Genomic DNA, 483,721 nt, shown 5'->3' with positions numbered 1-483,721 from the left:
TGGTTCATAAATAATATCATGGTAGAATTTTTAAAAAGTTAGATTTGGAAGTCTCACGAGACACAATGTTAGCTATAATGACAGATTTTAGTAAAAATCAATGACCGCACATAAAATTACACCTGATTAATGTTATTATTTCTATGATGCGCGATCAGTCTGAAGTTGCTGCATATCAGTAAACTAAATAGGTAGGATAGGAACAGTATATTTTTTTTTCACATTTTTTGATTGCATTAAGTTAATTACACTTTATCGATGAGTCGAGAAAATTGTATATTACACTGCGCGATTTCGATATTTCTATAGTCGTCAAATGAAAGAGTATTCTATTTTTTGGCTTTAAGTATAGGTATTATCGTCGTGGGCATAAAATCTAATTAATTACAATTAATACACAATTAAAATGAGACAACATTTTGATAAGATAGCAAGCAGCCGCGGTTTTATGTACAATGAAATGCAGTTTAGGAACCTTGGTAATTAGGTAGTAGGTTTATCTACCAGGCGGTCGGCACGACTTCTGCGATACTTACTTTTGTGAGTCTATCTTTTTGGCAAATTTCCTCACAATAGGTCCAGTGTAGTGGTCATCGAATGTTCAACAAAGGACCTGCGTATTTCTTTCGTACAATATTTAAATACTAAAATCAAACTCATTTTTACATAAATGAGGTTGTTAATAAAAACATGAGTAATTTATTTTTCAAAATCATTTATTTACATTGTTGGAACTGATTTTACACGTGTTTACACGTCCACATTTATTTTGATGTATGGTGATTTGCAGTTATTGGAGACACAAATGATTCAACCTGGTTGTGACATTATACATAATAACGCGTAACATTTTCCCTCAACTTCGTCAATTAAAAAATATGTATTTTTTTAATAATTTTTAACCTCAGAAGCAATGTTTATGCCCAATTTCGTGGTGTAAAGGACAATAAATGTAAAGAGACCACGCCACGAAAGAAGTCCCGCGGCACTTGTGGAACTATCAATAACAGATCGGCCACGTTGCTGTTGTAACGCCGCTTCTGAAGCATACCTTTCGTGGTCGTGACAGGGTCATAGATGGCTATCGAAATAGTGCCTTGTGACAATTCAAATCACAACTTGATTGATATGGAACAACATTAACTAACAAAATATCAGTTCATTATACAATGCAATGAGGCTTTGAGCATTTTAAGAAAGTTGAGTACGCAGGCGTTTTACAATATGCTCAGTACATACGTTACCGCTAGCACAAAAAAATATATTGTGAATCAAAAATCTAATCGACTTTCCGTACAAGTCCCATCAGCTGATCAGACCTATGTAAGGATGAGTTTAAAAATTGCTGCGTGCTGGAAAAATAGTTCCGTCATCCAAAACTGCTGTGGAAATTTTTAATGTTATTTCAAAAATTACCCTATATAGCAGTTGCAGTGAGAAGTGTCGTTATATACATAATTATTAAACAAACTGTTCCGTCAGCTCGAATCTGTGAACTTACACTAATTAAATACCACCATCATATTTAAAGTTTTTATTACCAATTTGAAAGCATATACTATTTTTAAAAGATCCTGTATGTTTTACACAAGGCGGGATTAAAATTCGTGCGAATAACACATTCCCACCATGGCCTTTCGGATTAGGTTGTTTTGGAAGCTAAATTTCTAGTGTACGTTACTCCAGCTAGAAAGTATCTCCTACAGTATGAGTGGAACGTATAATTAGTGCCTCATCAGCTATGTATGTGCCCGGCATAAGAAATTGGTGCCTGTTGTAGTTTTTACTATTTCTGCTGGAGTAACATTGTTCTGGCAGGAAAATTTTAAATTAATCAAGTGTGTCACTAGTGAGAAATATTGTTCGTGGTCAGGAAGTATGTGCAGTTCTTTCTAGCGTATTCCTGTATTTTATTCCGATATAAACCAACTCTCACTGATATGTTATTTTGCTAGCTAGAGCTAATACCGTATTTTGCAAATAATAGTTCACGTTTCACGTAGTTTTAACATGAGTGATAAAAAAAAAGGTAAAAATGTTAAGATTACCAGTTTAATGTTCTGCCATCCTGCTGATGTATATGCTCCAGCAATAATTAATAATAGTATAAGCAAATATTACAGCTAAAACAAATTTTCAATAAATAAATGAGCAAAATATATACGCGCTAAAGTAACATTTACAGTACTATTCTACATTTTTAAAATCTTTACTAACTACATGTTGGTATATTTATCAAATAATAATTTTAATTCAAACCTCATGGAAAGTTTGATACGAGAGCAAGCGATATCAATTTCATGTGATGAAAGGAAATTAAATGTCAAGAATAATCAAGCCTCCTTTTAATTATTAACAAAAATACACATATAATGTTAAATTGAAAACGCATATGTCCTGGGGTGCTATTTTTGAAATGCTCGAGTTCGAAACTTTGACAAATCATGCATTTCAAAATAGTACTCCTGTTCTTGAAGAACACAAAAAAAATGTAACAAAACGCGTTATTCAGCTATCACATTGAATTCGCTTAATTAATAACTAACTATTTAACAAACGAAACATTTTTAATATTTTTTTATTTGACATCATCGTAGAACAGTATAAATTCCAATAGTGTTCTGGTTATTATTTGTAATATTACAAAAACCTCGTGTTTTAAAAAGTTTTATCTTCAGTAGGTATAACACAATTACCAATTATAATATTAAAATATATAAGTAGACGTTACATAAACTTTTCTAATATACTATTTAATTCTTCAAACAATAACTTACATCACTTTACAGTCGCTGGTTTCGAATATAAAAGCATAATAAAATAAGGGAGCCAATCGCATTAAGTTACCCTGCACGGACCTAAGCAGCAATGTATTTGGATACATTGATTTTTTTACAGAAAGCAATGCACATAATATAGCTAAACTAATCTCTATTATTATTATAAAGAGGTAAGCGTTTGTGAGTTTGTATGTTTAAGGCAGATAATCTCCAAAACTATTTGTTCCCGTGGGAATTTTGAGATAAAATAAAGCCTATCTAAATAAACAAATAAAGCAATCTTGGATAATGTACCTTTCTAATGGTGAAAAATTTTTTGAAATAGGTTCGGCAGTTTCGGAGATTACCCGCCTCAAACATACAAACTCACAAACGTTTACCTTTTCATAATAGTAGTATAGATAAGGTATCGCGGCGAAAAGGTTATGCTAAATGACCAATTTTATTTCTATAATCAATTGATACTATTACGTACGTATTTTTATGAAAGTAACGGTTGAATATAAACGCGAAAGTGAGTTTGATTTTTCTCAACTAAGCTTAAAGTTAGGAATACGAAGAACATAGATTAACATTATAACGATTTTATCTAGGAAAAAGCATTTTGAAATTCCGAATTCGACAGATTAATATGTCATAAGAAATTTTCAAAACTGTAAATATTGTTTGGCCAAAAGAATTTTCTGATACTGCCAACATGTAACATTCAGTCAATAATATTTTTTAAAAATACACCAAATGATATCGAAATACAAGAAAATATTTTACTTCTGGGGGCTTACCACCATCTCTTACCGCGATCCACTTTACGACCTAAACTGAACTGCATCGCAAATTCGTGCCATTGACCTAATTTTTATTATGAATGCGATTTATTGCAGGTGCCTAAATTGAACTGAGTTGCTTTGGAATCGTTCTGTAAAAGTCGATGGTAGTAAAAATTTAAACTGAAATATGTTTTTTTGTGAAGTTAATTTTTATTTTTGTATTTCAACATAAGTTTATTTGGCGGATTTTCAATAAAATTGACTCAACTTAGTACTTATTCTGTAATAACAATGATTTCACTAGACTATCATGTTCTGTTCAAACGCCATAGACAGTATTAATGGCCCGTGGCATTAAAAGCTAAATTCTCCACACACTAGGTATATCGCAGGTTAAATTTTTGCATGAATCCAAGATCTAAAATAATAAATTATAATGACATTTTATGAACGTTCTCAAAATTATGTAGCACCTTTCTGTATTATCCTTTTCGCAAAGTATTGTATGGTTCAGGCAAATTTTTTTGTATATCCAGCCTATAGTTTCTCAATTTTTCTACATTGACTTATTTAGTTACCTCAATATAAGCTTTTATGTCGAAATCTCAATTGTTTTCCTTCAAACAAAAGAAAACCTTTTTATATGACTCCCAAGAAGTGTACAAATGAATGGGCTTTCATAGTTTTTATTTACCAATAGTAATTCTGATAACATTGATCCCTGTTTTATCTTATATTGTTCGTCACAAACACTCATTCTGAATGCCTTGAATGCATTTTGAACGGCCAACCAACGATAATCTGAATATTTCTAAGAAACCCGTTAATTTCATAGCCTATGTTGCTAACGACGAAATTGGATTCTTTTGTATTAACGTGGTGTTTTCTGAATTGAATATATATATATATATTTTTATGCGCCCATTATGGCCAGTTTAACCTATCTGCTTTTAAAAACTTATTTGTTTTCATTTAGTCGTCACAATTGTAGTAGACTTTTGACTTTTAGAGCAAACAACAAATAGTTTTGGTTGTGGACGCTTTAAGATGTAATGGCGTTTGACAAAAAAATTAATGGCAAGTTCTTAAAGTTCCACAAACCTATGTTCTAGAAAAGAGTTCACTTATTTTCATTAAAATCTGCACTACCTTTGATTTCAATGACTCAAAAAAGATTTGATTTTTTTTATCTCAAAATTTACATGAAACAATACCTTTTTATATAACATTTGATTTTTTATTCAGCATATAGATAATTATGACATCATTTTTATTTATTTTAAATAATATATTACACACAATTATGTGATATTTGGATTTATAGAGGGACTTGAAATACACAGCGGCACAAATAAATCTATCCGAGTGATCACTTCTAATTTCTTCACCGGACGAGTGTATACATAACAATTGAACTGTGCAAGTTCAATTGTTATGTATACATAGTTACTGTTATTTTCTAGACCTTTAACACTAATCATATCCGGATGGTCTTAATTATTCAAACAATTGAATTTGCTCATTTACCGTTATTAAATAGACATTCGACCCAAAATTGAACACTATTCACACTCTCAGATGGTCTTAATTGTCATTCTAACAGACGTAGAAGGTTCTAGAAGACGAAACAATTGAACACTTCATATCCGGATGTTCTAATTATTGTTTCTAACAGACATAGAATGTGATAGAAGGCGATGCGGACGTTTCGCAACAACCGAACACTATTCAAATCCGGGTTAGTGTTAATTATGTTTCCAATAGAGGTGTCAGGGCCTAGAAGGCGGTGCAGACGTTGCCGTCAGCCTGGAAGTCGCCGTCGCCGTCGCCGTCAGCGGCGGGCGAGGCGCGGCCGCGCCAGGCCGAGTACAGCGTCGGCAGGAAGTCGTGGAACAACGTGCTGCGGACTTTGGAACTGTTCTCGCGGACTTGCTGGAATTATAAAATGTTATAATTTTATTCATTGCCACACTGAATTCCATTAGTGTTTATGAAATTGTACATACCATACGCTACACAGTAATACATTTGATTATCCTATTTTAAAAATAAGTAAAGTGCCGGTACAATGTTAATTTTTTAAATGTTTACTTTAAAAAAAAGATTATTTATTAAGAAAATGTGCGACACTAATGAAACGGTAACGCCCATCGCATTCAAATAGTCGAGAAATTCACCCTTTAACGACATAATATGTTAGGCTTAAATAGTAAAATTGTTGGTTGAAAAACCAAGAATGAAATGCGCGCAACACGATTTAAAAGAATAGAATCACTACACAGTATAAAACACGAAGTCTGTCCCTATGTATGCTTAGATACTTAAAACTACGCAACGGATTTTGATGCGATTTAAAAATAAATAGTGTGATTTCTGACGAAGGTTTAGGTATTAATAATTTATTATGGTATTACCCGAGCGAGGCCGGGACGACCCGCTAGTATATTATATAACAATCAAACATATATGAAATTATATCTAGACATTGGTTATGGACAAGATGCATGCATGAAGATAGTAGTATCGATATCGATCAATTCAAACAGTATTGGTGTAATGGTTAAAACGCGAGCCTGTAAATCGAAACGTCCCAGGTTCGAATCTGTTCCGCTTTCACGGCTATACCACTGGACCCAATTTAATGAAATTTGGTATGCATATATAGCTAAAGACGAAAAAGGAAGTAAATGGAGGAGGCCTATATTTTTAGAGGGGTTTCTATAAATCTTAGTTTATGATTTTTTTTAGAACAAGATATAAATATTTATGGAAAATAAAGAGGCTTTATTATATTAGGTCCTTACATATGAAATTGGCGTTTGGTATAAGAGGAACAAAAAGTCGAATATTTTTTAATATAATATATTTATTTAATCAAAGTAAGAACCATTATTATCTATGCACTTTTGCCTTCTCATAGGTAGTTCATTGATCCCTTTACTAAAAAAACCATTCGGACGGGAATCAATAAAATCTTTGAAGGCAGTTTGGAATGCCCTACCGTAGTTAAATATTTCCCTTGGAAGAAGTTATCCAAATTTCGAAAAAAGTAGTAATCTGTTGGAGCAGAGAATCCACTTTTCATCACAGGTTTCATTTAAAAACCCTTCATTATTGTGCCGGTTAGATAATGTAACGCAGCAGTCGACACGCGTTTGCCGGTTTGCTTCACTCAATTCGTGAGGTACCCACCTTTCAAGATTCTTAATCTTCCCAATTTGCTTCAAGTGGATTAAAATAGTTTTATCACTAACAACGAAGCCTGAAGATAACTCGGACGTGGTTTGCGATGGATCCGCTTCTACATTAGCATTCAATTCTTCATTATCAACTAGGGTCTCCGGCCGTCCACGGGGCTTCTTCTGCAGGTCGAAATTTCCAGAACGAAAACGATGGAACCAAAAACGCACTGTGTTTTCTTTTGCGACACGACCGCCATACACATCATTAACCCTTCCAGCCGTTTCCGCAGCACTGGTGCCACGGTGGAACTCGTACTCGTAAATAACGCGATATTTCAAGTTTTCAATTATGTAAACTGAGTGACGCAAACAGAAAAATCAGAAGAAAAAAAAAACAAATTAATGACGGTTAACGAAACACAAATAAATGTGTAAATTGCTGTATAAATTTGAATTCGGAATTCCTAACCAAAGAGGAGAAATTCGTGATTAAAGTGGCCAGTACAACAAAACGCCATTTTCATATGTAAGGACCTAGTTGAAGACCCTCGTACAAATACAGGCATTTTTTTTTTCTAAAATCAAAAACCCCAAATCTACTGGAAGAGATTTCATTTGAAATAAGTAGCAACCTTGTATTCATTTTTATAATGAAATTTATATTGGAAGTTTTTTGTGTACATAAATTGTTAAATAAATAACCCCCAAACGACTATATTGGGGGTTGACATTTTAAAAATCATCTCCATTCGGGTTTAGCAGAGAGATTGACGCGGTGCCGCCATACCTTCTCCAACCCGTCGTGTTGCGGGTCGGCGGCGCGGCGCGGCCACCACAGCTTCACGTCGCGGTCCAGCCCGCTGCTGGCCAGCACGGGGCAGCGCGGGTGACCCTCTACGCAGTTCACCTGCAACACGCCAGTTGACAACGTCACTCTTCATACTCGTATTCCTCATGGCTGAGGGTCGTGCTCATTACGTGGAATTAAACACACACAACAACTTTCTTGGCATTAGTAATGGAGTGGTTTGCCATTGCCTTCTCCATTTCACACACAAGTTAATAATCGACCAGTGTACAGGTTTCCTCACGGTGTTTTCCTTCACCGGAAGCAAATGGTGGTCGATGAAAACATACATGAGTCAGATTTGTATACAAACTCATGTGGCACGAGTAATAGGATTCGAACCTGGGACCTTTTGATCCACAGGCGGGCGTCTTAACCATTACGCCACCACCGCTTCCACGTCACACTATTGTCAAAAATATATAGGGCGTAGGGGCGCAGCTCCCGTGGGAATAAAGACAAAGTTAATTTATTTGCAAGAACATGAGTTTACATTTTTTTACAATGTGGTGTTAAACTTAATTCTACATGTTTCACCGTCCACGGGTATGCAAATTTATATTCGGAATTTCGGGATGAAAGTACCCTATATGTTATTCTAGGTTATGTTCTACCCGTCTACCAAATTTCATAACAATCCGTCCAGTAGATTTTGCGATTTTGCGTATTATGCTACTCTCTCTCTCTCTGCTACTCACGCAATATCTACTGTGTTTAGGCGTTTGTTTGTGCGTTAGTGTTTTTGCGGAAGTTCACAACCTCACAAACTTTCTCATTTCTGTAGGATCTAGATAAAATAGATATATTTAGGTTCATTATGATAATTCATAGACTGTAACCATCGAGCTGGATCATTAGGCGATCATTTAAAGACAATTTTCAAAAATATTAAATTATAAATACAAACTCAACCATCGTAAAAAAACTAAAATTTTGTAACAACTTTTATTAAGAACTCATCCAAAGGTTGGCTGGAAGAAATTGCATTACGGATAAGTCCGCCTTTGCACTCATTATGTATGAATATCTTGTTGTAACTTATAACTCCTTTGTGTATGATGCAATAAAGATCTATCTATCTATTTATCCTCATAAACGTAATATTTAATGTAGCTATAGCGTGTTTGGTAAGTTACCTACTATTTAAGTGCAACTCACTGCATTTTTTTGTGTAGATGCAAAATAGAGCGGAGAGTGACATGGCATAAACAACTAACTTTCAAATTCAAATCATTTATTCAGAAATTAGACCTTCACAGGCACTTTTTCTCGTCAATTTTTTATATTTATAGTTATTTCTCACAAGTTACAAACTACTGGCATTTCGGAACGACCACTGTTGAGAAGAAATGGCGAAAGAAACTCAATTGAACAGTGGTGGTCCCCATCATCAAGGTATATCAAAATAGGTTATTATTGTGATCCGAGTGCTGATTATATATATATATATATATATATATATATATATATATATATATATATATATATATATATATATATATATATATATATATATATATATATATATACAATTAACTTACATGAAAATATATGAGAAACGAGATGACCAGTTCCCTCTGGCAGCACCCGTTCACGAGTTGACGCATGGGACAGCCATCGCGTAGCTCAACCATAATAGAGGGAACCTCACGACCCGGCCCACGGCCGTATCCGTATCAATAATACAATATACATACCACTCCGTTTTCATCTCCTTTCAACCATTGGACTATAGCTTCACTCTTCTTATCCCATATGTAGATATACGAGCAATCTGATCCGGACACCACATATTCGCTGTTGGGTCCGAAGAAGGCAACTCCTTTGAAGGTAGCACTGTTTCTGTGGCCGCTGTAGCGATGCGTGTAACCGTCCTTGATACCACTCGTGTCTTCTCTGGAAAGAAATACTAAATTATATTTTTGATACATGCTTTTATTGTTGTTTTGCCTCTGAACCGGGAGGTCCCGGGTTCGATCCCCGGTCGGGTCATGATGGAAAATGATCTTTTTCTGATTGATAAACATCCAAGGTCCGGAGTCTTGGATGTTTATCTATATATGTATTTGTTATAAAATATAGTATCGTTGAGTTAGTATCCCATGACACAAAAATTAAAACTTACTTTGCGGCTAGCTCAATTTGTGTAATTTGTCCTAATAGATTAATATTTATTTATTTATGTCATAATTCAATATGGCACACTTTTACTTATATGTCAATTGAATAAAACTCAGTGAACATCCGAATCGACATGAATTTTGTTAGCCCAGTTCCATAGCCGAATTTTGTTAGCCCAGTTCCATAGCCGTATTCCCTTGATCGAATTTTACAATCTGCGCGGAAGAAGCAGCTGGCACAATGATTTTTTTCGTATACAGATTTAGCTTGAAATTAAAGCAATAAACTAATATGTTGTAAAACCAATACTCACTTGTCGTAAACATCCTTCTTGGTATCGAATAGGTATATATCCTCGTCGTTGTACGAGCCGAGTATCTCTGATCCGTCGTGGTTGTAAACAGCACACGTCATATGCATCATTGCGTAGCGCGCGGCCTTCTTCTGACCGTTCTGGAAGATATACAGCAGATTGTTGAGTACGTGCAACTTTGACGTAGGTACTTTAATAAATTATGTATGCATTACGGCCAACATATGCATACTAACATCATAAATGCGAAAGTCTGTCTGTTCCGCTTTCACGGCTATACTGCTGGACCGATTTTGAAGAAAGTTGGTATACACATAGTTAAGGCTCCCATTCAAACATAGGTAGACGTACCCTTTGATGTAGGAAAGTGCCGGGGCAGTGCACGAACATGCATTTGCACGTAGCTACGCATCCACACAATCCATAAAAAATCTTTTACAAAGAAGATTCTTTGAAATACAGTTGTCGCTGTGAAGAGAAGCTGCAATTGGTTGTCACCTGGTGCAGGAAAGTGGCGGGGCAGTACATGAGCAGCGGTTTGGTGGACTTCCGGCGGTCGTAGACGCGCACAAACTTGTCCCGGCCGGCCACCGCCAGCTCCCGCGGCTGCAGCGGGTGCCCGCTCACGCTGTACAGCGGGATCGTGTGCTTCTGGTCGCGCACTTGAAACAGCCTGACGGACATCATCGCTTTAATGTTTTAAACTAAGTTGTGACCTACGTGACAAATCTGTATGTATAAAACTCTTGCGTTACTGACTGACTGACTGACTGACTGACAGACAAAACTACTGGGCGTAGGAAGCTGGAATTTGGCATGGTTCTGGGAAGTGTAGGTGAGCAACAAGAGAGGATTTCTGGAAATTATACCCCGAAGGGGGTGAAAAGGGTGAGAAACTTTCATATGAAAGCTCTACACCGTTGAAGTTAGTGACTTGAAAATTTGGATTTTAGTTGTTTACAACAAATGAATAACGTATTTCAGATTTTTCAAAAGAATGACCGAGATTTTTCTATGAAATTCACGCGGGCGAAGCCGCAGGCAAAAGCTAATAATAACTAAGATTATAAATGCGAAATAAAGTTTGGCACCAGTTTACGCTCTACCATCTTGAAACTACTCTACCATCTTTTGTATACATGTAATTTGAAGTACGAAGAAAATAACTATTTCCGTGGTAAATTAATAAATTTATGCGGGCGAAGCCGCGGGTAAAAGCTAGTATCCTGGTAAACTTCTAACATCACAAACTTTTACATGAATAAGCTGAAAATGTATAATTATTGGTACCATCACTTGGATGACATCCTATTCATGTTTATCATCAACTAGTTGCCCGTCCCGGCGTCGCTCGGGTAAAAACATAATGAAGCGGACAACTAGCTGTTTACGTCATACCCCCCTACCCCCACCCCTAGTCGTTACTCATATCAATACTGGTGTATGATGTCATGTGTAAAAATTTCATATAATAAAGTTAGGGCCCCGCGAGGGTCAGTTGCAGAGTTCAGTGCAGTTCAGTTCGCTTTGTAAATCAGTACTCATAAGAAGGAAAATCAAGAAGAAAAATTGTTTTAAATCAAGACAGTCCACAATACATAATAAATCAAACACTTAAACCGGGAGGTTTAAGTATCACGAATGACACTGTCTATTAGTGAAACCTAATTTTATTTCCCAATTTAAATAACCTTTGATTTGTCTTCTACGTCGTATGTGTGTCCTCAAGCCACGCAACACCTGATGTTAAGTGGTCACCACAGCCTATGGACGCCAGAAACACTGGGGTGACACACGCAATTAAAATAGAAGGTTCCCTATAAATCGTATCAGGACACATGCGCGAAAAAAATTGGGTGAAAGACACATGCGCGAAAGACATATGCGCGCAAAGACACATACGCTCAAAGACTTGCGCGCAGACTCATGCGCGAAAGGCATATGCGCGCAAGACATTTGCGCGCAAGACTCATGCGCGCAGACTTGTGCGCGAAAGGCAAAAAAGTGGTCAAAGGATGACTTTCTGAAAAAATGTTACGTACAAACGTTGCTCTCCTTGGACGTATCTATCCACTGAGATAATAAAAAGGGGAGTTTTATGGCAAGATAAATTTGAAAAAAAATTGCCTTATCTTCTTATGTTCTCAGCTATTTACTTAACAGATTCGGTTTACAATACAATACAACGCAACATTGTTTACGCGCAAGTTTCTTTTGCGCATGTGTCTGCGCGCAAAAGTACTAAACTCTAGTTAAATGAGTGTGAAAAGAAATAACGAATAGGTAAAACTCAAAATTTCGATGAGTAGACAGCTCAGCGGTAAACACCATTGAATTCACGTTGTTACTGTTGATGGTTCGAATCCTGAACTTCGATTATTTGAATTAAGTTTGATTATCTATATAGGGTGATTTCTGAGAAAGATTTATAGCGAAGCCGGGACGGGCATAAAATAGGGAATCGCACAAGTGACCTGGTGGGATGGTCTTCCCTGACGTCGCACTGCATGACGAGCCCGTCCTCGGCCGCGGACAGCACGACGTGCGGCTCGCACGCGCTCACGTGCAGCTTGTGCGCCGCGCGCGCGTGCGACGTCAGGCGGCGGCGCGACGCGGCTGGGCCGCCGCTCGGCGGGCATTGCACGAGGCGGACCTTCACAATTATTTTACAAATTCGTGTAAAATAATAATATCGACCAATTAAGGATTAGATCCAACATTGTAAATTAAATTCAAATTAATAGCATTCAAATTCAAATCAACAAAATGACGACCTCCGTGGCCTAATGGTCATCATACCTGTCTGCTACACTGGAGGTCCCAGATTCGATTCTATAGAATATAATTTTCTGTCTAAATAATTGTGGTACTTATGTACGTATAATAAATGTGTGAGGTACATTGAACAAACAAAGCATCGTTACTAGTTTTTTGGATCTAGCTACAAGTGATGTGTATCATCCTGACTTGAATAAAGAAATTTAAAAGAGAAATTTCCATGGAGAACAGCTAAATCAGTTTATTACCTGGCCATCCCTAGCACAAGTGACGATGTTGATCTGGCTCTCCGCGTTAAGATATAGGAACTTGCTTTGGAACACGTTGGACTTGTGTCCCGTCTTGATCGACTGCAAGGCGATATTCCGCGCCCAGTCCCATACTATTACTTGTGTGTCGTCCGACCCTGATGCTAGGAGGTGGCCTGGAAAATTGTGCGTCTTTAAATTCTATCTTATTTTCGCGAGATACCATTTCCATTCAGGACCAGGCAACATACAGAATAAAACCTGAGAAATTTTGAAAATTCGGCTATGATTTTACAGCTTGCCTGACTAACCCTCCTTGGTTAACACTGTTTAGCTGCCAATGGGAAAATTTCTACGGCGAATTCACACTTCATGTAAACTAGCGACTTATATCGGTCCTGACAGAAGGAGCAAACCCAACAGTTGGCCATTTGTAATTTATTTATATAGAATAGCTTGTATTGCAAGTGTTCATAGGATGCGGTGACCACTTCCCATCAGGTACACCGCCTGTTTTCCTATTTAGATCTATAGAAAAATATTTATTAATTAATTACATACCTTCCGGGTGAAAATTTATTGAATTAACACATCCTCTATGTTCATTAAGATGGTGAAGTTTGTCCAGCCTGTATATAGAGTGCAGTGAGCCGTAGAACCTTTTCTCAAACATCACATCGTATTTTCCCGTTTTGCCACACGGAAATGACAGGCCCATCTCGCGGTTTATTATTTCTGTACAAAATAGAATCAGCATCAATCATACTTTTTATACATCATTTGCGCGAAAGACATTTGCGTGCAAGACACCTTTAAATCATCAATATGTATTAATTATCAAGAGTACCAAACTCTCGTTGCACTAAACCAAATCTATTAGCTGAGAATATAAGTGTCTTTGCGTGCAAGTGTCTTTTCGCGCAAAAGGATTCCCGCAAGCGTCTTTCGCGCATGTGTCTTTCGCGAAAAAGTACTGAATTCGTGATAGAATTGTAAAAAAATATGTATGATCTAGAGAAAAATTATATATTTAGAATCATTATAATAATCATAGACTATAACAATGCAGCAAATTTAAAATTGGTTGTCCATTTTCAAAAAGTATGAAAAATTTCCCCACTCTCTTTCCATGTCTATAGTTTAACAAAAACAATACCTCTACATATCTGGTATGTGTGTTTGGGTCTTTCCTTCAAAACAATATTGGATTCATTATTCTCATCATTGTTTCCATCTTCGAACCGGGACCACACGAGGTTGTCACTGTCAGTGTCATCCGATTGCCTGACAATGTCATCTGTGCCGTCAGTGTTATAACTATCATTGCTTTCTGAGCTGGATGGGGAGCTCCTGTAAAAAAAAAAGCTTTTATTACTAGGAAAAACAATAAAAATAAAAAAAGAGGGGAAATTAATATATAATGTATTTTTTTTAAAGTTCAAAGTAAAAAAAAAACTCATCATGAATTAATTTATATGAAAAACATTGACTAAATAATGGGTAATGAATAACCGCAGAAACTGTTCCAAACTGAAAAATCTACATTGGAATCAAACAAGAAAACAAATTTCACACATGTATATATTATTTTACTTTACTTTAAAATTAATAGATATGAATCTATTTTTAACAATGTCAACCAATGATGAAGTCACATCAGATAAAATATTAATTTCATATTTATTTTAACTTATCTATTGCTCCTAACAATCTTTTGGGCACTACCCACTCAGTAAATCATAACAAAATAGACAATTTATCTATTAAATAGGAATATCATTCACAAATATTTGTTATATAGTTTCCTTGTGAAATGATTGACAGTTGTTATACAATTTTTACCACAACAATTCTCCATAATGTGATTCTATTTGAAAATATTAACTTAAAACAAAATAATGAATTTTTCAAATATAAAAACCAATATGGCTAGGAACTAAATACAATAGAAAAAAAATAATTTAAAAAATTTCACCTCTGATAGGTATGTCAAAATTAGGAATGGTACTCACCCACCACTTGGGGACAATTCAGATACTGAACCACTAAGATATCTGTGGAAGTCTTCATTATCTCCTTCAGAATTACTAGTATCCTGTCTCACATTCAGGACAGTTTCCTCCACAGACAGATCATCAGAATCCCTTGACGAGTCATTACTATCTGAATCTCTCCCTGGAGTTTTTCGTTTCCTATAATTCCTCCCTCTTTTCGGGCGTCTAATATTAAGAAGTATTGCACGGACGTTACTGCTTGATGGCGCAACATTAACTACTTCGTTCGAAGGCCCTTCCACAGCCCCATTAACTCTGTCGTCACTACTCGTGCTTTCAGACTTATCAGCAGATACCCCACTGTCTACGTTCTCATCTTTCTCCGGTTTACTTGAACCTGTAAAAAAAACAATATATTTTTGACATCAATCGTCACGTTTGTTTTACGTCACCAGATTCAAGGGCAGCTAGAGACGTTGATTACCTGAATCCTTAAGGCTCTCCTGCGAGCTCCCATCGTTCAATTTTAGCTTCTTGCCACCCATTTTAGGACTAATTGGAGATTTGTTAACTTCGTCATCGCTCGAAGGGTTATCTTCCATTGTTACTTACGCTACGGTCCTATTCTACAGCTGCTTGCTTGAGGAGGAGAACTATAAAAACAATTTTTGATTCGTTACATTTTACAGTAATTTTCAATCAACAAAACAATTTTAAATAATAATATGAAAGTAAAACTGACCCTGTTACAAGTTACAATGGAGAATTTTCTTATTTTTTTTTCCTTTGAAAATTTTGACAGATGATATGTTGTTGCCCTAGTGTTGTGCTAAATTTGTCAACTTGTTTTTTAACGTTACGTTAGTGTTTAACTCACTTTCAAGTACACGTTATACCTATGTCGGGCTACAGATGAAAGACATAGCAATTTACAATACCTCGCATCAACAATTATTTGGGAGTCAGTACTACCATTACTTACATTAGAAAAACAAGCCAGTTTCATACTCATTCTATAACGTACTTTGTATGCAAGTAAACCCTTTTGTACAGAGTAAATGCGTATTTTGCCATAGCAGTCTGATTTGGGCTATTTTAGGTTGAAGATATACAACCAATCAAATCTAATGTTTACTATATCTGTATTCTGTGGTTTGATTGAACACATTTTAAATTACATTTATACAGCATTTTTGTATTTTAAAATTTCTCGTTTTTAACGTTATAATAGCTATAAAATAAATTATAACAAGCACACTGGAAAATGTCCCAAAAAAAAATATTGTCGTTGTCAAAGTCGACTTAACACAACAAAGACTTGGCTGTATGGTCTAGAACCCTTTGCCTCCTCAATGAAACGAGGGAATAAACAAAAAAATCAACTTAACACTCCAAATGTCAAAACAAAACCCACAATGAGTAGTGCTGCCGCACTATCGATAGTTGCAATGGAAAAAGGTCATACTATCGATAAGCCTATCAATTGTAAAGATTTAATCAATACCTGTTTTGGTGCAATACTATTGAAAAAACCAATACTATCGATAGTACTGATTGTGTTGCACTAAAACCGGCTATCGACACTATATTGTGAAAAAGCAATACTATCATCAATAGGTAGCTATTGAGCTATCGATAGTATTTTTCTCAATTTATCAATATCTACGTCTATCGATAAATGACTCTAGACTTCCCGAGTGGCAACACTGGTTGTGATGGATGTGAGTGGAGTGATTGTGAGGTTATGTTATGATTGGAATGGTGTGGTTAGGTGCCGAAGTGCTTCGTATCTTTGTTTATAAGTTCAAAGAATATTATTTATCATGGATACTCAAGACATCCTTTCCTTTATGGACTTATTAGATTTAGATGAAGACCTAATAGACACCCGGCTGAAATCTATAATGGTAAGAGACACATATACAAATAAACACTTGAAAAATGTGATCCAGTTGTTACAATATAAACATTTGATAAACCAACAAGAGGGTACCGAATGTGAGAATGAAGACGAGTGCACTTTTCTCGTAAAACTCATAAATCAATTGAACCACGATAACGAGGTAAATATTTATAAAATAACAACTCTAGTATTGGGCCTCAATGGCACCTCAATATTGAATAAATCTGAACATTTGCTGCAACAAATACTATCAGATATTAATATGCCATCAGAGAATACGCCTTACGAAAACTCCTTACTGTTAACCTTAAAATTATGTGACACAATACTAGATGCTGTGATCAAAAACAGTGAAAAGCTGACTTTGCCATTTTTAGATATGCCTGTATCAAGTATTTTACTCAGTAAAAATAATAGATTGAAGCTTCACTTTTTGACAAACACGGTGCCAAATTTATTTCATGGAGTGCAAGGTTATAATATCCTTGATATTATTTGGAACTTTATCAAACAAAATTCTAATGAGAACATTGAGATAGCATTAAAAATATTTAGTTTCCTCTCGCAGTATTACATACCAGTTGCGGATAAACACGGAAAAGTTTTATACCAATCTGAAGTGGTCTACCAAGTGGAGTTTTGGAAGATAATTTTGTCTGGTATTTGTAGTAATGATTTAACCAAGAAAAAGCTATCAGTATATTTGAGCAAAAGAGCTATAGACTGTTTAACAACTGGCAACAGAGATGTCAGTCTCCACACAGAGGGAATCAAAATATTTTCTTGGAATTGCAAACATGGGACAATATTAAAAAATGAATGGGATAACTTTTTTATACTAATAGATAGTTTGGAGGAGAAACAGAGTAACATTGTTTTGCCGTCTCTACATTTATTTGAAAAGATTGGTAATCTTGAAAAATGCTGGTTAAATTGCCCGTTTAACCTTGGATTAAGCCACGATAACACACAAGTAAGGCTTAAGACTGTAATGTACAAACTTGACACAACATTAAAGTCACTGAATGAAGCAGTTGCATTGCTGGAAGCCATTAATGATAATAATATATTTGATGATGTCACAGGATTTGAAGAGTTGAAAATTAAGATGAGAAAATTCTTCTCAAACCAACAAGCATTAGAATATGTTTTAAAATCTTTGACTTTGGTAAAGTGGTCACCTGTGCCATTATTCCATGTGAGTGAAGTGTTGGGAGATCTAGATCTGAAAGGTGTTCAATTTGATACTCAACTTATAAATGATATATTAAAGATCCCATGCAATAATGTACTTTTAAGAAAAGCTTATCATATAAATTTATTTTATTTTATAGAGAACTGTTGTAATACTGTTAATTGGAAAGACTTGTTAAGTATATTGCCACAATTCCTAGTCAAAATACCTAAACAAAAACTTTACTCAATTATAAACGGAAGTCTGGACGATGAAAACGAACAATTGAGATTTTTAAAGTCATTGACTGAGTTTAACAATAATTACGATAATTTCGAAATGTTATTTTTACATCTAGAAAAGCAGTCAAAGCATATGGCGAATTTCATTGATATAATAAAAGAAAAAGTTGGAAAAGTACAAGATACAGTAAATAGACAATATTCAGATAAGAAAGAATGCTTTTCAGATGCCTTATTCATCGCATTGTTGTATTCAAAAACAAAAACATTAGAGTCTGCTAACATGGTAATGTTTCATAAGACTTTGGGTCAAGATATGAAAGTAATTTTGCAATATCTCTTGTCTTTGATATCTAGTGATGTTACATTTGACTTAGAGGAAATATTTTTAATATCAAAAGCAATAGAAACAATCGATTGTAATGATTTGATGGAGCTTCTACTTCAGTTCTACAAGATATCTTTGTTATTATTTACTGACGAAAGATCAAATTTGGATAAAATACTCCTTGGACTGTGTAATATCAGTAGTTTAAGGAAAAATATGATTCTTGTAACACATTACAAGCACGAAATGATTAGTCTGCAACGCTTGTTCAAAATCAGTTTTGTAAATAAACAAAACAGTAGACTTGTAAATGCATTGTATGAGAAACTTTGCGAAAGTACATTTGATATTTTGAATGACGATCCGAAACATGTCAACGGTGAAGATGTTTTAGAATTTGTTGAGAGAGTAATAGAATGTGGTGGCTATGGATGTTCGTATTGGATTCTGAAAATTGTGAATGAAATGTTACCTGTACTTTGTAATGATAATAAATTTGATTTACCACAGTTTGTACACAGAATGTGGAAGGAAATAGAAGAATTGAAGTCTAATCAACAGTATGGGCCATGTATGGAAGAATTTGTAAATTTAATAATGCAGCCATGTCTGATAGATCAGCCGCTGCACAACAATACTATAACATTATACTGTAGCAAAATTATTGAAAATGCTGCAGTTAGAAACACACAATTATATTATTTAGTTAGAAAACTTATGAATTTAGAAATAAATACGGATCGAGGTCATTTAGTGTACATTTTATGTGAGATTCTAATGTATTCACCAGTGCCCAGAAAAGATCAAAGGTAATGGTATTGCAGTAGGTATAGTCAGCTGCATGTTATGTTACCTTGCATAGACTTTATGTTTCGGTAATAGGGGCGAATTTGCTATGAATTTGTATGTGTTAATATGTTGTTGACTGTACAGACTGAATGTCAAATAAATCACCAAAGTAGAATTCATTGTTGCAACTATTTCTCCACTATTGTAAGTATAACATTTGTTTTCCTTTTTCAGGATTACCGACAATTTGACGATTAACATTCTACAGGATCCCAAATATGAAGCAGCAAGCAAATGGTAAGTTTTAATACAACAGATTCTTAAAAACTTTTAATTACCCAATTTTCATTTTTTTATTATGAAATTCTTCTTCATAGTATTCCTCATGGCAGAGGGTCGTGGGTGTGCTGGTTTTCTCACGATGTTTTCCTTCACCGGAAGCAAGTGGTGGTCGATGAAAACTAATATACATGAGTTAGATTGGTATACAAACTCATGTGGTTATGTGGCTCGAGCAGGATTCGAACCTGGGGCCTTTCGATCCACAGGTGTCTTAACCATTACACCCCCACCTCTTCATTAATTATGAAATTAAGTGCCATTTATGAACATTTTTGTTCTACTCTATTTTTTTTTAAATTATATATATTAATGTTTATTTATTTTCAGTACTTCAACACATTTCAACTTCCAAATCCAGTACTCTGCCATATCTACATTATCACGGATAAAACATGCAGAAATACACAAGACAATCACATCACACATAACTAATAAAATCGACTTCATTTTTAAAAACAAGCAGAGATACCATGGTAACTCTCAGCCTCATAGAACACTGTTGATTGGTCTACAGCATTTGCTGTACACAGTTTCGTTACAGTGTGATTTAGACTGGGAATCTCTAAATGACTGGGCTGTGAAGTTATTAGCAAAGTTGCCACATCAACCCAGCGTGAGGATATGTTTGGAGTGGTTTGTTGCATTATTTTGTTATAGAAAGGTATGTTTGTTACATTATTATTTGTTGTAAACAGTTACACGTTGGGCGCCACTTGAATTAATTAAAGTTCAGATGATAGGACGTATCCCACACGTTGACCTACAAAATTTAAATGAAGTACCTAGTAAAGAGACGAGCAAGCAGATATGACCAAACTTTCCCATTTACGCTACTATCAACCTGGCTCACAGTTCAAATTCAAAATTCTTTATTCAATATAGAATGATATATACATCACTTATTTACGTCAAAAAAAAAAACTTAAACTAAGTCTACTGCCGACTTCCAAAGCGCAGGTGTAGAAGAAGCGACGCAACAAACTTCACCGCGGCCTTTTCTCCAAGGACGTCAATTTAACAAATGTAGGTCTTATAAGTACATGTCGAAAGTTATGTTTATACAAAAGCGAAAATTGCATCGAAATTCGTTGCGTAGATTAGTTGTAACTAGTGGGAAATGACAGGCGAAGAACTACTTTTCAGTGAAAGATAATAAAATGAATAATTTTTATTATATTGTAATGAAACAGATGTAACATATATTTTAAACGTTTTTACAGGGAGTAGAAATCAACCAAAAATTCGTTGAGCATTTGGATGCAAAGAAAGTTCCCATAACGTCCCGATTTATTATTATTTATTACATCATGAAGCGAAAATGTAAAACCAACTTCACAGAACGAGAGTACGAATTTGTTTTAAATCACCTTCTGTGTAATACTATGGGACCAATGTACAACGTAAGACTTTACGCGCAATGTATATGTAAACAATTATATTTGTTCAAAGATAGCTCTGAGCTTAATTATATGATGAATATAGTGAAACTAAATTGTGCTAAAGACAAAAATTGTACAAAATTGGAACAGGATTTCTTTATATCAAATTTTGATATAGAATTGGAATTAAAACCAAGTTTTATTTACCATTTTATACCAAATTACACGGAAATAAACAATGACAAAGTTTATATGGAATTGATTAGACATGATTTGAAAATCAAAAGCTCAACTAATGGTAAGAACTATTCAATTTTTTTTTTACTCTAACTTTCGATGGTAGCTTTGCCGGCGACGCCAAACCATACTGTACTCTCAGTCAAAAATCATAAAGTTCAATATAGATTGACTCCCTCCCAGCCAGATAACGTACATTAAAAATGTGAACTAAAGTGTTATCTGCAGACTTTCTTAATTTAACAAAAGGAAAGCAATCCGCTAATTTGTTGTCAATGTAAAATAAGTCTAAAGAGGACGCTTTAAAACTCACTTTTGAATGAACGTCATCTTGCCGGGTTGGAGTGGTGCGTAGTACAGACCTATGCGATAATCAGGTCGAATGTATTGACTAAAAATCATATTTTGTACTGCAGGTGGGCATTTTACTGATGAGGAGATATTCAAATTTGATTATACAAAGAACAAAGGGAAAGTGGTCGAAGCAGTTGATGGAACCGGCTCGATCCAGAAGAAGTATGTACCTTGGAAACGCATGAGCGATGTTGACGTCTGTGCTATTGATAAAACGGTAAAGTAACGTATTTTTCTGTGAATTTATTTCAAAAATTAGAATTTTACGAACGTTTTAACACTTTCGAAGTGTGTTTTTCAAACGGTTAATAGAAGAGTATGGTTTTAGGAATTCCCATGTCATGTTTAAGATGATATATAACTGCAAACTATCTATTTATTTATTCAACAAAACAGTACATTAAATATTTAAATAATCTGCCAAACTGTATATAAAATTGATACCTATATGTATGTATAACAGAAATACAGTTATATATCTAAGGGAACCTAAATCGTTAACCACTTAGATAAGTAGGAATGTATATAAAACTGTTTACTATATTTATCCTTTGCTAAGTATATATAACTCAAAAGATCTAGTCTACTAAACCGAAAACGGTGGCCACCAAACTCTTCAAAGTAGACTGTGACTACATTCTGTAATGGAAAACTGTAATACTTTGCAATAAATTCCTTTATTTAGTGTGATGATGTTGGTGGCGCTAGTGTGCAGCTATTTATCGCCCTAAATATATAAACCAAATTTTTAGTTTAATTACTTACATTTTGCTTCGAGGCGTGACTGCCTAGAATGTAAATAATACGATAAAAAAAGTAAAATATTATAAGAATTATCCTACATATATTGACTCATACAAATGTTATACAGCAATAACGTTATTTTAAACAAGCGTTTGTGAGTTTCTATATGTTTAAGGCGGGTAATCTCCGAAACTACCGAACCTATTTTAAAAATTCTTTCACCATTAGAAAGGTATATTATCCAAGATTGCCATAGGCTATATTTTATCTCAAAATTCCCACGGGAGCGAAGCCCCGGGCAACATCTAGTATATGATAAATTTGTGATAAAAAAATTAAATCTCAATTAATTAGAAAGAAACATCGAGTTGGTTGATAGTAGTGGCGTCGCTGGTAGACAAGCTTCCCAACCTGGGCGGGCTCGCGCGCACCGCGGAGGTGTTCGGGCTCCGCTCGTATGTCGTCGACAGTCTCCGCCATTTGCAGGACCCGCAGTTCCAGGCTCTCAGGTAGCTAAATCGTATCGTATCATATCAATTCCAGGGGGGGCTACCATGAAACATAAAACACGTTGCATATGTCATTGCGTCCACGCGTTCCCTCTCTCTTTTACACGATGCGGACGCGATTTATATGGGGAAAATTATATATATACCACACAACAGATGTTGATGTAGGTTTCACTTCTGTTTAGACAATTTATTTCCGAAGCGAAGTGCAAAGCCGGGCAGGATCGCTAGTTAAGAATTAAAACCATAAAAACCGCATGCAAATTGGTTCACCCATTGAAGAGCTACGGTGCCACTTACACAGACCGACAGGTAGATAGACACTTAGCGGTCAAACTTACAACACCTCTTTTTGCGTCGGGGGTTAAAAAAGACAGCATGTGGACGCCAAACAATGTATTATAGCTAAAAAACTGTAGTACAATATTAATAACTTTGAATTAAATTTGTATTTATATATTATTTCAGCGTGTCGGCCGAGCGCTGGGTGAACGTTTCCGAGGTGCGCCCTGGAGCGCCGCTCAAGCAGTACATCCAGGAGAAAAAGCTGGAAGGATACTCCATTGTGGCCGCTGAGCAGACTTCCACCAGCTGTCTTTTGAACCAATTCAGATTTCCCAAGAAAACTGTGCTATTATTAGGGTAAAACATGGACCAAATAAATAAAAAAACATACTGTGTGTCAACTTGTACAAGCTATAAAGTCACACATACGTAATGTCGGAAAAGGGCGGAGGTATGTAGAAACCGCTTGCCCTTTCGTCTGCCTCAACCCCCCGTATCGTCACACATATTTTGGTAGAAAAATAGCACTACAAGTGTTACATGTACGTGTAGTTGTGGTGAAACTAAAATTAGTAATTGTGAAATAAGATTTCAAGAGGCTTCATAATTTTTTTTGCTATTGCCCGCGGGATTTTTTTTTCACGACTCATGTTCTCTTAACTACATTTACTAAAAAAAAAAAACTTTATTTTAGACACGAGAAAGAGGGTGTTCCCTGCGATTTGCTGCCTCTAATGGACCACTGTGTGGAGATCCCTCAACAAGGTGTCGTTAGATCGCTCAATGTGCACGTCACCGCCGCCATATTTGTTTGGGAGTACTCCAGGCAACACATGCTTCAATAAGTTTAACTTTTAATGTGTCATTGTTTGGTTGCAGCAGGGCATTGCACTGCACTAGTTTGGTTATTATGTTACAGTACAGATGTCGATTTAAATTGTTCAAAAATTTCTATGATAAACTTGTGAGTAAACAATCTGATGTATGCCTTTAAATTTCCGTCTCGTACCATCATCATCTTCTCAGCCACAAGAAGTCCACTAACAGTGTTGAGCAGTCCATTATCACAGGTGGCTAAATCCATTGAAATCTTGGCAACCATTTTGGAAGCTAGATAAGTTTATATTAGAGATCCCCATGAGGCTGACATAGTCACATAAAGTGCACTGAAGCCTTGTCAAAAATTTAGAAAAAAAAAAGAAGTCTACTGTTGTACTTAGGCCTTCCATCTCATATGTAATGTCCAAAATTTGCGCATTTGTATTATAATTAACTCAACATGAACTTGTCTTATAATGAACATTGTAGGAATACTAAACTATATGATATAGAAATATATAATGTTAAAACTATATTTTGTATAGCACATTAAGGATTTCTGGTATACAATACCTGTAAGAATACGACGGAAATTAATATTAAGTTTCTGTATTAAATATAATATAACATTTATAAGTTTAAATGCCTTTTAGTGAATCCAGAAAATACATTCATTTATTTTTAAAACTGGCTGGAGTAGTCTTCATCCACTTTGAACTATTCTTTGTGTTCTGTCCTGATAGCAACAATATAGCCTTGACTTTAGTTCTACAGCTAATGTCAGATCCTTCCCAAATAAAAGTATTCAATTTTAACTGTTAACCTGCTGTGAGCAGAACAACTTGATAATCTTAGGCAATAGTGTAACTTTCACTGGTTTTACCTCAAACTCTTCTCTGTCTATTTCGATCATTACTTCATTTTCATTTTCAAGTGGTAGCAGCTCCACAGTTCTGACCGGAATAACAAAAGTGTTATTTCTTACTTTCTTTATACGACTCCAGCCTTCAGCAACAAATTCTGTATATGTATAACCATTCTTTCCTAGCATGACATTTAACGCTGGCACTTCTCCCTTATTTTCTGTTTCGATCCGGAAATCGCAGGTTTTGTAACAAAGCTCCTGTGTCGCAGAGCAATCTGGATTTTCAGACAACTGCTTATCAACTGCGGCTATCGTGTTAGGCATAAATAGGGACCATACTTTTCTAGCCTCTTTCTTTTTCTGTACAATGCAATTACTGCATCCCGCACACGGTGGAGTGTATTTTATCGTCCCGTTGCACTCCCAAGTTAAAGAGTTCTTATACCCATTGAAAATGTATGTAGCATAGTCACGAAGTGGTCCGTAAAACCAGTATTTATCTTTTTTTGCTTGAGCATCTCTGAATGCCCCATACTCTATAGAAGAGACAGCATATATGGGACGACTAGGTGTTTCTCCTTCTAAAGCTATTGGTTCTACTTTCATGGCATCCTTCCAATCTGTGTTGCCCTTTATAATTGCCATGCAAGCTTCAATCAGCTGCTTGACTTTATCTGTACCCTTGCCGCCTGGGAAGAGGGAGTTCCCAAATGTATTGGTAGCCCCAAGTGGAATAATACCAAGAGGAAACTGATTTGCATTATCATTCCTTCTTAGTAGACCTGCAAAATGATATAAACTTAGTAGGTACAATAAAACTGAATTGAATGGCTAATCTCTGGAACTATAAATCCAATTTGAAATATTCTTTCTTTGATAGCTACATTCATAAGATGGCTATAAATATTGAATTGCAAAATTAAGTGAAATGAAAATACATCTACCAAGTAAAATATATCTACCAAGCTGGCAAACAGGCACTGCTAGAGTGCACGGGAAGAGTCACCACAGCCTATCAACGCTTGCAACACAAGGGCTGCAATGTGTTGCTACTTTGTAGTCTAAGACCTTTTGGCATATTACCCTGTAATCACATTGTCTGTCTCACCCTTCAAACAGGAACCCAACAATGCAAGCACTTCTGTTTTGTGGCAGAAATAGGCATGACTTGACAATTAATTTATAGTTACGAATTATTTCTATAGAAAAGAATAAAGTAACAAACCTGTGACAGTTTCAGAAAGAGTTCCGTCACCACCGGCCACAATTATTGCTTCAGTCCCGTGCAAAGTCTCCGCTATATCCTTAGCATTGCCCTCTGAAGCCGTTTGGATTACATTGATCTGTAACCCGGCTAAATGCAGAAGCGGCTCGCAATACTTTTCAAAATCCCGTTTCGCCGTCCTTTTGTTCGCGACAGGGTTCAAAATTACAGTCACCATAGTCGGATTTCTTTCCATAGGGATCAACGCGTCTCCATACTGTGCTGCTTCTTTGCATGCTGCTCGCATTAAAACATTAATCCTATAGGAATAAAATATAGGTACTCATTTAATCGACACGAGATAAAATATAACATAACCTAAAACGAGAAAAGGCACTTACTCGTATTTTTCTTTTAGCGTAGCTCCTCCATAATATAAAGCTATAACACCAACAACAGACTTTTTCCAATTATTTCGTATTATTTTAGCAAATTTTGCTACTCGTTCCATGTTTTATTTATAGAAATAAATTATTTTATCGGATGTAAATAAAATTATATTACAAAAAACAATCAGCTGTTTCATGTCATGCTGATGTCACTGTCAGTTAATTTGTTTGACAGTGACATCAGCAACGCATATAGGCTGCGAGGAAAAAGCAAACATAGGTACTGCAATATGCCGACGCATATAATATTCCATTCAAGTTCATCGCAAATCCGTCCTTTATACCGCAGCGTAAAGATCCACCATATATTTCACTAATGCTGTCTGGTTAGGAAACGAGGTAAGTATCATATATTATTGACGGGGTACACAGAACCAGCTTCGTTCGCACCTCTAAGCGAAATAAAACCATAAAGCTAAACATATGACCATCAAAAACATTGCTCACGACTTTAACTGTCTACCTCGTACGATAAGTAGTAAACGATAAAACGTGTACGTAGGTACCTACTTCAGCAACTTAGGATTTTGCTTGAACCCGGAACATGACCAGGATTGTAGGTAGACCTCAGTCTCGCGACCCATGGTTTTAAGATAATATCCACCACCCTAACGAGCCCTCCTAGATCTATCTAGAAAAATATTTTTTTTTCCACGAAATTTTTTATGTAGATAACCATTTCAGCATATTACGCAAAATGCTCGCAATCTTTAATCGTTAATCTGACTTCGATCTGACAATTTTTTGCCCATTTCTGAGCGTTGTTAAGCAATGTTTTTCAATGCATCAAATCGTTGTGCAACACGATTACGATAACAGGCTAGCCAATAGATAGATTTAGGGATACTTGGGAACACCACACCTCAGTCACATGTACAGTCTGCAAAAATCTACATAAGTTTGTATTAGTATATTGTTTTAAAGAACTAACAAATACTAGTTTGGACTTTGTGTTCTCAGAAACTCGGGAAACTGCTCGCACTATTTGATTTGACCAATGAGAGAAAACTAAGTTTTAAATCGATTTCCCTTTTCTAAATGTATGATTTATCTAAATTGCAATGGGTTAACTTTTTATATAGGTTGTACCTAAGTACTTAACTACGAAAGTCTTCACTTTGTTGTCGAGTTTGAACTCCTGTTACATCTCCGTTACCGTCGGGTACCAGTATGTTCGGAGGGATTCGAGCTTCGTTCCTTGCTTATATCTTCAGAACCACATGAGACGTGTTTTTCAGAACCCTACAATGCGCTAGGTCTGATACGCTCATGGCTAGTTTTTTATCATTCCAACTATAGGTACATAACGTGGCCACGCACGCGATTGAAAGATAAACCACCTATTTTACAGCACGCGTGTTATAAATATGCTAACAACAACTTTGTAATAAAATTTAGACTGACAGTCGTAATACAATGAGTTTCAAAAACAAAGTTGTGATCGTGACGGGTGCCAGTTCAGGCATAGGAGCTGCTACAGCGGAGCTCTTCAGTCACAGAGGAGCTAATGTAGTGTTAGTGGGCAGAAACCAAGTGAAATTGAGAAACGTCGCTGAGAAGTGCGCCAGAGCGGGAATTGCACCTCTAGTAGTGGCCGCAGACGTCGGCAAAGACAACGATGCCGAACGGATTGTCAAAGATACCATTGACAAGTACGGCAAACTGGATATCCTTATCAACAATGCGGGTATAGTTGTATCCGGAAGCATACTCAATGGGAATTTAGTGCAAGCTTACGATGAAACCATGCAGGTGAATATGCGAGCTGTTGTAAAACTGACCAGCCTTACTGCACCTTATTTAATAGAATCTAAAGGCTGCATAGTAAATATATCAAGTATAGAAGGAAAGAAATCAAATATGACAAATTTCTTATCTTACATGGTGAGCAAAGCTGCTTTGGACCATTTTACAAGAGGAGCAGCCTTGGAATTGGCACCTAAAGGGGTCAGAGTTAATTCAGTTAGTCCAGGACCTGTGAGAACTGATATTTTAGAGAATTCTGGTATGACAGTAAAATGGGACGACATCGGAAAGATGGTAACGTTATTAAACAGAATATCTGAACCAGAGGAAACTGCTGAATTAATTCTTTATTTAGCCAGCGAGAAGGCTGTAGGTATCACCGGATCGGACTTCGTAACCGATAACGGCACTCTCATTGGAAGTAAGTCGTTTACGGAAATAAAATAGAATTGTTTGAAACGAAATAAAGCTGACAAGTGTGATTCGGACTAGCAAAAAAAAATCAATACGCTTGTGTACTACCCACATATTAAAATATGAAGTTTTGAAGCATTTTTTATTTTTGTTACCCTGTTTCACCGTATTAGGTACTCGTACATCTAGCGTCCCAGCCCGGCTTCTTATAACCATAATAATTTATACTTACTTACCTTAATCAGGAATCACACTATTTTCAATTTTTGTACGGAACCCTAAAAAAGGATCTAAGTAGTAGGAGGAGGGTGTCTAGTGCGCGAAATAAAAATGTCTTTTCGTTGATGGCGGTAATACTTTTGTGCCAAAAGGTATAATTATTTCCTTTCTATGTAATAAGTCTACAGTTCTCTTTTATCTATTTAGAGTTCAGAAACGATAATTCCACTAATATTATAATGTCTATTCACATTAGATTTTAAGTACACGTATCTGTGACGGCTTTTGTAGTTGTACACTACAGAAGAGTACCTACCACGAAATATACAAATACTTAGCACGTCACTAACGTCTCATGCGACAGCATACGTAAGTACATGATATGGGAAAAAGAGACAGACATATTTTCCCATATCGTATACGCATCGTGTAAAAAAGAGAGAACGTGAGGACGTGCTACGCGTTTTATGTTTCATGGTACCCCCAAATCCTTTTAAGTTGTGAACATATAAAACTTGTAAGTCAACGCGTTCAGAATATACGAAAATGTATGTTAAAATTTTTACTATTTCACAGGAAATTCAAAACATACACACCGTTGACCGTTGAATCATGAAATTTGTCAATAATTAATTAATAATGCGGAATGTCGCAAATGTTACTAGGAAAATCAATACCTATAGTATATCATATACTTACTTCCCGTGCACCTAGAATAATGATATTTGACAAAGGGTATAGGTATAAAGGTGATAATAATATTATGTGTAACAACAGAGTGTAACAAGCTTTTAATATCGTAGTGAGAAAATCCTTTTACATTCAACATGCCCGATGCGGTTTAACTCAATTCTAACAAAGTTACTCTTTCGCTATTGTTACAATATCCAATAATAACACAATTTCAACGCAATGTGGAGCTGTCAAAGTGGTTTCAAGAGTAACGACGTTCCAAAACTCAATCCCAATGAAATTTAGTTCACTCAATATCCGCACCAATGTGGCGCTAGTGTTAAATTCAAGAGTGCCAAATGACGTTTCTCGCATTGAAATTGGGATTGTGATTCTAGAGTAAGCCTGCAGGTGCATATAGCATCGACTTGAGACAGTAACGTAAGGTCACTACCCACTACCCTTTGTGTGCTAAGTGTAGACTTCAAATGTGTACGGAACCCATGGTGCGCGAGTCCAATTCGCACGTTTCAATCTACCGCGTCAGCTAGTACTGCAAAAATCGAGTATCCATTGTAGAGCGCCTGGAAATCAATCAACAAATAATTATCTTTAAGTAGTTCATTAATAAGTTGGTTGGAAGCGGTGGTGGTATAATGGTTGTGGATTGTGGTGTCCTGTGGATCGAAAGGTCCCAGGTTCGAATCCTACTCATGCCACATGAGTTTGTATACCAATCTGACTCATGTATAGTTGTTTTCATCGACCACCACTTGCTTCCGGTGAAGAAAAACATCGTGAGGAAACCTGCGTGTGCAGGTTTCCTATTTATTCCTGGTTGATTATTAACTTGTGTGTGAAATGGAGAAGGCAATGGCAAACCACTCCATTACTAATGCCAAGAAAGTTATTGTGTGTGTAGAATTCCACGTAATGACCACGACTCTCAGCCATGAGGAATACGACTATGAGGAAAAAAGTATGGGAATCGCATAAGTATTATTAACTTCAAGATGAGAATGTTGATTTGACATGTCAAATCAACATTTGGGGCCTTAGACTATTAAATACCTATGCCCCAAATGTTGATTTTGTCTTGTAATGTAATAACTTTCAAATCCATAACTTCCATACTAATCCTACCAACATTATAAATGCGAAACTTTGTGAGGATCACGGACGCACGGACCGCGTGCTCCTTGGTGAGGATGTATGTGTGTATGTTTGTTACTGTTTCACGCAAAATCTACGTAACCGATTATTATGAAATTTGGTACACGGGTAGAATATCTATAACCTGGAAAAATACATAGTACTTTCCCGAAAATCCCATGGGAGCAAAGCCTCAGGAAGCAACGCAGCTAGTATCCTATAATTTAAAATTATCGGGAACATTCAGCAGGTGTCCCCATTAGAGGACTGTTTCTGAGGAGACTTTGTTGTTTTATAAATAGATCATAAATATTCAAGTCAAACCTGTGCAAACGTTTGCATAGACATGTTTGCCATTCCACCCGCGCTGATGACCAACGGTTTCTGAGCAGTTCTGATCACGATCAGGAGATCTTTCTGCAAATCGACCGGCCACGATGTCCATTCTGTATCGTATGCCGCGTGTGCTATATTCTCACTCTGCGAAATTTCCCGAAATGAGTTGTAAATATTATTACTCACACTGAGCCCCTAAATCTAAACGCCACAATAGATGTAGTTATGGGATTTATTTGCTATGGACATGAGCCCTACGAATTGCCCTGATCCTTCTGGGGGCTACCATGAAACATAAATCATTGTGTTCTCTCTTTTTTACACGATACGGGAAAAAGAGATGCATGTGAACGTTTGTAACATACTAAGTACGTGTTTGTATGTTTCGTGGTAGGCCTTCTGTTAATACCTAAGATTAATTTATCGAGAAAATTATGGTAAAAGATCGAAATGAATAATGATCACAGTCCATAGAATAAGGAGACACCGCACCAGAAAATTAAAAAGAAATAGTGCGTAAGTAACTATTATTTCCTGTGTGGCACACTTCCGGCGGAAATGAACAAGACAGAACTCTAAAACTAAGTTTCCCCACCCTACACATTTCATAAGTTTTGTTTTTGGAATTTTGATTATGGTTTTATCGGATTTTGGCCCTAAATATTTATGGTTTCAGTAAAAATATGTACCTACATAAAGTTACCGAATGAAGAAGGCAAAATGAAGATTTTACTCACTTGGATAATCAGCTCGTTACCGAGATAGCTGTAAATGTACGCATTCAGAAGAGCCACGCAAAGAAAGGCAAGAAAACTGATTAGTAACTTTTTCTGGCTGAGACCAACCTAAAAGTTTAAAAATGCTTTATTAAATCTGATAAAAAAATACCGGACTAGGCAGGTACATATACCGAACTAGTTCCGGTCTTTGACCCCGGCCGGTGTGTGATCCGTTCAAAAAATAACAAAAATAATATAAATATTTTGACAAATTTTGGTTTTGATGACTATTCGATATTCTTTTAAAATTGACTTTTCAACCAACTTTAAATCTCGTAAGTAGTTATAATGATCCAGGTTTATTGTTACAGTCTATGAATTATCATAATGATCTCAAAATACTTATATGCATTTTACATATATTTTTTAAAATTATCTGACCTTGTCAATTACCCTAAAGTAAATATTGTAACAACATTTTAAAGTTATTCGTAGGATTAATTACCACTGTCATCATAACCGCATTCAAACACAATTCTAAGGTGATTGCCAAATTCTGCACGAAGAAATACTCGTTGAAAATAACTTTCATAGTCTGACTGTATCTGTAATAATAAAAATCAATATAAATAACATTTTAATAAGTGTAAAAAAAAAAACTATAAATTTGGTTCCTCTTTCCTACTGCGAACTGCCGAGGTCTGGAATTCTCTCCCCGCGTCGATATTCCCCGAATCATACAATTTAGGGATCTTCAAGGTAAGAGTGAATAGGCATTAATTGAGCTTGTTTATAACATTTTAGACTTCATCTCTGCTTCCCATCAGGCTAGATTATATAGAGGTCAAACGCACTCGAAATTTCTAATTGAAAAAAAAAAGTATTGCTAATTGCACCTACTTCATCAGACGCACGTGTTTTTTAATGATATCTTTGAATCGATTCCTCATTTGCACCTCATTCTCTAAGGAAAATTTTAAAGACCGAATTCTCCGCTGCAATTCTTTTAATTGTTCGCACAAATACATAATTATACTGCAAATCAATCCTTGCATAGCGATTCCTCTCAAAACACTGGGAGTGAACATAGTCGCTAAAATTTGAAACGCAGTGAGATATTGTTTCAAATTTTTCATCGTGTCAAATGGCAGCCATGCTTCCACTATCATTTCTCTATTCATTATTGCTTGCGAACAAAAAGCAGTAACTACGGACAACGAAAATATTGTGACCACTATGACGTGAATAGACATTAATTTGACGCATTTTTTTGTTATATTGTCCCCAGAGTGAATGATTTCAGTTATCAGCATGGATAGCTGCTTGCGCTTCATCATGAAGATAATATATTTCGTGATAAAGTTGACAGCCACTAGATTCTTGTCCACGTTGGCCAAGAAAAGGGTTAGTTCGTTACGTTGCTGATAAGTTCCAATAGAAGTTATGACGATATAAATCATTGGCAGAATGTGCAAGGTTGTCTCATAAATGTCGTAGAAAAATAACCATCTTTTCGGCCAAGAATCGTTTCGCCACAAACCGACTAGAGTAAGGAATTGCAAATTAAACATGAAATAATATTTCCCTGGAGCACAAATATCGTTAGATTCGTGTGCTGGCATATTGCCGACTGTTCATGACCAAGGTATCTACTTAAATTAGATACACGAGTTAACAATTGATAACTAATTGGTAACTAAGTAGGTACTTTGCGAACTTGACAATCATTGTACAACTTTTGAAAGTTAAACTCAATGTCACGGAAAATTGCATATCTTTGAGCAGTTAAGAACAATTTTCTCATGTAAAACTCAATCAATGACCATATTATTCGATCATTAGGAAAAAAATAAATTGAATATGTCTACTTAAGTGGGTTTTTTAATTATTTTCTATGGAATATATAATTTGGGATGAAATTTCATAAAATCAAATGTTTTTGCATTTTCTTTTCAATGTTTTAATTTGTTTGTGCCTCAGCAGTAGATATTTACGTAAATTTTGTCTGAAATAAAAATTTATATATATGAGAGAAAATAAATCGAAATTCTAAGTGTAAGTGTACTATTAGTATAAATGTACCTTCCCAATATCCAAAAACAGTCCTAATGAGGCATGCCTTTTCTAACTCTGCATCCCAACAGGGATATTCTTTGGCTAAATTATAATCATTCTCTTGGTTGGTCAATCGACCACGCGCGACTTGGTAGGGTGGTCAAACCGACCGGATCGTACCGAGTAACTAAGACCCACTAAGATTTTTATATGGCACTAAAAATATTAATACACTTGACACTAGCGGGATGTCTCTAGTGAAAATTAATCGCAAATAATAATCTGTCGCGAATGAAATTAAGATTACTTTTCTTCGATTGAAAGTAATCTGAATTGATTTGAATCTTATTATTAAACAGATCACAAATGTAACCGATTACGCTCAACTCTGCCGTAAACCTAGTGAATCAAGATAACAAAGACTTGAAGATTGCGCCACTGAGCTAACGGATATGTGAGAAACACATCCGTCCTTATCTACCCTCTTATCCCTCAAATAAAACTTTAAACCTGTTCGTAAATGATCATATTCCATGTTTAAACTTAGATGTAAGAAAGAACGTAATTGAAGTCGAACAAAAATCCGGCCGGAAACTTTGTATGGAATTCCATTTCGTTATTAATTTCGGTATAAAGTGTATGCCAAATCTGTTCAATTTCGGCGAACACACATGACACTGTTGGAGCTGCCGCGGTTCCAAAAGGAAAAGAAGATCTTCCCTTTGGGGCATAACATCTGACCCCCAATCTTGTACAAAGAACTTTTTTGTAATAAATTGTAATAAAGATAAAAAAATTATTAACAAATGTGATGCAAATATTTATTAATAAGTGGCAATGGAACAAGCTTATCACAACATGCGCATATACAAATACAACAGATTATTCTAAAATAACTAGGTACTAAAATATTCAATAAACACGACTGCCATGGTAATAAATAACCACAGATATAAAAACATTACTTTAAATCTGTGTAAATAACGTATTTTAGGCCGGTCCTCCCACAGTCTGTCAAGAAAGTGCAGAAATGTGAGGGCGCTATCTCCTGTTGGCTAGCAACACTGAGTGTTTCTCAAGCAATTTGGTGTTGCAATGGCAAAAAAATAAAAATTTAGGTGATTCGTCTAAAATCAGCATTCTTTACTTTCCTGACATACTGTATATTATGTACGATTAGAGACAATAGTAGGAATAGCGGCTTTATATAGCCAGGAAGACCCAAGGAATGTTTAGTCAGTCTATACTTCAATATAGTTTGGATGTATTGTAAGTATCATAAATTTACACACATAAATTTAAACTTATACCATATTTTCAGTAAACTTCCGCTGTTCGGCAGTCGTGAATTAAACAAAATGACAGGTACTTCGAACTTTGTGAACACATGGGATAATAGATGTGGAGACTAAAAATTATTTTTGTCTATCCCACAGGAGCCTTCCATAAATTATGTCACATTTGTGAACAATAACCTATTGTTATATATTTGGCTATCGGGTACAAATTATACCTACATTTTTTTGATGTACGAATTTAATGAACAACAATTTGAATATTAAAAATAATAAAATCTATTTTCAATAATTTAGTGATGTTGAAAAATATTTCACATTACACTAGGACGGTCTCACAGGAGGGTAAAAACATCGTTAAATTTGTGTGTGACATAATTAATGGATACCAACGGCCTCCGATAATCGAAGTCCTCCGAGTCAGAAATGGGTTTGCTCCCAAAATTTTCCCAGTTTCTTCCCAATAAATCCCCCGACTTTTTGGGAAGAAACTACCCATCTCTGCTCAGAGGCCGTCGATGCGGCAACAAATAAAAACAATGCAATTTTCAATAAAGGGTTACCGTAAACCTACTGAATAAACCATAAACAAAGAACTTAGAGGGCGCCACTGAGCTACAGTTGTCCCTTATAATGTTCCCATCCCATAAATAAATAAACCTTTGTATTTATAATTAAATATAAAACTGTTATCAGCTGCGCCCCGGTACTTCGCTCCCGTGTGAATTCCGTTGTAAAAAGTACTCTTATGTGCATTTCCAGATTATATTCTACCCATGTACCAAATTTAATCGTCATCCATCTTGTAGAATTTTCGTGATTAAGTAACAAATATCATACACACACATTTAAACTTTCAGATTTACAATATTTGTGGGATTGGATTTAACAAAAATTTAATTACTATAATTATTATAAATGTATAATATCAGTAATAAGCGTTATTTTAAAACAAAGATGCACCATATTCAAGGCACAAATGCGTTAGTGTTATCTACACATGCTATTTACATTTTACAATGAAAATAGTGGTGAAACTCAAAGAAAAAATTGGTGAAAAATTAAACTATAATATTATTTTTGCCCAGGATCACTGTTGCACAGGCAACAAAAAAAGTGACATTGTATTCCTTATTCAAATATTTTTCACGAGATGACAGATGTAAACGAAAATAATTCCCGCCGATTGTTTAAACACACATGGAATGATTTTTATTTTATTGCTAAAAAGTTTGATAAAAATTTTGATTTCCACCACACCTACTCTCATTATTATCGACCAAATAAGCGGTCAATTTTTGTTTAAGGCTTAAAATAATATTAATTAAAAATAGTTAGTAGTTAAATTAATTTAAAATAAAAAAAAAATGTTTTTGACCAAGTTTAAACGTTGACCTTGTATTTAAAGCTTGGTAAAAACCCTTCAACGATATTTTTGCCAATTAATAATAATAAAATATTGTTCTAGAGATAAATATCAGAAATTAATACATTTATAAATTTACATTCGATTAATTAATCAATATTTAAAATATGTGGTAGGTAGTGAGAGCCTACTTCAACAAGTAAAGAAAAAAATCCTTAGTTGCGACGCCTCGAAGTTTGCGTAAATAAATAAAAATACTTTAAATCTTAAAGATTCGTCTTTTATGACCGGCTGCGTGCCTGACGTCAATATTATTTGGCGAATGCTGATATTTTATATGATCTAAATGTTTTACAACCATCTGCTTACTAAAATCCTTGATATAATTACATGACTGATAACGATAAATCTCATCGGCTTCCATCTTGTAAGTATGTCGTGAAAATCTCAAGTTCTTAAGTGTTCATTTAAAACCTGATTTTGTTCAGGCTCTTTTTAAAAAAAAATAATATTATGTTTCAGTAAAAATAACTCTGTGTTTGAGATGTTCATTGAACTAAAATCTAGGAAAATTTGATTCACATTGTTCGAGCGGTTTCTGACTGATATATTCGTAATATTTAAAAAAAGGCTTAACCTAACGATTTATATAGGTATATTTATAATGCGTAAATAATTTATGATAAACAGGAATGTAGATGTCGTAAAAAATAATATCTTAAAGTGCTTACTCATATTACTGCCGTCATACGGAGAAAGGACGCATCTGACGTTTTTATCGAAAATGAGTTTCATACTGATTCGGAATCAGGAGAATAAGACACATCTGCTAGTATTTTTAAAGTTTGCTAAAACAAACGCAACCTATAAAATCTAACTGCAAAATAGGACGTATCTGCAATATTTCACTAATAATACTAATTTGGATGGACCTTTCTGTTCTATAATAAATTGAAAAGACATATTTAAATAGAAATGTCTTTTTTTAACACAGTTTTTGTAATGTGTCATATAATGAAAAGGCATTTCTATATTGTAATAAAAAGAAAAGTCGGATAGGCGAAGATGTGTCTCTTTATGTTAGCATTGTTCACTTATGTATACCAGGCGTAAAACTACCTAGACGCAAGTGGCAGTAGCGTCCTTTTTTCGTAGTATCGTTTGATGTGCGGGGACTGCGGGGTAAAGGAGAAGTTCGTGGCACGTTGTAAGCACAATCAGTTGCGCCTAGGCAGCCGAGACGAAAGCCGACGTCTATGCGACGCTCGTCTCCGTGTTTTTTACGGAAATATGGTAAGTATATGCACGATATTTTCATGTGTAATATTCAATTTATAAAATTTATGACATTGCAAACGTTACTGCCTATCCAACATTAACCTAAAAATGTAATAATTGCTATAAAACAAATCGCCTCGGCACGCCACGGGTTTAGATGGGTGGTATGTCTGAATGTGGTGGTGGTGATGGTGATATGTATGAATATTTACGCATAAGTAATCCCACTATAGGTTATATTTATTCATAAATACGAAAGTTTGGATTTGAGTGTGTCAGGATACTCAATTACGGATTTTGATGAAATTTGGTACATGTAGAAAATTTTACTTTATATTTATTTTATTATTATACATAAGTATACGCATCCTGGCTTTGGCCTGGTTCCCAGTTAAAAATTTAGGTTTTGGTTATAATTGTTACAGTCTAATCAAGCGAGATCTTCGAGGTGCTCAAAAATAATTTCGTTAGTACAACCAACTAGTTCCAGTGAAACTAATTACTTGAATAACGAAATTTTGAATAACGATGCTATGGATAACCAAATGTTGAATAATGATACTTTTGAGATTTTGAATAACCAGATTTTGAATAACGAGATTTTGAATGACGAGATTTTAAAATAAAAATTGATTTAATTGGATTTTGATTCAGACGATTCAATTTTTGATAAAGATTTTATACCTTCAAGTTTAGAACTGCAAAAAAGTTCCGAAGATTCAGACTGCTCAATGGACATCATTCCTAACTCTCAGCCGATTAATATTATCATTCCGGAGTCACCCGAAGAGTCTCATCAAAATTGTTCGGAAAATCTAACGAAGAAAGGGCAAGTTAGGAAACGTAAAAAGTATGATAAGACACCAGCACAGAGGAAACAAATGGAAAAAATTGCAAATATAGAAAATAAGTATCAGTTAAAACCTGGATGTAATATGATTACTAAGTCAAAATTAATAGGGATTAAGCAGCCATAAAAACATTTATTTAATTAGAAAGAAGAAGTAATAGAATAAGTTTTTTATGTAGTTGATTTGATTTCAATTGGAGTGATCTCAAACAATTCTTTTGGAATGTTCACTAAATCCCAAGCATAATTTCATAGAATTTCAAGAATTGGGCCCTCAGGAACATATGTATACTAATACTCTGAATTTATTGAGCTACCAAAGCTGTGATTGTCGTTTTAGTACTGCAAATTTTTAAAATTTGCAAACTTTCAGTATAAGTATAATTTCTTCTTAGACTTTTATGATGTTTAATTATTATGTCAATATAAAATAAATTATTTCGTAACGTGTTTTTTTTCATTTTGTTTTAAACTCCAATTCATAGATGAAAAACGAAAAATTTTATTATATAATATAATACATTTTTTTAATAATAGTAATAATAACTTGAACAGCAGCTAATGGCTAAAAATGTGTTTGTTAAATAGTAAATTACAACCAATTTTTACATTCTTACTAAGTAGTAAAGACGGCTCTTAAAGTTTCTGAGTTGAAAAGACACATATAGCCATATACGTCTTTTCAATACAGTATTCAAGATTTTTCTATATTTTTTTTACTAAGAAGAAAAATAAAATTTTAATTATTAACGATATTAAATAAAAAATAAATATAATAAATACGTATACACATAGATCTCACTTATTTACACATTTTACAACCGTAAAAGTATATAATATCTTAACCTCTTTCGCGCAGCAAACTTTTTAAATTGAAAATTACAAACTATTTTTTTTCTCCGTTTTCAAGTTAGTGCAGAAACGTCATTTCTCCGTATGACGGCAGATTACTGCCTGTCTGTCTGTGATTTTTTTTTCAAAAATACCATCTTCTATTTCTCTTAAAATTATGAAATAATAAAGTATGGCATGTGCGCAAAGACAATCTTATACAATGTACAGTCGGGGGCATATAAAATACTAGATATTGCCTAGGGTTTCGCTCCCGAATTTTGAGATAAAATATAGCCTATAGCAATCTTGGATAACGTACCTTTGTAATGGTGAAATAAATTTTAAAATCAGTTTTATATTAATTTGCGATTTCCCTATTGGGTCCCGCGTCTGAGGAAATAATCCCGCCTTTTTACCCATTATGTCAAAAATTCCCGCTTTGCCAAAAAAAAAAAATCTGGAAACGCTGGTGCTAAAAAATTGTATCACGTCTCTTTAGGTAGGTACTTAAAAAAATATTATGTAATTGTACACTTTAAAATAAAGTTGATTTGCAATATCCAAAGATATTGATTTTAAAGTGTACATTTCATATTATACCTATTTTTAAGTACCTAAACGAATGTGGTATAAGTTAGACTGTGAGTTAGTTTTATATGTCCGCATAGTAACATCAACATGACACTTGAATGACTAATAAACAGCTCAAATCCATATCCTATCATATCTCCGTATAGTAAGTAGGCCTGTTAATCAGCAGCAGATCAAACACATTTGGAAACACATAAGTCGTATTGAACCCTATCATTCCGTACGTGAAATATTTATAGCTGAGTTCAACGATAATTTTATTTTTGTTGTCCAGACTGTTTTCAGAATTGCGCAACTCGTTTTTGTCTTTGCCTAATAGCGCACAGACGAATGCGTATGAAATCGACTTGCCGAAAGCCCTTGTGGCTAGAACGCCGCAAAAGCCGAGTATGGTGCGCAGTATTGTGCAGCCGATCATCTCGACGGAGGGCCATATGATCTCGTAGGGCGGGCTGGCCTCGCTGGGGGCCATGTTGCCGGTCTGGTAGTTGGTCCACGACCCCGCCAGGATGCCTGCGCACACACTGACTATCATTGTCGTGTCGCCTCTGAAAAGGAAAGCAATGGGTTTTTCAAATACCTAGTATGTCATAGAAAAGCAATAAACAATTGGCGGTAATAAATGTTGTACCTAAGAATGTCCTAGATTTACGTAAAAACTTTATCAGATATATTTATCGCGGTAAATATTAGATACTTTAATTATTACTGCACTATAATAATAATTATAATATAATAGGCTACAGCTACAGGAAATAAAGAAATTAGTTATTTGTGTTATTGTTCTATTATATGACGACCTCGGTGGCGCAGTGGTAAAGTGCCTGCCTCTGAACCGAGAGGTCCTGGGTTCGAATCCCGGTCTGGTCATGATGGAAAATGATCTTTTTCTGATTGGCCCGGATCTTGGATGTTTATCTATATATGTATTTGTTATAGAATATAGTATCGTTGAGTTAGAGTCCCATAACACAAGTCTCGAACTTACTTTGGGGCTAGCTCAATCTGTGTAATTTGTTCTAATATATTTATTTTTTTATTTATATTATAGATAAAAAAAACTTTATCATATATATTTTCTCTCATCTCTGCATGTTCCCGGTTACGTTTGGGGTTGATTGTTATAATCATCATAGACCAGCTGCGCCCCGGAGCTTCGCTCCCGTGGGAATTCCGGGATAAAAAGTACTCTGTGTTATTCCAGGTTATATTCTACCTGTGTACCAAATTTCATAACAATTTGTCCAGCAGATTTTGCGTGAAAGAGCAACAAACGGGTGTAATTGTTGAGATTGTTACGCTTTCACGAGAAATCTACTGGACCGATTGTTATGAAATTTGGAATATAACCTGGAATAACACATAGGGTACTTTTTGTCCGGAAATTCCCGCGGGAGCGGAGCCCCAGAGCGTAGCAAGTTACTAATGAACTACTTATATAAACAACGGCGAATGTAGTGCTAAAAGCACAGCTAACCATTTGGGAAAATCCAATGTTTATTAAGATCTTTAAATAGCTATCAAACTAGTAATATTGCCTATTGATTCATAAATGCTCGAATGATTACAATTTATAGACGATAACAAAAACCGGTGCGCGTAGTTATCGCACAAGTGTGTTGATATTTAGCATGGTTATCCTTGATCCCTACAATTAGAAATGCTTCATGTAAATGAGGATAACATATGTTTCTTGTTGTCAATCAACCTATTGGTATAAAATCCATATGTATTACGATAGGTGTAGACCGCGGTGTCACCCGCGTAATCTAAATCTTACGTTTTTATGCACAGTCCATTTCCTTTATAAGCCGCGATTGACTGTCAAGACTTTCTTTCCAAACATTAGTACTTTCGGGGTAAAAAGTATCATATATGCAACCAGTAGCCAAATTCTTTTCCTTTTTTGTTTTTTGTGAAAGTATGACAAACATATACTCATATACAATGTATTAATTCAACTAACCAAGGATACAGATTAAAAACAAAATGTAATTTCAAAAGTGTGAGATGGCAGGAATTCTTGGAAAATACTTTGAGAAATAAACTACTGCTCTCTCTCATCTGAGCAATTTCTCAGTTTCTTCCTGAGCCGTTGGGCATCGGAGTCCAGGGTCCACAAAAAAAAAACTACAACCTATGAAAATGAGAAAGAAAATAATTTTAGATAAAATGTTACCTTGTAGGTGTCCATTTATCAGCATTTGGATGGAATACTATGACAAGTATAGAAACGGCTAGGACTAGTATCGGCGAGTAATTAGAAGCGAGTAGAACTCCATCCAGCCAGTCGACAGTTGGAATGAGAACCACCAGGAGCGCTGTAGACAATAGCAGGCCAGCGGCTATGTCCTGGAAGCAATGAATAAATAATTAGGGTGTTGTCCAACAAATCAAATTCAAATATCGAAAACAATAATGTTAGTATGTTGGTAAAAAAAAATATTAAATAGTTTTTATAAGTACTGGCAACTATGTGTTGCATGATTAGATGTATTATAAAAAAAATTTAGTCTGTTTTAAAAAGCTAACGTATTTGAACAAACATGACTTTTGCGACAATATCTCGATATCTATATATATATATATATAAGCGACTTGAATAAACTATTTAATATTTTTTACACATGTTTTCCTTCACTTGAAGCAAGCGGTGATCAATGAATACTACATAATTCAGACTGGTATGCAGATTCATGTGGCACAAGTGGGATTCGAACATGAGACCTTTTGATCACTGGTGGACGGTCTTAATAATTGGACTTGGTTACTTATAGTCACTTCACACTGAGTTAAAAAACAATCCAAATATAATTTGATAACAACATGTTTTGTTTTTTTCTCTCTCTTTAGTCTCTTTGAAATGTCAAATCATGTTCTAGACAAATATGTCAAACTATCAATTTTTAAAGCAAATAGGCGTACATATATCTATGATACAATTTACGATCAGCTCCTAAGCTTGAGATTTTTTGTACACTATTAAATAAATAAAATATACAACAAAAATAGTAAACAAGTGTAAAAAAATCATAGATTTATTTATTTTTTCATTGTATTATTATGATTTTTTAATAGTACAAAGCATAAACTACATTCAGTCAATATATATAATATACATATTTTATCTGAAATCAGCGGTTGTATTTGAGTCAAAGAGTCATGAAATTCAAAAATCCTTCCATTGTGCAAACTAAGCTTCGATAATATTATGAAGACAACTTTTTGATGCTCTTTGCTGCACCTCACAATTATAGAATAGAACCATCGACCGCCAAAGTACCTATTTTCAAAAGGATATATAAAACATTTATATTTTTGGACAGACATTAGTAATAATTAAGTTTTGTCGCTATCACAGTTTAATTTGGTATTGGCAGAAAGAGACATAGTATACTTTAGCTTAAAACTATGCTATATCCTTTTTTATGAATAAAACAGGTAAATTAACTTACTGTCAATTATAAGAATGTACATTTACACATTCTTATTATTCCAACAAATTACAATAATAAGAAATTGGATATTTTCCTTTATTTGGATTTATTTCTGTACATTTGTATTTGTGAAGCATATTGCTGATTATTTGTATTATTATTTTTTGTAATAAAATAAATCCTAACTATAAATGCGAAAGTAAGTTTGTTTGTTTATTTGTCTACTCAACTAATCTTCTTGAAATTTTGCATGCATGTATGGAGAAGGACATAGGGCACTTTTCGTCCGGAAAAATAATTGTCCCCTGGGAAATTAATGCGGGGAAACCTCGGGCAAAATCTAATAAATAACAAAAGGAAAAGCTTACCAAAACACTATGCATGCCCAGGTAAATCCTACTGATGCAGATCAGAGTACACCACGCTGTGGCAATGAAAAGGCCCCAATGCACTGGATACTGGTACCTGTCCATCGTATAAAGCAGTACGGAGAATGGTATTGACACCCCGACCATGGCGTGAGTGGATGGCATTCCATATTCAATTGCCCATTTCGTCTGTAATTTCTTCACAGGGTATCCGGGGCGAGGCCAGCGTATTATGTCTTTGAAACCTTGACCTGGAAAAATATTTCCCATTAATAATAACTGCTCTTAACTGTTAAATTTTAATTAATTTATATTAAGTCTAATAATCAAATAATAAAATTATATTAAGTCTAATTAAGGTAGCATCTTATACTAAATCTATCATCACACTAGATTTATTTGATTTGCGGTTGAGGGTGTTTATTATTTAATCAAACAAATCTTCCTGGTGTAATCCAATAAAAATTAGTACAGCTAGTATAAACTTAGCCTAGAATAGTATATAGGGTACTTTTTGGTCAGAGTGTCGGAAAGGGAGTACTTTTTATGTAAAAATTCTAGTGAAGCCACAATATGTTATCTATAAAACTTTAAAATAAGCTTGAAAGTATGTCATCATCAAGTCAGTAACAAGTTTATGAATTCCTTTTATTAAATTAAATTAAAAAAAGGATAATACTGCCATTAATCACACAGCTTAGAGGTATATGAGGGAGACCTTTGCCCAGCAATAGGACACACAAGTTTATATAAAATAACAGAGGTGAAAACAATCTTACCAATGTACATTACAACAGTCCACACCAAGACCACCCTTCTGCCAACAGCACCGTCGATATTCCAAAACCAAAACGGGATGAATGTAGCGTAAAAAATCTCATCTCCCAGAGCAGTTCCCACGACGAAAAGATAGTACCAAAACTTATTATTGATAGTACACTCAATTTCCTCTCTTTCGACTGAAGAATCCGTCTCGTAAGAGGACTGTGAACTGGTAGACGTATTACTCGGTATTCTTTTATGCTGCTTCAAATCATTTTCTTCAACTAAACGCTCCAAACGATCAGAGTTTATCACAGACGTATCATTATTTTGCACATGTCTATTGTAAATAACACCGAAAAAATTTTGCACCTTGACCACTAATAAAGGGTCCTGTAAATAAGTTATAATACTATCCCTCATGATTTCAAGGTGTATGTTCACTACACTATAATTTACGGTACGCTACATACACATCAAAATGAATAAAATACCTTGTGGTAGGTATTGTTACGCTTGATGGCTTCGCGATAGCTTCGCGGCTCTGCCTGCTCCTGTCATCCATCCACACAAAATATACTACAATAGATACGCAATCATTGAATACAATAGGTACACTCCTTTGTAATAGACAGTGACAGAGACAGCTGTATCACATGATGACACATGTGCATGACATCATCATGCATGATGACATTGATGGAACCATCCATGCATGACCCATGGAATAGGGCATATTACGCAAAGCTCAGCGCAGATGGCGTTACTGGTACAACTAAGGTACACAAACATTGCCAGTGGAGGCAAAAAACGCCAATTTTCAATATTGTAGTAGATTTATGACCAAAAATTCCTTCTACGAAATCATGGTGCGAGTTGAAAGGAAAGGAAGGATTTGGTGGATTATTGAATAGGCTTTCAGAACACAAAGTGTTAAATACAAGACGAATTTGATAAATGATTCAAGTCCATTGTAAAACATCAAACCTTTATCATAATTATTGACAACAATTCATATCACATTACACTATTTATGGGATTGGGATATGTATATTATTTTCGACCACCACTTCTTCAACATAATCAATTAACCACTTCCACTTAAAAACTATTAGAATCAAAAATATAAACACAAAAAACCGTCTATAGGGTTAATTTCATATATATTGATAATTAGCTTCACTTTTAGCAGCTCTTTGTAGCCTTTGCGTACACTTTTAAGACCATGAGAAAACTGAAGGGCGGTTAACTGGTCCTGAAAATAATAACATCATTCCATATTTTCATAAATCGTCTGGTGTGAAGTGTTCCGAGCATATTTTGACCATTTTCTGGCTCGAAAATTTTGCAGCGTGTGGCGGTTTCCCATAGTTTTGAGGTTTTTTATCTTTTGGAAAACGATGTTTCCCAATATTTCGGCACCCGAATATGCAACGCTGTTGTAAATATGAATGTAATGTTGAAACTATGAATAAAGTACTCTAAAATAAACGTTTTCATCAACTTAGCAAAAGATGACAATGCTTTTGTTTACCAACCATACAGTGCTGCACTCTGGCGGGATAAATGCGCAGTAATACTCCCTATTCCTGTGGACCTCGGAACTACAATAAAAATATTACAGCTACCTACCTACCTCGGAACAATAGGTCTAGGGGGTCTAGGCAGGGACTGACGTGATCATAGACAAGTATGGCAGTTTTGTTTAACACCATAGACAAGACGCGGAAATTTGTCGTTGTCATATAGGTAGGTATTTAGTAAAAAAAAATACCTAGGTACTTCTAGGTAGGTACCTACCTATATATTTTCAGGGTTTATAAAATATTGCTTATTTTACTGAAATTCAGCATGAGTTCCAATAAGAATATAACCCAAAAACTACCAGATGGGTGGGTGCTCTGTTCTTCAAAGTCGAATCCAGGGCGGAAATACTATTTCAATAGGAAAACCGGAAAATCTTCTTGGTCAGAACCGCAGGTATATATTTCGCAATTTATCGTATTGTTATAATTATTGTATATTGGTGAACATTTATTCATAATAATTGGTGTGCTTTTAATTTTATGTAAAGTGCATTGTTTTAAATGCTCAGTTAATGATCAATACTTTGTACAATTCTCAAGGCTGATGATAAAAGTGGACAAAGCAAAGAAAAGAGTAAAAGGGAGAAAGCGAAGAAAAATGAGAAGCTAAAAAAGATAGAAGCCCAAAGAAAGGCTACCAAAAGAAAGAGTGACAGTCAAGAAGGTAGTTCTGCTAAGAAGAAAAATAAAACAGGTACCTATGATTGCTTTATTTGCTTTTCATTTATCTCCTAGCTATTTCCTGTGCCTAGGTGAATTCTCCATGACAACGGTTCTTTTTTTTTGGGATGAATTTGAAATGGGAAACCATTGTGCCTCTCTAGACTATGCATATGTGAAACAAGGCTGGTTGAGCAGATAAAGTGTGACAAGGTAACAAACAAATTAACTTACTTTAGCTTTTGTGTGTTTACTTAATAAAAAGATATTCACAAAAAAAATAATATTCATTTTGATCAATATGTTTAAATGTTGTCTACAAAAAAATGTACAATTATTGGTCTAATTATAAGATATATGGCATTCTATTATTACAGACCATCCATCACCAGAAAAACGGGTCAGACCCAGTCCAAGCAAGCACAATGTTGTACCAAAAGCCAGCAAAACAAGCCCAAAAAAAGGTAGCCCACCACAAAAAACACCTTCAAAGAACATTGCCAACAGCAGACTTACACAACTACGTGCTAGACTGAGTGCTGAAATAGAGAAGAATGTAAGTGTCACTGAAAATTCACCTACTAAACACAAAGTCAGCCCAAAAATCAATGAAACACCTCCAAAAATAAGTAAACTTGAAACAAAAAGCCCTCAGTTAAATGACACTAAATGTTCCACGACAAATCAGTCTCCTAGTAGTGACAGTATACAGTCCATCCCTTCACCGTCACAATTTTTTGCGGCAAACAAAATAATATCATCCATGAAAGCACAGTTGCCAGAGAAATATTGTGACAAAACAAAACAGAAAGACACGTTTGCAGACATAGAAGAAGGTATTTGCAACCAAACAGCTGAATATCCGTTTATGAAGCATCCAGCCACTCCACCTCAGTTTTCTGAGGCGAGTAAGCTAGTTTCAGCAATCAAATCAAAACTGTCATATAAAGGAGTGAGTAAAGAAGGGAATTTGGAGACATTTCGGAGTGCACAGGATAGAATGAATGCAATGAGATCTAGGTTCAGTAATGAGACTGCTACATCAGAGGATGATGCTGTGGTTAATGTTGCCACATGTAATGATGATGTGGAAGCTATGGATGTGGACTGTAAAGAGGTAAGTTGTTATTTTTTTATATAATTCTATATCCTATTGATTTTATGCAAGACAATTGTGTTTTTATTAAGTTACTAGCTGAATGCCCCAGCTTCACTTGGGTTAAAACATAATAAATTATATACCTAAACCTTCCTCGGGATTCTCACTATATATAGTGAAAACCACAAGAAAATCCGTGCAGTCGTTTTTGAGTTTATTGTGAACAGACAGACGCGGCAGAGGATTTTGTTTTATAATATGTAAGGATAAGGATAAATAGCATAGGTGAATTATCTGTACACTTAATACCTACTGACAATGAACAAAATGTTTGAACACTTTCAATAATCAATAAATAATTATAAAATTTTGCATACACATGTAGTGTTGTCTATTAAAATTTATTATTGTCCAGGAATAATTCTATTCCAGATTGACTTGCATAATCAACTGCATGTAATGTGTTACAGATCTCGCAAAATGTACCTGTGGTACCTGTACAACACACAAATGAGAAAGTAAATTTTTGCCGAGACAATAAGGATGACTTAGTTTTAGTGGTTGATACAAATGTGTTTATTCACGAGCTGGATAGCATCAAAAATGTTCTCAATTCACATATAGAAGGTTTGTGATTACTCTTGTGTGTTACTTTTTTTGGATTGAGGAGTTGAGTTGAGTTGGAGTTGAGAAGAATCATCATCATCATTTGCGTTACCTTGTCCCATCATCTGTTGTCGGCGCAAAATGTGTGTTCCCTCCACAATTCTCTATCTTTTGCCATATTTGGATCCACCCCCCAGCAACCTCACATCCTCCCTGACACAATCCATCCATCTCTTCCTAGACCTTCCTCGTCCTCTATATCCATGTACCTTCCTACTTAAAGCTTTCCTCAGTAAATGATAAGAAGAATATGGAGTTGAGAAGCTACCTACTTCCAGTTGTCTTACACAGTTGAAATTTATCACGTCGCTTCAGTTTCCATGATAATGCATTATTACGATAAACTTAACCAAATGGTGCACCCAGGATCGGCTCCCAACGAGGGAACTCCTTAACGGTTTACAGCACGGACATGGGTCTTTTATCAGGCGTTAAATGCCACAAGATCTCTCTGACGACAATAAAATAAATAATAAATATATTAGGACAAATCACACAGCAATCTGTGCGAACTTACTTTGGGGCTAGCTCAATAGCTAGCCCCAAAGTAAGTTTGAGACATGTGTTATGGGATACTAACTCAACGACACTATATTTTATAACAAATACATATATAGATAAACATCCAAGACCCGGCCAATCAGAAAAGATCATTTTCTATCATGATCCGACCGGGGATCGAACCCGGGACCTCTCGGTTCAGAGGCAAGCACTTTACCACTGCGCCACCGAGGTCGTCTAAAAATCTTGTGGCAAAAATTACATTTTTGTAAAAAACATGTATAGATTAAGATAAATTGTAAATATTTGCAAAATTATGAGTTTACATTTTTTTACAATGTGGTGTTAAAAGAAAAGCTTAATCCTACATGTTTCACCGTCCACGGGTATGCAAAGTTAAATGGAGAGCATGCTATCATCCCACAAAACAAAATCGAATAAATAAAAGTAACTAAATTAACAAAATTTTTATCTGAATATATCATTAAAAAAATCGTTCAAATTATAATAACATTTATCAATCAGCAACGACCTGAGGTGCTTTTTAAATAAATTTATATTCTGATCTTTAATTTGTTGTGGAATTTTGTTATAAATTTTAGGTGCCATACATACAATACTTTCACTGAGTAATGCCGTTTTAGAAGGGTTTACACCCATAACATAGTATATAAGTAGCTAATCAAAACACGTAGATATGTATTCCCAATAACTTTCAGGTTACAAAGAACAACCAACGCTCTTAGTACCGTGGAGAGTGATCAGTGAACTGGACAGGCTGAAGGACAATAATAATGGTAACGGAGTGCTCTGTAAAAGAGCTAAATCCGCTATGGACTACTTGTACAAGTCACTGCCCGAAAATAGCAGGATAAAGGGTGAGATGACTTATTTATTTCGGTTGGAAATTTTCGAAAACCTTTGGTTTGGATACAACAATGTATTTGCACTTGTGATTGCTTCCCATGACAATATGCGTATTAGGGTGAATTTCACGAGCGTTTGAAAAAGTCAGCTTTTTTTGTTTGGTTAATTATACATATATATAGGTATATATATTTTCCTTTCATCAGCACTTGATCACAATCATAATATGTTTCAGTATACCTTTTGACCATGTACTTTATTGTGTACTTACATTGTTATATTACTGATAAAAAATTATACATAAATTTATATTAAAAAAATGGTAAGCCTTTCTGGCATAAAAGGGACCAACACTGTTTGAATGAGTCGTTCCGAAATGTTAGTAGTAGTAGGCCTAATTACTAAATAAATGATTTGATTTTGAAACTTAAAAAAAAAATACACATTTATAAAATTAACATTGTACCAGTACTTTATTTATTTATGAAATAGGATAACTAATTGATTACTGTACAATTTAATAAAGACTAATGATAAATCGCGGCGCTCAAAACGCTGGTGAAATTCATTCATTATATAATTTTTTTCTGTATTTCCTAACACCCTGTAGAACAAGTTTTTGTTCAGTAATCGTATTTCCTCGTCCATATTATAATAGTCCGTTGGTACAGGCCAGTCCCTGAGGGACTCCAATTCGCACATCTACCCGTGCGAGGTTCCAGACGATGAGATACTCAACTGCTGTCTGCAGCAAGCTGAGAGAGGAAAGTCGGTGGTGAGGACAGCCTTTTTTTTTCACAGCTTTTATTTAGCATTAGATTTCCTATTATTGTCTATATCTCGGGTTCGAAGCGATACATCGCGACGAAACCTATACCAGATTTCAAGTTAGACCATCCGCTATCCAACGGTAAAATCCGCATAAAATTCAACACAGACAGACAGTTACATATAGATCGAGTGAACCCCGGGCGATTTTCAGATACTAGTGTCAAACGACAAGAACCTGTGCAACAAGGCGGTGATAAACTCGGTGAAGTGCATGAGCACGTGCGAGCTGCGGCCGGCGCGCGCGCACGCGCGCTGCTGCCGCGACGCGCTGCGCCGCCTGCTCGCCGCCATGCTCGAGGTTCGCGCTTTCATCTTCCTCATTTTTTTCATGATGTTAAAACCGTCCAAATGATCGGAAGGTCGCTTAGAATCCTACTCGTGCCGCATGAGTTTTATATACCAATGCGTTTTCTGAATCGTGTATAGTAGTTTTAATTGTAGACCACTCGATTCCGGTGAGAGATAACATCGTGACGAAAACCTGCATACTAGTTAACAGTTCATTTCAAGAGATATTTAGTCATAGAATCATTAATAAACAATATTGGACCTAAGTGAGATCCTTGAGGAACCCCAATATTAACGATGTACATTTTTCTGATTCTGTAATCTTTCAATATATTCTTGTCAATTTATTTCCAACCACAATTTACTTTTTTGATATTATTGGAACACTAGAACCTACAATTTCTTTCGTTGTTGCAAAATATAGCCCATATTGGTTGTTAAAATGTATCAAACGCCTATCAGAGAACTTTTTTTTGTAGAATGAAATGCGGGCGAAGTACAACAATCTGTGGCAACACATTTTATTCAAGGCTCCGCCTTGGACGTTGGATGATGTGTTGCAATGTTTGCTCAAACATTGGATAGCCGTATTCAACGAAGTATTTCCCAGGGTAGTCGAGCATTTGATCACGGATCTAAGAAACAGTTTACTGGCTATAGAGAGTAAAGGTAACTTTATTTATTCTGCTATTTTGCTAAACTGCGTTTTGTAATTTCACAGGCTTTCTTAGAATCATTAATATTACAAATCGTATGTGAATGTTTATCACGCAATTGCAAGTAGATCAAGTAGTAATCAAGTATATGAATACAATCTGGAGTAGCACTTAAGATACTTTTTATCGCGAAATTCTTACGGAAGCGAAGCTTTCAGGATCAAATAACTTTGAACATATTTAATAATAAATCATTGAAAATATTCGTTACTTTTTTTACATTTGCTTTTTACAGATCCAAAATCCGTTTCACAAGCGGAAGTGGCAAATTTCCAAGAGCTATGCTTGGAGATCGCGAAGAAATGCCAGATTATACCAGAATACATGGAATTGGCTAAACTGACAGTAGAGCGCATAGAGAAAAAGGAGGCGGCTGAGGAGGACACGGCCGCTGTTGATGCCTTTGAGGCGCTTTGGAGGATATTCTCAAGATATTGGTGAGTTTATATGGTTATTTAATAACTAATTGGCTACATGACTGGGTGTGAAATGAAATGAATATAGGTATTTATTTATTTATATTTGGGAAACAAATAATTATATAGAAACATAAATAATAGAAAAACAATAAAATGTAACTTAACTATTACAAAAACCGATCAAGTTTCCATTAATTACTGTTACAGATTTATCGAACAGACTCTAAAATACGATGTTAGTTATTGATACAAAAAACAATACAAAAATTAAACTATTCCTCAATAGCGTGGGCATTAAATTACTTGATTTTTTTAAAATGTACTAATTGATAATGTAAATATGTCCAAGTCGTTACAATAATTATTGTAATTTTGGCACGCGCCATATAAAAAAAAAAACACAAAAAAAACGAATTATACTCAAAATACTTATATTATACTCAAAATACTATTTTTTGAGTCTGAACAAAAAAATAATTGTCTTATCCTAGCATTCAAACAAACAATGGGATCTAAAACTTCATGACTTAAAAGATAAGATGAATCTAAACAAATAACCAAATACATTAATTAGTTTTGTTAATTACGAGATTAACATTTTTTTCGGTTTCACTAAAGTATATTAGAAATGCTTGTTGACTCCAAAATCTGTGACGTCACAATACATCACTATCATAGCTCCACATTTTCTTTATATTAGAAAAAAGTGATTGTGATTTGACTTGTTGGAAAGTAGGCATTTAAATATATCTAAAACTAGCTTTTGCCCGCGGGAGCAGTTATTTTTCCGGGATGAAAGGCCATCTATGTCCTACTCAAAATATTCAATATTCTAATAATCAATATTCAAATACTCAAAATTTCAAGAATTGGTTGAGTAGATAGAGCGTGAAGAGTTAACAAACTTCCTTTCGCATAATGTAAGCATTCAAATATAATAACTATGTTTGTTATATTAAGCTTTGCGGCGAATTGAGAACCTAATTTTTTTTAAGTCTGTTAATAATTCTTCCATACAAAAGAAAAATATTGATTATTAGATAGCTTTGGAAGGCGGCAGAAATCTCAGTTTTCATTAAAAATTGACGTAAAATTAAAATCATTTATTCCGAAATTAGACCTTTACAGGCACTTTTTCACGTTTATATTAAATAGTAATTATTAGTTTACTTAAAATTTTAATTTATTTAAGTACTGTTAGATTAATAAAATATTTGACGAAGCATGTGGCGGATATTTCAAATTATATTACAATTATAATTAGTAAAATAATAAATATTTAGAAGTAGAAATGAATAGTAATTTCTCACAAAAGTCGAATAAAGAATTTTAAATTTTAATTTAGAATGTGCCAGTGGCTTCTCCACCCATGCACGTCGTAAAAGTCTATAAAGGGAAAATGACAATATACGAGGAAACATGTCACTTCCCCTAAACGTATATTTTTCTTTATTTTCCTCAGCGATGCTCTGTCAAAAGCATTAGGAATTCCACACAATATTCAAGTGGAATCAGATGTGCCCAGTAATGAAACACTGGAAGCGTTACTCGAGAGATTCAGCGAGTTCACGCATCATATACGGATTCTCACTGAATCAATACAGGGGTAGGTACATAGACATACTTTTATAATAGTTGGTTAAAACTGAAAAAAATATCAGTCATCAGCTTCTGTACTAACGTGCCGAAGTGAGTTAGCTATTTGCCTTACTGCAGTACACTAATTCGTTTAGTAATAAGTTATTTTGTAGTAGCTTTAGCCCGCGGCTCCGCCCGCGTGATTTCCTACGGGAGCAGCTATTTTTCCGGTATGAAAGGTACCCTCTGACCTTCGTACTTTAAATTAAGTACATGTATGCAAAATTTCAAGAAGGTTGGTTTAGTAGATAGAGCGTGAAGAGGTAACAAACAAACTTACTTTCGCATTTATAATTTTAGATAGGATAACTGTTTATTTTGTTGTTTTTTTTTATTATACGTTTTTTTCCCGAGATTAAGGGACAATGTGGATATTAATTTTCGCTTTTGCCCCGTACAGTCGACCGCATGTGCTACCCGAATTTATTGCAAACTCACCTCTATTACCGCCGCATAGAGTGCCATTTAGGGTAATTTGACATGCGGTTGACTGTACTCCATTGTGCATTTTATCATTTATACGCACCTGGGTTACAGTTAATTCAAAAATTTTAAATATATTCTCAGAAAGTACTAATAAAATAATATTTCTATTCATAACATTCTATACATTATTACTTTTTGGACATACTGGCAAAATTAAGGGAAGAAACATTAAAAAACATAGATTTTATTGACAATAAGAACTTCAAAACCCTCTCCTGTAAAATTGCATTTTTTCATTTACAACATTATTCGTAGGATGCATCGATATAATTCGCCTATGCTAGCTCGACGTATACGATACTATAATTATAAAAACGACGATATTTTAATTATAAAAACTTTTTAACATACTTGATTATGTGAACAAGTATTTTTTTTATCTCCATAGTCGTACTTCCTCATGGCTGAGGGTCGTGGTCATTACGTGGAATTAAACACACACAACAACTTTCTTGGCATTAGTAATGGAGTGGTTTGCCATTGCCTTCTCCATTTCACACACAAGTTAATCATCAACCAGTGTGCACGTTTCCTCACGATGTTTTCCTTCACCGGTAGCAAGTGAGTCAGATTGGTATTCTTGTAGCTCAGACAAAATTTTTTTTTATTATTTATTTTTTTCTTAAGAGAATAAGAAAAAGAGTATTTATACTCACAACAGAGGTTACAATTTACAACACCCTCACTTAATCGAAGTTGTATACAAAAAATAAATAATAATAATTAACTTCCAAGTCCTAACCAGACTGTGCACCGTTTGTGTGCAATAGGCCCTAAGGGCTTTGTAAGGACATCTGCAGCCAATTCACTACTTTTGATGTAGTTTAAATTTACAATATTATTAGACACCTTTTCTCTAATAAAATGAAATTTAGTGTCTATATGTTTCGTCCTGTTGTGGTGTACGGGGTTCTTAACTAAATTCATGGCACTCTGACTGTCAGAACTGAGGACAACTGAAGAATATTTACCTGTTATTTCATAAATAAAACGGCGTAAATAACATGCTTCCTTTGTAGCTGACGTTAGTGCCATGTATTCTGCTTCGGTCGATGAAAGGGCAACTGTAGGTTGCTTCTTCGACTCCCAGGATACAGGACTTCCACTTAACTGAAAAATGTACCCAGTATAAGATTTTCTGTCGATTGGACAGTTCGCCCAGTCAGCATCACAGAATCCTTTTAATGGCTTTCCAGTTTTTCTATAGATCAAAGAATGATTTATAGTACCCTTCAGGTACTGTAGGACCCTCTTTGCAGCAATCCAGTGTTCTTTAGTATAACATGTATTGAACTGACTTAAATAACTTGTAGCATACGCTATGTCAGGTCGTGAGTTGACCATCAAAAACATAAGGCAACCTATTAGATTTTGATATGGATAAGACTCACCAATATTATCATCAGTTCTCTGTTTCATATCCTTCTTTACTAATGGAGTATCTACTGCTTTACACTGGCTCATATTAAATTTTTCAAGAAGGGATGATATGTAATGGCTTTGATTAATTTTTATACCCTCGGACTCATATTTAACTTCTAATCCTAAGTAATATTTTAAAAATCCGAGATCTTTTAGTGAAAAATATCTTGATAGATCTTTCTTGACAATGTCAAATGTCAATTCTGAATCATAAAAAACTATAATATCATCAACAAATATACCAAGAATGACAACTTCTTGTCCAAAAAGTTTTTTGAACACGCATGGTTCTGAAGGAGTTCCTATAAAACCAATTTTTACAAGTGTGTCGTTTAACTTTTTGTTCCATGCTCGTGGTGCCTGTTTAAGGCCGTAAAGAGATTTTCTCAACAAACAAACCTTGTTTTCTTTACCTTCTTCTAAGAAACCAAGAGGTTGTTCCATAAAAACCTCCTCTTCGAGATCTCCGTTTAGGAATGCTGTATCCACGTCTAAATGCTTCATCCTCAATCCCATTTCCGCAGCTAATGCAAATAAGGTGCGGAGAGAAGAATGACGAATTACTGGCGCAAACGTTTCGTCATAGTTTACACCTTTTACTTGATGAAAACCTTTAACGACCAGTCTAGCTTTGTACTTTGTGATATTTCCATGAGCATCCTTCTTGATCTTATAAACCCATTTACATGGTATTACCCTTTGATTAGGCCTATCGACTAAATCCCACGTGTGAAGTTTAATTAAAGATTCATACTCATCAGCCATTGCATGATGCCATTTATTGGCGTCATCCGATTGAGTAGCTTCATAATATGTCACAGGTTCATTAGTATCAACCGATGATACATTGTAGGATAAGAAATCAGGTGGTTTCCTATTTCGTGACGGGTACCGCTGCTCAGAGATTAACTCTTCTTGCTCCAATGTTGCTGACTCTTCATTAGCACTAGAAAGTCTCTGCTGCTCTTTCAAAGTTTCTGACTCTTCAGCGCTTTCTAGATTTATTCCTGAAGATGGGCCAGCCGTAGGTTCAGTACTTTCGACACAATCAAAGAATTGGCAGTCTTCACGCTCAGCTTCCTTTTCCTCAAAAAGTAATATGGATTCGGTAGGTTCCAGCACAGAGTCAGCTTGCCTCTGCTTCAACCCTGTAAAACAATCTTCGAAAAAATTTGCATCTCTGGACGTAATCACTTTTCGTGGGTTAGCTGGATCCCTAAAGATATAAGTATTGGGATTTTCAGAATAACCAACAAATATAGCTTCCTTTGCCTTTACGTCTAGTTTCTTCCTTTGACACGGTGGAATGTGGACAAGTGCTCTACATCCAAATACTCTTAGATGAGTTAAATCACTTTTATGACCACACCATTTGTCATAGGGAATTTGTCCACCTAAGGCTCGATGAGGGGACCTATTTTTCAAGTAAACGGCCACTTGGAAAGCATCTTCCCAGTATACTTTAGGTAGTGAGCTCTCAGCTAACAACGTCCTCGCCTTTTCAGTTATTGAGCGATGTGTTCGTTCAGCTACGCCAAGTTCTTGAGGGCTATATGGAGCCGATGTTTGAATTTGTATACCTTTCGAAGCAAGGTAATCAACAAACTCCTTATTCACGAACTCCTTACCACCGTCCGTCCTAACAGCTTTAATTTTCTTATCTAATTGATTTTCAGCAAAGGTTTGAAATAACATAAACTTATTTTTAACCTCAGTCTTGGAAGAAGTGAAAAACACAAATACCTTTCTAGTATAATCATCTACTATTGTTAACATATACCTATTTCCTTGAAAAGAGGTGGTAGACACAGGACCTAAAAGGTCCATATGTACCAAGTCTAGAGGAGAAGTAGCTCTATTCTTAGCTACTTTCTTGAAAGGTTTTCTAGCCTGTTTTCCTTCCACGCAAGCGATGCAACTATTTTTATCTACTAATGTAAACTTTACGCCTACCTCGTGATTCTTCAGTTGGTTCATGCCTATGCGACACAAGTGTCCTAACCTCTTGTGCCAGAGTTTAAAACTACTCGTATTCTGACAGTCAGAGTGTACATCTTGTGTTAAATTATTGTCTGCCAAATTTTTGGGAACATTTACCATGCCATCTAAAACGTATAGTCCACCACAGGGCGACGCATGAATAACAGAATCACCTGTAAAACGAAAAGTTTTAGATTTATAAAAAGTACATCCATTATTATCAAAAACACAAGTAAAACCTTTATCAATAGCCTTTTTCACAGAAAGTAAATTTGCTTTTAAGTCTGGTACAAAAGCAACATCACTGATCCGATTGACCATGTTTCCAGGTGTTTTTATGGAAATATCTCCAATGCCACAGCATTTGATCTGTTCTCCATTTGCGACAGTAACACTACCATTATCCAAGATCTTTAAATTTGTAAACCAGTTACGTCTAGAGGTCATATGTCTAGAACATCCTGAATCTACATACCATTTGTCCGTAATTGAGTAATTAGAAGTAGAGTTGAGGGCTGTAAATGTGGTGTCACTAATATTCACCGCATTGCTTTTTATATTCTTATTTCTCATCGGACAGTCTGGCCGTTTATGTCCAGGTACTTTGCAGTCGTAACATATAACTTCCTTTTTGTTAGACTTAGGCTTCACCTTCTTGGCATGAAATACGGAGTCTACAGAGGTAGCTGCATCCTTTGACATTTCATTCAGCAGTTTTGTCTTCACTAAGTCAGTTGTAACTTCGACATTACTATTTTCGAGAGCCATAATGAGGGGTTCGTATTTTGGCGTGAGACCCCCTAAAAGAATAGCTGCTATCGACGTGTCCTCTATGACTTTATCAATATCCGCCAGATCCTGAGCAGTTGACATTACTGCATTAATGTACAGTTCCAAATTACTAAAGTCTGATAGATTTAATCTGTACAGTTTCCGTTCTAGAGCTAATCTTCGTCCCATTCCCTTATCTTCATAAGCTTTCTGCAAGGAATTCCACGCTTCGGCAGCAGTTTTCGCACATCTGACGTGAGTGACAGCTGCACCGTCTACTGTTAAGCAAATCTTTGCTAAAGCTTTCGAATCATTTCTTGCTTTCGCTGAGGCAGGGGTCTGGTCACCCGTCGGATATCCATCTATTGTCACCCACAAATCCTCATGCATTAAATAGTTTCTCATTTTGAACTTCCAGATGGGATACCCATCTTTGTTTTTCAAACAAAGGGATGGCAGAAACGAAGTAGACTTCGCTGTGCTCATAGCATCTCCACTTTCACGTGACATTCTTCTTCTATTTATAAAGTCACGTAATTGAAAAGAAATATTTATAAATTTCCTTTACGTTCGTGCTGATAACGTCTTGTAGCTCAGACAAATTTTTTTTTTATTATTTATTTTTTTCTTAAGAGAATAAGAAAAAGAGTATTTATACTCACAACAGAGGTTACAATTTACAACAGGTATACAAACTCATGTGGCACGAGAAGGATTCGAACGTGGGACGATTCGATCCACAGGTCCACTCTAATCATTACACCACTACCGCTTAATTTTTTTTTTTATAAGTACGCGATTATACAAATGGGTGTGTGTGTGTGTAATATTTGTGTTTCGTGTTGCAGAGTGTTATCAGATTCATCAGGGCCGCTTGACCACCGAGTGTCCAGACTGTGTGTCGCGATATCTGACAGTCTCCTGCTGTTGGGTGTCAGCTCTAAGCCTTCCGTCGACTGTATACAGACATTTTGCGATACTAGCAGGTATTCTTCTATGTCTATATTTAATAGATTATTATAAAGAGGTAAGAAATAAATAAATAAATATTAGGACAAATCACACAGATTGAGCTAGCCCCAAAGTAAGTTCGAGACTTGTGTTATGCGGTACTAACTCAACGATACTATATTTTATAACAAATACATATATAGATAAACATCCAAGACCCGGGTCAATCAGAAAAAGATCATTTTCCATCATGACCCGACCGGGGATCGAACCCGGGACCTCACGGTTCAGGGGCACTCACTTTACCACTGCGCCACCGAGGTCGTCAAATTATTTCACCATTAGAAAGGTACATTATCCAAGATTGCTACGGGCTATATTTTATCTTAAAATTCTTACGGGAGCGAAGCCCCGGGCGACATTTAGTATTTAATAGATTTAGTGCGAAAGTCTGACCGTCTGTCACGGTTGATCGGGGTTTTGGTGAAATCCTTATAACTTTACATATTATAAAACAAAGTCCTCTACCGCTTACCGTCATGTCTGTTCGCGATAAACTCAAAAACTACTGCACGGATTTTCATGCGGTTTTCACCAATAGATAGCGAGGATTCCTGAGGATGGTTTAGGTCTATAATTTATTATATTTTACCCGAGCGAAGCCGGGACGGGCCGCTAATGTTATATAAAAATAAGTTCTCCTGTCGTGTCTGTCTGTATGTATGAACCCAATAAACTCAACAACTGAGTGATCGCAATAAACTCAACCGGATGAGTTTTTTGTGAATCCACAAATAATGAAAGTTTTCAAAGTGTATATACTTTATTAAGAAGCGGTGGTGGTGTAATGGTTAAGACTCCCACCTGAGGATCGAAAGGTCCCAGGTTCGAATCCTACTCGCGCCACATGAGTTTGTATACCAATCTGACTAATGTGTAGTAGTTTTCATCGACCACCACTTGCTTCCGGTGAAGGAAAATATCGTGAGGGAACCTGCACACCGGTTGATTCTTATTGTGTGTGAAATGGAGAAGGCAATGGCAAACCACTTCATTAATAATGCCAAGAAAGTTGTTGTGTGTGTTTCATTCCACGTAATAACCACGACCCTCAGCCATGAGGACTACGACTATGAAGAATATACTTTATTAAGGTTTTCCAGTGAAGCTGGGACAGGCCACTAGTTGTAAATAAACGTTACGTTTTTTCTATTATCTAAATAAATGTAATTCACAGCAATATGCTGGAAGAAGCCCACACGAAGTTCGCTCAACTGGTCGACCTACTCGATTCGTGCCAACGCAGCATTCAAGGTAACTAATCACTATGTCTTTATCTTGTACAGTCGCCGACACAAGTGTTACCCAACTAAAATCTTTTTACAATCGTCGAGAAATGTGTCTTATCGAAACCAAAGTAACAAGGTAACATTGACGGGCGATTTTCGTCTTTTTGGCTCGTATACAAATTATATGAGAAGCACAATGTGCTGTTTGAAGTAAATTGAACATATTAATAAAGTCGGTGCACAATGACTGCGTAAAACGTATGCGCATTTTTTGGCACTGTGCGTTTATGCCAGCCACGATTTCATACGAAAAACGCGCACGCGTTACGCTGTCGATCTGTAACCGCCTTATATTGCCTAAATTATTAGGCAATACTGCCTGCTGTGTTCTTCAGTATTGCCTAATAATATATACTAGTGTAACACTTTTATTGCTGCTATTAGAAATGCGTGAAATAAATTAAATCTGGCACAGTCAACAGTACATCAAATTACCCTGCATGAACTTCTATGGCGCGGCAACAGCGGCGAGTTTGCAATGAATTTGGGTAGGTGGTGCTGTTGACTGTACAAGTACAATCGTCTTCACAAATGCTTGTGATTAAGGCGTAGATTGTCACTTTCGCAAAATACCATGACATTCGACATTTGTAATTTCAGTAAATATATATCTGTTTCTCTGTTAGTTCGACGTCCATAATAATCAATGTGTGTTTAGTATATGTAAGTAATATAGATGAGGATATTTTACAAGTGAAGAACAATAAGATGTTTTACAAGAAAGTGACATTCCTCGCCACTGTCATTTGAGATGGGTACAACTATGTACAGGTGACTGCATGTCAAGGTACTTTGTATGGAACTCTATGCTTCGGTAATAGGACCGAATTTGCTTTAAATTTGGGCAAGTTGATTCGTTGTTGACTGTAACTCATTAAATAAATGTAAAGTATTTTCATGGTAAAACTTTCGTTGTTTTACCTTTGTGAGTTTGGTTCTATTTTGTTTCTTTAGTGGCGCGGTTGTCATTCGTTAGTACAGTCACCAACAAAAACATGTCCAATTTAATCTTTTTTAATGTCTAATTCGACACGTCTTTTCGTAATCTTAAGTCCACAAAGTTAAATTGCCTCAACGCAGCTTTACTGCTCCATCGTTTTGTTTATGTATTGGTTTGACATTGATATACAGTAAAAATACTGCTTTGATCCGTTGCGGCGACTTAACAGAACGCATTGCGACGGAACAGTGACGCCACGCTCTATGTCTTAATTAAATTTGGTTTAGTTCAGATGTAATTTTATATTTATTGCAAATAAAATTATCTTTATCTTTTTTTTATATGCCTTTATTATTTATTTAGAGTGCAATAAAATTATATTAACACTTGTGACGGCGACTGTCCCTTTAACTAGTCCAATAATATGTCTGTACAAATATTGTACCAATTTAGAAAATTATAAAAAAAAAATGTATATCTCTCGATTTTGTAACGAAGTTCCTTTCATATTTGGTTTAAACATTGTGCTGTTAAAAGGTCACATTGGTTTGTTTAAGTCAGTTTTTATAGTAATTTTCTTCTTTTCTATTCTTTATGGCCAGTTCACAACTTTTCATTTCTTGGATATATGAAATTTGTTACTGATTTTTCCAAATGCGATATGAATTATTGACCAGGGTATAGATTTTAATTTTTTTTTTCGTTGCGGTAAATAAAAGCTCTCATACAAACTACGCAATATTCTTGCAATCGCGTCGGCATTTGTCCGAATTCGTTAATAGCGTATAGCCTATATGAAACATTCTAAAAAACTTTGTGATTCAGATTTATATACAACCTATAATATACATAAGGATCTTGTATATTTTTTGCATGTCATGTTTTTTTGTTTAAGTGTAGTACAATTTAAAATATGGATAACTCTCACTGTCGATTGTACTCGTCTTCAAAACGATCTCCTAATTCAATTGAAACTATCGCCTACTCCGCGAATGACGTAAAAATGACTTAGGTAATTATACTTTTGTATTTCACTGTACATTATTGTTTTTAATATTGTTGTAGTGTGAAAGGAGCTTCAATGTCTTTCAAGACTGACTAATTATTATGTTTTGACGCTGTTGCGTCTTTAAACAACTTGTAAACTAATGTTTTGTTCTATCCCAACTGAATGTATAAATATCTGACTGTTTTATTGTGGACCGAGGCCAGATGAGTCATATATATTTGTGTAAAAGAATGTATGAATCATTTCTGTCTGAAACATGTATTAAGTACTAGGTAATACTATGTTTTGCGGTTGGAATATAGCATGAAAATACATTATTTGTTCACGAATTGAGGGTAAACAAAACAAAAAAAAAAGGGAATACAGAAAATTAACAATATATCTTAAACTAAATAATAATATAAGTTTCAAAATTCAAAAAAGAATCTATTGAATTTGAACGAATATCTTCGCAAATAGAGCGGTCTTTGTTCAACAGCTACCTTAAATATCACGTTTATGGTGTAGATTTCTTAATAAAAGTTACAAAATTGTAGTCGGGTTGATTTTATATTTGTAATTTTGTTTCGACTTTCCAAATAACTTTAAAACTTCGTATTACCAAATACAAATAGTATAAATTATTACAATAATCTTAAATATATTTATTTAATCTAGAGTATACATACATGTTTTTTTACAATTTTCTGACCTTGTCACGTACCATAACTTCATCGGATAAGATCAACGACTGAGACCTCGGTTCCTTTTCTTCATTGATCTCTATTCACTATTCTTTTCAGTTATATTTATCACCTGCATTATAGTTTCGAATATGAATTATTCAATATACCATATTTGAATAAAATATACGCTGTGTCATTGTGTGGCACAATATTTTATTGTGAGGCGAGCGTGTAGGATTTTTTGTTTTAAATTTCATTGAAATTAATTTTAATGCACAAAAACTAACTAACTCCAACTCACCTAAAATTAAATTCTTTGTTTAGTGTAGCATAATTTGTCAATTTGTTATTTATTTCGCTCGTGTCATAGACTATATGTCTAGTGACATTTGAAGCATATAAATATTTAATCTGTAAGGCCTCGGTCTGCGCATTATCATATAAGCGTTTATCTATTTGTATATAGAGAGTTACGGGTATATGTGTTTGTAAATAATTGTATACACGCTAGATATGTATCTAAAATGAGCTCGAAATGGGGGACGTCGTTGTAAAGATTGTATGTAAAATGATTGTATTTTGAAAGTGGCGGAAAATCTTTTTGTACAAAGATTTTCTTGAGTTCTGATGGATTTTCGAAAGAGTTAGTAGAGTAGTTTAAAAATTATCATATTTGTAAACAGTTGCAAAGGTAATATACATATATATGTATACATGTATATGTGATATTGGTTATGTATGTGTTACAGTTCTTTATAACGATTGTCCTTTGCCAAGTACTTTTATGAACGTTACGTTCGTAGCAAAATATTTTGATTCGAATTCTAAATTCAACAAATGCTACATACGACATAATACGGAACAGGCATTATTTTCATATAAACTTACACCCGCCATTATGATCATGATCATCCCTGTTCAAACATGATCTAATCATCATGTTTGAACAGGGATCTTTAACTATATGCCTAACAAATTTTATCCAATCGGTCCAATTGTTTGGTCGTGAAAGCGGAACAGACAGACAGACTTTCGCATTTATAATATTATTATTAGATTACCTAGATCCAAATAGTTTTGCTACGAATCTAAATATTTTCAAATCAATGTAACATTTCCGTTATATAATATGAAATATATAATGTTATAAGTAAAAGTAAAACTTTTCGGGCGTTTTCGCTGCCCATTTAAACATATTTTCTTCTTCTATTTGTTTAAGTTTAATTTTAAACAAAAAAAAAAGCGTTTCACGAAACATGTATTTTTTAACGTCCGAATACTCAAGACCATTTAAGCAAAAATGTTCCATTCCGTCGTTGTCATCATAGAAATCGGAATATATTCCGTCTTTGTCTCTCTACATCTACACGAGAGAGAAAAACGTTTTTGCTTTTTTATTATTATTTTAGTATAATGTGTTATTTTCCAGGGTTTCAACAATCTTTAACAAAAAATGACATGTTAGGCCGCCTTTATTCTAGTGAGTTATTACGTAAGTTATTTGTATGAAAAATTACACTGAGCTACTCGGAAAGAGTGTTGTTTACATTACCGAAAATTAAAGTAAAACTTAGGTAACAATTAGTGTAAAGGCGGCCTAAGAGTAAAATACAATTTTTTTGACATTTAAGTATTAGCCTCCAAATTCATTCAAACAAATTGATCTCTTGGATGATTGAACTGTCGAACACAATTTCGCTAATATATTTTCGTCTTATTACAATTAGTCTTTGTATTACGATTTGTTCTTTTAGGATAAACAGGATTAAAATATATGAAATAAAAAATAATAAAAATTTCTATATGTTCATAGGGTATCCATCCGGTGTAATGATTCTTGACTGCTGACCTTGTAGCAATGTGGTGTTTACATATTTCCTATCTGTCAATACATATATAGTCCTAAAATATTTCCTTATGTGTTAACTGTCAATAAATGTTAATTATTTTTATTTAAATAGTTTTATTACACAATTAAATGGTTGCAAGAATTCATAAATAATATGATTTTAAATAAATACTCACAAAATTTAAATTTGCAAATACTCCTTAGATCTCGTTCGGGGACACGTGGGCCGTCAGGGCGACATTAGGAAAAAAACCAGCCAATTGAATACCAATTTTGATTTCGCAAGCTATATTCGATCCCATGTCATGATTCACCGTTGACGGATATGTTAGGAAGGAGATTATGATTATGACATGGAATTCGGAAGTACTGCAATACTTACTAATTTCATGGATTATGATATCGTTGTGTTTGTCTGCGTGACAGATAACGACAATCAGTGTCTCAACATGAGTCGCTTTGCGCACCGCACTGCCTGACACCTGACATACGTCTCCCCGAACGAGGTCTTAAGTTTACATGCTTGTCATTGCTCTTAACCGCTTACCTTCTTAAGCAACGATCAACTTATCATGTCATATTCCATCTTAATCATATCTGCTGCCTTTTCAGCTATCATTATGACGGGACTGTTGGTATTGCCGCTGGTGATTGTAGGCATTACACTTGCATCTACAACTCTCAAGCCCTTTATTCCCCGAACTGTCAGCGTCTCGTCTACTACTCCATCCGGCCCCATGGCACACGTTCCTACAGGATGATACATCGTTCCAGCCGTTTTCACAACATAGCAACGCCAGTAATCATGACTACCGAAACGATAATCTTTACATTGTTCTATTCCTATATCAGGAACCTCAGCTCCAATACTTTTGAAGTAACTTGTGTTTATTACTGTCAAATAATCTTCAACACATTTCGAGAATACTTCAATGTCATCTTCAACTGAAAAGTATTTTGTATAAATTAATGGAGCATCCTTAGGATTATTGCTTCGTAATTTAATTTCTCCGCGTGACTTAGGATGTAGGAATGTAACTAGGGCGTATATTACTTGACCTTGCTTGTTTACATTTGCTTTGTTTATACAAACGTCGTCTTCTAAGTCAAGAAGTTGGTTGCAAAACAATGTGCTCACTAAATTTCCCATTGGAAGGTGTACTACAGTAGTTTGGTAATCAGGGTACTTCTGTGTTTTATCCAACGCTACAAAACCAAAAACTGCATCTAAAAGAAACTTGTCCAAATTTCCAAACATTTTAACATTATCAAGCACTGACAATATATCTCTTTTCCCTGGCAGTGCTATAGGAGTGATTACATGATCTTGGAGATTTTGCCCAACAGGTAAATCTTTTACTAATTCAATTTGCATTTCTTTTAAATGTTGTTTTGGTCCTATTCCTGACAGCATCAGCAATTGAGGACTATTTATAGCTCCCGCTGATAATATTACTTCTTTATTAGCTTTGACGATTAAAACTTTACCATCTGGTAAACTAACTTTTACTCCAACAGCTCGACCACTTTTAAAAATAACTCTTCTAGCCAAGGTATTTTTCAGAACGAACAAGTTTGGGCGGTGTTTAATAGTTTTTAAAAAAGCTACAGCAGTACTCTGTCGTGTTTTATCAGCAATCGTGTATTGAGCTAAAGAATAACCGATCTGTTCCCTGCCATTAGCATCGAGAAGTATGTTACGGCCATTTTCTTTGAAAATTTTTATCAATTCATTCGTGTGTTCGTTTTCTTCTTGTCTTGTGATTCCTAAATAACCATTGTCATTATGCATTGTAGGCGAAGCATCTAGAATAGCTTGATCTTCGAAGCGTTCACTTTTTTTGAAGTAATCAGTTACATTGTCCCAATTCCATCCCGAATTCCCCATTTGTGCCCAGCTGTCATAATCCTGCCTATTTCCTCTCACGTGAAACATGAAGTTAGAAGAACTGGAACCCCCTAACATCTTCCCTCTGGACATGTGAACGGTTTTGCTTTTTCGGGCTTGACTCGCGAACCCATCGTTTTCGGTATAATAGTTCCAGTCTGGATATACATAACGGGTTAATACAGACAAACCCGGACTCTGAAACAAATTAATTGATCGTAACGATAATGTGAAATATAGGTAGGTACATATAGACGCTTCGTAATCTTTAGCGGAGCTGTTTTCAGGCCTTCAACATAATACATCTAACCGACACAATTGATATTAGGACTAGGACCGACTATAGGCTAAGTCTCGATCGATTTAATAATAATCTTTTTTCATCATTGCAAAAGAATGAACGAGCAGCAGTGTTTTATTATAACATTTATGGCAGCGAGTAAATCAGTGGCACTCGAGTGGTCAAGCCTGTGATTGATCGGAGATACCCACTCGTGTCTAGTCTAATTTACTTTGACGTCTTCAGCGAAAAGCATACGTCTAATAAAACAGACGTATGGTTTTAGCGCCGAAGACGCTAACAAAGAAGCAAGATACTTTACCTCAGCTATTGGTGGCGGGTCATCGCCAGCTTCTATAAGGAGTACTGTCCAGTTGGTCTCGGTGAGGCGGTTGGCAAGAACACAGCCTGCACTGCCGGCACCCACCACGATGAAGTCGTAGGATGTGGCGCCATCTACACCAAAAGGTAAAAATAGTTAATTAGTTGATTTGTCCGGTTTCTTCCCCAGCCATTGCGCGTAGGAGCTCAGGGTCCGCTTTCTTACTTTTTCGTCTCCATTTCGTACGGTCGTCGGCATCCCTAGTTGTCAGACCATTGGCACGTGATATCATCCTTGACGACATCAAGTCAGCACTTCTTGGGTTTGTCCCTTATTTCAGGACCAGGCAGGAGCGGCATAGCCAGACATTGGTTCCATATGTAAATACCTAATTTGCGAAATTAATATAATACTACAGATACAGTATCACGGAGCGGAGACCCGAAGCTCAGCTAGAAACCGATAGGTCACTTGGGCCATGGGTCTTCGCTTCCGTCAGAATTTCGAGATAAAAATACCGTATTTGCTAATTCAGATTATATGTATACCTACCTACTACATACACGTCTTAGGCCCTTGGACGCCGTGTGTCTCGAAGTCCCGGGACTTTTAATTACAATTTCTTAAATCTTAAACAAAATTGTCGAATGATTATGCCGGCTATGTAATTAGTTACTAATTTCGTATTAAAATCAGGATAAAAAGTATGAAACTAATAACTGCCGCGTAGGAGTTCTACTAACGAGGTGTTTCACTTTTAGTAATTCTATCTAACACGCAAGGGCGTCGAATCTGTCTACCGTAACGGTAAGGTACTTCAGCCCAATCGTTTGTTATGTGTTCCCACTTTTCTTGACATATATAATGCGCGCGGCTTCGCCCGCGTGATTTCCCACGGGAGCAGTTATGTTTCCGGAATGAAAAGTACCTACCCTATGTCCTTTTCCGTACTTCAAACTATGTGTACTTATACAAAATTCCAAGAAGATTGGTTGAGTAGATAGAGCGTGAAAAGGTAGCAAACAAAATTACTTTCGCATTTTAGTAAGGAATTAGGATAGGACAAAATATTATATGAGATTATTGAGTATGAAACGGTTCTCCGACAATTGCTTCGTCTACGAACGTTTCGTCTACAGAAAGTTTCGACATCGCGCGTTTGAACGACCTAACCCTTCATCTACGAAGGTTTCGCCGACAGAAAGTCTCCTCTATTCTGTCGGCGAATCGTTCGTAGATGAAGCAATTGTCGGAGAACCGTTTCAGACTCGAGATTATTTGATATACTAGCAGTAGCAGTACAGATAAAAGAAATTAAGTATCAGGGTTAGCTTGCGACAACTCGATAAGTTTATCAATAGAAGACAAAATATATAACTACGAAGATAAATATTATCGTTATCCCTAAAATGGGAACGCCTTTCGATAAAAAATAATAATAATGTTTGATACCAAAAGTAAAATGAGGTTTATTTTATCTATACAGGGTTACTGGTATCTAACTCATAACCTACCAAAGGCGCTAATATCTTTTGTTCTACGACTTTTGTCTAAACGTAATAAATACAAAAAGATCATTTTTTCTTAGTGTTAATGTCGTTTCTATAAAACGTTAACTCTATGGAGAAGGACATAGGGTGCGTTTCGTCGTTTTTTATCTGAAGAAGTAACTCGTAATACATTCTAAAACCTACCTTGAACTTTAAACTTCTTTTTTGTGTTGATGGCAAATCTACTACTAACACTAAATAAATAACTAACGCTACTAACAATAAATAATCATATAAGTTAACGCTACTAACAACAATTGCCGCCAACTTCTGGGTACGGTTCCGTGGGGTCTAGATTTGAGGAGAATTTTTATGTAGTTTTAACTTGTGTATTTTATTTTTTCACTAGCGGCCGGTCCCAGCTTCGCTCGGATAAAAACATAATAAATTATACACCTAAACTTACCTCAGAAATCACACTATCTATTGGTGAAAACCGCATGAAAATCCGTGCAATAGTTTTTGAGTTTATCGCGAACAGACAGACGCGGTATTATATTAGACTTTGTTTTATAATATATTCTTTCATTAAACTCTACAGCACTGAGCTTAATTAGATTTATAATCATTGATAAAGAAATCAACTACCTAAATATATAAAAGTAAATATGTTTGGTGCGCTAATTTCGAGTAAACAAAATATTTGCCAAAAAATTAAAAGAAATACCTAGATACCTACTTTCTACCGTAGCTTGTCGAGGATAATCATTAGTTGAAATCAATGTAGACAAGATAACCAACACACATTGTAAATAATATATCGAAGGGACGACAATTTTCACTTCGCTGTAGGAGAGGAACACACCAAGCATGGTTGAAGCTCGGATATACAACTGAATATAGCGCGCTCCTTCAATATAGTAGGTACAGATAAAGCCACATGCCAGTAAACAAATGAATTTCAAAATAGAATGTTGTTAATTCGTCCCAAGGTTGATTCGTCACTTAGTTTTAAATTATTTCGTCACATCCATAGTTTTATTTATTTACACATAATTTTTGTGTGGACAAAAAGCAGTAACCTCTCGAAATTGGCAGGAACAAAATGGATACAGGTGCATATTTAATTAACCAAATATAATTATGTAGATAAATGTCATTTTAATTGATACTTATTTAAGTTTTATTAATTACGAAATTAACTAGTTGGAAAGTGGCCAATTAAGCGATTAATTATATAGTTATAGGTCCTGTAGTCACAATCCTACCAATTATTATAAATCCGAAAGTTTGTCAGGATTACTTATGTATGTACCTATGTTTATTAATCATACACGCAAAATTTACTGGATGGATTGTTTGCTAGACGGGTATGAATAACAGATAAGGTATTTTTTATTCCGAAATTCCTACGGGAGCGAAGCCCCGAGGCGCATCTAGTAATTATTCGTTCGCGGTTGCGTCCGCGATTACTCTACATCTTGTTTTTATTATATTTTTTTTAAACTTTTAAAAAGTGACACATTATATAATGTATTAGAGTAATAGGGAGTAATCGTTAGTCTCGTTCTGAGGTTAGGGTACATAATTAAACTTATCCCTTATATACCCCAGACACAGTTAGTACTTTTAACGCCTGTAACTGATATTTTACATAACGTCAAATTTGGATTAGTTTGTAAGTAAAACGGAATGTAGGTATTTTGATTTTGTTTGACGCTGACACGTTTGACATTTACATTGACACTTTTAATGTTGCCCTAACAAAAGCTATGATTTACCTATATTTAGGAAAATATTGAATGATGTTACGAAAATGAAATTTTCGTTATCATTTCGCGCTATTAATAAACGATAACTTATTAAAAATGTTGCTATCAACTTATTAAGAATGAAATTTTAATCTCATTCAAATTTCATTCGTTTTTTTTTTTTCATTTTTATTCAATTCTTGAACTATAGGTACTAGTAAATCACGTTTAGATTTGGTAAAAAATAATATTAGATATACCGATTGGCCTACTTATATTCATCTGCTACCTGCTAGTAATATACTACCATTGTTTGTTTCCGATACCTTTTAAGTGGGCAGTTTTAATATTTTTAACGTGTCTATTGGAAAGTAAAGAATATGATGGCAATATTTTAAAATCTCGACATCGGATAATTGTTTGATTGCAAATTTTGTTGACAAAATTCTCTCGAAATATGGTGTAAACTTAAAAATTTTTGATTATCGCGAGTGTACTTTATCTTTTACATTAATTGACTGACCCATTGCTGTGATCCAGCACCATGTCTGAGAGTTCTGTAGAGGATTTACCTGATCAGTGTAAAGTACGTTTTACTATGATTCTTTGTTGTTTATAAGTTTCATTTCTGGTTACGTATATTTTGAGTTTACTACATATAGCATAAATACTACAAATTGCAATTTCCTGTTGAGTTGTATGTATTTTGTATAGAATATGTTTAAAAGGCCCCATTTTGTGGTATTACTTGTTTATTTTTTGCGTACCCCACATTTATTTTTTATCACTAAGTGTGTATATCCGTTGTTACAATGTTTGTTTTAGTACCTAAGTCTAGTTGTTTTAGTCCAGATAATGAACAGGCCTACTTGTGCTATCTATAAACATTATAATAATTAATCTATCTTGAATAATTAATCTATATATAATAACACTATTTGTGTGTCTATTTTAAGTATCCAACAATATTACAATGAAATGTTACTATCCCTCAGTGTGTACTGTGTACTATGATTAAGTTTCTATATATTGTGGAGAGCAAAAAAAAATTATTATTATATACAGCATTGGTTTTTCAGGACCTATTCACACAAGATGGGGTGCTGCTCAAAGCGTGCATCGGACGGCCGGTCACTGACCTCAACTCTATTGGCATGCTGTGCATCGTCGTCAACCCCGACGGCTCCAAAGGCATTGAGTGGAGGCCCAATGACTTGATCACTATCGAGTCCGACACGCAAGACCAAGAGTGGGCTGTTGTTAATACCATTGGTAAACAGATTTTTATCTTGATTTTTTTTATTATTTTTTAACCTGGTTGTATTGTTGCTGACAAGTTAATCACATGTAGCTGGCTACATGACAATTGTTTATTTATAATGTCTTGATTCTCCGCACTCGATGGGTTAAAGCTATACCGCACATCAGGTAAGAGGATGCTAAAGAAAAATTTTGTATTACATTGTGTAGTATGAAACTGGTGCGAAGTCAATGTTGCCATTGCAGTTTTAAGAACTGTTTGATGAGATGAATTCATATGACATAATATTGCTATTATTCTAGTGAGCACCTACTTTAGAATGTATTTGTTTGTAAACACATTTAATTTACAGAGAATCGTGAACTTAGTTGTTATCAGTCAGAATTTATCAAATGATAATCAGTTAATTTAATATATATATATATATATTAGTATGAGTGTGAATTATTTCTTTTTTTATTTTGTGATCGATAAGCAATGCACCTTATTTACTTATTTTATGTGAATACACCTAATTGGTACTTTGGATATTCAAAAGTAAATAAATAATTCAGTTTTTATAAAAAAATTGAGTCTGTTTAAATTAATCTATGTTTGCCAGGTCGTCGCCAACGCACACTTAGCGGTAACATGACGTCGGATTACGCGACAGCCCGAGCCCGAATCATAAGGATTCCACTTCAGGTTGTTTCACTTTGTTTAGACTTTACTATTTATATAAAGCGGGAAATGGACTAGTTATGTAACACTTTATTAAAGTCTTAGCGTTCTAATATTTTGTTTTTCCTTCTACTTCCCGAGTCAGAATGGCTGGCTATTTATGTAACACTTTATTAAAGTGTTAGCGTTCTAATATTTTGTGTTTCCTTCTTCTTCTCGATTCAGAATGGCTGGCTATTATATAATTGTCGATCAGTGTTGGCTACTTATTAACAGGTGTAATGTTGATCTTTGATTAGGTTCTCCATTAGTGCAGGAACGTCTAGTGTGAGTGTAACGAAAACAATCTGTGTCATTCTAGTGAGACAAAATGATGTGACGAAAGAGTTATTTTGCATCCTATTTTTGATTCAATTAATTCATTGCATTCGGCATTCGGAAGCCCTGAATCGAAATTTTGAACGTGCGCCTGTGATTTTATAACCGATCGCCTCTCTTACGTGAACCCTTCTCCAATGCTGTTGTTGCTTATTGGCTGCCTACGTAGGACCTCGCTCGATTCCTGTGAGTGGCACCACCTCTTAAGACAATCAACTTAAATACTAGATGTTGCCCAGGGAATGAGGCTCCCGTGGGAATTTTGAGATAAACTATAGTCAATTGGATAATGCACCTTTCTAATGGTGAAATAATTTTTGAAATCGGTTCGGTAGTTTCGGAGAATGCCCGCCTCAAACATACAAACTCACAAACTTACAAGCTTACCTCTTTATAATAATAGTATATATAAATTTTACTTATTTCATTATAAATCATCCCGCAGGAGCTAAAAACATTCCGTGTGACGCGCAACAACCAACAAATGCAGTTCTCAACGAAGCCGGGAGTGTGGCAGACCACCTTCTACTTCCAGCACGGCAACGCGGAGATATTCGTGGCTTACCTGAAGAATCATGTCAAGACAGCCAAGACCAGACATGATAGACACACTTATGTCGTCGTCGAGCCCAACCCTGAATCGCAGGTTTGATTTTCAACCTTATTGCTGTGGCTATAAGGTGAAATTAGTTGTAGCTGGAGATATTCATGGCTTATCTGTAGAATCAGCCATGACCAGACATGATATAGATACTTATGTCGTCGTCGAGACCAAACCTCGATGTTTATGTGGTATTTTCAACCTTATTATTATGGCAGTAAGGTGCACTTTACTAGTGTGGTGTCAAAAATACGACGAAACGTTTCGAGAAAAGGTAGGTAGTGCTCTTGCGCTTCGCTTGGCTCGTCTTGGCGGGAGCACTACCGTGCCCAGATACAAAAGACGACGTTTTGATAAAATTTCGATTGCAGGTGCTCAACAGATCGTTCGCGGAGCTGGACATCTTCACGGAGAACACCACGGACGTGGTGTGGAGCCTCGTGTCCAATTTCAAGGAGAGGCCCTACAAGACTACGCTGGAGGCCTTCTCCAAACTTACGGATATAGGTGAGCTGTTCAAATTGAATACCTTTCTCTTTCTTTCTTATCGAGTGTGGTATTGCTAAAAAATGTCGGATTCTGTTCTAGTCGCGTAAGGTATTTGACATTACTTTTACGACTACCTAGCGACATCTAGTAATGGCTTGAATAAAATATGACACCAGTGTTATTAAATGTTTGTTTGTTTCTTTTTAAATGTGTTAATGTGATATATATATATATATATATATATATATATATATATATATATATATATATATATATATATATATATATTCTTAATAATAGGACTGTAATGGGACACACATGTACCGTTGTATTTAGATAACAAATAAAATAAATAATCTCCGATGTTATTTCATAACATGTTCAAATTGTATTCACCACCACTAGGAGGACAAATTTCATCTTGACGGTTAACGCTTAACCAGAGTCAGTTTTTCACGTAACTTTAAAGAAGTTACGTGAAGCGCGCGGATATTATAAATTAAACTTACCACAACGGTGTTCCCTAACAGTTTCGCCATTGGCGCCTTCAAGAAAAGACTATCGCTTTCTCAAAAAGTCGGCAACGCACCGATGACCCGTATCGGGTTGCCGGTATCCACGGGCTGCGGTGTTTGCTTACCATCAGGCAACCCGCACGCTCTTTTGACCACTTCGCTATAAAAAAACGGATTGCACTCCGGGAGTGCCGGCAGAAGCAAAAACTTGAATATTAACGTTATGGATTTTTGACGTCTTACGAATTTTCGATCAGGTCACGTGTCCTGACGCGAGTTTTACCCATCACAAAAAGTGCACAACGCCGCTAAAGAAGTTTTCGCTTCAAAAATTACCCACCGTCATCTAGGGGCGATTTGAACACAATTTGACTCCAATGTTAGTTATAACACCCTCGATAAGAAGAATTAATAGTAAAATTCCTTCGCGAAATAAACTTAATATAATATACATATACAACATATAACACATAAACATATTTACCTTACTTTACTAGCTGATCCCACTCCAGAACTTCGGACGGGTAAATATATACATATAATAACATATATACCGTCTGTCTGTAAAGAGTAGGAGACGTATTTTTAACCAACTAAATTTTTTTGGCATTGCAATACCAAATATAATGGTCGAGATTGTTTGATAAACACGCAGTGTTGCCAGCCAAATGGAGACAGCGCCCTCTTTTATATTGTATTCTTTATAGACAGACTGTATATGACTGCACACTAGCGCCATTATATGTCTCAATATATTTTATTTATCAGCGAATGCAAAACAATATATTTTATTTCTTTAACATATATATAATTTAGAGGCCCGTCCCGGCACCGCTCGGGAAAACAATAATAAAATTAGTAAGTAAAATTGTTTGATTGCAACAAAAACAAGATACAATAAACAATTATCAAAGATTATTTTTAGTATTTGCTAATAAATAAAATTGATGATATGTGATGTAACAGCTAAAGGAAATTGTAGTGCTTACTGAAATCTGAATAATATAAAGCAATTGAAATGGTAGTTAAATGAATATAAACATTTTAAACTCAGTAAAATGAATATAAACATTTTAAATACAGTAAAATTAATATAAAAATTTTAAATACAGTAAAATTAATATAAAAATTTTAAATACAGTAAAATTAATATTAAACATTTTAAATACAATAAAATGTTTGTTCATTTTACTGAATTGTTTAAATTATACGCCATTTAATCATTCATGTCATGGAAGTCCATAAACCGATTTTATTCATAATGTCCGCGCACTGTCAACGATGACACGCTACTTCGGGCCAAATAAATAATTTGTTGTTTGATTTTAGAATTTATTACTACTTTACATTGTCACCTTTGTGTAAAATTGACACTGCGTGGCCATTTTCTAAAAGGTCCTTTTTTGTCCGTGACGTATTATTTATCGAATTACTGCAGCAGTCTTGTAGGCCTCCAGCTTATAGAACATAGCTTTCATCGTACAATTACGCCATTCATTGTAACATCAATATTACTTGCTTTCTACTAATAAAACATGTCGATTTGTTTCTAGAATATATTAATTATAAATTTTAAAACAATACATTGATCGATTGGTTAATTTTATTTATGTACACAGTATAGCTAGTAATGATATAATCTTAGTATTTGTTGTCGTAAATATTTAGTGAAAACAACATGTGTCTATCGGCGTGATTTGGTAAAAGCTATCCATTTTCCGTATTGGTCCTTTAGAGAATTAGCCATTTTGAGAATTAATCTTTTTGAGACTATTGTCCCACTTTGCGACTTACGTATTATGCTCAACGGATAAATTTATAAGCTAGCTAGCCCCAAAGTAAGCTCGAGACTTTTGTTATGGGATACCAACTCAACGATACTATATTTTATAACAAATAAATAGATAAACATCCAAGATCCGGGCCAATCAGAAAAAGATCTTTTTCCTTCATGACTCGACTGGGGATCGAACCCGGGACCTTTCGCTTCAGGGGCAAGAACTTTATCACTGCGCCACCGAGGTCGTATTTATTGTAATATTCGTATACGTTTGTAGTATTGTAATAGTGTAATTAATGGTAATTTTCATCACGGTAGACACTAGCGTCCAGTCTAAGGGTATGACGTCAGCGATGGTGTACTTAAAGGGCCGAGCCTCGATGTAGTTGATAAACTTCTCTAGAGCTGTGTAATGGTCTTTGTCTGTAAGAGAAAGTCTACTATGAAACATAAAAACACGTAACGTGTAGCTAAAATACACATGCTGTCTCTTTTTCCCTATATTATTATTTGCAAATGGTTTTTTCCCATACAACACAAACTAGGACTAAAATTCGAGAGGCAAGCCATCAATCCGTTTTTGGACAACATTGTTTACTACGTGGAACTTTTTCCCTGATATATGGAGTGTAGGGTTTCTCCGGAGTTTTTTTTTTTCCCACCTATGTTATACGTTCATCTTACCTCTATTTTCCAAAAGCCTATCCATTAAAATGAGCTTCAGTTTGTTTACTTGAGATGATAGCTTGCTGGCGGTGTAAATTGGGCTAAAAATTATAAGAAGACCCAGGGTTGCGTTTATCAAAAAGATCACTGCAATCGTGTCTACCTGATTACTCTGCAATAAAACGTTACGGTTTAATTTATTATTAAAAAAATAAATGTTCCATATACAAAATGTTCAAATTATTAGTTCAGTTATACGTACACGAATAACAAACTTTATTAAGACATCAATAATTCCTAACGTTGTAGTGGTCACGCCGTATATAAAGGACACGAAAAACTAAAAATAATGAATGGAAATATTATCTTATCTATTCATAAAATTAATGTAACTTAAGTAATTTTAACGCAATAAGCTAGTTGTACGAGTGACAATACATTAATATAATGAAACACGGTGATTAAACGTGGCTTGTGTAATTTATATTTGGCTTGCTTTTGGTTTGGCTCTAATAAGACAGATATAAAATGTTTGTCTTTTACATGACATGACAAAAACAAAAATTCGACCGGATGGCAACTACCCTATTTTATTTCCTATTCAAGTATTACCATGCACCCTAAGTATCCTCTCCCGATCTCCGTGACATCGGCTAATTTCTGATAAGCGTCTTGGCTTAAACTGTAGTCGTTCGCACAATTCGAGACTAAATTTGTTAGAGTCAGCATTCGACAATATACAGAATAAAAATATATCGTGTACACTACTATCACTGTGCTCGATACATATATTGGAGAATCATATAAAACTTCTACACAATATGGCACTCTACATAGTTTTGTTAAGTGACAATAAAGTAAACCCGTAGCTTTGTTATGAATAAATTTAAAACAATAAATCATTATTAATTTCAATTCAATGTTATATGTGGGTATAGAGAAACCGTATGTTTCGTCTATGAAAAATAAGTTCTTTTGAAATGTGAAAAAATTGTTTTCTTCCTTTGTTATCTGCGTTAAAAGGTTCCCCATAATGTACACTGTAGTCACGATTATGAACCAAAAAGTGATTGAAATAAAATGATAATTATTTTCAATACCAGAATAAATGTACAATGTAAATAGAACAGTAAATATTTTTGTTATATGTATTATTTTCACTGCATATTTAATGAAATGATGCCTGTATGTGATATATCCGAAGTCCAAACCAAGTAATAGCGAAACCAAAATGAATATTGAATTATATGTCTTATGCACTATTTTATGATGGTTCATAATTGTATTTATAGACATTTTAGTGTGTTTTTCACTCGGCGAATTATATTCAACTGCAGTGTCACTTGGAATATTAAATGTTAAATTAATTGGCTTTTTCCAGAATATACTTAATTAAAGTACTGATGAGGCATGTATTAACCTAACCTGACCTATAATAAAAGTAATTTTGCATTTATTTTATGAAGCCAATGTATCGTGGCTCTTAAAAGCTTTCTAGTTTTAATTGTATACAAAATATATTTTTCAAAATAATTTATTATGTTATACAGAATACTTTCAAAGCAGAACATAATATTATTCAAGCATTGATTTTTATTTTTTACCCTATAATTGTTAACATAATTAGTATATAAACTAACTCGCGAGATTGTAAATTGACCAATTTTGAACTGTATAAACCATTTACAATAAAATTGTAAATGGTCTCACATTTTTTGTTAGTTTACAATTTATGAACGTTAAATTGTTAAATTACTCGAGACAAAACTCTTGATTGCCGATTGGCCACAGCACACTAGCGCCATCGCATTTTTGACAACTTTTTATACTTTAATAACTTTTTTTTTATTAGCGAAAACTAAAAAGTTATCTTAACAAACTATATATCTACCTAAATGGATTTGCTATACGTACCACACATGCTTTTCAACTTATTTCTATATCTACCTTAGGTAGGTATAAATATAGACTAATTGAAGAATTTCATTTGAAAATATTGTAGTTTTCCATACAATGTAGTCACAATTTACTATGCGGATTAAGGTCGCCACCATTTTAGGTAAATTAGTAAATTTTGACAACTGTCTCCAATAGCAAACTATATTGCTGACTGTACAATATCGCCAGTATAGTTTGTATGGGAGCTTATATTTACTGCAAGGAAATCCAGCATTGTACGTCGAAACTGTTCGCCGGTAGTGTATAGCCAAAATAACACTCCTGTACGAGCTAGCATCGTACAGTGTCAGCATTTTCACATAATTTAATATTTCTATTTAATTCTATATTCAGTTCGCAATCGGTCATCAAGATCGCCGTGCGTTACTCATTTTCATAAGTCATCAAATTACCAGTTTACCAATTATTGAGTGTAACTTTCCTCGAATATTATTTTATTATTTCAACAAGTTTATCATTTAGTTTCGGAGTTGTTTCGGTAGCCCGAACAACTACTATTGGATCATCGTGTAATAAATTCCTGTTGACAGTATATTACGGCAACGAGGCGACGAATGGGAAAAGGGACGTGACAGAGGATGTGGCCGACCTCCTCACGAAGAGTATGAGTGCTCTCGAGGAGGCCACCACCACGACCAAGAGCGATGAGTACGAGGTCATCAGCGTCAAACCCACCTTGCCTCCGCGACCCTCCATACCGAGGTAAACAGCAACCGGACGAAATTTCGATTTCAGTAAAACCATTGCCTGCGCGTTCTAGGCTTGTTCGCTTCTAACGAGAGTCGACTATAGCACCATCTATCCGTATTGTTGTGGATCATCTATGTGGCTGTCGTCGTTCCGTGTTGCGCATGTGCCGTGGTAGATGTCGCCACAGTATCTATGGTTATCCATAGATACTATCTCTCTCACTCTATTATGTGATTATTCACATAATAGACACATCAGTAAAAGAATCACATCAATAATCAATGTATTTCTCAAGATATAACATAAAATCAATCAATACACATTTTTGGGCGATATTTGGACTTGCCGAAACGCGCCATGTAATCATAACTCCTTACGACATACTCGTGAAGTTTGATCTCTAATGAATTATGCCAGAAGTATGCATTCCGGCTTAAAAGTTCCAAGATTTGTTTTTTTTTTTTAATGTATTTTCTTCTATTTTATTCTACTAGTAGGATAATAATTTTCATACCTTGTCCAATCCTCTGTTGTGGTGAATATACAGGGTTTTCATCTTTCAGAGGGTTTTGAAGATAACGCGAAAGTTAAAATTTTTTGTTAAATTTTTATCAAAATTTGTTTCTATTACAGAGGCACACCACTGTCTACGGAGAAGTGGGAGGGGCTTCAGGACCCGGAGGGGAGGGTCATGGAGGTAGACGGGGTCAAACAGCTCATATTTAGAGGGGTGAGTCTCTCACTAGTTTGATATAGAAGAGTTTTATTCATCCCAGTAACACTATCATTTATGATTGTTTTTCCAATATATTTTCTTTAGAAGTCATTAACTATTCAACTGGGTAAACCATTTATGAAGGTATTTAATCAAACACGATAATTAAATGTCACTTTAATTGATCAGTTTTATTGGTTATGATATTTATTATTATTTCGGTCTCATTAAAGTATATTAAAAACGCTTTTTGAGTCCATAATCCGTGACGTCACATTACATTACTGTCATACAAGCACCATACCAAATTTTGTTTTTGACATAATTTGAGTATCTGATTTGACTAATTTGAGAATAGCCAGTTATTGTATTCCATTTACAGACCACATTGTGACAATCTTTTGCCTTCAAAATGTTAAATAAAAAATAAAAATCATTTATTTCAGGTTTCTAGAGATTATTATTTATATTTATTTATCAATTAAATTAATTACATTCAGACATAATTAATTTATCAAGTAATCAAATAATAAAATATCTCTTCATAGTCGTATGATCGTCGAGGTCTCATGGCCGAGGGTCGTGCTCATTAAGTGGAATTAAACACACAACAACTTTCTTGGCATTAGTAATGGAGTGGATTGCCATTGCCTTCTCCATTTCACACACAAGTTAACAATCGACCGGTGTGCAGATTTCCTCACGATATTTTCCTTCACCGGAAGCAAACCGGAAGGTGGTCGATGAAAACTACTATACATGAGTCAGATTGGTATACAAACTCATGTGGCACGAGTAGGATTCGAACCTGGGACCTTTCGATCCACAGACGGGCGTCTTAACCATTACACCACCACCGCTTCCGCCGCGTAACAAATTATACAGTTATTAAAACTGTCCCAACTGTTACAGGGTATTGCTCACTCAATACGACACGAAGTATGGAAATACCTGCTTGATTATTATCCATGGAAAAGCACGCACAAAGAAATTAAATATTTGCGCAAGAAAAAAACCGAAGAATACTTTTGCATGAAACTCCAATGGCGGTCCATGACAGAAGGACAAGAGGCGAGATTCACAGAATATAGAGAGAGAAAGAGTTTGGTAGAAAAGGACGTCAACAGGACCGACAGAACACACCCGTATTTTGCAGGCGACAATAACCCAAATTTAGCGGTTTTGCAAGATATATTAATGACATATGTGATGTATAATTTCGATTTGGGTTACGTACAAGGCATGAGTGATGTTTTGGCGCCATTATTGTTGCTTTTGGACAACGAGGTGGACAGTTTTTGGTGCTTCGTCGGGTTTATGGATAAGATTGTAAGTAGTTTTTTTTTAAATTTTATTTTTGTATTACTGTGCGAATATCGTGATAAAAAGTATAACCTATCTCGCTCAGGAATAATGTGGCTTTCTATTAGTGAATTTATGTATATATTTTATTTATGCTGTGTTTGTTTTAACTTTGTGTAAAATATTTGTCAAATTGGTCGCCTGTATGTATGCAGTACTAGTAGATAAACGTTTTATCTATCTATACTGTATTCATTTTCCCGTGAGACAAAATGTAAACAAATCACAGATACTTTATGAAGTCCTTTAAAATTCACGTAACTAAATTTAAATTCTAGTAGGCCTAAAAATAATGTTCGCGACTAGAATAAATCTGACACCATTGTTAGCTTATCGCGATCTTATGACTGGCATAGGTAATAGACATGCCATACTAAAGACAAATCCTTTCATTATCTTAAAAAGAAAACCCATGTCGCGTCGGTCTGTATGAACGCGACAAACTCAAAAATAATCGACAGATTTTTGAACGGTTCACTCCAATAGATAACGTGATTCCTGAGGAAGATGTAGGTGTTTAGTTTGTTAGGTAATAATAATATAATAATGATCACCCAGGTATCGAACTTCGACATGGACCAAGCGGGCATGAAGCAGCAGCTCCAGCAGCTGCAGCAGCTGCTGACGTTCGCGAGCCCCGCGCTGGCGCAGCAGCTGGAGGCGAAGGACTCCGGCAACATGTACTTCTGCTTCCGCTGGCTGCTCGTCTGGTTCAAGCGGGAGTTCTCCCACAGGGACATCATGAGGTAGGGTCTCAGTTGCATTGCAGCGTAAAAAATTAACTTTAATATTTCCAAGGTCTCCCTTACTCGCCTAATACGAACGAACGTGCCATGGAACAGTAGCGGTATCATTTGCAGCAACTGTTTTTTTCTTTCACCGCTGACGTTCTTACGAAAGCTTGTGTCAATAATTACATTTTTGTAAAAAAATATTATTTGTCAGTACAATATTTTATGCAAAGAAAAAAAGAAGATATTTTATTAAAAAGTTTAGAAACAAGCGCCCTAGTTATTGTTTTTTGCTCCCAGACTGTGGGAAGTGCTGTGGACGGGGTTGCCATGCGCGAACTTCCATCTCCTAATATGTGTTGCCATCCTCGACGCTGAGATGGACGTTATTATGAGCAGGGATTATGGATTCACTGAAATCTTGAAGGTAAATTTATAATTTTTGCCACATTGTAAAATAAATTATATAAATAATGTGCCTTTGTGCTGTGGTCTCCTGATGATGGAAAAGTCTTAAATATTTTTTATATTTCCCGTGGGATTTCGGACTATAATGCCGGCTACGCACACGCGAATGCATGTTCATGATCATTGCGTAGTTTGTATGAGTGCTTTTATTTACCGTAATGAAAAACCAGCGATGTATGCCGAATCTGCCAAGTTACAGGCGAACTGGTCCGCGTAAGTGTGGAGCCGGAATAATGCCGGTAAATATGAATATCGTTTCTGAAATCCATCTTTTTGACAGGCGCAGGCCTAGAGTAGGACACACAGATTTTCGTTTCTGTCCTGTCTGTCCTATTCCATTTCTATTCTAATTTAGATTTCGACACATCCATACTTTGACGAGCTCGGTGGCGCAGTGGCAAAGTTCTTGCCACTGAACCGAGAGGTCCCGGGTTCGATCCCCGGTCGGGTCATGATGGAAAATGATCTTTTTCTGATTGACTCGGGTCTTGGATGTTTATCTATATATGTATTTGTTTTTTTTTTTCAAAAATCAACTCCCAAATGACTATAATAGGGGGTGAAAGTTTGTATGAAAACCGTGTCTGTTTCGCTCTCGCAGTGAAATTCACGCGATCGAAGCCGCCTTTAAAAGCTAGTGTACGAAAAGAAAAATATTTGAAAGGATCCACTCGATTGCAGCACGTAAACGATCTGTCAATGTGTCTGGACGTGGACCGGATACTGAGCTCGGCCGAGGGCATCTATCACCAGATAGTGTCGGCCCCGCACCTCACGGACCAGATCCGCGTGATCCTGGGTCTGCCCGCGCTGGGCGCCGCCGCCCTCGGGGACGATACCACGGACAAGTCCAACGGAACCAGACCCGACATGGAGGAAGTTATGTATCAAATAGGATTAGATATGAATTTCTGAGCACGGTGATTATTTTGCTATCGATAGTATGTGTAGTTTTAGATCGTTGTTAGCGCTATTTGTGTTTTGTATTTGCATTTTATACCATCGGGAAATCGTTGGAAATTTTCTTTTACATAATTTAACAAGTGTATTAACACGATTTTGACCGCTATTTTATAAAGCATATTGTCTAATATGGAGTGCGTATTTTTTTTAATTTTCAAGCGATTTCTTGGTAGTGTAAATTGAGCCTTGACCATCAGTTTTATGACAAAATGTGCACACCGCACTCTGTTTTATTCAATACAAGTTGCCATTTCTATTGCGTGCTGTTTTGATCCTTATTTCAATAGAATAAGGTTGATATTTGACAAAGAGTTGCTCGCGGGTTTCCAGCCTAATATTTAAAATGACAAAGGTTAACTTATTTAAAGTGTTTGCCCACCACATATCAATTGCATGGCTTTAAGAACCCTATAGTTTATATGTTACTGTGCTATTATTAAAAAAGTGCTAACCTTTGAATCTAATCAGAAAATACTACAAAATAAAAAATATATTTTGATTCGATTGATTTTTATCTGTTAAAATTATGACAATAGCTATATGCTATTATATTAGATATGCTATTTATATTAGATATGCTATTTTTGTTTTACATAAGGAAATCACAACGGGTTTTTTAACATATTGAAAAATATGTATATATTTTTATACATATTTGTTATAGTGTAGAATTAACGCAGTGTTGTTTCATTTATTATTAGCGTTAAACATAGATCATTATAGTTAGTGCAGCTGTATAATGATAAAAAGCCGACAAATTAACAAGTAGTTGTATAGTATATTGCATTAATGATTGTTATTTACATTCATTATTTTATGTACATTACTAAAATATATAACTTCTGCGTGTAAGATTTTATTACATATGCCAATACATATAAAACTAAAATTGCATGATTTTTGTCAGCTTATATGTAAAAAGTTCAAGGAAAGAAATATGACATAGGATTTATATACATTTTATTGATAAATATATGTTATACACGATTTAGCATATAACTTATTTTATCAATGAAAATAAAGGTCGCTCACGTGCGTTTTTATCTTCGTAAATGTCAACTATAATTTCACTTTTTCAAAATAGCAAAATTAAAGTAGACTTTTTTTTTTCAATAATTACGCGTGAGTGACCTGTATTTTCTTTAACAATACCTATATTCCACATTAGTTATAATAAAAATATCTAATTTTCTGCCAAACTAGTGAGACACAATATATAAACAATAATCTACCCCCTTCTTAATGCCGATAGGTATGCTTTTATACATAAGTATGAATGTATGTATGTGAATGTATTCATGGACATTTCTGTTACATTCCTTACAACACTTTGGATTTTTTTCATAATGTCTCATTTGTTTTTCAGGATTTACTCGAATATGACGGCATAAAAATAACGATCGTACACAAAACAGTTTGGGCGTTGCTAGCATAGTATAGCGCATTGAATTTCGGGAAGATATAGACTGCTGTTGATAGATTTTATATTTTTGTACATACACTGTGTTTCAATTAGTTGTCTGTGGACGTCAGCGGCTAATGTCAAATGATTGAAAAATTCATTCGATTAAATTCTTGTGTATAATGTTAATTCCTAACTTTTGCTTTTTTATTACAATTTATTTACCTTAATTGTTCTATCGAAAAGTAAAGTAATTTTGCTATAACTGTAACTATTTAAAGCAAAAATATCCCAAAATGTAAAAATGCACGTGCTTTTGTAGAAAAGTTTATTGGGTTCGACCCACCACTGGGAAAACTGAAGACTCACAGAATATAAATATATCATCTGCTGACCTTGTGTAGCGTGACAAGGAGCTTATAATACATTGGAGTTTTCAACAAGAACATAAAGAAATCACGCTCAAACTACTGTGTGATAAAGATGGCAATATTTTCGTTACAAAATCATATGTTTCAGATATTGGATATCTTAGACATAGGCATGAACCAACGATGCACGCACGTTTTCAAACTATTTTCATTAATTTTTTATTCATATAAATGTGACAAAAATATTATTGATTTGTATAAGTTTTTCTCAGTCAGTGTTTAATTTCATTTTGCGATTGAACACAATACGGCTGCCCGTCGTCGGTTCATGTCTGTTGTGTGATGTTTACTTTCCTCAAATAAATAGATATATGATCTGGACCACTCTCAGACTAATATACACTCTAAGGCCAGCTGAGGGAGTCGCTGCTGTCGAATAAATTTGAGAGGTGGCATTCCGAAATGAATTGCCTTAGATCGCCGGGTCAAATATTCTTGTCATAAATATATACAAATAATATGTATTTGTATACAGAAATAATATACATTTGTATACAGAATGACAAGAATTAATATTATGCATACATATAAATATGACAGTATAGGTACTTACAATAAAAACAAGTATGTACTTGTAGTAGACCCGTGTAGTTTCGTGCAAACTCCAATGTGTTACAAACTTCTCAGTACTTATTGAAAAAGTCATTGTAAGGCTCAGTTTACACTGTGCAATTTATACGAAATTAGATTTTTCTTTTCACTCGTGTTATCTTATTCTTTGTCCACAAAATGGATTAGTTTAATTTAGTTTAATTTCCACAACATTTCCACTATCAGTTGAACGACAAAGCCTTTTATTTATTTAAATTTTTTATATACTTGAAACTTGACTCTTTAAACTTAAAAAAATGTCAACCAATACATTGCAAGAATATATAATTAAGATTTTATTTAAAAAATGTGTTGAAAAACAATATGGTTGCATATTCTTTATAAATGCGATAGCTATGGCAGACCATGGATTTAATAAGTACTTGTTGTACGGAGTATCTACTAATTCCATGTGGCAGACACGCAGAATAAAATATAAGCACAGATATAATAATTGAAGATGTTACACTTGACTTGGCGCTTATATTATTTTAGAAGAAAAAAACGTGCAACTACTTTATTGTAAGTACTTTATTTTATGACATGTCAATTAAATACAATATTTTGCAAATTCAATATTAAAATCCATGCGCTCTGTGTCTTGCCTATTTGTAAATTGAAAATAAAGTGTTGTGCCACTGTCTTTTGAAAATTGTGACATTCCATGCGAAAATATACCTTAGGGAAAAAATTACGCTTACCATAGATTAACAAAAAGAAATAAATATTAATGCTTACGACGTATTATGCGCATCCTATGCCTTTCCAAATAAACTAAACAAAAAAAAAAGTGTTATGCGCATCTATATGATGTGAACATGGAATAAGTAGGTACTCCGGTTGTACGGAGTACTTACTAAATCCATGGATTTGAACAGTTCCAGCCATAAAGTAACTTTTCTTATGTGGAATGTCACAATTTGTTGTGTTTTAGTGATAAATTATTGTGCCTATACAATACATACACTTTGTATATTTAAATAATTAAAACTATTTTAGTATTATATATTTTTTTTATTCACACAACTACTTCAATTGAATGAAAGATAAAATAAAATGAGATCAAGCTAGATACACGCATCACAAAATATTCTTAATCTGAATACTGTTTAGATACACAAACAAGAAAATGTAGACGTTTTTATATCATTATACAATAAATAATAATAAGGATTTAATAGGCATTTAACATTGTTTAAACTACAAGTTATTATATTTAAATGAATCTGAGGTATTAACATCATTGATTGACATGTGTGAGTGAGATTTCAAATGGACATTTAGGCCGTATCGGGTTTGATATGATTTATCACACAAATGGCAATGGAAATTCTTTACTCCTGTGTGTGTTAACGAATGTCTGTCTAACTCTGATTTGGAGAAAAATCTCTTTTCACAGCTTCCACAATGATATTTCTTCTCCTTCAAATGATTCTTCCTTATGTGTGAACTCCGAGAACTCGAAGATATGAAGGTGGCATTGCATATTTCACATTTATGATTTCTAGTTCTTTTGTGGTTCCAAAGTATGTGTGAATTAAGCCCACCGGGAACTTTGAATTTTTTTGGACAAAATTTGCAGCTGTATGCACGGTCATTACTGTGGGTCTTCATATGAATCTTTATATAGCCAGAGGGGTAAGACTTTCCACATTGATCACATTGTTGCAAATTTTTATGGCATTTCCTATCTTTCGTTTCAATATGAGGAGTACACAAGTGAGCGTTCAATTCATTAATACTATAAAAGCCTTCCCAACAATTCTCACAGACGTAAGGTTGTAAATGCAATTTCCTGTGTACTACTAAACAACGGAAATCCTCAAACTTTTCGTGACAATATTCACAATGTCTTCCAACTGTTGATCGGACTGTATGTGTGGATGAGCAGTGGTCTTTTAAACTTTTTACCGAATGGAACTCCGCCTTACATTCCACACAAAACAAGAATTTCAAATCATTGTCTGGTTTTGCTTTTGGGATTGTTTTTTTCTTTATGCACTTGGTTCTTTGGCGTTCTTGTTTATTTTCCTCAAGTTCATATTCGTACTCGAAATCGTCATTTGAATCAGTAGTCACACAGTTAGCTAGATTTGCTAAAGTTTTAGAAGATGATTCAATAAGTATTTTGAAAGAATAGGTAATGGTCAGCTGATGGACACAATTGATGCACAGGTTCTGAGGGAACAAATCTTCATCTGGTGGTATCTGAAACAAAAAAAAAATAAATAAAAAATAATCGAAGTATGTACAAAACTTATTATTATTAGCCCCAGCACCCTGCTCTCGTCGTAATGTTGGGATAAGGCTTTAGTGATTAGATATGTGAAAAACCTTTTACCTTGTATTGATAGAAAGTTTCCAGAATGTCAGCCAAGCTCACTTCATCACCGGCGATAGAAATTATGGCATTAACATGACGCATTTCTTTATTTGCAGCCATACATGTTCTGCATCGATCTTTGTAATCCATTATTTATTTTATAGCTTTATTGTTATGTATTTTATTTTATAAGGTAAAGTGATTTATGAAGTACTGAAACTACCTATTGGATACTGGACTTCTATCTACTATTTAAGTAGGTGGTACCTATACGTATGTAGCACTTACTGGACTGACTGAATGTCACTGTCACTCCTTTCATTTTTTAAAGCAATGGAATATGGAGTTTACTCGTATTACTGCACAATTATCCCGCCAGCACTGTATGCCGCCTTTTGCTATGTCCATTAAAAAGTTTATTTTAGAAGTAAAAGTTTATTATGTAAGCATTAGTTTGTGAAAATATACAACAAGCATATTCGGGTGCTGAATTATGCGGAAAAATCGTTTTCCATAAGATAAAAAACTTCGAAAGCTAGGAGATACGCCTCACGCTGTAAAATTTTCGAGCCAGTAAACGGTCGAAAAAAAGTTCGTAACACTTCTCATGTGAAGACTTATTAAAATATGGACTTCATACAGATAAGATCTTCAGTCAAAATCAAGTTTATATCAGTTTATGACCACAGTTGACCAAATAATGCAGAACATGACCTAAAATAGTTTTATTATTTTCAGGATAATCCACTAAATCCTTTATTTTTCCTTTAAACGCTATCGTGGTGATAGCGTAGAAGGTATTTTTGGTCGTAAATCTGCAACAATATTGAAAATTGGCGCTTTTTGCCTCCATTGGCAATGTTTGTGTACCTTAGTTGTACCAATGGCGCCATCTGATCCATACCCTGCAACTTGGAACCCCTATTTCACTCTCATAGGGATATGGATGCAGTTTCTAATTATTATATTTTACTTTTACCAACCTAATTAAATTTTATGTATCATTTCAAAAATTACGAAGTGCCATTCCAACTTGTTTATCCCGTTTATAAAACCCCCTATTTCCCACACTTAGGTTAGTGGTGGATTTCCTGAAAACTTTTGTTGATTGTTGATTTGTTGAGATTGACACGGAATATAATATGTTATAATGATATATGAAACACGGTTCAGTGTGTAACCTAAAATATAAAAGTAAGTATATAAATATATTATACATACATACATACGGATGAAGTAAATAAAAATTATAAGTAGATATTATTATTTTGTATAAATTTTGCCAATATAATTATAAATGGGGAGAAAATTAATATTAATAGAAATTGCATATTTACAGTTCTTGGGACATAAGGGAGAAGCAAGTCGTATAGAAATAGATGTGCTTATTGTTGTGGCGACATCTACCACGCCACATGCACAACGGCGCAGATGTAAAAAGCCGACCAAACGCAACTAATAACAAGCCACACAAGTGATCCAGGACACTACGGACAGATGGCATAACGGTCGAACGGTCGACTCACTATGGACAGCTAACAAGCCTAGACCGCGCAGACAGTGCGTTTTCGATTGGAAGCATAAATACAACCTCCGACATGACACCGTCGGAGCCGTGCGGTTCCCCAGGCGCAACACCTAGCCTGGCGGGAAGATCTTCCCTTTGTGGCGGTCGAGCATAATCACCTAGCTCCCGCTACAGTGGTCACCCGACGTGATTGAAAGCAGCCTTCGTCATCATCACACCCGACGTGATTGAAGCAGCCATCGCCAACGTCGTACTCTCCAATCTTCACCATCACTCCTCGCACCCTCATTGGTCTCAAGTCAGCAGCAAACAGTCACTCGCAGCAGCAAGCCATCACTCATCTTCAAGGGCATCTACAGGACCATCGCAGCCGACGCAACGCGCTTCCTGGTTCTGGCACCCGCAACTCTCTTCGACTTCATCGACGCCGACGCACCCTGCAGCCCACGTCTGGACGCGCGCACTCACCGGCGTGGCAGCCATGTAGGGACCGGTGCCAACAAGTCATATTCCGCTCACGACAGTCTCGACTCACCGCAGACTACGAGCTCAACCTACGCATCCCGACTCACTGGGACATCGAGTAACATGGCACACACGAGAAGCACAGACTGCACGTCAAGACTTCATCAGACCTTCGGTCTTGGGGAGGAGTAATGTGGCGACATCTACCACGCCACATGCACAACGGCGCAGATGTAAAAAGCCGACCAAACGCAACTAATAACAAGCCACACAAGTGATCCAGGACACTACGGACAGATGGCATAACGGTCGAACGGTCGACTCACTATGGACAGCTAACAAGCCTAGACCGCGCAGACAGTGCGTTTTCGATTGGAAGCATAAATACAACCTCCGACATGACACCGTCGGAGCCGTGCGGTTCCCCAGGCGCAACACCTAGCCTGGCGGGAAGATCTTCCCTTTGTGGCGGTCGAGCATAATCACCTAGCTCCCGCTACATTGTCATCTCTTTTTGTATGAAGTCATTGCAGTCATTGTCACGGTTGTCACCAATGGTAAAATAACCAATGGAATCAGCAGAATGACGGAAGGAAAGGATCATTCAACAAGCAACAAGGAAAATTGAATTGATGGTAGGACAGACGGAAGGAACAATAAAACTCAAAATAAAATTGAACCTATTTAATGACAGATAAAAATTATGTTTAGTCAACCCCTCGAAGCAGGTCCGTCAAAAATAAATAAGGTACCCCACAAAAAACGTAACAAGCGCAAGAAAAAGAACAACCTGAACAAACATATTTTTAAAAGAGACAAGAGGAAACAGGTCAAAACTGGGTGTCCAATGTCCAACTGGGCGGAGAACTTCGCAGTGCCTGCCACCTGGCAACTGAAGCATCAGGTTGCTTATTGGAAAGCGCGCGCCAAATCTCTGGAGTATGAAAATAAAGTGCTACATGACATAATACGTAAAAGACATGGAGGAGATAGTGTTGCCGGGGAATCAGAGCATAGTGATTCTGAGAGTGTCAATGAGAGGGACATTGTTGAAGAAGCAGAGGTCAGTGGAGAAGATGGAGAAGATTTTGAGGTTAGCGAAGAGTTTATTCAGTTTCTTCGAGCAAATGCTAAATATAAAGAAGATGCACGATTAGAACGAGAAAGATTGAAAGCAATGCAGGAAAATTCTGATGCAGCGGTGGAAGAAGTTGTCGCAGAGACTGCGGAGGATAGACAAAGGACTTGGGAAGAGTTATATGGGGAAGGTTGGCCGAGAATCTCCACATTAGAAATGTCATTGCATTCTCATTTTATAAATGAAAGTGATATGAATAAGCCTGTGTACTGGCCTAATATTCCTCTGAATTTGAATAGTTAATTGTTTATGGTTGTAGGCTTATTTTTTGGAAATGAAATTAAACATTTTCATGATGTAAATGTGATGCGATTATAACAAGTGTAACAATGCAATGCTAAACAAGCATTGCATTGTGTATCAATAAACTTTTTGTGAAATGGCGCTAGTATGTGAGGACTGATCACCCAGCTGGTGCTCTCATTGGTGTCCCCAAGAGTAAATAATAAATGTAATACTTGTGCAGGTGCCAGGGATAACATAAATAATGTAACATAACACCACCATATGGTTCTAAATAAATCCATACTAATATTATAAAGAAAGATTGTATTTTTGTTTTTTTGTCTGTAATGATTAAACTCAAAAACTACTGGGCCAATTTTGATAAATATTGGCACAGAGATAGGTGAAAGCTTCAGAAGTGACATAGGCTACTTTTTATTATGGTTGTACCCGAACGAAGCCGGGTCGAGATGGTAGTAAATAATAATTCTAAATAAATAAATAATAATTGGAATTGAACCATACATACCATGTCAGCATGTGAATTATCAGGTAGTGTAATTTAATTTCCCTCCTTTGTGCTTGGGTAATGCTAACTTATAATATTATTAAAGCTAACTTATTACACTACTATTATTAGTAGTGTAACTGAACTAGTATTATTATGGCTGGTTAACTATATTATTCAATTTATTTATTTTCCCCAATTCCCCATGGTGTAACTACTCAGTTCTCTATGCCCGATTGGACTGTGATCATATTGTTGTTCAATTGTCTATATTATCTCCAGGCTCGAAGGGTTAATGAGATAAAATTAAAAAAAGTAAGATCACATAGGCTTGTATTGCATGTAATCAAATTTTGTTTAAAACCAGCGTATTGGACAGTGATGTAAAGTGTTTTTTATTTTTATTTTTGACAAAGTTCAGGGCTTTGTGTGACTGTGTCAGCGTCATGGGGGATCTCTAATATAATCTTTCATAATGGTTGTCCATGTAAAGTGTATGTATGTGATAAATCATATTTTGTATGATTTGTTATTTTGTTTCAAATAATTATGCATACATGAATATTGCGTGATTTTGGTAGTCTAATCGTTGTTGTATTTTTAATGAACTCAACTCTCATTTACTAGATTTTATTTTTGTGATGTAAAGTGAAAGTCTAACTTTGATGAATACCTATTTGCATTGGTCCCACACAGCAAGATGACATTGAAAAGTGAGACTTAATGTGTCCTATGTAGGCATAGTTTACATTGACAATTAATCAGCAGACTACTATCAACTGTTGTCTTGTCAATGTAAAGTATATCTACAGAGAACTCTTTAAAGTTCACTTTCCAATGAACATAATTGTACCAAGCTGCAGTTTCCGAAAACATTACGATTTCATAACTTAATTTCAATTAATTCGGGCTATCCAATCTGTTAACATGTAAAGCCACGGATATGCCAGTGTAAGAAGAGCTTAAAAATAAGATTTAAGATTTAGGTTTAAGATTCAGTTGCTGTATGTACCCATGGGACATATGTATATTTGGATTGAGGAGCCACTTTAAACACATTTACAACAATATATAATACCTTTTGAATATAAACAGTTTTGGGTTGAGATTACTAGAAGCTATATGTATAACTGGTATAAAATCCTATGTAATTTTCAAAATTATTCATCAAATAGTTTTGAAATACTCAGATCAAATGTTTAGTTTGAGGGGTCACCTTTACATAGGCTTAACTTTTTGTGTTTATAACTTTTTGTTTTCGTACAAATTAGATTTTGCGTTACAAAATGACTCTGATCATGTACTTAATGGGCGGTAAATTTTAAATCCATATAGGTAAGTACATGCAATCATGTCTCACTCACATATTCAAATTGATTTTCTTAAGAGTTGAGTTTGATTAACAATTCAATGTGACCGGTATAACGCATGGAATTAGTAGGTACTGGTTGTACGGAATACTTACTACCTCCATGCATTGAAGACATCATATGGCGTTCAATGTATTCATGTTTCGATTTATATTTTGTTTTTTAGTTGGTTGTATTAAAATCAATATCTTTGTGTCATAAATTGATTAATGTTGTAAATTATAAAATTAATAATAAAAAAAAACAAGGTATTGTACATTTATTTCAATAAAGTATCAAAACAATAGATGTTATATTAATTATTGTTCCCTTACGGTAAGATCGGCTGCACCTGCACCTAGGTAGACTTAAGTCCAGGTGCAGCCGTCATTGTGACGCAAAGACAACCACACTGCAATGTGATTGTTTCGCTGCGTCTCACTTCGAATCGATTCGATGGTGAGAAGTGAAATGCAAAGCCGCTCTAGCCCTTGGAAAACATGGGACTTAGCGGTTTTCGAATGGAATATTTTGAACACTGACAATCAGGTTCAAATAGAAACTTAGTTACCTATATTTGTTACAGTTTCATACGCGTTAGAAGCAAATAAGTGTTCTTCCACTACAATAACACCTTGGGTGTTATATAAATAACTAGCTGCTCCCTGGGGCTTCGCTCCCGTGGGAATTTCGGGACAAAAAATACCCTATGTCCTTTTCCGCACTTCAAATACGTAAATTGGTTGGTCATGAAGATTGGTTGAGCAGGTAAGGCGTGAAGAGGTAACAAACAAACTTACTTTCGCATTTTATAACACTGGCTGCGGAATTTCGGGATAAAAAGTGCCCTATGTGTTATTCCAGGTTATTTTTCTACCCGTGTACGTGCCTTGTAACAAACAAATAAACTTACTTTTGCATTTATAATATTAATTGGGATTAGTTAGTATTAAGATTCTGTAACATTTAAAATTTTACTTTTATGAATGTAGGTATTATGGCGTTTTTAGGGGACTAAAACGGCGATGATATGAGATGTGTAGAGTTCTCCACAAGGATGTGGATAGCTCTACACATCATCGCCGAACTCCACAGGTATGTTGATGCAATTGTGCATAGACTACGTAGTAAAATTTTATTTATCGCAATGAAAAAGCAGCTATGTAGGTATGAAGAATCCGTCAAAGTTCGGCAAACTAATTCGCGATGTCGCGATTCCTAGAGCGTTTCGACCGCTGCGCCCGCGCTGTCATTACAATCCGTCAATTTCCTTGAGGAAGGAATCGTTTCCAAAATGAATCACTCGTAAAATTACATTAAGTACCTACTTGAGTACAGATTTATTATTTTAGGGTCGGGTAGTAAAATGATTATTGCCTAGTGTTAAAATTTGGAAAACTGTAATGACAGAGCAGCTGGTTTTCCAGGTTGAGTGGAGAAGGTAAATGGGAAATCCACTCCATTAGCATTGCCATGAAAGTCGGCGTATGTGTTAAATTCACTTCTACGACACCAACATATACCTAAATAGGAAGGAGACACTATGGTAGTATCGTAAGGAAGAAGAAAAGTTTAGGAAAATCCAAGCAAATTATGTTCTTATGAACGAGTGAGCTTGTGAACGAGCAGTAAATTCGAAAAAAGAGATCTAACATAATGGTACTGGATATCTAGGCGCGTAAAGGCATCTGACATGACGACTGTGCCTTGCGGCAAGGCTACAGGCATAAATACGAGTATATACCCATAATACATACTCAACTCAACAATCAGAAAGCTTACAGATTTCCTCACCAACTTTCCCTACTTCCAAGTACCGACAATACACACAGCCTTATCATTCTTATCCAAGATCAAGACGCATTTCAAAAACGTCACCTCCCAGTATCCCCGGCTAAGAATTGGCGTTTGGCGTTCGAACGGTATGCTAGTATACAACCTGTTTTCCGAAGCTCCCCCCACCCTCTCTTCTACTCCTTGATACGTAGTGCCTACGCTGACGCCGCAGCGGACGGACGTGCGCGCGCTTTTAATTTCTCTGCCGACACTAACATACTCAAATTTTCAGTGAAAAGTGATTTGATTACTTTAATCAGTGTCAATGTGGAAGGATTGCAGTGTTGTGTATTGAAAGTTTTGTCGGATATCGTGTACTGTGGCTGTTTGAAGACGCGTCGTGTTTTTTTCTGTATATAAAACGAGAATTGATTATGTTTGTGAACGAAATTGTGTTGTGTTGAAAGGATTTCGGAGGTTTGTAGTCTGTCTTTAAGTTGTATAACGTTCTGAGTTTAAATAGCAGATAAAGAACCGGGAATTGAGAGACAGTCGTATAAAAGCGCGACCGTGTAAGCGCATAGCTAATACTTATCTGTGAGGTTATTTCTGTATCTTGGGTTTAATAACACTTTTTTAAAATTAATTTCGATTAACTGTAAAAGTAGTTTCATAAGAAACATCTTAATATATAACTCGTTTAATATCTCTAATAAGTGTAGTACGTACCTAGTTATGTAAAAATATTTATTCCGAAAAATGTATGTAGGTGTTGTAAAAGTACTGAACACGAACGATTTAACCAAAATAATACGTAACGCAACGTGGTCTGAAGAAAAGGCGAATCCAGGTTGTGATAGTTATTTAGATCCATAATTGGACATACATATAATAATTAGAAATTATAAATTACAATTGTAATAAAGGCCAACTAAACGATTTTTATGTACACCAATGGTAAGCTACGTAGGAATTCGAACCACTAGTACAGGTATTCTGCAAATAAATGTATATATACAAGCTGGGAGGATCAGACTATCAGTTTTCACATTAAAATACATCAATTCAAATGAATTTTTACTTGTGAAAACTGATTAAATATTTAAATCAATTTAAAAAACATAAACACGTATATACAATTAGCGGCCCGACCCGGCTTTGCTCGGGTAAAACGATAATAAATCACACCTAAACCTTCCTCAGGAATTACACTATCCATTGTTGAAAACCGTATAAAAATCCGTCTGGTAGTTTTTGAGTTTATCGCGTTCTTACAAACAGACGGCTTCTTTATGTAATTTGTAAGTATTTGTTCTTGTTGATTTATTTTCAAAATTACTGAAATTTTAATATAAACCTATCCTTATATGTTATTCAAAAAAGTGCCACCTATTTACTTAAAATAATATTAAAAGAACCTCCGCAAAACGACATTAAAGAAGAATTTATTGTCCGTATATTTTCGCGCGCAAATTCAAGTATATTAATTAAAATTGCAATGTTTTATAATCTACTTTAATCATAGACAATGAGAACGGTGATAAATTTTGACATATCCACCATTTTCGAATACTACAAAGTGAATTTATTAAATATCTTTGCAACTTTCAAATTATTCGTTTTAAAAATTACAAATAGAACGGTTAATAAATATCAAATTTCTCGACTTTATATCTTGGTAAATACAGTTTGAATAAATAGGTATCTATATATTTTTTTCTTAAATTATATATTATCTTCTTCATAGTCGTATTCCTCATGGCTGAGGGTTGTGGTCATTACGTGGAATGAAACACACACAACAACTTTCTTTGCATTATTAATGGAGTGGTTTGCCATTGCCTTCTCTATTTCACACACAAGTTAACAATCAACAAGTGTGCAGGTTTCCTCACGATGTTGTCCTTCACCGGTAACAAGTGTCTATGAAAACTACATGAGTCTGATTGAAAATCCGTCAAAAAATATATGTTATGCAGTTCCAGAAATCAACAATTTATATTTATATCCTTTAGTATATTGTAAAAAGAAAGTACATTATTGAGAAATCGGCAATTATTCTACTCTACTTTAGGACAGTTGTTATTATTGCTCTATGTAGAGCCGACGAGACGTAGAGTCGTAGCAGTGTACCGTTGATGTCTTTTATATGAGCGGCACTTGGTATGTCAACTAGTTCGATTTTGTATAGGATGACAGAGTAACCAATCTAATCTCACTAATGTTAAAAAGGCGAAAATTATTGAATATGTTATGCTTTTTCACGCTTAAACCGCTGGGCCAATTTTTATGAAATTTGGTATTGATGTAGCTGATACCTTAGATTAACACGTAGTCTTAAAATTACGCGATTACCGTAGGTTGTGATTAAAGAGCCTGATAGGGCATGGCGCTTTTTCTTTTTTTTTTTAATAATTACGCGTTGTGAAGCTAGTCAATTATATTTTTATCGCACATCAGTATTATATTTATAGAAAACACCCAGATTTAGTTCTAGCTAATGTACCTATTATATATTTATTTGCAATCAATGTATATATTGAAAAGTTTTGCGAAGTCTTTATACAGCCAAAACGATATTTTAGAATTTCTCTTGAACTTTTTAAATAAATTAGAAACTATGCAATAAAATTGAATGCAGTTTTCACTCTTATAAATATTGCTCAGTGAGCTTAACTGTCTCAAGTTTCATCTCAAAAAACCGCTTAGAAAATGAGATATTAATAAAATCGCGTACGCGTATGAAGTAGCGGACATATAATAATCATTAAAATCAATATAATTCAATGGTAATGTGAACAATGTGCCCACGTTCACTCTACCTTTGCCCAACAGTGGGAATTCACGGTTGAAAAAGCTGCACACAAGAAGCGAGCTTCGCAAGAAGCTTAACGATTAGCTTTCAGTTCAAAAACCGGTTATTTTTATATTTACTACAAATCTAACGATTAAAACTAAAGGTGACTTCCTTCATCGAAAGCTATAAATGTGCTTAATAACTTAAATTGAGCTTTCGCGTCTGTTCTCGCCGTTTCCCGTTGGCGAGCATTGGGAAAAGGTCTTTACAGTCGAAATATTATTGTTACAAACGAAACAAACGTTTTATATTGTACTAGCTATTGCCCACAACTTCGTATGTGAGTAAAAATCCGTTTCCCGTGGGAATTTCAGGAAATCCCTTCTTAGTGCTCCCCTACACTGTCCTAGGAACACATCAAATTTCAGCTTTCTACGCCCAGTAGTTTCGGCAGTGCGTTGTCTGTCAGTCATTCAGTCAGTCAGTAACGGAAAAGTTTTATATATATAGAAAAACATCTTTATTGAACTATAATCACTTTCTGCTAAAACTCTTTGTGTGGCATCATTAGGTAAATTATTTTTTTTATAAAAATGTGGGGTGGAGAAAGCGCTTTAAAAATTTTTTTCCCGCCAAACTAGCCAGTAGGTAGCCGCCATGTTTATCTTAATTCGAGGTTGATTAACGCTTGCCTCGGAAATTAGCAGAAACACCGTTAATCCAGAAGCGACCGGTCCAAAGCGGATTTAGAAATTCTCGCGATAAAGACGATAGATAACTTTTGATGTACTGTATTAATTTTTGTTATTTATATCGCTTTTGTAAATTAAACTCCGGATGGTTGCGGATATTAATTTTAATGGAATATTAATCCGCGCAAATTAAAAATTTCTTGCGTTGAAAATGTTTTGTGACAAATGTTTAAAAAAAAATAATGTGTGATATTATAATGATATAAAAATACTTATTGTAATTGTCAAAAAAAATATCGATTCTCTCTCTCTGTTGAGCGTGGTCCTAGCTGCAGTGCACAGGAGCTCAGAGTCCGCGTTTCTAATTTTGATAGAATATCGATTATCTTTTGTTAATCAAGATGTTACAACAAGCACCATAAAATACTAATGACACCCGTATATAGTTAGGTAAAATACTTTCAGTGTAATCCTCGGCACATAAGTTGAACCAAAATGGCGGCCGTCAGCGCAGTTTGATTAGAGATTATAGTAAGTATTAGAAAGGATTTTTAGTGGTTATTATTTATGAAAAAATAAATGAGTATTTTGGATTTCGCAGTTAACCACGAAATATAATAAATAAATAACAGTTTTATCTCTAATTAAACCTGCGCTGACGGTCGCCATTTTGGTTCAACTTCTATGCAGAGGATTGTAATAGTTGTGGTCTTTTATCATTTCTTTATGTTATCCATGTCCGTACTATAATGTTAAAAGTCTGTCTGTCTCGCTTTCCCGGCTAAACCGCTTGGGCAGAGTTTGTTGGAATCTAGAAGCGATATAATAGTAATCGAACGCCACCGCGGACGAAACTGGAGGGCAACGTCTAGTTTATATAAATTATTTTTGTCAATACAAGCTAATTGTTACCATGTTAGACTATCATTTGTATTATAATTAATTCAAAATTGGACGAAATACAAATAAGAAAACTGTTTTAAATGTTAAGAAGTAGGTATTACGTTTCAACAAAAAGACCTTATTAAACGATTGAGATGGCACAGATAACATTTATTCCGACTGCAAATTTATTTGTTGAGCAGGAAAATATATTAATTAAATGTACGACGCAAAACCTAATATATTTTGAGAAAATATATTACCTGATCCTTCAGAGTGCATTTCTGTGTCATAATATTTTTTGTTAGTGTTTTGTTCAGAGTTTTAGTCGTTAATGGCAATTGTGAATTTTTACATATTAATAAACTAGCTTTTGCCCGCGGCTTCGTCCTCGTTAATTTACGGGGATGGAAGGTATGTTTGTCTATGTCCTTCTCCATATTTCAAACTATATGTGTGCAAAATTTAATGATATAATTTTATGATTATATGATACGAGTAGAGTGCGAAGAGGTAACAATCAAACAAAATTACTTTCGCATTTATAATATTAGTTAGGATTATGGCTTTACTCGAGCGAATCAGGGACGGGCCGCAAGTTGAAATATTCGTTAGTATATTTAAAAAATATAATATTAGTTTTCGCCCGCGGCGTCGCCCGCGCGATTTCCCCACGGAAACAGTTATTTTTCCTGATCGAAAGGTACCCTATGTCCTTCTCCATAGTTCCAACTACATGTATGCAAAATTTCAAGAAGATTGTTTGAGTAGATAGAGCGTGAACATGTAATAAAGAAATAAACAGATTTACTTTCGCATTTATAATATTACTTAGAATTAGATAGAACTATCCGGTGGTCTCGGGGGTGTTAGTTTCATATAAACGGAATAGTTTTTGAAATAACACTAACTCCACACCCCAGTTTTTCTTATCTATGCGGATGAGCTCGTCTTTTTTTTATTTCTACCTGCGAAGAGCACAAAGGGAGCACTTGTCTATCTGTTTGTTTAGTTTGTGTGAAGCAGTGGGTCCCGAAGGCTTTTAAGCCACATGCATACGTTGCGACCAAACGATCTATAACATGAAATGGATTGATCTTTTTTCTTTCTTTTCGGGTGTATTATTTATTGCTAACACTGGTATCAGACGAGAGCAAAAGCTAGTAGTATAATTAATTAACTATCTATCTAACATAAAACGAAGTCGCTTTGTATTCCTGTCCGTCAGAGGCAAAATCAATCAATGGATTTCTGTTTCAAGTCATGTTATATCAAAAAGAATAATAATTAATGTTTTTTTCAATATGTAGTCGTGTGTAAATTGAGTGACAATTTTATTTAAAACTATGCATTTTTGGACACTTTACATAAAGTATATAAATAGATACATATAATGATCTAGACACACATACAGAAGAAGTGTAGAGTATTATTAATTTAAATATTCTCAATATGCGAACACAATCTTAGTGATTTATCTCCCGACGACCGATCACTTAGGTTGCGGCCGCACGAAATCGACATAACCTAACAATAAAGCTTTAAAACCATATTTAAGAACCCCTTCGAAGGCTCTTTGTCATGTATATCGTGTGGAGATCATCTCGTCGACGGCGATTCTGGATAGGCTTCAGTTCATAAGAAACATATGAAGTGTAAATATAAAATTCATGCGAAAATAAGTTAATGGTCACCGGTTTTATAATAATATTTAATTAGACATTTAAAATATGTAAAATTGCTTATGGTCCAGGTAAAATATGATAATAATAGGTAAACATAAAAACTGATAAAAAAGTGTCTGTGAGTGCGAAGAAGTTTCTGATTGGCAACCGAAAATTTGCTTTTTGATCGGTCGAGTTGCATTGAGATTTATTTCAAAATGTTTGATTCGAATAGTTTCGCGGAGAAGAAGATTAATATTGCGCCGTGAAGCCCTGAGAATCTCCCCCAAACACATGTCTCGTGTGAACAAAAACGTGAACATATCTTGAATTTCTGAATTCCGTTGGGGTCCGCCATAATTCACTTGCAAGCAAAAAGTCGAGACGCCGCGACAACGCTTGGATCGTGAAGTAGTTCATCTTAACCCCGGACGCAAAAACGAGGGATGTAAATGAGTAGCTACGACGTAGCTAATTATGAAATAAATTCAAGGCGGATTTTAATCGGAAGTCTTAACATGGAGATGGTTCTTAGCTGTGATTGATAAATATCTTGATAAACATAATATTTTAAACTGCGTCATTTTTTGCATTTGCTAAATTTTGTAATTTAATTTGCATTTTCATACATTATTGCAAACTTCACTATCGGATCGTGGCGAAACGATTTGGTTCTGGTTTTCTCTGCGTTAAAATAAAGCTCACGTTAAAACGAATATACGTTGATTCGCCATGAATATGCATGATAGTGTTCTAGATCTTGTATTAAATACGACTGACTGTTCATTTCACTCAAGCCAAGAGAATCCTAATCTAATTGCACGACTTGTATCTGTAAAACGTGGTCGATAAAGCAATTTGTAAGCTGGTTTTATTTTTTGACATCTTTTTTATGCACCGCGAAATCACTCAGTCTTTCTTTTTGCGCGATCCGAGGGCGCGCATAGTTCGCATCGGGCGCAAAATTTGGAATTTTTGATGTTGCCGCGCGACGCACGCGCACATTCAGTCGCTAATTCGGTTAGAAAACCAGTTTTTCACCACTCACATTGGAATTGGTATCAAAATTTCACAATTATATAATTCTTTTGTTTTTAATTTTGAGCGCCTACCTAATTATAATTACCTATTTGATATAATGCCTATAATAATACACATGGTTTGTAAATTAATGTTACATGACCACCATAAAGAGTGATGTTTCTCAGTAATATAAATTTTAACGTTGAAATAGAGTGATGATACGCCCAGATTCTACCGAGGGTGTATGTTGAGACCTGAGACGTTAGTCGAGGGTCGTAAATACACGGGTTGTGAATTGTACTTTAATTTGAGCGATACACAGTGCGACTGATACCTGCCTACGACGGTAGTAATTTCTAACAAAAAAAATTTATAATAAGTCCGTAAATAATTACAACAACGTCCATCAAATATTTGTTGATAAGTTCGTATTTTCAAAATATCATATTTTTTGCCAGTCTGTATTATAAATAGTTCTTTTAAAAAAGAATACTCATTGCTGATATTAAACACTAGATGTTTCCCGGGGCTTTGCTCCCGTGGGAATTTTTGGATAAAATATACCTAACCCACCTCGAATTTTTGAAATTGGTTCGGTAGTTTCGGAGATTACCCGCCTCAAACATACAAACTCACAAACGCTTATCTCTTTATAATAATAGTACAGATTGATATTACTTGTGATTCTTTTTAGATGATCATTATGGTCTATTGATTGATCACGTACTGAATATAGAGTATTACATTTAAAATTTATTCAGGTTAAGGATGCAAGTTGATAGATTTTTTTAATTAATGGTCCTGACAAAAAAATTGGCGTTTTAAAACTTCAGAACCAGTTTTGATGGTCGTAATATGGTATTTACTGAGTTAATCTAGATTTAAAGTGAGGTGTGTAATAAAACCGTGTGTTTATTATCAAGTCGCCGACCGGCACGGAAAATATAGTATGAATAAATTGCAAAACATATTATGTTGTCGGCTACTTACATTTTGCACTTGAATAAGTGTTATGTAATTTTATTATGAGTATGTACGTTATGAATGGTCTGCGCGTGCATGTAAAATTTGTTTTACTTTACAATTTTAATATATCTATGTATATAAAAATAATTGAAAACTGACCAACAGACTGATTGATTGGGAATCAACCCCAATCAATCAGTCTGTCGGTCAGCACGGGCCGAAAAAACCACGACGTTGACAAACAGAAAAGCAAAATTTAAAATATGGAAATGCGGATGAAAAACTAAAAAATCTTATTACGTACCTACTAAAACGAATTAATAAATACATTTATGTACAACAAGCTGCGCTCCGGGCTTCGCTCCCGTGGGTATCTTGGGATAAAAAGTACCCTATGTGTTATTCCAGGTTATTTTCTACCAGTCTACCAAATTTCACGACAATCGGTCCAATAGATAATGTGTGAAGAGGTAACAAACAAACTTACTTTCGCATTTGTGATATTAGTTGGGATTACCTAGTTGTTTCGTACCTAGATTGAAAGAAGTAACAAAATAAGAACTCAAAAAGCATTGTCTGTTACTATACGTACGAAATTTGTTTGTTTAATATATAAAAAAGACTAAACAGTGCATACTTAATTTACTAGCCAACTTACAGTTAGATCATCAAAATTTTCTTTTCTTCCAGGTGCGAGTGACAATGTGCGTGCGGTGAAAACGATCTGGCGCCATGCTGCGCGTGATAACTTGCGTGCTGTTCGCGGCGGCGCTCGGCGAGCATGTCCGGGAGTTCAGCGTGCGCGAGAACCTTCCAGCCGGCTCCTTCGTCGGGCATCTCGGCGATGAACTACCCGACGCGGCCCCACCCTACACCATCGTCCCCGTCCCAGGCAGCGCCGTCAATGACGATCTTAAAATAGACCCACACACGGGAGAAATACGAACTCGAATACCACTAGACCGAGAAAACAAAGATCATTACGCATTAGTTGCTATTCCTGCTAGTGGAGACAACATCAGAGTCGTTGTCAGGGTCACTGATGAAAATGACAATGCTCCTACATTCCCTACTCCTATAATGAACGTTGAATTCTCCGAAAACACTCCCAGAGATGTAAAACGAAAACTCAATCCTGCTAAAGATCAGGATTTAGGTATATTCAATACGCAAAAATATAATATTGTATCTGGAAACACAGATAATGCTTTCAGATTATCGTCTCATAGAGAAAGAGATGGTGTATTGTATTTGGATCTACAAATCAATGGGTTCCTTGATAGGGAAACGACTGATCATTATGAGTTAGTTATTGAAGCGTTAGATGGTGGTACTCCGCCACTGAGAGGTACCATGACGGTAAATATTACTATTTTAGATGTTAATGATAACCCACCGGTATTTGCTGAGAGTGTGTATTCTGCAACTATACCAGAAAATGCAACTGTTGGGACGACAGTTCTGAAAGTATTCGCAACAGATGCGGATGCTGGAGAAAATGGACTGATAGAATATTCCATAAATAGAAGACAAAGTGACAAAGAAAAAATGTTCAAAATAGACCCTGATTCTGGTGAAATCACTGTAAATAAAGCCTTAGATTTTGAGACGAAGGAACTGCATGAATTAGTTGTCGTTGCCAGAGACAAAGGTGCGCAGCCTTTAGAAACGACAGCATTCGTCTCAATCAGAGTAACTGATGTCAATGATAACCAACCCACCATAGACGTGATCTTCCTAAGCGATGATGCGACTCCGAAGATATCGGAATCTGCTCAATTAGATGAGTTCGTGGCCAGGATATCAGTTCACGATCCAGATTCTAAAACAGAATACGCCAATGTTAACGTAACATTAAGCGGGGGTGACGGCCATTTTGATTTGCGGACACACGATAACATCATCTACTTAGTAGTTGTCGCGTTGCCTTTAGATCGCGAAGCTAGATCTTCGTATACTTTGAATGTGGTCGCAACTGATAAAGGTTCTCCTCCATTGCACGCGTCCCGGATCATCAGTCTTCTGGTGACTGACGTAAATGATAACGCACCGGTTTTCGCTGAATCCGAATACAAAGCGAGTGTTCCCGAGGCAGCTCCGCCTGGAACACCTGTAGTCCAAGTCTCAGCTAGTGATGCAGATGAAGCTGAGAACTCTGAGATTCGTTATAGTTTGTTGCCAACTCCGCAGTCGGATTGGTTTGCGATTGACGAGCGTTCTGGCTTGGTGACGACGCGGGCCAGGGTTGATTGCGAGACGAATCCTATGCCGCGTTTGACAGTGGTTGCTAGGGACCGTGGCAACCCTCCTCTGTCGTCCACCGCGACGCTGGTAGTGACAGTGCTTGATGTGAATGACAACGAACCCATCTTCGACCAGTCTTTCTACAATGTCACCGTGTCCGAGAGCGAGGCAGTCGGCAGCTGCATTTTAAAGGTAAGTTGCATTTTACTTACGCTGTGTTTTTTGGATATAATTGTATATATTTTACAAGGAGTAAACACCTGCAAATTATATGTAACTATGTCTTTTTAAGGAAACACTAAATCTTGTTAATGAGATTTATCGGCACAAACTTTACCAAAATCGTCTTGGAATATATCTTCATTTTTCTTCTGAATTCTCACGATTTAACATTAATTATCTCATTCATCATTTAAACCTATTAATAAATCAGCACATCCGAAATTAAATACCAATACGCAGTCAAAACTACTGGTTAAAACTAGTTTTGCAGTCGAGGCGACACGGAGGGCCGTAAAAGCCGTATGCTAAATTAATGTTAAAAAAAACCTCATAATAGTAAATGAACGTTTCATACTAAAGTGGAATATAACTTCTCTTATTTGTAGATGATCGTAATGATTGTAGATGATCACAACGAAAATGTTTCGGTCGCATCTAGTTCTCAAATGAGTAAAGAAACAGAAGCACAGTAATAATTAAATATGTCTTCAGATTTTTTAAAGACACCTTAAGACATCTGACACAATTTGACGAATACCTTTTAACGATATCAGCCGTATTATGCACTTTACGAATAGCAATCTGATTTGCATATTCTCTCATGATGGTTGTTATTTTTCAATGAAAATTGGTAGATATTTGAACCCTCGATTTTAAGTCTCTTGTAATCACTTACTCTTTATACCACTATTACATTTATATCCCTCCGGATATCCTTACCTCAAAGTAGCCTGAAAGAGATAGCACTAGCGATAAGGCCGCCTATTGTAAATTTTTGTATTTGTTAAAATTTGTATCTTGTTTCGGTGCTATGACGTATTTTTACTTACTTACTACTGGTTACAAAACCAGTTGCAAATTGTGAGTAACTTTCTCCGAAACCGCTGATTTGTTATGTGACTGATTCGATGGATATCGGCTCGATAGCATTCCTAAATACATATTATTAAGTTACTGACATACGTTTTATAAATGGTGCTTGTTACATAGGATGGGAATGGTTTCATGCGGCTATTTTAATTTTCTGGATTACCAAAATATTTTAAGGAGTAAAGAGGGAAAAAATATTTATCGATTTTAAAGACAGACTATCCAGAATAGCTAGGAATTTAATATAACAGCGATATTACAAGAAATTTAGAGTTTCAATATTTATACATTAGTTTGTTAATTATTTATACACTAAACTTGATGTTGATTTAAAAACAGCGCGCCGCTGACGTTTAGACAAAATGGCGTACTTTGTTTTTTTCTAAGCACCTTAAAGTTAACGTCAAAGTTATCGGTGTAACCCACACATATGATAATTGTTTGAAGTGGATTTCCTCTGTGTAAAGACAATACTTAGGAAGTCAATTATTTTAATCTCACTGGTAATTCCAATTCAGAATTTAGAATATAAATATACAAGTCTTCGTTATTTAGTGATGACATTTGTAATTTGTTGCGTATACATAGTCCGGGTCAATCTTATCATTTTCATCGCGTATTCTCAGTCACTCATTTTGACGATCCTGATTTACATTTTGGCATGAACCCAAGCTTACCTTGGTTAGAATTAAACACTTTCCTTGTAAAAGCTAAATGTTATAGAAAATTGCTATAAAAACAAAATTATCCCTTCCATCGTTGAGATAATAAAAAAAAATTGAACAATAATAGGATCGTAATCGGATCGGGGCTCGCAACAGGCTACACCGATGCGTTTTACTGTCAAATTTATGTGATTACTAGCTGCGCCTGTACCGGCTTCGCTCCCGTGATAATCCCGTGTAATTTCGGGATAAAAATTACCCTATGTATTATTACAGGTTATATTTTACCCGTGTATCAAATTTCATAACAATCGCTACAGTAGATCTTGCGTGAAAGAGTAACAAACATACATACACACATCCTCACATACTTTCGCATTTATAATATTAGTAGGTAGTACTTTTTCCTTTTTTTGAGAATGTTTTCTATTGTAGAATGTCTTTTGTTTTGTATTACTCTTATACTCTCGAGTAAAATTAAACTAAGGTGATACTTTACTGAGTTACAGTTATAGTATTTTTACTTCCGCCCTAAAATAAGACCACTCCATGCCCTCCCGTTGTACGAGGCAACTATAAGACACGAATCTTTGACAGCTGATAAACAATAAGAGGGTTGACGTCAAGAATTGATCAGTTGTAAAATACGGCCGAATACGGCCTTAAAAGTTCATTTTTTACTCTGATTTTGAACTTATACTAAATCACACTTGCGAATGCAACTGGGGACACGCGAGGAGAACAGAGAGAGAGTTAAGTTCAGATAAATTAAGCATTAAAACATGTTTCTTTTACGACAAGGAAATGCATTAGCTTTGCAAACCTGCGCATGCGTCCTCACTGGTCTATGTAACTTATATCATAAATGTAATGTCACTTTAAACTTAAAGGACTTAGTGCTGTTAGATTTTATGATCTATATAATAGCTAGGGATAGACTTAGATACAGCTGGTTTCAGTTGATAACCCCTAGGTGTAACCTGCTATCTTTAGCTGTTTAGTAGAATAAAACAAATACTAGGTAGGTATGTCTACTTATAAGTACGTCTACTTAATCTATATTAATTCCACAATGTATTGCACAAGAATTCATATTTCATAGTGTCAAATTTAAACAGTATACGAGGGACTAATAACAACAAATAATGTCATTATTATCGCATATAAAAGAACATCTAAAATACCTGTTTTCAAAGGCATTGACATTGAAAAATGTGTTTTCTCAATTCGCGCCACGCGCCTACGCATCCAAGCGGTAACCATGGCGACGACGGTGACGCGGAATCCAAAATGGCCGACGAGTTATCACGTTATTAAAGATCCCTAAGCACCGCTACTGAAAGATAGCTGTTATTATAAAATCGGATGCGTTCTGTGCATGCGTTTTCTTGTTTTATGAATATTAATGCTTTTATGGAATACCAGGATGGTCGTTTTACGATAAATTTCTGAATGATAAACGTATGAAGGTTGCTCTTTAAAGTCTTAATAAAGTTTGGCCAGTGAGTTTATTTTTGTGTATATTACATAAACTGTCATTTTCAGCTTATGACTTTATTCTTCACGAGACCTGTTGCTGTTCAGCGTAATATATGGATGTTGGATGTTTGCTCGAGTAATAATTAACGTAACTAGTGGTTCGCCACGATCTTAGACCTCGCGAACACAATACATTTGAATGAGTTTTTACAAAACTGTGAATATTTCAAAAACGACTTAACCGATTTTGATGCCCCATACGAACGGTTCGAAAGTTATCGCGTTACAAACAAACATACATTGCATACATACATACAAAAAATGTATTTTTGCCCCAAGTCGAATTGTAGATAATAAATTTTACACTTAAACCTTCCTCAGGATTCACACCCGCTATTGGTGAAAACTATACAAAAACCCGCCCGGAAGTTTTTGACTTTATCGCGAACAGACAGTCAGGCGCGGCAATTTTCGAACTGACTTTGGGACATACTCAATAGGCTAGTTGCCAAATTTTTGTTTTATTGACTATTCGAAGGCCCTTACATCATTAGAAACACAAGTGAAAAAAATACTGTGATAATGAAAATACTTTCAAAGATATGACAAAAATAAAATCACACATTTTTGGACTCGTCCAAATGCTCCATACTTAATGACACGAACAAGTGACGTCACAACGTGTGAGAATGTTCGCGAAGTAAGATATGTTTGTTCGACAGCTACATTAAATATTACGTTTATTACGGTGATGATTTCTTAATAAAAGTACAATAACAAGTAAACTATAAAACTATGCAAGTGAACTGTCATGTAAAATGTCACGATTTGAGGTACCGCAATACAGTTTTCAAAAGTTCGTTTTTGACTTTGGGCTACTGAAAAACTTTACTTAATCACTTGCGCAAACGTTCAATATATATTCGAATTTCGGTAAATATAATGCTTGGTGTAAAACGGAGGCCTAGAATCGTGAGGGAGCACTGAATAAATACAGGTGTCGAAATCATTAGGCTTAATGCACACTGAGTTATGTAGATATCGTTATTTCTTATATATTATTAGATATTATTAGAAAGAAAAAAATATATCTTTATATATTATTAGAAAGAAAAAAAAAAACATTGTAAGAAACAATAATGGTAAGCCGATCTGGCATGATAGGGACCAATACTGTTCAAATGAGTTTCTTTCGGCATTTCTTCTCAGCAGTGGTCGTTCCGAAATGCCAGTAGTATATAGCTTGTGAGAAATAACTATAAATATAAAGATTGACGAGAAAAAGTGCCTGTGAAGGTCTAATTTCTGAATAAATGATTTGAATTTTGAATTTTGAATTTGAATTTGAATTCTTATCGAGCATGTTATTGTGAACACTGTTGACAGATTTTAATGAATCATCCATATTTGACATGACTTTCGCTTAACTATTAAATTAAATAGTAAACCAGTGTGCAGGTTTCCTCACGATGTTTTCTTTACCAGGAACTGGAGGTGGTCTATGAAAACGACTGAACATAAGTCAGTGCTTTTGTTAATAGACTTAAAAAGATAAGTTTTCAACGATATCTAATCTGCTAGATTACATATCATTGAAAACTTATGAAATGAATGATTAGGTAGTGATTTTGATACCATAATTTTGTCCCATTAATATTATAAATACGGGTAAAAACTTATCTAAGTTTTTACCCCTTCACGCTTTATCTACTCAATCAAGATCGAAATTCTACATACATATACGTGTGGACGGACTCTTATACTAGGATTGTTCTTTCAAAGCATGTGAATTTAATGGGTTAAGTTTTGCGACTAAACTGTAGATTTATCGTCCTAATGGGCTACTTTGTAAACAATAACTGGTATTTATGGTAATTTAGGTAATAGAATTAAGAACTCAGTCGTTGAATAAATGGTTACACATTGTAGCGTTCTGTTCCTTAGGATAGGAACCCTTCATATCCATGAATATCGTACAAAGCGACTGAGGCACACAGGCTCGGTAGCTGATATTAAACAATGCCATTTCCAAGGAGGATTATTATTACATTAGGCAGGCCGGTTGTAAGATAAAGCTGAATCATTCAAATTGCCAAACATGCCAAACCTTTAACGTGCCAAATTAATGAAAATGTAACAGAAAAACTATGTATTTTGGTAGGCCAGGCCACAATCTATGAAAGAGGGCACTACGCTTACAGCTTATAGTTAAAGCTAAATGGTAAACCAATCAATACAGTGATTCCACTAGCTTCGACATGCAAAAAAACGGTTATTAAAGAAAGGGCCGCGGCCCGGGGCAGGTTGCACCACAACTTACTGTTTAATTTTCAATTTAGATCGCAATTTCCGATGCGTTCCCAAACTGGGCTCGATAGATTTATGCGCGCATTGCAGAATATATTAAAAGAAATTAAACTTTAACTTACGGCCGTGGAGATAACTGTAATGAAATTGGGCGGTTTTTAACAAATTCGTTCGTAAGATAAGAATGGCTAATTGACGATCGTGTGCTTGTTTTGGCTTGATTAACAAGGGAGTGCAAATATAGAGGGCACAGGGCTCGTCTCACATGTATAAAAGTGAATTTTTATGGAAATCAGTTGGGAAAACAATTATTTTACTGGTGTAATCAACTAAATATTTCATCTTAATAATACTTATATCTCTGTATGACCAAAAGTAGATTAATTGATTAATATTCAATTGCAAGTTTAAATTGAATATCTGTGTTTTTATTTTTACACAAACACTCTTTTATGATTGTATTATTGTAATGTTACAACATTAGATTTTTATTGTCATAAGTAAGTACTTGTTTGATCAAGTTTCAACTAAGTTAGTACGTTTATTTGGGTACATATATTGTAATACAATATCAACAAATATACTTGAAACATTTATCAACTACATATGACAACTGACAGTCCAGTGGAAACATTGATTTTAGTACTTTATAAAAAAAAAAACAAATGGCACGCAAATGTCGTTACTTACATAACGCTGAAAACCATTAAATAATACATGAGTTAGCGTGCATTCCACTTCAAAGATCGTGAAAGAGAAAGCCAAGAAATCGTCATAACCATCTCAACTTATCATAAAAACTTATTAGCATACATTATGCACTTTTTCTCGTGCGTGCTTTTTCTATTGGTAATACAGCTCTTACTAATGCCATTTCAATACATGCCATACATGCATGTTGTTTGCCCGTTCGCGGAAAAAAAAGTAGCCTGTCAAATGTTCGCGCCATTATTTTTTATTTTTTTAATTTGCAGTTCGTTTCGTTGACGCGACGACGGCCAGTTTTCTGCAATTTACTGATGGATTGCCGGTGCGAGCACATAAATTCGTTTTGTTAGATCATTAGAATAGCGTGACTAAAGACTATAAGGTATCTTGTCCTCGGGTGTTTAAGCGGTGTTCAGTTTTCTACGGATTTATTGAGAAGCAATTAAATAATTTCCTTTAATAGCTCTGATATTTGATACCTGTTTAAATCCTGCCATGTTAAGATATTATGTCACATGTTTTGCTGCAGTTAAACGTGTATTTAATGTGTGTTTTAATACATATTTTATATAGCTTAAGTGTTAAATAGCCAATATTTCAACAGCATAGGTATAAATTATAAAAATATATCATATTTATGTAGCGTGAGATGAGAACATACAGATTTTTTATTTATTTGTAACATATAGTCGACTATTGTTATATAAATTTGGTAATTATTTTACTAATAAACATAGAATGAATATTATTTGTAATTATCTATTAATATTTTGTATAGTTTATTCAGAAAACCAATATGATTTTGTAAAATTAAACAGATTGAATGCGAGTATCAAATGAGGACTATTTATTGATGAAAAAAGTAACGTGTGAAAGAAACGTATAATCTCTAATCGAGACTAAACTATAATGATAAAATAACTGGAATTGTTATAACAAAAAAGTATAATTGAACATTTATGGCAAATGCATACCTACGACCAAATAGGTATAAAAGCATTCAACTGTCACTGACTTAATAATAATCTAAGACCTAAGTGATTCTAACTGAACTCTTGTTAAGTATAATGTAAAAATATAGCAAAGAAAATGTTACGTAAAAATCACAATTTTCTTTCCAGCATAACAGCGTTTACAATAATGTGATGATATATATATATTTATTTATTTATTATACTATTGAGCTAGCCACAAAGTAAGTTCGAGACTTGTGTTATGGGATACTAACTCAACGATACTATATTTTATAACAAATACATATATAGATAAACATCCAACCTTTTTCTGATTGGCTGGGCCAATCAGAAAAAGGTCATTTTCCATCATGACCCGACCTGGGATCTCGAACCTGGGACCTCTCGGTTCAGAGGCAAGCACTTTACCACTGCGCCACCGAGGTGGTCAAAATTTAAACAATTACAATAATATTAAAATATGAATGTGTGTGTGAGAACTGCATCATCTACAATCCGATTCTCGATACGATCCGATGCTCGGGTTGCATTTGGAGCTATAAAACCATGAAATAAGTTAATTCAAATTGTTGTATATATGTAGGTTAGAGCGTACCCGAGCGTTAGAGAATGACAAAGGGAGCAAATTCATCCCGGAAAAAGGAAGATTCCGCGGGAAATCCACGCAGGCGAAGCATCGGTTTGAATATATTTTTTACGGCACTATTGAAAAGCCGATGTGGCGTGTGGTCCCGCCCTAGAATAGGCCAACTCCATATCCTCCCGTGGATGTTGTACGAGGTGACTAAGGGACACAAAGCCTTCGCAACTGATAGGCAACAATATCATTCCCAAGGAGGGTTAACGTCAGGCAGGTGGCCGGTTGTAAAATCATAGCCAAATCTTAATAATTTGAAAGGTTTATTTTTACGATGACCCTGGTCTTCGCGGCGTCATAGCCCGGAATGCAACCGGGAACACGTATGAAGATGAATGAGTGTATTGAAAAGCCTTTTTTGAGGTTGCCATTTTAAGCATTGAATCTCTTTTTATAGTAGGTTTATTTATCAAGTAAGATAGGATCGCTATCCTAGGTACTTTTTACTACTCGTCGAATGACTAATTAAAAATCTTTCGCTATTAATATGCGATTTAATGACCCTTTTTATACCCATCCTTTATTAAGTCTGGTTCTTGTATTTAAATGATATTTTATGTTAATGGTATCGTGAGATTGTAAAAGTTGGTTAGATATTTTTAATAGCTTGGATGGTTTCAAGGAGTATTTCCCTTCAAGGTTTATATCTATACAATTTCTCTTTAGATCATTATGAATTTTTAGTTAAATATAATTGACTCGGGCGTACCAGAGGTAGACTTTGGTACAAAAGGTCACTCTCGTCTATTTCAGCAGCCAAACGGCAGTGCTTGCATTGTTATGTTTTGAAGGGTGATAGAGGCAGTGGTCATCGGGTACTATGACAGAAGATCCTGGGCCATAAATTAGGCAAGGCGCCGTGACATAAACAATGAACAAGACATTATGAGAAAGATATATTTTGCATTTAGACAACATTTTGCTTCACGTTGCGACTGAGCCATTTAGAATAACTAGATACTATTGCAGACTAGCTATAGAGCTGTTTACATATTAGCTCTGAGAGGAAAACCCCGAAAATTGGAAAATATCTTCGTTGATGAGCTAAGCTATGTGCTTCATATTGTCACTTTTATATTGATCTAGCTGCGCCACGGGGCTTCGCTCCTGTGGGAATTTCGGGATAAAAAGTACCCCATGTGTTATGCCAGCTTATATTCTACCTGTGCACCATTTCATAACAATCCGTTCAGTAGATTTCGCGTGAGAGTAACAAATATACAAACACATCTTCACAGTTTATAATATTAGTGGGATGTGTTAATGTAGTATCGAAAGAGAGTTTCGTCTCTTAACGTTTATTCTAATATTTTAAAATCTTTATTTGGTGTATGACTTTAGTGTATATACAGTCAATAGCACATCAAGCTATTGTAAGTAAATTCGCCGTTATTACCACGACATAAAGATCAAGATAGGATAACTTGACATTGTCATTTTGACGACCTCGGTGGTGCAGTTGTAAAGTGCTTGCCTCTGAACCGAGAGGTCCCGGATTCGAGCCACGGTCGGGTCATGATGGAAAATGATCATTGTCAGATTGGCCCCGGTCTTGGATGTTTATTTGTTATAAAATATAGTATCGTTGAGTTAGTATTCCATAACACAAGTCTCGAACTTACTTTGGGGCTAGCTCAATCTGTGTGATTTGTCCTAATATATTTATTTATTTATTTACATGCGGTCGACTCTACACAAACAAATAGAATGACTAGAAGAGCCCTTGATAGAGCAGTCACAAAGCCAAAGTGAAGTAGCGCCAATTTATTTGGTAGCATTTTGCGTTAAAGTTGACTGGTGCAAACCTCATATTTATATAATGTGAGGTTTGCACCAGTCAACTTTGACGTTAACTTTAACGCAAAGTGCGCCATTTTGTCAAATCATGGTTAAATCATGGAATTAGTAGGTACCTACTAATTCCATGGGTTAAATTCAACGTCAAAGCTGACTGGTGCAACTCACTCTTAATGTTAAAACCGTGCGCTTTTACATTATCAAAGTCGATAGTCACAACTCTTCAGTTATTACCAATAAATAATTTCAATATGTACCTATATTTATTTTATTACATGTGTGGCAAATACTTAAATGTCTGTACTTCATTACAGGAGTGACAACGAAAATAAAAAACAATTAACACTGATGATAGAATTGTTAGTTTTTAATCACATGGAAAGTTACTGACTAAAACGTAATATTAAATTTTTTTTTGGGGGTCGAATACTCGTACAAAATAACAGAATTTGAGAGATCGAGTGAACAGTATATTAAAAAAAATGTCCATATTTTAACAGTGAATGCGCAATTTGTATAATTATATTACTGGTCGCAACAAAAAGTTGGCAAAATGCGTATGCTACTACGCAGACGAAATAGTATTGAAAAAATCATTTCATTTGAATTTCAAAGTGCGCCAGTGATCGTGGCATGGCCAACTAGTTTTTATTTATTTATCTACTTTTGTTTATTGGCCTGCACTTACATGTGTTTTAATGATGGGAGTAATGATTCTTAAGGGCATTTTTATATTTTAAATGTTTGCGACAGCTATTATTAGTTTCATCTTGAATAATGTTTTATATAGTAATGTTTATGGCTTCGATTTAAGCTGAATTTCATTACGGACCAAGTGACATTTCAAAAATTTCATTCAGGTACGTGCTCAAATGAAATTAATTTAATGTGAAAATATTTTTATTGATTGAAAATAAGTCTAGTGAAATTCATTAATATCGCCAACATCAAAGCTTTATTTTGATTGTAAAATTAAGTTATTAGAAATACTTAATTATATTTTGATACGTCGAATCTGACGTTACGAAACAGTTTTCACACCGCTAGTTTTATAATGAAAATTAGACTTATATATAAAGTCTAATTTTCCAGGCCACAAAGACCTTCTTCTAACGTTATAATATTAATAAATACTTAAACGTTAATAATAAAAATAAATTCCGTCTTAATGACAGCGAAACTAGAACATAATTTTTGACTGCCAACGGAGATACTGTAGCAACCTTGGTCCAAGTTTGAAAATTCTGTTCAAAAATTAAAATTTCTCTTCAATCCAGACTGTTTAGTATAATGTGGTATAATCGTATGGTTTGGTGGTCCGTAAGTCCGCTACGCTGGTCTGACAGACGGCCTGACAGGGCAAAAAGACCTCGGTTGCATTCCCACAGCTGTACTTGTTTTTGCTTAGATAGGGCTGCGATCATAAGGATAGGCATTTGGGCTGGAATATAGACATTAATTTTTATTGTGCTTATAGCAAATTGTTCGGATGTGTCGATTTGCGCAATCATTTTTAACTTATGATGTTACCGCTGTTGGTGTAAAAAGTTATTGATTGCCCGTTTCCAAATGTTATATAGATTTGTCTCCTTATGGAACTGGGAATTATTTCTTTTTTTTATCGAGATTATTAAGAAAGATATTTATTAAGCTTATATGCTTACTTATTCTAGTGGAACAAAAAAATGACGTTGAATATCTGTGCTTAAATATTTAAAAAAAAATTGGCGAACTCGTCACGCTAACAAAGATTTAGTCAGTCGTCGATATTTTTGTAAAAAATTTGGAAAATTTGTAAAAATTTTGAACGACTCACAAAATATTTCGGCTTTTTTAATGTAATCAAATTAAATAAAGGAAAGAAACATGGCCGAAAACGCATGAAGTACATACCTACATATTTATTCAAAGGTATATGTTTTTATTCAAAGGCAGTATTGGCGCCAACCATCATTACTCGATACACTTTTGTACGTAGTGCGCGGGCGCAGTGCTTCTTGCTTACATTCCCCACGCGTCTATTATTAGTAGTACATTTTTCTCAGCTGAAGAGGCAATCCGCTTGATACCCATCAACGTTGTGTGGCGGCCATTTTGAAAAAGTCGTTCTACTTGTCTATGACTTACTTGTACGTAATGTTGAACTGTGAACTACAGTTTAAAATGTTCGTTCGTTTGAAATATTTTATTTCGAACTCGACTTCGACACGTCCAATACTAAAATACTAACTGTCATTTGTTTATGCTTTATTATACTCTACTAATAATCTTTTTGAAATGCGTAGAAGGACATAGGGAACCTTCCATACCAGAAAAAAATCAATTTCATACCAGTGAATCCGCCGGCAAAAGTTAGATTAATATAACGAAACTTAAATAAACATCTTAATTGGGTTGGACTTCCAGATAGTTTTTCCACCACTTATGAGTAGTATAGCTAGGTTTACCAATACATCTTTGTTAAGTTATACTTAGTAAGTTTAGTGTATTACATATAAAACAAAGTTTTCTACGGCGTTTTAAACTGACGGACGTTTTAAATCCGTGAAGACCGAGTGTAATCATTTGTCAAGATGATTTTGTATTGAAATATAATAAATTGATAAAAAGCTGACTGTTGCGCTAATGTGCGTGTATGTAGCCCTTTTAACAAACAAGTGCGGCAACTTTTTATTATAAATTCGCCTATAGAATAGAATTAACTTCATATGAGGCGTGCAATAATTCATGTAATAACATTTTATATGTGATGAACATAATGACCATTATTGTGTCATGCAGGTGATGATTGGCAAGCCACCGGGAAAGTATCTTATGGGGCTAATCAGTTAATGATGTCAACTCTTATTAGCTGCGTCCTCTGACTTCGCTTCCGTGGGAAAATCGGGATAAAGAGTATCCTGTGTGTCACTAAGGAATAATGTGTAGCTACACACTAGTGAAAGATTTTTGGACATCGGTTGAGTAATTCCGGAGATTATTTATCTCTTGCAAACAAACACTTTTTTACAATATTCGTGTAGATTTAGTATAGGTGTTTAGATACATTTGAGTCAATACAATGCTTTTGTCCACGGCTTCGCCCGTTTATATTTTGGTAGACCTGAAAAATATTATTTTCCATGTATATAAAAACCATGTGCAGAATTTTTTTGTGTCTACGTTCAGTGTTTACGTCCAATTTTATGAAAAAAAAAAAAAGATCAAAACGTATTCGTATAGAAAGGATATAAAGGATATAAGTACGTAATACTAATAACTTCCCGCGACTTCGCTCATGTAAGTGTTTTGTGAAATTACTATTTTTATGCGATTGAGCGAGCGTATTTCTATATTATTGGGATGGATTAGTAATATAATTAGAAACTACGGTAGACAAACTTTATTTACGGTTTTTTTTTTTTAATTGTTCATATCAAAAATGACACATGAAGATATATGAAATATGCAATTACAACACGATTTTAGTGCAACTTAAAATTAGCTTGGCTAAAACTGAACAGATTTACGAATATTGCCTTTCTGAAATTTGATAGGAGACAGTTTAGGCAACAAAGTGCTACGAATGCTTTATTTCAAAATGCCAGAACGTGCTCTATTGGCACGATTTATTTGATTAATCTATGCTTGTATTGTGTGCACAATTTTGGAAAGGATTTCGGCTTTACCTCCTTCGAAATGCGAGTTTGCAAGTGGATTTCGGGCTGGTTGTAGAATTACAGCTGAATCTTTAAAATTGTATGGTATATTCCATAAGCTAAATGTATAAACGAATCTTGCATAAGTTATTCCATAGTAAAGGGTTCCAGGAATAGAGGAAGACCTAAGAAGAAATGGATGGAGTGTGTCAAGGACAGTATGAACAGAAAAGGAGTATCAATGGATATGGCAATTGACAGAACGAAATGGAAGGAACTTACATACTGTGCCGACCCCACATGAGTGGGATAAGGTCAAGAAGAAGAAGAAGAAGATTCCATAAGCTGGCTTCGTGGCGTCACAGTCCCGTGTGCAACTGCGAAGATGTAGGAGATATAAGTCGGAAACTTCCGTCAAGAACGACAGTTAAAAAAGACAAAGCTGTTAGGTCATTACCAGTTTTCCAACACACATTATTTATTGACTGATCGTGTCATTAACCTCATCAGACATCTTTCATCATACACAAAGTATTATGACCATATATCTTATATATCTTCGGCCGTATCTTCACATCTGCATCTACAATAGCATAGACAAAAAGTCTATAATAATCTACTCGCGTATGATATCGCTGGTAGGGCAGACTCGAGATGAATAACTTAAGGAAACCAGCTTTTGCGAGTTTTTGCGTCTTCTTGAAGAGACTAAATTGTATAGACATAATTTTATATTGTGGCTGTGTTAAATTCTGCTTCATACTAATATTATAAATGCGAAAGTTTGTATGTTTTTTACTCTTTCACGCAAAATCTACTGCCCCGATTACCATGAAATTTGATACACTGGTAGAATATAACTTGGAATAACATATACGGTCATTTTCTTACGAATTTCCCACGGGAGCGAAGTCTTAGCGAGCTAGTGTAACCATGATTCTTGACAGTTTTCCATATAAATTCCAATGTCTTTCTTTTAATCCGCTCATAACAACGCCACTTGATTATTCTCGAGTTGTTATTAGTCATTTATTTTGTCATACAATCCTATGCGAAAGTTTGTGAAGATGTACATATGTGTGAATGTATGTATGTTTGTTACTCTTTCACGCAAAATTTACTGGAGGGATAGTTATTACATTTTAAACACTTACAATATAACCTGGAATAATACATAAGGTACTTTTTATTCCGAAATTCTCATAGGAGCGAAGCCTTGGGGCGCAGCTAGTAATTAATATTTTGTAACCTATTGGTCTAGTCCTTTTATTCTATTAGTTATCTCTCTCATGTAAGCGTTCTCCAGTTTCTTAAGTTAAGTCGGAGCCCAAGGTACGCTTTCATACTTTATCTTTATCTTTAAATGCCAGTAGTTTGTAGCTTGTGAGAAATAACTATTTAATATAAAAATTGACGTGAAAAAGTGCTTGTAAAGGTCGAATTTCTGAATAAATTATTTGAATTTGAATTTTGAATATCGTCTCCACTTTGCACGGTCGCCGGCATCACTTGATTTTTTCCTGTCTGCCATCCCTTGTCAGACTATTGGCACGCATAACATCCTTGACGACATCAAGCCAGCACTTCCTGGGCCCCACTAGATAATTTAAAAACTAAATGAAATATATGTATGATAATTTAAAAACTAAATGAAATATTGTGTATAACATTGTGCATCGAGACTACAATGTGTGATTCGCCACAAAAACTGGCTGCGGCATCGATATGAAATCGATTAAATTAAAATATCGAGAATCGCAATCAATTGTTGTTAATTTCACAGTTGAGTCGTTTAGATTGGATATGGCGGATCGCCTGCACTTGCTGTAGACATGGAAACTTTCTTAATAAGTATAATATATTTTTACTATAATATAGTTTAAAGAAACTCATTGTCAGTGTCTACATCCTTTTTTACAATAAATATATATAAAATTTCATAAAATTGTTTGGGCAATATAATACCCATGGTATAAAAATATATATTAAAATGTGTACAGTATCTGTGAAAAAATATTTCCGTTTTAGAAAGAGACGAGGTGATTTCGGTTTGTAGAGCATTGTCCTTGTCTATACGGCGACTGACAAACGTCACCTGTGTAGTGTGTGACAGAGACGATATTCTATAAACTGAATGTCTCTTTCTAAAAGTCGATCATTAACATTCAAAGGGTCATATTTATTGTCAGGTACTGTATGTTTGTACATCAGAAGTAATATAAATCATTTCGATTAATTTTCATTCGTCTATAATTCGATATTTTTTCCATGTTATGAAGCAGGTGTTTACCTGTTAATATTATAAGTAGTATAATATTAATGTCAAGTCTGTATGTAGTGGTAATAAGTGCGGATTTGAAATTAATTTGAGTAGTTTGATTTGATGTCAACTGTACAACTCGATTTTTATGAAACTGTTTACCTTTTCCATATCAATAAAATGTAAATGACGGCGTACGGGAGACATTAATACAATTTGCGCATTCGATACGCCATTTTTTTCATTTATGGACCAAGTATGTATTAACTGGTTATGTTCTTAAGTAAAATTAAAACTTGAACAGCGGATATTACTGGTATAAGTTTGTGGTAATGGATACAAATAAGATAACGAATTTAGGGAAGGTTATTTATCAGATTAGATGTCAATGCGACCATGGATGGACTGATTTACATGATATAAAATTATTCCGTTACTGAGTGCCAGACTGATTGACTAACAGACAACGCACAGCCGAAACCACTGGGCGTAGAAAGCTGAAATTTGGTGTGTAGGTTCCCTGGGGAGTGTAGGTGAGCACTAAGAAGGGATTTGCTGAAATTCCCACGGGAAACGGATTTTTACTTACATACGAAGTTGTGGGCAAAAGCTAGTTCAATATAATTGTTAATCAAAGTTTAGTCGTATTGCTGGATTGACGTGGCACTAGTGACGTCAAAAATTTGAGCACTGAAACGATTCTGAAAAAATTCTCGGAGATACCAGAGAACATTCAGAAGACATTGGAGAAATTTCCAATGAGTCTTTTTACATGGAACGCAGCGGTCGAAACGCTTGCACGACAGAGGTCTCCCACCTCCACATCGCTATCAATTCTCTTTTATCATCAATGAAAATCTTAAGAGAAAATTCTCAATGAAGTTCTCAAAGAAACCTCCGGATAATATCAACGGGAGAAATTCCCGAGAACAGAAAAATTCTCGGCGGTTCATAGTGATGCTCTAACGGAATATGATTTCTCGTGTCACACAATTAGTTTCAATTTCGCGTAAATCCTGTTCGATATTGAATCTTCTGTTCTATACCTTCTTATTCTAGGACGACGGTTGTGTAAAACCAGTATTGACGTGTACTGTATTTTAATATCAAAATTCCAGAACGAAGTACGGGTGTAATAATTAATTTATAATATTTAATTAAATTTTAATACCTCTAACCATTTAATGGTTTGTGAGTTTCATAAAACGAATTGCATTAAGTAGCACAGACGTAGCGACCTTTTAATTCTCATTTACTAAGAGTTTCAAGATATTTAATTGAGTTTATTTATTTCTCAATATAATACATGGGATGATAGGCTAAAGACTTTCGTTACTTATATACCACGAATGTTGAACCTTAAAACTTAATGTAAATTGGCTGGCTGCGATAATATTATATATATGAAAAGTCATCCTATATATGATATAATAAAAACAATTAAATTTTAATTCAATTAGGATATTAAGGTGTGCCAGTTGGAAGTCACTTGCATGCCAGCCCAGTAGCATGCAAGTGACGTGCTGTGCCGCACGTGCAGTGCACGTGTCACGTGTTATTATTTACACATGTAAGTTAGCACCTTGCACAGTTTTACTTGTATGTACCAATCTCCGCCATTATATTTAAAATTTTCGCTGATCGTGATTAAAAATAATCGTGTAATTGATCGTAGTGCGAAATTTAGAAACTCAAAAAGTTTGAGAAGTTAATTCCCTAGTCCAATCGGTTGAACTATTTAATTCCTCTTGTTTAAGATATTATTTTTCTTTTTTGTCGATCTATAATAATATCACTTCTGCATTGTGCATAGTATGAAATGCAAGCGAGGCAAATGCAATGGTATCTGCAGTGCAAGCTGACAGGCGTGAGCGATCCAGTTATATACGATTTCGCTTGATCGGCGTAAAAATTTTAAAAGCAGATTAACTTTTTTTTTTGTTTTTTTTTTCTTGATAGCCAGTAGCTCGATTAGCCAGTGTTATTTAGAGCAATGACGAATTTTTAAGCAGGGACGCTTTATAACTCAAGCGTTCGTTAGGTGCCATTCGAATTGGTGCACATAACGTTAATGTGGATTAAATTAAAATGAGACGAATCTTTCAAAAATAATTTATTATCGTTATAGAAACTGCAATCGACCTGACGCTTTCAATGTGGTCTTACGACTACCTCCTTTTTGGATAGTTAAATAATTTTATAATTTTAATAAAACTTTATTACGTTTTAATTTTAACCTTGTAAATATCTTGGAGATAATTCCTTGGTGAAATTACAGAGGCTTCCAATAACCGAGCTTCGTTTATGAGCATAAAGTCGAAAGCGCAAAAAGATATTGTAGATCATGTTGTTATGAGAGCAGAATGTCCAAAGCATTTTTAAAATCGCAGAAGACCGCACCAGAAAGGCCAGAATATAATACCCGCATATATTCAAATTTAAATGGATTTGTTATATGTTTCACACATGCTTTTTAACTTAATTTCGAAGATATCAATGAGATGAAAATATTCTGGAATCAACCGGGGATTGAACCCACGTCCCTGTCTATCCGAAACAGTGCTCTCAAATATAAGACATAAAGACATGAAATAATACAATACTCGATTCGACGAACTGGCATGGTCTCGATAGTATTCACATTTTATTGTGGGAATCAGATCCGTGAAATCTATCAAATCTAGAATGGACTTGACGTTTGTGTATGTTGTTTGTATCTACCTCTTTTGACGATTTGATGGTATGCCATTTCGCGCTTTTGGCTTTATGCTCCTAAACGGATTTTATTCTTTATATTCGTATCCGAGGTTGAATCAACTGTGAAATTAACTCTTAGGTTTAATGTCTGCAGGATTAACTATATATTACCTAATTACCAAAATTAATTGCGTACTGAAGAAATTTCTTGTTTAATTTCAAGAATAATTAAATACATTTTTTTATGTTGAATTTATTAATACTAGGTATTTCAATCAGCTTTTTTAGATCTTTCAATTTATTGCTATGGTTGTAAATGTTATCATGATAAATGGCCTATCAATATAATTTGCACAGGATGAAAGAAAGGATTTATGCGCTGAGTTTTTATCTAAAATTATTCGTAGTTGGCATTTAAAGTACCTGTCGAATTGCGAATATTCGACATTTTAACAAATGCCAAAATATCTGCAATTTCACCCAGAGTTTACTAAATTTGAATTATTTACAATACAAATATATATGCCGTTCAAAGGTCGATATTGCTACAGCATATTAAAATCCACGAATATTATCAATGTAAAATGTTAAGGATTTTCGTTAATAGAAACTAATTCAATGAATTTTGTTTCAACTTTCAAATTATAAGAGTTGAATTTGATATTTTAGGTGAAAATATATTTTTACCTTGGACTTCATCCGTTCTATAGAACAAACAAATGTATTAAGCTATATTACGAAACTGTTAAAACTTAAATTTTAATGACATTTAATTTCAGGCAAACATTAAAAACAGTGCTAATATAAAATGCAACAGAAGTTTTTCGACGAAACTCATTTCGACCGACGTCTTCTTTTAATAAAGCCGGTTTGCTACGGGTGTGAGAGGGACGGGTGAGGGTGAAGGGGGAAGGGAAATTATAGGGCTGTCGGCGTTGTTTCGCCCGTAATGATGGATGGGAACGCTTGCTGGTGCGCGCTTAATGAGATTGTGGTAACCCTGACGTGCGTTCTATTTTCAATTTTTAATGCAACTATTTTTAAGATTATATTAGTGGCCAGGTATTAAAGTGAATTTAATATATATTAGGTCCTTACATATGAAATTGGCGTTTGGTATAGGGGGAACAAAAAGTCGAATATTTTTTAATATAATATATTTATTTAATCAAAGTAAGAACCATTATTATCTATGCACTTTTGCCTTCTCATAGGTAGTTCATTGATCCCTTTACTAAAAAACCATTCAGACGGGAATCAATAAAATCTTTGAAGGCGGTTTAGACTGCCCTATCGGAGTTGAATATTTCCCTGTTGAAGCAAGGTCCGGGGAGTACGGTGGATGTCTTAGACATTCCAATTGAAGCTCCTCTAATATGGTAGCAGTCTGTTGTCTGTGTTTTCTTTTACAACACGACCGCCATACACATCATTAACCCTTCGAGCCGCTTCCGCAGCACTGGTGCCACGGTGGAACTCGTACTCGTAAAAAAACACGATATTTTAAGTTTTCCATTTTGTAAACTGAGTGACGCAAACAGAAAAATCAGAAGAAAAAAAAAACAAATGAATGACGGTTAACGAAACACAAATACATGTGTAAATAGCTGTATAAATTTGAATTTGGAATTCCTAACCAAAGAGGAGAAATTTGTGATTAAAGTGGCCAGTACAACAAAACGCCAATTTCATATGTAAGGACCTAATATTAAAAAAAAATAATTTAACATATTTTGGTTCGATAGATGGTTGAAATGAGTAAAGCGTAAATTTTTAAGCTGTGTATTTACATTTTCGTGTTTTTTTTTTTAATTTTTATTCTAGATATAGTATAATAATTTTCTATGAAGAAGAGAAATTTAGCGAAATCGAATGGATATTGTGAGCTATGTATGTACGTTAAACTTATCCAGAGTCAGGGGTTAAAAAGAAGATTTATATGAACGAATTACTTCTCCGATTATTACCTTGATCTACTCATAATATTTCTAAAAACCGATAAAGTCCAAAATCTATTCTCAGTATCAATATTTTGAGTGAAATATTTTTCAGTTCAGAATGACGACGCAATTTTCTTTTATTACTTTCCTAGGATACCTATAAAGTCCCCATTTTATAGAGTTATTAAACTATAGAGCGCGCATATATTTTTTTGTTTATTAAAATCATTTATGCAGCGTATAATATTTTTCATTGTATTGAAATTTAGCTTCAACTATCATTTATGTTTGTTAAATTAATATCATTATTTTATTTTTCAACACAAGTATACAAATTGTTTATCGTAGTGAAATAAATGACATATTTACATAATATAATATCTGTTTATTTAAGCCTTTTTTTTCAGCTTCCCTTGCTCATTTTACGCTGCAACCGATTTAAAACATTTTGTGAATATTATCACATATATTTCATTTGCAATTACTTCCATTAATGTAGTAGTTACGTCTTCAAAGAAAAAGTTAGTTGTTTGTTAGTTAGTTAGTTGCGTGCGCTCTACATACACTAATACTAACTCTATTGCCATGTAGATGGATCGTAAATAGAGAGGAAATAAGCAAATAATATTGATTTGGATGACTGCGCAGATTTATCGCGCAGTTTAACGTCATGTTTCGACAATTTCTATTGAGGTTTATGATTTTTATACGTTATATAATGCCCGTAATCCGTATTGGGTTCACACGGATGTAATAATAATATTTTACATTGACAGTTTATGTACTTCTTGGAAGGGGGGTGCGAATAGGGAATATTCTTGAAACTGAAAATCTAATATTATAATCTGTAATCTAGTTCTAGTAATGAAATTGTTTTTTTTAATTTATTTATTTAGCTCACAGCTGGGCAAAGGACTGTGTTAAATTAAGCTTTTTAGTGCAAAATTAATTTGCAAACAAAATGTTAATATTATCTGTGTTTTCAAAAATAGAATTTCACTTATTTGTTATCTATATAGTATGGCCGATACATGGAATTAGTAGGTACTCCGTACACGAAGTACTTATTAAATCCATGGGCCGATATTACAGATGTTAAAGTTCTAATTGAATTTTGTGTCAAAAATATTTTCTCTATGAAAATAAATTGATAATAATGTAAAAATATTGACAGGTGCTCCTTGTGGAGCCATGGAGTACGTACCTTAAAATGGCGGTGTCATATTTTTGGTGCACAAAGTGGCATACGTCATTATTCTGATACCATTGATAACAATTTGTCTTGCAAAACTTTTATTCTGGCTCTAGTAATGGCTTCTTTGTTCAATCGAATTTACTCTAAATCAATAAATCTTTTAACGACTAAATCCATATCAAAATTCACATTTTGTGTTTATCGAGTCGAGCGCACTCGTAGCTCTCGATTCTCGATACTCGATATCGAATTAGTATTTCGCTCACCGTTATCGTTAGATACTTGTGCTTTCGCGCTTGTCCATGGAACACAATTTAGTTGTTTTTCTAATATTATTTCAATAGTTATTGTGTGTAAATAAAATGAAGAATCGCTAGACGCTAAACAATAACAGAAACACGACTGCCGTTTTTCTACTTAGTTTTGTTTTCTGCTAGATTTTTTAGTTTTGTAGACTGTTAATTTTCTGATAGACAAATACAGGTTTGTTCTATTTTTTTTTATTTTTTTAAAATAATTAGTCAGTAATTTTTACTACTATCAGATGTTTAATTTCAAAAAGGACACGTGAACTGATTGGAAAATTCGTGAGACGTCAAAAATGTACTTATTCAACTTTTCACTTCTGCCGGCACTTTCGTGCACCGTTACATTTTTTTTTTAAATTTACGTATTTATCTAATTATTAGAAGACTTCTACACTACACCGAGTGTGGTGAGAGATAAGATATCAAACATTCCAACTGGTTTTAACAAACCGGTTCGGAGTTTCTAATGAATGACGTCACTTTAATTTTACGATTCCAAATTAAATATTTCAGGTCAATCGAACCAATGCATATTCAAATTAACTAAAGGGAAACATTACTTATGTACTTATTCTTCGAAAGGAATTCAAAGCACAACGCTTATAATTAAATTTCTTTTTTTTTTTTTGGTCTTACATTACTTTAAACGCCTCAGTTGCATCGTAGTGATGTCACTTGATAGGCCACTGGCAGCCGCTATCGATACAGTTGGTCGCAATCGATACAAATGTTACTAAGTTATACTATTAATATTCTACACTATCAATTTTTCACTTGAAAAGGTTACGATAATTCGTTTTGGTTTTGGGTATTGGCATTTTTTTTTTGGGATTGGTTTTCTTACTGGATAAAAGTTGTTTTTTGGTATTATCTTTTACTAATGGATTTTCAAAAGAATATAAGTAAACATCGGTTCAGATGAGTAATAATAGCATAGCATATTCTCCAAGCTGATTTAAGAGCGAGAGAAAAACTTTGAATGTTTTAGCCTCACTTATAAAAGTCTAAAACTATTTGATAATTTTATTTTATTAAACATAAAGTCTATGGCTAGATGAATAAGTAAATACAACGTTATTTACCTATTCATCTTTCCATATTCATCGACAACACATTTATCGATAGTGGGGCAACACTGTCATCGTAATCGATCGAATAAAAAGAATCCGCTAATTTCCTACCCGACTAAAATCGATTGCATGGCGAGTACTCGATTTTTTTCCGATTCGTTTTGTTTCATTATCTGTTGTGTGATTGTCGGTTGGGCCGAATCGATGTTAAATTTATGATTTAATTGCTGGTTCCCCAGTTCTGGGGTCGATAAACTTTTGACATTGTATATTCTGTGGACTATTAGGCCGCATAATATAGCCAAACGTATCTAATTAATTTATGCACTGATCATTTTTTTGTCGTGAGAAAGCGGTCATTAACTCTTTTGATTAGAAGTTTTATTAATTTAGAGAACAATGTTTCATTGCTTTGTAAGTCTTTTTTTGTGGTTCTACTAAGTTGTACTTACCGAGACTTTGTACTTAGGTACAATTTATTTCAATGGATTTGTTAATACATGTCACACATGCTTTTTTGACTTGAAAAAATACTGAGTCAAGAGCACTGTCCCGGACAGACGGGGGCGCAGGTTCAATTCCCACTCACAACTCGATTCCAGAATTTTATCATCTCATTATTATTTTCAATGACTGTTAATGATTTAGGTATTTACGTGATTATTGATTAGACTTAGGGTGAGTTGCACCAGTAAACTTTGACATTGACTTCAGGCGCCGCTGAAGCTTAGACAAAATGGCGTAATTTGCATTTTTCTACGCAGGTTAAAGTTAACGCTCGGTGCACTCTTGCCTATTATTGTTTATAATAATCGTTCATATAGTTTCATCGAAATGGTGTCAACATCAAAACACTACATTATAACTCATTGTGTAAAGACCGTTCATGAAATGATTAATCAAGTTTAAACGAAACAAAACATTCGCCAAATTAAAATGACACAAGTGTTGCAAGACGACAAACGACTTATTTCGGCTTGCAATCTCAAAGGTATTTATTTAAGCTAGCAACATTATACCTAATTCTTATTGACAGGCCAGAGCGCGTCGTCAGTATTAAATCTTATTTGGGTCACTCCGGAGGTTATTGATCTTATAATCCTTTTATTTTTAAATCGTCGGCTGTTACATTTGCATATTATCAAAGAAATAATCTAGAAGGGTAGAGGCTTAGTGAAATATTTAGCGATGAAATGTTCAAGTGTGGTATTCGATAGATTCTTATCGATTGTTCGAGTATTGTGCCCTACTGTGAATCGGCCAGTTAGGTGGTTATTAAAAATGTAGTTATCGATTTTATTGTAGGCACATCATATTTATGGGTATATCACTCCATTGCCCCCGTTCCATTTGCAGATGTATCTCGTTATTCATAAAAAAGATTAAGCATATTTTAAGCTAACATAATATGTTGTTACTTTTCTTATATCTATTGTTGTCACTAGCCCACTTTATATTATTTGCCATTGACAAAAAAGAGACAAAACAAAGTATGTTTTGTCTCTCCTTTATAAGCTTAAAGTAGGTTTTGACGATCTCGGTGGCGCAGTGCCATAGTGCTTGCCTCTGAACCGAGAGGTCTGGGGTTCGATCCTCGGTCGGTCATGATGGAAAATGGTCTTTTTCTGATTGGCCCGGGTCTTGGATGTTTATCTATATATGTATTTGTTATAAAATATAGTTTCGTTGAGTTAGTATCCCATAACACAAGTCTCGAACTTACTTTGGGGCTAGCTCAATCTGTGTGGTTTGTCCTTGTATATTTATTTATTTAATTTTTATATTGAACGAAAGGGGAAATCTATATCGGTATTATACCTGTATTGATCGTGATCTATATCACATTAATGTTCGTTATAATTTATGTAAGTACTTTTTCTTCATACCATACAAACGTATGGTATGGTGTATGGTATGTTATTTTATATTATAAACGCGTAAGTAAATTTGTTACCTCTTCATGCTGTATCTACTCAAAAAATCTTCTTGAAATTCTGCATACATATAGTTTGAAGTGTGGATAAGGACGTCGGGAAAATCCGGGAAAAATAACTGTTCAAGTGGGAAATTTACGCAGGCGGAGCTGCGGGCAAAAAAAAAAAAATTAGGCATATGAAGAACAGCACACATGTAACACGTTGATCACAAATATAGCCTTCAAGCATGCACCCATATCAATATTTATTTTACCATACAAAAAAATCTTTACATTAGTTATAGGGTTACCAAAGTAGAATGCGATTATTATGATCTATTAAGGCCATATCCCCAACTTTTACTGGCATTTTACAACCAAACGGTACCAGCCACTGTCAAGAGAAAACGTATTAATATGCAAAACAAGTTATATTGCGGCCCGAAATTGTATTACAAATCTTTATTACAAAGTGTTAAAGTTGAAAGTCATGTTACATTTGTCTTGACGCGTGTAATCGTGCAACTTTCGATTGATTAATCGTTATCTTCCGACTGAAAGTAGTAGGTATTAGACAAATTACAAATAGCTTGTATAAGCGTCGACACTATTTGCTATACATGATAGTAGTCGATGTATTAAAAAGCTAGTTTTGTACAGTTAACATAACATTAAATATAGCTATTTATAGTTTGTACGTAATTATGTTTAGATTTTCTCTTATTGACGTCATTTTTGTGGCATCACCCTTTTTTGCCATTTTCTGGTTGGCCTCAAGTTTGAATAGAATAGAATTTATTTTGGAGAATGCCTTAAGAATGGTTATAAGTCCACCTACTGTCTGTCTGCCTCAGCCCCGCTTATCGGCATACAACTTTTGTTAAAAACAAGGTAATAAGGCGTCTTCTCTTTGTTTTAGCTTAGTGGTATGTACTAATTTTCACTCACATCTCAACATTCAGCATACATTGGCTGCAATGATTTTCATTGCTGTGAATAAGTTCTCAAACAACGCAACGTGACAATCGCGTCGTCATAACCCTGAATGCGGCGATAGTGTGAACCCGGCATAAAATTAGTAGAATAAGAAGCTAGATAAGATCATAATCTATGAATTTTACAGTTTATTTACACCTTTCCTACCTGCGAAATGAAACGGGTCGATTAACCCACTTGGCACCTCTCCTAAACACTATCTTGTTGTCGATCTGACGTATACTAATATCGACATTGAAATAAATAAATAAAAGGAAACATTATTACCATTTCGAGCTAAATTATGTCCATATAGTTTAGGGTTTTAGGGGTCCTTGTAAACTAGGAATTTTGGGATATTTTTTGTTTAGTAATATCAACTAAGAATACTGAAGACTGCGTAGTGGACAAGAAAAAGTAGCTTCGACGCTTAACGGCTCAGGAATCAACCGGAATAACGCAACGCAAAATAGTGTATTCTAATTATTAGTTATTTATTTAGGTCATTATATGTATAGATTTATTAAGATAATATTACTACAACGCTGGTATTAACTTAGGTATTAACTACATTAGAAACATGGTTTACTTAACAGAATTGTTTTAATATTTATATTCTTATCTATTACAGGTAAACATCTCTTTGTGTTAGACGATGGTGTGTCAACCAAATGTAAGTTTTTCATAAATAATTAAAATCAGTATTTAACGATAAGTAATCGGGAATCTTCTTCTATTCGAGTGTGTTATTTCTAACACTGGTGTAAGATTTTATTCAAGTCGCCTCAAGGCATCTGACATGACTTTTTCGACTACCTATACCGACCATTTAGTGGCAAGTAGTCGCATACTCACTAGTGAACATAAAATGTCCACAAGTGTGTTTAAAATTATTAAGTGTGTGTGTAAAATTATGAATACATTAAAATAATAAATGCGATAAGTCTGTCTGTCTATCTATCCCGCTTTCACGGCTGAACCGCTAGACCCATTTTGAAAAAGTTTGGTATGGATGTAGTTAAAGACCCCCGTTCAAATATAGGCTACTTTTGTTCCGAAAATCAAACTCTAAATTGTTGTAATGGATGAAAAGTTCCGTGTGTCTATTCCGCTTTCGCAGAGAAATTCAGGCGGGCAAAGTCGCTAGCAAAAGTTAGTTTTAATAATTTACAACCACATCACATTGCTTCCTTAAAGTGTAAATACGCAGTGGCATCGAAGAAAGTAAAAGTTGAATTTGATATTTGAATATTACACGGTTTTTGATAATCACCACGGAACCCCATAATATAACACTTTCCCTGCATTTCTTATCTTCTGTTTTATAGAGATGTTTCTTTATTTCATTAGTATGCATAAAATTATTAATTATTTCCTCTACATGTATGTCAATGGCAGGAACAGCGAATATAACATTTTAGATAAATAAATCGTAAAAATTAATTAATCGAAACTTTGTACCGGCCTAATGCGAAATTAGACATTAAAATTAAGGCAAACGAGCTTGTCGCATCGTTTCCGTACAATTAATTATTTTTAGGCGTCAATTTATACTTTTAATTTGCCAATAAAATTCAAACTGCCCTTTGAAATCGTAAAAAAGTGAAATTTTGCTGGCTATTTATAACTATTTATCAGGTAATTAGTGTGAGAGAACCTTCATTAGTCAAAATATTTGGTCATTTAAATGTTAATTTTGGTAGTGATACGACAGTACAAAGATACGTTTTTTATATATGTATATTTAACGTAATGTAAAACTTGATGTAAACTTGATTCACATGGGCCATATTTATCCTAAGAAGAACTAAACGCATTTTCAGTAATCTGTATACATCTAGGTACTTTAATTTGAATGTGGTGAATTTAAATTAAAAAAAAAAATCTACATACTGTAATATGTATTCTTAAATACTCTCTCTGTATGTATTGAAGTGATGTATCGAAACCTACTCGTGCTAATGAGTTTGTAAGGTACGTTATAAATACACGAATACGTAAATACGCATAAATACGTTGTGTACTACGTAAATACCAAAATAATTTACATACAAATCCGTCTCAATTTATTTTCACATATATATTCTTGGTTTGTCATCTTCAAAACATATTTTGTCCTTTAAATCTAGTACTTAAGACACATCATAAGACTGAAACATATTTAAAGTTCGACGACCACATGCCCGTAGGAAATTCAATATTTGCATAGTCTTCAATTTTATCGAAATCGTCGCATAATTATTAGTATTGCAACACAATTTTTCAATCCCGAAATTCTCACGAAAGCGGTGCCACTTGGCGTTGCTAGTCGACTATAAATTAAATATCTTGTCTGCTCATACGCATTTCATACAAAGATTAGATAAAACGCTTCAAGTACAACTTCGGCCGTAGTTACATTAGTTCCCCACATTTTGGTTGCTACGACTTCAGACCACATTCCATCTCACACGAACCCAAACATTTTTTTTAGAAAGCTTATTATACTGTCTCTGTCACACTATATTGGACTCTACCCCTCTGGTTTGAAGATCGCTTTTTTGTAGCTGGGGCTATAGAGGTCTGTAATTAAGGGCCGTGTCGACTGGCCGACATGATATTGTTTTTTATAGTCGAATAGTGAATCTGGGAACGGAATAAAGACAGCACAAAGTTGTGTCTTAGTTATTTTTTTTATTACTTACTTATAAAATAGCCCCAAAGTAAGTTCGAGACTTGTGTTATGGGATACTAACTCAACGATACTATATTTTATAACATATAGAATTATAGATATATAGATAAACATCTAAGACCCGGGCCAATCAGAAAAAGATCATTTTCTATTATGATCCGACCGGGGATCGAACCCGGGACCTCTCGGTTCAGAGGCAAGCACTTTACCACTGCGCCACCGAGGTCGTCGTTTTGAGTCTTCGAAATATTACAAGATCAAATGAACTTCTAAATGAGCATTATTTTGTTGATAAGTCATTAAAATGTAAAAGTTGTATTTTTTTTTACTCATATTAGCTTCTTCACCCGCGTTTATTTCGTGCGTACGTTTATAAATTATTTCTCAATATCTCAGGTTCTAAGCAACGTAACGATGTAAAACTTATACCAGATTTTAACTTAGACTATCCGCTATACTACTGTGAAAACTGCATCAAATACCATCTAGTAGTTTCTTAAAAAAAATGACAAAAATTCTTTAAAACCCCCCTAATTCTTTTATGAGGACCCCCCTAATTATTTTTCTTTAATATCTTCTATGTACAGACATAGCCACTTATAGTTTTATTATACGTACAGATTGTTCTCAATCAATAATATTTGTATGTCTCCCTTATCTAGGGCATTCAAGGCTTTGATCTCCTATAGTCTTGTTATACCTCTGTAAATATTTTATTCTCTGATTTAGTAGATTAAGGCGTTGCTTCAATACATTGTGGACGTCATTGAAGGTATTATGGCGACCAGCGATGGTTTGTCAGGAAGAAACGATTTTTGAAAGGGTTATCGGGTGAGAAAATTTTTGTACGACCTCCGTGACGTTATCCTTCAGATAACGTTTAACTACACATTTTAGACATATATATATTATACTAGCTTTTGCCCACGGCTTCATCCGTGAGAATTTCCATGTGTTTTTGCGGAATGTGAATGAAGGTACCCTATGTCCTTCTCCGTACTTCAGAAGATCCTGGGCTCTGAATCGGGAAAACGCTCAAATTATATGAATCTAAATATTATAAAGGCACACAAAACAAACAACCTTACTTTCGTTTGTTTGTTTGTTACCTCTTCATGCTTTATCTCATCAACTAATCTCTTTGAAATTTATCTTATATGTAGTTTGAGAGTACCGAGAATAGGCTACCTTTCATACCGGAAAAATAACTGCTCCCATGGGAAATTCACGCGGGCAAAGCCGCGGACTGAAGCTAGTTTGTATAGTTATGTTTAATAAGTAACAACTTTGTACTCATTTTTGTCATGTTATTGTCTTAAAAAAATTGCTCTCCAATTCTCAAGTTTTATTGTGTCGTAACGCATACCTTAGGCCGATCAGCGTTGATATCTCAAGTAGCAAGATATATTAAAGTTTAACACATGTGTTAATATTGTTAATATCCGGACAGACATGTTTAAATCTGACCCGCAATTTAAATTCATTTTATACGAACATTATTTTATAGCATATAATTATTTAGACTAATTGCACGCCGTAATGTAAATGTACTCGTATAGACGTAATTCTAAATTGTATCGATCAGTTATTGATGATTGCGGTCATATTGATGTTTTTGAAGGCCACAGGCGAATCGGAGCGGATAAATTGCAGCAAGCAATATGAGTAGATCGCAGCTCCGCCTGTGTTAGCCTATAATTGACCTTAATTTGAAAAAAAAAAGGAATATTTAGTTAAATCTAAATCTGTTACAATTTTTTTTTACAAAATAGGTAATAGCTGCAGTTTAGACGTGAAAGTGTGACAGACAGAGTTTGGCATTTGTAATTTTCAAAGCAAGCGAGGTCTACAAATTGACTTGGGGCAAAATATAATTTTTTTATATGTTTGTAACGCGATAGCTTTCGAACCGTTGGTCTGGTTTCGATGAAATTTAAAAGGAATCTGTCAATAGAATTTTTAAGTTCGTGGGGCATAAAAATCGGTTCAGTCGTGTTTGAAATAGTCACAATTTTGTAAAAACTCATTAAAAATGTATTATGTTCGCGAGGTTTAAGTTCGCGGCTAACAACTAGTGTTATTTTCTAAACTTAATAACACCTAAAAAAATTGTCATAATATTATCACAGATATTAATATTCAAACCTCCCAAACTGCGTAAATCATTCACTCTATTCGACAGAGTCGATTGTAATTTATCGATACTCGGTGCCAGATTGGAAGTCAATCAGACCAGTTCGTAGCCAGTGAAATAATCAAGGCTTTTTAATATGTCCGCCCACCAAATACAGTCTGTGACAATCCCAATCATAATGGTAGAAACAGATAAACTAGACAACTAATAAATCCAAATATATGCTAAATTTTGCATTTGTGTCGCGATGTTTGTTATGTAATCTCACAATTTTGTTAGATGTATTCGAAGAAATTTGGTATACGGGTTAAATATGAAGTGAAATATGACAAACAAACACATCAGAGTACTTTTATATGGTATATATATGGTGTGTGTGTGTTTACTTAGGTACCATTATAAGTATCAATGCAAGTTTGTTCTCAATTCCGCCATTCCCTAGGAGGGTTGATGTCAGACAGGTGGCCGATTGTATAATCACAGCAAAAAATTTAAGATTTGTTTTTACGATATCCCCGGGTCCGCGGCGTCACAACCCCTTATGTAACCAGGATACGGTGAAGGTGAAGGTGAAAGAGAGACAGAACTTTCTCTCTCTGTCATTTTCACCATGAAGCCGATGAAATTAATCTGACATTTTACGCGTGACCAATCGAATCTTATTGCTTTAAAAGATTGCTAAAAATAGTTTCAAGATACTCAACGTTGAACGGAGCGCGCATTTGTTTTTATTATTCCCTTATTTTCACTCTCATTTAAGTGGTTTTCAAGATATCTTCCGCTGCCATTGAGCGTCGGAGCCCAGGGTCCAATTTCATACTTTTCTCCTCCATTTTTCTTGGCTTTGGCATCAGTTGTCTACGCACTTCATGGGTTTGTCCTATCTGTCAGGACCAGGCTGCATAGCCAAGAACATGTTTCACACGTTGTTTAAACAAAACGTGGCCGTACCAGTGAACGCGGCACTGATTTTTATTGTTACAGCAATCCGCACACTAATGGTTATTAAAAACGTGATGTTTTTAACCTGAATAATATTAGAGCGGTTATGATCTTTGAGATATGTATGGGTTAATGGCACATGTTTAAGATGAAAGTAAAGTGTTGTATATTTAGTTTTTAATGCTCGTGAGAGTGATAGACTATAGACATAATCATTACATGGTATAAAACCAAGTCGTTTTCAGCTGTCTGGCTGTCCCTAAGTATGCTTAGATTTATATATACAGTGATTCAAGACGAAGGTTTTTATGTATATAATTATTCCACCAGTGCGAAGCTCAACAGGTCTATGCAATTTCTATATAGCTTATGTTATTCCGATTTCTGGGTTTATATCGAATAGTTAATAGCCAGCGCCTTAGCGAAAGGTCTTCTAACACCGCAGGTATAATAACTTTCTACAATATAACAATTGAAATCAATTCATCCGTATGTCCCATAACCATAAGCAGCACGAAATCTCAAATTATAATTCCAACGACACTAACAATTTTGAACTTTAATACCAAACAATAAAGGTCATAAATTAATATTCCCTTAGCGTAACAATTCTAGAGGATTTAAATTGGCGATAAGTACCATAATCCGAACAATTTCAATATACCGCGATTGTGTCACCATATTTGCAAACAAACGAATTATCCGATTCGATCGATACTTTAATATCGATACTTTATCGATTGTCGATGAACTTTTGTCATTGCGTGCGACTTTGTGCGAATCAAAGGAAGTTTGGAGATGGTTCTAATTAAATATAAATTAGATAATATTTTTAAGCATATCTATGTAAGTATTTCATATTATGTTCTAGATTTTTTTCTATCGCATTGATTTTAGAGCTGACTTGATAAATAGTTTACTATACCATAGGGATGTGCGGCGTTACGAAATTCCCATACCAGGAAAGTGTCCTTTCCCGTTCCCGGAAACTTTCTCGCAAAACCGGGAATGTTTCTCATGTAGAATAGGTATAAACTAATGCTCACAATACACACAAATCTTTGGCGAATATTCATAAAACATTAGTTATTACGGTCCTCTGATACTGAATCATAAAACAATGCCTTTACGAACATTAATCTCAGATCTCAAATATTTGTGTGACAAATATGTGCTTTACTTTATGTTGTTGTACGTTGTGTTAAGTTTGTTAAGTTTAATTTATTTGCTTATTGTTCGAGTTTACATAGGGAACAAATATCTGCCTATCCCGCTCCCGCCCTGGCCCTGGCAGAAGAGGCAAACCCGAGAAATGCTAGCTTGATATCGTCAAGGATGATATAGAATATAAATAAGTTTATTCAAATTCTAATTCTAATATGCGTGTGAATGATCTAACAACTAACAATGTATTATCGTGCGAAGTGCTATAGCTGAGGAAGAAACCAGAAAGCATTCAGATGAGAGAAGACTACTCAAGTATTACTATTTATTTATTATAAAGCATAGAGATATACGGAACTATACCCTATTCATCTTGGACTGAGACAAAAGGTAAACAAACCTTGAACAAAAAATCATTATTTCTCGTTATTCCTTTGTTAATTTTGTTCTTACTTTCTGTTAATGTTAATTTTTTTGTTGTTGTTATTTTTAAATTATTAAAATTTTTTTTGTGTTAAGTTTGTTAAGTTTAATTTATTTGCTTATTGTTCGAGTTTACATAGGGAACAAATATCTGCCTATCCCGCTCCCGCCCTGGCCCTGGCAGAAGAGGCAAACCCGAGAAATGCTAGCTTGATATCGTCAAGGATGATATAGAATATAAATAAGTTTATTCAAATTCTAATTCTAATATGCGTGTGAATGATCTAACAACTAACAATGTATTATCGTGCGAAGTGCTATAGCTGAGGAAGAAACCAGAAAGCATTCAGATGAGAGAAGACTACTCAAGTATTACTATTTATTTATTATAAAGCATAGAGATATACGGAACTATACCCTATTCATCTTGGACTGAGACAAAAGGTAAACAAACCTTGAACAAAAAATCATTATTTCTCGTTATTCCTTTGTTAATTTTGTTCTTACTTTCTGTTAATGTTAATTTTTTTGTTGTTGTTATTTTTAAATTATTAAAATTTTGTTTGTGTTAAGTTTGTTAAGTTTAATTTATTTGCTTATTGTTCGAGTTTACATAGGGAACAAATATCTGCCTATCCCGCTCCCGCCCTGGCCCTGGCAGAAGAGGCAAACCCGAGAAATGCTAGCTTGATATCGTCAAGGATGATATAGAATATAAATAAGTTTATTCAAATTCTAATTCTAATATGCGTGTGAATGATCTAACAACTAACAATGTATTATCGTGCGAAGTGCTATAGCTGAGGAAGAAACCAGAAAGCATTCAGATGAGAGAAGACTACTCAAGTATTACTATTTATTTATTATAAAGCATAGAGATATACGGAACTATACCCTATTCATCTTGGACTGAGACAAAAGGTAAACAAACCTTGAACAAAAAATCATTATTTCTCGTTATTCCTTTGTTAATTTTGTTCTTACTTTCTGTTAATGTTAATTTTTTTGTTGTTGTTATTTTTAAATTATTAAAATTAACAAAGAAATAACCAGAAATAATGATTTTTTGTTCAAGGTTTGTTTACCTTTTGTCTCAGTCCAAGATGAATAGGGTATAGTGTCAAGTACCTTACGTAGAATGAAGATAGATATAGACAGATAGATAAACTCTTTATTGCACCATTCACAAAGGAGTTACATAAGTTACAACAAGATATTCAAATCATGGAATTAGTAGGTACTACGTACAATGAGCATCTACTAGTTCTATGATTCAAACATAATGAGTGCAAAGGCGGCTTTATCGCTAATGCAATTTCTTCCAGCCAACCTTTGGATGGAAAGAGACACAAGTAAACTAAGAGGGTGCAGTCAACTTAACAGTATTAAATAAATAGACAAATAATATTAAAATAAAACTAAATAATAAACTAATAAATATCTAAACACCTTCAGGAAACACTTGACTTCTCTCTCAATACAAAAATGTTTCTAGAGTTTAGATTATTTTTTAAATGACAAATGATTAAAGTAGATTTTGACTGATTTAATTGATGTTGACAATGTACTAATATTCGTACGTCTATAAGACAGCATAGTGATACTTACCTACCCAATGATTTCAACTGTATTCTTTAATGTATCCTATGTTTCACAAATAAATATTCTTATTCTTATTATTTTTATTAAAAAGATACGGGAGAAATAGATAAACATTCAGAACTATAACAAACGTCTAAGTTTTCCCATTTTATTGAAGATATAATGTATTTGCCATATAGTATATAGTATTTACTTGCAATGTAGAACATAGTACATATTTACACTATTGTAAATTAGGCTTAACCTGTAAAAATAGGTTAATATAATTATTGACCTAGGAATCAAACCCACGGCCATCTTGAACAATTGCGCGCATGTACTAGACTAACGGTGAATCATGTAGCACTGATCAGATAGACGACCTTGTTCAGCCCACGGCAAATTAGTGATTTATCTTGAACCTTTACATAATTCACGTTCCTTGGGAACCACTACAAACGCAGACCTTAATGTTTATTATGAGTTATGCTGGTTCAAATTCAAAGAAAGAAAGAAAATATATATTTGTTAAAAACATGAGTACAAATATTGCAAATTTATGTAAATAAATAAAGAGGAGCGTGTTATCTACTACAAATAAAAAAATATATATATTAGCTCGAAATTATATCTGAGTCTATCATTAAAGAAATCATTTAAAGTATAATAACATTTATTAGTTAATAAAGACAATATTCATTTGTAATTTTGAAAATTAGGAGCTTAAACTTAAATCTATTTAGATTCAAGTTTAAACTTTTATATTCATTTGGAATTTTGTTGTAAATTTTCGGTGCCATACATACTAATACTATTACCGAGTAAAGCAGTTTTTGATGGGTGCATGCATAATCGATAAATATCAAAATTCAATATTCTTTATTCAACTAATGTTTAACAATTATCAGGCTGTGATGCCTACGCCCAACGAAGATCAAGTAAAGAAGAACCTTAAAATATGGAAGATTAGGCTATGATTTTACAACCAGCTTGTCGCTTGTCAACTTTCTTTGGCGATGTTATTGTTGCCAATCAGCCACCTAGGCTATGTGTTCTTTAGTCGCCAGTCGTGGTCACATTCTAGGGTGGTACCACACACCACCCATATCATCTACTTAGGATGGAAAGGATGTCCAAAAAAACTACCATTAGTACATTGAATAACACATGAATTTAACCAGATTCATTGCAAATTTGATGCTAATACCGCGGCATAGGGATTCATGCAGTGTTATTTGACATGCGGTTGGCTGTACAGTCTGCCACAGAGAAATCTGACCCCCCTAAGAGATGGTGTTCAAATCGCGGGCGGGTCAGATTTCTCTGTGGCAGACTGTACACGAGTCAGATATGATTTAGCAGTTTACATAAATGAAAGTATTTTTTTTTATTATTAAATATGTTAATCGGTGCTATTGAAGTCTGTATTCTTAGAGGAATACATAGTCCCACATGAACCATCCCTAGTCACTCGTGAAAAGGCCCCTAAATTTACAAGTCAATTACAAAACCATACAAAATCTAAGTCCCTACTAATGTCAATTACCGCATACAATCGATAGTAAATACGCCACAGTGTAATAAATCCGGTTAATCAACGCGACGACGTCTCGTTGGTAGACTGAATGGCTCACGATACTGTGGCAAATGCTACAACGTACGATGGTGGACACAGGTCGTGTTTGAGAAGACCATTGACAAAAAATGTATTGAATATGCTGATTGGTAAGGGTTTTATGTACAGTTGGGTGCAGATAAAACTGACCCCCGTTAGCGGCAAGTTAGTAAGATGGTCAGGTTTATATGCGCCCGATTGTACAGTCAACAGCGCATTAATGTATTGAAATTAGCCTTTATTACCGCTGCAGATACACGTAGGAGGTGTTTCTTTCTAAAAGAAATTGACGGATTACGATCCGTCAATTTCTCGACAACGCGGCCGCAGCGGTCGAAACGCGAAAGCGGCTGAAGCGGTAAAATTATGATAGCGGACCCTGGACTCCGACGGTCAATAGCTGGGGAAGAAACAGGGAAAACGCTCAGTTGAGAGAGGAGAGAAAGGGATTATAAAAGTGAACGTTTGGATGTTTGTTAATTAGTTTTCGATGAAATTTGAACAAAGGTTAATATAACCTGAATAGCACGTAGACTACTTTTTTGTTATAAAATGTTAAGTCACTATCACATAACACAAGTCTCGAACTTACTTTGGGGCTAGCTCAATCTGTGTGATTTGTCCTAATATATTTATATAAATTTATTCCGAAATTTCCACTGGAGCTATATGATTTCTTTGTATGTGTGTGTTCGTAGCATCAAATAAATATATATCTATCTATTATAGTAGGTATAGATTGTTCCCCTATAAAACTATAATCCATTGTGAAGATATCCTTGGAAAATTACTTCAGCGACATTTAAACCTTAAGCTCTAACGACAAATGCATTTTCAATAATATTGTTAATACATTCTAAAAGCATTCTAATACAATACACATCGAGGGCGATGCACGCACAATAATGATTACGTGTCGAGCGACGCCGCGGGCACAAACCAGTGTACGTAAGGCTGCGTCTACATAAACACAATTACATGACTTTTCACGGATTATGGACGGATTTTTTTCTGTATAAATTATTGATCTGAATAGTTCTTGAGTTGCAGATTAAAGAAATATGAGTAACTAGCATTTGCTCGCGGCTTCGCCCGCGTGAATTTCCCGAGGAAACATTTATTTTTTGGGGATGATAGGTACCCTAGATATCCTCCTTGGTACTTCAAACTACAAATATGCGAAATTTCAGGATGGTTTGTTAAGTAGATAAAGCGGGAAGGGGTAACAAAAAACTTGCTTTCGCATTTATAATATTAGTTAGGATTGAATAGATAGGTTAGGAAGAAAATAATATCAATTGCGTCGGTTTCTTTTTCGGCTGTGACACAAAAAGCGTCGTTAAAAAAGTTCGTGTAAAAAATCTAAGTAGTTGCATCAATTTAATATATCGGTCTCACAATTTGATTTAGCAACATTGGCTCGTTCAGTTTTCTATTGATATATTTAATTCTTTGTCTTAGTAATTTCTTTGTGTTATCCAAATTAAATGGGTCCTTAGAAAAGATATCTGTGACCGACTACAAGCGTTCGAGATGTGGTTGCTGCGCAGAACGTTCCAGATTCCGTGGACCAGTTTTACATCCAATATCAAAGTATTGCAACGAGCTAAGTGTCAACGCGAACTGATGACCACTATTCGGAAGAGGAAAGTTGGTTTCTTTGACCACATACAAAGGGGACTCCAGTTTGAGTTTCTAAGACTGATTCTTGAAAGTAAAATCCCTGGCAAAAGACCTCCTGGCCGCCCTCGACGAAAGTGGTTTGATGACATAAAAGATTGGACCGAACTTAGATACATCCAACTGAAAATAGCGGCCCAAAGCCGCGAGGGTTTCCGTATGCTGACCTCCAAACTTCAAATCCAAGATGGCACCCCATGATGATGATGATCTAAATGAAAACTCGCACTACACACACAGTTCAATGTACACGAAGCCTATCCCCGCCTCCTGACGCTGCCCGCGATGACAGCCGCGAGATACCGTGAAATCGTAAATACTTTGTTTGTCTTTTTGTCTGTCTGTCGGCTGTTTTGTTTGCTCGCCTTTTCTATTGTTTTGCGAATGTCCGATTTTGTTCTATAGTGGATGACAAACTTCCGGTTTTTAGCATTGGTTCAGCTTTGTCCATCTCTGAGGAGTATTGCGACTCCGTTTTCCCGGTTACTTTCGCCGCCATGGAGCGTCAGAGCCCTGGGTCCTCTTTAATATTTACAACTAAACCCGTTGAATTTTTGACATTTGATGACTAAATATTTCATGTCTACTTTAGTTAGTTTCTTTGGCAGGTTTTCATAAATTTTGCTTTAGGATTCCAACATTTAAATAGTGAATTCCTACTCGGATCCCTGAGTTAGTTGACATAATTTATTTTTAAATATTACACAATCTACATCTGAACCCGTATTCATATTGTTTAGGGATTTACTCGTGTTTAATATCTCAGACGACGACCTCGGTGGCGCAGTGGTAAAGTTCTTGCCATTGAACTGAGAGGTCCCGGGTTCTATCCCCGGTCGGGTATAGAAAATGATCTTTTTCTGATTGGCCCGGGTCTTGGATGTTTATCTATATATGTATTTGTTATAAAATATAGTATCGTTGAGTTAGTATCCCATAACACAAGTCTCGAACTTACTTTGGGGCTAGCTCAATCTGTGTGATTTGTCCTAATATATATTCATAACTTTGCATTTATGCTTCGTACGTATTGATGTCCTTTCATTTTATTTGAAATTCCTTTTATATTCTTGATCATAGAAAATGTATAGTTTTAGATGTGTCTTCTGTGTCTGTAATGTATATTACAGCGATAGGTTCGCCAGCACCTACATTTTTGGCTAAACTAACCATTGACGGTCAACAAAGAATTCCGTTTTTATTGGTTACTCTTTGCACACATAATATATAACGTCACTATTATTTTCACTTTTATCCCTATAATATTTAACATCACTATTATTGTCACTTTCATCACTATAATATATAACATCACTATTATTGTCACTTTCATCACTATAATATATAATAACATCACTATTATTATCACTTTCATCACTATAATATATAACATCACTATTATTGTCATTTTCATCACTATAAAATATAACATCACTATTATTGTCACTTTCATCACTATAATATATAACATCACTATTATTGTCACTTTCATCACTATAATATATAACATCACTATTATTGTCACTTTCATCACTATAATATATAACATCACTATTATTGTCACTTTCATCACTATAATATATAACATCACTATTATTGTCACTTTCATCACTATAATATATAACATCACTATTATTTTCTTTTTGTCCTAAAGCTTGACCGGTTAAGAATGCCTTTAGCATTTTAGATAAATAAATACATAACGACTACGCCAAAAATAAACTTTAAATATTTGAAGATTTGGCTTTTTATACTCAAGGAACGTTGAGTATCTTCTACGGTGTCAACTGTAGTCGTCACTCTTTATAGTGGAATGTATTTACTATCGTCATAAACAATGTAGACAATTTTAATTGTTGTAAAAATTAACACGGCACTAAATATACTACTATTGCTGGAGCATGAACCTTACTATTCTCATTTACGGAAACCATAGTAAATTCATAGGAGATGTGGTAAATCTGGTCTAGTATTTCTAATGAAAAAGCCGATCTGTTTGACAAGCGAACGCGGAAAAGTGTTAAGAAAAACGTAAATACTTATTTTGCTGAAAAACGCGGTTTCATAAATAGCTGACTGATTAATAGGTATAGTCTATGCTACAGTCATTTTGTTGATAGCCCTTATATAAGAGTAGATGTTGCCCGGGGCTTCGCTCCCGTGGGAATCTTGAGATAAAATATAGCCTATAGCAATCTTGGATATTGCACCTTACATAGTGAAAGAATTTTAGAAATCGATTCTGTAGTTTCGGAGATTACCCGCCTCAAACATACAAAATCACCAACGCTTACCTCTTTATAATAATAGTATAGACTAGCTGATGCCCGTGACTTCGTTCGCGTGGCCGAACAATTTTTGGTAAGGAGTCAAAATTATTAGAGAGGGATTAAAAAAAATATATACTATATTGGGCGTCATTACTTCGTGTGCCAACATAAAAATACCTGAAGAGTTATTCACCCTGGAGAAAGCCACATAAATTCGCAAAACGACGAAATATATGCACATGCCGGTTTCCTCTTGACATATTCATTTACCAGATGTAACGGCACCATGCAATCGTATTCCCGAGTCATTTTTTAGATAGTTTAAAACAAGTTTATTTGTTAGACAAATTAATAAACCACAACTTTGAATGGCTGAACCGATTTTGATCAAAAATATCTTAGATATGTATGATAACAGATTGAACCACTGAGATTGAACCACCGCATAAAAATTAGCTATCAAATAAAAAAAAAAAAAACGCTTTCAAATCACCCGTTAATGAGCCACGGTGCCATGTACACAGACAGACGCACTTATATAAGTGTTATGTTATATATATAACACCCCTATTTTTGGGCCGGGGGTTAACAACTGTATCCCTGTCTACTACTCGCTGTCTCTCGTGCACTATGACCGCAGTGCAATAGCCACGATCCAATCACATCTACGCTGCACCAAGTGTGGTGTAGCCGTAATTTATTTTAATTAACGACTCTGCATGTGGGCGCCTGATTGAAGAGAGAAAAAAGGAATTAAGAAGAAGTTTAACGAGCTAGATATTATGCGGTTTGGATCTAATCTTCAGCCGCTAAGAGTGGTAGATTTGAAATTTGCTTGAAATGTAGTTTGCGCTATAATGAAATTATTACCATTTCAAAGGTACGTTATCCAAGATTGCTATAGGCTATATTTTATGTTAAAATTCCCACGGGAGCGAAGCCCCGGGCAACATCTAGTGACATTGTATATAATAAATTTGTTATCGTTTTCAAAGTTTTTTTTAAATACATTTTTTATTTGAGAAATTTAGAGAAGATTTAATTGTAAAATATAGTAATTTATTATATTAAATTCGATAAAAATTAAAATAAAAAAGAAAAAAGATATAATTTAATTAATAGGTATTATTTGAGGAATAGAAGAATATTATTTAAGTAATAAATATGTAATGTCACTACATTATAAATTTATTACTTAAGTAATATTCTTTTACGGATTTATGGATATATAGATGTTTAGCTATATATGTATATGTTAAGAATATAGTATCGTTAGGTTAATATCCCATAAAACAAGTTTCGAACATACTTTGGGGCTAACTTTTGTGTGATTTGTCCCTATATATTTATTTATATAGACATTGAAATTGACGACATTTTGTCTAATCTTATAGATATTTAATATATAACAGACGCCTATAGTTTCGATCTCGTCATAGATAAATATGGTAATGCGTACGTTGCAACACCAAACCAAACTTCTCTTAACCATAGTTTAGAGTTTGAAAGCTCAGATAACAAAAGCTATCTCGATCTAGAGCTTTTCAAAGCTATTGACATCATAATTCCATTATGCAGCGTTAAAACTATGACAATATGTGATTTGCTATTTTAAACGTTATCTTAATGTATCAGGTGTTATTTTCGATTGTACAGGATTAGTGCTAATTTGGTAGTACAAATATTAACCAGCTGTTTGGGCGGTTAGGGTGACAATTATTTGAGTATAGGCCGGAACAAACATATTTGTACAAATGCTATGTATATGTTGAAATTTACAAGTATAAAATGTGGAGTTGTATGGATTGGAAATAACATAAGATTAACGCGATAAATCCACATTGCAATTTTTGCAAATATGCTAAAGGACAAGTGTCAACCGACAATCTTACTCTGTTTGTGACGAATGACGACCTCGGTGACGCAGTGGTAAGGTTCTAGCCACTGAACCGAGAGGTCCCAGGTTCGATCCCCGGTCGGGTCATGATGGAAAATGATCTTTTTCTGATTGGCCCGGGTCTTGGATGTTTATCTATATATGTATTTGTTATAAAACATAGTATCGTTGAGTTAGTATCCCATAACACAAGTCTCGAACTTACTTTGGGGTTAGCTCAATCTGTGTGATTTGTCCTAATATATTTATTTATTTATTTTAGCTCAATTCTGTATAATGACTATGTTAATTTACAAACACTGAAATTATTAAAGTAGTACTTAAGTATCCTACTAATATTATAAATGCGTTGGTTTTAATGTATGTGTGTTTGTTTGTTACTCTTTCATGCAAAATGCGGGTTGAATATAATCTGGACTAACACAAAAGGTACTTTTATCCCGAAATTCCCACAGGAGCAAAACCCCGGGGCACAGCTGTTATGTCATAAATTCTTATCTGATTCATACACTGCAAAATATAGTTCATATACTGCAAAAGAATCAGAAAGATGTATAAAGAGATTTACATTTTTACGCGGCAGTACAAGTTGACACCTGCCAAGTAGCAAGAAAGTATTGCAAAATAATTTTGATATTTTATTATTTCGGTATTTCTTTGTGAGATATTTTCTTTTTTTATTATTATTCATAACGCATAGGTATACATTCATACGCATAGATTCAATGTAAAAATGGAAGACTTTATAATATTTTTTGTTATGACATTCTTATTTTTGATTGTTTTCCGCGCAATTTTATATTATTTCTGATTTGGTGTCGTTGGTTCTCCTTAAATTTTGACAAAAGCATCGATTATTTAAATTTTAGTTTTGAGAATTTCGGGATACCTTACAACTTATCCTACTAATGAATTCGGACTTGTGTGAGAATATATTAAAATGAAATCATTACCTAATTATTCAGAAATTTGACTATCACAGGCACTATTTCATGTAATATTTTAAATTATATAGTAATTCTTAAACTGGACGTATATTAATGTTTGGTACACGGATAAAAGATCTACTTTTATCATATTTAGCTCCCATGCGAATACATGAACATCCATATTCATCATCTATGAATGAGTCTATTATATTATACATGATGAATCTACTATACATGAGTCAGACACAAACTCATGTGGTACGAGTAGGATTCGAACCTGGGACCTGTCGATCAACAGGCTGGTCTTAACCATTACACCACCACCGTTTCTCCACTGGACATAGGTCTTCCTTTCTGCGCGCCACTTCCATATTTTTTAACAGCAATAAATATTGTTTCAAAAATTATCGAAGTGATTGTTACTATAGGGCCCGGTAGCCGTGGGCGTGTTGGCCCAGCAGTGGCATTAAGATAAGCCCAGTAAACATGCTCCTTTTCATGCCAGGTAAAGCTGAGAATAAGGGCGAGTCCACACGGTCTAAACTGTACAGTGTAACCATGCCTTTAAAACACACTACCCCAAAATAACTAATTTATTTATTATATTATATTTTATTCGGAGAATATACAGTCTTAAATAACAAGAACAAGAAACTAAATAGAAACATTGACTAATTATATATTCTCGCATGTTAAATGCTAAGAAGCTTGTCTGATACAACTATCAAAAAACAATTTAAAAGAAAAATACAACAAAGGTATTAGAAAAATTAACAAAAAAAAGGTCGTAACTAAACATAAACTTCAAGAGCCTAAACTTAAAATCTAAGTCCGAACTTCTTAGGCGCTATTTCATGCCATATTCTGCATCTTCATCTATCTCTGCATCAAATTTCATCAAAATCTTAAGGCTTAGTTTTTGAGTTTATTCATAATAAATAAAAATACAAATCTTTTCTCTTTATAATATTATTATGGATCAAATTAAATTAATTATAAAAACTGCAAACGCTGTTTAGGAGGCTAAATATTTTCATGCAAGAGCCGAGCCGACACTGTCTTTATACAATTTGAAACGGCCGCTGCTGAGAAGAAATGTCGAAAGAAACTCATTTAAATGTGTTGGTCCCAACATACTAACCATTATTATTATTATAGTAATATACACATGGCGATAAAGTACACTGAAATCCGTTATATCATGATTAAATGTTAATAAAAAATTACATATCAAATATGATGATGAACAAAATACAGAATTGAGCTTAAACATTTTAAGGTAATTTTTTATGTTGACTTCGGGCTTTGTGGCGTCATAGCCCTGAAAGCAACAGACATGCGGGGATGAGAGAGATAAATTTCTAGCCTAACAAGGCGGGCTCCGTCGTTGCACCCTATTTTAATGATTGCATCAGATAGTGCGAACAGGTAGGTTTTAATAACAGCGTTGAAACTAACGTGTTTTTGTGTCCTATCCGGCACTCGATAACTGATAGTTATTCTTTATGGGTTTGCGGAAGATGGGATACCGGCCATCTCATTGATTCGTAGCAATCTCTTTCGTAGTGATCAGTAATTAACCAGTATATTAACAATTTCTAAAAAGTCAAAAACTAATTTCTGATAGTTGGAATAGTAACGAACTGAGTCAGTCGCTTAGTGACCACGGATCGTTGTAACATGGCCCGAAACGTCCGTACGTACGTATAAAAGGTATGTTTTAAGTTATTAACAACTAGCTCTTGCCCGCGGCTTCGCCCGCGTGAATTTATATACCAAATTTCATCACAATTGGTCCAGCGGCTTATCCGTGAAAGCGGAACGGACAGACAGACTTTCGTATTTATAATATAAGTATGGATGAAACTTGATAGTCTTAAATTGTTAAATCCGATAGATTGACATAAGACAGGTGCAGATCGCAAAACCATAGCTATAATTTATTGGTTGACTTTATGCTTCATAGCCGTGAATGCAACCTGGAAAACGCTGGGGTGATTCAGACACTATACGTTATAAATATATCAGTAAATATGGAGAAAAGCCGTAAACTGTTTAAAACGAACGAGTTCAATTATGGCGATGCTTCCCACAGACTTGCTTTGAGCCGTCCCACTTCAATTTATGTAGCTATTGATAGGAATACGATGGGATGCTGTGGGCTTTCATCTTAAGCACAGACAACCCCCTACCCTTACCCTTGCCAGCAGACAAGGTATATTGTACTATTATTGTACAAGAATATTACAATAACAGTGCAATAACAGTACAATAACATTACAATAATAGTACAATATATCTTGTCTAATGAACAATATATATACCGTACACTTGTGGAACGAAATATTATTGAGCTACTAATTACTTTCATAGTATAAAAAAATTGACTTTAAAAAAATCACGATTAAAGGAACGAGATAGAAGCTTTGTAGCTTCAAGAAATATCTTTCTTCGAAACCTTGACACTTACAAATTAAACTTATCCATGTTAACGTACGTATAGCTATTTAATTCAAAGGAATTTAGAGTCGAATCAAGCTTTTGGGAAATATGAACAGTGCAGAAGGATAACTCTAGAATTTCTCACGTGACTTCAGATGTTTCTTTTGAGGCGAACTGGATCTTAAAATTAACGTCTAATTAATTAAGGTAATAAATTGCTATATGTAAAACCACTAGGTGTGTCCTGGGGCTTTGCTCCTATGGGAATTTCCTGATAAACAGTAGCCTATTTGTTATTTCAGCTTATATTTTACCCGTGTACCAAATTTCATAACAATCCGTCCAGTAAATTTTGCATCAAGGATTAACAAAAATTTCGCATTTATAATAATTATTAGGACTATCTAGATTTTGATAAGTAGCTGTTGTTTCAGTTATTTTTAAATAGCAGTTAGTGATATGCCGCCGAGAAATTCTCTGTTCTCGAAAATGTTTTGTGTGAATCTCTCGAAAATGTTTAGTATGTGTTTGATTCTTTTGAAGAAATTTTCATCGGTTATATTCCGATGAAATTTATTACGAGAGTTTCCGAGAATATTATAACCAAGCCATTTCGAAACATTGTTGAAATTTCGTGAAAGGCTCATCGGTGGTAAATAGTGACACTTCTGTACTTCGATATTTCAACACTAACTAAGAATGAATCACATGCTAGCTAAGTGTAAAATAATAGCTCAGTTTTGGGCAAGCCTTAGAAAAGAAATGTGATCATTAATCATGACTCCTTATATCCGATACAATGGATGGCAAATTATACATAATATCGGAGGTTAAAGTGTGGACTCGGGCGTTTACACCGTGCGACTCAGATCAAATGTTAAGTCACATAACCACAGATTACAAATATGTAAATACTAAATTCCGCTTTCACAGCTAAGATAGATTTTGATGAAATTTAGTATGCATGTAATTCAAGAACCCCGTTCAAACATAGGCTATTTTTTTTCGAGAATCGACCCCCAAATGACTATTATAGGGGGTGAAAGTTTGTGTGAAATCATGTCTGTTCTGTTCAAATAATCTCACGTGGTAAAAGCTAATATATTATTTAAAAAATGTTTATTCATATTTATATTTGTCTGGGGGCACGGCACTTTATTAATTCTAAATAGCCTGCTACTGTATACATGCCCTGTCATCCTATCGTACGTTGACGATAAGAGATATGTCCCTGTATGGGATAAGTCCGTCGATTTATCTTTATAGTAATAATTTTTATCGAAATATATTCGGTAATACAGTGATTGCAAAGAAACAAATATATGCATTTAATGTCTCACGCCTAGATGCTCTATTTCCAAGAGAAAATATGAGACAAAGTAAAACTTGCATGGCATGAATAAACGAACATGCTATAATTACATTTTATGACTATGAATTTGTGTTCGTTACTATCATGTTATTTATAATCTGTGTTTACTACTCTTGTACACATAAAAATCATATAATTATAACATTTATTCAGAAATTAAACTTTCACAGGCACTTTTTCATGTGAAATTGTATCTTGTAATTTATTAAAAAAGTACAAATTACTGACATTTCGGTACGACCAATGCTGAGAAGAAATGCTGGAAGAAACTCATTTGAACACGTTGGTCCCTTACGTGCCTGAAGGGTTTACTATTATTGTTTCTTTCATTTAAAAAAAATAGTATATAACAAAGTATATGAAGTATATGGCTAAAAAGTATACAAACACATCTAAATATATCTCTGCGGGTATAGATTTGGATTAGTTACTAAGCAACGAGGAGGTTAAGAGGTTTCTTAACTTACTCCTCCTAGAGTTCCATTTTATTAACCCCCGACGCTAAGTGTGTCTGTTTGTGTACGTGGCACCGTAGCTCACCAAAGGGTGAACCGATTTGAATACGGTATTTTTGGTTTGATAGCAAATTTTTATGTTCAGCCGTTCAAAAGTTGTAGTGTAATGAATATTGAAAGTCGGGGTTTATTTTAATTTGTCTAACAAATAATCTATTGTCTGACGCGTGACTAGTCACGCGGGAAACAAAATGGATGTCTTGTCATTTGGACCATATATTAGTAAATTCGGTTGCCCACATCTTAATAATTTATTTATTATGGTTTATTTTGTTCACAGGTATGTCAGATTCCAGGTTTCCAATCGTTTCATTGGAATTTGGTTTGTAAATTTAAACTATTAAATTTATCAAATCTGAAAATTGTGATCGCGTTTGACAAGCCTCTTAAGCTGAAAGATTAATAAACATTGTATACCCGCGACTTCGTCAACGAAGAATAGTGAGCATAATAACAGCATAATAATTATTATTTAGGATTGATGTGTTTATTGTAATCATGATTAAACTATCGATAGTATTGCATTGCAATATTACTTATGTGTAAAACTATCGATAATCTACCCGTCAAACGGTTCGATACTATTTTTCTATCAAAATAATTATCTATAGTATAAATAGCCTTTTTCGATTCCAACTATCGATAGTTCGGCCAAGCTGGAGATAACTAACGACCCTTCGATTCTCGAAGCTTGTATATCATTGAAATCTTGAAGGTACAATTAACTCCTTAGTGACACTCATCACTCAACTTTCCATGCTCGTTGACAGCCCAACAATTAGTTTTAAGATCTAAACGGCCGTGTGTATCGCGGGACTGGGTCAACAAGTATCATTTAGCTGCATGCGATATTCCGAAGTTATAAGGCTATTTGTAGACTGTGAGACGATTCAACAAATCTGTCAAATAATTAATTGATTAACATTATCTAAATGCCGGCGCGTTAGGTCAACCATTTGTATATAATTTTTTTTGTGATTTGGTGCAACGAAGTATAAAAAGAAGTTTTATAATTCAAAGATGATTTATAATGAGTAATGTAAATCACACACAAGTTAAAGCTAAAATATCTTACGTTACTTTTGGTTATTTGTAGAAAGAAGCCAAATAATTCGAGATGTAAAAAGTTGCTTAAGTTTTATTGTTTTGTTATGTTATGTTATGTTATGTTTTGTTTTGTTAGGCTGTTGAATATACCATAATACGGATAAATTTTAAATTTAAGACGTAATATTGACTATTAACAACTATATAATTTACTTTCAGTATTACTTAACCGACCAATTGTCAAATTAAATCATGAACAGAGAGAAATTCGTGTAAGACATTTTATATTCTTAATCTCTCATAAAAATATTAAAACTGTTTTTGTCACTATCGTACATTACTATATTTGATATTGACAGAACGAAACAAAACATAAATAAAATAATAAATAAATAAATATTAGGACAAATCACACAGATCGAGCTAGCCCCAAAGTAAGTTCGAGACTTGTGTTATGTGATACTAACTCAACGATACTATACACAGATAAACATCCAAGACCCGGTCCAATCAGAAAAAGATCATTTTCCATCATGACCCGACCGGGGATCGAACCCGGGACCTCTCGGTTCAGAGGCAAGCACTTTACCACTGCACCACCGAGGTTGTCGAATAATCATAAACCTAAAGTATGATCTAATAGCTTAAAGTATTTTTTACATATAAATATGACGGTTTAAATTTAATAGGTCAACAAACGCGACTATAACCTAAACTATAACCGTTGGATTTCCAAGCAGTCCCACAAACAAATCTTATTCGTAGATGCAGCCATAGCTCTGTAACCTAATGAATAAACTGCCTTATTTAACAGCGCAATTTCCCTACTTATTATAAAGTCTAGTATCAGGTCGTCAATTGGGTTTTTACTGCAAAAGGAAGCAAACTTGAAAGAAAGTCGCCTCGATTGATTGTAATTGAATATTGGGTATTAAAGCCCATATCGGGCTTTGGTTTATTAGGTTATAAGTAGCACCATGTGCGGTATACTGAGGGGAATATTTATTTAATAAAAAAATGTGACGTGTTAGGTTCTCATCATTTGATACTGTATATAACTTGGTGCGGTGCTTCGCTCCTGTGGGAAAAGCTGTCCTATCTCTAATGATATGAGATTTTAAAATTAACAGAAAAATATATTCACCTTCTCGATATCAAATAGTCATATTATATATAACTATAGAGTAGTACGATATTCCATTAGAATAGAAGTTTCATATAAAACAAAGTTACTTTCCTCTGTATTTCACTATGTATGTTTAGATATTTAAAACCATGCAAAGAACAAAGCGAAGTGAAGCGGTGGTGGTGTAATGGTTAAGACCTGTGGATCGAAAGGTCTCAGGTTCGAATCCTACTCGTGACACATGAGTTTATATACCAATCTGACTCATGTGTAGTAGACCAACACTTGCGGTGTGAAGTGATTATTATTGAACTTGTGTGTGAAATGGAGAAGATAATGGGCAAACCACTCCATTAATAATGTCAAGAAAGTTGTTGTTCCACGTAATGACCACGACCTTCGGCCATGAGGAATACGACTATGAAGAAGAAAGGACAAAACCGAGGTTTAGTTATGTAGTTTATTAAGATTTTCCCGAGCGAAGTCAGCGGGCTTCAAAATGCACAGAAGTAAGCGTGAAAACTAGTCTTGCCTCAGACCACACACAGCTTAATGAATTCCGATGAATCACACGAATCACCCATTTCCCGGTGGAAACTCGAAGACAACAATGCGACCGGCAAAACTTCAAACAGAATTTCCTCTGCGGAATCCTAAAGTGAAACTTAATAACTGTTCCGTAGGCTATGAAGAGTGGAGGTGACAACGAAGACAATTTGTTTTTACACACTGATAGAAAGGAGTTTGGAGTATCATGCTTGTTTGCTTGCTCAGTTGTTTAAATGAAATTAAAAAATATAACATGTGCAAAGTGCTTAAATGAAAATAAGAACCCATTTAAACAAGTCATTACATTACTAAGGTGTCGTATATATTATTTATGTTTTTATATATTAGTGAAATAAGTTAAATTATAATATTAGTAAAATTGAAATATTAGTAAAAATTAAATGAGTAAAATCGTATATATTAGTAAAATTTAAATTATTTAAATCATAATGTTACTAATTTTTGAATTAGTGAAATTATAATATTAGTAAAATTTAAATGAGTAAAATCTTAATATTAGTAAAAATTAAATCAGTAAAATCATGATATTATTAAAAATTAAATTAGTAAAATGATAATATTAATAAAATTTTATATGCCTCCTCTACACTTCCAATATTTGCAAATCCAGTTACATAGCACATAATAGTAGAAATTACTGTAGCACGAGGCCACATACAGAAAGCTGTCTAGACTTGGCACAGTAAGGCTGCCCTCATCGCCATAATTGAAAGAAAAACTAGAGGAGAAAATAAAAAGTAGAACTAACTAAAATCTAGATTTTAAAGAAATAGGTATTTACAAAATTGTATATTATCGCTACTGAGGGTTAAGTCTACTGTCTGACTGGGACCGCGGTCCTAGTCTCCGAACCGATTTGTTTATGTATGTTCTCTTTGAATCTTCTAACTCAATTTTGAAGCAGATATCTTCAACAGATTAAGTTGCAATTTTGTACACACATTTGGACAATAGTTTAGATGACAATGCATTATTTTGACAAGCATTATGATATACCCAGGAACGACTACCGACGAGAGAATTCCTAAACGGTTTACTGCACGTATTTGATTGTTTTGTCAAGCATTGAATTCAATAAGATCTAACAAAAATAGAAGTTTATGTCAAAAACGGAATTAAAAAAAATACTTTTAAATATTTACTCTCCCGGCTACTGGGATAAGACGTACATGAATAGAGTCCACTCGCTACTGTGCTTTCGTATTTCGATGAAATTTATTATACATCAGCTGCCCACCCGGCTTCGCTCGGGTAAAATTATAACAAATTATATATGTAAACCTTCAGGAATCACACTATTTATTGGCAAAAGTCACATAGAAATTCGTACAGAAGTTTTTGAGTTTATTACGAACAGACAGACAGGCGCGGCGGAGGACTTTGTTTTATAATATATAAGGGCAGCGTATATTTTTAAATATAAAACTTCGCAATCGACAAGCAGGATTCGAACCCGGGATATCACAGGCTATTCTGCTTACCTGTGAAGAATACACATTCCAGAGCGTAGGACGGTCGTAAGAACATAAAAAAAGCCGCACATTCACAAAACGCCTCTATGGAGCTTGACTAATGTATCGAAAAGCTTTTCTATTAACCGCCATTTTTTCCAAGTAATGTCCGTTTCGATGATTTTGAGTTAATTATTTACAAAAACGTGTGTTAGAGTCTTGGAGTATCTTCATTCTTACTTCTCTGATGCCGCAGTGAATGTTATAAATCAAACACTGTTCTATTTATTTATACATGGAAAACAGTGTAAATATAAATTACAAAGATACTATTTATTTCTATAGAAATTTCTTCCAGTTCTAGATTTTTGTTATCTGTCTTGGAAAAAACATATTTAGGAAACAGAACATCTTTGAGTGTCGTTCGTTATCCTACTAATATTACAAATGCCAAAGTTTATGAGAATGTTTGTGTGCATGTTTGTTACTCTTTCACGCAAAATCTACTGGACGGATTTTTATGTAATTTGGAACAATGATAGAATATAATATATCCCGAAATTCCCACGGGGTGAAGCCCCGGGGCACGGTTAGTATGTCATATATACGTTACCTATATGATTGACGAGATGTGACGAAAATCTGTCAACACTCGCCTTATCTCTTTCTCATATGAACGTTTCTTCAGATCTTCGGCATCTTAGGTGTCAGACGAGACTACCAGACTGCACGTATCATCCTTGAGGATATCAAGCCAGAACTATTTGGGTTTACACCCAAGAAGCGGCATACACATGCGATTATTCCCTACGTAAACGTAATTTGTCGGTTTACGTGGCTGTCTATACCAGCCGTATCAAATCTTATCCTATCTCTGTCACACATAGATCTATCAAAGATACCAAATGGGGATAATACAAAAAAAAATCCTTTCTCATGCGTTACTTACTAGACTATGTACATGTACGTACATATAGAAATCTTAACCAAGACACAGCAATTTCAAATAATTTCCTCTGAACCACTACAAAAATAACAAATGTTCATATAATCATCTTAAAGTTAGGGTCATTACGCCCGAAGCCCTCCCGAAATTACTAGACGGCCATCCGTCAGACCACTGCCTTTACCTTGACGATCTTATAATAATACCATCTATATTATAACTAGTGTAGAAAAAACACAAAAAACTATACTATTTCGACCCTACGCCTCTTCGTACTTTTATTATAACCTCACTTTTAATCTGCAGTCGAATTGCCATTCTATTTCTGCAGCATTAAGGTTTGAAATTGATTGTTGAGTTGTCTAGTAGGTTGTGTTAGTAATCTGTGGGCTCCATCAATTATGTTGGCCGAAGTTAATTACTTTTATAGAGCAGGCTTTTTTAATACTAGTCAGGGTTCCGTCCATAGGCGATTGTTTCTTGGAATTTTGTTATGCGCGTTACCAATTTTTGAAGGGTTTTGACTTTTTTTTATTGGGATTTAACGGGTTTAGGAAGTGAAGAATATCTTTTGGATAAAGGTGCTTCATTAGAAGTATTACTAATAAGTAAGTTTTGTTCCAGAACAGTATGTTAAGGGATTTTAGTTAATTCCATTATGAATTACTTTTAATAAAATCTGGTTGGCATTTCAAGTATAAGTGGCATATAAATTTCTCGAGACGAAGTGGAAACCTCCACATTTTGTTGAAGTCGGTTACTATACAAATAACTGCTCGTTTGGTTGCACAATAAAATATATAACTTACATTAAAACTACATTTTGTTTTCCGCAAACCGAATATCAAATAGTAAAAAATAAAAAATGTTTTATGAATATTTTTATTATGTCGATACTTTTATGTAAATATAATATTATATTATATCTGCTAACTTAAGAAGTAACACATTCATATTTGATTAGTTCTATCACGGTATTATTCTACCATCTGTTCATGCTTAGTAGCATGCTTAGTAGCTTCTAAATTAATACAGCCAGTATTATTTAAGTATATTGTCGAAAGTATTTATAGCATATAAAATATATTTTTTTTAATTGTAAATTGGCAAAGACATTCTATCTCTATTAGTTATCATAATTCAATCGTTTTCATATTTCTCATAGTTTAGTGTGTTATTACTAACCATAGATAAAATTACTATTACTAACACTGGTGTCAGAAGTCACCTAAAGGCGTCTGACATGACTTTTACGAGCACCTACCAACATTTTGTGGCATAGGTACATACATAGTTAATATAAACTGTCAACCAGTGTGATGATTTCTACACGATGATTTCCTTCACCGTAAACAAGTGTCATACATGAGACAGATTGGTATACAATCTCATGTGTCACTAGTACGATTCGAACCTGGGACGTTTCGATCACAGGCGGACGGTCTTAATCCACTGGTTCTCATTACAATATAACATTCAATTAAACTTATCATACTGTTTATATACAGAATAGAGAATCAATTACATTCCCGATGTCCTCCAAAGGAAATATCTCGTTTAAGCTACTTGTAATGCTTAATAAGACGACTTAACACGACCACTTTTTGTTGTTTATAGATACTTCCATCTACATGTACCTTTTTTTTACATTTTAAAGCGGTTTAATGAACTCTACCTCATTAAGAGATTTTAATAATGGAAATAAATAGGTTTATTACTTAATATTAAATTGGCGATTTAAGTTTGGACTATAAATTTAATGTGAAACAAATACAACTCTTATTTCAGATTTCAATGTACTTTTATATAATATAGTAAATAAATATTTTTCAATTTACAAATTTTTGAAAGAATAGTCATGTCGTGGACCGATACGATTGGAAAATTAAGGGGGGAGACCTTTGCCCAGCAGTGGGACGCGTCATCTGAAGATTTAAAAAAATATTTGTGGACAAATCATACATTAGGGTTAACCCGCCTGTAAAGAACCGACAGGTTACAGGTTACAGCTTGGAATCCTACTCGTGCCGCATGAGTTTTATGGCAATCTGACTCATGTGTCTCATTTTCATAGACCACTTGCTTCCGGTTAAGGAAAACATCGTGAGGAAACCTGCGCTCTGGTCGATTATCAACTTGTGTATGCAATGGAGAAGACAATATCAAACCATCCCTTTAATATTGCCAAGAAAGTTGTGTGTTTCATTCCATATATTGGCCCTGCCAAGAGGAATACGACTATGATAAAAATAAAGTAATATGCTATGTTCATTTTCCCAGCCCCTGAAATCCATTCCCGGTCATTTGTTGATTATTTACTCATAAAATTAATAAGTATTTACTCATAATGTATCGTGGCCACATCGCATCGGCTTTTTATTACTTTACAATGTATAATACTGGTGATTTGCCCAGAAGACTATTAACACCAATAAAAAGTATACATAGTAAGCTATATATAAGCTTTATGGCGGTTTTTGCAAGCTCTAAGTTTGTTTTGCTTTACAGGCAGCTTTTACAACGCTTGTTAATGACCACGGACTGATTGTGAAGAAAAATAATTTGCACAGAATAGGTAAATATTTGGCTCCGTCTTAGAATAGGACACTCCGTACTTATGTGGATGTCGTACGAGCCAATTAGATAAACAGTCTTGATAGGTAACAAAAGCATTCCCATAGGGAGTTGTCGGGTTGTTGTGCGTTTATTATATGTATAGTTTGTCGTTATTCATAATGCGTGGACATTGTGACTATCCTAATCCTAACTAATATTGTAAATGCGAAAATAAGTTTGTTTGTTACTTCTTCACGCTCTATCTACTCAATCAATCTTCTTGAAGTATGGAGAAGGATATAGGGTACCTTTCATCCCGGAAAATTAACACTGGCGAAGCCGCGGTCAAAAGCTAGTAATACATAAATTGACAATTATCTTCACGAGTTAAACCCTTATTTATTTTTATTGTATCTTTTTGATATCAAAAAATAAATTATCTTACTAACCCGGAGAGAGTCAAGCGACGAATGACCTCCCATAATCGTTGGAATAAAGCATCGTACTATTAAAAAAGCGAAATATGGTATTCGATATAATAAAAATCGCGGTACGAAGCCTCGAACACACATAGGGAATCCATAAAATATGACCGTTTTCCAGAGGCCGCCGCAAAGTAATGACACACAATGTTTACCAAAATCTCACGGAGACATGATCTCCGCAATATTCCTACAAAGAATAGCCTATTAATATCTTCTCACACTATCGCCATGGGAAGCCACCGTTGCTGTATACATGCAGAGAATATTACGCTCCATATTTTTTGTTACTTTCTATGTTCCTATTATCTTTTTTGCGACGAAATCGCAACATTTTAAGCTTGAAATTAAAATGTCGTGCTAAAAATAAAGATATATTTGTTTGCAAAACATTGAAATCATACATAAAGGATGCATAGTGTTGCTTTTAATTATAAAAGCGCGGCAATGTTAATGTGTCTCGAAGGTTGACTGCTTTTAATGCTAATTCTTCCTATTGTACCAAAGTAAATAAAGTTTGAATAAATAAATGTTCAACCGTATATTTGGATTGAAAATACAGTATTGTAGGTTTTTGAAGAAATAAATATAGGAGCTTAGTTTTGCATATTTATGTATGACCTTTGTATGATTTGAATTTTCATGGGTTCTACCCCAGTCAGATTTTTCAGAATAATCTGGGTATTGGATGTATCTATGACTAATATTACAAAAAGAAAAGATTTGTAATTTTTGTTCTTTCATTTGTAATAAGTTCAAAAAGTACTGTGCCGATTTTGATGAAATTTGGCTCTGAGACGCGAGCTAAGCCGGGGCGGGCTGCTGGCAATCAATATTTGTCTTGTATGTATGATTGATTTTTGGGGTTAACTCAATCTGTGTGATTTTCCTATATATTTGTACACTTGACCGCATGTCAAGTTACACTTGATAGATCTCTATGCCCCGGTGATAGGGGCGAATTCGCGATGAATTTAAGTAAATCTATGTGCTAAGACTGTACATACTACGGTGGATGCGTTAAGTAATAGTCTCACATAAATTCAACTTGAAATTCTAAATAGCGAGTGAAATTTAATTTACTGGTGAAAGTACTAGTGGAAAGCCTAACTTATAGGCTGCTTTGCTAAAAGTGGTTAAGCAGGAACACTTATTGAAATAAGCTATAACTTACAAGTTAAATGTTCGTTTTAAATTTATTTACAAACAAGGAAATTGATTTAGCCTTGAACTAACTTAGATTCGAAATAGTATTCCTGGAAATTTAAAAAGATTTCACCCTTTCGCTTATTAGTAATTATAGTGCCAAAACATGTATTCGCAAACTGCTGCCGGCGACTTGGTCTGCGGCAAAAATAAGCCTATATTACCCTCCATACTTACAACTATTTCCATAAAAAAAAATCACATTTAATAATGACTTAATTTTTACGTGAAAGAAAAACAAACTACCACATTTGCACATGTATGATGTTAGTTCTTTGCGTGTCAAATTTTAAATATATCTGAAATATTAATACCAAAGTATTGTAAGGCAAATAGACATGGCACATGCTGTTTTGTTCTGACATTAAGACATTATCAAAATAAAATAATAAAAAAAACAAATTATTTATTCCGAAATTGTGTCTTCACAGACACAACAATTCACGTCTTATTCTATTTAGCTATTCATATCATCACTACATGAAGTATAAAACAAAATCGCTTTCCTCTGTCAGTCCCTATGTATGTATGCATCAATAAAACTACTCAACGGAATTTGTTGCGGTTTTTTTTAATAGATAGATTGATTCCAGAGGAATGTTTATATAATATACGTGCCGTGCATAATATATAATTGCACCCGTGCGAAGCCGTGCGGGTCGCTAGTTTCATCATAAATTTATGTACAAAATTACATGCCTCTCATACTTCTATCGTCTTATTCTAAATTCTGTTTTGTAATAGATGGACACAGCCAGCCTACCTGTAACGTAATGCACGGTAATAACACCAATTATTTTGGGGTGCAGGACCCGCGGCCAGGTAAGGCAGTTGACTGACGACAGTGGTTCTCAACTCTAGTCCTTTTCAAATGTGATCACATCACATCACATCATACATCAGTACGTCATGCCTCATGTGTGGTAGTTTTCATAGACCACCGCTTCTAGTAAAGGAAAACATCGTGAGGAAACCTGCAGTCTGGTTGACAGTTTACTTCATTTGTTTGTATGCGACTACTTGCTACTAGATGGCGGCAGTAGTAGAAGTCACGTCAGATGCCTTTAGGCGACTTGAAAGAAATCTTACATCAGTTTTAGCAATAACACACTCGATAAGAAAGACTGATGTTATATATCTTTTATAGATTTGTTTTTCTTTTAAACTTAACAAATTTATTTAAAAAAATATAAATTATAAAGCCAATCAAGCACGTTGTGCCCAAAAGCCCCTAAAGCCTAGCAGTTTTACCAATTTCCATTGTAATGTGAAGCCTCTGGCCACCCTACATTTTGTTTCTAATAGGTGCTAGTAAAATATATGTATATGTGCTAGTAAGATATATAACACGATTAACTAAATAAAATAGGCGATAGTGACGCGTGGGTCAGCTTAACTACGATATATCCGGGAACCACACGACACGGCCCACGACGCCACGTGAAAATGTTATTGCCGGTAAATTCTTAATCTTCTGTTTGAAAACCGCAAACAATGTTAAAAATTGAAACTACAGATGAAATAAGAGTTCTTAGTCAATAATGAATTTGATTGTCTCAAAACAGTAGCCTGAAACCAGATACAGAAGTACAGTTAATAAAACTTACAATACGAATGCGCGCGCAGCTAATATCACCACTATAATAGATATTTTATACGCTTCGATGTAGGTAGCGAAAGGTCGAGCAAGTAATTATATACATTACGTATATACTTTATGAACGTATGTATATACGTTCTCTTTAATGACGCTACAAAGTTCTTTAATATGTGTGGCTCGAGAACTGACACAGTTTTGTATATTAGGTTACATACGATTCACAAATATGCGACTAAGAGTGTATTTTTTATTAACTGGCTTTTACTGCTCGGTCTACAGCTATAGAATCATGTTTTCTGATGGTCCTAACTGCTTGAGCATCCATACCGATGTTAAAACGTGGCAGTGTGTTTGTTTGTTGTTCTTTAACGTCAAAACGGAGCATAGGGTTAAGATGGAGGTATTTGGAGTGTGCCTATGCATGTTTCCTAACGATGTTTTCCTCCACCTGCAAGTGGTTTATGAGAACATACGTGTTTTTGGTTATAATTAAAATAATTAAAATACAAATTAATTACAAGAAAGAAAAGAAGAAAAAAAAATATTTATTTGGTAACAAAAAATCTTCAAATTACAATTTGAAACACACAAAACAACAAAAAAAATATCTAAAATGAATATTTTTATGGACAAATGTAAAATTTAATTAAGTGTATACTTTATTTAGTGCCAAACGGGTGTACGTCATTTATATCTATAATACTCTAAATGTTTATCGCGTTTGTGATTTAATCAGATTGCTTAAAACAAGTCCTTAGAAATCTTAATCTTTTCTTAATTACACAGAGATACATATCAAGTAACCTATTATTCATTTGGAATTATCCTCTTATAAATTGCTACGAATCCGTTGTTACGAGGTCTAAAATCTGGTTAAATTTTTATATATTAAATTTAATTGTTGCCCGCGGCTCCACCTAAAAAGTAGCATATATCACTCGCCAACTCCACATCGAAAATAACCTATAGTGATAGGTTATTTTCGATGTGAACGTCGTCTTGAAAGAAGAATGAACATTTTTTTTACTTTAGTCGATAAACTGATGTCCGCGACTTCGCTTGTGGCAATAATTAGTAGTGGCAGTAGCCTATGTCATTTTCTACCCTTCCAACTATCTCCATATAAAAATCACATTAATTAATTGTTCCAAGAGCAAGCAAACAAACATACTTTTACATTTATATAATATCACAAATATAGACAGTAATGCATAGTAATTAGTAGGTGTATGTATGTAAGTGTGTATTATATTAGCAAATATGGAAAGTACGTTTAGCCAAGGCCCTCCAATTGAAATTTTGTCAGCCTGTCTGTCACGCTTTCACGGCTAAACCACAGGGCTGATTTTGATGAAATTTTTATATACCCGAGGTGAAACATAGGCATCTCCGGGTGGACCTGCAGACAATAACAAATATTTTACATATATTGATGTAACTAATTAAAAATCGAATCTTAAATATGAATACAATTCATAGATGAATAAATAATTAGATTTAGGTAAAGATAATCGGCAAATTTATTAGAATGGCTGAAACCAAGACTGTGAGTTATGTTCGAATTAAATTTTATGGGCGTGCGAAGTTTCAACAAGTTAGAATGTGTTCGACTTTATTTGATCTTGTTTGTATACGAGTATATATAAGTACATAATATTATGTAACAATCGGAAAAATATATGATCTATTAAAACTCTGGTGTACAAGGACATTATATGAGCTTATATTATTTCGGTGCTCAAGTATAATTGAAACAGGTTATATATAACATATCGATATGTTATGTACGATAGATTTCATAGACCACCTTACTATTTTAACATAATCTCTATTCATGGTATTAGTTTCTTATGACGCAACATTAGCTTTGCTATTTATTAATGTTAGAAAATGTAAACTATTTTATTTTTCCATTTAAGTACTTTTACATACTTTCCTGATATTCCTATCAAATAGCTGTAATTGACACAACTTTTGCAAAAAATGGTTGCCTGTAAAGTCGGTTTTACGGGCGAAGATTTTACGTGACAACGTCTTTTTACGCGCGCGGCAGACCGATCATAGTTGAGTGGGAGAGAGACGTAAGGCATTCGGCGGGCCTCTCTCTCGTTCGGTGACTCATCGTAACGTTACCGGGCGTTACACTTTTTCATAAGTGACTCCCAGCCGCAACCTAATTTAAGACGTTGTCACGTCAAAAACAATGAATGTAAATTGTAAATAAAATGAAATTATAATCTCTTGTATTTCTCTTGCAGGTAAATTCTTAATCTTCAGTTTGAGAACCGCTGACCAGCAGGTACGTCGGCTGGCGCCAGATAAATGTTTTTTTTTTACCACAATATCCCTATTCTTTGACAGTCGTATTGTCGGGATGTGGCAACCTCGTACTGCTCTGTAATAGATAGGTTGCTTATAAGTGTAATTTTTTTTAAAATAAATATGTAATAGGTTTGACAAAAATGTCATTTTTGACACAAGCTTTTATTGTCGTCAAAGAGATATTGTTACATTCCACGCGAGGTATTAAAATCTCGTCTATCCCACTAGTCACAGCCAGTAGATTTTTCGTTATGCACGAACATACAGCCAGAAAGACAGACAGACAAAAATTATTTAAAAAAAATGTTTCGGCTTCCCCCCATCCCCACCCCCCACATCATTATTTTTCTACAGACATAGATATCCACTTAAAGATTTATTGTATGTATAGATGAATACAGGGAAACATTTAGTCATATATACATTTAGTCATATATACTAGCTGCGCCCCGGGACTTCGTTCCATTTGAATTTCGGGACAAAATGTACCCTCCGTATACTTCAAACTACGTGTATGCAAAATTTCAAGAAGATTGGTTGAGCAGATAAAGCGTGAAGTGGTAACAAACAAACAAACTTTCTTTCGAATTTATAGTATTAGATTAACTTTTTGAATACAGAAAAAGAATCAAATGTGGTACTTAACGGAGAAATTCACTTACATCTGAACACATCCCTGGTCAAGTGAATGAGATGCGATCTAGCTTGGAGCTTAGAAAGCTCGCTTTCACCGCAAACTTATGATACAATTGATAAGCTTTTGGTCTTTACGAGATTCCTGTATAGAGCTTGCGCGTCTACATAAGAGTATTACAACTGTAATTACAACTGTCATTTATATTGAAATCCACTATCATTCTGTCTCATTCCTGCGTGTTCCCGGCTGTATTCGGGACTGTGAGGTCGCGATGCCATTGGTCAGCGTAAAAATAGATCTTACTAGCTGCATCCGGCGGTGTTACTCGCGTTTATTTAAACTTTGTTACGTTGGTTAATTTTATGCACAGTAGCGACATAAAAATTGGCCCAGCCGTTTGAGCGTGAAGGAGTATTAAACATGCAAACTTTCTCCTTTACAATATAAATAAATAAATATATTAGGACAAATCATACAGATTGAGCTAGCCCCAAATTTAGTTCGAGACTTTTGTTATGGGATACTAGCTTAACGATACTTTTATAACATATACATATATAGATAAACATCCAAGACCCGGTGCAATCAGAAAAAGATCATTTTCCATCATGACCCAACCGGGGATCGAACCCGGCACCTCTCGGTTCAGAGGCAATCACTTCACTGCGCCACCGAGGTCGTCAGATTTATTATTGGGATGTATAGTGGAAGTGTAATAACTTTTGTAGATTTCAGCTTTGTCCTCTTGGGATTCGAACCTACATTACTACTATTGTGGCCCTATTAAAGAGTTCGATACTCAATCAAATGAAATGTCCTCTCTGTGGGGGTTAATTGTATATCAAAATTAACCATCCTTACATTACCTATAATCCTTACATATTATAAAACAAACACCTCTACCGCGTCTGTCTGTTCACGATAAACCCAAAAACTACTGCACGGATTTTCATGAGGTTTTCACCAATAGATAGAGTGATTCCTGAGAAATGTTTAGGAGTATAATTTATTATGTTTTTGCCCGAGCGAAGACGAGACGGGACGATGGTATTTTATATTATTATATGGTTAGTTGCAGCTAAGGCCATTCTCGTATTAAGCTAATGTCCTCAACCCTGGCAGCCTACATTCTAACAAAATATCACCGTTGCATCCGATATCATCTTGGAGATTTTTCCAAGCTGTATCAAGGAGTAGAAATTCCAATGGTGTTCCTCTTTTCGACATTTAGTGCTGAGGAGTAGTGCTGAAAAACTATATCGTAGAATGTAACGGCTTAAATATTTGATTGGTGGTTAAAAAGATTTAAAAAAATAGCTCCTCACTGTAGATATGTCGTGATGCTCTCAATTCAGATTAGGTATTCCGAAATTAGACTTACATAGGCAGGTTTTTATGTCAAATTTTACATTATAATCCTTTCTTTCATAGATTACCTAGTTTATCCTTACTCAGATATACTACTGAACTAATTACAAATATACTTTATTTTTATACCACAGTTACGTAAACCAACTTTTGACTTGATTCTTACTACAGCTATAGGGTATAGTCAATTTGCCATAACCGTTGATTCGTCAAGAAAATATTTGGAGTAGTTATGGCATTATTCACTTTCAAAATCACATTCTGTGATGTCCGACCGATTTCGTGTCGTCAACTTCTTAATATTTTTATTCGCTGTGTGGCTCGCATGCGGCGTAGCCAATCTTATGTATGACAGTTACAAATACGTGCCAAACTGACATATATGCTCAAATTAGACGTCTTAAATTGATGTTGTGTAGAAACTCCATCTGATTCGTACTCCATGTGCATAGTACATGGCTTTAATGATGTTATGTAGTATCCTAACTGTAAAACAGATGTTTATCGGCTAAGCTCGGCTCCTGAGACTTGGAATTTATTGTGATACTCTTGGATGCTGCGAATAATTACTAGGCTTTAGATATTGATATTCACCGTACAAGGATGAATTAATATGACGACCTCGGTGGCGCAGTGGTAAAGTTCTTGCCACTGAACCGAGAGGTCCCGGGTTCGATCGCCGGTCGGGTCATGATGGAAAATGATATTTTTCTGATTGGCCCGGGTCTTGGATGTTTATTTATATAAGTATTTATTATATAATATAGTATCGTTTAGTTAGTATCCCATAACACAAGTCTCGAATTTACTTTGGGGCTAGCTCAATCTGTGTGATTTGTCTTAATATATTTATTTATTATTTATATTTGAATTGTTTACCTAAAAAAGAAAATTAATAATCAATTACTAATACATAAAAAAAACAAGATTATTTTTTTTACAAGAATAGATAGATGGGCAGTATATTCCAATATATTTGGGGCTAGCGCGAGTTTTTTTTACGACTTCCGTGGCTTAATGATCTATCATACGGATAGAATAATCATACCGGACTATTACACTTGACTGGTCCCGGGTTCGATCCCCGGTCAGGTCAATATGAATAATGAACTTTTTCAGATTGACCTGGGTCTTGGATGTTTTTCTATTATGTTACAAAATTATAGTATCGTTGAGTTAGTAACATATAATATAACAAGTTTCGAACCTTGGGGCCAACACAATCTGTGATGTGATTTGTCCATACATATTTATTTATTTTTTGCGAGTACATAATCGTATCGTTTATATGGAATTGTGATAGTTCCTTTTACGCACGATAGAGGCGTTGTTCATTTTCAATATAAATTTTGATGTCGAAACGATTACTTTTTCGCAACAACTCATGCTAACCCGTTCATCATTGAGAGACTATAAAATTAGAAAAAAAGACTTCTCTCTAAGTAATAAACTAAGTATATTCAAGTTATAATGAAAGTCGCAGGTTGTACATGGATGAGAGAGGCACAGGACAGAGGAGGGTGGCGTACGCGAAGAGAGGCCTGTGCACAGCTGTGGGCGCAAAGAGGCTGAAGTGATGATATTGATGATTCAAGTTAAACGAGCATTTAAACGTATAAAATGATGCACAGTCAACAGCACAGAAGATACAAAAAACAGCACATCCAGTCACCCAAATTCCTTGCAAATTCATCGCTATTATCGCGACATAAAGATCCGTTTACGATAACACGACATGAGTTCTACTGTACAAAGCAATACTTCCTATATTGAGAACATATACATACTCGTATATCCAAGTGCGTAAGTATTGAGTGCTTCTTACAGTTACCATGCGTGCGTGGTGAACATTCATTTTTAACCGACTTCAAATAAGGGCGACTGCTATATCAATTAGGATTTGAGATCTGAGAAGTTATGGCGAGAAATGAGTTCGTATTAAAATTATTAACTAATATTTATTAGAACACAAGCTGCGCCCCGGCGCTCCCGGCGGAATTTCGGTTAAATAGTACCCTATGTATTATTCCAGGTTATGTACAAAATTTCATAACAATCAGCACATTATCTACAGTCTACAGCTACAGTAGATCTTGCGTGAAAGAGTAACAAACATACATACACACACACATCCTCACAAACTTTCGCATTTATAATATTAGTACGATTAAGTTAGCAGTGATTAGCGCGTTCGACCTGCGATAGTGGTTAAGGTTAAGTCATTCTTAAATGGTCGTATTTCTAGTCTTTAAAACCCGCCAATCCGTGGCTCATACTCCTTATACATCCATCCATAAGGAAGGCCAGTACCCCAGCAGTGGGACGTTTGAATGGCTGATGAGAAAAAGTATTAAAATTTTTTGTCACTTGAATCGTCAATATTTCAACATGGGAGCATTTTCCACGTAGTCGAAGCAGCGGCCTAAAACTATTCGTTTACTTAAAAAATTGTGGTAAATGAACTGTAATTTTTACACTTCAAGTTTTCATTCTAAACTTTTGTTATATTAGTTTTAGTCCGCGGAATCATTGTACACTTGTGGACAAAATAATGGCACATTCGCTCTCAAAATATTCTTTAAAATATATGTTAAGATCGTATGTGATATTACTGTATGTACTCTAATTTAAAATTAGATGAGTTACACAGTTTTCACTTCTATAGGTACATAATATAATAATATAATAATTTTGAATAGCTCTATATAGCATATTTTTTACTTGATATAATCACACCAAAGAAAATAAATCAACTATATATTTCAATTCATCCATGTTTTTGTTTAAGGTTTTGAAACACGCTTACAAAAAAGAACACAAATTTATTTTTAATTAATGAATTAATAAAATGATAAATCGCTTTCTTGTCTTACTATTCCTTTCGAAAGTACAGATAGATTTAAAATCTAGTTGAAAATACGATGCAAAAACAAAACGCATTAAGAACATCATAAAATGTAATAATATGCAAAAGGCACGCAATCAACTTTATTATAATTCTCTCCGAGGTGGTCCAAATTGCAATTTCTAAAAACAAAATGGTTACGTTTTCTCTCATACAACAATAACATACTTAAATGATTGTAACTTTAATATTCATTGTTATGAGAAAATATATCTAAGGCGTCTTGTCAGAAGCCATCCTACTTTCATTATTGTTTTGATTGTTAATTTTAAATTTGTTTTAAAGTATATATTACATTCAAAAACCTTTGGCATTTAACGATTAATCTTACAAAATACACATCAAGGCTTCGGGGCCTTACAGACGGGAATGCAACCGGGAACATGCAAGGATGAAATATATAAATCTAACCTATTGATTGGCTGCGAACGACTTTTACAAACTGGACAAAAAGTTCGTATAGGAGTTCGTATAGGATTAAAAGTTCGTAATCGCAAGTTTTCATAAAATCTAACTTGTCATTTGATGTGTCCATTATAACCAACTTCCTATTTCTGGACGTCCAATGTGGTTTCTATTTTTTGTTAACCCTAATGATATATCGAGGACGACCTCGGTGGCGCAGTGGCAAAGTTCTTGCCACTGAACCTTGAGGTCCCGGGTTCGATCCCCGGTCGGGTCATGATAGAAAATGATCTTTTTCTGATTGACCTGGGTTTTGGATGTTTATCTATATATGTATTTGTTATAAAATATAGTATCGTTGAGTTAGTATCCCATAACACAAGTCTCGAACGTACTTTGGGGCTAACTCAATCTGTGTGATTCGTCCTAATATATTTATTTATTTATATTTATTTATATCTAGGATATATAATTTTGATCTGAGGTTATACCGGTAAGTATTCTTATGTTAAAGCGAATGTTCAACACCTAGACTTACCATTACACGATATAGGTGTACTGATGTTTGATTAAATTTGATTAGAATTATAATTGATTAGATTCAAGTTAGAAAACAAATAAATAAATTGAGTCTATTTTCTTGCACGCAAGTGTAGTAACGCAATATTTGATAACAGATACGCGGTCGGTTAATATTGGAGTTGTTTTAAGAAATCACGCTCCATTGACTCGAAAGCTACTAAGGTTTCTATGACCGGGCTTTTGGAGCTTTTTTGGGTCCAACCGCCCAGAATTTCTTAGCTTTTTTTGTTCTATCTTTTTAGTTGGAATAAGGGTTTGAAGTTTTATTTTTATTCCTATTTATTTTTATACGTGCCACGGCTAATATTACATTCTTACATATATATGTAAGTTTGGTCCGTTTAATTGTTGGTCATTTTGTGACTATTATAATTGACCACACGTGTGTCTAATGGTTGAAAAATGTTTTTATATTTAGGGAACATAACATCAACATTTAAGTGAATGAAAACATTTTTACAAAATTCGTTTAAAAACATCTGTGTCATGTACTAACAAAATCTAAAAAAAAAAAAGAGTATCATTTGACCATAGTTCGAATGATTAGTGTGACCACACGGGCCACAACACAAACAATTCTTTTTTTAGATTTTTGTCCAACACAAACAAAATTTAGCTGAAACAATGATTACCCCAATTAATTGGATTGTCAATTTATTGAAACAGAATATTACGTAAAGACGAATGGACAATAAACCAAGAAGTAACGGATTTAATAAGTTTTAGAAAGTACGAGATTTCCATTTATTAGATAAGCTCTATCGACAAATACTAGCATCTAAGAGAGGCTCACTTAGCATAACATAAGACACACTTAACTAGAAGTGCCTTCCGTTATTTATTTATGTAACCCTGCTACTATATGATTGCAGTAGTCTATTTTATCTCTCTCTCACGTGTTCTCAGTTTTGACACCTCTAAGCTCGGGCTTATGCTTGATTTTACAACCGGCCATCTCTGATATAAACCCTCTTTACGAATACTGTTGTCGTCTATATAAAACTACCGGCTTCGCTCGGGTAAAACCATAATTCTGGAATCAAACTATGTATTAAAAAAAGCTGCAACAGTTCAATTACAAGGTATACTTACTATAATTCCATACGTGGGTTTGATTTTTACAAACTTCTATTTGGTGAAACCTGACCCAATGTTTGTTCGTCTGTCTCTTTGTATTCAAATCTTGTTTTTAAATGGATCTACTAACCGACTGAGTTGACGCATGCGTGCATATAAATATATCAAGTATCAAATGATATCGTATGATATTTAATTAATGTGGAACCTAAAACTTAATATATAGGAACTAATATTTTATTTGTTACAAAACGAAGAGAGAAAACGACATACTTGTAACAATTCCATGACATTGTATAGAATAAAATACCTATAAAAGACAAATGTAAACATATATACATTTACGAACCATTAATTTCGCACCGCGAAGCCCGGTCAGCGTAAAATATAACTTATAATTTGAAGATTCAGCTGTGATTACAACCGGCCGCTTGTCTCACATCAACCCTTTTCGGGAACGTTATTATTACCTATCAGTTGTGTAAGCTATGTCTGTATGTCTTCTGCTGTACGTACCTTACGTACAGCAGAAGATGCTCTTTAAAAGTAACATACATGTATTTTTTATTTGCGCGATAGTGCGGTCACAGCACAACACACAGTCGTGAGCTAAAATGTAATAAAACCTTTAGTGTAAATATCAAGTGAACTGCCGAGTTATTTGCGCCTACGCAGCTCACTTCACTATTGTGTCGCTAGAAAGGTCCTTTGCTTTCTATATTTGAAATTGGAACGTTGTGGTTGCCAGTGCTGTAGCAAGAAATATCTCTATGGTTTTTAAACCACGAGTACTTCTTCGTATGTTATATCAACAACGTGTCTCAATAGTTTGAGTTGAAAGCATCCTCTTATCGAGAGGGTTACAAATTCACGACCCGCCAACGAGTTTTTTGTCTTCTAAATTTATTCCAACGTGCGTTGTACTGTACAGGTCTGGCTTCACCGTGTCTTATAAGCCCATTTTGCAGATCATAATATTTAAATATTCATAAATATTTATAATATTAATATTCATAAATAGCCCCCCGCGCTCCCCCGCCGCGAGCAACGGTTCCTAATATACGTCTGTGTTTACTTTATTCGCAAAAATAGTTTAAGTGACGTTTCCTAGTTTTAATACGTATCAACAAGTGACTAGTACTACATACAATAAAACTGTGCAAAAAAAAACATCGAAATGGTCCAAAAATAATGGATAATAGCAAAAACATTCAAAATCAATCAGTTACCAGTGAACATTTAGTTTAAAGCAGTGTTTGTGACTCAAATCAGCTGTGATTCATCAGCTGACCGAACCAGTTGTGTCGTCGTCGACGCTCCGCCTACTCACCGCAAACCTACTCTGACGTCACTAATTCTCTCGCATACGTACTGCGTTTTTGGCGTGAGTCATTATGTACGGCTGGCGTCGTGGTCAAGTGCACGACTTTGAATAGAAGAGTCCCATGTTCGAGCCTCGCTGGTTTACGTCCTATTTGTGATAAATTTTGTTAAAGTTATTTTACTTACCAAGGAACCCACTATATCATTATAAAATGGATAACGACAATATCACTATTCGCAGAGGTAGAACTCAATCGAATGATTCTATGAACACTTCATTTATATCAATAAAATCAAATCAGGGTTGTTTAAGTTTACCAGATTTGTCAACTATACAAAATATAGAAGTGGATGAATTAAAGTCGGAATTAACTGCCGTAAAATTACAACTAGGCAATGCGAATTTAGAAATACAAAAATTAAAAGAAGAATCCGAAAACATGCATAAACAAATTGAACAACACCAAATAACGATTTCTAAATTGTCTAAGTTATACGCCGATTTGACTGGTTGTTACATAGACGAACCGGAAAACAATACGAAACCTCAGCTATCCTCCAATATAGTTAGTCCGTCTCTTCAGAAAAAGGAAGACAATGTTTTGCATGCATCTCCCATAGGCGAAAAAAGCGCGATCACAGAGATGATTGATCCGAAGCCGAATATAAAAAAGTCCCGACATTTGCGTATTGATGAGCCTACAAATAAAAAATACAACGATGAACAACGTAAACAACGTATTCTTATTGTAGGAGGAGGACAGTGTAGAGGATTGGCGTCTGCACTAATATCATCAAGAAAAAACAGCAAATTTTCTCACTATGACATCAGTTCCATTATAAAACCCAATGCAAGTACAGAAGAAATACTGAAATCATGTTACACAAACAATCTTGGCCAACAGGACTACGTGATCATATGCGTCGGCGAAAATGACCACAATCCAACAAATTATTTAATAGAACTGTCTTCGACATTAAAATATTTGCAAAAACGAAATATTAATGCTATTGTAATAAATATTAACTACAACAGACATTTAAATGAATGTACCTTAAATAATTTAATTAAAACTGTATGTCAATATTTTCCCACTAGTAAATACATAGAATTAGATCATTATTGTAGTAGATATTATAACCATAAAAAATATTTGTATGATTTGAGTTACAAAATTAATATTGTAATTGACTCGTATGAATACAACTCAAAATATTTAACATTTAGAAACTCTAGAAACTATCACGAAACCAGTTGTACTACCAACCGAGTGGATAAAGATATATCTCGGCAAAAGCCACGTAAAGGAACGATACCATTCTATTTTCAAAAAGTAAACAGCAATTCTACCAAGAGCGATGCATATACGAAGAATGACATAGGGAATGTTGTATCAAATGATCAACAAAGTAGAACATTTTTTCGTTCCCAGTCAAATTAATAAAATAACCCTTTTACACCAAAATATAGCAGGTTTGGTTAATAAAACGGAAATATTAGAAGTTTATGAAGAGGAGTTTTCTAATAATCAATTACGCTTAGATATCCTTTGTTTTTCGGAAACCTTTATCAAATCTGGAGAGGAATATAATGTTAATTTCAAAAATTTCAATCTTGCATCTTTTTACTCACGAGATGATATAAAGAGAGGGGGCGTATGTATACTTTTAAGGAAAAATTTAAATTTTAAAGAAATTCCTCTATGTAAGCAATCTTCGATAGACAGTGTATTCGAATGTTGTGGTGCGGACATAACATCGCTCGGTGTTGTAATCATCTGTGTTTATAGAACCCCAGACTCAAACCTTTCAGAATTTTTCACAAAACTTGAATCATTATTACATCAAATACAGTCACATTGTAATAAAAAAATTATTATAGCTGGAGATTTTAACGTGAATATGTTAGAAACTAATAGTGATTCTCAAAGGTTGAGCGGTATATTTCTTAATCATAATTTAGTACAACACATAAAAGAACCAACAAGACAAAAAAGGTGTATTGATCTCATTGCTAGCAATTTCAAAGATGGTGTAGGAAAAACTCACAACCTCTACCTTTCAGACCACAATACAGGCCAAACTCTTACGTTTAAGATACGGACAGAAGACGAAAGAAAATACTATTATAAAATTCAACGTAACTTCTCTAAAGAAAATGTCCAAAAATTTCAAGAATGTCTTTCAGCCCTAACATGGTCCGAAGTTATGAGCGAAACCTGTTTAAATAAAGCATTTGATGAATTTCATGATAACTTCTGTATGTTTTTTAATCTATGCTTTCCATTACAAAAAATTAAAGTTAATACTAACGCCGGGTCACCAAAATGGATAACAAAAGGTATCAGAAAAGCATGCAGACATAAACGTCAACTCCGATTTAACTGCTACAGGCATCACACGGAAGAAAATAAATTAATATACATGAATTACAATAAAATTCTACGGAAATGCATGAATACTTCCAAACGGTGCCTGAATTTAAAAACTATTAAAAGTGCCAAAAATAAATGCAAGGCAACCTGGAATATTATAAAAAATAAAACTGACAAAATGTATATCAATAATGACATCGAATCAATAAATACGAACGGAATAAATATCACTGACCCACGACATATCGCGGAAACATTCAATGACTATTATATAAATATAACTAACACTGACCAGAAAGCAAAACCACAAAGACCATCTTGCAACACCAACCAGCAAATTAACGATAGTTTGTATCTTACACCTTGTACCGAAGACGAGGTTATCAAAATAATTCAATCATTAAATAATACCAAAGCAGTGGGTTATGATGATATTCCTACTTTTATATTAAAATTATGTGCTGGTTTAATTGCAAAAGTCTTGACATATCTTATTAATTTATCATTTGTAAATGGCAAATTTCCTAATAAATTGAAAATCTCTATAGTAAAACCGCTTTTTAAGAAGGGAGATAAAATAGAGCTCAATAATTATAGACCTATTACTTTGATTCCTGTGTTATCCAAAATATTTGAAAAAGCTATGTTAAGGCGCATAAATTCATTTATCAATAAACACAACATCATTATTGAAGAACAAAATGGGTTCCAACAGAACAAATCTACCACTCTGGCAGCCTTTTCTCTTATTGGTACTATCACACAAAATATTGATAATAAAAAACCGGTTGTGACAGTGTTTTTTGATATGTCAAAGGCTTTCGACTTTGTCGATCATGTAAATTTGGTCGGAAAATTAGAAAGATATGGCATTAGGGGTTTAGTTAATGACTGGATAAAAAGCTATTTGACAAATAGAACCCAATGCGTGGAAATATCTCGTATAAATAAAAAAAATGAAATGCAATCACACCGTTCCATTTTCAAAGAAAACAAATACGGGGTTCCACAAGGAAGTATATTGGGACCACTGCTATTTTTACTTTATATAAATGACATTATTTCAATAACTAAAAATAAATGTGTTTTGTTTGCTGACGACATTTCTATAATTATTGCTGATACTGACGACGATGTTAAATTCGAAACTGCCATAAATGTAACTGTTGAAGCGGTAACTAAATGGTTGAAATCTAATAATCTGCACGTAAATATTGGAAAAACGACATTTATACAATTTTTAAATTATCAGACTGTTAAACCTACTCTAAATATAAATTGCCAGAACCAACATTTGACAGAGGCTACTAGTACACTTTTCCTTGGGCTCACATTAGATAGCCATTGTAATTGGAAGGCTCATATAGATAGTGTGTGTAAAAAACTAAATAAATTTGTATTTGCTCTAAGGAAATTAAGGTCTATTTCTAATGAAAACATTGCTCGTACAGCGTACCACGGTTACGTAGCGTCAGTATTAAGATATGGACTTCTATTGTGGGGAAATTCAACAGACATAAAAAGGGCATTTATTACACAAAAAAAATGTTTAAGAGCATTGTATGGGAAGGGTCCTCTTGAGTCTTGTCGACCATTATTTAAGAATCACAGCATCCTGACTCTTACCTGTATGTACATCCTCGAGGTAGGAACTTTCGTTAGATCGCATTCGAACTATTTTACTAGAATCGGTGATATAGCCAACCGCAGATTTCCACATAGAGATCCCACTCGATTGGTAATACCAATTTGTAGAACTTCGCTTTTTGGTAATAATTGTTATGTCATGTCGGTAAAGGTGTATAACAAATTACCAAAGGATATTAGAGAGTTGCCAGAAAAACATTTTAAAACTCAATTGAGAAAATGGTTACTTGACCAATGTTTCTATGACATGGAAGAATTCTGGACCATGAGATGTCCATAATTTATAGTTTTATTTTAAGGAAATTATTGGCTTATTATTGGTTTAAATGTAAATTAGTATAATATTGTAATTGTAATTAAGGTACAAGTAGAAACATGATAAATTAAGATGACATTAATCGTGAAAATTTACATGCCGAGGAACGGCGAGACATGCTGGTCTATATCTTTTATTTGTAACACCTTTTTATACCGTGTTTCATGTAAATAAATAATTTCTATTTCTATTTCTATTTCTATTTATTAATGACCGTCCTTATAATTAAAAAAAAATTGTTCTTTTTCGTCGAATCGACCAATCAATTTGTGACAAAAACAATCTAATAGAAATGAATTAAGTAATTTGAAAATAGAGATTTAATTTAAAAAAAGAAACGATCACGTCTAACTATCGAGTATTTTGTTTAATAGTAAGTTTGTTTGTTACCTCTTCACGCTCTATTTACTCAACCAATCTTCTTGAAATTTTAAAGTGTGGAGAAGGACATAGGGACATATTTCATCCCGGAAAAATAACAGTTCCCGTGGGAAATTTACGCGGGCGAACCCGCCAAAGCTAGTCTTTCATACTTTTTGATCATTTTCATTCTTTCGTCATAATTTTCAGCTTCCAACAACCTACTGGTGATTATTATTGTCCCCTTAATAATCCTAAAGGTTAAGGGTTATACTATCACAATTTTGACCTACTTTTACAATAAATTGTGGCCATAACTCTCTCAATTTCTAACTATCTCCCCATTAGCACACTAACACCGCATCGGGTTACGGAGAGGCGACGAAACGTAACAACACACACCGCAGTATTCGGTTACGAGAACACGAGAAGTTTGGTACAGTGGGCCGCAGAACGAGTGTCACTTTAGACTCTAGTTGGCTGTACAAAATAATCTAAAACGCGTAAAACATAACGGAATTCTCACCGCTCCCGCGCACCTAAAATGAAAAAAAACTGACTGATTTAAAAACTGAAAATTGCTAGATTACTAGGGATTCTTTGCAAAAAAAAACTGAACTATAAAAAAATTCATTTAAAAAATAACTTTAAGACAAGTACAAGAATTAACAATAAAAAATGAAATGGTTCAAATTTAACATGGCATAAGTAGTTTTACTTATCAATTTGGCATAATGTTTTAGGCACATTTTTTTACGCATACCTACCATAAGCATAACAATTTTTAAGCATAATATTCCAAAGCATATTGGCGGCTTAGGGCCACCCTGCCGCACCCTAACCTACTGCTACACTATAGCAAATTAAAAGTATAGTAAAATACATTAGCCTAAACTATTTATGCTTATTGAAAATGTTATGTCAAAAAATATATATGCCGAACTCGTTATGACAAATTAAATTTGGATAAAAAATGTATGCGAAAAAAGGGATCTCAAATTGTTTTTTTCATCGGAACAACAAGCAAAAATTTCGAATTGTATTCTAGAAACAAAAAAAAAACGAATATGTTGTATTGAATTTAAATTTTAAAATTAGAAAAATCTTAAAATATTATATATGAAGAGTGGGGAGGGTCAAGCAAGACACTGGCCACTTAGACGGAGACATGATGAATCGAGATCATTCTTAACCCTGTTTGCCGCGTGAAATACCTGACTTATTCGAGTGCCGATCATTATTCACGCTGCTACTGATTACGCGAATCAGTCGACAACAAGCTTTATGTAGGCTGTCGAAATTTGTTAAATTAAAAAATATCTATAAATCGTCTTTATTTATCTACTACAATATATTCTTAGAGCTATAGAAATAATACTCTACATATATATATATATATATATATATATATATATATATATATATATATATATATATATATATATATATATATATATATACACTACTTATACTAACGTATGTATATATATTATGTATGTATATATATATATAATATATATATATACATACATACACTATTATATAAATATGCGTTTGTTTGTTAGTTTGTATGTTTGAGGCGGGTAATCTCCGAAACTAGCGAACCGATTTAAAAAAATTCTTTCACCATTAGAAAGGTAGGTACATTATCCAAGTTCACTATAGGCTATATTAATTTATCTCAAAATTTCCACAGGAGCAACTATAGTATCTCTTTCTCTTTTCTGCCTAGGTTGCGTGTCCCATAATCGCTTCGTACGACATCCCCGGCAGGATATGGAGTGGTCCTGTTTTAGGGCGGAACCACACGCCACACATTTTGCATATGTAGTTTAAAGTACGGGGAAGGACATAGGTTACTTACTTTTAGCTACCTTTCATCTATGAAAAATGTTCCCGTGGAAATTCGAGGCGGGCGAAGCCGCCGGCTTAAGCTAATAAAATTAGAAATTGTCATTAGCGTTCATCAATATCATGTTAGATAACAAAATAAATTGACTATGTCAAGGCCATTCAAAAGCGATCAAAATTGTACCATGTTTCCGGCTTCGAACGATTTCCACCAGAGGGCGCGCTACATAACCTGCCTTCCACCTTTTTTTTCACTCTATATCCACATCTTATTACAAAGAAATAGAGTTTAAAGTTCAATAACAATATTTCTTGGGCCATCAACCATGCGCAGTCTTATTTAAATAAGGTAGCGGTGTGTGACAGAGACGGAGGATGTTTAGATGGGCGCGCGAAAAAGATGGGAGATGACCGCGTTGCCGCGGTTTGTTTTGAGGGAGGGGAAGATATCGATATTTTTTACGTCGAAGAAATGATTTTGATTTTCAAAAACTGTTAAACAACAGTTTGTTCTATTTTCTTATTAGCTTCGTGCCGGTAATTTGTTCCCATGGGAATTTCGAAATTAAACTCAAAGTTATACTCTATTCGTGTACCAAAGTTAATCGAAAGCAGTCGAGCAGATTTATAAAGTGGTTGTAAAATGTTAATTTAATATACGCAAAATTAACTTTTTAAGTTCAGTTATTATATGGAAATCCATTGACGAGACCTGATACATGTGTAAATGTTTAGTATGGGACCTGTATCAAAAAGTGAAAACCCACTCATTTATCAGTAGTGCCCGCCCAATAGACGGGATTAGTCCTAGTATTATTTGCTAGTTTCTACCAAAAAGCATGACTTTTACGTATCGTTAGTTAATGATTCAGAAAACCGGAGCGTTTCGACCGCTGTGCAGTCGCGCTGTCATTACATTTTTTTTTAACAAAGACAAATATTAGTTTTACTATCTGACTTTAAATAAATAATCTGTACTGTAAATTTTATGAATGATTGATTTTGGAAATGATTCCTTTATCAAGTAATGACAACGCAGCCACAGCGGTCGAAACGCTTTGAGAACCACCCTAAACGAAACATCACTGAAACTTTGAGCGTAAGCCCTGCTTTTATGTTCTTCCACAAAATTTCTTCTAAAAATAACTATAAAAAGAATTACATATAATATTTTTATCGACTTTGCGCAGGCGCATCCCTACTTGCCAGATGGCGTCGACAGGCGAGCCGCCCGATTTCGGCTCGGAATTCCTTGCATCGCCTCCGCCTCAACACACACACGCACATACATATAAGTTGTCTTCAGTAATGTCTATGTATTGTGTTTAAAAAAAATAGGTTTCATTAGTACTGCATAAGAAAAGTCAATTAAACAAAGAAATGAATATAATTTATATGATATAAATAAAATTATCTCGTTATGTTTATAAAATTTTGCACGTAGCTTATGACCTGTAATGTCAAATCTCCTTGGGAACGCATACCAGTTGTTTATCTTTTCGTCGCCTTGATCCTTCTTTATGGCGGACTTACAAGTTACATTTGTAATGAATGTTTGAATGTTTGACATGACTTTTACGACTACTTACCGCCATCTAGAGGCAAGAAGTCGCATACACACTAGTGAACTGAACTGTCCACTAAAGCACACGTTTTTCTTCACCCGAAACAAGCAGTGATTGAAAACTACTATATATGAGTAAGATTGGTATACATTATACTCCATTAATATTGCCAAGAAATTCATTGGGTTATATTCCACTAGATGACGCTCCTCTCAGCCGTGAGGAGTACGACTGTAAAGAGATTTTCAATCTCTAATCCCCACCCGTTACGGCATTCGTGAATGAGTAAAACAAGCAAACGCGTGCGCATCGCTGGACTGGCCATTAACAAGTGCTGGAAAGAAGATAACTCCAGCCGTTCTAATTAAGGAAGTTAGACATGTTAGAACGTATATTTTTGATGCGTGTTTAATAATAGGATTCACTCCAATCCAATACCAACAACGAATACTGTTTAATATTCTTCTAAACTTATCTAGAATTCTAAATCGTTCTTTTTAAACAGCAGTTTGAAAAGAACTGATATAAAATAAATACAATTTTAAACTAAAGTGAAAATCTAAATCAATCAGATAAATGTGAAAAAGATTATTACAAATCTAGACTTGACCGGGGATCGAACCCGGGACCTCCTGTGTAGCTCTTGGCACGATGACCGCATGGCTGCAGAGCGCTCGTCCAAATTTATAAGTTCCAAAAACGGTCGTATCATACACACTACCTTCACGGTAGCTGTTTGCTCGACTATTAGCGCTCGAGGTACTAAACGGATGGTATATCCCAAATAAAACAGTTTTAAGTCGATTTGGATAGCATTGTTCCAAACTTTCTGTTGGCTGTTTCACTTTAACACAATTATTTGGGAAACGAATTTGACAATTACAAAAAGATGTTGCTTGGGAATTAATGTTTTCAGTTGAAAGTTTATGTTCACATTGTCATGCTCTGAGGTTAGAAAAGCTTAGAATATTGCATGTATTTTATCAACGGACATAAACGAGGAAGATTTTGATGTATAATTTACGCGGGTGAAGCCTCGGGCAAAAGTGAACACGCCACATTGATGGCATGTTTTAATAAACACAATGTATGTAAAACATTACGAGTTAGCGTTGATGTCGTAAAGTAGCTTTTACGTAAGACATCAACGCTCTCCATCGCTCTAGTTGTGTAGAGAGCTTATACTTTTGTCTCTATCTAAGCATACATTTAAAGCCATCCACTAATAGTGGTAGCCAGCTTTTACATAAACTTTCGCATTTATAATAATTTAGATTTATAACTATTTCGTTCGCGTTTCCTAATATTTCAAATCATTGTATATTGAGAAAGAATGATTTTTTTCAAACTCCAAACATGTCGCTGAAGAGCGTCACGAGACGACAGCGACCCTTGTGATGGACGTGGCCGATAAAAATGGAGATACAAAGTACTGGGAACTTCATAATTGTGGTTTAATTGTATAAGTGAAGCGGATATTGGTACTCTCAAATTAATGGTATGAGAAATAGAGGAAAATCCAGGAAGAGATAGAATGCATTAAAAAAAATTATTAGAAGGGAGTGTTGAGTGAAATGGCAAAATAGTGACTGTGAGTTAAATGGAAGGAGTTGACATACTGCACCGATCCCACATAAGTAGGCAAAAGTTCAGGATGAAGAGAATATCAGTACTCTCAAAAGATTATCTGGTATTCGTTTTTGATAAATATAATTTGGTTATGCATTAATAGTAAAAAGTAAATATATTGTCGACAAAAGTCAATTATTAATTTAAACCGTTTGTTCGTAACCATTTCTAACACGAAATAGTAAGTTGTTATTATTATATATTTATCCTTTCATATCCTTCATCGCAGTCTGTGCTTAATATTTAATTTATACATGAAATTTGGTACACAGTTATCTTATTTTAATTGAAATTTATTGTAAATTTCATATGAGATAACATCTTTAAATCTAACCTTTAAATGAAAACTAACCAATTTAAAACTAACTAAATTAAATAAAAAAAACAAATGAAAAGATATCTGATTTGTTTTATATTTCTGTACCTTCTGTTCTTGCCATTGGAGTCATTAGTTTAAAAAGAAATAAATATTATGTACTGTATAATTTGATTAAATAAAGTAAATATCCGGCGTGTTTATATTAACACATTTTTGAACATTTGAACATTTATCCATCATCATCGGAAAATCGCTTCAGTTTTTATCCTAACACGTCCAAAAACTATTGTAATCATAAAAAATATTTATGTCCACGACGTCCTCAGCGGCTCGCAACTTTTAAAGTTTTACTTACGTGTTTATGTCGATCGTACGTGGCGCGGCTCTCAGATTCCGTGAAACACGGTGTTTTTGTCACGAAACTGTACGGTCAGCATCACGGGAACCCCTCCTTAACTCTTTGAGTAGTTGTTCCAAATGTCAAAACAATTTATACGAAGCGACGTCATTATTTTAATATCAAAAACCAATTCTTAATTTATTTTAATAAATCGTTTTTAAACCATCTAATCGTAGACCTACCTCGCTTTCTGTACCCGTCAGTCGGATTCCAGGTTGTAAGAATGTGGGCGTCTCTCAGAAATGGAAAGAGAGACTTTTGCCCAGCATGTTATAGCTAAAAAAATGACTGAAAATTGGACTGCGTAAGAACCCAGTCCAATATCTATTATATTAATTATTTTTCTTGATCGCTATCTATGAACAGTAAATTATAAAACATATCTTATCAAAAGTATCATAGCCAATTTCAATCTGATATCTATTCATTCATTACAATATTTTGTGATAAAACCCCTTTTGTCTATTCCAGGTAAGCCGTTAACATCATTCGATCAACAAAGTAAAGGACTTGAAAGGTAAATTTATTTTCCCGTCAAAAAAAGGTTTTGACCCTAGTGTAGTAATATTTTGATGCATTATACATTCTTCACACGTATTACTCATAAAAGATTTTGAAGTTTTAATGGCAAAGGCTTTAATATAAATAGGGATGAGTTGTCGTTTGAGGAATTTATGTATTTATGTTAAACTCGCTGTTGTGGCTCTCCCATGGGATATGGGAAAATAAGGATACACAGCCTATATTATGCTATTCCTTTAGGCGTATGGTTTACGCCCTAAAATAGCACTGTTCCATATCGTACCGTGTATGTCGATTAGGTGACTAAGGGTAGAAAACCTTCATTAGCTACGCGGCTACAACAACATTCCAAAAGAGGGTTGACATCAGGCATAAGCGGCCGTTCGTAAAACCACCGTCGAATCTTCAAAATTTTTTTAGGTTTATTTTTTCAACAGACTTTGGGCTTTGGGGCGTCACAGCCGTGAGAGCCTACAAGTATATTATCATAGAGCTTATGTTATAAAAAGTTTTCAGCAGTTTTGAATTTTCTAATAAATATGACAGCCGCTTTGGCATATACAATGTTAGTAGAATACATTCTGTATAGAAGTTCTAAACAGAGATTAAACTGTTGTAAACGTCCAATGAGATTAGATAGCAGACGGACAGACAGACAGTTAGTTCTTAGTAGACATTGTCATTTAGGCAAATGCAACTAAATTGTCTATGTTTGTTGTCTACTTTGTTGTCTTTTTGCGTTGGTTAAGTGCACTTAAATTGTAAAGTAATTTATATTTATCAATGTAATTATTATAAAATAGTCTTAATAATTTGATTATTATAATCAAACAATTTAAGTAAATATGTATAAATGAATTATAAATCCATACTAATATTTAAATGCGAAAGTCTGTCTGTCTGTTCCGCTTTCACGGCTATACCGCTAGACCGATTTTGATGAAATTTGGTATGCATATAGTTAAAGACGTCCATTCACTGATACGCTATTTTTTTCAAAAGTCAACCCTCAAATGACTATAATGGGGGGTCAAATTTTGTATGAAATAATGCCTGTTCCGCTTTCAATTGATATTCACGCGGGCGAAGCCGCGGGCAAAAGCTAGTCACAAATAACTTAACAATATATGTGTTATTTGAGCGTATTTGATGCCGCAAAGCCTGGGTTCCACTTGAAAAATTAAATTTAAAATTTAAGAATGTTTCGGCTGTTAGATTTATCACCGCTCTGTGTCCTCTTTGGGAGTGCTGTTGACTTTAAGCTGTATAATAGGCTGTAGTTCAGGAGCAAAAATATTATGGTGTAATTCAAGGACGGGAACCACACACTAGAGTCGAAATCGCGTCACCAAATTTCTTGACAAAACTAATTATCAATCCTATACATCGATTAATACAGTAATATTAACGTATGTAACAGGGTTTTTATAAAATGGTTCTTTGTAAAGCTAATAAAGAGCTGTGTGTACAAGTGTTTTTTTTATTTAACAATAGAAACAAAAGATAAAAAAGGTATACAAAAGCAAATATCCGAATACCGAATGCGACACAAACCATAAGAAACGTACGAAATTTACATACAACAAATGGGTGTATGGTTCCGCCATAGAATAGGACCACTCCATATCCAGGAGGATAGGGAGGTAGATACACACAGCCTTGCCAGGTAATAGCCAAAAATAGCATTCCCAAGGAGGGTTTATATCAGACAGGCGGCCGGTTGCAATGCTCCATTTTGATGTGAAAGGAGGACAAACACATTTGTAATATTATTTCATCAAAGTGTGTTTGTTTAGTATGTAGTAGTTTAGTAGACTATATGTGGCCGTCCAAATCAAAAGGGACCTTATGGCTCCCGGAACTAACACCATTATTGCCGTTGTTTTGTATTCGAACAATGGCAATAAAGACCTAAGAGCAGCCGCCATAAGGTCCCTTTTGATTTGGACGGCTATATTTACCCTTTATTTATTTTTTAATGTCGGAAGAAACGAAAATATTCCATTATAAAAAAAAAAAAAATTGGACACATTTCGCGCAAACCAGATACGTATCTTACTTTATGTATTTTTAATGTGTTTCGCTTGCAAATCAACATCGGAATTATCAAAGCGCATATTAAAAGGCAATATTTAGATCATTCCCCGTCAATAAAGGTTATTATCAGCCGCTGGGGGCACTAAATGTTTAAAGTACAGTCAACAGCACATCAAGTTACCCTGCATGAACCTCTATGGCGCGGTAGCGCCACGTGTTTGCAATGAATTTGGGTAGGTTGATGTACTGTTGACTGTACGTCGATGTTCGCCTCGAGGATTGTCTCTGATTATATATATTAATAAATTCAATCGCTATCGTAGGAATACGACTATGAAGAAACCTTCCTCAGTAATAATACTATCTATTGAAAGAACCCGCATCAAAATCCGTTGCGTATTTTAAAGATCTATACATACATAGGCACAGACAGAGTTAAGCGACATTGTTACTATGTAATGAAAGAATAAATTTGTTTTGTACTCTGTGCTAATCAAGTGATTAAAACCGTCCGTCTGTGATCGAAAATTCCAATCCTACTCCTACTACATAAACATTTTGTATACCAATCTTAATTATATATATCCAACAGCACATCAAGTTACGCTGTATGAACCTCATGGCGCGGTAATAGCGGCGAGTTTGCAATGAATTTAGGTAGGTTGATGTGCTGTTGACTGTACATAGTTGTTTTCATAGACCACCATCTGCTTTCGGTGAAGGAAAACATCGCGATGAAACCTGCTTTAGTTCCCTAGTGTGTATGGGATTGCCAATAGACGCGTTAGGTAGTCGCAAATTCTTGTCAAATGACGTAACTTGAATAAAATCTGACATTAACAATTAACACACTTGAATGAAACAAGAATCAGGCCTTGGGCTTCGCAATTTTATGGCTGGGAAGGAGCAGTCGAAATATAGTCGATACTCACAAATGCCTTATTGTCACTTTGTCACGTATTCTAACCTGTGGACCAACCTAAATTGGTCGTGTAACAAAACCCGAACAAAACGAAAATATTTAAACGCATCTAGAATATACAATGTCTGTTTGTTTGTAAGCGCTTGTTAATGAGGAGTCTTAGCACGTATTAGATATATGAATTATTTAATAGTATGATGTGCTGTGACAGAAGAATTCTTTGGCATACGACAATAATTGAAGTTATCAGTATTATTAACTATTATGGTGTCCAAATCATTGTAAAAAATAAAAAAAGTGAACGAAACAAAACAAACATAAATACAAAATCATCAAATTTTTGAAATAAACTTTATTAAAAATATCCGCAACACGTTTCACTACATAGTAAAATGCAATATTCATCATGTTACATATATACCTTCTTCTGGAATCAAATTCAAATTCAAAATTCTTTATTCAATTTAGGATGATATACATCACTTATTGACGTCAAAAATTACTTAAACTAAGTCTACTGCCGGCTTCCAAAGCGCAGGTGAAGAAGAAGCGGCGCAACAAACTTCACCGCAGCCTTTTCTCCAAGGACGTCAATTAACAAATATAGGTCTTATACATATATTAAAAATTAGGAGGACGAATTTACATCATTATTATTATGTATCTCCTTTTATAAATTCACGGCCCTAAGTCCGGTCCTTTGAGAGGCTTGCGTGGGGATATGGATCCAACACGTAGAGGCCCTTTGGAGAATTTTGATGTTGTGTAGGTCTCCCGCCATTATTATTATTCACTTCTATTATCACTTCGCATCAATATTCGTTGTGTAGTTATGAAGTTCTAAACATACATAAGGATATGTCAGTGAGAAGCGACTTTGTTTTATGATATGTAAGTATATTGATTACTAACACATTTGTATAGTTTATCACCAAAAAAATAAAAACAGATAACACTAATCCTTTCAAAAAACACTGATCGATCATAAAGACGAACTAATCGATATAAAAAATAACACGATAATCGAATCTCTACTCGTTTAGTGTTACACAATAGATGTCACAAATACATTGCAAAAAGTTTACGAGAAAAAATCTTCCTATTATGATTAATCACGTGACGATATTGTGTAGGCGGTTCACAGTCTTGTATGGAATCAATGAATATGTAAAATTGTTTTTTATAATTTTATTTGTTATTTAGCGCTATAATATTTATATAAAGTTTTCGCTCAGGAATAATAGAATATTACATAGTGATTTCAATAATGTTGTATTTAAAAAATACTATCCGTTGATACCTATTTAACTAGTTATTGATCATTAGAATTCTAATCCTAACTAATATTATAAATGCGAAAGTAAATTTGTTTGTTACCTCTTCACGCTCTATCTACTCAACCAATCTTCTTGAAGTTTTGCACACATGTAGTTTGAAGTATGGAGAAGGACATAGGGTACCTTTAATCCCGAAAAAAATTCCGCGGTCGAAGCCGCGGACAAGAAGCTAGTCTTCAATAAAAGCGTCTACGAATTCTTGTGATGCCTTTGGTATTGCAGTTGTTTCTAAGCAGTGGCACTTTCCGGGGGGCTACCATGAAACATAAAACACGTAACACGTCACTGCGTCCACACTTTCTGTATTTTTTTACACGATACGTACACGTTATGGCAAATAGACAGCATGTAGAAGTAAGTAACGTGCGACGAGTTTGTATATATATACAAATATAGGCTTTCAAGATGACCCTTTTTCTGATTTCCACTCTATAATCTTAAAAAATAAAAACGTATGGTTTCTTTTTTGTTGGGTTAAATATTACATTCAATAACGGAATACGTAATTACACATATTGCAACTAATTTACAATACTTATCAATTCTCAGACGTGAGGTTGTATCATTCATTCTGAAGCTTAACATAAGAATAAATGCATAATCCAGGGCTTTTATTAATGCCATGTCGTATATCAACGCTATCAGAAATCTCTATAAATGGAATCAGGAGGTTCGCAATGCTATGAAATATTATTTTCTATTTGTACTCATTTTGTACTTTGTAAATGACTAACCTACTTACACGAAGTGACGTGAGTTCCATAAATGAATGAAAAGGGTTAAAAGAAATCGTTTTTAAATTTCAAATATTCTTTGATCCGAGTTTTTCAAACAGGACACCGGCACGTTTTAACATTGCATAAATTGATACCAAATTTGAAATATTCAGATTTAAAATATATCTATATTAGTAATGTATCATATTTACGAAACAAAATGTCCGTTTTCGCCCTGATTGTGTACTTAATTAGCATAATCTAGAAAAAAGTATCCGATTTGTCATGTCCGTTCCTGTTGCGCAAAGCGAAAGCGGTATTATTTATATTTTACTAACAAATATTACTCAAACAATATAATACAAAGGGACGTGTCCGTATCGATAAATTTATGTATTGATGTTGCGTTAACCGTTACAGTTAACACACGTTAAGCCCACCTCAGGTATTTGTAGCTAATCGTTGTACCAACTTGACACGTGTGGACGCCTCTTTCATTCATTGCTAGCTTGTTGTGGAACTTGATTTGTCCTGGTTACGACCAGGCGACAACTATTACTGTAATGTACTGTATGTACGGAGATATTCAACGATTTTTTTGGTCTTAAAAAACATTCTGAATCAAGTTATTTTAAGTAATCAGGTGGATTCGCCACGTGTTAGCTCTCTCTATCATTCTCACTTGTTTTCCGGTTGCATTAGTGGATGTGGTGTTTAAGGTCCTATGTTCAAGAGCCTCTGCTGTTCACGAGACCTGAATTCGAATTTCGAATAGTAGAACAAGGAAATCAAGTATCGAAATACTTTATTTCCTTGCAGATTAAAAATGTCTGTTCAATTTTATTGTTTTGATTGAACATTCCAGGCGTGGTTCTTTAGGGTGGTTCAATTAAAATTCTTACATAAATGTTTTTATTAATAACCTGAATTTGTTTACGACTACCTGTCATTTTATTCCGAATGTAACGTTGTTTGTAATGAATATTAAGCACTGCGCTAGTAAATACCTAAATTTAATCAACTTGATATTTGATACGTACAATAGTGGCCCTTTCATTGTAGTGAAACTTGCAGAATACACTGTCAAAATTTGTACTTATTGAAAATTAACGTGTTCCATTTTTACATTAAAAAATTACAGACATTTAAAGTTTACGTAACACTTTTTATTACAACTTTTTGAAAAGCAACGCTCCTGTGAGACCTCTGGTATTGCACTTTTTCCTGGGCAAGGGTGATCGCTTACCATCAGGTGTCCCGCTTGCTCGATTGCGGTGCTATCCCGTAAAAAATACGAGAATGGTTTTTGTTACTGATGGAAGAAAAATACAGCGTATGTTCAATCGCAAAATTTGAATATCCAATTATCAGTACTAGCGCAATATTCGCTTCAAGTAATATGGACATAAAACCTAGTTTTTTGCCCTTCTAAAGGTTATTAAAACAATTATATTCGGTGAGCAGAGAATCTACAGTATCAACTCAATAAAAAGTCGCTCTTGATCATAAAGTCGAAATTATTATCGTGGAATGCCATACATATAAAACCCATTTGCCAATGTAATTATATGAGTTTAAAAGTCGTGTCGGGAGGTATTTTTCTTTGAAACACACTATATTGACTTGAGATGATAGGAAGACGGAGATTTATCTAGCATGTTTTAGGTAGGTGATGCGTAATCACTGGTAGCTTTGCTAAATGACATCATAAGTGGTTCTTGATACCACTTAAGAGAAAAAAAAAACTTTTAATTAAGGAACATTTTAGCCAATTTGGCTTTACATTATATATTATGCCGCAAACTTTGTCACACTAGCTTTTTCCCGCGGCTTCGCCCACGTGAATTTCTCACGCAAATATTTACCATATGGCATATTTCAAACTATATGTATGCAAAATTTCAAAAACATTGGTTAAGCACATAAAGTGTGAAGAGGTAACAAATAAATAAACTTACTTTCGCATCTATAATATCAGTAAGGATATTTAGCTTCTGAATAAATAAATAAAAAACTTGTCAATTCAAAACGCATCTCCTTCTTTCCGTCATCCGGACCACAGTGCTAATCTGTCTTTTTTTGCTTAGTAACTTGACACTGCAGTTCTTAAAAGGGAAGCTTAGTAATGCTTCTACATCAGTCTCATCGTATTTACGTCGGGAACTGAAGACCGTGAACGTTTTTATCGATATCGACGCATACGGGCGCAACACTGGTTCTATTCGATTAATAAGTTTCTGCAGAAACATTGTTAACGTCGCAAGATTATGGTCACATGCTTTGCGATTCTGTAAAAATCGAAAGTTACATCACTCACACTCGGGAATCATTTTCACTTCTGCGAACACACCTGCGGGAACTTCAGAAATAATCCTAATTTTTAGGATACCAAAGTAAACTCCGTACCAAAAGGTTGAAATCCTACTGAGGCTCCGCTGTCCGTCCGTATGTCTGTCCGTCTGTCACCAGGCTGTGTGTATATCATAAACCGTGATGGACAGTTGAAAATTTTCACAGATGATTTACTTCTATTGCCACTGTAACAGCGAATACTAAAAAAACAGAATAAAAATAATATTTAACGAACAAATGAATGAACGAACAAACGAACAAACTTATTTTCGGATTTATGATATTATTGGACAGGGATAGTTAGGGTTAGGATAAGTTAGAAAATTTTCTTTTGGCTAAGATGATAATTTCAATAAAAATATGCAATTAGCAACCTGTTGTTTCTTTCGAGTTTAACCATTTTACCACAAGCGTGGTGAGATACATTATGGCTTACTATGGAATTATACTTATACTTATATCTACATATATACTTATAAATAAATATAAATTGTGTTGTGGAAGAGCGATGTCTCCTGGCACAGGCGTAATGCTTAAAAGGAGGCATCAATCAAAAAAGAGTTATTATGTAAACTAGTTTTTGAAAATAAATTATTATTTTTATTATTATTATTATTATATACATGTGGTCACATAGTGAATAAGAAAAAAAAACTCATTAAGATTCATAGAACTCAAAGCAGCTACGCTTCAAACAAATTTCATATTATTGAAAAGTAAACTAAAAATATACAATTTCAAAACTGAACTGCTCATTGTGCGTTTCAATTACTTAACCTCAAACATTTCACAGTTTAAGACTATTCCTCGGGTTCATTTGAAATCAAAGCAACATTGTACCGCGTCAGTGTGCAACGTAGAATTATGTTAGCACAGACACCGCACCGCAAAATACTGTAGAACCTAACATTGTCACTCTTTTGCACATTTACCAAATTTCAAATTTGGAACAACCATGTGTGATTGCCGGCAATGCCAGATAGCTGCCATTACCTACCTGTTAATACTTTCGTTGACGCTCGATGAGACACAAAAGAAGTTTAATTGTTACGACTCCTATATAGCAGTTGTGCCTCTGCGAAAGTGACCCTTAAACCTTAAATCCTAAAATATCCATATTGAAGTGAAATACTAGTTCCAATAGGCTTAATTGACATTTTAAAATGTCTCGAAGTCCTCATAATGACTCTTTTGGAACAAAACCACGCACACCATGATCAGAGGATGTTCTGCTAAAATGACTAATTGCTAAATTATATATTGTATATAATCTTGTGTTTGTATATACGGTATGTATGGGTTATTGACCTGAAATAAATATCTTATTATTGTTATTATGTTGGTACGCATTTTCAGCCACGGGTCCATTGAAACCCGGTCCTTTGAGGCATTCATGGGAGAGAAGCAAACTTTGAAGAGACCGTTTTATACCTTTTTGTTCTAAAATGAGATGGCTGCATTTATTATTATTGTGGATGCAATATCAAAATCGAATAGGTTCACGCAAGTGTTTCGTAGCTAGAGTCAAGTCGCACGGCGCGCGGTATCTAGCCGAAATAAATCTATGGTATGGAACAATTTCTGAGCCCATTTGTGGGGTGTAAGAAATTGTGTTGTGTTATTGACGATGTAGCTGCGGTCCGCTTGTGGTTCGGTTGTGGTGCAAGTGAAGAGGAAACGGCGAATTTACTTGGCAATATTATATAATCGCTGCTAGCGAATCCGTGGTGGTCCAATGTTTAAAACGCCCGCTTGTGATCGAAAGATCCCAGATATATATAATACTGGCGGCGCGCCCCGGCTTCGCTCGGGTGAAACCATAATGAAAAATGTAGCCTATGTCATTCCTGAACGTTTCGTCTGTTTCCAAGTTGCCAAGTTTCATCAAAATCGATCCAGTAGTTTTTGAGTTGATTAATTACAAACTAAAATACAAATTATGTCTTTATAATATTATTAGTATGGACTACTCGCATCACATAAATGTGTGTACCGATTTTTTAGACTACAACTTGTTTGACTGTTGTTATGTTTGACACTTACATACATACTTTTCTTCCTAATTATGTAGACTAGTGACAAAATTAAGAACCAGGTTTTCTCGCTGTGTTTTAAATCACTGAAAGCAAGTGTTGAAGTAGAAGAGTAGGTGTTTAGCGAGGTTGGACCGCCATAAAAAAATCATTCAGACTGCCTAGTTAATATTTGTGATACAATATTGCTATCTCTGATTATTTCCTCCCGCTCAATCCCGTTCAAAATATCCGCTTTCTTGCATGAGCTGAAGCAATTTGTGTCGAATTCCGAATCAGAAAACTTTGGTCGGATATTAACAACTACTTCCTAGAGATCGGTTTTACGCCTAACTTTGGACATTTTGACAAATGTCAAATTACTTTTTAAGGGTGAGTTGCACCATTCAGCTTTGAAGTCGACTTTAACCTGCGTGCAGCTGATGTGTATACAAAATGGTGTACCTTGATTATTTCTGCGCAGGTTAAAGTTAACGTCAGAGTTGACTGGTAAAACCCACTCTTAGACGTTCACTCATGTAAACACCTATGTCCCGAAGCGAATACCTTTCCATTTCGTACACAAAATTTAGAAGTGAACCCTGTAGTTGGGTTTTCGTCTGAATTTTTGGGGCCTTTAAAACCTTGGATGTGTTGCTTGCAACTAGTAAAATATAATACGAATCTACACAATACCTTTATTTTCCAAACAAACGTAAACATCAATGTTGCGTTGCCATTATAATTAACTCTGACGGCTGAACCGCATTTTAACTTTTAAATGTTTCTGTAATAGCCTTTTGTTCGGCCGATTCTAGCCCGCGTATGAAATGGAATTAGTTTTTAACCTTTATACATTCAACAAGTTTATTTGTTAGACAAATTAAAAACACCCCGACTTTCAATATTCACTTCGCTACAACTTTTGAATGGCTTAACCGATTTTCATTGAAACATGATCAAGAACACTCGGGATAAAATTATCTATGACACAAAAAAAAATTATGCCACAGACAGATACACAGACAGACAAGTTAAACTTATAACACCCCTCTTTTTGCCGCAGAGGTTAAAAATAAAATGAAATGTTCAATTTTTTTTAACTATATGCTCTCTCTTTGATCTCTGCATGTTCCCGGTTAAGTTCGGAGTTGTAAAGCTGTAAAAATAACCTTAAATTTTTTTTCTGCCCGATGTAAAACTTTTCGGGAATTCTATTAGTTGCCTGTGAACTGTCTAAGCTACGTGTCCCTTAGTCGCCTCGTACGACATCCCCCACTTCCACCAAAATTTATCTCCTTACATTCAATAATCAAACACAATATTACTGTGGGCGAGTGTCCTGGAGTCCTGAAACACAGGATTCTCCTAGCTCAGGCTCCAGTCCACCCCCTCCCTTATTAAATACAACTGATGTAATTTGAATTATGGTGGAAATATTTTCTTTTTCTTTTCTTTTCTTTCTCACGAGAGGATATAGAGTGGTTCTATTCTCTGTTTCCACGTGTTTCTGATTATTATAAATAACAATATGTGTAGGTATTGAAAGTTATTAATCCTATTAGAAAATATACATTTTCACAGCGCGAGTTCAGCAAATAGTTTTAGTTAATTTTAATACAAGCGTATAAATGGAATGTTCATTGTATAGATTGTAAATTTTGTTGCACGTTGTTATGGTCGGCTAAGTTTACTGTTCAAACGATTTAGCATTACACAGGTACCTATCTGAAATCATGAGGTAACGGGCTTGGGAAGGGAAATACATGAACTATAAGACCCAGCATACACTTTAGGGAAAAGGGTTTTACAAAATGTCACTAATGCAGACAGTTTTGTATTCTGAGGCCAGGAAGAACACATAAGCATGATAATAATTAAATGTAGTTTCTAATAATGTATTTTATGTAATTTTCTTATGCAATAAATTTACTTAAATGTAACAGAAAGACAAATTAATTAACCTATTGACTAAATATAATAATAAAGTCACTCTCATTTCTTTTCAACTTCGCGTGTTTTCGGTTTTATTCACAGCTGTGACGCCCCGAAGCCTGTAACGCGTAAAAAACATGCCCGGATTTTATGTCCGGCCGCTTACTTGACATTAACTCTTTGGTTTGGTTTATTGTCACAAGTCAAATATTTGTTACATTTATAGCAAAGGCAACCATTAATATCATACCGCCATATTTTTCGCGGTCTCCCTCTGCCCGTGAAAGAGATAGCTGGATGATATTAAAGGTATATATTATGTACACAACATTTCGATACAATATATATTGTTTGAAAATAATTAAATAGCTAATCAATTATTTCTTACGGTGATGGCAACACTGCCATCAATATAGGATTATAAAAATGTGGATGCTTTTGCCCAAAAGTGCTACACGTCGACAGGTTAAAAAAAATTGCAAAGGAATTATTCCAGAAACATCAATTTGCACCGCTTTATAATACCGTTTGTTTGAGTTAACCCTAATAGAGGTGTAGACTGAGATTTAAGACTAAAACGCTCCGTCTGCGTATCTTTTACCACTGATCTTCGCAACTGATTTACTGCTTTACAATACATACACAATCTAAAACATACCTTATATCAAGCACTATAAGTGTGAACTGCTCAAGTAACGTATGAAGCAGGGATGTTAAATAAATTTGTTTACAATAATTTGACTGAAATTTAGTGTGTTCGTTAAAACTAGCGAATAAAGTGTGATTAGATTCCGACTCGCATTTACTATTTACTACGGCTCTTGACGGTTGCAAATTTGCAATGTGCCTACCGTTAGTATAGAATAACGATTGTTGTAAACATAGCACGTAATCAAAAAGATGAATAGGAATCAAGGTCTGAATATGGACCAATTATGTCCATTTCGAACATTAGAAATGGGAACAAAATTATATAAGTCTTTTATATACATGAAAAGAATCAAACAAAATCAAAGCATTTTTTAACTACTATGACTTAATTACATTTATTTATTGTACTTAGGATGATAATAATATACCCAAATCAAAAAATTAGTTAAAACTAAGCCTACTGCCGACTTACAAAGAAGAAGCGGCGCAACATACTTCATAGCAGCCCATTCTCCAAGAACGTCAATTAACAAATGTGGCTTTTTAAAGTGTCTTTATCGAAGATTTTGGAAGTTTTTATTGATATTAGTTTAGTTGTTTGTAAGGCACGCTTGCTTGCTAACATGATTTATTTATTAAATAAGTATAAATAAAGTTAGTACAAAGGCAAACAGTTTTGCATATTGTAGTAATAATATTTAAGAAATAAAAATAATCAGACAACTAAAATAAATACTACTAGTAGAAGTAATAGAGACGTATTAATCTACTGCTATTATAACATATCCTGATGTTTTAGATTGGCAACCCTAAAAGCACTCGTATCAAACGCTTTCCGCCTTCAATAAATGTTATTTTCTCTTTTATCAGTGCTTCTACGACCAGATTTACATCAGAATTGGTATGAAATAAATAACAATCCATCTTGGTTTTATAATATTTATGACTTTGTGGACAAACGCCGCACCGGTTAGTACTGTTACTTAGTCTATGGTTAGTTTTAGGTCACGTATAAAATTCATTAATTTAATGATCGACCCAGAGAATTTAATGGAAGCCTGTATTTAATTATACCTGTGTAGTTGACTGTGAATAGTTGGTTTTACACACTTACTCATATTAGTGTCATATTTTTATATAGCTTTTTAATAGTTTTATTTTGGTGGTAAATTTCAATATTCGATATTATACGAGTCGTGTCCAAGCTTGAGCCCCTGCGAGCAAAGCCGGGTGGACCTAACACCAATTAGCTGCGTCTGCGCAGAGTTACAACGTCATAAATAGAAGGACCGTTAGTAAGTGTGGCCACTAGATTCGCGGCAACAAGCCACTACGGCCAGACCCTCCCGACAATATTTAAGTGGACCCTGGGCTCCGATGCCTTAAGGCTGAGGAAGAAACCGAGAAATGCTCAGGTAAGAGAGAGAGAGAGATATAGAATAAGTAATAAGAACTACTGTAGATGTGCAATAGAGTAACACTCTTTGATCACTAAGATATAAATGTTGTGACGTCATGCCTTCGTCAACGGCAGCCCTCCACCTTACAGCATCATCCCGAGGACCATATATAAGGCAGCGCGCGTCGCCAGAAGTCTCTCGGGTCCTTCGCTCGTCATCGCAAGTTAAGTGGCTGGCTTTTTCATATCGGCTACCTGACTGAATCTCATGCCTACTTCGATCTAACAACCCCTATCGACATTATAGTATTTAGATCCTAATTTACCAAAAAAATGTAAAGTAAAAATATATAAAAACCGGGTTGCAAGTGAAAACTTGAATATTAACGTTGTGCATTTTTGACGTCTTAGGAATTTTAGATCGGGTCACATGTCCTGACGCGAGTTAACATTTTTTACCCATCACAAAAAGTGCACAACGCCACTAAAGAAGTTTTCACTTCAATAAATATTGCACTATTTCTCGAAACCTTGATTTAACTTCTCTCCTAACACTTACCTTTAGTAGAAAATCTTTTAATTGGCATAATGTATAGGCGTTTAGAGGCCCCAACTAATGTGACCCTCTGAAAATCTCTCAGGTAAATCGACACATTCTATTTTGTAGGATGCAGAATTCAATGATTTCCTATCGCAATTTATTACCATTCTGACGACCTCGGTGGCGCAGTGGTAAAGTGCTTGCTTCTGAACCGAGAGGTCCCAGGTTCAATCCCCAGTCGGGTCATGATGGAAAATGTTATTTTTCTGATTGACCCCGGGTCTTGGATGTTTATCTATATATGTATTTGTTATAAAATATAGTATCGTTGAGCTAGTATCCCATAACACAACTCTCGAATTTACTTTGGGGCTAGCTCAATCTGCGTGATTTGTCCATATTTATTTTTATATTTTTTTATTCTACCTATAAAGGTGTTTGGAAAAGTGATTTCTTTGCGTGTACTAATAATAATTACGATTTGTGGGAAAGCTTTATGCAGTGAGAAGTTTAAAACATAAAAATTCTTGAAATTGATTGTTGATTTTAATTGATTAGATATATAATGAGCCTTGGACTGTGCTGATCGTAACTAATATTATATTATATGCAAAAGTAAGTTTGTTGGTTTGTTACCTTCACGCCCTTTATACTCAAGCAATCTTCTTGAAATTTTGCATAAATATAGTTTGAATTATGGAGAAGAACATGGTGTAACTTTCATTTGGAAAAAAATCTGTTTATGTGGGAAATTACCGCGGGCGAAGCCGCGGGCAAAAGCTAGTATTTTATATAATTATCTTAGTAATTATATTAGATTTAATATTTTGATTATATATAGATGTAAAGTAGTTTTTATTATTATTGGTTTTATATGACCTAAATTGACATAAAGGGTGCGTCATTATTCCAAATTTCCATTGGAGTTTAACCCCGCGATTCAAATAGAAACCAACAAACCAAAAAGTAAATTAAAAACATTTACGACCTACAAGCATTGTCCTCAATACATTGCCGATTTTATGTGCACAATTATTTGCACTGGTGATGTACGACGACCGATGGTGTCGTAAATCCATCAGAATGCTAATTAAACTTCATGTTCACCCGAAAACCAATTGAGGTCACAGGAACAATATGCAGTGTATCGTTTTTCAGATGTAATATCCCGTTTTTAATTGCACGACATAACTTTTCGACATGCAATAAAATCAAAATGCGTTATTATAAATGTGTGGTGTGTGGTTCCGCCCTAGAATAGGATCACTCCATATCCTTCCGTGGATGCCGTACAAGGCGACTAAGGGACACACAGCCTAGGCTACTGATAGGAAACAATAGCATTCTCAAGGAGGGTTGTAGACATGCAGGTCAGTCTTCTACCTACTAGTCTACTACCTATACATGTGAAATAGCAATTTCGTAATGATAATTTGGATCATTTAATTTTTCATCGTAAGTTAATATTTCGAATATTGAACAAGAACCAAAAATGTTATATATATGTATACTGATGGTTTGTCCGCAATTTGACATAACGAAGTGTATATAATCCCAACTAATCCCAATCACAACTAATATTATAAATGCGAAAGAAAGCTTGTTTGTTACCCTCTTCACGCATTATCTATTCAACCATACTTCTTGAAATTTCGCTTATATATAATAAAGAGTATGGAAAAGGACATATGGTACTTTTCATCCCGGTAAAACTATTGTTCCCGCGGGATTTGCGAAAAACCTGTATTCTATTACAGGTGGCGCCAATTATAAAAACACTAGATGGCGCTGTATGTATTTTCAATGCGGTATGGATTGATTTGGTTCTTCCAAATATCCCAATCCCATTTTCATACGAAGAAAAATCTGTTTCCGAGGGCATTTAAGTGGGCGAAGCCGCGGGTAAACAGCTAGTAGTCTATAAACTGTATGTGACCATTAGTAAATTTGCTAAAGAAGAATTATAATGTAAATACTAGTCTTAATTCCCCGCATGTCGCAAGTTATAAAAGGACCTCCCATTAATAGCGAAGTGCATTTTATGTTAACACTAATTGCAAATACCAAATGAACGTGAATATGTTAATGCATAAAACTCTATAGGATCAGACGTGCCCTTGCAATGGCTACGTTGAACGTGTTGTAAAACTGTTTTGATATGGTATACAATACTCTGTATCTAAATTAAAAATTAAAGCAGTCCCGACTCCGAAGTTGCTCGCATCATCAATTAAAAAAAAAACATTGACGGAATGGTTGAATGACACAACATTTTATAGTATTATATGAACGGTAAACATTGAATTTTTATAGATGTTTTGTTATTATATTGTATAAATGTGATATACATGTGTACTATTATTATTAATATTTAAATTGCACGCCTGCATGCAGTACGGTTACATTTGACTTAAGATCTATGTAATTCTTGCAAATAAATGATTATATTCATCTCATCTGCTAAAAAAGAGATGATATCCAAACGACTGAACCATAGATAAAAGAAAAATACATTTTATCTATGGCTGATATTTTGCAAAAGACACTCTCGATTAAATTTCTTTTTTGGCATAATAGGTCTTAAGGCTTAATTGATTTTTGGCATACGGGTAAATGGGACATAATTAACTTTTTGGTTGTGTTAGGTTAGTTATGGTTCAAATTGTTATGCGTGAACCATTATGCGTAAGACGTTTTGCTTAAAAATCCTTATGCCATAGTAAAAGTATGGCATGTTAAATTGTGACATAAAATTGTATGCATAGAAGTAGGGAACCGTATTTAAATCCTGTAACACTTGAAAAGATTTAATTATCTTCGCAGTTTAGTTTACATTATAAAATCGTGTCTTAGACGAATGAAAAGTCGATTTTCTTGTTACATTAATTGTAAAGACATGGTAACATGGTAAGTTCTACCTGATTGTCCGTAAGAAAGATGGTTCACTTATGAGGCACGTTTGAAACCTTGGACCGTTGTGAATAGTACCATTGAAAATGCGTTCGTAGAAATAGTTTTGACAGGTTCTGCAGCTAAATCTCTCGGGACATAGATTAAGTACAAGTCACGGTTAGAATGTTACAAGTCTTTAAAAATTTCCCCGTTTGAGTACTTGGTTTAGAAGTACGATCGTAAATCTGAAACGATGAGAGCTGTTGGCTATTGAATATTTGTTACTCATTCAGACAATATTAGATCGATTTCAATGAGATTTAAAGACCTAGAACAGCACATTATAGTCTCAGCCAAATAAACATGGAGAGGAAGAACACATGAGTGTTCTTCCTCTCCATGGTTATTTGGCTATAGTTTTACGACCAGTCGCCTGATTGAAGTCAATCCTCTTTGGGAATAGTATTTTTGCCCATTATCTTTTAGTTAAACCATTGCCCTGCTGGCACGCATATCATGCTTAAAGACATGGAGCCATGACTTCTTGGGTTTATCATAAACAGACGGGAAAAACCATTTATTCCTTCCGGGACCATTGGGGTAGTGTTTATATTCAGTATTTCCCACGGGAGCTGAGTCCTAGGAAGCTAATATTTCTACAGAATATGTAACAGTCGGTCTGTAGTCAATGACAATTTGTTCACGTGTGTACCGTCCCTTAGAAACCACGGAAGCGACTTAGTCATACAATTTCGCGCATTATGCATGCTCTCCCCTTCACGCATGCTGTCTCTTTCCCCTATAAATCTGTCGGGAGCACATTTTGAATTATACGCTGATGTCAGTTAACAAGGTGTGGAGACTGGAGACATTGCATTCGTAGGTATGGTCAAAGCGTCCATGCTCTTATCTCTATTCGACTTTCAACTTTATTCCGTTGTTTCAAGGTCATAATCAGGTTGTATGTGATAGCTAGGATTAAATGTATGGTCAACGTAGAAGTCGTTGACTCTATTCGATATTAAACTTTTAGCTGTTGGGTTAAAGATAGGATTAGTTGTTCTGACCCAGAGCAGATTAATGTGGTTACTGTAAAAATGAAAGACATATAATTTTAACATCGCACAAAAAAATTAAATTATCATCAAGTTTACAATAAAGATGCATAGAAAAATATATATAATTGTCTTATGGAGATAAACGCAAAAAAGGTCTTGCCACATTCGTTGTGGGTATATGACGGTGGGTAGTTGAAAATAACGTGACAGTTGAAGTGCCTGCGAGTGGAAGTTAAAAAGTTTACTTAACATTTAACAGAACACTACGACTTTACGCTAATCAAAATTCGAACCGAGCATAACTGTTACAGAAATGTTCTTGTACATCGTTTTGAATCTAATCTTTGAATTGTTTAGCCCTTCTGGCATGATAGGGAAAGATTGCACAGCCATGTTCACAAATAGGTACAAAAATGACTTTCCACGTTGTAAGCAATTTGTATTCTCTATGACAAATCAGTCAGTTCGCCCACTTATCCATATAAGGCATAATATACGACGCATAAAATCATAACTTATGGAATCTATTGCCTTGAAAGTGCTTCTAATCGTGTTACTTTTTGCTGAATTCGAAAGTGGGTGATGACTTTATAATAACTAACAGAGGCAGTGACGGATGATCCGGTGACATTGTGGAACAGTGTATACTGATGTAGTATCTATACTTCATACTAATTTTGTCTGTCTGTCCCGCTTTTACGGCTAAACCCCTGGGCTGATTTTTTATGATATTTGCAATATATATTATCAATTACTGACTGACTGTAAGCTACCATGACTGGATCTGCGGGCTACAGTTAATTTAATATACTTGATAGATAAGAGAGATTCTGCATGAATATGAATTAAATCAAATAAATAAATAAATTAGGACAAATCACACAGATTGAGCTAGCCCCAAAGTTAATTCGAGACTTGTGTTATGGGATATTAACTCAACGATATTATATTTTATAACATATACATATATAGATAAACATCCAAGACCTGGGCCAATCAGAAAAAGATCATTTTCCATCATGACCCGACCGGGGATCGAACCCGGGACCTCTCGGTTCAGTGGCATGAACTTTACCACTGCGCCACAGAGGTCGTCAAAAATCTTAGTTTTTTAACAGATTATAAAAATACTCTTTAAAAATTAATAAAATGTGTAATCTAGATAAAGTGAAAGATAATATCGTGTGGAAACCTGCACACTGGTTGACAGTATAAGTTCACTAGTGTGTATGCGATTACTTGGCACTAGACGCGATAGAGAGTTGTAACAGTCGAGTCAGAAACCTTCAGCCAACTTGAATCAAATCCTCCAACAGTTTTAGCATTTAACACACTCGAGAAGAAGATGGGAAATAAAACAAACAGGTAGCTAGCAGTTAATGGACAGAAAAGTAACGATCGAAAATATTTTTTAAAAGGGTCTGTTTAAGAATTTCAATAAAAAAAAAACATGTCAAATTAGTATAACAATACGTAGCGAGGATCATCTAATGGCTAAAAAACGTGTACACTCAAAGGCAGCTAAAGTGAAAGCCTATGTTTACATATAAGGCTTTTGTGTGTTAAAAAAGGTCGGCACTGTGACCCCAGCGTCGCGTCTTGGCAACAGGATATGTTTAAGGGAAACAATGGATTTTAATTAATCGTAGCTTTCGCCCGCGTCTTCGCCCGCGTTTTTCGTGCGTCCGCTCATAACTTATTAATGTAAATATCTCGGGTTAAGCAATAATGCGTCTCACTGCAATTATTTATTAAAATCAGTTAAATCCAATGACAAGATCCTTGGAATATAAATTATTACTATCAAGTTGCAGTAACACATTAAAAAAAAAACTTCGGATGTGAATCTAATTGATTATAGCCATTAGTATCTTTCGTTTTAGGTTTCGAAGGTTACATAGAACTTAGTACCAAATAGCTACAAGCAAGTAATATTTTTGCGATACTCATCATCATCAGCCTACCCTTATCCCACTTCATGTGGGGTCGGTACAGCATGTCAGTCTCCTCCACTTCCCCCTGTCTGATGTTAACCGATCTGTTACTTCCTTTTTAACCATATCCTGCCTGACGCACTCAATGCGTCTGCTCTTCTTCGGCCTTTATGGAAAACAATGTTTTTGCGACACTGTACTGTCTTATATAATATGCAACGAAAGATTGTTCCAGCCATTACAATAGTATCTTACAAATTCCAAAGAATTTCCATATTATTTCGTTATCAGATTTCATACAACAACTGAATATATTTATTCTCGGCATAGAGCAATTTAGTCGTGGGTCTACATTAGAACAAATACATCGATAAATACCAGCTAGACGTGTACCAAAGTCTTGTATCCTTTGAACATCCCCTCGCTGATAGAACGTGGTCGTGACACACTGGCAGACTGCTCAGCGAACTATTGTTTTTTATTAAATAACTACATGTTGCCCAGGGCTTCGCAATCTTGGATAATGTACTTTTCTAATGGTGAAATAATTTTGGAAACTGGTTCGGATAGTTTGGGAGATTACCCGCCACAAACATACAAATTCACAAAGTCCCAAACTCACACAAGTCACAAACGTATGGATAGTATAGGTTGTCGTTTTATTAATTCAATATACTTAAAAGATGTCTTTGGAGAAAATTTTTCAAAGCGCAGAATGGAAAAGCGGTGCAACAAACTTCACCGCTTTTCTATTCTGCGCTTTGAAAAATATAGTATATATAAAGGGTAAATTTTCAATTGTATTTCTTCATTGTCGTGTTGAATCCTGTCTTTTATTCTGAGAGTACCAAATTTTAGTGGTTGATTGCGAATAAAACATACCGCAAAATGGACCAATGATAAGTCCTTTTCATGAGATATAAAAATTTAATATGATTTTCATCACCATTTAAGTCTTTGTTATGGGCGTGTCAATTGCAGGCTCCACATGCACATATAATGGACAAATATAGAATACCAGCTGTAGCACTCGGCTCGGCTAAGTGTTTTCCATAAAGATCTCAGTGGGGCTGATTTTGAAAAAATAATAGCCTATATTTGACCTGGTCTTCTTTAATCATATCTGTAGTACCTTTCACTAATATCGGTATAGACGTGAAAGCATAACAGACCTCCCCAATCATAATTGGTATGTTATCCATTCTCGTTGACCGTGTGTCCCTCCTCGAAGCACCCTCAAGATAATCTACAGATCCAGAAACACTGAGATCGCACTGGATATACTTACAATAGTTGTCGTTTAAACGACTAAACCTTGTTATTCGGACGCCTACAGTCACATTTCAAACGCTTGGCGTGTTGGCCACAGGTTTCAAAAGTGTTAAGTTTTATATCCATGCTAAATTTGCATTTTGAAAAATTTTTGCTATTTATTTCTACGATTTCAGTTATTAGTTGAAGCGATGGTGGTGTATTGGTTAAGACCGCCTGTGGATCGAAAGGTCTCAGCTTGGTATCCTACTCGTGCCATATGAGTTTGTATACCAATCTGACTCATATGGGTATAGTAGTTTTCATAGATAATCACTTGATCCGGTGAAGGAAAACATCGTGAGGAAACCTGCACACTGGTGAACAGTTGACTAGGACTACCAGCCACTAGATGGCGGTATGTAGTCGTAAAAGTAATGTCAGATGCCTTTAGGCGACTTGAATGAAATCTAACATCAGTGTTAGCAATAATACACTCGATATGATGATTATGAATCTTCACTTTTCTTCTGATAAAATGCTTTATAGTATAGACAATCCAATTCTTCGGATATGCTCTCTAATCGCAGATGTATAATCAAGTTATGCTTTTTTTGTCTGTGGTATTAACGGTCGGGTTTGACATTTTGTATTTATCTATGGAAGGCTTATTATAGATGGTGATAGAATAGACAATTTTGCGTATCGAATATCTTGCGTATACGAGTGCCATTTTGTTGTAATGACTACAGGTCTGTCTTCTTACTGAACGTGTTATAACTAACATTTGTGTTAGATTTGTTTCAAATCAAAGAAAAATAAGTTTATACTAAAGTATATTATATTATGTGTCTTTACATATTTATTATATATCGTGTGTCGTTACATATTTTTAGTTTAACACATTATATACATGGTGTTACCTAGCGGCGCACGTCCAGGATGTAATGTTCGCTCAGACAGCGCACTATTTCACGCGTTATCTCGGACCTTGCGCAGACGCAGTATAACTCAACAGTGATCCGCAATTAAAATTGAAATATTTGTTGGATTGGCTGTTGAAACTTGGTGGTGTTTCACGGGTATAGGCCAATGGTCTGACAATCTATACTGACCCCGATAATAGAAAAGATGTGACCGACACACGAAATCAACTACTATTTACACAAAGCATGACGCAATAGAAGAAAGCTAAGAATGCAACCAGTAATATAATTAAAAAGAAATACGTCTGATTTTATTTCCAAAAATTTGAAACAATTCCGAAAATATGTATCTTCCGATAATATAAAAATCGTACCTAATAAAACTAAATTTGTGTGATTGCAAAAAAAGACAGTTATTGCTGCAAATCGGGTCGACATTTCTAAGATCTGCCTACTTAAAACAAAATTATAGTAGTTAAGTCAAAAGACAAATGGACTGATCGAATCGTTTGCATACATTATATAGATTTAAAACAAAAAGCCTTTATGATGCTATTGACCACGGCTACCGATTGAAAAATAACACAAAAGCGACGATTTTTTACCGATACTAATCAATTAACTAGTTTGAATGCCATCATAGAGTCAGCATTCGTTGCAGAGCGCGTGAAACCAAGATGTTTAGACATGTAAAATATACAATCAACATAACATCAAATGAACTTATCCAAATATTTATTTATTTTAATTGATTGTGCAAAACTTATCGTACTGTTACAAGTTCATATTCTATGCATTAGAATAGGCATGTCTAATACAAAGCAAACTTTTGAGATTTAGACCGTCCTAACCTGTATCTATTTAACTTCTCATTCAGCATTACAAGTTCATATACACATGTCCCACTGCTGGCCAAAGCCTCCCCACTTTCTTTCCATGTATCCACAGTCTCTGATATTTTTAATCTATATCTTATATATCTTATATCTTATTATATCCAAGGTTATCCGACCATCTCGTCCTATGCTTGCCTCATTGTCTGTGCCCGTCAATGGGTATCCAGGTGGTAAGGATGTCAATTTCGAATTTCGAAAGAAGCTCATATTCAAATTCAAAATTCTTTATTCAATTTACGATGATATACATCGATTATTGATGTCAAAAATTACTTAAACTAAGTCCACTGCCGACTTCCAAAGCGCGTGTCAGCCCAAGCGAAATGAAATTCATAGGATATATTATGCGCATAATTATGAATACATGGAGTATTTGTACATAGGCCGAGTTCTAACATTGGCTTGAGATTTCTTTAGACTGTCGTTCTATATAATAGTTACTCTAAATTGTTATCTTCCGCCTTGATCATCTGATGATATAAGCTTTTAAACGAGATGGTTGCAGAAAAATATGTTTTATTGTATGAGACGGTTAGATAATTATATTTTAGTATGTATACCAATCTGCTTCATGTTAGTATTTTTCATAGACTGCCTACTTTGCATGCGTTGAAGACACACAAACATATGACATGTTTCTGTGTTTAGTGCTTAGTGTGGGCCGTTGAGTGTTGTCCATTTATTTATTTATTACTATTTTGGATTTTTCTTCAATACACAATCCCTAAATCGATATTTGTTTGTTGGTGATTACTTTATTTTATTTGTAAAATAAAATTTCTTGTTGTGTGTGTATTTTTAACATGCATTCTTTGGAATACATGTTAAAAATACACACACAACAGGAATAGAGGAATTTATCATGCGTTTATGTATTTTTGGAAACACTGCTGCCTCAAAATTTCCGATTTCATTATCTCTTTCTGAACCGTTACGTATAATTTAAAGTACCTAAATCATTACAAAACACGAATTCTTATACCATCAGTGTGTTGACCGATAGCAGAGGCCATTACAAAGAAGGGCTACTCACGGTGACTGCATATAATCTGTTTTATATGAATAATATTTAAATGTTCCTGATAAAATGTCTCGTGATGTTACTTGAAAGTTTTTATGGACATAAAAAGCCTATTATGTAATAACTACTCAAAGCATTTTCATGGCTACTAGATACGAATACGACAGTAAAAGGAATTTAGTTAAGACTGTTTTGCAGTTTCATTAAAGTGAACATTTTAAGATAACTGTTAATCGGCAATAAAAGTACCCATTTTACTCTGGGAAGAAATTATCGTTTAGTTAGGCTTTGTCTATAGATATAGAATCACGTCTTTATCTCTCACGGGGTAAACGGAAGCGGGTTTTCAACTCGCAGTCAACCAATCACGTTATGGCTTTATGACGAGACGACAACAATACTGCAATGTGATTGGTGAATTGCAAGTCAAGTCGCAAAACACTCAATCAACACTCAACAAACGGAGCATTCAAATACGGAGTGTTAGTGAAACTTTACGGCATAAATATACATTTAAGTTAGTTACGTAGATAAGTGAGTTTTGTGACTCATTTGAGCACTGTTCAAATTAGTTTTACGGCATTTCTTCTCAGCAGTGATCGTTCCGAAGTGCCAGTAGTTTGTAGCTTGTGAGAAATAACTATTTAATATAAAATTGACGTGAAAAAGTGCCTGTGAAGGTCTAATTTCCGAATAAATTATTTGAATTTGACAAAATAAATTGAATGTGTCGATGACCAAACTAAAACATTTTTTTTGTTATGGCTGAACTATGACGAAACTACACAAATTATTTGTTTCAATTATATATTGGTTGTTAGGTATATTCATTAATGTCACACATGCTTTTTAAAAAAAATATATTTTTTGTCTGTATGTATTTTTGTTCAAGAAAATACTACTGGATGGAATTCGATGCGATTCACAGTTATATAGCGGATGGTTCAACTTAAAACCTGGTATAGGTTTCATCGCAATACGTTGTTTAGTCAACTCGTCAAAAATACATTGTGAGCGCGGGCGAAGCCGCGGGCTAAAGTCAGTTTGCTTTACACGTGCGATGCCTCGTCGGGTTACTAGTATTCAGAAGAAATAAAGGGCACCTCTCTTCCGCAATCATAATTACACGATATCTTATCAGGGATGTATCAGGAATTATCGAAGGTAATTAAAAATATACGATCCGTTTATTACCTAGGTTGAGTGGTCGTCTTGAAAATTATGTCGAGTTGAGAGTCATACTCATTTAGTATAAATATAGATTTATTTTATTTACATACGTCGGGTGTAAACGTTAATTGATATTAAAAACCTATATATTTAAAATGAATTTAGCGTTTATCAGCCAAATGTGTTAAAAATATTTATATAATTTATTGTGTATTAAACGGGGAAAAAATAATTTGTGGCCATTATATAAAATTAAAATAATTTTATTTGAAAATAAAAAACTTTTATTTCAGGTAATATTTCAATGACGTTTCGACTTTGAACACAGAAATGGAGAATGTGGAGAACATCCTTTATGTTCGCTGTAAGTACCCTATATATTTTAAATTCCTCTGAATATGTCCCAAGATATGAAAACGGATCCCCCGTAGCGAAGATGATATAGCAAATACAACTATTTTACATTTCACAAGTAGCTTTTAAAATCAGTAGGGTTTTATAGCTAAGTTGGTCTAGTTTTAACTATTGCATTTACAAACCAATGGTTGATGTTGAACCGTCTTGCAACTAATTGGAATGCAGCCTTATGTGCGAGACAGAGATAGCAGGAAGTGGAAAGAGAGCGGGAATGGAAAAGTGTTGAAATACCTACATGGGACTTGGATTAGGCCGAAACTAGGAGTACGGTTAGCATATTAAGATAATTTAATCGAAAAGTTATTATTATTACAATAAAAACACAGGTTTCGGTACATTCACATTTTTATCTTTAAAAACATACGTAACACGATAGCTGTATGTATGAAACCTGTAAATTGAAGTTATTCATAATAATTTTAATGTTAACCCGTCGATCGCGCAGAATCGAGACACAATAGACTAACGATTGACTGGCGCATTTGCACCGGTTCGTAAGATGACGTTAAAACGTCATCGATTGAATTCGAATACAATAGTTTCACAAAATATTTCAAGTTTTACACAAATTATTCATATATACGATTAAACATAACTTAATTTCACCATATCTGGCGCTGGGGCATGACATTAATTTGTTGGCATGACATTAATGAGTTATAGTGTGTTATTGCTTAATACCAAGTAAAACCAGTGTTGTTTGACTAAGTCACTTAAAGACTGATCTGACATTAAATTTCCCGACTACCTACCGCCATCTAGTGGCAAATAGCTGCATACACACTAGTAAACCAAATACTCAACAAGTGTGCAGGTTTCCTCTCGATATTTTCCTTCACCGCAAGCAATTGGTGGCTTAGGAAAACATCTTCGTTTTCATGGACCATCACTTGGTCTTTCACTTGACTCAAAATGGTATGGACCTCTTAACACCTGGGTGGTCCACGGGCAAGAGGATTTTTAACTCATATGAGTTTCCTAACTCGAGTTAAAAATTAATTTTTAAGAATTTTTATGCTATCCGTACTCCTCCCCGTTAATGTCCAAAGTTAAACTGTCACAAAAGTTTCTATTTAACACAGAACTATCACCACAGATCAGATAACATTTTGTCTGATAACATAATATAATGATTGATGTCATACCCACGCCTTTCATACCTATTTGATCGTTTAGAAGATTTCTTTCGAAAATATACTTAATGTTGTGTATTTTAAGGTTTAGATTGAAATAGTAAAATTGTAGAAATTCAGTTTGAGGCGTTTTTTTTTTAATTCGGCTGATGAATTTTTCTTATCTCACGGGAATATAGGTACAGTCCGCACATCAATAAGTTACGTTAGTTAGTCTTATATTAGCAACGACTATATCGAATACTTAATTGTATTGAAGTGAGACATTTGCCAGCCGATTCCGATTATGACTATCTCTCTCCCTCATATGAGTGTTTCTTCGGTTTCTTCTTCAGCCATATAACATCAGAGACCAGCACGGACATCGGCATCCTTATGGCAAAGCAAACCCTTGAAATAGACACATAAAAATTTTATTACTGTTTCACACAATTAATAAAAAAATAAAATTAAAAAAAAAAAAGTAAAAATACTTAAAACTAACAATTATGAACTCTAATATGACCATAGATAAAATAATATATTTCTTCTATTTATGAATATAATAATTATGAAATTATAAACTATTACCCTTTTATTAATTGTATCAATTTTTGTTCGTGTTGAAACGACTTTTTCTTCTTCTTCGCAGGATAACCTTTGTCTTGATAACCTTTTCATATGGCTCTTGTAACCATTCGCAGTTCGCGAGATCATTTAAAACAAAAGCTTTTTTGCCATACAACAAAATAGAGAGCCCGATTAATTTTTATCCTCAATTAATCACAATATCGAACGCGTTAAACTAAAAATATTATTTAATACTCTCATACTGATCAAAATGTATTTACAACGATAGAAAACTAGCTCCTAAATACAATATGATTACAGTTTTTACATACAAGGAATATTATAATCATCAATCAAGGTATCGGCTTCAAAATTGAATTGCAAGATTCCACCCGTGACATTACATTGAAAGTTAAATGAAAGCTTGTAAAAAATGTAGATATACGTTATTTGAATTTAATAATTCGCACAGAAAATCGCCGGCGCAACTTTAAAATCGGCATCTCAGCTCCAACGCCACACTCGTTCAAACATCAAAAGGGCCGTACACAAAAAGGTTTATTTCTCTCGCTTCCCTCGAATTCACACTCGGCATTATAGAACAATAGGGAATAAAAATACGCCCGACGAAGTGCGAACGAAACCCGATATACCTCTCACTAGTAGGATAACGCAAAACCAACTCCGTTTTTATAACCACACGATTTACTTTCTCAAAACATGTTGCTATGATTCTGCTGGGTAAACACAATCAACATTGAATTGTATTACTTGAGCATTAAAGCTCATTTCAGTATGTAGAATGAGGTGTTAAGATACGGAGCGCGCGTGATAAGGTACAAGCCTGGATGTAGTTTTCTATTAGAATAATTTTATAGTTATTACATGTTATTAAGTTGGTATCGATTTGTCTGGAAGCATTTTGTATCGGAATAGGTTTTTCAATAAAGCTTTATATATACATTGAAGCTAATAAATCGTTTCTGTGTATATTCATACTATTTATCATCGCGAGAATCAACGAGTGCGATTCGTATTTATTGCAAGCATATATACAAAATTCTCGCGCAATTAACAAAAATTTTGTATACAGCCGTGAAATTCTATTGCTAATAAACCATACTTTTTTCAAATATTTTGTATAGTTACATAAGATATAACATATTTTCGTCTGTAAACTTTGATATTAAACCTGATAAATCGGAAAATATCTCCAAATATCCAAAGATTACGATAATGATTTGATGCTGTTTTTTTTTAATTTAAAATAGATCTATACTATTATTATAAAGAGATCAACGTTTGTGAGTTTGTATGTTTGAGGCGGGTAATCTCCGAAACTACCGAATCGATTTGAAAAATTCTTTCACCATTAGAAAGGTACATTATCCAATATGGCTATAGGCAATTTAACAAAATTCCCATGGGAGCGAAAGCCCCGGGCAAATCTAGTTTTTTTTATAAAAAGGGGAGATCCCAACTGCTGACTCCTCCAATTTTTATATGTAAAATTTAAATTAGATAAGAAACGTTAAACCAATATTTAATCGTAACATAAACCCCATATATAAGTATGCTGTTTCACCTGTCAAAAACGAATTATCTCGTTGGCTATACTGCAATATATTTACTTTATAAAGCTTACTGCACTTAAAATATACTTATAACTTGATGTACAATGTAGCCTACATTTATTTTAGATACTACTAGCCGCCCGTCCCGACTTCGCTCGGATAAAACATAATAAATTATAACCTAAATCACACCACACCACATTATCTATTGGTGTGAACCGCATGAAAATCTGTGCAGTTTTAGAGTTTATCGCGAACAGATAGACAGACGCGGCAGAGAACTTTGTTTTATAATATGTAAGGATTTTCAATTAAAAAGCAATATTTTCGAAACCATGCATACCTTGATTAAGTTACTGTAATTATGTTAATTTAGTTTTTATGCAAATGTGCCATGTTCCTTATATCGACACTGAGTTGAACAATCTATTGAATAATCCTAGCCGAGTTGAAATAAAAATGTACCTACCTACACATATATAAAACGTGTGACGAACAGACATACAGAGAAACAGAGAAGGCGATGACCCCTACCGCCGGTATAATATAGTATAAAAAATATTGCATTTGCATGATCTTAATTACTATTTTCGTGGAATGAAACAATTCGGCTGCGGTCAGTTCTCGGATTCGGCCATTTTGTGAATCATCGATTTTGATGCTAATCAATTTTGGATTTAGTTTTTTGCAATCGGTTTATATTTGTTTTATTCGGACGATATCAATAGAAAAATCTCTTAATCTCAGCTGGACCAGTCAACTTTTTAATAAAATGGCGTAAATCCACCCACATGTTTAAAAAATATAGAAATTTGAATATAATACGCTTTATTGTGAACTTTGTGAAATTTCAGTACTAGGTGTGCGCGCGCATCACAAATGGCTATTGGCGGGAAAAGGGTACTTTTCTCCCCAATTTTGTACTAGGATGTATGTGTATATACTACTAATGTAAAAAAATATAATCGAAATTAAGAATTTGCTTGAATTAGTAACACACAACACACTCCCATACATCCAAGCGTCCACATTTATGAATATTAGTAGAATCATTTCCCGCGTTGAAACGGATGAGTCATCCCTCAATCATATACCTATCAAGTCTAATGTAAATAGAATAAAAAGCCTCACACAATCCGGAATGTAATTGATGATGAAACAATTTCCTTGAGAGATCATTAAAGTGGCAATTTCCTATGAGCCTCTCTAATTTGTAAGTTAATTTGCATCAATACGACCACCATTAGATACATTACGACTAAAGATCAATGTTCACAGTCATCCGTCTGTTCCCGTTTAATGATGCATTGAATATGGCTGCCAGTGACTTGTTTGATTAATAACAATTTTTTGTCAAAATATCCGACGCCCCGACAATTGTAAAGTATTGGTTAAAGTTGTTTTAATGATGATGTCGAAACTTTTGGTATTATATTGATGATTGGAAATTATCTAGATCAAAGATAAACAAATAACGTTTTTATAGAAAAGCGAACGCTGAGCACTGAAGTTTTACGACTAAGGATATGAGAAAAATTGTACGACGATCTTCTTTTCACTTGTTAAGTGTGTAAAATCTATTTTAACTATCCTAATCCTAGTAATATTTAGAGTGTATTTGAGTAAATACGTGTGTTTCTCAATTAAAACGTAAATTAAAACTCGTACACGCGTAAAATATTACAGAATAGCACTGTATATTTTATGACTGAATTCCAACTAAAACGGAGCCTTGAGGGCAGCGCTATGATAATAATTATTATATATTATAGCAAATATTTATAGAAAAAATAGTTATTATTATGTAGATATGAAAAATGACTAAAACAGCTAGTGAATTTCTAAAACATAATTTGAACATTCTTGTCGACAAACCGGTTAGTTTTTTTTTTGTTCCACCAATCTGGATTGAGCGACTACGGCTAGTTTCATTCAGCCACATGTTTTATATATTTATGACTTTCTGCATTTTTTATTGTTTTAATTAGCAAAATTAAAGATATAAAACATCAAGGTTCTAAAATGTAGCCTTGGGGAACTCCGATTCATAATTAATGTAAGTAATAAATTTAACAGTATTTGACGTAGTTATTTTTTACTAAATTAGTTATTAAGTACAAATTTAAAAAAATTGGATTTTTAAAAATGGTTGTGAAATAGGAAATTATGACAAAATATTCACTATTAATAATATCAAAAGCCTAAAATGATTCTGTAGCGCATAGACATAACAGATGAAAGAGTATCATTTCAAAATGGCGTCAATTAAATCGTGCGAGCACAATTAACGTGAAAGGAATGTCCCGATGTGATGATATCGGCTGACCTGAGGGCTGGGGGTATCGGGTAGCCGGCTCGACTCCCGGCTACCGTTCGACTGTTAGTATTCGTGATTTATCGTGGAAACCGTTGTTGCTTGTTTAGGTTAATTGAAGACTTTTGGGTGAATGTCAGTTCCTACAATCTGTGCTAATTCCGCCTTCCGTGTTCTGAGAGGGCATTTAAATGTCTTAACTGATAAAGCCTGCACCTAATACCCTAATGCACCAAGACGATCATTATTTGCAAATGTGTTTGTGTCGTGTTCTATTTTACTGTACTTTCGGTTACGAAATATTTCAGTTTAATTGCAATGGTTTTAGTTTATTTATTGTATTCAAAGTTTATTGCATTAAAATTATTTTTGTTGATACTATAGCTGCAACTTCGGCTAACTATAGCTAAGTGTTGTCTGCCAGTTTATCTGGATCGCTTGGAGAAAGTGGTAAACGGAGACCAGATATTAGGTAAGTAAGTAGGTAGTTTAATTTATATAAAAAAAAACGTTTTTTTATCAACTAGACATACATCAATCAGTATATTTCTGTAGCTACAATCAAAACCAGTAATGTAAAAAGTAATAAGTATGTCATGTATTATTGTCCCCTCAATTTTACTTACACAGTAATCACAATTACATGCATAAATATTACAATAAAGTACTTACAACCCTAAGTAACGAAAGAAATAATCGGCAGAAGCATTAAATGTACCGACCAGCAGTTTAAATTGATAAATTTATACAAACAAATACTTTTGCCAACTAAAATAAATAGGCTTCGAGACATTCGAAAGCCAGCGCAAAGGGCATAAATACATTCACATTCGATTCTAAAAAGGTCTTAAATTTTCAATCGTAGCAAAAGAACTTCGACTCAATACTGGTATCTGTAAAGTTTAAATTTGGGTGTCACGGTGTAGGATGATAGGTCACAAATTTTGCAGCGAAAGCGAGAGACAATGTAGTATCGTTTTTGGAGACATGCAGAGGTGACACAGGTCCCAAGATTTCGGGTTGAATTTGCTAAATTCTGGCTTCGATTCCCGCGACACTACAATGGGCCGGGGACGTTACCAAGCTGACACTGAGTGATGTGGTTTTGCCTCTCTTTCCGAACGTTTTTCATCGGCTTCTTTGAAGTATGTAAATAAAATCGGTTTTTTTTTTGAGTTTCGTTTGCTTAGCTTGACTCGGTGAATTTTATAGTGCATCCTTTGTTTATCTTCTCCGCGATGTAATAGAACTGTGTTTGCTTTATGTATATCGAATTCCACTATTTTGAATGTATAGTACTGTATAATTATGATGTGGTGGGCTGGTGGTTAAGACAGCAGCCTGTGATAGGAATTGATAGGCCCTAGATTGAACTATAACTATTACTCATGCCATGTGGGATTGTATACCAATCCGACTCATGTCAAGTTTTTATACATCACTATAGATTCAGATTCTGAAAGCATGTGGTATATTTTTTACGATATCTACCGCCATCTAGTGACAAGTCGCGTACTCATTAGTCAGACATTAATTTATAGGGCAAATTAAAGCCACATAATTTTAGTAATAGTTTAATTACAGTAACATTTCCCAAAGCCGGGTCGTGTCGCTAGTGATGACAATGACTAACAAGCAACCGATACTCTGATTCGGGAATAATGTTCGTATCTGCGAGTCGTGATTAAGAGACGTCCGAATAAAAAAAGGGATTTAAATATACTGGTACAGTCAAATAGATAAATGAGATGCCAAATATTCTTTAAAGTATATTAGGGGAAAATGTCTGGCTATGTCGATGCTGTTTCTGAAAGGAAGTACCCAAAATAACCAGTTTGATGTTTGAACATTTCGATCACCGTAATTCCTCAAATTTCAACTAAGAGAAGAATGTTTTTACTACCTTAATTTATAAATAATAATCTGCGTTGAGGGTAGTTGTAATATGTGTTTTATCAATATTTGATTTTAGACAGGTTGTTTGTTTTGAAGAACGCTAATGACAGTGGTCAAAATGGTTGAAAATTCACCGAGTCAAGGAAGACAAGGTGACAAAATAAGGATGCCCAAAACGAAGTGGAGAAGATGAAGAATTTCGCCGCTTTCAACACTTTTGAGGTGTTGTCAAAAAAGGTTCCCTATTTTTATGCATGCAATTCAATAGTATGAGTGACGAGTTACATCAGTTACGTGCGACAAGATGATTTTATGTCATAATTTAACATAGCATACTTTTACTTATCATAATAATAGTTACGCACAATATTAATTTGGCATAATGTTTTAGGCACAATTTTTTTAGGCATACCTACCATAAGCATAACAATTTTGAAGCATAATATTCTAAAGCATATTGGCGGCTTATGGGTGGCCCAAGGGCCAAGCCGCCGCACCCTAACCTACTGCTACACTATAGCTTTATGCAAATCAAAATTATGGTAAAATACATTAGCCTAAACTATAATTATGCTTATTGAAAAGGTATGCAAATAATATTAAATGTAAATAATATTAATTTATTAGGTACTGTTTCTATTTTTTATTATTTTTTTTTGTCTATATGGGTCATGTATTTTACAAGTACAAGTGCCTGCAATAAATGATTTATATTTATTATATTATTATTATTATATTTAGGAGCACCCAATTTTTACTGTGAAGCGTGACAGACAGACAGCGTAACATATATCATGGACTCTACGATGTATATACAATACAATCGACCTAAATTTAAATTATCCCCCCTATACGGGGCGGTAATACCGTCGATTTAGTAATGAATTCGGTTAAGTTAATGTGGCGTTGACTGTACACACATTCACTCGTTTTATATCAGATGTTCCAGGGCAATATTTGACTTAAATTATGTTATTGAGTTGAAACCAGGTTAATACAAACTGAAGTCCATGAATATACTGGCTGATTACTAAGTACTGATTAAAAAAATATAAATATTCATTTAAGGCAGTAGTGCGGCATTGCAGTTCACGTTTCACCATAATCTTTTCGCAGTGAGACACAGAAAACCAATCACATTGCACTATGGCCGCCGTCGCGTCATATTGCCGGTACGTGATTGGTTGGCTGCGTCTCACTGCGAAAAGATTTTGGTGAAACGTGAGTTGTACTGACAGCAGTACCACTGTACTATTAAATGCTATATTAAATTTGTAGCATCGCATTATATCGTTCGTACGTAAGCAATATGACATATAAATGACCCATCACGCAAAAACTACTAGATGGAATTTGATGCGGTTTTCACAGAGGTATAGCAGAAAGTCCAACTTTAAATCTGGTGTAAGTAAGTTTCATCGCGATAAGTTGCTTAGAACTCGAGATATTGAAAAAATAATTTATGAGCGGACGCAGATAAGGCAAAAGCTCATATAATTAAAATAATGTGTTAGTTTAATAAATAATTAGAGTTATTTGTGTTATTTTAATAAATAATTACTAAAATAACACAAATAACTCATTAAACAGCAGGCTTACCATCAACTTTTACAGAACGATTCCAAAGCAACTCGTTTCAATTTAGGTACTTAAAATGAATCGCATTCATACTAAAAATTAAGTCGATGGTACCAATTTGCGATGCAGTTCAGTTTAGGTCGTAAAGCGGATCGCGTTTAGAGATGATGGTAAGCCCCCTGCGCTAGTATGCACTGTAATAGTCAGATGAACTGTGAATAAAATCATAAAATAACCTCATCGGGCCCATTAAGGCACAATAACAGGAATGCAGACAAAAAGACAGACAAAAAACATACCACTTACATAACACGTAAGTTGAACAATACCGTAAGGTGTGTCTCCACTTGAACCAACCACAAAGTTGTCTACTACTTACTATAATAACTAATGATTCTTCAGTAAATGGTGCAATAGTGTTCATCTATCTTGACGACCTCCGTGGTGTAGTGGTCAACACTCCTGCTATCTGGAGGTCCTGGCTTCGATTTCCAGCGCGGGTACATTTGTATTTGTAATCACAGATGTTTGTCTGCTGTTCTGGGTGTATATAACACATACAACGGCAACGGGCCCAGTTGCCGTTGTATGTGTTTGTATCCATCTGACCCGCAATACATGTTTAGTGCTCAGTGTGGGCCGTTGAGCGTTGTCCATTTATTATTATTATTTAATTATTATCTATTTTAAATGCAGGATAACTAATGGCAATGCAGAAATCAACATTAATTTTGTTAATTTTAACATTTAAGTAATGAAAACAGTCCGTAGTTCCATCGTGTGGGTTTTGATGGTACTAATGACAACGAACCTCCGGACTGGTACTTATTAATACTTGGTAATAGTACCGATACCGGTACTAGCGATTTCGTATCTCTTAGACCGATTTTCAATATCACTTCACCTGTTTTCTGTTCTGTCTGTCTGTATCTGTCTTCAAAGCATTTTCATTTTTAAACGTAATACTTGCTAGTATCTCACGTTTTTTCATTATTTTTTTTCACATTTTCATTTAATATAAAACATAATATATGGAACCATTCGATGAATGTGAAAATACTATTTTTATCTAGAAAAAAATATTAGGAATTCTATGTCATAGACAAATATAATATTAAACCGTAGCTATACCACGTCTAGTAAGTAACTAAATACAATAGGTGTTTCGAATGTTTCCAATGCATACCCACCTTTAAGTTGGACAATAAGTGAGGTAGCATTTATTTCGAATGCCTCGCGACTCGAATTATCTTCGAACGTATCAAAAAAGGTCGGCTTAAAAAAGTAACTCGAGCGGCCGGACAAGAAATTATGATACCACCAAATACGCGAGTGCACTCTTATAAACTTGTAAGGTTCTACCAATTATCGAACTGAACCGGGCATTTTGTTAAACGAATGGTATTTACAATTTACTGTAACATTATCATCGTCGCGTATTTTGTTATAACGAATCAACCTTTATTTTCTTGTAGTGTGCAGTATTGTTTATTTTTTACTAATAGCTTTATTAAAGAAATGTTACTTTTGACACAAGTTTTTATTATCATCGGAGAGATCTGATTTCATTCAACAGATCACGTGACAAAACATCGTGTCCGTGCAACAAAACGTTGAGAAGTTTCCCCGGCGGGAGCCGATCCCGGATGCAACGTCAGGTCTTGCATATAATAATAATGCATAGGTATACAAAAACTAAATGTATATACGAAATTACAGCTCAATAATATTAAGCTTGAAGAGCTTTAGGCAGTGGCGATAAATTTTAATTTACCGGATAGTAACCTGAAAATTTTTGTTTGTATTTTCGGAAATTTAAAATGAGATTCGAATCGATTTGTGCGTTTAAAACGTACAATTTTTTTGTATTATTTCAATATTTCTAAAGTATCTTCTAGCTTCACACTCGGCAGGAGCTCGCAAAAACTTAAACATATTGAGCATGAGCAGTGTGACATTTGTTCACAATCGTCTAGCGAATCTGTGCATACATTACCTTTAATAAACCCGTGCATTCATTAGTCGGCCGCCATCTTGATAGTGGCGACTGATCGACGGTTTTTTTTTCTAATTAGTCTAATGAGGTGTCTTCGCGTTTTACATTTGTTTTTGTTAGAGATGAAAAAAAACGGTGTTTGGTTTCCGCCCTTAAATAGAACCACTTTCTGAATGTCTTAGCAAGCGATTAAGGGATAATAAGTCATCGCTGCCTCATAAGTAACTGCATTTCTAAAGGTTTCACATCAGGCCGGTCGTAAAACCACAGCAAAAATTGGAATCAAAAATTTATGTTTTACGCGGTTCTTGGTCTTCGGAGCGTTACAGCCAAGCCAAATAACCATATTATTCTGAAGTTTATTAGAAACTTGATCTTTCCCAATGTACTTACTGTCAATAAATCCTTTCTCAAAATCGAAACAAGGTTAAAAACCAATTAAAATGTGTCGGAAACAATTGCATATCAAATCAATTAATTGATTGGCATACGAGGTTGAATTAAGGAATGTATGATGCAATTGTAACATGTATAACACTAGCTTTGTCCGCGGCCTCGCCCGCGCGAAAGCGGAATAGACACGATTTTCATACACACTTTCACCCCCATTATAATAATTTAGGGGTTGATTTAAATATGTTTGACCTCGTTCAAACAACATGTTTAAGTACATGTATATGAAATTTCATCACAATAGATAGAGCGGCTTTGCCGCGTAATTTATTTTTAAAGTCTGATTATGTGTGATTGAGAGGAAGTGTTACAAAGATTGTTTGTAGGTAATCTTCAGAACTACTTCAATTTATAAGAACTGTGTATATATAATGAATCACGCAAAACTATTAAGTGTGCTATGGGTTGCACCAGTCATCTTTAACGTTAACAATAAACTGCGCGCCGCCATCGTTTGCCATACTTTACGCTTTTCGTGCGTAGATTAAATTTAGCGTCAAAATTGACTGATGCAACCGAAACTAAAGACAGGTTTAATATTTAAAAATTACGAAAATAATTGATCATTACTATTAAGTAGCTTTACACGTACGTTCGATTTCCTAGGAAGTCTTTGGATGCAAGAAACTGATTGCAGTCAGCTTAAAACTTTTCCCGAGCCGTGTCTAATCTAAACCTAGCCTCAGACACAACACGATCAATGGCAATTAGCAGTAAATATTTTATTTTCGTAGATCGGTGCGAATGAAGAGGTCGGTGGGCGATAGCCGCAAGATTTAGTCGACAATCGACCAGCGTAAGAACTTTTGAAAGTGGTCGATACATTTTTAGGTTAGGTTTTAAATTTACATTTCACTTACAATGAGATCAGTATATACTAAACTACATACACAAATTAAATATTAAATTTAATATTATTGACGACCTCGGTGGCGCAGTGCTTGCCTCTGAACCGAGAGGTCCCGGTCGAGTCATGATGGAATATAATCTTTTTCTGATTGGCCCGGGTCTTGGATGTTTATCTATATATGTATATGTTATAAAATATAGTATCGCCCATTACCCATAACACAAGTCTCGAACTTACTTTGGGGCTAGCTCAATCTGTGTGATTTGTCCTAATATATTTATTTATTTATTATGCATAATTTGAGTCTGATTGGACAGAATCTAGCCAGATAGGAAGAGAAGTCTGCTACCCGTTAGATTTAAATTAGAGTTTTCGCTCTTGCCTTGAAGATTCCTGAGTAGGATTCGGGAAATATCGACATGTGGTTCTTTCTAGAAAAGACCACAGACACGGATATGTGGAAGAAGTTAGGGAATGCTTTGCTTTTGCCCAGCTGAGCAGTGGGACAAAAACAGCAGATATCGAAAGAAATGTAATTAAGACCACAAAAAATTGTTCGTTTCCTGTAAAAAATACGTAATTATAATATACAGTACTAACTCGACTTAGCTCAGGCAAAACCTAATAAAGTATACACCTAAACCTTCCTCAGGAATCACACTATCTATTGGTGTAAACCGCATGAAAATCCGTGCAGTACTTTTTGAGTTTATCGTGAACAGACAGACAGACGCGGCAGAGAATATGTTTTATAATATGTAAGGACAAGGATAAAGTTGTTGAGTTGTTATATTGTATTTATTTCATGACTTCGCGAAAAAATTGTTCTTTTTAAAATGCTAGAACAAAAATAAAGAAAATGTTCAGGCGTAATATGTGGTTTAGTATATAGGTAGGTATATATATACTTTTGCTTGTTAGAGGGGTCAATGTTTGATATAAAGTTTAAATTATATTTTGCACGTATGAACATAAACGGAATATAATTTATGTACTGGCTTGATCATTGCCGTTTTATGACGGTGAACTCTTGTGACATTTTTATTCAGTAACGGGTTCCCGATGTTGGAGGTACTATAGGTATTCCTCTCAGAGCATCGATTTGAATTGCAATAAATTTTAATAGCACACTTATTATTACATACGTCTTATTAAAAAAAACTGTTTTGAGATGTGGTTCTGTGGTAATTGCCCAAAAATGGGTGAAAAAAAACGGTCTTAATAACAGGCACTTTTAGTTTTTCATACAAAAAGCTCCTAAGCGACATTAGTCTATAAACTTATAAATATAGCTAAATATTGAATCCAAACATTTTTAAATAAATATAATGATGCCTTTTACCCTTTAAACTACTTTAACGAGGCACAAAGGGAAAATATGTCCACTGACTTTGTTGACCGTGTGAGCACGCCCTAAGGGTGTGGTTCCACTAGTGAAGATATGCCGTGCTATGCTACTGTTTACTATAAAGATTAGACATATCCTTAGTACATTCTGGTAGGTATCGGAAACATTTTTGTTACACTTAATTATGTATATTTATGGTGTTCTCTGTGACATTACAATATAATGCAAATTTCATGATATACTTGATGATGTTACATACGGCATAGTTACGTGCCCCTCTTCCGCCCCTCTCCGCACGTAACTGTACATCACGTCCAGGCTTGCTGATGTTCCACCGCACTAACTAATAATTTAGACCGATAGATTTTAAATATTGTATAGGTACATTGTTGTTGCATTATGTAACTTCACCGAAGTATGTCATGTAATTTGCATTATATTGTAATGTCATAGAGAACACCACAAATATACATAATTAAGTGTAACAAAAATGTTTCCGATACCCACCAGAATGTACTAAGGATATGTCTAATTTTTATAGTATACAGTAGCTTAGCACATATTTAACAGTCACCTATCTACTACTGATTTAGGGAAAGAGCGAGTGAGGTATATATAGTATATACTATGTGAGCTATATATAGTCAATCTTCGGTGGACATCCGGCTTTAACCTGCGCAAGATTCCATAGAATTTCCAATTACATCCATATTGGGTTGCTAGCTATTGTACAGAGTAGCCATTCCCTTAGTTACTGGTTAGGGTGGCCAAATACTGACGATTTTTATTGCGATAATCGTTTGACTATTATTATATTGGTCGGACTATGGGAACGGTGGCTGTTTAGTTGGATTTTATTGGCTCCTATTTTATTTGCTATGGCTGTTTCTTGTATTTTCAGGGTTTAGATTAGCTATATATATTTTACCGTAGACTCAGAAGAATGGACGCCATTTGCACAAACAAATTGTTTGTTAAAATCAGACATATATGTATAAAAAGCAAAGCTTTAATAAACTGCACATATCACTTTTTATACCTCGATATTTTAAGTCATGTAAAAGGTTTTTGATTGTTAGAACGCAATTTTCTAGATTTACCCGGTTTGAAAAATTATTTTTGTGTTTGATTAGTGGCTAAAGATTGTATTTTTAATACAAACAGACAAACAAGCATGCTGTACACCACATGGTAAATGGTCATCATAATATAATGAACGCATGCAACGCAAAAATATCACGTTGCGTACTATATTATTTTAATTTATATATTTCAAAGAAGACACTGAATGACTGACTGATATATCAATGTACAGCCTAAACCCCTGGGTCCTTCAAATTTGGCACGAAGGTTACTTATCTTAAATTCATCCTCTAAGGAGGTGAAAATGGGGTTCAAAGTTTGTATGGGAAAACCAGATTAGTTGAAGAGTCTAAATACTTCACTGGAGGGAAAATCACGCAGGAGAAGCGGCGGGCAAAAGCTAGTTATTATATTATGTAGCATATAAATCCAAGTTTTATAGGAAACATTGGCACTGGAAAAATATACGCACATTTGCAGTGACCCTAATAGATAGGAATATAAATTCTTACTCAATATGTCTTTTGAATGGGCATTATGGTGTAATCGTATATTATTATTGCTAATTTGAATTTATCTGTCTATTATTGAAGCTCAGTTTTTGTTTTGTATAATTTTCCTTTTCATCCTCTACTTGTCCTCTTAGTTTTGCTTTTTAAAAGCATAAAAAACAGTTATATTAATTTAATTCAATATGAAATAAACTATTTGAGGTCTTTTTCAATGCTTGCAGATAAAGTATCAGATAGCCTGTAACATATCGAACAGATAGCGTTAAATATTGTATTTCACAAGTGTTGAATAGGAATAATACTTCAGACAGGCTTACCTGGCAGTTAGTTTATCTGTCAGATTATAATATGACATTTTATCAAAAGGTAGGGAAACGTGGCAACAAATATTTACATGCGCTGGGAATCGAAGCCATGACATCCAGATATCGGACGGATATGGTGACCACCACGCCACGAAGATCGTCAGCTGATAATATATATGATTTTATAGAAAACTAGCTTTTGCCCACAACTTCGTATGTGAGTAAAAATCCGTTTCCCGTGGGAATTTCAGACCTTCTTAGTGCTCGACTACACTGTCCTGGGAACCTACATACCTAGCACCTCAAGTCTTTATTAACTGATAAATGTAGAATTTAGTGCTAGTATACATTATAATTCTCTTTTTTTGTTATTTGTAGTGGATAGCATGCTCCTCTTTATTTATTTATATTTGCATATATTCGGTAAAACATGTTGATTTAATTCATTTCGACATCAATTTGTATATTTGTACTCATGTTTTTAGCAAATAAATGTTTTCTTTATTTCTTTCATTATCAAATTTCAGCTTTCTATGCAGTAGTTTCGGTTGCGTGCGTTCTCTGTCAGTCACTCAGTAACGCAAGAGTTTTATATATATTTATTTATAATAAAAAAAAAAATAACTATTCCATCATAGCTAGACAGGGTTCCGTTGAGCCGGCAATTTTATTAAGACAAATAATTGAAAAATTCTAAATTAAATAACGTGAGTCTTGTATTGTGCAATAACATATTTTAATGATATTTTTACGAGCACTCGTCTCATGGTTTATATATCATCGCCTTAATGAATCCTGGTTGTAAATGTATTGTTTGTTTTACGACAATTGTTATTTGCCTGCGGCCGGCTTCGCAACTTTGAAATGTTAGGATGCTTGATATCAGTTTCACTCGTGGTTCAACTCCACTCCATGGACTTGTCTATATATAACTTTTAGACTATTTAATGAAATTTATAGTAACACTAGCGGCCCGTCCCGGCTTCGCTCGGGTAAAAACATAATTAATTACGCAACTATACCTTTATTAGGAATCACCACTATCTAATGGTGAAAACTGCACAAAAATCCGTAGAGTTTATCGCGAACAGACAGACAAACGCGGCCGAGGACTTTGTTTAATAATATGTAAGGATATACAACATAAACCAAATGTCGCAGCAGAAATGTCATCTTCTACTATATTAATTAACAATTATTTTTTATCAAACTTCAAAAATCGAACATGTTTACAATTCGTCGCCATATTTTCTTTAAACAAATATACTTATTAATTTCGGAATTAACGAGTGACAAATGTCAATAAAATAAAAAACAATTAATTTCTTAAGTTCTTTTTCTAAATTACCAAAAAACATTTTGGATTTCTGAAACATTTAATATTCTGACAAGTGAAATAAAGGAAACACTGACAACTTCGACTAGTTCTTATTTATGAAGATGTAAGATCATATTAAAGACCACTCAACGTTAGATTCATCTGTGGACCTGGTTTATATAAATTTATCCTACCTAACAGTCATTTCGACATCAAACCTGAATGCCGGAACCTGTGGCGAATTAACTGTGGCAAAACTGACACAAAACCTATAAACACGTATCTGGGAAACAAAACAGTACGCAAGAGTCACTTTTTATTTCTGCCCCATAAACATTTCAGTTTCATTTCGCTTTTAAAACGGTCCATGTTTCAATAACAATAGTATAATAATTTGCAGTCCACTTATCATTTTTTATCGTAAAATTTACCGTCAATTAACCCTAATAAAACATTTTATAGCGCGAATAAAAATGGCTGACAGGCTGATGACAATATATTGTGTTTGCGCTTTTAAATATGGGTTAGCTACTCTTAATCCGACTATTATAAATCCAGTTTGGATATTTGTGAGTGTGTGGGTATTTGTCTACATAAATATTTGTCTGCGGTTTTGGGTGTGTTGCGTCCGTTTTAGTGCTTTTTGTGGGCCTTTCAGTGTTTAATAAATTGTATAGATACAGCGTGGTAAGTTTCTTTGAGCCTCTGCCCACCCAATCACGCTAACAACGATTGTGCGCGATTTGAATTGAGCTGCGAACGCTCCAGCATGTTACACAATTTCATTTGAAAGTCTATCATCCAAACATATTGTTTTTACCACGGCAACATTTGTTTTGAGGTCAATAATATTTTCTTTATACCGAAACGGTAAAAATTGCGGAATGATCGAAGTTCGATTGCGATCCAGCTGAAGTTAAGCCCGTTTGAGGTGGATTATTCAGTCGCTCTATATCGAAGTCGAATAAAACTTAAATATTACGGAACCCTTGAATAGTAAAACTATTCCTAGACGCCACATCCCGAGGGGATATTAGACGTCGACATCGTCAAGATCCACGGCACCCGCACATTACCGACACTAAAAACTTTATTTCTCTCTTTGTGTACTATTAAAACGACATAATATGACCTGTCTTCGGACATATGACTAACACTTAGGGTTGCCAGCTTTCGAACTAAATATAACATTTTTTAATTCAGTATTCATAAAAATATAATAGGAGTAACATATGTATTGTTCTTGTGAAATGATATTATGTACCTACTCTGTGCCTGTCTCTCTCACTCTCTCTCTCTCACTGTGTGTTTTACCGATTAATTAACATCGTTGTCATCGCGACGGAAAATCTGCTGTCTTATTTTATCGTTTCAACTCCGCACGGTCGTCGGCATCCCTAGTTGTCAGACCAATGGTACGCATATCATTCTACGCGATATCAACTAGCAGTTCTCATGTTTTCCCTCCTGTCAGGGCGGCTACTATAATATATTTTAAAAATAATAGCCGGTAGGCCTCTAGAATAGTAGAATCACGGTGCAGTATACTATTATTATATTGCAAAGTTGGCAACCCTAGGTTTCATGACAAGGGCTATGTGCTATGGATAGTAAATCAGTTACGTGAAATTTAGGTCCTTAATGTCACGGGAGTATACCCTTTAAACTCCCTAAACTACCTACTCCCAAAAATACCAAGAGTTTTTAAATCCTGCTAATATTACAAATGCGAAAATTTGTGCGGATGTATACGTGTATGTATGTTTGTTACTATTTAACGTAAAATCTATTGGATAGATTGTTATGAAATTTGGTACACGGGTAGAATATAACCTGGAATAACACATAGGGTACTTTGTATTCCGAAATTTCTACAAGAGCCCCGGGCGAAGTTAGTATTTACTACTTTTCGGTGGAAGTGACTAGATCTGAATAGAGTTGTTGCAAATAAAATGTATAATACACTACCACCAAAATAAATCAACAATATATTTATCAAACATACTGATAATTTTTACCTCTTTACAAGCCATGAAAGAAAGGCAGAGGCTACGTTTAGCTAGATTTCGGACATTGCAATTGAATTAAATTCTGATAGAGCGATCGAATATGAGAAGAATATGAACCAAGATAAAGCGCCTATTTACCATTTAACTTTAGTATTTTAATAATCTTCATCTATAGATATTTATAAGTTATTCATTATACTTTTTCAGATAGAAGTTCCTTTAAAATCAAGTTATTTTCCTCCCAAACTTCGAACTTGGAGCGATAAAACGTTTCGTCATTGTCTTTATGACTCAAATGATGCACACAAATAACGCTCAAATCACACGTTTTGAACAGTTTCAAACTCTAAGCCCGTTATGTAAGGTTGAAATTGATTTGTTTGTGAACAATTCAACACCATTGGCTCTTGTTAAAACGCCTTTTTTGGTTGTTAGGGTTGTCAGTGGTGTTGAGGAAAAATATCGACGAAAATTATTTACACATAATTAGTACTTATTTCCCTATTTTTAAGTTTTATATTTACACTTTCATGTGTATATATAAAAATAAGCGGCCCGTCCCGGCTTCGCTCGGGTGAAAACATAATAAATTATTATTAAATACCTTTCTCCGGAATCACATATCAATTGATGAAAACTGCATGAGAATCCGTGCAGTAGTTTTTGAGTTTATCGCGAACAGACAGACAGATAAGGATAAGGATAAATAAAAACACACGCAAAGTTACGCGCATTCTTAGGAAATTTGTAATGAAAATGGCTTACTATTTTTATTCCTGTTGTACCAAATATCACCTAGCCGTTTTGACGTACCAATATACTTTTCATCCTACTGCATTAAAATATTAGTAGATCTGCGATAAAATCAAAGAGAAATGCCTTAATATTCGTCCAATGATAACCCTATAACTTTTTTCTACAGCTATGAGAGTGGTTGTGATCTCGCTCTGTAATTTTGACGTCAAGGAGGGGAGAGAGGGGGGTAATTATGGTTCGCCAGTGTCATTGCTCACCGCTACTAACGAAAAATTCAAAATATTCGAGATTTGATAGACTCTTCAAAGCACTTCAAATGGATTTTATATTTGCGTAATTACGTGTGTTGGTTTTTCTCGATTCGAGTCAGTTGTACCAGTTAACTTTGACTTTAACTTGAACCACCGCCGATTTAACTTTAACCAGCCACAGGGCTACTTTATTATTTAGAATAGTCTAGAACTGAATCATATGCTACACGGCGGGAACCTCACACCGTGTTAAATAAGTCTTAAATTTTATAACGTAAAGTTTAGTAACATAAAGTTCGTCATAACATATTTTTCAAGTTTTTTTTTTAAATATTATTTAAAGCCGCTAGCAATACAGTTGAAAGTTGAGTGATGAATACGTGTGTAGTTCAGATAAATATGATGGATGAGACACCTAAGCAACAACATATATTCTTGTTTTATTATTCAGTGTGTTTGGAATTAGCGGAAAGTGATTGAGACGATTTTAATGTCTGTTAAGTTTGATATTCTTTATTCACAAATAAAGTTTGTAATTTAAAAAAATGTTCAAAAATGTTTTATCGCAATTTTAGTATCGTCTTCAAAAACTCTGTTTCTATATTGTTCTCCGCATCGTATCCCGCCAAAATCTCGTCTCGTATATAATGATAATAAAGAACATTCTTCTCCGTGTCGACTTGACTAATTAGACTATTATATACTAAAATAATGGGACTCTAACCTATACTAATTGCAAAAAAATGTTATGATAGAAGGCAAAGTGAAGCATTAAGTATTATTATTTTGAATAGCCATATTTTGGATGCCAATATTAAAAATCGTGCAAGAAAATATACGATGAGCGATTATAGCATTGGTATAGAATTCACACGAGTTATTGACACTCAAAACATGAAGAATCGTGAGCCACGATGCGTAACCTCTATGCTTCCATCATTATATCTGGGAGACTATTCTGGAGTTTACTTTCACTTCGCCGTGTTAGATGACATTCGATTTAAGATGTTAATTTAAAATTTTAAAAACTTAGGATGATATACAATAATTATTGACGACAAGATTTTACTTTTAACTAAGTCTACTGGCCACTTCCAATTAGTAAAAAAGAAACAGCGCAACAAACTTCACCCCAGTAAACAGATCGAAAATTTGTTCTGTAAATCACTTTGTCAAGAGTATTGAATTTAAATCCAAAATAGCATAAACAAAACATTAGATTTATATTATCTTGTGACGGTATCTATGAAGTTATTCAAATTACTAATCGCCCTTGGTGTACGGTTATCTTTGGGCAGCGGTGATCGCTAACCGTTTGCCATGTTATGTCATAAAAGACAGATATTTTAGAATGAACGTATCATATAGCACCATCATCATCCATACAAAGTATTTTCTTTTTTCTATTTCGTCGCACATTAATTTTTATAGTACCTATAGTGGGCAAAGGAGCAGGCGGGTTGCCTGATGGTAAGCAAACACTGTAGCCCATGGACAGCGGCAACCCGATACGTGTTATCGGTGCGTTGCCGACTTTATATATATAGCTAGAAAACAACGGATTTGTTCGAAATTATTACAATCGAAATTTTAATCAATGCGAAGTGAAAAACGTCGGAGCACTCCAGAATAAGCCGGCAAAACTCAAATGATATAGGAATAACTCGGCTAGGTATGTTAATAGGCCCCGAAACTGTTGGCTTATAATTTGGTTTCGTATCATTACGAAACCTGGGATTTGGTCGGGTAATGATGAAAAAAATGTAATGACGGATGGAAAATAAGAGGCTACTTTGTCTAGTGGACGGAGTTTTTACGTTATGGTTTCGTGTTTTGGCTTGATAAAAATTGATATGTACCGTCACGTGAATATTGTGACTTAGGGTTCAGCACAGATTTCGAGATATAAATCTGTGGGGTTCAGTTATCGGCAGAAATCTACCTACAGTTGTGTGTATGGGGAAATAAAAAATGACAAATCTCATTAAAATATGCTCAAGGTTGCAGTGTAATTAAGTTACATACAACGAAACTTTGGCATAAAAATAAAATGACGACTGACGAGTAAAAATAAAATAAAATGTCAATTCGTTCTTAGTAACCATAGTTTTTAACCAAATATTAACATAGGTATAATTTTTTCCGACCATTTTATAATACTAGCTGCACTCCAGGGCTTCGCTCCCGTGGAAATTTTGGGATACCCTATGTGTTATTCCAGATTATATTCTACCCGTATAACAAATTTCATAACAATCCGTCCAGTACTTTCGCATTTATAATATTGGTTAGGATATAATAAAAAAAAATACGCGATCTAATTCACTCGAGTTTTTATAGGAACAATTTTTTTTGGTTAAAAAACCATCAGGTTTCGTTACCAGGTAACCTAATGTGGGTATAATAACAGACTAATTTTAAACTAATGATACACCTGAGTTTTATTTAAACCGCAGCACAAAATTGAAGGACAAAAGTTTTTGTTTTTATGCATGATGACATGTTGCCACAATGGTTAGGAATGATTAGATTGGTTCACATGTAGGGTCGATTGGTTGATGTTTGTGATATCACATCCTAATAATGATTGTAATACCTTCGCTTCGGGGCTTCGCGTCTGCGAGAATTTCGGGATAAAGAGTACCTGTGCTATTTCAAGTTATATTGTAACCGTGTTCCAAATGTCATAGATAATTTAGTACAATTTAAAAAGGTCGCAAGTGTAATTATCTTTTTGATTATTTTGTCTTATTACTGAACAGAAAAGAAATTAATTTACTAGTGGCTCGTCCCGGCTGCGCTCGGGTAAAAACATAATAAAGTATACACCTAACACCTTCCTCAGAAATCACACTATCTATTGGTGAAGGCCTCATGAAAATCCGTGCAGTAGTTTTTGAGTTTATCGCGATCAGACAGACAGACGCACCAGAGGACTATATAATATGTAAGGATTTTTCAATCAAGTAAGTGGCGAATACTACCTACATACACGTCTGTCGTACGTGTGTCTAATCTAAAAATGATACACGTCATCTTAATCCTATCCTGACTATAAATGCGAAAGTAAGTTAATAATATTTGTTTGTTTGTTACTTCTTCACGCTCTTTGGTTGAGTAGATCACCGAGGTCGTCAAATTGGTTGAGTAGACACTCAACCAATTTGACGACCTCGGTGGCGCAGTGGTAAAGTGCTTGCCTCTGAACCGAGAGGTCCCTCGGTTCGATCCCCGGTCGGGTCATGATGGAAAATGATCTTTTTCTGATTGACCCGGGTCTTGGATGTTTATCTATATATGTATTTGTTATAAAAATATAGTATCGTTGAGTTAGTATCCCATAACACAAGTCTCGAACTTACTTTGGGGCTAGCTCAATCTGTGTGATTTGTCCTAATATATTTATTTATTTATAATCTTCTTGAAATTTTGTATACATTTAATTTGAAGTATGGAGGACATAGGGTACCTTTCATCCCGGAAAATTTACGCGGGCGAGGCCGAGGGCAAAATCTAGTAAATATTCCAATTTTAAACATATGGCTTTGATTTTAATGCCAATTATAAGGTTCTCAGAAAATATATTATATCATGTGTACTCTATATTTTTCTTGCTTCGTACACATACGTAGCTTTTAAAACAGTCAATTGTATAATTATCGGTTAATGAGAATTTATTATATTTCTTGTTTATTCCAGGTAATTGGAGGTTCGATAACATTGAATGTGGGCCGTATTAGCGACTGCGAGCTTTAAAAGCTCGTAAAACGATCTTTATTACGGCTAATCGGTATGTATATCGGCAAAAGTTTATGGTTGAATAACTTTAGGATGAGCGGAGTTCATAAACATCAGAAATCGAGCTTTTTAATGTGAAGCTAGTTTGTTCAATGCAGACCAGTAGTGAGACTTAAAAGGAATTGTGTGTAAACGCATAGAATAAACTTTTTATTATCAACGAGCTTTGACCGCGGCTTCACCCGCGTTTAATCCGTTTTCTTAGTGCTTATATTTCGGGTTCTAAGCATCGTGTCGCGCGAATATCATATGTTAGACCATCCACTAGAAAACCGTATGAAAACCATATCAAATTCCACCCAGTAGTTTTTGCGTCATGCGCGAACAAACTGATAAACTGATCCTAAATCGCGGTAAAGTTCCCAGAAAGGCTGGCGACATTTTCTCTTTCATATTCAATAATTCAATTTTAAATTTAACATAAAAATGTAGTTTCACGTTACGTTAAATTGAAATTATGTAATCATATTTAAACATTTTATGCTCAGATTGTGCTTTACAAACAGAAATTACATATTTCGTTCCGGCAATTATGTACAAATATTTTTAGAATGATGTTCATGGGAACACAAAGAAATACCCGCCATTAGAATTAACGGAATACAGATTGATTGATTCTTTTACGACCAAAATGCCTTTTGCTTTTTCTATGTTAAGGCGAAGTGTGTTAAGTTATCGCGGTTTTTTTTTAGGAAAAAAAAATATTTTTTTTATTTTCTATTTTTTTAATTACATCTTACACAAAGGATAATCTCGTAATCTATATCAAAAAATATTTTAATAAAATTTCACCAGTGTCCGCCTACTTATGTCAGTCGTCTCAAATTTCACTATTTGACTCTAGTATTCGTTTGAAATCACATTTTATTAATTATATTATATTATATACACGAATAAAATATATAACATATACAATACAACATGCTGAGCATATAATTTAGTTACTGTATTTTTATATAAATTGATTGGTTTTGTTATGAATTTATTTAAAAACTAAAAAAATACAAAAAATATTTATTAGATAGGTATTTGTAGGTATCTTATTATACAGACAATTGAATCAACTATCTGATTATTCAGAAACGGGAACGGTCAAAAAGAAAGTTAGTCTTGGGTGCTGAGAGCAATTTCGATCTTATCAAAGGACGGACCAGAGAAGGGTTTACACGGGTTTAGACTGTTTGGGGAGAAACTGGGAAAATACTGGCAGTGAACCCGTACATGGCACGGGTACTACGCCACAGCGGTATGATAACGCTTCGCCTTAACAACATCGGTCAGTTCAAAACATGAAGCAGTATTACCAATTCGTTACCCGCCAGTATAACTACGATGTATCCGTGAGGCAGGCACTTCCCATCGTCTAATTGATACGAAATATTCGGTGTTAATGAACTTGCGATAAGGCTGGTTTTGTAGCGTGACGTCATACTTATGGAGTTGACCGCGGTCTTGCACGCGACATTAAGTAATGTATTTTTTATTTAAACTTTCTCTCAACACTGGATTTTCAAATTCAAAGAAATTATAATCATGAAAATTTAAGAAAGCACAAATATACATTACATAATAGTTTTTGTTTAAGGCGACATTTAACCCTCGTTCGCATGAGCATAATTTCATCGTGCATTATATATAGGTACGCGATGGAACACAATATGCCCGTGTATCCGTTCACTCGGCAACACTTTTTTATCGCAAATATTATTTTATCGCATTTTGAACTCTGTTCGTCGGACTGTAGGTTGAATTTTGAAAGCCCAGTGCCAATAACGCGGGGAGATTTTTGTACGCTCGTGCGATAGATTGGCGAGTGCCTTTAACCAAATGTGTGATGTAGTTTGGTGTAGCTTCGTTTACATTTACACCGATTATAAAAACGAAGAGCAAGTAGTACTTAATCTCTCATTTTTTTGCCTGTACATTAGAAGAGTACTTGATTAAAATAAAATAAAAATATATATTCTTGATTCTTGACTAAAGTTTGTTTTAATCATCAAGACTATATATTTTTTTACACTTTACGGTTTTAACCCTGAGGAATATCTCACTACTGCGAGACCAGAGGATACTTAAGGTACGAAAAATAACAACACACTTCTAAATTTTAATACACACATGCGTCAATAAGCTTTCAGTGTGTTTATGATTGAAATAAAATGTTTTGAAAGTTTTTTTATATGAATATTTTCCTCGACCAACATAACCTAATTTTTATCCACCCGACGAGTAAAATATTCATTAATTCCCCCGACTTCTACTGTCAGTAGTGAGTGACAGAGTAATAAACCAACTCCCTTGTTAGCTATGCTATGGACCCTAAGCGACTGATTGTACTAAGATTAATTATTGCCTCATACACTCAATAGCGTCGACATATACAATTTTAAACGAGCATTTTAAGATTGCAATTTTGATTTATGAGAACCTCTTTTTTGCCATAGATGTTTTCGAGTGAAGTTAAAATCAGTGGCATTATTATATCAATCTTAATTTTGTATATTTCGAAACAACAAATATGGTATCTTTATTGCATACGGTCGGTGATAAAAACACAGACGAATCTTCAAATTTTTAAGGCTTTTTTTCGCGACTTCACAACCCCGAACGCAGCCGGGACATTGCAGTGATGATTGTCGATTGATTCTTTATTGCACAAATTAATTACATAGTATACATAAGTAAAATTCACAATATATAAAAATCACATCTCGATTTAGACACATTGTGCAAAAGGCTGCCACATCGCTGTAAGCAATTTCTTAAAGACAAACTTTTGGTACATTGCTAGACAAGGAAATATAGTTGCAGGTCGGATTATACTGACAATTGTAAAAATAGGCCTAATATAGTAATATACTTAACATAAATATTATAAATATACATAAATATTAATACAATAAACACACATTACAATATACTTATATTGCACATAATTATGTAAGCAACAAGCAAAAGATAAAGAGAGACAGCAGGAGAGAATGGAAATAAAGAAACAATTAATCAAATACATAAACGATATGTCTTGACCTGAAATTTAAAACTATTATAAACATTTTCGTGTAAAACGTTGCACACGATTACGTTGCACACGATACGGAAATTCGAAATTTTCACATGTTAATAAAATCTAAAATATAATGATTACGATAAGGAATGTTGTTACGATAAGGAAAATTGACGACCTCGGTGGCGCAGTGGTAAGGTTCTTGCCACTGAACCGAGAGGTCCCGGGTTCGATCCCCGGTCGGGTCATGATGGAAAATGATCTTTTTCTGATTGGCCCGGGTCTTGGATGTTTATTTATATATGTATTTGTTATAAAATATAGTATCGTTGAGTCAGCATCCCATAACACAAGTCTCGAACTTACTTTGGGGCTAGCTCAATCTGTGTGATTTGTCCTAATATATTTATTATTTTTATTTATTTATTTAATGTTGGCGCGTTTAATAAATGTGCTTTAATTGAAATTATATCGTGAAAATGTTGGCAATCTAGCGTTAATTAGACCGATGCTAGGTGCCAAAATTCCAGGAAACAATTCAAGAAAAGGTAGCTTCGCTTGGCTCGTCTTAGCGGAGGCACTACGGCGTCCTCTTATATTATTTTAACACTGTTCGCTCAAAGCACGACTGTTTAAGAAATATAAATAAAGCAGATTTGCCCACTTAATATATACACTCATGGCACCGTAGCATTCAAATTATATTATATTATATACAGATAATTTGGATGGATGGCACCGCTTTGAAGACAACATTTATTATAATGTCAATCACGTATTAACTATAAGTGGCGTGTACATACGTACAGTGATATAGTATGTACAAATTCCATTATTCTGATGTCATTTAAGAAAAATGTAAAGTCTAATTTTCTTCGATATTACAAAGACAAATTACTTATAAATTGTTCAGTTTAATTTGTAAGTACTGCACGTACCCATCTATACAACATAGTATGTGTTATAAGTGTAACATAACGCTAATATTGCATGCCTGTAAGGGTAAACTGTTAAACTATAGTATTGTATGCGCCACACCTTGTACTACACAGATACTGCAATAAAGATATTTGAGTTTGAAAAATAAAGAAATCGATTCCAAAAAATATCTCACCATTAAAGTGTTTCAATATGAAAGATACATTATCTAAGACTGCCCTAGACTACATTTATCTCAAAATTCCCACGGGAGCCCGAGCACGGAGCAACATCTAGTATTAAATATACGTATACATCGTGAAGTGGGTCATATATATAACTGATAAGATTTTGAGATAATTCAAACATATTAAAAATCGTTAAATTTATAAAACTATGTCATAAGATTTATACGCGCAATCAATTTTTAATGTTTTTTGATAGCTTTTATATTCGTCTACAAATTTTATCTACCTAATCGATAGCTATAAAAAAAAACTATAAAAATACTTTTCATACGTTTATTTATATGATACAAGTAAATGAAAAGATGTCAAAATATCGTTGCTATTGTTATATTATCATTAAAATCTGATGAAAATCTAACAGATTTCATTAAGTTTATATATATATATATATAAGTATATATATATATATATATATATATATATATATACATCAAACTGAGAGTACATACATCATAGATAAAGAAAATTAAGACGACGGGCTAGCGTACCCACATGAGATAGAAGATTCCATACAACTTTCCGACCTATCAAAATAGATTGGGGTCTTCTAAAATTGGCCACACATTGAGGGACAAAAGACTCCGTTTCTTCCCGTGTAATTCTAATAGGCATTTCTCTTTCGTGTATAAGCGAAATGAAAGATATGACTAAGTTTATATTTATCTCTGTCTACCACATACTTACATGATATAAAAAAGTGTGAATTATTGTCTACGGACAAAGCATGTCGCCGGCTGCCCGGGCGGTGAGCATGTATAATATGGATGTTTATAACCACGTTGGTCCAAGTATACCAATGTTTGTAACCAATATGTGAAGTTGTATGGATTCAACTAACATGTCAAACTATGTACCATGTTAAATTGACGAAACATTTAACTGATTAGACTTAATGGGAAAGTGAAGATTTTTATATTTTTGTTTTATCTTCTTGAAAGATGTCCAATTTATAGTAATGTACACCATAGAGAGAAGAGCAAGCATTGGCACCAATATTGGGTTGCATTCTCAATAAAAACGTAGGTATACCATAATACGACTGGGAAGAGCCAACATTGGCCCAAGATCGCATTATACACGAGGGCCCAACACTGGCTCTATATCGCCAATACGCGCGTGCCATCGCAATTTCTGCTCATAATTGCAACGCATTGTTTGCACCGCAGCTTGTCTTGTGATTTGTAGTAACGTTTTTAGGTTTTTTTCATAGTTCTTCATTTTTATATTTACTGTTTTATATCACATACTATAGAATTAGGATTAAACTCAAAATGAACTAGCCTAAGAAGGATGTGTGCCAATAAATAAATATATACCATATGGACAAAATCACACAATAATATAATTGAGTTAGCCCCAATGGAAGAGTTCGAAACTTGTGTCATGGGATACTAACTCAACGATATTATATTATATAACATAATATAGATAAACATACACGACCCAGGTCAATCTGAAAAAGATCATTTTCCATGTTGACCTGACCGGGGATCGAACCCGGGCCTCCAGTGTTGCAGTCCATTAGGCCACAATGTTCTGACTGACAGCTTAAGATGACGAAGTCCGTTCTAAATAAGAAATAAAAAGTAGGAACGTGGACACTGGGCGTCGATGCTTAATAGCCGTGGAAGGAACCGGGGTAACGCTTCGTGTATATGTGAGAGAAAGGGAGAGAGCATCTTTTAGTCCCGACGATACCCGCAGCAGCAGCAGATAAATTTTACATCAACACTTGGATTCTAATGCATTACTTACATTTGAACCAAAATATAAAAGGCGTAATTAACGGAATAACTTATTTATTATAAATTACATTATAAATTATATTATTACACTGTCAGCCACGAAAAAATACACGTCTTAACCCTGGGTGGGTTCTGGGTTCATAATTTTTAAAACGCGCCCAGTTTAAGTGTACAAATTAAAGTTACTGCCAAAAATAATTTATCAGGGCGATATTCGATTATTCATATCCATGACAAATGGATGGCAAGGATATATATTTCACGGATTTGTGATTTGCCATACACTGTAAAGTATTGCTGGATATTGTTCGCAATATTTTGTTTCTTTTTCGCCCCAAGTGTAAAATGTCGGCGGTTTCGAAGGTTTAATATGAGTCATTAGGTATGGCGATCTTTGGATTTACGACAAGTAAATACTCTTTGACTTGTAATGCAATGGCGGACCGTTATTTGTGGCACATATTTTTGGTGATCTTTCAGTTCGAATTTTGAATTATATTTTTTGCTTGATATTTCTTGTTTTGTTTTAAATATGGAAGTATTTTTATGATTCCTTACAGATAATAACAGAAACGACATGGAAAATCTTTATATAGGTACGACAAGAAAGATATTAGACTTATAAAATGTCACTATACTTTTTGAAGTGAAGATAATAATTTAAATATAATTTTATTTTCTTAATAAGTACGCTTGTGAGCTATATAGAAGTACCCATAGGGTATTCAAGGAATTTCATGGGGCCTGAGCCAATATGCGAAGAGGCATTTCAAACAAATTTATCTAAATTAGTGATTCTCACTTTATAATACAACTAGAACATTCTTGTTCACGTGTACATGCACGAGCACGGAAAATAGTTGAATGACCACTGTCCAGGATGTTTTAATTGGTACATTTTAGATTGATAATTTATTTTGCCCGAGAGTGTAATTAAGGCGCTAAGTTGAAGATAACGAATTTGTCTTGAGATAACACACGCAAAAAAGTGTGGAATTGATGTAAGTACTTTTTGTCGTTATGTTGGGCATACGTTGCTATTTTAAATGATAGAATTGTACTGAAAAGACGTCTATTAATCGTTAAGTTTTTTACTAGATTGAGGCCAAGTCACCACTCATTTTGAAACTAAAAATGTATTCATTAGATATAGTGTTATCCGATTTAATATAGTAAACCCACAGTTGACAATTCAGTTCACTAGTAATGAGGAAATAAATTAGGGTTACCTTTTGCACAGCAATTGTGAACAGCTTAAAATTTGACGTGTTAAAAAATGTCATTCACAGACTGATAATCGCTGACAGTTATACTAATCCACTTTTCCCGAACGATATCGGCTCATGACGGACAGTAGTATCAATTTCGTGAGATGAGCGCGCTAATTACGTTTCTATGGTGCGCCTGGGCAGCATTCCTGTCGTACACTGAACCTGTTTGCAGAGTTTATAAAGGATAGACTAGACACGGCATAATATTTTTTCCAAATATGGCGGTTTGAATTTTATGGCGATCATCAAAACATCTAAAACATGTAAGATTATTATTTGGTACTATAAAATAAACAATAAAATTACTTTTGAATGAATGGACTAGAAGTATATTGTATCTTTACTTCAATTGCATAATTTATTAAGTAGTGTCGATGTCTGAAAGTGGATACTTTCAGACAACAATCGACACTATTTAAAACTTATTAACTTATAACAATCTCTTTAATATTTTTGGTTTAAATAATTTTGGTTGCCCTTTTCGCATGATTATTGATTTTTAAACTTTTACCTGTCACTATTAATTCAACTTTCACACAAATTGTCATAACAATATTTATTTAATAATCAATACAATTTCACAGCTTCGCTATTTTGTGATTAGGATATTCGTCACACGTATTAAATCAATTTGACGACATAATATGGTTTGAAAAGTTAATCATGGATGAGAAATTAATTGATGACATTAATTTTTAGTCAACAAAGCTTTAACAGAATCGATTAATTGTAGACGTTGGACAGTTTTTTGCAAGAGTGATGTCATTGATACATTCGATTGTATTAATTAATCTTAGCTATTTTTAGTATGAAAATATTTTACATGTTATAATTATGTGTCAAGTCGTTTACATCCCGGGCACGGCAAGCGGTAAGTATGGCATTACATAAACAGAATATTTTTGTAGTTGTTTACAATCCACTAAGTACACATTGGGTTTATTGGGTTTTTAAATATATATAGATCATGGAAACATAGAATTACTAATATTTTAAAAAATTATGACACGGAAATTTTCAATTAAAATTTCGACTATCAACCGTTGCGAGTTATGCATACATAAAAAAAAATTAAAGGTTTATGATTTCCTACCATTTCTATATCATTCAAAGATCTATGCAACATGGCAGAATGATGAACAGTATCACAGTGTGCGGCGCAAATGTGCTATTTGCTGACATACTATTGCATTTTATATTCTGTTTTGCTTTCAAGACAATTGGTGACCTTTACAATGGGGCCTTTTGATGTCCGAGAGAAAGAACTCTTGAGTGATCGGATTTTTTCTTTAGGGTTGAACGGGTCACTGTTTTTGCAAGTATTTGTTATTTATTATGGTTATACCATTTTATAATAGAAGAGGGAAAATGTTAGGACATTTGATGCGACACGATGGCTTCTTCAGATATGTTATAGAAGGAAAGGTGGAAGGAAGAAGGGGCCCAGGAAGACCAAGTGAGAGTTACACCGGACAAGTTAAAGAAAAAGTGTGTGTCGTGGCGTATCAAGATGTGAAAGAGTTGGCTTTGAAGAGAGAACAATGGAAGGAACTCCACGGACGAGAGCCTCAAAAAGCATTTTTTTACCGAGATAATTCGGCCGCGTCAATCTGTAATGTCTTTTTGTCTGTCTGTCACTTTGACTGACGGCCCGCAAAAAATTACACGCTCATCGTAGTTGCCGTGTTTCTAATAGATAGAATATTGTATTCTAGATGTAATTTATATATAAGTATGCTAGCAGCCCGGCCCGGCTTCGCTCGGGTAAAACCTAATTTCCATATGACGACTGATTATTCGTTATTTATTTTCACCCTCATTTAACTACTCTAAAGGTCAATTTTAAACGGGTTTCATTAGTTTTGTTGCATAGCATTTATGCCCAGTTTCAAGTAGATCAGTAAAGATTTCCGTTATTTTTCATACAAACTTTACCCCCAATGTTTACCCCTTTTGGGGTCGAATTTTAAAAACTCCTTTCTTATCTGAGCACTACGTAATAACCTAAAGCTACTGCCCAAATTTCGCGTTTATAGCTTCTATGGTTTAGGCAGGGCGTTGATTAGTAAGAATAGCTTGTTCTTTTATATACCTATATAGATAGATATAAGATATATATCTGACGACCTCGGTGGCGTAAAGTCCTTGCCTCTGAGAAAATGATCTTTTTCTGATTGGCCCGGGTCTTGGATGTTTATCTAGATATGTATTTATTATAAAATATATACTATAATTTAGTTAGTATCCAATAACACAAGTCTCGAACATACTTTGGGGCTATTTTTGCAAGGATCCACACGAAGCCGACACGTGACGTGATAAAGTGTATTGTTTGCTCACCTTTTTTAAAGCTTAGATAAATGAATATCACCCAAATTTGTATGACTTTTAATAGGCTGAATCTCAGGGCGTTTCGACCGCTGCGGCCGCACTGTCATTACGATCCGTCAATTATCTCGAGGAGGGAATCATTTCATCAATCAATCATTCATAAAATTGACATTAACACAGTACAGATTATTTATTTTAAAGTAAAACTAATTCTTGTTTTTGTTAAAATTTGAAAAATTGTAATGACAGCGCGCGCGTTCGCAGCCGTCGAAACGGTCTGAGATCCACCAATAGTGGTGTACCTAGGTTTTAACTTTGTAGGTATGGATTTGAATGCTGATTCGGTTTATGCAAATTTAACGCAGACATTCAACCGTACTATACCCCATGTGCTTTGTGGAATGATGTTGATTGTATGGTAAGTCGGTTCGAGGCTCGCGTAATGATTACATTTGCCTATTCCGCACGAACGGTTTGGCACGTTTTATTTTATATTTGTTTTTGCCTGCGATTTATGTAAATACTAGCTGGGGCTTCGCTCCCGTGGGAATTTTGGGATAAAAAGTACCCTATGTGTTATTACGGGCTGTATTCTACACATGTACCTAAATTTCATAATAATCCGTCCAGTAGATTTTGCGTGAATGAGTAACAAACATGCACACATTCATCCTTACAAACTTTGGCATTGTGAGAAGAGTCAGTGATGATTCAATTTCTGGATATATGTATTTGGCTTTGACTGCGACACATTTTTATTGATTTCAAGAAAAAATCTAAATTGTTTTTATTATAATAAAAGATGAATACAACAGAAAGTTGGAAAGCGATTTATTTCCACTACATTGTAGGTAACTGCGAGAGCTAACAAGAATAGTAATTTTCATAAATAACTTTGCCACCAGTCAGACACTTAGACACTAACTTGTGGTACTGTTATCGACGACCTACTTACTTGCTTGTGCTGGATTAGCTGCAATATAAGTATACGCTGTAGGTAGACTTAAAACTCATGCCAGATGCCTTTAGGCGACTTGAATAAGCTCTGACATCAGTTTTAGTAATAACACTATAGAAAAGATAGAAGAAGAATCAACTGAAGTACTTTAAAAAAATAATTTTAAGAAACTTTTCGATTTTCGATAGTGAAGATCCCAATTAGAACTTGCAGGGATACGTGTATGGCGATATATTAGATTGTACTGAAAATTTTCTCCTTCCTCTTAGAGCGATGAAGAAAATTAACTTGGGATAATATTAATAGGAGGACTAACGTCATTAATAAATTATGAGTGTACTTATTACTAAAATATTATACATTATTTTATAATATTATAATGTTTGGCCTTGTAAATGTATATTTTTATGTAGTTCCTTGCGAAACTTCTTACGTAAATTAAAAAATACAGCAGGAATACCTACTATTTTAAATCATATTTTTAGTATATTCTATTATTTTTTTTTTGTTAAGTGGCCAGTGTCAAACATTATTTTGTTTGTAAAAAAAAGAACATTGTATTTTTAAATTCTTTGACAATTGTTTTATTTTTATTTTTCAGTTGACGTTCCAAATATAAAATAAAGTGAAAGGTAAAATATACATGCCAATGTTATAAAAAAAATCATATCTCTGCGTAAATGAAGTCACGCGAGCGCTTCGCAGCTGTTTCATACACGTTATCATATACTTAACAGGATGCTAATGCGGTGTTTACATTGTGCAACTGAAATTGAACTTGAGTTATAAAACACGAAAAACAAATCGTAATAGGAGAGGTACTGTTATTCTACTATACAATATGTTTGTCATTCACTATGGCTACATAGATTTAATTAAGTTTTGGAAAATTGGTTAAACACAAAAATAACATATTTTTAATTCACTATGGGATCTTAGTTTCATTTTCATAACTAGTTCAAAAATAACTATTTTATTTTTATTGTAATAACTTAAGCTATTTTGACCACTTCGTGGCCTTATTTTATCGTCTTCGTCCACTTTGGTAAATAAACTTATGTAACCAGTTACAAGAGAAGACTTTTCTGTCGTTGTTTGGTAACTAGTTGTGAAAGAAGATATTTTTTCCCACAATGATCACGTTTGGTTGCAAGCATGCGTACGCGCCTTAACTCTGATGCGTTTCAATATCGCCCCATCAGAAGCATCTTATAGGAATGGACGTAATTAAACGCGCAACTTGATTAAAGATTGCCATAACGCCAGTGTTCGCCAAATTATTGGTTTCATTAAAAAAAAAAAAAAATCTGTTGACCCAAGTGTGAAGAGATAGACAATTAATTTGCCGCGTAATATTCCTGTCAACCTGTCAACGTCAACGTTGACACCTTATATTTTTAGTAGGTCTAATACACCACATACTAAAGTTTCCGAAAAATTTACAGTTTCAATATGGACACGTAAACTATCAATAGTGGATAGTATCGATAGCTCTGAATACGGTAAATTTTTGCCTCATAGAAACTATCGAGAACCTTATTAATAGTATCTATCTATATCATGGACTGCGACTTGAATAATATAATTATAATATGTACTAAAAGTCTTTCTCATCCTATAGCGTCTATCCAGTTTCATTTGGGACTGTGACGCCGCGAAATCCGGCGTCAGCGTAAAAATAAATTATAAAATTCGGCTGTGATTTACCAATTGCTTGCATGCCTGAGTTCAACTCTATTTAACAATGCTATAGTTGCCTTTATCCCCTAGTCGCCTCTTATGACATTCACGGGAGAATATGTAATGTATCCTATTCCAGAATGGAACCAAACGTAAATATGTTTCTAAAGTCTTGTGTTCCAAAACCGCTATCGCTCATGACTTGAGCCGACCTCTCGTCGATCGAACGATCGCTCCCTTTGAGTAGTGATAAAGTGCCAATTCCTATTATCTGATTCTACTAATTCGCTGAATTAATTACACTATTCCTAAAGCGATGATTATGTCGTCTCATCATAATAAGTATGATGTATGATAGCTTGCTTAGCGCTAAGTTCTTCGACGAGTAAGTACGTCTTGGTAATGTAAAATATATTTTTCGCCTTTAAACAAAGAGATAACTCAGATTGAATATCCCTCTCAGAGTTTCTGGCACGATAGGGACCAACACTGTTCAAATTAGTTTCTTTCGGCATTTCTTCTCAGCAGTGGTCGTTCCGAAATAAAGTTTGAAGCTTGTGAGAAATAACTATTTAATATAAGAATTAACGTTAGAAAGTGTCTGTGAAGGTCTAATTTCTGAATTAATGATTTGATTTGATTTGTTCATACTACATTAACAGCTAGAATGTTGACTGCTACCAATTCGAGACGCACACATTTTCCTAAGACCGAAAGCTGTGTTGTATTGGTGCTCTAATCGAGGGATTAAGTAATTAAGTTTGCGTGTTACCTCTTGACGCTATATTTACTCAACCAATCTTCTTGAAATTTTGCAGACATGTAGATTGAAATATGGTGATGTATATCGGCTACCGTTCATCCAGGTAAAATAACTGTTCCTGTGGGAAATTTTCGCGAATGAAGCCACCGACAAAATTTAGATTCTGAATAAATGCTTTTCCGAATGAACAGTTCCGCATAATCCCCAACGGACGTTGCGTTGTCATCCATCAACATCAGCATAACCTTGCAGAGGTCGAGAACTTTCCACAAAAACGAACACAAAAAACTCATCCACAATATCAAGCCAGGTGTTAAGGCGGTGACGTGATTCAATTAATTAAATTTGCGTTATTATTTTACTAGCCTCTGCCCGCGGCTTCGCCCGCGTTAATTTCCCACGGTAAAAGTTATTTTTCCCGGCTGAACGTACCCTATGTCCTTTACCATACATCAAACTACATGTATGCAAAATTTTAAGAAGATTGGTTGAGTAGATAGAGCGTGGAGATGTAACAAACAAACAAAATTACTTTCGCATTTATAATATTAGTTAGGATCTGTGTTCGTCCAGTGGGAAACTTTTGTTGCGACCCTAGACGTGATGTGTTAGAGGAAATAAAATATTCTATGTCAGTCCTATTTCCATGTAACCTTGTGTCAGTACATCACGTCCAAAGACACGTGCGACTTAATTATCAATAGTATATAAGCTAGTGTTAAATAAAATAAAGATGTAATTTATCCACCGGTCTCACTGGTATCATTTACCAAGTCAACTGAGACTGTGGACCCAACACGTTCAAGTACTTTATTTAACTTAAAAATCTCTTCCCACGGATACAATATATTATAATAACGGGCATAGATAAATCAAAATGATCCTATTCGAAGTCGAATGACTTCGAATAGGATCATTTCGAAATGATCATGATCGAATAGGATCATTTCGCTTTATCAGAAATTCGAATATTTAATATTTTCGAATAGGATCAATTTTAGTCGCCTAGTATAACATGCACGGAAGCATATAGTGATCCTATTCGAAGTCATTCGACTTGGAAATTATAAAATTTTAGTGCAACTGTATTATTATATAGGGCTAATGAATAAAAAATCGGGAGGTGTTGAAAAAGACGTGTATTCATCCAGAAAGATGGAGGTACAGAGAGAGAGAGGGATACAAGCTATAGACAAAAATCATAGACAAATTAAAATATTGTGTTATGCTGCTATTTCCAACACTAACGTAGCTACACATATTCTTGACACTCGATAGGCAACTATAGCTTTTCCAAGGAGGGTTATAGTCAGGCAAGCGGTTGTCAAATCACTGAATCGGCCATTTGTAAGACAGCGAGACGCGTGCGCGTGTGAACTTTGTATGTATGTAATTGTAACGTAACGCACGTGCGTACTTACGCGTTACAATTCCATACCATCGTGCTGAATACGTGCGCATTTGGTATGCACCAGCCTTAATTAATTGAATGCCTGTGCAAGTGGACTTGTGTGGACTTCTTCAAATGTAAAGAAGAAAATTGAACGTACAAATAGATTCTATTAAAACGCGTTTTTTTCGACTTCTTATTAGAATAACAAGTCAACTCGTATGTTACGTCGCAATGACTTGTGGCTAATTTGTTTGGCTATTACAAAGTGTTGGCGATTGGTCACATTGACACATGGTTACTATAAACTTAACATTTTCAAGCTATTGTGTTTTTAATACCGACCGCCTTCTTGACCACGAAAGTGGTGTTGGATTTTAGGGCGGGAACCAAAACATCTATGCATTATTATATGATATTGTAAAAATCTCTAATATCCTACTAATGTGATAGATTGTGAGAATGTATGTGTGTATGTTTGTTTGTTACTCTTTCACGCAAAATCTACTAGACAGTTTGTTATGAAATTTGAAAGCCTGGAATAGCACGCAGAGTATTTTTTATTCCAAAATTCCCACGGGAGCGAAGTCATAATAGTTATCAATAACGTCCAAATCTCAACCCAATGTGAAACATACTTTACTTCGTGAGAGGAACTAAGTTACCCAGTGATTAGAATTTAGTTTTGCGCATGAGTCATCAGATTTTTTGCTACATTAATTTGCAAAAGATTGACTGTAGCATTCATATAAATTAATATGTATATAGTATACGTCTTGAATCGAAAATTACTTTCCTAAATGATACATATCAAAAGCTGAATGACCAAATATAAATTGATCTCGTTGAATAAGTTTTAAAAAGAAATACATTATTATAGCAATATATTCATAACTGAGGGATGTGTGACCATCTGTACCTGTTGTTTTTTTGACAGGACCTTTGAAATGGTACCTAAAAATGTTTTGTTTGATGCCCCTTTAAAGTATCCACACAATGATCGAATCTTCCCTGAAATAATTAACCTATTTTTGGTTGATATTATGGATTTGCCAAAAATTCCAATAATCGTGCCTCTTTATGACGTCATCGGCAGGAAATGAACTTTGCAACATAAAGTTTTAGCTCTAATTAGTCTATTATTAATATTATTATCTATAATATTGTGTTTCTCTAAGAAATTTTTGTAAATGCCTAATTTTTCTTACTAAATACTTTAAAAGGATACATATTATTGTGTACCGTTGTATTTAGCTAAATAAATAAATAAATAAATTATTATCTATTTATTTATTATTTGCAACATAACGCTTTAGCTTTAATTAATCAACCTAAGTATATAAATTCAGGCCGAAAATTAGCAAGATAAGTTCATTTGTATGTATTCTATATTCCATGATATTGCATATTTTTATCAATTTTCATATTTGTGCTATATTTTTTTAAAAGAAATTATCCAATCCATTGCGCACCTAAAAATGTTATTTAGTCAAGGAAATAAAAAACTATAATTCACCGGGCTTCGTTTCAATTAGAGTGGGACAGATATATGAGTGAAAGAGATATAATTAGCCATTATGAAGGCTTTAGCGTGGAAGTTTTATATTCCTAACTACCAATCATTGAGTATACACAATTAAAGCTTCAACAAATAAATGACTAGGACATGAAAACCAGTAATTATTAATTGAATGATGATGAACAAGTTGAAGGCCCCCGTGGCGTAGTGGTCAACGCGCCTGTCCGCTATCTGGAGGTCCTGTGGTCGATTCCCGGCGCGGGAAAATTTTTGGCGGGAAAATGGCTCTAAATAACATTACTCGTCTTGGGAATAGTTTTACAAGATATATAAACTATCGATATCTCCCTCATTCACCAAATTTATATATTATTACATATTAAAAAACACAGTCCTCTGCCGCGTCTGTCTGTCTGCCTGTTCGCGATAAACACAAAAACTACTGTATGGATTTTCATGCAGTTTTCACCAATAGATTTGTAATTCCTGAGGAAGGTATAAGTGTATAATTTATTGTGTTTTTATCCGCGCGAAGCCGGGACGGGCCGCTTGTGTTCGTACAAAGCTTTGTATTTGCACACTGTCTATTCTGTTAATGTTAACGCCAAACGTAATGAAGGCTTTTTTGTTTCCTACCTCGGCACGTCGCCGGTAAGGGAGTAATTTTCTTAATTCATGTTATCATGGCGTGTAGAAGCAAGGTTTATTATTGAACAAGGTTAAGTTAGAGACATTTCTGAAGCTATAATATGAAGCAGAATAGAATATACCGAAGGAAAGGGTTGCTTGTGTCCATGAACGCATGCTTATGCTTTTTTGCTTAAATTCATATCATTTATTTAGAAATTAGACCTTCACAGGGACTTTTTCTTTCATATCATTTATTTAGAAATTAGACCTTCACAGGGACTTTTTCTCGTAAATTTTTATATTTATAGTTATTTCTCACAAGATACAAACTACTGTACTTAGGGACTATATACTTCAAAAAATATATAGCCACTACCTTTTAGCTCACGGCTTCGCCCGCATAATTTTTTCGGGGATGAAGGTACCATGTCCATGGTCCTTATCCATACTTCAAACTACATGTGCAAAATTTCAAGAAGAATGTGTTGAGTAGATATAGAGCGTGAAGTGGTAACAGACAAACAAACTTACATTCGCATTTATAATATTAGTAAGGATATAATAAGGATTTAGTAAGGATATGGTATGCGTTTAGTCCTTGGCAGACCTCAGTGAATTTTGGCAGGAAACCGAGGCGGGGGGGAATTTCTAAGCATTCTTCCCTAACCCTTCCCTTTATTACTAACTTTTATTTACTGTACCCTGCCCTGTATGTCCGTACATGTGCAATTAAATTTCTGTGACAATACATTATAAGCAAGAACTGCAGACCTACCATCAACTTTTACGAGACGATTCCAACGCAACTCAGTTCAATTTAGGAACCTAAAATGAATCGCATTCAAAAAATTTACTCGATGGTACGAATTTGCGATGCCGATCAGTTTAGGTCGCAAAATGATGGTAAAATACTCCGTCCTTGTCCTGATGGGAATTCCGCAATGGTTTGCTGTACGAACATGTTTTTTTGTCACGCATTGATCGCGCTAATGACAATGAAACCTTGTGTCAAAAAGTGAATTAAAAAACCTTATTTAAAAAATATAAAAACAATTTATTTTATAGATATCGCTTGCAGTGCGTGGCACGGATCGAGGTCCGGTGTTCCGTGCAGTTATTGCTAGTGCAAGACGGCTGCTGACCGTGCAGCTGACAGATCTAATTATTGATATAAATCCCTAATTTTATATTTCATACGTTCATGATCCACCAACTATTGAATATGTTATTTAATGTAAAGAAACTTAAAACTTTTTCAGATCACATTCAACACTTTTATTTCCCAAATTAATGACTTCCTTACAAAAACCCCTTGGTCATTAAAACACAATCATTTTTTTTATTATAGCGGAAAGAGACGAAGCTAATTATTGAAAATAATTGTACCGTTCGCATATCAGGCTGCATCTACTAATTTACCACGCTTTTCAAATGTCTGCGCCGTTTTGTATGCAATTTTCTGACGTCCAACATAAAGGGAACTGCAAGTTCATTAATAACTAGTAGGAAACATAAGGCTTAGTGCACCACGAATCAAATAATAAGAGTAGACAATTTATTGCATATTTCTCTAACAAAAGTTGAGCGATACGCGGGGCTGAGGCAGACGACCGGGGAAGCGGTTTCCCGAACGGGTAACGAAATAACTCCCGCTTATTTTGTACACATTTGATTGTAATATTACCTATACAAGTTTATACACCGGGTCCTCTTCTATATTTGTTCTGTAACACTTTCACGAATGGAGTGCCATTTTACTAACATCGCGAGGAAACTTTACACTCTATTTGATAACTTATCAGTTAGTGTGTGATTTGTAAAAACCTATGTGAACATTAAATTAAATAATTTATCAAGGATTTATTTGATGAGTAGATATAACATTATGATAACGACTAAAGTATAGATATCTATACTATTATTATAAAAGGGTAAGCGTTTGTATGTTTGAGGCGGGTAATCTCTGAAACTACCGAACCGATTTCAAAAATTCTTTCACCATTAGAAAGGTACATTATCCAAGACTATATTTTATCTCAAAATTCCCACGGGAGCTAAGCCCCGGGCAACATCCAGTTAATATTATAAAGAGGAATCTCTAATCTAAACGCCAACTTATATAGTTAGATCAGTATTTTAGTCGCGCTCATGTGTCCAATATTATTTTTTGTTGATCTATGGCACAATGTGTCCTAGCTTTATAGTTAAATTTTTATCACATTCTGAACTCTATATGCAGCTTGAAGAATGTGCTACGACATGCTATATGTCACAGCATTATGAGCTTTATTGCGTGGGGATAACGGCTGTATGGTGCATATGGAAACAAACAGTGCCTTGTCGTGTAGCAGCGCAGAAATTAATTAGGTACGCTCGCTACGTTTTTGCGTTGGTACAAGTGTGCAGAAAAGTGTTTGAACGGATCATTTTGTTCAACAAAAATTGCTTCATTCCAATATTATAAATACAAAAGTCTTCGCTTTCACCATTAAACCGCTGAGACAATTTTGATGAAATGTTGAATAGCGATAGTCCAACATAGGCTAATGACATGCATTGACACATATCGTATGTGTTGGCTTTTGGTATTATAATCCCATGTTATTTTGATCTATACTTCAATTTCTTATCAAAATTTTATTAAACTATATATTTTTTTATAATTAGGTATTCAAATTCAGTTTGAAACTATTTTGTCGACGATTGTACAAGGTGCGTTACATTTGAGCTGCAAATAAATTATATGTGCTGCTTTCATACCTGATGTAGATGTGGCATATACGTACCAAAATTTATTTAAAATGTATGGTTATAAATGCTGATGACTCGGTGAGAGTGATGATCTTTAACATCTAAATCAACGGGGCCAGGGTTTGTTACTGTATATTAAAAAATCGACATGATGTACAATGATTATAACTTTTTTCTTGTAAATTTTAAAATAATATTTTCGACCAGTATGTAGCGTCATGAATTACTCTGCCGTTGGTTTCGTTTATGTCATCTAAAGTGCAGAACAAACTATATACCTACATCAATCATTACCTTCTGCGAACTGCTAAATTTGGATTTTTTTTCCCCGCGTCTATATTTCCCTCCTTACAGGAGGGATCTTCAAGGCAAGCAAGAGCGAACAGGCATTTTTTGAACTTGCGTGTAACACTGGACGCCATCTATTTGAAATAAAAAAATAATAATGAAATATTTCCAATTGAATTTTTTTATGGATTTAAAATAAAAATAATAGATTAATAAATAAAAAAAAAATCAATATATAAAATACTAGTTAATATAAGGTAATTTTTCAAGGGATTTTTTTTATACATGGGTTCCAAAAATACGACTAATTGTTTACTTTCGAAAGGTCATATACCTATATCTACTTTTTACATAAGTACCAGGTTTTTTACATAATCTAATGTGTATTTTATTCATCTTTTTCAGGTACGTATTAAGTAAACACAGCAGTCATCAGTTTATCTAATCAAGAAGAGTTACGAGGTAAGTAAAATCTTTTTTACTACGACTTTTACTTACTGAGCAAGCCTGCACCTGATGGGAAGCAGTGTGGAACCTCAGACTGAAACACTGATTCGCCGAAAGCACGTGTCGCCGAAAAACTTTTTCTTATATATCTCAAGATAGGTACTTAAGATTTATAAACATGTTCTTACTTAACCTAATTGTGTCAAGCAGAATTGAATTTGTCGATTATTACAATTCAAATGTATTTAGATTTTAAGAAATCAAAAAAAAAAGAAGCGTGCTTGCTATGAAGAATGTCAATGTGGGCACCCCGTCTTGGATGTTAATGTATATATGTTTTTGTTATATATATATCCTATAACACAAGTCTAGAACTTACTTTGGGGCTAACTTCAAATTCAAATTCAAAATTCTTTATTCAATTTAGGATGATATACATCACTTATTGACGTCAAAAAAATTACTTAAACTAAGTCTACTGCCGGCTTCCAAAGCGCAAGTGAAGAAGAAGCGGCGCAACAAACTTCACCGCAGCCTAACTGATAGACAGTGTGATTTGTCCCTATATATTTATGATTTATATCACTGCTTCTCAAATACCCTTGCTTCAATCACCTCTATTCAGTCGTGATACAGGCGAGTTTTCAACATCAAGTAGGTTGGTGTCCTATAAAGTGCTTGTTTAGAAATTACACCGTTGAAGTATAGGCTTTCCACGCCATGGGGTCAATCGAACCTCGACTTAACCATTATTAAAATGACATCGACCATCGCCAATCCCTCGATAGCGATAACATCTATGTACCGTTTAAGATTTTGTACCTAATAATTTAGGTCTTTATTTAACTTTATTTTGTTAGACTTTAAAAAAATCACTTGATTGACAAACTTAATATTACACGGTTTAACATATTATAATATTTACATAAAAGTTACACTTTGTAATGATATGGTGACAAAGGAATGTCTCAGCTTCTGTTACCAACAATAATTTGTCGGAGATAACGCTGATTTTCAGACACCCCTGTCCCTGAGAATTTGTGCGGGAGTTAATGTGTAATGACGGGCAAAAAAAATGTTATAAAAGCTTTGACTTATATGCCATATAAAAATAGAAATTTTACAATTACCTAATAATTTAAAAATCCAACAAAGCGTTCATTCCCTACTAACAACTGCATTTGTTGATTTAGGTTACTAAGTTTTTAAAAGAAATTGTCCTCCTGCCCGATCCTAAATTTTATTGTTAAAATTTCGTTGCGCCCCGCCGTTCGTCCTTAAAATATTAATTTTGCCTCGTCATTTTTACCTTTCATTCTCAATTGTTTATATATTTTTATCTGTTGTTTTTTCCGTGTAACACCATGTATTTTCCTTCACAGAACTAATGTTTCGCAACTGGAAAATATAATTAATTACGTTTTTAATCAAAAATTCTATCAAAACGAATTTGAAAAGCGACAAAATAATTGAATATACCTGTACCCTTTATTTTCATTTCACAAAGACTTTAAAAATAGAAAATTAAAACAATAGCAGAACTTAACAGAATAACAAATGACTACAGGTAGGTAGTGCTAACATCATCACAATTTGTAAAGCAGTTTCTTGGCGCGCAAGCCACAGGGTGCTATTTTTTTCCACTCGTAGACGCGATAAAGCAAAAAAACAAAGCGCAAGAACAAACAGATCGTATACGATAAGGACAATTCATTTATTTTGATACCGAATACTCGCGTGGTGTCTTATTTCTCGGGCAAATATTATTTGGATGGTCATTAATTTTGTTCTTACGTGTATGTGATTCGTTTTGCTCTGATGCGCGGACTAGTGTTTCGCTCATTTGGAAATAGTTGTAATTTCAATTAAAAAACATACTTAGGGTGAGTTGCACCAGTCGAGGTTGACGTTAAGTTTAACCTGCGCGCCGCCGACGTTTAGACAAAGTGGCGGCGTACTCTGCGTTTTTCTGCGCAGGTTAAAAAGTTAACGACAAAGTTGACTGGTGCAACCCACTCTTTAATCTTTTAGGTAACTGGAATCGTGAGAAAAGCAAAGATAAAATAATGGTACTTTTTGTGCCGTATTTTCCACGGTGGCATACATTCATAATTTTTTTGTACACCTATTTAAATAATATAGCGTCGATCATATAACTTTAAATCATCTATGACTTGAGCACTATATTTATTATATAGATGACTAGATTCACTCAAGTAATATATATATATATATATATATATATATATATATATATATATATATATATATATATATATATATATATATATATATATATATATATATATATATATATATTAGGACAAATCACACAGTTTGAGCTAGCCCCAAAGTAAGTTCGAGACTTGTGTTATGGGATTACTAACTCAACGATACTATATTTTATGACAAATATATATATATATATATATATATATATATATATAGATACACATCCAAGACCCGGGCCAATCAGAAAAAGAAAGACCCGACCGGGGATCGAACCCGGGATCTCTCGGTTCAGTGGCAAGAACCTTACCACTGCGCCACCGAAGTCGCCATTATTATATCTATAAACGAAGCCAATATTCGCTTTCTGCATGTTCGCAACATGTACTTAACTCATACATTACAAGTGAGACCAAGGCTTTTTACCAGATCCCAAGCTATGAAGGAAAAGGTTATGTTGGAACCATCAACACATTTGATGTATAGGATTTTTTGTAAACCTTGTTGAAGCGATCTTCTGAACGGTAGTACATATTCTATGTGTTGGTGCTATGTGCAAACTTGAAGCCATCAGTCGTCAGAGACACAGTGTAGCTAAATGCAAATCTCTTATCACGCCCCCTAGGTCGCTTTATGACGTACACGCGTGACTGCAGACGTCGTGAGTCAACTGACTTTATGTTATTGCCTGGACTGTGGGTGCGTGCGACATGCGTGAGCTTTGTTAGCATTTTTAGGATACATTTAGATGGAAGATTGTTGTGATTGGCGTTTAGAGGCTTCTTTACAAATAGTTCGTTTATTCTTGTCTACTTCCATTAACCCATTGAAGAGCATTGGGGTAAAAATTGTAGGATGAAACTTCCTGAAGAATTTTTATAATCTTTGCCCTAAAGCGTGATGTTGCCTTTTTATCGTTATCACCATTAGATAGGATAGATAGTAGTTGACGATTTCTTTCTCTCTCTTTCATATATAAGCGTTTTCCTGTTTTTGACGTGACAACGTCTTAAATTAGGTTGCGGCTGGGAGTCACTTATGAAAAAGTGTAACGCCCGGTAACGTTACGATGAGTCACCGAACGAGAGAGAGGCCCACCGAATGCCTTGCGTCTCTCTCCCACTCAACTATGATCGGTCTGCCGCGCGCGTAAAAAGACGTTGTCACGTAAAATCTTCGCCCGTAAAACCGACTTTACAGGCAACCATTTTTTTTTTCAGAAAAATATAAATAATAATTATATAAACAATAGTGATGAAATGAATTTTTAATAAAAAGCTTCAAACTTAATTTCGTCCTTCGCAATCGCAAACAAAAATGGCTGCAACAAAATAGCTCGATTCGCGCCAATAAAATATAATTTATAACCGACGAAAGCGCCATCTTCTCGAATAGATTAGCATTAAAGTGGGATACCACTGCCCACAGCCATGACTAATGCTTCAGTAGGATAATCTCGGGAACTCGGACAGTTTAATAGTAACATTTCCTAGAATGCCTCCACATTTTAGATTTAAAGTAACGGTTGCAATGTCAGCAGGTTTTATAGGATTTGTCGCTTGATATTTGTTCCACGTTGTTTTGATGTTCGTTCAAGACTCAAAAACGAGATCTTCAAGATTTTCCAAAACGATAATATCCTTGTCCTCACAATCCTCACATATTATAAAACAAAGTCGCCTGCTTCGTCCGTCTGCTCGCAATAAACTCAAAAACTGCTACACGGATTTTCATACGGTTTTCATCAATACATAGTGTGATTTCTGAGGTAGGTTTAGGTATACAATTCATTGTCTTTTTACCCGTGTGAAGTCGAGGCAGTTAGTGATTTATAATTATTAGGATATGTTATTCCATTGATTTTATAACCTTAAGGAATAAATATGTGATTCTGTGGATTTCTTATTCATTCGATGTCGTCTCACACAATTACTTTTTTTTTATTTCTGATTTATATGCCTATATGTTCTCGACGCAAATTATTACATTCTCTAGTATTGGATGAGTGAAAACTTCGATTCCGTAGGCATCTCTCTTATGTAAACTTGTAATTTTATTTCGATATATATTTCGACATATGATATAGTTTATATATTTTTTTATTTTAATATAGTTTTATGTTAGAGAAGTTACAGCGCGCTATTGTCACGTCTAAACATAAGTCTTTGAAAAATAACACACACTTCTTTAAACAGTCCTGTAAAAAATTGTCGAGGCCCTTGAGAGCCTACAATATCCATTCATTAATATCAATTGGCAGTACGCCATTCGGCAAAGGTTCAAAGAATTAAGGTGTACATCCGTAAACAGAAACTCACGTATTTATTAATAACATATTTACAAGAATCATGTTGTTTTGTAATAACACTAGTGTCAGGTTTTTCGAAGTCGCCCAAAGGCAGCTCATATGACTTTTTTGACTACCGCCATCTAGTGGCAGTCGCGATATATACACTAATAAACTGAAATACTTATCCGTTCTTTGCATTTTCTTCACCACTTCGTATTCGGCATCTCTAGTTGTCAGACTGTTGGCACACATCATACATGTCGCACGTTGACAACATCGAGCCACAATTTTTTGGGTTTGTCCCTTCTGCCAGGCCCTAGCGGGAACGGCACAGCCGGCTTCACACTCGTCGAACAGTTTGCCAAATTTTGGCGGATTCGTTATATATTGCTGGTTTTTCATTGCGGTAAATAAAAGCACTCATACTCACTACGCGATGTTCACGCGTCGGCATGATGTCAGAGTTTAGCTGGCATCATACGTAACTTGTCATTTTACGCGCCGTACAAGCGCAAATTGCACTCGGAGCTTAAACTCAAAAAGTGATTGACGTTGTCGAGATTAACAAAATAAAGACAGCACTTTCCGGCTTCTGCCAGGTCCAGATTTCAAGAGAAATATACTCAACTAAATATGAATGGAGCGATGGAACTGTTCACCATAGCGGTATCTTTTAACAACGCTGAAAAACTCGCAAGATGCCATACGAGCATAGTGTGTGTGCAATAAACAAATAACAATTTTCAACCGCTCACAACAGGACAATCTTAACTGTTTAATGATATACGATTCTCTAGCACGGATTTAACAAGCGCATGTGATTTATTGATAAATATGAAAATAACTGTTAATGTTAAATGTGTGAATGTATTTGTTGATGATGTGTTAAATATTTACTGTTAATGTAATTTATGAATAATGTTTCGGATCGATATTTTTGGCACGTTTAAAATTGATTAATCTAAAAGTTACATAACCTGCTTTCAGTTGATGAATTCTAAACAAATTATTTATGCATCTTGAAACTTAAAAAACGGAAAACATCATTAAATATTCAGACTTAGTCATGATTTCAATTGCAATTTTATCTTGTGCTGTATATTGCGACGATTTTATCAAATAGCATAGCGTACCGCCCCAGCTTCATATATGGATTGTCATACGAGGCGACTAAGGGATATATAACCTTAGTCGCTGATAGGCAATAATAGCATCCCTAAGGAGAGTTCCAAGTACACGGTACTAAATTCACAGCCAAATCTTTAAAAAATAATGGTTCTATTATATACATAAATACTCTTAGACCAAGCAAAGATGTGATAGACAGAAAATTACTTAAAGTAGTATAAGTAGCATTGGAAGTAGCTACCTTGACTCACTTAACCTTGCTCCAAAGCAAGGTTACGGCTGTCGACACTGTCGATAGAATTGATTAGCAATATTAAAAATACTAACGATAGACAAACAATAGTTTTTAACAATAGTATTGCACCAAAACCTGCTATCGATAGTATTGCTTTTTCTCAAACTATCGATAGTAGACTATCGAGCAGCAACACTAGTGATAAGCCCCTTATATTCAACATGCAAAGTCGGGGATCACAAGTATTAGATAAGTAACTAATTAGTACAGTGTGACCGCTGTTACGTCCAATGATGTTAGATTTGCCGATCTGTCGGCAGATCAAGGGATTCCGGTTGCATTGCGATTCCCGTTTACGTAAAATAACTAAAACACAGATACAAGCCAAATTTTCAAAAATCTCACTATAAATGAAATATAACAACTTAAACAAAATAAGTGAATATCCTACTAATATTACAAATGCGAAAGTTTTTGAGTATGTGTGTGTGTATATATGTTTGTTACTCTTTCACGCAAAATTTACTGGACCTATTGTTATTAAATTTGGTACACGGGTAAAATATAACCTGTAATAACAGACTGGTTACTTTTTATCCCGAAATTTCCACGGGAGCGGAGCCCCTGGGCGCAGTTAGTAAGACATAATTTTTTCGACTTTCCATGTTTCCATAAAAAGTCTGCTCAGGTGTCCCGATTCACACGCTATCTAAGTACTTTTAATTAATTTTCTTCTAGTGTTGTTTATAGTTTTTGTAATATCGCAGTCGGTATGGTCATCATCCCTCAGATGATGGTGTCGCGGAGCTAATAAAACACGGCGTACGCAACAAGCATTTATTCCGAACTGGCTATATAATGACATCTCACAACCAAGATATTTAGACTACCCAACACCATTTATAATATACTTACATGTCAGTTTTAAGCAAGTTCTCTATCAATGTATTCAATTGACCTTTTGCCGATTGTTAAAGAAATTGAAATTTTCGACTTTTCACACAAAATCTTATGTATGATATAAAAAAGTCTTAATTATTTTGTATTTCTTCCTCTTCCTCAATTTCCTCATCCAATCAATCAACGAATGCGCAATGCGTAGCGCATGTTGCACACGCATTTGGTCTGCACCTGCCTTAAATGGCACTTTTTCTAAGGTTCGGTAGCATCATTTGACTAAGAGTAACGCAATGTACGCCATTTTATCTAAACGACTTGCAGGTTAAAGTTAACGTTAAAGTTGACTGGTGCAACCAACCCTCTGGGAGTCGACTCCGATGTTCAAATTGTCCTAGATGATGATCAATCTCAAGCTGCCAAAGCACTGCTTGTGTCTTTGTATCATCAAAATCAATTTATTCAGGAAATTAGGCCATCTCAGGCACTTTTTCACGTCATATTCTAAATTAAATGATATTTACCAAAGCTACGAATTACTAGCATTTCGGAATGACCACTGCTGAGAAGAAATGCCGAAAGAAACTCATTTAAACAGTTTTGGTCCCTATCATGCCAGAAGGTATTAATTTTTTAAATATAAATACATTTCTGTGATTATTCAATTGTGGCTGTTTCTGTACTTTATTTATCGGTATACCTGATTAACAGTTAGCTCAGGTAAGAGATACAATAATTATGTTGATTACAAGTTTATTGATGCAATATTTTGGTCTGGAGTCTTGAGACCTATTGCAATTTATATAGATATACATTATAATAGACTAGCTTTAGCCGGCGGCTTCGGCTTCGTAAATTTCCCACGAAAACATTTATTTTTCCGGGATAAAAGGTACCTTATGTCCGTCTCCATACTTTAAACTACGTGTGTGCAAAATTTCAATAAGATTGGTTGAGTATATAGAGCGTGAAGAAGTAACAAACTTATTTCCGCATGTATAATATTGGATGCGATATAGTTAGGATTAGCATAAATCTTGAAAAAAAATATTTGCCTGTAGAAAATTTGAGATCTGCTGTTTTTAAAATTCAGAGTAGAAAGACTGACTACTCTGCATTTTAAAAGAGAACAATAGTAATAATTTAAATTTACGAACATATAACACGCGTAATAATGCGTTTTAAAAAATTATAAATGTCAACATTGTTTGAAAATTCCTTATTTGAAACAGAAACCATTATAGTGCAACCTTAACGACTCGATACTTGCTCGTGAGCTCCAGAAGCGAATCGACCGGTATAATAACTGATTAAAACAAGTCAGGGAACACATATGATGTATGAAGTAATGTCGTTATGGCGATAATATGCAAAGATGCTGTGTTTCATCCTTTTATGGCAATTGATACAAGCTTAGAGACTTAAACAAGGGAAGATTTAAATTTTTACATAAGTAGTTGTGCTTCGGGGCTGAGATATCTCTCTCTCTGTCTCATTGTCACGTGTTCTTAAATGCATTTTGGGTATGACGCCTCAGCTTGACCCTGGCAGAAGGGGCAAACCCAAGTAGTGCTGATTTGATGTTGTTAAAGTTGATATTGCGTGCCCATGGTCTGACAGACAACTAGTGATGCCGACGACCGTGCGAAGTGAAGACGAAAAAGTAGGAAAGCGGACCCTGGGCTCCGACGCTTAACGGCAGCGGAAGAAGCCGGGAAAACTCTCCAGTGAGAGAGAGAGGGAGAAGTAGAGAACTATGAGCAGGATAGCGATAGGCTGATGATGTAATGATGTTGTCAAATTTACATTAATTTTTTGTATACTCGTTTTACAATACATAAGTATGTACAGGTCTTTTTCAATTATTAAAACCAATTAGGCAGTGAATACAAACTAATAAAAAGAACTTATAAAATATGAATTCCATATTTGAATTCCATTAAATCCTACATCATAATGAGACATCGCAAGCCCGATTTCCGATTCATCCCGATGTTATCGATACTACACATTCCTCAATCGGATCGCTCAATCGCATTGTTCCCTGATACTGGCGACGTGTTCCTTGTCATTGCAAAATATATCGTATCATCGTGACACAGGGTATGTTTTTGAAATTGTGACGAGGGTTAATAATTTGACGTTTATTATTATGCGAATAATATTGTATGCAAACGTGTTAACATAATGGCTAATGTTGGGAGCTTAACTTTAATTTGCAATTTACCTTTCAACTATGCAAGCAATTGGATTGATATTTGGGTGAAAAAATCTTGAAGCATATGAAATGTAGCCTAGTGGTGAAGCCGGTGAGCTCAGGTTCGAAACCAACTCACACCATATAAGTCGTGGGCGATATGATTAAAATTTGACATCGTATCCAATGTTTGGTAAAAAGACCTAAGTACTCCTTAAAAATACGTGTATTTTGAAAAAATCTTATTTTAGTTATCACTTGTAATCTGAGAGTACCCGGTTTCTTCCACCGCCGTTGAGCGTCGGAGCCCATGGTCAGCCTTCCTACTTTTTCACTTCTCTAGACATTCTTAGTAGTCAGTCCATTGCCGCACACGTCTTTATATACATGCATACCAAATGCCATCAAAATCGGTCTAGCGGTTTAGCCGTTAACGCGGAACAGACAGACACATAGACAGACAGACTTTCGCATTTATAATATGGGATATGGATATTTTCTATGGAGTGGACGTTTCTATTAAATGCATGTATGTAATCTGAGTCATTTAGAAAAAAAACCCATAGTTACAAGTATCTATTACCGACGCACTTAATGTATTCCAGTTAGAGGTCCCACAGTTTTCGGAATTCCAACGCGTGCTGAATTGTAATCGTGGGTTTATTTTTTATTATTTATATTATCTATAGCAATAGCCCGCGGCGGCGCCCGCGCATAGAAATAGTTAATATTTTTCTTAAAACTTACACCCTGATTCACCTCCTTAGGGACGGAATTATTAATGGTAGTGGTATTACTGTCTATATTATTATGTGCTGCATAGTTCGGGTGAAATTTCTTCTTGATCAATTCTTGATAAATTAGTCCATTTCTACTGTCCTATATATTTTCCGTCTCTATGATTGTGGTAACAATGAATTTGTAGATTGAATGGATATTGACTGTACCTAAATTTGTATATAAATGACTAGCTGCGCCGCGGGGCTCCGCTCGCGTGGGAATTTCTCGATAAAAGTACCCGTTCTCACGGTTGGAAGATAACCTGGAATAACACATATGTTATTCCAGGTTATAACCGTGTACCAAATTTTATAACAATCGGTCCAGAAGTTTTTCATACATTACACAAACAGACATACATACACATGTGTGTGAGAGTAAAATTCTTTCGCATTTAGGTATAGATAATATTAGTTATAAGCAGAACATGGTATATAAGAACATGTTTCTATATTGACACTACACGAGTATCGACACTGAGCCACAAGACAACAAAGTAATTATCACATTACACTTGCACCTCAAACCCCGTGTTTAATTAAAAGGGTGGGGATAATTACGGAACGCCCCCTCAGCCAATCAGGAGCGAGGGTTCGCCCAATTAGGTTGGAGAATCATGCACCTGTTTTTGTTGATCGCATGGCGTCTTATGTCATGCATATGGACAGTTTGCACGGCGTTATGTGTCCCTTGTTGGCACTGTCAAAATGTGGTTCCCGCCTTAGAATAGCAGGATGTCGTACGATTTATAGATGTGTAGCCTTGACAGCTTAGCTTTCATGACATTTCGAAGATGGGTTGACGTCAGGCAGGACATCACCATTGTAAAATTGCAGCCGAATTTTAAAAATTTACGTTGACCTCGAAGTGTCTATATTTTAGCTTCCGAATGAAACTGTAAACACGTGAAAACGAGAGAGAGAAAGAATGAAACACATGATTTTATTTGACTAATTACTGCGCTGTTTGTTCATATATTTATATGACAGTTTATGTACACAAAGTAATAATATAGAAACGCATAGTAAATTGGAAAGTCATTACAAAGGTGCTGCTTATTTCAAATGAAATATCTTCGGCATAACCACGAGAGAAGAGTGAAAAGAAAATAATTGAAGCTGAATTAATTAATTAAACTAATTATTTGCTTTTGATGCTGGTTTTCGTGCGAAGGAAATAACACAAAATCTGCCAGCTAAAGTGAAAGTCAATTATGAAAAAGGCTAAAAACTGGAAATTCTTTTCATAGGAGACCAGTCACATTGTAAATCAATTCCACCATTAAGCCCATTAACATTGCTGTTCAGCTAAATGAGGCCCTGGAGTTCGCCACTTTAAGCTCTGTCTACCCCGTAAGCGACAGGCTGTATATATTTGTATACATTTGTCAAACTAGTCAATATATTTCATTACAGTAGTCTAGAAATTCCGTAATACATACATAAATTATATTTAACTTAACTTTCATCCCACGCTTCTAGTTCAGCGGTTAGACCCTACTGCAGTACAAATATAATCAAGTATATTAATTAACTCCTATTTCAATGCACTTAAGTATAAAATATACTGATTCGTTATTATGGAAACTTGGTTTAAGAATGACATGGACTAATGATATAAATTAGCAATGACAAGAGTGATTTTTCTTAGCTTCTTGAAAGAGTAGTCGACATGAGAAAACAAAGAAATACTGGTTACTAAAAAAAAGTAAAGCGAGCGTCTAGCGAACAGAGGGATTAGTGCGGGTTAGTATATCACAATCGAATCGATTCGAAGTGAGACACAGCGAACTAATGACATTGCGGTGTGGTTGTCGTTGCATCACAATGGCGCAATGTGATTGGTTCGCTGTGTCTCATTTTGAATTGATGGTGAGAAGTGAAATTACATTACCTTTACATATGTTTTTGTCACAAATATCTACTTGCCAAGATGGTACAAAAGGCGGAATTGATGCTAAAAGCATTCTCCACAACACAACACAATCTTCGGGTGAGGGATTTGAACTCTGGCTTTGAACCAGGGAATTAACGATCAAAGTTGGATGTCACCACGACCGCCTAAAAACAACGGATAATTAAATATACAAAATGTAAACGAATTGCTCTCATAACATTACGACTACAACGACATCTGAAGGAGCGAGCACAGAAATTGATAATAACGCCGACGAAATGAATTCAGCGTACGAAAACTATAAACAAATTATTATCAAGTTACCCACTAGACTCATTACAAAAATCGCAAAGGGAATTAAATAAAATTATTTCAATGAATTCAGCCATAATTTTGCTTGGGATTACATTTTAACCGCGTATAACTGTGTAAAAAAAATATCATGAACAAAAGAATTCAAAACGCATCAGCGAAGTGTAATGGAGAGCACGTAGCAACGTCGGATCAGAGTGTGCGTCCCGCTTTAATTTGCGGGATTCCTGTAGGAGGGAAAGAGATAGATTTAATAATGGCTTAACCGCAAACCTCGCAATCATTAGAGCTGTTTCAAAGATACAGTGTTTCTTGAAGAATTTCGTAGGACGTATGGACACAGAGTCGAGTTTTATATCTGCTTCCTTCAGTGGTTTGACGGAAACCAAGGAGTGGGTATAGTAATCATCACGACCGGCAATCGTAAGAAACAAATGAATTTTCGTTCCTTTTTTGCCGCTCGAATTGGTTTTTATGTGTTTTCCGAAAGGTTCCAGGTGATTGTTGTCGGAAATTATGCGCGTTCTGATAATAACGTTGTATAATTCTGATGTGCCTTTTATAAACTTTGATCGGTCACCGGTAAGTCTCAAATTCTCTCACAATTCTGTTTCTGTTTCAATTGAGAGAAATTACTTTTAGCATTAAGATAGCGTATTGTTTAAAAGTTTAATTTTACTTGAAACAATGAGGTTTGATAAATATTTAAGTCAAAATTTATTTATATCAACATGTCGCAACACGGACACGTTATAAAGTCCCTTATGAAATAGACAATTAATAAATAATAATAGTGATATTTAAAAACTTATTCCAGTAAATTGAATAGTACATGAGATTTTAAAAGCTTGTAACACCCTATTCCATTTACGAAACCAAACTAGTGATATAACATTTAGGTAATACCATACTTTAGAAGCAATATTATCTGTATACAGTTTAACAAATTGTATAGTTTATACTCCTAATCAAAACTATGATAATCTTCACCGCAAAACCTGAAATAAATAAAAAATAGAGGTGATAAATAAGAATTACATTTTAAAAAAACATAGGAGTCGGCTTCACTAATATTATCAGTAGCGAAAGCCATTGTAACCTGTCGCTTTGCGTTCTTTTAAATTATTGCAAGCATCACTCAAATCTTCACGAAACTATGCCGTAAGCAAAACTCCAATGATAACAGATGTACGCAAAAGTCACAGCTTACAACCTTATAGTGATGAAAATAAGAATGTACGCGAAGTTTTTACAAGTTTGTGAAGCAGTATTTCACGTTTATAGCTGAATGTCATAGCTATCTTATGGGCAGAAGTTAAACATGAGGCTTTTAAGTAAAATTGTAGAAAAATGTATACACAGGATATTCTATGGATTTAAAGTATTGTCTGAAGAATCAATGACGATATTTCGATTCTTCCGACAAAATTTTAAATTTTGGCTCAGTATCACATTTTTGTAGTCCCCATTTTAGTTTCGTTTTATTAATCTTTGAAAAACGGAATCCCAACAACAAAAATAAATATCTCATTGAAAAATTTGCTAAAAATAAGCTGGTAATATTATAACTCAAAGTCCAAAGCTGCCATTTCTTTAAAAAAAGACAAAAGAAAGTGGTTTGATGACATAAAGGATTGGACCGGACTTAGATACAACCGACTGAAAATAGCGGCCCAAAGCCGCGAGCGTTTCCGTATGCTGACCTCCAAACTTCAAATCCAAGATGGCACCCCATGATGATGGTGATTTCTTAAAAGATGTTAATAAACTATACAGTATTATTACTATATAAACGAAGCGGTGGTGGTGTAAAGGTTAAGACGCCCGCCTGTGGATCGAAAAGTCCCAGGTTCGAATCCTACTAGTGTCATATGAGTTTGTGTACCAATCTGTCTCATGTAGTTTTCATAGACCACCACTTGCTTCCGGTAAAGGACAACATCGTGAGTAAACCTGCACACTGGTTGATTCTTATTAACTTGTGTGTGAAATGGAGAAGGCAATGGCAAACCACTCCATTAATAATGCCAAGAAAGTTGTTGTGTGTTTCATTCCACGTAATGACCACGACCCTCAGCCATGAGGAATATGAACTGAAAATATAATCGTTACAGTATTTAATTTCCGCTGCCCACTGTGGTATTTTTGTCTTACTTTGTGGAAGAAATTGCAGTAATTTGGGAGACAGGAACGACTCGGTTAGCACATAATCGATTTATGGAATGAACACGTTAATTTCACTCAAATTGCGACACGTTCTCGGAAGTTTCGATTTTACATAATATTCTATAATTGATGTTTAATGAACTATTCGATTTTACAATAACTTTTTTATTTTGAATAAAATAATTAATATTTTGAACATTACCATTATTTATTTTATATCGTTTAATTTTATCCTTTATTGTAAAAGTGGTTATCGAAGCACCGTTGTGTTTCTATTTATGTAGACGCAAGATATCTTGGCTTAAAAACTTCAGAAAGTGGACGGGTTTCTAAATTTGAATTTGTACATTAGGTAATGAATAGGCATATAAAGAAGAAGAATTTAATGTAGGTAATTTAATTACAGAATTTACAATAGAAAGAGGCGAATGTATGTTACGGCTTATGTAATGGTGTATGTAAACGGTGTAGGTAAAGGCTTTTGTCTAGCAGTGGGACACAAAATCCAAATCCTACAAGTAGGTTATAATAAATCAATCAAAACATTAATCGCAAACCACATAGTAGTCTACACAAAAACTGAAGACTATCAGCATACCTGAATTACCTCGGACTGTCAGCAATTTTAGTATCATTTCGAAAATTACGTTTACGTTATGACAAAAAATGAAACCGCAGTGCTCGGCGGATGTGAAAAAAACTTTAATGATTTTATATACTTGTTATAAAATCGTTAATAATATTTTGGTGGTTTTGTTTGATACCAAATTGTGTGATCTAACCGTTGCCGCTCCTATAAAATTTGTGTACACTCTTCCCACAAACTTCACTGCCGCGTTACGAACCACTGGTCATTTTGATATGAAAGAAAATTTTCTTGGCTTTTTCAATTCTAATCTTTTTTATTTTTCAAGAACGTTTTCCGGGTTACTTTATCACAAACGACACTTACTTTATCCAATTAATTTTGAAATAGACTTTAAATTTTGAAGATTCAGTACTTATTTATGACCAGCCGCTCTACGCCTAACTATAATTTCGCTTGGCATACAAGCGAAATTTCAAGCAGATTGATAGACGGTTAACAAATGAATAAACAAACGTATATTCTCTCTTCATAGTCGTGTTCCTCATGGCTGAGAGTCGTAGTTACTATTTGGAATGAAACACACAACGACTTTCTTGGCACTAATAATGGAGAGGATTGCCATTTCCTTCTTAATTACAGTGCAGGTTTCCTCACGATGGTTTTCTTTCGGAAGCAAGTGGTGGTCGATGAAAACTACTATACATGAGTCGGATTGGTGTACAAACTCATGTGATATGAGTATTCGAAACTGGGATCTTTTGTGTCTTAAAAAAAGGTGGCTTAAAGGTGTCTTAACCGCTTCAGACGTGCTCCCTTATGTATTTATAATATTAGTCAGGACTAGTGACGATTGGAATTCTAACCACTGGTGTACAGTCCACAGCTCTTCAAATTATCCTGCATGAACTTCTATGGCGCGGTAATAACGGCGAGTTTGCTATGTAATTTGTGAAGCTTGATGTGCTGTTGACTGTACTACGCTCAGAGCAATTCCAAAATGGCAAGCTGCTAAAATGAAATATTTCGAAACAAATATGATACAACTTCATAGAAATAAAATAGTTAGTCGTGATGGTTATACCGTGAGACTTGAATTACGTCGTGAATCTTACTGAACAAAATTTCATATTTTCCCCTTACAATGGGACGGTCAAACTGGCTCTATTTTATTGTGAATGTATGTTTGTCTGTACGGATGCGAGAGTGAGTTGATGTGGTTGTTTAAAACTGTTTTTAATAGATTCGCACAACTATTTATATCGTCGATTGTTTATAATACTTACGTTTTATTAATTTTTTATTTCGTTTCTTGCTGAAATATCGATGTGACCTTGAAAGTCAAGTCGATATTTTCAATGTATAAGCACTGATACTGTCGATGAAACTCATCAACAAAGTGATCATTACAGTGCGAGATCATGTAAATTTATTTATTTACAACAATAAAAACAATATACTCGATGTATCTGATGATCTATGTAGATAGCTATATAGCTGATATACAATATAATCTTTCATCTTCTTCACTTCGAGTGTGTTATTGTTAGGTGGTGTCAGGTTTTGTTCAAGTCGCCTAAAGGCATCTGAATTGACGTCATCTTATAATCATTTTTTATAGTCAATTGAACAACGCATTCAAATAACATTATTTTTATGCATCTAATACAATATTTATATGCGTTTTATTTTTTTTATAAGTCAATTATTAGAAGCCATATCAAATTTTCTCTCATCGATGTACAATGTTTATAGTCTAAAACGAATAGTGAACGGTTATGCAGTTTCACTAGAACATATCACCATATAGAGGGCGAGATAGGAAATGTTACGGAGCATAAACATGGCGCTTGAAGATTTGGAAAATAAATTACGTAATCTTCTTACCGAATACGTTATTGACGATGCGAATGACGCAGTGTCTTATAGAAAATATGCAAACATTTATAAAATTCACATGGTCGCTATTTTGTTCCCTTTAGTGTCAGAAGTACCATATCATATCAGTTTCATGACGTAATAAAAAAGGCTTTATAAATTACAGTAATACAGAAATAGAAAACTGGAGCCGAGATGTAAAGGTATGACGTCAAATGAGTAAACTTCTACTGGACTTCAAGTTATAGACATAAAAAAAAACATAATAGTGTTTGTAACATTTCTGGAAACTCAATTTTTATTTAAATAAACTAGCGTCCATAATATATACCATAATGTATACTATTATTATATAGAAGTAAGCGTTTGTGAGTTTGTATGTTTGAGGCGGGTAATCTTCGAACCTACTGAAGCGATTTCAAAAATTCTTTCACCATTAGAAAGGTACATTATTCAACATTGCTATAGGCTATATTTTATCTCAAAATTCTTAGGGGAGCGAAGTCCCGGGCAACAACTAGTCAATTAGATACCTAAACTTTTTTTACGAACCACAAATCTATTGCTGGAAAGCGCATGCATTGCATCTGTCGTATGAACGCAACAATCTTTGTATAAACTTTTGTATAAAAATCCTTCCAATAGTTTTTGAGATTCTCGCGTCCATACAGACAGACGCGACATGGGGACATCTTTTTATAATAGTGTTTATTTAATCCTTAGATTAAAACTCATACGGCGCACCTTTGATTTCACATGGAATGGCTCCATCCATAGATACAATGTTCACTAAATGTCTAATTTTTTTACGTTACACTTTACACAGAAAATTTTTGTATTTTATTATGTGTTAGCTAAAAGTTATCTATATCCAGTTGTTTCCTGCTGTACTGTAGGCTAAGAAATATTGATGTATGTTAAACAGAATCGAACCTGCGACCCGATACCGGTCTCCCATAACTCTGGAACGTGACGATGTATGTTCTAAGAAGGGAATATTTTCAACATTTACATTTTTGAAATAATATTACTGCAAAATTTGACTATACCCGCTATAACTTAACGACGAAAGCAGCAAGGCGCGTCAACACCTAGTTCAGAATGTACATTCCATGGTAGGTATAATCCATTGATAGAAGATATATATGGTATAATCGTTTTCAAAGTTATCTTTTTCAGTTTAAGGTTTAGGAAAATGTCTTGTGGCCAAAATGTGTCTATCACGCTTTCACAGCTAACCTGCTGTACCAATTTTGATAAAAAATTGCAATTAAAGTTAATAGCCGAGGTCAAATATAGGCCACCGCGTGCGACAGCTAATTCTTTGCAAGCAAGTTAATACCTCGACACGTTTTATCTACTCAAGCATTTTTCTTGATATTTACTCATATGTAGTTTGAAGAACGGAGAAGAACATGTCACAGGTCTTTCATGCCGGAACAATAAATGCTCCTGTGGGAAATATACGCAAGCGAAGCCGCAGGCAAATTCTAGTCACTCATAGACACTCACCTTTCATGCCGAAATAATAAATGCTCCCGTGAGAAATACAAGCACTCGCAATAGCAAAGACTCGTGTGGCGTTCTGTCATGCATTCTGTGCTAAAATGCCACATTAAAACGTGATAAAATTACAACAAGAAATTGTTTTCTCCACGACAAAACAATTATCTATATTTCTAAGTAGATCTTTCGAGAGAGTTAATTACATCGAGCAATTTAGCATTTTCTAGACGAGATGTTGACGGAACCACCCAGGTATGGTTAGTGCAGCATAAAACAATTAAAACACGGAAGTAATTAGTTTTTGGTTTGTTGTGTGATTAGATTAACTTTTTTTTAACCTCCTTACTTTACTGGATTTGCGACCAAAAAAGGATCTTGGCCTTCGAAACTTGTATACTAAATTTTTTTAAATTTCCTATTCTGAGCTACTATTTGTCAGTTTCATCCAAGTATCCTCAGCTCAGTACTTCAACACTCCAGCTGTACTCGTTTTATGTGTTTAATATTTCTTTATCAAAAAAGATTGAAGACAGCCTTCTGGTAATTCATCTATCTAATACGTAGTTAGCTAAACAGCCGAGACGAATCGGGTTGCATGCGTGCACCTGATGCATTGCAATGCCTAGATCACGTGATCACGTCCCAGGCAACCTGTTATATCGCCCATAATATCAGATTGTTAGTTAGGTAACTTCATAGACACACTACAAACTAGATACCACGGGGCGTCTATTGCTAATTTAAAGCCAAAACTGCCCTTATTGACACGCAATAAGAAAAACTATAGAGACACGATAACGACTTATCGTTAAAAAAATTCACATCCAACATCCTTATAGTTACAGTTTCGCGTAAGATGAAACACGTTTGTTTGTAATATGTTTAGGTTTTTCCCCGTCAAATTTGACGTAAATTTTATTCTTATTTTTCATATATTTTAGATTAATAAATATATTCGACGACCACGGTGGCGCAGTGGTAAAGTTCTTGCCACTGAACCGAGACGTCCTGGGTTCGATCCCCGGTCCGGTCATGATGGACCCGGGTCTTAGATGTTTATCTATATATGTATTTGTTATAAAATATAGTATCGTAGAGTTGTACCCATAACAAGTCTCGAACTTACTTTGGGGCTAGCTCAATCTGTGTGATTTGTCCTAATATATTTATTTATTTATAAGTACCTAATATTTTTTAAACTATACTTAGATGAATATTTTGGAACAAATACTGCAGGTTAATATCAAAACCTTGTACCTAACTGTGTTTTCAATGACAAAGAGTTTCAAAAAAGTAAGTATATATTATATGTCTAGATAGATTATTGTCTGTGAGTACCTAACTGTTTTACTTGATTATGTTGCTAAAAGAGCACTGTTTGTTACGTTATGCCATCATGAGAGACGTGAGTTCAGATTGCATAGGCCTATTCACGGCCAATCTTTATGTAATATATTGTTCACGTTACCAAAAATTTAATTATGATAAAAAATTACACTCTATCTCTTTCGCACGCAATGAAAAGTTAAATGCACGAATAGGCATGTGACAGTTCGTTGCTTTAATGTCGCCGAGGAGTACGTAACGCTTATAATATAAACAATAGGTACAGTCGACCGTATGTAAAGTTACACTGCATGCTTTATTCCATGGTAATAGGGGCGAAATTGCAATTTATTTTGGGTAGGTTATTGCTGTGCTGCTGACTGTACGCTACGACTACTAACAAAAATATAATAAGTGCCAAGTTGTCAGCGATTGTTATTTTTTACCAGCATGTAAATGGTCTAGTCTTATCTATGAATGGTTGTTTAAATCATGCAATGTTAACAATAAACTAAATGTTATGCACTTGTCACATATTTATATTTATATTTGCAATATGAAGTTCGTTTACGCCTTGACGTATTTGCCTTAAAACTAGTTAATACTAACGACGTTCGTTCATAACCTAACCATCCGCATTAAACTTAAATAAATACAATTTGTTCCCGCCATTTCGCGTGCGTACGAAAACGCAATAACAAAATGGTCGCCGCCCGTTTCGGTTACAGGAAACGCGTATCTGTCACCGCGGCTGCATCGCAAGTGGCTATTGTATGATAATCGGCGGGGACTTTAAACAGGCGGCCACGAAAACCGCGAGGCAGAAATAGTCGCTGATTTACACTGTTTGGTCATTTAATTAACCTTTCTCTGTCTCTCATCTGAGCTTATTCCTGGTTCCTTCCTCAGTCATTAAGCGTCGGAGTTCAGGGTCTGCTTTCCAACTTTTTCGTCTCCATTTCGTACGGTCGTTGGCCTTAGTTGTCGGTTGTTGTTGTGATATGCATTAGACCCTATTTTAAGGGTTACGCGTCTGCGCGTTGCAATTCTTTGGACTATGTTGAACACATTTTTGACGTGACAACGTCTTAAATTAGGTTGCGGCTGGGAGTCACTTATGAAAAAGTGTAACGCCCGGTAACGTTACGATGAGTCACCGAACGAGAGAGAGGCCCGCCGAATGCCTTGCGTCTCTCTCCCACTCAACTATGATCGGTCTGCCGCGCGCGTAAAAAGACGTTGTCACGTAAAATCTTCGCCCGTAAAACCGACTTTACAGGCAACCATTTTTTTTTATAGTTATCGATTGGCATTAGTATATATGTTATGGTATTTATGCATGGCATTAAGGTATCAACTTCGTTTTTTCCTGTTGAATTGGTATTCCTTAAGACAAGACCAAATTTGGGTTAAAAACCCAGTTATCATCTATTTCAGTCCGTACATGCAGCGGGTGATAGGTTTTAACCTTTTCTTGACGTCAATAAGTGATGTATATCATCCTAAATTGAATAGAGAATTTTGAATTTGAATTTGAACTCAAAATAGTATTTAATCCGTGGTCATTACCCGTCACTACACATGAGATAAACGCTTGAAGTTTTATGCCGTATATGCGTGTGGTGTATGAACGTGTTAACCACAATTTTGTTTTATTTCCTAAATAATAAAGATAAACTTATTTAAATTTTTACTAATAATTATTTTAATTTTTTATGTAATTATAACTTTTTTAGCGCTCGCTACCGCTTTCAAATCCGCTGTGTCCAAGGCCTCATCCTAAATCCATCGGGCGGTCACATTATTCCCTTATTCGATACGAAATATGGATATTATAGTTATTAGGCTGGTTCGTGACGCGTACAACACTAGGTAACGATGTGTATTGCTACATCCTAGGATTGTTCCGATTTAGCATTCTTGCGCGTAATCCAACACGTTTGTTAACGCAGACATAGAATACTATAGACATCGTTATATGTTCTATATCGCTACGATAGATCATAAGGAGATTCGCTAACTACTTACGTGATATGACATGTATGCTTTAACTTTAAACTTTTTTTTTTCATTGTCACTGCAGAATATCACACGGGTTGAGTCTTCTCACTATTTTCCGTGTTGTCGAGGAGCTGAATCGTGCTGAATCGTGCTAAATTGTGCTGAATCGTCTCAACATTCACATGGATTTGTTATCTTCTTGCCATTATTCATAACAAAGATAAAGCATTCAAATTATCTTTCTGTCAGTACCTAATTTTGTAGAGTGCGATAGTGACAAAACATACTTAAGTGTTCTTTAACGTTTTTACGATTAACAAGATTATTTTTTGTACAGTATTTTCAGCTTTAGGTGAAAGTCAACTGTATTTTAGACAAATACATTGCATTATGTATTAAAAAAGATCATTTAAAATGGCGTAGACATCCGCTGCCCCGCCTTTTGCATGCGTGGTTGGTAATTTGATTTGCAGATCAACTGCGTCAACTTACCGTATGGTGCAAGTTACGAGAGTGCAAATTACAAGATATTCGTATTTGAATACTTAAAATCCTTTCTTATAGTCGTATTCCTCATGGCTGAGGGTCGTGGTCATTGTATGAAACGAAACAACGAATTTCTTGGCAATATTAATGGAGAGGTTTGACGTTGCCATTTCACACACTATAATATCAACAATTATTTCCATCATTATTTGAGTTGAATTCCTATGTTAACGTTCAAAGTTATTATACTTTGTAAAATGTAAATTAAGACTATAACAGATGTCAAATAATATGAAAATACATCTGTCTTTGTCACTCTCACATCTAATGTATCGGTCCATCCTGCTGTCACAGGACTCAAGTTATATTTCACAACGTATAGTTTATGCAACATCGTGCCAGCATTTTAAATGATGAGTTTAGTCCAATCTCTCATAACATATATCACAAGACAACACAAATCCAGAATAATTCAAAGGCGGTATTTATCTTACGCCCGTCCAAAGATTAATTAGTTAATTTACAATTATGATTCGAAAATGCTGACGTCCGCTTTTTGAATTTCAATTTCAGTTTATTGTATGACGGTCTAATTAATTGGTGTGGATTTATGATCAAGTCATCATCATACTTACTTTTGGCACGTAGTTACTATATAGTGATTTTAATTAAGACCTACATGAACAATTGACGTCTTTGGAGACAAGGCTGCGGTGAAGTTTGTTGCGCCGCTTCTCCTTCACCTATGCTTTGGAAGTCGGCAGTTAGTTTTCAGTAAATAACGAAGTCAAATAAAGAATTTTGATTTTGAGTTAGTAACAATTTTTCATTCGAGGCTTTGGTGTTCGCCGTTTATTAACCAATTTGTTTCTGTTTCAGGTAAAGTCTTCAAGATTTATTTTATTAAAATACAACGATTTATGAATAATAGGTAACGCCCTATTTTTGTAGTTTTTCTAAACTACTGGCACAGTAAACAGTAAAATTAGTTTATATTTTTAGTAAAGCTAGATAACTTGACTAAAAATTGAATAATAGTCGGTTCTGTGTTAATAGAATCTAGCATTTTCTTTTAATTATTAGCGACAATTGAAAAAGTAATCTATACAAATTACGCTACGATTTTGGTAGCCACCGTTTTCTAATGGATAAAAATGGTGGTACAGTGTGTGTACTCTTAAAATGCAATATAAATTCTTACTTTAAAAAAATACTTAAAGAGTAAAGAAAAATACATAAAAATATTATTCATATAACAATGAATTTTCATCGAAATTTCTTCTACGAGTTCGGTCATAGGTTGTTGCATTACCGATTACAGTTGATGTATGTTCCTACGTGCCTATAAAAATGTATGTTCAGTTTTTCTCCATAAAATGATCTGTCTGGTACCTCCGGGAAGATAGACATACATATTCAACAAGCGTGTGATTGCATAATTCTCTAGCTTATTGTCGCATTGCACTAAGGATGCGCGGGCGCATAGTGAGGCGAAACGGCTTGATTTATGAACTTACTGTCTCACATTTTGGTTTTATTTTGGGACACATATTAACTTCATTAACACGTATTACAGTACGTAGCGGATGTAGGTACTGATAGGTAGGTTCAAATAATAAAAAATAAATTTTGCTACAAATTATTAAATACAATACAAGATATATTTTTATCCAGAATCTTTCTGCTTTCTAATAAAACGAAATCTTGTGTAATATCATTGGCGTAATGAGATTTTGCCATTCGTTATCGACCGTCGAAAGTTTTCGAAGTGAGACGGAGCGAACTAATCGCGTCGTTGTCGTCGCGTCACAATGCCGCACTGTGATTGGTTAGCTGTGTCTCACTGTGAATCTACTCGATGGTATAATGTGAATAGCAAAGTCTCACTACGCACACAGTATATTTTAAAAATAAAAAGACTAATGTGCCGCAAGTAGATTTTTGTATAACGCAATAACTCAGTCTTTGATCGCTTCACGCTTATAACGTGTACCACAAAGCAACCAACAATGTGATATGTTGCTTAGATACTAAAATTATGACAAAAGGTAACGTGGTATGTATCTTTATATAATGGTCTCCAACAAATCATTTTCAAAAAGGCCACGAAACGGGTATTTTTGATTCTGGTTAAAACAAAACTAGGTTATTCAATTACGTTTTCTATTACTCGGTTTAACTATTCGACCAGCTCCGAGCGGGAGGTTAACCTGGTTGATTACAACACGCGCATAACAATACGCTGTGTTTTCGCTCTTTTTTACACATTGTGTAAGATCGTTTCGCGTGATAGTAGGGGAGAAAAGAGCTACATCATTATGGGTATATTGATAATTCGATCGAAATCGAAACAAAAATATTTATCGTTCTCGAAAAATAAGAGTTCACCCCTAGTTGAATCGCAATGAAAACGATTGTTACAAAATGAATATAGATGCGCTTGATCTGATTTAAAAATGAACCAGGTATCCGTTATCCGAACCTAGCTTTCAAATATAACGTCATAAGTATCTATTCAATCATATGGAAACTATTCGTAATGATTTCGGTTTAACTCACCCTTAAAATCGGAATACAATGCAAGTTCGCGTTCGTAGAATCCACATCTTTGACGTTATGAAAGAGATCTCAACTTTGTAGACATTTCCAGGCTACTAAAGGGGCGTGTTGGCTATAAACTTTGAGGTCTTTCACAAAAGTTCATACGGTCATGGTAAAGCCGACTTTCCATTAGAATTGGGAAGCGTTGAGAATATCAGCGAAGTATGGTTCTGATGAATTTGTGTATCAGCGATTGGCCAACATCAAATTCCCTTTGGATATTAACCTTTCACTACACCAGCGCCTCTAGCGGCAAATTTGCTGGCCCATACTAAATTATATTTTCACATGTTTTTAGCTGTGTTCTTAAAAATAAGTTTTCATGTCTAAAATTGCGCTCAAAATTCTCCCGGTGTAATGTCCCTTATGTTTCCACCATATAATAGAAGTATAGTCGAACGAGTGATTAAAGGATAAGAAATCATGACAGCTTGTAGGCAACAACAGCATTCCCAAAGAGGGACGTGACGTTGGACGACGTTGGAGTCGTAAAATCACAGTTGAATGCAAAAACCTCGGAATTTGAGAGAGTTTTAGAAAAGTGGTGGATAGCCGCCTAAACCTAACGGGTTTATTGAAAAAGTCGTGATTTCACCAACTTAAAGTGCAAACTTTTATCGTAAATAATACTCGTACTTAACTGACGTTATTGAATAGTTTGCTAGTATGGAACACGGTTCTTACAAAATCGTCATCTTAGATTAATAAAGACTCCCATTGTATTAGTATTCTAAATTCTGTGATCGTCACTAATATGTATTCTCATCTGATTTCTACGGTTTCTACGCTTCCTCAGCCGTGGAGTGTCGGATCCCAGGGCTTTCGTCGTCTTACTTTTTCTCTTCCACTTTGCACGGTCTTCGACGGCCACAGTTGTCAGACCAGATGCGTGATTAGCACGCATATTATCATCCTTGACATCTAGAGAGCATTTTTTTGCCACTTCTACGAGAACCAGCTGGAAGAGGCATAACCGCATCTCTTCTTCTTCTTCTTCTTCTGTATCTCTTATCCCATTTCACTTGGGGTTATACGTGTTAGAGATCTCTGTTTCTAAAGTTGCTAAAGTATGTTTTGACACTCTCGGTTTTTACAATATTTGGCATTGACAGAACTAGACAAAACATAGTTAAGCTTAAAGTATGCTTTCTATCTTCGTCTCTGTATACTGTTCTTTATTGATTTACAATTTTACACTCCCTACGTAATCGATTGGTTTGGGCAAAACGACTGATAAACAACTGATAACATAAAAATATGACGATAAAAAGTTATCAAACTAATATGCACTTCAGATGAACCGTCCGATTTAACAGGGACTATAATTCTGGGTGTCATATAAAACTAGTTTTATATTTTAACACCCGATAGAATTATGTAAAGCTTGTCAATTCGGATTCAATTAAAAGCCAAATTTGGTTTTGATGTTGTAAAATCAAACGTAAGTTAACATTATTTTTACATTCGTTCGGCCAATGGGAATCGTCAATAGCAAAGTATAGATTTTACAGAATATATAACCTTGCCCATCAGGCTAACATTTTTTTGTACTTTTTTTCGGTTTTATTAAAACATACTTATAATAAATAAATAAAAGAATAGTTAATAGTTACATAACTGGTACTGTTGTTGATTTTTCATTAGGTAACTTGTCCATTATTAAAGCTAGCCCTATGCTCTCATGTCTAACTTAACGTCTATTATAAATATGAAAGTAACGTTATATATTTGTTTATTGCCTTTATTGATATCTTTACGATTATCTACACGACAATCTTCTTAAAATTTTGATTACATGTAGCTAAAGTTGTCGAGAATTATATACGTGAGGTATCCGGAATAAAGAACTGTTTCCGTGGGATATTAACGCTGCCGGTACCGCTGGTAAAATCTGGTAATATTAATAAGAAATTTATTAACAAGTCTATAAAATAGACAAGGCGATATCAAACCACACTTGTATGTACCAAATCTTCTAAATCTTCACTAGAACTATATAGTTTATTACGGCCAGCAGCGTATTATTTGTGCCCTTCATAAGATCTCCCAATGAGCACGGATCTAGGCAACAAGGACACTCAAGCAACATAAATAAATTGTTTGAGTAGTTATTTCCGCACACACTTTATTTTGATCTTGAAATCTCGATATGATCCTGAGCATTGGGAATTAACTACCAAAACTTAGTCATTTACTTAATATAGTAAATATAAAAAATCTTTATAATGTATTGGTTATACCCATCGTATCAGAGGTAGGTAGTTAGGTAGTAGGCAGGTAGCGGTAGGTAGTCGTCATGTCAGATACCTGTAGACGACTCGAATAAACGAATACAATCTGAACCAAGTGTTAGAAATAACATATTAAATTACTAGCTAACTGATAATAATAAAATATTTAATTACTAGCTTTTGCCAGCGGTCTCGTCCGCGTAAATTACTCTTCGAAAGCGGAAGACATCATTTGCATACTATGTTTTACCCCCCATCATAGTCATTGGTATTGGAAAAAATAAAATGTAGCCTATATTTGAACTGGGGTCTCTATTTATATTCATATTAAATTTCATCACAGTCGGTCTAGCGGTTTAGCCGTGAAAGCGTAATACGACAGACTTTCGCATTTAGAATATTAGTTTGGATATAGGACAAGACATTACTCGAAGAATCTATTCTAAAGTAGCTTTCAAATCCTTGCTAAATTTCCCAACTAACTCCATCCGTTGCGCAACGAATCGGCAACAGGTAAAAGCCAGTTAAAATTAACAGCTTTTGATATCAACCTGTAACAGTTATGATTATTGGTCTGTAGGAAACGCAACTCGTTTATAAACGACTGTTTATATCCTGTCCCATCATTTCTCAGAAGAAGCCTTGAAAACTTTTTTCTTTCTAATCTTTCGATATCGTAATCCATTTATTCACAAGGGTTGGCAGTATTTCAATTAATGTGTCCATTTTATTTTTTCATAAAAAAATTCAAAGTATCGAATGAACAATACGCGACAACGCCTACAAAAACAGACGTAAAATGAAATATTTCCTAATGAAAATTGATATAATACGTATATTTAATGTATAGTCTCCTGAAATATTCAAGCTAGGTACTCGTACGTATCTCTTTCTATACAATACTAAAATTATATCATTAGCATTATCATAGATTGTTATATACTAAACAACATCAGGTATTAAACGCGCACATACCTTTTTATCCATAAGGTTGGTCAAGAACATAGGTAAAATTAATTTATTTTATCTATGGTCATAATATTATTTTGCAAGAAAATTCGGGCCACGTTATAAATAAGTGGTTTCAAAATGGCCGTCTTAGAATCAATCGCACAACTTGAAATCAAAAGATTTCATTGACTGTACTTCTATAATGCGGCCAATAAATTTATGTATGCATTTAAGTGCACAAGGTTCTACTTTTCTGGAGACATCGCACGGGATTCGGAAATCTCCCAGTAGTTCTACTGGTAAAACTACTCAATAAGATTAATGGGAAACTCGGAAAGCCGTAATTATTATCTAAATATTACGGCCAAAAACAACCTTTTATATTATTTATACAAATTGAATAACAGTATCTAACGTCCTAGCCCGGATTCGCACGGTCTGATACACTGTTTTGTAAGTGTAAGTAGTTCGTTTAGGAATTATCTAAACGACAGTGAACTTCATCAAAATACTTTGCGTGATTTGAAACAAAGCCTAGAAACAGATAGACGCGGCTTTATTTTATACTATTTAAAGTAATTTAATTTAACAAGTCTAACATTTCTAATAATAGGAATACACCTGGACTATTATTACGCACCATATTATATTATACCTCGAATACACATTATTTCACAACTCACAACAGTATAATTCAGCTTTCGCCGTGATTCGTGTAAATGAGGTCCTATTTAACGTGACTATACGCTTCCTACATCTCGACCTCGGCTTTCGCTAAAATGCTGCAAGAATAATATCTTTACCCTACAAGGACACTTTTGCTACGGTAATAGCAGCGAATTTGCTATGAATGGTGGTACGTAAACGTGTTGTTGACTGTACTTTACTTTCCCATTCGCATATGGTCTTGTGTTTCATTACGCAAGTCCTGTGTTAACCATAGTGTTATATTAAGGTCACCTTTGAACGTTAAGATGAAATAATCCCACTAATATTATTATATTTTTTTGGATTTAAACAAAGGGTATGTGTTTTTTTCCCGAAAGCATTTTTTTAGGATTTGGTCAAAAGTTCTGAAAGTCAATGGCGCTACATAACAACGAAAGTATTTTTTTTATAATTGTGCAGGTGGAACTAGTGATCTCTACACAATTTAATTTCCATGAAGTGTCGTAAGAATAACATAAACTATACAAGACACATTTTTTGAGCTACGAGCAAGGAAACAAGCATACGGCCCACCTTAAGGAAAGTGGTCATTGCGGGAACTTTTTTATCCTAATTTAATTTAGCATAACGAGTTAGGCATATGTTTTTTTTACATAATAATATTTTGACATACCTTGTTTTTGGCATACCTTTTCAATAAGCATAATTGTATTTTACCATAATTTTGATTTGCATAAAGATATAGTATAGCAGTAGGTTGGGGTGCAGCGGGGTCGCCCTTGGGCCTCCCATAAGACGCCAATATGCTTTACAATATTATGCTTAAAAATTTTATATTTATGGTAGATATGCGTAAAAAATTGTGCCTAAAACAATATGCCAAATTAATATTGTGCGTAACTATTATTATGATAAGTAAATGTATGCCATGTTAAAATATGACTTAAAATTGTATGCATGAAAATTGGGAACCGGTCATTGCAGCCTAGTGACGCCTGCAACACTAGTGGTTACACGTGCGTTGCCAGTGCGGAATGAATCAAATACACTTGCTATTTGAGAATATAAAAAAACCTGCGACCCGGTGCGGCTTTGCACTATACCTATAAACCTTCGGGAGTAATAATAAAAATCCTTTGGGTGAAATTTTGGAAACAGATGGCGCCCTTCATTTATACTATGTAGTGATAAAGAAATTGATTAGATTAAAATTAACGTGAGAAATAGATACTTCTTCTTCTTCTTCATCGTCGTATTCCTCATGACTGAGGGTCGTGGTCATTACATAGAATGAAACACACGTAACAACTTTCTTGGCATTATTAATGGAGTGGTTTGCCATTGCCTTCTCCATTTCACACACAAGTTAATAATTAACCAGTGTGCAGGTTTCCTCACGATGTTTTTCCTTCACCGGAAGCCAGTGGTGGTCGATGTAAACATATATAGGTACATGAGTCAGATTGATATGCAAACTCATGTGGCACGAGTAGGATTCGAACCTGGGACCTTCCGATCCACAGGCGGGGATCTTAACCATTACACCACCACCGCTTCTACAAATAGATACAATGGATTGAAATATGGGTCTCTCATCAACGGGAATGTCGACTTAGATTAGATCTTTTAATAACCCATTCTCAAGACAAGTGCAACTCGAGCCGTGATCTGACTGAACCGAGGTAATGAGATCAAATCAGAATTCGCTCTATTTATCCAGTTTGCAACAGAAATTAGCGCTAAATGACTGATATAATGATACATTGAATCAGCGGTGTAGGTGCTCGAATAACTTGCCCCAAATAACGAGTTATCTCAATAACAAATCTGTGTTAGTTAAGGTTTATTAACCAGACCTTTTAAATAGTTATCTTTATTTTATTTATTTAAATAAATGTATTAAATATACATAGTCAAGTTCTTTATTCTGTAATCTGTGATTATTCACAGATTACAGAATAAAGAACTTAATTCTATACGACACGTGCAATTCTGTAACCCTACGTCGATTGAACACAACACTGCAATATGGTAATTTAAGAGAAAAAAAAACAAAATACAATTATTAAAATTAATTAATTTTGTTTTGACACAATGTTTTTGAATTTTGTTAAATTGTCTGCAAACAAATCTACATTTTACAGTCTTAATAATGGCATTATATAACTTAGGCATCCTGTATATACGAGTATAGGCTCATTGTGTGCTATTTGTAACAGATGAAATAAAAAATAATTGTGGTACCCGAACGACTATGTATAGGAATAGACTTGTTTGAAAAGGTTTTTGTATCTTACTGTTTCATAATTTATGATGCTCATAATTTCAGGTTCTTATCTGCTCCTTTACCTTTGAAGAATCCGTGAAAATCTGTGTATGAAAGTATAATCCATACTAATATTATGAATGCGAAATGCTAGGTTGATGTGCTATCTTGCCTATTTTACCTACGTTGGAAAGAAACTTTCTCCCATTATGGTGTAATTCATGTACTTTATACACATTATGCAATTAAATAAAAAGATGTAAGGTTATCGTGTGGTGGTCTGTACCGTTATCAAGCCTAGACTACTCCATGAACAGAGGCTAGGTGCGAGTTTACAATTCACTTTCCATTATCGAATCTTTTCGCACAGCCAACCATATTTAGGCATTATAACGATCCGTAGTCATATCATAAATGTGTTTATTTCACTTCGTTTCACTGAGAAAAGATTCGATAGTGAAAAGTAAATTGAAAAGCCGCACTTCGACCACAGCTCAGTCCCCTGTGACCGAGATAATCTCATGTGACAAATATGTACCGCTTTTTACCTGTCTAGAATCTCGGAAGGTAAACTATTTTAACGAGTAAACACTTCTATGCAGGGTTGTGAAAAAAGTCTATCAAATACAGCAATGTTTTATTTAAATTCCTCCTGATATTTATATAAGTTTTCAAAAGAAAACGGGCTCTCGTGATAAAATTGACTTAGTATACATGTGTACAGTCTAATTTAATATTATGTGGAACGATATGGTAGTAGAAATAAAGGGCTTTTTTATTTTATTATTATTTAGTCATATAAGTTATCTAAACAGCAAAGTAACTAGGAAGTAAAAGCCCAAAATTAACGACTGAAGAGTCCATTTCAATCCATCAAAAAAGGTTCAATCCATGATTCATCTGTTGCCTTGCCAAAACTATCCCTCTTTTTGCTCCATAGAAAACAGCAATGAGTCTAATGATAAGGTTACTGCTGTGGCTACTTCCTGGTCTAAATTAATATAATTTTTTACTATTTCTATTCGAAAAGAAGCAGAAGTTTGTCTAATAAGCTGCATAAAATGTAATACTAGAGAAGCAGTGTAATTACAGGGTACTATAGCCTAAGATCCTCCGTCACAAAACAGGCAACGCGCGTGTGACACCCCGCGTCGATAGGCTGTAGTGATCACTTACCGTCTGGTGGGGTGGGCCGAATGCCTGTTTACCTATTTGGTAGTATAAAAAACTATTAACTCTAGAGAAGGTTAACGCACCAACCCTAGGAAGAAGTGAGAAAAACTACTCTCCCGGCGATAGGGCACGTCTCGCATGTGACTGAGGAAAAGTCGACGAATAAAAATGCCTGTTACTCGAGTGCTTTATAATACGGCTGCCTGATTTGTCAAGCTGGCTTTTAGTCTACCTCAGACTGATTTTCACAACATTTTCTTAAGTCGTGTCAGTGTCAAAATAGAACTTTACAGGCGCTTTTTATAGTCAAGCTAGCTCTTGACCGCGTCTTCGTCCGCGCGAATTTATCTGCGGTAGCGGAACAGCCGATTTTCATACAAACTTTCACCTCCCATTATAGTCTTTTAGGGGTTGATATTTGTAAAAAAGTAGCCTATATTAGGATGGGGTCCTTAACTACCATGGTCAAACGGTTTATCCGTGAAAGTAGAACAGATAGACAGACCGACAGACTTGAGCATTTATAATATTAGTATGGATATGGATTTTTAAAATAATTTCTCAAAAAAAAATTAAAAACGGGTATAAATGCTATTTAAAACTATAGCTAATTATGTCCAAGCAGAATAATATTCATGTCGCTATAATAATGGTCATTTGTAAAATGTAAAATATCATTGATATGTTAGTAATTTAGATCTATTAATTAAATTTATCTAATTAAAAGCAGTTCTCTTCAGGAAGTGATAGTTATGCAATTATCTATTGTAACGATAGCAATCTGTTTCACACGGCTTTAATTGTTACGTCTCACAATCTCACATCTAAGTATAGAAAAGATAGGAGCAGTAATATGAATTTTATAATCCACCCGTTTTTGCTAAAGTCTTTGCCTGCGAAAACCTTTCGAGATTCTGATAAATATCCCATATTCTTATATCAAGCAATCATGACACTCGTTATCAAATAATTGCAACTCACATTGTCAGTATTTTTCCAATTTCGTCTCCGAAAGTCCGATGCATACCCAATTCCTCAACTGGACTATTCATAACCTGGACGGATATAAACACATATATGCAATTCTATTGATTGTCTTATGATTAGTTATAGTTCATAGGGACGACAAATTCTATGTTCTGCTAGTGTGAATTTTAAATATAGTACAGTAGTTTTAAGAATATAATATTTAATTTCTATATAGTACAGTAGTTTTAAGAATTTTCGATTAATCCACTTTTTTCGACATTTCCATTTTCTGGTTTTGAGCTTCCGAGCGAGCAAAGGGAGCGCGGGCAACTTGAGGCAAAAATACATTGTTTGTATGTATGTTTGTTATGCGATAACTTTCAAACCGTTGGTCTGATTTTGATGATATTTAAAAGGTATACCGGATCTGTCAATAATATTTTTAAATACGTGGGGTATCAAAATCGGTTAAGTCGTTTTTGAAATATTCACATTTTTGTAAAAACTCATCAATAATTTGTTGTGTTCACGAGATCTAAGTTCGCGGCGAACAGCTAGTTACATTTTTAAATATATAAAAAAATACATGTTGATGCCTTTTTGACATCTACAGGTAATCACAGTGGAGTTAGGACTCAAGCTACCTATGGTTAGGACTCGAAAGGAATCTCCTCACAGGGCGGGCCGTGGCCAAGATTATTATTGTTAAGTTTGTTCGGTTTATGTTTCTCAATAAATAATTTATTTATAAAGAAAGTATTTATTTATTCAGCGGTGATTCTATCTGAAACACCATTTTTGTATCAAATCACATTAAAAGATCAGTGAAAATCGATAGAAAATGGTCTTATACGCACGTACATAACTGTATTCTTACTTATATGAGATTTATGTTAGGTATACGTTTTAATGTTAATGACATCCCGAGACCATCTGTCTGTCTAGTGGCTATCTCCTAAAGAGGTAGCTAACTGGAATGTACTAACTAATCTACGTTGGAAAACTCAATTAGGTAAGTATCAAACTTCATTAAGGTAGTTCTAAACTTGAAATTGTATTGACTTCAAGCAAACAATAAATGCGCGTAACTCTAAAATTGGCAGGTTCTTTGCAATACATATGCATTAATATCAGAATGATTGCTTATGTAGTTAGTTATTTACCCATTTAATTTATATATTATACTTATTATTTCAAAACGTGTGTTTTCAAGAAAAATCATTATTTCAATTAATAATTCGAACAATCCGCTACAAATTGCGGATCTGCTTTGTAAAGGATATATTAGGACCTATAACCGGAAAGCATGTATGGAGAATAATATGATCACATAGGATAAATAAATAATTAATAAATATGTATAGACAAATCAAGACACAGATTGAATTGACCTCAAAGTAAGTTCGAGACTTGTGTTATGGGATACTAACTCAACGATACTATATTTAATAACCTATACATAATATAATAAACATCCAAGACCCAAGTGAATCTGAAAAAAATCCTTTTCCATATTGACCTGACTGGGGATCGAACCCGGGACCTCCATTGTAGCAGTCCGGCATGATGGCCACGGAGGTCTTGAAGGCGAGTGAGATTGGTCAGAATAGTAGCAAGTGGAAATATCTAGTCTGCTTATTCCCGTGGGAAACTGGCGTGGTGGTATATCTCTAGGAGTGCCGACTGCGCTGGTACGGCCACGTCTTGCGTAAACCGATAGGGAACCGTAGGGAACAAATATCTGGCCTCGTCCTAGCAGAAGGGGCAAACGCAAGGAAGCTTGATGTTGTCAAGGATGATATGCGTGCCAATGGTCTGACAACTAGGGATGCCGATGACCGTGCGAAGTGGAGACGAAAAAAGTATGAAAGCGGTCCCTGGGCTCCGAAAAAGAGGCAAATATTGCAAATCACTACATAGTATAAAACAGAATCGCTTTCAGCAATATATCAGATTCTTAAAATATTATATTATCAGAATAGCAGACTCTCAACCCTATGTATGACAAGATCTTTGAAACTACAGAATGGATTTTGTTGAGATTTTTGGTTTGAGGAAGGTTTATAATTTATGAAGGTTTTACCCGAGCAAAGCCGGCACGAACCGCTAGTAATAAACACATCGATCGATTTCGTATAATCGGACATACATGAGACTATGTAACATAGGTAGATACCAATCCGAAACGTCTACTAAAACCCGTGATATACAGTTTCCTTTAGAAATAATTTGTAGGAAAATATCTATTCAATGTTCGATTTATGTTCGAAACAACAAACAGTAATAACATTCTACAATATTTCTACTGAACTTATTCTAGTAGCTACCATCAACAACACATCAACGTGAAAAGCGTTACAAAATAGGCACTATTTCAACCACATAATGCAGCGGTCTGCTGTACATACGAGTATGTTCCGAAGGAAGTACTATAGTTTTAATGTTATATGAGTTTGCTCAGAGGCTCGAAAATCCCCTGGGGCGTTTGTCGTATGCCGATATTTCTAGTCTTTTGTATATATTTTTGCTTATCATCATCAACATTTCAGCTGGAGGAAGTCCACACAATATTTTACAAGCATTTATTTAATTTCAACTCCACAATGTATATAGTAAATTCTTGCAATGAAATTCCCTTGAATTTCTGCTTTTTGCTTATGTAATTTGTACTTCCATATAGAAATCAATAATAGAGCGGTGGGCGAAGTGCGGGCTTGCATTTCACTTCTCACCATCGAATTGATTCAAAGTGAGACGCAGCGATCCAATCACATTGCGCCATTGTGACGCAACGACAACCACACTGCAATGTGATTGGTTCACTGCGTCTCACTTCGAATGGATTCGATGGTGAGAAGTGAAATGAAAACCCACACTGACCCCTCAGATCTGAAAATGTGTATTACAATCTTTATAGTCAAAAAACGTTATTGTTTCAGTTATTTTATGATTCACATGTTTTGTTAGCCATCAAAGTATGTTAGGAAGTATTTTCGACTCCATCTTGAGGATAGAAATTTGATTTAAATCTGGTCCATATTTAGTCTTCAACTATATGCTTAGCGAATTTCATTAAAGTCCTCACCGGTTTAGTTGTGAAAGCATGACAGACAGTTCCAATTTCTTCCCTAAACATCTATATCCAACTTGTTTGTATCAGACTTTTTGGAAATAAATTCATCTACCACTGATTTGACATGCTCGATAAAATATGTAAGAAGACATGAACGATAAACCATCCGAGCTCCTAGACTACACGCCGCCAATCGGTGTCAGTAAAATCATGCCTCCAAACCACTCCTGCGCAGTGAGTGACTCAATGCACTTGTCATAGCGCGACCTCGAAGGTTCTATTTGCATACTATTGCAATGACTTTAGATAGAGAGCAATGCGTGTTGATTAATGAGATTAATCGAATTCACTTTTTCGATTTTAACTTCAATAGTCTATTTTCATTATGTATTAATAATATACTAATGAAATATATTCTTAGTCGAATAAAAAATAATAAAATATCATAGACGCAATTTGCTTCAAAGTTATAAGTAGATAAAAGACAAAAATAACAGTAAAAAATTGAAATATGTTACACGTACGTAATGTTGATTGAATTACAACTATCGTCCTAAATTTCATTCAAAATATTAAAATAAATGAACTTTAAATTTCGGCATTTCTTTTCAGCAGTGGTCGTTCCGAAATCGTTCCAAAGTTTGTAGCTTTGGTAAATATCATGTAATTTAGAATATGACGTGAAAAAGTGCCTGTGAAGGCCTAATTTCTGAATAAATGAATGATTTGATTTTGATAAATATCCAGAAATATATATTCGAAATTAATTAAGTTTATGTCAACAGTTGCCACTTAACTATACATGTAGTAAGAAGAAGCAAATATGTTAAAGAGTTAAATATTATTGTTTCATATCATCATTTTGTGAATTATATGCATGGAAAATATTACAAGTATATTTATTTCATAGGTATTCTACATGACTATTAAATGTATTGATCAGAGCCTAGTTTCTTTTAGTACCTATCTAGTTACATTTGCGTAATTGTTCAAGTCTTATCGTAAATTCAGTTTTGTCAGCCCTCAATCATAGCGAACACCTTTCAGTACAACCGAACGACCGAATCGAACATTGTTGATCTGTTTATTACAATATCGATAATTTCACGACTTGTACCAAGTTGCAGCTATTTATGTATTTGTGTAATAATTGTGAGATCTTTTTATTAGCTAATTTACTTCTAGCTTTTGCCCGCGGCTTCACCCACGTTATTTTTCCAGGATGAATGGTACCCTACGTACTCCATACTTCAAACTACATGTATGCAAAATTTCAAGAAGATTGGTTGAGTAGATAGAGCGTGAAGAGGTAACAAACATACTTTCGCATTTGTAATATTAGAATTAGGATTAAAAATCGCCTTTCGGTTACAAGTTATCCTGCTTCGCTTCTATGGTGTAGCTGTATTATTCCTGTTAGCTTCTATGGCGCGGTAATAGCGGCGAGTTTGCAATGAATTTGGGTAGGTTGATGTGCTGTTGACGGTAAGTCTTTAAATAAACTAAGATTTCAATTAACAAATTTTTTATTCGTCACTTTAAATTAATTAAGATTTCAATTATCATTTTTTTATTCACCACTAGTTATCATTATAACAAATAGACGTCATGTAATTTTAAGACACCATAGGCTCTTGCGCCATGGAGGAAAAGCTGCTGTGGTAGCTGCTGACAGAAGTGTGACTTGTTCCGGGAAATTTCTCCGTCACATATGACCCGCTACGTTGAGACGTTCGACTCTGTTTATTCAACGTACTCCGAGTCCACACCATCACATCATTAGTATTATCATCTTCACAACTCCCGGGATGGCACTGGCATCCTTTGGATTTGAATATTTTTGACAGTCTGTACGCTCGCTTATTCGTTGACGCATGTCGATTCGGCTTCCTTCGTTTCATCAGCTTATTTCTCATTGTGCGTTGCTTTTCCTTGCTTTTCTTGTTACGGCCTCGACCGGCTGTTGTATTCGTTCTACGTTTAGCGTTGGAATTTGTCAAATGTAGTGCGTCTTTTCTCGACATGGTGACTGCCACGACTCGAGATGTGGAGGTCTTTTTTTGAAGCTCATCGTAGAGCATCGGGCACGCTGCATTGTGCCGGTGCACTCTTCCGATCTTGCCGCAACTCTGGCGGGCCCTGGCTTCGTACTCGCCGTGGTGGTCGGTGGAGAACTGTTCGGCCGCTGTGGAAACTTTGATGGACTTCTTCATGCCCCTCATAGGCTGGGGCGTGTCATCCTCCACTAACTTACACATAGTCGTCACCGGATCATCCTGTTGGCTAGGCAGAGCGTACGCGCTAGTCGACTCCTTGTCAGCGTTCTTTGACATGTTCGATATTTATTCACTTGAGAATTTTTATAATTTTCTTTTTCGCTTTCAATATTATAATATACAAAAATTTAATACATTTTGTTTAGTTTGAATTATCTATGTCATTCTGACTTTATATTTTTTTCTTCAAAGAGAAAGAGTTCTTTCAAGTTATGACAATAAAGGTCAACAATAATATTTTTTTTAAAATAGGTAAGTAAGGGAAAATAAAGGTTGCACGCTAGTTTGGCCGAATATGGGTCACGGGCCTCTTCTAAATCTATGGGTTTCAGAATATTTTTTACTAGCTGATGCCCGCGACTTGGTTTGCGTAGTCGAGCCAATTTTGGTAAGGAATCAAAATTATTAGAGAGAAAATAACATATGCCCGAATGTATATTCTATACATAAATGAGTTTTCAACGAATACCTTCCGTCGTCATCGAAACTTAGCCCAAACTGTTTCCGCCTTCACCACGTGCAGGTACTCCCAGATTATTTTATAATAGTATAGGGTAAATATAAGATTAACTTTATTACAAAACTTCCTTTGCAGAAATATTCGACATCTTGTATTTTAATGCGCCAACCGTTACTGCTGCTCTGGTTGAACAATTTCTGCTAAGACTTCACTTAACAGAAAATGCTTATCAGATTGGTTAACTTTTACTAAGATGACATTTTCATAGAAGAGCTGTTGCTCGCGGCAAAGAAGACATGGGGAATAAAATAGATTTTTGCGAGTCTCAAGATTTTTCATCATGGTTAAAAACGTGGATCAAATGAGTCTTTTTATAAATATCTATGTTAAAAATGCTCATTAGGCTGACCAACTTTTGTTAAGGCGCTTTTCTCATATCTGTTATAGTGTAGCTGGTCTGTTGGAGTTCATCATCAGGTGTTCCATATCTTCTATTTTTATAAATTATCAGAAAATGCTCATGAGGGCGAAAAATTTTTGTTAAGGTAACTTTTCTATATTTCTTACAGTTTAGCTGGTCTTTATAGGTTCTGATAGAGCTGTTCCAGTTTCCAAAATAAATTATACCCTATATGTTGACCAGGCTTTATAGCTATACAACAAACAAGTTTCATTCAAATCCGTCTAGTAGATCCAGACTTTTTTTAAAATTCTTATTCTATTACTGATTCTCCATCTATCTCAATTTTTTTTATTTAAATATTTTCAATGTACATAAATACTTCTTTTTACTGTTTTATTATATGTATTGATTAGGTCGATTCATGGAATTGTACGAAATTGTACGAAGTACTTACTAAATCCATGGGTCGATTATCGGTTAATTCCGAAATTATCTATGAATTTTCTAATCCAATCCATAAATAACTTTCTCACGTCTAAACACAGTTTTGTGCAACGTAATTAAGGGCCATAAATTGTGCGGCATTTGAGTGTCTTAGACGTTTCTCGCCTTAATTATTTTGTTACGAAATCTTGATACGCTCTAGATTTTGCAAAATTTAATATCCTTTCCTAGTGTCCCAATGTTTATAAACAAGTAAATCGAATGGCGAATTTTGAAAAAAATATATTTATTAAAAAGCATTATTATTCCGTAATTCGTACTTAACAGGAACTAGGTGGTTCTCAGAGCGTTTCGACAGCCGCGGCAACGCTGTTATTACAATTTTTCAAACTTTAACAAAGACAAGAATTAGTTTTACAATCTGACTTTAAAATAATTAATCTGTACTGTGGTAATGTTAATTTTATCAATGATTTATTTTGGAAATGATTCCTTTCTAAAGAAAATTAATCGTAATTACAGCGCGGCCGCAGCGGTCGAAACGCCTTGAAAACCCTCTTTAGCTATTTGAGCACAATTTTTTGTATAATGTTAAATGATTACGTTTTTAAAACTTTATATGTTTAATACAATAATATTATAAGTTATATTAATACATAATTCTGTGGTGTTTTTTTAGTTTTCGATATAAATTAAAATAAATCGATAAAAATGAGATGTTAGCGCCATCTATAGCGAGCCCGCAGCGCCCTCTAAATAAGGACACAGTTTAAATTACTATTGCAAGCGAACCGGCTATTCGTAATCAATCTTCGTTGAAGTAATTAAATAATTTCATTTGAAACCTCTTATCGTCATATCATGTTGACACACATTCCGAGAAATTTATGGGAATTCGTTTCGAAATTGTCCAAGTTATTTATTTATAGCTTACAATATAGCATCGCAATATTTTTAATTTGGGCATTCTTGCTAGTGCAACTTTGTACAGTCAACAACGCATTAAGGTAACCTCTATGGCGCGGTAATAGTGGCGAGTTTGCAACGAATTTGGGTAGGTTGATGTGCTGTTGCCTGTACTATGGTCTACTCATCTGATAGACCTTGGTACAAAAATAATCTGCTTGGGTACCTCACTTTCGTCTATTTGTGTATGCGATTTGAAGGGTGAGAAAGTCAGTAATTGCAGGGTATACTTTGGAAAAAGAAGTAGGCAACGCGTGTGACTTCCCTGGTGTTGCAGGCGTTGACAGGCTGTGGTGATCACTTACCATCAGGTGGGTAGAAAAGAAATCTAGAAATTAAAATATTTTCTACTAGTTGTTGGTAAGACTTAATTTCGGTAAAATAATTAAGTTATTATGAAGTATTTTCCATTCTACAACGGCGTAGATTTTACCTCCAAGTATCTACAATTTGATACGACTTTTGCCTTGCCTTTTGTTTTGAATGCGGGTTTTTTAATAAATAGAGTGATTCAAGAGGGATATTTACGTGTCTAATTTGTTATGGCTTTACCCGTGCGAAGCCGGGGCGCGCCGCTAATATTTCATAAAGTCGTCCTGTCATATAAGGTAGCTAAACAGAATTCCTGTTAATTAACTTTATGTAGATCAATAAATCATACGAATGAAAAGTATGTTCTTGCTCACAAAATACTAGTTTTTACGATAAACATTGAAAACCAGTTAACCAAACAGTTTTGTCATAAGTTCACTACATGAGGTAATACGGGTGATTATAATGATTTATGTGAGTGATAACATTGAAATAAATAACGCATATTCTTAGGGTGAGTGGCACCGTCATATATGACGTTGATTTTAACCGGCGCGCCGCTGACGTTTAGACAAAATGGCGTACTTTGCGTTTTTCTGCGCACGTAAAACTTAACGTCAAAGTTGACGGTAAATGTGTATGTGACAATTTTTTATTTCATCTCAATATAATGATACAAGATCGTAGTAAACAATAAGAAAAGGTTTAGAAAAATAAAAATCATTAAAAAAATATTCTTTTGCAACGTCTCTTATTAAAAAAAAAATATTTGATAATAATTTTCTATTTCTGTTACAGGTAATGATGACAGACAAAGCACATCGAGATTCTGTGAGTAACAGAATGTTATATCTAATGATGTTTGTTTATTCTATGATTTGAAATATGTTATAATAATAACACAATTTTTTTTTACCGAAACTATTACAATTTGTCAATTCCGTGCATACAGTCTCAACGTACTTTTATAAGTATGAATATTGGTATATATTACCTTCATTCGGCTCTTCCGGTATTTTTGACAGCACAATATATTGACAAAGGTTGACAACAATCAATGATGAGAAATTGATTAACTTCATTAGACTAAAATATTTTTTCTAAACTTTTTAAAATAAAGTAAATTTCGAAACAATACATCAATTTAATGGCTTAGGCTCTATACCCTGTTCCTCTGTGATTCTAAGGTCTTATTGTAAACAAGTGGAACACGAAATATCACTTAAGATTACAGCGAAGTAGATTTAAACATAAAGCCTTATTTAAGGTCGATAACGGTGAAATCTATCGACAAAATTATAATGCGATTTCTAATCTTTATTGAAAATGTCGACTCTATAGTTTCTGTGTTTGTGTCAATTCTAGATAATACGACTCATTACGCAATATTGGTTTAATTTAGTCGACCCATTTCATCTCCAGCCAGGCTGGAAAGAAAAAAATAAAATTTTAAAAAATGGAATTCTAATCTACAATCCGTTTAAACATAGCCTTCCTCGCCCATGGTTTAATCATTATATTTATATTATCTATGGTCTATATAGTTATCTCGAAGACAGGCAGTCAATCATCAAGTAGGTCACTGACGCTGATTTTTGAGTTTGTTTTTAATTTCTGTTTGGTATGGAACGGTTAGAGGTAAACCGATGGTTTTCTTAGCTAGTAGTTTGTAGCTTGTGAGAAATTACTATTTAATATGAAAATTGACGTGAAAAAGTGCCTGTGAAGGTCTAATTTCTGAGTAATGATTTGAATTTGAATTTAGCATATGGTGATGAGCACTTCTGGGCGAAATATGCAGAAATAGTCCATATTATTATCGTGCTTCTTTCTTACATCATCTCCGCATATACCCGGTTTCCTTCGGGGCTGTGAAGCCGCGAACTCCGGAAGTCAGCGGAAAAAATAGTCTTAAAAATTGAAGATTCGACTGTGTTTTAACAACCCGCCACCTGCCTGACGTCAGCCCTCCTTCGGAATGCTCTTATTGCTTACCAGCTGTCCAGAGGCCTCCCTTAGTCGCCTCATACGACATCAACGGGATGATATGGTGTGGTCCAATTCTAGGGCGGAACCACACTCCATATTATTATAATTATTGTTAGATCTGTTACACTACTAATCGGCTATATTAATTTCTAGACCTAGCATCGTAGTCGTGAATACGTTGTACAAAAACCGCATCCCGTTGATGAGCTACGGCGACACATACACTGACAGACACTTACTTATTACATCCCACTTTTTACCTCGGGGGTTAAAAATATGTCGACATGTGACAATGGTACCGCTAACGGTAATGCACTCAAACAATTAGATGCCACTCCTGCGCATTTGCGCAGTCAGCAATGCTTTAGCCAAATAGGACGGATTCTAGTCAAAAATAAGACTAATAAATAAGTTAATAACAACATAACAACACATTATTGAAAACAAAACAATCTTGAAACCTTATAGAAAGAATAAAAAAATATATTTTCTCGCTGTCTAGAATCATTAGAAAACAAATAAATAACATCGTAGGTGGGAACCGAATGGAACTCGAACCAATATTAGATAGAAGTTAGAAAAGATAGTTTCGTAACATACAGCTCATTGGTTCAATAAAGCCCGCTTTATATTGAGAAAACGTTGTGTCTGATCGATGTACTTGGGTAGATTTTTTCTTACCACAATAACAATAAAACGGGGTTTAATTTCAATAATTTAACTATTTACATAATTCTAGATCAGGTATTTAATGTACTGACGGCCAATATTCGGCACATAAAGAAGATCAAGTATTTGAAGTGGTCGTTCCGAAATGCTAGTAGTTTGTAGCCTCGGTAAATATAAATTAATACAATAATATGACGTAAAAAAGTTTGATATTTCCATCCCACCATCGATTCGATTCGCAGTGAGATTCAGGAGACCAGTCACAGTGCGCCATTGTGACGCAACGACAACAATACCGTAATTTGATTGGTTCACTGTGTCTCACTTCGAATTGACTCGATAATGAGAAATGAAATGCAAACCCGTACTTCGCCATCAGATGTAAAAATTAAAGTACATATATAAGGGATACATAGGTAAGGTACATAACAGAATCAGACGTGAACCGTGTAATAGTTAAAGGCAAGTGTAGCTCAGCTTATCTGGTGATCGTTCAGATAACTCTCTTCCTAATTTATTCTCAAAATCTCTAGGAATCGGAAGGAAAAGGGAAAATTAACAGAGAGGGCCAATATACAAGCACTGAGATAAAATTAACTTGATGGTTTTGGAATCAAGCTATAGTATTCTTATATACCTTTCAGCTTTATTTCGTAGACTTCTGGGTGTTTCTCAGATCGTTTCGACGGCTGCGGCCGCGCTTTCATTACCTTTTTCTAAATTTCAACAACAGAGACAAGTTTTATTTTATGAATGATTGATTTTGGAAATGATTTTCCTACCTCAAGAAAATTCGACGGATCGTAATGACAGCGCGGCCGCAGCGGTCGAAACTGCTCTGAAAAACTTTTGCTTGGCAAACCCAACATGTGCTGGCTTGATGTCGTCAATGCGTGCCAATTTCTGTTATCCGTGGTGCCAATAGTCAGATAACTAATATTGCCGAGGACAGTACAAAGTGAAGGAGACAAAATACGAAGGGAAAACCCGAACTCCGATGCTTTATGACCTGGCTATTTTACAATAAAAACTTTACGCGTCAATTAAAATGTACAGTCAACGGCACAAGTTACCCTGCATGAACCTCTATGGCGCGGTAACAGCTGCGAATTTGCAATGTATTTGATTAGGCTGATGTGCTGCTGACTGTACTTAATATACTTAAATGAAATACACATCAAGGAACATCTAGGTACTAATGGCGTTAGAGCTATTCAAATCAGTGCTCTGATAAGATGTCTAAATAATATTAATGGTCGATTTCAAGAAGCATGAGCCACAGGTGCACACCTGTTGCCTAAATATAAAATACTTGCTAATTTAGATTACCAAATTAGTTAATATAATCCCGAAGGCGTATTTTCGTTTGTAATGCGCATCTAAGGTGGTTAACATAACACAACATATTTTATGCACTTCGATTATTCATGTATGTGTAGAGGGCGAGTTACCTAAGCAAAACATGACGTAAACGTCAAGAATACGACAATTTTATGTAGTTACCTGTGTAAAAAAAATGGATATCAATAAATTATATTCACACTAGCTGTTACGCGCAGCTACGCTCGTGGACTCGACTCAACTATATACATTCCAAATATCATCAAAATCGGCCCAAATTTAAAAAGTCATCAAGTGTTTTGGAAACTGTTTTGGTTTTTTTATTGGAAACATGTAATACTATACGAAACTTACATAAATATAACTTGACACGTTGATTTACATAAACATATATATAATATGACTGGATGTGGGCCGATTTGTGTACCCTTGGTTATTGCGAAAACTTATAGCCCTGATCCTCAGTCTGAACTTAATTAAATTGCATTATACTACTTCAAATTCATATTAAAATTGATTAAAATGAGTCGATGGGCGACTGGGACGGTAAACGGACCGCGGTCCCAGTGGCCCAAGCCCTGTGTTGGAACGGGTTTGATGGGACGACACTTGTAGGATCGAACCGAATTTGCCAAATGATTTTTTTTTTGTAAAATAATAAAATATAAAAAATAATATGAGTTGGCTTTTGCTTAGAAAAAGTTAACGAATTAAAAAAAAAACAACGACCTGTCAAAAATATTTTAATGTAGAGATATGACGATACTAAATAACATAACAATTTGTTTATGGATCCTGTTGCGATTACACTTCCATATAATATTATGTAACGTGACTATATTTTTTCAAAAATATAAACAAAGTGTACATTTACGAACAAAATAATTCAATTTTCGATTGATTTAAAAAATAAATCATTGTCTGTCTATCTTTAATTATTATACTTACAGAGATTTTTCCTTTCGGCCGCCATCGAAACCGCTGGTTCAGAAGGGATAAAATTATTTGTTCGAAACCAGTTTCGACCCATTAATTATTTCGTTTTGAAATTGAAATATCCTTCAAGCCATACGAAAGACATTTTTTAGTTTTATCCTAAATTCCTAACTATTATTTTAGATGCGAAAGTAAGTTTGTTTGTTACCTCTTCAGCTCTATTTACTCAATCAATCTTCTTGAAATTTTACATATATGTAGTTTGAAGTATGGAAAAGGACATAGGGTACCACTTTCATCCCGGAAAATTAACGCGGGCGAAGCCGCGGGCCAAAGCTAGTATCAAATGTTTTAGACTATCATGTCCAAAACCAAATTTAAAATAAAATTCGACACATCCCCTTAGAATGTATCAAACGCTTTTCAATTCGACTGTATTTATCTGACATTAGCATACAAAGTCGAAGTCGTGACGAAAAAAGGCCAAAACACTTGCGCGGGAGTTGAAAAAACGAATACCAATATGTTCTCCAGTTCTTACTTAGATACTTCAGCAAAATGTATGCAAGATTTCCTATCTGAGAGCTACGAGACGAGACGATGCCTGGTAGAAATATACTAAAAATATTGTTGGTTACACATAAAACAAATTCAATATTTACAACATTTTGACAGTATTTATTATGTTTTATCTACTTACTCCAATTGGGAAGTGCCGAAATGCTAGTAGTTTGTAGCTTTGGCAAATTAATTTAGAATATGACGTGAAAAAGTGCTTTTTAGGATCTAATTTCTGAATTAAAGATTTGATCTAAGTCGGTACCGCAGCAATTTTAATAAGTGCAACAATATATAATCTATGTAAATGTTATGTAATTTACAGGTATATATCAATATATATACCTGTAAATTACATAGCATATTACGTAACGCAACGATTAATATATGGATTCTATATTGACACAGTATATAATGCAACCTTTTATATAAGGATTATATATAATAAAAAGGTATGATATTATTTACCAATCTTAAAAAGGAACGATAACAATATTAATCCACAATATAATAATAGTAATTGTACTATCACGATCAATTTGTGTATTAATATTTTTATAGTTCTTTTTTAAGATTGGCAAATAATATCGTACCTTTTTATTTTTAATCTGCGCTCGGACCGTTTTGAAATTAGCGTTTACAAATAAAGCCTGCACATGCAGAACCGCGTTTTATTTTGAATTTCGAATACCGTTTTTAATTAAAAGCGCGTCGGCCGCTCGGCTGCCTACGTCGGAGAGTGTTATGTTCTTGTAGCCGTGTTCAAAATGGTCGAGTGTAATGCTACACACTATCACCAAACTCGGACAGAGTGCATTGCGTAGTTTGTATTGTAGCTTTTATTTAACGCAAAGAAAAACAAGCAATGTACGTCAAATTTGAAATAATGGCTGAAATGCACACATAGTAGCTTACATTGTACACTTGCAAATTTTTAATTATTTACCTGTATAGTGCTTTTTTCTGATTACATATGCTCCTATATTGTTTTTCAAAATAATTATAAATATATATCATCATATTCCTATTAGATTTGTATTCTATGCATTTATATGTAGTTTAATATCTAATATATATATATTATTATTTATCATTATTATACATATACATATTATATTAGTATCTATGATAAATATGACGATATACAATACACATATATTTTAACTTTGTATAATATAAAAATATTATAAACTTTATTGTGTTTGCTCAATTAGACAAGTGTTAACTGTCCTACTCCTTGTGGGGAGAGGCTGGTGATCTGAGATACAGGCTCTGCTTAGTTCAGACACCAGTCTCTCGCAGTCTTTATATGTAAAACAATTACTTGTACTAAATTTAAGAACACAGAAAGATTGTGGAGAATAATAAACATTTTTTGAATTTTTTTTTTTTTTGAATTTGAAAGTTATCGGCACGAATCTATGCACATGCAAATATAAGGTACCTACCTATGTCAATGTGAAAAGCATAGCACGTTGTACTTACCAGCTATTGGCATACGAGCTACTAACACGTTTTACTTGCACATGCAAGTAAAATGATATAAACATCACTACATAGTACAAAACAAAGTCGCTTCCCTCTTTCTATCTTTATATACACTTTGATGTTTAAAACTACGCAACAGATATTGATGCGGGTTTTTTTATTAGATAGTGTCATTCCTAGGGCATGTTTAGGTGTATAATTTGTTATGGTTTTTTATTCGAGGGCCGCTAGTGTTTAATAAATTAGTCAACTGCGAATTTAGTGCGAGTTTGCAATTCGATTTTGACAGTAGAAATCCAGCCAGCCACCAATCATAATGCGGAATTGTGACGCTATGACAACCACACCGTAGGAGAAATCGCACCGCACGGCCGCTTGTCAATGTAAACAGTTTCGACGACGAATTGGAAACTTGCACAAGAACTCAGCAGTAAACTCGTTCAATGTGTGAACTCTTGTCATAGGGCGGCAAATTACGCTCGCTTCCTCAAAATAATTCTGAGAAACGTTAAAATGTACCTTTTATATAAACTTTAGATTTCACTCGTGATATGGCATTGATTGAAAATATTATACGATCATTGTAAGCCGTATTTGGGAATGGAGTGTGTGCTTTTCAATCAATCGTACGGCACGATTCAAATCTGACACACTATCTGAATTATATGCTAGGAAACCATCTTCGAAAATTATTTTCGTTTTGTGAAACACAAACAAAATTATTTTGGCTAAAGATTTTATTATCCATGTGCGAAGTACAGTATTTTACATAAATACCTACATAAATCGAAAAAAAAAACATTTAAAATTTTATAAGAATACCTGAAAGTTACATGATTTACCTAAAGTTGTTACCATCATGAACAGTTTATTTTATTTGATGCAATTTTGACTTTATTGGAAACCACAAATGTGACAAGAAAAACTTAAATATTCATTCAACAAGTTTATTTGTTGGACAAATTAAAAAACCCCTCGACTTTCAATATTAATTTCGCTACAACTTTTGAACGGCTGTACCGATTTTCATGAAACTTGGGACAAAGTTATCTATTACACAAAAAAACTTAAACGAAGATCGGTTCATCCGTTTGGGAGCTACGATGCCACAGACAGATACACAGATACATAGACAGACACGTTAAACTTATAACACTCCTTTTTTGCGTCGGGGGTTAAAAATAACATGTTCTTAGTTCTTATTTTTTTGAGGTTTTTTTTGCTGGGTTATCTATGTTTTTTTAATAAATAACATAAATGAAGCAACATGTCTGATTTCTCCTAGGTATGGACGCAAGCAGTGGTGGCCCAGTGGTCAAAATCGGTTTAGCGGTTATCTTTTTAAATTTATTGTATTATTAATTTGACGTCTAAAAATACAGGGTAATGTTCGACCGAATAAGGTCATAGCACAGTAGTACCCCACCGCTCCTACCCAGCAAAATGACGTTCATTGGAAATTGAGTTTTAAAGCGTACTTTGTAGATTTACTTTATAATGACAACAAAATAGCGGACGGCTCGCTGCCAGCTCTCGTGTTGTCAATATAAAATATGTCTACAGACTACGATTTAAAGCACATTTTTTACAATGAACGTCATCGTTCTGGGTGGGAGCGGTGCTGTACAAATATGCTATCGACCTATAGCTTCCCTTTAGGGACCCCGGACTAAAATAACATATACCTACTTCGAACAATTTACTGCACAGTTCGAGCAAACATGCATAATAAGCGAAGAAGAAAAGCTAGTACATAAACATTCACTGTGTGATTTACTCTGTGATTACTGTAAAAGTTGTGATATATGTTCGTGTGTATTCATAATGCTAACTGAAAACACAGCTTTCTGATTGAAAAGAATTGTTTCTTTATTACCTACCTTAAACCTTACCTACTTAAACAACATTGCGTTTTCATATTATTATGGGTATAGTAGCGGAGCGGCTCTCGGAATATATCTCCCTGCATCGAGCAAACTATAGAGACGACGGATGAGTAAAAGAATAACAGTGTAACCAATTGTGATAGATGATTTTTAACTTCCAGTCCCAGTAGCTAGTCATGCGATTGTTTCCCCTGTTCCTTACTCAGCCGTTGAGTGCCGGAGCCCAGGTACTCGTAATATCCAAAGTGGCAGATTGGGCCCGGCACGTGATTAGGAACAATAATGTATTTCATTCATATATTTCTAATACGCACATAATATACAATTTTCTTTCTCTTCTCATTTATATCTAGTCTAATCCATGTCTATATTTTTCTATGTCTACGAAGAAAAGCGGATTTGAAACCCGCACTAAGAGTCAGATACCGCGGGCTTCTTCGCATTTTGAAAGTATTAAAACGTAAAACTAAACTGGACAGCCGGTTAGCCCTTGACGTGCAATTTTGGGCCACTCATTTATCAAGTTAGTAAGGACGCTTCATGTTGATCAATGTCGATATCGATAATACGATTTACGACAACAATTAACTTTTCTTATATTTTTTATATTATGCAATTATATATACCAATGATTTTTGAATTTGTTCATATAAATATTAAAAAAGTGTGTGTGTTTGTCTTTCTTTCTTAAAAAAGGAACATGATATAGGCCTTTTAACTTTTCAACATAACAAATATCTTCGTATACAAAGTACTCATTAATTTTCTAAAACATGAAGTTATTTCAAGTGTTGAATTAATTTAATTAATTTGCGAATTATTTTAAGCGTGGTTTTTTCACATACTTCTTTTATATTTTTTGTCGTGTGGATGTAAAGGCGCTCAGGCAAAATTATACTTGTACCTAATGAACGAAATTAAATCATATTTTTACAAAAACATTTCTAATTCACAGCACAATAAAAGTGACGTAACACGATCAAAAAAGTTATCGATAAATTATATCGATAAACGCCGAAACGCCCTCCCGGTAGGCGATCGAGAAATGAGAACAGACTGGATCAAACCGATTAATCTCCAAGTTACCGATTTAACCTTTTGAAAAGCTTTGTTAAGTGAATCAATTTGCGAATGCAAAAAATATGTGTTTGGAAATTAAAATATTAAAAAAAAATATGATGTTTCGAAATTTGATTTGTAGAAATAAATATTAAAGTATTTGTTAAGCATTTCGTATGTAATGTTTAAAAAATATATCTTGCCTGCCAGATTCAAATATAATAGTGCTGATATGTAATAATGCAATAGTGTCATTGATGATTTAGCTGATGTTTCAATTTGTTTTTAATTTTGCATTTCGTAAATTTACAAGAATTAATTATTTATATGTTTGATAGTGTGGCATGGACTGGCCACTTGCTTCTGTACTTTTATGACGATGTTATTAACTGTCAGTGTCAAGTATAATAAATCAGTCTACAGCCAGCTTCCGTCTTTCATTCGTTGCAGATAGTAAAATCATTGTTTAGTTTATGGAAAATTTTATTTAATTAAATTCTAATTACCGAATGTTTTGCGAAATCAAATTGCCAATTCGTGTAATAAACACAAAGTATACATAGGAATGTGTCAACAAAAAGCCGCCAACCTACCCAGGTCACCGAACTGGAAGGCTAATCAAAGAAACAAAATAACACGGTACTCCAAAAATCGGCTTCGACTTTTTCGCGTCATCAACCAAACCCAAACTCCGTCATAATGCGAAACCCCATCAACTTTTTTCAACCGCGCAGTCATTTCCAAAACAATTTTCTATCCCATGCGATTATGGATCATTTCGGCCACATATGAAACTATTATTATTATATTACGGCACAGTAACCTTGGCCGTCATTATTTTTAACTTATCTCCGAGGTTTGGGTTCGACGTTTTTGATTTGACCGTTCCGCAATCATTTTTGTATTTGTGATCTTAATGATTTGGGGATTTTGTTTTTTAAAATACACATTTCATCGAACTCGATGCGTTTATTTTCATTAAGTCAATTGTTGATAAATTTAATTAATTAATTAACAAATTATAAGCTGTTAACTAAATTCGTAAGATATTGTTATATTGTATTATTTCTTCTATTATTATTTTCGAGTCGTCGAATGACTTATTGAATGGGTGTAGGGCAGTCGTAACAGCAGATGAGATTATCTAAAAAGCGCCGCAGACACAGAAATTGTGGCTAAAGAAGCCCCTCTATTCTTGGTTTTCTTCTTATTCTTCTTCTGAAAGTGCCTCTCCAACTAGTAAAGGTTACCTATTCTTAAATCCTTTTTGTCTTTAGCCCTACGAACAGTTCAGCTGCACGCGCTATCCCGGTCCAATCTCGGATGTTCCGCAACTAAGATATTTTCCTTCTTTCAATCTTCCTTTTTTTGGTTTTCTTGGCATCAACTCAATTACCCCGAAGTGATATTCTAAAACTTACTTAGGTAAGTACTATTTTCTTTCACCTATGTTTCTTAATAAAAATATTTTGATTTTGAAGCTGCGGTATCGAAGACTTGGTGAAATGCTAAAATTTTCTTACACCTTCAACGTTATTTGACAAACTTCCTCCACTTGATGTGAGTTGCACATTAAATTCACTTCACATACATTTGAATATTTTTCAAATTCCGTAGATTACTTTAATGGACTTTTTATCTGTTTCGTAAGCTTGAAATTATATTACGACATGAAAGCTCCGTGCTCTTAGAAAGTTCAGTCCTAATGATTATGAGGTTATGGAGTTTTATACGTTTTTAAAGGTCCTACGATAAGAAATATCTCATGTAGATACTGTTTCATTGTACATTGATAAACAAAGTTCAATTTATTAAAATCTAAGCTTTAAAATCTGTTGCCAGCGAAGAATCGTATTGTAGCGATGGCAAAAGGGGTATCTGTAATTAGATTAATAAATTACTATCATGATTAAATTTCAGACAATCAAAACATCAGTTGACGAATTATCATATGAAGATTTTTGAATTTAGAAAACCTAACGTGGAGCACCGTTAGAAATTAATTTATGGCCAGTCGTAGAAACGAAACAAACGCTCAGCTAAAGCACACAATTAGTCATTTACCTGCTTTTATTAATTAAAAAATACAGTAAGGCTAAAGACCTCACACCCACGGAATAGATTTTATATTATTCAGACATAGATAATATTGAATTAACATAGTTGATTTGGATAAAGTTCTCATTATGAAGCCCGTTCCGATGTCGGTAGCTTAACGTTAATCTATTAACATCGATTTAAAATTTATCATAAAAATTCGAATAAATCGTATATTTATCAATCACTATAAGTACAGCTTGACTAGGTGGGGATTCTTTTTCCAGAGATAACAATAGATTTAACGATTTAGGTCGAGCACAACTCTGTTTTGGCCACCCCGCCGTGTTAATATGCCAGCCAGTTGCGCGTGAGTCGACAACAATTCGCGGCTATTCAATAATATTCCTCACCCACCTCAGATCACTATCAAATAAAACACAATGCTAAAATACAGTACGACATGATTCACTTTTTACTTCCTCTAAAATACAATACACCAAACGAAGACACTCTTAATTCATCCTTATCCTTACATATTATGAAACAAAGTCCTTTGCTGCGTCTTTCTGTCTGTCTGTCTATTCGTGATAAACTCAAAAACAAGGGAAAGGTTTTGTGGTATAATTTATTTTAAGTTTATTTGAAGAAAAAAAGCGATATGTTGCGATACTACAAAAGGCTCAATATTACTTTTTAAACATCGGAACGAACACGTTTACCAATTTCAAAACCGCATTCCTTTTTAAAAACAACGCGTTCCAATCCCGCGTGGCGCGTAGTGATGTGCACATTATCGATAACGCTCGCTTTCGGATGCGAGTGCAGTGCCCTAACCGACCTCTTGTAACGGTACGGACCTTCAATCTCCCATCAACTATTTTACTTTTACCGCTGTCAAAACTTATTATCTAATATTCATGTCCATAATCCAAAGTGTGACGGTCGAAAATCGTATGAACATTTTCTAGATAGGTTGGATTTAGTTTTGTTATGTTGTGTGAAGGTTTATATGTCAGATAGTTTGACATGTCGAGTTGCAAAGACAGCGGTTGAACTTTGATTTGTCTTGTATTCTTTGTTTTTAGTACAACTTGTTTAGATTTATCGAGAACAGATATTTATGAGCGGTCTTGGAATTTTACATTTATTAGTAATATAAAAATATATAATGCTCATGAATTTTTTATTATTGTAAGTTCAAAATACTAGCCATCTCACTAGACAATTTGGAGTCCGATCCGTGAAAGACTGAAAAACAAAAAGTATTAATCATAAGGATTGGTCCACAATATCTTTATATTTAATTTGTAAACATTGTTGCTTAGCAATTTTATTTAAGAAACCTCTTGAAAAAAAACTTTATAATTGAAAAAGTTAAATAACAAAATTTTGTTACCACCTTAATTCTTTATTCAATAGAAAGAAAGAAAAACTTTATTCGGAATAATTTACATAATTAAACATACAATGTCATTATATAGCGTGTTAATAACCGCAAAGGGTAGCTTGACGTGCAATAATATCGCATCACTTTTTTTTTTACTCAAATGAATGAAACAGAGATACTTATACGAAAGAATGGTCTTAACATTGAGAGTTAAAGGTTGTTTATTCTCTACTGCACATTTCGACGTTCCCATTTACTTTACGACAATTATCATCTTAGGTCATGTATGCCTGTAAATGGCTACTTTCCGATAGATTTGCATTCGAATCCGTAAACCGCGAGTGCGTAATGCGCCTTAGCTTTTATCACTGGACGGTTCGCCTCTAGTGTGGGCCGGGCGCTGTGGGTACCGTTAAGAATATTCTAATCTGCGATCGAACGTCTGTAACCAGCCTTAAACAATGCGTCCTATGAATTATGATTATGACCAACGTATTTGCAAATGTCGTTCCGTTCATGTTGTGAGATTTTTACAGATCGATTACAATTGACTGTAATAATTGTCGATTAAATTTTACAAGAAAATTGTTTCAAAAACTAAGTAGGAGAAAGCTGAAACACGATAGACACTAGACCATAGATTACACAGTACTTTCAGTAACTAGACTATTTAGAAGTCTATTTATTAATTGATATCTTTGGCTATTAATTTTAGACCTAATTATTAATATCTCTTTTATTTATATCTGGGAGTTTCAGAATAACAAGTACTCATGTGTTATTTCCAGATTATATTCTACCCAAATTTCATAACAATCGGACCAGTAGATTTTGCGTGACAAAGTAATAAACATACATACACATATGCACCCTCATAAACTTTCGCATTTATAATATCATAGTAGGATTTACAAGCATTAGCACTATACATATGGTTCCATACCTGGGACGCGTATTTCAAATGGATTGTAACACACAACTTGTTCATTGAAACTATCCGATAGTTTCTACTGCAAAATATACATTTAAAATGTGAAATATCTCAAAACGAGAGCAATAAATAAAAGTAACACTGAAATCCCTCTTTACATAATCGAAATCCTTGCCACCCAAGTGATGGGCGTTCAACCGTTAAATCCAGTAATAGGGATGCACCTGCAAACGGGAAATATCGATAATCGATACAGCACCGGCACAGCCCTTTCCTTGTCCGAGCGCATCGCAAAACGGTGTTTATTAATTTAAATATCGAGAGATGAATCGATAATATCGATTAGTAGGATCGATATCCGATATATTTTATGCTGGATAGCGGTAACCGTGCGCCATTGTTAGGAGACAGATACAGGAAATCTGTCCCACTTTGTATAACCAGCTAATCCACTGGTGTTAATGTATATTTTAATGGGACCGGCTTAGTGGTCCGTGGTAAAGGGGAGGATATTGGAAATCGAATATATATTATGGTATATTTTCACTTGTCTCTCTCTTTCTCGTTCAGCACAAAAACAAAGATTTTTTTATTAAAAAATATAATACATTTCTAGAAATATAAATACAGTCTTATGGCTTATTTCATAAGGATTTCATGAATATAACATTTGATACTAGTGTTCATGCAAACATTTTAAGATATCCGATGATTTCTGCCTCGCGAAATACCCGAAAAAAATTTCTGGAGCCATCGGACAGATGTCGGGAACGCAAAACACATGACAATAAACTTGATCAACTAGTTTATACTCAACTCAACGATACTATATTTTAATATATTTTACTATACTTGTATCATAAGCAAACCCAGATCAAGCAGAAAAAGATCATTTACCATTTTAAACTGACCGGGGATCGAACCCGGGACCTCGTGTTTAGCAAACGGGATGAACTAGCTACAGAGAATGTCAAACCTGTATATTCACTGGATCAATTTTGATGATGTGTGGATACAGGCTAAGTTTTTTTCAATCAGGCAATACTGGGTGAAAGTTTGTATGAGAATTTCAAAAGATACTTCGGCAACCGAAAATACTGACTAATTACAAAGTAAGTACACATATTTTTCCTCATTTTTTTTTCCCGTCATAAAGCGTTGTCATTCACATCTTAGATTCACATGCATCCATCGTAAAAAGTCGTTTGATATGCCGCTTGTTATCAAGAAACGTGTCACGGACAATCGGACAAAAATGTCTGGGAAGATATAAATTGTCTTTATTTAATCAAATTTGTGTGTTACCTACACACAAAGGTCAACATATCAACAATCGCTGAAATTACGATACCATACATATAGCGGATCGTATTTGACATCGTACGGATTGCCAGAAATACAAATATCAAAAAATGCGTGAGACTTAAAGATTAACATTTATTTACGTGGCCAGAATGCCCCTTGCGGGGTAGACAGGGCCTGTGAAACTCTCAAGTTCATATTTAGATGTATAGCGGGGCTTATTGGAATTGAGTTTTAATATTAATATTGCTAGCCTATAAAAAGAATCTATAGTTAATGGTACTTACTACAGTTTAGTTTAGTGACATGACTTTACGACTACTTACCGCCATCTAGTGGCAGGTAGTCGCATAACCACTAGTGAACTAAACTGTCCACCAGTGTGCAGGTTTCCTCACGATGTTTTCCTTCACCGGAAGCAAGTGGTGGTCTATGAAAACTACTCTACATGAGTCAGATTGGTATACAAACTTATATGCCACGAGTAGGATACAAATCTGAGACATTTAGATCCACAGGCGGGCGTCTTAAGCATTACACTACCACAGCTTTAAATAAATAATTGTTATTTTTGTACCAATTTCTGTATTAAACCTTGGGTAAAGGTGTCGACTCTTTATATCGAAATTCTCACAGGAGCGATAGGGGTCAAAGTCAGTAATAAATATCAAACAGTTGATATTTCTCTAAATCTAATAAATACGGTCAAATAACCACAAGCTGTTGGCTATTAAATTAAATATTCCAACCTATTTTAATACAATAGAAATTAGATCTCAGCGGGTCAAAGTTGATTCGAATAAAGTTTGCGGCAATAAACATTTTGATATTCTCATGCCTGTTTCGCCCCATTCCTATTTCGACACAAAATTGATTGTCCGACTATTATTTGGTCTAGAATCTGGACTTTAGATAATAGATGTTTGGTCTAAGGATAAATTATTAATTAATTGCTTGTTCTTACAAATGAAGTTTATGTTATATAGCACAATTTCCATCGGCGTTAATAATGCTAATATACATAGGTATTTGGCAATACATTTATTATAGTCGCAATCAAAACTAAGTAGGTATAACAAAAGAACATTTGTATTTTAGTAACTGTATTCGAGCTTCTTATGATATCGTATGTCATTACAGCGCGAAAGTTTCAAGAGACCTAATTAATCTTTGGGGTTAAAATATTAATAATATTAAATTAAATAAAATAATAATAATAAAATAGAGCATATAAATATACTTTAATACCATAACGGCTTCGCTCGGGTAAAACCATAATAATTGACGACCTCGGTGGCGCAGTGGTAAAGTGCTTGCCTGTGAACCGAGAGGTTTCGGGTTCGATCCCCGATCGGGTCATGATGGAAAATGATCTTTTTCTGATTGGTACGGGTCTTGGATGTTTATCTATATATGTATTAGTAATAAAATATAGTATCGTTGAGTTAGTATCCCATAACCTAATATATTTATTTATTAATAATACACCTGAACCTTCCTCGGGAATCACATTGGCGAAAAATCCGTGAGTTTATGGCATTAATACAGACAGACGTGTCATTTACTTGGGGTCTTTTTATAATATGTAATGATGTGTTGAATATTATGGTAAGTCTACTTGAAATGTATTCCATGATGAAATGGGAACAGGTGGAATTGGGCACGAAACTTGGGATTTCACGCCAATATTGCCAAAGCGTAAACAATTGCTTTATGATATGGTATTGTGTAGTAACAAAGGTGGTTTCAAGCGTTCATATAAGTATATTTTTGTCGCGCTCCCGTCGACTCACAGAAATCTTAAGGAAAATTTATATTCCTATATTTTTGTTTATTCTTTGTCTTTGATATTAAATAAAATTGGGGTTTAGACTATACAAGATTGTTTCACATAATGGAGAAGTAACTTTAATAACTACTAGAGAAATAAACAGGACATCTTTAAATATGAAACTCAAGCAGTTGAATCACCACCACCGGCAAATGTCTAGACGAAGGAATCGTTTCTAAAATCGTTTGATTTTGATTAATAAAATCAACATCACTTGTGCACAAATTATTATTATATAATCTGAAAATAACTAAAATTGATTCTTGTCTTGAATAAAATTTCAAATATATTAAGGAAATTCTGACGAATTAATGGAAATGACGAATCTAGAAAAACGATTAAGTGACATCAAATTTTCTTGATTTTTTTTTTTACATGTTTAAATAATTTCCCAGCTAACAAAGTTCGATCGATCGATGTGCGTTAGATTGAACTTTTTTTATTGTAATTTTCTGTGACTTAAGAACTTGTTAATCCTTTAAAATTTGGAGAAAATTGACATAAATATGCGTCCCCCCTATACCCCTGGCGTCGTAGCCCCTGGTAAATTAGTATACCACTTATGATGACGGTCGAAAATCTCCCAAGTGAAAATAGTCATTACAAAATGGCACAACTCTCTTTTCTAATTAAAGAAACATCTTTATATCAGACTAGATGTTGCCCGGGGCTTCGCTCCCGTGGGAATTTTGAGATAAAATATAGCCTATAGCAATCTAGGATAATGTACCTTTCTAATAGTGATTTTTTGAAATCGGTTCGTCAGTTTCGTATATTACCCGACTCAAACATACAAACTCACATACGGTAAGCGTTTGAGAGTTTGTATGTTTGAGGCGGTTTTTTTATAATAATAGTATAGACAACAAACAGAAGTAACTATGTTATTATTTATTATTATAAATTACCGGACGAGTCCTACAAATATTATTATAAATACGAAAGTTTGTGAGTATAATTTTGTTACTCTTTCACGAAAAATCTACTGGACGGATTATTATGAAATTTGGTACACGGCTAGAATATAACCCGGAATAACTCATACCTACCTTTTATCCCGAAATTCCCACGGGAGCGAAGCCCCTGGGCGAAGCTAGTGTGCTATAAGTTGTCCGCTATTTAGCACAGAAAACTATTGCGACTGTTTCTGGACAATTGAACAATAACATCCTTACCTTAGTCCATAGAATTCTAATCCGCTTAACGCTCTATCTGCTTAACCAATCTTCTTCAAATTATGCACACATGCAGTTTGAAGTACGGAAAAGGATATAGACTAGTTTTGATCCCGGAAAAATAACTGTTCCCATGGAAAAATAATACGGACGAAGCCGCGGACAAAAGCTAGTTATCAATAAAGGTCTATTCTTGTTAACATGAATTATTACTAGCATGTTATTTAAACTCGTATCCAATGTACATGTGTTAAATATCGACAGAGTAAAAGGTCACAGTCCTCCTTCTGCAATCAAATGGAAACAAGCGAATTGTTAGGGCGTGGGCTGAGTTGTAACTGTTCGCTCTCAGCATTTCTTTTCAGCAGTGGTCGGTCTGAAATGCTAGTAGTTTGTGGCATTGTGTAATCTTACTAACATTGTAAATGCGAATGTTTGGATGTGAGTTATTAAGCAATCACACAAAATCTTCATTTTTTTTTTCATTTTGGCGGATTTTGATCAACTCTTATACAGTTATATTTCAATATACATGGTTTAAATGTACTATTTTTATAGTAATTTATACTATTATACTTAGCTGTTTGTCTGTTCCTCTTTTATGGCCAAACCGCTGGACCGATTTGGATAAATTTTGGTATGCCTATAGGTAAAGAATCCTGTTCAAATATGATAAATTCATCCGGGAGAAAAACTAGAGGGTTTACCCGCATTTGCTATAAAATTGCTTCTCCAGTTATGGGTGCTCTTATGTGTGTAAATAAATATGTAAAGTGTTTAATTGCCCCTGAACTGTGAGATCCCGGTTCGATCCCCGGTCGTTTCATGATGGAAAATGATATTTTTCTGATTATATTCTTGGATGTTTATCTATATATCTATTTGTTATAAAATATAGTATCGTTGAGTTAGTATTCCATAACACAAGTCTCGAACTTACTTTTGGTTAACTGAATCTGTGTGATTTGTCGTTATATATTTATAATAGATGTTGCCCGGGACTTCGCTCCCGTGGGAATTTTGAGATAAAATATAGCATATAGCAATTTTGGATATGTACCTTGATAAAGGCGAAAGAATTTTTGAAATCGGTTCGGTAGTTTCGAAGATTATCCGCCTCAAACATACAACCTCACAAACGCTTACCTCTTTATAATAATAGTATAGATATATTATTTTTACCGTAGCCGCGGTAACTGGGAACCCACAGCTCAGTGAAATACCGCGTTCGTGCTTTCCGCAAATGCCGGCGAGAGATCGCGATGTGTTAATATTATTTACTGCACATTTTCGGTATTGTGAAATACTAATATTAGTTTGTCTTGACAACTATAATGACCGGGAACATATTTTTACTTAGGTAGGTTCACAGTTTTATGGTGAGTTGTACCAATCAACTTTAACTTAACATTAAACTGCACTGCATAGAAGAATCGCGAAGTACGCCATTTTGTCTAAACGTCGTCGGCGCAAGCGAGTGGGATTCGTACCTGGGGCCTGTCGGTTCACAGGCATCTTAATCATTCCACCACCACCGCTTCAATAGGTATATACCTATTTCGAATCATAAATAGGTGTTAATAACAGTGCAAAATCTGAACAAGTCGCTAACTGGTTGCCGACCAAGCTAAAACATACTTAGCTAATTGACACGCAATATTTTTGTCGTGTCGCGATAAAGTTTTAACAGATAATAAATACCATGTCAAACACTACCACGGCTGACATTTTTATCTGTCTTGTCAAATTTGAAATAGAGATATTAAGGACCTACTAATATTATAATGCAAAAGTTTGTGAGGATGTATGTATGTGTATTTGTTACTCTTTCACGTAAAATCTATTTGACGGATTTTTATGAAATTTTGTGCACGGGTGGAATACAACCTGAAATTATACATAGAGCAGTTTTTATCTCGAAATTCCCACCGGAGCGGAGTTCAGGGGCGCAGCCAGTGTTATATAAATAAATCACGTCGCTATTTATTGACAATGTACTCGCATCGGGTCACGTTAAAAAACATGTATTTTTATACCTAATAAATCAGATGTACAACTAAACAAAAATCAACTGACATTCGCATACAAAGTGCAAGGACTGATTGACTTTACTAAGAAAACTCGAAAAAATTAAAACTCATTTTGGGCACAAAAAATATTCTTAATCCCTAAGTGAATAATAGTTGGATCGAAGTGGAATCAGGGTAAAGTTTAGATGAGAAACGATTCGGCATAAGACGTCGTCACAATCCAAAAAGGTAGACATTAACAATTTTGACAACAAAATGTGAAAATAAAATGAAAGGGACGCGTATTTACATAATGCATTCGCGAGTCCTATAAGGATGCTTTCAACGTTTGTCAACTGAACGGTTGGTTATTCTTAAAAAAAGTATACTCTATTTCAGACAGAACAAATAGGGAGATGTGACGTTTGTGAGTTATAACCTTAGAGCGTTGGAGTTCAAGTCTTCGACTAAGTAACACTAGGGTAGTTTGTAGATAAATTTGTAGGTATACCTAATTGAAATTTTATATGTTTAGCATATATTACAAAAATATATACAATGTTATACTATTATAAAAAACAATAATAAATTAAGTGTACACCTAAAACTTCCTAAGGTTGTTCTATAATGGTTGAGCTACGCGATGGCTGACCCATGCGTCAACTCGTGAACGGGTGCTGCCAGAGAGAACTGGTCATCTCGTTTCTCATATATTTTTTTATCAGCACTCGGATCACAATCATAACCTGTTTTGATATACTTTTTGATTATGTACATTATGTACTTTGATATATATATAAAACAATGATAAATAAATAATAATAAATAAATAAATATTAGGACAAATCACACAATCTGTGTGATTTGTCCTAATATTTATTTATAGCTTTTATAGCTAGCCCCAAAGTAAGTTCGAGACTTGTGTTATGGGATACTAACTCAACGATACTATTTTTATAACAAATACATATCTATATATGTATTTGTTATAAAAATAGTATCGTTGAGAACAGAATCAGACAACAGATGATGAGAACAGATCCAAGACCCGGGCCAATCCGAAAAAGATCATTTTCCATCATGACCCGACCGAGGATCGAACCCGGGTCCTCTCGGTTCAGGGGCACTCACTTTACCTCTGCGCTACCGAGGTCGTCAAATTCAATGCAATAATGGTAGGGACCAACACTGTTCAAATGAGTTTCTTTCGGTATTTCTTCTCAGCAGTGGTCGTTCCGAAATGCCAGTAGTTTGTAGCTTGTGAGAAATAACTATTTAATATAAAAATTGACGTGAAAAATAGTTTTTGAGTTCATCGCGACAGACGACTTTGTTTTACATAATAATGTAAGGAAGGATAAGAATGTAAGGATTCCTCATTTGATAGATAACATAGTAAGTCTCATTGAGATTTCCAACATAGCTATCACAAATATCTCTCCCAGTAGGTACCTATTATAATAATTGATAGTGCCACTTCTAATTGATTACTAGTTGCACAAAATAGCGAGAATACCAATCCTACTAATATTGTAAATGCGAAAGTTTTTGAGGATGTAGGTATGTTTGTTACTCTTTTTAAATGTACTAGACGGATTTTTAAGAAATTTGGTGCACGGGTAGAATACAATCTGGAATAATACATAGGATAATTTTTATCCCGAAATTCTCACGGAAGCGTAGCCCCGGGGCTCAGCTAGTAGGGCAACTTCCTTAATACATACATATTTATTGAAAAAATGCTTTATTTTATTTTTTTTTATACTATTTATACATTCCTCATAGGCGATGGGTTTTTTGATCACTACTTCTTAATTTAAACGATAGTTGTGAACTGTAGTCTCGTAAAATATAGCTCATCCATCTGTTACGTCTTTATTTTGTATAGTTTGTGAAATACACACGAATGCAAATCTCCGTTTGCATTCCGAGCTAGGTTTGCAAATGCCCGCCGTGCGACATGCAATTATTGAAATTAGTTAATTTGAGACATTTGCCCCTTGATTAGGCATAAATAATGTGTATTATTACGTGGATACCCTTTGATACATACAGTTATTGACCTTGAGAAGTGGAGAAGGAAAAATAGGTAAGTATGAAGGCGACCGATAGGCTGTAAAAATAACAGAACACTCAGGGAAAATTTGAATACATTGTTGGCAAGGCCCGAACGACAGGAGGAAGAAATAGGAAAGTGGATCTTGGACTTGGACGCTTCACAGCTGAGGAAGCGGGAACAGCGGAGTAAACAGACCCAAGTGTTACTTTCTACTGGTGGAATTGAGATTAACACTTATAACGCTTATGAGAAGAATCTCTAGTTTTCTGTTTTAGCTTTGATTGAGTAAAAATCGGAGGATTACGAATAAGATTAGTTATACAAAGTTAACCGTTTTGTCGAGATATAATAATATTATATTTAAGTTCCTATAAGAAAATACGCATGTCTCTTTGTTTTAGTAATTTATCTATTTATATTTATACATAAAGATAAAATAAACTATTGAAAGCTTAATGCTGATGAGACTAAACTCTTTAACCGCATTTAACATACTCTTTCGCTGTGCAAACTCAACGAATATTGCTTTTGAATGTGCTTGGTACTCAACATCAGCGTGTGGTCTAAGTCATAACCTGAAAGCGTTGCAATTTTGTGACGATGTTAAATTATATTTTTTCAAGCAATGAGCAACCAAAGAAGAAATAACCAAGATAACTTAGATATGACTTGACGAACGCCATCTAGCGATAACATCTGCATTATAAATGCTTAGGAATAAATTGTATTGATTTTCACGAGCTCACCGATGGTATTGATTAATGAGATTCATGCACTTGCACTACGAATCAATTAACCCCTTAACCTTAATAATGGGTTAGAAGCTATATTGTATTTAGAAGGGAGAAGTTTTCACAAAAAGCATTTGAAATATAATATTTCGAATACACACTTTTAAAAATATATACTACATAAATCTTCTTAATATACTTAATTATTTGTATGTAACTAACAGATGATCATATGATTTGAGATACGTATCTTATATATAGGTACTTACTATACAACGGTGGACATTTACATAATATTTTCCGAGGACCTCGGGACCGGGGGTCCCGGGTTCGATACCCGATCAGGTCAAGATGGAAAATGAACTTTTTCTGATTGACCAAGTTCTTAGTTTATCTATATATGTATTTGCGTATCGCGTCCACTTGTCCCTTAAGCCACGCCCGGCGCAGTAGCAAAGCAATACTCGTAAAAATGCACATTACAGTGCAAATATAGAATTGCTTTTTTTTTTTGTATCCATTCTCACGTGCTCCCAGTAAAACGGTTTAAAGTTTTTTGCACGTTCAGATACTTTTTATCGATACATTTTATTCAATTAGACGTATGAATGGTCGCTGTGATATTATATACGCATATGTAGTTATATGTTAAGGCTCCGCTATCCCGCACACTACTGCCGCTGTCACATTTTTATCAGATTCTTTTAGTTATTAGCGGAAATTTAAAAAGCAATCTGGGGCCTACCATGAAACATAAAACACATAACACGTCATTGCGTACACTCTGCGTCTCTTTTTTACACGATACAGGAAAAAGAGACAGCATGTGAACCTTAGTAACGTGCTACGTGTTTGTATATTTCGTGGTAAGCCTTCAATAAATGATATTATTATGTTACACCAACACCAAATAATAGAGAAGCGGTGGTGGTGTAATGGATAAGACGCCCGCCTGTGGATCGAAAGGTTCGAATCTTTGTTCGAAAATTTGTATACCAATCTGACTCATGTATAGTAGTTTTCATCGTCTACCACTTGCTTCCGGTGAAGGAAAACATCGTGAGGAAACCTGCACACTGATTGAATATTAACTTGTGTGTGAAATGGAGAAGGCAATGGCAAACGACTACATTATTAATGCCAAGAAAGTTGTTGTGTGTGTGTTTAAATCCACGTAATAACAACGACCCTCAGCCATGAGGAATACGACTATGAAGAGACACCATATAAATTATTTTATTAGAAATTAAATTGTAATAATATAATGTAAATTGTAGTATTGTGTTGTACTTGTAATTTGTGACTACATTGCATAATGAAAAACTGTAATACTTTCTGATGAAATTGTTCATGTATTGCATAAAGAATTTTATCAGAATCTGATTTTTGTTTAGTTTTCGCTAATAAATAAAATTAATTGATAACAATGGTAGTGCTAGTGTGCGCTAGGTGTGTATGTAAAGTCAATTTCATCACAAACTGTGCTATTACTTTTTTGCTATGGTAATAAAGGCGAAAATACAATGACTTAGTGTTGTTTGTTGATGTATTACATCAACATTATATCCTGGTTGGGGATGCCAGTGCAAGCAGCGTATCGGTCGTCTGTCCTCCCATTCTGTGACCAATTCACCCAGTTCTATGCGAGTCCTTTTTTTGGATGAGCGTTTTACTGTTAGTATTCCAATGTTGGACAAGCTTTTCATAACTTTACTAACTATTTTATCTTTTCGCTTATCTCCTATTTTGTTAATTCTAGCTTCACAGGTCACAGTTCGATTAAAACATCAATGTTATGATTTAGTACGACAAGAGAAAATACAACTCGAATATGTATGTCTCAAAATAGAAACGTAATATAATAATCACAGACAGACATTTCTCAGGCATAACGTTAAACTGCTATTTATGATGGAATATCTAGCATAACGGTAGGCTCGTTTCTAGGACTTAGTCTAGATTTACTTGGATAATATACTAAGCTCTGTATAGGTACGTTTGTGTAGGGTGAGCATGCATTGATCTTTTGAAATTGTTATTTGTGTGAAAAGTCGTCTAGAATTAATGACTGGCAGCCCGTCCGGGTATGTAATAAAAAAGCATATGTTCTTCCTGAACATTTCCTCTATCTCTGTGCCAAATTTCATCGAAATCGGTCCAGTAGTTATCGAGTTTATTGATGAACAAAAAATCAAATTTTGGTAATACTACAATTCTTTTCTACTAGGTACATACCATAAGTGTTAATTAATATATGTGTCTGTGATTGTCAGGTTGTTTGGTATAAAATTTGCTATACGTGTAGAATATAATCTGGAATTGTATGGTACTAAAATTTTCAAAATTTTCTACGGGATCTAAGCGTGAGGGCGTAATTAGTTTATCTAATACTAGTGGCCCACACCGGCTTCGCTCGGTTAAAAAATAAATTATACCTACACCTAAACCTTCCTCAGGAATCACACTATCTATTGGTGAAAATCCATGCACTAGTTTTTGAGTTTATCATAGAAACAGACAGACAGACGCGGCAGAGGTCTTTGTTTTATATGTAGAGACGTCACCGCACGTGCTCATTTTTTCAAATCGTGCACGCACTTCTGTTACTTTTTACTAAATCACTACCACATTGCATACAGCCAAAAGGTCTCTCTCTAATTTCTATACAAATAATTGCTCAATCTGACTAAACAAGGCTTTATTTGCTGACGGTACGACATGCCGGTCCAACTTTAAAGATTGTACCTTCAGAATTAGGTCTTATTGTAGGCTCAATAAACTGTATAGATACAAGGATATGAAACAACTAGTTGTGTTGTGAACATCCCATAAAGCTATTCTCTCTTACCTTCGCGTTTCCCGTTTATATTCGGAGCTGTGACACCCTGAAGCCCGGGGTTGTATACAATTCAAAAGCATTTGAAGTATGGCGCATATATTCATACTATATACGCCTGTAACCGTGTGTAGACTTATAGAGACTTAAATAAAATTTAAATCTTAATTTGCCATAAAGGTCACACAAAAGATAATAAAATCCATCCATTTAAAATTCTTCGCTTCATAATTACTGGAATAAACGTCCAACTTGGATTCACAACGGAACGGACGTTCCAAATATGAAAGGAAAAAGAATTCGAAATACGAAAATCTTGATAAAGGCCGCGTGGGGCGGTGACATCGCTGAGTAAACAGATTAAAAATAAAAAGAAAAAAAAAATGGTGTCGGTCTGGCCGTGTTGCGTTATCTTCTTGTGCCACGTTCATCAATCAAATCATTGAAAATTAAAATTTTAAACAATGAACGTCGTAACCTCTTAGTATGAGTTTCTTCACTTTATTTTTGTTTTGCACTCTCAACGTTTATTGACGTCTTCGGACCATATTTGTTTCAAAAATTATGTGCACTCATGAAGTGCCTATAAGTTAAATTTACTTAGTACATACATTTTACTGCCAAAGCTTTAACGCAGATTGCAAAGATCAAGACAATTTCCTTGTTTGTTACATTTTTAAATGAAAAAGAGATCTCTTGTTACCTTGTTAAAGTTAGTTAGTTCAACATAATTTTTATAGCTATAATTAAAATCTGTATGAATACCACATAACACGAGCATAGTTTTCATAATAAAGCGCTAAAATTTAATTAATAATTACGGTAGACTGCACGGGGTACAGACAAAAAATGGCGGCGGGCCAAATGACTGTAAGCCAGGACGTGATGCCGCCAACATAATTACTTAATCGTCAAAATGTGGATCGTTTCGGCGGTCTTTAAATTTCGAACACTTCGGTTAGGTTAAGGATGCAATATATTATTGATTTGTCTCATAGATTTATTTATTTAGAATTAACTGCTTTGTTACATCCACTTACTTACAGTGGGTGGCGTAAACTTTGACTTTAACCTGCGCAGAAAAATGCAAATTACGCAATTTTGTTTCAACGTCAGTAAAATCAAACAAATCAAAGTTAATTGTCAAAGTTAACTAGTGCAACTAACCCTTAGAGTGGGTTTCACCACTAAACTTTGACGTTAACTTTAAGTAGCTCGCCACCGCGCCGGTTAAAGTTACTAGTGATTTAAGTTAGTAGTTACTACTAATTTATATAATATATTTTTTCTTGAGTAAAATTATTTAGTATTGATAATTTTAATATCAATCTGCGAAACTGAATGTCAACAAATTTTTCAAGATGACATTTTGCGAAAGTCACGTTCTGTGCCAAGACAAAAATAGTATGAGAAAACATCACAATGCTCGCGAATAGTCGTGATTATACAATTATCTCGAGTTCAACAATTAAAATAATGAATAAATTAACGTATGTTGATTTTATCGCAGTTTGAGAACCGCTTGTCCACAAGTCAACACTAGTTTTAATATTTTTAATTATTGTAACGTTAATTACAACGTATTTTTCAGACAATTTCCTAACCAAGTCACCTGTATTTATATCCCATAAAATTAATTAGTTACCTGTATTTATATCCCATAAAATTAATTAGTTTTAAGACAATTTTTTTACCGTGTTACCTATCCCATAAATTTAATTAAAAATAAGCGGTGACGATGATGATTGTACATAAAATTGTATGTTTGTGCTTCATTCAGTTAGTTTGATTGTGGAGTCGGCCTGGACTATAATTTCTGTTCCTCTCATGTCTACATTTTTCCGGCTTAACTATCGGCTATGAAGACAGAGGTCTGCGTATAATTAAATCTCAAAGCAAGGATTCAGCTACGACTGGCCGACTATCTGATCTGATCTGAACCTTCTTTGGGAATGCTGTTGCCTCACAGCTTTAAAGGTATTTTTTACCTCTGATCAGGATTTTTAATAGCCTGTTCACGTGTCTCACTGCTGGGCAAAGGCCTCCCCTGTTGTCTTCCATAAGTTTCTGTCTTGGGCCGTTTGGTCAACAACGCTTATATAAACTTTTGTATTTCGTCTTTCGTCCCGCCATCTTGTTCCAGGTCTACCCCATCACATTCTAACTAGTATTATAAATGCGAACGTAAGTTTGTTTGTTACCTCTTCACGATCTTTCTACTCAACCAATCTTCTTGAAATTTTTTTTTGTATACATGTAGTTTGAAGTATATATACCTTTCATCCCGGAAAAATAACTTTTCCTGTGGGAAACTTCTGATGGGCAAAAGCTAATATTTAAATAAATTATAAACAACAAAACTGATTTGAACGTATGTTTACGTAATTTAATATAGTTGTATTTTTGTGCAGTTAGTTGAAAAACTAGCACATGGACCCCACCTACAGCAGGGCGATGTATCAACCGCCATGAAACTGCAATTTTACTCTGTCCTGTCACAAAACAACGAAAGTATTAAAAATATGTTTCATTCGTAATATTTTATCAATTCGTGATGACCTCGGTGGCGCAGTGGTAAGGTTCTTGCCACTGAACCGGGAGGTCCCGGGTTCGATCCCCGGTCGGATCATTATGGAAAATGGTCTTTTTCTGATTGGCCCGGGTCTTGGATGTTTATCTATATATGTATTTGTTATAAAATATAGTATCGTACACATATGTGTTATGGGATACTAACTCAACGATACTATACGAGTTTCGAGCAATGACACAGGACAAATCACAGAACAAGTCCTGTGTCATTGCTCGAAACTCGTAAACGTAGTCGTCTCATTAGGCGCATATATTAATACGCGTACGCTAATATGTACGCTTGTTCAAAAGGATTGTTTTATTTGTGCTGCCAAATATTTCGCTTTGTATTTAAAGATTATTCGCCAATGACAAAATTTACTTAATAAAAATGTTGTTCACAACAGCTTGTTTAATTTTCACCACTGATAGTATTAAAAATTGTAATCGCCTTGCTGAACCGCAACCGATGTACAATGAAAATAGCGCATAAAAAAACACTTTAGCGTTAATTCTTAAAGTAAAAGTTAAAGCATGTTCAGCTTATGCTACGTCTCGAGGGTTTATCTCTGTACTCTAAATATGTTGTACTACTACCGACACCAACATTACAAATTGAAAGTCTTATCTAACCATCTATTATTATATATCAAGCTATACAAATGCCTCTAACTGGCACCCGACTGGCATCGTCCAGGTTCTATGCTATTACGTAATTTTAAGCCAAATATATCAATATACAATTAAACCGCAGCTTTTTACAGGATACAAATTGATTAGCGGACGCCCGGTTTAATCTTTATTAATTATTAATGTGTTTTTAGGATTCCGTACCTCAAAAGGTAAAAACGGAATCCTTATAGGATCACTTCGTTGCCTTTCTGTCTGTACGTATGTCAAGATCCTTTTTCTCAGGAACGCGTATCAAATTGAAATTTATACCAAAAACGGTATACGGTCTCTTTCTGGTGGGAAAAAATCAATCTTATACGTTAACGCGAAAATATTACCGTTTATGTCGCTTAATTTGAGATATTTTTTATCTACACAAGGAGTTATTACTGTTACTGACTCCCTCTCTCGGCCTCGTGTCACAAGAATGAGTTTTTTATTTAACCAAGGATTAAATAGTACAATCAATCAATTATATTTATTGTACACAAGGTATATTGAACGTGTAGTGTATCACTGTGACTTGTCTATATAGATATATAGACGTACAATAATTAAAGTTATAAATTGATGAAATTATCAGAATATGACTATGTGACTATATTACCTATACCAATCAAATACAAAAAACAAACTGATACAGCCTCTAACTTTTTGGGTTTGCACCATATTGGAAGTGCTAATAGTTTGTAGCTTTGGTATTACATTTTTAGAAAATTACGCGTAAAAGTGCCTATGAATTCTGAGTAAATTATTTGATTTGATCAGAGGGCGAAGTGCGGGATTACATTTCACTATCGAGTCGATTCGAAGTGAGACGCAGCGAACCAATCACATGGCGGTGTGGTTGTCATTGCGTCACAATGGCGTCCTGTGATTGGTTGGCTGCGAATCGACTCGATGGTGAGATGTAAATAGCAAAGTCGCACTGCGTCCGATGCTTATTCCATTACGTAATTGACGTGAACGTACTGTTATACTATACATATGCACCCTTTAGTGCTTACATCACTCACAGACTGCTGCATCAGCAGATTCGGTTGCGACGTTAGTCGCTAGTCCATTCCTTTCGGACAGTCGAAATCGAGCTCCTTTCCATGCTAGACGGTTGCCTCAAATCAATTAATTCTTTTTTTTAAAAACCTATTTCCTCAACGCCGTATAACATTTGGTGGCAACGGTAAAGGGATTTAGAAAAATAAAATCCCCGGTTCGCCTCTTTCACGTAAAATTCAAGTATATAAATTCACGCGTGTGTGTGTTTGTGTTCAACTTCGAGTTCTGCTCCGGCCCTCATAGTCGTCGTCTTCAAGAAAGCAGTCCACCCGGGGCCCATTGTTGGGCATCGCCGATATTCAACGTGCTCCAACCGGCCTCAAACCACCTGCCAGGTTACCCACTGTCACGCGATATTGACGCTGTGACCGGTATACCATTGAAGCGACAACTAGTGATTCATTATCACATACACGGTATCCTCATCACTGTATCCAGATCTAAGCGCACCTCCTATCGACATCGAGATTTCACCGTATCGACGACGTCACGCCGTGCCTGTATTTTGTTGTGTCTACGCGACCAGCGACATGCTCGCCCTTATCACGTTTCCTGCATTCCTGTGAGTGACTTTTTATTCATACTTATTCTATTGGTCATTGCTACTCTGTACTCGTGTTTTTTTTAACAAACGAATTCTTGTCATAATTGTATAATTTTATTATTATTATTTTTCTTTTATATTCACATTTTGTTACTCATTTAAAATGGCCGAAGGTCGTTCAACCAGCCCGAAACCCGAAATCTCTGTCACAGACACAGAGGAAGATACCCAGGGCCAATTACATCCAGGCCCCTCCACTAGATCTAGTAAAAAGAAAGCGGCTGTCATTCCCAAATCCGAAATTGAATTATCCACTTTGCTTAAATTTATAAAGCCATTTGATGGTTGTAGAGAAAAGTTAAATTCATTTTTAGTAAATTGTAATAATGCTTATGAAATAGCCTCGGACACACAAAAAGATATTCTCTTTAAATACATACTCTGTCAGTTACAAGGCAAAGCAGAGACCGCCTGTTCCATTAAAGAATTTACTAATTGGCATCAGCTTAAAGAGTTCCTCAAAACGCAGTTCAGCGAGAGGAAACATTACGCTCATCTCCTCACCGAATTACAGGAATGCAAACAACAAGTCACTGAAACTGTCAGTCAGTATGCTTTAAGAATAGAGACTTGCTTATCTCATTTACTTACCGAAATTTCCATCTCACACGGCCATAAAAGTAGAGAAATGATTGGACGTAGTGCCGCGATGGAGGAATTAGCCCTCCATCATTTCCAAATGGGGCTAACGCCTCGAATATCTAATTTTGTTAGGAGTAAATCCGTTAAAACTTTAAACGAAGCAATTAATATCGCAATTTCTGAAGAAAGAATCCAACAATCTTTATCTAAACATTCAGCCCCGTCTAGCAATCAACAATCTCGTCAGTTTATACGTCGTAACCAAAATCCATCTTCATTCAAAAACAATCCTATTACTCCTCGTCCTAATAATAATAATTCCATCCTTGTCTGCCGATATTGCAAAAATCCAGGTCATACTATAGAACAATGCCGAAAAAGGGAATTTAATAATAATCGCTTCAAAAATCCTGATCAAAACTATACAAGGCAACCCCGTGTTCATTTCATCTCCGATGAAACTTCGGAAACTAACGATGATTTTCTTACCAATCCTGAGGGCGGTTATGACACCGTAGACTCTAATCAAAAAAACGAGTAAACATCTCGTCCCAGTGTCGTGCGGGATTATATAATTTTAAAACCGGCACTATCAATTATAATTCATCTACTAAATCCTCTGTATCCACTGTATCTATGCAGCAACCCAAGGTTGATCTGCCCAAATCTACTAAATCGTCTGTATCCACTGTATCTATGCAGCAGCCCAAGGTTGATCTGCCCAAATCTACTAAATCCTCTGTATCCACTGTATCTATGCAGCAACCCAAGGTTGATCTGCTTAAATCTACTAAATCCTCTGTATCCACTGTATTCATGCAACAACTCAAGGTTGATTTGACCAAGCCTACTAGATCCTCTGTATCCACTGTATCCATGCAACAACCCAAGGTTGATCTGCCTAAATCTACTAGATCCTCTGTATCCACTGTATCCATGCAACAACTCAAGGTTGATTTGCCCAAGCCTACTAGATCCTCTGTATCCACTGTATCCATGCAACAACCCAAGGTTGATCTGCCTAAATCTACTAGATCCTCTGTATCCACTGTATCCATGCAACAACCCAAGGTTAATTTACCCAAGCCTACTAGATCCTCTGTATCCACCGCATCCATGCAACAATCCAAAGTTGACTTATCCAAATCTACTAAATCCTCTGAATCCGCTGCATCCGTACAACTTAAAACTACTAGTTCTCTAGATCCTTCAAAACCCAAAGTTTATAATATTTCAAATATTCCATCTAAAACCTTATTACCTCATGTTCTAATAAAGTCCTCTGTCTCTGATATCCCATTATCTCTGCTAGTAGACTCAGGATCATCTGTAAGTCTATTGAAACATTCTTGCATTATGAAACATCCCAAACTCACAAAAGACATAATTCAGTTAAAGGGTATAGACCCAACTGATAACCCTGTCTGCACTCAAGGTCACTTTTTGCTAAAACTGCAACTTCCTAAATTCGACATATCCCATAAATTCCATGTAACTGATATACCTGACTTACCCTACGATGGAATAATGGGCTCAGATTTCCTTAATGCACACAATTGTAACATAAATTATAATAACAATATCCTTTACATTAGAAACACATCCATTAGACTACACTTTCATGAGCCTGCCTATATAATACCTCCTAGAACGGAAACTATTATCGAATGCTCTGTATCAAATCCTGAGGTAAAAGAAGGATTAGTCCTCGATCAGAAACTTTCTGAAACTTTACTAGTAGCTAATTGTATAGTCCATGTAAAAGAAAATAATAGAATAAATATATCCATTGCTAATACATCCGAAGAACCCGTAACTGTCAAATCCAACCTAAACTTAAAACTCGATCCCTTTAATCCCAAAGTCCTGTCAGAACATTCAAATGAATGCATAAATCATATAAATCTTACTACTAATAGTTTCAAAAGAACACAAGAAGTGTTAAAACAAGTCCGCACTTTTCATCTTAATAAAGAAGAAAAAGACAATCTTCTACAATTATGTTCCGACTTTTCTGATATATTTCATCTCCCAGGAGAGATCCTAACTCATACCAACGCTCTCAAGCATGAAATCAAAACAACTACCGACAATCCCATACACACAAAATCCTACAGATTCCCCGAAGTCCATAAAGCCGAAGTCCACAATCAGATAAATAAAATGTTAGAGCAAAATATCATAGAACCCTCTGATTCCCCCTGGTCATCACCCATATGGGTTGTTCCAAAGAAACTAGATGCCTCTAATGTACAAAAATGGAGAGTTGTAATCGACTACCGTAAACTTAATGATATCACTATAGGTGATACTTACCCTATACCTCAAATCACTGAAATTTTAGATCAACTTGGCAATAGTAAATACTTCTCTACTTTAGATCTGTCATCCGGTTTTCACCAAATCCAATTAAATGAAGCAGATAAATCGAAAACTGCCTTCACAATTCCTGAAGGACACTTCCAATTCACAAGAATGCCATTTGGGCTCAAAAATGCCCCTTCAACATTCCAAAGACTCATGAATTCTGTACTGTCGGGCCTCCAAGGTACCCGCTGTTTTGTTTACCTTGATGATATAGTCTGCTATGGGTATGACCTTAAATCCAGCATCCAAAATCTGACAGAAATCTTCCAAAGAATCCGTAACTTTAACCTCAAACTTCAGCCGGACAAGTGCGAATTCCTCAGACGAGAAGTTTGTTATTTAGGACACGTAATCACAGAGCAAGGTGTAAAACCTAACCCTGAAAAGGTCAAAGCCGTAACTTCTTTTCCAATTCCAAATAATCCCAAGGACGTGAAATCGTTTCTTGGCCTAGTTTCCTACTATCGCCGTTTCATCCCCGATTTCTCTAAAAAGGCAAAAGCTCTTACTAATCTTTTAAAGAAGGATGTACCCTTTAAGTGGGAAAATCAGCAACAACTTGCTTTTGACACACTCAAGGAAGAACTTACCTCTGCACCTCTCCTGATATACCCAGATTTTACCAAACCTTTTATTCTTACCTGTGACGCATCCAATCATGCCGTCGGCGCTGTACTCTCTCAAGGACCTGTGGGAAAGGACCAACCTATAGCTTTTGCCTCACGCACACTCAATAAGAGTGAATCCAACTACAGCACAACCGAAAAAGAGCTGTTAGCCATAATATATGGATGTAAGACATTCCGCCCTTATATATATGGGTATAAATTTATCATCGTCACAGACCACAGACCCTTGAAATGGCTATTTAATCATAAAGATCCAAGTAGTAAACTCCAAAGATGGAGATTAAAATTAGAGGAATATGACTACGACATAATATATCGCAAAGGTAAACTAAATTCAGCTGCTGATGCCCTCTCTCGATATCCTGTCAATCCTATCTATCCAAAAAATCATACCAACCTGAACCCTAATAATGATGAAATTCCTGACGATGACCTACAAAACCTTCTAATATCTCCTTCCAGCCTAGAAGCCGATCTAGCTGATCCTGAAATAAATAACGAATTACTAGATTATTTGAATGATATATTAGACAATGAATCTCCTGGAAAACAACCAGAACCACAACTTTCATCAAATCAAGAAAACCCCGAAATCTTACCTTCTTCTGTCCAGTCTGCACCTGAAAGTCCTCCTCTAGTACCTGAAAACTTACTTTCTGATCGAACTGCACCTGAAACTCCACCTTTAATACCCGAAGATTCACCTTCTTCTAACCAGACTACACCTGAAACTTCATCTATACAGTTCGGATCAGATGAAACCTATAATACTTTCCTAAAAGCATCCAAAAATGTACACGACACTCTTATTATAGAACATAATGAAAATCTACTTAAAACCACACAAAACCTTATTATTATACCTACCTCCATAGACTTGGATGAGTCTATGCCTTACATTCAGGAAATCATTAATAGTTGTTCAGAACCCGATCGGAGTAATTTCTTAAAACATGAAAGGTCATTATTTACCTCTCTACCTCTCACTATTAGAAATAAGACTTACCTTTTCTCATTCACAAAAGTTCACCATTTTGACGACTTGTCCTACCCGGATATATTTAAATCCATAAAATATGTGCGGGACGAGATTATAATGACATACCCTACTATAAACGAAGTTAGCATAGCAGATTTTAGGAATCCCTTCGATAGACACTCCTTCGTAAAAATCTATAATATTCTCAGCTATCTTTTTGACGGAACCAATATTAAAATCCATATATATCATAATGATATCATATATCCTTCTTTAAATGAAATTCCTAAAATTTTAAAAGAGAACCATGACATCCCTATCGCCGGACACTTAGGATCTTCTAGAATGCTAAACCGTATAAATGATAAATATTATTGGAAAAACATGCGAAGTGACATAGAAAACTACGTAAAAAACTGTACATCCTGTCAAATAAACAAAGCCTTACGCAAAACAAACAGAGCTCCCATGATAATAACTTCCACTTCTACGTCACCATTCGAAAGATTGTCCATTGATATTGTAGGTCCTTTACCTGAATCCGGAACAGCCAAACTTAAATTCATTCTAACTATGCAAGACGATCTTACGAAATTCTCGCTAGCATATCCTCTTCGTAGTACTACTGCAGAAGAATCCTGCGAATGCCTGCTCCATTTTATTTCATTATTCGGAATTCCTAAACATATACTCACTGACCAAGGCACCAACTTCACCGCAGACTTATTCAAGAAAACCTGCGAATTTCTAAAAATAAAACAGTTGTGGTCCAGCCCTTATCATCCCCAAACACAAGGCGCCTTGGAAAGGTCACATTCTACTCTCAAAGAGTATTTAAAGTCATATGCCAATGAAAATCAAGACAACTGGCCCCGTTATGTCTACACAGCCATGTTAGCATATAATACTGCCGTACACTCTACCACACACTATTCACCTTACGAACTATTATTCGGGCACAAACCTCGCATTCCAGACTCCGTTTATGGTGACGCCTCTAGTGTTACTTACCCCGAATACGTAAAAATGTTGCAACATCGCCTAAGGCATTCTCGAAATAAAGCCTTAGCGCTCATACAAAAATCTAAAATTAGTTCTAAGACTTATTATGACAATCGTACTCGCCCAATAGAATACAAGGTTGGCGACTATGTATTACTTAAAAATCATCTTAGATTACGTAAAGCCTTATCACCTCTCTGGAAAGGCCCATATAAAATCGTCAAAGTCCATGGTAACCACACTTTATCATTGTTAATAAATAAAAGGCATGTAAAACATCACTTTGATGAGGTGAAACCTGTGGAAACTCACGAAGTTTAAATTAGGTTTAGGTATAAGTTTATATTTTAGTTACTAATATAGATAGGTACTAGGTCATACAGGTAAAACTAAGTAAAGTCTCTTTCCTTACAGCATACTGGCCCAAGGTCATCCGGAATTTATTCATCAAATCAACGTGAGCTCCGGAATTTACTTTGACCCTATCGGTGAACTTAAAATCCGTATGAGTCATTTAGACGTGGTCACCCCACTCGATATCTCGCACATTGAACCCCACTTGCAAAATATAAACTCAGTATTAGGTACAACACGCTACATATGTAACCAAATTAGATTAGAAAAATCATATAATTTACAATGTAATAACCTGTTAGAACCCTTAACAATAAGATATCATGACATTGTCTCTGAATATTCCACTATTTCGCACTTAGTAAATAGAAGATCTAGAAGAGGAGCCTGGATAGGTGCCGTTAGTTCTCTCTCCAAAATCGTGTTTGGGACCCTTGATGAAAATGACGCCATAAAATATGACAATGCCATTCGAAATGTTCAAGATAACGAAAAAAGACTGAGCTCATTAATAAAAGATAATATCCTAATAACATCTGAAGTTTTGACAAATTTTAATAAAACATTACAAAGTATACAACTTAATGAGGTCAGCCTTAATCTAGTTATCGAGAATTTCTCTTCAACATTAAAAAATATTACTTTAATTTCAAACGAATTAGTTGTAAAGACGAATATAGATTTTATACTCAATAGTTTAGAAGCATCTATACTCACCTTATCATTCCACCTCGAAGACATAACAAACGCTATTATTTTTAGTAGTCAAAACATCCTGCACCCGGCCGTATTACCGCCCACGCACTTATACCAAGAAATTGTCAATAATTACAGATACTTACCTGTAGACCTTAAGTTACCTGTAAGCTTAACATTAGTTCGTATTACAAATGTATCCAGTGTAGTGTGTTATAGTATAGGCAACAAGATTATTTTTGTTCTGAAAATACCTCTAGTGTCCCCTAAAGATTATAGTTTGTATCATAACATAGCATTGCCAACTCCTCATATTAAAGATAAACCTAATACTTTTAGTTTCATAAGACCTAGTAGTAAATATATAGCAATGACCATAGACAAATCCGAATATTGTAACCTTGATTCGTTAAAGGAATGCATAACGATAAGCCCGCGCGAGTACATCTGTGACGTTATGACAGTGTTCCCGTCCAGTGTTAACCCCTGTTGTGAAAGTGAGTTATTGTCCAATACAATAAGTGTTCTCCCCGTGCAGTGTAAAACAGACTTCTTTTATGGATACGTAGATTTATGGCAACCACTCGATAATAATAATTGGCTATATGTACAATCTAAAAGCAGTAAACTTTACATTGAATGTCCTAAAGAAAAACTTGTTGATATTAACATTATCGGAACAGGAATTTTAACTATTCCTAATAACTGTATGGCCCACTGTAAAAGTACAAAATTGATACCTAAATTTGATAATGTAAAAATAAATGTTAATATTGTTCACTCTAACTTCAACTTAATTAATGATTCTTGTTGCACTTTAGATAAGTTTAATAAAATAATAAGTAATGAGCCTCCCCTTAAGTTGCATAATATAAATCTAGATTCATTCACATTAGAAACAAAATCTAAACTAAATTCCATTGCTAAAGAAACAGATAAAATTCTAAATGAACATCAAATTATTAAATACGAGACTCATTACTCAATTATTACTATAGTTATAATTTGTGTAATCTTAATCTTTTGTATAACCAAACTTATTATGTATATTAAATCGCGCAACTGTCTATCCCGTCGCCTTCCCGATACTATTCCTCCAATCCCTGCAGTTTCTCCAACTGATCAGATTCCAATTGCAGAGAATATTACTCCCGCTAAATTCAGTAAACCTTGTTCCGTTAAGGAAAATATACCATCTCCCAGTATAAGAAATAATGTTTAACCCTAAGTGGTTTTCCTCTTTACAATTCTTCCTAAACATAGTTTCAACCCTATGTTTAGTCTACCCCAAGGAGGTGTTATACTATACATATGCACCCTTTAGTGCTTACATCACTCACAGACTGCTGCATCAGCAGATTCGGTTGCGACGTTAGTCGCTAGTCCATTCCTTTCGGACAGTCGAAATCGAGCTCCTTTCCATGCTAGACGGTTGCCTCAAATCAATTAATTCTTTTTTTTAAAAACCTATTTCCTCAACGCCGTATAACAGTACCATAGGAGATGTCTCTCCTGTAGTTTACCTGTTATCTATTTCATGGACATGAAAAAACCGCGCCCAAAGTATCTTATTTATTTCTTCTGCCCATTAATTTTTTTCTGGTTTTCACGAGAGTCTTTTAAAATTACACTTACATGTATTTTGATGTCATTCGTACTATTATTTGAGTGTTTTCTCCGTTGCTCACTCAGCCAGTGAGTCGAAGCGGAGACGAAAAAGTATTTTCGTCTCCGCTTCGCTCGCTCGTCAGCATTCCTGTCAGACAATTGTCACGCATATCATTCTACATCAGGATGTCTTTAGCGTCATTTCCTCTCAATCTAACTTCATAGTACTCGTTTCGAAAGCAATCTAATTTGCACATATTCACGATCAAAAACCATCGTCATGATTACATATCCCTCTGATTATGACATTAGCCTCAATCGATGTTTTAAATGATACCAGTTATATGCGGATCTACTAGTTGCGGCCTGCGGTGTCGCCCACATTATGCCTTCATTACTTCAAGTTGTTCGTTTACGTCTTTATGTAGGTAAATTAAAGGTATATTTTCTAATTGTTATTGTTCTGTAAGCAAAAAGGAAATCTTTATTGTGTCTTTCGTCATTTGCCACTGGGGTGGTTCGCAGAGCGTTCGACCGCTGCGGCTGCGCGGTCATTACAATCCGTCAATTCTCTTGAGGAAGGAAAACATTTCCAAAATCAATCACTCATAAAATTGACATTACCACAGTACCCAGCAATTAATGTACAGTCATATAGTAAAACTCATTCTTGTCTTTGTTAAAATTTGAAACATTGTAATGACAGCGCGACCGCTGCGGTCGAAACGCTTTGCGAACCACCCCTGCTGCCTATTTATTACACAGTTTCAAAACAATTTGGATTAGTCAGTTGAAACCACAAAGTTTCAACTGTCTAATCCAAATTAAGTAAGTAAACACTTTTGCACCAAAAACCAGTTACAAGATACAATTTTGAACAAGAGAGCGAAATATGTTAACTAACGTTAAAAAGTCCTGTTTTAATTAATTACAATCCTTTTTTTTCCTTCAAAGAATATATTTGAAATTGACGCGAAGAAAAGGATTGTAATTAATTAAAAACAGGACTTTAATATTCATGATGTTAGTTAACATATATCGTTCGTTATCTTGCTCTCTTGTTCAAAATTGTATCTTGTAACTGGTTTTTGGTGCAAAAGTGTTTACTTACTTATTTTTTGTTTGTTTAGTATCTTAAGCAACGCAAATGTATAAACATCCATATATATATAAGGATAATTAAGTAAACATGTAGAAAATCATAGAACTTTCCAGTGACGTCACAAGCGAAGCGGTAACCCATCTCTAATCTCGACAGCTCCATAATTACACAACAATAATAACTTGGAGGAAGCACTAAAGAATAAACAATCATACATTGAGACAAGTCATCTCTCCAACGTATAATTTAAAACCTAACTACCCCTTTCATCGCATTCGTAATGAGTTTTCAGTGCATAAGCGGAGCGGAAATCATTTCGGACATTTATTTCAACTAAGCGTTTCAAGGAAGTTAATAAAGTTTCTCGCGGTATGTTTTCCAAAAGGTCTTTTCTTCAGCATTCTCGGGCGTCCTATTAATTATTTAATATTGTTAGTCACATTTAAAAACAAATACACCAACTTACTTTCTCATTTGTTATATTAGTTGGGGATTTATTTTATAAACACACATATATTAAATTGTATGTATAGTCTATTGATTTTTATCACGTCTAGTGGACTTCGACTATAATTAAACGTGATAAAAATCAATTTCTTTAGTATCTCGTTTATTGTCTGTCAAAATTAAATATTTTTTTTCATATGTTTTCTCTTTGATTTATTTATAAAGTAGATATATATCTACTTTATAAATAAATCAAATATAAATATATATTTATATTTATATGGAGTAACGTCAAGTGCACGTCAAGTTGCCCTGCCCTTCTATGGTGCGACAATAGTGGCGAATCGCAACAAATTTAAATAGATTTGATGTGCTCTCGAGTGTAACTACTTGTGAACTTGTAAGGCCGTCTTTACACTTTTGATTGTTACTTGAGTATTTTGTAAAACTCACGCGTTGTCAAATTTTGTAAATATAAATAATTTTGCTAAGTTAATTACAAAGAGCGCTTACATATGCATACGATGCTCACTGAGGAAGCAACTTATTAGTGTAAAGTCGGCGGTAAATAAAAATCAATAAAACGCTAATCGCTCCGCTCATGCTCTGTGGCATCAGTGTTAATTGAAACAGCCTTAGTAGATCATGATTCCGTTACAGGGGCTACCTGTCGTCCCATTATTATCATGTTATCGTGATAGAAACATATAGCTAGCTTTAAATATTACAGGACTTTATATATATCTAAAGGCTATAAAACAAGGTATATTATACCTTTTGATTAAATAAGATTTTAAAAAAATATTTTAGCCACAAGCGTTTATTGTCATCAGAAAGATCTTGCATTCAACGTGTGACAAAAAACCATGTTCGTGCAAATAAACCGTAGAGGAGTTCCCTCATTGGGAGTCGATCTTGGGTGTCCCACAAGGTCATGCTCGTCATAATAAGAAGCGACGTAGAAAATTTCAAGTCTGTAAGACAATCGGAAGAAACTAAAATTTAAAAAAGACAAACAGACAAACAAATAAAAGCTTTTAATATAATATATTAACACAATTCTTAGCGAACGCGGTCATCGACGCGTCCCCAGTAGTACTCTATGCGATCATTACTCAAGTAGGGTCTCCATGATTTGTAATCATTACTGGGACACTTCCCTGCAATATCTAATGGACACCATTTGTTTCTGAGACGCAAATGTACTTACCTGTATTATGCTTATTAGTCTATTTTGCCATGCCTTTTATATGAATCTATAAGTGTTATTCATAACAATCTCTGGGAATTAATTTTACAATTTATGCATTAGTTATTTAAGATTGTTAGGAAAAGTTGTTAGAATATTTCAAATGATTGAATTGTTAATTTTGTCTTTGTTCATTTCAGGTAATTTTATCGCAAGCCGCAAAATGTTCGAATGACGAAAAATAAGGTTTGAAAATGTATGGAAAAATTTGAACTCTTTCAATAAATAAATTTATGACATTGTGCAAGAGATCTCAATCTGCAGCTACTATTGCCATTCCAATGCCCTACTTTTATCATAAAGACGCCATTTATTCAATGAATATGATAACGTTTTTGTTTGGTGTAAATCCAACTGATAAATAGGTCTGTGCTCAGGTTTAAACTGGGCTGAAATATTTTTCCCTGGTCATGAACTATATCAACAGAACATTCTGTTAAATATATACAATTTAGGGTGAGTTGTACCAGTAGTAACGTGCGCATAAAAACGCAAAGTAACTATGCCATTTCGTCTATACGTCAGCGGCGCACAGGTTAAATTCAACGTCAAAGCTGACTGACTGGTGCAACTCAACCGTTGTATATATTTCACAGAATGTTCTACTATTATATTTTTAAGCAGATTATTATGTCACACAATGTGGACAAATATTTTTCCACGCCTAAGTATTTATAAATCTTGATTATACTATATAGAAGGACAATTAAAAAAAATAAATTGCATGCCAGTAGTTGCCAGAACAACTCAGAATTCTGAAGGCTGTGCAATATTGAGAAGGACCGAAAAGAAATGGACTCTGGGCTTTGATGCTGAAATGAGAGAGAAAGAATAAGGTTAATTTAAACCAAGTCAAAATTTTATCCTTAACGAAACTGTAGTCACCCTACTAAAACGGCACTTACATATCTGTGCCTATTCTGCTCAGCTTTTGTCCCACGTAATTGTAGTGTTAATGGTGCCCATATGTTGTCCGGAACCTTTGTAGCATTGCCAGTATTCATGTGTTAAGAGCGAGATCAAGTAGCCAACTGAACTGAATATTATTCAGTTAGATTACGCGCGGATATGAAAATGTCTTGTGTGAACCTTGAAATGATGTAGTGGACAAATATCTGCCGTTTCTGCCAGGGCAAACCAAATCAATTATATTATTCACTAGCTTTTGCCCACGGCTTCGCCCGTGTGAATTTGAAACAAACATGATTTTCATACAAACTTTCTAGGCTAAGTGCGCGTTGCACCAGTAAACTTTGATGTTAACTTTAGCGCAAAACGACGGTGCGCAGGTTAAAGTTAACGACAAAGTTGACTAGTGCAACTCACTCTTAATCTGTTAAAAGTAACTTAAGTCAAGCTAAATCTACAATATAGCTTTTAATACAACCTAAACTTAAACCAGTTACAAAATCTCAGTTCACGTCTAAAATTAATAAAGTTTACTTGGTATTATGACCCTTATTGCTCCGTACTTCTCCGTAACACATATTCGCAATCGTCCTTTATATGCAAAACAACGTCATTCACTAAGATCTAGATTAGGCGAAAGCATCTGAAGCAACTAGATCTTGTCGTTTTTATGTCCTGTCAATCCTAACGTACACTGCAGAGCGCGGAACACTATAAATACGAAATAATTTAAATAAATACTAACCTAAAAATAGAAGATCTAGCGCGTTCATGTCCCTTTTAGGGATATAGAATTATAAAACTTACTCGTATTTACATAACGTGTATAATTGTATGACCGCTGTTTGTGGACTTATAGACAGACCTGACAGTAAAGTATGCCCATTTCCATATAAGCAAAGAGTGCTGTAATCAATCTTTCGGAGACCGACTTATTTCATGTCGTATATATGTAAATCATTACAGATTTGCCCTTTGTAATTTTATTTTTTCGAACTTTTACTTTAATAAATATTTGACATATATACACTATATACTAATATGACATATATAATAGTTGACAGATGTAAGTACTATTTTGATTACTTGATTTTTTTTAAACACCAAATATGACACGCTCTGACAGTTAATAAAACAAGTACCAATTCAAAAAGTTCTTTATTCTTAAAATAAATAAAATAATCCATTTATTGCCAAACTTTGTATTACATAATTTAACATAATATAATATTTATTTTAGTTTAAGAGATACACTTCGAAATAATATGGTGAAGGAATGTCTCAGCTTCTGTTGTCGCCAACAATAATTTGTTGGAGATAACGCTGATTTTCACATACCAGGTTTATGTGAAAATCAGCGTCCCTGAGATTATGTGCGGGAGTTAATGTGTAACGAGGGCAAAAAAAGTTATAAAAGCTTCGAATTATAGAAATAAAAAAAATACAATTACAATTTATATTCTTTACGCAAGCAAAAAAGTCAGACTGACAAACCCGATAATTGGGTTATTCCCAGATTAATCCAAAAATTGTTCCCGATCTGCTCCACGAAAAATACTAATAATAATAACTTCGAATTTAGTCTCAATACGCTCCATATGCACTGCAATTAACACTTATTATTCTATACATATACTAGTTAATCTATATATAAGTAGACCAGTGTAACATAGAGACAGAAAACAGTTGAATTCATCAAAATACTATTTAAATCCCATAACCTACTTCTTGGTTCCCAAGCCGGGACAAACTAGTATGAAAATGTCAGACATTTTTGCGTACGTTTGCATCTAATATTTCACTCCGGGTCTCCTTATTTATGCGTTCTTCGGCGAATAAGACGTTCACGTCACTCAGCTGGATTCGGTCGCTACCACTAATGATGTGGAGTTGGCCTTTTTTGCCGTGTCTAACTAAATATCTGCGACGTGCTGTGTATACTTAAGCTTGACGCTATGTGTACGTAAAGGCGTGTGTCCAATGCTCTGCAAATAATATTTTTAACTTTAAACAGTTTGAATTTAGAATACGCTCGCTGTCAATGTTTTTTTCGGATAACCCGGAATCTATCTGACCGAATTCTAAATTTGAAATATTCTTGACAGTTATTTACAATGCATTATATTTAATATTTTTTGCGTCACAACATATTGATCAATGATACACGTGCAAGATGTTGTCTTATAAATATATACTTCGGTGATCATCAGCCTCATGTCTGAAGCGAGAAAAATAGCAGCCACATTCACCCTATTATTTATAATTTGCTTATTTATAACTTTATACTAAGAATCTTAATGAGAACGTTTATTTTTTTTTTTATAACAGCTATTGGAGCGCTAATAATCTCATCAAAATGACGGACAACATAAATAGCTCAAGTGACTTCAAAACTTTAATTCATTACGAGAGTATTTTGACAGGAACACCTTATTTTACTTAACAATTACATTTAAAAACTCATTTTATCAAATCATGCTGGTTCATGATTGAAAGAAAAACTTTGAATATGTCCGCTGCTTCTCTTCTTGCACAGATTGTAAAAAACGATCAAGGGAAAGGGCTATAAGCTATATACTTATGACCTTTGTATTTCGCAACTCTTAGCTATTTATACTTATTTCTGTAAATTTTATTAAACACGTACGTACAACCAACGTTTCACATTCACTATATTTTAATAAAAGCTAGTTTTAGGCAATGTCAAAGTGACTATAATAAAAATAAACTATTCGAGTTTTTATCAATTTATCAGTAATACAACTTAGTAACGCTAATTTGAATAGTTTAATTAGCGATCAGTTTGTTTATTACAGTTAAAAATCAATTATTACAATTTATTTATGAAATCACATATCCCATTTACGTTTCATATTCATTTAAATAAATCAAAACTAATTAAAATTAAATGAATCGACGAATTTGATTATTAATTTACGAATAACATTCAGGGCTAATATTTTTTAAAATGAATACGATTTATATAAATGTACACATTATCCAGTGGAGAAGAAGCCTTATTTTGTTCACATTGGTTATGGAATTTGTGATAAGCCTATCCCATTTGGGTTATTGTTTTGTCAGTCAATAAGTTTTATGTTTTTTCTGTCTGTATGTACAATGTCTGTATGTGTTGTCTTGGTTGGGATATTACTTGTGGCAAAAATGTCCTTAGCGAGATCTGGTCGGGTTAGCAGTGCCTGTGAAGGTCTAATTTCTGAATGAATGATTTGAATGATTCGCAATGTTTATATTTCGACTAGCTTGCGTTTGTAAAAATTCTGTTAAAAATTCTCTATTCGTGGAAATTTCGAGAAATACTTTCTTCTTCTTTTACACTCCCCCAGTTTTCGCTATGTTCATTGTCAATCAGCCATGGAAGATACATACAGTATCACGTCTTAATCCTTACGGGGTAGACAGAGCCAGTGGTTGCGAAACTAAAAATTTTTATTTAGCTGTATATAGGGCTTTTTGGTGGAATTAAGATTCAACTGTGATAGGTTGCTTGGATTTCTCCCGAAGAATCTCTCGTTTATAGTCCTTTCCCTTGATTGAACTTACAATCTGAAAGGGAAAAGAAGCAGCTGGCTCATTTTTATTTTTCCGTCAGTCCCAGACCAGCATTAAGGAGTTTAATATACTTAAATGTTGGTGAACATTTTTTCATCGCAATTGTACTGTAGAACGAAAACTTTGTATTGAAATTTATTTGATACAACGTCTATTGACATCTAGACTTTATCTCAATTGTTGAGATATTAGTTTAACTTGATGTCAGACGGGCGGCCGGTCATAAAATCAGAGCCAAATCTTCAAAATGTTAACTCAAATTTTTCATGCGGCTTTCGGCGTCACAGTCGAGAATGTAATCGTTAACACGCAAGGATATTTTCGACACGCGAGGATGAAGAATATTCTTCATTCATTCAATAGAAGAGAGAGAGTTACATTATTCATTCATTCTATTTTCATATTTACGTTTTTGCCATATTACGTATATTATATTTAATTATAATATATATTCTTTATTATATTATATATTATAATCTTTGAGATTTTCCCGTAATGTCTGTTATTTCGATAATCTTATTTGGACATTATATTAGTATAATAATATGCATGTAAATTTTGTAATCTCCCATTGCAACTTGTGTAGCAACAGACTATTAAATGGCCGACCCTTGCTGTCTCACAAGTCGCAAATATATTAATTTATCTGTGGTAACTTCAGTCTAACTTTAAGTTTAACATTAAAGTTATTATTATTAAAGACTATTAAATCATATTATTAATAACATGTTACTAAATCACAATCGGAGAAGAATGTCATACCTAATTAGTTTATTTAAATTTATTTCTGTTTCTCGTCGTCTTAACCATTGGACCACCACCACTTTTATATATATTAGTATTGAATAATATAACCCTGTTATATATACAAAAGATAAATGAATAATAACTGTTTATTCAGATAACTTAGATCCTAAATATTAGTAACAATTTCACTTAAAATTATTATCTGTCAGCAATTTTATATAAAACTTTCTAATTTTTGACATTGACAGAAAGAGACAAAACATACTTTACTTTAAAGTATATTTTAACGTATTTATGAATAAGGCGGCTATTCTTTAAACTCTAATTTGATTCAATCATACCAGACATGGCTGACAATTGGTGACCATTGTAATTTTCATGTCATCGCGATACCATTCATTAGATCGATCCTCAGCTATCAAATGAGATGCTGGCTTCCGAGTTGACCAACCTGCTTCCATTCAGACAGGCTTTTACCAATTAACACTGTCACAGATAAATAGTGATGGGGAAATTAGGCTTTATTGACGAGACTTTTTAAACTCCATAATTTTAACTTTAAATTTATTCTCTCTCATTTTTATACAATCGTCGGAATAATATTTTTTTTTTATATGGGACAGTGTGTGGACCGACAAGAACGATGTTCTTGTTGAATGAATGAAGTGTTAGTATACATATACCGGCAGCTAAAAAATGAGTGTCAAATAGGCAAATTAATGAACTAGGTACATACGTGATTGAAAACATAATAATATCATAGGCTGATTGGCCCGGGTCTTGGATGTCTATCTATATATGTATTTGTTATAAAATATAGTATCGTTGAGTTAGAATCCCATAACACAAGTCTCGAACTTACTTTGATGGGTAGCCCCTCAATTTGTCCTAATATATTTATTATTAATATATTTGTAAGTCTCAAACTTACTTTGGGGCTAGCTCAATCTCTGTGATTTGCCCTAATATATATATTTAATATATTTATTTATTTAAATAAAACAGTAACCATTATCTAGACTAAACTTTAAACATAAAAATTTTCAAAAGACATTGAGTCCGTTTTAATAAAAAATTATCCTGACCATGGTCAGGTTGAGTCTCGAGACTTTTCCCAACACTAGTCCATAAAGTCGGTCCTTTCTTTCACCGCCTTACCCTTATCTACATCTAATAATGGGCGTGCAATTACGTGTTGACTGAAAATTATGTTTATCAATTAGTTATTTATTGAGTATCTGTGGCCTAGTAGTAGTAACACTATCTGATGGCCGATGTCTAGAATATCAATTAGAATTTTAGTTGCTGTGTTTTGCATCTGATAATATATTGAAGGAAAATTTATACGTCCATGTTTCACTTTTGTATTATATAAATAAGATTCGTATAGTTTGTTATTTAATTTTTTGTAAGTACTTATATTTTGATAGTCGAACACAGTAATAACCATATGTTACTGCAAAAGCACGAACTACGGTAAATCTTTAGATATTCCAGTAAACCTAAGATTTACCAACTCTTAATGTTAAAAGTCGGAACAATTTTGCGATTCTAACTTTTACCACCATTCACTTGGTAAATCTTAAGATTTACATCAAAGGCACGGTAAATGTTGAGAAAATAATTTTACTTTTGTTATTTTTTACTATTTAAAGAAGTATTTTAAAGGTAAGGTATAACTTTACCTTTAAAATATAAAAACATTTATAAATAACAATACTTACCAAATGAAAATAATTGAAAATAGGTAAGGATTTGACTAATTACTTAGTTAATTAATTACTCTCATAATTATGATACCTACATAAAAATATGTAAGGTTTTGACTGAAAAATAAATGATTAATAAGAATTACTCATTGTTTTATTCCCAAAACCAGCCGTCAGTAGCAAAACCTAGCATATACTAAATTTCATTGGCAAAAGCCCGAAAAAATCGTCAATTATTTATAATTTCTTACATTTACCAACCCATGCCGGTAAATCCTAAGATTTTCTGAAAAAACCTAAGATTTACCTGTATACAGGCTTTTACAGTAACATATATAACTAAACGTGGTCTTCGAATTTCTCAGTTGTTGACTCTGTCTACTCCGTATGTTTGTATTTATAAATGACGAGTTTATTTGTTAGACAAATTAAAAAAACCCCGACTTTCAACAATAATTTCGCTACAACTTTTGAACGGCTAAACCGATTTTATGACACATCATGTCATGTCTAAGAACCACAGCATTAAAATTAGCTATCAAATAAAAAAACCGCATCTAAATCGGTTCACCCGTTGTTGAGCTACGGTGCCACATGCACAGAAAGACAAACACACTTAGCGGTCAAACTTATAACACCGAGGGGTGTCATAAGTTTGCTTTTGCGTCGGGGGTTAAAATTATAAATTTATGTTCTTTAAAATGATTAAAATTTATTTTGTCAAGACTATATAATAATCAAGTAGGTATATAATGATATAGACGAAAGCGTTTTCCCGGTTTCTTCCCATCCATAGAGCTTCGTAGCCCAGAGCCGTCATCGTGAAAAGAGTGGGACGAAGATATCCAAATATTTTGCATCCTTTACCCGTCTCGTGTAGGTTTATTAACAATGAACGGTGCTGTTGTCGACTGCATCCTGTTTATATTGTTGTACAAACATTATTGAGTACCTCATTGCTAATGAATTATGCTGTTTTCACACGAGGATAGATACTACTAAAGTCCGGACTGGACTGCTTTAGATCTGGTAGTGGGGCTAACTAAACCTATAAAATTCGTATTAAATGATAAATTAAATTGTATTGGTTATTCAAAACTTAGCTTCAGTTAGCACAGCACAGCAGAGCGCTAGGTCGTTTTCAAGTCTTCAACTCTAAGAAAGCAATGAAGTAATATTTTATAAGTGTACTGATTGCGGCGCTAAACGCATGTGCAATTTGTAAGACATCATGTAACAAGATTGCTGCAAAATCTTCAATTAAGCTCCAATTAAGTTCTTATGCACCTATTTAAAGTACTTGTATATAACATTCGTCTATAGCAGAGTAACTGACACACATACAACATATATCTGAAATTCTAGGTATAGTAGAAAAACCAAACTTCGACTACATACCAAATTTATGTTTATTTAATATATTAATTTATAATTTATTTAATATTATGCTGGGGTTTTGAGATATGATCGCAATGTATCAAGACGCGACCAAAAGCTAATAGCAAGAATAATTACTATGATATTTTTATTTAAATCAATCCAAAAGAACCGGTTGGATATATACTATCATATAGATAAGATTCCAACCAATCCTATTGACCAACTCGAGTGCTAAGTCTATAACAGCTCAGATCGTGTAAACTAGGCATTCGAGCGGGAGTTGCAAAACGTATGCAGATTTTAGCATTAGCAATACTTTCTGCTTTGATGGCTACATTTAGTGTGTAGGAGTGCTTTATGTAGACAAATAAACTTAGTTAATGAATATTGATACATGTTTTTAACAAGACTTTAACAGACGTAACTTTCGCAATGGGGATTGCAATCCCGCAGCTGAATCTGTCGTGGGATTGGTCAATCCCGCGCCGATCCCGTATCATTAAAATCCTACTAATATAATATTATAAACGCGAAAGTTTGTGACGATGTGTGTATTTATATATGTATGTATGTTACTCTTTCACGCGAAATTTACTGGACGGATTGTTATGAAATTTGGTACACGGGTACTTTTTATCCCGAAATTCTCACGGGAGCGAAGTCCCGGGGCGCAGCTAGTTATGCTATAAAATCCAATCGAAAATATTTTCGTGTATATGATCAACTTTTCATCATGTATTGCATTATGCAATAAAATTATTTGTTTTATAATTAAATATACGTTTAGATAGTATCAATTAGTACTCCCGCTTTCACGGCTAAATCGCTCGGCCGATTTTATTGATTTTTTGTCAAATTTGGAGGTCAAATAATAGGCCACTGCGGGCGAAGCTGTGTGCAATAGCTTGTTGAAAAATATTTGTATTTAATAGATTAGTCTGCCTGCCTGCCTGAAGTTATCTGCCAGTTAGCCCTATCAAAGAATTTTGAGACACAATTTTTAACAAAAAATAAATAATTGTTACGTATAGGCTATCAGGTACATTGTTATAAGCAATAATATAGTTTTAATAATAATGTGTACAATTATTACTAACATTAGTACATAAGATTTTACTAACAACTCTGGACTATGTAATTTGAATTTGTGTGTGAAATAAAGTTATTAATTATTATTAACAAACTGTGAAACAGACCATTAAGGCAAGGAAGCGCTCTCTACTATCTTTTGTAGAAAAATAACTGTCGCTTTGATATTCACTAAAAAATTACAATCTGATACCAGTCCAGGGTCTATTCTGCTAACCTTAAGCCTAAACTGCTATTCAATAGTAGCCCTAATAGACCGGTTGTAAGAGCTACTATAGAGACACGATAACGAGCTATCGTTAGTAGAATCGACACCAGTAGTGGTACAATTAGAAAACGTTTTCAAGAATCAAGTACGTTTCCTTCAAATGGAAACTTAATAGTAGATCTGAGTATGGCATCATTAGAGATATCCGAGAAAATAGTGAAGTTACGAGCTCAATAATAATGTACTTTCAGGGACAACATACAGGTGTGTATTCTTCTTATCGCGTGTGTTATTCCTAGTAGCGTTTGAGAGAAATGCTACTAGAAATCTGGACACATTGCCTCGATGCGGCGCGTACTTCACTTTTTATTTATATGACGCTAGCTGCACCCCGGGGCTTTGCCCCCATGGGAACCGTGGTATAAAAAGTACCTTATGTATTATTCCAAGTTATATTCTACCCGTGTACCAAATTTCATAACAATCCGTCCAGTAAATTTTGCGTGAAAGAGTAAATATGTAAATGAATGAAAATTGCGTTAAAATGAAAGAGAGAAAGAGAGAGAGAGAGAGAGATGGATTATGACGGTGTTTGTTCTCCATCAACCATTTTGCCTAATGCTTAAAAAGCTTTAAAAACCAACCGGTTATGATGCTATAACGTCCTTAAGACTTCTTCTTCCGTACAAACAGAATATCCATTCACATTCCTGCCCTATATTTTGTAAGGGCATTCTAACAGTCCTCTTAAGGCAATTAATACATTTAGCAATTGAAACCTCTCAAACTAACACTTGATAAATTACACCAACTTTGTTAATAGCCGACGGTTCAACCAAATATTCCAATTAAAAGCATCTAATACTAAATCATGGTTTTTCAATACAGACTTAGTATTGCATAGACGGAGTTTAAGGACAAACAGGTAGCAACATCAGGTCGCAACGTGCGCCTGCTGAAAATAAATTTTGTTAAAGCGCTTTGTCCCAGCACACTAACGCCACCGCTACCAAAAAAAAAATTAAAGTACTAACTTTCTGCTAAAATTCTTTAACTAATGTGGCATAATCAGTTCAAATATATTTTTTTTTTATATTTTTTACCAAGAAATAAAAAAATGTATAAAATGGGATAAGTGGCGCTAGTGGGCGGAGACAAAGCGCCTAAAAACCAAATGCTATTTTAACCTAATAATATATAATTTATAAATACATAATAATTACCCCATTAATCAATGCTGATATTTTAATATCACTACTTAGCTGCCTTATACAAACTTTGACTCACAAAAAAAGCTATAGCGAAAACGAAAACTTCCATTTATTATTGTGAAAGGGAATTTCTATACGTTTTTACATCTATGATATTCAATTAAATGTCCGGTGCGGGTGTTAATCATAGCGGGTAATTGAACGACCTACAAATGTACTTTGCATATTGGTCGCCTTGCCACCCACGGATGTGCAGTGTGATACGATACTAGATACGTCTTCTCAGTCATTGTTTCGGACACCCTTAGTATTTCAATTTTAGGCCATGGCGTAGTTCAAATTAAAAATTCTCCCTGCAACTTAAGATGATACACATCATTTGGTGACGTAAATTATTTACTTAAAACTAATATTGGATTTCACCAGTAAATTTTGATGTCAAATTTAATTGTTATATGCGACGTTTATTTTATTTATACTGCCGCAACGAAAAGTGCGTCATTTTACTACTATAATGGCGCACTTATCGTTTTTCAGCGCACGTCAAAGTTGACTGGTACAACCGGCTCTAATATAATTCAACGTATCCATTGAATATTAATATACAGACATCCCTATGGAACAGTTATTTAAAAAGTCCATTTAATATTTTTTATTTATAGTGACATCGAGCTAAGAATTAGTATAATTTGAAAAAAAAACCATATTTGCATAGAATAAAGAATGATGTGCTTCTAGTTAAATTGTCATGATGTTAACACGTGTAATTTTCGCCCTAATATTGTTTGGTCTATTATATTGTGAACTGTTTTATAACAATTTTTTGTCTTATAACTGTATGTGCGAAAATAAATTTAAAAAAAGAATTTTTGATATCGGTTCGGTAGTTTCGGAGATTACCCGCCTCAAAAATGTCAACTCACAAATGCTTACCTCTTTATAATAATAATAATTGTATATAGTATAAAAGTATAGATTAGCCGGATTGATAAACGCGATTGATTTAAGGCGAAAGCCAATAGGCGAGGGCGGCAGGAAGCCAATAAGGACAGATAAGGACAGCGATCGCTTGCAATATTTAGCTTGCAAATGTTTATAACTAAGTCAGCTACATGCATGCAAGTATATCATTAGATACGTAAGTAGCACGGCTATAAGCGAACTATCTATAAAGCAATTAGATTAAGATCCCGGCAGAATCAACCTTCAGCGGTTAATTTTGTGAAAGTGCACTCATTTAAATGCACCGTTACTATTTAATATTGCTGCTTATGCTAGCCCACAGACCTTCATTCTGGCCCTAGGCCTAAGGCTACCATAACCCGGTTCAAGAAGACCTAGAATGGACATCATTGATTTTCATTTCTTGAGGCGTACCGACCCGATCGTATTTCATGGGACTAGTTAAGAACTTACATAAATGCTTGGTAAAGCTTTAGCCCACTTGTGAGTGCGCTAAGCTAGGCATTACCAGCTATATATTATTATTTTCACGGGATAAAATGTCCACGGGACCAACATCTAGTGTTTCCCAGGGCTACGATCTCGTGGACATTTTGTGATAAAATATATACCTATAACAATCTTTTGTATAATGTACCTTTCTAATGGTGAAAGAATTTTTGAAATCGGTTCAGTAGTTTTGGAGATTACTCGCCTCAAACATACAAACTCACAAACGCTTACCTCTTTATAATAATAGTATAGAATTATAGATTTCCAGTACCAAACTGACAGCATAATATATGAATCTAATATTTCTAGGGGGTAGTTTCAACTGACTCGACCGTGTTCTGTTATTTGGCAAATATCATTTTACGTACTATACATATAACTTAACCTCAACATAAGTATAATATAGATAAATAGCTATGAGAAAAATATTAGTCTTGTTAATGTATAATGCTAAAATGCTTTAAAAATTAAGTTTTAATTAATTAATCCTAATGGTATATACCAGATAAATTATATAAATATATACTAATTTTTAAGTGAATCATTGACATAAAATAAATAGTTGAATATTTAACTCGAAATTAAATGACTTAGCCTGATATAGAATCACATAAGCTAGATTTTCATACACGTGCAGCTAACTATGTCGGCTAAGCTGAGTAAAACAGATGAACTGGCTCAGCTATCATCATCATCATCATCATCTGCAGCCCTCCGTGACCCACTGCTGGGCATAGGCCTCCTTCCATCTCCGCCAACCATCTCTGTCCTGGGCCATCCCCATCCAGTTGTTGCCGATAATTTCCTTTACATCATCGACCCATCTAGCTGCCGGATGTCCTACGCTCCGTTTTCCAGTTCTGGGGTACCACTCAGTTACAGCTTTACTCCACCTTCCATCGTTCCTTCTAGCCAGGTGCCCAGCCCAATTCCATTTTAATGTCGCGACTCTGGAGACCACGTCTTAAACTTTCGTTCGCTCAGCTATATGAGATATAATCAGTTAGGGATAGACGCCCGACTTTAGGCGCAGAAAGTTGTAGCATACTATGGAACATTAATTTAATCGATAATAGAAATAGTAACGGCATTCGTTTTACAACAGATGATTTAAAATATCTGGGGGCTTACCATCATCTCTTAACGCGATCCACTTTACGACGTAAACTGAACTCCATCGCAAATTCGTACCATCGATTTAATTTTGTGTATGAATGCGATTCATTTTAGGTTCCTAAATTGAACTGAGTTGCATTGGAATCGTTCTGTGAAAGTTGATGGTAGGCCTGCTGAATTATTGCGAAGTTTTTTACAATAACCAAAGGAGATCAATAGGACCAAGAATGGTCTGATTTTTATGTGCTTTCAAATAAAAATGTGGTGTTGAAGTTGTCGAATATTCGACATAAAAGTATTTATTTGATCTTAAACCTTCCACATGATGCAATCTGATTGCCCAATTTGATTGCCGATTGAATTGGGTAGAATCCGATCGTCTGTCCACACGTACACAACTAAATCGCCAATTTCAGTATTTGATTGAGCAATCCCAAATCGGGCGATACCGACCACCCAATGACCTTGAATTTCATATTTCCGTCCACGCGACCCAATTTGATTGTTAATCTAATCAATTTGGGCGTAAAATTGGGTCGTGTGGAAGGGGTTTCATATCTTGAAAAATCATCTTTACTAATCATTAAATATAGGAGAAATATTTTCCTTCTTCTGTACATCATTATCCCCATCTTCGCGTGTTCCCGATTGCATTCGCGGCTATGATGCCGCGAAGCCAAGGGTCAGCGTAAAATTAAACTTAAAATTTTGATGATTGTACAACCGGCCGGCTGTCTGACATTAACCCTCAGGTTACGTCAATGCTTACCGTTTGCTGTACCAGTAAGTCTATTCTCTCTGGGAATTATATCAGTTTATTACATTTCTGTACATTTCTTTTATTTCAATTTTTTTTTCACCTAATTTAATTGCGAATAATGTCCTAGGAAGACATGGATAAGTGACTTGGATGATATAATGTTACCATTAAATCTGAATCTCACGTAGATTCCACGTGTGTCGTTGGCCACACTATCGCGTATGGTGTAAAGTTTCATTGTCCACCTGGGATACGAAAGATAGGATATGGCAGAGATTACGGAACTTTTATCGAATTCAAGATTTTTATACATTGCCAAGAGATCTCTCACTCACATTCTCGCGTGTTTTAGTTGCGTTTGGGTATGTAAAGCCGTGAAGTGTCATCGTAAAAAATAACAACACGACAACACTCTTTGAAAATGTTATTGTTGGCTATCAGATGGCAGTGGCGGATGTTAAGGCCTATGTGTCCCTTAGTCCCTAGATATATAGTGGCGCTATTCTAAGGCGGGACCACACACAACATTGTCAGTAATAATCTGAACTGCCTTTACTATACCTACTCATTATTTAAACCTCTTACCATTACATATAAGTAAAAGATACATCGCTTTTACTTTTAGTTAATTAGGAATTTTAAACGAATTATCTATACGAATTTCTATATAGATAATTCGTTAAAATTAAACATAAAAAAGGTATATCGATACTATATTTAAAACATGTTCATTTTAGTAAATTACCTACCTAAACCTAAGTACTTAAGTGTATCCTTTTATGAATCGCGGGGTCTCCTGGCACAGGTTTGCACGCTTAAACGGAGACTCCAATCATATCCTTATTATATCATAGTGCTTTCAGTAATAAAGAATCGAGAAAAGGATGCTACGGCCGTGCCTTTTTTTTTGCTCGACTTGCGGGGGCACTGCCATGCCCCTAGATTTAGAATTTGAATTATATAGCCATCCCAACGAAATATAGAAATGATTCCAGTTAGAAATGATCAAGTAATTCACAAACGTGCAAACTTTTGCACATACAATTTGTAGGATAATACATCTCCTTTTTCCACAATCAAAGGCCACAGACGTATGCGCAGCTCATTCTAATTAAGCAGCCAGCTAGATTTATAAGATATGGAAGCATTAGAGAGATTTATACCGGGTACTGAATAATGAGATAACACTAATGGCCGCTATGTAAGATTCTTATTACTAAGTGCTATATTCGCTTGGAATCTAGAAATAATAATTTTATTAACCGACTATGTTGTATCAGTGGTGAGGTAAATGGAGATGATAGCGGGATCGCCATTTTGTCGGCATTTAATTATAATAGAAAATAGTTTATTCACAACAAAACAAACTTATTATAAAACAAAATCGCAATCCTCGTCCGCTTGACGATCTCGGTGGCGCAGTGGTAAAAAGCTTGCCTCTGAACCTAGAGGTCCCGGGTTCGATCCCCGGTCGGGTCATGATGGAAAATTATCTTTTTCTGATTGGCCCGGGTCTTGGATGTTTATCTATATTATGTATTTGTTATAAAATATAATATCGTTGAGTTAGTATCCCATAACACAAGTCTCGAACTTACTTTGGGTAGCCCTTCAATTTGTCCTAATATATTTATTATTAATATATTTGTAAATCGCGTCTATCACTTTCTAAAATTTCTTCTTTTAAACCACGCCCAAGGATTTTAATGCAGTTTTCACTGATAATTTTCACTGTTATTAAGACAATTTATTAAAAGACATCATAATTTACCACTTCATATGTAAGTATATAGGTATTTTTAAACATCCTTTATAGTATCGCCTTATTCCTTTCTTGTTGTGATTACAGCCGTGGGTGTCCGTCATCGCATATGGGAATGCGGTCTGATCCCAACAACCGTTGTCTGCCTTTACGATTTGTAATAATCACTAAGTATATTATGTCGGCACGCCGGATGTATTAGGTGAATGTAGGTTTAGTGCCTGCGAATGGTTAAGTATTTAGTTACCTAGTTACGGTTCAACCAGAACCAGGAGGGGCAAACCTAAAAAAATGGCTGATGTTGAGAAGTGGATAAGATAAAGTAGGAAAGCCCACTCTGGGCCCCGACGCTACGGCTAAGGAAGAAACCAAAGAAAACGCGCAGACAAGTACAAGTGAGAGAGTCTTTTGGATTTGTCAGCGTATTCCTCTCAGAATTTCTATTTGTAACGCAAAATCTTTACTACAAAGAGCACGTATCATCCAAAAATATTTTTAGAAATGAAACTAAATGTATTGTTGCTTTCGAAGTTGGATTCAAATCGGTGCTCACTGAGGAGTTGTGCGTATTCATTGAATGATGTATGATGCATGTCATTCATCTTGAAGTGAAGATAACATTCAATTTATTTATTGTAGATCATAATGTGATATGTTTGCTCATCTTACGTATCGTCAACTTCTTGGGTTTGCGCCTTCTGCCAGGGCGGTAACGGCTTAACCAATATTGGCCAGTAATTTTTTCCCTACTTTATTTATCGACTTACATAATACCTATCCGTACCAGCGTAGGCTGATGTAATAAGACTATAAAAGACCTATAAAAAACTATCGGTGATAAAATGAAGAAGATAAACGTGTGAAATTGATTCGAATTCTCCGCAACCTGTTATGAAAATAAGTAACAACACGTCCTGATTTATCCAATGTGGAGTCTCAAGAACAGCCCTTTAGTATACAATTTGATTCGGCTGTTTACTCGCTCGTCGTGATTTCATTATCTCGAGTTATCGAAGACTAACTTATTTAATCGGGAAATCGTAAGGTACACTTGTAATCTTATGTTGCGAGAGTTGTAACGGTAAAGTCAAATCGCAATTTATTTAGAGAAGAAGTCTGTCGCCTAGTCATCATACCGAACTGTTATATTCCCGGGTTCGAACCCAGTCTGGTCAACATGGAAAATAATATTTTTTTAAGATTGATATGCGTTTTTTTCTTCTTGCTACCTCCACTATTCATTCATTCCAGTCTACTCATTCATTCCAGTTCTCGCTTATTTGCTTCTCGCAGTTCCATTCCGCATACTTCACCTTAATACATCTTTTCCGGGTGGGAGTCGCATCTCTCTCTACTGATATTTTGTTGTTTTTCTTTCTTCAGTCCTGGGTCTTGTATATTCATCTATATAATGTGTATGTTATAAAATATATTATATATAATTAAGTTAGTATCCCATGACACAAGGCTAGAACTTTTTTGTGGCTAACTTAATCTGTATTATTTGTTACTTAAAAAAAAGATAGGTTCTCAATTACTAGCGAATCCTTACTAATATTTTATATTCGAAAGTAAGTTTGTTACCTCTTCACGCATTATGTACTTAACCTTCTTGAAATTTTCATAGTTTGAAGTATGGAGAAGGGTAACTTTCATCCCGGAAAATTAACACGGGCGAACCCGTGGGCAAAAGATAGTAGATTCATATATTACAACCATACTTTCCCACTGCATAACCCAATACCTGCAAAAAAAGTAATTAAAAGTATCAAGCGCAGTCAGGTAACCTCGACAACCACAGGGTACATGTAATGGTGTCAAGTATCAAGACGTCTTCCGCAAATACGTTCGTTCACTTCGTATCTTGTGTCATTGACTTGTATTCTCACGTTCAATAGAGTACGGGACAGTCAGAGACTTGTGTGTGTGAAAATTTTGAATAAAAGATTTCATATCCAACGTCTTCTGAATTGATAATGTCAGTTATACTTTTTAACGGTTTCTATTTTATGTACCGGAAAACATGTGAGTTAAGATCTTTAGGGATAGTGGCGATTTCAAAAAGATTCTGACAGGCCTTTGCCTTCTATAATCGTAAAAGAAATCATTTTTTACGATCAATATGAGCTAGGTTATGACCTAAATGGCGGTAAAACTTATGGGACTTTCTCGTTTCCAACTTCTTCTGAAATCATAACACAAAAATTTAACGCAACATGTCCGTAAAAACTTATCATAAAACAAACTATATATATATATATATATATATGTATATATATATATATATATATATATATTATAATCAGCACTCGGATCACAATCATAACCTGTTTTGATATACCTTTTGACTATGTACATTATGTACTTTTATATATTATTAGAAAGAAAAAAAAACATTGTAAGAAACAATAATGGTAAGCCGATCTGGCATGATAGGGACCAACACTGTTCAAATGAGTTTCTTTCGGCATTTCTTCTCAGCAGTGGTCGTTCTGAAATGCCAGTAGTTTGTAGCTTGTGAGAAATAACTATAAATATAAAGATTGACGAGAAAAAGTGCCTGTGAAGGTCTAATTTCTGAATAAATGATTTGAATTTGAATTTGAAACGCAAATACGATTACTCTTCTTGATAAATGATATGGAAAAGATGTATTATTTTAAGTGAAATGACGAATTTAACTGTATATTAATGTAAGTGAACATGCCAAGTTTATTTTGGGATATATTTATTTTCGATGCTTACTTTATTGTGGTTGTGTCGAGTTTCGGTACAGTCGACAGCACAATTCATTCAATTTATGAATTCACCGCTAATATAGTGACATTATTTATTAGTATTATAGTTTTAATCAAAAAAAGTACTTAAAAATGAATAGCAAACTTAATACTAAAAGCATTCACACTTGCTTCCAAGAAAAAAATGTGCGGCGCAAGAAATTAATACAATATATATAAACATATATAAACATATATATACTGATAAATAAATAAAGATGTGGCCTTATTGGTGGAATTGAATTAAATATGAATAAATTAATATATTAGGACAAATCACACAGATTGAGCCATGATAGCCCCAAAGTAAGTTCGAGACTTGTGGATAGTAACTCAATGATACTATATTTTATAACATATACATACATATATAGATAAATATCCAAGGCCCGGGCCCATCAGAAAAAGATAATTTTCCATCATGACCCGGCCGGGTATCGAACCCGGTACCTCTCGGTTCAGAGACAAGCATTTTACCACTGCGCCACCGAGGTTAACAAATAAGCTAAAAGAAACAACAAAAATATGAATTTATAACTGTTCATTCAGTGTGCAGTGTTCATCTTAAAATTTGTTTAAAATCTGTTTACTGTACACGAGGTGTTGAATTAGGAAACGATAATAAATTTGAGATCGCGAGTGCGGCTTTTAAGTAGGCGTCCACATTGAAAATTCCAGGTTTTTTTTTTTCAAACGGATAAAAATATTTATTACTACTTTAATCACAATTTATCAGGATTTTTTCAAAGACAATAAATAGTCAAAACAAAAAGACAAAAACAAAATAAAACAATCAGGCCGATCATGTATCAAATTTATATCACTATATTCCGTTAACTACAAAAATATCTAACCAAAACATTATTCATCTGAATGCCAGATGACTTTTTTCTAACAGAACTAAGTACATTTTGCGCGTACAAAAATAATTATAACGGGTCACAGGTAATGGCGACCACACAGCAAACATTACTCATGTGATGAATCCCAAAAAAGCGATAACATTACACAGTACACACCACTAATTGACGCTATGTACCATTTCTAAATTATTGTGTTACGCGTGGTACAAGTGAAACGCGCGAGTTATTGTTATTATCAAATTCAAGACTTTGTTTTTCAAAACTTTATCGTATATAACTTTATAAAGATTTGTAACTTATTTTACCTGTGTACTATTCCATCGATTAGACTGTTTGTTTTTATGAATGAAATCAGAGTTTGTTAAGTTTAGAGTTAAAACTGAACGACATTCTCGTAATGATTTTTAAAAAAATATTTTTAATGGTCGGCAAGTTCAGACATTAATAACATCAAGTTTAATTCCACTTGGAATAACATTCAATTAAACGCATCATACGGTCTAATTTTATTTGAGCTAGATAGGCAAAAAACAGCATTCTCAAAAAGGGTTGACGCAGAATTTGGTTTATATTTGTGCAGACCCGTTTATATTTTATGCACACTGGTGGCCCAGGGAATTTCACTGCCATGAAAGCAACGGGAGATATATATTAAAATAATAAGGAAATGAAAAATGTATGTAATCGAGACCATGCCCTTGTCTTACCTTGACAGTGCTCTTAACTATTTGTGGTCGTCGAAATCAAAAGGGACCTTATGGCGGCTGGAACTTACGTCTTTATTTCCGTTGTATGAATACAAAACATCGACAATAATGGCGTAAGTGCCGGGCGCCATAAGGTCCCTTTTGATTTGGACGGTCACATTTAACTATAGAAACCATGCAAGTTCGGCCATTCGGAAAAGCATGTGTGAAATTTACAACAAAACTATCATTTAAATCGCTCATTTTGATTAGCTTAGACCATTCAATTACGGTTTATTCCAGTTCTCTGGGAGCGTACGTACGTAACATCAAATTGAAATTTTGCCGTGACCTTTATAGAATGATGCGATGAAATTCTTTTGATGGGCCTTCTTGTTCCGTTTGCATTTTTTGTGCTTCAATTGTTTTTTTTTATTGCCATTGTATTGTGTAGTAAATTAAAGTTACTAATCTTTGATAGCTACTTCAAACTTTATTGAAATTATAGAAACAGGTATTGGATTTTTATTTATAACTGCGTGTGAATTTTAACAAAAAAGAATCTGATTTATGCGTACTTCATCTTTCATATTATAACAAGTTTTTGTTTGTTAGACAAATTAAAAAAGGCCCCGACTTCTTCATTTCGCTACAACTTTTGAACGGCTGAACCGATTTTGATCAAAAATATCACCGCATAAAAATTATCAATCAAATTAATAAAAACGACATCCACGTCGATTCACACAGACAGACAGACAAACTTAGCGCACGCTCGCGTCGCGACTTTACCAGACAGTAAAATTTAAAAATATCTTATTTATATTCATACTATATTTTCCAAGATGAGAAAACGCAATTTATATTATATAACCCTTATCCAGTCCAAACGTCGTTTTTTTACGTTTCTTGCGTTCCCAGACGTTGTCCGACGGCTCCCGGAAATTTTTTCGGGTATACCGCGAGGCAGAAATCATCGGATATCTCAAACCTTTTGTTGTAATAGCTCAAGGGATAAGATGAGTGATTAAAATAAAATCAATTCATTTCGTATATAACATAAACATTAACATTGCCCGAAGAAGCGAATATATACTGCAGTGCAGTAATGAACAATGACAAAAGAAAGGTCACACAGGGTCGTTAAGCTTGATCAATTAAAATACTATGAACCGGTTCATATAATTCAATACCAAATAAGTAATTTATAGAAATAATTATTTAAAATACATACTTGCTTAGCTGTGTTAGTTTAAATTCCGTTCAGCAGACATACATTTTACAAGTATTTCTACAATAACTACATTTTTGCCACAAGCTTTTATTGTCGTAAAAGAGTTCGTTGTTCAACGCGTGACAAAAAGGTCACGCCCGTGCCGTTGAGGAGTTCCCTCGCCGGGAGCCGATCCCGGGTGAACCATTAAGTAATGCTTATCGTCATAACGCATTGTCGTGGAAACTAAAGCGGCGTGAAATTTCAGAAGGTGCAATTTAACTTGCACTAGCGGCCCGTCCCGGCTTCGCTCAGGTAAAACCATAATACATTGTACCTAACCTTCCTTTTGTATCTCTATCTATTAAAACCCGCATCAAAATCCGTTGGACGGTTTCAAAGATCTAAGCATACATAGGGACAGATAGACAGACAGCGGGAAGCAACTTTATTTTATACTACTTATGTAATGACCTTATTTATGATTTCCTTAATTTATGTGCGTAATGCAAGTTTACTTTTTAATTGCCGATGGTAAACTTTTAATTAACGCAGAATTAAATTTGGAAAATGAATTAATTTATATTGGGCGGTTTCCAATTTAGATTTCGGTATAGCTATGCTTAATAACCAATTTAATAATAATTTTTAAAAAATCATGTATTTTAAGCAAGTTATTGAGGCCATCTAGTATATACATTTACAGATATAATAAGAAAACATATTCTAAGCAAAAAGTGAGTATTTGTGCTTGTAAGAGTGTGTTCGTGGTTAATAAATTTGGTTTTAATTAATCATATAATGGAAGCAATTGACACATTGAAGTAAATGGTTAGTTAGGAACGTAATGCTTTTACGAAACTAGGTAATAAATAAATTTAAAATTATTTATTCTGATTAGGATCATATACCAATTTTTGACGTCAAAAATTTAAATTAAAACTAAGTCTACTGCCGACTTCTAACGCGCAGGTGAAGAAGAAGCGGCGCAACAAACATTATCACAGCCTTTTCTTCAAAACGACAAGGGTCTTTATAACTAGGTATTTAGGAAAGTATTCTAGGCATTTAGACAAAGAGAGTTTCAGTGATCTAACAAACGTGGCTTGGGCGGGGCTATCGCTGAGGAAGTAACAACGCATTGATGAGTGATATATACGATGCTGATCTCACATAAAATGAAAATAAAGTACATATTTTATAAGCTCATGTTGTTTATTTAATCGAAAGTTGCAACAAACAATTGAATATACCTATACAAAAACAGAAGAAGAAAATGTAATGGAATTCACGCAAAATACAGGTCACACAGAATCCGACTTATTTTTTCATTTAATTATGCAATAAAACTTAACATCTCGTGTCTTATTGCTGATGGCAATAAGGTCCATTATGCATAAAGAAAAGTGCATTGCTGTTTAACTAATGGGCTACAAATCCCACGGACCGTCCGTGGTATTGTCCACGGAATTTTATTTGCTCTTAATATCTACATCTCTTGGTTGCAAAATATCTGCAATACAGACGGATAACTTGAGGTTGAATATGGTTTCCGTAGAATATAGGAGCACTCCAGTGCTACCGTGGTCGCTGTCGTACGAGGCGATTAAGGGAAGTACCTCTCATAAAATCACAGCCCCTCATAATTCATATCATATTTTTTTACGCGGATCATGATTTTTGTGGCGTCACAGCCGAGAATTAAAGCAAGAATACGCGCTGATGAGATAGAGAAGGATAACTTGAGTTTTAATTAACATACAATAAAATTATTAAAATAAATATGTTAAAAAAAAATTTAGATTGTATATTATATTCAATGGACTGCCCATTGAATATAATATATAAATATAAAACAAAGCATCTAGACAAGCAATAAAGACCTAATTGCTAGCCGCCATAAGGTCCCTTTTGATTTGCACGAACACATATTTATGTAGTTGATTCGAATATTAGGTATCTTCTACAAAACTTACAAGATTTAAGGTAGGTATATCAATTTTGAGTATTTGCAATTTTGACACTTATTTCACAAATATTAACACCATACGTCATGCGTCATAGGTTTTTATTTCGTCAACATTGTTCGATTCTTAAGTCTCAATTCTGTGTTCTTATATATTTTTGTGAAATTTTCTTTTACCTTTTAACCGGCCAATTTTTAAATGGCTTATGTTTGATACTATTATTGTGTGCCAATCACCTTGAATTACAATGTCCTTTACAGAGCCGAACTAAGAATCTTTTAGTAACAAATCATTTATTTTATCTTTTTGCATGGCGTAAACAAAGTAGCTCGTTTTATTAAGACGAACACGGCCTGAATGCGGTTTTTGAATTTAAATAGCATCAGAAGCCATCCCCTTTGTACATTTGTGACATTTATTATCTGTCAGCTGACGTTTCGCAGTTTGTATTAATGCTCATCTGTGAAATTTCTATTTTCTTCTATGTTTGTATAACTTTTTTTGGAGATTTCCTGAGTTTTACGATGGATCACCATGCGTCAGCTCGTGAACGGATTCTGCCTTGGGGAATCGGTCAGCTTGTTTCTAATATTGACTCACTGTACTGTCAAATGAATATGGAAGGGTCCTACAGATATTGGAACCATGTGGTACTAGGTAATGTTGCTAATTAGGAGATATCGCGATTGCATTTTATTTTTTTTATTTTTTTTTTATTTTATTTTAGGGCGGTTGGTATATAATCTTTTTCTTAAAAATATCCATCCGATACGAAATGTTCCGATCTTCCATGAGCACGATGTCCACAGTGAACTAATTTTGATGAAATTGGGTAAGCATATAGTCATAGACCCCCGTTCATAAATAGGCTACTTATTTTTCAAGAATCAACCCCCAAATGGCTATAATAGGGAGTGAAAGTTTGTACGAAAATCATGGCCGCGGAAAAAAGCTAGTTTTCCATATGTATAAGTACTATAATAAATCAGGTTACCTATATAAATAACTTGTTTCACTAAAAAGCAATCAGGGATTGAGTCGTCAACGCGACAAGACTAAATTATTAGCCGCCATTACTGCGCTAATTGAGATGCGCAGAAACGTTTAAATGTAACACTTTTATAAAATCTTTTTAAGTAGTGTGTTAGCGAGAGTGTGCCATAAATCTCATTGTGGCTTGCCTTATCTCGTCACAGAGGTAGCCGATATAAGCTGTGTCACCTCCCTTGATTTAAATATTAAACAACTTAACTGAAAGAGTAAAGTAGCGACTATAGATTTAACGCTTTTAAAAGGGTTTTGGGTCGTTGGGTGACTGGGACTTCAATATACAAGGACCGTGGTCCCAGTTGCCTCTATGAATAGGACAACAACGGTCCCAGTCACCCAATAACTTTGGAATAGGTCGATCGGTACCGCATGCGTTTGAAAGAAGAGAAAGACATAGCTTTATTGCATAGCGTATTTATGTTTTATTTTCCCCCCACAATTAGTGAATCCAGCGTTTCCAACATCTGTGGTCCCAGTATACAGTTTAATTCAGTTCTTCGGCTACTGATACCACGGTATCAGTTTATTGAGATTTATTAAATTGAGACTGGTGTCAAAATTTTTAAATTTGCATATTCTATAAGTATAGAATGCAACTGAGTGCAAGTGCACTCAGTGCTCTTCAGAGCTAAGTAAGAGAACAATACAAAGATAAAGATCCTTATATAGTATAAAACAAAACAAATGACGGTTAACGAAATACAAATACATGTGCAAATAGCTGTATAAATTTGAATTTGGAATTCCTAACCAAAGAGGAGAAATTCGTGATTAAAGTGGCCAGTACAACAAAACGCCAATTTCATATGTAAGGACCTAATATTAGTAGGAAGTAATACTAGCAATTGTGATATGTTATTATAATTTATTTATTTATTTACAAACGACTGATATAATGTTACAATATGTTATACAAATACTTGCTTAAGATTGATGCAAAAATAAACATATTGTAGACATCAGTATTTTTTCACGATGTTGATAGTATTTTACTCATATTATAGCTACATTTTAAATGATAAATCACTTACCGGTATACATGAGTTACGAGAACATACTGTTACATTTATAGCATTCATTAGATATAACTTGATCATATTACATTTGAATTTTCTTGCAGTTAATATAATTATGACGTTTGATAAGTTCCACGGATAGCCGAGTTTACAGTCGATTTCGGTATTAGATAAATGAAATTTAGTAAAATTATCAGAAAACTTATTACGACACAACGTGTGTGGCGGGCGCTAAAGTTTTATCAAAAATCTCATCATTAAAAACTAAAATACGGGATCGTTGTAATGTCTGAGTGAAAGAGTTCGTTTAAATCAGAGCAAAAAGTAAAGAAAATACAGAGCGGACATCTTGAAAATGTATTTATCGTACTCTTTATCTGTAGCATGTATAGTTTTTGAGATACAGGTGGGCCCTCAGACGACACTAAGGTCTGAGGACTGAGGGCCCTTCGTAAAACATCGTAACTCGCTTATTTGGCTTTCACAATATCTAATTCCAAGTTTCACAATTCTTTTGGAATGTTCACTAAATCCCAAGCATAATTACATAGAATTTCAAGAGGTGGGCCCTCAGACCACACGCACATGTTTAAATTTGTCTCTCTTTTTATCCCACATTTAGAGCCATCCCGTGTTATTTTTATGAATTTTCCGTGCCTTTGTCTTCAACAGTGATATTATTTGAATATTTGTAATAGCAAAGCGACCGAAGTTGCAAGCTAAATCTAGTTTTAATACAGATATATTCTATGGTTTATATAAAAAATAATGTATACTTTAAGCTAAAGTATATTAACGTCTTGTTCTGTCAATGCAAAATATTGTAAGGTGCTATAGTGATAAAACATACAGTATATAGTACGCTTTAACTTTTTAATGAATAACAAGCTTAGTTAATTCATACCTACATTATATAAAATACGCAACAAACTACGTTATTAGGAAGTTACCATTTGCCATTTTTATCAAAGTCTACCCAAAATCCAGTACCGATAAAAATGTATAGGTACATACCTACATATCTTAGTACGTGAGTTATCCTTCTATAATCTCATTACTTTTTGATGGGGCTTAATAAGGCCTGTGAATCTGCGACAATCGGGTTCCCCAGTCCGCATGCAAGTTAGTTATATCGATGTTGCATCAATCAGCGGGACTCGAACCCTGGACCAATAATAATAAAGTAAGCGGAGATCAGATTCTGCCATTGTTTCTGCAAATGTGTTTCTCGGAATACAATTGTATTGCGTGCTACACTCCAATGATGGTACACCAATTTTCGTAAATGCAAATCGCTGTTTCCAGTTTTCAACTGCAATCGGCGAGCACTCGTGTGTGATTTCGACGTTTTTCTTTTTGTCAGATCATCAATGAGGTTATGATTGTCAATAGTCGCACATTTCGGATATTTGGCTGGCTTGTTGTGAAAGTAAATGTTTTATGTTGTTTTCTTCTTCAGATTAGTCTAAATTGCGAGGTTCAGAATTTAGACCAATGACAACAGCATTAGACCTTACCACTACTCATTTAATACTTTTTATCTGCAATACCTGTAAAAGGTGACTAAGTTATACGCAATAATTGTAATTACTTTAAGATTATTGTAAAACTTGGTTGGGGAATGGATAATATGAATATGAATACATCGCTTTTTAGAAAACCTTAATTCTAATTTGTATTGTAAATAATTAAATAAATACACAAACTATGTACCTAATATCTAAATATAAATTTTAGGCTTACCATTCGGGGCATCATTGTCGGTAAAACAATTTTGTGCAGTCTTACCGCGAGGGTGAACGTGTAAAAGGAAACAAGTTCTGCCATTGTCAGACCTTAAAATGAAGACACGGACGTTCAACTAAAATTACTTAAACTAACACTCTTCACCGCCATTCTCGATCGATGAAATTTGAATCATAAAACCATGTAGGATAGGTTTGATTTTTCGGAACTGGCCGACTCACCGTTGCAGGGTCCATTTATCTTTGAACGAACTAAGGTGTAATTAATCACTAACCGTTGTCAAGTTGGTAATATACAACGATAAAGAGAGAAAGATGATTTCAGGCTAATTATCGAAGTTGTGTTGTATTTTTTGGCCACTTAACACCTACCATGTCAATTTGCCGCGTTGTTCTTTCTCGTAATCAAACGCTTGGAATTTAAATTAGGCATACCTACGTACTGCAAACTTTTGTTGGGGAATAACAAATCATGTCATGTTTTTATGATATTTTTGTTGAGATATTTTATGTTTTCTGACATTTGTGTGTTATCTATTCGATTTAGAAATACTTTTGATTGCCCTTCAATGATTGTGATAATAACTTCAATTGGATGTTTAATGAATCTCAGCCGCTCGATTCAACCGTTTTGATTACAAGTTTTTCTTTGAAACTTGTCTGAAAACAGCAATGTTGGTATATAGTTTAGTTTTGTCAAACTATTTTCAAAATACCGAAATGCTTACATATTATAAAAATAAGTCCCCGTGTCGTATACGTCTGTCTGTGTGAACGCGATAAACTCAAAAATTACCGGAGGGATTTTTGTTTTTCACCAATAGATAGTGTGATTTCTGAGGAAGGTTTAGTTGTATAATTTAATTCGACGATTCGACGATTTAATTGGACGATTCGCTAGTAAATAGAGTAGCGGAACGATCAAGATAGGTCATGACTTTTGCATTTTGCGCGGAAGAAACGGTTACCTCACATTTCTTTCGCTCCCAGACCTTTTTACTAAATTAGGTATATATTTATATTTAACAGTTTATGTCTTAATTTATTCTATTGTTATTTGTGCTGTTATAGACGTCATTCTAGCTATCTCGTATATTAAGTATTAAATGTAGAATGTAGCTGTTATTCTTCACATTATATAAATTATATTTCTGTCTCGTCTTTCAGATGTCGGCCATCGACCCTGACTGCGGAGTCAATGCTATGATTAACTACACCCTGGGCGACGCCACAAGGCAGTTCGGAGTCAAACCTAACACCGGCGACCTTTGCATTGCTGAGCCCTTGGACTACGAGACTAATAAGGTCTACGAATTTCCCGTCGTTGCTACAGATAGAGGTACATACTTTCATTTTGAATATTACATTACCTGACTCCGTACATCGGAAAACAGTTCGCGAAACTTTAGTGGTTTCTATGTACATTGCTGGTTTTTTATTGTGATAAAAAAAGCTCACATACAAACGACGCAATGCACGTTAATTCATGTCAGCATTTGACTGTGTGACTTTATTATACGGGGCCGATAGAAAGGCGAAAGCCACAGTGATTTGTGTCTATTTATTAATGTCAAGTTCTGATGCTTTTAATACTACAGTGAGTATTTTACGCGCAATATTTCTATATTTTCAATAACACGTTATTACTTCCCTTGCGAGAACATTAAACATAACCAAACATGAACAATATATAAAATAATACTTCCTAAACATATTTCTTGTCCATAATCTTCTATTGTTATTTGTAAAATGGATGTAAACAGTTAAGAATGTGCTAGGAAGCTCTAACACATATCAATCAATCCCCGAGACCTTCCCACTAATATATAAAGGTGAACATTTATAATTGTGTTTGTTACTTCTCCACGTTCAAATGGTTGGGCCAATTGTTATGAAATTTGGTATTTAGGTAGCTGTTCTTTTTGGTGGAGCAGCCTTCGTTTACATCTATCCTCTGCCATCGATTTTACCTCCCAAATACGACATGATGATTGCCTTTTCTTTTTTTTTATAAAGAAACATAGGTATATATTAAAAAAAAATCTACGAAAAAAAAAACAATTTATTTTCTTTGGACGTACCTCCTTGCAAAAGGAAATGGTATTTATTAAGGTTAGGGTTCTTCATGGTTGTGAACTCTACTGGTTAGCGTGAAAATTCTATGTCTGTAACATACAAATCTTATGAAGTCATTTACAGTACCAAAAGCGAATCGTAACTGGAAATACATTCCGAAAGACTGCCCCTCTCCAATAAATTAATTATAAAACAGAAATCACATCGATTCCACAATTTATTGATCATTTTTATCATCGGCTGTGACGCAACAACATCCACACTGCAATATGATTGGTCCGCTGCGTCTCACTTCGAATCGATTCGACGGTGAGAAGTGAAATGCAAAGCCGCACTAAGCCCTCCGAATTCAGCATCCTCACGACTATTGCATTACTTTTTGATATTTCGTGCCAAATTAATATTTTTTTCCACGGCAGCGAATTACATTGTTGGAAAATGTTGTGCTCGCTGTTACAGTGTTTATATATCGCATTATCTGTAAATATCAAAGTCGCCCTACGCACACAGTCCAAGCCAAGACCAGTCAATAGACTTACGTCAGAAGTCTCCGCCATTTTCTTCCGCACACTGAATATTCCAAAGCAATTTTTCACAGATTTCCCTGGAAGGCATCGACGTTGAATTGCCATCATTTGCTCGACTTTCGTCTGGGGTGATCCGTTTTTTTTTCACTAACTTATTTTTTCACCAAGAATTATATCTATAATATCCGAAATATTATAGATATAATTCTTGGTGAAATATTATAAAATATAATGAATACATCTATATTTCTGTAAGTCCCTTTATTGTATGCCAAAAGCCTGCCCTTCTGATTTATGTGGCGAGAAGCCGCCAACTATTGCTTTTTATTCCGACGAGAGCAAGTTTCGAAGCGGATTCCAAATGTTAAATTCATTGACATTAATAAGTTTTATTACAATGTACTTAATTGTGGTCATTCGAACCATTGGGTCCCCGATATCGAGTAAATTGGACAAATAAAATATATTATATGACAAAAAAAAATGCAGAAAGTAAAATTGAACACAGATAAACTCATGTGTCACGAGTAGGATTTGAACCTGGGACATTTCGATCCACAGGCATCTCAACCATTACACCGCCCTCGTTTTAAAATGGACTAATAATCTAGATAGGATGGTTAAATTTTCCAAGTTCAGTCTATTAAATTATAATTACGCTCGGTTAGTTTAATTCAGTTTTATAGCATTAAATTGGGAATTTATAATGCTAGCATAACTGTATAGTCACTTATACACTAATAAAGTTATATGATATGACTTGTGTAAAGTAAAACCATTAAAAGGTGGCTATTAACATTTTATCTTGAAAGGCATTTCTTTCCGATATAATCTATGTGAATTTCAGCTTGCAGCCCTTTGTCTACAATCATTTAGCATTTTATTGCTGTTTCATAAAGTTTTCTTGCATTTTATTGAACCAAGATATGGAGCGATGCATTGCCATGTTCATTTATATAATAATGAATATCTTATAAACCGACTAATTTAGTTAATAGAAAACAATTTATTATTTATTAGTTCGCTATTAAAACGTTTATGATTTCCTTGCGATGGGCAGTGTAGATGTTTTCCCTTGCGAATATACTTATTTTAATTTTTTTAAGATCATATTTTGTTTAATGATAACTAGCTATATCTCGCTCCGTCCGCGAATAAAATATCATATGTGTTTGTACAAACATTACTACCCAATACTGGAAGTGGGTTGGAGGGTATTAGAAATAAGAAAAAAATCCTATGTTTGAACTTAGTTTTTAGACTATGTCTGGCTGGTTTATAGTCCAATTGTCAAGGTTCAAATTTCATTAAAATCGGTGTTAAAGCGTGACAGACAGATTTTCATGTTTATAATATTAGTATGCATTCATACCACATAATAATGTTTGTAGGTAGACATAATATAACTGATATAATAGTTACATAATGTAAAACTGGTGAAAGATAACAAAGTGCACACAGAGAAAGCTATAAACGAAACATGAAAATTGTTCAAAACAAAAATATATAACGTGTACTTAAGAAAAAGGTTGAGTCATTACAAACATCGTACAAGCGCTGACATTGGTATAAATCAGCATGGCTGTCAATTAAACATTACATTACAACAATACACAGACAATCAAGACCAATTATTTATTCGCAGGGGGGCTGTCCACAACCGCCGTGGTGAAGATCCAACTGCTTGATATCAATGACAACGTCCCTACCTTCACCGTTAAGGACTACAATGTTTCTCTGAAAGAAGGCCGGGTTTCTTCAACTGAACCTATTGTTGCTGTGTCAGCTATCGACGCAGATTCAGGAAGATTTGGAGCAGTCACCTACAGGATAGTCAGCGGAAACGATAATGATGTGTTCAGAATAGACAGAGGAACGGGAGAAATTCTTGTCACAAAGCCGTCACTGATACTAGCGAATCGTAAATTCGATCTGGAAATTTCGGCGACTGATGGGGGAGGTCTGTCTGCCCCGCAGCCAGCGACTGTACACGTGAACGTGATGCCGCCAGGTGTTGGAGCCGCGCTGTTTGATAAACCGAGATACAATTTTCGCGTGAAAGAAGATGTCAGGATTGGTACTGTTATTGGAAATTTGAAAGCTACTGTTGGAGATAGAGGTAAGTGATATTCTTTCAATACATTGAACAGTAATTTTTTTGCTTTCCATCAAGCCAAATGCACTGAAATCTATATAAAAAATGCAACTATAGAACAACGAATTTTAACCAATAAATACAAATTTACGTGACTATTTTGTTAAATTCACTTGGCTATATAATTTCAGTAAATAGATTATCTGTCGATCTTCAATTTTTCCCAGAACTAGCATTGATTTGATCCGATGGATTCCTTGGAAAGAAAGTCGCCTAAACAAACCTACGTTTAAGTATGCGTTTAAGGTTACCCATGGGTTACCGAACACAAAACTTTACTTAGCAATGGTAAATATTAATGTCCAGGAAAGAGAGAACTACCGTTGATGTTCAAATTACCTTATAGCTTCATTTTGCTTTAACAAATTTATTGAAATCGTGATGATGTGAGTGAGGTGTAAAGCAGAAGATGTAGCGGAAAAGAATCGTTTTTTTTAGAGAAAAGTTTCTTGATGAGAGAAAACACTGCGCTTCTTGCACAATGTTTGTTGTAAGCAAATTACGTATGGAATATCATTATGACTGCTATTTGACTGAAAGGTATGATAGCTGAATGCATTTTAAATTCGGCACAAAAGTAATATTACTCATTCATAATACCAAGCTTCTTGAATAAGCATCAATCATTAATTAATATTAATCATTGATTAATACTTATCATTGAATAATACTTATTCACGATTCAAGATCACATATAATTGTTTACGTTTACGTAGTATACGTATTACGTATTTTAAGTATCCTTAAAATTTAAATCCACGAATCCACGTGGGATAATAAGTTCAATGTGTTTCTGCTTCTGACTTAGACCAAGCACAAAAGCGTTCGGATTCCTCGATTCAAACCAGTAATCGCCCATTGTCTAAGCTGGGATCACGAGCGTCTGATGTGTAGCGGGTTCGAATCCCGGGGACCACGTCCCGACTCATGAACATATCAGCTAAATAAGGACTTACAATACTATCAATTAAAAGTATTATTAACACATGCTTTTTGTTTACGCGACTGTTTTAGAGACTGTGATTATTACAAAGATTTTAAATATATTGAAGTAACTTTATATTACATTACTATTTTAAATATAGTATATATATTGAAATGTATTAAGTATAATTAATATATATTATTAAGTTAATTTTGAAAATTTTCCATGTCTCGAACATACTGAATTTTGGCAAGTAGTATTTGTAAGTATTTGCATTTAAAATTGTATTTGAAAATTGTATTTAAATTCTGGGAAAATCATTTTAGTATCATCTAAAAGGATCGTTTGGAGGAAAAATTTATTTAAAATATTTAACCTATTTATGTTTTGAAGTTGTACTAAAACAATTAGAGTCCTGCTCTCACAGAGGAAACATTATCGGCATGTAGATTTTTACAACAGTTGTACAATATAATATAGTTGGTGAATTTTATATAAATAGGGACAGGAAAGCTCTGAAATAAGCATGTTACTAAATAGAAGATAATTCTGTAAATAGTTTGGGTGTCGATATCAAATCATTCAGATAAATTACCGTGTAGACCTTACAGCCTTACGCAATGTAGGGTATCCACACAACGGTACCTTCATATTTGCGTACGGATTATAAACTATGGTTGCTTTCATAGTGGCAGTGTATGCAACAATGGGCAGGGAATCTCGGGACAAGTGCGGTGAGTAACGGTAGAGGATGCGATTCAATGATTTACAGAGGACAATACGGCAGATTATTACACCGTAATGCAATATTTTTGCCGTGTTAATCCGGACATCTATCGCGAATTCGGTTTGCTTGCCTGAGCCCGCAAGTTCATTTCATCGTGAATGTTTAGTTTTATAAAAAAAATATAGCCAATATTCTTCACTTCTTCTTCTTGACCTTATCCCATTCATGTGGGGTCGGCACAGTATGTATGTTCCTTCCATTTTGTTCTGTCATTTGCCATATCCATTGATAGTCCTTTTCTGTTCATACTGTCCTTGACACACTCCATCCATTTCTTCTTAGGTCTTCCTCTATTCCTGGAACCCTTTACTTCCATCTTTAATGCCCTTTGAGTCACGTGATTTTGATCTGTTCTTAAAATATAGCCAATATTGTAGCTAAATATAATGTATTTTGCTATCTTCAGCATAATTATTGACTGAGAATCTAATCCAACCCGCTCTTACACCGAGAGTAACTTAACAGCGAAACGAAAACATGTCAAAGTAACTTTTTTTGACATTGTATTCCCCGCAAACTATATAATTAGACGAGGCTTGGTAAACACATATCGATGTCAATGCAAAAACACATGACTATGATTCACAAATGTTCGTTTTAGTACGCGCAGTGTCATAATGTTACATCGTATACAACTACTGTGAAGAACGCTCATTTTATTATAATTTTCACGATTGAGCTTCCTTCATTTAAGTCGACATAAATCAGCAATTATTGTAGGCAGGACAATATATAGTAAATTTATCTTATCTGAAACAATGGAAAACTATTTTCAATTACGTAAAATATCGTATGTTGTTTTTTTACTGCGTTCTAAAATGCATATTACATGTATGAGTAAAGCTTAGCAGTATAAAATATATGGTCATAGACCCTCGCTTTTTATATTTAAATCATGGGTTTGTTTGTTTGAAACTACCCATTCTACATGATTCTGCCAGATTGGATTTGTAAAGTACAAAACGGTGTAAATGCGTCGATTTATGCTTGGTATATAAATATTGGAGAGCTAAACGTTTGTCGAGGGAATGAGATAGCATGCGTGTCTTAGCTTGCGCTTAATTTATTAGGAACGTCGAAAATAAGTAAATACTTATGCGCACGCGCACATGAAAAACTTTATCATAAGGACGATGTAAAATTTCGGGATAATAAAACTGTATTTTGTCCTTATTCATGTTCTACTAAATTGTTGAATTTACCATTGTCGAATTTAATAAGAATATATTATTCCCAAACTTTGAGGACTATCACCTGAAGAAATACTTTTTAGATGCCAAATGGATAAAAATAAATAAACGACCATTTACGCAGAAGTAAAAGCAAAAAATTACATAGTTTTGCTTCTGCACATTATTGGCATGGCGCAATTCAAATGGCGAACTTCGAATGTAGTATATTATATTTTTTTAATTAATGGATGTTTATCTCGAGGCCAGTTCGCAATAAATCTGGAGGGGCGTGCGTTTGCGCATTGAACATAAATGTTATGGGGCTCTTTCTAATTAAAGGTAAAAGGCTCGAGGCAAAAGCGGAAGCGGTGAAATCGAAAGTGTTTTATACTGGTACGTTTTCATTGTTTAATCGTTTAAAAGGTCGTGAATATATTTATTGGCTTTAGACAGGTCGTTGGAAAATTTACCCCACTGTGTTTGGTTATGAGGCACATAATATTTTTTTACGTTGACGAAATAAGAATAAATAAATAAATAAATAAATAAATGAGGACAAACCACACATATTGAGCTAGCCCCAAAGTAAGTTCGAGACTTGTTTCAAGAATGAAAAACATAATAATTATAATACGACTAAACGTAGCTATTAATAGTCTGGAATATGTTTTGTAAATGGTGACAAGTGTATTGATTACCTATTTGTACCAAATCAAAGGCACAGAGCCGAATATAAATTAAAAATAGGACAAACAAAATGATCCCATAGTTTAAAACAGCGATTAGAGCTTTTTGTTGGCTTAAGTCTTTGATTTGGACCAAACAATAGCAATACACAATGTTAGTTCATTTTTAAGCGATATCTGCTCAATCTAAAGATTTGATTTGCAATATCATTCGTGTGTGCCAAGTAATAGCTTTGGAATTTATTAAAATGGTTCCTCAATTTGTAAGTCCTTTTGTAATATTAATGTAAATCTTCAATGCTTTGCTTTTTTTATTTATTTGAAACTTTAATTATCAACAAAACACGACCAGATGCCTCATTACTTTTTTGTACCAATCTGGCTCAAGTATAGTAGTTTTCATCGACCACCACTTGCTTCCGGTGAAGGTAAACATCGTGAGGAAACCTGCACACTGGTTGACAGTTTAAGTTCAATATTTATATGTCACTAGATGTCGGTGGGTTTCGATTCGTAGAAGTCTTGTCAAATGCCTTGATAAATTTAACACCAGTGTTAGCAAAAACACACTCGAAATGAAGTAGATTGGGCAAAAATCAGGATTTAGTAAGTACTTCGTGCGTACAAGTACCTACTAATTCCATGGCAAAAATAATTTCTTGGCCCATAAATTATAAAGCCCACAGTATTAGCTAGATATGTATGTAAAAAAGAGGCCTATTAAAATATGTACATCAATTTTGTCATATACTTTATCAACATTCACATAATTTACTATATTCTTCGTGCGTCTTGGTGCCATCACACATCATAATTGGTTTTCTATCTAATCAAATATCGATTCTAGATGGCGACTCGACCGCACAGGTTTGGTGAATTTATCATTTCTGACAGTTAGCCTATTTGTGAGTTAATAATCTGTACGACCGTTAGCACTTTTAGTTTCTATGTAAAGTTTACTGATTAGTGTGATATTGTTTGCGTAGGTTTTGTGTAACGGTCCCATGTAACGAGCCCTTATGCCTACTATGCAAGAAATGAACAAAATTTCAAATTTATAATATATACAAGCGGTCCGCCCCGGCTTCGCTCGGGTAAAACCATTATAAAATAGTAGCCTATGTCACTCCTGAATGCATCGTCTATCATTGTGCAAAATTTAATAAAAATCAGCCCGGTAGTTTTTGAGTTTATTCGTTACAAACAAAAAAACAACAAATCTTATATCTTTATAATAATTAGGATGGAAGATTGTTTTTTTTACCATATATTCTTCATTGATCTTATATAATATACCTATATGCGATGATCTACTATAGACGAAGTGATTAAAAATATAATTTAAAATGGACGCCATTTTAAATAAGTTTAGGAATTTCAAATAATTCGCCTTCGACGCTAGAAAAAAAAAAAAACGAGCAAGATTCTTAAATCCACTGCTATATAAATTCACGCTATAGGGCTGAAAATTTGAAATTCGAATCCGCAAATTCAAGGATACTCCAGGAACGAGCTCTCGCGCAGTCGAATAAATCATGAGTTCAACGAACTACACGCGACAGTTTTTACCAACCTTAAAACTTCTTTTTTAAAACGGCCACAATTATTTTCAACTTTTTCTGTCGAGATATTCAGCGGTTGAAAGTGCGGGAGTATCACAGTTTAATTTAATTTTGGCGGTAAATAGGTAGGTAAGTATAGCAACGTGATCGAATAATATCTTACTCATTTCATGTGTAAAATATTTTAGTTATGTATAAAAAAGTTCGAGCTCAAAATTTTACGTGTTAGTTTTAGAAACCTTTTCATATAAGTTTATAAAAAATTCCAATGTGAGTGTCCAAATTCAAATGTGAGGGCGCCCTGACCGAGCTCATATTGGAGTGAGTGACCAACGGCGTGGCCTGATTTTATTGTTAAAATTTACGTTTTTACTGATGTAATTAAGACTAATAAATAGAGAATTCAGGTGAGCAAAGAACACCAAAAAACTAGAATAATTTTACTTTATACGAGTAGCATTTTACCCAGGTACCTCATTTTACCTACGTAATAATAACCCGGGTGATATGAATGCGAGGTGAAGACTATCAAAGTTATCTCAGAAGTAATAATTAATTCTTCTTTATTTACCCAGGTTAATCACCTAGTTGCACAAAGTGCAAAATACACCTAAACTTTAACAGTTAAATTATTTATTTGCAAATACCAGACCGCGCGCATAAAATAAACGCACTTGAACTATGGACAAGAGGGCGCGATAATCTATGGTTAGATTAAATTAATTCATTAAATTAAAACCGAAGACAATTCACACAGGAAATCTTACAACACTTAATTGAGCAAGTTGCTGTCCTCGTGAGCGAGATAATCTATACTCTTAATGATTTGGATTTATTTTGAGACGACGGTATACCACTAACTTGCCTCTAATGACTTGGCCGAAAACTTAAACGTGTTTGACAGTTCTTTCTTTTTAGGATTTTTTGTCTTTGTCCGCAAAAAAAAAAAAAACTAAATAAAAAATTTAAAGAAATTATACATCTGCATGAAGCGTGTCGCCACTTTGAAATGCTCAAACAAAAAAAAATATGTCTTCGAAATTTAAAATAATAATTGTTATTAATATAAACATAAACTAATGCAGTTTATGGAAGCTTCAAACATTTCTGTAGCAAAAAAAAAACAAATTAGGAAATCGAATCAAAATTTGAAATTGACTATACAATATTAATCTATTTGCAATGTAATTGTTTAAATAAAATAGGTCGGGTCAATTCAGCTTGTGGTGTAGGTATGTTGACGCGGGTCATGTCATCTACTACAGGTCTAGTTAACCCAACGTCCTCTATACCGCGGTAATGGAATCGAATTGGCTACTTAATTTGATAAAAAAATAAATATATATAGGTATGTATTTAAATTACCAAAAACAATAATTAAATGTCACTTTAATTCATCAGTTTAATAAAAAATTTGATGAAATTTTGACTACAAAAATCGTAACGTTACAATACATTAAATATTGTGATACAAAACATTTTTTTTTTAATTTATAACATTAGAAAATATATTTGACTAGTAGACTGTATCAAAATCAAGTAAAATTCAAGCATTTTTATAAGAGCAATGATCCGAAATGATCAGCTTAGCTAACTTAATGACGTCGTGAATTTTACGTTTCAAAAGTTATGGGACAGAGGCCGCATTAATCCAGGCCTAAATCAAATTAATTCTGTACAGAATTCCGTCCTTTTTGAGTAAATCAAAGGATTTTTTAAAACCCCTAAAAGTTTCGAACCTGATTTTGTTTTTGTCGCTAATACTATATTATGTTGCTTGATTTTGGCAATTCCAATGTATTTTCCAAATCATTATGCATTAATATTAAAAAAAATAATAATAATTCACATAAATATTAAGAACATAAAAATACTCCGTAGCAACGACCTATACCTTATTTGCCATAATCGAATATTATTTGTATCTTCATTTTTGATTCTGTAAACAATTTCTCAAAAAAAAAAAACAACTATTCAACGTCCGCAATAAAGAACGATTTCATGCTCATTTTCTGTAAACAATAAACCGTAAAATAGCGAAAGATCGGAAAGAAATCCCGCTTGGCCAGAACCTGTGAAATTTGAACTAAAATAAGACGATATTTGGTCTGTGTAAAGACAAAAGGGTTAAGCGGGGGGTTGAGGGGTGAGGGGCGGGGCGGGGACCAGTCCAAAAGACCACGGCTTGTCCTGAATCGGGCAGTATATCAATCTGCCCACGTCAGCTTGTGCCCAAAACGACTAAGAAAAAGACCCGCAAAAAAAGGAAGGGAAAAAAATTTCGACAATGAAACATTAAATCGTCGAGATCTGCCAATTAAAAATTGATAGATAGACTTTTTGGTAGGTGTTTTGAAGGATTTTAGTAATTATTGTTTTTGGTGTCATGGTTGTCTTGTAACTTACTTATAACTTAAGTTGAAGAAGCTTTTATTCAGCGATGTAAGTTAAGAGATTGTAGGTAATATATTTTATCATGTCTGCCTAATATTTTTCTTTGCGAACGTGCGATAGTGATAAAAAGTATTTAAGCTTAAAATATGCTTTATTTATTTTAAATGAATAAAACTGTTTTAGTTTTGCACTTCTTGTCAGCCATAAATATATTTGGATAATGTCCTCATCAAAATGCACTAATTTATCGCGATTATAAAATTGTGTAGTGAAACTGATTTTTAATTAAAAACACATTTTATAGCTTCTATTTATTGGGTCAGTAAATCAACCCGTGTAGTATGAAGACCAATACTATGATACAATGTTTCTTAAACTTTTATTTAACTATGGACGAGATGGTCGGATGACATCAAAAGATTCTACGAAGAATGACAAGAGAACAAGGATAGGAATGCGTGGAGAAAGTCAGGGGAGACTTTTGCCCAGCAGTGGGACTTAAAGCTGGGAAAAAAATTAATGGATGGAATAAATAAATGGCTTGCATCGACACATTCATAGTGGACAAATATTTGTTATCACAGGTATAAAATATTTGACTGCGCTGGAAAATCGCACCTAGGACCTCCGGATAGCGGAAGAGCATGGTGACCACACTATAATTTTTTTAAAATATTTAGTCTGTCTGTACTCTTCTAGTGACCTACTAATATATTTTCGTTCAACACATCTTCATTTAGACAAAGTTCATTTAAGTATTTTTGTTTACCTTGTTTGTTCATCGGGTGTGTTATTTATTGCTAACACTTTTATTTCAATCACCTAAAAGGCTTATGACATGAGTTTTCCGTACTACATACCACCATTTAGTAGAATACTAGCGACCCGTCCCGGCTTCGCTCGGGTAAAACCACAAGTAAGTCACACCCTCAGGAATCACAATATTTATTTTAAAACCCGCATCAAAATTAGCTGAGTAGTTTTAAAGATCTAAGCATGCAAAGGGACAGGCAGCGGGAAGCTACATTTTATACTATGTTGTGATATTGAAAATTGTTACTCCATCACATCTGTGTTCTTAGTAAAGATATAACTCACCATTGGACTAAAAAAGATATGAAGCTTTCTTAGAAAGCTTGGACAATTCAACGTCAAAAGTAAAACGATAGTGATACATAAATATTTATTGCTCCCATAAATAGTGCTTCGGTCATAGACAAGCGATCTAAATAGAACACATAAAACCCATTTCAATAGAAATCGAACACAAACGCATTGTGTGGGTATGAAATTCAGATAAAGAACGCATTCTCTTAATCGCAATTTTAAATTTATTTTTCTTATTATTTCTGTGAAATGACCTAGCCGCGCTTCGGGCTTCGCTCCCTTGGGAGATTCAAGATAAATGTGCCTTATGTGCTATTTCTGGGATATTTCCTTTATTTACTGGACGGATTTCGTTTAAATCCGTCCAGTACATTTTGCGCCATTCAATACTAAAAATCCTTAGTCACGTATTTGTACTATACTTTGAGATTTTATTGGAAAACTTATTCGAAACTGAAACTCGAAAAAAATCTACGGACGCATATAATAATATTTATATGTAGAACTAAATAATTTCAAAATCGCAATATATACAGACCGTTTTTTATTACCTATTATAAAATCGGGTTTCATATTATCCTAAACCATACTTCGGATATAGACAACTATCTTCTACGTACAGTCACCTCACATCACGTTACACAGAATGAACTTCTATTGCGCAGTAATGGCGGCGAGTTCGTAATGAATTTGGGTAGGTTGATGTGCTATTAACTGTACTATCTACACTAATAAATTGAAAATACAGCATGCAAGTTTTTGTAGTTTAGACTAATATCTTCCACGTACAAATTATGTTATACTGGCGGCCTGTCCCGGCTTCGCTCGAGTAAAAACTATACACCTAAACTTTCCTCAGGAATAACATTATCTTATTGGTGAAAACCCCATAAAAATCCGTTCAGTAGTTTTTGAGTTTATCGCCAATAGACAGTCATACGCAGTTTTTTATAGTTTATTTTATAGTTTGCCTTGTCTATTCTTATCATTGTCTATGGCTTGGTCAATTTCGCTCGATACCAACAATCCAGGAAAATAGAGATGAGTGGTACCGTGACGTGACACATGGCCGGCGCGTTTGGGCAATAACATTTTGGTGTCTGGTTTCAGTTTTACGATTCAGATAGGTTGGTTCCTTTTATGCACACATTTATACTCCCAATCCCAACTAATATTATAAATGCGAAAGTAAGTTTGTTTGTTACCGATTGTTATGAAATTTGGTACACGGGTAAATAACCTGGAATATAGGGTACTTTTTATCCCGAAATTCCCACGGGAGCGAAGCCCCGGGGCGCAGCTAGTATAAAGTAGTAATATATGCGAAAGTATGTTCGTTTATTTGTTTGTTAGGTACCTCTTCACGCTCTATCTAATCAATCAATATTCTTGAAATAATATTCCGGAAAATTAACGCGGGCGAAGCCGCGGGCAAAGTTAGTCTTATATACATAATAAATTCAAGAGTATTTTTATTTTTATTTAAGTAATTGTTGTGGTAGGTATATGGATTTAGACATGTTGTGCACACACATACATACACAACGCGTGTTGGCACAATTATTAGTATCAGCATACGGTTATTAGTATTATATTAATCATAATGGGTGCTTGTCCACAGGCCATGAAAAATGTACAGCGGAAAAACAAAAAATGAACATTGTATACACGCTCAATCATGTGGACAAGATACCTTATTCTGTTGTTATTTTCCGACAAAATAGATTTCTTTTTACACAACATCTTTGCATTAATCAGTATTTCTTGCAACTTACTACATGATTGCTTATTAACTTATTCACTATATGTACTGTCTGTATGTGCCGCACAGACGCCCGATAGCTGAAAACAAACGATTGACGTGTTCATCGAACATTTGAGATAATGACGCTATTTGTGTTCAACATTGTTGAGATTCTCACAGTCTCGCGGGTTATCATACGAATATTCCAATAATTCCAATGTTGATAAACTGTACTAAACAAAAAATGAGATTCCCGCCACGAATTCTTCCACAGACTAATGAAATGAGAATCGAAACAATAAATCCTTACTGTAGATCAGGTAGGTATATGACGTTCCTGGAAATTAATCCAGAATATGAAAGATGTAAGGTTCGTTGTTCTATAGTTACAATACAGATGTCTAATAATTATTCAGATTTCTGAAAATGTTTCCTTAAGTGTGATAGAATGATGTTTTCATTTTGATTTTCAATATATTCAATATTCTTAGTTTTGTATTGGCAGCCTTTTGATTTTTCTAAAATTTCAAATGTCGTAATAGTATTCAGTTTATCAACATTGAATATACCGTTTTTCCACCAGGAAAACCAGCCCGCTACAGCATTTTGTCCGGGGACCCTGATCACCACTTCTCCATCGACCCCTCGTCTGGTGTCATCAGGACCGCTGGCCAGCTCGACAGGGAGAACGTAGCTTCCTACTTACTCAGTGTTAAAGCTACTAATGGCAACTCAGCTGGGTTTGACCAAACACAGGTGATTTTACACAATAGTTTCTTTAGTTTTATCTTGTGTAATGTATGTCTGATCAAGTCTTATATGTTGGGACTTAGATTTCTACTTTGCCATCGACTCGTCGTTTGGCTTCATCAAACTATCTAGCTTAAGTATTTAAAACTAATCTTGCATGTCATTCCATATTTGTATCCGAATTACAGTGTAATGAAGCTGATATTATATGTTGAAGCCAGAATATAGTTAGATCATGTTTGATCAGCAGCTTTTTGGTGACCCTCGCCTGAATCCCAATTGATTTTGGGTCAGTTCTAGTAAAATTAATCAAGTTTAATCAACACAATACAAGTTTTATGTGGAACATTTATTTACATGCTCAAATACTGCTCCTCAGGTTCAGATAACTCTAGAAGACGTCAACGACAACGCTCCAGAGTTTGGCACGTCCTCAGTCAGAGTGTCCGTGGCAGAGTCAGCGGCGATTGGTTCCGTGGTATACGCGGCCAGGGCTACTGATGAAGACAGTGGAAAGAATGGTCAGATAGACTACAGTCTGGTATCAGCTACCGGCTCTGCTAATACCTTCGCTGTGAATGGTCAACTTGGACTGGTGACGCTGTTAAGGTATGTGTTACTATTGGCTTGTGTCATAGGGTGTATCTTTCTGTCTTGGTTGCAATATTTTGTGACGCCCATTGTTTCAGATTCACATATGAAATTACAATATAATAACATGTTATCTAACTCGACATTTTAATGTTTTTTCTAGATCTTTGGATTACGAGAACCTGGTGCGACACACATTGATCATAGCTGCGAGAGATGGAGGCTCCCCTCCCCTCTCTGCCAACCTCACATTATCTGTGGACGTCCAAGATGTCAACGACAACCCCCCAATTTTCGAACATGACTCTTATACTGCTAATGTATTGGAATCTGAAGCTATTAATACTAAGGTACGGATACTTTTAGATTGGAGACTTTTAGAACATAAAATTTAATTTGTACGATAATATTTGAATTAAACGTAAACATGTCATGGATTATATTGATCGAATCGAATGACATCAAACTGTTAACTTTATGGATGCAATGAAAGAAGAGAATGTATTTTGTGCATAGTCTGATTAATATTACATGAATTTATTCCGCCACATATTAGATGAATTTATTCAAATAAAAAATCTAGGCCAGTGTGAAAAATGATATTAAAGCTGATTACATTGCTATTTATGTATAGAAAAAAAAAAATCAATAAAGAGTAACGGTAGACATACACAATTTAAATTATAACGCATGATTCGTACAATACTACAATTGGAACCGGAATCGATGCGATCATTTGTTAATCAAGTGTCATTTCGATGGCATTACAAATAATATCGATAACCATCGACTATCGAATAATCGAGTATCGACTCGATTGATGCCGATATCGTATTCTAAATAAGGCATATCTGATTCGAGCCTATCGACTATGCCGTATAAGATGAATCTGCTACTAGAAATTGAATTTAGTTAAGTAACTGAATATTTTTTTGTTAATGAAGCGTTCGTTGATCTTGAATCGTTACAATGTCTTCGATATTCTATATTACACAGGATTATTTATTTCAAGCTTCACAACATTTTAACTAATGGAATGGCCGGCACATAGTTGTAAAAAAGTAATTGAATTTTTAATAAATAAAACGTTTGTATTTTGTGCTTCTCTATAAATTATCCTACCACCAAAATTAATATTAATGTAATATTTTTATTTTTAGTCACAGATTTTTGCATACTTATTATTAACATTTAAGATAATATATTAATGAGAATACCAAGTCATGTGTTTCATATGTCATATTTTTCACAGATCCTCGAAATCCAGGCCATCGATAAGGACACAGGAAACAATGCTCGTATAACATACCGCATAGCATCAGATAACAACTCGAACAATGAAGAATACTTCAATGTACAAGCAACGACTGGTTGGGTGTATTTAGCGAAACCCCTTGACAGAGAAACAACATCGAAACACAGAATAAGTATTATAGCTAGCGACAACGGTATACCACCTTTGTTCGCTAAAACTATTCTTATAGTCAACGTTATAGATGCAAACGACAACGAACCAGTATTCACTAAAGCTGCCTATGAATTCAAAGTTGAGGAGAATTTGAAAGCGGGAGCATTTGTCGGGACGATTTCAGCATCTGACGCAGATCTGGGAGAAAACGCTATGGTTCGATATAGTTTGTTCCCCTCGAATACTAGTTTCGTCGTCAACCCTGTCTCAGGTATGTACTTTTGTTACAATATCGAAACCTTTTTGTAATTAATTAACGTGTAGTAATTGAAAGTTAAAACATTGATCGACATCGATCGTTGAGTGAAATATTCCTCTCAAAAGAACACTGTTTGAACACTGTTTTGAGAGAAACATGAAATTGTATAGTTCATTTCAATTAAAGAAGCAGCCTTCCAAAAAATCCTCACCAGGCTCCTGGGATCAGCTTCTCATGCAATCGAAGTTCATTTTATCTACATCCTACAATATTTTTTCAAGTTTTTCAAAAATTTCTATACAGTTCGTGGTATATTTTTATATTATACAGACTATAAATACAATATTTGAGGAACTTGGTTTAGACGTCTACTTGAAATCATTTATTGTTACATCTGCAAGTAAAATCAATTCTAATTAACTAATACCTTCGCTGGCTAAAAGCATATTTACATCGGCGCTTGCCGTTTAGAATAATGCAATTTTACCGTAAGTCCGAGGGTTCAGACAGAGTAGAATATTAAAGAGCCCAAGCTGTTTTCAACAAGCATGTATTTCCACTTAGGTGCCATTATTCACATTTAACTATTACAACTATTACAATACAATTCGAGAGATGAGCATCGATATTTGCTAATAGTTTTCAAATTTTATAACCAACATTTGCGAGCGAGTGTTCTGAACTTAACACAAAAGATATACATAGAGGTATAATTAAGATATATTATTAAGAAATTTTAATCCCCGATCTATCTCTATCCCTATTTATATTTGAGCGTTTTTCCGGTTTCTTCTCATGCTACAGAGCCCTTCCTATTTTATCTTCTCATATCACACGGTCTTCAGCAATCTTAGTTGTCACAGCATATCCTCATGAACCCAGCCAAAGCACAAATATTAGAGGTATAAAGTGTAGCCTCTAGTTTTAATTCTCCTGTACAGTCCAGTGTTTGATCAGGTAAGGAATTATATTCCTGGCCGCGGTGCCACTCGAGCATTGTTTGCTCCGCGGCACTTTGAGAACTAAAACCCAAAGTATGTAAAAGACTCATCGACTGGACAAACATCTTAGACAAACACAAGCATAACCTTAGAGAAATGCGGAGCAATGTGGAGAGGTTTCTCATAGAATATTGGTCGGTTTTTTGCCTTTTTCTATGCCAATGCTAAGATTGTTTTGTTGTATTACCTGACGATGTTTTTGTTGGTGAACATTTGAATTTTTCATGCTTCAAAATAGTTTGATCGATTTATAAGTTTATCTGTAAATAAATAAATTTGGTAGTTTCTGTGTTATAACTAATAAGGAAGCTTATGTATATTATATGTTCTACTCACGGGTTCAATAATACCCATGATAATAACGAATCTTGATCGGTTTGTCGTAACAACTTACAATCCTTAAATTCAAAAAATTTTCGAATCGTCACCGAGCAAGTTCATTATCGACCGTTAAATCGATTTTTATCGCGCGATCGTGTGAGTTTTGTAAATTCTTCATATGGGTGTTCTCAAAAAAGGGGTTCTTCGTTACCGTCGGTTTAACTGACTGATGAATGGTGCACCATTCCATCTCAATTCGGTTTATCTCCGATCAACACCCCACGAGCTAGTTAGTGAAGTTCCACCTCCCCCTTTAAATCATTCGAATGACATCTGTATATGGTTCAGATCTTCCGATAGAGCGCAAGTAGATTTTAACAGGTCTGGTGCCGCTTACACCGAAAAAAGCAAGCTGTTTATAGTTAGGTTAAGGGTTTTTGCGCGTCACAGGTTTACAGCATGATTTCTTAATGGGGTAAAATTTGGCCGTCTGAAAAATATGTGATTTATGATCTGCCCATCCATCTCGAATTGACCTAGTTTCGAGGGCATTTTTGAAGTGTCAGAACGTTTTAGATATATAAACTCATTTTTTGCTGTTAAACTTTGAGTGTCCGGGGAAAAATCATCCAAATTCGGGGTTTATTGAGTTTATTAAATGTCCCGTTACAGTTTAGGTAAGTTAGTAAGGTCTGCATTAATAACGTTGCCAAATAAATAAAACTTTTACACATATATTTCTTCCATAATCATTAACACATTTAAAACACAATAAATTACATATAAAACGGTATCCATATAGCTTAAATAAATCATTAATACAGCTCTCATATCTCTCGTAATTGCAATGAATACTTTTTATTGGCAATGCGTTAGTGCGTATCATTATTACGATTTATAGTCACAAGATCGTCTGTTCCTTTCCAGCTGTATATCATGTGTATAATTCATTTGAGAACAGTTGAAAATAAAAGGTATCCGTCAAGCAAACGAGTTGTAACGCAACGTCCTACACGTACATACAAATTAACGACTGCGTGGAAATCTCTATAATACTATATCCAACTTTATGTTCATCAAATTGAAAATTTCGTTTTTGTTTAAATCAATATGCGTTACATTAACAAAACTACGAGTATTAGACGGGATGCCAAACTAAACGACAAATTGTGAGAAAATTTTAGCCTGTTGCACATGCAGAATATGACGTCTGATATCCGCCTTAGAACAGTACCACTATATACTCTGATATACTCCCGTGAATGGCGTACGAGGCAACAAGGAACAGTCTTGATAGCTAACAACAACATTCCCCAAGCGGGTTGATGTCTGATAGGCCGTTCGTAAAATCGGTATTTGAATTTGGAATAGAGAATTTGGCTCTCATGTGATAGTTACTCTTAATCTATTACCACATGATTATCACTGCATATGAGCCACATTTTTACAACCTCGTCATTTTACAAGAACATTTGTAACGTATGCGCTTTAAATACTCGACGACAGTATCTGGTCGTGGTCGGACTTGTAATAAAACATTGGAGAGAATAGCCAAGCTCCTATATAGCAATATTTTAATAATAGTTAATGGCGGGTCAGGGCGCATGCGCGAGCGACGACGCATATAACTTGCAATTGACGCGTGTAAATCCATTTTAGTGATGCACCGATCCGCCATCGGTTTTGGTTATCGATAGTCCTGAAAAACTATAAATAAGGTATCGTGTCCTTATTAAAATTTTGCTCCGCCATTAATACAGCATCAATTACCATTCTTTATCTATGTCCAGTCTAATCCATACTAATATTATAAAGAGGTAAGCGTTTGTGAGTTTGTATGATTGAGGCGGGTAATCTCCGAAACTAACGAACCGATTTCAAAAAATCTTTCACCATTAGAAAGGTTTATTATCCAATATATTTTAGGCTATATTTTAGGAGCGAAGCCCCGGGTAACATCTAGTACCTAATATATCCACCACCACTGCGACCGATTTTTAATCTGTATATAAATATTGATCCATCCACAAGGGCATTGAGGTCCGTGTTTTTTTTTTCATGATAATAAATAGAGAGGGACTGGGAACTAACCAGTGCTATGTGGCAGCAATCCGCTTTATTTGCCAAGTTAAAAATGTAAAAATATTGTTTAAATTGTCCCTAGCCTAGTGTCTGATTAAATCAAATACATAAATATTTATTTGATTTAATAAGACATTATTAGACATTATTATTTTATTAAAATATGGCCATGGATCTATTTATTTCTTGTTCACCAATTTTATCGATAACGACCACCGATAGATGGACATCACTATTCAGTGTACTTGCCTCCTGCCGCGACAATCTTGCTCGACTACTATGACCTTTAAATAAAAATTGCCATTAAAAGCTTGATTAATAATCAAGACAGTAATTTTAAATTAAACCTATCGTTCACGGACGAGCGTACTTATGAGAAACAGTGAACAACTTTGCCGATTATGACACGAATGTGTAAGAAACAATAATGGGAAGCCCTTCTGGCATGATAGGGACCAACATTGTTTAAAATGAGTTTCTTTGGGCATTTCTTCTCAGCAGTGGTCTCTCCGAAATGCCAGTAGTTTGTAGCTTTTTGAAAAACTGCTATATAATATGAAATTTGATGTGAAAAATGCATGTGAAGATCTTGTTTTTGAAGGCTTTGATTTTGTTACGATGTCTGAAAGACAGAAATTACGTACACTAGCTGCATCTCAGGGCTTCGCTCGTGGAAAATACTTCCCATATCTTTCGACTGATGAAAGAAATCAAATATTACCTCCTAAACTTACGAACACTTAATCTTTATAATATGCATTAAATTAGACTATATATAAGTTGTATTCCCGCAGAGTGAACCAAAAAGAAACATGGCAAGAATAGATAATAAACCAATTGATCCATTTTTTTATATAAATAAATTCATAATGGCATCTTGGGGTCTATCTAAAACCTGTCTCTATATCTTCGAAAACAAGTGCAGTCTCGCTCCAATATTTGTGAGAAGAGAAAATAACAACGACGTCGAACAGTTTTTTTCTAAAGCCCGTTTCACATCGCTCATTACGTTTGCCTCTGCCACATCTTATTATCTCTCGGCAAGTTTTACTCCGATTCTACCAATTTCAACTTTATCAACTACATGTTTGAAACTATTTTCATTTAAACTTTTTTAATAAAATAACTTTTATCGTCCTTCCCCGTTTCTGTCATCACGATTTTTAGGTTCCCAATACGGAGTGGACCTTCGGATAATCATAGGTATTTCGCCTCGAGCGATCTCTTTTATGAATACCTAATTTTGGGTTTGAACTTTATGATGATCGCTTTGAAATTGACAAATTCTTTCGTGAAATTAATTTAATACGTGTACTGTTTTACTATTACCATAAGTATTTATAATATTAAAATCAAAAGTAATATTATTATTGATTTTAATCTCCAATGAATATATAAGTCCTTGTTTTATTGTCTCTTGTACTTTGTCATTGTTTAAATAGGCATTAGTTATTCATGAAGTGTGGGATGAAGAGTATTGTTAATTCCGCTGTCTATTTTCATATGAATAATAAATTAATTTTGTTTCAGGTGTCATAACAACGAGAGAAATGTTGGATCGTGAATATAAATCTTCTTATTCATTATTTGCTGAAGCAAGAGATCAAGGGAGTCTACCAAAGTCTAGTCGAGTGCCAGTATCGATAAAAATTACAGATGTAAATGATAATTCTCCTGAAATAATCGATCCCAGAGAAGACGTGGTTAGCGTCAGAGAGGAACAGCAGCCTGGTGCAGAAGTGGCAAGAGTTAGAGCTATAGACAGAGATAATGGAGTCAACTCTTCTATTAGTTACTCTATTTTAAACGATAGAGATATTGAAGGCGCCGGTATTTTTGCTATCGATTCTAAAACCGGAGTTATAAGAACTAGTACAGGTACTTGTATTTAATGAAATTTATTCTATTATTCACAAATGTTAATTAATCACAACAATCAATATAAACATACCTTATATACATAAACTGTACCTTACATATGTTCATTGAAGTTAAAAAAAGTTCTAATTTGTTTCAGTACTTGATCATGAAGAGAGATCGATATACCGATTAACTGTAGCCGCTACTGATGGAGGAAGTCCACCAAGACAAACAGTGAGGCAACTGAAGGTAGAAGTTTTGGACTTGAATGATAATCGTCCTACTTTTACCAGCTCCAGTTTAACATTTAGAGTAAGTACACACACAACTTGTGTACAATTTAACAAAACTTACAATCGATCTTAATGAATAAGTAAGGTCCTATAAAGTAATTCTTCTTCAAAGTAAATCTTGATTAATTATTAAATGTACTTATTTATTTACAGGTCAAAGAAGATGCAAATATTGGTCATGTAGTTGGAACTGTCGCTTGCTGTGATAGTGATATTCAAAGCAATCTGATTAATGGAGAAGAAAAACAAATATCTTATCTTCTTATGCCTTTAACGACAGATCATTCTCCTGGAACATTCGAAATTGACAGACGATCTGGCTCTCTAGTTGTTGCCAGACAGTTAGACAGAGAAATCCAAGATGAATATAGACTAGAAGTTAGAGCTTTAGATACATCAGCAACAAATAATCCTCAAAGCAGTGCTGTTACAATTAAAATTGAAATAGTAGATGTAAACGACAATGCACCAGAATGGCCACAAGATCCTATTAACATAGAAATATCGGAAATTACACCAATTGGAATGATAGTATATAATTTTACAGCCAAAGATATGGATACAGGTCCGAATGGAGAATTGAATTTTCATGTCATTTCATCATTTCCTTCAGCAAAAGATGTTTTTAGTCTGGACCCTTTGACTGGATATTTAACTCTCACATCAGGACTTGATTATGAAATATTGAAAGACTACTGGCTGGTTATTGAAGCTACAGATTTAGCTGTAAACATTTCAGAAAGGATGGCTACGTCTGCCACTGTACATATATCAGTAACAGACGCAAATGACAATATTCCTACTTTCGTATCAGCTGATAGAGTTTCTATATCTCTCAACACTTTGTCTGGCACTCTTTATCAAGCATTAGCAGTTGATGCAGATTCAGGCGATAATGGAAGAATCTCTTACTACATTTCAAGTGGAAATGATCACGCTTATTTTTCTATGGAATATGACGTTGGAAAATTAATACTGTCGAAAAAGTATTCATCCGAAATAGCGCGAGTAAGACCGGGTATATACAAGTTAAATCTGACTGCTTCCGACCATGGCGTACCATTTCCGAGACAAAGTCATATGACGTTAATTCTAAACTTACAAGAGTCAACGAATGTACCTCCAAGGTTTACAGAATCTTCTTTCAAAGCTAATATCAGCGAAGATATACGTCCTGGTAGCTTTGTGGCCAGAGTGGCAGCAAAATCCTCCAGGGGTAATACAGGTAAGGGCGAATTCTTATAATCTAGATTCTAGAATAGATAAGTAATAACTTATCCATGCAAAAAACTTACTTGAAAATTAAAAGTAGTGGTAATATTTCATATGTATTATTTTCTTTTCCAGGAAATCTTACGTACTCTATACCAAGTGGAGTCGCTGATAATAAATTTAATATAGATGAACGACTTGGTACAGTAACTGTGAAAAGTAAAATAGATAGAGAAGAACGAGATTATTATACATTTCCTGTATACGTAACAGATTCTGGTACTTTCCAATCTACCACAAACTTTGACATTACAACAGTTACTGTCAATGTATTGGATGTGAATGACAATCCACCAACTTTCAAACCTGGATCTTGTTACACTTTAGCTGTTCCTGAAAATAATGACCCTGAAATAATACACACCGTAGCTGCGATGGACAAAGATATTGGTGCTAACGGGGTTATAACCTATAGTATTACCTCTGGCAATAATGGAAACAAATTTTCAATTGATTCAACAACTGGAAAACTAACGGCTAAATCTTTGGATCGTGAAACACAGGCGAAATATCATTTGACTATAACAGCGTTCGACCACGGATCTCCTATAGCCTTGCAAGGATCATGTAATATAACCATAATGGTTGAAGATCAAAATGATAATGATCCTGTATTTGATACAGGCCATTATTCAGCTGCCATTCCTGAGGACTCCCCGATTGACACCTCGGTAATAAAAGTGAGAGCCTCTGACGCTGATTTGGGATTCAACAGGCGCATCGTTTATTCATTAGCAAATGAAAGTCAAGGGCTTTTTAGAATTGATAATAAGACTGGAATCATTTTCACCACTGGGTAAGTTTTTATATAAGATCGAGGATTTCGTAAAATCACTTCTCGTCTTCCTATTTAGTATAAAAATAATCAGAAAAGAAAAAAAATTTATATTTATAATTACATTACCTTTTTGAATTATTTCGATAAACTTATTTAGACTTGTTAATCTAAATCTACTACTTGTCTCTTTGTTTTGATTAAAAATATCAGCTTTAAAGCCAACAATCTTTAAATAATATTTATATCTTTTATGTTACAGTCATTTCGATCGAGAGAAAACGAACATTTATCATTTCGAAGCAGTTGCTACGGACGAAGGTCGATACATCGCACGTTCCCAAAGGGTCTCAGTCGAAGTCACGATAAGCGATGTCAATGACAACAAGCCTATATTCACCAAATACCCTTTCAAAGAACAAATTGCTTCATTAACCCCGCCTGGACAGAGTCTTCTTCGTGTGTCAGCCACGGATAACGACATTGGAACTAATGCTGAAATACTATACGAACTTTTAGATACGTCTAATCATAAATTTAGAATAAGCCCAACAACAGGCGTTCTAACTGCAAGTCAGAGCTTAGCTAGCGAAAACGGCAAATTAATACATTTAAAAGTAATGGCTAAAGATAAAGGGAACCCGCCACAGAGCTCAATAGGACTCATCGAGATACGAGTTGGTGATTATTCCGACCAAACCACATTAAATTTCCAAAATGCAACATACAACGTTACGATTGAAGAAAATATGCCTTACGGAAAACATGTGTTACACGTCACCGCGGTACGGAGCGACGGTCGTCGACAGAGAATCATTTATGAAATCGGCAACGGAAATGATCAGTATGCTTTCGAAATCGACTCTAATACAGGAGTAATAAGAGTCAACAACTCGGCAAACTTGGATTATGAATCTTATCCAGGCCCTACGCGGCGTCTGGTCGTAGTTGCACGAACAGAGGGCTCGCCAGTTTTATACGGTTATTGTGATGTAACAATAAATCTACTGGACCAAAACGACCACGCTCCCAGATTTACGCAGCAACAATATATTGCGAACGTTTTAGAAGGGAACGCTAAAGGCGAATTTGTCGTTCAACTGGCGGCAACAGACGGCGACCGCGGCGTGAACGCGAGAATTCTATACCATATAGTCGACGGGAACCATGACAACGCATTCATTATCGAACCAGCTTTCTCGGGCTCAGTGAAAACGAACATAGTGTTGGATCGCGAAATAAGAGAGACGTATAAATTGACTGTGATCGCAACCGACGAGGGAGACCCTCAGATGACGGGCACCGCCACTCTCCGGATCAATGTCGTCGACGTGAACGACAACCAGCCGACATTCCCACCACCGAACCTCATCACTGTTTCGGAAGGTGAGTATTCAAGTTTTTGCACCCGTTTACGTATTCGGTTTTAAATTGCTGTAGCGCGGCCTATAGACTTTTCAAAATAAATTGGTATAACAAAAAGCGATTCACAAAGAGGGACGCATTTTACATAATTTGTATTCCCGACTCCGGGGCTGGCTTACATTGTGACTTTTCGATTCCTGCACAGAGATTAAATAAACGGAGTCCTTTAGGATCAATATTTATTGGGCCGTATTAAATTTTTTCGAGTGCATGTTCTACTGGTGCCTCCCCAACGGTTTGCATTTTGTTTATTTCTTTTTATCACGGTACAACGGCAGCAGTTTTGTTTTAGATTATTTTTCGAGACTGCAGTCAAACGGAGTGCCGTCATTGGTAATATTTTATTTTGTTTTTGCAGGAACGGAAGTGGGGACTGTTCTGACATCTGTTACGGCGAACGACGTTGACACATATCCAGCCCTAAAATACTCGATATCACCAGCTGAAAATAGATTTTCCATTGATAGGTATAGCGGGAAGATAGTATTGAATAAGCCTCTGGATTATGAGACACGGAAACTGTATGAAGTTAACGTCACTGTTTCGGATAGTGAACATGTAGCCAACACTACGCTTACCATAAAAGTGACAGATATAAATGACAATAGCCCAGTATTTGAAGACGTTTCTTACAACAGGATATTACCCGGTAAGTAAATTAATTATATCCAACTAACACTTCACGTCAGTATATGCGCAGTTTTGAAAAATAATTAAAAAATAATATATTCACCGATACAAACAAAACTAAAATTGTTGACAATAAATAAGGGACACAAAACAAGATTTATTTCAGTTCAGAAACAGACTCGTCCAGGATTATCGTCAAATAAGTGGTTATCTTAAAAAAAATGTTTGTACAACCACAGCCGAATCTTCAATATTTTAAGGTATATTTTTGATAGAATCCAATGGATTCAGATAATGGATGAAAATGCAATCGAGAACACAAAAGCGAAAGAGAGATTTTGAGGAAATTGTCATAACTTAAATTTTGTTATCATTGTGGTCGACCAGAGCAATAACAGTCACATGACTAAAATAGCACAATGTATAAAAATCAAGGAATTTAAATTGTTCTTATTCTTATGTAATGTTTACGTATATAAAGTATTTGATTAAGAACCTGCATATAATTCCTATTCCACATTATTAGTAGTAAAAGGAAAATGGTAAAAAGATCTCACCATGGGAACAATATAATAACTTATAAAAATAAACTAATAAATTACTCTTAAACTAAAACCTCCAATTGCGATTATATTCACAAATATAGAAAGAATTAAACTAAAGGCCTGTTTCAATTTACATTTCAGAAGGCACTGGTATCCTTGAAATTGGATCCGTTCACGCTGATGACCTCGACAGCGGTGACAATGGAAAAATCTCCTATTCGTTCCTCCATTCCACCAAGAGTTACTCCATCGATGCAGCCTCTGGAGCCATCTTCGTGAACTATAGCGCTTTACCTGAGAACCAAAGAGATGTTCAATTAGCTATCGTAGCGACCGATCACGGGAAACCCAACAGAAGTACCGTCACATCTGTAAGGATCAGCGCTGGAGCCACTTCAGAAATCAAACCCTTCATCGGTCAGGATACATACAGGTTAGTTTTCTTAATCTGCTATCAGATTTTTTAATAATACAATTTTTCTATGACATCCAAAAGATCTGCGTTATTCAAAATTCAGTACTAAATAAAATGAATTCATAACATTAATAAAATGAATTAAAATCGCAGATAGATAATTTTTAATTTATTGTTAAATCACAAAACCCAATTAATTGATATTGATTTTAATATTTCAATTTTGTTAATGAGACATGTTAATTTCTATTTCAGGATTACAGTCAATGAAGATACAGAAAAAGGTACATCCCTGCTTCAGATCGGTGGCATCAATGATGTCCTCAAGAAATACAATCTTAACTTCCACATCGTTAGTGGTAACGAAGGCGATAGTTTTGATGTCAACGCCGATGGAGCACTCATCCTAGTGAATAAAATTGACAGAGAAAATCAAGATTCTTACGTACTAGGTTTAGCCGCTATAGAACAGGGAAAAATAATATCGTACAGTCAAAATAAAACTTCAATCACCATATTTGTAACTGTAGCTGATTCTAATGATAATCCTCCTATATTTTCCACAAATGACGTAGAATTGTCTGTTAGTGAAGATGTCAGTATTGGCCATTCTCTCACTCAACTGTCTGCTACAGATGCCGATCTATACGGCACACCCAACTCAGTTATTGTCTATAACATCACTTCTGGAGATGACGAAAGGCTATTTTATATACATCCTACAAGTGGATTATTGTCTGTAAATAAAACTCTTGATTATGATGTTGGTAATACCGTATACAAACTTATAATTTTAGCTTGCGATCAAGGCAACCCATCATTATGTAATAATGCATATGTAAAAGTTGATATAATCGATGAAAATGACAACACGCCGACATTCCCTGTAAACGAATATTTTGAAACTATTGGAGAAAATGAACGAGTTGGTACCTCTGTCTTTATTGCAAGAGCCACTGACTTAGATAAAGGCCGGTATGGAAAATTAAATTATTCAATAGCCCCTTCAAAATATAACCGAAATGATGATTCATGGAAAATGTTTCAAATTGATCCCGTATCTGGACTTGTGAACACCAACGTAGTTTTTGACTACGAACAGAAAAACAAATACGAATTTTCTATTAAAGCTTCCGATATTGGTGGCAGAAGTTCTACTGTAAAAGTAAGAATCGATATAGAAAGCCGGGATGAATTTTATCCTCAATTTACACAAAAAACTTATAATTTTGGAATACCAAAATCAGGTCCTTTACCAACTGGATATATGATTGGACAAACTACAGCCACTGATAGAGACAAAGGCATTGATGGGAGAATCGTATATCAACTGTCAACTTCGCACTCCTACTTCAAAATCAATAGGACCACTGGTGTAATTATTTTGAAAAAGAGAGTGGAATCGGTTTCAAACCTTTTTGGTACAGATAAATCTATAAGTCTTGTCGTAACTGCTAGCTCCGGAAGGCAAGGGTCACTGACTAACAAAACTGCGGTTGAAATTTTACTTGATCCATTGGCAGTCGTATCAGATATAAATCAAATTAACGAAGCTGCTGCTTCAAGTGGAGGTCTTTCAGATTGGGCACTTGGATTGGTGATTGCTTTTATATTCATTATTATAATATTTGCAGCAGCATTCTTGTTCTTGCATATGAAAAACAAAAGACATAAGAAAATTAATAAACCAGGATTGAATTCTGAAGGTGTTGGTGCAACTAACAGTTATGTTGATCCAAGTGCATTTGATACTATTCCAATTAGAAATACAGGACCCGTAAATGCCAATCAGTTTGCTCCTCCTAAATATGATGAGATTCCCCCTTATGGTCCTCATACAGCAAGTTCCAATTCTGGAGCGGCAACTACTTCCGAACTCTCCGGATCTGATCAGTCAGGCTCTAGTGGTCGAGGATCTGCAGAGGATGGAGAAGATGGCGAAGATGAGGAAATAAGAATGATAAATGAAGGACCTCTCAGAGAATCAGGAATGCATAGGCAATCTAATGGCGTAGATGACGATAACCTATCAGACGTGTCCGTCCACAATACTCAAGAATATTTAGCTAGACTTGGAATAGTTGACACAGGAACTGGTGGGGGAGCTTCTACGTCGTCAAGGAGATGTTCAGAAAATATTGGTAACAAAGACACAATGCTCCATCATAGTACTATTGATACTATGCACATGTTTGATGAAGATGCTGGCCACGAGAACGATATCACGAACCTTATATACGCAAAATTGAATGAAGTAACTGGAAGCGAAAGGGCCAGTAGTGCTGACGAGACCAGTGCTGCAGTTGATAGGGCCATGGCCTTGGGAGCATTCCCTAGTGCACCTGGAGACAACACTGCTGTTCCCACAGCAGGGCCATCTATGACGGGAAGTCTTAGTTCGATAGTGCATTCAGAAGAAGAACTGACTGGTAGTTATAATTGGGACTACTTATTAGATTGGGGGCCACAATATCAGCCTTTGGCTCACGTATTTTCTGAAATAGCGCGACTGAAAGACGATGCCGTTTCTTTGCAAAGTGGGAACAGTGGAGCTTCTAGTGCAAAAAGTAAAGGCACGTCGATGTCGGGTGGTAAAAGTGTCCCTCCACCATTACTGACTACAGTTGCCCCTAGAAGTTGTCCAGCTCCTTCGTTGTCTTGTAGACAGCCGCAGCACTTATTGCCTAGGTCACCAATTAGTCATGACGCTCCTGGCGGGTTTTCCGCTGCGGCCGCGATGTCTCCATCGTTTTCCCCGTCCTTGTCCCCGCTGGCGACGCGGTCACCGTCCATGTCCCCGCTCGTGGGGCCCGGCCTGCCGCCCGCGCCCGCTACTCGGAAACCACCACACCCCACCATGAGAATATGAAAATTATTAAACTAGGATATTGTACATATGCGACGACTATTTTGCCCATAAGTATTGGTAGCTATTTATTATCTGTCGATTTGATCGGCATAGTATATCTAATTCTATTTTTCATTTTGTGCATTGAAATACTGAACTGCCTGATCGTGCTCAAAGTGATGTATTAAGCGCTTATTACCGATTTTTACGGTAACTGTAAATAATTATATAGTCTTCATTCGGGTTGTAACTTTAATGTAAATAGATTTAGCAATTATATTTAGTGCCTTGTAAAATATAAAAATGAAGACTGCCATGTTATATTTTTTAGAACAAACGAATCAGCTTTACTCTAAGCTATAAGAATATTTTTAGATATTGCAATTTATTTGTAAGCTTTATTACAAAACGACGTATTTTTATAAAATGCAGTCACAAATTCTGCCTTTCGAATAGTGCCTTTTGTATGATTTGTATAAATCTTTTTTTTATTTATATGATTGTACTGTGATTTTCGTGTAAGTATCGAAAATGTGTAGTTTGTTCGATAGACAAAACTTAAACTGGTACTATAGTAATATCGAACGTTGTAAATATGTCTGTCTATAATTATGTCTAAGTAAAGACTGTCAGGAGGTGTTTATAAAAAATAAACAATTGAAAATTATTATCACTAGTTTTTATTTCATCGCAGTGTCCACATTGTGTGAACGTGAAAATTACAAAGTATCACAGATGTATCTAAATCTACTGATTAAATTCCACGTGATGTGGAAAAAGGACACACTATTCCATCTTATCACATTCCTGAGTCGATCGTTGTTAATATTTTACACAAATCTGGAGTGACACATGTAAAAAATAAAAATCAATATTGATAATGAAACGCTATCAGACAAATATAATTTATAAATTATCTTAATTGTCATTACATCATTGACGTTTTCATTAACAATTTTATAAATTAACAAAAGATGGGATCGGTTCCCTTCAAGCTTCATGTTAAATATCAACAATTGAACAATTCGAACCCATCACAGTAATGTTGTTACTAAATTCTTACACATGATTCCAATATATATGTGGATTGCTTACGTAATACCTATATTATAGGCCATTTTTAACCCCCGACACAAAAAGAGCGGTGTTATAAGTTTAACGTGTCTGTGTATCTGTGGCATCGTAACTCCCAAACGGATGAACCTATTTTCGTTTAGTTTTTTTGTGTCATAAATATTTTTATCCCAAGTGTTCTTAGCCATGTTTCATGAAAATCAGTTCAGCCGTTCTCGGGGTTTTTTTTAATTTGTGTTGTTCTATTGATAAATAAATATATGGATATAATACACTGATTGAATTGTCCTCAAAGAAAATTCGAGACTAGTGTTATTGGATTGCAAGCTGCGTATGCAATCCATAGATACGCCTGGAATCAACATTCATTTTGCTCACTTTACTACTAAATCATTAAAAAACGTACATACATTATTCTTTATACTGATAATAATTGAAGGTAGTCTTTAAAAGAATTTTCCAGAAAATTCTTTTAAAATCCATCGCGCATTTCATATTATTGTGTCGTCCCTATATAGCAACCATTTTTGAATGCTTATATCTAACTATCGTGTAAACAATCACGTATGTATGAAATGTGACGAACACAGTGCGTACATAACTATAGTAACTTTTATTTAACATGGTTATAAAAATGTGGTAAAAGTATTAATTCTAATCTATCTTTCGCCAAATATTTGACTTCACAGATTTATTTTTCATTACACAGCTTAAATTTAGTTTACAGCTGGACTATAAATTTCTTCATTTCTTTCCAAGTGTGTTGTTGCAAAAAGTCGCCTAAAGGCATCTGACATGACTTTTACGACTAAGTAGTCGCATACATACACATTAGTGAACTTGAACTGTCAACCACTTTGCGGATTTCCTCACTATCAACTTTTACAGAATGATTCAATTGGGAACCTGAAATTATTCGCATTGATATTAAAAATTAACTTGATGTTACGAATATACGATGCAGATAACTGGATCGCATTAAGAGATTATAGTAAGTGCCCAGTAATAGCTAAAAAAGTTACAAGTGCATTCATATATTATTACTAGCTGCGCCCTGGGGCTTCGCTCCCGTGGGAAATTCGGGAGAAAAAGTACCATATGTGTTATTTCAGGTTATATTCTATCCGTGTACCGAGTTTCATAACAATCGGTCCAGTAGATTTTGCGTGAAAGAGTAACAAACACACACACATACATCATCACAAATTTTCGCATTTTAATATTAGTAGTATTGAGACACAAGCTAAAGTGATTTGAATGTAACTTGTAATGGTATATTCTGAATGTACATTTTGTGACATAATTTCATTTTAAACCATATAAATATAGTTTTTGTTGGGCCCATTTCACTACTTTCTGATAAAATATTAGTAAACTGACAGATAAACTAACAGCTAGATAAATCTGCCTGGAGTTTTTGCCAGTTAGCCCTATTCAAAACACTTGTGAACTAAGTTTGTGAAAATTTTTTACGCATAGTATTCCATATGTTACTACAGAATTTATGATAATTTTTGTAATCTAACCCCTAGATTCATAAAAAATTGAAAAATCATGTTTTGTCACTCGCACTTTGCCAAATTTGACATTGACAGAGCGAGACAAAACATATTTATAGCCTAATGTATCGGATACTTTATCAGTATGCAGTGAACTTGCCCTTAATTTTATTAATCGCAGACGATTATGTTGATTACGTATGTTATAAGTATGGATTATTATGAGAATTAATGTATTATTTCATTACCTACTTTAATACTACATAAAGCCACTTGTTACTTAAAATAGGAAGTCAATTTATTGACTTGCATACATACTAATTAATACTCGTTTCAGTCACTTTTAGTGGACATCCATTAAAAAAAAAGCATGGCTATATAGATATTATATCCAATAAACATCAAAGGAAAACATCGCGAACCTGCACACTGGTGGACAGTTTAGTTCACTAGTCTGTATGCGATTACCTGCCACTAGATGGCGGTAAGTAGTCGTAAAAGTCATGTTAGATGTCTTTAGGCGACTTGAATAAAATCTGACACCAGTGTTAGGAATAACACACTCGATATGATGATGATTATATCCAATTGGCTTTTCAAGTGTGTTTTTGTCAGTTTTAGTGTCAGATTTTATTCACGCCTAAAGGCATCTGATAAGACTTTACGACTACCTACCGACATCTAGTGACAAGTAGTGGCATACACAACAGTGAACTGAAACTGTCAGTGCCAACTTCATAAATACTCATTAGGTAATCACCGGCAATATATCGGGATTTGATTATTAGGTACTAAATCCATGGAAAGCCATGGATTTAGTAAGTACTTCGTAGAACAGTACCTACTAATTCCATGGTCTTATCTATTATGGCTCTTTAACTTATGTTAACAACCCATATTGTTGGAAGTTTTATCAAAATCGGCCCAGCGTTTAGCCGTGAAAGCGTGACAGACTTTTGTTTCTATTAGTATCTACGGATTAATAAAAAGATACTCTTGGTAATGTTTAATAACCCTTTCATAGTATAATTTAAATTTTAAAAAATCTGATAATTGAAGTTGCACAGTCAACATTGCACACAAGCGTTCTACATTTTATTAATTTATTTTAAATAAAAAAAAATGATCTTTACAAAATGATGTAACACTATTTGTATGTATATAAAAAATATTACAAAGCATAGTTTATGTAGTCACAGTTGACTAAATTAAAAACGGTGGCCACTTATTTTTCATTCGCTAAGAATTATAAGAATTTAATAAAAATGTGGCGTTTGGTGGACTAAGCGCTTTAATATAATGGGTTCAATGAGAGGATATTTAAATATTTATAAGACATTTTGTCCATACACGTACACGTACACATTATTGTAGGTAATATTGCATATATCAAGTGTAAACCTATGCACTAATAGTGTGATTTAAACTTAAAACGACTTATTTTCTACTTTCTCTGTTATTCATATAAAAATATTAAATTAAATTTTATTTCTTTTAATTTAATATTGTTATATGTATATAGATTTAACTATATGTTGGCTATAGTTTTTTTTAAACGTAGAATAACCAATGCACATCGTAGTAATGCGATTTAACTCAAACCGATTCCTTTTTTATCTACCCGCTTTATTTAGTACAATTCTCGTATTTATCTGTTTCATTCGGTAGTGTGTCGAGATGCGAGCTGGCAGCACGTGTGTTTTGCAACCTCCTTAAAAAATGTTTTAAAGTGAAAACTGCTGTATTTTTGTGAGTATTCGTGTAGTTTGTTATTTTTAATGAATAAAACTAATTAATGGACATACTTACGAAGTGTCAAGGATGACTATAGACGTGCCTCACATATATTGTGATATATCAAAATAAAAAAATACTATTATTATAAAAGTATACAGGATTAATTTGTAATACCAACAATCTTGTAGGTATATCTTCTAAATTGATGTATAAAATAAATGTAACGAATTATCAAAACCCTTAAGAACATTGATGTTTAATCCCGCTAGGGTTAATGGTGCAAGTACATAAACCTGTATACTTATTACCTACGTAACAACTTACCAGATTAACATATGATTGTAGTTACATTTATTCAAAAGAAAGAAGGATATAGTACCTATCTAATATTACATAATGGACGTGACGCTTCTTTCCTCATCGTGATTTTATTTTTAAAATATTTTTATTAGTCTTCTAGCTTTTGCCCGCGGCTTCGCCCGCGTGAATTTCATAGCATAATCTTAGTAAATTATTTATCGCGTACTCTGTAAGACTGGTAAACATATATGATTCAAATTTGGACTTTTTCTCATCTTTAGTTCTGTGGCGACATCTACCACGCCACATGCACAACGGCGTAGATGTAAAAAGCCGACGAAACGCAACAAATAATAAGCCACACAAGTGATCCTCGACTCTACGGACAGATGGCACTACGGTCGATTCGCTACTAGAAGCTAACAAGCCTAGACCGCGCAGACAGTGCGTTTTCGATTGAAAGCATAAATACAACCTCCGACATGACACCGTCGGAGCCGTGTGGTTCCCCAGGCGCAACACCTAGCCTGGCGGGAAGATCTTCCCTGCGCTGGCGGTCGAGCATAATCACCTAGCTCCCGCTACAGTTCAATTTCCTGTTTCCCGCTGCGTGTCGCGACTCAGTAGAAGTAAATTACAACGAAAAAAATCTTGATAATTTTCGACACAAATTTTTTACGAATTATAAATTACTAGTTGTTCCCATTTTTTTCAGCTTCAGCATTTTTTAAGGATACATAATAATATCCTTCTCAGTACGAGTAACTAGACCAGACGTCTTGTTAAGTTATAAATTGATTAAATATTTGCATTGTGTCCACATAGTTCATCATACGTCACTAATAGTGATTAAACTAATACATTGTACGCGGAATTGCCAATTGCCGCCACGTTCTGTTCGCTTCCAACCGCCATCCCGTAAATAGGTATACTCTAGTTACAAGCGATTCCCCTCTCTTATTTTGAGCGCCTATTTTACAACATGTATTACAAATTTCAAGAACATGATAAAATATAACTAATATTGGTGAGTAGATAAAGCGTGAAGATATAACAAACAAACTTACTTTCGCGTTACAAATTAGTTATAATTAGTATAGTTTTGATGTTTTGTAATCGGTGCTCTGACAGGAATATTTAGATTTTGCGTAAAAGTCAAATTCCCTTACAACATATCCATACATACTCATATCTATGGCTGACCGATGGACGCTTAAAGAAAAGCAGTTAGAGCTAAATTCGCTTAACGTTGTTGCAGTGATTGTCGTTATTGTGTAAATGCATGTCGATGATAACTTCATCGCAAATTGACCTCTTTGGGGTCACAATGCCGATATCCACTTCAGTGTTAGGGGTCGGCGCAAGGCAAGCTTGAATCGGATCCTGGAACGAAATATTGAGAATTTATCTGTCTATCATCTCTCTAATCCCGCTTGTTTTCTACAACAAATTAAAGCGAGCTTTTATATAAAAAATCATTGATTAATCACTTTTTTTATAGCCTGTATTTAGTGTCCCACTGGTGGGCAAAGGCCTCCTATTTTTTATATTAAACAACAGGTATTAAACGCGCACATACCTTTTTTATTTGGGACCACGGACCTTTGTAACAAGGTCCGAAACTCATTAACCATTTTGGATCTGATAAACTGTAATGTTTACTATAACGCTTATATTGTAAAATACCTACGAAGTGGCTTTTCATTCTTGTAAAATCAACCATTTGTAATGCCTCATTTAAATGGCTCTCAAAATCATGTCAATGTTACTGCTAAAATTTATATTTTATGATTTAAGATTTTGAGAAATTTATATTTTAGCAGTAATTGTGTTTACAATAATTGGGTTTACAAAAGGCAATGGGTTTCTGTTACACATGTAACAAATGATTAATTAATTTTAAAAAATTAATAACAAGATGAATAAAATTCTGGAATCGTGCGCGGAAAAAATTGATACAGAAAACATTTCTTGAATGGAGATGAATGAATAATGTGTTGAGCAAGCAAAAAACTCACGGAGACGGCGTCGCAGGCCATAAGCTCATTCTTGGAGAGGAACTCGACGACGGCCGCCGCGTAACAATCGCCCAGCATGTTGTTCGTGGTACGTATCCGGTCGCTGCACACACAAGCCTCTACAGGGTTACTGGTATCAAACGCAAAACCTCCTAAAGACTACTTCATCATCATGGGGTGCCATCTTCGAATTGAAGTTTGGAGCTCAGCATACGGAAACCCTCGCGGCTACTTGGGTACATCAAAACAAGCAAACTTTTATTCTAAAACTTTTCGTGATTTTTCATATAAAAAATAATTCAATCTAATTTGCAATTCTACACGTCTTAACTCTATGTAATAGCCGAGCGACACGAGACAGTACAGTGGCGTTATGTAGCGGAATCGAACATAGAGTTGATGTTTTATAGAAACGACATTAAAATTTTAAAAAAAGGAAAATGTTTGTATTCATCACGATTAGACAAAAGTCGCAGAACAAAATATGTCAAAATAATATAGATACCAGTAACCCTGTATACACAACAAAGAAAATTTACTTAATCAAAAAAATGTATTTTTACCCCAAGTTGATTTTTTTTTTTTATTTATATCAATAAATAAGTAACAATACTACATATTACATGAGTCAGATTGGTGTACAAACTTACACAAGCCAATCAACGGTGAAGAGTAGCGACACATCGTGTGTGGGAGCGTCGACGGCCGCCAGCACGACCAGCAGCAGCACCATCGCGGCGGACGGCACTGACGCCGACGACACTGACGCTGCGGTTGACGTCAGGCTGGAAGACACACCAAAATATGTCCCAGGCCTCTAACAAGGTACTTTAAATGTTATGCTTGAAATAAACTTTCAAAGTTATAATATGACTGTAAAGTGTTATTATTAACTAGCTGCGCCCGGGGCGCTTAGTTCCTGTGGGAATTTCGGGATAAAAAGTACCCGATGTGATCCAAGTTTATATTCTACTTGTGTACTAAAATTCATAATACTAGGTCCAGTAGAATTTGCGTGAAAGAATAAATTATAATTGAGAATAATAATATAATTTATATAATTGAGAATAATTAATATAATTGAGAAGAATTATAATTGTAGTAGGATAGTTATGACATGTAACATTGTTGCACGCTTTTGAAGTAAAATTTCGATAATAGATAGATAAGTGGGTAAATAATAATGAGATTTTATTATTAAGTACATTATTATATTCAAAAATAAGTTAAAAAACATGTGTGACATGTATAACAAATCGATTTAAATAGATAAATAAATAATAAATATATTAGGATAAATCACACAGATTGAGCTAGCCCTAAAGTAAGTTCGAGACTTGTGTTATGGGATACTAACTCAACGATACCATATTTTATAACAAATACATATATAGATAAACATCCAAGACCAGAAAAGATCATTTTCCATCATGACCCGACCGGGGATCGAACCGGGGACCTCTCGGTTCGAACGGCAAGAACTTTGCCACTGCGCCACCGAGGTTGTCAAGATATTTGAGTGTTTTCAAAAAACAAGATTTCTTTCTTGTAACAGTGTATGTTGATTAAATACTGTATGTCGGCGTAAGACGTAAAGAGGTGAATTAATTCAGCCGAACTGGTATGTTCTCGATAACTCTGTGGTCAAGAGCACTGTCCCGGATAGACAGGGGCGCGGATTAATTTCCCGTGTGCATAGGTTCCTAGGACAGTGTAGGGGAGCACTAAGAAGGGATTTCCCGATATTCCCACGGGAAACGCATTTTTAGTTGTGGGCAAAAGGTAGTATAATATATAACAATAAAAATTACTTACAAAATCGTAGCAAGTTGAGCGAAACCTAAATGGATGTTGTTCATCTGGCAGATGAAGACACTGGCGACAGCGAGGAAGAGGGCGGTGCCGTCCATGTTGATGTTGCAGCCGATGGGCAGCACGAAGCGCGTGATGCGCGGGTCCGTGCGCAGCGCGCCCTCCAGGCGGCGGAACGTGACGGGCAGCGCCGCGGCGCTGGAGGAGGGTGGACTTTATGTTCGCCGCGAACTTACAGCTCGCGAACACAACTCATTTTTGATGAGTTTTTACAAAATTGTGAATATTTAAAAAACCGTTTTTAACCGATTTTGTTGCGCCACGAACTTAAAAATTCTATCAGATTCGATCCTAAATACCTTTTAAATTTTATAAAAAAACAGACCAAGAAGGGTTCGAAAGTTATCGAAACACATACAAAAATGTATTTTTGCCTATATAAGTTGTTTTGTAGTACCGTGAAAGTACCGTGCTCTCTTTGAGTGACGATTAATTGAGTAAAAACCAAGAACATCTACCGCTGTAAACCAGTCGGTGTGTTAGTATAAAGCAAAGGAGGTCTAGTGGTTAAGACGCCAGGTTCTGATCGAAATGTCCTATCCCAAGTACGAATCCTACTTGAGCCGCAAGAGTTGCTAATTTAACTCATGTTAGTAGTTTTCATAAACCATCACTAAATTCCTATGAAGAAAACATCATGTGAGATGACCTTTTATAGAATACTAGCTTTTGCTCGCGGCTTTGCCTGCGTGAATTTCTGAGCGAAAGCGGAACACACATGATATTCACAGTGTTAACAATAGCACACTATATAATAATGATTATTCAATGTACTTACGTAGAAGCAGTGGCCGCGGCAGTCAACATAGGCTGCGAGAGCCCCCAGTAGAATTTGTAAGGGTTCTTCTTCAAGAACGCGAAGTAGATCAGTTGCATGACCACCAGCTGGTAGAAGAATACGCCGACGGCTACTGTGGCGATGAACCACGCCAGTTGTGACATCACCTGCGCTGCAATCATTATGAGACGTTGCCTTGGATTCAATCCTTACTGATATTATAAATGAGAAAGTAAGTTTATTTGTTGCCTCTTCATGCTCTATCTACTCAACCAATCTTCCTAAAATTTTGCATACATGTAGTACGGAGTACGGACAAGGACATACAAGAGTATCCGTAGAAATCCACGCGGGCAAACCCGCGAGTAACAGCTCGTTATAAATAATAAGGAAAAAATATTATTTACAAGTTTTATAGAGCATTGAACTGCAGCAATATTCCCTAAAGGCCAGAATTGCCTACTTGAAAAATAAAGCTAATCTAATATCTAAAGAACTTTTGCAGCACTTAGGTTATGGTATAGCTAGACCAGTCATTAAACCTACTTATTTGTCTACACAAATTCAATATTGTATCTGTCATATTTCTTCTTGTAAACGTCTGTTTACAAAAAGTCAAGATGATTTTAGTGATTACATTATGAAATGTAATTCCACAAATCATCACCAACATCAAAATGTTCCATCATCAATCAAATTGGGTGGGTGTCAATCAACTTTTAATATTATGATCTAAATTCTTAGATCAACGACAAAGTTCCATTAAAGATTCCAATTAATTACAACCATATTGAAGCTAAAATTCTCACCGACATTACTAACGCCCAAGATCTTCCCGGCAATAACGCTGCTGACTCCCACAGGAGTGAACCACATGACTCCTGTCACCATCTTCATGATTACCTCGAATATGGCTTGGAAGAAGTCTATAACCACCTGGCCTTTGGCGCCGAGGGTTCCTAACAGACTTCCAAATACTAAACAGAAGAATACCAGGCCAAGAGTGTTCGTGCCGGATCTGAAAATTGAAACGAAAATATCTAATAAAATAGTATAGTAAGTATTTTTTAGGTACTTACCTTCTTGTTATTGAGTAAGCCCCAAAGTTAAGTTCGAGCCTTGTCTTATGGGATTCTTATTCAACGATACTATATTCTATATCATGTACATTATATAGATAAACATCCAAGATCCAGGTTAATTTGAAAAATATCAGTTTTCTATCTACCTGACCAGGGTTCGAACCCGAGATCTCGATCCCGAGATATTGAACCATTAGGCCACGGAGGTCGTCAAACTTCTTCTTGTTGTGTTCTTTGTAAAAATGTGTAGAGATCTGGAGCAGACAATGCCGTCTTGCCCAGACTCGTGCACGCTAAGAGACCTGATGCAGTGACACGAAGAAGAAGAAGAAAAACAAAATGTAACCAACCTGTAGGACACAACACGCACCAAGCCAGGTAGTGTGTCGTTATCTGTGTAGTTTCTCGTGAACAAGCTGGGTGGCTCCGTGTACACTGTGTGTGCCTGCTGAAACGCAGCCTGGACTATGTTGTCAGGGAATATGTTCCTGAAACAAGTGTGTTTATAAAATGACTGTTGTATAATTGGTCAATGTCTAATGATTGACTGGTAGAGAATGTCGTCTGGCGTTATGCCAACTATTTGTACACATTTTTCGTAATTATATATTTTTCTATTTCATTTTAAGGGGGATCGCTCGCAATTTCCATGTTAATTTTTTTCAGCGCAATTTAGCAATCAAGAGCTGTAATTTTTAGGAAATAAGTTGTGATAACTTTATGTTTTTAATGTTAATAGGATTCATAAATTCAACTTCAGACTTGGTAAGTAAAAGAAAGAAAAATATCATTAAAAAAAAGTTTATACAATACCTTTGAGGTCCAGTCTTAAACTAGGTACAATAAACGGCACATTAAAATATCTTTCAATCTCTTTACAAGAACAAGAATAATCTGCAATGATTTGAGGAACTGTATGCCATACATCCAGTAATATTAAAAAGCTAGAAAGAAATGTGGTCTAGTTTCGACTGGAAAATAATACAAAAGTGGGGTTACGGGGTCACGACCCGGCCATTCTGAGGTGAAGATTTCACTAAAGAGAGTAAACTCCCATGCTTCCTAGCAGATCTTTTAAATATTTTTCGATGTGTAACATAAATATTATAACAGTTGAGCTTATTTTAAATTAAACTGGTTTGTAAACCAGTAAATATGAAATAGTGTAACCGATTTGTCTATTGAATACATAACTGCATCCACATATTTGTTGAAATTGTATAGCCATTCCGACTCGACAAGAAGTCTACGCAGTTTATGCGTCTATATGAGGCAACGTTTCGGCAAGTTCTTTAGTTAATTCACTGAAATGAATTCATTTCACTGATATTAATTGATATAAATTCATTGCACTATTTAAAAAATTGGTTGGCTGCGTCTCTAATAGATTCGATAGCGAAATACTTATGAAAAAATTGCACAAACGCATTAATAGTTTGAGGTCTTGTTAAAGTCGAATACAGGGGTTTTCTATGTCGGTTCTAAAGTAAGGAAATCTATTTTCATTTCTCTGCAGACGATTCGCATATATTGCTAGGTACATTGCTACCCCTAATTATAACTAACATCCAACCATTGCATATAATGGTACTGCAATACTTGAGGCAGAGAGGTCTTATAATGAGATGAATGATGATGAATATATAGTGGCACTTACCTCCCAATATCTAAAAGACTGTCCAAAATGCTATGATCCCTTTTAGTTTCAACGACCGCTCTGACGTCATCCCTCAACTCCGGCTGACCCGGGTGAATAACTGTCGCTAGCAGAAGGCCAAGGAAAGCGTTGAACATCGACGTTAAAATGAAGTACAACAGAGTTCTGATGGCAATTTTCCCGCTCATTTTGGCATTAAGACTCGCAGAGCCTGCTATAAGACTGGCTATGATTAGCGGAAGTATCATCAGCTTAAGAAGCCTCATGAAGAGCTCGCCAGGATATGATATGACCATCAGAGCGTCAGGGCCGAGATTGTAGGGGCGTAGACCGAAGCCTGAAATTTAAAAACAATTGTAATTATTATTGTTATCTAGTTTTTGCCCGCGTTTTTGTCTGAGTTAGTTTTTAACGGGAACAGAAACTTTTTCCTGGAAGAAATCATAGTAGGTACTACGAAGTCCTAATTAGAATTTCAAGAAAATTGGTCAAGTAAATATATATAATGCGAGAAAAGGGAACAAGATCTATATGTACAATCAAATAGCTAGTGTTATTGTGAAGAAAAAAATCTTCTGCTCAGCCTTGTACTATTATGTATTATGTGGTTCAGCTGACAAGAGAATGAGATACGAAATAAAAATTAGCTATCACATTATTAGTTGTTATTTGATAATAAAGAAAAAGTTTGTCCATCCTTCACATAGATAAAAGAAAATTATATAATTCACTATCTTTTGTATGTAGGTAGATATATAATATGCCACGTGTAAATATCCAATTACTACCAGCAATTTTCTTTACATCGTCGATCATTTCTTTACATAGCTACATTTAATTATCTTCAGCTCATTTGCTAACTTGGTCTTCAGAAATGTCATCGTTTCGTGCTGAACCTCTATCCATTACCGCAATAACCTTGAACCTTACGATACCTACATCAGACCTAGCTAAAAATAGTCGTAACACCGTGCCAGGTACTGCTTTCCATTCAGAATATTGAATTGCCAATGCGGTACGTTGAGATTTTTACGATTTGGCATAATGGCGGGTTTTTCTTCTTCCTCTTTAGCTTCATGATCCGACTGTAGCAGTGGACTGGCTTCTCCGTTTTAACTCATTTACACAATTTCTTTCTTCATGCCGTAAATAATGTGGAATCAATTAAGTATAGCGATAATATCCGGCATCTGTCAGGTGCAACTATCATTGATTTGATTTTTAAGTTATGTACCTATAAAATATTTGTATAATTTATATTTTAGCAAATTATTTTCCTATCGAAGTAGATTTTTGTTTAGTTTTTATAGTAAAGTAAAAGTTATACAACAAAATCAGTACAGTAGTTATTGAGTAAAACAATAATAAATATACATCCAGCGACTCTCACCGAGTTTCATATTCATAAAATTACAATTTTATACAACAAAGAACACGAAAATACGTATAAACGGACACAATCAATACCTAAAACCAGAAAAGTTTTCAACATTGCGTGAACGTTGGGGCGGGTGGTAAGTCAAATATTATTGATGATTCAACCGATTCAACTACATATTTAATGAACTCCGAAAGTAGCAATCAGAACCTAGCGTCAAGTTTTATGTTCTGGCAACAGAGGCTCTTCGTTTGAAATAAATTATTTAACGGAAAATATTTAGACAAAACTCAATTTGGCATAATAATTTCTAAAATAGACCATAATTTTAAGGATAAGACAATAATTATAAGAATTATTAACAAACATGTATTCGAAAACGAATTATGGTAGTGTTTTACATTGCATGAGTATCTTGCAATGTTCTCCCTATTATATTATATATTCGACTATGGCCTGCCGAGTCAATACGCTAAGACATCTTAGCGTGTTGACTCGGCTAAATTTGTGTGGACCAATACGGTGCTTCTGATACGGCATTATCTGTGACGTCATAATAATTCTTCAGTGCGCAGGTAGGGCACGCAGGGCATGACAGTAAGTAAACCATAGTTTAGGATGCACTTCGTAAAAATGGATATACATTTTTTATATATATCATATTTTAGATTATTTTATATTTTTGTTTAGTGCCCTCAACCTAAAGATCTGTCTTTCTGTATGCTTCATCAGCTCTAATGATTGAACCTCTCAAAGTTAATTGTCGTATACGTCTTCAATTGCTCAATGTACGCGCCTCTCATTGAAGTTGTCACACAACGTTTAACCCTTGACTGCAATAATTTGAACTAAGAAACCGCGTTGTTGTTCTAGTTATGATTCGTTACGGAACTGTAATATAATAAAGCAACCATTAAAAACATTTTATATTTAAAATTTCCATGATATTATTAACCTTTCATGGCTAAACAGTTGCAGGTAGTTGATGATCCGAGGTCAAACAGTGGCTACCGCGGGCGGAAGTGCAGGCAACAGTTAGTAATAAATAAAGAGTACCATAGTACCTAGATAAACTTCAGGAGAGCAGCCTGTGCTGGTACAGTTTCCTCTCGCGAAAACCGACAGATTATAGGGAGCAAATGTCTGGCTATGACTTTTTGCCTAGCCCTGGCAGGAGGCGCCATATCCAAGACGTGCTGGCTTGATGACGTCAATGATGACATGCGTAACAATGCGCTGACAACTAGGCATGTCGAATACCGTGCTAAGGAGGGAAGAAAAAGAAGAAACGCGAATCCTGAATTCTCACTTAAGGACTGAGAAAATACATAGGTAAACACAAGATGATAGAGTGAGTATCCAGAGCACAGTAATTGGTATGTTGTGTTTGCTTATAAATAAATCAATAACGATTAAGTATTCTTTTCATTATCTATACTATTATTATAAAGTGGTAAGCGTTTGTGAGTTTGTGTGATTGAGGCGGGTAATCTGCGAAACTACCGAACCGATTTCAAAAATTCTTTCATCATTAGAAAGGTACATTATCCAAGTTTGCTATAGGCTATATTTTATCTCAAAATTCATACAGGAGCGAAGCCCCGGACAACATCTAGTTTGTATTGTTAAATAAGTAAATAATTTAAAAAATCTATACCTAGAATAAAATGTCAAGCAGAACTGAATTTACCGATTATTTTATCTCAAACATATCCAGAGTAGAGGCTAGAGAAACGAACAACAATTTTTCGGTGAAACGTGCTTTCGGTGAATAGTGTTTTTGTGAACTATGACACTGAAATAGTTAAATAATATATTTAAAAAATCGGTTTATCTCACAGATATAACTTCTTATATCTGTGGTTTGTCTATATAATCGTACACGCTAGGTAGTCTCTAAAACTATTGAACGGATCTAAATGATCTTTCTATGTTTTTTTTTTAAACAACTAATGTGGAGACCAGCCACAACAAAGCATTAATAGAAATAGCGCCTGATCAAAACTCATTTTGGAAAATTTTGGTCCATCGAAATTATCGGATTTGTTACACTTTCAATTATAGACAAACATCGCGAATACCAGAATTGGTATGATTCAATATCCATACAAATTCATAGTAAATGAGTCACGCATTAATTTCTAAACCGCTGGTTCGATTTTGATAAAATTTGGAATAGATTTAGGTCCTGATCCGAGGTGATGGTCGACATGGGCAAAAATGGGGAACAGAATATAGATAATAAATAATTTAATGACTTACCGATGCCAACTCCAGTAATTACACCAGCTAAAGTGATGACCAGCATCGTGTTTTCCGCCAGCCATTTCTTGAGACCAGTCGGCTCTTTGAGAGCGGACCGGTCTTCGGTGGTCTTCGGCCCTCCGTCGCCTGGGCCCATCTTTGCAAATAGGTACTCTGAAAAACGGTCACTTTTCTCCATTACAGGCCTATGTGGACCGCCTAGCCCAGACCTACGCGATCTGGTTCTTTCCGGATTTCTTTTGTCTGATTCTCTTTTCAAATTTCGCAAAAAATATTCAATTGTTTTTTTAGCGACGTTATTTCGTTTGTTTTTCTAATTTGTCATGTTTTTTGTTTCTTTTTCTAACTTTTAGGTCTTTTTAGGTTTTTCTTATGCCAATACAATATTTTTATCAATGAAGTGTGATATGAAAGCGTTTATGTCATTGTTACTGGGATAACAAATGCACTGATGTGTCTGGCGCAGTGTTCCGCAGGAAACTAACCTACTACCGAAAGTGTTACTGGCATGCCATACTACTACAGTATCTCAAAGACTGACAACATTGTCTTTTCCGACATTTTCTTTATACATTGCTTCTTTTAGAAGGATATTCTAACTGTCTACTATGAAAACGCCGCAATGTACACGAAAGTTTGCTGAAATATTTGTCGGAATAAAAGGCAGGGCAAGGAAGCCATTTAAATTGCGCGCGCAGTCATCGATTGCGCCCATTCACTTAGTTTTATTAAATTTTCTATAAATAGTTTATTAAATTGTGGGCATTAGGTGTATATAGTTCAGAATTACAGGTGGCACAACTAGTTAGTTAGTTACAATTGTGAATGATGATTACTTATTATAGAGTTGGTATCTGCCGGCTAACGTGACATGCGCAGTCGATGCTGTGAGGTTTATTTGTAAACTTTTTGGAAGCGCTGGATTGTACAATCACGTGGTGAAAAAAGTTGTTATATTAGTTTAGTTAGTCTTTGCCTAGGGTTTACATTCGTCGACGATTGAAATTTAATTTTTAATTATCTAATATTATATAGTGGTTTAATCTAATGCCTGCCTACCTGTATCTTCGTACAAAAGTTAGTTATAGTAGTTAAATTCAATTCATCGTAAGTTATAGTAGTTAAATTCGAAGAGTAGGGTGAAACTAAATACCTACCTATAGACAGTTGAAACATTAAATACGAATTTAATAAAAACTGTTATCTTTTACCACCATTCACTTAATAAAATATAGGTATTACTGTTTTATTTCATAACTAGCTTTTGCCTACAACTTCGTATGTGAGTAAAAATCCGTTTCCTGTGGGAATTTCAGGAAATGCCTACTCAGTGCCCTACACTGTCCAAGGAACCTATAAACCAAATTTCAGCTTTCTACGCCCAGTACCTACTGAAAACTGGTTTAACTAGCACATAGTAAGGAATACTGAAAAACAAAAGAAAATAAACGAGCTTGATTTAATAAATTGATCAGCATATCATCAAATCCACTAGTACTTCTAATGCATTTAAGAGCCAATTGATGCTAGCTATAGTACAATTCAACATTTTAACATTCTAACCACGTGCTTGCTATAAATAGTGCTAAAGATCTGCGCTTGCGACTATGCATTAATAGATCATTGATCTTTCATAGATATATGTAAGTATTATTTTATGTTAAAACTCAAAGCATGTACTAAGAAGATTAGATAATCACAGGTAATTTCAATGATCTCATTTTCTTCTTCTTCTTGTAGTGCCTCTCCATTACTGGAGGTTGGCCGTCAGTTCCGCAAACTTCTCCCTGTCCATCACCAGGTGAAAAAAACAGGTGTTCCACTCTGGTGATAAAAGTTATTCACCCATTTCACCCCTTCGGGGTAGAATTTCCAAGACTCCTCTCTTAGTGCTCACCTACACATCCCAGAGAACCTACATGCTAAATTTCAGCTCCCTATACCCAGTAGTTTCGGCTGAACGTTGTCTTTCAGTCAGTCACTCGGTAACGGAAGAGTTTTATACATATTGCTTAAATTAAATAACACTATGTACTATTGTAAAAAAACTTTCAACAGACTGACATAATACAAAGAAAAATAACACTTAACTCAAAACAATAAGAACTATTTATGGTTTTAGGTACTCATATCAACGTATGTCCTAGTGTCCGGCAGCAAAATTTAACTTTGTTTGAAGGAAAATAATACTTATTACAAGGCAGCAAGTTTCAATCACGGGTTCCGGTGCAAAAAATATAACTTGATTGATACAAGTACCGATAGCCGGTAAAAATATAGTTGCTGATAGTTGGGTCGCTTGAGGATTTTGGTGTACCAATAAATGTGATACGATAAAATAACTTTTTAATGAGATACATCTAAATTTAGAGCTCATATTGAGAATTCAACATATGGAATATACGAAAACACTTACGTAACTCTTATTGGAACCAGTATGAGAATATCTTCAGTACTGAGAGGTGATCATGAAGTTTAGCAGATGAACATCGAAAAAATGTTAATTTTTCGACGAGCGCACTTTTTACTGTTTATGTTTTGGATGCCATAATACCTTTTAATCAGTGTGTGTTGCTATTAAAATTGATCCAAATATTACCAAGGATATGTTGCCGTATACAAACCTTTATTAATCTATGGAAATGTCGCAAAAATTCTACCAGTAGAATCACGTGAAAATTCCAATGGCCAACAATGCTATGCAGGCGAAGTTTGTATGCTTATATGCCAAAACGTGCAACTAAATATATGAATTGTATCAATTTTATAGACTAGAAGTACCTAGATTTTATATATTAAATACATCAATATAACACTTAATAACTATGAATAAGATCTTCTATCTTATACGTAAGCACTACACTTTTAAAAATCGATAGATATAAAATTAATACAATAATCATTAGCATGTATTGACTTATTAACTATATGGCTACTGTGCAGTTGATTGTATTGTAGGTTAGGCGTTTTTCTTATACATTCTCATTGTATGGCTTCCCATAAAATGAAGGAACAAAATATCAGTCGCATAAGAACCTAATGGATAGGATTGGTGAATACAAATATAGAGATGAAAGAAGTATTAAGTTATAACTACTATAAACACAGACTTATATATATATATATATATATATATATATATATACTAACTAAAGAAACAAACACAATGACGTCACTTCGGCATTTATTGATGGAAAAATTTCATAATAGAGAAGTATGCGTTCTTACTTTTTACATTTTTAAATTTTTGCGACTGTCTCACTTCCTGTACCATGGAGAGCCTCTACGAGACTAACCGTAAACAATACAAGTAACTACATATTGATATTATATAAATGTGGCCATAAGAACTCGAAATGAAAATTGCATTGCAAAAAATGAAACTCGAAATGAAAAATCAATCTAAGACAAACATTCTGACGACACTTACCCTTTAATTGTTTAATTTTGACAGTTTTATTTAACGTTGTATCAAACAACAACACACAATTTTGTTTTTGTTTTTATAAAATTAATATTCACACCGAAGAAAAATTTTCACATAAAGTTATGAAATGGCGCGAAAATTTTAAATTTAGTATGTTTTTTTCGCGGCACATTTATTTTCAGCCAGTTCTTACAGTTCTTAATGAAAAAGAAATGTTTTTTTTTAATCACACGAGTGCAATCGCCGTCGGCTTTGTGTTGGCAACTGCCCATGGTGCATTTGTGCATGTGCATCAAGGTTATTTTAATCATCTATTGCATTAGGCACTTATTGGACTTTTATTATGTGCTAGTTATAAATATATATATATATACGGACATATTAAACATATTGAGTTAGCCTCAAACTATAATTCGGAGGTAATACACAAGTTTATAATTGTATAAGAACTTAACATTTCTACACAACAACTATATCTATCCCTTTCTATAACTGAAATCAGACATATTTTGTATGAAATGGATTATCAGAATGTATTAATATTTGAACATGTCACAGATAATGAACATGTATCTGTGGAACTTTTCGTTCTTGAAGTTGGACCATGATATTTTTATATATGTATGTATATATTAGGGTATATACATAAATAAAAAATATGATAAATTAATAAAAAAATCGAGGTACTTACATTTATATTTAACTGCAAATATTCTCTTAATGAACACACATTATAAAATCACGATCGCTTCACTATTTTTATTAACTGAATCGAAAAAAAAAACGAATTAGGTACACTAATATACATTTAACACAGTTACATAATGTACTTGTTATATTATAAAAGGTTAATCCGTATTCAACCGCTGTCGTATCATCCGATTTCTTTATTAATCCGAAAACGGTATTCTGTACTGAAAACATTATCAAAAAAGCATATATTTTATAATTTTGCCGGTTCACCTATAAATTAGTTGATCACTATCCTCGCTTAACGTAGGTTGAGCAAGGATATGACCAACTAATTTAATATTAAATGAAGTTTTATGGTCGAATGAGCAAATAGCATAAATCAGACGAATAAAGAAATAATATTGAATCGGATGAGACTTCATCGGATGAACGTGGAACGGCCTTACAACCTTTGAATTTTAAAGGCAGGAGATCCAATATTTAGCATAAAAAAACACCCAGGACCTGCTTGTTTTACTATCAAACGCAATCTGAAATCAACCGTATACTTTTATCATATCACTACACATTAGAGCAGGGTTATTCTGTAAAAAAGGATTATTTTTTTATTACGGAATTAATTATTTGGTATTCCGAATTTGTTGTCGACTTTGTGAGAAAGCGACAGACTTTTTTCTTGAAGGCGTCAATATCGAAGTTATTATAATAAATAGTTAAATGTATCAATATTATTTTTTACTAGATTTTGGCCGCGGCTTCGCCCGCATTTTACTGGCGTCCGCCCATAACTTATTATTCTCAATATCTCGGGATCCAAGCCACGTATCGCTATGAAACCTATAACAGGTTTTATTTTAGATCATCTGCTATATAACTGTGAAAACCTCATCAAATTTCTTCCAGTAGTATTTTCTTGATGCGCGAACAAAAATACTTATAGACAGAAAGAAAGGCAGACAGACAGATCAAATTTCTTTTCAATGATTTCAAATACTTACCAAAACAGAATAAAGCATAATGTAATTTGTTTAAGACTTTATGCACCTGCCAATAAACTAATAAAGTGAAATAATTCTCCAGACAGACAAATATTTATATTATATATTATAATACTTATAACTAGACCAGCTTTACTCAGTTTTTCATCATTGTCATTGTTTGAAATCATGTAGGTGTCGATTCTATTAATATTGACTCAAAATTGTAACATTATAGTGTTTCAATTGTAGCCTAATATACAGAGTTCTCTTTATGAGTGTGAAACAACATTGAGACATGACTCAGTCCTCTTCACAAGTGGAAAGCATCAGAATAGACATCTGTCACAGAAGACGACATCTCTGGACAATACAGAAATCAGATTTTTTTTGTTTTTTTGTTACATACATAAGAGGGACATTGTCGCCATTTCAATATACAAAGTTTTCAGATTTCTATTGTTTTAACAATAGATTATTGACTAAACTTGGGGCAAAAATAGTTTTTTTTTGTATGTATGTTTGTAACGTGATAACTTTAGAACCGTCGGTCCGATTTTGATGAAATTTAAAAGGAGTGGACGAACTGTCAATAGAAATTTTCAAGTTCGGGGGACAACAAAAACAGCTAAGTCGTTTTTGATATATTCACAATTTTGTAAAAACTCACCAAAAATTCGACTCACCAATGAGTTGCCGGCGAACAACTAGTTAATATGAGAATGCTTAAGGTTTATATATGTTTCTCGTAATGTACAATCATTTAATTGCCGATATACCTCCTGTGAAGAATACATATGCCTTATCACCGTAAAGCCTACCACGATACATACAAATACGTAGCACGTTATTATAGTCCACATGCTGTCTCTTTCTTCCATATCGTGTACGCATCGTGTATAAAAAAGAAGAGAACCTGTGGACACGTGTTTTATGGTAGTTTTTAATATATCTTGACGACCTCGGTGGCGCAGTGGAAACTGCTTGCCTCTGAACCGATAGGTCCCGGGTTCGATCCCCGGTCGGGTCATGATGGAAAATGATCTTTTTCTGATTGACTCAGGTCTTGGATGTTTATATATATATATATATTTGTTATAAAATATAGTATCGTTGAGTTAGTATCCCATAACACAAGTCTCGAACTTACTTTGGGGCTAGCTCAATCTGTGTGATTTGATATATTTATTTATTATTTATATATGTATAAGACCTACATTTGTTAATAATTGACGTCTTTGGTGAAAAGACTGCGGTGAAATTTGTTGCGCCGGTTCTTCTTCACCTGCGCTTTGGAAGTCGACAGTAGACTTATAGTTTAAGTAATTTTTTGACGTCAATTAATTGATGTACATCATCCTAAATTGAATAAAGAATATTGAATTTGAGCCCTCCAGAATTGGATTTCAAAATCAATCAAAATCAAAATCAAATCATTTATTCAGAAATTAGGCCTTCACAGGCACTTTTTCACGTCATAATCTAAATTAAATGATGTTTACCAAAGCTACAAACTACTAGCATTTCGGAACGACCACTGCTGAGAAGAAATGCCGAAAGAAACTCATTCAAACAGTGTTGGTCCCTATTTGGATTTGAACCTGTAAATAAATTGTGCATCAGAATAGACATAAATGTGTAATAAAACTGATGTGATTCTTAAAATAGCATGATAATGCAAATTGCGGTGAGATTACTCATATGCCATTGTTTAAATTATTTGCACTGTGACTTCATTAATGCCGTTTATAACACAGTCAACAGCTCACCTAATCCAATCAAATTCAATGTGAATTCACCTGTATGGTGAATTCACATTTAATTTGACTGGATCATTGAGAGGGTTTTTATGTTTCTCTCATTGATTTGATTCACCTGGGTGAATACACAGGTGAATCAACAAGATGCCGAGGTGAACAAAGAAGACCAAAAAATACAAATCACTAACGCAAGCACTATTTTAATCTAGCACCATTTAGTTAATGTACCTATACAATATTAATACCCTATATATTTCAACTGGTGAATATTTTCGAAAATTTTCTGAAGGTGTTGAGTATGGTTAAGAGTGGTGACGGAGGTATATAATAGGACCAATCCAAATCCTCCCGTGGTCGTCCCCGCTTTGCGACGTCTCAGCTCCGAATGTAACCGGGAACATGCAAGAATGAGAGAGAGAGATTATACAAGTGAAAATCTGAAAAATACGCCCTATATCTCGGATGCAGTCCGGCATGGTGACCACAACCACAATAGTCACAGTAATATGATAATACTTATTAGGTTCCTGATTCAACATTCGTAAGTAACAAATCACGACATAAGTGTATTCGGTAAAAAAAAATGCAATTTCCTAGAGCTTATTTCAAATTAAAAATAATTTATATTCAGAAATTAGACCATCTAAAGTACATTTAAATTATATACATAAAACACTGGCAAAGTATTGGCATCTATCGATGTTTAAACCTCCGTAAACATCAAGTATATATCAAATTTCCGCGAAATGGTTAGAGTCATTTTCAAAAACGCTAGTAACATTATAATCACAAATATTTCTACGTTATATTTAACAGTAAAATATGATATTGCAGAATAGGCCAATGAAATGGTCCCCCACGTTGCATATGCCCATGAATTTGATAGGTCATTTCCCTTCTGGCATTTGGTAAACAAATTCGAATCTCTTCTTAAACGTGTTGTTTGTCGTATTCGGTTCACCCTCGTGCAATAAAACTAATAACATCTTTGCATGTTCCTAGTTGCATTAAGGCGTGTGATGCCGCGAAGCTCGGTGTCAGCTTAAAAAGTCACAGATTCCTGCAAACCCTGTATTAGAATGCTGTTCTTATTCTATCCTCGTCGCCTCATACTACATCCACGGGAATATATGGAGTGATTCTACACACACACCAAATCAATATCATTGCATTATCATTGTCGCATCTTCCATACGGTAGGTAGTCGTAAAAGTTTTGTCAGATGCCTTTAAAATGTGAGGTATTCCGCGAAGCGCACTTGTTTTGAGCGCACCCGTCGAACCGCACCAAAAAAGTGCGAAGGAATACTAACAATATTAAAATTTCATTCGAAACGGCACCTACTTTTAAATATAGCGAAGGCACGAAGTTAATATAAAAAAAAATAAATAAAAAAAAACGGGTAGCACCCCGGGAGTGCCGGTTGAAGTGAAAACTTGAATATTAACGTTGTGCATCTTTGACATCTTACGAATTTTCGATCGGGTCACGTGTCCTGACGCGAATTTAACGTTTTTTACCCATCACAACGCCGCTAAAGAAGTTTTCACTTCAAAAACACACTCGAAAAGAAGACTTTCCATACAAGATATCTTGGTATGTGGTTGACTGTACTTATAAAACATTGGACAATTGAAATACATTCCTTTATCTGAAAGTTTTGCATCCTGGAATATTGATAAGGTATCATAACACTTGTTGCGCCTCGTCAACTCAACTCACTACTTAATAAACAAATTAATTGGAATAAAAAGAGTTATTGCAGTCAACTTTAATGTTAACTTTAACATCCGCGCCGCCTATAACGCTTAGGTAAATTGACGTAGGTACTTTGTCTTAGGCATGTTCGTATCTCCTAATATAAAGATATATCCGTTTACGATTTTGTTTTTGTGTATAGATTTTAAACAAGGATGAGTACAAGTTAATTTTTATTTATAAACAAACTGACTGAAAAACAAATTCACCATATCCCAGAGGTGAACCGGCACAAACTATTGTTTATCTAGTTTAGTTAAGTAAATACAATTTGTTGTAATTGTCTACAATAATTAAAATAAGATATACGATTCTTAATGTACGGGCATGATTATGACTTTATGAGTCAATTCTTATCTATTTTGTTTATAACAATATTAACAATAACGGAACGACTCAGTTGATTTTAGCACATTCGGAGCACGGACATGACACTAACTTTACAATGTTTCATTACATTACTGTGTTTTGTTTTTTGTATTTAGACTATGTCCGTTGTGGTATAGTGAATAATCGATTACTGTTTAATGTCGACACAAAAGTGACCTTTTCGCCGCCAACTCCCGCGGAATATTTCGGATATTCGGTGTTTTTGACAGATACTGATAATAAGTGAGTTTTTAAAATTCCTATTTACTAATAACCACTTTTTTTTGCATTCATAATTTGATCACAAAATTTTTCAAACAGTAAAAAATTAAATGTTTCTTAAAAATATTATAGACGGTCATTCAGATTCAAATTTATAGGCACCTGAAAATTATTATATTTTTCAAATAAAAATTTTGTTTGCAATATTACCTATAACGAATTATTTTATTATTTTTTTCAAAAAACCAATACCTACATACTCAAAAAATAGTATTATGATTCAATTCATATAGAGATTTGTCATAATTTAAATAGTGAAAAACATTTAAAAAAATACCATACCTCAAAAAATAAAAAAATACCATCGTCAACCGATTGAGCTGAAATTTTATACACACGTTTAGTTTAGATGACATTGCATTATTACTTGTTAGTGCACCCAGGAACAGAAACATTTAGTTTATTGACAATCATAATTTTATTGCCACACATAGAATGCAATAAGATTTGTGTTAAAAAATGACATTTGTAAAGAACTTCGATCGTCGATAGTCTTAAATGGTCAAGCATGTCACTTGATCATAACAATCTAAGAACATACGAACAACTGCAAGACAAAGTCATCACTCAATACAGAGTCGACGACCTCCGTGGTCTAACGGTCATCATGTGAGACTGCTTCGCTCGAGGTCCCGGGTTCGACACCGCTCAAGTCATGATGGTAAATGTGTTATTTTTTCAAATTGTCCTAGGTCTTGCATGTTTATAAATCTATATATGTATATGTTATAGAATATAGTATCGTTAGTTAATATACGATAAGTCGCGAACTTTGTTTGGAACAAAATAAATAACAAATAAATATAAAGGGAAAAAACACAGATTGAGTTAGCTCCAAAGTTACTGACCTGTGTTATGGGATACAAACTCAACGATGCTATATTCTATAACATATACATATACCTAGAGATAAACATCCAAAACCCAGGTCAATATGAAAAATATCATTCCTGGTTAACATTGAAATGTTGACCTGGAATCTAACCCGGGACCTCCAGTAATGATGACCATTAAACCAGGGCGACAAATCAGTGTGATTAGTCGCTACATACCTATATTCATTTATCACAGGAGTTTTTCGCTTTCAGATTGATCGTGGGCGCTCCAAAAGCTAACAGTACAGGCAGCCCTATCGTGAAGTCTGGACAAGTGTTCACATGCTCCATACAGAATGATCCATCATCACACAACTCGACCTGTAAACAATTGAATCCGCGCAATGATAGTAAGTAATTTTTGTTTGACGACCTCGGTGGCGCAGTGGTAAAGTGCTTGCCTCTGAACCTAGAGGTTCGATCGTTTCGATCCCCGGTCGGGTCATGATGAAAAATGATATTTTTCTGATTGGCCCGGGTCTCGGATGTTAATACTATATAATTTATCTATATGTATATGTTATAAAATATAGTATCGTTGAGTTAGTATCCCATATCACAAGTCTAGAACTTACTTTGGGGCTAGCTCAATCTGTGTGATTTGTCCTAATATATTTATTTATTTTTATGTTGTAAAAATCAATAATCCCTTTATGGATTTTTACAACATAATTTTAATTGATTTTTCTAATTTGCTTGGCCTAAATCGTGCTAATATTATAAATGCGAAAGTTTTGTGTTTGTTACTATTTCACGCAAAATCTACTGGACGGATTGTTAGATCCCGATTTTCATTCCCGATGTCTTTCACGGTTGTGCCTCGATGCCCAGGATCAAAATAAACATTTAAATTTAGATTATTTGGCTGTGATTTAACGACCGGCCGATTGACGTCAACCCGTTTTAAGAATGCCGTTGTTGCATGTAAATTAGTTCTTGATAAAAGGAATGGAATTTTTTTTTTGTTTTAGGAGGATTCGGTTCGAGCACGTTTTTGAGAAAGGATATGTTATTTGGAGCAACAGTCGGTGCCATAAAGAACAAAATAATATTTGTAAGTTTACCGTATTTACTGTAATCTAAGGTTTACCGTGAGATGCGCCGAATATTCGATTAGTTTGATATTATATACTATGTAATCGGCCAAATTAAAGTAAATATAAAAGTGTGGTTTTTTTGTCTATCTTCCACTTCAAAACTAAACATGGGATTAAGTGATTTGTGATATGGAGATAGTTGATAATAACAGCTAGTTTTATATGTTTGTACAGGCCTGTGCTCCATCGTGGGCTGAGCCATACAGGGACACCCATCTCTTGACAATCGGCGCTTGCTACGTGTTCACCACAACTAGAAGAAATCAGGTCCTTAAGCCATTGGGAGGGAAAGGTTAGTCGTTTATATTGAAAAATTGAAATCTGAATTATATATAACATGTCTATATATAGAATAGATATGTTAGGTACTTTACCAGCCCGCTCCACACGCCAGATTGCTCTGGCCTGCGTTTTTATGAGTATCTACGAAATTGTACCTCAATGGACAAAAAATGATATAATATTTTTTTTTATATATGAAAACTAACAGCGCTGTAAATTTTCTATTCGCCTTGTTATTCCGATTTCTAAAGTTTTGATAAGCATTCAGTGAGTCAGCATCCTCTTTTTATATACAGGATGTTACAAAATATACCTATATTTACATACAAAGTGGTAATATAGGTACGCTACTATTAAATGTGCGCGCTTTTGTTTTTCTGCTTAATTCGAGTAAGATTTCAAAGATGGCGCTATTGTAAAAAAAATACAAAATAAAAGCGCGTTTTCAATTGCTCAGTTGAACAGAACAGCGTAGAATGAACAACGTAGAAATCGTATGAAGTTTTGACGTACGTCAACTCATGTCAGTGTCAAACTATAGAAAATAACGGAACATGACGGATCTATACAACATGGTGCGTCGTCGTAATGGAGCGCGACAGAGCAATTGAAACGCGCCCCAATGAATTGCTTGTAGATCTTAAACTTTATCACGCGAGTTCAGCTCGTACTTGACCGATTTTTTATTTTATTCCGGACTAGCTTTTACCCGCGGCTTCGCCCGCGTTTGAGTAGATAAAGCGTGGTAACAAACAAACTTACTTTCACATTTATAATATTAGTTAGGATATATAAATAGAAAAATAGGATATAGCGAAAAGTACCCTATGTCATTCTCCATACTTCAAACTACATGTATGTAAAACTTCAAGAAGATTGGTTGAGTAGATAAATAGCATACAGCGTTTATACAATATAGGGAGGTAAAACCAGAGAGAAATTATCAATACTCCATCGACAAGAACCTCGTTCTTAAATTTATTGATGATGATGATATAAATACCATCCTATATTTGTAATGACAATCCTAACTAATATTATAAATGCGAAAGTAAGTTTGTTTGTTATCTCTTCGTGCTGTATCTACCCAATATTCTTGAAATTTTGCATAGCTGTGGTTTATAGTATGAAGAAGGACATAGGATAATTTTCGTTCCTGAAAAATAACTATATCAGTCTCAAAATTAACGCGGGCGAAGCTGCGGGCAACAGCTGGTGATTCATATTTCTCATTACAGAGAAACAAGCTATAACCTCCCCTGGCTCCAGGAAGGTGTATGAAGATTATGGTGGGAAATATTTGAACTATTACGCGTACGGTCTGGCCGGGCTATCGATGAAGGTGACTGACGACAGCAACGTCCTGCTTGGAGCACCGGGCATCTTGCAGAATACTGGTTGGTTCCTCTGCCTCTCATCTCGGGGCTGCGACGCCCGAAATCCACGTCCGCGTAAAAATAACCTTAAAATTTTCAAGATTCGACTGTGGTTTTGCAAACTACCGCTCAATTCCCGTTCCTCTAATTGGTGGTATCGACAATCACTATCACTCTCTCTCTCTCATTCTGTTGTTCTCCTGGTTTCACTTTGAGCTTTAACGCGTCACATCCGGCGTTAAAGCTCAAAGTCCACGTGAAGAAATCATTTTTTACGACGTCAACTTTTTGTTTTTGTGAATGTGTCGTTGCCTATGAACTGAGGCTGTTCTTATCCCTTAGCCGCCTCGTACAACATTCACGGAAGCTATGTAGGCTCAGGCCAGTTGAGTAGGTATTAAATGTTTAGTTTCGTATCCAAAAAAACGGAACCTTTGTATATGAATTATTTTATACATTACTAGCTGCGTCCCACGGCTTCGCTCTCGTGTGAATTACCCTATGTGTTATTCCAGCTGATGTTCTACCCGTGTACTAAATTTTATAACAATTGGTCTAGTGGATTTTGCGTGACATAAAGTAGGATCAATTTAACCGGTCACATTTGACACTTCGTCCAAATTCATAAATGTAACCTTGTAACGGAGGGCGTACAATATTTATTGTTACAAAATCAGAACTACAAAAAATCAAAGATAAGGGGGGTTTATCCAAAATCTTTGAAATTAACAATACTAACAAAAGAAGACATTTTTTGACAATTCGAACTATACGCTGACAGATGTCAAATGTGACTTATTAAATTGGTCCTACTTTAGAAACAAACACATACAAACGATGTATATATGTATGTATGTATTTGTAATGATGAACTTGTCTCGCAGGAGGAATAGTCGATTACTACATTTTGGAGAGGGGACCCACTATCAGAAAGCAGCCGATAGCGAACCCATACTTCACTGATGATTTGGGTCCTGACGACTATTTTGGTAATCAATCAATTGACCACCTCGGTGGCGCAGTGGTAAAGTGCTTGCCTTTGAACCGAGAGGTCCCGGGTTCGATCCGCGGTCGGGTCATGATGGAAAATGATCTTTTTCTGATTGGCCCGGGTCTTGGATGTTTATCTATAAAATATGGTATCGTTGAGTTAGTATCGCATAACACAAGTCTCGAACTTACTTTGGGGCTAGCTCAAACTGTGTGATTTGTCCTTTTGTTTGATCTTTAAACCAATCAATCAATAGGTCAATCGATCAAATACTGTTCAGGATTGATGTTGCACTGGCAACCAACAAAAAAAAAGTTTATTTTTGCATTCCTTAATTTAAAATATTTTTGCACAATGACATATACAAGGATTCCCGCCGAATGATTTTTAATATGAAAATTGACAAATTTGTTATTTTTGTTGTAAAATCCAAAAAGGCAATATAATTTCATTGAATTACTGCTACATCTTCGTTTTATTTTTTTGTTGACCAAAGATTTTGGCCAAATACCGATCCCAATTTTAAATGGCATTTTTAAAAAGTACTAAGTACTTACTTTGTACGACAATTATGCAAGAACTAACACAGAAACAGATATTTTATTTATCTTTCATTTGATATTATGTCATTATTGCATTACTAGCGTTCCTAAAATTATTATTTTTAAAATATCTACTTAGATATTAAATATTTGGATTACGATTCAGAACAGAAAAATTGAAATTTTATTCATTTTGTATCTGAACCCGAGTAATTATTTTTGAAAAATACATTTTTATACACAGTGTAGCGCCATCAACTTTATAAAGCGCCATTTTCTATCAGACTTTTTGACCAAATCCTACGTGAATCGCGTGCTTTCAGGATAAAAGTATCCTATGTATGTAATGCCCTAGGTACCTGAATACCAAATTACAAAAAAATTGGCCAAGCCGTGCGAGTGTTAAGAAGTAACAAACATGCTCGTAAACTTTCGCCTTTATAATAGTTATGGTATGGGACGAGTCGAGTCAGTCATTTGTGATAGTAATGTTTATAAACATATGATAATGTTATTTACCTAATTTGATAATGGGTTCAATTATTATTTAAACACTTAGTTGTCAAATAAATTATATAAAGTATTTCAACATTTACTTTGTTAATAATAACGCAGTGCACGCATTGTTTACCAAGATAGACTTTTGTGTTTATAAAATAAAATAAAAATAGCCATTTTTCTATCATTAGCTTGTAATCTAATCGTGACTACAAAATATAGTAACACTAACTGTAAAGTATTAAATAATTTATTCAGAGTATTGTTCTGTTTTTAATATTTTTTTCTTGTCATGACTATTACTAGCACTGGTGTCAGATTTTATTCAAGTCGCATAAAGGCATCTGATATGACACTTACCGCCTTCTAGTGGCAGGTAGCCGCATTCACACTCGTGAACTAAACTGTCCATCAGTTCAGTGTGTAGGTTTCCTCACGATATTTTCCATCACCAGAAGCAGGTATCGCACCTGCACCTATCTGCATAGGTCCAGATGAAATAAAGTGTAAAAATAAACGAATTAAATATAATAGTGAAAAATATATGTACTAACTGCAATATATATATATATATATATATATATATATATATATATATATACATATATTTTATATATATATATATATATATATATATAAATATATGTATATACACAATAGAATAACTAATATAAAAGAATAGAAAAAGAGATTGATTTGATAATGTTGATTCCAGGGTACAGCGTGGACTCGGCCATGTTTGAACCGCACGGCAGATTCCTGCAAGTGGGAGGGGCGCCGAGATCCCAGATGGGATTGGGACAAGTAAGTACCTATCGATCTTCTTAGCGTATTCCCGGTGCTCCCTCAGCCGCTATGCGCCGAAGCCCTGAGTTTTCTACTTTGTCTTAAATTAACAGACCAGTCGCTCGTATAAAAACTTAATAAATTACACACCAAAACCTTCCTTAGGAATCATTATCTGTTGGTAAAATCGCATGAAAATCTGTCTACTGTACAAATTTTCATGCGATTTTTGAGTTTATCGCGAACAGACAGACAGACGCAGCAGATGACTTAAGTTTTGTAATATGTAAAGATTGTATTTTCTATTAGTAGTTAGTTATTGTCAACTAACTTTTTCTTTACTAAAATTTTTTGACTAAAATCCACTCTTGCAATGTGATGGCACATTGCAAGAATGGATTTTAGTCAAAATATTTAAATATTATACCTTTGTCAACACTTTTTCGCGTTCAATTTTGAATCACTTGCGCCAAATCTTGAAATAAAAGTAATAATTTTGAGTTCCATCTCTAAAAATGTTTCTTTTTTTTTTTAAAAGTGCGCAGAGACAGATAAAGACTTTTAAATACTTACCTTATTATTAAAAAATATTATATACTTAATATTAAAAAATACCGTTTCAACATGTTCTTTTACTCTATATAATTTTACACTTATTTAAATATAGCTGAACTCTTGCCACGTGGCCACAGTTCAATTTGAAAACTCGCACTACGTTTACGTATATTAAATATCAAATGAAACTTCCGTAAAATTTCAGGTGTTGATTATTGAACCAGTGATAACAGAGTCCAACCCTATCAAGATCAAGGCTAAGCTCGTGGGTCCACAAGTGGGATCCTATTTTGGAGCAACGCTATGCTGTGTGGATATAAATGGTGACGACAGAATCGACCTCCTGGTTGGCGCGCCTAATTATGTAAAACAAAACGGTGGATTCAAATATGACCAGGGCGCTGTTTTCAGTTACCTCAACCGTGAAAAGGTGAAAAATGTTAGCTAACATTATAAAAGCAAAAGTAAGTTTGTTTGTAACGTTGCGTGAAATTGAAAATTTGATTACATGTAATTTTAAATATGGAGAAGGACATAAGGAACCTTCCATCCCGAAAAAATATGTGTTCCCGTGGGAAACTCACGCGGGCGACGCCGTTGGTAAAATATGTCTATATTATATAGTGATGGTACCGAAGGGCTACCATAATAAATAATAATAAATATATTAGGACTGATTTAAACAATTCACTCACCATTATAAAGGTACATTATCCAAGATTGCTATAGGCTATATTATTTCGAAATAAATGAATTTGAATTATTTAACCTCAAAATTCCCACGGGAGCGAAGCCCCGGGCAACAACTAGTCGTGTATAAAAAAGGGAGAACATTGGACACAATGACGTGTTTTATGCCCCAAGCAGTAAATCACCTACAAAATCGTCTTGTAGCCTAGAAATACTTACAAATAAGAATTAAAATTTATTCTAAGTTATATATTTCAAATATTTTATTTTTAGAACTCCACATTTAATCTAGAGGAATCTACACACGTGTTGGGAAACGAAGCAAGCAAAGCAAGGTTTGGGAGCGCTATAGCCAGTCTCGGCGACATCGACGGTGACGGGTTTAACGGTAAAAATATACTTATATTAGTAAGATATGTTACGCTACTAATTGCTTTACATCCCTCGAGAACTATTTTCCGCAAGTAAGCCTCTTGTTTGGGCCCTTTCTCGTATATAGTCTTAAGCTGCTGATTATTCTAGCCAGCCCAGTTCCTTCAGGAAGCGGAGGTGTACGCACCGCCGATGGTGTACGGCAGGCTTCGCTCATGATCCCGGGATTTCCCAGGAACTCTTCTTTTGTTGATGCGACGCCATGACACTCCAGGAGGAGGTGGCTTGCAATTTCTTCAGTCTCATATCATCAGCCCTTCATAGTGGGCTGTCTGTAAATGTGTTTGTTTAGTGCACAATGACCAGTAATTATTCCAACCATGTTACGTAAATACTTTCTTGGTAATGAGATCAGACGTCTTGAGTAGCGACTGCGTCCCAGTCAGGTATTAGGTATGTGTATTGTACGCTATATAGGTAGGAACGATATTTTCCATACATTTTTCCCATGGCGGCAACGGCGATACGCAATCTAGATGCAATATTCTATTCCTAAGTTTGTTTGTTTATTACCTGTTATAAAAATATTTTTAGATGTGGCAATAGGAGCTCCTTGGGAAGATTCCGGAGTGGTGTACATATACCAGGGGAGCAAAGAAGGGTTGAAACGAAACTACATCCAGAGAATCACTGCAGAGGGGTCGAGTGGTTTCGGCATTTCAATATCTAAAGGGCATATCGACAATAATTATTGTAATGGTAAGTATTCCGTCATTTGTTTGTCTGAGTACATTGCTTTGTTTTCCATAGGTTGACATCTCTCGACGGACGTCAAAACAACGGGGGAGGACGGAGCAATGGTGTCGAATTCTAAGACTGCGTCTTCAATTAAACAAACATACATATTGCGCACTAAGCCTATTCTCAATTGAAGTATTATATAATGAAATAATTAACAAGATATTATCTATGGGCCCTGTGCAAAAAGATTCCAATTAATCCATACAAATATTATAAAGAGGTAAAAGTTTGTGAGTTTGTATGTTTGAGGCGGATAATCTCCGAAACTACCGAACAGATTTCAAAAATTCTTTGACCATTAGAAAGGTACATTATCCAAGATTGCTATAGAACATATATTTTATCTCAAAATTCCCACGGGAGCGAAGCCCCGGGCAACATCTAATATGATATAAATAGAAAAAAAAAACAATTTTCATGTAACATGTGTAGTAAGAATACAATCTTTACAGATGTGGCTATAGGAGCATACGCCAGCGGAACAGCGTACCTTTATAAGTGTACCCCCACTATCAAAGTGGAGGCATCCATCAAAATGCAAGACATAGCGGATTTACCAGAGAATCCCACAAACTTCACGGCTTACTTTTGTCTGTCAGTTCGTCCACAAGTTAACCATCACGCCAAGTTAGGTAAATATTTTAAAACCGCGGCCCCACTGCTTCGTGAAGCTGGGTTGCGTCAACGCAGAGCGTTGATACTTTGTTGACATTTAGGCTGTGTTGCACCGTCAAATTTGTCGTTGATTTTAACTGGCGCGCCACAGACAAAATGGAGTACTTTACTTAAATTTAAATTTATTTAAAAAGCACCCAAGCAGGTCCTTGCTGATTGATAAATATTATTATAATTTGAACGATTTTTTAATGATAGATTAAGATAAAAAAATAGTTAATTTAGTTACTTTTATATATTCGATTTTGTTTTGTGGGATGATAGAATGCTCTCCATTTAAATACCCGTGGACGGTGAAACATGTAGAATTATGCTTTTATTTTAACACCACATTGTAAAAAAATGTAAACTCATGTTTTTGCAAATAAATAATCTTTGTCTTTGTCTTTAAGTTTTTTGCGCACATTGAAGTTAGCGTCAAAGTTGACGGCGCATGCAATGTCTCTGTGCTATGTGAATGCGGCGTAGACGAGGGTACACCTGATCACATATTTTTTGAATGCTCAAAATTTTCTCAATCTCTATACGACTTGCTTCCCCCTTATGTCCCAAGACCTGTTAATATGCAATTTCTATTAACATTAGTTTTCTCTCCATTTATAATTATATTGGCAAAATTTATACAAAATAATAATATCTACTTATAATTTTTATTTACTTTATCCGTATATATGTATGTATAATATATTTATATACTTTTATATTGTAGGTTACACACTGATCCGTGTTTATAATATCATTATAACATATTATATTCCGTGTCAATTTCAACCTTGACGTTGGCAAAATCATCGTTTTGGCGAACGATGGAGCCACGAAATTAAAAAAAAAAGTAAAGTCCACTCTTTCCTTGAAGATTTGATTCGAGATATTATTCCAACTGTAGCAGTTGTAATATTCAACTTTAAATTATTTAGTTTGTGTATAATATCTGTACAAATACGAGCACATATATTTATTTTCCTTGCGTACATATAAAATTGTGTTGAAAATACTTTTGTTTTCAGATATTCAAGCAATAAAAACAATAGATCCAGATCTAAAAAGGGCCTCTATTTTAGAAGACACCAGCAATATAATCACCCTCTCACCTGGTAAAGAAATGTGTGATGAACACGTAGTAATGGTCAACGTAAGTAATATTCTTCTCTCTCTCTCTTTGGAAGATTTAGCTATGATATTACAAGCGGCCGCCCGCCTCAACCCTCTTTGAGAATGCTATCGTTGCCTATCAGCTGTTAAGGCTTTGTGTCCCTTAATCGACATCCACGGGAGGATATGAAGTGGTCCTATTTTAGGGCACTCAATTTCACGTGTTCCCAGCTGAAAGCCTTTATTGTGTACTTACATTTATATATAACTAGATATTGCTCGGGGCTTCGCTCCCCTGGGAATTTTGAGAATAAAATATAGCCTATAGCAATTTTGGTTATGTACCTTTTTATTGGTGAAAGAATTTTTGAAATCGGTTCGGTAATTTCGAAGATTACCCGCCTCAAACATACAAACTCACAAACTCTTACCTCTTTATAATATTTGTATGGATTAATTGGAATCTTTTTGCACATGGCCCATAGATAATATCTTATTAATTATTTCATTATATAATACTTCAATTGAGAATAGGTTTAGTGCGCAATGTTTGTTTGTTTAATTGAAGACGCAGTCTTAGAATTCGACACCATTGCTCCGTCCTCCGCCGTTGTATAGACTGGGAAAAAAAATTACATTGCTTCTATTACAAATTATGACTATGTTTGTTAATTATTCTGTTAAAACCGTATTTTTTTACAGGTGACATCAGACCTGACAAAACCGATCCCAATTTCTTATGAGCTGAAGTTAGTGACGTCACAAGGTGAGAAAATGCGTGTTGGGTCAAGTTTTTTATTTTTCAAAATTGTTTATATAACTTAAATAACCATAGAAAGTTTATTGTCATCGATGTAATCAATGGTTCTCTTTGAAAGAAAAATTGACCGAACAGTTTTTGAGAAAATTATGAAGAAATAAGCACATGGTGTTACGAAATACTTACATGCGTACGAACTGGTAAGACAACATTTCGTGTGTATTTAACATTATACTCGTAGGTAATTTTTAACATCCTATATGTAGAGGTAACGTTTCAGATACCGCACGCCTCGCCGAAGATTCAGTTTTACAAGCTTCATCACTGTTTCAAATGATGTATGATTGCGGCAAAGATATGATTTGTACACCACTTCTTAATTTGACTCTCGAACCTTTCAATTCGTAAGTAATAGTATTTTTAGGTTATAATTATTCCTTAACTGGCATAGCATTTAATCTTATTTAAATCTGACAAGAAAACATCGTTGTAATTAGTCGAGACTATTTATGTGTTAAAGTTTCAATACATAACTAAGTTGTTTCAATACATAACAGAGTTTTTGGGGTTTTCATGTCATAATACATTATCATGATAAGCATGTATCTAGAACTGTCTCCTAACTCCTTATTAGTAAATTAGTATATATATATATATATATATATATATATATATATATATATATATATATATATGGGCAAGAAAGCTAGTCTATCATAAATCTCATTTGTTTAAATTTTCCATGAACATACAGTTGAAGGAGGGTCCGCTGCAAAAAATCACCAGGGACATACTAATCTTCAATTATACATTGCAGACCATACGTCCCGGGGTCAGACCAGAAACTAGGAGTTAAAGTGACTATAACCAACCATGAAGAACCAGCGTATGGAATTAAGTTCAACCTCACACTGCCACAAGCCCCTAAAAGGGTCCCCACATCCTGTATTCTGCATGACTTCAACATGACCTGTAGCCTCCCAGCCTTGTTTAGGAGAAACGATACAGCCATATTTGATATTGAATTGGAATATGAATATATAAGTACATATACCGACATGGTTGTAACCGTGGAGATGATTTATGGCAGTAATGTCACTGTCAAAGAATTGCTTCTGAAAGTGCATCCTGTAGCCAATATTAGTGTAACCGGGTATGTAGTGTTAAATGATTTAAAAACAATTTGATTGACTGGCTTAACTAACACAGATTCTAAACGATCCACAAATTTTTCAGATTCAATCAAAAATTAATTCACATTGTACCTAGTTACATCGATTTTCTGTAGTCAAAAAACTTATTCGTAAAAGACTATATACTATCTCTTTACCTAACCAGAAACATGTATTGTTACTGTTTTATCATATATAAAATATAGTCTATAGCAATCTTGGATAATGTACCTTTCTAATAGTGAAAGAATTTTTGAAATTGGTACGGTAATTTCGGAGATTACCCGCCTCAAACATACAAACTCACAAACGCTTACCTCTTCATAATAATAGTATACATAACAAAATACCTATAAACATAGTGAAGTGGTAAAATACGGTAAAGTTCAAATTAAAAAGTAGTTTCCAATCGTGACCTCTGCACTGTAACAAATACGGAACCTTACGAGCGTCCTTTTTAGAAGCATTTATTTAAAACTTTGTATAAAGGATTACCTAAAGTACCGTATAGGTATATCACCACTTCGTATAGGTAGGTATTTGTAGTTTGTTTTTTACACCAGTATTTATTATATTTTAGAAAGGCCCTACCAAACATGACGGTGCAGGTATCCAGAGATACACTATACGGCGCAGGAAACGTATCATTTGTTCATTATTATCAGGTAATTTCACGGAGATTTAGTTCCACCATCACACCCGACCGTTTGACGGAATATGCTCACTCTGTCCATACAACTTCGCGCTCGGCTCCATTGATCTATTCAGTTGCTTTTCTATTATTTTTCATAGGTTACATTGACATGCGTCGAAGTTCGTCGAATCTCCATACAATATTTTCGTTGTCCGTCGAGGTACGTCAAAACTACTGAGGATTACGAAGCATTAGGGCTGAGGCCTATACTAACCGAATTTGGACAATTATCCACTTTGAAATTCGAACCAGTCGCCTTATACTTCCCGAAAATACTCGATTATGTTGCCAACCATAGCTACTATATCACTCACTCACTCAAGCACTATACGTTACGGTTACGCGTTGACAATGCGTCAATAAATTTTGTTGTGAGTTTCCAACCTGGCTCTAGTTTTATCATCTCCTAAATACTACAACTAAATTAAAAGATGGAAAATGAATATTTAGGAGAAATATCAACGAAGCAAAATTATAAATTCAATAAAATACCTACAAGAAATTGGAAGCGATTTGTAAAATTTCTATTAGTATTTTAAATTTTCAGATAAGCAATTTTGGCCCATCTAATTGGTTCAACTTGAAAGCAGTGTTGCGCAGGCCTGACAAGGTAACACATAAACAAAACTAAATTTGACCTAACACCTTAACTTGACCTTCCTACACTACCTCTATAATAAGCTCTCTTTGTAACTGTAACGAGCTTGTCGACGTCAGCTATATATAAAATTCTTATTTGGGGTATCCTCATAAATGTCCATTCATAATTACTTTCTGGATCTCTTTTTCCATGTTGCTGATGATTTAAACCCTCGAGTTTTTCAAGTAGACTTAAAGGCAATTTAACAGGTGACTTAATTGAGTGCCAACGTGCCCATACCAACGCGAACGATATCGGTAAATCCTTAAGTTTTTAGTCTATATGCCCTTGAACTGACATCTTCTTCTTCATAGTCGTATTCCTCATGGCTCAGGGTCGTGGTCATTACGTGGAATGAAACACACAAAACAACTTTCTTGGCATTATTAATGGAGTGGTTTGCCATTGCCTTCTCTATTTCACACACAAGTTAATAATCAACCAGTGTGCAGATTTCCTCACGATGTTTTCCTTCACCGGAAGCAAGTGGTGGCCGATGAAAACTACTATATATGAGTCAGATTGGTATAGAAACTCATGTGGCACGTGTAGGATTCTGTAGGTTAACCATTACACCGCCACCGCTTCCAAACTACTAACTAACTAACATCACAAATTTTATTTTAGATAAACTTATCAAGTCCGGTGGCTGGATGCGCAGAAAGACAGGCCAGCCCATACATGGATTGTCAGTGGAATATACGAGCAAAACACACGATATCCGTGGTGGTGCCGCTACGCATTGATTTACACATTTTTGGTTAGTATTAAAAAATAGTTATGGATTGCAATAAATCAACGGAAAACTGGAAAACTAAAAACTAGGTGACCGCGCGATGATTTAGACAGAATTGGAAAGATTTGAAGAATGGAATAAAAAAATGGATGCAGTCCTTTCCCGTACAGCGGGAAACTTGATGACTCGAAATAATTTACTCATTTAGCTCCGCTTGGTTTTCCGATTTTCCTAGACTTTGCCCTTTGCCCTTTGCCCCCGTAAGCACGTATATTTCAAAGACATCGTTAGTCGGTCGAAAACGCGAGTGCATTATATTTATATATTACTAGCTCCGCGCCGCAGGGCTTCGCTCCTGTGGGAATTTCGAGATAAAAAGTACCCTATATGTGTGTGGGATCATCTATGTACCAAATTTCATAACAATTGATGCAATAGATTTTGCGTAATATGTGTATATACACATATTACATATGTAAAGTTTCGTATTTATAATATTAGTAGGATAGTGTAGGACTAAATCAATTTGATATACCAACTTATATAATTGCTATATATTATACATACATATTTAATTTTTTACAGGTGATTTCCTACTCGAAAACGTGACATATAATGCTACTTCCGAAATGCATATTCTGTCCTTCGAAAAGTGAGTAATTATACAGATACAGTAACACATCTTCATTCCTTACGAGGCAGACTGAGTCATGAGATGCGAAACTCGAAAGCGTTTAGCTATTATATCGTGGGGTTTATTTGTGGAATCAAGAGAAAATATTGACACGTTAGCAGCCATCACCTATGAGAAGAGTGTTTAGTACATAGCCCTTTTCCTTAATGGACTTTTCTGAAAACGAGCATAAAGCTGGCACTTTACATGTTTTTTTTTTCGCCGCAAGAACATATGGGCGCTATCTAGCACACTAGCGCCATCATCCATCACATTTTTGTCAATTTCTTTTATTTTTCACTAAGTAATATAAGAAATTTGTTGTGATGTTGGCACTAAGCCTTAATATATCGTTAATACAGGTTTTCGTCGGTGAGAACCACACTAGTTCTCGACCCGGCTCCGCCTCTCTGGCCTTTGATAGTAGCAGTTGTTAGCGGAATACTTCTGCTGGCTCTCATCATGTTTGTGCTGTATAAGGTAATCACTTAGATTTAATTAATTTTCTTATATTTTCTAATCAATTCGGTTTGATGTGCAGATGGAATATATATGAATGCATTTTTATTATGTTGTCTCAGGAAGGACATAGACATGCTTTGATTTTAAGTAAATGTCAGCCAATTTCTCAATCATATTCGGTAAAATTCTAACAGTTCGGCTTCTTCTCAAGACCACAAAAAGAAGATTTGAAACGCCTTCTTGAAGACAAAAATACAGAACAGGAGCAAAGCCTTTCAGACCTTGTCAATACGTCCGCTCTCGAAGGCAGTTCGGCATCGACTGCGGGAACCGCAGCGGAGTGCGGCGCGTGCGCATTCACAGATGGCCAAGACGACTCAACGCAGTTCGACGCGTCAACTCTCGAGTTTGACGCATCCACGTTTGAGTTGAACGCTAGTCAGGAGTTAATAGAACTGGATACTGATTAAGAAAAATTACATTATATTATTCTTTAGTTTTAATTAACTTGAATACCAAAGAGAATTTTTTTAGTTATTTAATTTTATGTAGTACTTAATTTTAAGAAAACAAACTACGCTTATATCCCGTATGTAACACAAGTATTATATAGTCAATATCGTTATTCCTATATGATTAAAATTATTTTCATTATTAGTTAATTTTATGGCATTCCAAGCAAAAGGGAACAAACTACTGATAGATTCAATTTTCCGAGATATTTGTGATTTTGTGGAAAGAAGGTAGAAAATTGGCATTTTGCGATTTTAATTATTTTAATACGACATGCAAGGGGCTACGTTTTCATGCAATAAATGTCTCTATCGTGTACACAACGTGAGAAAATTACAATTGTATGTTTAGTAACTAGAACACTAGCTGTTACAGTTTAAACTAAACAATTTGATGTTTGTAAGTGTGAATTTTGACTTTTGTTTTTTACAATATAAAGGCATTATTTAATAAGTAATAAACAAATAGAATATCCAGTAACGTCATTTATTGGTAACTATTTAAAAACATGTAAGAATAAGATATACAAAACAAAAGTAACATTTACAATTATTTTGGGGTGGACAAATTAACATAACGTTACATTTATTTTTAAATCACTATTAATAAATTGAATTTTTGTTTACATTAAAAAAAAATAAACAGGTCGTTTATGATGGGATATTGGGATATTATCTAACCGTTACAAGTACGCGGATAATAGCAACTGAAATTGAATTGTATGTGGTAATAGCATTACAATATAACATACATAATTAATATGTACCATAGAGAATTGTCAGCCATGTTTGTTAAAAAAAATAACCTAATTTCATTGAAAGAAACTTTACGGTTATTTTTTGTCTGGAGCGTCCGCCATTTTTGTCGGCTTTCGCTGATCCAAGTTTAAAAATTCTTAATGTTCTTTTTTCAAATTTACAATAGTTGCACAGAGCTTAAAGTTTAACGCTATTACAGCTTTTAATCAGCTTTCACGGCGTTTTCAGCTTTATCGGCTTTCCTTTTCGGTGTGATGTATGACCGGACGAAGAATTCACCAAAGAGGTATATGAATAGTGCTTCGTTGATGATAATTGTGAAAAGCAGTATATAAGATGGGGCACAGTCGCTGTAGATGTAATTTCCAACGGCGTGTATGATGACACAGACAAATTGGAACTGAAAAAAAGAAAAAAAATACTATAAATGATCTTGATCCTTTTGCAATTTAGATATACTTAAAGAACGATAAATTTAATTTATTTAGTAGTGAATTATGGACTACTAATATACGACGGTATTCAAAATGCCAGTCGAAAAATTTTAATCAAAGCTGTTCGTTAACATTTTGAGATAATTTTCAAATAAAAAAGTAGTAGATACAAACGTTTTTAATAATGAAAATCACACCCAATTATGTACGTAAATAAAACTTTACTTTTTTATTAAAGTGAACGTATTGAAAACGACAGGCGTAGACGTTGACGCATTCAAAGAAGTTACTAAAACTTACCACTTGCATAGCGGTGATGTATCTCTTCCACCACAAGTATTTGGTCAGAGCTGGGAACGCCGACAGCCCATAGTACGCATACATGACTACATGGACAAAGGAGTTGATGTAAGCCAAGAATGCGGTGGCCTGCACTGGCTCGATCTTCAGCGTGTACCACGTGGCCAAGAGGGTGATGCTGTGGTGGTAGACGTGGAGGAAGGACACCTGGTTCTGCTTCTTCCTCAATACGAACAACACAGTGTCGGCTAACTCGGAGAATTTAGCCCAAAAGTAGATGTAGATGAAACGGTTGAGCTGCAAAATTAATAGTAATACATTGAATTTTTTTTTACATGTTTTTATAAAACGAATTACATTAGACTAATGTAAAAGATAGTTATTGATTTATTGAATTATCTTTCAGTTTTTCTCGAAGGTTGACTGGTAGTTAATGCTTTTGCCCTATGCCATATTGGTAAATAAAGTTTGAAATGTATATATGTACCCTTCTCTGTGATTGTTCGTCTTCGTCGCATGTGATGCCGATGTAACCTGCGGGTTTTACTAGTTCCCAAGCCTGCAATGTACAAACTTACAATTCATATTTTATTCGAAAATGAATCAAAAGAATGGTGAGTAGCGTTGAAATATTGATCGCACAGTTAGAAATTGGGAGATTTTTATTTATTTATTATTTATTTTGGCACATAACAGTAATTATACAGGATATTTACATTCAACAAACAAATTTTAAGTACTAGACCACTATTATTGGAGTTGAACTATTTGTAGATACTAGTGAGAGATACAGGCTCTGCTTAGTTCAGACACCAGTCTCCACAATCTTGTTTTATTGAAACCTGTCAATGTATAATGTAACATATCTAGATCAGAAGGTGAAATAAGAGTTTGCATTTTCACTTCTCACCATCGAATTGATTCGACGTGTGACTATGGAATTAGTAGGTACTTTGTTGTACGAAGTACTTACTAAATCCATGTGTGTGACGCAGCGAACCAATGACATTGCAGTGTGATTGTCGTTGCGTTACAATGATGCAATGTGATTGGTTCGCTGTGTCTCGTTTCGAATCGATTCGATGGTGTGAAGTGAAATGCTAACCCGCACTTCGCCCTCCGAACTTGTTAAGATTCAAAGAAAAATAAAGAATCTTTGATTTGATTTGAGTGAGAATTACTGGAACGAAGGTAATTTTCAGGAGTTTTAATCGATTGATCACATTTCCTTGTAGCTTTTCTTGTCAAGACAGGGGGCTTACCATCATCTCTTAGCGCGATCCACTTTACGACCTAAACTGACCTGCATCGCAAACTCGTACGATCGACTTAATTTTTTGTATGAATGCGATTCATTTTAGGTTGTTAAATTGAACTGAGTTGCATTGGAATCGTTCTGTAAAAGTTGATGGTAGGTCTACAGATTTTTATCAATCATTATCATTTCGATTCTATAAATTCCCGGGATAGGTACCTATGTAATTGACTTGAAATATTAGCATACAAGTAAACAGAAAATAGTTTAATCATTACTTACCATTAAAAATTGAACTAGAGAAAATGCAACTTGGAATAAGTTATATACTTTGAGTAAATTGAATAGTTTGAACGCTTCTCTGTTCTTCATGTACGCAGGTCCGACTTTTAATACAAATAACAAGTACGAAATCCATATTAATATGACCGGTATCGGAGATGACATTAAGAACCAATCGTCTACGTAAGCATCTGAAAAAAAAATACAAAAATATTAATGGCTATCAAGCATAAAAATGGAATTTACAATATGAGGTGTCGCGGACAGGAGATATACGAGTATGTACACAGATTCGCATTGTACTAACATAACTCGCGCCGCGGAGCGACTCGGAAGTATATATACAAGAAGATTGGTTGAGTAGATAACACGTGAAGAGATAACAAACAAACATGCTTTTAATTATTATAATATTAGTTGGGATAATAGATAAATATGTCTGTATACTCCATAGTATATGGGACAAAAGCATATACCTACATTTATAGATTTGAGGTCTTCGCACATAATAAGGACAACACGTTGAGAAAAATAATTAAAACATTCCTCAAGGGAATCTAAAGCTAATATTAAGTAGTTAAGAATTTATTTTTTTAGAAATTAAATTAAAATAAAATCCTTATGAATCATATATTTCAAAACAAATCCCTAGTGAGCTTGAGGTGCTCTAAAAAAACACATTTAATCCTCGAATAGCATCGGAAATTTATTGACTGGTAACACCGATTCGAAATGGCGCGCAAACGTTAGAATTAGAACCAACGAATTTTGATACATGACACCTCTGAGCTTATACTACGCCACTACAATTGCCTCTCTTGTTATAATATGCATTTTACAACCCTGTTATCTATGTATACCATCAATAACACACATTATGATTACGTCAACAACAGTACCAAAGATTAAAAACAAAACCAGTTGATTATAGATAGGCCTTGAGTTGATTTAAAATACCAGTATTTTCTATTAGTGCACTTTGACAGTAGATCATAATGAAACAAAACATACATTGTTCTCTAATGACTCCAAACTATGACGCAAGTAAATACGTTGTTAAACAAAATCCACGCTTTAGGAGCCATGTCCCATTGCTCAGTCGTGCTCCGTCACGTCGACGGATCAACGCGTAACGATTTATTACGTTAGTAATTTTATGAATTTTCAACACACGTCAGTGTCAAAACCTATAAAACAACGGAGTTACAAAATCCGTGACGTCATAAAATATCACTGTCATACGTACAAAAAATATTTGATTTAATATACACTTGGAAAGTAACCAATTTATTTTAATTTATATTTATTTGTTAGGTTGTGAAATTATTTATTAATATTTTAATTCTGTATTGCAAAGCAGTACCGTTTATAATACCGTAATTCTGAAGAAATGATTTGATTTTAATTTGATTTTTGACCTTTATTAGGTGATAATTCACCATTTACTCCTATATTGTTATCATTAATAATTCACTCTTATTTATATTGCTACTCATTGCATAATATCACAAATAGGTATGTAACAGTGAAAATAAAACAAATTACAATAAACCACTTAAAGTTACAATAAGCTGGTGTTAAAAATTTGCATAAAAGACTCGTTTTTTATGTACTTAGATAGATATTAATGTTTTTTTTCTATACCGTTTTGCAGAAAGTCTTCTTTCTACCAAGGGAGCAACATTATTAAATGGTTTTATTTTTCAGTTTGTAGCTTTGAGGATTATCATATAATTTAACATTTGATATGAAAAACTGCACGTGAGGCCACAAGATGGTCTACCCTGAACAGTCTGGAAGTCTCTAAACAGTCTTCAGGCCATAGACTGGATAGAACCGCAGCACACAGGCTGTGCTTGAAGAAGCCCCAGTTTGCTCGGTTTTCATGCCATCTCCATAACACGGCTCCTAGTGTGACTGCGGTGTCATCTAGTCTGTGGCTCACCTGATATCGTATCCCTTGGGGTTTTTTTTACTCGGATCACAATTATAGCCTGTTTTGATATACTCTTTGACTATGTACATTATGTACTTTCATATATTATTAGAAAAATTGTAAGAAGAAATAATGGTAAGCCCTTCTGGCATGATAGGGATCAACACTGTTCAAATGAGTTTCTTTCGGCATTTCTTATCAGCAGTGGTCGTTCCGAAATGCCAGTAGTTTGTAGCTTGTGAGAAATAACTATTTTAATATAAAAATTGACGTGAAAAAGTGCCTGTGAACATCTAATTTCTGAATAAATGATTTGAATTTGAATTTCCAACTGCCCGCATCTAAATAGACTAACGAGGTCAACGTTGAGTTATAACCGTAGTCAATAATGGTCAAAAAACTCGACTAGAAGACATTAATTTACAAATTCTACTGCTAAATAGTGGTAACCCTGAAAATTCTACTCTCTACAAAAAAATCTATGAAATACCTACCTAGCTACATAACCTTTTTTGCCCCAAAACTAGTACAAAAACTCACGCGGTCACAAAAAATTAGTTAGCATAAATTTAACTTTCATATTGAAATTTTGGTGTCATCAGTGTAACCTGTAACCTTAAGATGGAAGGAAATAAAAAGCGTCTTTGTGTAAATCTAAATGCACAGAAATTATTATTTTTTTTACCTATATGTTACCATTTACCTATGACCGGATCGTGTTCGATCTTTTTTGCTATTCGTCGTCGTCCCTACGATTACCACCAATTTCTGTTTTTTTTTTTATTTCCTAAAAAAGGAACAGTTAAATAGATTCAAAGTAATAGCTTTCGTTTTTAAACGTCACAAAAAATCTAGCTATTTAGCTATTTTTGTAAGTCAACGGTCAGGATGTCGCATATTCTGCTATTTCAGCTACCTAATCAAAACTTGCCCTTCAAAAACATCTTGAAATTTGACAAGATTCAAAATAAAATATTACAAACTTCTATTTACAAGACTTATATTGAACACGCCCGCTAATTTAAGCTCGACAACGTGCTGAAATTTTAAATATGTTACGTTTTTTTTGTTTGTTTTGTTTGTTTTTTTTTTTTTTACTTTGGTACAGTAGAACATAACCTAAAACAAGACTTGGGTTACCTCTTTTCCCAATATTCCCCCAGGATATGCACACTGCATGATATTATTTCTGACATACAATTCTATATTTTTACACATTTTCACGCTTATTTCATTCCGTTTAAACGTCACCACTGCTGGGATACAGGCCTTCCTTACGGATGGATAAGGAGTATGGGCCATGACCCATCACGCGAGCCATTGCGGATTGGCTGGGTTTTGGTACGACTGCAAATACAACCGGGACTGCTTAACATGCCTTCTCTAAAGCTTAAGATAATACATTTTTGGACATTTCCCTTTAATTCTCAAGATTGTCAATACTGTCTATGCACCACGCATGTGTAAGAAAATTACTTCGATGTAATGTTTTCTTAGCTATGCTATGCACTTATAAAATATGGTGAGAAATAAATGAGAAACATCTCATAACTCGCTGTTGACTATGTTGCATTTACTGCACTTAAATACTCGTGTTTTTACACTCAAGGGTCATGATCATGACCACGTTGCCCAAGCGTGGGCATTAAAATCTTGGAGTATGTCGCTGAATATTTCAAATTCCATCTAACTTTATAGCACCGGTGCGATATCCTTACAAATGCGTACATATATGATTAGAAAACTACCGCATGGATTCTCATACGGTTTTCAACAATATATAATGTGATTTCTGGAAGGTTAAAGTATATAATTTATTATATTTTTATCCAAGCGAAAGCGGGGCGGCCGGTGTACTAAATTTAATAACAATATATCCAGTAGTGCGGAAATAGTTTCCCTCACAAACTTTCGATTATCGGTACGATAATAATTTCTGTTATTTCAATTTTTCATGTTGTATGTTACAATATGACCGTGAACGCATTAATTCCAACTTCATTCATACCTAGCTTGTAATTTGAAATTTAATACCACACATTTTTCCTAATATAAATAAAGCAGCAGTCGCCGTGGTCGCCGATGATTGTGCGGGACGCATTTGTATAAACAAATTACACAACATTAGTGATTTAATTACTATAAAATACTAGCTTTAAAATGAGGTGATTTAGAATTTGTTTATCTACTTTTATAACATGAAAATATTAGGCACGGAAGGCGAAGTTACAACTTTTTTTTTTTTTATAAAATATATCGACTGGATATAATTAGTTACACTTTCGATATATTTAGTGTATTCTGGATGATTGTTTATTTTCTGACACCAATGTTACCTAGCAATAAAACACACGATAATATGATGACGATATTCCTTTTTTGTTGCCCTCCTCAATACAGGCATGCTTAGTGACGAAGTCAGAGCTTTTAATCAATTAAGTAGTTTAACAATCTGCTGAGTTGAATCATGTTTTATTTAAATACATTAGTGGCAGTCAATTAAAACATATCATCAACATCTTCCTTACCATTTTCCATCATATCTTGCCATTTCTCTTTCTTTCTGTAAAGTCTGTTATGTGTCATACTCACGTCGATCTATTGAGTTGAACTAACATACATTTTCGATTATATTTCTGAACACCAAATATATGTCTACAATTTCAACCTAAATTACTTTTACTATTGTAGTCAGTTCCTGTGCTAATGTTACTTATTTCTTATGTAACAACAACAAGTAATTTATTACTCCTATGGGCAGAAGACAAAGTGAAAGTTTAAAGAAAATTCCTATCTATCACTTGAAAAATTTATTCAATCGTATTCACTTTACTGCAAATGTTTTCAGAAATAAATTTAAAAATATACTCACGCTTCGCCGGGAATCCCACTATATACTTCAATGGTGAGTCCATTTTAAGGTATTAGCTCGGTATTGGCACTATTCCGAAAAAGAAACTATTGTTTATGAAAATAAGATTAGAATTTTAAACACACGGAGAGGCTGAAACACGTATAAGTGTATAAATGCCTCCGTTAGTTTTTAAATAGTGACTAAAGAAGGGCGAATGATAGTCTGCACAAAGTTCTTATACTTAAAATGACAGAAATTTAGGGTTCCTTGCTAATTAAACCGACCTTTTTTATACAACATTTTTTGCAATCTAAACTGTTAACTATTTCTTATTATGTTACCTAATTGAAACTGCTGTATATAGCTTTAGTAATAGTTATATATATATATATAAAGACTAAAGTTAATCAGTGCCTGGTCTTCGACATTCGCTATCGCTTGTCTTAATAGAAACGTACTGACTATCGAAAGCAAATTTCATGTGATCTTAATTTTTGTTCTGTCTTTTGTTTCTGATATAAGTATAATTCTCTCTCATCTGTTACTTCCTCAGTTGAACGTGTCGGAGCCCAGGGCCCGCCATTTTGTTTTCTGATATAAGTATTTACTAAATTCTGACTACTTGACATTTATATACAAAAACACGGTGATATTTGACAAATTTTATGATCAAGCTTGTAGATGATGAAAATGAGTTGATTTCCAATCACGTCAAAACATGTTGAAAGATTTTTGATCGCCATAACAAACTTGTCAGCTGATACGATTTAGTATAGAATCTAATAATTATGAAAAATATTTTTTTTTATTTGCTTTTGATAAAGTCAGTATTTGTGACTTTCTATTAAGTGATGTACTCCTTTAGATACTGAGTTTCATTAGTAATTAGACCAAGCCAATAGTACTAAGTACTGACACGCATATCTTTTTCAAAATCACTCTAGGTAGACAAGACAGACGTGACAAAAATAATGTTTTGAATGAAAATTAATTTACGAGCCCCGTTGCAAGACTTCCATGCTGGGAGCAAAATAAAAACCTGCTTCTTTTCGCGCAAATTGTAAAAGCTAATCAAGGGATAGTTTACAGATTCTTCTCGTAGGCGATAGGCTCGCAAACTTATTTAATATTAGCTAGCTAATTCCCTTTATTAGTCCACCAGTCAGTTAAACGTGGACTTAACTGTCACTCTTGGCTCTGTTAAGCGTCTCTCTCTTTTCGAGTGTTAATTACTAACTTTGGTGTCAGATTTAGTCGCAGATTTAGAATTAGATTTAGTATCAGATTAAGTCGCCTTCTGATTAAGGTATTTGACATAAATTTTAGACTACACACCGCGTCTAGTAGCAAGTAATCGCATACACCTATACTTAGTGACCTCAACCAAGTTTTCACGAGGACTCCATTGGAAATAAATGGAAGTATATGAAAACTACTACATCTCATCATTTTATTTGTATCATTCTTGACAGGGTGGCCGTGGTCAACATGGTTTTTTATTCTGGGAGGCAGGTGTAGCTCGCCGTACGATGTCCCGCCATCTCTGCCTACTTATAGTCATCCTGGTGCACTCGAGTATAGGTTCCCCCACCAGCGACTTCACCTGGTCAGTCCATTTCATTGGCGACCCTCCGCGCGGCCTAGTGCCTTCAACCTTGCGTTGGACAACGAGACGCTCGATCGAGTCATGGTTACGTCCCGAAATGTGATCAAACAGCTTAAAAAAAACTACTACACATGAGTCAGATTTCTGTTGATGTGTCATGAGGCACGAGTAATATTCGAACCTTTCAATCACAAGACGGTCTTAACAACTTGAACACCACCGCTTCATGGGATGATTTGTACTGTTGCAAATAAAACATAAATTACCTACGGAATTCTCATTGTTTCGTTTCAATATCATTTTTTACTTAACGCATTGTTTCCACTTTTTTTTATCTCAAACGTAATATGCTTAAATATATTTCTAATATTCAAATGTGTAGTTTTATATGCGTTCCATGTTTATAATCTACTCAATAATAGACTCTATGATCTGGTAATAACGGCGATTTTGCAACCATTTATGTCTGTTGATGTGCTGTTGACTGTAGTTATATATACAGTCAACAGCACATCAACCTACTCAAATTCGTTGCAAACTCGTCGCTATTACAGCGCCGCCATAGAGGTTCATGACGCGTAACTTGATGTGCTGTTGGCTGTACTTACCCACGTCACTAGATTTTCGCCTGGGACTTCGACCAATGATATGTGAACTTTCCCCACTACTATGAATATGAATCAATCAGCGCATTGTTAATACTCCGTTTGAAGTTTTTGAAAAAATATTATGAATGAGGACGGGTGGTTTTCTCTTCTTCCTTGCGTGTCTTTGGCATATGACAACGAGAACAAGTTTATTCCAAAAAAAATTCGGCTGTTTGGTCAACTCATCCCACAACACAACTTTATAGACAATATCACCAGTTAATCAATTTTGAATCGGTTGACTCATCCCATTAACATTAGGATTTGTACGAAAGAGTAAGTATATTTTACGGCAAAACCGAGCGCGGTTAGATCTAAGTATAGCCGGCTATACCCCGAGACCGGCTCTCAGTTTGTTGCACCTACTCCCGTATTCGTTTCGGGATAAAATTACAATAATATGTTATTCCGTGTTATGCTCTACCCGTGTATCAAGTTCCATAATAATCCGTCCATTATATTCTGCGCGAACGAACAACAAACATACATAAACACATACGTCCTCACAAACTTTCGCATTTATAATATATGTGAGGATCGATATTATATCATTATTATTATTATGAAATAAAATATAAGATGTTAAACTTAGGTTTTGTTTTATTACATAGTCCAGAAGCCAATTCTCGTTTGAAAGCTTAAACATATTTTTTATTACATAGTAATTACATTTCTTAATTATTATTTTTTATAACAGCATAGGGCTAAATATTTTGACCTATTTAAGAATGAAATTCATTGATTCCACAGAATATGATTGTTATAAATAATATATGTTTACAATTTGGAGTGCAACATATACTGACACAGTCTGCGTAGAAATGTCCAATAATAGTTTATTTATTTACATTTTCATTAACAATGCTACATAACCTATTTATTTATTTTGTTTATTTATTATCATTTTAGAGACAATACAATAAAAAACAATACACATAATGCATTAGGCTAAAACCACAGAAACAACACTAAATAATTGTTACAGAATCTAGGTATATGTTTCTGTAAGAATTCCTATGTGTCATTATTTACTCAGATGAGTAAAATTGAACATGTAATAATTTTCTATGTAAATTTTCACTTTTGTTTTCTTACAGCTGTGTCTGTAATAAAACAAGATATACCTAATCCAAGCAAGCCCATTCATAAGTTCAGTGCTCCTTCGGTTATCGGCTTTTTCAGATTAAATATTTTGTTATTTTAATGTGGAAAATTGCTTACGAATTTCATACAATTTGTTTTACATTGACATGCACTTTTCATGGAAACCACTTACCACATATTGCGGTAAATCGAGATGGAAGATGTTATATTCAATTTTAAACATCTTATTTTATTGAGACTTTGCTAGTTCTTTACATTATATTTTCGGTGGGATAACTGTTTACTATCGGAATTATAAACATCGAATACTTAGTGCACCTGTCACAGAGTGCTCATTTATGTATTTATTTAAGTAGGTATTATTAGAGAGCTTGTATACCTTTTACGAAACACGAATGTCACCAGAAGAATTGAATGTTCCATTTCTATTGTAAACATAACTTAAGACTAAAATCGCATTAAAAACTATGTTCAGCTGTTATATTCATGTTTGTATTCACCTTACCGAGTAAGTAATATCCAAAAATACTTCGGTATACCTATATATATGTATATATACTTAGTAATACTATAACTACTGCTAATGGCCATATTTGAATACTTCTATTATTAACTATTTTTTACATAGACAAAATAGAACGTGTAATACTTATATAAAAATTATATCTATATAAATTACTCGTATTGTACTCAATTGACTAAGGTCGGACTCCACATGGACCATAGATTTAATACTTCCTTGTAGGTATGTATCCTTGATCAGTCCAAAACCATTGCGAATTCACCGCTATTGCCGTTACATGGGGCAAATTTACGTGCAGTTGACTGTACATTAGTTTTCAAAATTAAAAATCTTTACGCTATTATATTACAGTACCGTTTGCCCTTTCGACTTTAAAAGGGTATTACGTAAGTAACTTTTTTATTAATTTACATAATATGCTGTATAAATTAGTTTCAGTTTTTTTAACAAAAAAAAATATACAAAAGACTTTCGCAACCTCAAGTTTAGTAAAATACAGTAGTTACCATGCCGACATATCAAATTAGACGCAGTATTCCTTCCATAGAAATCTATTATACTGCAGTAGTGGCTTAGGTACCTACATACGGAATATACTTAGATAAATTGAAATTTAACTATACAATTCAACAAGAACTAAGTGCGAAAATGTTAAAATTATTTTTCTTATAATAGGAGGTAATGCGTAATCTTACTTGAGAAAATGCATGCCATTAAAGGAACAGCTAGGATTCTTATCCGTACGTAGCTCATTGTATAACGCAACGCATAGTATTCGCAACGGTAGTGTAACACGAACGACCTATGCAATTTGACTGTAAATATTGCTTGGTAACCAGCATTTTATCTAGATAGATAATAAAATAAAATCATCCATATAGTCATAGGTCAGGTATTTTCTTAGTAGCGATATTAAGGCGAACGAAACTGAGGCTGAAAGCTGTAAATTAAATAGTAACGGTACTGTATGTACCTACCGGTAAAATAGATAGTTGAAACAACTACTTACACGAGTCAGGCGTACCGAATTCGTCTCGACTTCTCCTGGAATGATGCTGGTTCGATTCCCACTAATCCCAAGATATGATCAATAATAAATATATCATAGAACTTTTTCTTGAGAAATCTGACTACATGTTACGAAATTCATATGAACGAATTTCGAAAAAACTATTTTTATAAATAAGATATTGTTAATAACGATATTTATTCGTAGAGTAAGATTGATTTATTTATTTATTTAAGACCCCTGACTGCAGTAGTCTGCAAAGTTATCGACTTCAAATTTTGCTATGCAAAAACCTAAGGAACCTAAACAAGAAAATTGTGCAACATAACAAGAGCATAATATAAACTGATCATTGAATGCGTACGAAATACGGGTGTCGAAAAAATTGGATATGGAGAATGACTGGACGTCTTTAGAGCTGCCTATCCAAAGTTGGAGGACTTTGTACCTGGTGATATTCTGAAGCTTATGAAGTCCTTCACACTGTCTCACGCAATACAGGCATAACATTTAAATTTGACACTAGAGTCAACTAGTGGATCTAGGGCTGGGTACCGTGAAACGTAAAACATGTAGCACGTCATCGCGTCCAGACGTTCTTGCTTTTTATTTTTACACGATGCGTAAAGGATATGGGACAAAGTAAGTATAGGACGTATATTAGGACGTATACAAAGAGTCAGCAGGTAACGTGTTACGCGTTTCTATATTTCGTTGTAGCTGATAGGCCTTCTAGTGACCCTCATCCATGAGAAATGGGTGTTTCCTTCTCAGAGTGCTTCAACCACTGCGGTCGCGCTGTCATTCCATTCTTTTTAATTTATACAAAGAATGGACGGATCGTAATAACGACGCGGCCGCAGCGGTCGAAACGCTCTGCGTACCACCCATATAAAACTTTATAGAAGGGTTTAGATATAAGGTTGAATTTCACGACCGTATGAACGCGGCGTGTAGCGTTAAAATTAAACATTGATAAAATTAACATTGTACCAGTACTTATTTATAAAATAGGATAATTAAATTGATTACTGTGTATGGTACAGTTTTTGTTTATGGTACTCGTGAAATTCACCCATTAACCCTATTATTCATAAAAAAAGTTAAAACATACTCTAAGCTGAAATACGTTTTGTCTCTTTCTGTCAATTTCAAATATTATAAAGTGCGATAGTGACAAAACATATTTTCGAACATGTGACTTGCAATAAAGAATCTGAATCTGAATGTTTTAACTTTTTTATAAATTACAAGGCAAATTTCTGGATTAAAAACAGTTGCATTTGAAAAAGATTGAAAACTTATATTCGAACAAACTATTGTTTAATTTAATACTAAACTATTTGTTTCAAAACACCTTGTCTTATCAAAGTCTGGCACTCGGATGTAGGTAAAAAATGTCTACTATTTTTCTTTAACATTATCACATCACCATCCTCCAATTCCAACTTGCCGTAGTCCGACAAACACAGCACTTCAATGTACAGCGATTTAGGTGGTTTCAGATTCTCCGTAAGATCTATACCGCTGTAGCCAATGTCTGCTCCGAGGGATCTCATGTATGATGCTAGATTCGTTGAATATTTTGAGAACCAATTATATTCGTCATCCGACAATAGCTCCCTGACGTCGGACGGCAAGGCTGAGCCGAATTCCCATCGTAAAGTTTTAATTTTATTCATTCGACTGTAAAGGTATGCCAGAAGACAACGTTTATTTCTTTCTAGTGCTGAATGTCTTACTTGCACAGTTGTCCATAATAACTTGTTCTCTGATGATGCATTTCTGCCAACAAATAGGGACTATATTAGGTTGAAGAGGTATGTGTGTCTTAATATACCTACTATAAATAGGGAATTTCATTTATTTAGACTATAACAAAAAGTAATAATATGTATAAGTATGTATGTATAATTAGAATAATAGAAATCGACGACCTCGGTGGCGCAGTGGTAATGTTCTTGCCACTGAACCGACAGGTCCCGGGTTCGATCCCCGGTCGGCTCATGATGGAAAATGATCTTTTTCTGATTGACCCGGATCTTGGATGTTTATCTATATATGTATTTGTTATAAAATACAGTATCGTTGAGTTAGTATATAGTAGTCTCGAACTTCCCAAAGTATTGAGACTTGTGTTATGAGACGAGACTTGTGCTAGCTCAATCTGTGTGATTTGTCCTAATATATTTATTTATTTTAAATATTGGCTTTGCAAATTAATGACAAAGTATTTGGATGACAGTTGTCTTTGTAAATTTTCAAAAATAATTCAGTTTGATAACTACTAATTTCTACAAGTTGGAGGTGCTTGGGCCATTTCATATCACAAACCATGCAGCAGAAGAAGTACAGTTGCGACCCTGTGTTAGCAAACAAAACACAGGATAAGATGATCAATGAATGGAATGTCAACAGTTTTAAAACAGATTAGATAAAATATCCAAACTTCAATGAGCCTAATGAGCCTATTTAATGTGTTATAAAATAAAATAAATAAATAAATACCATGAAGTATAAGCTACTTACGCATCATTCATGTTCATGTTGAAAAGCACTTTCATTTCTTCTAAGATTTGACGAATTTTTTCATCCTGGAATTATTATAATATGAATATTATAACAGAACAGGACTTCGATAAATAATGTAGACAATGTCACTGCAAGTTTTGACAAGTTTTGGTCAATTTTTAGATTATTTCAAATAAACGAATAAAAAAGTAGATCTAGGTAAAATAATATATTTTAAGTACTTATTCTAAAGCCAACCCCCATTAATTGTATTGCCATGAGATTGTTATATGGAATATTATTAAAATAGGTACTAATATTATGTTTGTACTAAGTTAAAGCAGCAAATTTTACAAGTAATGATGCTCACAGACATGAAAATATATAATTATGTACTCACATTGAATGGGTCAATGGTATCTGGATGGCGCTCAGCTTCTTTTAATAACTCTATAACTTTTTCGGCAAACATTTCATTTAAAAAACCTATCTATTATATTACAACAACAAAACAAAACAGCAGGTAATAATGTCAACTGAACCATCCATCCATCAAAATGCAATCAAGTGTCAAACAGTATAGATACATATTGACATTGACACTTAAGTGTGGCTGAGGCGCGCGGCGCGGCGGTGCGTGCGCGTTTCTTTTGCCTACTTTGACAATATCATGCCACAAAGCCAATGCAATCACCATTACTGCCTTGTCTGCCTGCCATAATTTTATTTTAGTAGTTTAGTTAGTCTGTGGCGTTCATTGTATGTGTTCGGTTGTTGTGTGAGGCTTGTCTAGTCCGCTCTTACGTATTATTTTATTACTTTATTTTAACAATCGTGTATTCGTTGATCTTTTATAAAATTGGTTAATGCCTACTTCAGACATTTGACCAAACAATGAATCCGTGCTGATACTTTACTATCCCTAACAACTTTTTAGTTTCGTGCGTAAGTGGTACCTTAGTGTAGTGTTACATACAAAATGAGTGCCAAGAAAGGATACGACACAAAACTTCCGGAGGATGAAAACACAGACTCTGGGTTCCTGTCCGGGGAACAGCTGTTTTCTGGCGAATTAGAAAGTGGATCAAATCTAGACAGTGATAGTAAAAATTTGCATAGTGACACCGTTGATGTGAATACAGATAGTGGTGTTGTGTGTATATCAGAAAATTTATCGTTACTGGATTTGGATACGCCTACAGAACAGCCACGGCGGGAAGAGCCAAAGAATGCAGATATAGCTATACTGAATGTGTTATTCCAACAGGATGAGGATGGGGATTCGTAAGTAACCAATATCTACAAGTTTACACTCACGCTCCAAGGTCAGAAGACGTTAACACTATAAACTGGCTTGCTTGCGTGAATATTCTATTTTAACATTCAATTCTGCGTTATAAACTGTCCAATTAAAACTTGTTTACTAAAATCTTTGTTTTCTAGATTTCATATTTCATCGGAATCTCAATATGATATGCCAAATAATTATTATAGGTAGGTAGATTAATAGATATTGATGGGATGTTAACTATTATGGCACTTAGGTGGAAAGTTGAATCTTTCCATGCTACTATGTCTTTATTAGAACAATTTTACAAACCAAATGACACAAATAATTTGTCAAATTGATATTTTTAGTCATGTGAATACACTGTATCACAGTCAGTAGTACTTTCAAGTTGTCACACTGTTGAAAGTACTTAATTGCCTTTTTTCCCTCCATTTTTTCCCTTGGTGATTTGGACAATGAATGGTTATGCAGGGTTTAAAAGATATAATACTTTACTATGTAAAGTATGATAATTTACATAGTATGATACTTTACATAGTAAAGTATCATAATAAATATCATAATATCCTACTTTACATAGTAAAGTATCATACTTTTCTGATGTTTATCTGACAAGCAGATAGTTGTGTAAAATTATGTTTAATGTCTCTTATCCCTACATCAACATTTGATTGATGTAGGATAAGAGACATTTTGAGAGAGCTGATTTTAAAAAAATAAAAGGATATTGTATTATAGGTAGGTGTGCCTATTACATTTTTTAAATATTAGTTAATTGTTCGCCGCAAACTTAGACCTTGCGAACACAATAAACTTTTGCAAAATTGTGAATATTTCAAAAACAACTTAATTTGAAGACAATACTCAATTCAACTGTATATAATATGTAAATCTTCAAGTGTGAATAACACTCAATTTTTTTTTTTGGGTAACTTAAAATTATGACTGACTACCAGAAAATGTAACAGCAAATGTCCTCAGTAACTATCTATATATATAAAACTCTTGTGTTACTGAGTGACTGACTGACAACGCACAACCGAAACTACTGGACGTAGTAAAGCTGAAATTTGGTGTGTAGATTCCTAGGACAGTGTAGGGAAGCACTAAGAAGGGATTTCCTGAAATTCCCATGGGAAATGGATTTTTACTCAAATACGAAGTTGTGGGCAAAAGCTAGTTATAGGTATATATATTTTGCTTGCTTTATTAAATATATTGTAAGACTACATATATTTTATTATCAGAACAATTAGATGTACAGCTAGGCTCTGCAACCCAGAATAAAATTAGTCTTGTTCTGTAACATAACACCATCAGCATTATAATTTACTAATGTTTTCCCTAGGCTTTGTCTATATTCTCCTTTACCCTATACTTGATACATGAGAAATTTCAAGAAGATTCAAATCACATAATCATGAACAAGTAACAAGTTAAAAAACTTAATTTATCATTAGAAGATAATATTGGATGTTATTGTAATTAACTTTATGTTTCATTTTCATATTTACTAATGAAATGTATCATTCCTCAGACAATTGCACATAGCAGCGGTCCACGGCTGTCAAAAATCAGTCAGCACACTCATCAACCTCTGCCCGGATAAATCATGGCTGGATATGCCGAATGAATATGGTCATACGCCCCTTCACCTTGCTGCTATGAGTGGTCATGAAGTAATAACAAGAATGTTGGTCGTAGCCGGGGCTTCAATAGCGGCCAGAGATAGAAGAGGACAAACGCCAATACACGTTGCCACAGAAATGAGCCAAGTGGAATGCCTGAAGGCACTTCTCGCTCCAGTAAAAGAACATCCCACGAGGAAGATGTCTTCGATACTAAATCAGAAGAATTATAATGGTGAGTTATGTGCATTTATTTATCATGTTTTCTTATATATAATGTATTGAGACCAATGTTTTGTTGCCAGCTACACACTGTGGCCGAACTCGGACACACGCCGACGCGAATGCGTGAACATTGCGTTGTTATTATGAGTGCTTTTATTTACCGCAATGAAAAACCGGCAATGTACACTGAATCCGCCAAAGTTTGGCAAACCGTTTTTTGTCTGAGTAACAAAGATCACCCTCGAAAATATTAAAGAATTTAAATCTTTACAATTTTCATATTAAGAACTAGTAGTTACATACATACTATAGGTACATTTATGCATACATTCTTTTCAATACTTCTTAATGAGATTGTAGGTACCTAATATTTCACGTTCGAGTTTCGAATGTCGAACTTAAGTCATCAGCAGACAAGGGAAACCCGCATCGTTAGCATGCATACGTAACGATTGCAAATTGAAGTCGTAATTGGCATCCAACGGCTGGGGTATCCCAAAACGCTTTCACTATAGAACGTTACGGCCGTCGGAAATACCCGAAAATTCGGCACAAACTACCGAGAAATCAAAAGACATACGCGGTTTGGTGACCTCGATGATCATATATATATATCCATCAAAGCGGTCACCAGGCCTAAGGCAGGAAACCTTAATACAAAGATACTTAGAAAAAAAATAAAGTACCTATTAAGTGCCTAATCATCATATCTAGTGTGTTATTGCTAACATTGTTGTCAGATTTTATTCAACTCGCCTAAAGGCATCTGACTTTTACGACTGCCGCTATCTGCGCCATCTGCGCCATCTGCGGTGATGGTGTAATGGTCAAGACGCCCGCCTGTGGATCGAAAGGTCCCAGGTTCGAATCCTACTCGTGCCACATGACATTGTGTACCAATGTGACTCATGTAGTTTTCATCATCCACCACTTGCTTCCGGTGAAGGAAAACATCGTGAGGAAACCAGCACACTGATTGATTCTTATTAACTTGTGTGCGAAATGGAGGAGGCAATGGCAAACCACTCCATTAATAATGCCCAGAAAGTTGTTGTGTGTGTTTCATTCCACGTAATAATCACGACCCTCAGCCATGAGGAATACGACTATGAAGAGACCGCCATCTAGTGGCAGCTAGTCGCATACACACCAGTGAACTAAACTGTCCAACGGTGTGCAGGTTTCCTGATGTTTTCCTTCTCAGGAAGCAAGTGGTGGTCTATGAAAACTACTATATATGAGTCAGATTGGTATACAATCTTATATGGCACAAGTAGGATACGAACCTGAGACCTTTCGATCCACAGGCGCGTCTTAACACCACCCCACCGCTTCAAATCCAAATAAAGTGTTAAAATTAATCCCAAATAAAGGTAGGCTGATGATGATGACTTAGGAAAAATAAGTTTATTTTAATCAACTGAGTTTATTTGAACCAATCAGTCAGTACAAGAAATCAATGCGATAAAGTTAAGGGCCTAAAGTAGGATCAATTTAACAGGTCACATTTGACACTTCGTCCAAATTCATAAATGTAACCTTGTAACGGAGAGCAAATACAATATTTATTGTTACAAAATCAGAACTACAAAAAAATCAAAGATAAGGGGTTTATCCAAAATCTTTGAAATTTATAATACTAACAAAAGAAGAATTTTTTTGACAATTCTAGCTATAGGTTGACAGATGTCAAATGTGACTTATTAAATTGGTCCTATTATAGTAAATATTGATCTACGTTGCAAATTCTTACTAAGTTGTTATCAAGTTTCAATTCAGGTTCCTAAATTATTCTATGCAGCATTTTAAAGCTGATGGTAGTTGTCTCAATATTAGAGGATCAATGGACCCAAACGGATTTAGGTATGTACCTATCTACTTGTACTTTGTTTTCACAAAAATGCGTACTCATTTTCAAGCACTGTCTGTCGTATCGTGATTGCGTTCGTTGGGTTGCCAACTTTTTAAAAGAAAGAATAAGTCTGAGAAAGAAAATAAACATTTTTTTTTTTACTTTTATGTACTTATAAAAATGTTTTACTTCTCGTGCGAAAGAAGCAGCTAAAACTTGTCAATTTAGTGTCATTGTTAAACTTTTGCACAAACTGCTAAGCATTTTCGCCGACAACAGTATTTTGTACTGATTTATTTTAATTGAACAGTAAAATGTAGTGAAAAACAGTTTTACCTGTTTTTAACTTGGCAACCCTACGGCAAAGGTGAACTTACCTTAGTATCTCAATCATGTCGTGGATGAATAATGCCGTTAAAAAGCTAGATTTATTTAGGACAAATAATTAAACCAAAAAATTTTAAAAAAATATTCTAGTCCTTGTTTTAAAAGTTGAATCCCTCCATATCAATTACCTAAATCATTTGCTGTCACTACTTACCTAATTGTTATCTAGTTTAAATGAAACATTGAAATTATCATTAGATAAATATCCAAAAAACCCTATCGGTATTTTTTCGGGTATTTTGTGATGGACAGACAATGCATGCTTATCAGATACTAAAATGCAGCGCTAAAAATACACGGTAAGCATCGAATGCCGATTTTGTAAAAACCCCAATGGTAAAAATGGAAATACCCAAAATATTGCGTGGTGCGGTTAGGTGATCGGCCTCAGACTCAGATACTGGTGGTAAGGCAACCAGTTATACAATGAAATCTTTTCTTTGAGTAAAAAAAAACATCAAGTGTCAACCAAATGTCATTTTTGACACAAGTTTTTATTATCTCGACCTTGACGTTGGCAAAATCATCGTTTTGGCGAACGATGGAGCCATGAAATTAAAAAAAAAAATGTTGGTTGAGAGATTTCATTCCATGCGTGACAAAAAATCATGTCCGTGCAGTAAACCGTTGAGGAGTTTCCTCGTTGGGAGCCGCACCTTTTGGTAAACATTAGCCTTCATCATGTTCAACTTTCCTATCTGCTTGATGTCCTTTATTTCATTTTAGATAAAGAAGATAATGGTTAGGAAAATATCTCCAGACAAACAAACATACATAGTACATACTTGTTTGTGTATTTGTGTATTTATAGTTCGTGTATGGGTTCGTTGGTTTGCACATTTTGTTTCAATTACTCGATAAACATTCATTTTGCAGCTTTATTTTAATTTGATTTAGTTTTATTCTAACTTCCTAACTAATATTATTATAAATGCGAAAGTAAGTTTGTTTCTTACCTCTTAACACTCTATCTACTCAACCAATTTTCTTGAAATTGTGCATACATGTAGTTTGAAGTATGGAGTAGGACATAGGGTACCTTTCTTCCCGGAAAATTAACGTAGGCGAAGCCGGGGGCTAAAGCTAGTTTTAAATACACCAGTTAAACAATTTGAAACACCCATATCGCCCGTGATACCTACCAATACGAAAATCAAAACAAATATGGGAATTTCCACTAGATTCGTAGATATGTGTGTGAAGTATTTCTAATGACCTAAAATGTGTCTCTAATCACTATTAAATAATATGTTCTTGATAACATACCCCACAGTTTCGTTGCGATAGGTTCCGATCAGGCATGTGTATACGCTATTTATACGCTAATAAAACATTTATTAAACTTTATTGTTCAAATTAAAAACATACTTAAAGAAATGACCTTAATCTAGAAGAAACAGAGAACAAAAAAGTTTAACACCATATCATAAGCTTACATATGCAAGTGGCCGTCCAAATCAAAAGGGACCTTATGGCGCCCGCCACTTACGCCATTATTGCCGTTGTTTTGTATTCGAACAGCGGCATTAAAGACCTAAGTGCCAGCCGCCATAAGGTCCCTTTTGATTTGGACGTCCACAGATAACCGAAATAAATAACAATAAGGCATAAAACATGGCCTAAAACATAAGGGTTCGATCAATCTGAAAAAAAAAATTAATGAACTATATACCTATATCTGCCGGTTCTGTATTGTGTCTCATAATTTTTTGGTCATAATTTTAAGGTCTCATTGTAATTGGTATTTATATAATCACTAGCTTTTGTCCACGGTTTCGCCCGCGTTAATTTTCTGTGATTAAAGGTATTCAGTGTCCTTCTCCATACTTCAAACTACATATGTATATGCATTTCAAATTTCAAGGAGATTGGTTGAATAGATAGAGCGTGAAGGTGTAATAAACAAACAAACTACACTATTATACGCCTAAACCTTATATATGAAAACAGTACAAAAACAGTAAAAATCCGTCGGTAGGTTTTGAGATTATCTCATTCGTACAGATGCGACAGGTGAACTTCTATACTATAAGTCGTAAGTATCATGTCTCAAAATGATCACAATCTCATGTTACATAATACAACTTTTCCCAAAAAATTATAAAATATCCTCTGTATAAGATGAAGTCTCTGTCTTCTTATATTTTGCTTCAGTCAAGTGACGCCACAACCAAGTAGTACTTAGTCATTACGATGCACCATGTGCAGCAGCATTCACACAGATACAATGCAGATCCGCGTCTAAGTGATGAGCAAACGAGTAACAACTTTAATTAATCCAATACAATTGAATGAATCTTACGTAGTACAAATTATTACACAAGAGTCTTGTGATTTTAAACCTTATTGTGTTGGTCTTAGATTCAATTTCGATTGTTAGTTTGTTTCATGACCTATGAGTTAGTAGCTACTTTGGTCACCTGAAGTAGACCGGTTCGGCGGTCGTGTCCGGAATGCTCGCTAAGACGGAAATCAATTAGCTTTTCTCGAAAATTCTTTTTTCAAATGACCACGAAGAAAAAAATGCGTTCGAAAATTGAACTAAAGTTTTAAGTTCTTTTTTTGTGTAAGCAAACGTAGTTAATTGTACAATTATTTTCTGTACAGGTAAAATATTCCTTCCTGTTATTTGTTTGTTATTTAGTTAGATCACAATTTAAAATCAAAACATAATACGCAATGCGATATAAATGTGGTTTATAATAAACTAGCTTTATACTGCGGCTCTTTTTACCCCCATTATAGAAATTTAAGGGTTGACTCTTGAAAAAAGTACCTACTTAGCCTATGTTTGAACAGGGGCCTTTAACTGCATGCATACCAAATTTCATCAAAGTCGGTCCTGCATTTAAGTTGTGAAAGCGGAACAGACAGACAGACTTTCGCATTTATAATATTAGTATGGATATGGATTGAGTTGTTTTAGTTGTATAGATATTTTAGCTCTTTCGGACTCACTAACTTTATCTAAACATCAAAATAAAGATTTTTTTCACTACCCTACTTAGTCACAATCAGTCCTTAGAATTAGAAAATCAAAATTTCCCAATTACTTACATGTAAAGTTTTCTCATAACAAATTGCACATTGCTGATGCATTACAGTTCCAAGTTTAAATAAAATAAATGCGCATAGTGTTTGAATGTTTGGAAAAACCGGAATGGGCGAGACCACCGCGGGTTTTTACCGTGTTAATACAACTGTCTGTGGAAATATAGAGGAACGTTTAAAACAATCATTGGCAATTTAACTATCTCAATTGAGGGCAGAATAACATATAAATAACATACATACTCACAGTATAACATACTTATATTATAAATGCTTTCACAACTAGTGATGAGCCGATTTAGATTAAAATTTAAAGAGATATAATTATTAATAACATATACAATAAGAAGGGATGGTCGGCTGTTTTTCAGAATTTAGAATAATAATGGAAATATAATTATCATCCAGTATTGTATATTAAAACTACCATCCATGCGAAAAAACGCTTTATTTTGACGTGAAAGAATCCAAGCAAAATAATATTAGTATTATATTATAATATCACGTAGATATCAAAAAGAAAGATCAAATTAAACTGTCAACTTCACAAAGACATTATCATGGGTTGTTCCGTATTCATCCTATGATATATCCGATTCTACACTCGTCAGAAACCAATATCCTGACCTTATCGGATTGCATTATTATCTTTTCTTAACTCTTCTGAAATTTTATTCCTAACTCATCCGAAGCAAATACCACCCAAAAAGTACCTATGGTACCTAGTTATAATCGGTTGAGCAATGTATACTAATTTGATAAATAGTGATAGGAATTTAAAATTAAATTATGTCGTCGAATAGACAAGAAACAATGGGACGAACAAGGAAAACATTATGAATCGGATGAATGCGGAACAACTCTACATAATTGTTTAACTATACTTAATTGTATTTTGTCTAACTGTACTTTTGATATGTACAGGGAATCCTATTATTGGCCTTACTTTTAGTTAACATAAGTACCTATAGAATTGTAAAGCTGTTGGTTTTCTTAATAAATAAATAAATAAACTCAATGCTACTGGCACTACTTAGTTGTTTTATCTCTTTTTAATACCATTTATATCAGCTATTTTTGATCAAAGTTCATCGACACGAATGGCTTTAGTTCCATATGCTAACAAAACTTCAGGAAAACCACTGGGTATTTTAGAAGGTCGTAAAAGTGGAAATTGTTCGGTGTTTTAAATGTGGTTATCCCCACGTGAAAGTGCTATACGTATAGGTACCTATACATACTTGATACTGCATTCAAAGCGTTGGTTTTCCCACAATATACTACCATTGCTTCTCCTCATCTGTAATGAACCCACCGTTGTTTACTTATACAATCTTGATACGTATATTTATTGAAATAACAACACTTTAATAATCAATATACACATAAAATATACTCAAAAACAAGAAACAGATGAATGTAGAACATTAATGGAGGCTTTTGTACTTGTTTTTTTTCAATGTCCGATATTACAAAAGTGCTTTGACGCAACTCTTCATTCTCGAGCTCACATGGCATTTTGCCGCAAGCTACCAACGAAATATTTCTAATGGGAGTTGTGATAATAATCTCATTTGTTAGCTTTTATTATGTCGCATAAATAGAATTGAAAAATAAAAATGTAGTAATTTTTATTTTATCTCATTTTATCATCGTAATGTGCCTATATCATCCTATAGTGCTGCTCTAAGCCACTAATTGCTCGCTAGTCTCGTTTCATTCCCTCATAAACTAAACAAAATAGCAAGAAGCCCACTCTTTCTGCACAAAATAGTCACGTTTTTCATGTGGAGAATACATTTAATATTAATTATTTATTATTTTAAGCAACAATAGACCATACATTGTGAAACTGTCAACAGTCTGTCGGTCATTACAGTTCATATACATCGTGTAAAATCCCTTATACATATATTTATAAAACCTTGGACAGAAGAAAAAAACATATAACAGTATGCTTAAACTAGACGATAGACTATTCAAGGATACCGGAAGCTGTTCACGTAAACTAGTTATGTCAATCTCTTTCCTGTTTTGTTTATTATTTTTTTATTGATCACTAGTTTTTGCCCGAAGCTTCCCCCGCATGATTTTCTCTACAAACGCTTTTTTCTCTATTCAAGGCTTAAGTAGCAGTTTTCTAAGAATAATCATTTTTTAGCATATTACTAGTTCTATTGTATATATTCATCATCACAGTTCATTCTGGACATAATTTTTCCAGACCAAAAACCTTTGTTATGTGGTAGTTACATCATCAAATTATTAAGACTAATAATATGATAGCAAACTATTTCATCACGAATGCATGATTCAGTATCGTCTTCTGTTTTCATGTGCTCCTTTTATTGGCCAAAATGCGATGTCTGTGCCCTTATTTGGTTCCGTAGAGTAGACACACCAGGTCGAGCAACGTAATTGTCGCGAGCTCGCATATCTGGGAAAACCCCATCATGCGCCTGCGCGCGCCTCCGCTGACGTCAAGGTTCTTGTCCTCCCCCCCTCACCCCACCAATCTACCGCCTTTCCCCGCTATACTATTCTGTTTACTCGTACCAATGATATACTAATACTAGATACGATCAAATATAATCTGGTGAATTTTTATTATAATCATCTAACGCGTTTTTTAAATATTCTCGATTCAATGGGTTGATACGATACAGACACGTGTTCTGACACAAAAATAAACGTTTTTTTGCAATTGTCATAACGGAAATATCTATGGTTGTTATTATGATAGTCTTTTATACCTAAAAGTACCTATGTGTTTTCATTAAGTATAATGGAACAGTTTCATTTTAAAACTTTTACTACAGAATAACATATTTATGACAACCATAATCTAATGTTTACATTTTTCATATTTGTAGTTATAGACAAAGATCTATGCACTAAGCTACCAATATAGTCGAAGTCAACTGTAGAGCTAAGTAAACAGTTAGAACCACCAAAATATTTGAAAATTAAAAATAAGCAGTCATAATGTCAAAATGGAAGAAATAAACGGAAATTGGTACTACATAAATAATTACAACAAAAGTATATTATGCAGCGGATAATGTTTCACATATATGTATAATATGTGACGCACAGTCGTACACGCCAAACGACAAAGTTTCCACAGTACCACGGCGCAGACTCTCATGATGAGTACTTGGGAAACACGGAAACACCTGTTTATCACAGTCAGCCATGTCATTTTATAATAGTAATACGTACCAATTGAGCAAATTAAACAATTTTTCGGAAAGCAACAACATTGGCCATAGAGAATATTGATTTGTGCTGGAAAAAATATTGAGTTTGATTAATTCTGTATTCGTCTGATTACGTATTCCGTACTCAACTACTCACTCATCCGATTGCATCATTTTAATATATTTTCTAAATTATTCCAAAATGAATTCCTAACTCGTCCGAAGCAAAAGTGTTTTTATGGTGATGGTGGTTTGTAGTTGAGTAATGAAAACATATTGAATGGGATGAATACCCCAGTAAGAAGATGCCTCAGTCAAGTCGTTTATTTAATTCATATTATAAGCTTATGTCTAATAAGACTGACAGACATACTGAGATTTCCAATAGCCGTCATATTTACACCCAATCGCAGGCCTAACTACCATCAATGTTTGCAGCGCGATTCTATTTAGGAACATAAAATTAATCGCATTCATACTAAAAATTAACTCGATGCTACGAATTAGCAGATCACTTTAGGTCGCAAAGTGGATCTCGTTAAGAGATTATGGTAAGTCCCCGGAGCTGTCATAGCTCAACTTCAAAACAGCAGCAATAAATATTAAATTGAATCAGTGTTTTGGTGTTAACTGTACGTACAAGTGAGAGTTATTTTTATACGCGCGGTGATGCGGCGCGAATGCGCGCGCGCTTACGTTCTGAAGAGCGAAAATAGTGATTTTATTGGACACGGTCCAAAACTATGATGATGACGATACTAAATACGGCATGGACAAGTTATTATTCTTTTTCTAAGTTATTTTGTCAAATATTATATTAACATTTTTCAGGTAATTTAATTCAAATGTAATCTGTGAACGTGTTCAATATATCTTATGACGTCAATTTCGACAAGTTTTCGTGAAAAAATAAATGTTTTTGCCTCTTGTGTCACTTGTATAATTACCATGCATACCATAGGTACCAGACTGATAAGATAGAACTTTTAAAATTCCGGATTATAATTTAGGTGTTCAAACCAAACATCTCCAACTAAAAAATAATATCATTATTCGATGCGCCGAATATTTGTTTGGTATTCGGTAACTATTCGGTGTATTCGGCATCGGCAAGGTTTTTTCACTAATCGTATTCGGCCGAATTATTTGGTTAACTATTTCAATGTTACGCCGCGTAAACAGGTTCCAATAATACGCTACGTGACGAACGAGCGAGCCGTACTTACTTCGCCACCACTTCAGTAAACATTAAAACGGAATAGTATTCGGTTATTCGGTGAAACCACTATTCGGCGAATCACTAATCATTATCATTACATTATCACAAGTTACTCATAAAACAAAGTTGTTTCCCGCTGCCTGTATGTGCCTATGCTTAGGTCTTTAAAACTACGCAACGGATTTCTTAAATAAATAGAGTGATTCACGAAGAAGGTTTATATGTGAATATAACATGCATAATATAGAACACGTGCAAAGCCGGGACGGGCCGCTAGTTAAATATAAGTAAAATACATATAAATTTGGTCAGCTTTCCGAAGTAACATTCGCTTGACTTATTAATTTTGTGTGGGTTTCTCCTAATGGCGGTCAAAAAACGCGCATTGCCAATAACATATGCCAAAAATATCATCTAAATTTTGTTCAACGGTCTATTGACCTCTATCAGAGAAGTCATTTCTTGTCCCTAAGACATGTGTGTAAGAATGTCCCACTTGCCATGTTTTCCGATTTGTCCAATAAAACCTCATCAACACAAGTGATACTCAAAGCATATTATACGTGAGCAGCATAATAATAAAATAAATAGCTAGATTAATGTGAGTTTTTTTTAGATTCTAATTTACATTTTGCTATGAGCTGAGTGGGTCTTTGCTCTAACCGGATATTTCTTACAATCAATGAATGGAGGATAAACGACTGCTTTTAGGAAATGAATGCCAATTTTTTGTCACTTTATTTCGAGTAGTGCGTTGAATCGTCGATCCTTTTATTGCTGCGGTTGCCTGCCCCGACCGGGTAAAACAGACCGTCAGAATTCTTCATTCTGGGATTTCCATATTCGCACTCATCTTCGCGTGTTCCTGGTTGCAACTCGCCGCTAAAAACTTTATAATTTTGAAGGTTTGGTTATGATTTTACTACCTACCGCCTGCCTGATGTTAACCCTTCTTGCGAATGTTATCGCTACCTATCAGTTGTCATAGCTTTGTGTCCCTTAATCGGCTCGTACGAAATACATGGGAGAACGTGGAGTGGTCCTGTTCTAGGTTGGAACCACACGACAGATTGAGATTCTGGGATTTACGCATTTTGGAGCCTATTGCGATAGAAACTTTTATCATCTTACCTCGTACTAATACACACATAGTACCATGTTTATTGTCCTCCTAATGCCCCTAAATCGACTTGAATTAGAACGAAGAGACTCAAAGTTATTTTTAAATATTACTAACGGCCCGTCCCGGCTTTGCTCAGGTAAAACCGTAATAAATTACACCTAAACCACTGAAACACTCATCTATTAAAAAAACCCGTGTCAAAATCCGTTGCGAAACCAAAACGACTTTGTTTATACTATATGTAGTGATGATTTAAAAAAAAAACAAACGGTTTTCCGTGGGAATTTCACGACTCAATCCCAGCGGGACGGAAATCGTGAATACTCATCGGTTCCAAGTAACGGAGCGTTCACGAGGAAAATATTCAAGCCAAATGGGAAAAGCAATGAAAATCCAACAGGAAATATTCCGATTCGATGATTTCTCTGTAACTATCATCATGCTTAATCTGTAGGTTTTCCTGTTACTGGTGGTTTAACAAGACGTAACAGATTTCCCACTCGATTCCAAATTTTTTTTCATCTCATTATTTTCAAACTCTAACAGTGTCTGGGCATAAATTTATTTCGTATCATGCTACTATCAACACATAAAACAGTAGTTATTGCGTCCACACGTTCTCTCGGTTACACGTTACTAACGTGCTACGTATTTGTGTTTCGTGATACGTAACTTGATAGAGGAACAATCCGATTTTAGATAGATTACTTGTAGTTATATATACCTAGGAATGATTGTATTATAATATAATTTTAATAATATATCTAATTTCGTTTTTTCAGGACAAACGTGCGTGCACACAGCGGCAAATACAGGTCATATCAAGACGTTACAGACGCTCGTCTATTACGGCGCTGATATAAACATGAGAGTAAGTTGTTATTTATTATACCTACATTGCTTTGTATTACAATTTTTGTATCACATTACCTTAGCTCAAACGAGCATTGAAAACTAGATCTGGTTAGATCTCAAATCTGGGAAAATTAAAACCGAGCAAAGATCGATTATCACTTACTATTATAATACACATGAAGAGGAGATGAAGCTAAAGTATGTTTTGTCACTATCTCACTTTAAAAAATTAAACTGACAGAACGAGACAATCAATACTTACTTTAGCTTATAATGCTTTATCTTTCTTTATGAATAACAGACAGGGACAGCTCACATCTCCGCTTCCATCGCGACATACAAATATTACACATCTCCGCACAGCGATCTCCACTGAAGCTGAGCGGAGAGGAGACGTGTCAATAACTCAATTCTATTGGTTGTTTAAAAAACATCTCCTCTCCGCTCGTCTCGTCTCCGCTTTGGTGGAGTCCCGGCTTAAGACCTTGAATAAATAAACAAAATAAATGCACAATTGACAATGCAACGTTGGAACGGATGATCTAAACATTGTACCCTGAAAAGGGGTAATGATTTTTCTCATTACTCCGTATAAAACGTGAATGTGAACGATCACACCAGTTCTCACATCTTCAGTTGTTGTCATTCGCGTAATATTCAAACAACGAAATATCTCAGAATAAATATAAAAATTCTTAGAACGAGCTTAGATGACTGTGTCTCAGTGTTGATTGCTGTAAACTTGGGTTCTCCCGCCAATGACTAATTTAAAAAACAAATTAAAAACGTCTATGTTTCATAATACTTATGATGATTAATACAATTAAATGTTGTCTTAACATCTGTCTTGCATTTTTTTTTAACGAAAATTTTGCAAAATTTACACCAAACACTTGAGATTTCTCTAGTTAAAGGCTTTCTTTTGTTTTCTTTATTCGACATTCGCAATAAGATTAGATTTTGTATGTGGGGAAACACGCCAAGAGTGTGCTGAACGCTTGGTGCGTTTCTGGAAACAACCCACATTAATCAGCAGCGGTATTGCTTGCTAAAGAATTTCATACATGCAAAATATAGAGGTACTGAAACGTATTAAAAATTATATAATTAAATTTTTATAAAATTTTACTGGCAATGTTGACATATTTACTTAGGAAATCGATTCTTTTGTCTGTAAAATAATTATTGCCGAAAAAATTAAACATTAAAATTTCCAATGCGTCTTCGTATTAATTTTGGCTTCAAAGTCAACGCGTGAAAGAAGTTAACTATGAAATGTTTACATTTAGATGATAAAGATAATTTCCACGATAAACATCGCTTCGACGTGATTGCCAAGGAAAACCCGTCTTAATCGTCTGATAAGATACACTTATGGGTTACGGGTTTTTTTACCTACGCACTTATATGCAGATATGGAAATGCCAGAGTAGTCATAAACACGTGGATATCTTTATGACTATGCTGTTTTGGCATAAGTTTTCGCTGTTAAAATTGTTGAAAAAATATTTAAAATACCTATATACATTATTAATTGTATTTATTTATCTAACTTTATTACAAAATATTGAACAGGCGGACTTCAAGCCTCAAGACTTTCAGCTCTTGGTTGAGTGGCCAAAAGCTGATGCAGAGAGAATTTTTTTTTTCATTCCATTCCAGGCAGACTAGCTTCTAACCGTGACTTTATAAGTTTAGATTGGATTGTTTAATACAATTAAGTAGAACGTAAATTATTCACTGTTTCCATGTAGCGATTATTGAAAATTCTGAACGGGTTGAAGATGATACGTTTATAGATAAAATTTACGAGTGAGTTTAAATAATTTCACTAAAATATGGGAAAGCAGAAAGAAAATATTTATTTGCCAAATACATGAGTACAAATATGCAAATTGATGTTAAAATGAATTAAACCAACATGTTTTATATGCATAGGTATGCAAATATAAATAAATAAATAGGATAATGCTGACCACTAGAAATAACAAAAAAAAAATAAAAAAAAAAGCAGCCATGAACGCTTTTCGAAAATAGTGGTATATTGCAATGGCAAAAAAAATGGACACACTGTAATATATTATTACAATATGTGTAACAGGAGGGTTTAGCCGGTTCGACAGCGTTGCACATCGCGGCGCGGCGCGGCGACGTGCCGCTGGCGCAGTACCTGCTGGCGCAGTGCCCGGGCGTGGAGCGCGGCGCGCGCGACTGGGCGGGCCGCTCGCCGCGTCGCCTCGCGCGCCGCGCCGGCGCCGCGCGCGCCTTCGCTGCCTTGTCCAGCGACAGCGACTCGGACTCCGACGACGATGATGATGTAAGCACAACTTGATTCACAGGTGATGTGTACGATCGTCTTGGAGCTTGAACGCGCTTGCACGCTTGATTGTTGCACTTTGACGTTTTGCCGGTTTTTTTTTTTTAATTGCAAATTCGTTTGAACACGATTTTATTCGTTGTGAAATTTATTATGGTGTTCGTTCATTAACTGCGTGGATTGTTTTATCTGAAACACCTTACAATATCGAAAATATCTAAGTTTACTAATGCATTTAGTAGTTCTGGTGGAATCTTTAAACTTGTACTTTTGATTTAGTCAGTAAAGGCTGCAATCAGGTTTTGGTAGTTCTAGAATGGAAAGTAATCCATGTGAAAGTGAAATTAAAAACCGCTGTATTGCTTAAACGTAATCAAAGTATTTTAGTCTAGTAGAACTTACTTACTTTTCCCCATGTATGAGAGAAAATCCATTGACAATACAACTTAATAAGTAGTCCAGGGTATTATCCAACAAGAAGACGAGGAAAAATTACATAAAATTGGAGAAAATAGTACGCATGAATAGTTTTAACGCATGATTGTTTTTATACGAATCTATCCTTAAGATAGCGTGTGATATTATTTATAAGAAACATTCCCTATATTAATAACAAGAGAACGTACAATTTCCTCATGTCATGATACACAAACCTCACAAACTGTAATGGTACCTATTACCTGGTAATATGTATCGCAAGGACATTATCGTTAAAAATTCATGTAAATATTGTTTTATTATGGTAATAGCAAGGTAATTTATATCGAATCTAATCGTAATACTGGGTATTTAGTTATAATGATGATTTAATATCCAACCATCTCAGTTCATCTCGTTCCATAGACAAAAGACACATTTAAAACCCAAAATATGATATGTAATCGGGCTGAAATGGTGCCAATGCGATTCGTTTTCAGTTACCATCGATTTTTAAATTTAACGGTCAATATGAAGAATTTAATTTCAGTTAATATTACAATCTTCTTTACATTTCTGTTTTAAAATGTTGAATTACTTTAACCAACTGTTTTATTTTAATTTCCAGGCATATGACAGCGACAATGAGAGCTTATTCGAGAAACTCCGCGACAATCTGAACCCAATCAACGTCGCTTGAATCACGCCAATAACAAAGTACGTCCTTCTTGGAATCTTCGCAAATGGGAAGTATATTTATTTCTTTGAATTATGACAAAAGTAGCATTTCATGCCACAAAACTAAACTAAAACTTTTGTAGGCGACAAAAGGCGTCGTTTACTTTTTATATTTATAAATAGATGAATGGTTTATACGCGAAAAACTTCAAATGTGCTAATAGACCATATGTGTTGATTATGTTCATAAGACTGCGAAGATAAAAGAACAATATTTTACTGACATTAGTCTTACCAACTTGGCAAACGATTTTAGAAACAGGGCTATAAAATATTTAAAATTTTTATTAACTATATAAAATATTTATGAAATATTCATGACTTTAAGTTGTGGCAGAATGATTTTAATATACTTATGTATATATTGTAAATGCGCCTGGCGTGTGCTGTTCACACGCTTGGCGTGTTTTCAACCGAAGGTGTTTGTGCGTAAATAAATCTGTAGTACTTATTTGATTATATTACTATAATTTTTTGCTGAGTTGCCAAATAAAAACAATGCATTATGAAGTGCGCAGTAAAACGTTGTAATGTAAAGATAAACAATAAAGTCGATAAGGAAATAATAATTGTAGCACATTTAATGTACATTAATATGTCATTGTTGTTTGTTATACGAAGACGGGTCTTTAAAATAATAATTTATGAAGTTTCCTTAATTTTATTCAATGTATTAGTGACTATTTACATACATACATACTCATTATTTTGTAAAAATACATTTATGTAAATCTGGTAAAAGTATGATTGGAAAATTATTTCACTAGTTTCATTTTACGAATAATATTGTTAAAACTTATTCACAATAGCTTTTTTTTTCTCGACATTAAAGTTAAAAATATCGCTTGACGATTCCTCTTTCAACTGACGTCAATATAAATACAAGTTTGCTCCGTTGATATGGAAGTAAAAGTATGAAAAAATTAGACGTATATTATTACAAAAAAAAAGTGTTATTAATTTCATACCGCATAAGTTTGATTGTGAATGGTTAAATAAAAAATGACCGACCACAAATTATCTGAGTGGTCAAGCCAAGGTCTCTCTGCTCTTCTGATAAGATTGAAGTCACTTGCAGAGTTTGTTTGCATGGGACTAATTGATAGCCCCCCACTACCATGAAACGTAAAACACGTACGTACGTCATTGCGTTCAACACGTTCTCTCTTTTTACATGCTGCTTACACAATATGGGAAAAAGAGACAGCATTTGGACATTAGTAACATAATACGTGTTTTGTTTCGTGGTAGGCCTTCTGAGCGTTAACTCATCTCTGATAAGGTACACGCAACGGCATATCAAGTTCCCCTGCATGGTAATAGAGGCGAATTTACAATTTGGTAGCTTGATGTGCGGTTGATTGTAAATGTCGATGCAAATTAAGGTGGATTTATATGGATAAGGTGGGTTTTGTGTCGTGTCATGACGTGATGTTGAAGGAGGTCGCTTGTATGCGTGTAATAGTATCTCCATACAAGCGATACAATTTCGTCGCGTCACGTGACAACAAGCCAGACAAATATAAACTTAGCTTAACTGACTTGAAACTCGTGATACTGATTTACTTTACTTTTTATAAAGTAGATGGTTCATTAAACAGTAAAGATTTCGAAGGTTATAGAATATTCGAAGAAGGCTATCCTCGAATCCAATTATTTATTTTTAAGGGCTTCACCGCATTGCGCTGTTTTAAAACTGCTATTTTTTTCGTAAATAAATGCGAAGAAAAAACGCACCGATTAAAAATCTGTGATTTGACGCAAACATTTCACATTCAATTATGTATCGTATTTCATGACGTTAAAGTTCAATTTGCATCAAACCAATGTAGCGTCAAAATCAGTTTGATGCAAATTGAACCATAAGTCCAAAGACTACGATATAAAATAGAATGCGCGGAACAGTGCGTATAGGCCCACTGTCTTGTTCTGACTTTCACTCGAAAGTAGCAATTAAGACGTGTACTTAGTTAAAAATTAAATAATTGGATAATTTGTTATTGTTAGTTGTCAGATAAAAATAATAAAAAACGATTATTTTGTAAGTTGTGATCTTTTTGTGAACCTTATTTAAAGAGCTTAAGGTTGATTTTGTATTGATGATAAAACTACTTGTAAGCTTGAGCTTTGTGAAAGAGGGACCCGAAAATTGGATACACACAAGTTTTTCCTAGTTTCTTTATATTTAACCATAATTTAATGTGTGGTCAGACAATGTCAGTTGGTAGATATATCAAGACAAAAAATGCAATTATAAGTATTATACTTACTATTAAAACTAGTAATAAATTCTTCATATTGGTTGAATTTGACCGACCGATAGGAAGAGATGCAATTATACAAAAGAAAGAGCAGCAGGACGGCTTTCCTTTTCTGTTAAATACGTGCATCTCTTTCTGTTGGTCGGTTGGATCCAACGGAATTGAGGCGTCCATTACTAGTCTTACACCTTAATTGAGTGCCATCTAAATATTTTTTTCAGATTAAAAACAATACGTTTATGGTGATGTGTTCATTCGATTGTGATTTCGACTTGATATAAATGTCCAGCTGACTGTATTTATCGATATGTTTTATGTATCTTGTGTTCTAAGGTGATGTAGTGCAATGGACAAGGAGTACTTGATATAATTAACGAAATTTTATATAGGTACTTATTTACTTTGTATATGTATTTGATAGTTTATTTATTAGACATAAAGTGTAATATTATTAGATTTGTCATATTATTATTGTATGTATTGTTTTGTTAGATTTAATAAACTCATTTAACATTATTTAAATATGTTCAGTTTTATTTGTATATATCGGCTAAACACTCTTTATTTGTGAGACACAGGTTGGGAGTATTAAACCTACCGGAGAGTCAGAAATATTATACCAGCGCACGCGATTCCTAGTCCCACCAGCAATAACTTAAAAACAATATAGGTAATCCCATTAAAAACTTTCTGTAAAAAACTAACCAAGTCTCGAAGAAGCTGTTTATCATAATCCTAACTAATATTATAAATGCGAAAGTAGGTTTGTTTGTTTGTTACCTCTTCTGCGAAAGTAAGTTTGTTACTTCTTCACGCTTAATATACTCAAACAATCTTCGTGAAATTTTGCATATATATATAGTTTGAAGTTCTTTTTTAGTTTGACCTTTCATCCCTGAAAAATTACTTTTCCCGTGGGAAAACTTACTTTTTATAAACCAAGTTGGTTTATAAAAAGTAATGAAATCTAGGCAGAACCAAGCCAAATCTAGGGATTTCTTTATTAATATATAGTTAGATTTTATGTAATCGACGGTTTAACATTTTGCATAATATCGTCTTGATAGAGCCAATGGCTAAGTCAGTACACAAACAGTATTTCTGTAACGTGTGAATTAACGAACTTGTTTATGTGAGAAAATTAAACAACGCTGTATTATAAAAATAATGTATTTGTTTCGATTTAACATTGTTAAAAAATAAAGGCACAAAAAATGTTGCTTATACAAAAATATGAAACATCACAGCAGTGAGCAAACATTTAAAACATGTCAATTACACTTACCTAACATTTTTAATATGTTAAAAATTAAAAAACATTAATAAAAAAAAAAGTTTTGATCCTTACGTAAAAACGGAATGTAGGAATACAGCTAAATTGATATAATGGTCGAAATACTAAAATGTGGCCGTCCAAATCAAAAGGGACCTTATGGCGCCCGGCAAGGGACCTTATGGTGCCAGCCGACGTAAGGTCCCTTATGATCACTTTGGTATTTATTGCCGTTGTTCTAATACAAAACAACGGCAATAATGGCGTAAGTGCCGGGCGCCATAAGGTCCCTTTTGATTTGGATGGTCACAAATGTTACATAGTAAGCATATTCTAAAACATATGATAATAATATTCCACTCTGTTTGGAAGTCATAATTTTTTGATAAAGACTACAACACTATCGTCGAACTCTGACAGATGCCGACGCGAATGCATGAATTATTGCTTTCATCTACCGCAATCAAAAACTAGCAATGTATGCCGAATCCACCAAGTTCAGTGAACTGGTCCGCGATAGTGTTGCCAGCATCAAAACAATGACGCAAAATCTTCCAAGCTCATTATTTCATAGAGTTGTCAATTATAGGCTACATTTTCTTCTTTAGTCTGAGGATAAATATTCTTAGTTATCATGAGTATTATTAGTTAATAATTTCACTTCTTATGTACCTGTATTCCAGTATTATGATATATTTCTAATATACAAAAGGTAAATCTTTATATGCCGCCAAATAGTTTGTAAATATTAAAAAATAAGTAAATATATACTTACAAATCTAGTTTCAAATATATTTTGTTTTTCAATATTTATTTTTTTAAGGTTTTACTTAAATTAACTTATTCGAAAAAAAAAAATGTTCAGTTATTACAACAAATAATATAATTATTATCAAAATATTATATTTTCGTTCTTTTTATACATTTATTAAATAGACTTAAAAATTCTTATAACATATTATGAGCATAATTAATGGAATGTTAAAAGTGATACCTAAGTATTAAGTTTCTGAAACAGTCGCTGTCGCACATTTGGCTATTTGCCACAAGTCAAACCATAAACTTTTTTCTTAAGGTCTTTTATTTTAGAAAAGAAAAGAAATTTCAATTTGCTCCATTTAAATCCATACTTAAAATCATAAATCTGAACGTGATTCTTTGTCCGTCTTTCACGTCCAAATGGGGAATTTCATTGAGGTGATTTTTGGTGGGTGTGGAGATAGTTGCGAGGGCCGGAGAGTGGAAATGGATGCATTCCGCGCTACATTCAACCCATGTACCAAATTTCATTCAAATCTTTCGAAATTTACACACGAAATTATCGATAATACGAGGAGATTCAATTTAGTTAGAAATATAGTGTGCAGATATGTTACAGATGTACAGATATCTTCTATTACGCTTCTTATATTAGCGCCCATAATCCTACAATGTTCATTGTCCATCTTTGCTCAGAAACTTTCTCAGCACTCATAAAAATACATAATAAAACTAATGTGTCACAAGTAAAGTCCCTCCAAACAAATTTATATAATATTTATCAGTCATTAACGATTCTAATTAAAAAAAAAACTCAAAATATTGAGCTTCAAATAATCTGTGTAAAGTATACAAAATTTTTTTCATATCCAATTTGTATTAAGTTTAAGTATTAAAAAAATGTATTTTTAAGATCTTCAGTTGAAGTAGCTGTAAGTACATTTCAGAAATATCCATATTATTAAGCTAGCATATATTTAACGAAGGTGGGTAATACAAATGCAGCTTTGTGTGTGTCGCTGTTATAATACCTCAAGTTCATAGCTTTTTCCTGTTCCCGAGTAAACACAAGAGTTGGTGTGTCCAATTTAGCTGTTTCATCCAAAGAGCCTATCACAAAGCCAATCTGTCCAGAAGGGTATGTTGGGACCGACGCGTACGCATATGCTGCAATAGGAAACTGATTCTTACAATACCTTAGCGTGCTTGTGACTATATCAATATCGTTCCATATAGTCCCCGCTTGGGAGCATACGATTCCGCCTGGCCTCAAAGCTTTCTTCATCAAAGCGAAATAGTTTTCTTCAAAAAGGTGCACCGCTGGGCCAATGGGGTCGCTGCTGTCGGTAATAATAACGTCAAACTCTTGCGCATGGTTTTTTAAGAACTCGAATCCATCGCCGACGTGTAACGTCAGTTTATCACTGTCGAAACCGACTGCCATGAATGGTAAGTACTTTTTGGACACCTCAATTACTTTCGCGTCGATCTCCACCTGAAAAAATATAATCATCAATATCCCCAAACGACAGGAGTTATAAATTTAAGGTGTCTGTGTATGTATGTCTGCCTGTAGTATCGAAGCAGCCAAACAGCTGAAACTTTAGCAGGGAAGTGAGCATCCCAGTGGGCGGCTCGAATATGTAAACAGGTTACTCGCGCTCTGTCACTGCCGCTGCCCGGCGGACGCAGGAGTGAAGTAATGAAAAAACAATTACATTTTTAGAACTTTATGAAATTGATTACTTTACAACTTTTCATAGCTTTTCATATGGGATGACTGACTGATCAGACATAATGCTGTCGAACCAGCAACCTCGACGAGATCGACGTCAGTCATTTTTGGAAGTTGATAAATAAAGAAGAGAGAGAATAAAAACATGAACGCTGAGTATAAATGCTCACTCGCGTCGTTATTGCCCCAGAAGTATTTAGGGAAAGATTTCCGGCAGCGGCAGGAGAAGTGGCAGTGGGCTGTGTGTAAATGTGGGGTTAGATATGCTTGGAAAATGTGCGTTCTGCCTTTGGAGAACGTTAGCTCTTTTCTAGCTCATGAGGTGATGCCAGCACAGTTTCTAAAATTTTTAATTTAGTTTTTATTTCTATTCAAAATCTACCAAAAATTCGTTAAAACAATATTGAGCTAGTAAAACTACACACTAGTAACCTTATCATTCATTAACTAATTCTTGTTGATAACCAAAGGTCATTAACACACTCTGAAATGTTTAGATAATGCCCTTTAATCATACGCAAATTGTATTATCTCATATTTTCAGAGGGACTAATAGGAATATGAATATCTGATTACCCATACTGCTGTCTTGAGAGAATTAAATCCAACATTTTCAAAAACTAATATTTACATACTAGCTTTCTCCCGTGGCTTCGCCCGCGACAATTTCCCACGGGAACAGTTATTTTTCCGGAATAATAGGTACCCTTATATACTTCTCCATACTTATATATATGCAAAATTTCAAGAAGATTGGTTGCTGGTTGAGCAGACGGAAGTGGGTGAAGAGGTAACAAACTTACTTTCGCATATATATTATTAGTTAGGATTAGAATTCGTGAGCGAAAGTGCATACAAAAATATAATTGGATACACACCCCTTTTGCTCATGACAGCAGCATTTGTTTAAGTACTGATTGATTCAATTTCATCAAGTCAATCATTTTTTATTTCAAATCGTGTTTAAAAAAAATACAGGTCAAGATTGTGTACATTTGGCATAGTTACGTTTTTTTTTATATACCTAATTTATTTATTAATTTTGTGAGGAGAAATATGTAAGTCTTCTGGACTCACCTGTACAATTTCTTTGACCTTTGGGTGCTTTGCCACTTCCCTGGCAACACCTCCATCTCCTCCACCCACAATCAGCACTTTCTCTGGGTTTTTATGTGCACATAATGGCAAAAATGCTATCATTTCCTGAAAGTAAAAAAAAGTTATGTCTTCATTTCAGTTTAAATTTTAGTAATGATGACTATAGATTAATTTAATTCATAAAAATTATCTAAGATTCCAGGGCATTAAATAACAAGCAAAATAAATTAATCACTTTATTTCAGAGTAAAGTCACAAATGTTGATGAGGGACCTATCCCAGTATGGGAGGACTGATCACCTGTCTGGTGCTCGTACTGGCATCTCCAAAAGTAACAATAAATACCTGATATGAAAATTCATCCTTCTGGCTGCACTGTATGATTCCATCCAACACAAGTACCCTCCCAAGGCTTGCAGTGTCAAAAACATGTATTTGCTGGTATGGAGATTTCTCTTCATGAAGAACCTTCTTCACCTCAAATGAGAATGTGGCTCCGGGCCACATCTCACATGACTCAGAGAACCAGTTTGTCTTCAATGTGTTCATGATTCCAAATCTGAAATTTTCTTTTCATTTACAACTTTTCATAACATTAGGAATAAAAATGTTTGTATGAAATATTTTGTAGAATTATAGATCAGATTCATGCACACAGTGGAATGCATATTGGCAGTTTATTCCAAATTGTATATATCACTGTGTTAACAAAGTTGATGACTGACAAGTTTTTAATATTGGCTAGTTCTTTACAACAAAATTATGAAATAATACCGAAATCACAGTTTTTACATTGTTCATAGGCACATTTTCAACGATATTTATCAAAGCTACAAACTACTAGCATTTAGGAACAACCAATGTGAAGAAATGCCAAAAGAAACTCATATTATCAAAGTTGTTGGTCTATCATAGTACTAAACAATAACTAAACATTAAATATGCAATATTAAAAAAACTACTTAATTACTTAATATTATCAGCTATAGGTATAAATTAATATAAAAATCAAGTTGGTACTTACAAATTATAAAAATGAAAATATATTCCTGGCGGATGGTCCAGCAGCTAGCAAACCCGACTGAATTATGCACAGCTGGACTGCGAATGATACATGTGGCAATTACAGAAACTCGTTACGCTAATTGACTAGGTAGGTACCTACTGTATATTTGCTGATAAGAAATTATTCAGTAAACACTGTTGATAAAGTCCTGATAGTGTAAAAAAAAAACTAAAACCAAAATTCCTGCCTGGCATGAATAGGAAAATGAGATGACAAATATGACAATGTATGTCTGTTTGACATTGACGTATTATAATGGCTGATTTTTAATTGTCCAGTAGCAGACTGCAGTGACATTGAATCAAGTAGGATTAATAAAGTACTCTAAAATAAACGATTTCATCGACATAGCAAAAGGCGGCAAAGCTTTTGTTTACCTAACATACAGTGCTGTACTCTGGCGAGAAAAATGTGCAGTAATACTCCCTATTCCATGTCAGTCGGCTACGCTGACATGGAATACTTTATTTTTCTTTGTCTTCGGTAGGTAATGGTTTTCTTTTTCTCTCTATGGTTCAGAAACTACAGACGACGACTTTATAGGCAAAGATCCCTTTGCCTTTCTACATGGATAAACGAAACCAAAAGGTTCAGTTGTGACATTGACATTCCATCATTTATTTATTTATTTATTTATTTATTTATTACAGAACAACAAACAGTTACAAAATGAAATAATACAAAATGAGACTTATTCTATATATATTTCAAATAGTGAAAATAAACCAAACAAAACTAACAAAAATTTGTACCTATATGTAAACAAGTACTTACAAGATTTAAATTCGTGGTACGTACTATTTTACGATATTAAAATGTTATAATAATTATTACAAGAAAAATAACAGATATTGTCATAAGATGTTTATATTAGAAAATTGAGTTGTTTATAAAACTATGTACATTAAAAGAAGCCGCAGATAAAAGGTTAAATTAGATGGTTAATTTATTGTAACGCTAGGTTTTACCACGAAACTACCAGGATTGCAAGGAGAATGGATTTGGACGTAACACTTGCTCCCGAGGAATATCTAGAAGCAGCAATTAGATTTTGTAATATATCAGATACTCTGAATGATGATTGGAAAATAATCATAGATGAAGAAAACCCGCACAAATCATACCTTATTAAAAATACTTTCGTAACACAAGACACAAATGGGCCTAAATTGTGTAAAGCAGAGCTTGTCATATTCTATAACCTTCATTATGGGGTCCCTGCTTTTAGTTTCAATATTTGGAATTCATCGGGAGTGCTGTTGACTCTGGATGAAATTCGTGAGATGACTTTTGTCAAGTAAGTAATATACTACTAACATAAATGCGTAAAATTTGCAACAGTTGTGAATATTTATGATTTTCTCAATCGTGCAAAATCTGCTTGTTGGATTTATTTTAATAACTCATTATGTTACAATTTGCCTCCAACCACTATACCAAAGCGGACAATGTGATAAGTTTTAGCAGCTACAATGTTAGAATATGTCTATATTTTAGGGTTGCTTAGCTACATTATTAAAGAGTAAAATTTTACATATTCCTTATAATCTAATACATTTTTTTCCACAGGATCAAGGAGAAAGATTTCTACACTGTGATAACTCAGCAGGAACACCCATTGTTTTCCCGGCCGTACTTCGTGATGCACCCATGTCACACCGCCGAACTGATTCATATGTTTAAAAATTCCTCTAACAATATTATTGTCACTTTCCTTGGATTAATTACACCACTGTTGAATATAAATTTGCCGATGGGTTATGGAGTCAGTGATGTTAAAGACATAACGTGAGAGAAGGAAATATAAAAAAAAAATCAAAAATAGTAAATGGCATCTGTCCTGTAAATTTTCCAGTGAGCTTCACAGACAATATAGGTTCGGGTAATATAGCAGATCAAATTTTGCCAGAATAAAGATTTAAAAGATATTTTCAGCAGTTTTAGTTTTCAATGAGAACAAAGAAACTAATACCTTGAGTAGATATGTTGGCATATAAGTGAATGACTAATAAATTACGTCTCTCTTATTAAAATTGAGCCACATCAATCATTTTCATAAAATCAAAGCTTGACTATGTAATAAAAAGTTTTAAGCAGAAATATGGTAACCAATAAATTATATTTTTTATAAAAATATTTTTTGTTGGCTTCTATTGATTGTACAGGCAACAGCAAATCATGCTGCCCAAATTAATTGCAAACCGCCTCTATAACCGCGACATGAAGGTTCACGCAGGGTAACTTGGCAACATAGTACACTTAAACCATCCGGGAGAAGGTAGGTGTATTATGTTTTTACCCGAGCGAAGCCGGGACGGGTCGCTAGTATTAATTAAACTGGACTTTCTAGTGGTTAATAAATGTTTTTTCTTAGAATATACAGGGTTACATAACCTTCCAAAGGTGCATAAGATACGTATAAAGATAAGTAGAGACTAACATCTTTTGTTCTATGACTTTTGTCTAAACGTATAAATACAAAAAAAAATCTTTTTTTAGTTAACTCTATGTTCGATTCCGGTACATAACGATACTCTACTGTCTCGTATTTCTTGGCTATTACATAGAGTTAAGATGTGTAGAATCACAAATTAGATTGTATTTTTTTATATGAAAAAAAAAAAAAAACTATGAATCACGAAAAGTCGTAGAATAAAAGTTGCTTGTTTTGTACCCAAGTATGTAGTCTTTAGGAGGTTTTGCGTTTGATACCAGTAACAAATATTAGTTTCAACAAAATTAAAAAAAGTGCCAGAATGGGTAACTATGTAACTGCTATGAAGATTATTTACATAATACCAATCGTTAGAAGAAGTGTAGATGGAAGAGAAACGGGAGTTTAGACAGATAGGTTTCCTATAATGACTATGAGTAACAGATTACATTGGAATGCCCCAATAAAAATTATGTGGGAAAACCACAAATGAAAGAAATCATATCACGTTCACACACATCATTTCCGTTCTAGGGTAACCACAATTTGCTGACCCACAGTCATGTTATCACATTTACCACAGTATAATATATTATCAGCAAAAATATCTATAGGTTTCTAATATTCTTGACGGCTGAGCTGGCGGTCATTGCGTGGAATGAAAACACACGATACGACTTTTTATTCGAAAGGAAAGGGAATTGTGTATTCCACTTCTGTCAAATATGTGGCCAAAATATCGTTTTTATTTTTTTTGTGTCTCATGGTTCTCTCTACCCCGTAAGATATAAAGACGTGAAGATTGTATCTGTATAAAGGTGAAACTGTGATGCAAGCTTCTGCTAGATGGCGTGCTTACCTAATTGTAAAGTCGTAACCAAGCTTAGGTATCTGGTTATGAAATGTAACCGCAAAAAATATTTAAGTATATCTGTTTGCAAATTAATACATAAATGTCAAATATTTGATTTTGAAAAAAAAAGAAACTACATTTTCTTACTTTGCAATGAAATTGTTTAAAACTCTTAACGTTAGTTGGGTGCGTCATAGGAATCGGTAAGGAATTTTTTCCAAATTATTTAGTCGTGGGGTTAAACCTCTAGATTAGGACCATTCCATAATAACCTCCTATCCATACATGGGGTATGTCGAATGAGTATATAGCCTCAGCTGATAACGGCGCTCTCAAAGAGGTTGGCATGGGACAGGTTTCATTGTACGTAGTCTTGTACATAG

At 34.6% G+C, this 483,721-nt stretch overlaps 21 protein-coding genes and 2 long non-coding RNA genes across 37 annotated transcripts; 13 read left to right on the top strand and 10 right to left on the bottom strand.

The window, feature by feature from the left end:
* Window positions 1-698: 698 nt before the first annotated feature.
* Window positions 699-15,876, bottom strand: LOC128676266 (uncharacterized protein). 2 transcript variants are annotated; one of them, XM_053756283.1, is made up of 12 exons: window positions 15,773-15,876; window positions 15,515-15,683; window positions 15,049-15,427; window positions 14,193-14,386; window positions 13,598-13,771; window positions 13,037-13,212; window positions 12,485-12,663; window positions 10,509-10,683; window positions 10,011-10,150; window positions 9,274-9,472; window positions 7,517-7,636; window positions 699-5,479 (listed from the first exon to the last, which is right to left on the bottom strand). In XM_053756283.1, the coding sequence occupies exons 2-12, from the start codon at window positions 15,630-15,632 to the stop codon at window positions 5,324-5,326; spliced, it is 2,010 nt and encodes a 669-aa protein (XP_053612258.1). In that variant the 5' UTR covers window positions 15,633-15,683; window positions 15,773-15,876; the 3' UTR covers window positions 699-5,323. The 2 variants fall into 2 exon arrangements, with proteins under 2 accessions (XP_053612258.1, XP_064292516.1); XM_064436446.1 differs by lacking the exon at window positions 7,517-7,636.
* An 860-nt stretch (window positions 15,877-16,736) lies between these two features.
* On the top strand, window positions 16,737-24,299 carry LOC128676488 (uncharacterized protein). 3 transcript variants are annotated; one of them, XR_010370103.1, is made up of 8 exons: window positions 16,737-19,486; window positions 19,701-19,763; window positions 20,136-20,469; window positions 21,029-21,485; window positions 21,841-21,995; window positions 22,877-23,031; window positions 23,500-23,767; window positions 24,011-24,299. XR_010370103.1 is itself a non-coding variant. In XM_053756622.2 (8 exons), the coding sequence occupies exons 1-8, from the start codon at window positions 16,854-16,856 to the stop codon at window positions 24,159-24,161; spliced, it is 4,122 nt and encodes a 1,373-aa protein (XP_053612597.1). In that variant the 5' UTR covers window positions 16,738-16,853; the 3' UTR covers window positions 24,162-24,299. The 3 variants fall into 3 exon arrangements, 2 of the variants coding, with proteins under 2 accessions (XP_053612597.1, XP_064292530.1); XM_053756622.2 differs by having other exon boundaries at window positions 16,738-19,486; window positions 23,500-23,673; XM_064436460.1 differs by having other exon boundaries at window positions 16,754-16,937; window positions 23,500-23,673.
* A 429-nt stretch (window positions 24,300-24,728) lies between these two features.
* On the bottom strand, window positions 24,729-26,802 carry Mulk (Multi-substrate lipid kinase). The gene is made up of 3 exons (XM_053756623.2): window positions 26,606-26,802; window positions 26,226-26,524; window positions 24,729-25,782 (listed from the first exon to the last, which is right to left on the bottom strand). Exons 1-3 carry the CDS (start codon window positions 26,713-26,715, stop codon window positions 24,947-24,949), a joined length of 1,245 nt encoding a protein of 414 aa, XP_053612598.1. The 5' UTR covers window positions 26,716-26,802; the 3' UTR covers window positions 24,729-24,946.
* A 98-nt stretch (window positions 26,803-26,900) lies between these two features.
* On the top strand, window positions 26,901-28,940 carry LOC128676490 (uncharacterized oxidoreductase SERP2049-like). Its single transcript, XM_053756624.2, has 2 exons — window positions 26,901-26,992; window positions 28,005-28,940. The coding sequence occupies exon 2, from the start codon at window positions 28,070-28,072 to the stop codon at window positions 28,844-28,846; it is 777 nt and encodes a 258-aa protein (XP_053612599.1). The 5' UTR covers window positions 26,901-26,992; window positions 28,005-28,069; the 3' UTR covers window positions 28,847-28,940.
* A 197-nt stretch (window positions 28,941-29,137) lies between these two features.
* Window positions 29,138-37,227, bottom strand: LOC128676495 (odorant receptor 30a). Of its 2 annotated transcripts, XM_053756630.1 has the most exons (5): window positions 32,812-37,227; window positions 32,417-32,516; window positions 31,930-32,037; window positions 31,181-31,336; window positions 29,138-30,288 (listed from the first exon to the last, which is right to left on the bottom strand). In XM_053756630.1, the coding sequence occupies exons 1-5, from the start codon at window positions 33,531-33,533 to the stop codon at window positions 30,235-30,237; spliced, it is 1,140 nt and encodes a 379-aa protein (XP_053612605.1). In that variant the 5' UTR covers window positions 33,534-37,227; the 3' UTR covers window positions 29,138-30,234. The 2 variants fall into 2 exon arrangements, with proteins under 2 accessions (XP_053612605.1, XP_053612606.1); XM_053756631.1 differs by lacking the exon at window positions 31,930-32,037.
* Window positions 37,228-37,237: 10 nt separating this feature from the next.
* LOC128676496 (uncharacterized) lies at window positions 37,238-40,060 on the top strand. The gene is made up of 2 exons (XR_008405418.2): window positions 37,238-37,920; window positions 38,331-40,060. It is a non-coding gene; the product is annotated as an uncharacterized LOC128676496 (long non-coding RNA).
* On the bottom strand, window positions 39,986-45,339 carry LOC128676494 (sphingosine-1-phosphate phosphatase 1-like). Its single transcript, XM_053756629.2, has 4 exons — window positions 44,765-45,339; window positions 43,986-44,236; window positions 42,360-42,532; window positions 39,986-40,728 (listed from the first exon to the last, which is right to left on the bottom strand). Exons 1-4 carry the CDS (start codon window positions 45,168-45,170, stop codon window positions 40,311-40,313), a joined length of 1,248 nt encoding a protein of 415 aa, XP_053612604.1. The 5' UTR covers window positions 45,171-45,339; the 3' UTR covers window positions 39,986-40,310.
* A 1,153-nt stretch (window positions 45,340-46,492) lies between these two features.
* On the top strand, window positions 46,493-65,543 carry Swt1 (Swt1 RNA endoribonuclease). The gene is made up of 12 exons (XM_053756301.2): window positions 46,493-46,727; window positions 46,874-47,027; window positions 47,371-48,110; window positions 48,563-48,719; window positions 49,979-50,137; window positions 50,798-50,901; window positions 51,109-51,255; window positions 51,725-51,914; window positions 52,197-52,398; window positions 53,843-53,986; window positions 59,526-59,663; window positions 60,866-65,543. The coding sequence occupies exons 1-12, from the start codon at window positions 46,599-46,601 to the stop codon at window positions 60,948-60,950; spliced, it is 2,349 nt and encodes a 782-aa protein (XP_053612276.1). The 5' UTR covers window positions 46,493-46,598; the 3' UTR covers window positions 60,951-65,543.
* On the bottom strand, window positions 65,538-70,378 carry LOC128676278 (ecdysone oxidase-like). 3 transcript variants are annotated; one of them, XM_053756302.1, is made up of 3 exons: window positions 70,160-70,378; window positions 67,931-68,064; window positions 65,538-67,526 (listed from the first exon to the last, which is right to left on the bottom strand). In XM_053756302.1, exons 1-3 carry the CDS (start codon window positions 70,290-70,292, stop codon window positions 66,003-66,005), a joined length of 1,791 nt encoding a protein of 596 aa, XP_053612277.1. In that variant the 5' UTR covers window positions 70,293-70,378; the 3' UTR covers window positions 65,538-66,002. The 3 variants fall into 3 exon arrangements, with proteins under 3 accessions (XP_053612277.1, XP_053612279.1, XP_053612278.1); XM_053756304.2 differs by lacking the exon at window positions 70,160-70,378 and adding an exon at window positions 69,887-69,973; XM_053756303.1 differs by lacking the exon at window positions 70,160-70,378 and adding an exon at window positions 68,156-68,309.
* Window positions 70,379-71,565: 1,187 nt separating this feature from the next.
* Window positions 71,566-87,635, top strand: Tbc1d15-17 (TBC1 domain family member 15/17). Of its 2 annotated transcripts, none has more exons than XM_053756503.2 (12): window positions 71,566-71,757; window positions 72,251-72,443; window positions 73,034-73,116; window positions 73,916-74,116; window positions 74,443-74,578; window positions 80,011-80,182; window positions 80,804-80,900; window positions 81,798-82,214; window positions 82,806-82,993; window positions 83,279-83,405; window positions 84,128-84,325; window positions 85,776-87,635. In XM_053756503.2, exons 1-12 carry the CDS (start codon window positions 71,716-71,718, stop codon window positions 85,842-85,844), a joined length of 1,923 nt encoding a protein of 640 aa, XP_053612478.1. In that variant the 5' UTR covers window positions 71,566-71,715; the 3' UTR covers window positions 85,845-87,635. The 2 variants fall into 2 exon arrangements, with proteins under 2 accessions (XP_053612478.1, XP_053612479.1); XM_053756504.2 differs by having other exon boundaries at window positions 84,128-84,366.
* Window positions 87,636-87,981: 346 nt separating this feature from the next.
* Window positions 87,982-89,440, bottom strand: LOC128676407 (zinc finger protein 699-like). The gene is made up of 2 exons (XM_053756505.2): window positions 89,175-89,440; window positions 87,982-89,041 (listed from the first exon to the last, which is right to left on the bottom strand). The coding sequence occupies exons 1-2, from the start codon at window positions 89,304-89,306 to the stop codon at window positions 88,034-88,036; spliced, it is 1,140 nt and encodes a 379-aa protein (XP_053612480.1). The 5' UTR covers window positions 89,307-89,440; the 3' UTR covers window positions 87,982-88,033.
* A 1,224-nt stretch (window positions 89,441-90,664) lies between these two features.
* On the top strand, window positions 90,665-94,676 carry LOC128676621 (uncharacterized). The gene has a single exon (XM_053756819.2). It carries the CDS (start codon window positions 91,853-91,855, stop codon window positions 92,528-92,530), a length of 678 nt encoding a protein of 225 aa, XP_053612794.1. The 5' UTR covers window positions 90,665-91,852; the 3' UTR covers window positions 92,531-94,676.
* A 1,677-nt stretch (window positions 94,677-96,353) lies between these two features.
* Window positions 96,354-397,796, top strand: ds (dachsous). 3 transcript variants are annotated; one of them, XM_053756979.1, is made up of 16 exons: window positions 96,354-96,622; window positions 104,860-106,605; window positions 366,687-366,858; window positions 369,768-370,241; window positions 381,238-381,410; window positions 381,784-382,013; window positions 382,159-382,345; window positions 383,248-383,674; window positions 388,597-388,944; window positions 389,084-389,238; window positions 389,373-390,444; window positions 390,567-391,287; window positions 391,529-392,652; window positions 393,050-393,340; window positions 394,008-394,299; window positions 394,537-397,796. In XM_053756979.1, the coding sequence occupies exons 2-16, from the start codon at window positions 104,902-104,904 to the stop codon at window positions 397,148-397,150; spliced, it is 9,984 nt and encodes a 3,327-aa protein (XP_053612954.1). In that variant the 5' UTR covers window positions 96,354-96,622; window positions 104,860-104,901; the 3' UTR covers window positions 397,151-397,796. The 3 variants fall into 3 exon arrangements, with proteins under 3 accessions (XP_053612954.1, XP_053612955.1, XP_053612956.1); XM_053756980.1 differs by lacking the exons at window positions 96,354-96,622; window positions 104,860-106,605 and adding an exon at window positions 116,729-116,932; XM_053756981.1 differs by lacking the exons at window positions 96,354-96,622; window positions 104,860-106,605 and adding an exon at window positions 217,473-217,804.
* On the top strand, window positions 138,492-338,540 carry LOC128676708 (uncharacterized). Its single transcript, XR_008405449.1, has 8 exons — window positions 138,492-138,666; window positions 153,989-154,149; window positions 166,951-166,991; window positions 186,245-186,290; window positions 211,639-211,709; window positions 235,387-235,477; window positions 296,937-296,969; window positions 338,424-338,540. It is a non-coding gene; the product is annotated as an uncharacterized LOC128676708 (long non-coding RNA).
* LOC128676706 (uncharacterized) lies at window positions 326,591-328,391 on the top strand. Its single transcript, XM_053756987.2, has one exon. The coding sequence runs from the start codon at window positions 327,372-327,374 to the stop codon at window positions 328,389-328,391; it is 1,020 nt and encodes a 339-aa protein (XP_053612962.1). The 5' UTR covers window positions 326,591-327,371.
* On the top strand, window positions 333,331-335,283 carry LOC128676704 (uncharacterized). The gene has a single exon (XM_053756982.2). The coding sequence runs from the start codon at window positions 333,333-333,335 to the stop codon at window positions 335,097-335,099; it is 1,767 nt and encodes a 588-aa protein (XP_053612957.1). The 5' UTR covers window positions 333,331-333,332; the 3' UTR covers window positions 335,100-335,283.
* Window positions 397,787-417,424, bottom strand: Eaat2 (Excitatory amino acid transporter 2). Of its 3 annotated transcripts, XM_053756985.2 has the most exons (11): window positions 417,359-417,424; window positions 416,908-416,982; window positions 412,787-412,942; window positions 409,147-409,483; window positions 407,840-407,977; window positions 407,217-407,425; window positions 406,408-406,579; window positions 405,573-405,767; window positions 404,408-404,542; window positions 403,758-403,860; window positions 397,787-403,122 (listed from the first exon to the last, which is right to left on the bottom strand). In XM_053756985.2, exons 3-11 carry the CDS (start codon window positions 412,923-412,925, stop codon window positions 402,973-402,975), a joined length of 1,578 nt encoding a protein of 525 aa, XP_053612960.1. In that variant the 5' UTR covers window positions 412,926-412,942; window positions 416,908-416,982; window positions 417,359-417,424; the 3' UTR covers window positions 397,787-402,972. The 3 variants fall into 3 exon arrangements, with proteins under 3 accessions (XP_053612960.1, XP_053612959.1, XP_053612958.1); XM_053756984.1 differs by lacking the exons at window positions 416,908-416,982; window positions 417,359-417,424 and adding an exon at window positions 416,220-416,479; XM_053756983.2 differs by lacking the exons at window positions 416,908-416,982; window positions 417,359-417,424 and having other exon boundaries at window positions 412,787-413,275.
* Window positions 417,425-421,808: 4,384 nt separating this feature from the next.
* LOC128676472 (integrin alpha-PS3-like) lies at window positions 421,809-438,813 on the top strand. 2 transcript variants are annotated; one of them, XM_053756603.1, is made up of 21 exons: window positions 421,809-422,016; window positions 423,144-423,280; window positions 423,902-423,984; window positions 424,202-424,319; window positions 425,548-425,706; window positions 426,570-426,674; window positions 428,432-428,520; window positions 429,263-429,487; window positions 430,021-430,135; window positions 430,714-430,878; window positions 431,373-431,552; window positions 432,603-432,727; window positions 433,390-433,453; window positions 433,728-433,851; window positions 434,265-434,600; window positions 435,200-435,284; window positions 435,861-435,923; window positions 436,581-436,713; window positions 437,275-437,341; window positions 437,725-437,842; window positions 438,019-438,813. In XM_053756603.1, exons 1-21 carry the CDS (start codon window positions 421,850-421,852, stop codon window positions 438,292-438,294), a joined length of 2,934 nt encoding a protein of 977 aa, XP_053612578.1. In that variant the 5' UTR covers window positions 421,809-421,849; the 3' UTR covers window positions 438,295-438,813. The 2 variants fall into 2 exon arrangements, with proteins under 2 accessions (XP_053612578.1, XP_053612579.1); XM_053756604.2 differs by lacking the exon at window positions 426,570-426,674 and having other exon boundaries at window positions 438,019-438,313.
* On the bottom strand, window positions 438,808-446,548 carry LOC128676473 (very long chain fatty acid elongase 7-like). The gene is made up of 5 exons (XM_053756605.2): window positions 446,175-446,548; window positions 441,367-441,557; window positions 440,317-440,388; window positions 439,830-440,126; window positions 438,808-439,495 (listed from the first exon to the last, which is right to left on the bottom strand). The coding sequence occupies exons 1-5, from the start codon at window positions 446,215-446,217 to the stop codon at window positions 439,298-439,300; spliced, it is 801 nt and encodes a 266-aa protein (XP_053612580.1). The 5' UTR covers window positions 446,218-446,548; the 3' UTR covers window positions 438,808-439,297.
* Window positions 446,549-448,796: 2,248 nt separating this feature from the next.
* LOC128676425 (DNA replication complex GINS protein PSF1-like) lies at window positions 448,797-454,123 on the bottom strand. The gene is made up of 3 exons (XM_053756526.2): window positions 453,957-454,123; window positions 453,575-453,639; window positions 448,797-452,830 (listed from the first exon to the last, which is right to left on the bottom strand). The coding sequence occupies exons 1-3, from the start codon at window positions 454,026-454,028 to the stop codon at window positions 452,380-452,382; spliced, it is 588 nt and encodes a 195-aa protein (XP_053612501.1). The 5' UTR covers window positions 454,029-454,123; the 3' UTR covers window positions 448,797-452,379.
* A 150-nt stretch (window positions 454,124-454,273) lies between these two features.
* LOC128676424 (NF-kappa-B inhibitor cactus-like) lies at window positions 454,274-474,642 on the top strand. 2 transcript variants are annotated; one of them, XM_053756523.1, is made up of 5 exons: window positions 454,274-454,840; window positions 456,385-456,710; window positions 468,315-468,403; window positions 470,489-470,704; window positions 471,750-474,642. In XM_053756523.1, exons 1-5 carry the CDS (start codon window positions 454,536-454,538, stop codon window positions 471,819-471,821), a joined length of 1,008 nt encoding a protein of 335 aa, XP_053612498.1. In that variant the 5' UTR covers window positions 454,274-454,535; the 3' UTR covers window positions 471,822-474,642. The 2 variants fall into 2 exon arrangements, with proteins under 2 accessions (XP_053612498.1, XP_053612500.1); XM_053756525.1 differs by having other exon boundaries at window positions 470,489-470,726.
* A 632-nt stretch (window positions 474,643-475,274) lies between these two features.
* SpdS (Spermidine Synthase) lies at window positions 475,275-480,256 on the bottom strand. The gene is made up of 4 exons (XM_053756830.1): window positions 480,010-480,256; window positions 479,331-479,544; window positions 478,965-479,090; window positions 475,275-477,647 (listed from the first exon to the last, which is right to left on the bottom strand). Exons 2-4 carry the CDS (start codon window positions 479,532-479,534, stop codon window positions 477,114-477,116), a joined length of 864 nt encoding a protein of 287 aa, XP_053612805.1. The 5' UTR covers window positions 479,535-479,544; window positions 480,010-480,256; the 3' UTR covers window positions 475,275-477,113.
* Window positions 480,257-480,626: 370 nt separating this feature from the next.
* On the top strand, window positions 480,627-481,979 carry Atg10 (Autophagy-related 10). 2 transcript variants are annotated; one of them, XM_053756447.2, is made up of 3 exons: window positions 480,647-480,841; window positions 481,013-481,348; window positions 481,621-481,979. In XM_053756447.2, exons 2-3 carry the CDS (start codon window positions 481,047-481,049, stop codon window positions 481,841-481,843), a joined length of 525 nt encoding a protein of 174 aa, XP_053612422.1. In that variant the 5' UTR covers window positions 480,647-480,841; window positions 481,013-481,046; the 3' UTR covers window positions 481,844-481,979. The 2 variants fall into 2 exon arrangements, with proteins under 2 accessions (XP_053612421.1, XP_053612422.1); XM_053756446.1 differs by having other exon boundaries at window positions 480,627-481,348.
* Window positions 481,980-483,721: the final 1,742 nt, after the last annotated feature.

The sequence above is a fragment of the Plodia interpunctella genome, chromosome 16, assembly GCF_027563975.2.
Source record: "Plodia interpunctella isolate USDA-ARS_2022_Savannah chromosome 16, ilPloInte3.2, whole genome shotgun sequence".
NCBI lineage: Eukaryota > Metazoa > Arthropoda > Insecta > Lepidoptera > Pyralidae > Plodia > Plodia interpunctella.
Note: the sequence above shows the minus strand (reverse complement) of the source record. Positions and strands in the feature narration are given on the sequence as shown.

Coding starts and splice junctions, on each gene's coding strand:
- LOC128676425 (XM_053756526.2), bottom strand. CDS start 454,028: ATGTTTGCCGAAAAAGTTATAGAGTTATTAAAAGAAGCTGAGCGCCAT. Junction 453,640..453,956: donor ATACCATTGACCCATTCAAT/GTGAGTACATAA, acceptor TAATAATTCCAG/GATGAAAAAATTCGTCAAAT. Junction 452,831..453,574: donor AACATGAACATGAATGATGC/GTAAGTAGCTTA, acceptor ATTTGTTGGCAG/AAATGCATCATCAGAGAACA.
- LOC128676266 (XM_053756283.1), bottom strand. CDS start 15,632: ATGGAAGATAACCCTTCGAGCGATGACGAAGTTAACAAATCTCCAATT. Junction 13,213..13,597: donor AATAAATTTTCACCCGGAAG/GTATGTAATTAA, acceptor ACAATTTTCCAG/GCCACCTCCTAGCATCAGGG. Junction 10,151..10,508: donor CCGCCACTTTCCTGCACCAG/GTGACAACCAAT, acceptor TATATCTTCCAG/AACGGTCAGAAGAAGGCCGC.
- ds (XM_053756979.1), top strand. CDS start 104,902: ATGCTGCGCGTGATAACTTGCGTGCTGTTCGCGGCGGCGCTCGGCGAG. Junction 382,346..383,247: donor CTGAAGCTATTAATACTAAG/GTACGGATACTT, acceptor TATTTTTCACAG/ATCCTCGAAATCCAGGCCAT. Junction 389,239..389,372: donor GCTCCAGTTTAACATTTAGA/GTAAGTACACAC, acceptor ATTTATTTACAG/GTCAAAGAAGATGCAAATAT.
- Eaat2 (XM_053756983.2), bottom strand. CDS start 412,967: ATGGAGAAAAGTGACCGTTTTTCAGAGTACCTATTTGCAAAGATGGGC. Junction 407,978..409,146: donor AGTCTTTTAGATATTGGGAG/GTAAGTGCCACT, acceptor CACTTGTTTCAG/GAACATATTCCCTGACAACA. Junction 403,123..403,757: donor TGGCCTGCGACGCCGTCTCC/GTGAGTTTTTTG, acceptor ATTTCGTTCCAG/GATCCGATTCAAGCTTGCCT.
- Mulk (XM_053756623.2), bottom strand. CDS start 26,715: ATGGAACGAGTAGCAAAATTTGCTAAAATAATACGAAATAATTGGAAA. Junction 26,525..26,605: donor ACGCTAAAAGAAAAATACGA/GTAAGTGCCTTT, acceptor TTATTCCTATAG/GATTAATGTTTTAATGCGAG. Junction 25,783..26,225: donor TCTTTCTGAAACTGTCACAG/GTTTGTTACTTT, acceptor ATCATTTTGCAG/GTCTACTAAGAAGGAATGAT.
- LOC128676472 (XM_053756603.1), top strand. CDS start 421,850: ATGTTTCATTACATTACTGTGTTTTGTTTTTTGTATTTAGACTATGTC. Junction 423,281..423,901: donor ATTGAATCCGCGCAATGATA/GTAAGTAATTTT, acceptor TTTTTGTTTTAG/GAGGATTCGGTTCGAGCACG. Junction 425,707..426,569: donor GGGCATCTTGCAGAATACTG/GTTGGTTCCTCT, acceptor CTTGTCTCGCAG/GAGGAATAGTCGATTACTAC.
- LOC128676706 (XM_053756987.2), top strand. CDS start 327,372: ATGGCCGAAGGTCGTTCAACCAGCCCGAAACCCGAAATCTCTGTCACA.
- Swt1 (XM_053756301.2), top strand. CDS start 46,599: ATGAGTTCCAATAAGAATATAACCCAAAAACTACCAGATGGGTGGGTG. Junction 51,256..51,724: donor TGCTCGCCGCCATGCTCGAG/GTTCGCGCTTTC, acceptor TTTTTTTTGTAG/AATGAAATGCGGGCGAAGTA. Junction 59,664..60,865: donor ACATTTTGCGATACTAGCAG/GTATTCTTCTAT, acceptor TGTAATTCACAG/CAATATGCTGGAAGAAGCCC.
- LOC128676278 (XM_053756302.1), bottom strand. CDS start 70,292: ATGCTTGGTGTGTTCCTCTCCTACAGCGAAGTGAAAATTGTCGTCCCT. Junction 68,065..70,159: donor TCGACAAGCTACGGTAGAAA/GTAGGTATCTAG, acceptor CTTTTGGTGTAG/ATGGCGCCACATCCTACGAC. Junction 67,527..67,930: donor ACCCGCCACCAATAGCTGAG/GTAAAGTATCTT, acceptor AATTTGTTTCAG/AGTCCGGGTTTGTCTGTATT.
- LOC128676621 (XM_053756819.2), top strand. CDS start 91,853: ATGTTTAGTCAACCCCTCGAAGCAGGTCCGTCAAAAATAAATAAGGTA.
- LOC128676488 (XM_053756622.2), top strand. CDS start 16,854: ATGGATACTCAAGACATCCTTTCCTTTATGGACTTATTAGATTTAGAT. Junction 21,486..21,840: donor AATCAAAAGCTCAACTAATG/GTAAGAACTATT, acceptor TTTGTACTGCAG/GTGGGCATTTTACTGATGAG. Junction 23,674..24,010: donor AAAACTGTGCTATTATTAGG/GTAAAACATGGA, acceptor ACTTTATTTTAG/ACACGAGAAAGAGGGTGTTC.
- LOC128676407 (XM_053756505.2), bottom strand. CDS start 89,306: ATGGATTACAAAGATCGATGCAGAACATGTATGGCTGCAAATAAAGAA. Junction 89,042..89,174: donor AAACTTTCTATCAATACAAG/GTAAAAGGTTTT, acceptor TTTTTGTTTCAG/ATACCACCAGATGAAGATTT.
- LOC128676494 (XM_053756629.2), bottom strand. CDS start 45,170: ATGAGGGATAGTATTATAACTTATTTACAGGACCCTTTATTAGTGGTC. Junction 44,237..44,764: donor GACTGTTGTAATGTACATTG/GTAAGATTGTTT, acceptor ATATTTTTCCAG/GTCAAGGTTTCAAAGACATA. Junction 42,533..43,985: donor TGGGCATGCATAGTGTTTTG/GTAAGCTTTTCC, acceptor CATTGCTTCCAG/GACATAGCCGCTGGCCTGCT.
- LOC128676473 (XM_053756605.2), bottom strand. CDS start 446,217: ATGGACTCACCATTGAAGTATATAGTGGGATTCCCGGCGAAGC. Junction 440,389..441,366: donor CTCTAGTTCAATTTTTAATG/GTAAGTAATGAT, acceptor TGTACATTGCAG/GCTTGGGAACTAGTAAAACC. Junction 439,496..439,829: donor ACATCACCGCTATGCAAGTG/GTAAGTTTTAGT, acceptor TCTTTTTTTCAG/TTCCAATTTGTCTGTGTCAT.
- Tbc1d15-17 (XM_053756503.2), top strand. CDS start 71,716: ATGTCTGAGAGTTCTGTAGAGGATTTACCTGATCAGTGTAAA. Junction 72,444..73,033: donor GGCTGTTGTTAATACCATTG/GTAAACAGATTT, acceptor TATGTTTGCCAG/GTCGTCGCCAACGCACACTT. Junction 80,901..81,797: donor AACAGCTCATATTTAGAGGG/GTGAGTCTCTCA, acceptor CAACTGTTACAG/GGTATTGCTCACTCAATACG.
- LOC128676424 (XM_053756523.1), top strand. CDS start 454,536: ATGAGTGCCAAGAAAGGATACGACACAAAACTTCCGGAGGATGAAAAC. Junction 454,841..456,384: donor CAGGATGAGGATGGGGATTC/GTAAGTAACCAA, acceptor ATCATTCCTCAG/ACAATTGCACATAGCAGCGG. Junction 468,404..470,488: donor GCGCTGATATAAACATGAGA/GTAAGTTGTTAT, acceptor TATGTGTAACAG/GAGGGTTTAGCCGGTTCGAC.
- Atg10 (XM_053756446.1), top strand. CDS start 481,047: ATGGATTTGGACGTAACACTTGCTCCCGAGGAATATCTAGAAGCAGCA. Junction 481,349..481,620: donor CGTGAGATGACTTTTGTCAA/GTAAGTAATATA, acceptor TTTTTTCCACAG/GATCAAGGAGAAAGATTTCT.
- SpdS (XM_053756830.1), bottom strand. CDS start 479,534: ATGAACACATTGAAGACAAACTGGTTCTCTGAGTCATGTGAGATGTGG. Junction 479,091..479,330: donor AGGATGAATTTTCATATCAG/GTATTTATTGTT, acceptor TTTTACTTTCAG/GAAATGATAGCATTTTTGCC. Junction 477,648..478,964: donor AGGTCAAAGAAATTGTACAG/GTGAGTCCAGAA, acceptor ATATTTTTTCAG/GTGGAGATCGACGCGAAAGT.
- LOC128676490 (XM_053756624.2), top strand. CDS start 28,070: ATGAGTTTCAAAAACAAAGTTGTGATCGTGACGGGTGCCAGTTCAGGC.
- LOC128676704 (XM_053756982.2), top strand. CDS start 333,333: ATGAGTCATTTAGACGTGGTCACCCCACTCGATATCTCGCACATTGAA.
- LOC128676495 (XM_053756630.1), bottom strand. CDS start 33,533: ATGCCAGCACACGAATCTAACGATATTTGTGCTCCAGGGAAATATTAT. Junction 32,517..32,811: donor AAACACGTGCGTCTGATGAA/GTAGGTGCAATT, acceptor TTATTATTACAG/ATACAGTCAGACTATGAAAG. Junction 31,337..31,929: donor GTAACGAGCTGATTATCCAA/GTGAGTAAAATC, acceptor GAAATTTCGCAG/AGTGAGAATATAGCACACGC.